Genomic DNA, 576,716 nt, shown 5'->3' on the forward strand with positions numbered 1-576,716 from the left:
TTTTCCTGGACTCCCTCCCGGCCAGCCGTGGCGCACTAACCCCCTGCAGGCTGTGTTCACGCCGCCAACCCCAGTCCTCTCCCGGCGCTCCAACCGAAGCCCAAGCCTCAGCTCCCAGCCCCACCCACCCCGGTGGGTGAGCAGACAAGCCTCTCGGGCTGGTGAGTGCCGGTCGGCCCTGATCCTCTGTGCGGGAACCTCCCCGCTTTGCTCTCCGCACCCCTGTTGCTGTGCTCTCTGCCGCGGCTCCGAAGCTTTCTCCGTCCGCCACCCTCAGTCTCCGCCCGTGAAGGGGCTTCTAGTGTGTGGAAATGTTTCTTCCTTCACAGCTCCCTCCCACAGGTGCAGGTCCCATCCCTATCCATTTGTCTCTGTTTATTCTTTTCTCTTTTGCCCTACCCAGGTACGTGGGGAGTTTCTTGCCTTTTGGGAGGTCTGAGGTCTTCTGCCAGCATTCAGTAGGTGTTCTGTAGGAGTTGTTCCACGTGTAGATGTATTTCTGGTGTATCTGTGGGGAGGAAGGTGATCTCTGCGTCTTACTCTTCCGCCATCTTCCCGGAAGTCCAGGCTAGCCATGTTTAAGGTCAGTTAACAGGCAATTCATGTACATCTGCTTATGTGCCCAGAATTGTGCTACATTGTGGAAGATAGAAAAAAATTAGAAGATACAGACTTGTGCTCTAAGTCTTAGAGGAATTTGACTAGTACAAGTGCACACTCTGGTGTATAGCAGGTCCTTATTAACTATTCATTGAATGAATGAGTGAGTGAGTATGAGTCCATGAGGACTATATGGAGAGAGAGAGAGAGTCTGTGATCAGCTCAGCTGCATCCTCACCCCGTCCACTTAGGGGAAAATCCTGGAACTGCTTTTCCCAGAGTCCCTTTCAGTTCTTGGCTCTGGGTCCGTTCAGCCAAAGAGAGACTATTGAGGGGCTTTGGAAGAGTGAGGACGGGAAGTCATTATGTCCCGGGGGCAGCTGTTTGCAGGCATGTGGGTATTTGGCAGATGTTTGCGGGTATCACCCTGAGAACCACCCTTTTTGGTACAACAAGCTATTGAATCACCAACCACAGCTCCCAGCCCTTCTGGGCAGTGCCCTGGGAATTCCTCCCCTTGGGGTAGCAGCTGCGACCTCTGCACTTCAGGATTTCCTGAAAATGGAAGTCTCCACATTCCAATGGCCGTGGAAATCTCTAATTCCCTGTATTCAACCTCTTCCTACTTGAAATACCTAGAGTGGCTTCTGTTCCGCCCAAACCATGACGAATATGGGCGATGTAATGAAATAGTGCAGGACTGAGTGGGTCCCGGTGTTTTACGAGTTACACGAATGCCAGCACAGCTGAGTCATGGGATCCAGGCTAAGCTAGAAGAAACGACCAGACGTGTGAATTACATGTGTGTGGATGAATGACTCTCCTTCCTTCTTACTTCATTCTGGCATCCCTTCAATCCTTCCCTCACTCATTCAGTTTCTTTCTCTAAAGCTTCTTTTACCATCAGGAGAGATGAGAAAAGCATGTCATCAGCTTTTTGCTAACAGCTGCTAATAAATATTGAGTTTTTTCCCAGGAGGATCTCACTTGGGTAATTAACAGTTTGGTTTCATGGCAGTGGTGGCCAACCCCCACAAATAAGCCAAAGGTAGTCTTCACCAAGTCACTGAGACATCGCAAGCCCAGGCCACTCATTTTCTGGGACTGCTTCTGGGTGAATTCAGCCCCTACATCCTCAGGGGCCATGGAAGAGTGACACAAAGCTCACTCCAGTTTGGCAGATGCACTCAATACCAAGGACAGGTTTGGCCATCTCATTCATGTTCATTATCCATCCACTCAGTACACATGTGCAGACACTGGTGGTGGATGATGGAGACACAATGGCAGCAAGACATGGTCCCCATCCTTGAGGAACTCAGATAATCTAGGACAGCAACCAATGCTAAAATTGCAATCATAGAAGGATGCCTCATTTAGAATCAAATAGTGTTTTCAAACTAAGTGCTGTCACTAAAATAAAAATGAAAACCAAGAGACTAAAGATTGAGCGCTGAGTGGAAGTAATCTTATTCCCAGTCAGGGAACATCCATCCGGCAGACAGTTCAGGTTCTGGAGGATGAGGTTTGGAGAGGAGGAAATAGAGTTTGTCTTTTAAGTCCAAAAAGTGGCAACTCTCTCTTTTCCATTCAGGGAAATAAAGCCTCTGTATGCCAGACTGGCTGGTGACAGCTAGGCTTAGCCTCAGGTGCACATACATGCCACGATGGCTACAGAGGTGTCTGCTGTGGACAGGATGCGCCTGCCCTGGGAGTATGGCTTCCAGTTGCCTCTGCCCCTTACCTTGGATTGTCTAATTTGGGATTTTGGCTCCCAGCTGTCATTTTAGCAGAAGTCAGGTCTGCACCGCCGGCAGCAGATTGGATGGTGTGTCAGGGCTCATTAATAAGATGAGCATATAATTTATCATCTTAACAGGACGCTGTTTGGAGTGAAAGAGTGACTGCTAACAATTACAACAGGACAATACAACAGCCGTAACTGGGATGGCCCCAAGGAGGGTGGTCAGTACCTAAAGCAGAAGTACAGGGGAAAGGCTGTGTATTGAGCCTGTGTAACACTGTACCAGCTGTTCATAAGCGCTTTCTTTCATTCATTTCAATCCTCACAATGACTTATGAAGTAGATGTGACTAATCCTCATTTTATAAATAAAGACCCAAGGCTCGTGGGCTTCCCTGGTGGCGCAGTGGTTGAGAGTCCGCCTGCCAATGCAGGGGACACGGGTTCGTGCCCCGGTCCGGGAAGATCCCACATGCCGCGGAGCGGCTGGGCCCGTGAGCCATGGCCGCTGAGCCTGCGCGTCCGGAGCCTGTGCTCCGCAACGGGAGAGGCCACAACAGTGAGAGGCCCACGTAGCGCAAGGAAAAAAAAAAAAAAAAAAAGACCCAAGGCTCAGATAATTAAGGAACTTGCCTAAGTTGAAGGGTTAGTAAGAGGTGGAGGCATAATCTGAACCCAGGTCTGTCTGACTCTAATATCCATTCTCATCACAGCCATTATACAAGCTTCAAAAATGGTGGCATTTGCCCTAGAAGGGCCCTCAGTCTTTGGGCCAATGATACAGGTTTTCATTAACAATTGTGATGTGGGTCCCTTACTGCTGTGTGCCATTACTTTGTACACAAATTCAACCACTGATTCAATTCAGTTCGGTTGAACACAAATTTGAGCTGGACTTGGCACTGTGGATACACAGCTGAAGAGGTTATCCTGGCCCTGAAGGATCTCACAGAACCTGGGGAAGACAGACAAGAAAACCAATAAGTACTGAACTGTCTAAGTGCCGCCAGGATGGAATATGTATAAGTGCCGGGATAACTGTATGACGGAGTTTCAAGGTCTCATAGAATCACCACAAGCATCTCATCTATCTCATCCAACAGAGACATGCCAGAAGGCTTCCCAAAGGAGGTGTCAACCGAGAGTATAAAGGATGGGTAAGAATTGGCTAGAGAAAGAATCAGGACTAAAGCCTAGGGAATATCACATGCACAGGAACAGGGATGCGAAAGAGCCTTTAAGGACACAGAGAAACAACAAATGATTCTGTTTGGCTGGAGGGAAGAGGGCCTCGTCCTGCCCAGAGCATGCCACCCGGCACTCACCTGTGCCAGCCTTTGTATCCCAACCAAAGGAAATGGTCAGTAGCAGGCACATGACCCAAGGAGGACCAACAATAATCTCCTGGAGACTTTTCTTCCACATCTATTTTTTAATTTATTTTTATGTCATTTATTTATTTATGTTTGGCCCTGCTGCCCAGCTTGCGGGATTTTAGTTGCCAGCCAGGGATTGAACCTGGGCCACAGCAGTGAAAGTGCCGAGTCCTAACCACTGGACTGCAAGGGAATTCCCCCACATCTATTTTTTTTTTTAATCTTCATTCATCTGAGGTTTGTGAGGGTGGAGGCTGCCAGGGCCATCTCGCCACTACGTGGAGAAGACTTTTCCGGGGCGAGAGCCAAGATGCAGCAGAGAGAGACAAAGAGAACCAGAGACAGAGGGGAGCACACAGAGGACCCAGTCTGAAACTGGCTCCAGCCACGCCGGAATTCAGGATTTATATATCTTGTCCTTTTCAGTTATATGAAGCAATAATTTTGTTTTCTTGCTTAGATTCTATGGGTTTTTTTCTTTCTGTTTTTTTGGTTCTAATACGGTAGATCTGAGATACTTCTGGGCCATCCAGGTGGGGATGTCCAAAATGTGTCTACAGCTCAGGAGACAAGTCAGGAAGCATCAGTGAATTTGGAAATATCACCATGGGAGTTGAAACCTCGGGAGGGAACGTCATTGTCGATGGGGGTACACGAGTGAAAAGGCAGCTGACTTATGTCCGAGTCCTGGAGAGAACAGAGAGAGGAACCCAGCCAAGAAGACTGAGAAGGAACCATCGGAGAGGGAGAGGGAAGTTGACACCAGAAGCTGAAGGAGGACAGCATAAAGGAGAGGGACTGCTCATAGGGCCAAATGTCACAGAAAAGCGAGAAGGATACCCCCTCATAGGAAAACTGGAAACACACACCCTGCCCAAGGCTGTGAGGGAGAGGAAGGTAATTGCCATAAGAGGGGTCAAAGTGTAATTGAAGGTCAAAGGGCAGATTCTACAACCATTTCCATTTTCATCTTATCTCACACATTGCCAGTCCCTCCCCTCTTCTCTTGGTTTCCGAGCTGACTTCTCTCCTTCCTCTCCCCTGGCTTCTTGTCCTACCTTCTCCGAGTTCCGTGGTGATTCTTCATTCTCTAGGCAGCCTCTTAAATCTTAGTGTTTCTCAAGGATCTGGCACTCGCTTCTCTTCCTGCTACACTCTCTTCTCAGGCACGCCGTTCATTTGCCAGCCCTGTGACAGCCCGTGACTATTAATCCCCTGGTACAATCCCAGCATCCCCAAACCCACATCTACAGCCCGGGAGCTGCTAAAGCTGTGCTGTCCAGGGGGACTTCGTCCCTGAAGAGACCTCAGATATGTCCATGAAGGATTATGACTAGAGATCTCCCCTGAGAGGGGAGCCAGGCACCACCAGGGCCACCACCTGCAGATAAGCATGTTGAGCAGTGCACAGAGATGCCCAGTTGAAACCCAGCTGGGCTGAAATCCAGCCTGTGCTCCACTCTCCAAGCCACTGTCTGGGGCAGAGCTGTGTCTCCTGGCAGAAGGGCTGTCATTTCCTCATTAGCACAATGGTACTGTCTACTTGCCAAAGCCACACCCCAGCAAAGCTCCTACCGCCCAGACAGGTGCCTTTTCTAGTTAATACAAAGATGGATTTTGGACCAACTGAGGCTCAGGGGACCCAGGAAACAATGAGTAAGGGGAGATCTTTCCAGAGAGCAGAACAGGAGGCTGGCAGACGAGATAACCAAGGAATTTACTCCTTTGAGGTGGTAGGGAGTCTTCAGAAGTCCTGTCCGGAGGACTGGTCATTGTGTCAGGCCAGGGACTGTGCCATTTTTCCATTCTCTCCTTTTCCAACAGTGTGTATAGTGGTTCTCCTGCCCCTACTCTGCCACTGCATACTGAGCATGTCAGGAGGGGCAGAGATGACTTGGCCCTGGAGCGTTTAGACCACTGGACAGTAAGGATATCCAAATGTGAAGGCACGCACTGCCCATCATTTAGAGAGCCCAGCTTTCAAGTTGGTCAAGACTTTGGGGTTGTCTCCCTCGAGAAGGGGGTGTATTCTTTGTAAAAGGGCAAGGGTATTTGTGGTTGTCAAATGGTGTGCTGAGGCCAGGTGCAAGTTGCTAGCTAAAAGGTTACATTTCTCAGCCTCCCGTACTTACATGAGGCCATTTGATTAAATTTTAGCCAATAATGTATAAATAGAAGTTGCTGGGTATGACGAGCTTAAAAAGAAGATAGACAGTTGCTGGTATAGGCACTGTTTTGTTTTGTTTTTTAACCTTCCACTCTTTCTCCTTCTTCCTGCCTGGAATGCAAAGATGATGGCTGGTGCTCTAGCAGCCATATCTGTCTATGAGGCAGTTCCAAGATGGAAACTATACACTAAAATGGTGAAGCAGAAAGACAGAAGGGTTCCTTGGCCCCTAAAAGATACCATGGAACCAACACACCAGTTCTTAATGTTAAGTACAATCAACTATTATCTTGTTTAAGCTGCTGTTTTTTTTCTGGTTTTTGATTCTAGTAACTAAATGTAATTCCTAACAAATACTCTATAAATATGCAGAAATTCCCAAAGTTATTTCTCTGTAGTTGAGATCTCTCCCATTAACTCCAAAGCTGGCCTCTAGCCGGATGTACCAGCTGTCTTGAACTCATCATTTTCAAAATCAGGGACTTCCCTGGTGGTCCAGTGGGTAAGGCTCCGCGTTCCCAATGCAGAGGGCCCGTGTTCAAATTCATTATCACTATGTCTAAGCCCATCCCCTTTGAGTCCATTCTCCAACTTGGGGTGTGTGGGGATGAGTAACTGAAGAGCTGACAAGCAATGAGCACTGGACCTCAGGAAGAGGGCCAGGTGCCAGGACCGCTGCCTGAGAGTTCAGAAAGGATGGCTTGCAGCCACACACCGGGACCCTTCCTGGGCTAAAACCCCACTGGGGAGTCACTGCAGGTCAACTTGCTCCAGACCAAGGATCTAAGGGAAGTAAATACCCGTTGTGGGCAGAGGAGACAGGAACGGCCTCTCAGGAGGCCCCAGGTGATTTTTATGAGAGTGGATAAAGTACAGGCCAGGTATTACTGTTGGAAATGTCTAGCAATATTTTATCAGGAATTGACCCTGGAGGAAACATTGGAAGAACCTCTTAATCATGTCACATAGGTGGCAGGCAGGAAACGGCATGTTCTCAGGTTTGTTGGGCCTGAGTGAGAGTGCGGGCATGTGTGTAGCGTGTGTGTGAATGTATGGTATGCTCTCTGTGCTCTGGATGTGTGAGGTTTGTGTAGTGTGCTCAGTGTAAACGTGTACACGCAGGTACCCGCTATGTGTGAAGGGTTAGGGTTTGGAGGGTGGTGGTGAGCAGAAGAGTGAGGGAGGCTGGTGTGCCTTCCCCTTAAGGGAACATCTAGGACTGTGAGAGTCTACCAGCTATCTCGCACCCTCCTGTCTACACACCCCTGTGGGCCCTACAGAAGCTTATGAGTTAAGGGTTAACATCGCTCCTGTTTTTCAAGTGAGGAGACTTAGGCGCAGAGAGGCAGAATACCCCCAAAAAGAATTTCTTTCTCGAAGCTGTCAATAAACCAGGCTTTCCACGTGAGACCTGTGTGGACGCAGAAGCTCAGAGGGAGAGGAGACGATACCTGTTATTAAAGTGTTAGCGTCCACTTGTCCATCAGAGGCTCTTGCATCCCAGTTACGCACTTCTCCATTCATTTATTCGTTTGTTCTCTGTTTGCTCAGTCTCAAACTCAAATTCAGGCCCTCCTGCACATCAGGCCCACTCACCTGGCCGCGTGTCAGAGAGACAAGGTGAGAGGGCTGGGAGCCCAGAAGTGGCATGAAAAGGACAAAATGGCACTAGTGGGAAGTGAGTGGAGGAAAGGAGATTGAGGAAGAGAGAGTGGGCAGGACTGAATTAAATTCTGAATACCTTTTAAGCTTTCTTTTCTTTACATTCAGACTCTACCTGATTGAATTCCAGGACCGTGGAGTTTACGTTCAAAATGTCTTCTAAAATTAGCACGCACAGCCCTGCACCTATGCAGCATCCTCTGAAGTTACCGAGGGCCCCACCCCTGCCCTTCTCAGCTGCCTGCTTCCTGAGGTTCTCCCAGCCGGGAGGAAGCGGGAGTTACCAAGCCGGGTTCTGACCTCAGCTCTGTTGAGAGAGAGCTGGGTGGCTCTGGACAAGTGACTCGCTCTCTGGGTCTCCATTTATCCCAAGTGAAGCTAGCAGGAAAGTGAAGCTGGGCTTTGGTGGGAAAGCGCAAGTACTCATGTGACACAGTGTCAAGTTCCGTACAGAGGACATTGTTGGTGACAGGGCAGGGCCTGTGAGCTTCTGACCCCATAACCACTGTTCCTTGTCCTTTTGACTTTCCAAGTGCTTTCTCGTCTAGTTTGTTAGATCCTTAGGTCTTCTCTTCAAGACCATCCTGTTCTGAGCAAAGTGAAGTTTTGGAGAGGTTTTTAGGTTTGCCAGAGGCCTCAGAATAAGTCAGTGTAGAAACTAGAAATCAGACCCAGGATCCCCAGCCAGGGATCCAATCATTTCTTCCTTCCTTCTTTTCATACGTATTGTGTACCTTCTGGGTACCAGGTGCACAGCAATAAACTGGAGCCGGTGCCTGCCGGCAGGGAGGTGCAGTGCAGTGGGGAAGAGAGGCAAGTCCACGCAGTGGATGGTGTCAGTGATGGTGATAAGGTGGGCCAACCAGCCAGCTGCAGGAATGCAGAAGTGGGTCCCTCCACCTCGGCCTGCCGGGACGCTGGGAGTCACTCTGTGCTTGCCCGAGTGTGCATCGCAGTGGGAGGAGTGAGGCTTGGCACTCAGCCCGGCCAAGATGCTGGCCCCAGGGGGTCCATCCCAGCCGGCCTCACTCTGGCCTCCCCAGCTCCAGCTTCCGCATCGCCCCCAGACGTCCAGGGAAGCCCCAACCTCCATTCCCTCCAGGAACCTTTGCTTGCAGGCCCAGCGGGCCTCGCCACACCCCTAGGCCCTGCGGGGATCAGGGTCAGGTGTTAGGTTGAGAAGGTGCACACTTGCTTCCCTTTTAGTCTCAGCTACTGGAAAGGGCCACTTGGATTTCTGGGAGAATTTTATCCCCTTCCCTCCATGTCATTCATGAGTTTTCTTTATCATTTCATTTTTAACAAAATTTGTAGGTTACTCAAATCTGCTTCCAAGGTCAAAGCTCTCAAAACATTCTTTGGATTCTGTTGTGGTGAAAACGTCCTCTCGACAGCTGGCCCCAGAGTTCCTCTTTGAGAGGGAACTACTTTTTTTTTTTTTTTAACATCTTTATTGGGGTATAATTGCTTTACAATGGTGTGTTAGTTTCTGCTTTATAACAAAGTGAATCAGTTATACATATACATATGTTCCCATATCTCTTCCCTCTTGCGTCTCCCTCCCTCCCACCCTCCCTATCCCACCCCTCCAGGCTGTCACAAAGCACCGAGCCAATATCCCTGTGCCATGCGGCTGCTTCCCACTAGCTATCTACCTTACTACGTTTGTTAGTGTGTATATGTCCATGACTCTACTTTTGTTTTGAGAAAATACTTTAAGCACCTCGGGGTAGAGGGTGAGACTGAAAGGAACTCAGCCACAAAGCCACTGGGTGAAGTGGCCTCTGAGAAAAAGAGGCCTGCTCTGGAGAGGGAGGGGGATGACACAGAGGGAAAGAGACCGGAAGGAGGGAAGCAGGGGAGAGAATTCAGAGTAAAGCCCAGGGTGGACATGGAAGCAGTCAGCAGAGGTTGATAAAAAAAACTTTCAGTTATAAGATGAATAAGGTGTGAGTATTTAATGTATAACATGGTGACTAAAACTGGTAACACTATTGTATAAGTGAAATTTGCTAGGAAAGTAGAACCTAAAGGAGGTGAATATGTGAGGTGATGTATGTGTTAATTAACTCGACGGGGGAGAAATCCTTTCACAGTGTAGACATGTAGTAGATCATCCTGTTGTACTCTTGAAATATCTTACAATTTTATTTGTCAACGATACCTCAATAAAGCTGAAAAAAATTTTAATTAAAAAACAATTTAAAAAGAGTGAACCCAGGTGTATAGACCATAAAGTTCCCCCAGAACAGGGTGGAGTCCAGACCCTGACCCCAGAGATTGTTTGCTGCCAGGAAATTGTTAAGAACAGGGATGCCCAATGCAGAACTCGAAAGCGTTCATTGCTGTGGTGTAAACCCGCCCGTCTCCTCCCAGAACTTCAGCAAATTCTATCACATTCATGAACACTTTTGTTTTAACATCTTTATTGGGGTATAATTGCTTTACAATGGTGTGTTAGTTTCTGCTTTACAACAAAGTGAATCAGCTATACATATACCTATATCCCCATATCTCTTCCCTCTTGCATCTCCCTCCCTCCCACCCTCCTTATCCCACCCCTCTAGGTGGTCACAAAGCACCGAGCTGATCTCCCTGTACTATGCGGCTGCTTCCCACTAGCTATCTACCTTACGTTTGGTAGCGTATACATGTCCATGCCTCTCTCTCGCTTTGTCACAGCTCACCCTTCCCCCTCCCCATATCCTCAAGTCCGTTCTCTAGTAGGTCTGCGTCTTTATTCCTGTCTTACCCCTAGGGTCTTTATGACATTTTTTTTTCTTAAATTCCATATATATGTGTTAGCATACAGTATTTGTCTCTCTCTTTCTGACTTACTTCACTCTGTATGACAGACTCTAGGTCTATCCACCTCATTACAAATAGCTCAATTTTGTTTCTTTTTATGGCTGAGTAATATTCTATTGTATATATGTGTCACATCTTCTTTATCCATTCATCCGATGATGGGCACTTAGGATGTTTCCATCTCCGGGCTATTGTAAATAGAGCTGCAATGAACATTTTGGTACATGACTCTTTTTGAATTTTGGTTTTCTCAGGGTATATGCCCAGTAGTGGGATTGCTGGGTCATACGGTAGTTCTATTTGTAGTTTTTTAAGGACCCTCCATACTGTTCTTCATAGTGGCTGAACCAATTTACATTCCCACCAGCAGTGCAAGAGTGTTCCCTTTTCTCCACACCCTCTCCAGCATTTATTGTTTCTAGATTTTTTGATGATGGCCATTCTGACTGGTGTGAGGTGATATCTCATTGTAGTTTTGATTTGCATTTCTCTAATGATTAATGATGTTGAGCATTCTTTCATGTGTTTCTTGGCAGTCTGTATATCTTCTTTAGAGAAATGTCTGTTTAGGTCTTCTGCCCACTTTTGGATTGGGTTGTTTGTTTTTTTGTTATTGAGCTGCATGAGCTGCTTGTAAATTTTGGAAATTAATCCTTTGTCTGTTGCTTCATTTGCAAATATTTTCTCCCATTCTGAGGGTTGTCTTTTGGTCTTGTTTATGGTTTCCTTTGCTGTGCAAAAGCTTTGAAGTTTCATTAGGTCCCATTTGTTTATTTTTGTTTTTATTTCCATTTCTCTAGGAGGTGGGTCAAAAAGGATCTTGCTGGGATTTATGTCATAGAGTGTTCTTCCTATGTTTTCCTCTAAGAGTTTGATAGTTTCTGGACTTACATTTAGGTCTTTAATCCATTTTGAGCTTATTTTTGTGTATGGTGTTAGGGGGTGATCTAATCTCATACTTTTACATGTACCTGTCCAGTTTTCCCAGCACCACTTATTGAAGAGGCTATCCTTTCTCCACTGTACATTCCTGCCTCCTTTATCAAAGATAAGGTGACCATATGTGCGTGGGTTTATCTCTGGGCTTTCTATCCTGTTCCATTGATCTAGCTTTCTGTTTTTGTGCCAGTACCATACTGTCTTGATTACTGTAGCTTTGTAGTATAGTCTGAAGTCAGGGAGCCTGATTCCTCCAGCTCCTTTTTTTGTTCTCAAGATTGCTTTGGCTATTCGGGGTCTTTTGTGTTTCCATACAAATTGTATCACATTCATGAACACTTTAAATGAGAGTTTTAAAACTTGAAATATACTGGACATACAATATTATGTTAGTGTCAGGTGTACTACATAGTGATTTGATATTTGCATACATTATGAAATGATCACCATGATAAGTCTGGTAACCATCTGTCTCCATACAGAGTTATTACAATATTATTGACCAAAGTCCTTATGCTGTATTTTACATCCCTGTGAATTATTTTATAACTGGAGGTTTGTACCTCTTAGTCCACTTCTCCTATTTCACCCCCCAAACCTCCTCCCCTCTGGCAACCACTCGTTTGTTCTCTGTATCTGTGAGTCTGTTTTCACTTTGTTTTGTTTTTTAGATTCCACTTATAAGTGGAATCATATGGTATTTGTCTTTCTCTGTCTGACTTATTTCACTTAGCATAATACCCTTCTACCATCCAGGTCCATCCATGTTGTTGCAAATGGCAAGATTTCATTCTTTTTTATGGCTGAGTAATATTCCATTCTGTGTGTGTGTGTGTGTGTGTATGTTCATATCTTTTTTATCCATTCATCTATAGATGGACACTTAGGTTATTTCAATGTCTAGGCTGTTATAAATAATGCTGCTATGAAAATAGGGGTGCATATGTCTTTTTGAATTTGTGGGGTTTTTTCTTAAGGTAAATACCCAGAGGTGGGATTGCTGGATCACATGGTAATTCTAATTTTTTGAGGAACCTCCATACTGTTTTCCATAGTGGCGGCACCAATTTACAATCCTACCAGTGGTGCACAAGTGTTCCCTTTCTCCACATGGATTTTAAGAGCCTGAAGAAGGGGCAGAGTTGCTTTTCCGGATCAGTGTCATGGAGACAGAAGTATTCGTGAGAAGGTGAGCTGCCCTCACGCCCTGGGAACTTGCAACATTCTTCGGGACAACTTTGGACTTCTGCAAAAGAATTGTAGTTTGAAGAGGCCCAAGTTGACGTGTGAATTCAAATAAACACTAAGCAATTAATTCAACAAACGACTGAGGGTGTTGGACCAAGAATCTAACTTGATATAACCACTCATGTGAGAAGCATCAATTCTCTCTGCTTCGCAAGGTGCCTTTTCTCAAGCTTGTCTCACTCCTCTCACACCACCTCGGGAAGGCACTTTAGGCAGAGAGGCTGGTGCTCCTTTTATGGGTGCAGAAGAGATGCCCCCTTGCCAGGCCCTTTCAGGCTGCAACCCTCAGCCTGGCAGGAGACAATGATCCTCCCGCAAGGCTCACTGGGATTAGGAACCAGACAGCTTGCTGGGCTCTGGAACTTAAGAAACCTGGAACATGAGCGTTATGAGAGGGCATGGGGGAGGGACGATTTGTTTGAAGTTCTAAAAACTGCTTTGCTCTGCTTGGAGTTTGGAAAGAAACCACGTGTCTGGCACTTTTGTGGTTTCCCAGCATGCATTTTGGCGGAGAGTTCATGGGCTCAAACATCTCCAATGAACAGTGGGCGCTGATGTCGCCTCCCAGCTCTCCCCTGGGCTGCTGAGAGCCCCCACGCTCCTGGCGCAAGACAAAACTCGGGGGCTCCGCCTCTTCCCACGTCTCAGGAGGCCCCAGGTTCTGCTCCGGCTCTCCTCTCGCCAGGCTTCCCTGCCCGCCTTGTTCAAGGGCCAGAACCTGTGAGCTGACGCGGCTATTTTCATGCTCTAAGCCCTCTCAGGCTTAGAGCCCTTTCATGCTCTAAGCTCTCTCAGATTTTCTCTGACCTGTGAGTTCTCTTTAGTGGGGTAGAAGGTATCTTAAGCTCTTGGGGGAGGAGTAACTTCCTAGCTGTGATCCAGGCACCAAACGGCTCCCTATACCCCACTTCTCTCCAGGGCCTTGCTACCTCCACACCCGAAACCAAGGGCAGGAGCCTTCCTGGCTCGGCTCCCTCTATGAGACACATCCCCCCCAGAGCTGGAGGAGCGGGGAGGGAGGGCTGAAGAGCCTAAGTCCTGTGTCTTACCGGCCACATAAACACCTCAAAAGCATCCTCTCTTCTAGAAACTTGCACGGATGAGGTTGATATAATACGTCTAATAAATACACGGATGTGAGGCTTCTAACCGTCGCCTCTTTGTGCTTCAAGATCAAACAGGCAAACTGAACCCCGCTATCTCCATGAGCTCATGTGCGCTTAGGGTAAGAAATGAGAGCTAATAGCACCCAGCAGCCTCTGACTGGGAGTGCACAGTCCAGACAGTGTGTGCCTGGAGCGTGGTCCCCGCTGACAGTTGAGGGGCAAGACCTGGGTGCCCACAGAGCCCAGGACGGGTGGAGCCCCTGCGGGGAGATGACCCTGAGAGACGCAGCAGAAGCCAGAGGACACACGTGGCCTTGCTGGCCCCAGAGGCGCCCAGGTCACCTGCCTGAGCACATCAGGGAGTCCTCTGTGCAAGGGGCTTCCCCCAACTCTCCCCCCAACGTACTATGACACCCATTTCTTGCAAGTCATCTGTTACTCGGGGGAAAATCCAGTCAGTGGCTGGTCACAGATACCGGAGCCAGGCAGATGTGCGGCGTTTCTGAGGGTGGGGTTGGGGGCAGGGGGGCAGGACAGTGGGAGGCTGCTGGACGACGCATTTTCCCAAGCCTGGGCCTCTCCGTCTTTACCGCCGAAGGGCCGACTCCATGGCAGGGAGCGGACAGTTCATCGTGTCCACCGGGCTGAGACTCGACCTCGCCTAGCGCTTCCTGCCAGCCCTCCTGACAGCCAGACAGGCTGCTGGGAGAGGGACCTCACCCAAAGTAAACACAAAGAAAGGCTTTTGCGGAGAGGAGTGTGGAGCCCAACTCGGTGGAGACTCGCGGAGGCCCCGTGGGAACGGATGTCGACTTGTGGTTCGGAGACCCGGGGTCTGGGTTTGTGCCCCATGGATTCCGCCCGCGGGCTTCCCGAGGCCGGCCGCGGGTCACCGAGGGGAGCCGGAGCCCTTGCTCAGCACTGAGACCATCACTCGTGGAGCGCGGGTGCCACCTGGTGGCCAGATCTGGCGTGACCAGCGACCAGAGAACCCGGGAACCACTCTGAGACAGGAATCACCAAGGTCACCACTACAGTGACTGTAATAATGGCAACACCTTATCCACACCCCACATCTTTTCTGCCATCCTGTACTCCGTCCCCTCTGGGTTTCGGGGAGATCGGTCCTTCCGTCGTCACAACTGTATTAATTACAAAAGGGGTAACCTCTACATCAAAATAACAAGAACCTCCACCATAGGCGCATACTTTCTGCCATGCACTGAGCTAGACACAAGGGGTTAAAAATTACCAAGCTGTGGTCCTTTCCTTCAAGGGACTTAGATGCTCAGATATTTACAATTAACCAAAATACAAGACAGAGGGTGACAAAAATATTCAGCTGTGGGAGCGGAGATGAGGTGACAACTTGCTGAACATCAAAATAGAGCTTAAAATGGAGGCATTATTGAGGCTGTGAAATATGGATAAGAATTCAGCAGGTGACAAAGGGAAGGACATTCCAAGCAGAGGGACTGGCCAGGCAAAGGCAAAGACCAGTGAAAACACACAGTAGGTCCAGGAAACAGCAACTGTAGAATTTTGTGAGAGGGGGCAATGCAGGAAAAGATAAAACTTAAAAGACAACATGGGGATGAGTCAAGGTGTGCCTTGTAAGCTAGGTGCTGGGTTTGAACTTTTCTCCTGGGGGCTAAAACAAACCACTGAAGGGTTTGAAGCAAGGAAATAACTAGGTTGATTTTTTAAAGATCTATTTAAGAGATAAGTATGCAGGGAGGCTGATTAGGGAAAATGGTTGCAGCACCAGTGACAAGACAATTCATTCAACAGCCAATAGACATTGACAGGCCTGGATGTGCCCTTCCATCTTGGAGCTTAGGTTCTGGCGCACAATGAGGGAGGGGTAGGAGGGATGCAGAGAAGGAGACAGACGCAAGGTATTGCAGAATTTGAATCTCCAGGACTTGATGATCATTGGGTTAGGAAGAGGGAGAACTTAGAGATTGAGCCTAGGTGACAGGGGGAAGAGTGAGGCCCCTCAAGGCTGTGACAGAGGAGTCAAGGGCAGGTCTGAGGGGGAAGGAAATTAGTCTGCTTTTGGATGTGATCAGTAAACAGAACAAGTAGCTATGAAGCAAAAACTCCACAGAATCAACATTACTTTACATTACATTACATTACATTGCAATGACCCACCTCCCCAGTCCCATGAAAAGTCAGACTAGGTTTCCTAGGAAATTCTCCTGCCATCAGAGGTTAAAATTGTATTGAATATTGGGACTTCCCTGGCAGTCCAGTGGTTAAAACTCTGTGCTTCCGATGCAGGGGGCACTTGTTCCATCCCTGGTCGGACAGATCCCACATGCCGTGTAGCACGGCCAAAAGAAAAAAAAGAAAAAGAAGTAAAATAAATAAATAAAATAAAATTGTATTCAATATTGATTGTCAAGATACAAATCTCCACAAACAGATTCATTAAATGTTTGCTGAACCAGCCTATGGAAAGTACTTGCTAATGCTTTTTAAGTGTTTCATGTGAAAGAAGCATCATTCCCAGTGCTCTTCCTCCAGTTACCTTCTTTAACCCTCGCAACTCTCTGTGGGCTCTGCACTGGGCTCAGGCCACACAGTTAGCAAGGGCAGGGCCAGCCAGTATCTGCAGGAAGGTCACAAAGCCCTTGAGGGGAGTCTTCTACCTTCTCCCCAGGTGAGGGCTGCACGCAATGGACACAAGTTGGCCTGGAGTCACGTCTGGCCACTTTCCCATGTGGTCCGTCTGTTTGAAGGTTAATTAGAAGAGGCTTCAGGCCCTTCCTGTTTGGTGGCAGTTTAGGGAGGTAAGATATCAAAAAGCTAGGACAAGCAGATGTAGGAGAAATAAAGAGACAGCCCTCCGGTAGCATTCCAGGGAAAAGAGGGGTACTATTGTTCTTCCTCTTTGGGGATGATGAAAAAAATGTGGATTTCAGTGGTGGTGTGAAGGCACGAAGCTCTGACTTCTAGAGGATCAGACTCTCACGTGTGCCCGCCAGCGGCACTGGCAGCACCAGGTCGTGGGGAATTACCTGCACAGTTCTCCGACTGGAAGGCAGCCAGTAGAGTAAAGAAGCCCGTGCATGCAAGGTTCTGGTTCTGGGCTTGTACCATTGTCCAGGATCAATGATTCTGCAATCCTATTTTAGACATGGGGGAATTCAATTTCTTGTTTTTGGCAGTTCTAACTTCCCACTATTCTTATTCCTGCTGTCATGTTGAAAAGATTGTTTAATCACTATAAAAGCATTCAAAACAATACTGAAAAAAAAATCTGAGTGAAACCTTTATGATAATAGTAATACTAATATATCCCTAAAATAGTCCCCAGAAAATTTAAAACCATCTGCAATTGATAGGGATTACTTCACCAGTATGGGGAATAAATATGGTCATATTACCTACGTTTTTTCTTTTTCTTTAATTTTTATTTTATTTTTTGAATGGGTAAAGAAGATGTGGTACATATATACAATGGAATATTATTACTCAGCCATAAAAAAGAATGAAATAATGCCATCTGCAGCAACATGGATGGACCTAGAAATTGTCATACTGAGTGAAGTAAGTCAGAAGGAGAAAGACAAATATCATATGCTATCATTTACATGTGGAATCTAAAAAAATGGTACAAATGAACTTACTTACAAAACAGAAATAGAGTCACAGATGTAGAAAACAATCTTATGGTTATCACAGGGGTAAGGGGAGGAGGAATAAATCGGCAGATTAGGACTGCCTATGTTTTTTCAATTGATTTCTCTCCTGCTATGTTTCAGAAACTCTTATGCACTAGAGATACATCAGTGGATGAAACAAAGATTTCCATCCTGTGGGGCTTACTCTCTGACAGGGGAAGATAGTGAAGCAATAGATTTACTAAATAAGTAAGTAATTTAACATGTTGAATGATGTTAGTGTTAAGGATATTTTTTTTAAAGTAGAGGTGGGTCTTCCCTGGTGGCGCAGTGGTTGAGAGTCCGCCTGCCGATGCAGGGAACACGGGTTCGTGCCCCGGTCCGGGAAGATCCCACATGCCGCCGAGCGGCTGGGCCCTTGAGCCATGGCCGCTGACCCTGCGCGTCTGGAGCCTGTGCTCCGCAACGGGAGAGGCCACAATAGTGAGAGGCCCGCATACCGCAAAAAATAAAAAGTAGAGGTGGTTATATGGGTCTGAGATGCTAAGGTGGGGTAGGCCTCATGGAGAACATGACATTTAAGCAAAGCCTTGAAGAAGGTGACTCTGCCTTCACAAAGCCACAGAAGTCCTAGAACATCTTCCAGGACAACAGGTGTCCAATACCTTACATTTACACCACTTACACGGTCTTCTCCAGTGGTGCTTCTTAGAACAAATTTTTACTCCAAAATGACCTGCTGAGTACTTACACCAAAAAGGAGCAGTATAAATGTTACTATAAATGTTAAATTCAGCTCCCAGAACTTCTACAGCTAGGGTTATAGTCCGAGTAACAGCTTCATAGAATACCAAGGCTGGTGGTACATCTGTGGGTCTCAAATCACTTGGAGACGTGACCTTAGTGTTTATTAGATTTATCTATGTGAAGTTCCCAGGAGGACACATGGCACCCAGAAAAGGCTTAGCAAGTTTTAACGAATGTTACTCCTTATTTTCCTGTATCTTACACAACCACCCCTTTGGGTTCAGGCACGTGGCTTTAGGAAATCTCATATGGCCCCAAGAAAAGCCTACATTTAGGACCACTGAGATGGCCATAGGCCTACAGTCCCCAGTGACTATAAGAATTACTCTTTCAAGATTGAGAAAAATCCCTTAGCACCCAGTATTGTGTATAGACAGTAGGTACACAATAAATGTTTCCATAAATAATACATGTTCTGCTTCCAGTAATGGTGGAATAGATAATTCTTTCTTCCTGTTCTTTGGCTTGCATAATCTCTATTGATCTATCTTGAAGTTCAGTAATTCTTTCTTCTGCCTATTGTTTTCTCCAGTGAATTTTTAATATATAGGTTATTGTTCTTTTCAACTCTACAATTCCCATTTGGTTCTTTGTAAAAAGTCTATCTCTTTATGATATTCTCTATTTGATGCAACATTGTCATCATACCTTCCTTTTTAAAAAATTTTTTTGGCTGCGTTGGGTCTTCGCTGCTGCGCACAGCCTTCTCATTGTGGTGGCTTCTCTTGTTGTGGCTCAAGGGCTCTAGGCACACAGGCTCAGTAGTTGTGGTGTACAGGCTTAGCTGCTCCACGGCATGTGGGATCTTTCCAGACCAGGGATCGAACCCGTGTCCCCTGCATTGGCCAAATAAAACCACTGTGCCACCAGGGACGTCCCCTTTATTTCTTTTAAGCAAGCTTTCCTTTACTGTGAAAATATTTATAATGGCTACTTTGAAGTATTTTCCTCCTAAATCTGACATCTGATCACTATCACAGTTTCTGTTGCCTGTTTTTGCTTTTGTCCTTCCAGTATATGGGTCATACTTAACTGTGGGGTTTTTTTGTTTTTGTTTTTGTTTTCGCCTAATTAATTTTGATTCCAAACTGGACATTTTAGATAATATACCATAGCCATTCTGGGTCACTGACCCCTCCCCTTCTCCAGGGCTTGTTGTTCTTATTTGCTTAGCGACTGGCTGAATTATTTTAGTGAAATCTATTTCTCCCCCACAGTATTAAGCCTCTGATGTCGTTTCTCAGGGAGGTGTAGCTTTGAGTACGCCCCCTGACCCTGGGATGACAGTGGTACTGATAGATCTCCCTTCCATCTTTCCCTGACTCTGGCGCTGGAGTGGGGGCAATGGCAAGCTTCTCTTGGAACAACACTTTCACTCTAGGAGGCAAGTGCTCAGTGGGGGTGGGGAGTAGCAGTAACCTGAGGTCCTCTTGGCTTGCCTTTCATAGCATGGGGAAAAGGCAGTCAGGGCCCCAGTGTTCTCAGCATGCTGTGCCCGAGGTAGACCCTCCTTCCATGAGTGGGGGCTGGATAAAAGGGAACTCCCACCTCTAAATTGCATTTGCCTGGGATTTCGCCTCAGCAACAGGTAGCAGGGGCAGGATGAGAACTGATGAAGTCCTGATACTCCTGGAAGAAAGCCTTCTGGCTGGGAGCTGGGGAGAAAGAGAGCTCTGTGTTCCTGGCTTCAGCAATCCAGAGTGGAGTCTCCAGCCTTGCTGGGCTGGGAGGGGAGAGGGTAGGAGCAGTCTTGGTTCAAATACCCTAGACTTCCTTACTGAAAGATTCACCTTCTTTACTCCAAGTAAAACTCACCTTTTTTGTTGACATTTCATAGCTTTTCTTTAAGAAATATTTCTTAATTTGCTGTTTTTCCTTAGGACGATTTCCAGGGATTTTAAATGCTTGAGCTTTTAAAAATCATTTTCATATTTCATTGGAAAGCAGGTCAGCAAAGGTGCTAATACTCTCATGCCAGAAATCAATCTCCCTAGTTTCAAGAGTTCTTTATATATTGTAGAAAAAGCCCTTTATCGGATATGTATTTTGCAAATATTTTTCTACCAGTATGGGGGTTACCTTTTCATTCTCTTAAACGTGTCTTTTGAAAGGCCAAAGTTTCATATTTTTAAAAATATTTATTTTATTTGGCTGCGTTGGGTCTTAGTTGAGGCACGCACAGGATCTTTCATTGCGGCTTATGGGCTCTTCGTTGCAGTGTGCGGGCTTCAGCGTGCGCAGGCTCTGTTGCCCTGCGGCATGTGGGATGTTAATTCCCCGACCAGGGATCAAACCTGTGTCCCCTGCATTGGAAGGCAGATCCTTAACCACTGGATCACCAGAGGAGTCCCAGTTTCATATTTTGATGAACTCCAATTTATCAAATTTGTTTTTTATGGACTGTACCTTCGGTGTCTTGTCTAAGAAATATTTGCCTAACCTAAGGTCACAAAGATTTTCTACTTTTTCTTCTAGAAGTTTTATAGCTTTAGGTTTCATATTTAGGTCTAGGATACATTTTGACTTAAAATTTTATAGAGTTGACCCTTGAACAACACTGGTTTGAACTGCACGGGTCCACTTATACGTGGACTTTTTTCGGTAAATACATTCGATAGTACTACATGATCGGTGGCTGGTTGACTCTGTAAATGCAGAACCGTGACTGTGGAGGGCTGACTATAAAATTACACACAGATTTTCAACAGCATAGAGGGTCAGCACACCTAACCCCTGCATTGTTCAAGGGTCAACTGTGTATGGTCTGACTTAATTTTTGTAATAAGGGTCAAAGATAGTTTTGGGGTTTTATGGGGTTTTTTGTTTGTTTGTTAAATATGACTACTCAATTGTTCCAGCACATTTGTTGAAAAGATTATCCTTTCTCTACTGAATTCCCATGGCATCTTCACCAAAAATCAGTTAACCAAATATGTCTAGACTGATTTCTGAACTCTGTATTATGTTTGATTGATCTAATGGCCTATCTTCATAACAATACTAGAATATCTTGCTTATGGTAGCTTTATAATGTTTTAAAATTAGATAGTGTAAGCCCCCTAATTTTGTTGATTCAAAATAGTTTTGGCCATTTTGTATCTTTTGCATTTTAATATACATTTTAGAATTGGCTTGCAAAATTCTAATGCTTTATTTTTTTTTTTTTTGAGACTTCATTGGACTTTCTAGGCAGATAAGCATGCTATCTGCCATAAAAGGCAGCATTACTTATTGTTTTCCGATTTAGATGGTTTTCTTTCTTTTTCATGTCTTGTTGCAATGGCTAGAAGCTCCTGTACAATGCTGAATAGAAGTGGTAATAGCAGACATTCATGCCTTGTTAATATTAGAGGGGAAATGTTGAGTCATTCACAATTAAGTATGATGCTAGCTGTGTTATAGATGCTCTTTATTAGAAAAGTCCCTTCTACTCCTAGTTTGGAGAAATTCCCTCCTATTCCCAGTTTGCTGAGAGTAATGAAAAATGGATGGTTAGCTATTGTCAAATGCTTTTCCTGGTTCAATTGAGGTGATCATATCTTTTTTCTTTTTTAGTGAGTTAATATGATGAATTACATTGATTGATTTTCCGTTGTTAAACCAACCTTGAATTCCTGGGATAAACCCCACTTGGTCATGATGTATCATCCTTTTCTATGTATTATGTTCACTTTGCTAATATTTTGTTTAAAATTTTTTGTCTCTATGTTCAGGAAGCATGTTGGACTTTAGTTTTCTTTTCTTGTAATTTCTTTGCCTGATTCTGGTATTAGGAAAATACTGACCTGATACAATTAGATGGGAAGTTTCCCCTCCTCTTTAACTTTCTGAAAGTGTGTACAGAATTGGTGTTATGTCTTCTTTAGATGTTTGGTGGATCTCACCAGTGAACCCAGCTGGTCCTAGAGTTTTGTTTGTGGGAAGGCTTTTAACTAAAAATTCCATTCTTTAATAAATACAGTGCTATTCAGATTATCTAGTCCTTCTTGCACGAGCTTTGCTAATTTGTATCTTTTGAAGAATTTGTCCATTTCATCTAAATTGTCAAAGTTATTGGAATAAAGTTGTTTATAATAGTCAGTGATTACACTTTTCATTTCTGAAGTATCTATGGCGATGATCTCTTATTCCTGACAGTCCTGTGTTGCTTTTTTTTTTTTTCCATTCTGTTTGGCTAGAGGTTTATCAATTTTATTGATTTTTCTCAAAGAACCAGCTTTTGGTTTTATCTTCTCTTGTTTTAAATTTTTATTTCATTGATTTCTGACATTATCCTTATTACTTCCTCTTTTCCTGCTTACTTTGGGTTTAATTTGCTTTTTTCTGCTTTCTTAAGGTGGAAGGTAAAATCATTGATTTGAGAATTTTCTTCTATTTTAATATAGGCAACTGTTGTTATAAATTTTCCTCTAGGATTGATTGTCTAATCTGTATCTAATAAATTTTAATGTATTGTTTTCATTTTCATTCAGGCCAATATATTGCTAATTTATTATCACTTTTTTTAATTAGAAGCATGTTGTTTAGTTTCCAGATATTTGGGGATTTTCCAGATATGTTATTGATTTCTAATTTTCTTCTTCTTTTGCCAGAGAACATACTTTTGTATGGTTTGAACCCTTTATTTATTGTGACTTGCTTTACATCCCAGAATATGGTCTCCATTGGAAATGCTCTGAATGCACATGAAAACAATGTGTGTAGTGCTGTTATTGGGTGGAGTGCTCTATCAAGGTCAATTAAGTCAAGATGGTTGATAGTGTTTTTCAAGTCTTCTAAATACTTACTGATTTTCTGTCTACATGTTTTAACAATTATTGAAGGTGTTGAAAATCCAACTGTATTTGTGAGTTGGTTATTTCCCACTGTAGTTCTATCAGCCTTTTCCTCACATATTTAGAAGTTGTTATGCATATATTTAGGATTGTAATTTCCTCTTGTTGAACTGACCTCTTTATCATTATAGACAACCATCTTAATCCTTAATCTTGGTAATATTCTCAAGCTCTCAAGCAAAATCTACTTTATTTACTACTACTATAGTACACCTGCTTTCTTTAACTTATTGTTATTGTATCTTTCTCTATACTTTAAGCCTAGTGTCTTTATACCTAAAGTGGGTTTTGAGAAAATAGCATACAGTTGGGCCTTGCCTTCTTTTATTCAATGTGACAATCTCTGCCTTTTTATTGGGTGTTTAGACCATTTACAATCAATGTGATTATTGATATGGTTGAGCTTACATCTATTATCTTGCTATTTGTCTTCTTCTTTGTTCCCTTGTCCTTCCTTTTTCTTCCTCCTTTTGGATAAACTGAATACTTACTGATGATTCCACTGTATTTTGTTGTTGCATTATTAGCTAGAACACTTTTGGGGGGTGAGGAGAATTACCTTAGGGCTTATACATCTTTAGCTTATCACAGTTTTCCTTCAAGTAATATTATACCACTTCATGTATAGCATGAAAATATTACCATACTATACTTCCATTTTCCCCTTCCTAAACTTTATGTAATTGTTGTATGTTTTATTTTTAAATGTGTTATAAACTCCACGATAAATGGGTACTATTACTGTCTTCAGCAATTATCTTTTCAATAGATTTAATAACAAAAAAAAGAGAGCTTTAGTATTTAGCCACATATTTACCATATTTTCACACAGTATTATTTTATATGTTTGAAAGACTTTTAAAAACATTTCTTGTAATGCAGGTCTACTGGTGATGTATTTATTCAGCTTTTGGATGTTTGAAAAAGTCTTTATTTTGCCTTTGTTGTTTGAAAAGATATTTTCACTGCATATAGAATTCTAGGTTGACAGGTTTTAGTCTATCTTGTTCCTTTTACTATATTAAAGATGTTGCTCCACTGTCTTCTGGTTCCCATGGTTTTCAATGAGAAGTTTCCTGTCATTTTTATTTGAGCTCCTTTGTATGTGACATGTCCTTTTCCCCTATCTGGATGTGCTAAGATATTTTTTTTAAATCACTGGCTTAAAGCAATTTGATTTAAGATGTGCCTTGGTGTGATCCTTTTCATGTTTCTTGTCCTTGGAGTTCATTGAACTTCTTGGACCTGTGGGTTTGTAATTTTCATCAAATTTGAAGAACTGTTGGCCCCTGTCTCCAAATGACCTGAAGAAATATGAAAATACAAAATATTTTCTTCTTTTCCCCTTCCACCCTCACACCCATCTCTTCTCCCTTGAGGACTCCAACTGTACATACATCAGACTGCTTGAAGCTGATTCATAGCTCACTAAAGCTCTGTCCACTTTTTTTCCAGTCATATTTCACTCTAAATAATTTGAGATAGTTTCTCCTGCTATGTTTTCAAGTTTTAAAATTTTCTTTTGCTGTCTAATCTACTGTTAATCTCACCCAGTGTGGGGTTTTGTTTTTTAAAATCTCAGACATTGCATATTTTCATCTCTTATATTTTCTGGTCCTTTTTATATCTTCTATAGCTCTAATTAACATGCTCAATCTTGCCTCTACTTCCAGACCACTACTTTCTTGATACATGGCATATAGTTACAATGTCCTTTTGTACAAATAATATTTCTATAATTTGTGTCATTTCTGGATCTCTTTTTTCTCCTTCACTTATGGGTTTTGTAAGTTCTGGCTTTTTGCATGCCTGACAATTCTTTTTTATTGGATGCCAAACATTTTGAGTTTTTACCTTGTTGCATATGCAAAATATTCGTATCCCTATATTCTTGTACTTTGTTCTAGGAGACAGTTACACAGAAACTGTTTTAGAAACCAGAAACTTTGGAGCTTTTAGTTCAGGGTTAATGTTGCTCTCCTACTGAAGTAATACTTTTCTGACTTTCCTATCTAGTGCCCTTTGAGAATTACAAAGTTTTCCACTCTGGCAAGCAAGAACACAAACTATTAACCGCTTTGTGTGAACGTCAGTGATTATTCCCTCCGCTCCTTTCAGGTGGTTCTTCCTCCAGCCTCAGTAGCTTCGTCCCACGCAAACAGAAGTACTCAGCTGAAGTCTCAAGGGGACCCTCTCTATATCTTTATGCCTTCTTTCTGTGCAGCTCGCTCCTCTCTCGTACTCTACCCTAGGAGCTTCAACCACTTTGGCCTCTTTGGACTCCCAGGTCTGTTTCCTCAGCTCAGGGAGACCTCTGGGCTCTGCTGTGGTGCTCCCTTCCTGAGCTGCAATCTGGAATCTCTCTCCAAGCATCAGCTAGGGCCATCACAGGACTCAATTCATTTGTTTTCCTTCTCTCGGGGATCACTGCCCTGCACTGCTTGATGGCCAGTGTCTGAAAACTGCTGTTTTATATACATTATCAGGTCTTTTAGTTTTTTTGAGTGAGATATTTCCAGTTTCTGTTCTGAAAGTAAATGTCAAAACCATTTTTGGAGGCAAGATCTTTATTACGATGTTATATGATTACTTTTAACAGAGGGGAGTGAAGATACCACCTCTTGGGAGGTACGGTTATGTTCTGAGAAAAACAAAACAAAACTTAAACTTTCAACTCTGGAAGATCTGAGCTCAAATTCCAGAACTGCCACTTTGGGCAAATTACCAGTTCTTTCACTGGTAAAACAGAACTAATAATATCTATTATTAGGTTGTGAGGTTTGCATGAGATGTAAAGAATCTGCTATATATCAGAGGCACCTCATACACTTTAGTTGCCTTATTTTCCCCCTAAAAACATGAGTATCAGAGAAGCTATCTGTTAGGGCCCTGCTTGTACTGATAAGAGTGATTTCAAGCTTTTCCCTCTCAAATATCCTCTCTGTGATAGGGAAAAAGTAATCGTAATATGCTATTGAAAAGCCAGACGCAAAGTGTAATTCTAGGAAACTGCTTGTGAATTTTTACCCTGTAAAATTAGTGGGAAGGAAGAGCCTCGAGTCCTGCCCTGTCTAACTCTGGTTCGGATTTGGCGTTTTCAAGTGTGGAACAATCCAGAATTCCAGCTCTGTCAGGAAAAAGCAGACAAATGAAACAGATGACAAATCATTTCTCTAAGACCTGAAGCCAAACTGGCTCCAATAGCTGCTGGAATGGTAATAGAAGACAATTTCCTGGAGTATTTACAAAATCATTCGTAAGGGTAATATTTTCCAGATTTTTACAGGAGGACTAAGGGTAGCTTTTTAGTCTGCAGACTCCACAGAGGTAGCATATATTCAACAGGCAGCTGCTGCTCCCACTCTAACTCCTCCCTATAACCCCCATATAGAGGCCTGATTTAGGCACCGAGATGGGGATAAGCCGTGGGTTCTGCCCTTCAAATATACGCCAGCATATAAAGGAGCGACAGGTGAGTACACAGCTAATCGAAAACGGAATGCTCTCTATGTGCAGTGTTAGCAAAGTGCTTCAGAGAGACAGGGATAAAAGATCAGCCCAACTTTCAAAAAGGAGACTGAATATTTCAGAACACATGCAGAAGTGGAGTAGGGGAGGAAAAGGGAACATTCTAAGTCAAGGGAGGGAGGCATACCCTGGGAAATGAATCTGAGGCCTGATCTATATAGGATTGGAATGTGTCAATTAGAAATGTTTTCAACTGCAAAGTAACAGAATCCTTGCCTAGTACAGCCTTAAGAGATGGAGGTCTGTTTGCTCAAAATGCTCAGAGGTATGTGGTTACTGGCATCGATTCGGTGGCTCGACTGGCATCTGGGAGGCAGGTTCTTTCCATTTTTCAGCGGTGACACCTTTAACGTGGTGGGTTTTCATCTTTTTACTTTTTACCTCATGTTTGCAAGACTGCTGCCACAGATCCAGATGCCATTAACTAGTGTTATGAACGAGAAAACAAAAGGAGTTGAAAAGAGCTTTCCTTTAATCAGGCAAGAAAAAAATTTCCTGAGAGTTTCCCAGATTTTCCACTACATCTTATTGGCCCAAACTGGGTCATATGACCATCTTCAGAGGAAAGGTCGGAAAAGTATCTGGATAAGAAGGAGTAACATGAAAGGCCTAGAAAAATCATGATCCATCCTTGGGGGCTGGGCATATTGCCGCCTTAAACAAAGTAAGTGTTCTCGGCAAGGAAGAAGGATCAAACAATCATTAGATGAGCAATTAACAATAACTGCAATCCCATTTTTTAACTTGAATCCAAGTTCTAGTGAAACAAGAGTTCTAATGGAGAAAAAAAAAAAAAAAAAAAAAAAAGCCCAGATGATTCAAGTATACCTCTAGTTTTATAGATTTATTCTGCCCTCTTTGGTCTTAGGAGAACCTTACTGCTTTTCCTGAGAATGACAGCCTTCCCCAAACTGCAGACTCAGATTTAGATGCAACTGAATTCCTTCCTGTGGTTTTGCAGATTCGACTATATTACAAATTAAATTTCAAAAGGAGGAAGTTACAATTTTTATTCATATAAAACCTCCCCTAATACTTTTAACACATTTCCCACTTAACTGCTGCCTTTCTTAAGCATCACAAGGCCATTCGTTCATTCATGCCACAAACACCGAATACTTTGATGAAGCAAAGTACCTCGCTAGTTAACAGCTAGTTGGTCCACTGGCCTCCAGCCAGGTTTATATTCATAATAAGGCTGCAGACCTGGCACCTACTTTAATAATTCTGAGAAAAAAACTCTTTCCTCCCCTTTCACACACTGCCTCTTCACCACGCCAAGTCTTGTAGGGTACAACGGTCACACAGGTCACTGGGACACGACTCTAAACACTCCCACTTTGAATGAATCCCTCTGGCTCCCTTCTGAGGGGAGAGGAGTGGAGAAGCTACCTCGTTTCCTTACAGACTCCACAACATTCCTTTAGATTCTTACCAGTCTCAACTTTCCCTAAAACAAACAGGAAAATAAGGACTTCATTTTTTCCCTGGAGAACTCTAACTGAAGAAATAAATGGCAAAGATGTGGTGGAAAGCCCAGGCTTTCCTGGTGGTAAAGAAACAAATAGGAGGGAAGAGGGAAGACGTGAAATGTGTACTTACACTCTTCTCACGCACCCCTTGTGGCACCCCATCCTATAATGACCAACAACAGGATTACTTCATGCTTTAAACCTTTTTAGACCTTGGGTACCAATCTCTCTCCACAGCCACAGGGTCCTCTTGTGGGACCAAAATCACCCAAAAAGGAAAATTCATTTAAGGAGTTACGTGATAACTAAAATAGTTTAGTAGATACTGAAGAAACAGCCCTCAGAAATTGCCTGGTCCAAATTAAACGACAGAGGAAAGTAACATTCCTGGGGGACTGCAGTCAATATAGGTCCACAGGTCCACCTGTAGAAGCCTGAAGGGATGCTGAGACCGCTATGCCGTGTGCTAGGACCAGGGAACATCCTATTACCTGCAGTCTGGGGTTTTCTGACAGGGTCAGAATGCTTTGGCAGGGGTGGAGGCAGAGGATGGGCGGGGGCGGTGGGAGTACCTCAAACTGAACACAAGACCGAACAGGCAAGCTGCAGTGGCTTGTGAGCTGGAGAAGAAGTACAAATTACGCCTCGCCTGAGACCTCTGCTGTGGACCAGATGGTGCGTGCGTGTGTGCGTGTGCGTGTGTGCGTGTGTGTGTGTGTGATTACTGGGATTTTCAGGCCTGCAGAGGCTAAGGTTAAAGCCCAATGTATTATTTCACTTAGGGCACATTTGGATGAGGTAAAGGTGGAAAGAAAATAGAGAAAGCAACAGGAAATGAGTTCTTCCTCCTGTGTAGCCACAGCAAAAGTCAGGTGATGTTATGCTGTTGTTGAGAAAAGACTGACTGTCCTGGATTTAAAGGTCCCACATTACAGAGGTCCATCTCCTCCCGCATCTCTGCAGTTAACCTTCATTCCTTCCTGCCTAACAAGTGCAGAGCCATATCACAAGTCACCATCCTCAGAAAGTTCTACTCCATTTTCACGATCCTTCTAGGGGCCCCACCTGACCAGCTGTCACCCGAGGGAGCGACGGAGCACCCACGTTCAAGGAGCATAGTTGGAACATAACACCAACCAGCAGAAGAAAGCCAGGAGGCACGGGGATGAGGAGTGCAGAGAGGTAACATGAGGCCAGACATGAAGATTCCAAGGCTGGGAAAGAGGAGAAAGGTGACAGCTGGGACTGAAGCATGAAAAGGGAGGGAGAGGCCACATCAAAGAGCAAGAAATCAGTTACCAGATATTAATTCTTTCCTCCAATTAAAAGTCACTCACTTTTCTCTCAATATAAAACAGCACATATTCTTATTCACCACAGCTGTAAGCTTCAGGCCATGCACAGTCCTGCTGCAGTCCTAGGACACGTGCTATATCACGGTCAAGCTCCTGACCCAGAAATCACACATCAATGTCAGTCTCATTTCTTTGTAGTTACCCTTTCCCTAACTATGGAAGTTTTACAAAGTCACCTGAGGCTACAGCTTGAAACAGAAAACACAGCCTTAATCTTGAAGTTAAGGGAAGAGGGAAGTCCCTGGCTAGAGGGAAGTCCACACAGCCCCCGGGGCACAGCTGACCTCACAGCCACCTCGGTGCCTACACTCGTTTCCTTGCCAACTCCACAGGAAGGAATTGCAGAGCCAGCTAACGCACCAGCAGGAAAGGGCTACAAAGAGGAGGCACAGAGTTACGGCGACTGTAACAGTCTCCTGAGCTAGCCTTAGCCCAGCCCCACAGAAAACAGTTATTTCTGATTGTTTTTCTTAGGTCTTCTTCTTGGTCACTCGTTTTCAGCTACCTAAATCGTCTATCTGAAAATGAATACTGAAGAGATAAGCAGCGACAGGTCAAGGTGTTAGGGGAGATAAAGTGTATCAGGTACGTTAGCAAGATCACAGTTCAGACATGAATACTTTTCTCTTTGTGGAGCCAAAAAGCATCCGTGCAAGAAGATTCTGTCGCTCTGACAAATTACTTTCTACTTATACTAGTAAAAATAAATCACAGGGAGAACTCAAGGGCTCTAAGGGCTTGGTGACTTCTGATTCAAAGGCAGCAAAAACACCAGGCCACTGCTCCCAGTGGGCACGCCCCTCTGGCCCTGCTGAGAGGCCACTTGACCCCCACTGCTAGGAGGATGTGCCAGAGCAAGTGGACGAAGCGCCTTGAAGGTAAAGAAAACTGATTCTCCTTAACTAGACATTATCAGAGGACTTAGAAACTCAGGAATGTGATAACATACAAGCAGAAACAATTTTGTCAGCATTAACAACTAAATCAATTGTTAGCCTAGACAAGATCTACAAGAAGATGAATACGCAAGCTCAACAAGAACACACTGTGTGACAACTGACCGATTTGGGTTTCGTCATGAAAGACGTGTTTGTTTGTTTGAGAAGAAAGTAAATTCTAAAATCTAATAAGAGCAACGAGTAAGAAGATAAAATTCTAAACTAAATAACCACTAAAGAAGAAATGAAAGCAAAAAATATACTAGGCATCAACTGAGAAACTACAATGTTTACAGATCAAGAAAAGTTACAGAAGAAATCATAGAATTTATTAAAAAAAAAAAAGACAACTGAATCAAAAGGTTTTATTTCAGAAACGGGTAATAAAATGGACTAAACTATCTGATGAAAAATGGGTAAGAATCTAACAGAATTGAGACCATTTGTTATCATGCAACTTGTTTCTTCACTTGGTTGGTACTAACTGTAGGATTTTACTAATACAGGAAATAGTTAATCAATACAGGAAACAAACAACCATAATCCTATTAAGCACCTCAATGCACTGTTTTTCAGTCTATATATATAAAGATGTAGGAAATACTAAGAGGGCATAATAAGTGTTTAATATAATCAGGTCTAGTGGAAGGAAACTTAACATAGACAGGATTTCTTCGGAGTATAAATGGACTAAAAAACATGTTTTGGAATGGACACATCTATTTGACTTTATTTATGATGCCAAGTTGCCAATCCATACCTGGTTAGTTAGAGGTAGAAACACATTCATTTTGATTGAATTCAGGAATACAAACACAGTTTCTTTGTGTTTGCTCGATACTTTGCAATCTGTCCCAATGAAATCAAATTGTCCTTTTCTATTCACCACTGCAAACTAGTTAACTGTTCATTCCAGCTATACATTCATTGTATGACTCTGCTTCATGATGGTTATTTCATTTCATACTTTCTATAAAATAAAAGATGGCTATACCTTGTGTTAAAAAAAATAAATCATAGGAATGCACCTTTTGACCAGGAAAATTTCACTAAACAATCTCATCGTACCTCAGTAGAATTTGTCTTTCAATTTCATAGTCTTTTAATCTGAATGAAAACAATAACTTATGGATTAAAAAGTTTTCTGTTTAACTGACAGAAAAATATGATAAACATGATTTCTGAATAGAGAAAATGAGATGCAAGCAGCAGTGCTTTCTTCACTGCTATAATACTTCATTTTTAAAAGTAAACACAGTACTAATCATCATTTTGATTCCAGTGAATAAAAACTTAAAACTGAATTTATTAATCAATTTGGAAGTCTGAAGCCAAAAGGATCCTTTAACAGTATTGCCTAATAGACAAGTCGACCCTGAAAAGCTAATCACACTGCAAAATTTTGGCCTAATTAAACTGGCTCTCGCTGATACTCTTTTTTTGTTTGGTTTCAATCTGCCATAACAACCAAGGTTAGAATTCCATGTAAACAGAAGTATACAAGGCTTGATGAAATTGAATATGGAGGATTAAGCATTTAAAAAGTCTGGGTTATAATTCTTATTGCTACACAGGTTCTACTGCATAATTAATTTACAGCAGCCTAAAACTTTTCAGCAACAAAATTATATTAAAAAAATATACCATTATCCCTATATGTTACATTAATTGTAATGTAACATGTCACAACCACTTAAGCCTTGCATTAACTTAGAAAAGAATAACCTGTCCCTGAAAAACTCTAAAGAGTGATCATATTTCAATCAAAGCTGTCCTGAACTAACTCATAATCAGCAGTGACTACATTTTGTCACTTCTTTGCTCTAACATGAGTAAAAGTGACGATAATGATTTTTTGGAAAGAGGCTAGAGAACCTGCATCCAATTATGAAGTGGACTTTTAAACCTCCACTGGATTTTTAGAATGTTTTTAGTTGTCAAACATCCGTATAGGTGAACCAGCTGAGGGAACAAACTGCCAAACTTGCCCAAACTACTTTTGTTCCATAGAATTTGATCCCTTCTAAATCGACAACAGCGTACAAACTTAGCTATGAAGAATTCAGCCCTTATAAATGAAGACAAACATAATAAACCTACAGGAGGTTGAAAAGTAACTTCATTTGTTTTTGAATATTCAAGTGTAATGCTTCTGTAAAAGATTAAAACATACGTTTCAACTTTATCACATACGTCAATTTCCATTTGCTCCTAACCTGTCACTAATACATAGGTTCACTGGCTGCCGAAGAACCCAACTAATCATGGAGAGAGATGAAGGTATCAGTGGAAAAAGAGCACGGATACCACGGCATTTATCCCAACAGTATGATACCCGTCTTTGCATCCCTGAAGTTAAGAATGGCCACTTTCTCCAATTAATTTGCTCTCTACTAAATAAAGCAGCACTGTCTGTGAAGAGTTACTCCATACCCATAACATTTCACTACTATAGTTACCAATTCAGAAGTTAAAAAAAAAAAAAAAATACAGACCAAATCCATGTACCCGTGATCCTTTGTATCCTAAAATGTAGAAATATTCTTAGTTTTAACCAAGAATTAGATTGGAATGAAGTAAAACATCTTTTAAAGTAATTTTAAGTATACTCTTATTTGTTACTACATTTCTACATAATTATTTAATATTGCTTGTGGATATAATTTAATCGATAATAATATATCATAATGTCAACCATTACAGTGATCCAGAATGAGATTCTGGCTATAGAGGGAGCTTAATTATTAAGCAACACTTTCCTGAAAAGCTTCTGTATTTCTGATTGGTAAGAAAAACAAAAAAAAGAGCGTCTCTCATTGAAATAACACTGACGTTCAAGCTCAGGCCCCCTTCTTTGTGTTCAACATAATTAACTCTCTAGGACAAAATAATGAAACATTAAGTCACATTAATAAGTTACGGTCCTCTTCAAGAAAACTCGACGGGCAACTCTGGTGTTACAACTGTGTATCTTGGATCCAACTTAGGGATGAAATCCTGAAAGTGTTTAGATGCACCAGTACCAAAAACATCAAGGACTTTTCGGTTCATAACGGCAAATCTGTAAAACAGAGGACACAGGGAACAAGTACTTAATGAAGTTTATGAAAGAAGATGATTCACTCCATTTGACTTATCTTTCATGGGATGGGAAGACCGAGAAGGCTGACATGGCAAAAGACTCAATGGCAGATTCAAAAGTCACTTTGATGCTCTTCCTCGAGATTCACTGTCTCGTATTTTCTTTAAAAAGATGATAATCCCCCAAACTGAAACCCCAGAGATTACCATCATTATTTCAAACCCTTCTAGAATCCTTTCCACTAGGTTGTGTCAAATAGAAAAATAGGTTCATTGTGATTTTTCTGATGAATAAAATCACAAGAAGCTAAATGTATAATGAATGTGCTAACATTTACTGACAAGCAAAGGTATTAAACGTAATCCCTCTCATAATTGAAATTTTAACGTCTCACAGTCAAAAGAAAATACATCCAAATGTGACTGAAGGGCCAACAGCATATAGGTTTTCAAATTTCTAACAGACACAACATAGTAAAAACACAGCCCTCATTTTATCCATCACCTAACCTAAGAGATATAAAATTTTTAAAAGACATATATTTTAGCTAATGTGCAGGATGGACCTTCTGTGTCTCTGTGCCTGATCATAAGCCTTTCTTTTCTGGGGAAGATACCCAGGTGAAATTGTTTTGAGTTATTGGCCAGTATCATTATTCCAAGAGCCAATAAATGTGATTTTCAGATCCTTCCCAAAGTATGTTCCCTTCCGAAATAATCAACTGGTTAAACTCATTGATGTGCAAAGAAACCTGAATGACAAAGAAAGAAATGATTAAATACTAATAATATAGAGGATACACAGTGTCATGGCTAAGAGGAAGAACTCTGCAGTCGGACCGCCTGGCTTATATCCTAGCTCCGTCCTTTCCTAGTTCTGTGATTCTGGCAAGCGCTTAACCTCACACCTCAGTTTCCTCACATTGCGAAAGCAAGATATTAATAGTACCTATCTCACAGAGCTACTTTAAGGATTAAACACATATGTACGTATATGTATGCTGTATGTGTGTATGTGTGTATCTTAAAACCAGTTCTCGGACACAGTAAGCACGATACAACTGTTCGCTATTACTAATATTAATGAGAGCTGCTATTTACTGAATGCCTACTAGGTGCCTAAAGGCTGCCACAAACATCTCGATTTTCCCACAATGTATTATTGTTTCATTGAAGAGAGAAAGAAACTTGAGGCTCATGATGGTAAAGAATGTTCCCAACCGGTGACACAGCTAAGGGTATCAGAACTGCAGTCAAACCTAGGTCTGTTCAATTCCCAAGCTCATGGTCTTTCTATCAGGTCAGCCTGCCTCCCAAAGAATTAGATTATAATCAGGAAATGCTAACGACAACAACAACAATAAAGAATACGATCGTAAAGGCAAAGAAAAGTGTGCTTACAAAGTCAGGCAAAAGAATATGATTATTTTTCCAAAGTGGAAATCAGTCAATTGTTCAGGCATGATTTCTAATGAATCTGTGTAATGTTTTTAATCAAAAAGAAGAGATTAAAGATTTTAAAAGTAAGACTTAAGAATGTTATATAGTAACCTATCAGCAGTTTGCAAGTCAACATATTAATCTAGAACACTTAAAATATCTAAAATAATATAGGGGAAAAAATAGTCAAAATAATGTGCACTAAAAGAATGCCCCATGTTATTCTTATTAAATTTTAGGTCATATTTGATTTATAGCTAGATACCTACTTTACCACTGAAAGAATATTCCCTCAAGTAAACGAAAAGATTCAAAATCTTTTTTATGGAAATTGCTTTTTTTCTATGACCAGTTAAAACATCTCAGTCACTTACCTGCCCTTGGTGAGCCTTAAAAGGAACTTCCAGTAAGATGGTCGTAAGGTCTGAACTTCCATGACAGCCTAAGATTAGAATATTCAATTTGAGACTTCTTTTAGTAAACAGCAAATATTATCAGCAGTCTTAGGCAACAGAACATATTTGTCTCTATTTTTATTGCTCACTCTATTTAACGACAGTGATGACAGTAGTAACAAAAACATGTATTAATGTTTAAGTGGATAACTCTCAAGAATCTTTGTAAATATGCCTTCAAATAGGAATATTGCTCATGGAATAATAGAGTTAATAGTTATTATCATTGGGAAGCGTTTACTAGGTGCCCATTAGTAGCTGGCACTTCGCTAGTTATAGTAAGTTTACCAACTTGGCAGCGTTACTGTGAGAAGCTGCAAATAAAAGCTGTCCCCCAAACTTTGCAAAAGCCCTAAGACCATTAACATCAATAACGGTGATGGCAGAATTTAAAGAGATTGAACGATGCTTCTATTAAACTAGATTCTACCCCTATCCTCACTGCCTAAGTAATACTGGGGAAAAGCAATTATTCATATTTATGCCCATGCTATCTTTTTTTTGAAGTAAAATTAAGTTAGGGCATTCTAGCCAAGGTACTAGAGTGATAATTCTCCTACAAAAATTGCACTCTACTTAAACCGAAAAATTGTTGTGTTCATAAAACATGACCTAGCCCACTAAGTTAACATGTTTAATGATTTGAAACTTGCAAGCTATCTTGCTAACAAAACAAAAAAAGCATAGAATGTAAAAACTGGAAATGTTCCCAGGCCTTTATTTTTCCCCCATTGGTTTAATATATACACTAGAAACAGAAATAATTCTACTTCTCATTTGAAAAAGTTATACTTACTGCCTGGAAGCAAATTGCTGTAGAGATGGAATAGATGATAGTGTCTGCATGGGGAAAATAGGGAACCTTTCCTGCTTCAATACCTTTGAAATACATTGTCTGCAAAACAAGCACATAGCGCAAGATTTATAAAGAAAACAACTTTAAATAGCATTACCAATAAGGTGGAGTGATACGTTCCCTATCTACAACTATTTTTTCTACCTTTCAAAATCCTAACAATCCTTTCAGAGCTCAAATCATAGGGACTTCCCTGACATGTTAAGTGTCAGCCCTTCCCTTTCCCTCATTCACTCACCCCAAACCCCAGATGCCAGTAATAATACTTTTCTGTGAAATTCAACAGCACTTTATTTCTACCTCTTTCATGCTATTTATTCTTCACTGCTGTTTGTACAATGCTCAAGTCTTCCCTTCTCTGTTAGATCTATTCATTCATTCATTAAACATGTACTGGTGTAAACCCAATTAGCGCATAAGAAATAACTAACACACTCTAATAAGGTTACAAGATATCTATATTGATTAGATGTGTAGATCATCACATGTGTATGTACGTATATCTATGTTTATCTCATATATATATATATATATATATATATATATATATATATATATATATATATATATATATATATATAGGCTCCCCAGAGGAGGGAGCAACTACTCTGTCTATGACAAAGGACCAAGGAGAATTTCAGAAATGACTACATTGAGTAGTGGGCATCTCAAACCATCTGCAGTGAAGAACCACTTTTTAAAAAACAAAATTTCCAACTATCATGGCCTGATGCTTTTATAATACAATAAAAATGAATTACTAGAATTGAACCAAATTTTCACTATTACATTCAAAAAACAAATTACTCCATCGAGTTGCTATAAGGTTTCCAAATGCTTCCTCTCAGTTTCTATCCTTTCCTTGTAATGAACTGGTATGGTAATGAACAGTTCATAGACCAGCACTAGTCTGCTGACCCCACTTTTAATACTGCTGCTTTCTAAGAGGCCTAACATCAACAACTAGATAAGAGAGGAAAAGCAGGGGTAACAAACAGGGTGAAAATACATGACATGTATGGGGAATTTCCAGCAAATTTATATGGATGGAACAAAGGATAATTCATGGAAATGGGTTTTCTGGAACGTAGGGATGCTAAAGTGAAACAAGTAAGAAAAGTGGAAAGATGACCAAGACAGAATGGTGTTTCAATAGGTTGGAGGGAGCTTTAAGAAGACATGAGTGGACCATGAAATAAAGAACATAAAATAATTTTTTTCCAAGAAAAAAGTTGTTTATACAGCTGATTTTTAATTAATATTATGTATTAATATAGCATTTTAATATAAAATTAACTTCAATCCGTAAGATATGTACAAAGAGATTTATAATCTACTTCAGTAACAAGATAAACGTGGGCCATTATTTTGAAAGTTATATGATAATATATTACAAGGTACAGATATACTGTAGTGTATTCCTGTTAACAAAAACGAAATTCAGATGTGGTAGAATGGCATCATAGAAATGTTATGTGAAACAGGTATCTCTTGATATATGGGATCATTATGTTCCTAATTATTTCCTACAATAAAACTTATCTGTTGACCTAGAGTCTAAGTTAATGAAGAGTTGGGACTGTATCCTATACTTCTATATGCTTACCAGCACCACCGCAGTAATGGGAACATAATCGATACTCAATAAATATGTCTTGGAAATAATTTTTTCCAAGAAAAAAGTTGCCTATACAGGTGATGTTTACTTAAGACGCATTATATAGTAATATATCATTTTAATATAAAATTAACTTCAATCATAGGAAAATGATTGCCTATTATACGATAGTCATTAATTCCACAAAGGACATAGTAAGCTTATACTTCTAATCTCCTGCATTTAAAAAAAAGTTCTCATCAGCACACTTATCAGATACGATTTGTTGATATAAGAAACAGCGATACCACTGCTTGGCTTTAAAACCTCTAGCCATTTAGAGAAACATTTTACAAACTAGATCTCAATGTTGGATGGCCCCTATGTCAAAGAATATATTTTTTGCCAGCTAGGGCAAAAAAATATATTCTCTCACTCCCCTTTTCCTCTCTATTAGCAAGTCCTGCCAACTCCATCTCCTAACCATACACCAAATCTGTGTACTTTTTTCCATCTCTACTGCTACCATCCTGACACAAGCCACCATTTTCTGCCTGAGACTAACGGTTTTCTCCCAGATTCCAGTCTTGCCTCTAATCCATTCTCTATATAATAGCCAGAATATTCTTCTTAAAATGTGAATTAAATCACGTCATTTCCATGCTTAAAGCTCTCCAATGGCTTCCAAAGGCACTGAGAAAAAATAAATGCCTCCTCCCCTGCCTCCTTCTCTCTCTCTCTTTCTGTCTCTCATTTGGATAAAACAAATATGTAATTTTCTTAATGTCATTAGGGACACAGATTTTTAGTGAGATAAAACTTTTTAAAATTCAAACAAGTTAAATAAAATCTATAACCTGAACTTTGATAAATAAATAAATTTGATAAATAAATAAATTTGATGAAAACATCAATGTGCTCCTAATTATTTTCTCTTTCTCTGAAAAGAAAGGGAAAAAAAATAGGATGCTCTAACTCTGTTCACTGGAAAGGCCAAGAAACAATGACTAGCCTAGGAGCAAAAAACCTTTAGCACCCAAACTAAAGTTTTCTAAATACCATTTCTCACCAGAAGAAACTAGGTGCCATTGGAGAAGGCTGATTCTATGTCTGGAGCAGGAAACCACCCAGGTGAGCCTGGAATATCTTGTTTTATCACAAAGCAAGAAAACTATCAAAGATACCGGCATTACGTGAAAAAAGAAACAGGAGTCAACTTGAAGAGGCTCTCATGGCCAAAGATGGGGCAATTTGAGCATAATGACTGCAATAGGTTGAAACAAATCAAATACCTTAAACTCCATAAAGACACCTGACAACAAAGACTTACAGGTCAACTTTGCAGGATGCTAGGGACTAACTCATTCCAAACATCAGCAAGTAAAGGGAAGTAATCAAGCACTTTATTATGACTTTGTGAACAGACGATCTCACAGTAACCAAACAGCTGAAAGGGAAAGTTCTTTATGAAGAATTCCCACTAATAAATGCAGAAGAAACAATAATAGTAGATTATGATGATTTTGCAACCCTCAGTGAAATAATAAACCCTGGTCATTAATGGCTGCTAGAAAAATAGGGTAAAAGATGGGGAACCTTATGTTGGCTCTATCAACACTGAGCCCACTGATCCGTCTTAGCATCCCTGGTGGCGCAGTGGTTGAGAGAGAGACAGGGGCTTTCCTGGTGGCGCAGTGGTTGAGAGTCTGCCTGCCGATGCAGGGGACACGGGTTCTTGCCTCGGTCCGGGAAGATCCCACATGCCGTGGAGTGGCTGGGCCCGTGAGCCATGGCCACTGAGCCTGCGCATCCGGAGCCTGTGCTCCGCAACGGGAGAGGCCACAACAGGGAGAGGCCCGTGTACCACAAAAAAAAAAAAAAAAAAAAAAGAGAGAGACAACCCGACATTTTTGTGTTTCCTAATGTGATGTAATAGGAATTCACACACACAGTAAATGTGAAGTTTTTCTGCCACTACCATCCGCCTAAAAGAAACTGAACCTGAACTTGCTTAAGGCTCTAGATCTAATTTACAGTTTACAGACAATACATGAGTTAAAGGAACATGTTATAACACCACCAGTGAGGATGCAATCAGCAAAATCCAGAATGTGGGAAATTCCAAAGAATTAATAACCTAGATTATCAACAAATAAATGGCAAGGAAAAAAAGAAAGGGGGAAGAAAAGAAGAAAGGGTGAGGGATAACTATTATAAACTAAAAAGAGACTTTGGATCTCAACTAAAACAAAGGGATTGCAAAAGACATTTGTGAGGTAATATTGAAAATGCAAGCTCTAATTGGATAACGATAATAATAAAGAATTACCAGGTTTTTAAAATTAATGACATGTATTTTGATTATACCCTGATGGCATTCATGATTTGTTTGTTTTTAAGGAGTCCTTATTCTTTAGTTTTATTTTTTAAGGACTCTTTCTCCTCAGTTGTTTACGGATGAAGTGATTTGATCTCTGGGATTTGTTTTAAAATAACTTGGTACTTGGGGGTTTGGAGCAGTATAGGTGAAAGGAGATTGGCCAAATGCTGTTAACTGTTGAAGCTGTATGATGGGGTACATGAGGGTTATCACATTATTCCTCCTATGTTTGTGTATATTTGAAAATAACACAAAGAAAAAAGAAGAAATAGGAGAACTGACTTTGTAAGTACTTTTATAGGATTAGAATTTGCTTTTGAAACTTTTACTACTAAAGCAGCTAAAAAGCTCTGTATCCTTTGGTTGTATGTGCTTAAAAATGTTTGCTTACCTCTACCAATTTGGAAGCTAAATACATGGAAATTGTTGTGCTTTTATAAAACATCATTGATATTCCCGCCAAAAATCCTGAAACAACAAATAAGGCAAAACTGATCAGAACTCAAAGTATTTCTTTGTTATTAAGTCACTCAGAAATGTTGATTCACTTAAATAGGAAAGAACTGATTTGTGGCACTGCCTTTTGTCACAACAAAATCAAGGACAGTAATATAAGTGATGACATTAAAATGGGGTGAATTCTTATTTATTATCACATATTTTTAAACTTAAACATTGACCTTTAGAGTTAGGAACCACAGTTCTGATACACATATCACAAGAAACTACATTCTAAATTTAACTTTTAAAAACAGCAGTGGTCTTGCCAAATACAATGATCTTTTAAAATAATTTTTTAAAGGTTACTGGTACCATTTCTGATCTCAAGTGGAAATAGTCATTCATCTATTCTCCTAACAGCTCAAATTATGTTTAGTGCTGTCATCACACTTCCCTCCATTGCTTTCGTTCTATAAATGGAAAACCAAGGTGGTAGGAGGCCTGGAATACTAATAGTAGGGCTATTACTAATACATATCTGAAAAATTGTCTATTTAACTTAAGTAATACATATACTGAACTCACAGAAAATGTTTAGTTTTTATTTTTATAAAATTACTTGAGTTCCTAAAAAAATTATTATTAAAAAATACATCACTTGCCAGTGGTAAAATCAGAATATTTTAAGAAATCTAACTGCACTTCCACTAGTCACTTATATAATATTTTAAGTCTTTATGTTCTTTTGTGACACATTTTCCCTAGAATTTCTGGCCTGTAGCAGGACAGATACCCGAGTCATTATATTGCCAACCCAAAACATCAGATGGCAAGAGAGCCTTGATACGTTAAACTTCACAAATACAAAATGTTTGTACTAGTGCCTTAATGGGGATTCTATTACAGAGAAGGGAAGATACAAAGAAATCAGATGAATCTGAAAACCATGTCTGCTTCATTCCTACTACTGATTGATGCAATAGTAATATATGTATTTTATCATTGCTTTACCAGCTATAATGGCATGCAGTTCATCATCCAGATTTCTGACCCAGCGCAGGAAGCAACTAGTACCCTGTATCAAGAAGAAAATACAATGACTTCAGTTGTTTCAGTTCTAGGAAAAAAATGCATGTAACATCTGTAATGGGTGAGTCATTAGCTGACCTTGGAGGCAAATTGGTGATCTTATTTAAATCAAACTGAATATATGATTGGGAAAATTATGAACAGTAACCTGTTATAACGTTACTGTTTGGATAGACCCTATTAAGAAATTATACATAAAATTTTCATTGTAATGATTTTTCAAAATGAATTCAAAAATTCTACTTTTGCTTAGATGTAGAATGCCGGGAAAAGTATCACTCCCATTCTAACAAGGAGAAAAAGCTGGATAAGCTACAACTCTATCAAGTCAGAATCCTATAGTTAGAGAAAACATTTTTCAATATGAAGGTGAAATAAAGACTCTCTCAGAAATTTCGCACCAAGCTGGCGGGTAATCCCCATATCGGTGTGACGTGCTAGCTCGGAAGTGTTTTCTGCTGCTGTCATGGTTCGTCCGCTAAACTGCATCGTTGCTGGGTCCCAGAACATAGAACATCGGCAAGATCAGGGACGAGCCATCGTCAAGAACGGGGACCTGCCCTGGCCCCTGCTCAGGAATGAATACAGGTATTTCCAAAGAATGACCACAACTTCTTCAGTAGAAGGTAAACAGAATTTGGTGATTATGGGTAGGAAGACCTGGTTCTCCATTCCAGAGACGAATCGACCTTTAAAGGACAGAATTAATATAGTTCTCAGTAGAGAACTCAAGGAACCTCCACAGGGAGCTCATTTTCTTGCCAAAAGTCTGGATGATGCCTTAAAACTTATTGAGCAACCAGAATTAACAAATAAAGTGGACATGGTTTGGATAGTGGGACACAGTTCAGTTTACAAGGAAGCCATGAACAGGCCAGGCCATCTTCGACTATTTGTGACAAGGATCATGCAGGAATTTGAAAGTGACACATTTTTTCCAGAAACTGATTTGGAAAAATGTAAACTTCTCCCAGAATATCCAGGTGTTCCTTCTGATGTCCAGGAGGAGAAAGGCATATTTGAAGAATATGAAAAGAACAGTTAATATGAAAGTGTTTTCTGATCTATTTCTGATCTATTTCAAGACTCCTCCTCCCCGCCCGCCCCCAAAAAATTATGTAGTTTTTGTTGTAAAGACTTTTGTTGACTTTAGATCTATGGAAATTATTTCTAAGCAAAGTACCTTTATTCCCCATTAATCTTAACTAGACTGTATCAGGTACCATTCGTGAAACATTTCTTGCTGAAACTGCCTGAATGACCATCAAGGGTCAAGAATAGGTTACCAGCACCAGCCTAGGGTAGAATATCTACCAAGACAGCCCAAAGTGGGAGAGTCCCCTGGTAGCATAAGTTGAAACCAGAGCCTATAGAGCTAGGAGTTAGGCAGATGGGTCCAAAGGTCAGAAATAGATTATAAATAGAAGAGCTAGCACTCAGTTATTAAAATTAGATCAAAAGAGGGACTGTGAATTACTCTATATCACACTTGTGAAAAATATTCTGTTCACTCAGACCGGGAGTCAATAAGTTGAGAACGCCAGGATATTCCACACGGATAGTAAAGAGGCAGGTATGACACTACCTTTTCGGTGGTTAAAAGAGAAGGTCTGAGACCTTAAAAGACTTTGTTTCTGATCTTCAGTGAGATTCCATGAGATGTTACAATGATAAAACAAGAAGTGGCTGCTCTTTACAAAAAAGAATAATCTAATATCAAGCATAATGGCTAAAATTAAAAATTCAAGGAGGTAATAAATTGAGAATGAATATTGCTAGAAACCAAAATTAGTAAGTTAGAAACTAAACTTCACAGAATTAAAAAATGAAAATTAAAAAATGTTTTACCCATCATGTTAAGCAAAGATTTAGATTAAGTATCCAAAAAAAAAAGAGCATTTTCTGTCTTATAAATTGGGACAAACTTTTTAGAGTGTAAGTTAGCAATATCAATTAATATTCAAAATATTCTGGGTTTGGACCCAGAACTTGCACTTCTAGAAATTAATCCTGAACAAAGAAATGGACCCAAGAATATTTGTTGCAACATTTTTTTTCAAAGTTGGAAAGAGCCCAAATGTTGATAAATAAGAAATAACTAACCAATATGTCTATAAAATGTAACATCTGCAGCAGTTAAAAAGGACGAAGTACTGACAGAAAAACGCCAAAAATTGCTAAGCAAAAGAAGCAAATTGTGTATAATACTCAAAATGTTTAATAAATGTTAATGTGGGGGGGGGGACAAAACAAAAAAAAAGACTCTCTCAGACAGACAGAAGCTGAGAAAATGCACCACCTGCAGACCTGCATTACCAGAAATGTTAAAGGTCGTTCTGCAGGCAGAAGGAACAAGATACCAGATAAGAATTTAGGTATAAAAAAAGAGATGAAGAGCTCTGGAAATGGTAAAATAAAGGTAAATTTAGAAGACATGTTTTTCTTACCTTTAATTGTTATAAAAATGAATCAACTGTCTAAAGCAGTGGTCAGAAAACTATGGCCCACTAGGCAAATCTAGCCTGCCACCTGTTTTTACATGGCTCATAAGCTAGAATATTTTTACACCTCTCAATGGATAAAAATAAAAAACAATAATATTTTGTGACATGTGAAAATTATATGAAATTCTAATACAGTGTGCTAAATTTTTATTGGAATACAGCCATGCTCATTCATTTATATATTGTCTATGGCTGCTTTCACACTATAACATCAGAGCTGAATAGTTGTGAGTGAGACCATATGTTCCACAAAGCTTAAAATACCTACTCTTTGGCCCTTTACAGAAAAAGTTTTCTGACTCCTGGTCCAAAACAAAAATAGCAACGGCATATTGTGGGGTTTATAACATATGAAAAGATAAATGAATTGCACAAAGGATGGGAAGGAGGAATTACAAGTATGATGTGGTAAGATTCTTACACTATACTGAAGTGGTATAATATTATTTGAAAATATTGACCAATAAATTAAAAATGTTTATTATAAATATTAAGACAGTCACTAAATTTTAAAAAGACATATAAATAATAAGTCAATAGTGATGACAGATTATAAAAAATACAAAAAAATTAATATAAATTTAAAATACATAAAAAATACCCCCAAAATCAAGGAGACAAAAAAAAAAAGAGGAGCAAAGAAAACATGGAACAAATATGAAACAACTAATAAGAAAGTAGATACAAACAGATATAAACTCAACCATATCAATAACTATATTAAATGTAAAGAGTCTAAATACACCAATTAAAAGACAGTGATTACCAAACTGGATACAAAAGTAAGAACCAACTATATGTGGTCTAAAAGAAACCAACCTTTAAACTGAGGTCACAGAAAGATTAAAGAAGGAAAATATACCATCAAATATAATCAAAAGTAGCTATATTAATAGTAGACATAGTAGACTTCAGAACAAGGAATATTACCAGGATAAAGAGGAACATTACAAAATGGAAAAAGGGTCAGTTCATCAAGAAGACACAGAAGAAATAAGGTTTGTTTGCCTGACCTTCTCTTAATTACATTCTTAGGAAGATGCAAAAAATTGATAAATTTTTCAGAAATCACATATGGCTTTGGAACATGCTGTATGAATATTTTTTATAATAGATTTTCTGACCCAGTTGCATTTTCCTTAGTTTAATTACCATTAGTTTATATTACCTAAGCAAATAAGTAGCAAAAATGTAAACAAACAAAAAAGCCTAGGCTCGCAGATATGCTGGATGGTGGAGAATAACAAACCTGGGCTAAAAATGTTGGAGATAATCCACATATAAATATTTAAGGGTTTATCTTAAGAGTAAATACAAACTCTATGACACAAGAAATGAAAAAGAATGTGAATATAAACATATTATCACTAATATTCTGCCCTATTAACTCTTGTATATATTCAAAGATATAAGTAATGCTTCCTAGTCAAACCATATTGAAAATGTTTTCAGTGTTAGTAATATTTCATAACAAGTGATTAATTAACTATAGTTTATAGTTTGCCACTCTTTCCTTTCCATTTCAAAATACTTTCTCCACATCTACCTTTTATAGGTAAACTTTATCATAAAATGAAACACAGCCATCTTATCCAAAATAATTCCAGAGTTCAGTTTTTCCCAGCATTTTCTTTTAACAACTGTGTGTGTGCACATGCACACATGCATGCACATGCATACAGGTCAACCTTAGTTAACACATTTTACCTTTAAATTTTGAATATCAATTTTAGATGTTTAATAAAATATGTCAGTAATATGATTTAGATATTAGTGATTCCCATTAAACAAAAGGCCATTACTTCAAATTGCAGAGTGTTATGTCACAGATGATCCCTATATATGTGTTTAGGTAGGTGCTTATTATATATGTGTGGGTACATTTATAGGAACATGCAGAAGGAGGTGGAAGAATGTTAACTTTGTTTATTTGAGAGAGTACAGTAGAAAGAGTGAGTGAGTGGGAGATGGAAAATAAGTCATTGCTTATATCAGTTACAAGAGAAAATCCTTTTTCTATCAAAGGTTGATATCAGCTAGGAGGGTCTGAAAATGTTTAAATTAATAATCAGGTAGTAAAATTATTCAGAAAAAACAAATAGATACATCACTTTTGATGGTAGAAATATCAGGAAGTTCATATTTTCTCAGTGACTACATTGTTGAAGAAAAGAAAATGAGTTTTTGAAAATCTTTAATATTATGTATAAATGCAAATATATCTACACTTTCAAGCTTTAAGAGAAGAAATATCTCCAGCCTCTATTCCCAACATAATGTGCATATTTGGTGATGAGATATTTATGAATACTACAGAAAGAAGTATTAAAAAAAATGACAGGGCTTCCCTGGTGGCGCAGTGGTTGAGAGTCCGCCTGCCGATGCAGGGGACACGGGTTCGTGCCCCGGTCCGGGAAAGATCCCACATGCCGCGGCGCGGCTGGGCCCGTGAGCCATGACCACTGAGCCTGCGCGTCTGAAGCCTGTGCTCCGCAACGGGAGAGGCCGCAACAGTGAGAGGCCCGCGTAGGGAAAAAAAAAACAAAACAGATGAGCTAAGGCCATATCTCATTTTAACAATAGCCATGTTATTTATTTCCCACTTTTCTTTCCTCTTCTGAAAGCCTTACCTTGTATATACTAACAAAAGAGCCCAGAAAAGCTCCGAGCTGGAAGTTTTCTTTATTGTAGAAGAGAGAAAATAGCCGGGATGGCTGTGTAAACAGATGCCTAAATGCAGAGGGAATCCGGAGGCAGCACTGGATCAAGTATCCCACGCTAAACATTCTGATAAAACCCTAGAGAAAATTGGGAGGAAATTCTGATTTACAACCAAATTTTGAAGACAGATAGATGTAAATTTTATTGTTGCAGAATCAAAACGGAACTAAAAATATTAAGACAAGTTTATATCGCAGCCATTTTCAAAATTAAGTCCTAAACCTCAAACAATTTTAAAACAATTGCCTTAAAAATAAGCGTGAAATCTTGCAGCAAACATACTTTCTATGATTTACAAAGTCTTAAAAAGTCTCCCAAGCACTGGCCAAGTCTATCTATGTACCAAACTTCTACTTCTTGGCATTTTGTTGACATAACTGGGATTTATAATCCCTAAACCACAAATAGTTTTAGAAACAAAAGCACTGCAATTCCAAAAAAAATAGTTAACAAAACCAAATGCTTTGGGAAATTTTAACAGAAAATGTCTCTTAATCATTAGTTTGAACAGAGATTCTTTTGACAGAAAATAATTGTATTATCTGTTTAGACCTTTGGTGTCAACTATTTAAACAATCAAGTTTAAAGAATTTTCCAGGAAAAGAAATAATTCTATCTAGGTTTTTACTTCTGTGCTCAATGTGTCAAGCTGAAACATCTCTAGGGAATGGCAGCTTTAAGGTAAACTAAAGAAAACCCGAGAAAGCAAATTTGCCACAAATCCACATTTGCTGTCAACATTTCTCCATATTACCTGCAACTATCTACAGTGTAAAAGGGAGGAAAGGATGACTAATGTTGGTCAATTTCATTTCACTCTTTAGGAAAATGAAGTTTGATGTCACTTAATGGTGAGAGACTGAAAAATTCCAGTCATCTCAAAACAAAATGTTATCAAAAAGAATAGTATTTTATACATGATTCAGCCAATACACTGTAATACTGATCTCCCATCGTCCTCCTCTTTCACCCCCACTGGAATGGAAAAACGTCTACATTCTTAGCAGTGTTTGCTGCTAAGTTTCAAAGGTCAGGTTTGTATCTTCGGTATGGCTGCCTTCTATTTTTAAAAAAAAAAAATTGAGTTACTATGAAGAAACATTCATTAATTTACCTGAAACTACCTAATACCTGGTTAAAACATGAAAATTAAATTGTCCAAACAATTAGCATGAATTATCATGCATTTGCTTAACTGAAACTGCCTAGTGTTTGTTTAATGCATGAGGTGGTCACACCTGTATCTGATAATATCATAATATTAACCTAAGGGTTCAAAGATCACACTCATGTTCAATCATTTCACACTGTTTTCAAGAGATCTATTCATCCTTCCATCAATTCACCCTTTCATGTATTCAGGAAAGATTCAGTGAATGCCTCTCATGTGCTGCTCATCACACTAGATGCTGGGGATAGAGTACTGAGGACACAAAGCTCTTGCCTTCATGGAGCTTCCATGCTCATTAGAGGAAGAGAAAATCAGTAAACAAATAAACATAAAGTAATTACAGATTACAATAAGTGTTGAGAAGAAAGTAATCAGGGCACTGGGAAAGAAATTAACAGGGCATCCTATATTAGACTGAGTGGTAAGGGAAGGCTACTGAGGATGTGACGTTTAAATAGACACAAAAGAGAAGGAGCTGGCATGAGAAAAACATTTTGGGTAGCTTGGACAAAAAGCACAAAGCCAAAAAAGAGATTGGCAGGTATCAACAAAAAGTTCATGTGAATGGAGTATAGTGAGTTGGGGGGAATGTTAATTCATCTGAATATTCACTCAGGGGTATGATTTAACATGAGGTGTAACTGAGTCCATGGAATAATGAGGTGCACTGTCAAAATATTTTGCTATACTTGTGATATAAATTCCTCACCCACAAATCTCCAAATAATTCTACATTCATGGACATAATATAACAATGTATACATAAATTAGCAAGTTTATAGTACTGGTACACGCTTGAAAGAATGACTACATTTTTTCATAGCTCAGTAATTCTCACTAACTTTCTCGTATACTTTTTTTAAAATATCACCTCTCCTCTCCCCAAATTTCTCAAATATCTCTAATTTAGTCAAAATGCTTTTCTTAGTTCCCCTCCTGCAGTTTCCCCCTGAACTAGAATTATGTCCAATTGGAGGGAATAATAACCCTCTCTGGGAGCTTGTAGACTTTGAGGCAGCCAGCAACATTCTTTTTTTTTTTTTTTTTTTTCTTTTTTGCCACTTTAAAAATGGGGCAGGAAATCAGATTTGGAAAGAGTGTGTCAGAAACTACTTCACAACTGAAAAAATACTCTACTGCTTTTACCCCTGGTTCTGTCTTTGAGTACTTTAAAGGTAAGTGTTGGCCTGGGTGCGCCACCAACAACACTCGGCCACAGGCATTCACATTCATAGGCACTAATGTGATACAGTCCCTCCCCTTCTAGAGGGACGGTCAGGAGGCTGTCTTTTGGGGTGCTGTACAACTCTGTTCTTCTCATCATCAGTAAAGTGGGGATCAGATGTTGTAAGAAAGAACATAAATTTCTAAAGCATCAGGATTGTTAGAGCACCATCCAAAACTAAAGAACTTGTAGCAGATGGTGCCACCTGTGACAGACTAACTGCAATGAAAATTAACTTCCTTCTCAGAGTTGGTGGGATGGGGGATGGGGGGCAGTGGCAGGCATGGGATGGGGGATGGGGAGAGAGCACGGCCCTGGTACACTAATATATTAGGGAGTGGGGAATTTATGTCAGTGGGCATAACTAACTTTCTTAATGTAGAACAACTGTGGACATGCTCCAGTTACCGTCATGCCTTAAAAAATGTAACAGCTTTACAAGTCCAAAACCAAATGCCACTGTCCCAGATTGTGCAGTGTATGTGAGTGACTGCTGATCCCCTAGCACACAGCACAGTCCAGGGGCCTTGTTCTAAGATGTATTCTAATGAGGATACATTGCAAAGTACAAATTTTAATTTTAATGTGACTTTTTCTCTTTTTTGTTGTTGTTGCTTCACCTTCTACTTTGCAAGTTTTACATTTATTAAGTAAGCTAATGTAAAAATTATTTAACAAAGGATCTGGTAAGTGAATACTAAAAGCTAAATTGTTATCTACTTCTCACAAGTGTCTTATTCTTCAAGTCAAATGCAAAGAATGATAGCAATGATTGTCAACTTTTCCACTTACTTTGAAATTATGTTTTAATAAATAAGTTTTTTCTATACATATTCCCTGTGGTTATTAAAGTAGATTTTATATACTTACTTTAACGCAATAAGAGATGCAATTATCCTCATAGTGTTTGCAACATCTATGCCTTGGTCCATGCTTACATCTGAAATTAAACCAAAAAAACTAATATAATTAAAATGTGTGTGTATGCGTGCGTGTGCGTGTGTGTGTGTGTTAATCTGCTTAAAACTCTCTAACCAAAAAAGGAGAAAACATTATCAACTCATTTCTAAATGTGTGCGTCTTTTGATTTCTTAGGACATACAGAAGCAAAGCTAACAGATTATTTTCCCTTTGCTGCTCACCATTTGACACACTGTATAAAATACGTGACTGCAGTCAAAATACTTGAATGTGGAACAGAAAAGCCATATTGGTAAATATTTGTGACTAAATATGAAAAATATGTATATGTTATCTCTATACTCTGCCAAATCTTTTGGAAGCTTTAAATTGTTTATTGTAGCGTATAATGGTCATAAATCATCCATGACGTCAGTACTTGAGCAAAAATCATAATGAGAATGTGCTCAGGTTACAGGAATTTATACTTAATTATATTTGAGAGAAAACATCTGGGAAAGAAACATGATATAGTATTAGAATTTAAAATTCAGTTTTTAAAATAAATATAGAAATAGAACATGCAGGAATTCAAAAGTAGGTTGTGATTTAACCGTAAACAACTTAGTCTTCCAGTGTTTAATAAACATTTCTGCTGGGAGGACTACTATTCAAGACACACTTATTTTAGTTATTTGGTATGTCTACTCCAGGACTATTTATTCACTCCAGGCGTAAAAAAGTAAGTAGAATATCTAATATGGGTTTAACTCTCCCCCTTTCTCTTTGAAGAGTTCAGTTCCAAAATAAGCAGTCTTTATAACTCTTTCAGAATACAATTAATTAATTATCTTCATGGTTGGAACACATTAACTCTTTCTTGTTTATGATAATAACTTGCAGAGGGATATCCTAGCTCTCTAACTCCATTTGCAAATTGATTATAAAGACCTCCGAAATTCAATGCTGCACTGCAGCTGGAGTATACAGGCAGCCTTTCCTAGTCAAGGGTGACAGCAATAGTTCATTCCTTATGTCGTTAGAATGATATGACATATCTGGTCATGCGAAGTTGTTGAGTGATTAAAGCTAGGGGCCTGAAAAGGGGTGAATCAGAGAAGGACTGCCTTATGTAAACCATCACTCTTCATACTTCTAAGTGTCCTCTTCAAAGACATCTCTCAGCCATGGCTACCAGAACTAACACAGAAATTATTAAACTCTCTTTGCTAGTGAAGTTAAATTCTGTTATCAACTACACTGTCATTTAATCTTTCCTAGTCTTTCATTAAAATGGCTTCCCAAGTGCTGGACTGCCAGTCTCCTATGTCATCTGCTCTGCTTCTATATTATCCTGCACCTGCTTTCACACCAATGGACCCACTGAGGCTACTCTGACAAGTTCTGCCATGGCCCGATCAGCTCTGATACCCAAGGCTTCATTCACCCCCGTCACACATTCTCTGCATTCCCCTATGATTCTTGTTGACATGATTCCCATTAACGGGATCCCCTACATCACACATTCTCTGCATTCCCCTACGATTCTTGTTGACATGATTCCCATTAACGGGATCCCCTACCACAATTATTACTGCCGTCTACCACCCCTTTCTTTCCTTTTACCTTCTTCTGTGGTGTACAGAAGAAGAGACGAAGTCTTTAAATTCAGTAAAAGTTTTGAGTACCTACTCTGTGCTCGTGTAAGTGAAGCAAACTCCTGTGCTATTTCATTTAATGCATGCAACACTCCTTAATAAAGTTAACTGATGAGGACTTTGGGATGTAGAGTGGTTAAATCACTTGTTCAAAGTCCCAAAGCCAGGAGGGGCAAAATGAGTCAAACACAGGTCTTCAGATTTCTTAAAGGGCGTCACCTTCCTGTAGTTGATCCCCTAACTTTCTATACTGCCTCCTCATTCTACACTCTCTAAAATAGCACAACAAGATTATTTTTATTGGCTGGTATTCTAATTTTAAAACTTTAAATTTATTTTCTTAAATATCTTAAATATTTGAAATGCAAATGAAGACTTATCTGTATGAAATAGACTTCTTTGTATAACATACAAATAAAGATTTCTTATTTTATTTCCAAAGCCCTAAAAATTTCCACTCTTGCAAAATATCCTTCACTTAAACTTTGCTCCTTATTGTATCTATATCTTCTTAAATCTCTCTTGGAATTTTTCTTTCTCCTTTCCACACTTGAAACATTCGATTAGCACATATTAATCTGTTTCCTGAAGTTCCCTATTCTAGCCCCCTGCAACTCTGCTTAGTTTGAAATAGAAAAGTATTTCGATTTCATGTAAAACTATTTTAAAGGCAGATAATGGTCTATAGTCCTGCTAGAAATAATAAACAACATTCACTTGCCATCGTGTGCCTTTTTATAAAACTCTATGCAGTTTCTGGTAAAAAAAAAAAAAAATTATTACCTGAAAAGAAAACAAAAATACCTTGGCATGGTACAAATGTTATATAAAATGGTGACAAAATGTGCTAAAATATCAAGATAAAGAACTCACACTGAATCCACAAGCTTCCTGACTAGAGCAATTATATTCGTTCCTCTTGGTTTTTCCTCATGTTTCTCAGTCTTTTGTTCCACTTTTGCATATGCCGCCTCTGGTGAATAAGAATGTGTGGGAATTTCTTCCTTCCCAACAATGAACCTAAAGAAAAGAGCACAATGAGAGGCATTTTTCCCCTTAAAAAAAGAAAATCAGTGAGAAAATAAACTGATTTTGTTTATATACAAATACACTGTGGACAGTACCTTATCATTTGAAATAATATTTTCCACAATTTATATAAAACTAGTCATCCTTTAAAAAATAGGCTTTTGAAATCTGAATACTCGGAAAATGTTAATAGCTGTTTATTTAACAGTGCAGGCATCTTAAAATCAAATACAGCATAGCTCTTTGATGAAACACCCTTTTAACTTAGGTCACCGCTTTTTTAAGGTATTACACAACTTAAAAGTTTTTTCAAACAAAAAGGCAGATGAACTATTAACTTGGATCTACTAGTTAATGACAAAATTGCTATTATTTTCTCTAAAATGTACTAACAATTACAATTGAATGCATTTCTCATTTTTTTTACTCTAAATTTATACCTAACGTCACTTTGAGTCATAAAACAGCTGCAGTACAGTAGGTGGTCATCTATATGCACATGAGAAATAGAGGGAACTAAAGAATGAGAATCAGAAAGTGGTTAAGAGTCTGTGTGTCTTCCCCACATTATCAGAAAATCTTAAATTTGATGTTATTCTAATCTACTTACTTCTCTTTGGAAAAATCTAATATCCAGGAGAAGACACCATTCCTCTATCGTCAAAACTGGACTATATTTTTCCAAAGACAATACAAAGAAAACATTACCAACCATTAGATATCACTCAATCAGTATCCTTTATCAGAATTTTCATTTTTGCTGTTTTCACCTTCACTATAAGAGTCAGTGCTCTTATAAAGAATAACTAAGCTTTCCTTAGCCAATTCTGCTTGCTGAACCTTCAGAAAATATCACAAAACATAGATAAAACAGGAGACCAATAACACTACACTAAAATTCTAGAACATGGGAACTCTGGCAAATTTAAATACTCGTAAAAGAGAGAAAAATTGTTACTATCAACAATTGCAACCCATCTCATTAGGACAAACTTGATAAAACATCTAGTTTACCAAATTGTAAGGGGCGTGCAATGAGATTGTTTGTCACCAGATGGCAGCTGTGCCTCCTTGGTAACTGCTGGTCCAAAAGAATTTGGTTCCTAATCGTGGGTGTGAATGGTGCTCTTTATAAACAAGGTAAAACTATGCTAGAACAGATACAATATCTCTCATACCTTTCCTAACACTGAAAGGAAAGTGTTGCTATTTTGGCCAGGACCTACCATTCGGATTAGAGCTCACTTCCTTGGAGAAGCTGTCCCTGCCCCAAGCTGGAGTGAGTGAGCCATCCTTCCTTTGTGCTCTCACAGCCCAGTGATCCCCCAGTACTGGAAGCACCTTTTTAGTAGTTTCCCTGCCCCACTAAACTGTGGGATCTGTGAGACTATAGATACCTTCTTTGTTATTATATCCCAGTGCCTGGCACATAATAAATATTTAGTTATTTATTATGCCGGGCACATAATAAATATTTAATTAATACCTAGCAAAGGAAGATCGTAATAGTGAGCATTTTCTGAGCATTTACTACATGACAGGCACAGCACTGAGCCTTGGACAAAGATTAAATCATTTAACCCTCATAGCAAAACACTATGAAGTAGGTACCATACTTTCCATGACAGTTAACATGAAAAGGCATCTTGTCCACAGTCAAAAATATCAGCAATTATTTGAACCCAGAACTGTTTAACTCTAAGGCCTGGGGTCTTAGTCACCAAACTTTGTACATTATTAACTATGTTTTAAACTACGATGAATCAGCCTTAGTCTACCTTCAGATTCCTGCACTGGCTCTTCTCCCGTGGTTCTCTCCTTGACTCTTTCTATTCCCCTAACTTCCACTATTATCTTACAGAACTAGCAAGAGTGAATAACTATTTTTCCAGAATATTTTCCTGTAACACAGAGAAAATGTTAAGTGCAAAGAGTCCAAGTCAGCTCTTCATTATAAGTGGATTTGAAGAAAACATATGCAAATATCTGACACATTCTGAGTTTTGGCAAGGATTCTGGGAGTCTAAGGAAAGATGCAGGAACAATGGCAGAGTTTTTCTCTTTAGGAAAACCAACTTTTGATTTTGTCACCAACTTTCAGTTTAAGTTGAAACTTAATTTCAGTGAAACTTAATTCACTTAATTTAATTAATTAAACTGTAATTAATTTAATTAAGTTTAATTAATTAAACTTGATTTAAGTGAAAATTCACTTAATCTGTGAATGCAACAACAACAAAACGCTATTTTCTAATAAGTTTCATGATCTTTTAATGAAAAATATGACATGAAGAAATTACTGCTGTGTGTTATGATTTAGTTATCATTACCAAAGAATTTCCACAACCGAAAATACTCTATTCAATAATAGAGAAAGTTTAATTTCCTAATGTATGTGAAAATGTTTGGTGAAATATAAAATTCAACACTAATGCTAACCAACATCTCTACAGTATCGACCACGTGCCAATTACTGTGATAAGAGATGGGCTACGAGGTGAAAAGAAGACCCCGGTGACTCTAGTGAAGCCTATAATACAAAATGTGTTTGACAATGCACGAGTCCTGCCCTAACAAAGCCCGTAATCTGGTACCACACAATTAAGGGCTTCATTTTCCAGTAATTGTTCATGTGTAGCTTTGTCTTTCCAAGCTCCATAAACAGAGAGTTCTTGTAATCTTCTTTAATACCCCATACTGTAAGGCACATAACAGGCCCCCCAAATAGTGGCTGACTGACTGATTTTTAGGGGGAAAATTAACAAATTACTCTGTTAATGAAATGTCCACAAAGCCACTTTTGTGACTTTTAAAATTGCTTGCAACTTAAATAGTGGAGTCAATAAATATTTATTACAATTATGTACGATGATATTACTTTTTAAAAAAAACTTGTAAATTCTCTTAACATAAAGATAAATAAAATATGCAACTTACCTAAGTGCAGAGAATGTAAATCCTTTCAAACCATCTTTGCACCTAAAACAATAGAAATTTACAATGATAAAATAACTTGTTTTGAGATATAAAGTAGTAGTATTAAATAGCTATTAAATTTTTTCCTGAAAATGATTTTCTTTTAAAGGTGAAACTCTTTTAGGACGATGATCTGAGCAGTACAAATGGTCAAACAAACAACAAACAATGAACAAGCCATCTTACACAAAATGATTAAAATGATAATGCCTTCCCATGTCGTATTAACATAATTTAAGGCTCAATTCTCAGATTTGCAGGTTGAAGAGAGATTTAAAGTAAATCTTCTAAGGGATCCATGTGGACTTAAAATGAAGGCTGGGAGCGGAGTATTCTTCATTCTAGCCAATCCCTGGGGGAGCAATTTGTCGCGAAGAGAAAGACCACATACACCTGCTGGGTATTATGTACAGGTCAATTCAAGGTCCTGACTTCTCCCTATTTATTAATTCAGTGGATGCAGAGCAATGTAGAGTTGGCAGGCACAAAAAGGCTTCAAGTTTAGTTAACAATTTTAACTTCTGAGTAAACCCAATCAGAACAGATAATGTAGCAAGAGGAATAGGGGGTGGAGGAGGAGAGCACAGAGAGAAGATTCCAAATATTATTGAGTGCTTACTATTGCTGGGCATTGTTTTGGGCCCTTTATATGTGTCGTCTCATTCAATTATACCACAACTCTTATGAATAGGTGTTTCTCTACTCCACAGCTGTGCAGAGGCCCCCCAGATGTGGTAACTTCCCTGAGGTCACAAAATAAATAGTAGTCAGAATTCAGGAAAAACAAAAAAATGACTTCATCTGACTTAAAAGTTATGGTTTTCTCTTATACCTCCTCCTAAAACAGTGTATTCCTTTTAACTGGGGAAGACTCAAACTACATGGCAACTGGGGTAGGGGGGAGGGGGGGATTCTCACATCTGCAAAAAGTATTTAAACAAGATTTTAAAATGGGGGCGTTACTATCCTGGTCTTAATGGTCTGCTCTATAGGTATGATCAAGTTACTAGAGAATCTTTGGGTATCTAGTGTCAAAATTCCTTGGAGAAACTATAAAGACTGGTGATATAATGATGCTCTAACATATGTTAATATTAGACACTGGATATTCTCGGACAAAAAGTATAGCCTTAAATCTAACTGGACAATTCTTTCTGTATGCCTTTTATATGAAAGGTCACAAAGGAAATGAACAAAAATATAAGAAATCTATCTAAAAAATTTTAAATATACATTTTTATTGGAGGACATATAGAATCTCAGGGAAAAACTTAATCCATGTGCACTGAGATGTTTTAAAGCACTTAAGAATTCAATTAAGCAACATAATCTACTTTGTGGTCATGTTAACAGTGAGAATGTAACCAGAGAATTTAGCTAACGTACTATATAATTATCTACTCTGTATAGAATGAGGACAAAGGCAAAATAATTCATATGTTAAACTTAAAGCGTGCATGGGAAAATTATAGCATTAAAATTCTTAAAGTTATCTGTTTCCATCTGAAGAAAGTGTTTCTCAGTAATTTAAAACCCATAACTGAGTAATTTCTAGATAGGTGGGGTGGTGAGGGGTTAGGCTGGGAGTCTATTGACTAGAAAACAGAAAGCAGATTGATTAAAAGATTATGTACAACTGGGAACAAATTTTGGCTCTGGTATGTTATTGTTAAAAGATAGCCATTTGTCTTTGTGCAATGCTGAATAGATAAAGGATTCTGACAACTTGGTCTGGTCATGATTGCATATTTGTGACCTTAAACAATAAATCTAACTGCAGACCAAACATCAAAAAGTAGCTTTCAAATATAAAAGGGCATCTACAAATGAATCTGCAATTTCATTATGATGGAAGTTTGGTTCTTTCAGCAGAACCCTGTGGGAAGCACTTCATATTGATAAAGTCTTAGCATGGATTCAAAAGGGGCTATTGTTCTTTCCATTCATGTGTATAAGGTCTGTTAATGTAATTGAGGGTCAGATGTCTATGTCAAAAGGACAAAAAAGTAATTATTCCCAGAAAAAGAAACTTTAAAATAGTAATACTGCCCTGCATTTTGACACCGAAAGTATTGTCTGAGCCCTAATCTAACTATGAAACACTATTGTAATCTGTGTTAAATGTAAGAAGTATGATATAAACATAAAGATTTATACAAAACAGAGCCCATTAAAAGGTGCCTCACTATTTGATGGATTCCGTTATTATAATGTAAATCAAATCACATTCTCCATTCATGTATTAAGGCTCGCTGATTTATTCAACAAATATTGACAGAGTGCCTACTATGTGCAAGCACTGGTTTAGGTTCTAAGGATGTAACAGTGGACAATATAGAATCTCTGCTTGCATACCACTGACATTCTAGAAGGGGGGGAGATAGGATAAAAAAAAAGTAAGTATGTCATGTGGTGATAACTGCTATGGAAAAAAGCAAAGCAGGACGAGGGGAGAAACAGTGATCAGGTTGGGCCTTTTGTTTGTTTGTTTTTAACATAGTGTAGTCAGGAAGGGCCTCTCTGAGAAGGTGGAATTTGGTAATTTGAACAGAAACCTTACTGAATTGAGGGAAGGGCATTTCAGTCTGAAGGAAGAGCAAGCACAAAGCCCTTGATAAGGAATCTGCATGGCATGTAAGGAGAACAGCAAGTGCATTACTGCAGCTGGAGGGAAGCAGTGGTAGGAAATGAGGTCACAGTAATAGCTGTGGAGGGAGCCAGTGGTCTACAATTCCTGTAGGCCCTGTAGGCATGATAAGGACTTGGGAAGGTTCTCAGCAGAGAAGTGACAAGATCTGTCTTAAATTTTAAGATAATCACTTTGCTGGTTTGAAAACAGACTACAGGAGGGCAAAGTTAGAAGCAAAGAGGCTTATTAGGAGGAGAAATGACTGTGCCTGGACTAGATCACAGTGGCAGAGGTGGAGGGGAGTGGTAAGACTCTGAATGTATTTCAAAAGCAGAACTGGTGGAATTTCTTGATAGTTTGAATGTGGGGTACAAGAGAGAATTTACAAATTATTAAAATATTTTTGGTTTGAGCAAATGGAGGGATACAATATCCATTTATTGAAGTGAGAAAGACTACAAAAGAAACAGGTTTGAGGAGAAAAATCAAAGTTTTGTTTTAGATATGTTAAGCTTGAGATGCATGTGAGCTATAAATGGAAATATTAAGGAAGGAAGCAGCTGGCTATATAGATGTGGGTTCAAGGGAGAGGTCTGATTCGTTTATAAGTAGTACTTAAATCCATGGGACTAGATACAATCATCTAGGAATTAAGTGTTAATAAAGAAAATAGTCAAGGACTGAGTATTTTTTATTCCATCATAACCTGTAATGCAGAAAATCTTTCCTATAAAAGAAAAAAAATAATTTCTCCTAATAAATCCATTCTCTAATATAAAGTCTCATTTTAATTTTTGAGTGTACATAAAAATAATGCATTTAACTCATGTAGACATAAACTTTCCTATTAAAGTCAGTCTATGCAAATGACATAAATAACTAGTATGACTCAATCCACAGTTACTGAATCTCTACATTTGCAATGTTCTGTGCTATGTATGATAGAAAACAAAGCCAGGAGAGACAAAGAGGAAAAAGAATTTGCAGCATTATATCAAACAACTTAGCTGATAAGCAACTAATCATAGAGAGTCAGGTTGGAATTACATATTATATACAAGAAAGTATAAAGAAGTTTAACATTATTATTAGAATAATACTCTTGGTCAATGCCAGTGGGAGAGAACCCAATAAGATAATTTTTTTTCAATTAGAAATATAAATGATAGTAAAATGAACAATTTTGCCCCAAAAGATTCTTTATCTCATTCTTAATTTCCATGAGGTACTTCCACCTTTATCACAACATTGTACCAGCAGATGTCACTAGTAAGCCATTTTTGGAAAAATTTCTGGCTCTTTGATGTGGTTTCTATATCAAACATTTTGTTGCACATTTTCGTTTAAAAACAAATTCATAGGCATTCAAAATATGAATTTTGAATAAATTTTAGTTAAACTGCATTAAATTCCCCGAAGTAAATATCATAAATATGAGACTTTTAACGATAGGTGACATTCCTGTTCCTATTATTGCATATAGTTATAAAATCTCTAAGAACACCCTACCATTTGGCACCAACATAGAATCTCATGATGTAAATGTGCTGCTTTCTAGTAACCTGAAAACTCTGAGAACTATTTTGACTCCTAAAATGTTTTTGTTTAGTCAGTTTTCATTTGTTTGGTAAATATAATAGATATAAAAAATGTACTTTTATAAATCTCCTTTTACCTATTTCTAAGGCAGAGCATGATGCTATGGAAAGACTCTTGATATGAACAATGAAACAGATACTAGTCATAAGTTCCCTATCAACCTAGAGCAAATCACTTAATTTAAGGGCTTAATCTCACAGCCTCCTAAAAAAGAGCCTGGAAGTAAATGACCTCCATAACTGGCTCGTTAAATGATTTCTAATTCTGAAATTTCATCACTTACTATAATTGTATTTAATGATACTATTATTATTTGAAATAATAATGGAAAATAAATGAATTATTCTAAAATCACTCATAGATAATGATCTCACTGATGTCAAGAATTTTTTTAAAAAATAGTAACATACAAACAAAACCCTGAATTTGTTTTGAGATTACTGGCTGCTACTAATATTATTTCATTTGCTTATTGCTTTATAAAACTTAGACATGGAACTTATTCCTGGCAAAGGTTCAAAGACAACCTTTTTCTTTTTTTTTTTTTGAAATTAAAGCCTTTCCACTTTTATTGGCATTGATAAATAATATCAATCAATTCACTGACAATACAAGTCTTTGAAATACCTTTTGCTGGGCAGGGGGATAGGACTTATTCATCTAATTAGGCATGTATCTCCATTTTAGAAATAAAATATTTTGCATATATTTTTCTTTGTAATTAAATCTAAAAAAAATGTAGAATTGGGGAAAATAGCCTTTATAACCCTTTAGAAAAAAATAACCTTTTCTTTTTTAACTTTAAGATTACAAAACAAACTACTGAGATGATATATACACTACAGAAATGCTGTTAAGTATTGATACAACAAGCAATTCTATAGATATAATCTCAATAATGATAAAAGATTACATTATTGCTATATGAAGCATCAATGCTAAAATATTATTATTAATGATAAAATATAAAATGCTGTTTATTATATAGTATAGAAAGATAGAGAAAGTGGTCAAAAGGATATACCCCAAACAGTTTTAGCAGGCTACCTATTGAAGTAGGATGGGTTAAAAGACATGAAGGAAGAATAGAACTTCTTACTCTCTATATTCATATATCATTTAAAATTTTTTAAATTTTAAATATTATTTAAACAAACTACACAAATATTATTTGTGTAGTTTGTTTAATTAAAAACATCAATATCTGAACATTTAGGAACAGATTAAACAGCGTAAAAGTTATTCATCTCTATTTCACCAATACTATGTCAGAGAACATAAGACTCGGTCAACTTTACTAAAAATACTACTGTAAAAGTTTTGCTAGAAGGCATAAAGTTACTAACTGAAACAAATGATATAGATAGAATTTTCTGAAACTATGATCCCAATGAACATGGATAACTATGTGACTACAATGACAAAAAAAGAAACACTCGTTAAGTATCAATGTCAGAGTTCTTTTGTCCTTTTTTTACTCATTGAATTGGTTAGAAGGAAACTCACATATTGGTTAAATATTACAGCATCTATCTTTATTCACTCTACAATCATTTATCAGGCACCTAACATACAGAAGACACTGCTGCAGATCATTTAAGTAATGCAAAGATAAATTATATACCATCTCTGATCATTAAAAAAGATATCTGCATAGTTACATATGTTTGTCAAATAAATGAAAATAATCTTGGCTAAAAGTTCTGGCACACAATTTCCTGTATCAGTAGTGCTTTCTAAGAGCTTAATTACTTTATTTGTACTTTATGGGTTCAGCTTCAAATTTCTTTAGTCCTGCATTTTACATCATCTATCTCCTTAAAGTATTTGATTTGAGAAAAGTAGTATGGATCTTCTTCCACTTATGATGGAGATTATGTCCCAATAAATCCATCCCAAGTTGAAAATATCATTAAGTCGAAAATGCAGGGCTTCCCTGGTGGCTCAGTGGTTAAGAATCCGCCTGCCAATGCAGAGGACACGGGTTCGAGCCCTGGTCCAGGAAGATCCCACATGCCCTGAGCAACTAAGCCCATGCGCCGCAACTAAGCCCATGCGCCATAACTACTGAGCCTGAGCTCTAGAGCCCGCAAGCCACAACGACTAAGCCGCATGCTGCAGCTACTGAAGCCCGTATGCCTAGAGCCCATGCTCCAAAACAAAGAGAATCCACTGCAGTGAGAAGCCCACACACCACAATGAAGAGTAGCCCCCGCTCGCCGCAACTAAAGAAAGCCCGCGTGCAGCAATGAAGACCCAATGCAGCCATAAATAAACAGATAGATAGATTGGTAAATAAATTAAAAAAAAAGAAAATGTACTTAATACACTTAACAAACCAAACATCATAGCTGAGCTTAGCCTAGCCTACCTTAAACGTACTCAGAACACTTATATAGCCTACAGTTGGGGAAAATCATCTAACACAAAGCCCATTTTATAATAAAGTTTTGAATATCTCACATAATTTATTGAATATCATATGGAAAGTGAAATCCAAACGGTTGTATGGGTACAGAATGGTAGTAAGTGTTGGTCATTTACCCTTTTGATTTGTGTGGCTGACTGGGAGCTGCTGTCCAACATCACTAGGGAGAATCATAACGAACACTGCTAGCTTAGGAAAAGATCAAAATTCAAAGTATGGTTTCTACCAAATACGCAATGCTTTGACACCATTGTAAAGTTGAAATATCCTAAGCTGAACTGTTGTAACTCAGTGACCACCTGCATATGCAAAAGCACAACTGAAGATGCTAAAAAAAAATTGGCAAAATCAAAGACAAATTGGATTTAAAACAGTTGTGCACACTGATGATTCTTAAAATATTCTATTCTATTGATTATATCACAATCACCTAAGTCATTCAGTATCAAAAATAAAAGTTACATTATTATAATATGTGAACAAAATTATTTAAAACAGAAAATGCTTAGGGACTTCCCTGGTGGTGCAGTGGTTAAGACTCTGCACTCCCAATGCAGGGGGCCCAGGTTCGATCCCTGGTCAGGAACTAGATCCCACATGCATGCTGCAACTAAGAGTTCACATGTCACAACTAAGGAGGCTGCCTGACGCAACTAAGGAGCCCATGTGCCACAACTAAGGAGCCTGTGAGCCGCATCTAAGGAGCCCACAGGCTGCAACTAAGACCCAGCACAACGAAATAAATAAATTTTTTTAAAAAAGAAAATGCTTAAACTTCAAGCATATTGAAGGTATGAAAAGAATGATATAAGAACTTAATTATAAATAACAGTTACAGACAATAGCTGGATCTTCAATATTTTGATTTGTCTAATTATGTAATTATCATTGGTACTAAAAACAAATACATTTGGAGTGCATACAACTGAAAAGTTTAATTAAAAAAAAAAGAATGCCTATCTAAATGCCTTGAATTTGTGTTTCACAGTTGTCTTCATTATAAAGAAAACACATACCATTTTATATAGTTTTTTTGTTTTTTTGTTTTTTTTGTGGTACGCGGGCCTCTCACTGTTGTGGCCTCTCCCCTTGCGGAGCACAGGCTCCAGACGCACAGGCTCAGCGGCCATGGCTCATGGGCCCAGCCGCTCTGCGGCATGTGGGATCTTCCCGGACCGGGGCATGAACCCATGTCCCCTGCATCAGCAGGCGGACTCTCAACCACTGCGCCACCAGGGAAGACCCTATATAGTTTTTTTAAGTTAAATTTTTCTTATTTTGTTTTTAAAATCCCACATGAAAGAATAAACCACTTTTTCTAATCAATTTACCTAACCTGTTTTCAGGTGTAGAAGCTTACCTTAGTACTCAGCTGTAATTTAGTAACTGAAACTTGATCAACAACTATAGATTTTTTTTGTGTGGAATTTTCTGTTTATTTCTTAGATTATAAACATTGATAGTATGGTGATCTCTCTTTTTTTTTTAACATCTTTTTTGGGGTATAATTGCTTTACAATGGTGTGTTAGTTTCTGCTTTATAACAAAGTGAATCAGTTAACAACTATAGATTTTGATTGACACCTATTTATCATAAGAATATCAGAAAAATTGACATGGAATTAATTTAAAGATTTTATTTTAGCTTTTTTTAATTTAAATCTTCAGTGTCCTAATCACATATGTACACTCCAACAAGTTAAATCAATCATTTCAATTTACTACTCAGAAGCTGTGATGTGCAATTAAAATACACTACATTGCTTACATACACACAACAGGTTTTTCCTCTTAAGTCTACTATTGTTTGAAGAATAAAACAGACTCAGAGAATTCAGTTTCAACCCACATATGGCACTTAATATGAGAAAACAAAATAACTAATATTATGTTCCTACTTTAAGAAAGCTCATCTCATATACAAAAATCTGAAATTGGAACAGCAACAGATGAAGAAATTTGTGGAAGATTATTTTGTTTGCTTCGTGAACACATCATATATCTTCCAAATAATTTTCAATTGGATTCCTTTAAATAGTGAAATTTCCCAGTATGTTAAAAATATTATTTTTGATTCTGGTAAATATTTTACAGTACATTTATTTCATACAGAATGGAACACTGGTGCTTAGCTTTGTTCTCAATAACCTAAGGAAAGCTGCTGAAGCAAGGCAGCAGTTATGGGTAATCAAGTGTGATTGTAAGTCCCCAGATGATTATTGTGTACTTTTTTCCAGTGTGTTCTAAATACAAATTGGAAACATTTGAATTCAAACTTACAGTAACAACTCCAATAGAATCAGATTTCTCCTTAAACTTGGAGAGGCTGGAACTGCTTTTGCTTTAAAATCCAAACTAAGGAAGGTCATGCTCCAAGCTGTCTTCAACTGCTAAGAAACCAAGAATCACCTTCAGACTGTTTCTAAAAGAAATGTTAATTAGGATGAATTTCCCTCTCAAAATGAACTGGTAATAGCAATGCTAGTCGAACTTTAAAATACTTGTAAAAAGAGCAGATTTTATCTCCACTGGATCTAAACTCTTTGTAGTTCCAAAGCAACTGGCACATGTTTACACTTGACAAATTAACAATACGCAAAAACCAAATTTAAGATCAAAATGGTGTTTTATATAAATTCAAGGAAAAACTTAGCAATTTTCTTAAAATCATGGCATTGCTATGGACAAAAATTATTTACATTAAACAAAATTATAACCACAATACTGAACCAATCTATTTTTTAAAGACCTCAAGATTGGCAAGTATTTTCATTTTTTCCCCTCCTATAATGGTTGGGAAAAGGATGAAAACAAATGTTTTCAATTATATAGAATCTTTGAATCAACATTAATTTATTTTCAAATGCACATTGGTATCTGTCATTAAAATAATATGGCAATTGGTTTTCATATTGAACAAAATGAGCAGCTATTTAGGCTATACTTTTTCATAAAGTTATACTTATTTAATATCAAAGTTCAGATCTAAAATAAATAAAACATGCATCTCCGGATAATGGAGCAAAAACAGTATTTTGGATGCTTTTGGAAAGCTATAATTTTTTGATTAACTGAGGACTATAGAGTATCCTAACTTTAAAATAAAAATCTTCGGCCTTCCCTGGTGGCGCAGTGGTTGAGAGTCTGCCTGCTGATGCAGAAGACACGGGTTCGTGCCCTGGTCCGGGAAGATCTCACATGCCACGGAGCAGCTAGGCCCATGAGCCATGGCCGCTGAGCCTGCGCGTCCGGAGCCTGCATGTCCGGAGCCTGTGCTCCGCAACAGGAGAGGCTGCAACATTGAGAGGCCCGCGTACCGCAAAAATAAATAAATAAATAAAAATTTTCATTTAAAAACTACAGTTTACTTCATTCATCTCAAAGATTATGAACTTAATTTGTGTTACATATGACTGAAATTGGGCAACTTAACATATTGGAATCTTCCTGTACTATCAATGGTACTAGAGAAATGAAATATTGGAACTAAAGTAACCTGAGAGAATTATATTTTACAGATTAAGAAACCAAGGCCCAGGGAGATTAAGTGATTTGCCCCCAAACAGAGTTTGGTCCAAGACATTCTCACACAACAATAAAATCATTTTACACCCCAATCAACTAAGTCTCTGTGCCTCCTGGGGTCTCACTGTGGAGAAGAAATACTACAGGGAAGAAGAGGGGTCTTGGGGTGTAGGAGAGAAATCACAAATCACCTGAATGAAGGGAGAAGCAAAATCCTTCCAACTGACATTATGCAAAGACTTTACAAAGGACGGAAGAGCATGGATCGTTTTAAAGGAACCAATTTCCTGTTCCTCTTTTCCGCATGTCCTCCCATCGAAACATGTGGCCTGACTTTGGTCAGGACTCCATGCTGGCTTCTCTCACGCACCTCCCTCTTCACGACAGTTATTTTTTACATCAGTCTTTCCAAAATTTCCTGGACAATCATAAGGCCAACGCTTGGTATTAATGTGCCACTTTTAGCAATTTAAATTCCAAAAGTACCTCAATCCCAGACATGAGTACAAAAAACAGGACTGAAACGAAGCTTTATTGTGTTTTCTATTATACACTACATAAGAAATTGGACTTCTGAAAGAAATTCATGAGGTCACTTCTTCCTTATCTGTCTCTCAGTAGCAAACTGTATTAGTAGTTACTTTCAGACACATTTCACACTTTCTCATCTCCCTCATTTTGGTCACCCTGGTCCTTCCATATGCAATCCCCTCTTTAACCACCCTCTCTTTTCAAGAGAATTCCTACCAAGTCCATCAGGGATGGCAATTTCTCCCACAATTAGAGGGGTCTGTTTCTTTCTCAAACTTCCTTTGCTCTTTGTATATTTTTGGCAGTTTTTAATCGGCTCTGGCTAATGTGATAGTAATATCCATAGTTATCTAATCCACTCTTCCAAATATAGGGTTTCTTATGGCATTTTGTGTGTCCGTGTCCCAGAAATCAAAGGCAGTTTTATAGAGTTTACTTCTTCTAACAATGAGGCTGGGAAATATTCTGCATCTTGTTATCAGAGCATTTACTGTGTAATTAAGGTATCTAGAAATATAAACTAACAGACCGTATTAGTCAGGAAAGGATAGGTCAGTGTTTCTCAAAGTGTGGACCACTTGGAACACCATCAGCATCAGATGATAATAACTTGTTAGAAATAAAAATATTGGTTGCCATCCCAGGTCTACTGAATTCAGAAACTCCAAGAGTGGGGCCCAACCTGTACAATCTGTGTTTTAACAAAATCTCCACGTGATTCCAATAAAATTTCAATGGTTTCAACAATCGAAGTTTATTTCTTGCTCATGCTAACTGTCAAACAAGGGTTGGCTATGGCTCAATTACATGTCTTCTTTATTTCGGACCTTAGCGTGATGGAGAAGTGTCTATTCAGATCTGCTGATTGTCAAAGCAGGGAAAAAAAGAGAATACAGGACACTGTGTCCTGGCTCCAAAGCTTCTGCTCAAAAGTAAGCATAAGCCATTTCCACTCATATTTCATTAGCCAAAGCAAATCGAAGGCCAGGCATGATGTTAATAGGGCAGGGCATATAACGCTTCCCCAGGGAGAGGCAGCAAAGGCTTTTGAACAATAACATAGCCTACTATAACACGCCAAGCATATTTTTGTTGAAGATCAATTGTATGTGTTTATAATATTTAAGGAAATTCAAGGCATAATTCCCCTTTTCCTCCCAAATCCTACAATCATTTAGTCTTTTACACAATAACTTCAATATCTGACTTTAAGTATGATAATTCTTAAAATCTGTTACTGATTTTAGAAATAAGCTTGTCTACAACATATTAATTAGTATTTTATATACATGCATAAACGTGTGTGTGTGTGCGGGCGCGTGTGTGTGTGTACTCCGAGCTCCATTTTTTTTTCTCATTACTAAAGCATTCAGGAATTTCACATTGTTCAGCTATGTATTCCAAGTGCCTATATCAGTGCATAGCATATAGGTCACTCAATAAATATGTTGAAAGAAAGAAATTTTTATCTGTGTAGTAACTGAAAACACTGTATTTTTGAGTAATTATATTTCCAATTGGGTACCATGTTTCTTGGATTCATTTTTTTTAACAGCAATTCTAATAAGCTTTTTAAAAATATTTAGTTTCTAAAAAATGTGTTTATTTTAAACTCAGCTACCCATTACTTATTAACTCCTAGTGTTCATCCTTAATATAGACTTGTATTAGTTTTTTCCCTGATAATTTGGTATGAATTTACACTTAGACATAAATGTGCATAAATAGGAGTCTAAAAAGGAGTCTAATCTTTCTGAATGAGGAGCTATTTTTCAACACCCCAAATGAAATATAACAGTGACTGTAATATAAAACTATCAAGTCCAAAAGGCAGGAATGGGAATGCAGCTATAGGCATGTTTACACTGAACTAGGAGTTGCAACTGAATAAAAGAGGTGAGACCATAAAGTTTGTAGGTTGGGGCATTATTCACATTCATTCACGCAGTTAAGTATTTCACAAATATATACTATGAGTCTACTATGTACCAGACAGTTTGCCAAGGACTGGGGATAGCCAGCGTCCGTGTTCTCCAAGAGTTCACAATCCAGCGGCATATACGTGTAAGTGAAAAGTGCATCTACATTACAGGAAATACCTTAATATAAAGCACACAGTGCTAAAGGAGCACAAAGGAGAGGTGTCTAACCCTGGCTTGGTCATGGAAGGCTACCCAGGAAAATAAAAGAGATATTTAAGGTGGTACATAAAGGAAGAAGTGGAGGAAGAACGCAGAGAAGGACAATATATATAAGACTTAAAAAAGAGAGCACATTGGGTATTCTGGGAACTGAAGAGGTTTAATGTGAGTGGCACATGGAAAGGAGGAAACAGGGTAGAGAAAGACTGGCATAGGCCAAACCATGTCAAAAATGAGTTTGAACTTTAGCTATAAGGCAAAAGGCCCCACGCCCCAGAAGAATGACATGACCAGATCTGTGTTTAACAAAGATATTCCAAGCGTAGCTTTCATGACCTAGTACTGAATTCCACCTCATTGTTTATTTTTAAACTATCATGTCACTTAGCAGTATTTGTTTAAACCTTTTAAACATCAACTTACAAACTGAATTCTGTTGAAAGCAACCAATATTAAAGCCATCTAAAAACTTACATCGCTCTTTATTTTGTTTTAATAGATTAAACTATACATCAACTTTAAGACATTTTAATATATTCTGATAGATCAAAAATTGGTTTAAAAATAATTTTTCAAAACTATGACTAAATGAAGACATAAAGTATTAAACTTTAAGACGCTATAAAATTCAGGTAATTAATACTAGCTGTTGTAATAAAAAAAAGCCCCCAAAAAACCCTCTATTTCTCACTTTGCAATCAGGAATTCATCTAGACTATCTCTGCCACAGAGAATAACCTCATTTTCAGCAACCATAATGTAGTTCTAGATATTGCTCTGTGTGTGTACAACTAATAAAGTCACATAATTTATTTACTGTGGGAACACAGAAGGATGGTAGAAACCAAGACTGGCAACAAGGCACTTTGGATGGAATAGTTATATACCTTTGTGTAATTAACACCATATCCAATTCTCTCGTTATTGTGCTAATTCCTTCCCATCCCATTGCTGACGTTGAACCAATGGAAAGCTGCAGACAGTCTGAGTTTTCCTGCCATCATCTGTAGTCTCTTCAAACTTCTCTCCCAGGTTCCAGGAAAACTGTGTTGTTTTCAAAGTGCTCTCAGTTTTTATGGCGAGGTCCCTTCATAGAGGTCCCTTCTATGAGGATCTCATGGGAAATCTTAAGTTTGATGACCCTTATCAGCCTTGTCACTTCACTTTTGAGGATCTTTTTTTGGAAGAGTTGGGCAGGGGAGGGAAGATTAGGGGACTGGTTACAGGAATAACCTGATATTTTTTGAGAAACTTTAGAAAGGTATTCTACTTTCCCTCAAGCTTTATTAGAAGTGAAATTCTACCAGGGTAGAAAATGAGAATAAAAAGGTTTTAATTCATCAAACTATTTGGAAAAATGAAGTCTTTTGAATATACACATAAAATGTGACAACGGATTTACATGCAAACAGTCATGCTTATCTTAAAGACAAAAACAAAATCCTATCTGACCAGCCTAAATGAGGAATAGGGAGGAATGAAAGGTCATCCAAAACTATAAGGCCCATATTCTTTCAAGGACATCCATTGCAAAATAGAATCAGTAAACAAAAACAAAGCCATCTGGAAGGTATTTCTTCGATATCGATCATGTGGCATTGATAATTTCAAAATGCAAGAGAAAGAAAACACAGCTCCTCCTACTTGAGCAATGTTTCATTTACTGTATCAGAGCCAACAACGTTAATGACTTAGAACAGTCTTAAGGTTATCATCAATTTCAACAGAGATGATCTATCATCCACAAATAGGTCAGTACATATATATGGCCTGATATACTGAGAGGTTAATTCTTTTCCTTCTAGTTAGTGTTCTCCCATTTTAGACTCCACAATTGATCACGGTAAGACAGTCTGAGAATCTAATTTTTAATTCTGGCTCTTTCACTAAATAGTTACAAGACCTTAAAAAGAAACTTACGTTTCTGATCCTTAGTTTCTTCAAATATAAAGTGAAAAGATGGAACTGAATGATCCTTAGGATTCCTCACAACTTAAAAATTCTGATACAAAATAATCTATAAATTTTTATGATTTACTCAAACTTGAGACAGTCACAATTTGCTTCTAGGTGTCAAATTTAAATAAATTGAATCAATACTATTTATATGAGATGGATTGAAACTTTGAGTTCTAGGGATCACTGAAGATATAGCTTTGTATGTTCTGAGTCGAAAAAAAATTATATAATTAACGTTCTACCCAAAGTAAAATAACTTCTAATACAAGTGAACAAACTAAATACTCAAATGTTCAAAATTATATTTTTACCTCCAGGTGGGTTATCTACTTCTAAATTTGCCTGTAACATCTATATGTGAAAATTATCTGAGTTCTGTTGAATTAAGTACAGCAAATAACAGTTTTGTTGAATTAAGAATAGAGTATATTGTTTATATACATCTATATTTGTTACAAGCTGACCTTCTGCAACATGCTCTTGCTTTACTTGTTTTGAAAGGTGGAACATACTCATGTAATACTTCATAGGAAAATATCTTAGAATATTTAATGTATATATGACCTAATATTTAACAAGAAAATATCTTAGAACATTTAATGAGCCTACATTAGAAATGTTTAAAAATATATTAAGGATAGTAGCAAGGGCTTCCCTGGTGGCGCAGTGGTTGAGAGTCCGCCTGCCGATGCAGGGGACGCGGGTTCGTGCCCTGGTCCGGGAAGATCCCACATGCCGCGGAGCGGCTGGGCCCGTGAGCCATGGCCGCTGAGCCTGCACGTCCGGAGCCTGTGCTCCGCAACGGGAGAGGCCACAACAGTGAGAGGCCCACGTACCACAAAAAAAAAAAGAAAAAAAAAGATAGTAGCAAGATCACATACACACCCACATACACACATATTTAGGATTGTATATGTTATTTTTCAAAGATGAGCAAAACTGGTGTACGGTCACATCTAAGTAGTTCTAATTACACATCAATTCTCTCCTTAAATACCAGCCTAGCTAATGTCTATCTCTTGTAATTTTATATTTTCGTTTGCATATGTAAACTGAAATGCTGCTGAGTCAAAAGCAATAATATTATTTAAAAATGAAGAAAATAATCTTCATTTCAGTGCTACATAATTAGGGGCCCTGTGGAGGCTGGCAGTAGAGAAAAGTGGGAGGAAAACTTTAAAATCCAAACTATCTTGGTTTTTCTCACTGAGACTCTAACTTGATGAAAAATGTATTCTGTCTTCCAACAAGTTTGTACGTGTGGGTTATATTTTAGGTTTTCAGTATCCTGCCAGACAAACTCTTAATATACAGAGTGATTGTCCTGGCAGCAATGTATCAAAACTCAACATTCTTAGAGTTAGTCCAGTGCCCTTTCCTAGAACATATGGTCACCTAACAGCCAAGTGGTTGATAGGCACCACTCACTATAAGCATCAGGTTGACAGCCTATAACGGTTGCTAGCACTTAAATACAGGAATTTACTTTTGACTTCAAGCCATGCCTTGTTCTGCATCTCATTTTTTCAGAAAAAAGGAAGGGGATTCAAGCTTCAGAGGCAAAATTCCAAAAGGCTAAAGAGGAGGGAGAGTCAAGTGAAAACACAAAAGACAATCATACAGCAGGACAGAAGAAAATAACAGTCTTGTATTTAGTTTGAAATAAAATTACCCAATGTAATAGTAACACTTCACATACTTTTTTTATAGCAGAAAAATTGTAGGGGCCTGAACATGGAGACAAGGCCTTCTCAAATATCCATTCATTTAAATAAAACAAAAAATGAAGGAGAGGTTAAAGATGATTTTCTCTAGAAATACAACAGATGCTTCTTAGAATTCCTTAAGGGAAAAAAAGATTTCTTTAGAAACCAGTGCACTTACAAATCATATTTTATGGAAGTCTTGTCTAGCCTTCTCTAATATGAGGACATAGAGTTGAAAATATGGTATTTCTTTCTCAAGAGTTCATTCACTCCTGCTACTAATTCTACGCTTGAGTCAGTACAGAATATCTGCCACAAGACAAGATACTTGGGCCTTTCTGAAAAAGTAAGTCAGAAAGTCAGAAGGTAGGAAGGTACTGGTGGAACCTGAGAAAGACATGTACGGGGTAGAGCATTAGGGAGCTAATAAGTGGAGAAGTGTAGACAGGGAGGAAAGCTTTGAGGGAAGTGAGCAGAGATTGTTAAAAGTCACATTTGTGAAGAAATTTCAAATAAGGCTGGATTTAGCCCTGAAGGCTGCAGCATTGACTCACAAATTCACAATTACCATTTTCGCTTTGCCTACCAGGAAAGGGAGTAGCTGGCAGAATAGTGGGAGTTGAGCCCTGAGGGAATGTGGGAAAGAAACAGACATTGAGAAGGGTTTCATTTTTAGTGTTCAGCAGCTTTCAGACTTGAAAGTTCTGTTGACATTTCTAGCTTGGGAGGAGAAGGCTTCCTGAATTACTGCCACACCCATTCCACCCACTCTAAAGACTGGTCTAGAGACCTATATTCCCCCAAACAGTACAAAATACATTTCATAAATCTCATATCTGGTATCCTTGTTTAAAAATACTCAAGTTTCATTTACTTTGGCTAGTACACTTGAGACCAACTCTATCTACATCATTAGCACAGAACTTGAATGCCCAAAGTAAAACAACACTTACCAAACAAAGTCTGGGGGGAAAACACAGATAAATAATAAGGAGGGACCTGAATAAACTAAAAGCAAGTTAGCTAATATGCCTGATCCTCAGTTTCTTCCTCTGTAAGACAGGGGGGAAAATAATTAAAATGAGGTAACATACAATCATCTATCAAGAGCAATGCCTGGAACAAGACAGGTATTCAGTACATGCTAAGTTCCTTTCTCCCCTTCCCTTGGGTCTTGTTTTCTACAATTTATGGTTTTCTCCTTCCTCCCCCCTTGGTGTTGGAACTTTTTTCTGAATCTACAGTCTCAGCCTTTAAAAATCTTTGTGCAGATTCCAAGTGATGATTTCCACTTTGTGAACAATATCATATATTTGTTCTATTTTTCTTTATAACCATAGTCCGTTAGAAGAACTGAAGACTGGTAGAACCACAAATATCAATGGACGAGCAAATGAGAAGATTTAAAATGACAATAAAAATGAACAGCAAGGAATAAAGGGTACTAGGAGAGGATAGTAGCCCTGAAGTCAACTACTGTCAAAAAGATTAAAAAGACCTCTAAGAACGTGGGTAGGTAATAACAACATTTGTATGGTGTTTTATTTGGTCCCCACAACATCCATTTTACAGATAAAAAGACTGAGGTTTAGGAAGAAAAGTGTCTTGTCCAGGATTGTTCAGCTAATAAATTATTAGAGAAGGAACCAGAATTAGAATCTAAGACTTCTGACTCTAAATCCTATATTCTTTCTACTATAGACTTAGTGAAGAAGAACTCAGACTGTAAGAAGCCAAAAGCTTTGGATGGAATAAATGGAATCATGGAGATAAAATTAATAAATTTGAGGTTTTTAATAATAAAAGGATGAAGAAAAGCAGGGTAATAGCCATACCAGCTAGAAAGGTCCAACTTCAGAAATGAGACGATCTAGGGCTAATGAAAAGTTTAAGGGCTTAAATTCTTTGAAAGCAAAGGTAGTTTTTGGTTCATGCCCTGAGAAATAAAAAGGACTTTCCAAGAGTTCTACATTCCAAAATAGCACACTGTAAAATCCTAAAAAGAGACCTCAACATCATAACAATCGGAAGTAAAATGATGGTTCCAGAACCAATCAGATCAGTCAGAATCATCACAGTGCTCGGACCTGATCTATAGAGATCATCTCCAGTCTTGTATCTGGTACAGCAACACTGTCCAACAGAAATATAATCCAAGCTGTGTATATAAAATGTTAAATTTGCTAGTAGCCATATTTTAAAAGGTAAAAACGTGATTAATTTTAATAATGTATTTCACTTAACCCAATATATCCAAGGTATTATCATGTCAACAAATAATCAACATAAAAGAATTATTAATAAGATATTTACATCTTTTCCTATACTAAGTCTTCAAAATCTGGGTGTGCTTTATACTTACAGCACCTTAAATTTGCAGTAGCCACATTTCATGTGCTCAATAGCTGTGTTTGGCTGAGGGCTATTATACTGAACAACGCAGTTCAACATAATCACAAAAGCAACTGCAGCCTGCATATAAGTGACTTTCTAAAGATTAAAATTAATAGGGTGGTAATAGATGTGTGGTACAACTTTCTTCTCTTCATTGATATTAGAACCATGAAAACCTGACAGAAATCCACAGTAAGTTAATGTGACCATACCGGAGCTCTAGGGAGTTGATATTGATTAACTGAACCCAATAAGACTGTGATTACAGACATATTTTTTTTAGTGCTGATGTATAATTTTCAAGGGGGCTTTTCTTCTAAGGATTATAGTCAAGAAGGAAGCAATCATAAATGACCTTTCTAAAAGTAAACTGATAGGTAACCTGATACAAGAAAAGCATTTTATAACTGAGAATTCACATAAGAGAAAGCGTATTGAGATTTTTACAGATGTTCCTTCTGGTACATATGACTTGAATCTGAAAAAAACTTAATTTCTCTTAAAAAACAAAACAAAACAAAACCAGTGAGAACATCTACAGAAATCTGTAGTCTAAGAGTAATGATGGCTGATACTTTCCCAGAAAATGCTATTTCACAGAACATTTTAAATTTGTGGCATTGTGAAGAAGGCTATGAAACTTAATTTTAATAATAAACAGAAGAGTTTGACAAGTCATGTAAGTCAGAACTAGATGTGAAACTGCTTACGTTTTGGTGAATAAAATAAAAATGCAAAAATTAATGGAAAGATTTAGGATATGACAAATCGTATGGTGAGTATGAACAGGAGTCTGTCTCTTCACATTCAGAGGCTGTAACTTCTGAATTAGAAACACTAAAGGGAAAGTTCTTTTGTTATATGCTGTAGGACTTTACTTAGAGACAGCTTACTGAAATCTACTGATTTGGCTAGTCAAAATGAGAAAAGTATGAGTAATTTTTTAAACAATATAATTCTTCCTTAAAACTAGCCATTTTTAAAAGCAAATTATGGAATCTATAATCCTATCAATATAAAAATTTAAGCATAAATAGTGATTTTTAACATAAAAATCTAAGTAAAATTCTTAGAAACTTAGAAAAACAAAGAATTTAAACTGCTTAAGAAAGACTAGGATAGGCATCTTAACCAGAACTGTCTTTTCAATCTAGATGCTATCTGAAATCTAGACATCCAAAAGAAAAACCTCAAGCAGCTGGAATCCAGCTTAGATACACAAAATAAATCACTTCTGACTGCAATCCACTCTGAAAAGCTCTAATCAGGTTTCCACAAGCAACAAATCAAACAAAACAAAAACATTAACACTAGTAAACTGGGTTTACTAATTGTTCAGCAAGAGAAAAAATACAAAAGCAACGATGAGATAGACTAGAACACTGTTAAATCCATGACCATCCATTCAATATCTTTGACCGTTAAGGTCAGAATTTTGTTCCTAATATACTTGTGAAATAAAGATATAGAAGGTTTTCTTGTTCTAGTTCAAATTCTTAAATCATTTATTGGAAACTTAAGTTATTTAAAAAGGTTATAGTTGATAGTGTGTAATGAACATGTAAATATTCATATTCAGACCATCTTTAAAAAAGAGTAGTTACTCTCCCCTGAAAGTAAACAAGACTTTACTTAGCTATCCTGTATTCCAGAGCACACTCACAGGAAAATAAGAGTATTGATCCTGACACTTAGTTTCATGCATTATTCTTTGAAATGTATAACATGCACAAAATTTTCTACTTTCATGAAAAGTTTTTATGTATCACCACCAAAAACAATCATGAAGGGACTTCCCTGGTGGCACAGTGGTTAAGAATCCACCTGCCAGCGCAGAGGACACGGGTTTGAGACCTGGTCCATGAAGATCCCACATGCCACAGAGCAACTAAGCCCGTACGTCATAACTACAGAGCCTGCACTCTAGAGCCTGCGAGCCACAACTACTGAGCCCACGGGCCACAACTACTGTAGTCCGTGCCCCTAGAGCCTGTGCTCCGCAACAAGAGAAGCCACTGCAATGAGAAGCCCCCACTTGCCGCAACTAGAAGAAAGCCCGCGTGCAGCAATGAGGACCCAACACAGCCAAAAAATAAATAAATAGTTTTTTAAAAAAAATCATGAAATCTAAGCTATGAATAAAGTAAGAAATAAGCTTAGGTAACCGTTTGCAGCTTACTATTATCTTCAGTGGGAAGAAAATACATTTCCAATGAAAGATTTTTCCTCTAAAATACTATTTTTTCTTTTCTTTTTCTGTTTTTTTTTTGATATAATAAAACTCCCACAACCATGTGAAATAAAATATAGCATGTCTACCATTCTTTAAAAGAGGATGATGGACAAGAGTACATATCTCCTGTGAGTGAGGGAGAATTAGGAAGGAATTTCTTCCTGATCATTTAGGACTTTCTCAGTTCAATAATCATCTTTTCTCACATACCTAAATAAATGAAACAAACAGGTGAGAATTTTTTCATCCACCCCCTCCCCATAAAGGAACTGGAAATCCAATTTAAAAACGCTGCTTTTCATTAACCTGTTAATAATATAACATATATTTTAGGTGAATGTATAATTAGACTTCACTTATCATTTTATGGAAGAATTTCCCTGTAGTAATTGAAAACTACAGCAATTATGACTTATGCCCTCTCCAATTTGTTTTTTGCACTAACCTCACTATATGCCATGAGTGTCCCCAAATCCCATTCTGCTGCTTCTCAATCCTTGTCTTCACCGGTCTGTGTCAGTTATTTAAACTTCAGTTCAAAATGTACTTATAAAATCAGTATTAAAAAATCAGTCTGGGGCTTCCCTGATGGCGCAGTGGTTGAGAGTCCGCCTGCCGATGCAGGGGACACGGGTTCGTGCCCCGGTCCGGGAAGATACCGCATGCCGCGGAGCGGCTGGGCCCGTGAGCCATGGCCGCTGAGCCTGCACGTCCGGAGCCTGTGCTCCGCAACGGGAGAGGCCACAACAGTGAGAGGCCCGCGTACCGCAGAAAAAAAAAAAAAAAAAAAAAATCAGTCTGAAAAGATGTGGATCCAAGGATGGTGACTGCTAGATACTTACCTAATACCATTCCCCCTTTCTACTTTAGTAACAGAATCCCATTATCTAGTTAGGCATGCTACTCTCCAGAATAAAAGACCACAGTTCCCAGCTTGTATGGCCATGCGACTGAATTCTGAGCAATGAGAGGAGAGCAGAAGTGTTGTGTGGAGCCGGCTTTGCCTAAAGAAAGTTGATTTCAATAGGAGCGTCTCTTTTTCTTTTTTGCCATTCACCTTCCTCCTAGCCTATAAGACAGATACAAAGGCTGGAGTCCTCGCAGCCATCTTAGTACAGGAAGTGACCTTAAGAATGAAGTTTATTCAGAAGCGTGGTGCAACAGTGAGTTAGGACACAATGACTCTGGAGTTACCGTATCAGCTCTGGACCCCCCGCCTGGGGTCCTCTTTTATGTAAGAAGTAAATTTACCTCATGTTTAAGCCACTGTATTTTAGGTTTTTCCATCTTAAGCACTGAACCCAATTCTAAGTAGTCCATACGACTGAGAAAATAAGAAACAGAATGCAGGAAAGAAAAAGTTTTACTTTTTACAGGTCATATTCCTCCTGGCATCACATTAAACCAGTTTAGCATAATGGTTAAAAGCATCTGGGTCCAGATCCTGGCTCTGCCACTTATAATAGCAACTTAATTAACCCTCTCTATAAGTTTGCCCACTTATAAAGATAGGGTGATAATAATGGCACCTACCCTCAGAGGGTTGTTTTGAGAATTAATTAACATTTGTAAAGTACTTAAGCAGTGCCTGGCACAATATAAGTGTTATAGATATGCTAGCTCTCATGATTACTACTGATCTAATAAATAGCCTTCATTATATATTTATATTTCAGTACTAAGTGGACTCGAGGAAATTGCTCAACACAAGATTTTCTCAAACATATACAGGGTCCAACACTGGAATATGGGCACAGCTAAATATATCTGTTTAATAAAGGTAATTTACTGTACTAGGAAATTCTGGAAAAATATTTCCAAGAAAGTATAATGACATCATTCAATAAGAAAACAATTTTTATTTAGTTTTACCACTTAACAGGTTAAATAAATCATTAAAGAGAAAGCAATTTTCATACTATCTTAGTAATTTATTAATGTGATCATATGATCATTAACTCAATATAAAGCTCTGAGACATTTTCTTTAAGCAGCGTCAGACATTTAGGGAAACTTAATTTCAACATGTACATAATCAATCTACCACATTTACAAATAGAATTCTATAGTCCATAGACAGTAAATGTCTCATTTGGCTTACATATTTTGCACTGATTTCACTCATAGTTCTGATTGTTTCTCTTACCCATCCTGGTACTCCTGACCTCATCCCATTGATGCTGAGATTATTAAATTCCATCTGTAATATGTATACTCTGTTCTAAATACCAATACACATACAAACCAAAAGGGATGTGGACATAATATTAATATGTTTCAATCTTAATGTTTCAATCTTAATGCTTCAATCAATTAATGTTTCAATTGTTCAATAAATAAATCACCTTTACTGAGTACTGAGTACACCTTTACCTGTTTTACCTTGTCCTATAATCTTAACCACACCTGGAAAAAAATTTTTTTTTCTCTTTTGCCTCTCTGCCTCCAGTAAAAACAAGGTGTCTTACAGACACATATGCCCTGCAGCCATCTTAAAAGAAGGCTGCTTCTTTACTTACCACTTTCTTCCCTGCTCACTATTTCTAGCTTTTATCCCCAATTTCTAGCATTATCCCCAATTCATTAGCATAGATCTTGATCATTTAAGACTCATTCCTTTCAGTCATACCAGCCCTTGTGCCTCATCACTGTTGTATCTGCCAACCTCTCTGTCATTCTCTCTTATTTATCAAAGGCCTTAGAACTTAACCCGAAGTCTTTCTCTCAACTTCAAATCCTTCCATCATTCTGGGTGACTTCAACAATCACATGTGTGATCCATGCAGTACTCTGGCCTTCTCAATTCCAGTTGAGTAACTCCGCCTCACTTCAGCCATCTACTTCCATAGTTACTACCATCATCTTGTCATCCTAACTGCTCTGGAATCATTTACTCAAGCAGTTCACCTTGTAACCACCTTCTCCTTTACTTCTGGTTCTCTTGAGGAACCACTCCCACCATGACAGGTCTTTGGCCTCCTAAGAGAATTCCAATTCAATAGCTTCATATTTCTTTCCACCTATCAAAACTTTCTTTCTTCACCATCTTCCTTATCCAGCTGAAATTCCATGACATCAGGAAACACTCTACTACCCTAAACTCCTTTGCCATTCAGTCCTTGCATCACCTCCACTGGCAAAACTGCAACCACACATAAAACTACCTACTTTCTCCATAACTATAAAGAAGCAAGTGTGCACTGCTAGAGAAAGCTACACTACAAAATATGATCAGCATGCCCAGATGGATCCTGAACACAGCCCAGCAATCCTACCCTTTTACTCTGATCTACACAAAACAAATATTGCAAAGATTCTGAATTCTATCCAGGCCTTTGGCTCTTTATCCTTAGTTTCACCAAAGATCCTACCTTCTACTTTACTGAGAAACGTAATAGCTAACAGACATGATTTTCCAAGAGGAGATTCATGTCTGACAGCTTCTGCTTTGCACCATTTTCTTCTTCTTCCCTCCTATTACATTAGATGGTAGTTAAAGCTATGAACATGGGGTAAGTTGTTTACAATGAGAATACAGAGACAAGAAGAGAGCTTAAAACCAATCTTTGAAGAATTCTAAAATCTGATGGCTGAGTAGAGGAGAATGAAGCTTCAAATCAAACCACAAATTCTGCACTAAAAACAAGTCAGCTACATTTTGTGTCTGTATATATATATTCACACATTTCACACATTTAAGCTATATTTTGTGTGCATATATACATTCACAAATATACACACACATATATACATATATTTACACAAGAAATTGGTTTTGAGGGCAAATATAACTCTAGGGTTTTCCAACAATATTAAACGTTAGTCCTTTGATAGATGAAGTTCAGCAATGTTATTATTACTGAGGTCCAAAGAAATCCTCTCCCCTGTGGAAATGAAGTAATCTACTTAACGGAATTTAACTATCCAAGAGTGGGGGAGAAACATGAAATTATTACCTTTTGTAGACATAAAACTTTCTACTTGGAACAAAGATAGCTCTTGCTCATCAAGAACATATGTAGATTTAAGATCTTTAACTATAAACAGTAGGCTTCAGGCCTGGGTGGTCTGTGTTATGTCCAATAATATATAAATTGGCCTATCCTCAAAATAAATATTTCCTTTTTCATTACTCTGAGTCATGTAAAAGATTCAATCTTTGTGCAAAAACAGAAAGGTTTTCAATAAAAATTTTTTAGCTTTAAGTCTATATATTCAATAGATAGTTCAGGATACTACTCCTCATTAAATGCATATAAAAAGATCTTAAATGATTTTCTCTGTATCTCAAGGAACACTCTGAGTAAACTGGGAAGATGCTTAATGAGAAATAAATCCTGTTTATGCATACAGTGATTACTGATACTTTTTGTATGGTGTTTCATAAAGAGCTATGACCCAGGGGATGAAATGAACTATGTATTACCCTATGCTCCTGTTTTATCTCAGAGATAATGTATTACTGACTATTTGGCATACTGTACAAGCCACCTAAAAACTGGTTTAAAGCTCAACATGTCTTACATTTTCTTTATATATTATATCAAAATGCTAGCTGATTAGGTGAAATGTGTCTCAAAGAATACATGATTATTTTATAAATGATACATACCAATAATTTTCAAGAAGTCCCCAGATCCTTATCAAAATTTGGTATAAGTATGAGAAAAAGCAGCATTCAAATGAAAGGAAGCATTTTCTTTTTTTGGAAGAAGAGGAGGAGAAGAGAAAATACTGAAGGGTAATATACTCCGTTTATGTATAATATTGCAAAATGGCTCCATGAAACCATCCAAAGAATTGTTTTTCTCTTTTAGGATGAAAAGGGTACAGTATTCTTCATGCATGATAGGAACTTGGTCTGACTCTTGATTTGTTTCCATACCTGCTTAATGAGTTGGTCAGAAAATATTCACAAGTCATAACAAAGACATATCATCCGAGTATCAAGATTCCAATATCACCATGACCAGATGTGTAGAAGTAAAAACCTTGGCTTCTGGCTGGGTTTCTCACTATCGGTCTATAAAATGAGCATTAAATATTATTTGTTCTAGCTCTAAATGTCCTCCTTCTAAAAGAGCTGATCTAAGTGTGAAACACTTGCTCTATGGAAAGTTAATGAACACTATGAAGAAATGTTTTAGCTGCAACTGGCTGTTCTCCAGATAGTACATATGGACTCAGATGTCCAGTCACCTCCCATATAACTGGATTCTCAAGAACTGCAGTTGTTGAATACCAAAATACTTTTTTCCCTATATAATTAATATGCTACTTTTTTATAGTATTATCTAAGTGACAGAAAATTTTACGTTAGTAATACTTAAGTAATACTATAGTTTTTCTAATAACTGAGAATTTGTGACAAACACCATAGCCATCTTGTAACTGCAAAAATCTTTACTGTTTTGGGATAAAATGGAGAAAAGAGCTACACATCATTAATATTAGGGAAGGTAAGATTCAGCTTGAGTTTGAATCCAAACATTATGCTACTATTACTGAATACATTAAATTAAGTTTAAATAAATAGAAATCTAATACGTTAGAGGGAAAAAAATACACATTTAAAAAAAACTATATACTTTAAAAATGAGAGAATAATAGAAAATAAAGAACACATGCTATCTTTAAATTATTCTAGTTAAAAATATAAAAACAGAGCATTTTCTTTTCTCCCCTTATTGTAAGACATTAACAGAAAAGCCATGAGCGTGTGATACAAGAAATCTTTCATGTCCTTGCAGTAAACTTTAAAGTTACTGTTTAAATGTTAGTGACTGCTTCATAAAACAAGTATCTATCTCATCAACCCTTAGATTTGTCCATTTGGGAAGAACATACGTTTTCCATTACAAATGTCTTAAAAAAGGGCACTCTTCAATACTTATGTTACTCATACTCCTTACTCTGCTATTATACAAAATCCTACGTTTATCATGTCATTAAAGCAATGACTTGATAATTAGTATTTGATTATAATGTTATTTCAAATGGATCAAAATTCTGGATAATGTACTCTTATTTTATATGCTAATCAGGATAGCATTAATTACTTAAGAACTCAATGCTCTGATTATGACACAGTCTCACTCATTCACAGTATGAAATCCAATTCTTATATGGTATGCAATTCATGAAAAATATTATAAGGCTATTCCAACATAAAGACTATTTCTAAGACTAAACCAGAGTTTGTTTTTAAAACTTTTTTACATTGATATTTGTCACCAAAGATATTTCAACTATGTATTACTAAATCTATAAATTTTGTCCCTTCTACAAAATCAATAATGTATATACAAAGTCTCCTTACACAGATTAGGATAAATATGCAATTGTGGGATTTTTTCACCTCTGCTCCAATTTCAGCTGAATATTCTCTCACGTGGCAAAAATATTCAGGGAGCCCTAAACAAGGAACCAAGAATTTTTCAAATCTAAGACAATGAACAAAATAGGATTTGATAAATTTGCTTCATCAACAACTTTCTATTATCAGATGAGCATGAGACAAACAGCATTTTTACAATTTAATTTATTAGAAGATTCCTAGTCTAATACCTATTCATACAGGTAAGTCACTATGTGCAAGAAATATAATATTAAAGATGCAGAGTGTATATATAAAATATGAACATGATAATGATACTACTGGATAATTAAAGAAGAAATTCAATCTAATCTAATCTACTATATATTGAGGGCCTACACTATAGAAGGAAATGAGGACCCATTTTGATAGGGTACTTCAGTAGGTCGTTGGAATAAAGAGCTCATGCCGTTCAAGAAACTCATAGTGTAAGTGAGTTTTATGTGATATTAAGGAAAATAAAGGGATTTTATAAAAGGATACTATTCACAAGAAAAGGAATAGTTATTACTTTCTAAAGTTATTTAGAAAAAGGAAGGTCTTGATAATGCATGAGCATCACCTTTCTCAACAAATGCAACATATAGAGCCTACTATATATAAAATAGATAACCAACAAGGACATATTTATTGTATAGCACAGGGAACTCTAGTCAGTATTTTGTAATAACCTATAAGGGAAAAGAATCTGAAAAAAAAAGATATATATGTATGTATAACTGAATCACTTTGCTGTACACCTGAAACTAACACAACATTGTAAGCCAACTATATATCAATTGTTAAAAATGCAGTTAGCAAGACGGGATAGGAAGTCCAATATTTTCTGCACCTTCTAGGTTGTAGTCATCGAGCTAAGCATTTAATATATTATTCTACATACATTATCTCATATCCTTACATCATCAGTAGGTATTATCCTGCCCACTTTATGGGTAAGAAAACAAAACCAAAAGGATTAAAGAACTTGCTCAAGAATAAGCAGCTAGCAGCAAGCAGTGCATACTTTCACAACTGTAGGCAAACTGTGCCCATCAGCTGATCTGCTTTCTCTCCCAACCCCCATGGCATGCAAAGGAAATGCTCAGACAAGCAACCATAAGCCACAGTAGCAACGTAAGTGGCAATAACTAGACACGTATTATGAGATACCATTAATCTACAGTTTCTAACCTTCTTTTACCTTTCTCTCAGGATCTGTGGTGTTCATGGTGTTAAACAGCTTTTATAGCTATTACCAGGCCTGGGGTGCTCTACACTCAATGAAACCCAGAAGCTTTACTGCCTAACAATGCCTCTCCCCCTCCCCAATGTTACTCCATAAGCACACTCATTAAGAATTTAATTACTAGATTCCAACATGCCTTTCTAGTACCATGTTCTTATAAAATATATCCTATTTTCAAAGGCCAAGTGCTAAAGATTAATTTTGAGTTAAAAAAAAACTATTATAAGTAATTTGTGTTTTCTAAAGGTCAAGTCTTCATTTACAATAGGTAAAGATTTGGCTTTATTCACATAAAAATTGCAAACAATTTTTGAGTAGTTCTGTGTCATTCAGAATATGGTTTTGCAACAGTTAAGGAACAGTCCCCAAATCTCAGTGGCACGATGCAATAAAAATTTATTTGTACTCCACACTGCAAGATCAGCAAGAAGACTACGCTCATTCTAGTCACTCAGGAAACCAGGCTGGCAGATGCTCCATCTTGACATATTTCCTCAATCAGTGAGACAGAAATAAGGGCTATGGCAATTGACACACGGCCTCTTAAAGCTTCTGTCTGGAAGTCACATATACCACACTCATTCACATTCCTTTGACCAAAGATAATTAAAGGTAGCTTCAAGGGTCAGTGAAGCATACCCCTAGCGTGTGACCCAAGGTGGGGGGCAGGGGGAGGGTGGGTTTGATAGCAATCTGAAAATATTTGGCAATTAGCACGATGACTACCAAAATCTAACAGACAATTTTTTGCAACTGAGATAAAATATCTTCCTTAACAGAATTGGCACAATCTCCACAATTTACTTCGTATTTACCATGTGTCAGGCCTTACCAGCATTGTCTCCAATCCTCAACGCAATCAGCAGAAGAGAAACTACTGGTATTGAATGAAGTAATGGGCTCCAAGAGATTAAATAAATTGCTCAAGGTTGCACAACTAGTAAGTGGTGAAAGTGTAATGTGAATCCAGATTAATGTAATTCTAAAGTTTGCGCTCATTCCACTACAAAATTGCTAACTTTATGGTGCAATTAAAAAAAAAAAAAAAAAAGAAAAGACTTTAAGGTTACATTTTTCCCCACTTGTAATTCACACTAAAGTGGCAGCATGGATGTTCAGAAATTGCTGATGCAGATATAAATAATGGAAAAGAGACTTCTTCATTTCCAAGCTATTACTGGAGGTAAGGGGGTGGGGTGGGGCACATGGGGAAGCAGTCCCCTGAATACAACTACATTAACTAGTACAAATTAATATTTCCAAGAAAAATCAAAGTAAAAAGCTTCCTTTTATCTGGTATTAGTGAAAAGCAGTGAGTCATATTCCCTTTATAAGAGTTCAGTTAACTTGTGAATTGTATTGTCTACATCTTGACAGTTTCAAACATAGTTTATATCCTCTTTATCAAAGAAATAAGAAGGACAAAAGATTATACATTCCAAAAACTGAAAATTTTTCATAGTTTTGGCCTGCTAGAGCAAGTTATTTTAAAAAAAAAAAGCATCAAGGTTACCTTCTAAAAAATTTTTAAAAGAAAGAACAAAAAGTAAACCGCGCAATAGGTATGCATGATACAAAATTAAATTTGAGATGAATGGCAATTAATTGTTAGATAATCTTTTCCAATGAAATGAAAGAAAAAAGGTCTTATCACATAGGTGGTAAACAAAGCCAATCTGTCCTCACAAGAGAATCTAGCCTGTTTGATGTTCGAAAATATAGTATTTGATGTAACACCATTTCAAGTCTGTCACAAATAAAATAAAAACCCAATATGAACATCCTAAATCCTCAAACAAAAGTTCTATTCCAAATACTCTACTGTCAATGAAATGTACTAAGCCTACAGAGTCAGATTAAATCAAGCCTGAACAGAACTTATAAATTGTCAATAGGATACTAGTTCTTTTACTACATTTGCAATATTACGAAGAGCCAACAAAGAGGTAGATATAATTAACACAAGCTCCTATAAACATAATTCAGAATGTCTCACTTAAAAAGTCTGCGGTAATACAACTGTAAAAATTTTTTTTTGCAATTGAACATTGCCTATTATATATTCCCCAAATCGTTCATGTTACAAAAGGCTGATGCTTGGTATTATTTTTCTTTTTGTACACTGATATTATAATTTACTTGCAGAATACACTTTCTGCATGAGAAAATCTGGATAAATATACCATATTTTATATACGTTTAAAATAACACTAAATTGTTTTTAAATACCATTAGACAGAAAAACAGACTCTGTGTGTGTGTGTGTGTGTGTGTGTGTGTGTGTGTGTGTATTGCCTCAGAAGACTTGTGACAAATACAGAAAAACATTTTAAAGCATGAATAATTGGAGAACTTCTTTGTCATCTATCTGGATTTGAATTTTAGCTCTACATTTGATAGGGCTGTCTAATCTTTTAAGCCTCAGTTTCCTCATCGGTAAGATAGGGCTACAAATAATATCTCTTAAAGCTCTTTTGAGGAAAATAATGCACGTAAAGCGCTTAACACAGTGCTGGGCACATAGTAAGATGTCAATAAATATTAGCTGCTGCAGCTGCTACTACCTTGATTATCCTTTTAAAGGACAGATCAAATTTTCATAAAATATCTTTTTCCTTTTTTGAACTACTATGGTGTTCAATCGTCTACTCTCTCATTTGGTACCAAGCATATATAAACCATTTAGTTTTTGCTAGTATGTGTCTATAAGGAACACTGATTACCACATGCTCCCCACATATGCTGAAGTCACAGAAATTCTTGTGCTCTAACCAGAGAATGATGATAAGTGATGTCATAAGATTGAATTTTAAAAAATAATATATTTGGGTAAGGTAACAATTACAATAATAAGAGTTAACATTTATTCTCTAATTACTATCTACCAAGTTGTTCAAACCTAGCAATAATCCTAGGTCTTATTATCAATCCATTTTAACACAAGCAAAGAACTGAGGCAAAGGGAAGATACTTGTCCAAGATCACACAGTTAGTAAGTGGTATTCAAATCTAAGAAATAGACTCCAATTCCTTCATTCCTAGTCCCCTAAATGGACCTTTATAAAGATCTTATAAATTATCTGAAAGAGTTTAGAACTTTACTCTGAGGGCAAGACATTCATTGAATGGCTTTGAACTGGAAGCATAGGATTGGGTTGCTCTCTGGTTATAGTTGGGGAACAAACTGTACAGGAGAGATAGTAGATGTGTGGAGACCTATGAGAAGGCAGTTGTGGTAACCAGGGCAACAGAGGCCTCGATTATGGAGCACAGCACCAGTAGTGGGCACCGAGAGAGTCTCAGGGATTCAAGATATATTAAGGAGGTAAAACAGATAATTCTCTGTGATTGAATACTCAAGGAGAAGTTTGAAATGCTGGCCAAATTTCCACCTAGAGGCAAATGAGTACGTGGCATTTCCGTTCACACTTGAAGAAAAATAGAGTTCGGTGGAGAAGGGGTTTAGGAAAAGGGTTGAAGCAGAGGCAGTAAGTTCAATTTTGAAAAATTTATTTTGAGGGACAGTGAAACAATTAAGGAAGCAGTTTAATATTTGGACCTGAAGTTCATGAGGAATGTGAGATATAGATCTAGATTGGGGGTCATCCGTATACAAATGCTCATTGAAGCCATACAAATACGTAAGATTACTCACAGAGAATATAAAAAGTAAGAAAAGCTGAAGTCCTAGAGAAGAATATTGAATATATAAATACTTAAGGGAATATACAGTTTTAAAAGAGAAGAGTGAAAAGGAGACGAAGGAGTGACTAGACAGTAGAAAAAGTATCAAGGGAACATGACTTCATGGAAACTAAGGAAAAGAGCGTTTTAAGAGATAAAAAGTGGGCAACAATTTCATAAGTAGGTGAGAGACCTTGTAAGATAAGAATATAAAGTGTCCATTAGGTTTAGTTACAGGGTGTCTTTGATGATCTCAGGGAGATCAATTTCAGAGGAAAATAAGATTACAGTGGCACATAACAAGGCCAAACAGCAAATGTGGATAATTTATTTGAGAAATTTGCCTGGAAAGAGGAACAAAGAAATAAGGTACCAAAGGGAAGGGTTCTTTTTCCCTCTCCTTCCCTTTCTCCCCCTCTCCCTTCCTTTCTTTCTAACATGAGAAACTAGTTATAAGCGTTCCAACTTCTAAGATTTTGCTGATGCTATCAACTATATTTGCATTATTGTCCTCATCACCAACCTCTTGACCTCCTGTGTTTAAATTTTATTAATCTTTCAACGCTTTGATAAGATGTTACTTGTTAGAGAAACATTCGCTACACTTCCTAGTTAAAACTAATCACAGGGGCTTCCCTGGTGGCGCAGTGGTTGAGAGTCCGCCTGCCGATGCAGGGGACACGGGTTCGTGCCCCGGTCCAGGAAGATCCCACATGCCGCGGAGCGGCTGGGCCTGTGAGCCATGGCCGCTGAGCCTGCGCGTCTGGACAGCGGGAGAGGCCACAGCAGTGAGAGGCCCGCGTACCGCAAAAAAAAAACAAAAACTAATCACAGTACCCTTCCTGTTTGTTGCACTTTGTTCATGCCATTATGTTGTGACACTTCACATGCCATATTAAAGTAATTTATATATAATGTCTTAGTCCGTTCAAGGTACTTTAACAAAATGTCATAGATTAGGTAACTTATAAACAACAGAAATTTATTTCTCAAAAGTTCTGAAGACTGAAAAGTCCAAGATCAAGGCGCCAGCAGATTGGGTGTCTGGTGAGGGCTTGCTTCCTGTTCATAGATGGTGCCCTCTTGCTGGGTCTTCACAAGGCAGAAGGAACAAAGGATCGCTCTTGGGCCTCTTTTATAAGGACACTAATCCCATTCATGAGGGCTCTGCCCTTAAAACCTAATCAGTTCCCAAAGCCCCCAGCGCCTAATACCATCACCTAGGAGGTTAGGATTCTAACATATGAATTTGGTTGGCAGGGGGCGGGGGATACAAACGTCCAGACTATAGCAAGAAATATTTCCTCTGGCAGACTGTGAATCTTTTTAATTACCAAAACACACAGCACTGCACACAGTAAATACTCAATAATAAATATTCCCTGAGTGAAAAAAATCCAACCATCAACTATGTTATTACTATAGCAGATAGAAAAATAAAAGAGAAAGAGGAACTTCACAGAACTGTTCAAACACATCACCAATGCAAGCTCCCACTACCGGGCCTGTGATGACAGGGAGCTGGAGGCACTGTGATCTCGGGGAAAAGGTCACTTACCTCTCACCCTCGCTTCCCAGTGAGGCGCCGGAGTGCAGAACAGAGCTTCCCAGGAGGTGTACCTGCAGCAAACGGCTGAACGACACGACTAAGTCCTAATCCCCTCCTTACTTTGACTTTACATCATGGGGGTGCAGGGGAGACCTCTGGGGCGCCCAGGACCTGCGGCTGTAGGCAGCCTCAGCCGTTTTCCCCGTTATGCTGTAAAGACACGCACTAACATTTTCTATGTATGGCATGACGTCAAAAAGATTGGGAACTACTGGTCAAGTCAGGTGGACTGAGAAATGAAGAGAATAGACTCTGAGGTTAGAAAGACCCCAATTCAAATCCAAGCTGTTTACTTCTAGTTATACAATCATTGGCAAGTTACTTAACCTCTCAAAGTCTCAGTTTCCTCACATGTAAAAGGGAGAAAATATCAGTACCTACCCTAGTGGGTAGCGGGTAGTGGTGAGGATTAACCCAAAACTGTTTATAAAGCACTTAGTGAAGCACTCGGTAAATATTAGCTAGCCATAATTATTTAATTTTTCATCAAAGCCCCACTATCCACAGATCTTTTCAACTACAAGATAGGGGCAAACTGGCTCTGAAGCTATGAGAGACACAGACTAGTATGGTGCAATTTTTTTTTGGGGGGGGGCCACGTCATGGGGCTTGCAGGATCTTAGTTCCCCAACCAGGGATGGAACCTGGGTCCCTGACAGTGAGAGTCCTAACCACTGGACTCTCAGCTAATTCCCCAGTGTGGTGGATTTTTTAAGTCATACGAGCTTATGCGACTTACATGTAAAATTCTTAATAAATGACTCCTTCAAAGCTGATAAAATCTAGGTAAATATCTCTTCCTCAGATTCATCATATTCATCTCTCTCACTACTGTGTTGTTAGCTCTTCCCATAAGAATTTTAAACTTTTCCTAATTATGCTACATACCCAGAAATCTGACTTTCTGCACTATATTTCCTACAGAAAAGTATTACAAATATGTGAGAATATAGACAGGTTCAACTTGGGGTACATTAGCATTTTTTTTCATTACTTTATGCTCCAAATAAAATTGGGTGCTGAAAGCAAGTGTGATGTGCCCAAAATGTGGTCTGTCTAATCACTCTCACTTTGTAGCTGACCCCTTACAGAGAAGACATAACTGACAGGTGAATAAAGAGGGAAGAAGATGCTGGAAAGAAGAGATATGCTGAATCTAAACAAAAGGTTCAACAGCCAAGAATAGGGAACACAGCTTTATAGGGTTAGAAATAGGGCAAGGGGTCAAGATCTGGAGCAGATCTGGATATTATTAACCACTAAAAACAGTTAAGTCCAAAGGAATTACGATTTGGAAAGAACACTTTTAGACAAAACAGAACCTATACAAAGTACATATGATCACCCTAATATCTATCTAATTCATGTACGGAACAAGAAGAAATAATATTTGACTGCTGGAATGAGATTAAGCAGAGCAGAATTAGAACTCATATTCAGCAAGCTAAAAAAGGAGACTTGTGGGAAGATAATGTTTTAGACACACAGTAAAATTCTAGTCGATCTCTTTTATGAGAACAGCTGTTCGTAACATTCCAATTTCTGCTTTATGTCACAGTTTCATATTTCAATTGTAGCTTCTTATTACTGTGGCCAATTTGATTTGAAAAATAAGAATGTCAAACCTATATTCTACAACATAGTTTCAGACTCATGAAATTTCAAGTACTTCACAGCTTTAAAAAATAACAACCCCCTTTTATAAATCTCTTTGGAAACCTAGCCTATTTTTTCCAAAAAAATGAACTTCAATACTAGAAATAAAACAACATTCCCAAAGGTAATAAACACAGAATAAAATTTAAGATGTTTCTGATTTCCTACATGAAATTAATATACCTTAAATTTAGAAGATTGAATTTAAATGACAGTTGACTATATCCAGTGAGCCTAAGCCTGGAAATACACTACAGAAATTAAAATAACTGAAATCCTTAAAATGTACAAACAGCTGTTCAAATAAAGCTTTAATACATATCTGTTTACGTTTCATAAAGGAAGCAGTGTTCAATTCACGATAAAAGATCAGAGATGATTATAAATATATGCTAATGTAGAGTTTCTTCCTCTTAAGAAATTATTAATAATGTATTAGGAAGTAGTAACGTAAATTTAATTCTGTTCTAAAATACTAGTCATACACACATTTGTCACACTTAATATGATGAATACTTAACGTTAAGTGCCTTAGTGCAACGCTAGTTATTTCCTTGACATTCTGTATTAAAACAAAAAAAGCAGAAAACAAAACAAAACCAAAAAGATAAGAAAAGAAACAGGGTGGAGAAGAGGGAGGGAGGAGAGGAAGAGAGGGAGAGAGAAAGAGATTGAAACACAGAGACAGAAAGCATAGCCATGTGACTACAAAGTAGCTTTTATCCTCCTTTCTGGTTTAAAATCTAGTCACAAGAAGGGAATTCCAAAGATCCCTAATAACAGCAATCAGAAATATTTATAATTTTAAATAGAAAGATGAATAATCCCATGAGATGGTATTTCTCATATAGTTAAACCTATTTCATACATAAAACCCAAAATATCCATTACCAAAATTTTAAACAAACTTCTATCTTCCTCAGTTTCTAGGTCTTTCTGTTTAGTTTAATTTCTCTCTCAAAAAGGCTTTCCATCACACAGTAGTATTTAAGAGTACAAAGCAAACAAACAAAAGAAAAACCTGAGTCTTTGTATTTCAGAGTACAAAAATAACTGAATCTTTTGCTATGTTCTTCACATAAATTTCAAAATATTCGACTGTTTTGAAATAATTTACGGTATTTAAAGTAAATTATTCAAAATTCTACTTCTACCTCAGTTTCTAACCACTGAATGAGCTAAGACAAATCACAAAAATCCTCAGAGATTTCATTTCTTCACCAGAAAAGTGACAATGTTGTTATACATAATCTCTAATTTGCTCCCCACTCTAAAAATCTATGATCCTCTGAAACATTAAGTCTTGGTATTATTCACTTGAAAGGAAAATACTTTTATGAAACTTTGCAACATATCAAACTCACTGAAAATAACACTGAATCAGCATATATGCCATGAATTCTTGAGCCTCAGTTATTTTTAGGCTAGAATAAATAAGCATCAAGATATATGTAAAATATATAAACTGGTTCCTATCATAAAAGTATGACTCTGAAGTTTGGCTCTACTAGGATAAATAAAATGCAAAAAACCCCAATTTTTTTAAAAGTAGAAACCAAATCTTGAGGACTTTAAGGCATTGAAAAAAAATCCTCAAAGAATGGAAAAGAGGACAGTTGATGATGGTACTGCAGAGACAAAAGATGTTAGTAAATATATACATATATTTTTTTTTGCGGTACGCGGGCCTCTCACTGTTGTGGCCTCTCCCGTTGCGGAGCACAGGCTCTGGACGCGCAGGCTCAGCGGCCACGGCTCACGGGCCCAACCGCTCCGCGGCATGGGGGATCCTCCCAGACCAGGGCACGAACCCGCGTCCCCTGCATCGGCAGACGGACTCTCAACCACTGCGCCACCAGGGAAGCCCAGTAAATATTTTTTAAATGTGCTCTTTACAGTAAAAATTCTCTTATGCAATCTCCATTTAAGAGATTACATTTAATAAGATAAATTATCTTAGATTCTCTATTTTCTCTCTAAAATGTTCTAACATTCACATTGACTGCTGGAAGATAAAACACCACTACTAAATATGACCACATACGTCAGTTCACACTAGTTGAGTTACATGCTTGCCAAGAATCAGCTGTGCTTATCCCCAAATGTGTTTATGTCATTTGTATTTGTTAATGTAATTATGTAAATGACCTACATATTACATAAACCAAAAAGGAAAAAAAGATTTTTTCCATGGAAACTGAGTTTACTGTTTTGGAAAGACAATACCTTATAAGTATGATTTATACAACAAAAACAACTCAGAACCCCAGCTGGGGAACTCCAACTCAAACAAAATGCCTTGGTAAATGAGCAGATATTTGTCTGTGCTAGGGTGAAATGAAGTACTTAAAGTACACATGTATGAGTATCTTGGAGATGCTGTTAGTAAAAAACAAATCTCATGCCATTGCCATGAGGACAGCTTACCCTAAATAGCTTTTGTCTCCTCAGCTTGGACATCAGTATGAATACATGCAAAGCAGAACTGCCCTAACTGACTCACAGACCTGCAATGGGGCACAGAGCTGACCCAGCCAACTTGTTTGTTATATGCCACTACAATTTTACGGTTGTTGCCTACATAACTGCTGACTGATACAACATTAACAGGAAAAAATAAATATTAATAGCATATAAATTTATAGGAGCATATAGCTCCTATAAATCAGTGCAAAAAATTAAAAAATAAATAATGGGTAGAGGGCATGAAATCAAAAAACGACTAATAAACCAATGAAAAGACATTCCACATCACTAGTCATCAGGGAAATACAAAGTAAGGCAAAAATGAGGCATTACCTTCTAGATTATTTGATTGACAAGGTAAAAATCACTGACATGAACTAAGATTGGGAGTCAACAAGCACTCTCGGAAGGAAAGTAGATTGGTAGTGCCTTTTATGGAGGACTATCTGGCAGTATTTATCAAAATTAAATACGTCCAGTATATTTGACCCAGAGACTCCATTTGTAGGTAACTATCCAGCCTACGGAAACAATGGAACATGCACACAAAGATATTTTTAAAAGAATGTTCACAGTTGTACAGTTTGTAATAGTGAAAAACTGCAAACAGTATAAACGTTAATAGGGCTTCAAGTATTACTTATAGATTTATAATTTTTTGCAGCACCTAAAAACAATGAGGTAGATTCATATATAGTGACATATAGACAGAACCCTAAGATACATTATTAAATAGAGAAGTACTGCAGAAAATACATAATATGTGATCCTATTGTAAAAAATAAATATAGACATAGGTACATAGATATGTATAGAAAGAATTCTGGAGGGATATATGCCAAAATGTCAAGATAGTTTTGAATGAAAAAAGAAGCAGGAAGAGGGAGTTGGATAAAGGGGGAAAGAACTTTCACTTTTTACTATATACACTGATGTTATTTGAATTTTTTGAAAGAACTTAGCAGTGTATTACTTGTACAATTAACAAATTATTTAAAAAAAGAGGAGACTTGCTAACTTTTAGATCAGAAAAGTCTCTCATCCATTCACCTATTGAATAACAGACTCATCATTTTTACCCTACATAGATAACGCGCAGTTAAAACTGGGGTAAAAAAAGTAAACTACATCTTAAAATTCTGAAAGAAGTTGATGCTGAGAAGAAAGTTAAGAGGGAGAAAAGGAGACCTAATAATCTTTAAGCATGTAAAGTGATTATATGAATAGCTGTTTTCTATTTCAACTGAGAAAAGGCCCTTAGGGTGAGCCCATTCCCTTTTATTAGAGATTTGGGATATTCGGGAAATATGTCCTGACTCTTCATGCTGTGAACTACTAGAAATGGTTAGCGAGAGAGGCAGAGGGATTAAATTCTCTGGATTTTTTTTTTTTTTTTGGTTGCAGGTTTTAAGGAAAATTTTATCATTTATTTCTTGATGTGACTCACAGCTTTGCTACTCAGAGTGTGACCCCAGGTCCAGCAGCCCTGGCATCACCGGGGAACCAAGAAATGCCCAGACCTACTGAACCATAATCTGCATTTTTAATAAGATTCCCCATATGATCTGCATGCACACTAAAGTTTGAGAACTCCTTTAGAGCCCTTACATCAGACATTTACATTTGTAACAGTCCATATGTCTTGAACATTAACAAGTGCATACTTCGGAATCGGTAAAAAGAAATATTTCATTTGATAACAAAACCTTTCTTTTTCATCCTTATAGATACTGTTTCTGCTTTTCCAAATAACGAAAAAAGTAATACAATTTTTTAAGGCCTATATTCTTTCAAGGTGAAAGCCACATCAGTCCACATCACCTTCATTCACACAGTTCTTCTAATCATTAAAATAGAATAAAAGACTATGAGAGATGTAAGCTAAAATCCAAAAGAAATAGATAATAACTTCAATAAAGTGATCAAAAACTTGAATGATCTTTAAATTCTCAGAACTCAAGTAACTTCAATTCGGTTGGCCTGCTGTAATAAATCTCCCTACATGTTTCCTACCAGTAGAAGTTGCTGCTGATTTTACAAGATGAGGTGAGGAGAGTCTCATCTTTCCTAAGAATCCCTGAAAATATCCTATAATGACACCCTGCGAGGAAGGTTTGTCCAAAATATCAGGATTGGGAATTATCCAATTCCAAAAGCATTTTTTAACACTCAAGCAAGAAAAAGAAGTCAGGATAGCAACTGTGCTAATATTAGAGCTTGATGTTTTGGGGATAGAAGAAATCAACGTGATGAGCTCGACTGCTCTCCATCATCTAATTCTGAATATCATTATTCTTCTGAACATGCCCAACGAGCTCAAAACCGTAAGAATTACATACTCCATTTCAGTGAACAAATCTCTTCAGAAGCATTCCAGGGCAGCTTGGATTCAGAGGTCCTGGGCTGCCGCAAGCAACTTATTCTCTAAGGCCTGAGAACCCAAAGCTATGTTCTTCTTTTATTTTAGGATGACAGGAACATGACAAACAGCCAGCACTCAGTCACCATCAAGGCCCCACCAGTACAAAAAGGCTTTGTGATTGACAAGAGAATATAAAAAAGGGAGGAGACCCACTTTTTCCTTCCTCTAGGGAAGACTCTAGCTGAAATTATAGAACTTAAAAGCGTCTCCCATTTAGACTAGTTCACCTTGCAGGTAAACACTTCCTGGTTCAGTGACTCAGTCACACATGAGAAACAGAATCTGCGCTGAAAATTGATAATGGTGGAAAAATATTGTTTTACTGTGAATTTCAGCTCAGGGCAGCTGTGATATACTTCCTCTTCTAGCAAGCTGTCACTGAACCAGTACAGCATGAAAAGTAGGCTTCATACATGGATATTTTATTTGACGTTTTAAGGATACAGATTGGAATCAATCCAAATATTTCCCATTTTTGCTATCTGTGATTTCTTGAAAAAAAATCTAGATTTGATCATGAAAAAGGAAAAATATGATGTATTAATTGAATATTAATATTTCCTTCTATGTCCTTCGATTCATTTCAATAAATTTCCATGAGAAGGACAGTGATTTTGAAACACCTCCCCCCAAATAAACAGAAAATACAGCAAAATTCTTCTTCAAAATATAATCAATATCACTATATAATCAAATACAATCTACGAAATACGTACTCAAAATATAGTAATCAGGTTGTGAACTGATAATGTATATTTCCAAAGACTGTCAATTTAATTTCCATTCAAACCCAATTGGAATGTATTAGCAGTGGACTTCATAGGTATTTAAAGGGCATTCTGATGATCAGCAGTAATGCATTAGACTGAGACGTGAGAATATATTCACTAAAAGCCTAAACATTTCAGATAAATAAATGTATCTCCATTTTTCAATCTTGTCTTTCTCCACCTAATAAGGACATTTGATATTATACCATGTCTGCAGATATTTCTGAAATTAGTCTTCATTGGCAGTCCTATAAAACTTTTTTTTTTTAACATCTTTATTGGGGTATAATTGCTTTACAATGGTGTGTTAGTTTCTGCTTTATAACAAACTGAATCAGTTATACATATACATACGTTCTCATATCTCTTCCCTCTTGCGTCTCCCTCCCTGCCCACCCCTCCAGGTGGTCACAAAGCACGGAGCTGGTCTCCCTGTGCTATGCGGCTGCTTCCCACTAGCTATCTACCTTACGTTTGGTAGTGTATGTATGTCCATGCCTCTCTCTTGCTTTGTCACAGCTCACCCTTCCCCCTCCCCATATCCTCAAGTCCGTTCTCCAGTAGGTCTGTGTCTTTATTCCTGTTTTACCCCTAGGTTCTTCATGACATTTTTTTTTTCTTAAATTCCATATATATGTGTTAGCGTACGGTATTTGTCTTTCTCTTTCTGACTTACTTCACTCTGTATGACAGACTCTAGGTCTATCCACCTCATTACAAATAGCTCAATTTCGTTTCTTTTTATGGCTGAGTAATATTCCATTGTATATATGTGCCACATCTTCTTTATCCATTCATCCGATGATGGGCACTTAGGTTGTTTCCATCTCCGGGCTATAAACTTTTTTTAAACTGTACTTTTCAAATATTATTACCAAGTAAAAAACACCCTAACTCATACGTATCAAAGACAAATTTCCGTCTTATTAGGACAATGTTGTAATAACAATCTCATATAAACTTGTGGCATCTACTGTAAGCTTCCTCATTACTTCCCTTCTAATTCTAAAGTGTAGTGTCTCAGAACTAAGAGTATGCATATTTTAAACTGCAGTTCTGACAATTCTGGAAAGAAGGCTGGCAAGCTTTGTGGTGCACTTGTCCGTCATTCTCCATGGGAACACTCCTCCTTCAAATACACTTGAGAAGAAGTTAAGTTTCCTGGGGTTCTCTCTCAAGAAATGCCTATGTACCCACAAAAACACAGTAGCATCCCTGAGATGTGACAACCAGAGGAATGTTAAATGGTGATAACACAGAAACACCATGCCGCTGTGCGATAAAGATCTATTTCCAGATCAGAGTTTTATAACAGCTTAATAGATATAATTCACATACAACTCACTATTTAAAGTGTATCAGTCAATGACTTTTTATATATTCACAGGCCTGTGTAGCCATCGTCATAATTACTTTTTGAACATTTTCATCACCGTTTATAAAAAAAATACCAATTAGTAGTCATTCCCCATTCCCCAAAAGTCTCCTAGCCATAGGCAACACAAATCTACTTTCTATCTCTGCGGATTTGCCTATTCTGGACATTTCATATCAATGGAATCAAACAATATGTGACCTTTACAGCTCAGAGTTAAATAATAAAAACAACTAATTTTATTGAGAGTTTACAATGTGGCAGTCATTTAATACTCACAGTAATCCCATGAGGTGAGTACTGTTATTATCCCCACTTTAAGATGAGAAACCTGAGGCACAGAGAGGCTGAGCACCTGACCCAATATCACAAAGAAGTTAGATGGAGAGGGTTTGAACCGACACAGTCTGGCTCAGGAGTGCATGCTTTTAACCAACTCTGCTACCTTAGACTGCCCCTTGATTAGCTCTGGGAAAACTCCAACAGTAGAAAATAATGGAAACAAAGAGTCAGGCGTGAAGAAAACAGTGAATTATAGCATTCCTCATAACTGGTAAAACAAGGAAGTAAACTTAACTGCTTCCAATCTGAGCGTTTTTATTAGCAAAAGTCCAGTCTAAGAGCTTTCTATGATCAGTAATAAATGTCATTGTTATTCATGAAAATAAAACTGCAACAAGTTTTTGAAAGGCAGCTGACCACTTCTGACATGATTGTGTCCCATTAAGTTCTTACTTTAGTAGTTGCTTTTTAAGTGCATACCATTTCTCCATACAATATTTCCCTTTGCCTTCTACTAAAAGCAATAAACATTTATATATGTTAAAAATTTCAGAGCCATTTCTTTATCATAGCCCAAGTACCTCAAAGGCTAGCAGGCAAAAAGTGAAAACAGACTTGCCACAACTTTCATCCATAGATGGAGAACATTCACCCAACGGGCAGAATAATGTTCTCCCCTCAAAAAGAAACTCACATTACAGTCATGTGACCTGGTAATAAGCCTTGCATTCTTGGAGGAAGTGATTCACAACATTTATGAACCTATGTTTTCTCACCTTTTCTATTTGCTTTGAAGAAAGCAACAGTCCTAACATTCTCTTTACTTTCTCTTTTCATAGGACAGATTTTGCATTTTTTAGTAAGCTGACTGGTTTTGGGTGCCAACGACATTAGTACCTTGTTCCACCTGCATATATTTTCTGAGGAATATTGCTTTCACAAGCCCATGTCAACTCATTAAAAACTCACCTTTTAAGAATGACAATGAACTTAGGAAGCCAAAGGCATTAGATTTTTCTACTTCCTACCTTTTCTATATATCAGTCCTCTTTCACTTAAACTGTGTGTCCAAGGCTTTCAAACAAAGCTTCAATTTCCTCTTAATCATTTATCATGATCTCTTCCAGATAAGTAGGTTTAACAATCTAGCCATGCATGTAGACATTTTGGACTGAATCTTAGACCATTTCTCTTTTCTTTCCCATTCCCCAATTTGTCAGTCTCTCTTGCTTGTGCAACCTTCTCTTAACCACTTAGTCTCTCTTGTCTAAATAAGTAAATAGACAAAGAAAAGAAGGAATACAAAAGGAAAACCCTTAATCCTACTACAACTTGCCCTATCTTTCTCCTCTCAAACTTTTTGAGTTTATTATACTCATTCTACTTCCATATCTCACACTTTTTTACATTTTCTTTTATTTATTTAAAAAAATTTTCCCAAGTTTATTAAGAAATAATTGACAAATATAATTGTATTTTAAAGTATACAACATGTCACATTTATTTCTCAATCTACTATCCCAACTCAACTACAGACGTTTCTCTAGCAGGTTACCACTGATCACCAGGTTGCTAGAGCAAAGAAACAGCTCTTAATCCTTACCTTACTGCATATGTCTACATCATTAACACTAAATATAATTTCATTCCTCAAGTTCTCTATTTTAATTAACGTTCTTTCCTAGTTTAAAAACAACAATCACTACTCGCAGCTCTATTTTTTTTGCTAAGATAAGAATCACTGTGCTAGGTGCTCACATGTATTAGTCCAGTAGTTCTTCACATGGCTGGTTGTTACCCATTAGTGGATCGAAACAGCTTTTTAATACAATTTTTTTTTTTTTTTAATTTGGCTGCGGTGGGTCTTCGCTGCTGTGCGCGGGCTTTCTCTAGTTGCGGTGAGCGGGGGCTACTCTTCGTTGCGGTGTGCAGGCTTCTCATTGTGGTGGCTTCTCCTGTTGTGGAGCACGGGCTCTAGGCGGGCGGGCTTCAGTAGCTATGGCACATGGGATCCGTAGTTGTGGCTCGCGGGTTCTAGAGCGCAGGCTCAGCAGTTGTGGCACACAGGCTTAGTTGCTCCGCGGCATGTGGGATCTTCCCGGACCAGGGCTCGAACCCGTGTCCCCTGCACTGGCAGGCGGACTCTTAACCACTGCACCACCAGGGAAGCCCGAAACAGCTTTTTAAATAAATGAAATAAATTAGAATAGAAAATATCCAAATGTATTACACGTAGCAAGGTTACATACTATTCTGGGAAATTTATGGGTCTGCATGAATAGTCACAATATAAAAGGTAGTTCTGGGACTTCCCTGGCGGTCCAGTGGTTAAGACTCCACACTTCCAATGCAGGTGGCGCGGGTTCGATCCCTGGTCAGAGAACTAAGATCCTGCACGCCGCACGGCGTGGTCACAAAAAATAAAGGTAGTTCTTATTTTGGGTGACATCCAAAAAAGTTGGAAAGATGTTGCTTCTTATGTAATTCTCACAATCCTACCTATGAGGTCCATATAGCAATTTACACTTTTTAATAATGAAGAAGCTGAGATATAGAGAAGTTGTATAATTTGTCCAACATCAAACTGCTAGTGTGACAATCAAGAATAGCCTCTATTGGGCTTCCCTGGTGGCGCGGTGGTTGAGAGTCCGCCTGCCGATGCAGGGGACCCGGGTTCGTGCCCCAGTCCGGGACGATCCCTCATGCCACGGAGCGGCTGGGCCCGTGAGCCATGGCCCCTGAGCCTGCGCATCCGGAGCCTGTGCTCCGCAACGTGAGAGGCCACAATAGTGAGAGGCCCGCGTACCGCAAAAAAAAAAAAAAAAAAAAAAAGAATAGCCTCTATTTATCTCCTGAACTCCAAATATACATATGATATCTGTATTTCTCTATGTGAAAGTCCTAAAAGCAACTCAATCTCAGTCTTTGCTAAACCTGTATGTAATTTCCACACATTTTCTAATTTGCTCACCTTCTAGTGTTTTGCTCTTCCTCATCCAAGCAGCAATCCTCCTGTCTTAGATAAATCAACTCTTCATCATGTCATTACCATAACCCTCAGTCATAACCCTCACCATTTCTCTCCTGAACAACTGCAGCAGTGTCCTCCCATTACCTGTTATTATGCCCCCTCCAAACGCCTAATTCATTCTCTGCATTGCTGGAAGTAATCTCTTTGAACTAAAAATCTAATTATTTAGGGCACACTCTCCCAAACCTGAAGAAAACTTTTAAACTCTAAATGCCATATATGATTTTCTAGACTGGATTTTTGTGTAGTTTTAGGCAATACTTTAAAAAATAGAATCTAACTGATATTTATAAAGGATTTTTTTAAATGAGTAAATGGTTGAAAGACCCAGATCAAAAGTTCTTTACTTTTTGTTAGTTCAAAGATACAGTTCATGTAAACAGATTCAAGGACAATCATAAATGTCTTTCACTCAAGAACTACAGGTTGTCCAGCCAATAAATAGTGTCGTTTTCGTAAATTAAAAAACAACAATACTACATCCATATGTTGAGACTAATGAAATAGTTTACTATTTTTGCCTTCACAGAATAGCACAAATTCATGGAATAGCAGTCATCAATACTGTTTCTAAATATGTATTAAAAAAATATATATGTATAAAACACAACTACAATAAACTTTAATTTGCACTGGTTTCTAACTAAAAATCCAATGCTTTCCAATGTTTATGGCAGATTAAGGTAGGTCTATTGTGAATCAGTCATATATAGTCTGTAGATTATCTACTATGACAAGTCTGAGCCTTTCAATCTACATGTTTAAACAAACTGTTTGCTGCCTTTGCACAGGCAGGTGGAAAGAATTTCTAGCTAGGCACTCACTAAGATGGGATCAAAGTTGTCGTAATACACTTTATGATACTATTTTAAATTAAAGAAAAATGAAGCTCAATTATTTCATTTTTCTAAAATATTAGTGTTCTTCATACACAGATCACTAATGCTGAAAACAAAACCAATAAAACAATGTTTAAAAGGATTGCATGTTTCATTGTTTTTTTGTGAGCAGGATTAAGTGTAACAGTTTTGTTGTAGTGTCTGTGTTATTGTTGATTCTCTCCTTTGCTTCTCAATTAAAACAAAAAAGAGCTGGTGGTTCAAAAGAAACTCATTTCTTTTCTCCACATGACTGTTGGGAAGATCCTAAGCAAGCCTGAATCAATAATTATGATGAATCCTTTTACTTAAAAAAAAAAAATTAGGTCGCTTTACTCATAAATACACACTTGGAAATAAAGAAATGTTTTAAAGAGATGCATTAGGCAAACTATTCTATCAACTTTTCAACTATGACTCCTGCTTGGCCTGAACTGATAGTGACAGACATGCCCTGAGGCGAAGCTGTGACAATAACATACAAAATAATAAAATGCTTAAACAAAGGAGGCAGAACTATTATGAAGAGTGCCCCCTGGGGTTGAACGGAGAGCTTTTTCTTTCAAAACACTCTTCAAAATACTGTACCCCAATTTATATCAATAGACAGCTGGATGGCTGGGTGGCCAGATGGCCAGCTGGCTAAGAACTGGAACAAAAAACTGAAAAATACTTTCTCTTCACATATTACCTTTCCTCCACCCAAGCCTCTGAAGTGTTCCCAGGATTCCATTTGAATATAAGTCATATTTTTGGCATACAGATTAAAAATCAAGATCACCATGTATGAGATAATGTATGTGAAAAGAACTATACCTATAAAATAACTATTAAGAGCTATTAAGAGCTATGCAAAAGTAAGACATTTTCATTACACATTTTAATAACCATGGTTTCAATACTCTGAACATTGTGTTGCTTTTTAACTAAATTCATACTATAACCATCACATCCTATGTCACTTTTAGAAAATACTTATGGAACTACTTCCTCAAGTTCTTTCTTTAAAAAAAATAAAATTGGCACATTTTTCTCTCTATTGAAAGGGGGTTCTCATTTCCCTTTTTCCCATTTATGGGTTAGGATAAAAACACAAGCTGGGGTTTCCCTGGTGGCACAGTGGTTGAGAGTCCGCCTGCCGATGCAGGGGACACGGGTTCGTGTCCCGCCCACATGCCGCGGAGTGGCCAGGCCCGTGAGCCATGGCCGCTGAGCCTGCGCGTCCGGAGCCTGTGCTCCGCAACGGGAGAGGCCACAACAGTAAGAGGCCCGCGTACCGCAAAAAAAAAAAACCCAAAAAAACACAAGTTGACATTTCTAACATAAAATGTTTCCCTTATCCTCTTCTTAAAAAAGTTTACTATAAATGGAGTCATAGGGACAATATCATTTGATATTTACTGATCTAACTTCATGCAACTAGAATTAAAATAATTGTTAATAAATGGAATAAATGTGTCCTCAAATATCTACAATATATTTAAAATAAAGTTTGAATTTTAAAAATAAAATATTCTAATGGAATTAGACTTGCTAACTGCTATTGTTCATTCTAAACACTTGCTAGAGTTCAGACAAACATATAACATTGTTTTCTTCGGTTGCAGTACTTTATAAATGGTTTTATTTTACCATTTACCAAACCTCTTTTGTTGAGTTATTCAAACTAACTTCTGCCAAGAACACTAGGAATTTGGTGATAGTGCTTCTTTTTGGAGAAAAACAACCCCTTTCCTCAGAAAATTGAAAATGTTTATCTTGGCACTAAAACCTTGTATTGAGCCTTCTGGAAAGTATTTTAAATTGTTGTTTTTAACCTAGACTCTGTGACTGAAACAGGAAAAGGTTCCGTAGCTCTGCACCAAAATACATATTTATAGGGTTGATTTTCTTTCTACACCAAAAATACTAGTTTGATGGCAGCAGTTTTCAAAGTATAATATCCTAGGACCATGCCTAACATTGGGCATTATCACTATATTCAAGACAATTTGTTTTTTAAACCTCAAAAACTTCTGATGTCTAAGAAATGCTAAATGTTGATCAAATATGCTATAAGTGCTATACTGGGAAGGACTGTTTCACTTAACTACCTGGTCTGTTAGGAATTTTCACACACAAAATAAATTTTATTTGATACTGTAATTTCCTCCTGTGCATGCCAACAAAAGATATGTTTCTAAGTCTTTATCTTTTTTTCTTACATTTCTCCCACTAGGTATGCTTTAGCTTCAGATTAGACAGCATAAAGATAAATCCTTGAACTTTCTGCATTACTGTCCTAATAATGTGTCTGAATACAATTAAGAAATCTCTGGCAATTGATGAAATGAAAGAGTCATTGTTCTTAACTCCCCTACCAAACCCCTAAATTGCTAGAGTATACGAAAGAGACTACAGGAGTTGTAAGGTGTATATGAAAGTATATTAAAAATGGTAGGTCATACAATTTCACAAAGACCCCCAGATAGCTGCAACGATTTTTCAGTCGCTAATAACTGACATAGAATACTATGCACTCCATCATGAATACGTCCTTCCCACCTTAAAAACTTCATCCATTTTTTTCCTTCTAACAGCTTGTCTGTCCTTTACAAGAAAAATTACAGCACCATCATCATTTTATACTTGCATATAACATTTTTTATAGTTAAAGGAAGTTCAAATTATATCATTGTGCTTATCAAGTATTTATTAGAATGTTCTGACAGGAAATTAGTTGTTTAAACATTCTGCTATGGTTGAATTGCCTTATTTAGGTTAAACAAAAAAAGATAAAGATATCTACTAAATATATCTTACTAAAATCCATAACTGTTTTTGTCAATCAAGTGCAATTTTTTTTTTTTTTCTGGTACGCGGGCCTCTCACTGTTGTGGCTTCTCCCGTTGCGGAGGCACAGGCTCCGGACGCGCAGGCTCAGCGGCCATGGCTCATGGGCCCAGCCGCTCCGCGGCATGTGGGATCTTCCCGGACCGGGACACGAACCCACGTCCCCTACATCGGCAGGCGGACTCTCAACCACTGCGCCACCGGGGAAGCCCTCAACTGCAAATTTTAATTTTAAAAGCCTAGAACTTCCTGCTGTGATTGAATTCTGCCTATATCCAGAAAAATCAAGAAAGAGTCTATTCAAATGAGTTTAATAAGAGTGAAACAAATAGGAATTACTGGTATTACAGAAAATGACGATAATGAAGGAGTGGGCTCTTCCTAATCAAAAATCCAACTCCCATACTGTTGTGTTTTTATGACAATGACAGGCACCATTTTTACTGGCATTAAAATTCTGAGCCATCCTAACACTCCCCCACATTCCTCAGAGTCTCAGTATCAATGAAAAATGCAACTCTGACATAATGGACTAACTTGATATTTTACAGACAGTGATTAGTATGCTAGGTTACGTTCGTAAAAGACTTAGATTAAGCCCTACCATCACTTTTTTCTCATTTAAATTTAAAATGTTGATTGTTTTATAAGGTGAGCGAAGAATATCTAAAATGAGGTCCACAATAAACAGAAATTCACCTTTCAAGATCTGAGGACTATTAATTTACATATTCAGTTTTCCAAGATGAACTTATAAGCATAATGTGAAAAATCACATCTTCCTTCCCTCTCTTTTCTCTATTCACTAAGGAGCAGTGACTTATCTCTAACCACTCTAGAAAATAAAACAAAGCAAACAAAAATTCATGTCACTTGTGGGGCATAATAATTTAGAAAACACTTTAGTTACACGGTTGATTTAAAAATTACAAAGGAAGAGTATTTTTTTCTATTAAAATAAATAGGTATAACAGAACATACCTGAAAAAGAACATGTACATGGCAGCTGTGATGCAGAATAAAAGGACCTATAACAAGGAGAAAATACGTTACTTACAAAAGAACACTGACATCATCATTTGTGTGTCTTAGAAAGCAAAATACCCACTATTAAATCTTGTACCTGAAACAATTAAAAGATGTACGAAGCTAGTCATACACATATCACATTCTCTACCTTTCAAATAAGTCATATCAAGGCAATAATAAGTCTGTATATTTACACACACATATAAATAAATAAAATTATAAACATTATACAATATGTATGTGTGTACATATATATATATATAACACTATATATGTGTGTGTGTGTGTGTGTGTGTCTGTGTGTGTGTATATAGGCTGGGTAGAGGGTAACAGGGTTCAAAAAGGAATAGCCTATTTAAAAAATTATATCTAAGAATTCCTCAAGAAGCAAGTAACCTAAGAACAGAGACAATGGCTTTTAAACAGTGAAGTCAGCAGAAAAATCATAAAGCTTATTAACTATTATATCAAGATGACCAGACTTTTAAAATATAAAACACAGTCCAGTTGTCAACCAATTGTAATCAATAAGAAAATCTCCTAAAAATATAATCATCCTGTATGGGATATAGACTCCCTATAAAAAAAAAAATTCCTCTAAAAGCAAGCATCAGAACACACAATAAATCTGGATTAAAGAAGCTTCCCTAGAACACGTCATATGAAACACAAAGTATATTACTAAGATGTATATGGAAAGAATCCAAACCCAAGTCCTTACCAAAAGCTTAGTTATGCCAACAAAGTGGATCTCCATAAAATTGTTTTAAATCAGTAAAATGGAAGTTGTAAACTGTGTTCTTATGTTAACAATAAGAGTGTAAATGAAACACAAGGATTGTCAATGGCCTCACATCATAGACAAATGAACAATCTTCAACTATTAAAAACTGACCACAAGGAACCATGAAAACAAAAATGGTACAAAATAGTGTTTAGCTATTTCCAACACAATTTCTAGTTGACTTAAGGAAAGTATAATAGTTTTGCTATTACAAATTGAGCTTGATAGGTTTGCCACCTTGGCTTAAGATAAGCATTATAAATACAATCTGAATGACTTAGAAATATATAAACCTACCAACCCAAAAGAGGATGGGCATCACACTCCCTGGCTTCAAACTACATTTCAAAGCTGTAGTAATCAAAACAGTATGGTATTGGCATATAAACAGAATAGAGAATGATACAGAATAAAAGAGCCCAGAAATAAACCCATGCATACACGGTCAATTGATTTATGATAAAGGAGCCATGAATATACAATGGGGATAGAACAGTCTCTTCAAAAAATGGTACTGGGAAAATAGGATGGCCACATGCAGAAGAATGAAATTGGACTATCTTACAGCACACACAAAAATTAACTCAAAATGGATTAAAGACTTGAATGTAAGGTCTGAAACCATAAAACTCCTAGAAGAAAACACAGTTGGTAAGCATAGGTCATGGTGATTTTTTAAAATCTTACACCAAAAGCAAAAGGAACAAAAGCAAAAATAAAGTGTGATATCAAATTAAAAAGCTCTACACAGCAAAGGAAACCATCAACAAGATGAAAAGGCAACCTACTGAATGGGAGAAAATAATTACAAATGACATATCGGATAAGGGGCTAATATCCAAAATATATAAAGAACTCATACAACTCAACAGCAAAAGAACAAACATTCTGATTTTAAAATGGGCAGAAGATCTAAATTTTTCCGAAGAAGACATATGATGGCCAACAGGTTCATGAGAAGATGCTCAGAATCAGGGAAATGCAAATTAAAACCGCAATGAAATATCACCTCACACTTGTTAGAATGGCTATTACCAAAGAGACTAGAAATAACAAGTGTTGGTGAGGATATGGAGAAAAGGGAACCCTTGTGCACTGTTGGTGGGAATGTAACTTGGTGCAGCCACTATGGAAAACAGTATGGAGGCTCCTCAAAAAAGTAAAAATAGAACTACCATATGATCCAGCAATTCCACTCCTGGGTATTTATCCAAAGAATTCAATGAAAACACTAACTCAAAAAGATACGTGAAGCATTATTTACAGTAGCCAAGATATGGACACAACCTAAGTGTCCATCAATGGATGAATGAATAAATAAATTGTGTTGCACACACACACACACACACACACACACGGGGGGGGGGTGGGGAATATTATTCAGCCATAAAAAGGAGTGAAATCTTGCCATTTGCAACAACATGGATGAACCTCGAGGGTACTAAACTGACTTATTTTATTCAGTCAGAGAAAGACAAATACCATACAATATCTCTGATATGTGGAAGGTGAAGAAGGAGGAAGAAGAGAGAAGGGATAAGGAAGAAAGAAGGAAGAAGGAGAAAAAGAAACCAAACTCACAGATACAGAGAACAGAGTAGTGGTTGCAGGCAGCAGGGGAGTGATGGATAGGAGAAATGGGAGAGCTGCATGTTTTTTTAGTTTAAATAAACTGAATTTTTTAAAAAAGGATGGGTATCAATTACTATAAAACAAATATTACTTTTATTAATTTCTTATATAAAATCTTTCTTAATATACAAAGTATATAAAATCTAATAGGGACTTCCCTCGTGGAGCAGTGGTTAAGAATCCACCAGCCAATGCAGGGGACATGGGTTCAATCCCTGGTCCAGGAAGACCCCAAGTGCTGAAGAGCAGCTAAGCCCATGAGCCACAACTACTGAGCCTGTGCTCTAGAGCCCGTGAGCCACAACTACGGAAACCCGAGTGCCACAACTATTGAAGCCCACATGCCTAGAGCCCATGCTCCCAACAAGAGAAGCCACCGCAATGAGAAGCCCACGCACTGCAATGAAGAGTAGCCCCTGCTCGCCACAACTAGAGAAAGCCCGCGTGCAGCAACAAAGACCCGACACAACCATAAATAAATAAATAAATTTATTTTTAAAAATCTAATAAACATGCACACACTCTCCTCCTCTCCTCTCTCCTTCTTTTCCTCTCCCATTCTCTCGCGCCTTCAAAAATACCCTATCCATGATGCATAAGGTTCATATCACTATTTTGAAAATGTAACTTAAAGCATGAGGAATAATTTTCATTTATTGACTAATCAATTATAAAGTCCAAGTGAGTTTGTTTACTGGCTATAATTTGCCAGCCAATGCTCCAGATCACAAAACTCAGTTTTTATTTTCCTCTCTTTGTATCCCCTTTGGGCAATGCCAACCTTCCCAATTTTTCAATGTTTCACTCTTTCTCTGCACTAGTCATTATTCCCCTCGCAGACTCCACTCACAAACCTCTCTAGAAGTGTCCCAGAAATCTTTCCCACACTCTCTACTTTCTCCAAAGAAAACTCCAAAGTCCCTTTCCCTCAAAATGTTGCTATGCTCTATCCTCATATGCTAAACCTATCTGTGCTCATATTAAACTAACGATTATCTTTACAAATAATACCTTTGAAACTGGGAAAGAGCATAATGTTTAAAAACTCAAGCTCTAGAATAAGGCAAATACAGGTTTGAATCTAATTTTATGTGACTTCTGATGCTTTATATAATTTCCCTAAGCCTTAGATCCCTTATCACTAAAGTGAGTATATTACCTCACTTTGAATTGTTGGGAAGATTAAATGAGACGATGCTGCAAAGTGTCAGGCATTCGGCAGATTGTTTTTAGTTTGTTTTGTTATTCATGGAAGTGATCTAGATATAAAAACCTCATCCAGAGATAGAAGCTTGGAAAAAAGTTTGTTTTTAAACAGGTAGACCTTTTGAAATCTCTCAAATTACCAATATTTGGAGCTCACCTCTTTCATAGAGCGGAGATTTAAGATATTAAAATCTGTGCAAGCAGGGGGAAACATGTAAGGAATATTAAAAGTACAATTGATCAACTCATTCAAGAAATATTTACTGAACACATACTATGTGCCAGACACTATTCTAAAACTTACAACAGTATACAAAATGGACAAAGTCCTTGCCCTCCTGGAACTTATCTTCTAGTGAGGTAAGAGAAGATATTGAAATAGTATGTCAGACAGTGATGAGTTTTGGAGCAAAACAAAGCAGGATAAGGAAATAAAATGCAGGCGAGTAGGGGTGGTTGTTTTATACAAAGTGATCAAGGAAGCACAGACTTGTTAGTAGAGACACTGAGGAGATAAGGGATAAACGAGAGGACCATATCAACAGAACCAATGGAAAATTTTTGAATTTTATTCAGAAAGATGGTCAGTATTATGTCAAAGATGCTAAAGGATTTCATTTTTAGTAACATACAGTTTTCAAAGTTTTTTAAATTAATTATGCTAATTTCTTAAACATTGTAACTTCAACAGAATGTTTTTCCAAATAAATGTAAATTTGCAATTAAATAATGAAGATTTTCTCTGTGTTTCAAATTATAGAATTTTAGAGCTAAAAGGACCTTCAGGTAATATATTTTTTCATATTAGGAAACTTAGATCCTTAGAAGGTAAGTGATATATCCATGTTCTACCCCGTTAGTTGTATCTTGCATTTCCTCTATTAAACAAATATTGGTCAAATGTTTACTCTGTACCTGCTCCATAAAGAAGATATTTAAATACAATTCTAACCCTTAAGGAACTTACAGAATACTGCTCCACAGTCTAATTCTGTAGCTACTCTTTATATGTGTGGCTACTTAAAATTTTTTATAGCTTTATTGAGGTATAATTAACATATTTAATGTATACAATTTTGTTAGTTTTGACATAGGTATATATCTTTAAAATCATCAACATAATCAAGATAATGAACATATCATTATCAATAACATATAGCATTTCTGTATTATTATTTTAATACTTGTAGAATCTATAGTGATGTTACCTCTCTCATTCCTACTACTGGCCGTTTGTATCCTATTTTCTTGATTAGTCTGAGTATAGACTTATTAACTGTATTGATTTTATCAAAGAATGAGCTTTTGTTTAATTGATTTTCTCTATTTTTCTGTTTTCTACCTGATTGATTTCAATTTAATCTTTACTAATTCCTTTTTTCTGTTTGCTTTGGTTTTTTTTCCCCTAGTTTCTTAAAGGTAGGAATTTAGGCCATTGGTTTAAGATTTTTTTCTTTTTCGATATAGATGTACAATGTTATAAATTTCCCCCTAGATCTGCTGTGTGTCCTAATTTTAATAAGTTGGGAATTCATTTTTGTTCCATTCAAAATACTTTCTAATTTCTGATTTTGCTCCCTTCTATGATCCATGACTTAATTAGAAGTGTGTTATTTGGCTTCCAAATACTTGGGGATTTTCAGCTATCTTTCTGTTGTTACTGACTTATTTATTCTATTATGGTCAGAAAATACTTTATATGTATGACTTGATTATTTCCAGATTTATCAAAACTTACTTTATGTCCCAGAATATGTTCCATATGTTTGGTAAATAGCCCATGTACATTTTTTTTAAATGTGAATTCAACTGTTGCTGGGCAGAGGGTCAAGCTGCTTGACAATGTTGTTCCAATCTTCTAAATCTTTATTGATTTGTCTACTTGTTCAATCAATTATTGAGAGAAGCTATCAAAATATCCTGCTGTATTTATGGAGGTATCTCCACAATCTCTCCTCACAGTTCTATCAGTTTTTCCTTGGCATATTTTGAAGCTCTGCTACTAGGGGCATAAACATTTAGAATTACATCTTCCTTACCATGATGAAATTACCTTCTTTATCTCTGATGATAGTCTTTAATCTGAAATCTATTTCATCTGACAGTAACTTCTGATTACTGTTAGTTTTCCATTCTTTTACTTTTAACTGATTTGGTATTTATATTTGAAGTTCACTGCCTCTAGGCATCATATTGCTGTTTCTTGCTTTTGTATCATATCTGAAAATCTCCACCTCTTCATTTGGCATATTTAGATTGTTTACATTTAATGCGATTATTGGTAAGTTCAGAATTAAATCTATCACCTTGCTATTTATTTTTCTATAGTTTCTTGGTTTTTTTTTTTCTTCCTTTCTGCCTTTTTTGAATCAACTCAGTTTTTTTAATGATTCCATCTTCTCTCCATTGTTGGCTTCTTTGTTTAAAGGGTTTATAGTAAACATCTTTAAATTGATACAGTCTCTACTCAAGTGATATTATACCACTAAACATACAATATGGACTGTTACAATAGTATACTTCCATTTCTCCCCCACCCCTACTTCTGTGCTATTGTTGTCACCTAGTATACTTTTATCTATATTATGAAACCACTATATTTTAAAAATTTTTTCTTAAAAATGTATGTCTAAAATAGTTTTGACCTTTGTTTTGAAAGCTATTTTTGCTGGGTATCAATTTCTAGGTTGATGGATCATTTTATTTCAGTATTTGGCTCAATGAGTACCACTTCAAATGTCTTCTTACAATTTGATTATGAGGTGCCTTGGAGTACTCTTCTTCATGTTTCTTTTAAAAGGGTTTCATTAAGTTTCTTGGATCTGTGGGTTTATAATTTCCATCAAATTTGAAATTTTTTTCAACCATAATTACATCAAATATATTTTCTTCTCTTTCCCCTTCCCCTTTGGGAACTCCAATTAATATATAGTAGGTCACCTGAAGTTGTCCCACAACTCACTAACGCTCTCTTTATTTTGTAAAAAAAAAATATTCTCTTTATTCTGTGCTTCATTTTGGATCATCTCTATTATTAGATCTTCAAGTTCACTAATATTTTCTTCTGTAATATATATGTCATTAATGCCACCCAGTACATTTTCCATCGTACACACTCTAATTATCATCATTAGAAGCTTGATTTGGATTTTTTCCCCGTTTTCCATGTCTCTAACTCTTCTGAAACTATGGAATTCACTTGTAACAACGCTTTTTTAATGTCTTTGCCTGCTAATTCTAACAGCTTTGTCAGTTTTGATTTGGTTTTAACTGACTGATTATCTCCTCATTATGGGTCAAATTTTCTTGTTTCTTATTGCATGCCTGGTAATTTTTATTGGATATCAGACATTCTGAATTTTACCTTGGTGGATGCTGGATATTTTTGTATGCCCATAAATCTTGAGTTTTGTTCTGGGTCACAGTTCTTTAGAAACAGTCTGATCCTTTAAGGACTTGCTTTTAAGATATTTTAGGAGGGAGTGAAGTAGTGCTCAACTTAGGGCTAATTATTCCCCACTGCTGAGATAAGACCCTTATGTGTACTCTCCCCAATGCCACATGAATCTTGAGATTTTCCAGTCTGGCTGATAGGAACAGACACTATTCCTGCTGCTGCTTGAGTGCCAGCACTCAATTAAGCACCTCTAATCCTTTCAGGTCATTCTTTCTTTGACCTGGGGTATCTTCCTCATGTGCATGCCCTAATCAGTAAACAGCTGAATGCTTTCCTCTCTAGTCTTCGGTGGACTCCATCCAGCATGGCTCCCCTCTCACTCTCCACTCTTGTTTCTTCAACTCAGAAAGTCCTCTAGACTTTGCATGAATGTCTCCTCTTTGATCCAAGCCTGGAATTTTCTCAAGGCAGTAAGTTAGCATAATCATAGACTCATTTCATTTGTTTCCCATTCTCAGGGATCTCTGCCCTTCAGTGCCTAATTCCAGGACTGTAAAACCATTGTTTTATAAGTTTTGCCCACATTTTGGCTGTTTCAGTTGGAAAGGTAAGGATTACCTTTATTATGTCATAGCCAGAAGCAGAATGTGATTATTTAAATTTAAATTAATTTTAAAAACTAATATTAAATTCAATTCCTCATCCATACTAGCCATATTTCATGTAATCAACAGCCATATGTGGTAGTGTATACAATAATGGACAAGCAGATATAGAACATCTCCATAATTGCAAAAGGTTCTATTAGACCTGTCTGGCCAGTAAATGACATTTTCACTGTGCATTGTGGTAATGTTATTACACTTATATTCTAACTTTAGCTGTAAATTATACATCTGAACACATCTATTTTTATACTTTACATTTTTGTGTCTAAAGCAACACATAAAATAATCATACCACAGTTTACTCATTTGTGGAAACAATACAATGTTATCTATTACATATATTGAAAGCATTAAATGAGATAACATACATAAAGTCTAATAGAGTGACTAGTACATCACAGATGCTCAAGAAATGGTAACTATTGACAAAAAATAATTTCTCTATAATTCCCTCCCATTTCACAACCATTGCACAATACACTTAAACAGGATAAGTAATTTTGAAATTGCTATTTTCACTTTGATTTTTATTTTTAATTCAAAAAGTAATGAAGGGCATGCTACAACATGAATGAACTTCAGAAGCACTAAGTGAAGGAAGCTAGTTACAAAAGACCAAATGTTGTATGATACCATTTATCTGAAATTCTAGAATAGACAAATCTCCTTACAGAAAGTAGAATGGTGGATGTCTAGAGCTAGAGGAGTGAGGGGTAATAGGGAGTTTGCTCATGGTATAAGGTTTCTTCAGGGGGCAATGAAAATGTTCCAAAATTAGACTGTATGGATATGTGCACAATTCTGTAAATATACTAAAAACCCATGGAACTGACATTTTGACCTGGTAAATTTTAGAGCATGTAAATTACTTCTCAAAAACACTTAAAACTGGCTTTTTACAAATTAATACATGTACATGATAGAAACAAAAATTCAAAGTGAATGATAAAAATACAATGAAAGGAAAGTTCCCTTCTATCCAGATCTCTGGTATTCTGTATAGAATTCTGTACGTGTGTGCGTACATTTGTACAAAGATACATGCCAAATAAAGACATTGTTTTATACTTTTCCTTTAAACTTTACACACACACACACGTTTATTTCAAACAGTCTATGAATAGAGTGGATGCTACATATATTGAATACCAAAGTATACTTTGTAAACTTGCATACCTAAATCTCTGGAGGTAAATTCTTAAAACTGAATTCTCTGTATCAAGGGATAGGTATATTTTTAATTTTGATACACTCCCATCAATAGTATATCAAAGTAGCCATATCCTTACATGAGCTGTTTCCCTATGTCCACAAAAGCTGTGTTTTATCAAACTGTTTTATCCTTGCCAATGTGGTGGATGAAAGAAATGATATATTATAGCTGCATTCTTCTTATGAGTGAAATTGAGCCCCACAGGTTTATAGACCTTTTTGTTTGTTTTTTGGTCAGTTGGTTTAACCACTTTTTCATATCCTTTGTCTATTTTTGGTTTGTGAATCTTTTAGAAACCATTTTTATTTTTTGAAACTGAGTATACTTATGTGAAAACACAGAATTAATTTCATTATTATCTATTTGCACCAAGAATATGGGTGGTTAAATAAAAGTAATCATGTAATGGAAATCTCATAATGTACTAAACCAAAAGAACATTTTAAGCCAAGTGTACAGAAAGTATAACAAATAATGAGAAAGTAAAGTTCATTCAGCTGAAAAATACTGTTTTCTCTGGAATGACTTTTCAGGAAGTGATAGATTTACAATACATGGATTCCTGTTAGAGAGCTTACAAAACTTTCAGGGAAAAACTGTACTATGGTTGTCAGCACTATGTCATGCAGAATTATATGAAAACTATCCCTGTCAACGCTCTAACAAAGAAACAATATCACCATATATGAATACTTTAAAAACCTAAAAATAACCAGAAATATAAAAAATGTGACTACCACCTGGTAAAGAAGGCTGTTTTTACCATCTAAGCCTCAAAATGGTTAAAACACATATCCTGAAGTCATTTTAAAGTCTACTAGAGACCTAAACAGATGGTGCATTTAACTACTTCCTACAACAGAAATCTTCTGCTTTTCTTTAACATACTCAATTAAATGTTCTTTAACCCTGCCCAGTGCCTTTGACCACTCCTGCTTGAATGTGTCCAAAGACAATGATGCTCTTTGCTGCCTGGCCTTCATTCCTCATCAAGTCTGTTTCCTCCCCATATTCACTGAGCCCCCTTCCTTCCATTATGCAAATAAATACTGAAATCTTGTCTCTGTTTTCTGGAAAAGAAGCAATAGATTTCTCCTTGCTCCATGTGTACTTCATTCATATTTTAGCCATCTATCCATCCACCCATTCATAAAAAGTTATCTGGTATCTATGTGTTACTAACACTTTGTGCCTGAGCAAAGTCAAAAGGAAAAAGATACAGAGGTAAATAAGCTCCAGACTATCAAGAGACCACGTGATCTTCAAGCAAAACAGAACAAACAAGGAACCACAAGTTCTTACCTTTGTTTATAAATTTATTTCAGTACTTGTTATATTGCCAGTGTGCTAGGGTAACAAAACTAGATAATATTGATTCTTGTTGCCCTTATGAGGTCTAGCAGAAATGCAGGCATATTAACAAATAATCCCAATACAACATGCTAGAACAGAATATTTACACCTCACCCTACAAGAGGTAGTCACCAAAACATCTAATTATATTATTATTTTAATTACTCAGTATATATTTAGACAAAGCTTTTTTGGTTGTCTGTATACCTTTATTTCTCCACCAGAAGTTACTTAGAACACAAAGTTCCCAAGAGCAATCTCTATTTCATCTAATTCCATATGTGGACAGATTCTTGATATACTATATAAGGTTTTTGATAATAATGTTAATTTCTATTTATAGCAACCATCTTTCAAAAAACTAAATTGTACTCCCATTCGTATACTTTGTAAAGGCTGAACTTTAGACTCTATAAGCATTTTCAACTTTTCTGAAAACACAGACCATTACGTAGCCTCTTGGGGAAGTCATTCTCACTGGACCAATAAGTGTTACACAATTTGCAATGTATATATTTTGCTTTGAACACACAACAGATCATTATCATAATATTAATTTGCTTTTAAGAATGCATCGTTTTTGAGCAGTGGGATTCTTAAGTTAAATAACTATGCATTGTTTTATAATTTTTAAAAATCCTTATATAATTCTAATCTCACATAATATACAGTACATCTTTATAATCTGTCCCTTTGTTTTGGATTAGCAGTTTTGCTTACTGAGTGTTTTTTTTTTTTAAGCTTCCCTTCCTTGACAAAACAAATACGGGAAAAGTACAAAACACCTTATGGGGAATTTAGGGCCACAAACACCAGGCTATTAGTAAGGAAGAAGTCTGAGGTCTCCAGAGTAAGACTATAAACTTGATCAAGTCATTTCCATTCTTTGAGCCTTAAGCTTTTTATCTTTAAGAGAAGTTAGATCAATCTCTAGGATCCTTCAGAACTCTAAAATTCTGCGATTCCATGAGTCAAACTTTTTCAGTGTACAACAAAATTATTTCAAAGCAAACTGTCACTAATATATAATGAGACAAATCTCAAGAGTATATGTATATACTCTCTATAAGCAAATGAGAGCATTTTCTCTGACTGAATTGAATGTGGGGAATTATATTAAATACATCAACAACTTGGTCCTAGTCTCTTCCTTGCACTGCTCATTGTTCTTGATTTATACCTTCAAGGTCAGCAAACAAAGTCTGGCAATATATTAACCTTGAAATTTTCCAGTTGTAGAAACAGCTATGTTAGATAGTGGCTGGGAAGTACAGCTTATATGATGTCCTGTCCTTTTATGGTTAGTAGGTAAGCTGTATTTTGTCTTCCATAAAAGTGAAAGGATTTAAAGTATATAACTATAGAAAATTTCAGTATGTAGTAATATAACCTGTAAATTACATTCCTTATTACAACACAATTCTATTTCCGCTGGCAAATTAAAAAAAAAAATCACAGCTTTAAATTACAACTCACTATTTAAAGGACTATAGATAAGGGTTTACACATGAAAAGAAATCAGTCTTTATTAAAAATTTAAAAGAAAATTTAATGGTCAAGTGAAAATCACCATGTGAATTCATTCATGGAACAAAATACTCACTGAAGTATGTTCTCTGAACTGGAACTATAAAAACCAACTAGACATTATCACCAAACACACACAGCACTTTATTTACATCTCTCTTATTATCATGTAAAGGAAATGCAGTTATTGGAAGTAAAGGTTGTCCAATGACTTATATTTAAAAGTTACCGAGATATTCAGCTGCTTCTTTTCTTTCCCATAGCCATCTCTCTATTTTATGGTCAATTAGTTGGTCATTAAAAGTCATTAAAAATGCAAATCAAAACAAACAAGAAAGGAAATAAATATGTAAAGGAAGAGCAAGGAGCCAAAAAGAAACCATAGGAGAGTTTAAAGTCAAAGGTAAATCAAAAAAATAAAAAGGGCCAGAGAACATAGAGAAAGAGGAAAGTAGAGGATTAAACTAGATAATGAACTACTATTGACTAACACTGCCAGGCACTGTATATTTTTAAAAATATTACCACTAATCGTATAATAGCTCTTCAACGTAGGTTTTTAATCACTTTCACTTTAAAGATGAGGCAATTGGACTCAGAAGGTAAGTTACTCGCTTAAAATCATAAAATATTTAAGTGGCTGAACTAATAAGACTCAGAGCTAGGACTACCTGATTTCAAATTCAAGGCTTTCAATTATATCCCTCTGCCTCTAGAAAATTTTTACTGATGTTGATTTAGTAGCTACTGTGTTTCCAAGGTAGGGGTAATCCCCATAATGGTTCCTATACATATATATGTATATTTTTAGTAAGTGTCATTTTAAAAAAAGAAAGGAGTGAGGCAAAATCTTTCAGAGTTCAGTATAATAATTAAAATAATAGTGTAACAATAATATCAACTGCTGCTGTTACTGAAGGCTCACTATATGTCACATGCTGTGTTCAGTGCTTGACATACATCACTTTACATGATCCTCAAAATAGTCTTGTAATGTGGGGGTTATTATCCCCACTTCAGAGAAGAGGTTTAGAGAGACACAGACAATAATGGGATTGAGCCAGGTTTGGCAACCAGCTGTGATTCCAAAGCCCATGAGCTGTCATGGATTTCTCTCAAAGATTTCTTTAAAAACTCCCATTAAAGAATTACAGCTTTAACAAATTTCATTCAACTTAATCATGATAAAATAGTAGATAAAATAGTGGGTTAAGATACAGTCTCTGAAATGCAAATCAAAACTACAATGAGGTATCACCTCACATTGGTCAGAATGTCCATCATTTAAAAGTCTACAAATAATAAATGCTGGAGAAGGTGTGGAGAAAAAGGAACCCTCCTACACTGTTAGTGGGAATGTAAATTGGTACGGCCACTATGGAAAACAGTATGGGGGTTCCTTAAAGAACTAAAAATAGAGTTGCCATATGATCCAGCAATCCCACTCCTGGGCATATATCCAGAGAACACTATAATTTGAAAAGATACATGCACCCCAATGTTCACTGCAGCACTATTTACAATAGCCAAGACATGGAAGCAACCTAAATGTCCATTGACAGATGAATGGATAAAAAAGATGTGAGATACACACACACACACACACACACACACACACACACAGACACACACACACACACACAAAGGAATACTACTCAGCCATAAAAAAAGAATGAAATAATGCCCCTGCAGCAACATGGATGGACCTAGAGATTACCATACTAAGTGAAGTAAGTCAGAAGGAGAAAGACAAATATCATATGATATCACCTATATGTGGAATCTAAAATATGATACAAATGAACTTATTTACAAAACAAAAAGAGACTCACAAACATAGAAAACAAAACTTACGGTTACCAAAGGGGAAAGGAGGTAGGGGAGGGATAAATTAGAAGTTTGGGATTAGTAGATTAAAACTACTATATATAAAATAGATAAACAACAAAGTCTTACTGTATAGGACAGGGAACTATATTCAATATCCTGTAATAAACCATAATGGAAAAGAATATAATATATATATATAATATATATCTATATAAACATGTATAACTGAATCACTTTGCTGTATGCCAGAAACTAACACAATATTGTAAATCAGCTATACATCAATAAAAAATTAAAAAATAAAAAAAGATACAGTCTCTGTGTTAAACAGCTCACTATGTACATAATGAATCAGATTTAAGAAAAGCAGAGATGAAAAAATTCCATAATCCTCAAAACTTCTATAAAATATTTATTCTAATAAAGAAAAACAGATCTAAGAAACACATTTTTTAAATTTTGAAAATAAGCCACCTAAATATTGCAATCAAAAACTTAAAAAACCTTATATGTTTACATATTAAGTGAGGAGAGAAAAAAGTTACACGAGCCAGTTTTCTAATATGTTTACATTAACTATGTAAGGGACCATTCTTTACCCTAATACTGCCAAACATCTTACTTTCGCAATTCAGAAAACAAAACAAAAATACTTCCCATGTCATTCAGCACACGGAGGACAGAGAAAGGTTTTATATGGACTCAGAGCAAAGTTAAAGCTGAAAAAACATTGTGCTTTCAGCAGGGCAAAGTAGACGGGTCGCCTAAGTGAAACCTCATTATTATAAGTAGACAACTTGTAGTACGTTAGTTATTTTCATACAAAGGGTGGTATTCCCATTAACCTCAAATAAGAACCAGGCTTAGGGTGACATTATGTTTTTCCCTCAGAGACACTACAAAAATAAATAAGAGCTTCCAGATTACTTCAGAGAGGTCACAGCAGGGCCACATACAAACAGCACATGGCAGCGCTGCAATTCAGATTTTTGTCATTTAATGAAGGTAAGAAAGACCGTTAGCGTGAGGGTTATTGTAATTCTAACTAAGGTGGCCAGTAAGACAGCACTCACTGCTTCACCAAACCACACTGTGCCGTAGGCAAAAGGCAAACAGCTGCCCTCCAGCTGAGCTCCACATGTTCGAGGTGTCCACTGAGAACTAACTCAATCCCAATACATAATCCACAACAAAACAGTCATTGACAGTAAGTAGTCAGATATATATATTCTCTTTACGGTTGTTTTAAACACAGCATATGTATCGATATCTATTCACTCATGTACTGTAAAACGGAATGATAGTTTTCCCAAATGGTGTGCCGTGTGCCCACACTCAAGTCATCTGCCGGTTCTTTGGGCACATGCTCATTCTGGAATTCATTTGAGAAAATACCTCCGTGATTAGGCATGGTTTTGCTCATATCTGCCTTGGTTCTCACTATTTCTATCCAGCTGCAGATTCCTCTCTGCATACTCAGTTCCCACTGACTACCATTTCTTCAGGCAGGAAAGGTTCAGAACTAAACTTTTTTTCTAACGAGCATTTTAAAAAGGCTTAAAGCACAATGAAAGTGGGCATTACAAAAAAAAAAAGGAGGGCAGGAGGAGTGCATGAATTCTAAATCAGATGAACTGTGGAAGACTTTTCAATCACCTGCTCCAAACTTATTCCACACAAAAGATTTTTTCCTTTTGCGCTTCCCCAGCTTATTACATCAAAGCAACACAACAGATAAAGGTCTCTCAGCTGTGCTGGGTAACCTTAAGAAATCTTCTGTGCTTTTTTTTCCTCCCCAGTCAGCAAGACAGATTCAGTATCCAGTTTATCACTAACAAACATAATGATATTGAGATACACAGTTTTTCAAAATACCTTCAGAAGTTATTTTAACAGTATATAGATAAGAGAACGATAAAAGAATTAAAAATCACTACTGATTTTTTTAAAATCCAAAGTCATCTTTGTTCAACAGCTAATGGGTCTAGGGCAATGAGAAGAAACTTAAGCGCTTATCAAATCTTGTTCCAACAATAAAAGTGAATTAAAAATAAACACAGATAAAAAAACTAGGGGACTTCCCTGGTGGCACAGTGCTTAAGAATCCACCTGCCAATGCAGGGGACATGGGTTTGATCGCTGGTCCAGGAAGATCCCACATGCTGCGAAACAACTAAGCCCATGCACCACAACTACTGAGCCTGCGCTCTAGAGCCCGTGAGCCACAACTACTAAGCCCGTGTGCCACAACTGCTGAAGCCTGCGTGCCTAGAGCCCATGCTCTGCAACAAGAGAAGCCACCGCAATGAGAAGCCTGTGCACCGCAACGAAGAGTAGCCCCCGTTTGCCGCAACTAGAGAAAGCCCACACGCAGCAACGAAGACCCAACGCAGCCAAAAAAAATTAAAATAAAATAAAAAAATCTACTGCAACTGTAAAATCAAGTTTATATCCAGTATTAGCTATTAGTTACAGATTCCAAAATGATTAAAGAGAAGAGATTTATAGACTGGAGGTTATATCTATCATGGAAAACTCTCTTCTGCTTTGTATTCTAGTTGCATGTGGTCAAGAGCTTGTAGGAAATCTGTGTACAGCCAGTTTTAAGGATGCATCTGGACCATATGACCTAAAATGCAGGCAGGCAGGCAGTCTATCTAAAAGTCAAAACCAGAATTTTAGGCACTGATATCTAGAAATGTTTGTACAAACTCTTCATCCCTTAAAAGCACATTATTCTTACATTGCTAATGTGAAAAGTTTGTTTGGATGGAGGGATGGAGAGAGAGAGAGATTTTGGTTTATACGTACAACTCCTCTTCGGAATCCTCCTACCAAAGGATACTATTCCATGAACCTTCTAAATAAACTCAAAATAATGTACCTGCAAATCTGAGTACAGTTTGTACTTGTAGAAACCTCCACCTTGTTTTTTATTTCTCTCCAACTTATTTACTTTTTCGTAACGCCTGCATCTAAGAGAACTAGGAAGCTTCAGAATGAAGAATGTGATCCTCACATGTACTTTAGTTTCTCAATTATGTTCACAAGCTGATAATCATCTACTCTTATAGAAACTGTCATGAAAGAAAATATAAGTTTTGTTTTTTCTTCTCAATTTTTTTTCTCCAAAAGATGTCATTAAAAGGCATGGGAAGAAATGAACAGACATATGGGACATAGATCTCATGGTTAAGAAAAAAAGAAACATTCATTTTATTCATTCATTTAAATCATAGCCTTAAGTTTTTCTTTCATCTGACTCTCAGGTTTGTCAAGTGGCTTTTTTGTTTTGTTTTGTTTTGTTTTTGCGGTACGTGGGCCTCTCACTGTTGTGGCCTCTCCCGTTGCGGAGCACAGGCTCCGGACGCGCAGGCCCAGCGGCCATGGCTCACGGGCCCAGCCGCTCCGCGGCATGTGGGATCTTCCCGAACCGGGGCACGAACCCGCGTCCCCTGCATCAGCAGGCGGACCCTCAACCACTGCGTCAAGTGGCTATTTTTAAAGGTATCCTACAGTTTAGAAAGTTAGAGACTTCTCTGAACAAAATTCTATCAATCACAGCATATACAAAAATCTCCCTGGCATATTTCTAAAACACCATGTCTAAATAGCATTGTTGTCTCCGCCCACAAAGTTAGAATGAGATGAATAAGCAGTGTATCAGCAGAGTAAAGCAACTCAATATTGTCATGCTGGGAAGATGATTAGGAGGGAAACAGAGTAGTATCCTCAAAACTAAGTCCTCACAACACCCAAAGCACTTTGAAACTGATATGACTTGGCCATCTCAGTCTTCAAAATTTAATTAGTAACAATAAACCGCACCAGTTGGGAGTAGAAGCTGAAAAGCTATGAAGAGCATTTCCAAACGTAATTTTCTTAGTGTATTAAATACAGGGCATGGCAAAAATGAGGCATGTGTGTATGTTAGCCAAATTTCTCACATGGAAATCCTGTCTATAACAACAAACAGTCTGATTAATACTTTAATAGGAAAGCCCCCTAAGGAAAGCAGGTGGCTCCTGGTATACACTGTCTCAGTGTCTGAATTATTCTAAGTACACATTCCTTCATCTTAATCAAGCGAGGAGCCAAAGTACAGACTGGCATTTGTGGAAGTATGATTTCATCTTTGTAAAGGAAAGAGGGTAAAATGACCAGTTTTTAGTGAAAAGTAAATATTAAAATATTGGTAATTACTCTGCTTCAAAAATTTCATTAGAACTAGACTTTTACATACAGTGAGACTCACCTGAACAATAAATTTTGCAATTAAATATACTTTATAGTATATTATACATACTATATTATATAATAGTACTTTATAGTATAGTATGAATGACTAGAAGAAAACTTTTCCCCTTTATCTATAATAATAGGGTGACATGTGAATTTATTTTGGATTGTTATGCCACCAAACTAGAAATCAGAGCAGTTTATTTTTTTCAACTAAATTTAATACAAAACTATTGCCTATTTCATTTCTGCATACATAAGCAAATAAAACGGATGGTTAATCTTCAAAAGTTAAGTGATCTCTACCCAAGTAACTGTAGACCATTCTTAGTTATTAATAATTTCCAGTACTCAAGCTGGTGCCATTGACATTTTAATCTACCTCCAAGTTGTAGCTCTAATGAGACTCGTATCAATGCATTTAATATTTCTAATGTCTTATTTGAACTGTTATTTAAATAATTTTGAATATATATTAGACTAGAATCCCACTGTTTTGCTTTAATAAAGTATTCACACGTAATCTATGTGAATGACAACTTGCAAATTTTATAGCCCTGTGAGTAGACAACAGGTCATCTTGGAAGGCTCCACAGAATCACCATGAGTCACTGGTGGAGGATAAAAGATTCAGGCATTATCACCAATTAAGGAAAGAGTACTAAATCAATATCAATAAGTGTATTCATTTTTCAGATTATCTAGGTAACAGAGAGCAGATGTTGAAGAAATAGGGCCCAAGCGAGCTAAGTCTGATGATATGAAGAATTATTAGAGAGGACAGGTCCAGAAAGGTGGTACTGAAGCAGACCTTACAGAACCTGAGAGCAATGGAATTGACAATGTGATGGGCATGGCAAAAAGTTGCTGAAAATAACCGTATCCTACTTCAACATTTGCCTACAGCTAGTATTAGCTGGCCTAATCACTTCAGGCCCAGATAAGTCTCAAAGATCAAATGGACACCATTTAAGTCACTCACTCAAACCAAATCCCAGAGTTTCTCACCCTTGGCACTAGTAATATTTGAGGATGGATAATTCTTTGTTGTTGGAGGTGGGGAGGTGGGAGACTGTCCTGTGCACTGTGGATATTTAGCAACATCTCTGGCCTTTACTCAATAGATGACATGAGCAACCCCCCATCACCAGGGAGGAAAATCAAAGATGTCTCCAAACATTGCCAAGTATCTCTTGGAGGGTGTATAAAATTGCCCTCAGGTGATACGACTGACCTAGAGGAAACCTAGAGATGCTTTATTTGGACCACTCATTCAATCCTAAGCACTTATAAAACCCTAAGAACTATGTAATCTACCCCTTCTCTGTGACAAGAATTCCTTTCTGTAGTGACCATAATAGATCACTGTACAACTTTTGCTTAAGAATCTCCAAGAATGAGAAACTCGCAACTTTACCAGGCAACCAAATCCATTTTTCGGACAGTTCTACTTGAAAGTTCTTCCTCACTATTGCAATGCAATCTGCCTTTCTCTAAATTATACTTGTAATTCCTAGTTTCATAGAAAATGAATCCTTCTTCTACAAAATCAGTCCTTCAAATATAAGATGATAACCCCTATTCCTTGATCGCTTTGTAGGTCAGAACTAAAAGGGACACACAAATAATCTCAATCAACATTTTAGGTACCCAAAGGTCAAGGAGTCACCCAAGCCATCCCACGGAGGTAGAAACTCCCAGCTCGACAGGTCTAGCCCTGGATCATATAAGCATTTATAGCAACATTTATAAACCCGTTTGTTTTTTCATTTAAACTTTCATATCCTCAAAAATTTCACCTATAACTTATAGAATAACTTTTTATTTTTCTAATTACTTCCTTTTCATTTAAATAGTCAGTTTCTGATAAATATGGTTTTTAATTTAAAAAAAAATCTACTCCCTCACTGGTGTGGAGTAACTGATATGCCTCCTTCAATACACTCAAAGACTTTTCATTTTGCTGTTTTACTATATTCATTGCTTTCTTAAATATGTTAGCCCTTACTTTTATGTAATTTTATTTTTTTGTGTAATTGATGCTCTGAATTTGAGGTTTCTAAGTTCTAGAACATGTTTTTAAAGTATCTGAAAAAATCAAAGCATACAAACTCTCCATTTAGAAAATATATTCTAGAAATGGCTTAAGGCAAAAATATTTTTATAAGACCTTAAGTCATTTGTGTTTTAACTGCATAATTAATTAACCTCACATATCCCATACTCAGCCAGCCAACAAGTCTAATTACCTAAAATGGTGGTTTTGTTTTTTAAGCCAAGAAACTCTTTGTTCAAACAAATTCAAACCTACAAAAACTGTAAGTAAAAAAAATGAACGTCAAAATGCTCTGCCTGAGGTACTGCTTTGTCTTCCATACCACGCTACATAGTAGTTCCTGGGAAGCTCTGCAAAACTCTGGAAATATGTGAAGAATATATTAGAAAACACTATCTTGGCACATAGTAGAGAGGAAAAAAAAAGTTCAGAGACTGGAAAGAGAGATGCCACAACTACCATGCACTCGATTTGAAGAAGAACATCTCAGGTCCTCTCTCAAAGTAAGCGTGTTTCTTAGTTTACATACCATTCTAACAATATAAGTTTAGTGGTTTTCAAAAACATAGTAGCAAATTCAACATAGGAAAGAAAGGGAAGAGAGGGGATACTAGAGGGAGGAATAAAAATAACAATGAAGTAATAACTGAAAGCAAAAGAAAAAAATTGGTGAGAAAGATACAATGTTTACAAAGTTGGCCACAATGATTTCTCCCACCCCCGTATGCATAGCCCCATGCAATCGACTTTGCTGCTCTGCTCATTAGAGTTCGACAGAGATGGAAACTAGTTCCTCCTCCATTCCTGGGTTAGCCCTATGATTTGCTTTGACCAACAGAATGTGGCAAAAGTGACACTGTGTGACTCCACTCTCAACTCTTGGAACCTTGAGACCTTGACATAAAGAAGCCCAAGCTTGTCAACTTGAAGATGAGAGACCAGGAAGAGAGAGACGCAAACGACTAGCTCAACATCATCTAAGACTATCAAGCCCCAATCAAGGCACCAGAAGATGGTAGTTGTGTAAGTGATCCCAAGAGAGACTTGTAGAAGAACTGTCCAGCTAAGCCCAAACTAAACTGCCGCTGCACAGATTCATAAGCAAATGAAGTTGCTGACATTTTAAAGCCACTACGTTTGGGAGTGGCTCATTACACTGCAATAGGTAACAATAGGTAACCAAAATCAAAATTAATAGTCAACTGGAGATCATCTAGTGCAGACTAAGAGCTCTACACTATTTGATAGGTCCTAAATGAATAAATATGATATTATAAAATAGTTCATATTAATAATGAATTACGTTGTTTAATATAGTCTAAGAAAGAGATATAAGGGACACCTTTTAGAAACAATTGAATCTAAAATAATGTAAAATATTTTAATGAATCCAAAACCTGGAGAAAACTTGGGGTTTTGTATGACCAAATAACAATGGATTCTATTGGTCTTAGACATACAATAGAAATTATAATAGGTAATAGAACAAAATGCTTTAGCATCTATATTTCTGTATATATCCCAACAGCATTGAATAGAAAGTCAATTATGGATATATGAAACCTAGAACATACTTCTTAATGACCTTATAAAGATGCATATTTTGGCTGCTAACACCTTTTTATCCAATACTTTATTCAAAACGTTGTCTGAAAAATATCTTATCACTAATCAGTTGTTATAACAGCAGAAATTCTGCATAAGTGAACCATAGCTTCAGTCTTTCCTTCCCACAACATTCCATAGTGATGTAATTTAAGGGGAAATGTTTTAAATACTTAAAATAAGACAACTTAATTAAGCAAACACCATAATTACTAGCATATATATTTTTTGCCTCATAACCTGGCATTGTAGTCAAAAGAAAACACATACAAGTGTTTCAGAGTCTGATCTACATAGTAATGTGTTTTCCTTAAAGAAAACTCCTTCACTTGATAATCTATAGCATAGTCTACAAAGAAATGACTTCCCAATACAGGTCTTCTGAGAATAAGACTTTAGCGTACCTACCACCAATCCTACTATAAGTACACAGAAGTTTGAGAAAAGGTTGGTTTTCACTGGCAAGGTACCTGGAGAAGATCACTCGGTAGCCCCACATGTCCCTAGCAGGACTGCATTACATTGAGGATTCACCACAGTCTAGGACAGAGGGTCTCTACCTTTTAGTGCTCTCAGAGCACTTTGGAAATTAAGACTCAGAACAACACTAAAGTCAGCAAGGGTTACAATTCCTACTACAACAGAGCGACGTCTCACAGGTCCCGTAAAAGGATTCATTCTTAGTCTCATTTTAGGTACTTAAAACTATTTTCCTACATCCCATCACTATGGAATGTTATGGGAAGGAAAGACTGAAGTCATAGTTCACTTACGCAGACTTTCTGCTGCAACTGAACAGCTATAAGATCTTTTTCAGTCATCATTTAGAATAAGACAATAGATGTGTTATCAGCCAAAGTATGTATATTTGTTAGGTCATTGAAGATTGTGTTCTACCAAAAATACAGAGAAAGAAGAGGGTGGGAAAAAACTTTTGGAGGTGATAGGTATGTTTATGGCATCGACTGTAGTGATGGTTTCACAGGTGTATACTTATCTCCAAACTCATCAAACTGTATGCCTTAAATATGCACAGCTAGTTTTATGTCAATCACACCCCAATAAAGTGGTTTTTTTTAAATGAAGTGTGTTTTATGTTTTATATGTCCACAACTGACCTCCTATTCAACACTGATTGCATATTCATCCTCCTCACTCATTCTACGAAAACTTACCGAACATGTCTCATTAACTACCATGCTGGGGTGTAGTACAGAACAACAGATACAGTACGTACAAGTTTGGAAGCTTGAAATTTGCTCTTTTGTAGTCTCTGAGAATAACTGGATACTCGTCTAACTGTGTACTGTCATTTACTCTCAAGGCAAGTTTGTCAAATGGTCCAGAAATCTTTCTTTGGTGCTGGCTTCTCATTACATCCTTAGGTATCCCAGGTTATGTCACTTTGCGTGACTCATTCAGCTCAATGTTCTGCCATCTGCTGCCGTAACAGAATTGTATAGTTGTAGCAACAAAAGTCTGTATTTATTAAAATTTGATAGCAAACCTTCCATGGGAGACTATCAGAGAAGAACCAGTTTGGCCCTTGGCAGGCAAAGAAATCTGACCTCTTAGCATGGAAAGAGACCCATTTTACAAAGAGTTACTGACATCAATAAAGCTATCAGAGACAGCTCTAGCCAAAATGTAATTTACAAAATTTAACTGCCAGAGGGACTATACACTCTGAGACTCTTATCAATGCATACTCTCCCTGAATGTAAGCTCCATAAGAAACCAGATTATAATCAGAAGATTTATTGGTGAACATAGGATCAGAGCAAGATTAGTTAATTAAGGTTTGTATGTATACTGATGTCAAGCTAAAAAACAAAACAAAACAAAACAGAACTCACTATTTCTATTAAATCAGTAGCTATACACCTATTGCAGACAGGACGTTTATATTCTTGGGCCATGGCACTCTCTGGATGTACTGGCCCTGCTAACCTTAAATTTACCACTCCTGGTTCTCCCTTTCTTGAATGACCAACACCCTCTGTAATATACAAAGTTCTCCTTTGGAATTATTGATATATTCAACTGTATTTCAGTCAAATTTTGTTCTTATCTAGGAACAATTCTGAATCTTTAGAGTAATTACATAGCTCTGCTTTAATCCATTCTATGACTCTCACAATTGGGGCAAGAGGTATTCATAGTTACCACCATTTACTGGCAAGAAAAACATGTAGAAGAGTTCATTTGGGTAGTGTTAAAGTATTAAACAAGCAAGCCTATAGACTGAGGTGGCTCTAATGCCTTGGCGGCCTACATAAGCAAACCAAAACCTAAGTCAGGATAAAATTCCTGTAAATGTCTCAAGGTTCACAAATCCAAACCAACCTAAGAACAATCAGTCACAAGTCAAGTAGGCTTTCCCAAATAAGGCAATAACTTAAGCTACAGCCAATCAAATAATTTCTGCAGAGGAAAGTTTGGCACTGCCCAATTAGAATGGATGTCTGCTCATGTGAACCCTTGTAAAATTTAATATGTTTCAGTTTATCTTTTAACAGTTCAAAACCAAAAAAAGTCTACAATTTTATTCAAAACCAATGGTTTTTCTGCAGGTTAATTGAACTAGTGATTAATATTCACCACCACCTATTGGATGTTGGCTCTGTATCAAGCCTATACATGGAGAGACAGATGTACAATATCTGATTTCATCGCCTTAATAATCACATGAGTAGATATCACTATGCCCATTTTACCTTAATAAACATGCCCAAGATCTCACAGCTATGAAGTCAAAGAGCCCTTTCTTTACCACGACTATCCTGCTCTACTATCTCAAGAGAATTTCAATGCTTTATACCTCGCAATATCTACAAACAAGGGTTCAATAGGAAAGAGTGGTTAAAAACCATATCTTTTTAATTGTTCCCTCTCTTCTCAACCTTCATCTCCCAATCAACTAACTGATCTTTAAAAGGAATAGACAAAAAGGAAGGCAAGGCACAGCAACTCAAGAAAGTGAATGGGTCAAAGTTACCAAATTCTATAATGGTTCTTGTGGCCTCCTCAATTCTATAGGATCTCCTTACTTTCTATGTTCTTTTCCTAATTCTCTTCATTATACTTTTCACTCTGTGGATCTCACCAAGTCCATGACAATAGGATGCCTAGAAATATAAGATCAAGGATACAGAACTTAGCAACAGCTGTAACAGCTCTGCTTTGAAAACAGTCAATGAACTATGCACATATGAAAAGTATGTAGTTACATAATGGTAATAAACAATATGTTTATATGAAATACCAAAATTCAACTTCATTAAAAATTTCGTATTCTAAGAGGCAGTGCTTTATTCTGGGAAGTACTAATGCTTTGAAGTCCTTACTGTGTGTGACCTTGGGCAAATGAGAAAGCCTCTCTGAGCCTCAGTTTTATATTTATAAAATGGGGCTAAGAAAGCGTATCTTTAGAGCTGTTTTGAGGACTTAATGAAAGAATAAATACATGTAAAGCATTTAGCACATTCCTTGGCACCATGATGAGGTTCAATAAACGGTGGTGGTTGTTACTACTATATAGCTTGGGAAATTTATGCTCTCAAATACACTAGGTTACCTGATGACAAACCATTAAACCAGAAACATGTGGTCCTTGAATCCCAAAGAGAGATCTAAGGGACACCTGAAAAGTCTACTAAAACTATTTTAGGTACAGCAAAGATCACAGGGATCAGAGAACAAGAGCCATAAGGTAAGAGGATCACAACAGAACTTCTAAGGACAATACAAAAGCAGAATTATTCATTTCACCATCCCTAGGTAAAAGGCTATAAGCAAAGTTTACCCTTGGTGCTGCTTTCAGAGTCCATCCCAAGAACCCAATGTCCCAAAGCAAATAACCCAAGGCTCCAAACTAAAATATATCTGAGCTAGAAGTTCTAAAATGTTTCCTACCTCCCTTCTCTCATCCTTTGTTCCATTACCCTAGCACTCTGTTCCAAACTAATCATCGATAAATTTAATTAGAAAAATCACTGCTAAGTGTGGGAGCTAGCTACTAGTTTGGTAAGTATTCTGTCTCCCCATGCCTTGCCTAGATAAAAGGCATGTCTTCATGATTTTTTCGGCATCACAGCAGGCTAGGGAGAATTTTTATTTACCTTACCTTTGGAGGTGGGCTATTCTGACCAACACAGTTTCTACCATACACACTAAAATAAAAATACATATTAAAAGAAAGAATCCAGGCATGAGATAATTTTAAGTTTAAACAGTAATCTATTGCAATTACAATGTATACCCTAGACTTTTAGTAAAAATGAAAATAAAGTGTCCCAAATAATTGTTCCTGCTATAATAGTTTTTAAACTATTGGTATCCTGCCAAAATACCTTTAAATATTAAATTTGAGTAGACTAAATTTTCTATTCTGGTGAACTATACTAAATGTATCTCAAACATTAAAGGTGAATATTCCTAACAGATGTTTCTGATTAGCTTCTGAGCAACACTACCACAGGTTATATTATGGAAACTTCAGAGAAATTTGCCTTCACTGTGAGATGTGTTTTTACACTGTTTCATTTAATAAATCTTCATCTCTGAATAATTACAGAAGTAATCTGTACCAAGAAATGGGAAGAAAAGAGCATAACATTTAAAAATTCCTGAATGAGTTAAACGTACGATCATTTGCCTTTCTACAATCTTTGAGTAATTTGAAATTAATTATAACACATTTTCACAATTCTCAATTTTTATCCACTATATACAGACATGTATTACTAACATTACGGAACAATAAATCAGAGCGTTTCACAAATTACTACATATTACTCTCAGATGCAATTTCTGAAGTTTTGCCAACAATCTGGAACAGAACATGGTCTTTTCAAACCAGATGCACATTATTTCCTCACTTTATGAAATGTTACTACAAAGTTGTGTTTCAATAAATGTATTACAAAGTGAATCACATTTTCAATGACTAGAACAATAGTTCACAACCACCTGTGCAAACATAAGTGACCAGCTAGACCTAGTGATAGAAAGAAAATGAAGATTTATTACAATCAGTGAGAAAGAGAATCCCATGTCCAACCCACCAAGCCTATCTGCCAAAGAGGTTATCTCTGTGACCTTGGGGAGGACAAAGAATCACGAAAGCACTCAATTTCTCCTAACTGCCCAATTCCCTATCCTTTGACCAGCAGCATGCAGTGTGGGACAGAGAATATGATATGGACTCAGGACAAGGAAAAGGATACAGAGCAAGAACACAATCTAACTGAATTTACTATGTTTAGCCAACTTTTATCTTAGGTTTGAAAAATAGGAGATTGTCTTATTCATCTGTATATCTCTACAGCCTATGATACTAGCATCACAGATGTTAAGTAATTGATATATTTTAAAAATCTGGCTATAACATAGCTTGCTGTATCAAACATTGAAAGAATCTCAAAGTTTTACATAAACTGTGGTGTTTAATTATGTCTCTCTATAGAAACAGCAATGCCCCTCATCCTATTCCAGCCTCAGATCCCTCCCAAATATTAGTTTTGACACTAGAGTATCTATGCTATCCACAATATATCCATCAATAATAACTAATCGTCAACAATAAACATCTCCTAGCTGGTGTCTTAGTATTTAATCCTCCTAATCCATAGTAACGTGACAGACATGACTTCCTAATGCATCACTTTCATCATACCACTCTTACTTAAATATCTACAGTAGGTTCTTATTGCCTATTGAAAATCCACAGCTGCAACTCCATCAAACAATTCTATATTTATTCCATCTCATCCCACATTACTGCTTAAAACAATCCTATGTTTCCACCATGTTCCCCTAGCTTTGCACAACTATCTCCACACCTGTTTTTTTCCATCCATGTAACTTCTCATTTCTTCTTCTGAAGTTCACAGCCACCAGCAGCAGTAGATATTCAAAGATGGCATAGTCTCTGACTTTTGCCAGAGATGAAACTAGCAAAAATGACTTTAATTCAAGAATAATTAGCATTAAACAATAAATACTGATGAAAAACACAGTAAGAGCTCACAGAATGCACATTCAGCATTGTCCGAGAGGGTTTCATGGAAAAAGTATACCAGAAAAGGTAGAATTCAGAAAAGAGCTACAAAGGGCATTTCAGAAAGAAGAAACAATATGAAAAAAGAATAGCTATAGAAACAAGTATTATATTGTATTCTGTACAGAAGCAGTAAGAAGAAAAGTTGAACAGACAAGAAAGGAACAAATTATAGATGGCCTTAAATAGTGGGCCAAAGAACCTGGATTTCATAGATAATTTGTATGAATATTCAATCCATTCGTTCATTGGAGAAAGGTTGGGCAAGTAAACCTATTATAGATTCATAAAGAATTTTCAAAAAGAGGCATTTTAACCAAAAACAAGATGAAAGAGAGAGAGAGAACAAAAAGAGCAAGGGAAAAGACCTCCCAGATTATCTGTAGTAACTGAGTCACAAAAAAACAAGAGTCCAGAAATGGGTAATGGCAGTGAAGCTGCAAAGAAAGGGATAATTCTAAAACTTATCTGAATGACTGAGAAGAATCTAGAGAAGACTACATACAGCGGAAAAGGAAAAGAAAGAAAGAATAAAGGCAAAAATACTTTACTTGGGGAGACAGTATAACAAAGAGTACTTAAGATAGTCACTATGGATTCATTCTACCAACATATGATTAGGGGAAAAATTCTGCAGAGGTCTTTCATATTTCTACATATTTTATAAGAGAAGCACTCACCCTGTGTTCTAGACTATCTTTCAAGTATGTCTGTATACAATGAACAACTTTGGAAGATACAGTTTTTTGCTCGAGCAAAAAGGCATGCTTACTGCCCATTATAAAAGATTTTGGTTCCCCAGGCTCAGAGTTCTTCTCCTATCATGCAATATACTATGTTTGCACGTGTCACCTGGCCCTCTACATTTCACCCTAGGAGAATTGGGGCTCAAGGAACTATCACAAAACAATGATGACATTCTGTCTAGTGCTGTCGCTGTTGAGTAATAGTCTTTTGTCTCTGACCAGAAATCTCATGTCTTCTGCCAGCATCCATGACACCACGGATAGTTTCATAAACAAGTTGGTCTGCAAGTAGACACTCAGTTTATAATTCTTGACAATATTCCATTTATCAGGAGTATGCTCATGTGGCATTTAATTAATTTCAAGCCACAGTTTACTATAAAATGAAAATAACAATAGCATCTACTTCATAGGTTATCATGTTATATACTTCACAGGTTATCATGTTATGTAAGAAAATCCATATAAATAAATTTGCATAATGCTTGACAACAAATATCAATCATTATCATATTCATGCAATATGTTATAAACACACATCTGCATAATATAAAAGTATAGCTTATATACATACACATATGGTTTGCCACTTGCTCAACAGTTATACAGATTAATAAAAAATGCAAACTACTAAAGTGGCAATGGTAGAAATACTTTTACAGAATTTTCTTTAAAATAAAAACTAGAAGTGTGTGTGCATGCATATGTGTAACTGTGTTTTAAAATCTCCTATGTCTAAGAAAATGTAATCATATGACAGATTCCATTACAGTACTATGCACGTGTAATACCTCTTTAATGGTCATTAAAATAAAGTTCCTGGATGGCTTAATATATAAATCTAGTATTAACATATATTATTAAACTAAGTTAAAATTTTCAGTGTACTAATAGTATATGTAATTTTTTCAAGTATTAGTTTTCTGAAAATATGAAAGAAAAAGGGGACATTAAACATGAATCTAAATCACTTCTTACATTTCCCAAAGTAAGAGATTTCGTAAGATACAGCTAACTCATCCAAGTAGCAGACGTCTTAACAATGATATTAATTACCATGTTATATTCATTGACTGCATTAGGAAAGACATAATTCACAAGATTACAGAAGGATAAAGCCAAGGAATACTTTGTGATGCATGAAATCTTAAAGTTGGTGAAATATAAACTGCACCTACTAAGACTAGTTAAAACCTCAGCAAAATGGCAATATACACTATACAGACTCATTACGTTTTCTTTTCAAAAAGCAGTTTATCTTCCATACAAAAAATGTCAATGGAACATGAAAGATGTAAAAAGACAGTATTTTTAACAAAAATTAAGTTGCACTTAAAATGACAACGTGTAAGATTTTACATATATTACATATTCCTTCTCCAAGATAAGAAGTTGTAGCAGGAACAAGGTCTTCCAGGATGCAATTCTCAGATTTGAATTATTCCTTTCAACTAAGGAATTTCTCTGTACTTTAGTTTTCTCATGTGCAAATATGAATAATTGTACTCTACCTAACAAGAATAAAAATGAAAAGGAAAAAAATTTTTAAATAACAGGACAAACATGTAAGTTTCTTTCCCTTCCTAAAAGCTAAAAGAATACAGTGGAATATTATTCAGCACTAAAAAGAAATGAGCTATCAAGCTAGACACAATAAGATAGGGTAGAACCTTAAATGCATATTACTAAGTGAAAGAAACCAATCTGAAAAGGCTACACACTGTATAATTCCAACTATATGACATTCTAGAAATGCAAAGAGACTGTAAAAACATCAGTGGTTGCCAAAGATTTGTGGGGAGGAAGGGACAGACAGGTAGAACACAGGGGATTTTTAGGGCAATGAAACTACTTTGTATGATACTATGATGATGGACACATATCATTATAGATTTGTCAAAAGCCATAGAAAGAACAACACCAACAGTAAACCCTAAGTAAACTATGGACTTTGGCTGACAATGATGTGTGAATGTAGGTTCTTCAATTGTAACAAATTCACCACTCCAGTGGAGGATGTTGGTAATGGGGAAGACTTGGCGGGGCAGTGGGGGGAAGGAGTAGGGAGGGTAATACTGGACCTCTCCACACCTTCTGGTCAACTTTGCTGTGAACCTAAAACTGGTCTAAAAGCCAAAGTCTATTAATGTAAACAACAAACAAACAAAAAACACTAAAATAAATAATAATTTATACACTGTAAAGATACATATTATATAACTTTGGAAATCCTGAATTCCTAAGATTAGCAAAAAAATAACAAGATAATTCAAATGTACAATTAGTTTACTTTCCAAATAATAAGATTTTTGTATATATGTAGACAAAGCCTAAAGCCCTGTAAACATCCATATATATTATAAATGTTTAGGTGGATAAGCTATTTCCTATTGAAAATAAAAACAAACTGTTATCTCATAATTTAAAAACATCATTTCACTCCTGTAAGATAATTATTAAGTCAAGAATTATTACTAATTACATATTTTAATGAGGGATTTTTAACAACTATTAAGAAGACTTGGGGAAGGAAACAAGTTATAGTATGGATTAAAGTGAAATTCCATTATAAATAAACAAACTCAAGAAAAAGATGCAAAGATTAATAATGGCAAGTTTTTTTCATGGCGTCACAAAACCCAGTTCTTTTTCCCCTCTTCTCATTTACTCAGGCCTACTCTAGTTCCTCAAATATCTCAACTAGAAATCTGTAAGGGTCCATCTTGTGCCCTACAAGCTCAGTGATTATTAAATACTACTACTACTGTATGCTCAATTGAGTAAATTATTGTTCATTCAAGTTCATAGTCAGTAGTTCCAAAGTGAATGCTTGTACATAAAACAGAGTCCTGAGTAGAGGTCACAGCTTTCTATGTTTATAGCTTCTCCACACAATTAATCTTGCAGCTGCACTTGATTAGTTTTTGACATGAATGCACTGTCTCAGAAAGGTCAATACAAGGAGGTTTCCATCCTCTTGACATTCCCTCTAAAATCCGCTATTCAGAAACATTAAACCACTTGTAATAGCATTGCCCAAGGAGTTCCCAGTGTCTGGGCTCTAAGAAAGTTCTCTATTGGGAGTGTTGCATGCTTTAGACTGCAAAAGGTATCTGAACGTGTCCCTTTCTTCACGAATAGCTTTTTGAAAAAACAAAAGTTCACTATCAAGCAACAGCCCAAATATCCAATGATGATGTCATACCATTTCAGCAAAAACAGAGTTAAGATTTGAGGTTAAATTCTTCTCCCCAAAATATAAATTAGTAATTTGTCTTCATTAAAACAGAAATCATGATAAAGGATCAAGCATACCAACAATTATGTTAATATACCAAAGACATGGATGAATGTAAGAAATGTGATACATGAATATGAAGTCATTCAAAGTACTGAATTATGATTTAATTTTCCTGAAAGGTGGCTCCTATAGTATTTCATTTTTTGCCAAATATAGGAAAAAATAAACATACAGTTCAAGCAATGTGCATGTATGTGTGTGTATATGTGTGTGTGTGTGTGTGTGCGCGTATATATATATAAAATACACCGTAGCTTGTATAACTTGATGTTCTTATCAAGACAAAAATGGTGGCAGAAAAGTGTCACACTACAGGGTAACAGTTAAAATGGGGGGAAATGTTTTTTTAAATTATATATATATATATATATATGTGTGTGTGTGTGTATATATATATATACACACACACACAGAGGCAATTATAGAGGGAAAACATACATCTTGCACGTACATTCCTCTCAAAAAATTAGCCTGTTTGTAAAGAGGTATAACTGCACCCTGGTATGTAAGATATACCTAAGTGTAGAGAAAAGCTTATTTCTATGATTAAGGATTGATAGCTTGAAAATACTTCTATGGTTAAAACATAAGTTAATAAAAAATTATAACTTCATTTTTACAAAGTAAATAAAAACAATTCATGCCCAAGTCACCATCTTTGTTGTCAAATATGGCATAACTTTATGTGATCCTCATCAATTTATAATGTCCTTGCTTAGTGCCGTTAGTTCAGTATCTATAAAAATTGCCATATGCCTTCCATTTCATTGGTGTTAGCTTTTAGTGGAAACTTAACCAACTAGGAGAGGAACACTACCATAGACTTGACAAATTATAACAACTGATAATTAACACTCTTGGACTAACAAGATGATGTAGTTATAAGGACTTCTAACACTGTTATTAACTTGTAATTGACTTTTGGGACACGGGGCTGTAGGTAAGAATAATTACTCCCATAAAAGAATTTATTCAGAAGATACATATAGGTACTATTCAAAATCCAGCCAATAAAATAAAATGCTTTGAAAATGCCAAAACAATTACTGGGAATCTCAAGAAAAACATTTACTTGAAAACTTCTTGGACAATTTTAGTTTGCAATGAATAAGAAGAATCTAATTTAAGCTCACAAGAGACATACTGATCTAAAGTCATATAGAAAACATCAAGTTTAACTCAGGTTGAATTCTAGTGCCTTTCATGACTATTTTAATTCTATAGTTACTATAGCATCAAGCAAAACATTCATATAAGTTAAAACTAGAAATTATAATTCACTGGGCCATCCTAAGAGTTAATTATTTTTCTTCTATCCTGTATATGAAGCCACTTCTAATTTATTACAAAATGACCAAAAAGCTTAGCTTATCAAAACCTTTCTTCTAACATATTATGTCTCCACTTAAATCTTTTATATTTCCTATCCTCAAGTACTGTAAATTCCATTTATAAAGATGGCTTAAGACAGATTAGATACACTTAATAAAAGATGGAATTTCTGAAAAAGAACACATCTTCACTATCTCCCCCAAAATGGAAGTTAAAGTTCTTCATTTGAATTTTCTTCCCAAATTGTGAATCTTTGATTAAGGAAAATGGGAATAACAGCTAAAGAAAGATAAAAGTTGGGAAAGTAAAATATCTCAAAGATGTCACTCTGTGGTTAAATAATCATCGTGACTTAAATTGAATGCAAATCTTAGTGCTTATCTAGGATTTATTTCTATTTCCCTTCCCAATAATTTATCTTTAGTTGAAGAGCTTCCCTGTTTTCTCAGTATTGGCTATTCATTTGATTCTCTTACAATTGATCCTAGAGGGAACTGTGTTTAAAAATGAGTAGTAGCAAAGATTTTAATGCTGATGTTAACTTCCTTTACATTCAACACCTGTATCTACCCAAGGTCTTTGAAATGACAATGCTTGGACATGGCAATGAAAAGCAGAATCTCCAGATGTGTATTTGTAAATCTACAAGAAATTACTAATAAAGATTTAAGCTTGTATATTCTAGGGCAATTTGAGACCTTTCCAAATTCTAATCTCAACCTTTAAAAGTTTGTTTTTAAGTTGATTTGGGGGGAAATATCAATACCACTATATGTCATAATCAAATATAAACTTTTGAGAACAAGCCTTAGAATCTAAAGACCTTAAAAATATTTTTTATAGGATAAAAGTATTGTGGCAAGAAGATGATGAACTGAGGGCCACACATAAAATAACAAAGGGACCTGGTAAGAAATGAATGTGAGAGCAGCTCCTAGAAAGCTTATGTTCTGAGCACAGCTATAAGCCATCCTTTGATATATACCAAAAATGAACATGCACTTCATTCATTTTCTGAATGAAACACATCTTTCCCTATCCCTAGCCCACAACTGTGGTGACTATTTACTCCCCAGAATATTTGTAGAAGAAAACTCAGTAACAGTAGAGAATGTTTTTCCCACTGCCAACCATCCGTAGCTCTAAAGATTCTGGGATAGCATTAAGGCTGGTTCTGGAAAAATGTAGGCTTGAAATTCATAAATTCTGATTTTAACTAAATAAATGTTAATAACATATGAAGTGTCTGAGCTAGGCTTCTAAATCAGAGCATAAAAAATCTTTTTCGAAGGCTTAGATGCTCCCTTCTCTTTACCCATGGCACTTTCTATGTACCCCCATTATAGTACCAAATTTATTTAAATTATGAACCTCTTGTAAAGAAAGAATATCTCCAGTGCCTAGCAAAGTAAAAAGAAACATTCAAATTTTTTGGAATGAATTTATAAAACATCAGTTAGATGTTCTTAATTTTTAAGCATCTGTTTAAAGTTGTTTCCATTACTTTTACTTGTCCCCATCACGTGGTAAAGTGCCTGAACATGGTAGGTGTTCAATCATCATTTACTCATTCACTGAAGAACAAAAAGAAAGGAAGAGAAAGAGAGGGGGAGGGCAGAAAAACTAGAAAAAAGGAAGAAAGGAAGGAAGGGAGGGAGGGAGGAAGGGAGGGATGGAGCAAAGAAGGAAAAGAAGGAATGAAGGAAGGGACAGAATAAAAGGAAAGAGCAAACTAACCAAACGCAGGCGTTAGCTGTTTTAAACTAGGAAAGTAACTTGCTTTGTTGTTTTTGTTTTGTTCTGTTCTGTTTTTCTCTAGAACACTCTAATGCATTTCAAGGGTTTCCAGGGTTTCTGCTGTAGTATGCCTTCTTCTAAATAAATTTAGATTGAAAAGATGTATCCTAATAAAAATGTATTAGGACAAAATAAAAATGGATTCTGAGATGGAATCAATTTATGCTTTGTCGACTTTCTTCTCTTATAACATACAAATTTTAAGAACCACTTTTTAAAAGAATAACTTTTTCATTCTAATAAGCATTGTATTCATATGACACCCTTGATAAAAGGATTTGCAAGAAATGCTTCAAATAACTAAATATGAAAATAAAATTTAAGCTTAGACTCATGCCAGCCTAAGTGACAGTTTTTTTACTAAGCCACACATAAAACCACACTGGCCACAAATAAACCATGAAAATAATGAAAAACTACTAATTTGAACAGAACTGTTAAGTACCATGATAAAGGAATATTTCTCATCAATAGCAGAAATTTAGCAAATTTCACTTGCTAATTCAGAAAAAGATCTGTATCTAATGTCAAATTACAGGTTACCATCTCCTTTCTTGATTCTGATGTAAGAATAAAGTGTTTATTATTTTATGTGACAACACAAAGGAATTTAGTGTATTTTTCCTTTTATACTACTTAACAACTCTGTATAAGAGTTGGGTATGTTTTATCGTTTATGCTGAATTGGAATTTCTTGCATTAAATTAAAAGAATACATAACCATGCAGCTATTGCACTTTCTTTTTATATCAGGAATTTCTAAAAAGAGGAAAACGATCTAATTTTGCTTGCCTGAAGATAAAAAGAGCCTAAACCTGAAAAATGCTTTATTTCCTTTTTTTTTGCTGCCATATATAAGGCTCATGTTTTTAACTTAGAGAAATATAACCATGCTCTATCAATATCTCCTCAATGCTCCAAATCTTTAATTTATAAACACCAATATTTAATATTAGATAATCTGTGTTCCAAATATATATATCTATTCATAAAGTAGTTTTAATTCCTTTTTGGGAAGCAATTTTTTAAAACTTCTGAGTGTTTTATAAAGCCCACTAAAAGTATATACTATATTATCCCACTTGTGGGATTATGCATTAAAGTCTAAAAGTTCAGGTTTCACTGAAAATTTCACTCAATCTGGGCTTTGTCTTATCAGAAAGTCAGGAAACTGAGTAAGTGGCCAGATTGTGCACAATTATATTTGGAATCTACTTCCTGACAACTCTGAAAAGATCTTCCTGTAAAACTAAGCCTCAATTTCAGGTTCCCCACACCAAACTCCATAAAAATAATGGTCCCAACTATGCACAAAAGAAAAAGAAAACATTCTAATAGCCGGGCATTTAAATCTGATATAGTCAAATTACAACAACTTTTTGGATAGAAAGACTAGCATATCCTAAAATAATCAAACGTATAGTGGATTTTAGTGACTTTATCATTCTTATAAATTTTATTTCCTCAGCATTTGTGCCTAATTAACCAAGTTAACTATAGTGGAAAAAAGTCTATTAAATGACAGCTAATACAACCTTCATTTTTAAGTATACCAAAAGTTAGAATATGAACGTATTTATCTGTAATATTTTATCAAATATTTAACTTAATTTTTTAATATTTCACCATTGCAAAGGTTGATAAAAGTTATACATCATTTTTGAGTGCAAAATCCCAAAATATTTCCCAACAAAACTCACAAATATTATTTTTACATGATTTTTATTTTCCCAACTAAAATTATGAAGGAAGACTTTAAAAACTGGTTTGTTCTCTTTAATATGTTAGCCAACAGAGTGGTATCATTCCATACATTATAACAGCTGTAAAACAGTCTTCCCCGGATACTTAAAATTGTTTTAAAATGCTACCATAATAAAATCAAGCAAATGCATATTTTTTAAATGTCTCAAATTTTACTCATTGTTATTAACATGGAACATCAACAATAGGAGGCAGAGCCCAAAAAGCTGCAGGATGAAAATAACAGCCACACAAAATAATTTTCACGGGTATGCAGTGAGGAAATGACTTTTTCAATCAAACTGATTGAAACTGATTGATATTTACCATTCTTTGCAGCATCATATTCCACAAAACAAGAGAAGGAAGACAGGGGAGAAGGAGAGAAAGAAAGACATTTCACAGTAAATAAATTGCCTAAATGTGGCTAGTGGGATTTGCATTTGATATCTTGCAAAGAAAACTCATGTTTCTGAGGTAAAACATTCTAAGTTAAAAAAAAATACAGACTTTAATACACTGCCTTCAAATAACACACAACTAAGACTTAATTAAAAGGCATACTTTGTTTCTAAAAAATAAAATGTATACTGCTTATATGGTTTTAAAAGGTAGAAAAATAGAATCCAACATTCGTTAAATGGCATATGCATGCACCACTTTAGTAAGATGATGTAATTCATCTATTTATGTTATACAAAAGCTAAAAGTATCACAGAGCATCAGGAAATAAGCAAGATCACGTGTGACTTGTTATATATTGTAGATCCTTCAAGGCTGAAAGAGGGATACATTTGTTCACAGCTAACTGTCATCGACTTCAAGGAGAGCTCTACGTACAGCAGGTTAGGTTTTCCTTTCTTTACTTCCATACTTACAGCAACCAGTGACTTCAAAGAGAATTCTGGAAGATTGACAGAGGATGTGAAGGACAACAGGAACCTTGCTGAATGTAGTAGATTACAAATACAAGGCAATCATTTTCAGTAGAGTTTTATGGTTGCTTTAATTTGTATATTTTATGATAATCAAATTTTCTTTTATATATAAATATACTGATATTGGTATTGGTATTATTATTTATTATTGGTATTGGTATTACTATTCTTTCAGAAAGTAGAACTACGAGATATTGACAATAATAACATAATGGAAAAGAATCTGAAAAAAGAAAAAAAAAAGAATCTGAAAAATAACTGAATCCCTTTGTTGTACACCAGAAACTAACACAAAACGGTAAGCCAACTATACTTCAATTTAAAAAAAAAAAAAAGAACTATAAAATGTAAAGGAAACTAAAGTAGAAAGTAAATAGTTCCAAAGATGACTTGGTATACTGTAATAGGAGAAAAATTTTAAAGTCTTTGTCTACTAAAAGATTTGAGAGATTCTTTTTTTAAATTTGCAGAATGATAGGTAGCTGGACTACAGTATTGCAGACTTCAGCATAGTAGATAGTGCTTTATAAGTCCAACCACAGCTGCTAGTTGTCCTACGGCAGTATTTTGTTGATTTTAAGAATATGTGCAAGAAACAGTAGCTTTCCCAACATGTCACTCAATGAAGAGCTACATGTTTTTTTTTTAACTTGAGCAGAGAAAATGTTGCCTTTTGTGTGAAGCCAAAAAAGCTTCCTTTTTCATTAAATCCAATGGAAGTAAAAATCATTAAAAGGCTTAAAATTCACAATTCTTTTAAATGAGTTTAGATGATTCAAAACAGACATTTTATAAAGATTTTAAAGAATAAGCATGAATATCATAATTTGAACATTACTACATTAACCTTCCCTGCCCATAAGTGAAAAAAGCAAAATTAACAAGACTACGTCTTACCACAAAAATATTTTATTTTCCACAGCAATGCTTCAATACATGTAAACTGAACAGAAATTTATTGGGTATCTACTATACCCTAGCATGATCCTAGGCCCAGGAAAAATTCGAAACACATGTAATATATAATCTCCTCATCAGTGAACACTAAGACATGTATGTGAACCAGCTAAAGAAAAATAAGAGAAAACTAAGTTCTTAATTCTTTTTTTGATTATACATGAAAAGAAAATTCACTCTTAATGTTATAACCACAAAATTAAAAGCTTAACATTTATTCCCTGGGTACTTAGTATGACAATTAACTAACAGTTATTTCCATACCTTCCCCCCAAAAAGGGTTCACTTCCAATTCTTAGTACCAAACTAAAATAATTTTGGTATCTGGAATCTCATTAACATTTAGCTCTATGGAAAAATAAATGGGAAAATAAAATGAAAATAACTTAAAAAAACAGATAAATTACAAGGCAAATGGATAAAAATTAATAGAGTCTAACCTATTGATATTTAATGATACATAGCTTAATCTCAGAAAAACTACAGGCAAAGTGATCTTATAAATTTCTCTTACAATTTTCAGATACCTAAATGCTTCTCAAATCAGATCTCACTACTACTGTCCTGGTTTAGGATCACCTAGACATAAGCTCCTCAGGAGCAGGTACCATGTTATTATCTCCATGGTTATATATCACCCAATCCTAACTTAATAATAGACTATAATATTGGTACCTCTTTCATTCCTTTGTATCAGTAAACAAAGTATGAAAACCTGACAACCAAGATAATTATTAAAAGCAATATCACATGGCTTATTCACACCTATAATTACATTCTTACCAATATGTCAACTGATTTTTATAAAGCAATAAACTGAAACAAGACAGTTTAAATGAGAATAGATCATAAAATAAATTCACATCACTGTATCAAATTACATGGGATAAAACTTATCTCTGTCATTAGTAATATGATGACTAATGCCTTAAAATAGCACACACACTACAAAAAAAAAAAAATACATGGTTTCTTGAAAACTCTTATATTCACTCATATTTACCTAATTAGCAATGCCTTCATCTACAGGTTAAAAAACTAATATGTGTAAGAAAGGTATACTTCTCTTTAAAGAAATGATATATTTCTGATGTTTGCCTATATATAAAATATGTAAGTATATAATTTCAGTTATATTCCCATTGGCTTATAGTACAAAGACAAAAGATATGGTCTTCTGAGTATAAATTTGCTTTCAAAATTTATCTTAAAAAATACTGGAACTGGTACCAGAGATGGCTTTAATAGAGACGGAAAGTATACATAAATCAAATATTATGAAAGGAATAGAAAAAAGTGGTTATGCAGCACCCAAGAAAAAGCTCCAGGCCCAGATGGTTTCTCAGGAGAATTCTAGGGTGCTTTTTTTTTTTAATAGATCTTTATTAGAGTATAATTGTTTCACAATACCGTGTTAGTTTCTGTTGTACAACATAGCGAATCAGCCATATGCATACACATGTCCCCATATCCCCTCCCTCTTGAGCCTCCCTTCCATCCTCCCTTTCCCACCCCTCTAGGTCATCGCAAAGCACCAAGCTGATCTCCCTGTGCTATGCTGCTGCTTTCTACCAGCCAACTATTTTACATTCAGTAGTATATATATGTCGATGCTACTCTCACTTCGCCCCAGTTTCACCCTCCCACCCCATGTCATCAAGTCCATTCTCTACGTCTACCTCTTTATTCCCGCAACTAGGTTCATCAGTACCATCTTTTTTTTTTAGATTCCATATATATGCATTAGCCTACAGTATTTGTTTTCCTCTTTCTGACTAACTTCACTCTGTATGACAGACTCTAGAGTAACAGAAATAAAAACAAAAATAAACAAATGGGACTTAATTAAACTTAAAAGCTTTTGCACAGCAAAGAAAACCATAAACAAGACAAAAAGACAACCCTCAGAATGGGAGAAAGTATTTGCAAATGAAACAACAGACAAAGGATTAATCTAGTGTACTTTAAAAACTGTAAACACCCAATGATACTTGAAACTACTCCAAAAACATACGGAAAATTTCCAAGTTATTTCTGTAAAGTGAGTATAACACTGATTGGAAGACCTATAAACAACTTCAAAAACAAATTACAGAACATCTCATTTATTAACGTTGCTGCAAAAATCACAAATAATAGACTCTCACAGCAATTTTAAAAATCATATATCATGACTGTAGTGGATTTTAAATAGATTACACAAAGTCTGTGCACTCCTCCCTTCCGAAGGTAGAGCCTAATTCCCCTCCTGAGCGTTGGCAGTACCTAGTGACCCACTTCTAACAAGTAGAATATGGCAGCAGTGATGCTATGTGGCTTATAAAATTAGGACATAAAAGACACTGTGGCTTCCTCGTTGCTTTCTCTCAGAACATTCAAGGGTTAAGGTACCCTTTTTTGTAAATCTTTGAAATTCCAAAAGATTTCTAAGTATTGGGATGTGATGGTCTAAGTGTCAGTTTCAAGTTTTCCAATTACTAAAATACCATCAAAAAAGAAAAAAAACTAAGAAAAAGTTTGCTTGATTCTTGTTCAAAATACACATTTCCCCCACCCCACCCCACTCTCTCTCTCACCTAATACCACCACTGCCACTAGTTCTCTTTTAACCAGATGTTTTTCTATTTTCCATGGCATTATCTATAACAATCCTCAAAGACAGCAGTCAAAGATAAACCGGAATTAGGCAGTGACAGTACTTCTCAAAGACGGTGATTATGTTTATCAGAAGTTGGAAGAGCTTTGAAGTTTAGAGAATATCTGTAAACAAACAAGAAAGAATTTGAGGGGTAAATCAATTTGGGCCCTATCTGACAAGTTTACAAAATAAAGTAAATGAGATTTTTGTAACACAGCTCTCTTAGGAATCAGTAGATTCAAAAGTATTAAAATAGCAGTTCCTTGTTCGACATGATTGAATTAAAAAGAAAATCTGGATCTGCTGCTCTGTCTTTGGCCTTTCAAAATGACTTTTTAAATCTTATTTTAATAGCAGTTTCAGAATGCATACTTCCCAGTCCTATAAATATTTTTATCAAACAAACGTTATCAGAGGGATGCTGCCCACTGAGATATTCTATCTACCATCCCCATCACTACCCAAACTCTTAATGTGTTTATAATGATTACTATGTGGCTGGGAATGCTTGGGATTCCTAGAAGGGAAGCATGAGAAAGGTCATGAGTACAGCTGGTATATGATAGGTAATAATCCTGTGCATGGGACTGGTTAAGCCTTAAAAAAGTAGGGCACCATCTAATAAGACTTTTTTAAAAATAACATTTTTCTACTTTATGCAATCATGGAAAGAATATATTGCACTGGAAAAATATACATTTTTATATAATTCAAAGAATGACAAAGATAGTTTGTGACCTCTGAGAACTTAGGAAGCTAATGAGATAATATACAGAAAAAATTTAAAAACAATACCAAATTAAGGAAAAGAGACTAGCATGGAATAGAATACGTAGGGGAAAATGTATACAAAAAAGTTAAACTCAAGCAAGAAGGCATATAAAATACATGTGTGTATAATTTTAACTGTAGAGTTTGCATTTGCATTAGAATTTATTTTAGGTTGTAGTAGCTTCTGCAGCAAATTTATATTCATAATATAGTCTTCATAGGATGTTCATAAGATTAGTTTGAATCCCCTGGGCAAACTACAGGAGCCATCAGAAAACAGTACTGAAGAAAAATATTTTAAAGATGGGGGAATAGCAGAGGGTTGCAGTTAACCGAGACTCAAAACTGGCCATAAAAATATTTTGCAAAATTAATAATTTGCCTTCTCAGGCAGCTGACCATGGTTGGGAAAAAAATACCATTAAGTAAGACTTGACTTCTTTGAATATGAATGTTTGAAACTTTTTCAATAAAGATATTCCCGTCACGAATTTACAGGGTAAATCAGTGTCCGATGTCAAATAATGGATTGTAAGTCAATCTAAAAAACAGTAAATCCTTACTACAGGACATCAAGATTCTGTGGAGGCAAAACACGGAAGTAGAAGATACAATCTTGCCCTGGAGAGTTTACTGTCCCCTAGTTTAAAAAACAAAATAAGACTAGAAATTTTAAAAAGAAAAGATAAAAAGAATCTATTAAGTTTCATTAACTTAGTAGTTTTGGAAGTGTGCTATCATACTATCTCATTTTTCACCATTCATCTTCTAAAGCTTCAAGCTTAGTATAAACTATAGAAATATAAATATTAACAAAAGTGATTTGATCCTCCAGCATGAACATAACAAGCTTGATTCACATTTGAACAGTGAAAATAAATATTAAGGTTACAGAGAGAAGTTTTCTAAGATGCCAAGAAACTACCATTGTTACCATTTCTCATTTCTTCAGTGAAATCTCTGACTATAGCCTGTATTCTTTGTAAACCGTCAATAAAAGTTACAAATCAGAGGAACAATTCAAGAAACCTAACAATCAGTTTAAAGTTAAAGAGAAGGGTGAAAACAGTGACCTTTTTTAAAACTTGTTTAAAAAGGCCAAAGATTAAGTGCCATTGTTGGCAAAGGTGTGAGACAAGGAACATTCCCATAATGTGTGCTGGTATATAGACTAGTCCTAACCCTTGACCCAGCAATTCTTCCTCCAGAAATCTATCCAACATAAGAATAAGCAAAAGTGCCTAAGAGTATGTGCTCAAGGATGCTCATTTTACCATTAAAATATTTTAACAAAAATAAAATATTGAAAACAAACCAAATGTTCAACTATAAGAGAATGAGTAAATAAATGATGGTGAATCTGTACTACACAATAATTATACAACAGTTATCGTGAGTAAGTTGGATTGGCATATGTATCAATTGGAAGGATATTCATGATCTACTTACATGTGAAAAAGGTAATATGCAGAATGTGTATGATCCTATTTTATTGTTCAAACAGATATGTAACGTACAGTCTTTTTCCGTGTTCATATAGATATATGCTTACACATGATGATGAATACAAAACAGTCAAGAAGACTACAACATCAGACAGTTAATAGTGGTTACTCCAGAGGGTGAGAATGAAAAAGAGTGAAAAAAGGGGACATTTTTCCCTTTATACATTTCTACATGCCTTGAAAAGGTCAAATAGCATATATTACTTTCAAAATCCAATGGAAACATTAAAGAGTGATTAAAAAAACACAGAATGCTAGACTATAACTTATTTTTTCAGTTTTGACTTCAAATCAGCTCAATTCAATTAACCTAGAAAAATTCTATGATCTTTTTTTTTTCCTTTTATAAAAGCCCCTGTATGAGATTAGGGGTGGGGATGAACAAAAAGATGACTGTAAACTGCACGGGCTCCCTTTCTACAACACTCTAAAGAAACAGGCATCCCAACACCACTTAGTTATCCGCTAAATTTCATCATCACAACAAAGAGGAGTCTGTGATGATACTCCCCCTCATTGTTTAACTCTGAACTTGTAGCAGGGAATTCTGAATAAACAACCTTATTTAGCAAAATATCCTATAACATAAATACAAAGCATTCTTTCTAAACAAAGTCAGATATAGACATTAACTGAGTCTCAAAGTATAACACAGCCTAAGAAGGTTTAACTTCTAAAGAATGGCAAATAAACAGCCTCTAGCCAGGCATAAGTAATATTTTGTGCTAGATGAATGAATGGTAAAGGGATCTGACTTTGTTTATTTTACCGCAAACAATAAGAAGTTGTTGAAACAGTATGGTGACTAGACATTTCCTTTAGTTTTACAGTTTGGCTGAAAAATGCTCCAATCTTTGAAATCTAACATTGTAAAATACCACCAAAAGATTCTCAATAGTCAAAGTACTATAAGCATAAAGCAAATCAAATGGAATTACATGCACACACGCGTGCACACAGAAACACACATATACACAGCATGTTTCAGGTCATCTTACTGCAGTCATTACAACAGATCACATTCTGATTGGGCTCAAAGAAAGGGTGGTTTGAGGCTCCATGGCAGTTAAGGTCAAGATATGAAAAATCTGCAAAGCCCATGGGAGGGTTACATTGAGTTCAACAGGATCTCTTAGATTTGGCAGTTCCAACCCAACCACAATACTTTATGTCAGACAGTAACTGTTTCCCCATTCCCTGTTTTCATTTCACGTGAACACATCAATCAGAATCTGGCCACAGGTACTCCACTCAGTCAATTTGGTATATACACGCTTTCCCTACCTGGCCCCTCTAATGTAGTGTCTTTACCTCAGAGACTTTCTATGAAGTATTTCTATGTAACCTCTAACATATAAATTCAAGCCAAATCTCTGTGGGAAATAAATTATAAGAGTTTTATTAATGAACTCTTAGTTGGTTTGACATATCTCCCTTTGAGACACAAACCAAGCATTAACATTTCTAAACATTTAAAATCTCAAAGTCCGAAAAAGTTTGAGAACCCAACAGGATAAAATATTCTTAACTAATCGTATAAGCATTTGGTCAAACTATTATTTTGGCTAAGACTCATTTAATTATACACCAGGAAAACAAAGCATCCATAATACTAACCATACGATAATAACCACATTTTCCAGTACATCATCTTTAAACACTGGGTTTTTATCCTTAATTTTTTTCCCTCTCTTGTTTTATAAAATAATTTTCTATTCACTCCTACACCAATTTTAAACCTAAAAGTAACATATCACTGAGTGAAAAATATTGGTCCATAAATTGAGTGACTCAAATTACTGAGTTTCACAATGTTTCACAAAGAAAATCATAATTTTATAAATCTTTGTTTTCCTACTTATAAAGTAGAAATACTTGTTTATAAATATATGTATAAAGTTAAATGAGCATTCTGAGGCTAACCATTCAAATTCTTATCAGAAAAATCCTTTCATAATGTAATAAATGGCACTCTAAACTTTTTATTTAGCAAAGAGGATGTCTGCCTACTGAGTTTTCATAAAGAGTGGTAAACCAATGTGTATTAATACTTTTCTCCTGGGTATTTTAAAATCTTATAAATTAATGTTCCCTCATGAGAGTGTTTAACAACCACCTTTTATTAAAAGCATATACCACATTCCAGCCATTGGGCCAGAAGCAACAGTTATTCAACACAGGAAGCAATACATACAGAATAAAAATAATTTCATTATAGGTAAAGCTCCTGATATAACACAAGAATATTTAAGGGGAAAAAAAAGAGAGAGAGAATTTAATGCTAAAAATATACTTAAACACAATACAATTTATCATGTGTACAGTTTCTGAAACATACTTTTTTTAATTTTAATTTTATTGGAGTATGGTTGATTTATAATGTGTAAGTTTCAGGTATATAGCAAAGTGATTCAGTTATATATACACATATAGTCTTTCTTTTTCAGATTCTTTTCTCATATAGGTTATCACAGAATACTGAGTAGAGTTCCCTGTGCTATACAGTAGGTCCTTGTTGGTTATCTTATATATAGTAGTGAGCGTATGTTTATCCCAAGCTCCTGATTTATCCCTCCCCCCTGCAACCTTTCCCCTTTCCCTTAAGTTTGTTTTTGATGTCTGTAAAGTCTGTTTCTGTTTTGTAAATATGTTCATTTGTATCATTTTTAAATTAGACTCCACATAAGAGTGATTATCATATGATTATTTATCTTTCTGTGACTCGCTTCACTTAGTATGATAATCTCTAGGTCCATCTATGTTACTGCAAATGGCATTATTTCATTTTTTATGGCTGAGTAATATTCCATTGTATATATGTACCACATCTTCTTTATCCATTCCCCCATCGATGGACATTTAGGTGGCTTCCATGACCTGGCGATTGTAAATAGTGCTGCAGTGAACATTGGGGTGCATGTGTCTTTTTGAATTATGGTTTTCTCAGGGTATATGCCCAGTAGTGGGATTGCTGGATCATATGGTACTTCTATTTTTAGTTTTTTAAGGAACCTCCATACTGTTCTCCATAGCGGTTGTACAAATTTACATTCCCACCAACAGTGTGGGAGGGTCCCCTTTTCTCCACACCCTCTCCAGCATTTACTGTTTGTAGACTTTTTGATGATGGCCATTCTGATTGGTGTGAGGTGATACCTCATTGTAGTTTTGATTTGCATTTCTCTGATAATCAGTGATGTTGAACAACTTTTCATGTGTTTTTTTGCCATCTGTATGTTGAAACATACTTTTAGCATTAGAAACTCCTTCATTTACTAAGTGGACTAAACAGTAATTTCCTAAAAATCATTCTGTATCACTGCTGTTTTTACAGACCTAAAGTAATCCGATACTTCTATGAAATTCTTACCTAAAAGCCATCTGTCAGGCAAAACTACAGATTAATTCCTCACTGTGCAGTTTTCAAAAAGCAACCATTAAAGGCATCCTCTACTACTACTGAAGGTTAAAAACTTTGTTGAATTAAAAAATAAATAGTTAACCCAATTATGGAGGTAATACCAAACAAAGTTTATCTGAAATTAAATTGTTTTTATAGAACATATATAATATTCATGTAACTGTTCTTTTTTTCCCAGCTTCACAGTAATGGCTTAAGAAATTGGCATCTTCTGGTGTTCTCAGTACTCCTGGGGTGAAAACATTAATGGCTGTCAGTCATTATCAACCTCAGTGAAGGGCACACGCATTTGAGTTTGTACCGTGTCCTGGTGACTTAGCCTAGTGCTAAGCACACAGTAGGGAGGAAAGTAATAATAAGCACTGACTTTGTATGCCAGGTACCTGGATCTTAATCCCACATCCATATTTTGAGCACGACACTTAACTCGTCAGAACCTCAGTTTCTTCTTCCACCAAATGGGAATATGAATAAAACCTGTTCTGTCCATGCCAAGCGTGCTTGTGATGACCAAAAGAGATAGGAAAGTGCCTCCTATGCTATGTAGAGCTATGTCGATGAAGGTAGTTGATGTTATTATACTTAATAATAAATTGATAGTTACTAATGACTTGTGATTTGAGTGATATAAAGCAACTGGCCTCCCCTCCCAGGCAGGTACGGCTGAGTTGAGCATGGGGCAGGGGGGTCAAAGAGTCCGAGTCTTGGGTGAAAGAAGCCGAGAAGCAAGGGACTGTTTGAAATACCACTGTTCTGGAGTGAAGCGTCTGCAAAGAAAGACAGTCAGAACTCAACAGGGTCTAGGAGACAGAATCCAAGGAGAGTCCAGAGTTCGTAGAGGCATCATGGGGATGGTACCTTTTATAGGTTGCCTGTGACCCTGGCAGGAAGGGAGTTGTTAAGGTTTTCAGATCAACTGGGGCTGAGGGCTTTTATGCAGGAGCAGAGACCTTCCCTCCTGGCATAATCTATAGGCTTCTGGAAGGCTCCTCCCACACTTCCTTCCTCATTCTCTCTTAATGATGCCTAAAAGTGCATGCAAAATGCATTCCTTGAGCTATTTTTTTTTTTTTTTATCTTCATCCCTTTTTTTTTTTTTGCGGTACACGGGCCTCTCACTGTTGTGGCCTCTCCCCTTAGCGGAGCACAGGCTCCGGACGCGCAGGCTCAGCAGCCATGGCTCACGGGCCCAGCCGCTCCGCGGCATGTGGGATCTTCCCGGACCGGGGCACGAACCCGTATCCCCTGCATCAGCAGGCGGACTCTCAGCCACTGCGCCACCAGGGAAGCCCCTATCTTCATCCTTTTTAACAGAACTACTTCCAGTGTATTTTTTCCTTCCAGTTTTATTGAGGTATAGTTGATTGAGATAGAATTCTCTTAAGTAATTTTCCAAAAGAACAGATGAAATAACTGTGACACAAAGTACTTTTTGAGTTTAAAAGATTCTAAAATATTTGAAAGATACATTGTAAATTTTTTTCTATTTAGAGAATGTTCACTAAATTTGCTTTTAGAAAACAGATTAAGATTAATCAAGCTCTTTTGGGATTTTTAAACAATAGTGTTAATACAGAAATAGCATACAGAAAATAATGTGATTTGCAAGTTTCAGTGTCACTGCATACACTTCAGTTATCCTAAGAAATCCTCCTATAGAAAAGTTTACTTTTTATGAGATGATTTAACTATAATGCCCTTTTTTAAAAAAGTACTCTGAAATTAAAAACATTAAGAACTAAATTTTACTTGCCTTTAACTTTACTATGGACTATAGAGGTGACAAATTTTAATGATGACTGAACCATGCCAACTGAAAAGAAACATCAGTCATTTAGACAGCTACAATTCAGACACAATAGAGCTTTTAGCTTCAAGCAATAGCAGTTTTCCCTTGCCCTTCCCTAAAACTCTATACAACTATGTTCTATTAGGATTAGAAGTAATTAAACCTTAGTAGATCCTGTGCATATGATAGAGAAAATTTCCATCAAATACCACAGTAAAACCAAATATTAATTTTACTTACATTCCATATGAAAGTAAACTATTTAACAAAAAAACACATTTATAACATTTAACACTAAGTATTCAAGAGAAAAATTAAAAGAAACCCAAATGAACCTATACTTTAAAAAGTGAGATCCGTGAAAGCATGGGTTATGTCATTTATCATTACATTCCCTGTGTCTAGAACACAGTCTAAAAACATAATTTTCTAAAGAAAAAATATTTCCTAAAGCAAATCTAATTTTCATTAAGTAAAATAATCAATAAGCAGCAAGTGATGCAAAGTACCTTCAGGCACTCCCATCACATTAACATTAAAATCAATTGTTTTAATAATCAAACATAGTAAAAATACAAAAGCAAATAGAAATTATATGTGCCACGGGCCTAGGTGTTGAAGATTTAAGGAGACTCAAACTCCTGCCCACAGACAATATCTCTCATCACCTACAATTCACAGAACCCTGATTATGGTGCTACCATTTTAATCATATCACAACAGGTAGATGTGATTATTAAGACTATATTGAACAGCCTTCCACCTAATATCACAAATCCATGCAGTGAACAAGAAACTGAAACCTAACCAAACGTACCTACAAGAGAGGACTTTCATTTTTAGTTTTCTCCTCTTAATTTATTGTCAATTTGTCTTTATTAACTCATTAAACATAAACTGGAATTATGTACCTAGTGTCATCCAGAATACAAAGGAAAATTAGACACAAAAACCGTCCTTAAGGAACTTAAAATCTAGCCAGAAACATAAGGCAAGTAACTAAACAACAAACGTACATGCAGGAAATACTGAAGGCTTTTAGAGAGTATAAATACTGTGCTGTGATACTGCAGAAAAAGGAAAAATGACTTCCAGCTGGGGAAAGCAAAGCATGCTTCACAGAGGAGGTAGCAATTGAGATAGGTCTCACTTGAGGAATGAGTAGGATCCAAACATGAAAAGTGGAAGAAACGGGAAGGGGCACAGAGTTTGTTTGCAACAAATATTTACTTGCTACTGAATCTTTCATTACCTTTTGGCATGGTACAAATAGCTATTACCATCTGCTTTTTAGCATTCTGTGAGGTAAGCTAACATCTTTTTTTCTTTGGCAATGGTGGTGATAAGAAGGGGTTGTCATATTTTCTGCAAAGTCTGGGTGTTTCCTTTCCCATAGCGTTGCACGCCCCAGGTAGCACCAGAAAAGGAAAACACCTTCATATGCTTTTACCGTAATTCTTTGAGAACAACTGGTCTTACCACGTTTGTTAGTCTGTATTTGTGCCTTAGTAATAAACCACGTTTAAGAAAACTACAGAAAAGACTATACCTAGTATATAACTTGATTTTCTTTTCAAGGGTTTTCTTCTACTTAACATTTAGGTGAAAATATAACGCAATGGTTTTTAAAAAATACTAAATATAACTGCCAAAATAGTCTCGACAAAACCCACGCAAACTAAAGCTAAACACAGCTCTTAAGGCAGCAGAATCAATATTTTTGAAATGCAAGATCAACAATGCTTTAATACAGCTGTCAGAGCTAAAAGATCTGGAGTTAAAAGCTCACTAACTGGGAATTCTTGAGTCTGTAGTCCTCCACATAATCCACCTGGTTTTCAACTTCACATGTACAACCTCTACCCAGTATCACAAATCTGAACAATGAACAAGAAACCGTAACTTAAACACACATACAAGAAAGCACTTTTATTTTCCTCCACCTAGTTTGAATATAGAATTAAAAAAAAATACCTTGTGGGTCACAAAATGCACATTGTATATACCTACTATTAATAGGAAATACAAAACATACACATATATTTCATTTTAACATGTAAATTTGCAAAGTGTGCATCAAAAGAAGACTTTATTTTAATACTATTAAGTATCATTACATATTCAAAATTCTGTTCTGAATTTTTATTTTTGACAAATGCTTTTCAACTTCTTTCTTGGGCTTTACAAAAGATATTAAAGCTTATTACTCCCATTCCAAAGACACTCCATGTTACCAACCTTCTCTTTAAAATAAAAATTGGAAACTTAGTTGAAAAGGAATTGAATACTTCAATATCATGTAGAAATGAATCTGGGGGACTTACAGTTCCACGTGTGAGGAACTTGGAAGTTACCACCCCCAACCTAACAATTAAAAAGCTGAACAAACCAAAAATCCAACAACTCTTCTTGGAGACAGGGCAAACCACTTCCCCCAAGACTGGAGAAACAGACTAACAAATACAAGAGAGTCACAGCTTACCTCAGTAGAGACTCAGAGTAGAAACCATGGCGACCATTGCCAGAGTAGGAAAACCTGAACTGTAACTGACTGAACTGCAGGAGGCTCAGTGTGGACAAATTTGAGTTAAAAACACCGGTCATAAGGGGACCCTCACACTTTTGTGAGTTTTACCTCCAAGAGCTTAAGTAGGTTCTCCAAGTAAATATCAGAGAAAAATCTCCTGTGCTTCCAAGCAGGGAGAAGGGAAAAGGAACCATTTTCAAATAAGCCAGAGCATTCTGTTCTTAATAAGACCTGCCCTCAGGGGAAACTAGTTAACTAGAGCCTAACCTGCTGGGGTATTATGAGAGCCTAATTGGTCTGGAATAACCCAACTCCAGCCTACTTTAGCCATCCTGCCCCACCTACGTGAGTTGAAAACAACTGAGAAACACCTGCAAAGTTCACAGTGCAGAGACATAGGCTCACTAGAAGACTGAGACCAAACCATAGGACTATAAACTGCTTCCCTTCCTGCAATACCTCATCATCACGTCACTGAAGTCCTATTTACAGCAGTTCCCTTTTATCCAGTACACCATGTCCAACTATCAAAAAAAAAATTACAAAACATAACACAACATTGTGAATCAACTATACTCCAATAAAAATTAATTTAAAAAAAATTACAGGGCTTCCCTGGTGGCGCAGTGGTTGAGAGTCCGCCTGCTGATGCAGGGGACACGGGTTCGTGCCCCGGTCCGGGAAGATCCCACATGCCGTGGAGCGGCTAGGCCCGTGAGCCATGGCCGCTGAGCCTGCGCGTCCGGAGCCTGTGCTCCGCAAGGGGAGAGGCCACAACAGTGAGAGGCCCGCGTACCGCAAAAAAAAAAAAAAAAATTACAAAACGTGCTAAAAGGCAAAAAGCACAGTTTGAAGAAACAAAGCAAGCATCAGAACCAAACACATGTTGGAATTATCAAACCAGGAATTCAAAACAACTATGATTAATATGCTAAGGGCTCTAATGGACAAAGTAGACAGCAGGTAAAAACAGATGGGCAATGTAAGCAGAGAGATGGAAATCCTAAGAAAGAACCAACAAGAAATGCTAGAGATTTAAAAAACAAACAAACACACACTGTAACAGAAATGAAGAATGCCTTTCATAGGCTTATTAGTAGATAGGACATGGCTGAGGAAAGAATCTCTGAGCTTGAGGATGTATCAGTAGAAAACGCCAAAAACTGAAAAGCAAAGAGAAGACTGGAAAAAAAAAAAAAACCAGAACAGAATATCCAAGGACTGTGGACAACCACAGAAGGCATAACATACACATAATGGTGATACCAGAAGAAGAAGAAAAAAGGAACAGAGGAAATACCTGCAACAATGACTGAGAACTTCCCCAAATTAATGTCAGACACCAAATAATAAATTCAGCAAGCTCAGAGAAAATTAGGCAGGATAAATGCCAAAAAAACTACACCTAGGCATATCATTTTCAAACTAGAGAAAATCAAAGATAAGGAAAAAATCCTGAAAGAAGCCAAAGGAGAAAAATAATTTGTCGAACTAGCCTCCTTAATTATTTATGCTCCTTAATCTTCAACAGTAATGGTACTGTCTTCCAATACACATTTTTTTGTTGTTTTAAGCATTACTTTTTCAATCTTTTACTTCACATACAGTGAAATTTAGTTTAAAGGGTTCTGAAAACTCACAGAGTCGTGTACTACCACCCAGTATCATGATACAGAATAGTTCCATCACCAAAAATATTCTTTTGTTTTGTCCTTCTGTAATCAACTCTTCCACCTTCAATCTCAGGCAACCAGTGATCTGTTCTCCCATCCCCTACAGTTTGGGCTTTTGCAGAATGTCATATAAATGGAATCATACAATGTTTAGACTCGTACGGGTTCACTAAGCTTTATGAATGTGTAGATGTATGTCCACTAAATTTGGAAGTTGGCAGCCATTATTTCTTCAAATATTTTTTCTTCACCAATCCCTTTGTCTTCTCCTCTAGGACATTTATGACACAAATGTTAGACCTTTGCTATTGTCCTTCAGGTCCTTAAGCTCTGTTCATTTTCTTCAGTTTTTCCTTATTGTTCAGATTGTACCATTACTATCGAGCTTTCTTCAACTTTTCTTTCCTCTATCTTCACTCTGCTATTGAAATCATCTCACGAATATTTAGTTATTTTAACATTTAATATTAATATTTGAGTTATTTTAATTTTCTGTCCCCAAATTTCAATTTGGTTCTTTTTACAGTTTCTTTATCTTGTCTGGGAACTTCAATCTTTCCATTCATTTCAGAAGTGCTTACACACTTTTACACAGGGTTACACAGTGTTTACACAGGGTTATAATAGCTGCTCTGAGAACTTTTTATTGTAATTCCAACATCGAAGTAATTGCAGAATTGGTACCTGTTGATCACTGTTTTCCCGACAATTGGTTATGATCTCCCTAGTTCTTGGTATGTCAAATACTTTTGGAGACTTGAGACTTGTATTTTGATACTCTTAATCATGTTAAAGACTCTTGGTCCTCTGTAGAACTGATTTGTTGTTGTTTTTATTGCTGTTTTGTCATTGTTGTAGGCAATCAACCCTGTTATGTTCCAACCACAAGTCCCAACCCACCGTCTGTGGGCTGTGGTTTCAATACCATTTTCAGTTTCCCAAGTCTTTTCAGTGCTATTCAGTCTCTCCCCATATATGCCACCAAAGGGCAGTGGTCTATGCTATAGTTTAGTTCTCAAAGCTTTAATGCTTCCTCAAATAAGTTCCACACATGCTTACCTCAGGAGTGAATTTCAGACTTCATACACAGATTTAGGTCATCTTTTTCTCTATCTCCTGCCTCTCCATGGTTTTCCCCGCAGTCTGTCTCCCATGTCCCTTTTCTCAATCCTCTGTCTACATTGGGTTTTTTGGTTCCCCATTCCGTCACATGTCTCCTGCAATTACAACTACCTCAGGGGTAAAGTGGCAAGGAAAAAAAGGAAGTGAAAAATAACAAATACTGTCTCCACACTCGTTGGACTACAGGAGTCCCTTTTTCCAGTTTCTCTGGTCAAAGAGGAAGATTACCTTTCAGTTATAAATGGCTGCATAGCGGCACTGCCACTACTGCCACCACCACTGGAGGACAGCCTCATGATTGGGGCCTGCGCTGCTGTCCCACCAGAAAAATAAAACCAAACTATAAAACAGAAAGAAAATGGTGATTTTCTGCACAGTCTCCTTATGCAGGGGTCCTCCTTTCCAGTTCTCTGACCATACACAGAGGAAGAGGGGTTTTCTCTTAGAGCTTTTTCTGCCTGGATCCATTGTGGGGATCAAGAATAGGAAAGTCCCTAGAGTCCAAGCCAGGAGATAAAGGATGGTAGGTGGAAGGGAAAAGGAAACTCACTGCTATCAGTCACATGTCCAGTTTTGACCTCCTTCCCCAAACCTCCTGTGATTATTTACTCTATATAGAGATCTCAGATAGTTGCTTTATGTATTCTTTTCAAAGTTTTTAGTTGTAATCAGTAGGAGAGATAGGCTGTGTTTCCTCCATCTTAGCAGAACCAGAACCACAAAATTTCCAGAAATAAAACCCTAACATTTATAGTCAACTGATTTGTGACAAAGGTGTCAAAGCAATTCAACAGGCAAAAAAGAGTTCTTTCAACAAATACTGCTGGGACAATTGGATATCCATATGCAAAATAAATAGATGAAACTTTGCCTCACACTGTATGCAAAAGCCAACTCAAAACGGATCACAGATCTAAATGTAAAACCAAAGATTATAAAACTTTTAGAAGAAAACACAGGAGAAAATCTTTGTGACCCTGGGTTAGGTTAGGAAAGATTTCTTGGATATGATACAAACAAAAAAAAAAAGAACTGAACTTCATCAAAATTTAGAACTTTTCAAAGAGCACTACTTAGAAAGATGGGCCACAGACTGAGAAAAAGTATTTTCAGATCATATATTTAATGAGAGATTTGTATCCAGATTTTTTTTTTTTTAAATCACCTCCTACAACTCAACAGTGAGAAACAAACAATATAAAACTGGGCAAAAGATTTTAACAGACATTTCATCAACGATATACAAATGACTAATAAGCACATGAAAAGATACCCAACATCATTAGTCAATAGGGAACCACAATGAGATACTGCAACATAATTCTAGAATGGCTATAATCAAAAAGACTGACAATACCAAATGTTGACAAAGATGCTGACAAACTGGCCTCCTGTCCATTGCCACTGGGAATGTAAAATGATACAGCCACTTTTTCTTTAAAAGTTACTCATATGACCTAGCAATTCCACTCTTAGGTATCAACCCAAGAGACATTAAAACATATGTCAACACAAAGACTTCTATGCAAATGCTCACAGAAGTATTATTCATAATAGCCCCAAACTGGAAACTATCCAAATGTTCGTTAACTGGTTAACAGATCAACAAAATATTATCCATACAAGAGAATACTATTCAGTCATGAAAAGGGGAAAAAAACTGATATGGAGGAAACTCAAAAACATGCTAAGTGAAAGAAGTCAGAAATGAAAGAGTATATACTGTATAATTCCATACATATGAAAATTTCAGAAAAAGCAAATCTGTAGATTGTGCTATAATAAAGAGTATATCTGCACTTTGTTCCCAGTTCCTGATACACAGCTTGAAACACCTTTGGAATTTCCTGAGTGACAGGAGTGTCTGTTATGCTAATGAAGTGATTCATAGTGCTAGGATCAGGACTGAGCACCAGAAAGACCAACCACATCATTTAACACAAATCCTCTCTTTTCTGATCTGCCACATCCCTACTGAACCACCACAAACAATACTTGTCTCTACATAGCAAACTCATCTATTGAGAACACAGCCAAGAGTCAACAAAGATAGGAAAAAATGATGTACAAACAAAATGGTAAAAATTATATTTGGACACACGTATGTGTAAAAAATTGAATTTCTTTGGAAATTCAAAATGTTTAAATTACTTGCTGCTGAACTCACCCCAATACTACACACAAAATTCCTGTGGTATGCTTTGTACAAAGAAACATTTTCTGTATGTCTAAAGACTTTATTTTTAAAAGAGGGCCTGCTTTTAATGCTCTCAACCACATTTAGCTATATAACCAAAGTAGGCAAGTTTCAGTTCAGTGGGGAGGTAGTTGGAACTGGCCTTACCCATGTGGAAATAATTGCTTTCCTGGCCTAAAGCTCTTCCTATTAGGATCAAAACAAACTGATGTTATCTTAAGAACCCTTCCAATTTTTGAAAAATAAAACCTAAGTGTTCCATAGTTCCAGATATTATCCAGATATTGTTTGTTTTGTTTAAGGACAAAATTATGGCACATTTATTTTTGTATTTAAATCAAAAGCAGAGTTATTATTATGAAGAAAGTCAGGGCATTTTGAAAGATAATTATCTCAGTATAGAAAGGCACATACAGAATTGGTATAGACAAGGCCACCAAGCTTAAACACTGTGATCTGATGTTTTTAAAACCTTACTTTGGCCCTTGGCCTTCTTTGCACCAGAATTTTCCAAATAAACTGTTCACCAAGAATATGAAATAATGCCACAGCACATAACATGATGAGCCATTTAAAGTAGATTTAGTAACAAAGACAAAATATTCCAGGAAGAATAAAATATAAATTCTGAAGCCCAATGTTTTACAATGCCACTGGCATGGATTCTAAATTTTCTAAGCACCTGCCAAAATATAACATGTTGTTTTGTTTCATGGAATTGGAAAACTGAAAAAAAAAATATGAAGATGTTACTTAGACCAGTCTTCTGCCTCTGGCACTACCTATACCATCCAGATTGATGGCTAATAAGAAATACAACTTTTATAAAATGAGCAAGATGGCAGACCTACAACCTCTTTGAAGTCTCTTAATGTTGCGCCACCTTGAAATCATGACCAGTGGCTCCAGTTATCTCAAACTTTCTGTCCTGCGATCAAAACTCATTTCTTCCCACCTCATCAGAGATAGGTTTGGGATTTCTTTGTATATACCTTGCTTATTATAAATACTCCCTAGGCTTTAACCTTTTTCTAGATCCTTTTCCATAATTATTTCGTTTCTCCTTCTCAGGATGTTATCCATTTTCCCCATATGTGTTTTTTTGGGTTTTTTTTAAAGCTATATTCTACTTGCTTCTTGAAAGGAAAAACATCATAATAACTTTTCTAGGCTAAATTCTAATAGATTACAGTCATCTGTCAATATCCTTGGGGGATTGGTTCCAGAACCACCACGGATACCAAAATCCACAGATGCTCAAGTTCCTTAAATAAAATGGCCCTAGTACAGTCAGCCCTACATATATGCGGATGCAGAAACCATGGATACTGAGGTCCAACTGTATTGGTATGGTTTATCAACATGTTTAGAATGAGGAAATCACTCCCAGAAGAACAAAACAATAAACTCGCAGACATTATTTGTGAACACTCTAAAGTGGTCAGAATTCTTTTTTTTTTTTTCCCTTAGTGATATGGGGATATGAGAGGAAACTAGTCAAGTTAACAAAGAGTATATTTCAATGGCAATAGACATGTGTAAAGTATCTTAATATTTTCTTCCTTATAAAATACAATACATAAATCAGAGGTCTTATCACAGAAGAGATAATCCAATTTTCCTTAACAGGGTCAACTGAGCCTTGGTCTGCATTTCTGGGAGGTCAGTGTCTAGTCATTCTCAATGGGAATTTTGCCCAACTAAGACTTAGAATTATCTTGGAATTATCTAAGTTTTCACTACATAATGACTTTACTCTGTTTTTTTAATAGGATTCTTATGTCTACTTGTATATGTCAGTTTTTCTACCATTGCACTTCCCCTTGCTATATTTATTCTACATATAGAAACAAAATCATGATCAACAGAATTGGATTGAGTAGTGCACTTAAAGTCTGTAACTAAACATATACTGTGTATTACTGAGCTACTGGCACTAGACAGCAGAGGGCACTGGTAATATATGCTGACCCAAATATCTTGAGTCCCATATGACCATTTAAAAGTACCAGTAACATTGCTATTAGCATAGCTATGGACCCAAAATATCTGTCTTTCATTACCAACTGTTAGTTCACACTCTGCTATAAATAACCACAATCCAGAGATGCCCATATACTCACTCCAATATAGAAAATACTTCATCATATTTAATTAAATAACAAATAGCTATCATTTAATACAGGCTAAATCCTAACAGGCTTATTTTGTGTTATTATGCTAGCTGCTTTATAAATTTATTTCTCACAGAGTAATATATGAAGTAGATGCTTTTATTCCTAATTAAAGAAGCCGATGCTGTATGGCAAGGTCCTAAGTGGCAGGTTTATGGACTCAGCCACTGCTGAGAGCTTAAACCATATTAGCCTTATTTATAGTTAAAACCCAGCACTTAGCATAGTCCCTGGCACTCAATTAATATTTAGGGAAGAAAGAGCGGGGAAGGGACTCTAGATCTGATAACAGTGCCACGTGTCACATCTGCCTTTAAGATGCTCTTAATAAGTATTTGCTCATTTGATTAGATTTTACAAGCCACTAGTTACTGGCATAGTACTAGGCACTAGGCCTCAGAGACTTCACTATAAGAAGTACTAATACTTTGCTTATTAAAGACATATATTTCCTCAGGTGGTATTAAAAGATAAATAGTGTAAAAAATTTAATTGAGAAAAAAAAGATACAATTTTAAAAATATAAATAAAAGTTTACTTCTAGGTTTCCTTATATAAAGAGTTTGCATTCAAAAAAAGAAAATACTTGGTTTAAGTATCGTATTAAACTGAATATAATTTTTTTTTTTGCGGTACGCGGGCCTCTCACTGTTGTGGCCTCTCCCATTGCGGAGCACAGGCTCCAGACGCGCAGGCTCAGCGGCCATGGCTCACGGGTCCAGCCGCTCCGCGGCATGTGGGATCTTCCCAGACCGGGCACCCCCCCCCCATATCCCCTGCATCGGCAGGCGGACTCTCAACCACTGCGTCACCAGGGAAGCCCTGAATATAATTTTTAACATAATTTCAACAGTGTTAGAGATATATCTTAATATCTTAATAGTGAATTAACTTTGTGACTAAGGGTAAATATTATATATTTAAATTTCATAGACTCTTCAAGTATTCCTTAATTCATGAAAAAAGTTGTTAAAAATTATATCATTGTATTATGAACTTCATGATTTGGGGATAATATAGCCCTAGTATTTATATATACAAAGATATTTATGATTATACTTATCTTAAACTGAGGGCCTCACTGCAGCAATCACAAAAATGAAATATTCTTTATGACTTATTTAAAAAGCATGCTCCAGAAAGGCAAAAAAAGGTTTCCATTCTAATAAAACATACAGAATACCTAATACCATGCAGTAACATAAAACAAAAATAAATACTGTGTCTAATCCCACATCCGTCTTTCCAAAACATCAACAAACCATGCTACCGTGTTCTACTTTATATATAAAAATCTTTAAATACACCTCAGATTTCTTTGTTATTTCTTTATCTGTTTTGTCTAACTCAAATTGTACATTCCCTGAGTTCACAGAAGACATAAGATTGAAAAATACTTCTCTAAAACAGTAATTTACAATAGTGGGTAAGTATTAAAATCAGTAGATGCTTTAATAAATACAGATACTGGAGCCCTAGGCTAGACCTAATGGACAAAGTCTTTGGGGATGGAGCCCACGCACCTATAGTTTACAGAGCTACATGGGCAATTCTCATGCACAGTCAAGGCTGAGAACCACAAAAAAGAAAGGCTATACAAAGCTGCATAGAAGCAGAAAATGTTAAAGCTGAATAGGGCTTCCCTGGTGGCGCAGTGGTTGAGAATCTGCCTGTCAATGCAGGGGACACGGGTTCGAGCCCTGGTCTGGGAAGATCCCACATGCCACGGAGCAACTAGGCCTGTGAGCCACAACTACTAAGCCTGCGCGTCTGGAGCTTGTGCTCCGCAACAAGAGAGGCCGCGACAGTGAGAGGCCCGCGCACCGCGATGAGGAGTGGCCCCCGCTCTCCGAAACTGGAGAAAGCCCTCGCACAGAAACGAAGACCCAACACAGCCAAAAATAAATAAATAAAATTTTTAAAAAAGAAAAAAAAAGCTGAATAGGACCTTAAAGATCATTTAATCAATTCATTTTCCAAAGTATGAATTTGAAATCGTGAGATGGTAAGTAAATTGTCCAAGATCATATAGCTAGCTTATTAATGCCAGGAAGAGAACCAGGTCTACTGGCAGGCAACCTAGTGCTCTTTACATCACACAAGGCTGCCTTCTCCACTTGCAAAGAAGAAATAGTATTCATTCTTGATTATACGACAAGATTAAACAGCATCATAGCATTCATATAGCAAATTCTCAGGGAAATGTGATTAAAAAAAAAAATACTATCTCCTTTGGAAAAAATGGTGATAAAAGGATCTAAACTGGAAAGCTGTTTTGATGTATAAAAGAGCTGAGTAATTATAAGGTGCCTGGAATAAGGCACTCAACAAATGTTACTCCCTTTCAACACCACAACCTCCTCCCCCTTCCTTTTTGATTCTACATCAAGACATCTCTCCCAGCTCTCAACTATGTCCCTTTTTATATTGTTTCTCCTAATTGGCAATGCCCTTTGACCTCTTCTTCAATGATGCTCATAAATTTCTCCAAGACCCAGTTTAAGATGTACCTTCTAAGAAATCTTCTGAACTAACTTACCCTATTCTAATTATTGTTTGTTCCTTCATTATCTAAATTGCTTATACTTTTAAATCATACACTTGCTTATATCTTCTTTTGAAGCTTTGTAATTGTAATTACTTCCTAGTTGCTTTATACGTTTTTATTTTCTTCCATAATTAGAATATAAGCTATCAGTGGACTAGAATATAAGCTCCCCAAAGACAAGGATATTGGTCTGTTTTGTTTACTGATAGATCGCAGGCACCTAAAACAACATCAGGAACATAGAAGGTGCTCAATAAATACTTGTGGTGACTGAACAAACAGGCAAAGATTATTTTTTCTTCTATTCATGAATCTCTCCAACATAAAGACACAGATATGAAACATTAAACATTCTGAAAAAAATGAAGATAGATATGCTTGTACTTTAGAAAATTCACAGAATTTTTTTAAATTAATAAAGCTATAATAGATGAATCAACTCACTGGCTACAAGAAATCATTTAGCTTCTTCATTACATACTCTCAGTGATTCAATGGATATACAGTGGCAGCTGATACACAGAAGGTAAAGGCTTTAATTAAGACCTAGAGTTTGAAATCCCCTGCCTATGGTAAAGAACTGCTTAACTTTGTTCTCTTTTAAAACTCTGAATTAAGAAGACTCTAACAAAAAAACACTAATTTCTGGATTATTCAGGTTTCAAGTTATATAAAATAACAGTACATAATTTTTCTAATACATAAATTTAAGAGAGCAACTTTATCTTTTTAACAAACAACTTGTTTCACCCTATATATACATAAGTACCTGGAAGGCTGAAAACAGGATTGTACCTTTCTTGAAAATATTTTAAAAGTACAATTTTTGAGCCAAGCACATTCAATAACTATTTTTGATAGTGATAATTTTACAAGTTAGCCTTCCCAAATAAGGAAACACATTAACTCTGCCCAATATTACATTAACAACCTAAATAGGAAAAGAATTTGAAAAAGAACAGATACCTGTATATGTATAACTGAATCACTTTGCTGTACACCTGAAACTAACACATCGTTAATCAACTATACTCCAATGTAAAATAAAAAGTTAAAAAATAAAAAAATTTTAATTTAAATTTTAAAAATTCTGCCACCCCAAAATTACCTGCTTTTTAGCTTATGTAATTTAATCAAAATAAAAAAAATCCAGCTACCCTATATATAGGACTGTACAAAGAATACATCAACATGGTTAGGCATTCAGTGACAAAACAGAATTGTGAAGGGTCAATATTTTTTTCTATTCATTTTAAGCCATATACCTCTACACATATGAAAAGAGAACAGTGATAATCAGAATGCATTAAAAAACATGGCTGATTACATAATCTCAGAGGTCTTAGCTACTATGCTGTTGCTATTTTTCAACTGTCCAACTATAGGACAATTGAATGATTAGGAAACTCTAGTCTAAGTAAGTGAATTACATTGAGGGAGATTATATTGTATAGTGGAATGAATGGGCTTTGGAGTCAGATTGGGGTTCATATCCCAAGTCTTTCACCTCCTACCTCTTTGATCACAGGCAAAATGTTTAACTTCTCTGAGACTCAGTTTATCTACAAAATGGGCATAATAATTTCTCCCTTGCAGAGTTATGATGAAGATTTAAAAAGACAGTGTATCATTCCTTTGCTTAAATCCTCCAATGATTCATTATAACTTATAAAATAAATTTCAAACTCCTTCAAAAACTACGTTCTTCCTTTCAGAGAAAGGAACCATGTTTTCTGATCTCAACATTTCTTAAAATATGCAAGCAGAAGTGTCCAATAGGTAGACAAAATATAGGCTTAAAGCAGGAACACAAAGAAGGGAAGACAACAGACAAGCAAAGTTCAGCATCATCAAGGATCCAGATCACAAATTTACTCAGACTGCTATCTTTGTAATCTGGATATACCAGTCTTTATTCCTCCTACTTAATATCACTGTCATGGGGTTACTTATTAATCCCTGCTTAACGGAGATTTTCGCAGTAATGAGCTAAAATAATTTTTCAAATAACCCTAGGACAAGTAAACTCCTTACCACTTTCCTCCCTTAGCATATCACAAGTTTTCTAACATTACAAATATGGTGATTTCAGCTTCTGTTTTAAGTAGTCCATTAAATTGTTAACCTTTGCGTTTATCTCCTACTTCTAAAGTAATTCTTTATTATTGGCCGGACACTAAAATTTAGGACGTTCCAAGTGTAAGCTGGACTCTAGTTACTTACTTCCAGACTCAACCTTAACTCTCTTTCAGGTTTTTCTCCCACGTATTGATGCCACTGTTTCCTCCACCAGAGAGTAAGCTCCTCTAAAGGTGGAAACCATATTACATCATCTATTCCCATAGCACTTAGCCTACCATCTCCAAAAAATCTATGCCACTTGCATTTACACATATTCAATAATTTCTTTGTTTTGTTTTGTCTTAATTCTCTATTTCCTAAAAGTCAAATAACTAAAACTAATTTGTGGTCGATCCTAGCTACCATTTACTGAATATTTCACTATGTATCCCTCTGTATTTTTTTAATCTACAAAATATCATCATATTTTATCAACTCTAAAATATCATAGACTTAATTTTAGAGGTGTTAAAATGTGAAAAATAGTAAATGGTCACTATGAAGCGCCACTGATTAGAAGACATATTCCATTTTCAGAGATCTTAAAACACAAGGAAAAAGTGTACAAGAGAGTGCTTATAAACTCTGTCCTACATTAATATCTGTTAAACAGGTTAGTTACCTGTTGCAATCCCCAGTAATTGGGGGAGAAATGGATCCAAAGCCAGCTGCTTTAACTACTTCCTCTCCATTAAGTAAAATATGTACATATGCAATATGTGTTGATATGCTCAGAAGATTACCTGCAAAACTGTCTTGCATACATTTACTTCCCCAAACTTTTTATAAAAGAAGATAAAGTTCAAAAGTTCACTGACCACCTCCATGAAAAATTTCATAGTAATAACTAAAATCTAAAATTCATTTAGACACATTTTAGGCAAATAAATATGTCTGACTTTATTAATGGGAATGTTTTCTTCTCTCAAAATGGCACCACATACTGTAGTTTGTTGAGAATACAAAGAGATGAGTTAAGTATTTTTTCATAGACAAAATATATATTACAAATTAATACCAAAGAAATTTGCCAATATATGTACAATTAAACATTTAAAGGCATATAATTTCCAAATGACTGTGCATTTTCACCTAACAAGCAGATATATTGACTGATAAATTTTATAATCACACAATAATACAGTTTCAAGTGTTTAGGGTATTGAATTATATATATATTACATTAAATAACACAAAACTTGATTCCAGAATAAAAAGCACTGTATTTTATCCATAAATATTTGCTAGTAGGATAGAAAAGGGAACATGGCAATGTGACATTATATTCAACCTCAACCTAAGGATATCTTAGTAAGAGAGTGAATAAAGAAAAAGCAGACAGAGTGGTAATTAGGCCAGTAATAATTTGGTAATGAAAATTTATTTCAGGTAGATTTTTTTTTTTAAGAATTGGTAGGAATATTTAGAAAAGTCTAAACTTAGACTCTATCATAATTGAGCCTCAACTATAAGAAAGAACAGATTAAATTCCATTTCTCTCCCTCCCTTCACCCTTCCTTCTGTGATAAATATCAACATTTCAAATTATTTTATGCTAGGAAAGAAGTATCACATCTGTAGAACATAAAATAGGAAGAAAGAAAGAAGTATGGGATTATGTTCAATAAATATATATATATTTGCAGAAGTTATTATTAAATGTCATTTTCTTTTAAGAGTGAAAACAATTGGTAACCAAAGATTAAAAGGCTCAGAAATTTATATTCAACACAAGATCTGATTCTAACATGACTTAACTGAAACAGATTTGTAGATGAGATTTACTCAATACTTTGTATATCAGGTATTCTCAGTTTGTTAAAAAAGTATACTATGAATTAAGAATTAATAATTGTATCAAAATTCTCATCTTACTTCTCCATTTCTTAACGTTGTGATGGTTCCTCTTGCTACACCCATTCTAAATAGTGTTTCTGTGGCCTGTGAATGTAAAAAAAGCAAAAATATATCATCTATAATCTGTATTCAACTGTACATCCCAACCCCAAAATGCAAAACATTCAACACTATTACATTTTTTAGGAACTTCTAGAGAAGCATCAATAAGGCACAATAAGCTCTACATTATACTCCAGAAATATCATTTTCAGAACATTTTAATGCTATAAAGAGCCCAAACTGAAATATTTCAAAAGTTATTTAGATCTGCTATTATCACTCAATGCCTATAGTTTCAAATTAGCACACTTAAATAAGTTTAAAACTTAGTTTGGTTAACAAAGATTAAATAAAACTTTAGTACTGGAATTCAATTCAGAAATTATCACTTATTCTGATTTTTAGTTTCCATCTGATTTCAGTCCAAATCACTTGACTGGTACTGAAATACTGACAGAAGATGAAGTAATTCAGTGATGTCACATATTAAATAACACCTGAAAAGACTTAATGCTTTCTATACACTAACAATGAACAATTCTAAAAGGAACTTAAGAATTTTGTTTATAATAGCACCAAATATATATATATATATATATATATATATATATATATATATATAAAAGACAGGAATAAATTTAACCAAAGAAGCAAAAGGCTTGTTCATTGAAAACTATAAAACACTGCTGAAAGAGATCTAAAAACATATAAATAAATGGAAAGACATCCTGTGTTCATGAAGTGGAAGATGTAATATTGTTAAGGTGTCAATACTATTCAAAATGATCTATAGAGTCAATGCTATTCCTACCAAAATCTCAATGACTTCTTTATAGAAATACAAAAATCCATCCTAAAATTCATATGGAACCCAAAAGACCCCAAATAGCCAAAATAACTTTGAAAAAGAGGAACAAAGTTGGAGGACTCACACCTTCTGATTTCAAAACTTACTTTAAAGCTACAGTAATCATAAAGATAACTCATAAAGACAGACATATAGGCCAATGAAATAGGAGAGAGCCTGAAACAAACCCTTGTATATGGTCTAATGATATTCTATAAAGGTACCGAGACCATTCTGTGGAGAAAGGACAGTCTTCTTAACAAATGATGCTGGGAAAATACCTGCAAAAGTATGAAGCTGAACCCTTACCTTATACCATACACAAAAATTAACTCAAAAGAGACCAAAGACTAAATGTAAGAGTTAAAACTATAAAACTCTTAGAAGAAAACACATTGTTTTCCATTCATGATTCGGTGTCTGATGAGGACCTGCTTCCTGGTTACTATAGATGATTTTACATGACTATCTTGTTTGTATCCTGACATGGCAGAGAACAAAGAGAAGCAAGCTCTCTCTGCACTCTTACAAGGGAACTAATCCCATTCATAAGGGCTCCTCGTCTAATCCTAATTACCTCCCAAAAAGGCCCCACCTCGTATTACCATAACACTGGGGGGAGAGGGTTTTGACATGAATTTTGGGGAACACAAATATTCAGTCCATAACAGGAGTATTCCAGTCAGAATGGGCAGTAAGTACAAAGACCAGTAGGTAGGATCATGTTTGGTATGTTCAAGGACAAGTAAGATGGCACATGAGGCTGAAAGAAAAAGATTACGTGAGAGTCTGATTGAGAAAAGAGAAGATGCAAGTTCCTCTGTTCAATATGTCTTTTATTTTTCAATCTGGTATAAGAGGAATGCATTTCCAACCTTTATTAATCGAAAATATAATTCAAAGCATGCACTACTAAACAAATTTTTAAGAATTAGCATATGAACAACAAAAAAGAGAATTTAAATGTAAAAAGTGAATGCACATCTAAAGAAATGCAGAGTGAAGAAGGGATAAGAAACTAGAGGAAGCTGTAAGGAAACTGATGTATGTGTACAAAATCAGTGTGATCAGTGTAACATAAATAGCAGTGTAAACATATTAATTTAGTTATAAGGAAGCAAATAACAGAAGAAGTAAGGAAAAAGTTACAAGCAGCTGCCTTTGGGTTGTGGGACTCAGGCAGTGGAACAAGTAAATAAGAGTACTACTCTTTTTCTACTAGTTTGCAGCATACTATTTGACGGTTTAAACTACTTGTAAATCCTTGATCAAAACTTTTTTTTTAACTTTTAAAGGAACAAGTAATCCCTAGTATCCAGTTCTGCAAAGAGGTCAAATACTTTACAATTTTAATAGAGTGGTATATGTAAGAACATAGTTGAGGACTGAATAAGAGGATATAAAGTCAGTGTTAAGAGTCAACTCTTTCAAAAAGTTTCACAATAAAAGTGAGGAATGAGACTGAGTTGTTGCCAGGAAGAGCAGAGTTGAGAGAAAATTGACAACAGGATATTTTGAGGATAAAAGACTTAGACAAGTTTTTAATGGCTTAGTAGAAGTAGTCAGTAAGATGGAAGAAGTTACAGACACAGGAAGGATAATGGATCCTGACTGAAGAGCATTCCTGCAGAAGACGGTTAAGAGCACACAGAGCAATCTGTTAGCTATGTTACATGGGAGATGGTCCAGATATAGGCAAATGCTTTCCTTCCCTCTCCCTTTCCCTCTCTGAATTAGGAGACAGGATTAGAAGAAGGAGGGGCGTGGGGTTGGTGTTTGATATCTACATGCTGTTAGAAAATAAAAAAACTTTTAGGACAAACACTGCTAAATTTGTGATTGCAGCGCAACATGAATATGATTCCAATGCATAATTCACAGAGAGCTAAAATAGGCCACCAACGGGGAGGAAGAAAGGTTATTCACATATGCAAACAAAAAACAAGCGATAAATGAATGACTTTGCTATGACAGAATTTTACTAAAGCATATACAGCTAGATGTTGAAACAATTATTTACAGAAATCTTTATTAAAGGAAAAGAACTTCTCACCACTGATACACCGCATTTTTTCTATTCTTAATGATAGGTACATTAAATTACATCTTCCAACTTCCTGTTTCTTTTTAAACCTTATTTAATCTAGTGATGTGATTAAGAGTCCTCAGCTAGGTCAGGTTAGTTACTGTATATATTTGAGGACCAAAAGCGGAAAGGCAGAGGCAACAAGCACTTGGGATGAAATACACAACTTCTCCTCTAAATCACATCAAACTACTTACTCTTTTGTGTCTCAAAAACCTGAGGCGGTTTGAAGATCTAAATCTTCTTCTGCACTTTCTCCAGTAGGAAAAGAATACCAAATTCAATCTTTTGTTTCCAACTAAATTGATTTATTTCATGAGCTCTTCCCAGCAACATGTTTAAGGACTGTCTCATTCTAACAGCACTCTGTCAGTTCAGCTCAGCTTCCTTTGATTCTATAGGAAAGCACTGGAGTGAACAACATTCTTTTGACCTCTACTAAAGAGATTGCTTTTAATTTACTTGTTACCCAAACAACGACTAACAAGTATCCAAAACAATGAGATACAGGGCTAATGCTCAGCATTTGTAAATTTACCACCAGCAAACTCTTCATTGAAATTTGCCTCTCCTTGAGTTTTGATAACAACTAAAATGATTAATGCTAAAAACATTCATTAAACATCTGTCACTGGCAAGGAAAAAACCATATCTAGGTCCTCAGTTAAAAACAGGTTATCAAGAGAGACTGCTTTTAAGTAGAGTGTTAGATAAAAGTGACTTAGGAGACATGAAATCTAGATGTAAGAAATGCAAATGCAAAGTTCTGGACTGGATCCTTGTGTTTGTGTGTGCAAATCAAAAAAGAGCCAGAAGGATATACAATGAATTGACAACAGTACTAATCTCTGAGTGGTTTTATTTATTTTCTAATGTTCCATCATGCATATATACTGTTTGGTAACAATAAAAAGAAAAGTAACAATTTTTGTACACTAGAAGATAAAACAGAATTTTGGAACAACATAAAATGTTATAATACAAGCAATATAACATTGAGTAGCTCCCAAAGTGAAAATAATCAAAAGTCAATAGAGACTCATGTTATTACAGTTTAATGCTTTTTAATGCATTAAATCAACACAAAATAAGTAAAATTAACAAGAAATATATATTTAATAGACTTTACCTTGAAAAGCAGTATGATTATAAAAACTTTAAAGCATCATATTAAAGAAAGACTTCATTGGGTTAATTTAACATGCAGTTTACAGATATAAATACAAAAGTTGTATTTAGCATATGTTTATTTCCTATTAGTCAAGCAACTAGAATTCTACTTATCTTATTTCCACTATTTACTATCTGGGCAACCTTAGGCAGGTCATTTAAACTCTCTAAGCTCTGACCTCCTCTGTAAAAAGGTGAAAGCTAATATCAACCTGTTTTCCTGTGGTGGTCAATGCAGGTGTTAACGTATGTGAAAAGCTCTGTAAAGAGCTAGATAAATGTAAAATACTGAATCCAAGGTCTAGTTTAGGACTTCCTGAGATGAAAAGATGTTTCAGAAATACTAATTTTTATGTATTCCCAGCGCCTTGCAAAAAATATAACAACATAGCGTAAAGATTAAGAATGCAGGTTTTAGAGACAGACTGTTTAGTTCAAATTCTAGCTTTGCCATTTGTAAGATGTGTGATCCAAACAAGCAATTTACTTCTTTGAGCTCATTAACAGAATAAGGATAACAATGGTATGGAACTCAAGGAAAAGTGTAAGTGCTCAATAAATGATAATTTTATTACAATTAATATCTCAAAGGAAATGCAGAATTCCATTTCTACCTTAAAAAGTGGTCATCAGATTGCAATTAAAAATTACATCAGATGGTAATGAAAAAGGTACTATATAAAACAGTCAACCACAATTAGCACATTATGCCATATGGCTATTTATTTATGCTGAAATTCTTGACAAGACAACCAGAGAAGAAGAAAACTTACATTATTTCAAGAAGATTAATTTAGCAAAAGTCTTCAGAAATCATATGCAATAGTCATTCCCCAGCTGTTTATCCTGGCCATAGAAGAAAAGAGATTTAAATACTAAGGCTTTTCAGCACCAGCTGCTTCCCTCTCTATGATGATAAAAATACAAAGTAAAAAATAGAAAAACTGAGCATTAGCTATCTGCTTCTCACTAAAGAAGCACTGCATGTTACAAATCTAGTCATATACTTTCAAAATACACAAACGCATTAGCATAGCAACCAAGACCTTTGTGAGGTCCGCAAACCACTCTCACTCTCTTTCCTCCAGGCAGCTGCCTACAGGCCACCCATTCCAGCTCATTAATTACAATTCATAACTTCAGGGCCCATGCACTGCAGCAGCTACAGCACAGGGAGCAAAACCTGAGAGAAACTCTTTCTAGTCAGAAAACAGGGAAGATGGGTCCAAGTGAACCAGAGAATGTGTAGGGAATTAATCCCTGGTTCAGGGGAGGGGTTCTGTCTTTTTTTTTCTCTTGACTCTGCCCCAAGGACAGGCCCCAATTATAAGATGAAGCAGCACCAGTGCAGGTAGTTAAAACTGGAAAATAAATTCTGTTTTTCTGGGCAAAAGCATATGGAAAAGGGGACCTCTGGAGTCCAAAGAAGAAAGGAAGAATGCCCATTATCTTTTTCACTCTTTTCTCTATTCACTTTGTCCCAACGGCAGACCCTGAAGAGTGTGTGCAGCTGGGATAGCAGAGAAGGCAGCTACAACTCTGAGAGAAATCCTGTCTTTCTGGACAGAGGACCAGAAAGAGGAGACCCAATGAAGCAGAGAATAAAGAGGCAATCCCTGAAAGGAAGAGCTGGAAAAGGAAATCTCTTGACTAAATCTGTGTTTGAACTAGCACAAATACAGAGCTCACCCCTCACCAGCATACGCATGGAACAGACCCAAGGAGCAAAGCGAAGGCTTTCAGGGCAAAACTACAATTAAAACTACCACCCAAGTCCCAGCATGGCCCATGAGTGGCACACAGTCAGGACAGACGCAAAGCAGCATAGGAAAGGCAACTGACATTGGAGCTACTATCCACTGAAGACGAGACAGAACTTGCAGTCTGAATCTAATAGGGGACTGCTTACTACTAAAGAAAAAAAATAATGATAAATAAATAAATAATAATAAATGTTTAAAAGATCAACACTCTCCAGAGGAGTTTAACAGGATCCAGAGTCTCACAATCTGACATTCAAAATGTCAAGGACCGATCCAAAATTACTCAACCTGAAAAGAACAAAAAATCGTTACCACAGCTCAAAGAAAAGACAATCAGATGTTGGAATTACCAGACAGAGCCTGTAAAGGAGCTATTATAATTCCATGAGGTAAGGTTAAACACACTTGCAATGGACGGAAAGAGAAGTTCTCAGCAGAGAAACAGAAACTTTAAGAAGTGGAACTTCTGGAACTGAAAAATACAGTAAGAGAAATAAAATATTCAGTAGACGGGGGCTCAACAGCAGAATGAAGAGAAAAGAAAAGAATCAGTGAACTTGATAAATAAATAAAGATTATCCAGTCTACAGGAGAGGAAAAAAGATTGAAAACAGAAACTGAGCAGAACCCCACAGACTTGAAGGAGAATAGCAAAAGACCTAGCATTTGTATTATCAGAAACCTAGAAAGAGAGGAAAAACAGATTGATACATGTTTCTCTATATATTGATATAGAGAAAATATATGAAGAATAGCTAAAAACTTCTGAAATTTGGTGAGACAAACATTTACAGATTTAAGCTCAGTGAACCTCAAGTAAGATATGCACAAAGAAAACCATACCTAGACATACCATAAACAAAAATGCTGAAATCCAAATATAAAGAAAGGTTTTTGAAAGTAGCCAAAAAATATATATATATATGTATATATTATATAGTGGAACAACTATTAAAATGATTATGGATTTGCCATCAGAAACCATGGAAGCAAGAGGAGAAAATATCTTTTAAGGTTTTGAACTATAAACCCAGAATTCTATATCCAGCAAAAATATCCTTCAGGAATGAAGGCAAAATAAAGACATTCTCATGTAAAAGAGACTAAGAATCTGTCACCAGCAGAAATGCTTTAAGGAAATGCTGAAGAAGTTTCCAGAGGCTGAAGAGAAATAATCCTAGAAACAGATCCACACTGTATGTTCAATTGATTTTCTACAGAAGTATCAAGGTACATGGGAGAAGACTAGTTTTTTCAACCAATGGAGCTTTAACAATTGAATTTCTCCACCGAAATATATGAACTTCGACCTACACCTTACTCCGTACACAAAAACTAACTTAAAATGGAACACAGACTTAAATGCTGGTGCTCAAACCATAAAACTTATGCAAAAAAACACTGGAAAGAAACACTTTATAATTTGATTTAGGCAAATATATGATACACCGGGGGTAAAAAAGAATAAAACATTGAAGAAGAAATTCATTATGACAGTTACTATCCAAAGATGGCCACACTAATTTATATCCTATCCCACATGTACTTCTTAAAATGTGACACTGACTCTCCTCCATATGTCATATATTCCCTGCCCTTGAACCTGGGACCTTTGAAACTACTTTGGTAACTGTAACTTAAACGTAATGAGGCAGAAATGATGCTGATTTTTAAGGCTAAATCATAATGGGCAAAATGCATTCTGCCTGGTGTTCTCACTTTGTCTGAACATGCGCCTTTGGAGCCCTGAGCTACCAAGTAAGAAGTCCAACTACCTTTAAAAGGTAATTTTTACATAGTTTTTCACCATGCTAGAAAAACTATGTAAAAAGAGAGAGAGATGCCCCAGCCATTCCAACACACAGCTATTCAACTACTCCGAGCCAAGGTGCCGTTCATGTGAGTGAGTCTTCAGATGATTCCAGTCTTTAGCTTTCAAGATGTACCAGCCAATGTCAAGCAGAACAGCCATAGGCTATTCCAGGCAAGCCCTTCCCAAACTGCAGATTCATGCAAAGTAAATGCTATTGTTATTTTTAGCCACTAAACTTTGAGTAGTTTGTTACACAGCATCAGATAACTATACAATGATAAAAATGTGTCTTTAATAAAAATTAAAGGCCTTTTGCTCTTGACTCAACTGAGAAAATGAAAAAGCAAACCACAGACTCACAGAAACTATCTGCAAAAACATATCTGACAAAGCACTTGCATCCAGAATATATAAATAATTCTTACAACTCAAAAATAAGACATATAACCAAACAAAGTAAAATGAGCAAAATATGTCAACAGACCCTTCATCCAAAGAAAAAAGATATGTACACACACACATATAGTATATTCATATGTAATATGTATGCATGCACATGTGTGTATATTGTGCATGTACATATACACTCATAAACACACAACATACATATACACGAATGGGCAAAAAGTCAACAAAAAGATGTTCAACATCATTAACTTTTACGGAAATGCAAATTAAAACCACAATTAGATACTACTATACATGCACAAGAATGGCTAAAAATACTAGAAGGAATAACAACAGCAAGCGATAGTGGGAATATGGAGCTACTAGAACTCTCATACGTTGCTGGTGGGAACACAAAATGGTACAGTCGCTTTGGAAAACAGCTGGTCAGTTTTCTAGGAAGTTAAACATAAACTTACCATAAGACCCAGCAATTCTATCCCTAGGTATCTACCAAAGAGAAATGAAAACATATGTCCATTTGTATGAATTGTAGAAAACCCAAAATTACAGTGGCAGAGAGCATATCAGTGACTGCTTGGGACCCGAGAGATATGGGGGGAGGGAACTGACTGCAAAGGAAAAAGTGAGACTTTTTTAGGGAAGAAATTCTGTTTGATTATGGTCGTAGTCACATAACTATAAACATCTGTCAAAACTCGTCAAACTGTACACTTAAAACAGGTGATAATCATTAAATATAAAGCTGTTTAAAAAAAAAAATGCACACCTGTCCCTCTCCCCAGAGCAGTTCCCAACTAACTGGTAACTTAATCATCACCAACCATTAGGAAAAACCTGGGTACTACTCTAATGACAAATTTTATAGGAAGAATACATACATGCTTTAGATACAGATTTCATCTTAAATTCATATAAACTGAGGGCACAGGTAGAGGTTGACCAAAGCAGAAGAAAATTAGCAATAACACTAAAGCCAACAATAAATGCAAGAGATGAATAATTTAGGAAAGATAGTCTGTATGTCACACTCAGAGGAACACCTAGGGATCCAAGAAGAGTAAATTGTTATGAAAACTCCACATTCCATACAAAATTCTACATCATCACCATTTAGGAACCACTGCCTTATTATACACTTAACTTGATAATTACAGAAAATAAGTGCTATATATAAAACTGAGCAACTGACAAACAAAAATCACCAATCTCACCTTCACTTACAGATGAATGTTCTTGTACCTGTGTTTTCCATCCACCATTTGCCCAAGCAGAAACTTGAGTCATCCATGAATCTTTCTTTTCTCTCAACAACCTATAATACTTGTTATAAGTAATATTTATTATAGCATTTTACTTATAATACTTATTAGAGTATAATACTTATTAGAGTAACTACCTATTCATCTAAAATCCTCACTAGACTATAGGCTATATTTCACTCATCATTATACCCCTAGCACCTAATGCCTCAGAAACACTTAACTGTTGAATGAATGCAAGAATTAAGAGCTAATGAATAAGTAGTTATTTGGACTGTGTCAAGTAAGCACTTATTTATTGATAGTTTGGGGGTATGTGCTTTACCAAGGTGTGAACAAATATGTCCCAAACTATATTATAACAATTTCAGATGCTGAATGTATAACTCATTAACCTTTCATGTTAATGAAATCAACTTGATCTTTTTAGACAACACAAATGTCATAGTCTGTTTTCATTCACTACACAGGAAATATGCATTACATATGGAGACAATGGACGTTAGCAATGGTTTTAAGGTTACAAAGAATGTTACTTCTGTTTATAGATGTGGGTTGGTTTAAGTTATCCAGAAATTTAAACAATAAGCAGATGGTTTGTTTCTAAATTGATAGCAGTCATCCGGCTCTAAAGAAGAGTGTACTTTTGTAAATACATGTTCTGTCATGTTCTATCCAATGTGACGTGATGAAATAATGTACTATGTTATGTTCTGCTTTTCCTCTTTGAACATAATAAAACTTAAGAAAAGCATGGATATTTTCCCCCCACAATGTTATCTTCTTAGACTTAGAGTCAAAACAAACTAAGAAAGGATAACAACAAACAAAAATAAACCCACAAATGCTGAGATTTAGAGGTAGATATCAATTCTGTTTCAAAACAAAATAAGAGTTGAGTCACTCAGAGTTTTCTCAATCATTAAATGGTGATAATATTAAATATAATAATTGAGAGTGTTTAACTTAAAATTTGAGAGTGGGGAATAAAGAATTATATCTAAATTTGATTTTTTCATTTCATTAGCATATAAAATATTTTTAAGTAGGCAAGATTAGCATATGTAATAATCATTAGATGATTATACAACATCCCTCCCCCTTCCTTCAATTCCCTCCTCTATTCTAACAAGATGCTGATTTTGTTTAGGTAATCTACCTTCTTTTACAAGGCTATTAACTAAATCAGTAATGTCAATCCCACTCCTCTTGCCAGTGATTTTTTTTAGATACAGGCATATGATATCAGAGATAAAGAAGGCAATTTCATAATAATAAAGAGGTTAATTCACCAAGAGGACATAATAAACTTAAATGTTTACGGATCTAAAAGCAGGTATTCAAAGCATATGAGTCAAAAATTGATACAACCGGGACTTCCCTGGTGGCGTAGTGGTTACGCATCCGCCTGCTAATGCAGGGGACATGGGTTCGACCCCTGGTCCAGGAAGACCCCACATGCCACGGAGCAACTAAGCCCGTGCACCACAACTACTGAACCTGTGCTCTACAGCCCGCGAGCCACAACTACTGAGCCCGCGCACCACAACTACTGAAGCCCACGCACCTAGAGCCCATGCTCCATAACAAGAGAAGCCACCACAATGAGAAGCCTGCACACCACAACGAAGAGTAGGCCCTGCGTGCTGCAATTAGAGAAAGCCTGAGTGCAGCAACGAAGACCCAACGCAGCCAAAAAGTAAGTTAGTTAATTTTTTTTTAAATCAAGCAATGTAATTCACCATACTAAACTAAAAAAGAAAACTACACGATCATCTCTAGAGATATGGAAAAAACATCTGATATAAACATCTATTCCTGATAATAAAAACTAGGAATAGAAAGGGACGAGCTCAAATGAAAAAGGGCATCTACAAAAAATCTATAGCTAACATATTTAAGGGTGAAAAGGTTGAATACATTCCCCCTAAGATCAGGAATAAAGCAAGATGTCAGCTCCATTTCTATTCAATATTATAGTGGAAGTCCTAGCCAGTGCAATAACACAAGGAAAATAAATAAAAGGGATCCAGATTACAAAGGAAGAAGTAAAATTTTCTTTATTTTTCCACATGACATTCTAATTATAGCTAAAAACCCAATAAACAACTTTTCCATTTTAGAAAAGGCAAAACTATAAAGACAGTGAAAAGATCAGTGGTTGCAAGGGACTAATGAATAGGTAATTCACAGGGGATTTTCAGGGCAGTGAAACTATTCTACATGATACTGTAATCATAGATATATGACATTATGCATTTGTCAAAACCCATAGAACTGTACAACAGAAAGAGTGTACCCTAGGGTAAACTATGGGTTCTAGTTAAAAATAATGTATCAATATAGGCTCATCAACTGTAACAAATGTGCCACACTAATGAGATGTTAATAATAGGGGAAAAGGGAAGGGGAGACTGTGGGAACTATCTGTACTCTCTGTTCAATTTTTCTATAAACCTAAAACTGCTCTGAAAATTAAGTCTAGTTTTAAAAAGTATACAGGTACAAACTAAAAAGAAAATGAAAGTTCATATATCAAGGTAAAAAATAAAAGAAAAAACTCTTTAACAAAACTAAATTAGAAATAGCACCTTTTTTACAACCGAATTAATTTAATAAAAAACCAAAATATGGGCTTCCCTGGTGGCGCAGTGGTTGAGAGTCCGCCTGCCGATGCAGGGGACACAGGTTCGTGCCCCGGTCTGGGAAGATCCCACATGCCGCGGAGCGGCTGGGCCCGTAAGCAATGGCCGCTGAGCCTGCGCGTCCGGAGCCTGTGCTCCGCAACGGGAGAGGCCACAGCAGTGAGAGGCCCACGTACCGCAAAAAAAAAAAAAACCAAAATATGAGTGAAGTTAAATGACAATGTGAATTTAAACTCATTTAAAACATCTAACAGTTACTCATTCCATACTAGAGTATTAAGAGTCATTAACAACGACTATAATAGCCACATATGCAGTCCAATCTTTACAGGCCATGAAAAGGACAGTAAGGAAAGAAGGGGCAAAAACAGAAGGAGGAACTGCAAATATGGAAGCCCATTCCCTTTCCATGATGTCAGGATTTCAGTCAGATGATTTCCAAAATATCAGTAGAACATTGAAGAGTTATGTCCTAACATCCAATCTGTTCATCTAAGTCTTCCCAGAAAAAATTAGAAATAGAAACTGTATGTCCTTTACCACTATCACTACCATCATTATCATGAAATTTACTGACAAACATAAAAGCAAAAGGTCAATGAACCAAAAATCGTAGAGTAGTAGGATTTAAATAGCCTGAGTTCTTGATGACATCACTGAATCCTGGAACTGCTACTCTCGAGACTCCACGTAATTTATTTTAAAAATAAATGTACTTATACTTTAAGTCACTTGCAGTTGGGTATCCAGCTAATTGCATCCAAATAAATCTATAAGCCTAGTGAAGAACTTGCCTCAGAATTTGTTAAAATGAAATCTTTATCTCGGAGTGAAACTCTGGATTTATTTATCAATCCTTAAATATTCTGAGTTCTAGATGTCTGGAAAATTATAAAATAAGTTCCTAAATACTTATATTTTATAAATTTGGGGCTTATTTTTATCAAAGAAAAAATGTAAACAGTTTTATATTACTTGTGACAGAAAGAATAAGGAACATGTATAACAAAAAATAAACTGTGCTGATAATACAAACCTTGCTGTTCCTTTCATCTATAGCTATACCACTAATAAGTTTTTTTAAAAGGAAAGTAGAGGTTACAAATCATAAAATCAGAAAGTGAGAAGATACGAAAACCCCAAATACTCAGTGTTAAGCCAGAAGAAGAATAAACCTAAAGCTAAGAAGAATAAACCTAAAGCTACTTAACTTCCAAACAGGAAACTGCATGGGCATTTGGAAGAAATAATTCACTGAAGTTTCTTAGAACCAACCTGAAGCTCCCATGCCACACAGTATTCCAGTATATGAATACTATACAATTTAACTGCCGGTGGATCCTTGAGTTGAACTGAGTTTTTATCATTATGAACATGCTGCTCAAATTACTCTTGTTGGTTTCTCCTGTTCCACATGAGAAAAAAATTTCTCTAGTACATACTTAAAGAATGGATTGACGAGGTGTAGGATGTGTGTATATTCAAATTTATTAAAAAGTACCAAATTGTTTTCTAAACTGACTGTACTAATTCGCACTCCTACCAGCAACATATAACAGTTATTATTTCTAGCAATATTTTTCTCAAGGTTAACAAAAGAAAGTTCATCAAGTATCCTGTAAGAATCTAACGAAACTTTGGAATGAAATTATTCATTTCTTCATGTACTGACTACGTATATAATGGTACCATACATGTCGTAGGAACTCAGTAATCAAAAGCATTTCCTTAGCCTTCTCCTAGTAGCAAAATCATAGACATTTGCTCTGCTAAAGATTCTCTTATTACAAGTAATAGAAACCTACCAAAAAAAAAAGTACGTATTAAGTTGAAACAGCTGGAGCAAAGATCTAGCGTCAGAGGAGTAGAAGGTTTGAAGGAAATATGTGTACACACATATACACACACACACATGCACAAATAAGACTACAGAATAAAAGTGCTGTCAAAGTGTATAGGGGCTATAGTTTTGTTTCCAGCTCTAATGTTCTTAACAGGAAATTATAACAGGTTAGAAGACAGGAATTTTACTATACTCTACAACTGTATCTCCAGCAATTTCTCTCTTAACTATGTAACCGACTCAGAGAATAACTGGGACTAGACACAATAAAGCCAAAGTAAGACTCTAGAACCAGTATGATCAGATAGTCGGAGAACTTACTTATCTGCCTATTTGGATTTAAGAGATGTTTAAAGTCCCTCTCACCCCCAAAACAGATCATTTCCTCTCACAGTGCCTGAAATCACATTTGCATTATTGAATTTTGTTGGATATTCAGGGTTTTTCATTAATTAACAAATATTTGCATTGAGCTGCAAATATCTCTGGACACAGGAAACTTATGAAAAATTAGCTGACAAGGATAGGCACCTGAAGGAAAACAGAAATAGGAACAGAGATGCTGAAAAAGAAGGTGGGAGAGTACCAAACAAAACTTTTGCCTACTTTCGCCGTTTTACTGATATCTGGCCCCCGAATTACAGCTGTCTTTAATTGACTGGAAATTTAATCTACTGAAGACCAATATCCTAAATTGGCATAAACTTTTGTTTGGGTTTATTTACTGTTGTAACTTTCCAGTATGTTCTACCAAATTACACTTATTTCTAACTACATTAAGAGTACAATCAGGGGCTTCCCTGGTGGCGCAGTGGTTAAGAATCCGCCTGACGATGCAGGGGACATGGGTTCGAGCCCTGGTCTGGGAGATCCCACATGCTGCGGAGAAACTAAGCCCATGCACCACAACTACTGAGCCTGTGCTCTAGAGCCCGTGAGCCACAACTACTGAGCCCGCGCACCACAACTACTGAAGCCCACGCACCTAGAGCCCATGCTCCAAACAAGAGAAGCCACCGCAATGAGAAGCCTGCTCACCACAACGAAGAGTAGCCCCTGCTCACTGCAACTAGAGATAGCCCATGAGCAGCAACGAAGACCCAACGAAGCCAAAAATAAATAAAAATAAATAAATAAATAAATAAGCGTCGGTGTTTACATTAAAAAAAAAGAGTACAATCATACAAGCTTGATTCCACACCTAACTTAAAATGAGAGAAAGAATTAGGGATAAAAACGGAGAAGCTCATAAAAAGAAAAAGTGACGTTTCAGATTCTGAAATGCTAGCACTGCAGAACCTGAAGGCCATGAGTCTTGATTAGTCCCCAGAAAAGCCTGCTTATGGAGACTGTGTGGCTGGCACCCATGGAGCAAGTAACTTGCCATGAAAGGAACCCTTAGTATTTTGTATTAATTGAAGTAAGACATTTAAGAATCTGGTACCTCAATTGGTCAGTTCACACCAACTGAACACAATGCTAAACATTATCCTTAGACACCAAATATTTAATGACCTATAAACAGTACCTCAATATTGAACTCTTTGTCTTATTTGAGTCGAAAGGAACCAGATTACATTGTTATGGTTTTAACAAAGTAAACAGGAGTCACACTGTTAAAAAATATATCATAAATAAACTTAGCCCTTTTTATCTACACTTGTATATGTGTTTTTAAAAAGAATGTAATAGATCCCAATTCTTAATCATTCCCCCTAAATCCACAATTTCTCATTATTTCCTGTACTAGTTTGCCTCTGCTGTTGACTTTTATTTCCATCACAGATTACTCTAATAGGAATTCAGATTCCAAACATAAATTTTATAAACACATACAGTATATAAGCCTACTTAATAATCAAAACCAGCCTTCTTTAAATGTAATGTTTCCTTTCTAGTACTTCCAAATATGCATATACTTCATAAGGTCTTTATTTTATTAGCAATTTTTAACACCAAAAATGGAAACCGTGTCTTTTTAAAAACATCAGATTCATAATGGTACAATCAGTAAGTCCCTTTCTCCCACAAGTGTTTATATATACAAATAGCGTGCTATATGAATAAAAAAAATAGTACTTGTAAATCTATATACTGTTAGCAAGGACTAAATTTCCTTCTCAAAAAAATTTTTAAAAAAAAAAGCAGACGAATACAGTATACTAAATTTTTTGCTAGAAAGTTAAACAATGTAATTGCTTTAATTATGGTCATTTAAACTATCATTTTCAATGAAAAGAACCTACTAATAAAGATGTGAATTATAATTATTTTTCAAAATAATTAATAAAGATTTATATTGATCCTGGAAATTAAAATGCTCTATATGTGCATACCACTTTAACAAATCACTTGCATAAATATGTTCCAATCTAAGATAATTTCTAACTCTAATTTAAAAAATGATAAATAAATTAATTAATTAAATGGTTACCTTTCATCCGGACAAGGGATTTTAACCTGTTTTGTATCATGACCCCTAAGATGTTTAACTTAACATTCTCATGGGTGTTCCCAAGATTATGGGTAATTAATGTTATGCTAGCTTAATTCATCCCTTTGTTTCACTCAAAAAACTGTATCAGAACGCAATTCAGGGAAAGTTATGCTACTAAAAAGAGAATTATAATATTTTCACTAGTACAAGTAAAAATTTACTGGAGCATGCCTCATAGCAGATTTTACTACAATATTTTTCTTCATACAATTGCTGAAAGCAACTGATATAAGAGAAGGGGGGGTGGCAATGAGAGAGAAGGTATACTGATTACAAATTCTGCTTTGGTAAAAGAATAAAACAAATTAGTATAAATTTTAGCGGCTAACCAAAATTTGCCTATCTACACGACATTTTAATTTTCTAGAGCTCTTATAATCCTCTACAATAGCCTGAGAACTGGCCCCAAGGCTTCAAATACTGCTGCCCATCTCCCCTACAATTATTTCTTCCCAAATTAGCTAGAGTAACTATTTGAAAAGGGAGATCATATCCTATCACTCTTTTGTTTAAAACTCTCCAATGGTTTTCTTAACATATACACACTATAATATATAAAATAAGAAAACAAGGGCCTACTATATAGCACAGGGAATTATACTCAATACCTTGTAATAACCTATAACGGAAAAGAATCTGAAAAAGAATATACATACATATGTATGTATAACTGAATCACTTTGCTATATACTTGAAACACAACATTGTAAATTAACTACACTTCAATAAAAAATGCATAAAAAAGAATTTTTTAAAAGTCTCCAATGATTTTCTATTAAATGTAAATTAAAACCTAAACTCCTTACTATGGCGACAATGTCCTAAATATGAACTGTCTTCTGCCTATTTTTCCAACCTCATTTTATACCATTCTGTCCACCTATAAACAGTCTTCTTGGCTGTTGCCAAACCAAATGACCAAGCTTGCTCCCAACTAGGGGTCTAATTTACTCACTGTCCACTCTCCCTGAACACTCTTCCCCAAGATCTTCTCAAGCTCTGGCTCATTAGAATACAGCTACGACTAAAATAAAATCTCTGCTCTGAAAGAGCTTATCAGTGTAATGCCAGAAAAATGCAAGAGAAGGGAGAAAGGAGAAAAGAAGCAAGTGGTGGAAGGGAGGGACACCATACTACAGAGTCACAAACTAAGTTCCATGGGACAACAGAGGAGAATATAACCTACTCTGGAGGAAAGATTTCTAAATTCAGATTTGTCACTGTCTTAGGTATATGACCAGGAAATAACAATGACACACACCAAGTATTAAGTGGGGACTATTCCATTTGACCCTCTGCACCACACAGAAGCCCCATGAATGTGTATGATACAACAGATGTCATTGACAAAATTCAGGATGCTACTTAATTCATGAAAAATACTCCAGAGGTTACATTTGGGTTATGGCCCCCTCCTTCACTGTCCCCCAACCCTTCTATGGTTGTTTGATCTGGGATCAGATACACTACACCCGAAATAGGTCAATCAAATTAGGGTAAAGGCAAAGGAGAAGAGAGTGGGGTGGAGATATTAGAGCCGAGTCACTTTAATGATAGCATCATATTTTTAAAAAGGTGCTACTGCTGGGTTCCCCACAGCTGCCCTGGTTCCAGTCTTTCCTGAGACTTGATGGTTTAGTATGTCCTTCAATTCTGTGAGCCATCTCAACGTCCTTCCCTTAATCCCAATTTTTGTCTTAAGCTCACCAAATTGGTTTCTTTTATATAAAACCCAAGCAACTGTGAAACATTTGGAATATGCAATCATCCTAGTGAAAAGCTAAAACAGAGATTAAAGGTTATGGCTCTATTCCAAGTAGTGTGTAGTTACTACATATCTAAAGAACTACAGTGATATAGTAGGAAGAGAAAAACATTAGTGTCACTCACTTTCAGCTGCAGATTCAAGTCTAGATTCACTGATTGCTACCTACAGGATGTGAGCTTGAATGCGTGATTTAATGTTCTCTGTCTCCTAAATTACTGATGGCAACCCTCATAGGGCTGTTTGAAGATTAAGCAAAATAACACACGTCAAGACACTCAGCAAAATGTCTGGAAGACAGTAGGGGCTCAATAAATGTTAATTCTCACCTTGTTTCCCAATAAGGATAAGATGTTTAATCAGAGAGTAAATGAAAAGCCAACTCTGGCTAGGACAGGGGTTAGCAAATACAGCCATGGGTCAAATCCACCCTACCACCTGTTTTGGATGGCCCACAAGCTAAGAATGGATTTTAAATTTTTAAATAGAGTTGTACATTGAACACTGTGTGTGGCCCCAAAGCCCCCACAAAACAATATGTTGAAATCACAACCGCTGGTACCTGTGAATATGACCTTATTTTGAGATAGGGCCTTTGCAGGTGCAATGAAGTTGAAGTCATATCGGATTAGGGTGAGCCCTAAACCCAATGACTGGTATGACTGGCCTAAGAAGGCCATGTGGCGATGGAGGCAGAGATTGGAATAATGCAGCTAAAAGCCAAGGAATGTCAAGGATTACCAGGAGCCACCAGAAACTGGAAGAGGTAAGGAAGGATTCTTCCCTAGAGACTTCAGAGGGAGCATGGCTCTGCCGACACCTTAATTTCAGGTTTCTAGTCTCCAGAACTGTGTGAAAATATATTTCTGTTGTCTTAAGCCACCCAGTTTGTGGTAATTTGTTATGGCAGCCCTAGGAAACTAATACAAATAGGTTTTCTTTTAATGAAAAGAATAGCATTTCCCAACATGTGAAAATTGTATAAAATTTGAATTTCATACACAGCCACACTCATTTACTGTGCACAGCCATGCTCATTTGTTTACATCTTTTCTATGTCTGTCCTACAATGGCAAAGTTGAATAGTTACCACAGAGACCATATCGCCCTCAAAACTGGAAATAGTTACTATCTGGCTCTATATAGAAAAAGTTTGACTATCCCTGGCCTTAAGCATTAGTGCCGAAGACATGAATAGGAGAGTTCTAAAATGGACCTGTGCCAGTAAGAGATGACCAAGTACTAGCTGGAGAGGTTAGAAATCTAAAGGAACAAACAAACACAAGACTTAGGAATTTTTATCATGGGAAAATGGTTTAAAGTTTTAAAATAAATCAGGATTTGGAAAAAAAAAAAAGAACTAGCAAATCAAAAACATGCTAGTCAAGAATAGTCTGACATGTCTTAGTCTGTGAAATAAGTTAGATGACGTTAGTCATTGTTATGGAGAAGCTGGGCACAGTAGAAGGACGTGGAATGACTACTAATTTGCATTACTGTGTATCATTTAAGACAGGCACAAAACATCTAGTAGAGGTCTCCTGAAAAGGGTATCAAATGGAAGTGAACAAATGATTTTAAAAAAATCAGGCAGATGGACACATCCTAGTCTTCTCTTCCCAGTCTAAATGCCAATTCTAAGCAATTAAAACTGTCTATTGACTAAAGATTATAAAAATCTCCCAACTGGCCACATTATAAATCTATCCCTACTATAATCCATCCTTAAGAGTACTTTCATTATCATTGTCCTAAAATGCAAATTTTGATCATGCTATGGAACAACTGTAGTTAATTTTTTAATAAGATATTATTTAAATTCCTACACTCAGTATATAACATCCTTCACAATAAGACCCAAACCCCCATCCAGTCCCATTTCATACCACTCCTCAATATTCCAGAAGCTTCTCCTATATTTAACTTTGTTACATACACCTATAACACCCTAGGTTTCCCTCTTTGTAACACCCATTATGATTTTAATTACTTGCTTATTCTGCCACACTAAACTGAATTTTATGATAGAAGCATGTCTGTCAGGTTCAGTATGATATGATATGATGTGATATGATATGATATACACAGCACTCAACACAAGCACATAGGTGCACAATAAGTATAAGTTGAATAAAGAATGAATAAATCAACAAGGATGACTAACTATGCCAGGACTCAGGACTCCATATTTTTGCACATAATGCTCCCTCTCTGCCTTGTTTACCTATCTGGAGAATTACCTTTGCCTTGTTTACCTATCTGGAAAAGTCTGTACTTATCCTTCACATGCAGCCTCCTCAGTAAAACCTTCCCTTACATTTCCCTGCAAACTGTTCTTTCCTCCACATCGTTAAAATAATATGTACCATATCATATTGTAATATATCTATTTACTGGTACTTAGGCTTCATTAAACCTTGAGTTTCTCAAGGACAAGAACCATGTTTTATTCCGTATTGTTTTCCCCAGCACTTAGCTCAATGTATGGAGCATGTGAAGAAGAAAAATGTATTTGCTGACTACATAAATTAAAATCATTTCATAAATTTAAGACAACAAATAAAGTTCTAAATCATAGAACAGTGTACATTTAAGTATTTTCTTCATTACAAGTTAATTTGTTTTAATAATTTACTGAACAGTGCTTTAAACAATTGTGATTGCATATTTTAGTTTAAATAAAATTTGAAAATTAATGAAATTTCACCTCCTGTTAAAAATTATTATAGCAATAATACAACCCACTATAAGACTCAAAATATTTAGAATAAAACCTAAAATTCTTTTTTCATCAACATTTCCGTTTAGAGATATTAACGATAATTAAGCCATCAAGCATTTTCAAATAATCCTTTCTCTACACATTTATGTATGTACATATGAATATATATGCTATGTTTGAACACATGATATAAATGTTAACAGATACCAATTATACCAATCCTATTGAGATAGTTCAACTTAAACGCATCCAAAATAAATGTCACAACTTAATTGCAATTTTCTACTATCTAGAATCAGTTAAGTTCAGGAAAGTTTGTAGAAGGCCACCCAGTAATAAACACAAAATAAATTGTGTCTGCTGTCCTGTGAGTGATAATTTTTTATTGCTAACTCAGTTTCAGATGTCAGAGTAATGACTTCCATACTCTGATTAAAATGCAAATTGAAGCCATATGTTAGAAAAGCATAGGCTTTCAATGTCACTGTTTTCTGACTTTAAGCACAATAAAAGTATGTTTATAAAGGCTAACAATTACCCAGAAGAATTCTGTTGATTCTAGATGTAGAAAATATGGAATTTTACATTGCAAACTATGTCAATACACGAAGCTGTAGCACACCAATTAACAGCTACAGTCATATATATACACACATATATACGTATATATGTATGTATATGTAATTGGTGGAGGGGTGAAAATTATAAAACAATATGAAACTTGACTAATCTTAAAACAGAATGAATCTTAATTGGTCTGATTTTCTTCAAAAGTGAAAACTGAAAAGTGATTTTATAAACCTGTTTTTAATCTTCAGATTTGCTAAAGTAACTAAAGTTAACCTATATTCTTAGAAAAATGAAAAGTAAACAATAGACTGATATTTTTGTTTTATTTTGCCAATGCATTAAATAAACCAAATTCTACATAAATCAATTTAATGTTTAATGGATTTCTAAGACTATGCTACAAGTTTCCCAAAGATCTTCTTAGACTGAGATTCAAAAATAACTAGCCCAATAATTAATTTAAATATTACAGGCTTTGCTCTTTTTCATTTTCATTTGTGACACTAAACTAAAATTGCTGTGTGCATAAAACTTTCTTTTGTTTTGAAAGGAAAATTTTGAAGTTATAAGAAAACTTCTCTTATAAACAGCACTCCCAAAAAGGCTGCATCATCTATTTAAGAGTGAATATTTCTGGGAGTTTGCTGGCAGTCCAGTGGTTAGAACTCTACTGCTTTCACTGCCGTGGCCCGGTTTCAATCCCTCGTCGGGGAACTAAGATCCTGCAAGCCACGTAGCGTGGCAAAAAGAATGAATATTTCTAAATTTAAAGTATTTCTACCTAATATCAGCTGGATGTAAAAAATTAATAGAAAAGTCAATGCCAGCTAAGCTTACACAATTTACAGACATCAAAGGTAGTAAACTCAATGTAAATATAGTTCCATTGCATAAGGAAAAAAGTGAAGGTGACTATAAAAGTGTTTACCAAAAAAAAGAAAGACTGACAAGAGGTAAGGTAGGGATAAACCATAGCTCTCAAGATGAATAAAATCACTTTATTTTACCTTAAAAAATATTCAACTTGAAATATGGAGACAGAAATCTTTAACGTCATTAAAGACATTTCCAATGTAGAGAAAAACACCTATAAACTAAAATAATCTCGAATATAGGTTAATAAGTAACTTATTAATAAATAAGATGGTACTAAAATGTCACAGACCTTGAGCATCATTAATGATTTTTTTAAACAAAATAATGGGCAGTATAGAAAGATATGGCTTATAAAAATCTCTTTTAAAAAGCAAATAAGTTTCTTTAATACATTTTTAAAGCTACAATACAATTTATATCATTAAGTGCCTAATCAGTCACCATTTTTTATAAATTAATTTCCAGGGTTTCTCTTATCAAGCTCAACCTTCAGTGTTCCTCCAAACTTCTTCTTCTGTTTGAGTTCAAGGATAACGAATAAAAGTGACTATGCATGAATATACTGGACTATGGTCAGTGGTCTATTCTAGACTTCCATTTTTCTAGCTATTTGTATGACTAACTCATCTGCCAAAGCCTCTGTTGTAAAAGTAATGTGCCATTACAAGTACTGCATCCTTGGTTGACTAATCTGCACAATTACTTCCATATACTGTATAGATATGTCCCTCAGTTTGCAATCAGCATCAGTATTGTTTCTTTTGCTCTTCTTATTCACAGTTGTCTGTAACACATTTTAAAACAGCTTAAGTGTTACATTGTAGTCCATGATTCAAACATAAACAGCTCAGTGAATAGCTTAGAGAAAGCCCTACATTCCCACCAATAAAATTTTACCTTGTCGGTACAAACTACAACTCACTGACACTTGGAGGAAACTTTAAAAAGCAATCTCAGCCCTGTGGACTAACATACTGACTGGCAGAAGAATGTTGATTTTATTTTCTATACTTGGGCTTGTAAGCCACATTCTAAGTAGTTTTTTTTCCCTTAATTAAATAAGAATTTTTAAAAGGACTTCAGAAGGTCCACATTATCTAAGAATAATTAAAACCAAAAAAAAAAAAACCCACAAAGAGAATTCTGGTTGACTTAAAACAAGGACTAAACTTTCAGAGTAAATAGTGAGGAAATGTTTTAACTTGAAAATAAAGCTAAATTTCAAAATGTTTCTTCAGCTGTTAACTGCCAGGTCCACACTTCCCAGTGATTAAATTTGTTCATAAATACTAACTTTTAGGGGCTTCATGAAATGCTGTATCTTCTACAAGACCTGCAATTTCATTCCCCAATGATCTGTATTGAACTTGCACTGAATTGTCAAATGTCAACAACAGACTGACAAGGACGATGACAATGCTAACCTAAAAACTGGTTTGAGTAAGGACTAGTGAATATTTTGTGTTATACTAATTCTGGCTATTCTATATATCCCAACAGCAGTGATCTTTTTTTTTTTTTCCTAACATCTTTATTGGAGTATAATTGCTTTACAATGGTGTGTTAGTTTCTGCTTTATAACAAAGTGAATCAGTTATACATATACATATGTGCCCATATCTCTTCCCTCTTGCATCTCCCTCCCTCCCACCCTCCCTATCCCACCCCTCTAGGTGGTCACAAAGCACTGAGCTGATCTCCCTGAACAGCAGTGATCTTGATAATTAGAACTCCAACCCATAATACATCTGGGTAAAATAATAATAATAAATAAAATTAAAAAAAAATAGTAATAGTAGTAAAGAAAAGGAAGAGAAAAACAAAGTCAGACGATATAAAATAAAAGTGAATATTTCAAGTCCAAGTTCAACTGGCCACCCACAACTTTAACTATTTATGATTTTAGTTATTCAGCTGAGTTATCACCAGAAATCTATATAATATGCTTGTATATTTTTTGTCCAGCTTTATTGCTGTCTAATTGAAATATACTTGAAACTTGTGTAAGTTTAAGGCATACAATGTGATGATTTCATATACATATATATAATGCAAAATGATTACCACAATAAGGTTAGTTAACACCTCCATCACCTAACGTAATTACCTTTATTTATCTTTATTTATTTATTTTTTATTTTTTTATATACAATGGAATATTACCTTTATTTTTATGGTGAGAACATTTAATATCTACTATCTTAGCAACTTTAAAGTATATAATACAATATTGTTAACTATAGTCACAATGCTATAAATTAAATCCTCAGAACTTATTCATCTTATATTCAACTTATTCATCTGGAAGTTTGTATCCACTGACCAGCATCTCCCCATTTCCCCCACCCTCCCAGCCCATGGCAACCACCATTCTACTCTGTTTCTATAAATGTTTGCTTTTTCACATATAAGTGAGTTCAAACAGTATTTACCTTTCTCTCACTTATTTCACTTAGCATAATGCCTTCAATATCCAACCTAGTTGTTCCAAATAGCATATTTCCTTCTCTTTTATGGCTGAATCATACATACATACATACATACATACACACATACATACACACACACACACCACATTTTCTTTATCCATTCATTCATCAAGAGACACATAGGTTCTTTAAATATCTTGCTATGCTATTGCCAATAATGCTACAATGAACATGGAAATGCAGGTTATCTCTTTAAGATAGTGATTTCATTTCCTTCAGCTCTATACCCAGAATTACAATTGCTAGATCACATGGCAGTTCTACTTTTAATTTTTGAGGAACATCCATACTGTTTTTCATAGTTGCTACCAATTTTCATTCTCACCAGCAGTGACAAGGGTTCCCTTTTCTCCACATCACTGTCAACATTTGTTATCTCTGGTCTTTTTGATAATGGCAATTCTAAAAGGTGTGAGGTGATATCTAACTGTGGTTTTGACTTGCAGTTCCCTGATGATTAGACAGACTGAGCATCATTTCATGTACCTGTTGGTCATCTGTATATCTTCCTTGGAAAAGCGTCCAAGGTTTGTTTTGTGACCTAACATATGGTCTATCCCAGGGAATGTTCCATGTGCTCTTGAGAAGAATATCTTTTCTGCTGCTGTTGGATGGAATGTTCTGAAAATATCTGTCAAACACATTTTGTCTATAGTGTTGTGTCCATTTCATCTATAGTCCAACGTTTCCTTACTGATTTGCTGCCTGGTCTATCCATTGTTGAAGTGGCATACTTAAGTCCCCTGTCATTGTTGTACTGTTGTCTATTTCTCCCTTCAGTCTGCTGGTTTCTTCTTAACATATTATGTGCTCCAATGATGGGTGCATATGTATTTACTCTCTTGATGAACTGACTCCTTTAACATTACAGAAGAACCTTCTTTGTCTCCTCTTACAGCTTTTGACTAACATCCATTTTGTCTGATTTAAGTATAGCTACTCATACTCTTTTTTGGCTACCATTTGCACAGGACATCTTTTCCATCCCTTCACTTTGAGCCTATATGTGTCCTTAAAGCTAGAGTCTCTTGTAAGCAGCATATAGTTGAGTCTTGATTTTTTACCCATGTCTTTTGATTATTTATTACAGTTACACTTAAACTAATTATTGATAAGTAAGGACTTACTAATGCCATCTTATTATTTTCTGGCTGTTTTATAGTTCCCTGTTCCTCTGTTCTTCTCTTGCTGTATTCCTTTCTGAATTAATGATTTTTTGTACTGTTTTGCCTTGATTCCCTTCTCTTTATCTTCTGTGTGTCAACTGTAGGTTTTTGCTTTATGGTTACCATGAGGCTTACATAAAATATTTTATAGATATAACAGTCTATTGTACACTGTACACTTGTTAACAACTTAACTTCAATCACATACAAAAAAAACTGCCATTTTAGTCCCCACGTATTTTATGGGTTTTGGTAACAAAATTTACATCTTTTTATATTGTGCATACATTAACAAATTTTTGTAGCTATAACTATTTTTAATACTTTTGTCCTTTAACCTTTATAACAAAGTTAGATTGTTAACATAACACCATATTACAGTACTAGTATTTGACTGTATACTTACCTTTACCGTTTGGTTATATATTTTCATATGTTCTCATGTTACTAATTAGTGTCCTTTCTTCTCAGCTTGAAGAAGTCCTGCCCTCAATTCTTGTAAGACAGGTCTAGTGGTGATTAACTCTCAAGTTTTGTATTTTGAGGGGGTTTTTTCGTTTCTTTTTTTTTTTTTTTTTAATTTTATTTTTGGCTGTGTTGGGTCTTAGTTGCGGCATGCAGGATCTTTGTTGCTGCATGCAGGATTTTTCATTGCAGTGTGTGGGCTTCTCTCTAGTTGTGGCGCATGGGCTCTCTAGTTGTGGCACGTGGGCTCCAGAGTGTGTGGGCTCTGTAGTTCTGGCGTGCGGGCTCCAGAGCACGTGGGCTCTGTATTTTGTGGCATGTGGGTTGTCTAGTTGAGGCACACGGGCTCAGTAGTTGTGGCACGCAGGCTTAGTTGTCCTGTGGCACGTGGGATCTTAGTTCCCCGACCAGGGATAGAACCCATGACCCTGGCACTGGAAGGCAGATTCTTAACCACTGGACAACAAGGGAAGTCCCAAGTTTTGTGTGTTTTGGAAATTCTTCATCTCACTTTCATTTCTGAAGGACAAGTGCCAGGGAAAGTATTCTTGGTTGGCAGGGTTTTTTTGTTTTTTTCTTTTTTTCTTTCAGCACTTGGAATATATCATCCCACTCTCTCCTGGCTTGCAAGGTTTTTGCTAAGAAATTTGTTGACAGCCTTATGGGGTTTCCTTTGCACGTAGGAATTTTTTTTTCTCTTGTTGCTTTTAACATTTTCTTTGTATCTTTGATTTTCAACAACTGTATCATAATACGTCTCAGAGAAGATCTCCTTAAGTTAAATTTGTTTGGGGACCTATTAGCTTCATGAAGTTGGATTTCCAAATCTCTCCCCATATTTGGGAAGTTCTCATCCATTATTTCTCCAAATAAGCTTTCTGCTGCTTTCTCTTTCTTTTCTCCTTCTGGCACTCCAATAATGCATAGATTGTCTCTTTTAATGGTATCCCATTTTTCACATAGACTTTCTTTACTCTTTTTCATTTGTTTTTCTTTGTTCTACTCTGACTTGATTTCAAAGGTCCTTTCTTCTTCCATTTCACAGATTCTTCCTTCTGCTTAGTCCAATCCAGTGCTGATGAGCTCTACTGCAATTTTCATTGCATTCCCTGACTCTTCAACTCCAGAATTTCTGTTTGGATCTTTTTTATAATTTCTCTCTCTCTGTTAAGTTTCTCATTTTGGCCATGTATGGTTTTCCTGATTTCACGGAACTGTCTTTCTGTGCTTTCTTATAGCTCACTGAACTTCCTTACAACACTTATTTTGAATTTTTTGTCTGGCAAATTGCAGGTCTTCACTTTGGGGGGTTCGTTAGTGGCAAATGGTTCCTTTGGTGGTGTCACGTTTCCTTGATTTTTCATGTTCCTTGAAGTTTGCTTTACTGTCCTCACATTTGAAAAAGCAGTCACCTCCTCCATTCGTTACTGACTTGCTTCAGGAGAGAAACACCTTCTGTCAGCCCTATTAGGGATTCGGAGGCTTTCACAAACCTCTTCTATGGATATGACTGCTCTACTCTTCTCGTTCCTTCTTATGAAAGAATTCTTAAGCTTGAATGCCTTCTCTCATTCCTGCAGAGCCAACCTCCTTACGTTTTCCCTAAGGTTGTGCTGAATGTTTACGTTTGTGGTTTCTCCCGGACCCACAGAGTCAGGCTGGCCTTCTCTGCACGCTTAGCAGCCATCTGCAAAGGTTCATTCTCACCACCATCAGGAACAGGCATAAGGAGCCAACTACAGTGTGGGGGCATGTGTGGGTGAGGGGCACAGAACGCTAAGGATGCCCATGGGTCAACTGGGAAATCCGCAGGCAAGGCATTCCAGCAGCTTCTAAGCAGGCTTCCTGGTAGAGTCCGACACATGGTCAGTAAGATCTATGTTCCTTTAATGCCCTTAGAGAGACCTACCTGCCACTCTCCCATCTTATTTTCTCTTTCTAGAACAGCCCACCACATCTCTCAATTTATCTTTGAGTGTTTTCCATCTATAGCTTTTGCTCTATTTTCTACACAAGAACCTATTTCATCTTTCAGCCTTTCATTTTTATGAGTTTTTAAATCAATCACATGTTTTACTTCTAAGAATAACTTATTTCTCTAACTGCTTCTTTTACAAAGAAATCTATTCTTATTTTGTGACTACTATATTTTCTCAAAGTTCTCTGAAGACATTTTTTTTTCAGGCTTGCTCCCACTGCTAAATTCTGTTTTCTCCCAAATTGAATGCTTGTTCGGTATGATCTATTTTGTGCTGTTCATTTTCTCGAAATGCCTGGTGAAACTTGTTGTATACTCATGTTTATGAATGAAAAACTAGGAGGATGCACACACACCAGAAATGTCCACTGCAGCAGCAGTTCTGGGGTTGTTTGCCCAACACTGTCCTTCTCTGAATGGGAAGCCAACTGTCACATTATATACATAAACTAGGAATACTGACTGGCATACTTCATTTGAACAGAGTGAATATTGAGCAAATAAACTAGCCAAGAATGAGAGCTTCCCAAATGCTCAAAGTCCTTTAATAAATTTTACTCCTGGATAAAGTTACCGTGAATCAAGCGCTCTATTTTGGGGAAATGACTCCACTGTTCCAGATACACTCCTGCTGATTCCTGCACATTTTCAAGCTCCCAGTTTGCAGTCTCTCCAGACTTCTACAGTGAAGAATGTTTCCAACCTCTCCTGTAGCATTCACCTGTGAGTGCCAGACTGTAGTTTATTCCTCCTTGGACTTTTAGTTGTTAGGATTTTAGTTATTAGGATTAGAATTCCAGTTTCCAGAAATTCATTAAAATCTCTAAGTCTATTGCAACATTTTTTAAGACTTCTTCCTTTTTGCAAATGTTTACTACCATTCATTAAAATTTGAGAGAAAGGAGGGAAGGGCATAAGTAGTAAATGACTGTGCCCAGTCCACCACCTAGGACACAATTGAGTGTTTTCTTTCTCTTTCTAATAGATAACTTGTTATCAGGTGACACTGTCTCTGTATTGCAACCTGTATTTCAGATGCAGACTAACCGAATAATCAATGTCTCTGATCAGTCTATAATCTGACTTCAGTGTCGCACAGTGACATCGAAAACAAATTCAGTGACAAGGCAAACAAGTTCACGTTTTCTTTGTTTTCTTGCACACAAGCAGATAACCTCTATCTTATTTACCTGATAATTTCACGACAAATTAAGATTTTTTTTTTGTAATATCCATAGCATAAAAGAAACATTTCCCCAGGGAGCAGAAATATTTTAGCACTTCCAAATCCCTCAGATAAGACAAATATTCTCAACTCTTATACCTTCCATGTTTCACCTCAGTAAAAGAGAGATAATTAAAAGTGCCTATAAAATGTTTAGTTACATTTCTAAAATGTTTTGAGCAGCCTGAAGGAAAGACAGTAAGTATAATTTATCATACAGTATTATCAATGACTATATTTTCTAATTCAAAACTACTAAAACAACATAAAAACAGAACATCAACTCTTCTTTATCTAATCATTACTTTATAGACCCTGGGGGAAACGAGTTAAATGAATTCTTTTTAGATACCTAAATTTAGTTGAATTCTCTACCAGGATGCTACAAGACCAGATCAAACTATAAATATTTTGTTCTAAACTTAAGGAAACTTGCTGCCTTCATAGTATACAAGTTTTCCAACTTGTATACTTTCAGATATACAAACACAGATAACATTTTTCCATGGAAACACAGATAACATTTTTCCTAGAAACACAGATAACATTTTTCCATACTGTGAAGACTTCACAAACATGATCAAAGTCACAGTCACAACAACAATGACAAAAACAATAATAAAAGCAAACATTATTGAGATCTTCCTACTCACTAGTAAGTCTTTTATACATATTATCTTATTTAATTTTCACATTATTACTCTGTGAGGTAGTAGCTATTATGATCCCAATTTCACAGCTGGGAAAATGGAGGTAGAAGTAAAATGGTTTGACCAAGATCATCATACAACCAGTAAGTAAGGAGCAGTGGCTGGAAAGTCTTTCTTAATGACAAAAGCAAAGTACTGAAGTAATCCTGAAAAGATCTCAGGGTTCCCAGATTAATAATCAGGGGCCACAGATTCAAATGGCATGAACACTAACTGGTGAAACCACTGATCCCAGGGTTTAAGTCTCCAGATTCCATACCAGTTTGCTTTCTACTCTTCCATGTTTTCTGTCTCTTAACCTGTACCAGGTTGCTGCCATAGTTCCAGGGACAGAAAGTCAACTTAACACTAACAGCTACAATAAATCAGATCCTGTCACAAGTGCCGATTTTACAGAATAGAGCTAAATCTTTTAAATATCTTTATTAAACTTCTATTCGTATTAACCACCTAACAACAACAACAAAATAACTGCAGAGGTAAAATAATAAATGCCAGACCTGAAAGATTCAGGTCCGTGTGGTCAAAGTACATTTTAGAATAAATGTCTTTTTCTTTCCTTTACATTTTTTTCCTTTTTCATTTCTATTTTTCCTTAAATAATTCACAAATACAAGATCAAGTTTTAGTAAAAGTAGCCCTTACCTGCCTCCTGTAACTTTTTCAGCAAAATGAAAATAACAAAGTTCACTGTCTTTCACCAAATGGCATCTACAAGTTGGGCCAAGACTTTTCATCCTCTGCTTTGCTAATTGTTATTAGAGGTGTGAAGGGCATGCCTTAGAGACATATTCCAAATGAGGCACTTTTCTCCTACACATTAAACCCATCTATATATCTTAAATTTCTTCATTGTACTGCTCAATTTATTGAACCAATTACAGTGTATCTTAGGCCAGAGTGCAAAAAATACCAGAATACATACATTGTAGGATACATCTAAACGTAATTTCTCAAACAATGTATCATTTCTGACAAGCAATACAATTAACTGTTAGTTTAATAAGCTCATGTTACGTTTACGAAAGTTGCTAAGAAGTACCACTAAATGGTACAAGATTTACTGGTAGAAAAAACAATCATGGACCCCTTTTATCCCATGCCATTCAGTCATATATTTTCACAAATGATGCAAAATCTACATCTTTTCTGCCAAAAAATTTAACATATAATCCATTATTTTAAAATTAAGGTATTTAAACCCTTAATTAGTAAATGCATTTTTACCCCTTACATTTACATTTTCTTTAAGAATGACTTAAGCATTTTAATAATTTTATATAGATGATTAAAAGATGATATTTAGCCTTCTAATTAAATTTGTATCTCACAATAGGTACATGCATGATAAATGCCACACTATAAAAGTCATAGTTCTGGGCTTCCCTGGTGGCACAGTGGTTGAGAGTCCACCTGCCGATGCAGGGGACACGGGTTCGTGCCCCGGTCCGGGAAGATCCCACAGGCCGTGGAGCAGCTGGGCCTGTGAGCCATGGCCGCTGAGCCTGCGAGTCCGGAGCCTGTGCTCCGCAACGGGAGAGGCCACAACAGTGAGAGGCCCGCGTACCGCAAAAAAAAAAAAAAAAAAAGTCATAGTTCTTTGCTTCTGTTTTTAAAAACTACCAAATATTACATTAGATCATACTTTTGGATATGAAAATGCAAAAAACATATGAAAATCATAAAAACCCAGTGGAATACTGTTAGATGACCAAGGAGCTACAAAATTTAGTAAAGCAGTAAAAGAATTTTTTTTCAGGACTTAAATTGTTGGCTAAATGAATATAAACTAAATCAGGGGTCCCCAATCCCCGGGCCACGGACGCAGGATGTGAGCGGTGGGTGAGAGAGCAAAGCTTCATCTACCGCTCCCCATCGCTCCCCATCACTTGCATTACCGCCTGAACCAGCACCCCCTTCTGTGGAAAAACTGTCTTCCATGAAACCAATCCGTGGGGGAAAATGGTTGGAGACCACTGAACTAAGTAATTTATTTTTCCTTTGATTTTAAAATGCAACACACTTGAATAATTTAATTCCTAGAAATACAATTAATGCTCACCTCTTGACAAAGTGACATAAAATGATTTAACACAGAAGTGTATTGAGTTAATGTCCCATGCTACTGTCTAAAGCTGTCACAGCAGTGCTAAATTTTTTTAAATACTGCCATTACACTCCAGACCTCCAGATTTAACCTTAATTAAAAGACCATAAATGAAAACAATCATGCTCTGTACTGCAACTGTTGCCACATTTAAGGATTGTTTTTAATACCCATTTTAAAAGTCTAGGTTCTTAAATGTCACCAACCAACAACATTTAGGTAGGATACAGTAGCCTAGAAAAAGCACTAAACCCAGCTAAAACCTGAGTTTTCAATATTACCTTATCATATATCATCAATATGAGATCAGAAGTCACGTATCCTTCCAAACTCTGTTTTCATAATATATAAATGGTATAATAAAAGCCATCATGCCTATTTAACAGGGTGGTTTCAGTATGTTAAATGCAAAAAGTATGGGAAAAGCATTTATTAAAGCAATAAACATGACACTATGCAGGTATTATTCATTAAATACAAAGCATTCTGGTTATTCCTGCAGGAAATTATAAAGACAGACATAGAAGACAAAATCCCAGACTCTGAAGAGCTTCTTTAAGAAAAAAAAAAAAAATACTGTAAACCCATATATGAAATATCTGAAAGGTTTAAAAAAATTACACTGCATTCATTATTCCCTTTTAAATTCATGACCAAAAAATATATACACCCTCAACAAATATTTCTTGGCTTATCTAAGGAGAACAGAGAGAAGGGAAAAAATTAATTCAGCATTTCTTCTTTCTTCCTTGCTGGGAGTGCCACTTCCCAGCACTGATCTGTATACACTCAATAGCCATGTTAAGGACAGCTATGGTTCCAGACTTCATTAACAATGATTTGCATAGTATAGATTTAGTAAAAGAATACAGAACTAGCAAAGTGAATACCTAGATTCAAGTAAATAAGGCATCTATGGCAGGTCCAGGTCCCAGAACCTATCTTCACATCAGCTTTCAGGCAAGCATTTTGGGAAACTAATCACACATTATGAAAATGACTATGCAGGGAAAATGACTTCCCTGGTGGCGCAATGGTTAAGAATCTGCTGCCAGTGCAGGGCACACGGGTTCGAGCCCTGGTCCAGGAAGATCTCACATGCCGCGGAGCAACTAAGCCCATGTGCCACAACTCCTGAAGCCTGCGCGCCTAGAGCCTGTGCTCCGTAACAAGAGAACCCACCACAATGAGAAGCCCACGCACCCCAATGAAGAGTAGCCCCCACCTGCCACAACTAGAGAAAGCCCGCACACAGCAATGAAAACCCAACACAGCCAAAAATAAAATATAATAAAAAATAAATAAATAAATAAAATAAAAATCAAACAAACAAAAGAAGACTATGCAATGCTAATAACCCAGATATTATTTCCTGTTTGGAACAATGTCTGTAATTTTAAAATGTATCTGTAATTAGTTACCCATTTTATCATAACACACACACACACACACACACATCTTAAAAAGCAGTCAAAAATAGAGCTCTATGTGCAATCAAATATTTCTTTAAGTTACTTATTTATTAGAATGATTATCACAGTAAAGAAATATTAGGTTTAAGGGCTTCTTATTCCTCTTGGACCACATTAATTAATCTTCATAAAAATCACCAAAAAAATAATATACTAATTATTTCATTTGACAGATGAGGAAACTGAGACAGAAGGTAGTAAGTAGTAAACCAGGATTCAAACTGATGAGTGCCATAGTACTCACCCAGTCATGAGAATCAAGAATATCTCCATACATTGCCAATATCAATCACTCCTGGGGTACAAAATCACTCCTCCTGACTGAAAACCACTGATCTAGTTTTACGAGGATTTTAATGAGAAATGAATATTGAATTTTATCAAAAGTTTATTCTGACTCTATTGAGATGGTTTTGTTTTTAATCTGTTAATAAGTCAATTACATTAATTGACTTCTGAATGTTAAGCTAAACTTGAATTCCTCGGCTAAACCTCACTAGGTCATGATATTCTTTTAATATGATATTGGACTGATCTGCTAAAATTTTGTTAAGAATATTATATCTAAATTCATGAAGGATTCTGAGTTTGTAGTTTCCTTTTCTTGTAATGTCTTTGTCTTGTTTTGGTATCAAAATTCTGCTGGCCTCAGAGAATGAATACGGAAGTGATCGCTTCTCTTTAACTTTCTGATACAGTTTGAGTGGAATAAGTAGAACTAGAATTACTTCTTCTTTAAATATTTATTAAAACTCACCAGTGAAGCTACCAAGGCATGGAATTTTCTTTAGGAAAAGGTTTTTAATTATGAATCCAATTTCTTTAGTAAATACAGGGCTGATCAGGTTACATATTTCTTCTTGAGTGAGTTTTGGTGGTTTGTATCTTCTAAAAAATATAACCATTTCACCTAAGTTGGCAAATATATGGACATAAACTTGTTCGAAATACCACATTACCGTACTTTTACTACCTGTATAATCTATAATGATATCACCTCTCTCATTCCTGATATTGGTAATTTGTATCTTTTTTCTTCCTCATCTGTCTGGCTTAGAGGTTTATTAATTTTATTCATTTTCTCAAAGAACTAGCTTAGGGTATGTTGATTTTTTTCTTTGGTTTTAATATTTTTTTCACCTATTTCCACTCCAATATTTATTATTTCTTTACTTCCTCTTACTTTGGGTTTAACTGCTTTTCTTTTTCTAGTTTCTTAATTGGAAGCTGAAGTCATTGACTTAAGACCTTTCTTTATTTTTCTAAACAGGTATTTCATGCTATAAATGTCCTTCTAAGTAGGCAGTAAATATATCTCACAAATTTTGATATGTTATGTTTGCTTTTCATTCAGTTCAAAACACTTTCTAGCTTCACTTTTGATATCTTCTGAAGTACATGAGTTTTCAAATATTGGGGGATTTTCCAGATACCTTTTGGTTCTAATTTAATTCCACTGAAGCCAAACAATAAATTGTATGATATGACCTGAATCCTTTGAGACTTGTTTTGTAGCCCAGAATATGGTAAATTTTGATGACACTTGAAAATAATTTTCACTCCATACTGTTGTGTAGAATACTCTGTAAAGGTCAATGATGTCAAGTTAGTTAATAGTGTTATTCAAGGCTTCTGTATCCTTAATGATCTTCTTTTTACATTCTATATCAAGTATTGAGAGAAGGATGCTGTAATCTCCAAGTGTAATTGTGAATTTGTGTATTTCTCATTGCAGTTCTGTCAGTTTTTGCTTTATTTATTTTGAAGCTCTGTTATTAGATGCATAAACATTTAGAAATATTATGTCCTCTTAATTCATTTACTCCTTTACTGTTATGAAATTACCCTCTTTTTCTCCGGTAATATGCTCTGCTCTGAAATCTACTATGTCCAATGTTAATATAACCACTCCAGCTTACTTCTAATTAGAGTGAGCATAATATACCTTTTGTCAAACCTTTTACTTTTAATCTGTTTTACTTTAAATTTATTTGTCCCTTTACTTTTAAAGGGGTTTCTTGTAGATTACATATAGTTGAGTTGATCTGAGGTTTACAATACACATCTTAAAATTATCAGTCTACCTTCAAGTGATTTACACAATGTCCCATATAGTATAAAAATCTGACATTACACTTCCATTTCTTCCCTCTTGAACTCTGTATTATTGTTGTTAAACACTTTACTTTTACATATGTTATAACCCTCACAAGCTACACTGCTATTATTTTTACAGTCAATTACACTTTTTTCATTTGTTTGCTTTTTGTTTTTGTTTTTGCGGTACGCGGGCCTCTCACTGTTGTGGCCTCTACCATCGCGGAGCACAGGCTCCGGACACGCAGGCCCAGCGGCCATGGCTCATGGGCCCAGCCGCTCCGCGGCATGTGGGATCCTCCCGGACCGGGGCACGAACCCGCGTCCCCTGCATCGGCAGGCGTACTCTCAACCACTGCACCACCAGGGAAGCCCAGTCAATTACACTTTTACAGGGGGATATATAAGAAAAGTATCTTTTATATCTATGCAGATAGTTACCATTTCCAGTGCTCTTCATTTCTTTGCATAGACCTAGATTTCCAACTACTATTATTTCCCTGAAAACTTCTTGACAAACTTTAACATTTCCTCTAGTACAGGTCTGCTGGTGATGAATTCTTTTAGTTTTTGTATATCTGAAAAAGTCTTTACTTTGCTTTTGTTTTCTGAAGATATTTTGCCGGGTATACAATTCTACATTGACAGGTTTTTTTTTTCAGTACTTTAAAGATGCTGCTTAACTGTCTTCTGATATGTATTGTTCCCAATGATAAATTTGCTGTCGTCATTAATCTCTAATCATATGTATGAAATTTTTCTCTCGCTGCTTTTAAGATTTTCTCTTTCTCATTGGTTTAATTGACTATTATATGATTAATTTCCATCATGTTCCTTGTGCTTGAGGTTTGTTTATGTTCTTGGATGACAGTGTTTAGAGCTTTCATCAAGTTTGGGACATTTTGAGTCATTATTTCTCCAGATGCTTTTCCTGACCCTCCCTCTCACTCTCTCTCACTTTTAGACTCCAATTGTATGCATATTGGGCCAATTCAAGTTGTCCTATTAGATCACCAATATTCTCTTCATATTTTTTATTTTCCCTTGATGTTTCATTGATAGTTTCTATTACTATGCCTTTGGGTTCACTAATCTTTTCTTCTGCAAGGCCTGACATGCCATCAATCCTATCCTGTGTATTTTTCACTCATATATTATAGCTTTCATCTCTAAAAGTTAACTTTGGGTGTTTTAAAATATCTTCCATATCTCTATTAAACATGTTCAATATTTCCCCTAGCTTCCTGAATATATGAAATACCATAAATATTATTGTTTTGATGTCTCTGTCTACTAATTCTATCACAGGTATCACTTCTGCGTTGATTTCAAATGATTGGTTTTTCTCATCATTATGGGTCATATTTCCTGACCCTTTTCATGCCTAGTAATATTTTATTGTATGACAGACATTATAAATTTTACCTTGTTGGGTGCTGTATATTTTTGTACTCCCATAAATTTTGTTTAGATTAGGTTTGTTTTGGGACTCAGATCCTTTCAGGCCTTGCTGTTTTTTTTCTTTTTTTTTCTTTTTTTTCCAATTTGGGGCCAGAGCAGTGTTTAGTGTAGGACTAACTCGTGCCCCATATTGAGGTAAAATCCTTCTAAGCAGTCTTCCCAATGCCCTGTGAATTATGAAATTTTCTACTCTAAGTGGTAGGAACAGCAACTATTCCTAGCCCTGCATGAGCTCAGAGGATTTTTCCCTCTAATGGGTTTTTCTGGTTCTTTCCCCAGCCTCAGGTAGCTTCTCATGCATTCACTTATCAAAACTGAGTTGAGTACTCATTGGGACCCTCTGTATCCCTCTGGAGTTCTCTACCTTTCTCCTCCACTACATGCAAACTCTGGTCTCCTTGGACTCCTAGCTATGCCTTGTCAACTCTGGGATATAGCCAGGCTCTGCCTCAGTTCAACAACCCTGCTCCATGGCCCAGAAATGCTCTCCAGGTAGTAAGCCAAGCAAACACAGGGCTCATCTCACTAGCTTCTAATCTTTCATGGATCACAGTCCTTCACTGATTAACGTACAATGTCTTGAAAACTGTTGTTTCATTTATTTTGTCTGGATTTTTGTTGTTTCGGGCAGAAGAGTAAATCTGTTCCCCGTTATTCTAATTTGGCCTGAATCAGAAGTTGTCAATTACATTAAACATTTAAACACACTTGTTTTTACACTTCCAGATAATTCCAACACACGAAGTCTCTGTAGGTCTGCTTCTATTGTTTATTGTTTCTGTCAGATCTTGATCTTGGTGCCTTGTTCCCTTGTGTACTTGATTATTTCTGACTAATATACAAAAATTATATGTGAAGGACTTCCACTTCTGTGAAGATCAGGTATACATATTTTCCCTATTCCTCCCATTAATTACAAAAACCCTGGACACTATATATATAAAACAAATATTTAAAGGCTGAAAGGTAGAAAGAAGGCAGCAGACCATCTAGAGACCTTGTGATCCAAAGAATGACATGGTGGTAAGTACCTAGATTTTCTCTCTGCCTTGAATATCCCAGTCTTAGAGTTAACAAAACCTGCAAGACAGAAATGCTACTAGGCACAAATAAAAACCTTCTCTGTCTTCCTAAAGGACCAGGCAAAGGGCAGCCTATGAAAACAGACAATAATCATTCGACTCCAGCCAAACACCTGAGAAAAAACTGTGGCCCAACCCCTGTCACAATGGCCAAGTGGACAGCCTAGACGTCCACCCTCACAAGGCTGTAACAAGGCACCTGAACACCCCCAATGGGGAGGAGTCAGGGAAGACCAAGGAGAGAGCTGGGACCTTCATCCCAACCAGCTGAAACTAGGCCTGGGCTCCCCTACCCCCCACCAGGGGTGTTAGTACAGACCACGTGCACCCAGCAGTAGAGGAGCCCCATCACCCTTCAGGTGTCAACAAAAGCCAAATGTTTATTATATGATTTGTTTTTTATTTTGCATTCTCTTCTCTTACACACTGCCTTCCTTTGTCTCTTTCATTTATATTCCTTTGTAAAATTCTGCTTCCTCACATCTGCTTTTTTTTTTAATGATTTACATTTGCCTCTTTCAATTTTTTGACATATTTTGATATTATCTTCACAAGGTAAATAGAAAATAAAGCTGTATAAAGAGTAGTTATGATAAAAACTCATGCCTAAAGAAAATTTGCACCCTTTTTTCCTTTGGCCTAATTGACCCTGTAGTGGTCCTTCAAGTCACTTAGTACCTACTAGCTTCAAAGTCAGCCTCCAACCCTAAAATCCTTAGGATGAGTAATCAAATCACTGAAAAAGAAACACAGGACAAAGAAGCACAAGACAAAATTATTTCCTGAAGTACCAGTAAATCTACCTCCAAATAAACTACTAGAATAATGATATTTTCTCAAGTTCTGAGCCATTCTGTCCTTTTGCCAGAAAGTATCGTATCTAAAACTCCATCTTCTTAGCTTTATTCATGCACATCCAGAGAAATTCACAAAATAGTCATGTATAAAGATGACTATCACCATATTGATTGTGATATTGAGGAGCTGGAAGCAATCTGGAAATCCATCACTGGAAGAATGAACAAGTAAAATGTAGTAGATGAACTAGATGGTGGTAATGGTTGCACAACTCTGTGAATGTACTAAAAACCACTGGAATGTAAATTCCAAAGGGGTAAACTTTATTGTATGTGATTTATATCTCAATAAAGCTATTATAAGGTATATATAGGGGACGGATATTCTGGCACACTATGCAGCAGTCAGAGCAATGCAGTGGAAGGATATAAAGCAACACACATAGGTCTCGAAAACATGCTGTCAAGTTCAAAGTAAATACAATATGGACAGATCTTCAAAACGCAGTATTAAATTTTCCAGTAAAAGAAAATAAGAGGGAGTCTCTAATAATTCCCCTTTTCATGCTCTGTGTCTACCTTTGTGATCAAGTGGGCCATGACAACTTTCAAGAATCTATTCACCTTGGATAACAAAGTATCTCAGCTTCTACCAAATGAAGATAAGAGCTCAACATTGCCCAATGTTATATTGGGTACGAGAAGCACATTCCTCAATGTGACACAAAGAAACAGAGTAATAACAGAGAGAGGAATAGCATCCCTAATTCTGGTACTTGTTTTAAAAAAAAAAAGCATCCAGCAAAAGAATCTACTAGCTCAGGAACTCAGCTGAGGAAAGATCCACTTTTGTTTACCTTCCTTTGGGAAAACAAGGTCATTTGGTTGGCTTAAAGAACTTGGGTCTCAAGGCTAATGGAAGGGGGTGGGGAAAGAAGAAGCACAGGTATTATGTTCACCAACTTAGAAGAGAAGGGTCATTCTCTCTCATCTTTCCCATTTTCTAGAGTACTTGCTTTCAATCTCCATTCATTCAAAAATTATTCATTGAGCATATGATTCTAAACACTGTTTGTAGGTACTAGGGATGTCAGTGAATAAGCAAGAATTCTTGCCCTTAAGCAGCTTATATACAGTGAGGGAAGAATGACAACAAATAAGAAAATTTAATTTTAAAATTTAGAATTTAATTTACTTATATGTGCCATGAAAAAGATTACGAGTTAGAGAGGTGAGGTGAAGCTGCTTTAACTACAATAGGAAAGGAAGGCCTCTCTCAGGATGTAACAATGGGTTAAGAACCATATAAGGAGAAGATACTAGCCAAGAAAAACCTAGGGGAAAAGATTTCCAAGCAAAAAAACAAACAAACAAAAAGCAAGTGGTAAGGCTGTAAAGGACTAATAAGCTTCAAGTAGCCTACAGACAAAAAGAAATCCAGTGTAAAGAATGAGAAGAAAGTAGATGAAGTCAGAGAGGTAGCAGCCTTGTGAGGCATTTAATTGTATCCAGGGTGCAGTGAGAAGTGGGACGGGACGGTTTTTCTGAACTTTAAGCAGAAGACCAATAAGCTCTAATTTGTATTCCCAATGACTCTGACCGCTATGTGGAAAACATACTATATAAGACGACAGGAGTGGGAGGATGTAAACCATTCAGGCTATTCAGACAGCTCAGGCAAGAGGTGTTAGGGCTCAGATTCTGGTTATAACTGTGTAGGTAAATGAGTCACTGTAAGATCCAGAGTATATTTTTGAAGTAGAATAACATTTTACAATGGATTGGACCGAGTATAAGGTGAAGAAAAGAGTTAAAACTCCTAAGTTTCTGGCCTGAGCAACTGGATGGATGGTTGATGTCATTTGCTGCAAAAGGAAGGCTTAGGGGAGCAATTTAAGAGACAGTATTTATAATCGTTTTTTGAATTTAATACTTTCAGTTTATTATTTTTCGAGTTCATCTGTCAAGTTTCTCCAACCAGCTTACAATCCGTTTTGTATTTCTTTTGTATCTTCATGTGCCTAGCATAGCTGATGTATAATCAATACCTGCTGGATCTAATTAAATTGAAGTGGTCTTACAAGAAAACTTATGAATCAACATTTTCAAACCTTATGTTTGAAAAATCAAATACAGATGTTTTAATCAAAGACACTGCATGTCCAAAATTAAAAAACAAATGCTAGAGACAAGCCTGTAGGTATATGTTTACAATTTAATAATGCATGCATTGTTGAATGCTTGGTGGCATAAAGCAAACTGCAGAGAGAAGTTTTCAAAGGGAGTTAACATAGAAAGATTTTTTAATGTCATAAGTTATAATTAAATGAAACAGAAATGAACTAGAACTTGACAGCACATCCTAAATAACTATTAGCAGCAAATGATAAATTTTGAAAAACTGGAATCCTCAGTCATTGTTACAACCAACGAAATAAAGGGAAATCATGTAAATGCAAACTTTTATTTATTCTCCTTTAAATCATACTGTGGCAAAGTTGAATGCTAGCAGCTTATGTTCTTGTGGGTAATTGGCTCTGGCATATTAGCCCCAGGAAAACACTTCCATCATCTTCTAGCCATATCTTGGGCAAATGCTAGAGAAAATATTTAATTCTTTATTTCATACCTTTTCTGTGTACCTTTTATACATTTTGCCCTTTAATAACTAATTATCTAACAATGCTAAAAATCTTAAAAAATTATACAATTTTTAAAATTGTACACTTTTCTTTCTAAAATTTGCTAACATAGAACAAGAAATCAATGACATTTTCACATGGGTATTAATTAAATTATATTAAATTGTAAGACTTTGTAGTCTTTAAAACTGCTAGTTTAATTATAATTTATGACATTTATAGCTAAGGCTATAAATTACTTAAGTCTAATAACTGAGACTTACCAGGGCTTCCTGATATATATCATGAGTAATAAGAGTAGCCCAAGGGAAGATCTTATAATAACAAAAGCATTAATAGAGATGTCCCTTATTTAGAGTATGTAGCTCTCTACCTGCCCCCTACAACACTAACATAAACAGAGCATATATTCACAACTACATAGTATAAACACTGTCCTGTTTTCTGTTTTGAGACAACTATCAATGCTAAAAAAACAGAGATAAGGCTTACATCTCTCTCTCCCTCAGTAAAATATAGGGTCCTCAGAAGCAGGGACTATACCTTGTTTATTTTGGTAACCCCAATTTCACCAACAGTGCCTAACAGAGTAGATACTCAGCAAATGTTGCTTATTCTTTTTTTTTGTTCCTAAACCTTGGCCTCAACTTGGCAATCCTTGGAAAGGCAACAATTTTGTCCTGTGATCACCAGTGACACATCTCTAAGATGGAGCTACCTCCAATTCCTCTCCTTTCTTCAAGGTTCAGGTCCCACGTAATTCATAAAATCTTCTCTGATTTCCCCAGCCCAAAGATAACTCCCTTTTCTACAGTTCTAAAGACTGTACTGTCTAATCATATATTTGACATGAATATACTATCTTGGACTATTTATTACCTATTCATTTTAAACCCAAATCTAGATATACCTTATTCCCTCAACTAAATTAATTTCAAGGACAGAATAATGGCTATATTTGTGTCCAAATACATAACAAAGTGCTCTGCACTCAATAAGTGTTCATTGATAAAAATAAAGACAAAGATGATAAAGGTAATACGAAACCAGTTTTGCATATTTTTCTATCAGGTATTCACTCAAAGGCATAGCAGTGCCTTTGAAATTTCCTGACCAAAATAAGGAGTGGGTAACTGTCACAGCCAAAACTAACAAAATGATATTATTACTAACTAAAGAGTATTTTACTGTCACCCAACATTTTGAGTAGGACTGTATATATGTGTATATGTATAAAATCAACCCAATATAATGAAAATATAACCAAGAAGTATGTGAAAAGGTAGGATTACACCCTCAAAAAATGATTATTTAATATCATAAGCAATCAAAACTATATGGCATAGTAACAAAAGTCACAAAACAGTATGCCCCCAATTTTTTTTTAAACAGGTATATAATGTGTAATGTGAATGTGCATCTATGTTTGTGTATTTATATAGGTACACTGGAGGAAAGGGAAGGGAATAAAGAAATAAACACTAAAATGTTAGTAATTACTACACAGTAAAGCTACAGATGATTTTTACTTTCTTCTTCATGTTTTTCTCTACTTTCCAAATCAGAAACACATACCTAAATAAAATGTATAATTTTCTTAAAATAAAACCTCCCAACATTTAGAAATTTTGTCGTTGATGTTAAAATAATCCAACAATCTCAACTTAGTCTAGTGAGCAACATAATAGAGTTACAGAACAAAGTTATTTCTTAAGGTTAAACTCAGTCTCTGAAAGTATTTCTTACCTATTCTGCACTAACCACCCTCTTAGTTAAGTAATAGTTATACAGCAATAGTATAAATAAAAGGCTCTATTCAGAGGCAGGGATGATGAAGATACTAAGTCTATCATTAGTATCCAGAATGTATCATGTACAAATTCATTTCCTTTGGACATAGTCAAAAATCCATGTAAAAAATCCATGTGTAAAAGCCTTTGATCTCACTAAACTTTTAAATTACAGACCCTGGCTGACAAAAGATAAAAGACCAATTCGTATTTTGCACTTTCTGAAAAACTTGCCTAATACTGACATTTATTAATCTGGACATAAAAAATACAAATCTACTTAACAGACAAATGTTAATGTTAAGTTAACACAAAAAGTTTCCCATTTAGAAAGATCGAGAGATTCAAAGGTTTATTCTAAATTGGGAACACTATCAAAACAACATAGTACAGCCACTCTGGAAAACAGTTTATCAGTTTCTTTAAAAACTAAACATTCAACTACCATACAACCTGGCACCTACACTTCTGGGCATTTATCCCAGAGAAATAAAAACTCATGTTCACACAAAAACCTGTACATGAACATCTATGGCGGCTTTATTTGTAACAGCCAAAAACTGGAAACAAGCCAGATGTTCTTCAATGGGTGAATAGTTAAATAAACTAGTACAGCCATACCATGATATACTACTCAGCAATAAAAAGGAATGAACTACTGATATACCGAACAACTTGAATCTCCAGAGAATTACGTTGAGTGAAAACAGCTAATGACAAATAGTATGTACTATATAATTCTATTTATACATCATTCTTGAAATGATTATAGAATTTAAAAAATTACAGAAATAAAGAATAAATTAATGGTTGCCAGAGGTTGAGGAATGGGAGGTAAGGGTCAGAGGGAAGTAAATGTAGTTACAAAAGGGCAGCATGAAGGATCCCTGTGAAGGAAATGTTCTCTATCTTGACTACAGTAAATATCAATGTAAATATCCTAATTTTGATACTACTACAGTTTTGTAAAATAATACTATTAAGGGAAACTGGGTAGAGAGTAACATGAGATCTCTCTATTATTTCTTACAACTGCATATGAACCTATGATTATTTCAAAATAAAAAGTTTAATCTTAAAAAAAATACAGTATTTTTAGGGCATTTTCCAACATTGATTATATTAATCGAAATCAAATATCTTCTCTCCAGGAATTTCCAATCTAAACAAGGCAACACAAAAAAAGTTTGTCGAAATTTACTTAGCATTTAAGATAAATGTGTAAATACATATAGTATTTCAGTATTAAAGTATCACCATGTGGTAGTATAGAAAAGCATGTGTATGACTAAAAGAAAAAAATGCATTAAAACTCAAATCTATTCTAGCATGCAGATGTAATATTTTTAAGTTTTTTACAAAATCAGAAAGGAAAGCAGCACCTAGCATAGTTTGGTGCTACTATTATGGTTTCCACAGCACCCTATAATTCATCTTCCAGTCCTTTTCAAACATTATTTCTATTGTGACTTTCCCACTAGACAGCAAACTCTGTAAGTACAAGAACTGTCTTCATCTTGCCTTCCAGCATATAGCACAGTAACTGACACATGATAAGAACAGAGCAAAAATTAAACATTTTGAAACTGAAATAAGTTGCTGAATACAACCCTGAACTACATTCCCTTGTTACAAAATTCAAAAACCTATCCTTAGGTAAACACATAATTAATTCATCTTTCCATAGTTGAATTTTTCAATGTCGCCTATCAATTCCATTAAACAACTTTAAAAGGTTTTAATACAAATATGTTTTTAAAATATGAACTTGACAATGAATGAAAAGCATATAACCTTGATTATATATTTACAGTAAATATCAGACTAGACAACATTAATTTCAATTCTGAAAACTTAGAAATTTAGAAGCCTAGCTAATTATAGTATTAAATATATTCAGTATTTAGATAGAATGAATGCTATTCTGATTCCAAGAAAACTGTGCATCATAAAAGCTCATCCTTAAATCTTTTTTGCCACAAGAAGTTAGCAATAGAAGCAGAGTATGAAATGAAGTTAAAGATATATAGCGAGACATAAACAGATATAGATATATACCCTATCAAAGATGAAGATCTAATCTTTAAGGAAAAAAGAGTCATGAAGGACACAGGGCCGTGAATCATCTTCCTCCTGAAGTAAGTGCAATTCAGTCATATATGACAGGAATAAACCAGAGAGCATCAAAGCTATTTTAAACATTTAAGTCTATCCTTTAAAACAGAGACAGAAAATATTCTCAAATTTAAGTAGGTTTTCTTTCTTTTTTTTTTTTTAAGGGAACTTGATTCAAAAAAACAAACAAAAAAAGGTTTAAAAGTACATGGAAAAATCTTGAAAGCAAAAAAAAAAAAGAATTACTCACCAAGTTGGCCATATAAATTGTGAGCAGCCCTCTCCTGCAAATAATTTTAAGAAGAGACAGCGTGAGACTAACCATCAATTTGACTTAATAATCACTTTATCATTTTTTTAGAAATCTACCAAAACAATTACCAGAAGTTGTGGAAAAGGGATAGATTATGCTGATCTAAGTTTTCAGTACCCTAATAGTTGGCTGTAAATAGATTCTACAAGTCATTCTAATCTGCAGTCATTAAACATTCTGTTTAATGCTCGTTAATTAAAATTCTTTAAAATTACTATTGCATAGTAATTGTTAACTAGACTTACTGTGATAATCATTTTGCAATATACACCAATATCTAATTATTATATTGTTCACCTGAAACTAATATAATGTTATATGTCAATTACATCTCAATTTTTAAAACTACTAATACCTTATTATTTTTTAATAGGAAGAGAGGTACAATTTGCTATTATTCTATGTTTATGCTAGAGAATTCTAAATTTAAGGAAGAATCCTAACAAATTCATCTTGCCAAAAATGTCAAGGCCATATCAATTTTAACTAAATGCATATTTATTTTTAAAAAACAGATCTTCTATTTGTTTCACACACAATGCAACTGTTCATTAGATGCCATTACAAATCATACAAATCACCTTGTTTTAATTTCATTGTTAAGTGAAAAGTCAGGCAGTAAGTTAATTCTCTAATGCCAAAGGACAAACAAAAGCTCTATAAACACTCACTTTACAGAAAAACTGCATATTTACTAAATACATATTTACTCTTACTTAATGAGAATTCATCTAGAAACTCAAAGATAAGGACAATTTTATGCCCTTAATCACTTTATTTAACTTATCTGCACATGAGACCATAAATGAACCATATCCTATCCTCTAAGAAAGAGGTCTTTAATGTTTTAAGAGTTCAAGGGCAGAGTTCAAATAATAAACTCTGAAAATTATAAAAACTTATTTGAGTTTCAATGATGAACATTTTTTTAGAACTCAAAGAAACTACTACTTTATATATAAAAGAAGCAAAAATATCAAATCACTTTAACTTAAATATCATGCCAGGTCTTGATATTAACATCATCAATCAAATCTTCTTGATGTCAGATCCAGTCATACAAAGTCTTGACTGCTCATCATTTAACTTGGCTTAATAGGCTTTTTAATTTACTAAAGCCACATGGAGGCAGTACGAGGTAAGTGAACAATGCTGAAGTGAAGTTCTGAATTCAGGGTTCCAGTTAACTTTAATTCTCTGGTACCCTGTAATTTTCTCATAAAAATAAGGGAACAAAACTAGTTATCTAACTTACATTTTCAAACATAAAAACTACTTAAAGAAAAAACTTACATTTATCAGCAATATATAACACATATCATTGGGCCACCCTGGTTGAAAGGAGGAGGAGGTCTAGGCATACGCACTGGGCCACACCCCCCCAGCAATGTCCCTCTTCAGCAGGTCCTAATGCACCTCAGCAGAACAAGACAAGTCTACTGACCTTCTAAAAAAGTGTTTCAGAATCAGTGATAAGATGATCTGTAAGGTCCCTTTCAGCTCTTCTTTTCTATGATTGTACATACGAATTGAAATTGTTCTCACTAAACCTTACCAAGCTTATTAGTTCCTACCAAATTCTAAATCAAAGATGTTCTAATAGTACTTATTTTAAATAAATTATATCAAGAAAAGTTAGGGTAACATCATCATCCAAGAGTCACACATACACAGAAAAGTTCAATCCTTCTCAAGTGATACCTATTCTTACCAACAGCTGGTTATGTACGAAGAAAAAAATAATATTCTTCATTACAAAAACCAAAATAAAAATATTTCTGTAATTTCAGTGGTAGTCCCTGAAAATACTTTTCATTATGAAGTGAACTAATAATGTATGATGCTATCTTTAAAAACATTTGTTCCACTAATCTCATTCTGCCTCTAATATTAACAGTAATCCAGCTCCAGAATCATCACTAGCTTCCATCTATAACTGTTTACCTTTACTGAGCAAAGATTATCTTGTTAACCTTTACATTTTCACAGACCTGCAATAATAGTACCTGGCATCTATAGACACTAAGCAAATGGTAGAATTACTAAGCAAGGTGTTTCTAGGAACCCAGTTTTATAAAAAGGAACACATTATAAACATGTATTATAGAAATATAATCACAAAAGATAGCCACCAGACAGAGCGAGGGCCAATTAATGATACTAATTTATTAGCAAGCAAAGACGTGATCTGTTTGTCATACATTTGTATAAAATTTAATAATTTACAAGGTATAATTAATATTTTGAAATCAGATTTTATCCTCTCACTAGTTCTGTGAAGTGTAACACAGATACTACTGCCCTCACTCTATTGAAAACCAAGAATCAAAGAAGTGGTTTCCTTAAAAATACAAAAGCAGCAAAAAGCAAGTTCGTCTGACTCCAGTTTCACGTTCTTTCCAATGCACTGTTTCTACAGCAGAAAATCTTTACATTACTAAGTTACCTTTCTTTTTTTTTTAATTTATTTATTTTTAGCTACACTGGGTCTTTGTTGCTGCACGTGGGCTTTTCTCTAGTTGAGGCGAGCGGGGGCTACTCTTCGTTTTGGTGCACGGGCTTCTCATTGCAGTGGCTTCTCTTGTTGCGAAGCACGGGCTCTAGGCGCGCGGGCTTCTGTAGTTGTGGCACATGGGCTCAGTAGTTGTGGCTTGCGGGCTCTAGAGCACAGGCTCAGTAGTTGTGGTGCACGGGCTTAGTTGCTCCGCGGCATGTGGGATCTTCCCCGACCAGGGCTCGAACCCGTGTGCCCTGCATTGGCAGGCGGATTCTTAACCACTGCGCCACCAGGGAAGTCCTAAGTTACCTTTCAATTCTAAAATTCACTGACTTGTTTAATATGCTGTCCTAGCAGGCTTCTGTGTAATGAGGATGAACAAAGCCTTGACACATTCTTACTACTAGGAAAAACTGAGGATGCATCTTTATTAGATTATGTCCTATTCTGGTCTCAAGTTTCAATTTATCCTTCCCAAACAATGAGGAAGATCACCTCCTTCCCAGCTTTATCTGAATTCCAACCCAAAGCTAATAGCCTCAAGAATGAGAGGGCAATGCCTGTGATGGGCATGATATGTTGGATTACATAGCCAGACTCTTTTTGGTGCCTTTACCTGGTACGTCTTTAACCTCCATTCCAATGTCAACTTGGTAGGTTAGAATATGAGAACAGTGATTTATTTTAACACTTCTCCGGAGATGTTCAGTATCATAGGAAATAGATAAGCTAATTAAATACCAATTTTATTTAACACTTGACTGTATCTAGCCTAGGTCTGAAGACAAACAAGTCACTCCCTTCCTAGTGCATAAATTCTCTCTGGAAACCAAGTTATATGTTATAAAACACTGCTTACAACAGCGATGGGGAAGGGGGAGGTGCCAATTAGAACAAAAGGTGGCCTAGAGGAAGGGCTGGGGCAAGGAGGACAAAAACTTTTTAAACTTCACAGGAGACTCTGATACACAAATACTCCCATTCTGCTGAGAATCACTAGATTAGAAGACTGGTGAAGCTCAGTGAACAAGCAGTCTAAAGTTAGTCGAGTATTTCTTTAAACTACAGATAAGCTTCTTTTTTTTTCTTTTCTTTTTTTTTGATGGGGAAAGGGGGTGAATCTTTTAAACTTGCATGAAAATGTAAGTGGGTGTGCACATCAAAGGGTACTATCTAAAAAAGTATTAAGAACCACTGCTGTAAGAACTAACTCTTTGTAATCAGAGTATCACTACTCCTGCGGGAAAATATTAAAATAATTAAATTTTCTTAACATCTCAGTAGATTAAAAGGTATCCTCACATTCTACTGAAATTCCAAGGATTATCTTCTAATGACATTATTCTGTCTCATCAGATGAACAATAATGCTTTTTTTCTGGAAACTTTAGTGTAAATATTCTTTAGCTAACTTTCTCAAACTTCTGAATGATACTGTTATATAACACATTTCATAACTAAGGTCACTACAGAATACAGAAAGAATGGTGTAACCTCTAAATTCTAAATATTTATATCTTCTATGTATATATATAAAATATGTGTGTTCTGTGTTCTATGGATAAGGAGAAATTAGAGATTAAAGAAAAACAAAGTGATTGTTCTTAAACATTGTAATGGTTACCAAGAGATGCTATTTAATCATTTCAGAAAGTCTTTCAAAATATAATAGATTTCATCTGTCAGAATGTTTTAGAAGAGTATAAAATACTTCTTTAAGGTATAAGAATGGATAAGGTAAACTTGCAGTCTAGAGCAAGAGTCTATAATCACATTCTATTATATATAGTGGATAATACAGAGTAAGCTTTTCAGAAGACTGCAAGGTAATTTAATTTTCTTCCTGTGAACATGACACTGAAACTTGAAGATCCCAAGAATTTATAGGCCAGTTTATAAGTATTCTTTTATTCACATATTATATAGTTGATTCATTTTGGTCATATCTGCTTGGGAGTTTCATAACTACAATAGTGTAATTTAACAACTCAAGCCACGAATATGCTTAGAATAAATATGCAATTTTTGATACTTTAATCCACGTCCATGTTTGAGCACCCTGCAGTTTCAACTTACCTAAACTAATACTAAATATCAAAGCAAATCCATCAGAAACAAAATCCATCAGAACAACTTCTTTCTGAACCACAAACAAAGCACTTCCTAGAAAGAGAAGACTAGTTCTTAACAGCCCACCTAGGGATAAACTAGATGTTACCAATGCTTCCTGCTGAGTTACTACCATCACAGTTCTTTGTGGCACAAATTTTTTAAGCAACCCTGGAAACAACTTCAAAGCTTTCACAGAACCCCACAGTGATGCGATTAAGATTTAAGTAAGCTGCCCTCTTACAAGGTGTTAGGAACTAGCTGGCAAAGCATGCTTAATTCTGTAGAGGGAAGGAGACTGGGAAAGATGGATGGATGGATGGAGGAATGGATGAATAAATGGATGGATGAGTTGGAAAGTTGGGAGGAAATAAGTTTAAACCAATGTAGATGAAGACATGAATATAGATAGATCTTCACTTATACATCTATATATATATCCATCATACATATGTGTGTATATATAACCATGTTGTATGCTTGTACCTCATTAAATGCTTTTTGAAAAACTGATTATACAAAATGTATAACTTCAGTAAAGATTTTATTAAATACAGCTTTAGAGATTTAAAAATTAGGATTACCACTATTTGCTAATTTGGAAAAAACTGCTTCCACATTCTGTTTCTTCTACTCTTTCTAATATATTACTGATATTTATTTTTAAAAGGATGAACTGACAACTGATCAATTGATAAAAGATCAATTGAAATCTGATTCCTTAAATGTTGCTGTTTCCCAGCTTATAACCTCAGACCTCTTCTTATTCTGAGCTTTGAGACTCTGATCTTCTCCCATAGCTTCAATGATAACCTACAAGAAGGAAACTTCCAATTTTAGTTACATAACTACTGTGCTTCTCCTGAATCTAGACTCATATTTCAAGCTGCCTACTGGCTATCTCCATCATTGACTTTCTTTGTGAATTAAAGGCATGATTACAAATTCCTTTTCCTTAAAGTAAAAACTATAATATTAATATGCTTCATTTGGGGCTAGATGTAATAATTTTGAAATACACATAACTTCAACCTTTGTAAATTACTTACAGTCTATTCAGGGATCTTGATGTTTAATGAAATCAATAAAAATTTGTTTTAAGTAAAAAATACTTTTTCAAAGCAAGTAAGACCACTGAGTTAACTTTTGTGCAATTCCAGATAAACATAGACCATACTTTCTTAAAATAAGACACACTATAAAGCAACTTGTAAAGAAAAACAAAAAGATTTGCTTTTCTATCTTTTAAGGTTAAGGCCAAAAAAACCACTTTTAAACCTGCTTTTTAAACAGTAAGTCACCAGCTTCTGAACAATACTATAAAATTAAATTTTAAAGTTTTTAATTAGACCCCCAAACCAGTATTTGTGGCTGATGTACATATACATACACAATTCTAAAAAAAACCCAAGGGCTTCCCTGATGGTGCAGTGGTTGAGGGTCCGCCTGCCGATGCAGGGGACACGGGTTCGTGCCCCGGTCCGGGAGGATCCCACATGCCGCGGAGCGGCTGGTCCCGTGAGCCATGGCCGCTGAGCCTGCGCGTCCGGAGCCTCTGCTCCACAGTGGGAGAGGCCACAATGGTGAGAGGCTCGCGTACCACAAAAATAAATAAATAAATAAAATTAAATTAAATTAAATTTAAAAACACCCAAGAACTCAAAAGCTATTTCCAGGTATTAACTGCATCACCTAATAAACAACAGAATCAATACATATCACCAAAAGTTCGACTACTAAACAATCACATCAAGATAAGGATCAATTTTTCTTCAGCAACCATGGGATAATACTTATAAAGAAGCCAAACTTAAAATTCTGATCAGGTCTTCAAAACAGTAAATCCACTCCAGTTAATATTTAGAACAGGCCATAATCTAGAACCAATTTTCTATGAATACCTACCGTCTATGAATAAAACACCAGTGCAATAGCTCACTTCAAAAAATAAAATCAGAAAACTTAAAAAAAAAAGAGTGTACTACCAAATGTAAACGGAGAATAGGAAATAAACTAGTAACCAAAATCCAAGTTATCACCTCACTTCTAGGAAACCTCTTTATGCCTTAAGAAGTTACAGCTTTTAATATCAATAACACAATTTTATTTTAGAATTATTATGGTATTTAAACAAATGTTGGTCTTCAAAGAAAAATTTGACTTTTTTGAAACTAAAATTGTAAAGATAAGACCTAGACTAATACATCAACAGAAAAAAATTCAGAAATCAACAAAACACACATATATATGAAAAATTGGTATATGACAAGGAGCATTCCAAATCAATGGAGAAAGAATGGACTATTGAACTCCTGGTGCCAGAGTAACTGACTATTGGCTAGCAAAAAAAGAAAGAAAGAAGGGGGGCAGGAGGGTGGGGGGGAGAAGAGAGAAAAAGAAAAAAGAAAGGAAAGGGGAAAAAAAAATCCTATAATAGATAACCTCTAAGATGGACCTAAACATATTTCTACATTTTGGGAGGTGATAATATTAACACTAAGAAGCTATAAAGTTAAAAATATATAATGTAGACTGTAGAGCAAGCACACACACGAAAGAAAAATATTTCATAAACAAATACATAGAAATGTTATTCTAAAATAACAAAATCATTCTTCCAGTTTCCAGTTTCCATGTAGGGAGCTTGGAAGTGATCACTTAGTCCTAACACCAAGGAGAAAGCTCAACAAACTGAAAAGTTAACATCCACAAGAAAAGTAAGGTCACACTGCAAAATGCTGCCCGCAAAACTGGAGAAACTGCAGGCAGATACAGAGAATTACAACTTAAGAGCACAGACTCACAAGCTGAAACCTCGGAGGGAATGAGAGCCAGGAGAGGAAAGCCTGCACTGTAATTGATAAAGAGCAGGAGGCTCAGTGTGGAAGTTAAGAATTACAGAGGTATCAGTCTTAAGGGGGCCCCACACTTTTTTGAGTTTTACCTCCAGGAGCTTGACTAGGTTCTCACAGTAAATAGCAGAGAAAAATCCCCTTGTACTTCCAAGTAGAGGGAGGGGAAAAGGAACCATTTTGAAATAAGCCAGAGCACTGGTTGCCCTCAGGGCAAACTAGTTAAGCAGAGCCTAACCTGCTGGGGTATTATGAGAGCCTTACTCACCTGGGGAAGGAAAACACCCAACTCCACGTGGCTCTAGAATTCCACATGGAGGAAGGGGAAAAACCCAACTCCAGCACACTCTAACCATCCTGCCCCACCAAGGGGGAGGGGGAAAATTGAGAAACACTTGGTAAGTTCACAGTCCACAGGCATAGGCTCATTGGAAGGAAACCGAGTCAAAGGACTATAGAACACTTCCCTTCCCCACACAACTCACCACTACATTACAAAAGGCCTATTTACAGCAATTCCGTTTACCTGGTACATCATGTCCGGCTAACAAGAAAAAATTACAAGACATACCAAGAGGCAAAAGACACAAATTGGGGCTTCCCTGGTGGCGCAGTGGTTGAGAGTCCACCTGCCAATGCAGGGGACACAGGTTCGTGCCCCGGTCCGGGAAGACCCCACATGCCACAGCACAGCTAGGCCCATGAGCCATGGCCACTGAGCCTACATGTCTGGAGCCTGTGCTCCGCAACGGGAGAGGCCACAACAGTGAGAGGCCCGCGTACTGCAAAAAAAAAAAAAAAAAGAATTACATCCGACTTCTCCTCAGAAACCATGCAAACAGGAGAGTGGAGTGAAATACTGAAAGCATTGAGAGAAAAAAAACACCAACCTAGAATTCTGCACCCTGTAAAATTATCCTTCAAAAGTGAAGGACAAATAAAGATTTTACTAGACAAACAAAATTGAATCTGTTGCCAGTAGACCTGCTCTGCAAGAAACGTTAAATGTTCTCTAGAGAGAAGAAAAGTATGAGTCAGAAACTCATGTACATAAAGAAAGGTAGAGCAGCAAATAAGATATGAGTGAAGGTAAATTTTTTAATTTATTTTTCTTATTTTTAATTATTCAAACAGATAACAATTATTCAAAATAATAGCAACAATGTATTTGATTATGTATGTATATATCGAGTGTGTGGTGTGTGTATGTGTGTATGTGGTAATTATGCTTATAAGTGAAGTGAATGACAACAATGATACAAAGGACAGGAGGAAGGAATTTGGGCTATTTTGTTATTATAAGATACTCTCATTACCTATGAAGGGGTACAGTATTATTTGAAAGTGGACTTGGATTAGTTGTAAAGATGCACTGTAAAAACTAAGGCAACCACTAAAAAAAGTAAAAAAAAAAAAGTATAACTGATATGTTAAGAAAGAAGAGAAAATGGAACCACATATAACATTCAGTAAAAACCACAAAAGGCAGAAAAAGAGTGGAAGACAAAAATAAGAACAAAGGCAACAAAGAGAAAACAATAATGAATATGGTAGAAATTAATCCAACTATATCAATAATCACTTTGAATGTCAATGGTCTAAAAACAACAATTAAAAGACTGTCAGAGTTGATCTCAAAACATAACCCAACTATATGTCATCTACAAAAAACCCACTTTAAACATATAGACACATAGAGATTAAAATAAGTAAGCATATGAAAAAATGCTCCACAAAATACATATATCATTGAGGAAATACAAACTAAAACAACAATGAGATACCACCACACATGTATTAAAATGGCCAAAATTCAGAACACTGATAACACTAAATGCTGGTGAAGATGTAGAGCAACAGGAATTCTCATTCATTGCTAGTGGGGTTACAAAATGACCCAGACACTTTGGAAGACAGTTGGCAGTTTCTTACAAAATTAAATATACTCTTACCAGATGATCATACCCAATCATACCCCTTAGTAATTATCTAAAGGAGTTGAAAATTTATGCCTACCCAAAAACCCACAAACGGAGGTTTATAGCAGCTTTATCCATAATTACCAAAACTTGGAAGCAACCAAGATGTCTGTCAGTAGGTCAATGGATACGTAAACTGTGGTACATCTAGACCATGGAATATTATTCAGTTCTAAAAAGAAACAACCTATCAAGCCATGAAAAGACATGGAAGAAGCTTAAATACATATTACTAAGTAAAAGAGGCCATCTGAAAACCAACATACTGTATGACTCCAACTATATGACATTCTAGAAAAGATAAAACTATGGAGGGCTTCCCTGGTGGCGCAGTGGTTGAGAGTCCACCTGCCGATGCAGGGGATGCGGGTTCGTGCCCCGGTCCGGGAAGATCCCACATGCCGCGGAGCAGCTAGGCCCGTGAGCCATGGCCGCTGAGCCTGCGCCTCCGGAGCCTATGCTCCGCAATGGGAGAGGCCACAACAGTGAGAGGCCCGCGTACCGCAAAAAAAAAAAAAAAAAAAAAAAGCATTTTAGGACAATATGGACAAGATGGTAATCAGGAATGACTGCTAATTTTCTTATGTGTGATAATAGTGTTGTAATTATGTAGGAAAGTACCCTTATTTTAGAATATGCATTCTAAAGTATTTAGGAGTAAAATGTCATGACGTCTACAATGTACTTCTATATGGTTCGTACACACATACAATACCACACATACATAGACATATAATCACATACAAATAAAGTAAAAATGGTAAAATGTTAACAACTGTTGACTCTAGGTGATCGTTACACAGGTGTTCATTTCAACATTTTCTGCTGAAAAGTAGGCAAATAACTTCAAAAATGCCACCTTATTAAAGTGCTAAAAAATAAATTGAAGCAAACTTCATTTAAAGCATCTTTAAAGTTTCATATATGAGTACATACTTTGAAATCACATTTCCAAAACCAATATTTAGATTTTTAAATTGATCAGAAAGTTACAATCACCAGAACAAGGCTCTCATTACTTATGGGCAAAAAATCAATAAAAATACTTAACACACTTACCATGTGTCAGGCACTCTTCTAAGCACACTTACATAAGTAACTCACTTAATTCTCTGAATAACCATGTGAGTAGATTATCACTACCTCCATTTTTCAGGTAAGGAATAAGCCATAGACGTCACACAATAAGTGGCGGAGCCAGTCTCCCAAGCCAGATTTTATAGCTCCAGAATCCACACTTTTTAACAACTATTCTGTACTGTCCTCTCAGGTGGGGAACCTATGTTTCTAGCAATACTGACTTGATTTTCCTGGGGTTATAACATCCTTTGATTTTAGTAATTTTAATAATCTAAAAGTATCATCAAACAGAGAATCACAAAAATTTAGATACTATTACATTTACAAAAATGCATTAAAATGGCTTCAGGTGGTTTAAGTAAATATTTAGTCACCTAACAACATCTATCTATAGTCTTACTTGGGGATCGATGATTATAACAAACATCTTCATAAACTGAAAGATGATCCCATCTTGATTAATATACCTGACTGTATCTTTATTCTCCGGGATAAAGATGGAATCAAAGCAGTTCTCAACAATAAAAATAATTATTCCTGAAATGGCAAATATTCTTTTATGCAAAATGTTTAACTTCAACAGTTTACCTGACTGAAAAACTTAAATAACAGTTTGTAGCATTTTGTAGAAATCTTATTATTCCACGTGGAACATTTTCAAGTTGATAAAAATGAAAAATTTTTTAAATGAGAAGATATCCAAAAAAAATAATTGATTTAATAGAGGTTAATGAGCCCGAAGCAAATTACAGATTTAAATGATAAAAGAAAACTGTTTATTTTCTTATGTGTGATAATGGTATTACAGTTATGGAAAAGATCTTTAATTAGAATTTATGCAAGCCATGTTTTAGTTTGACACATCAGAGAACCCTTCAATTTTTTAGTAAACAAAGACTAATGGGCATTTTTACTATATAATGTCAATCTTTATTTTTTATAGGCTTAAAAACCTAAATAATATAAGTATAAAGTTAAATTGTCCATCAAATATTGGGTTGGCCAAAAAGTTCGTTCAGTTTTAAGTTAAAATAAAAGACACAGTTTTCATTTTCACCAAGAACTGTATTGAACAACATATTCCCTAACCAAACAAACTTTTTGGCCAGCCCAATATTTGCAAGACTGAAAAATATGTGTAGAAATATTTCTCCTCCAGTTGTGATGGTGGACAGTAAATCAGTTGTATTAAATATGTAGGTATGTAAAAGTTTACCTGCTTTTTCTCTCAATTAGAATGGCCACGTAAGAAGCTGGCAAAGCGGCACCAAAGCCAGGACTCCATGAGTAGAATTTTCCAAGTATTTTCCTGAAATTGAAATTTGGAATGATTATATGAAATTTCTAGTTGGTCATTTCAGTTATTACACATAGAAGTTCCCCCTCTCAGTTCACCCTCTATCTAAATGTCCCACAGCACCTCAAATTCAGCATGTCCAAAACCAAACTCATTATCTTAGTCCCTTATCTCCATGAACCTGTTCTTTCTCCTCTCTTTTCCTAGGTTAATGATATCAACAACCACTTATCCACCTACGTGTGACACTTTGAGACATCCTTGGCTTCACCTTCTTCCATGTCCCATACATGAAATCATCCCCTTAAATACTTCCATGTACAATTTATCTCTCAAATTCCTCTCCAACCTACTGCCCTTGCCTCATTTATGTCCCTCACCATCTCTTCTTCAGGCTACTACAATAGCAAACTAATAGGTATCTCTCCTTCCAATAATTTAACCTGTTATATTCATTCAGACAGTCCCTGGATCCAACATTGTTCACTCTGCAAACCTTCTATGTTCTCAATTTCCTATCTACCAAACGGGAATAAATGTATTACCTATCTCATAGAGTTGTTATGATGGCTACATGAGATATTTCCCAGCACCATCCATGACACATAGGAAGTACTCAGAAAATGTTAGCTATTATTACTATTGTTATCACTACTACTATTCTTTCATTATGGCTCTTTTTTTATGGAAGTATAGCTGAGTTACAATGTGTTAGTTTCAGGTATATAGCAAAGAGATTCAGTTATATATATATTTTTTTCTTTTCAGATTCTTTTCCCTTATAGGCTATTACAAAATATTGAGTATAGTTCGCTGTGCTGCACAGTAGGTCCTTGTTTGTTATCCATTTTATATATAGTAGTGTGTGTATGTTAATCCAAACTCCTAATTTACCCCCCGCCCTTCCCCTTTGGTAACCATAAATTTGTTTTCTATGTCTGTGGGTCTATTTCTGTTTTGTATATAGGTTCATTTGTATCATTTTTTTTCAACTATTACTATTTTTTAACACATGATAGATATTCAAAAAATGTCTCTCCTTCTTTCCTTCTACAACCCTGGGTAAGTTTTTTCTTACATCGCTTACTAAAGTATTTTACATTTTTTACTTATATGTGTATATAAAATTTTTCATTTACTAGAATATATCCCTTGGGAGAAAGAATCTGCTTAGTATCTCACAAATTATAAACGCCATTGGGTTGGGTTTTTAAAGAGAAAAAAAAAGAAATCTGGAGATATTAGGAAGACTCTTTTTCCTTTCAAAGACAATTTGTTCCTAAGAAAGGGAGAAACAAAAAATTATAAGAAATTATCTGAACAAAGTTGGTCAACTGCTAAATGATGTATTACAGGAAAAAACATATGCTATGTACATACAGATAAGGATAAAATATCAGATGAAATTTTCTTTCTAGCTGAAGCTTAGCTTTAAAAAAATTAGAAAACCTACATATAACATGGGTATTTCTGCAATGGACATCAGAAACTTTCTGCCTAAGAAAACTGGAGGTGATTCTCCCTCCAACATAAAATACACAAAGGACTTAACAAGTTACTGAATATAAACAAAAAAGGAAAATAAATGAGTGAGTCAGTTATAGGAGGAACACAGATGTTACCTTATTATAAGTATTTTATGTCTCCAAAACTTAACCAAAAGCTTCATAGAACATAAATATGCTGCAAGACCAATTTATTATTATTGCAATTTTTAAAACCTAATTATCGTATAACTATTTTTAGAATTTTAACAAGTATTAGAAACTTTCCAGAGACTACGTGGTAAAGAGTTTCTTACACAGATTTTTCAGGTCAATTTAAAGGCATGACTTATTCAAGAGTATAAACTTTATAAATTACTAAAAGTTTATAAATATTAATGTTCTTAAGGCAAAAATCTATAGAAGACATTTGGAAATTATATTTCTTTTTTTTTAAAGGATAAAATTATTATTCAATTTATTATTCCCTATATACAAAAAACTAGTTTGGTAAAACATTAAAAGCTTTCACTTTTAGACTGAGAATGATTCACAGCTCCCCATAATTCCCACTTCTAGTTAACACTGTACTGGAGATCTTAGCAAGTACAATAATGCAAGAAAAATAAATACAAGGTATAAGAACTCAGAAAGGAAGAAATATTGTTCTTATTATGAGCAATTTTTTTTCATTATTAGTAATCAGTTTAATACACATCGGTGAATACATGTCAATCCCAATCTCCCAATTCATCACACCACCACCCCCACTACCCCTGACGCTTTCCCCCTTTGCTGTCCATATGTTTGTTCTCTACATCTGTGTCTCAATTTCTGCCCTGCAAACTGGTTCATCTGTACCATTTTTCTAGGTTCCACACATATGCGTTAATATACGTTATTTGTTTTTCTCTTTCTGACTTACTTCACTCTGTATGACAGTCTCTAGATCCATCCATGTCTCAACAAATGACCCAATTTCATTCCTTTTTATGGCTGAGTAATATTCCATTGTATATATGTACCACATTTCCTTATCCATTCGTCTATCGATGGGCATTTAGGTTGCTTCCATGACCTGGCTATTGTAAATAGTGCTGCAATGAACATTGGTGTGCATGTGTCTTTTGGAATTATGGTTTGCTCTGAGTATATGCCCAGTAGTGGGATTGCTGGGTCATATGGTAATTCTATTTTTAGTTTTTTAAGGAACCTCCATACTGTTCTCCATGGTGGCTGTATCAATTTACATTCCCACCAATAGTGCAAGAGGGCTCCCTTTTCTCCACACCCTCTCCAGCATTGGTTGTTTGTAGATTTTCTGATGATGCCCATTCGAACTGGGGTGAGGTGATACCTCATTGTAGTTTTGATTTGCATTTCTCCAATAATTAGTGATGTTGAGCAGCTTTTCATGTGCTTCTTGGCCATCTGTATGTCTATTTTGGAGAAATGTCTACTTAGATCTTCTGCCTATTTTTGGATTGGGTTGATTTTTTTTAATATTGAGCTGCATGAGCTGTTTATATGTTTTGGAGATTAATCCTTTCTCCGTTGATTCGTTTGCAAGTATTTTCTCCCATTCTGAGGGTTGTCTTTTTGCCTTGTTTATGGTTTCCTTTGCTGGGCAACAGCTTTGAAGTTTCATTAGGTCCCATTTGTTTATTTTTGTTTTTATTTCCATGACTCTAGGAGGCTGATCAAAAAAGATCTTGCTGTGATTTACATCAAAGAGTGTTCTTCCTATGTTTTCCTCTAAGACTTTTACAGTGTCTGGTCTTACATTTAGGTCTCGAATCCATTTTGAGTTTATTTTGGTGTATGGTGTTAGGGAGTGTTCTAATTTCATTCTTTTACATGTAGCTGTCCAGTTTTCCCAACACCACTTTTTGAAGAGACTGTCTTTTCTCCATTGTATATCCTTGCCTCCTTTGTCATAGATTAGTTGACCATAGGTGCATGTGTTTATCTCTGGGCTTTCTATCTTGTACCATTGATCTACATTTCTGTTTTTCTGCCAGTACCATATTGTCTTGATTACTGTAGCTCTGTAGTATAGTCTGAAGTCAGGGAGTCTGATTCCTCCAGCTCCATTTTTGTCCATCAAGACTGCTTTGGCTATTCAGGGTCTTTGGTGTCTCCATACAAAATTTTTTTTTTCCCCATACAAATTTTAAGATTTTTTGTTCTAATTCTGTAAAAAAAAATGCCATTGGTAATTTGATACAGATTGCACTGAATCTGTAGATTGCTTTGGGTAGTATAGTCATTTTCACAATATTGATTCTTAAATCCAAGAACATGGTATATCTCTCCATCTGTTGGTATCATCTTTAATTTCTTTCATCAGTGTCTTATAGTTTTCTGCAAACAAGCCTTTGTCTATTTTGTCTCCCTAGGTAGGTTTCTTCCTAGGTATTTTACTCTTTTTGTTGCAATGGTAAATGGGAGTGTTCCCTTAATTTCTCTTTCAGATTTTTCATCATTAGTGTATAGGATTGCAAGAGATTTCTGTGCATTAATTTTGTATCCTGCAATTTTACCAAATTCATTGATTAGCTCTCGTAGTTTTCTGGTGGCATATTTAGGATTCTCTGTGTATAGTATCATGTCATCTGCAAGCAGTGACAATTTTACTTCTTCTTTTCCAATTTGTATTCCTTGTATTTCTTTTTCTTCTCTGATTGCTGTGGCTAGGACTTCCAAAACTATGTTAAATAATAGTGGTGAGAGTGGACACCCTTGTCTTACTCCTGATCTTAGAGGAAATGCTTTAGTTTTTCACCATTGAGAATGGTGTTTGCCGTGGGTTTGTCATATATGGCCTTTATTATGTTGAGGTACGTTCCCTTTATGCCCACTTTCTGGAGAGTTTTTATCATAAATGGGTACTGAATTTTGTCAAAAGCTATTTCTGCATCTATTGAGATGATCATATGGTTTTTATTCTTCAATTTGTTAATATGGTGTGTCACATTGATTGATTTGCGTATATTGAAGAATCCTTGCATCCCTGGGATAAATCCCACTTGATCATGGTGTATGATCCTTTTAATGTGTTGTTGGATTCTGTTTGCTAGTATTTTGTTGAGGATATTTGCATCTATATTCATCAGTGATATTGGGCTGTAATTTTCATTTTGGTAATATCTTTGCCTGGTTTTGGTATCAGGGTGATGGTGACCTCACAGAATGAGTTTGGGAGTGTTCCTTCCTCTGCAATTTTTTGGAAGAGTTTGAGAAGGATGGGTGTTAGCTCTTCTCTAAATGTTTGATAGAATTCACCTGTGAAGCAATCTGGTCCTGGACTTTTGTTTGTTGTAAGATTTTTAATCACAGTTTCAATTTCATTACTTGTGATTGGTCTGTTCATATTTTCTATTTCTTCCTGGTTCAGTCTTGGAAGGTTACACCTTTCTAAGAATTTGTCCATTTCTTCCAGGTTGTCCATTATATTGACATACAGTTGCTTGTAGTAGTCTCTTAGGATGCTTTGTATTTCTGCAGTGTCTGTTGTAACTTCTCCTTTTCCATTTCCAATTTTATTGATTTGAGTCCTCTCCCTCTTTTTCTTGATGAGTCTGGCTAATGGTTTATTAATTTTGTTTATCTTCTCAAAGAGCCAGCTTTTAGTTTTATTGATCTTTGCTATTGTTTTCTTTGTTTCTATTTCATTTATTTCTGCTCTGATCTTTATGATTTCTTTCCTTCTGCTAACGTTGCGTTTTGTTTGTTCTTCTTTCTCTAGTACCTTTAGGTGTAAGGTTAGATTGTTTGAGATTTTTCTTGTTTCCTGAGGTAGGCTTGTATAGCTATAAACTTCCCTCTTAGAACTGCTTTTGCTGCATCCCATAGGTTTTAGATCGTAGTGTTTTCATTGTCAATTGTCTCTAGGTATTTTTTTATTTCCTCTTTGATTTCTTCAGTGATCTCTTGGTTATTTAGTAATGTATTTTTTAGCCTCCATGTGTTTGTGTTTTTCACATTTTTTCCCCTGTAATTCAATTCTAATCTTATAGAGTTGTGGTCAGAAAAGATGCTTGATATGATTTCAATTTTCTTAAATTTACTGAGGCTTGATTTGTGACCCAAGATGTGATCTATCCTGGAGAATGTTCCGTGCGCACTTGAGAAGAAAGTGTAATGTGCTGTTTTGGGATGGAATGTCTTATAAATATTAATTAAACCTTTCTGGTCTATTGTGTCATTTAAAACTTCTATTTCCTTATTTATTTTCATTTTGGATGATCTGTCCATTGGTGTAAGTGAGGTGTTAAAGTCCCCCACTATTATTGTGTTACTGTCGATTTCCTCTTTTAGAGCTGTTAGTAGTTGCCTTATGTATTGAGGTGCTCTTATGTTGGGTGCATATTTATTTATAATTGTTGTATCTTCTTCTTGGATTGATCCCTTGACCATTATGTAGTGTCCTTCCTTGTCTCTTGTAACATTCTTTATTTTAAAGTCTATTTTATCTGATATGAGTATTGCTATTCTAGCTTTCTTTTGATTTCCATTTGCATGGAATATCCTTTTCCATCCCCTCACTTTCAGTCTGAATGTGTCCCTAGGTCTGAAGTGGGTCTCTTGTAGACAGCATATATATGGGTCTTCTTTTTGTATCTATTCAGTGAGCCTGTGTATTTTGGTTGGAGCATTTAATCCATTCATGTTTAAGGTAATTATCAGTATGTATGTTCCTATTACCATTTTCTTAATTGTTTTGCGTTTGTTTTTGTAGGTCCTTTTCTTCTCTTGTGTTTCCCACTTAGAGAAGTTCCTTTAGCATTTGTTGTAGAGCTGTTTTGGTGGTGCTGAGTTCTCTTAGCTATTGCTTTTCTGTAAAGCTTTTGATTTCTCCATCGAATCTGAATAAGATCCTTGCTGGGTAAAGTAATATTGGTTGTAGCTTCTTCCCTTTCATCACTTAATCATGCCACTCCCTTCTGGCTTGTAGAGTTTCTACTAAGAAAACAGCTGTTAACCTTATGGGAGTTCCCTTGTACGTTATTTGTCGTTTTTCCCTTGCTACTTTCAATAATTTTTCTTTGTCTTTAATTTTTGTCAGTTTGATTACTATGTGTCTCAGCATGTATGGGACTCTCTGCACTTCGTGGACTTGGGTGGCTATTTCCTTCCCATGTTACGGAAGTTTTTGACTATAATCTCTCACATATTTTCTCGGGTCATTTCTCCCTCTCTTCTCCTTCTGGGACCCCTATAATGCGAATGTTGGTGCATTTAATGTTGTCCCAGAGGTCTCTTAGGCTGTCTTCATTTCTTTTCATTCTTTTTTCTTTATTCTGTTCCACAGCAGTGAATTCCACCTTTCTGTCTTCCAGGTCACTTATCCGTTCTTCTGCCTCAGTTATTCTGCTATTGATTCCTTCTAGTGTAGTTTTCATTTCAGTTATTGTATTGTTCATCTCTGTTTATTTGTTCTTTAATTCTTCTAAGTCTTTGTTAAACATTTCTTGCATCTTCTGAATCTTTACCTCCATTCTTTTTCCAAGGTCCTGGATCATCTTCACTATCATTATTCTGAATTCTTTTTCTGGAAGGTTGCCTATCTCTACTCCATTTAGTTGTTTTTCTGGGGTTTTATCTTGTTTCTTCATCTGGTTCATAGTCCTCTGCCTTTTCATTTTGTCTATCTTTCTGTGAATGTGGTTTTTGTTCCACAGGCTGCAGGATTGTAGTTCTTCTTGCTTCTGCTGTCTGCCCTCTGGTGGATGAGGCTATTTAAGAGGCTTGTGCAAGTTTCCTGATGGGAGGGACTGGTGGTGGGTCGAGTTGACTGTTTCTCTGGTGGGCAGAGCTCAGTAAAACTTTAAACCATTTGACTGCTGATGGGTGGGGCTGGGTACCCTCCATGTTGGTTGTTTGGCCTGAGGCAACCGAACACTGGAGCCTACCTGGGCTCTTTGGTGGGGCTAATGGCAGACTCTGGGAGGGCTCACACCAAGGAGTACTTCCCAGAACTTCCGCTGCCAGTGTCCTTGTCCCCACAGTGAGACACAGCCACTGCCTGCCTCTGCCAGAGACCCTCCAACACTAGCAGGTAGGTCTGATTCAGTCTCCTATGGGGTCACTGCTCCTTCCCCTGGGTCCCAATGAGCACACTACTTTGTGTGTGCCCTCCAAGAGTGGAGTCTGTTTCCTCCAGTCCTGTCGAAGTCCTGCAATCAAATCCCACTAGCCTTCAAAGTTTGATTCTCTAGGAATTCCTCCTCCTGTTGCTAGACTCCGAGGTTGGGAAGCCTGACGTGGGGCTCAGAACCTTCATGCCAGTGGGTGGACTTCTGTGGTATAAGTGTTCTCCAGTCTGTGAGTCACCCACCCAGCAGTTATGGGATTTGATTTTACTGTGACTGCGCCCCTCCTACCATCTCATTGTGGCTTCTCCTTTGTCTTTGGATGTGGGGTATCTTTTTTGGTGAGTTCCAGTGTCTTCCTGTCAATGATTGTCCTGCAGCTAGTTGTGATTCTGGTGTTCTCGCAAGCAGAAATTATATTTCTAATTGCAGTTAAAATCTACCTGCAAAATTATTTTGGGTAATACTAACTGGGTAACATTAATAGTAATATAATGTGAAGTTAGTATTTTAACTTGACAAATTAAATAAACTAGTTTGGGTTTCAACAGTGTGTGGGGGAGAAGATAAAAAGTAAATATCTAATAAACAATGCTAAGTATATCATAACACTAAAAACTGAATTCTAACTGCATGTATATTGTATGAAGCATGTGACACAGATAATGCACTGCATCAGGACCAAAAGTTTCATCAGTAGGATATGCCAGAAATTTTACAGATAAACACGAGCATTTTATAGTCCTTTTGAAGTTCATTCACTGCATACAGACCTAAGCAATATCATGGACAGTTGCTTTGAATTCCTAATCTATGAAACTGAAAAGTTAAGAAATTCTCATTAACAAGTCAGTAAATATAGTGGGCCTCAGAAAATGTATGTTACATTAAAGCACTTTTGCTATATAATCACAGCAATAATTTGAAGTTTATATTACATTTTTAGGCCAAGAGGCCCACAACTCCTGGTTTTACAAGCATTCTTTGAGATAAATAAATGTCATTTCACACAGAGAAAAAAATACACAAGCAGTGATCTGCACAACATTTATATAAACATCTGTTTGTTTCAGTTTCAACAAAGGAATTTGTATTAACCACCAGTTCTGATTATGTGTACCAACCTTAAAATGCAAAAGAAAGCCATAAACAAGGCCCCATTAGCAGTCAGAAATGAAGCAGATTGTAGGATCTCAGGGAGCAGTTTGTGTAAATAATAATCTAATTTTCGTTTCCGGAGAATTGCTGCAATCTGGAAAAAAAGAATTAAAAAAGGCTCTTTTGTTTAATATAACCAACTTTTCCCACTTAAGTTAGTTCTTATGTGGAAGATATTGAAATAACAGCATGTATTTAAAAATTAAAGTAAAAACTCTAGTATTTTACTGGCTCCTCTATGAAAATTCAATTTCTGGGACAGAAGACACTTTAATTTATTGAAAGTGTAATGGGTAAAATAAACACCTAGAAATTACAACATGGATCATATGATAAATAACCTCCAAACATTGAGATAAATATTTATAACGCCTTAAAAAGTTTTAAACTGGGGCTTCCCTGGTGGCACAGTGGTTAAGAATCTGCCTGCCAATGCAGGGTACACGGGTTCGAGCCCTGGTCCGGGAAGATTCCACATGCCGCGGAGCAACTAAGCCCATGCACCACAACTACTGAGCCTGCACTCTAGAGCCCGTGAGCCACAACTACTGAGCCCATTTGCCACAACTACTGAAGCCCACGTGCCACAACTACTGAGGCCCACGTGCCTGGAGCCCATGCTCCGCAACAAGAGAAGCCACCACAGTGCGAAGCCCGCACATGGCAAGGAAGAGTAGCCCCCACTCGCAGCAACTAGACAAAGCCCACGCGCAGCAACAAAGATGCAACACAGCCAAAAATAAATAAATAAAATTTTTTAAAAAAGTTTTATACTGATAAATAAAATATATGTTTAAATGGAAAAACTAAAGTCCAATCAAACAGAAATTGAATGCTAAAACAAAACTACATTACAGATACTATCAGCCTGGATATTAGAAAATTTCAATGAGAAAAACCAGAGAAATTCATTCATTCAGTTTCACTGAGAAGGGGATATGAGCTAGATTAGGAAGAACAGTATAATTCTCACAGGTGACCAGGAAGAAATGCTTTTCTATCATGATGAAACAATATATCAAAGGAACAAAAGTTAAGGGGGCAGAATTAGGGAATGTAAGAAATGGCAAGACTGACTTGAGAAAAGGAAGACCAGAGAACTCTGCATTCACTTTTCACCATTCTAGACATAACAGCTTCCTTATGGTCAGGGATCAACAAATCTAATGGCCTCTTCTCAGTTCTTTTCTTACTCTACCACTTAGAAGCCTCTGATAATTTCCTACTTCATTCAATTAAACAAGCTGTTATTAAGAACTATGCCATACACAGGAAAAACAACAATGAATAAGATCTAATCCCTGCCTTCAAGGAACATAAAAACTTGATAGGGAAATAGATATATAAACAATAAACTACAATAAGGCAGTGCGGTAAATGCTATACTAGAAGAAGGAGAAACTGCTACAGAAATACATATTAGGGAATAACCAAAAAGGAGATGGGACTGGACAGGTAATAATGCCCAGAAGATGGATCTCGACAAATAGGTAAAACTTTGACAAAAGAGAAGTTTCTATGGTTTCTGTGACTTCATTGTTTTCATTCTCCCATGATATCTTTAAGTGCTATTCCTTTGTTAGCATTTCTTCCTCAGATCTCTACTCATTCTATATACAACCTCCCCCACAGCATCATCTATCATGTCAAAGTAGGAATTCCAATATAACCCCTTCTATTTTTTTTTTTTTCATATTTGGCTGCATTGGGTCTTCGTTGTTGCACACAGGCTTTCGCTAGTTGCAGCGAGCGGGGGCTACTCTTTGTGTGGTACGCAGGCTTCTCATTGCGGTGACTTCTCGTTGCGGAGCACAGGTTCTACGTGCACAGCCTTCAGTAGTTGCAGCACGTGGGCTCAGCAGTTGCGGCACGTGGGTCCTAGAGTACACAGGCTTCAGTAGTTGTGGGCTCAGTAGTTGTTGCTCATGGGCTCTAGAGCACAGGCTCAGTAGCTGTGGCACACAGGCTTAGCTGCTCCAGGCATGTGGCATCTTCCCAGGCCAGGGATCAAACCCATATCCCCTGGATTGGCAGGCAGATTCTTAACCACTGCACCACCAGGGAAGTCCCTCCCCTAAATTCTTAATGCATACTTCAAATGTCTATTGGACATGTCAATAAAGACATAGCACAGACATCAAAAAAAAAAGAATGTCCAAAGTAGAACTTATTATACTTCCCCAAAATGCTTTTATTTCTGATTTTCTAACCTCAAGTAATAGTACCACATCCACCCTATTACTTAGAAACAAAATGTTGGTGTCATTTTCAATTACTCCCTGGATCCTCAATCATCTCCTCAGTTCTAATGGTCTCCTAGTATCTTCAGGTTTTAGAATGTAATGTCTCTTTCATTTTAGACTCAACAATGGGCAGAATATGGTACTCTGTTATATATTCAAGTAGTTACAGAAAAAAAATCTCCTCTGTTCCTGGAAAGGAAAAAACAAAACTGTCCCTATTTGCAGATAACCTGATTGTCTACACAGAAATTCCCAAGCAAGTTACATACAGACACACACACACCTCCTAAAACTCATAATGCAGTTTAGCAAAGGCAAAGGATATAAGATAAACATACAAAAGTTATTTGTATTTCTATATTAAAAAAATGAATACATGGACACCAAAATTAAAAATACAATAGAATTTATAACTCCTCAAAAAACGAAATATTTAGGGAAAAATCTACAACACTTGTATATGACTTGTATACTGAAAGACACACAATGCTGATGGAAGAAATCAAAGAACAGATTAATAAATGTTCATAGATAGGAAGACTCAATATGGTAAAGATGTCAATTTTCCCCCAAAGCAAAATACAGGTTTAACACAATTTCTATTACGATTCCAGAAAAGGTTTTGTAGATGTAGACAAGATTATACTGAAATTTATATAGAAAAGCAAAGGAACTATAAGAACTAAAACAACTTTGAAAAAGTGAAAAAAATGGGAGGAATGAGTCTACCTAATTTCAAGACTTATTATATAGCTACAGCAATCAGGTTTTGTGATATTGGCAAAAGGATACACAAATAGATTAATGAAATAGAATAGAGAACCTAGATATAGATCCACACAAATATATCCAACTGATTTTTGACAAGGTACAATGGCAATTCCAGAGAGGAAAAATAGCTATTTCAACAAATGGTGCTGGAGCAAATACACATCCACAGGCAAAAAAAAAAAAAAAAAAAAAAAAATTAACCTCAGCCAAAGTCTCACAGTTTATACACACTTTATACAAAAATTAATTCAAAATGTATCAGAGACATAAATCTAAAACATAAAACTACAAAACTTTTAGGGGAAAAAATATCAGGGAAAATCTTAGGGATCTAAGGCTAGGCAAAAGCGCAATTCATAAAAGGAAAAATTATAAATTACACTTCAGAATTAAAACTTTTTCTCTGTGAAAGACCTGTTAGGAATAAAAATCCTAGCTACAGAATGGGAGAAAATACTTGTAAACTACACAGCCAGCAAACGACTAGTATCTAGAATGAAGGAAATCTCAAAACTCAACAGTAAAAAAATGAACAATCCAATTAGAAAATACAAATGATATGAACAGATATTTCACCGAAGAGAATGTGCAAATGGAAGATAAGCATATTAGCCATTAAGGAAAAGCAAATTAAAACCACAATGAGCTATCACCATAGAACTGTCAGAATGATTAAATTTAAAAATACTGGAAACACCAAATGCTGACAAGGATACGGAGAAACTGGATCTCTCATGCATTTGTTGGGGGAAATGTGAAATGGCAAAAGCATTCTGAAAAAGTTTGACAGTTTCTATAAAAACTAAACAAGCAACTATCATATGACCCAGCAACTGCAGTCCCGAATGTTTATCCTAGAAAAATGAAAACGTACGTTCACCCAAAATTTGTGCACAAATGTTTATAGCAGCTTTGTCTGTAATAGTCAATAAATGGAAACAACTCCTATGTCCTTTAAGAGATGAATGGTTTAAAAAACCGAGGTGTATCCATACCGTGGAATACCATTTAGCAATAAACAGGAACAAGCTAGTGATACAGGATACAATACTGATGAATTTCCAGAGAATTATGCTGAATGGAAAAAGCCAATCCCAAAAGACTACATACTATACTATTCCATTTACATAACACATAAAATGACAAATTTATAGAAATAAAGAATAAATTAATGGTGACCAGGGGTTAAGAGGAGGTGGGTAGGTGGGAGGGGTGGTATTGCTATAAAAGGGCACAAGGGATCCTTGTGTTGATGGAAATGTCCTGTATATTGACTATATCAATGGCAATTATTTTGGTTGTGATATTTTACTATCATTTAGCAGGATGATACCACTGGGAGAAACGAGCTAAAGAGCACAGGGAATCTATTATTTCTTACAACTGCATAAGAATCTACAATTATCTCAAAATTAAAAGCTCAATTAAAAAAAAAGCGGTCATCAACATAGCCAATGGGCATATGAAATATGCTTAGCATCACTAGTATTCAGAAAACTGCGCAATAAAATATCACTCACACACACACCAGAATGTCTAAAACAAGGAGAAATGACAATGCAAAGCACTGTCAGGAATGAAGTAACTAGAACTTCACACATTGCTGGTGGGAATGTAAAACTGCATACTTACTTCAGAAAACTGTTATTATCTAATGAAACTAAATGTACACTTATCCTACGATCCAGCAGTTTCACTCCTAGGTATATATCCAAGAGAAATAACTGCTTATTTCCATCAAAAGTCATATTCATAACACTATCTGTAATTACAAATACTGCAAAACACCTAAATGTCCATTAACAGTAAGGTAGATAAATTGTACATATTTGCAATATTGGTAAATCATACTGTACAGTCTACTGTAAGAAACAGGGAAAATCTGACACAACACATGGGAAGTAACCTAAGACCTTATTAACACTGTGCTGTAACCCAGAGCTTCCAACCAGGGTTTACAAGTGGCCAAAAGATTGATCCTCTCCACAGTCTGGGTAGCCAGGCCAGGACTAGGGTAACAGAGCAAGGTGATAATCATCTCTGTTTTCCCTAGAGTGCCACACAATTATTATCATTTTCTATGTACATCACAGCAGGCTATAGTGTGAGAAAAGATTAGAAGCACTGATCTAACCAAATAACATAAAAGTAACTGTACTAGCCATGTAGGAATTGTAAGGGCACATGAACACATGTATAAAATCATTACCAGACATTATCCAACAACTTCACAAACATCATATTGTATAGCAAAAAATGTTGCAGTGTTCATATGCTTTTTCCATGTCAATAAATTCCGTATGAATTTTCCAAATATGCATACATTTAGCTCAACAACAAAGTATATAATAATACTATGATAAAAATATATATTTGTATTTATTTATTTATATTCATATAGCTTTTGAAGACAATATAATGACCAGGAAAAAAATGAATCAAAATACTTAAAGTGATAAGACAGACTACAAAACAATATTTTCTAATGAACATATGGAACAAACATTAGAACATTATGAACTGGTTACCTTGGTAATAGATTATTTTAATCTTCTTTTTGCTTTTGGGTATTTTCTAGACATTCTGCAACAAACATGGTTACATTTATAAAACTGGTAGAAGGGGAATAAGTATGAGAAAGTGTGGATTAATTATTATAGAAAAAGATCTGAATAGAGAATAGAAATAATCAGCATGATAAAGTATAAAATAATCAGGAGATATGATTTTTACTCTTAGTTCTACAACAATTTATATGAATGCTACTTATTTCAATGCTGTTTAGATTTCATCTTCCTCATTTATTAGATAAAGAGGTTGACTTAAATGACACAGGTGACATCAGTAAGATGGCAGAATAGCAGTTTCCAGCACTCATCCCCTTGCAGAAACATCAATTTGAACAAATACTCATGTGCAAAAATACCTTCACAAGAGCTAAGGATTCCAGGTGAGAGATTAAAGCACCCAGGTGGAGTGGAGAAATAAGAAAAGATGCATTGAAGGGGGTATGAAAAATAATCACATATTACCCACATCACCCAACCTCCAACCCCAGGCAACTCAGCATGCAGAGAGACACCAACCCAAAGAAGGAAGAAGAGTGAAGTGAGCGCCCAACTTCACCACAAACCCCAGCTCCAGGCCTGCCAAGTAAAATCAGGCATCAGGCCAGGCCACACAGATCCAGGATTCAGAAGTAGCCCCATGGACTCAGACTCCAGGCCTATCCCAGTGCCATGCCAAACCCCAAGAAACCAGGCTCCAGGCTTACCCCATGGATCTGTTTCAAGCCCCAAACTGAAGCCCCAAACACCAGGCCTGCCCAGGTAGACCCAAGTATAAGGTGCACACCAGTGAACTCAGGCTTCAGGTCCACCCCCAGGGACCAGAGTAGCCCACCTGAAAACTCCAGCAGCAAACCCATCCACAGACTCCACCAAATGGCTTTCATTGGCTTTCACTGCAGAAGCCCAAGTGTAAAGACTGGAAAAGGTGCCTACTTCTTCAAATGAACAAGCACCAAAACAAGGCCACAGAAATACAAATGTTCAGGAAAACATGACACCAACAAAGGAACAAAATAAAACACGAGTAACCAACCCTAAAGAAATGGAGATCAATGAACTGCCAGACAAAGAATTCAAAATAGTTGTCTTCAAGAACTGCAGTGAGCTGTAAGAGAACACAGATAGACAACTAAAACAAAATCAGGAAAACAGGGGCTTCCCTGGTGGTGCAGTGGTTGAGAGTCCGCCTGCCGATGCAGGGGACACGGGTTCGTGCCCCGGTCCGGGAAGATCCCACATGCCGTGGAGTGGCTGGGCCCGTGAGCCATGGCTACTGAGCCTGCGCGTCCAGAGCCTGTGCTCCGCAACGGGAGAGGCCACAACAGTGAGAGGCCCGCGTACCACAAAAAAAAAAAAAAAAAAAAAATCAGGAAAACAATACATGACCAAAATGAGAAGTTAAACAAAGAGATAGAAGGAAGGAAGAAAGGAAGGGAGGAAGGGAGGAAGGAAGGAAGGGAGGGAGGGATGCATGAATTCTGGAGCTAAAGAGCACAATGACTAGACTTGATCAAGCCAAAGAAAAAAAATCAGTGAGCTCAAGACAGGTCATTTGAAATTACCCAGGCAAAAGAACAAAAAGAAAAAATATTGAAAGAAAATGAAGAAAGCCTATGTTGAAATTATGGGATACCATCAAAAGAAATAACATACGCATTGAGGGAGTCCCAGAACAAGTAAAGAAAAAGGAGCAGAAAGATTATTTAAAGAAATAATGACTGAAAACTTCTTGTATCTGGAGAGGAAAATGGACATCCAGATCCATGAAGCCCAAAGAATTCCAAACAAATTAATTACAAAGAGATCTATTTCTTCTTTTTCTATTTCTTCTTTTTCTATTTCATTAATTTTGAGAGGATGAATGTTCACTAATCCCATTGTGATAATCATTTCATGATGTATGTAAGTCAATCCATTATGCTATACATATTAAATTTACACAGTGCTGGATGTCAATTATTATCTCAATAAAACAGAAGGAAAAAAGAGAGATCTTCACCTAGACACATTATAATCAAATTCTCAAAAATCAAAGACAAAAAGAGCATTTTGAAAGCAGTAAGAGGAAAGAAAACTTGTCACATACAAAAGAACCCTCATGGTGGGGGCGATAAATTGGGAGATTGGGACTGACATATATACACTATTGATACTATGTATAAAATATATAACTAATGAGAACCTACTTTATAGCACAGGGAACTCTACTCAGTGCTCTGTAGTGACCTAAATGGGAATGAAATCCAAAAAAGAGGGGATATATGTATACATATAGCTGATTCACTTTGCTGTACAGTAGAAATGAACACAACATTGTAAAGCAACTATACTCCAATAAAAATTTTTTTAAAAAAAGAAAATATTAGTAAATAGAATTTAGCAACACATAAGGAGAATTATATACCATGGCCAAGTGGGCTTTATTCCAGGGATGCAAGGCTGGTTCAATTTATAAAAATCATTTTGTAATTCATCAATCAATATGTAATTCACTATATTAACAGGCTAAAAAGAAAAATCACATGGTTATATAAATCAATATAAAAGCATCTGACCAAATTCAACACCCATTTATGACAAAAACTTTCACAAAAATAGGAACAGAAGGCAAATTCGTCAAGTTGATAACTACAGCTAATTTCTACTTAATGATGAAAAGACTGAATGCTTTCTTCCTAACTCTTATCAAAATATCAGCAAGGTTCTTTGTAGATATAGAGAAGATTATTCTAAAGTTTAAATGAAAAGGCAGAGGAACTAGAAGATCTACAACAATTTACAATAGGAAGAATAACGTAGGCAGAATCAGTCTGCCCAATTTCAAGATTTATTATATAGCTACACTAATCAAGACCCATAATAGGAAAAACTGAAAAATCAGACTTTATCAAAATTTAAAACTTCCTTTACAAAGGAAGAAAAGAAGCAGTATCCATATAAAGAGGATGAAAAGACAAGCTACAGACTGGAGAAAATATTTTCAAACCACATATGCACAAAAGGACTAGGAACTAGAATCTATAAAGAACTCTCAAAATTCAACAGTAAAAAAAAATAATCGGGGCTTCCCAGGTGGCGCAGTGGTTAAGAATCCACCTGCCAATGCAGGGGACACGGGTTCAAGCCCTGGTAGGGGAAGATCCCACATGCCACGGAGCAACTAAGCCCGTGCGCCACAACTACTGAGCCTGCACTCTAGATCCTGCGAGCCACAACTACTGAGCCCACATGCCACAACTACTGAAGCCCGTGTGCCTAGAGCCCATGGTCCACAACAAGAGAAGCCACCACAGTGAGAAGCCTGCACACTGCAACGAAGAATAGCCCCCGCTCACTGCAACTAGAGATAGCCCGTGAGCAGCAACAAAGACCCAACGCAGCCAAAAATAAATATAAATAAGTAAACAAATTTATTTTTAAAATAACAAAGGTGGGCTTCCCTGGTGGTACAGTGGTTGAGAGTCCGCCTGCCGATGCAGGGGACACGGGTTTGTACCCTGGTCCGGGAAGATCCCACATGTCGCGGAGCGGCTGGGCCCGTGAGCCATGACCGCTGAGCCTGCACGTCCGGAGCCTGTGCTCCACAACGGGAGAGGCCACACGGTGAGAGGCCCGCATACCGCAAAAAAAAAACAAAAAAAACGAAGGTGATACAATACATTACCAAGTGAAGGATAAAAATCATGATCATCTGAGCAGATAGAGATAAAGCATTTGACAAAATTCAATACCCTTTCAAGATAAAAAGATCAATAAACCTCATCATAATAAAAGGTCATATATATGAAAAGCCCACAGCTAACATCAAACTCAACAGTAAAAAAATGAAAGCTTTTCCTTTAAGACCAGAAACAAGACAAAGGTGCCCATTCTCACCACTTTTACTGAACTTAGTATAGGAAGTCTTAACCAGAGTAACTAGGGAAGAAAAAGAAATAAAAGGTATCCATATCAGAAAGGCAGAAGTAAAATTGTCTCTGTTTGCAGAATACTCTGAAACCTCTACCAAAAAAAATTAAAACTAATAAATGAATTCAGTAAAGTTGTGAGATACAAAATCAATATACAAAAATCAGTTGCATTTCTACACAGTCACACCAAACAATCTAAAAACGATACTAAGAAAACAATCCTATTTACAATTATATTAGCAATAAAATACTTAGGAATAAATTAAACCAAGGAGGTGAAAGATCTGTACACTGAAAACTTCAAAACATTAATGAAAGAAATTGAATAAGATGTAAATAAGTAGAAAGACAGTCCATGTTCATGGATTGGAAGAATTAATACTGTTAAAATGTCCATACTACTCAATGCCATCTACAGATTCAATGCAATCCCTATCAAAATTCCAAATGCATTTTTCATAGAAATGGAAAAAACAATCCTAAAACTCATATGGAATCACAAAAAAATGTGACTAGCCAAAGCAATCTTGAGAAAGAAGAACAATGCTGGAGGCAACACACTATACCTGACTTCAAAATATACTACAAAGCTATTGTAATAAAAACAGCAGAGTACCAGCATAAAAACAGACATGCAGACCAAAGGAACAGAATAGAGAGCCTAGAAATAAATTCATGCATTTTATGGTCAAAGGATATTCAACAAAGGTGCCAAGAACACACAACAGGGAAAGGACGGTCTCTTCGATAAATGGTGCTGGGAAAATTGGTTATCCACATGCTGAAGAATGAAACTGGACCCTTATCTTACTCCATATACACAGAACAATTCAGAATCATTAAAGACTTCAATGTAAGACCTGAAACTATAAAACTACTAGAAGAAAACATAGAGAAAAGGCTTCTTGACATTGGTTTGAACAATACTTTTTTGGATATAATTCCACAAGCACAGCAACAAATGCAAAAACAGACAGATGAGATTACATCAAACTAAAAAGCTCCTGCACAGCAAAAAAAAAAAAAAAAAAAAAAAAAAAAAAAGCTATCAACAGAGTGAAGAAACAACCTACAAAATGGAAGAAAATATTTGCAAACCACTTGCAAAATTTGATGAGAATAATATCCAAAATACAGAAGAAACTCAAACAACTCAATAACAAAAAACAATAACCATTTAAAAAATGAGTAAAGGACCTGAACACACATTTCTCAAAAGAAGACATACAAATGGCCAACAGGTACACGAAAAGATGTTCAATGTCACTAATCATCAGAGAAATGCAAATCAAAACAACGAGCTATCACCACACACCTGTTATAATGGCTATGATCAAAATACAAAAGGTGGTCAGTGTTGGTGAGGGTATGGAGAAAAGGAAATCCTTATGATACACACACACACACACAATGGATTACTCAGCCTTAAAAAAGAAGGAAATACTGTCATTTGGGACAACTTGGATAAAACTGGAGGAAATAATGCTAAGTAAAATAAACCAGGCACAGAAAGACAAATACTTCATGAACTCACTTATATGTGGAATCTAAAAACCCACAGAAGCAGAGCAGAATGATGGTTGCCAGTGGCTGAGGGGGTGGGGGAAAATAAAGAAATGTTGGTCAAAGGATACAAAGGATACAAAGGTGTAGTTATAGTTATGTAGTTATATAGGATGAATAAATCTAACAGATACTAATATACAGCACAAAGACTATAGTTAGTTAGTAACATTGTACTGAATACTGAAAATACGCTAAGAAGGTAGATTTCAGGTACAACTGAAACATTCACTTTGTTGCCACATTCATTTTATTGTGGCAGTTTTATTGTGTGGCTGTTTTATTGTGAAACTGAACCTGCAGTTATCTCTGAGGTATGCATGTATATCAAATCATCATGTTTAAAAATAAAAGGTCAACACTAAAAATATGACATAGAGTTCTTTTTTCCCTACTTCTAAAATTGTATCCCTTTTTTTTTTTTAATAAATGGTACTAAATGAACTGGATACCTGTGTAGAACAAAAAAATTAACTTTGACCCCCTCCTCACACTATAGACAAAAGTTAATTTGAGGTGGATCACAGACTTAAATTTGCAAAATATAAACAATAAAGTATCTAGAAGAAAACATAGACAAATATCTTTATGAACATTCCAGGCATAAGTCAAAAGTCAGAGACGGCATTAAGCATAGTTCATGAGGGCAAGTATGGAGACTGACCTGACTAATACAAAGGCTACAGACTGAAGACTGATGCAAAATTATAATGACAGGCCCCCAATTTAGGAGTTTCCCTTTACAAAAATATCACTATTAAACATCTATCAGGCCTATGTACATTTCATCTAATTCCTTTATTCTCCCTTATCTCTTTCCCCATGTGATTAATGCTGCACATTTGCCACACAAATGGTTGACTGGTATGAGGATTGCATGGCTGTGGAACAGAACACAGCTAATTGGCCCTCAAAGGGGCTGACCCCATGATCTTAGCCTTAGTACCAAACTTTAATCTAGCAGTCTTTGTTAGCCCCAGAGCTCGATCGTTAACTCTCCTAGAAGACTATTTCTAGAGGGTCTAACAAATCTAGATTTTTGGAAAATAAAAGTTTCCAATAAGAAAGAGTTGATTTTATGTTTTATTTATTTAATCACCAGCAAATAATGATTTCTTTAAAGCAGGTTCTCTCAACCTCGACACTACCTACATTTTGAGCCAGATAATTTGCTGCTGTGGAGGGCTATCCTATGCATTACAGGATGTTTAGCAGCATCCCTGGCTTCTATTCCATAATGCCAGTACCATACCCTGAGCTGTGACAACCAAAAATGTCTCCAGGGAGTACCGAGTGTCTCCTAGAAGGCAAAACTACCTTATTGAGAACAACTGCTTTAAAGAAAACAGCATAATGAATTTACATTTTTAAAATATTAACAGAATATTTATTTAACAAACACTTGTAACACTTACTATGTGCCAGGCACTGTTCTAAACACTATACAAATGTTAACTCAATCCTCATTAACAATCTATGAGATGGACATGATCGATATGCCCACTTGAGAGATTAGAAAACATGGGCACAAAGAGATATGTTGCCCAAAGTCACACAATGAATAAGTAGGAAAGCAGGGACTGAACACAGGTAAGTGGATCCAGAGTCCATGCTCTTAACCATGATACCTGACGCTAAAGTCTGACATTCTAAATGACGGGACATATCATTTATCCATTGTGCATGTTACAGAAAAAAAACTTGTGACTTACTAGCCCCTATAGGAATTCAGGCTGCCCATCCTGAAAGAAAAAATACTAAAATATAGGGAAAACAGAACTGAGATATATATATATTTTAAAACCTAATAAAATATTCATAAATTTGGTATATACATATACCAGTTATGTAGCCTGGGGGAAGACTAATAACTAAGGCACCATGATGACTCCAGGGCTGGAAATTACATTCCCAGTCTACAAAAGCTAAAAATGAAAGAAGACGGAAACACAATGTTCACAACACTAAGTCAGCAAATAAAAAGAACTAATCTCAACAGAAGAAAGTGGAACCAACCAGCTGTGCATCTAACTTTACTCTGATTTCCTTCTCCTTCCAAGATCTCAGTACTTTTTAAATAAATGAGATAAAAGATATAAGTACTCAGCAGAATCAGCACATAGAAGGCCCTTAAAATATATGTTTCCTTCTCTCTGCACAATGGCTCCCTGCTCTAATTCCAGTTCCTTTTTGTGCTGTGCAGGTTTGTTCTATTAGAGTGTTCTGAAGACATTTCTGTCTCTAGTAAATCAAGATGTTCGAAAAAATTAATTGAAATTAAAATAAGTATAGAAGAAGTTAAGTGGTCCTCGTGAGACTCAAAACTAAACCACGTTTTTATAGCACCGACTGATTCAAAATAAAAACAGAACTTCAATAAACAGAACTAAAGTAGAATATTCATCTCTGGTCAGAAGACTTCCTCTATTTTCTCTCTAACAAATTTCAAAACCCTTTTAAAAGAATAAGACCTCATTTTTAAAAAATATTTAGCATAATAAGGGAGGTTGAATTACTTTGTTGTCACATACAAATTTATATTGCATGTGCTGGTTAATTTTGTGTCAACTTGACTGACATTTTGTGTCAACTTGCCAAACATTCTGGGTGTGACTGTGAAGGTACTTCTGGAAGAAATTAACATTTTCAGTATACTGGGTAAAGTAGACTACCCTCCCTAATGTGGGTGGGCTTCATCCAATGAACTGAAGATCTAAACAGAACAAAACAGCTGAGTAAGAGGGAACTCCTCCTGCCTGCATGCCCTCAAGCTGGGACACTGTAGTCTTTTCCCACCTCAGACTCTGAGCAAAACATCCACTAGGCTTGTGTGAAAGCCTACTGGCTTTTGGACTGGAGCTTAGGCTACTGGCTTTCCTTGTTCTCAGGCCTTAGGATATGGACTATGAGGAACTACAGCTTGCCAACTGTAGATCTTGGAATCTCTCAGCCTCTGTAACCGTGTGAGCCAATTCCTTAAAAGAGGTCAGTCTGTCTGTCTGTCTCTCTCTCTCAATATATATTGTATGTGTGTGTGTGACACACACCACACACTCTCTCACATACAACACACACCACACACTCACATACAACACACACACACATTCTCACACACACATACACACACACGCACACACCCTTCAGGTTCTGTGTCTCTGGAGAACCCTAACAAATATACTACATTTAAATTGCTGCCAACACTTTTATTTTTAAGGTTAAAATTATTTTTAAGCTACAAAAGCCAAATTTAAATTCTAAAACAAAAAGACAAGGAACCAAGTATCACAGACCAATATTTACATATCTTTCTGCAGTTTTCAACGCTTTCACGTATGTACTATCTCATATGACTACCACAGCCTATCATGAAGTAGTTAAGACAGGACTATCATCTACTTATACATGAGGAAACTGGGAGTCAAACTATAAGTTGCAGAACAAAACAAAAACTCAGATCCAGTGCTCTACACCATGCTGACTCATCACATACAGACAACAAGCTTACTAAAAACTACAAGTTTTCACTGGAAACAAACAAGACTGGCAGAAACACTCTCCTACAACCAAGGCTATAAAGAGTCACACAGAGTCAGGGAAGAAGAGAGGCAAGGTGACCAGGTCGGTACCCACACACTTAGGATGGGACACAGAAGAGGAGAGAGATATCATGGGCTGGGAGATCCTCCATGAGTCATGAGGGATTCAAACCACATATGTGACACCCTAGCCCTGAGGTCCAACATCAGGAAGACAAGTCCCCTTAGCTGGTTTGAAAACCAGTAATATTTACAAGAGAGCGCTAAGAAATTGAGACTCCGCTCATGAAGAACATGTGCACATACTTACTGACTCCAGGCAACAAGGCGGAGGAAGCAAACTGAGACTGCCTGGAGCTCTGGCCAGTTTCTCACAAGGGCCCCAGCATGCCTGGGGCCACACCTAGTGCCTGTTCCAACCTCTCTTCCTCTAGCACTACTCCCCTCTGGGATGAAGCTGCCTTTGCCAGGAGGGGGAGAATGCACACTTAGAGAGAACAGAACCAGCTCAGACCCAGCCCTTAGGGCTTCTACTCCAGCACCATGGCACCCAACCACATCCCAAAGAGGGCAGTAATGACCACCAGAGAAAAAAATCTGGCTCACACTTGGCCCTGGATCTAGTCCATCAATCTCCAGCCCCACCTCCCACCAAGGTGATAGCTGCCAGCATACCCTGGGTGAAGACAGGACCTCCGCTCACTTCAGATCAACCTCTCCCACCAAAGCCTGGGCACATGCAGGCTGCATACAGATGTTCCCACATAAGGACATGCCTTCAAGATTGGGACAGGTAACTATTCCATCTGATTTCATAGAGACAGAGAAAGTTAAAATGAGCAGAAAGAGGAATTTGTTTCAAATGAAAGAACAAGAAAAAAAACTGAAAAAACTGATGAAACAGAAATAAATAATTTACCAGATAAAGAGTTCAAAGCAATAGTAATAAGAATTTTTACAGAACATGGCAAAAGAATAGATAAACACAGTGAGAATTTTAACAAGGAACTAGAAAACAAGCAAAAGAACAAGTCAGAGCTGAAGAATACAATATGTGAAATGAAAAACACACTGGACAGTATTAACAGCAGACTAAGTGATACAGAAAAACACAAAAGTGATCTGGAAGATAGAATAATGAATACCATCCAATCAGAAGAGCAAAAAGAAAAACAAATGTTAATAAAGGGGACACTGGACTTCCCTGGTGGTCCAGTAGTTAAGAATCCACCTGCCAACGCAGGGGACACAGGTTCAATCCCTGGTCCGGGAAGATCCCACATGCCGCAGGGCAACTAAGCCTGTGCACCACAACTACTGAGCCCGCGAGCTGCAACTACTGAAGCCCACACACTCTGGTGCCCACGTGCTGCAACTACTGAGCCCACATGCTGCAACTACTTAAGCCCGCGTGCCTATAGCCCGTACTCTGAAACAAGAGAAGCCACTGCAATGAGAAGCCCACACACTGCAACAAAGAGTAGCCCCCACTCACCACAATTTGAGAAAGCCCGCACATAGCGACGAAGACTCAGCACAGCCAAAAATAAATAGATTAATTTTTTAAAAAAGAATATGTTTAAACTTAAATGACTATGAAATGGGGCTTCCCTGGTGGCGCAGTGGTTGAGAATCTGCCTGCCAATGCAGGGGACACGGGTTCGAGCCCTGGTCCGGGAAGATCCCACATGCCGCAGAGCAACTAGGCCCATGAGCCACAATTACTGAGCCTGCGCGTCTGGAGCCTGTGCTCTGCAACAAGAGAGGCCACGATAGTGAGAGGCCCATGCACCACAATGAAGAGTGGCCTCCACTTGCCGCAACTAGAGAAAGCCCTCGCACACAAACGAAGACCCAACACAGCCATAAATAAATAAATAAATGAAATTTTTTTTAAAAAAATTTTTTAAAAATGACTATGAAATGGAAAAACACGAACACGTGGAAAATAAACAGGCTATTAAAAATACAAAGGGTCAATGAAGAAATCAAAAAGGAAATCAGAAAATACCTCAAGACAGAACTTTCCAAAATTTATGGGACACAGCAAAAGCAGTTCTAAGTGGGAAATTTATAGCAATACAGGCCAACCTCAAGAAATAAGAAAAATTTCAAATAAACAACCTAATCCACCACCTAAAGGCATTAGAAAAAGAAGAACAAAGCCCGAAGTCAGCAGAAGGAAGGAAATGATAAAAGCTCAGAGAGGAAATAAATAAAGTGGAGAGAAAAAATTTTTTAAACCAATAGAAAGGATCAATGAAACTAAGAACTGCGTTTTTTTTAAAGATAAACAAAATTCAAAAGTTTTTAGCCAGACTCAAAAGAAAAATAGAGAGGATTCAAATAAACAAAATAAGAAGCAAAAGAGGAGAAATAACAACCAATATCACAGAGATACAAAAAACACATGAGAAAATACTACTAACAGTTATATGCCAACAAATTGGACAACCTAGAAGAAATGAATGTATTTCTAGAAACATACAATCTTCCAAGACTGAATCAGGAAGAAATAGACAATCTGAACAGAACGATCACTAGTAATGAAATTGAAATAGTAATAAAAAAACAAAACAAAACAAAAAAACTTCCTAGCAAACAAAAGTCCAGGACCAGATGGCTTCACAGAGGACTCCCACCAAACATATAAAGAGGAGGTAATATCTATCCTTCTCAAACTATTCCAAAAAATTAAAGAAAAGGGAACACTTCCAAAATTTATTCTATGAGGCCACCACTACCCTGATACCAAAACCACTATAAAAAAAAATTACAGGCAAATATCACTGATGAACACAGATGCAAAACTCCTCAACAAAATACGAGCAAACTTAATTCAACAATATATAAAAAGGATCTTACTCCATGATCACTGGGACTTATTCCAGGGATGGGAGGATGGTTCAATATCCCCAAATCATGCCATGTGATACACCACATTAATAAAAGGATAAAAATCGCATGATCATCTCAGTAGATATAGAAAAAGCATCTGGCAAAACTGAACATCCATTCATGATAAAACAACTCTCATCAAAGTTGGTATAGAGGAAATATATCTCAACATAATAAAGGCCATCTATAACAAATGCACAGCTAACATCATACTCAGTGATGAAAAGCTGAAAGCTTTTCCTCTAAAATCAGGGACATTCTATCTAACTCTTACCACTTCTATCTCACACAGTACTGGAAGTTCTAGCCACAGCCATAAGACAAGAAAAAGAAATAAAAGGCATCCAAACTGGAAAGGAAAATGTAAATGGTCACTATTTGCAGATGACATGAGACTGTATATAGAAAACCCTAAAGTCTCCAACAAAAAACTATTAGAACTAATAAATGAGTTCAGTAAACCTGCAGGATAAAAGATTAATATAAAGAAATCTGTTGCTTTCCTATACACTAATAATGAACTATCAGAAAGAGAAATCAAGAAAACAATTCCATTTAAAATGGAAAGATATACCACGTTCTTGGATTAAAAGAATCAGTATTGTCAAAATGACTACACTACCCAAGGCAATCTACAGATTAAGGCAATCCCTATCAAATTACCAATGGCATTTTTCACAGAACTAGAACAAAAAAAAAATTTTTCATTTGTATGGAAACATAAAAGACCCCAAATAGCCAAAGCAATCCTGAGAAAGAAAAAAGGTACTGAAGGAAGTAGTCTCCTTGACTTCAGACTATACTACAAAGCTACAGTCATCAAAACAGTATGGTACTGGCACAAAAACAGAAATATAGATCAATGGAACAGGATAGAAAGTCGAGAAATAAACCCACGTACCTATGGTCAACTGATCTACAACAAAGGAGGCAAGAATATACAATAGAGAAAAGACACTCTTCAATAAGTAGCGCTGGGAAAACTGGACAGCTACATGTAAAAGAATGAAATTAGAACATTCTCTAACACCATGCACAAAAATAAACTCAAAATGGATTAAAGACCTAAATGTAAGACGAGATACTATAAAACTCCTAGAGGAAAACATAGGCAGAACACTTTGACGTAAACTGCAGCAATATTTTTTTGGATCCTTCTCCTAGAGTAATGGAAACAAAAACAAAAATAAACAAATAGGACCTAATTAAATTTAAAAGGAAAGGAAATCATAAACAAAATGAAAAGACAACCTATGAACTGGAAGGAAGTATTTGCAAACAATGCTACCAACAGATTAATTTCCAAAATATATAAACAACTCATACAGTTCAATATCATAAAAACAAACAACCCAGTCAAAAAATGGGTAGAAGATCTAAACAGACATTTCTCCAAAGAAGCATACAGATGGCCAAGAAGTACATAAAAAGCTGCTCAACATTACTAATTATTAGAGAAATGCAAATCAAAACTACAGTGAGGTACCCTCACCCTGGTCAGAATGGCCATCATCAAAAAGTCTACAAACAGTAAATGCTGGAGAGGGTGTGGAGAAAAAGGAATCCTCCTACACTGTTGGTGGGAATGTAAATTGGTACAACCACTATGGAGATCAGTATGGAGGTTCCTTAAAAAACTAAAAATAGAACTACCATATGACTCAGCAATCCCACTACTGGGCATATACCCAGAGAAAACCATAATTCAAAAAGACACATGCACCCCAATGGTCATTGCAGCACAATTTACAATAGCCAGGTCATGGAAGCAACCTAAATGCCCACTGACAGACGAATGGATAAAGAAGATGTGGTACATATATACAATGGAATATTACTCAGCAATAAAAAAGGATGAAATAATGCCATTTGCAGTGACATGGATGGAACCAGAGATTATCATACTAAGTGAAGCAAGTCAGACAAAGACAAATATTATATGATGTCACTTATATGTGGAATCTAAAAAAATGATGCAAATAAACTTATTTACAAAACAGAAATAGATTCACAGACTGCGAAAACAAACTTATGGTTACCAAAGTGAAAGGTTGGCAGAAGGGATAAATTAGGAGTTTTGGATTAATATATACACACTACTATAAATAAAACAGATAATCAACAAGTATCTACTGTATAGCACAGGGAACTCTACTCTATATATACATATGTATCTTTTAAATAAATTTACTTATTTATTTATTTTTATTGGCTGCGTTGGGTATTTGTTGCTGTGCACAGGCTTTCTCTAGTTGTGGCGAGCAGGGGCTATTCTTTGTTGCAGTGCACGGGCTTCTCATTGCAGTGGCTTCTCTTGTTGCAGAGCACAGGCTTTAGGCGCATGGACTTCAGTAGTCGGGGCACGCAGGCTCACTAGTTGTGGCTTGCAGGTTCTAGAACACAGGCTCAGTATTTGTGGCACACAGACTTAGCTGCTCCGCAGCATGTAGGATCTTCCCAGACCAGGGCTCAAACCCGTGTCCCCTGCATTGGCAGGCGGATTCTTAACCACTGTGCCACCAGGGAAGTCCTCTACTCAGTATTATGTAATAACCTATATGGCAAAAGAATCTGAAAAAGAATGAATATATGTATATATATATATAACTGAATCACTTTGCCATATACCTGAAACTAAGACAATATTGTAAATCAACTATACTCCAATATAAAATAAAAATTAAATTTAAAAACTGCATCAAAAAGAACAAAATATCTAGAAATAAACTTAACCATGGAGGTGAAAGACCTATACTCTGAAAACTGTAAAACACTAACAAAGGAAACTGAAGATGACACAGAAATGGAAAGCAATCCCATGTTCAAGGATTGGAAGAATTAATATTATTAAAATGACCATACTACCCAAAGCAATCTACAGATTTATCAAAATATCCATGACATTTTTCACAGAACTAGAATAATCCTAAAATGTATATGCAACCACATAAGACCCTGAATAGCCAAGCAATCTTGAGAAAGAACAAAGCTGAAGGGATCACCTCCCTAACTTCAAACTACAGTACAGAGCTACAGTAATCAAAACAGTATGGTACTGGCAAAAAACAGACAAATATATCAATGGAACAGAATAAATAGCCTGGAAATAAATCCACACATTTATGGTCAATTAATCTATGACAAAGGAGGCAAGATTATACAATGGGGAAATGACAGTCTCTTCAATTAGTGGTTCTGGGAAAACTGGATAGCTGCGTGTAAATGAATGAAATTAAGATGTTTTCTCATACCACATACAAAAATAACCTCAAAGTGGATTAAAGACCTAAATGTAAGACCAGAAACCTTAAAACTCCTAGGAGAAAACACAGGCAGAACACTCTTTGACATAAATCATAGCAATTTTTTTTTGATCTGTCTCCTAAGGCAAAAGAAACAAAGGCAAAAATAAAATAGGACCTAATAAACTTAAAAGTTTTTGCACAGCAAAGGAAACCATTGACAAAACGAAGACAGTCTACTGAATGGGAGAAAATACTTGCAAATAATATGACCACAAAGGGGTTAATATCCAAATACATAAACGGCACATACAACTCAATATCAAAAAACAAACAATTCAATTTAAAAAATGGGCAGAAGGGACTTCCCCAGTGATCCAGTGGTTAAGACTCCGCACTTCCACTGCAGGAGGCACAGGTCTGATCCATGGTCGGGGAACTAAGATCCCAAATGCCACGCAGAGCAACCAAAAAATAAAAATATATTTTTTAATTTTTTAAAAAAATGGGCAGAAGACCTATATATAAATTTTTCCAGAGAAGACATATAGGTGGCCAACAGGCACATAAAAAGATGCTCAACATCGCTAATCCATCAGAGAAATGCAAATCAAAACCACAATGGTATCACCTCACATCTGTCAGAATGGCTATCAACAGAAAGACAAAAATAACAAATGTGGGTGAGGATGTAGAGAAAAGGTAACCCTAGTACGCTGTTGGTGGGTATGTAAACTGGTGCAGCCACTAAGGAAAACAGTATGAAGGTCCCTCAAAAAACTAAAAATAGGGCTTCCCTGGTGGCGCAGTGTTGAGAGTCCGCCTGCCGATGAAGGGGACACGGGTTCGTGCCCCAGTCCGGAAGGATCCCACATGCCGTAGAGCGGCTGGGCCCATGAGCCATGGCTGCTGAGCCTGCGCATCTGGAGCCTGTGTTCCATAACGGGAGAGGCCACAACAGTGACAGGCCCGCATACCTCAAAAAAAAAAAAAAAAAAAAAACCCTAAAAATAGAACTACCATACGACCCAGCAATTCCACTCCTGGGTATACAGCAGAAGAAAAGAAAAACACTAATTCAAAAAGACAAATGCACCCCAATGTTCACTGCAACATTATTTACAATAGCAAAGATATGGAAGCAACCTAAGTGTCCATCAACAGATGAATGAGTAAAGAACTCAGTCATAAAAAAGAATGAAATTATGCCATTTGCAATAACATGGGTGGACCTGGAGGGCATTATGCTTAGTGAAATAAGTCAGACAGAGAAAGACAAATACTGTATGTTATCACTTATATATGGAATCTAAAAAAAACAAAGGAATGAATATAGCAGAAATAAACTCACAGATATAGAGAACAAAATAGTGGTTACCACTGAGAAGAAGGAAAGGGGTAGAGGCAAGACATGAGTAAGGGATTAAGAGGTACAAACTACTACATATAACATAAATAAGCTGGGACTTCCCTGGTGGTCCAGCAGTTAAGACTGCGCGCTCCCAATGCAGGGGGCCCGGGTTCAATCCCTGGTCGGGGAGCTGGATCCCGTATGCCGCAACTAAAGATCCCGCATGCTGCAATGAAGATCCCGCGTGCCACAACTAAGACTCGGCTCAGCCAAATAAATGTTTTTTTAAATAAAATAAAATAAATAAGTTACAGGGATATATTATACATCACAGGGAATATAACCAATATTTTAAAATAACTTTAAATGGAGTATAACCTATAAAAAGTTTGATTCACTGTGTTGTACACCTGAAACTAATGTAAATCAACTATACTTCAAAAAATATTAATTTTTTTAAATAATAATAAAATTTTTTAAAAACTAGGGCAACTTTGTTACTAATATATGCCAGAGAATACAAATCTTCAAAAGTTTCCTTATCTACTTACTCTTAAACCTCCCTGTAATGAAAGTCATACCATCAAGTTTCAGTGATGACCATTAAGTTTATAATCATCTACTCTCAATAAAAGAGCCACTTTCAAATTTATAAGAAAGTTGACATAGGCTCTAAAGATAAACCTGAAAATATACTTTAGATATAATATTGAGACAAAATATGATCAAGAACAAAATTCAGATTGACTCTTGTGTATATTACAGCCATGTTCTAAACTGAGTAATATTAATATTTTGGGTAATGTAGGGGATAGTCTTGAAAACACACACCTGTTACTTCAACTTATTGCTATAACTCCCCATGCAATACTATAATCTTAAACCAAAACATTTTTCATAACCTGCCATCTTCTGCATACTTAAGTACAAATATCCTGGGCTCTAATGTGAAATACCTTAATTAGTGAAGAAAAATTCAAATAATACACTTCCTACTGAAGAACTATATTCAGATGAAAAACAGAAGGTATGTACATACATTCCAGTCTCTCCAATGAGAATATCGTGTGTATTGAATTGAATCCTTAAAATAGAACTCTAGCAAACTAAGAGTTCAAGTCAAAGAAGTAGGGACAATTTGAGCAAGAGAAGAAAGCACAGATATCAGGGGACTATGCTGCTAAAAAAAACCAAAACTGCCTCACCATCTGTTGTTATATGAAATTTTTTTAACAGAAGACAAAGTGATTCTCAAAAGGTTTAAACTGTACTTGTACTCACACATTTGCTAAAACTCACCCACAATGAAGTCTAACAATTAGCCCGTCAACTATTTAACAAATATAAAATCCCTTATTATTTTCTGATGGGGATAACCCTGATCACCTATTTAAACCAGAAAATAAATTTAACCATAAATTTAACCATGTGAAAAAGAGAAAAGAGCACAGAAAAGAAATGCTTTAAAAAGATGCTTAATTTCCCAGACCTTTAGACAATTTTGTCTAAAACAACCTTGATTTACCTTTAAATCAGTAAAGACAAATAGAGATTAAAATAGTTTTTCTAACATTTGTAACTGAAAATTTCTGACTACCTTAACTTAAAATACAGATTTTTATTAGAAGGAGGTTCAATTTCAGAGAATCTGTTAATCAAGGTATTTGTATGATCTAAGCTGTTTCATTACTGCCTTTGGCTTCAAGTTTAAGTAAAGACCAATGTCAAAAGGAAAGAAACCAAATTCTTGCCCAGGATACTGGTTTTAAGAAATCCTTAAATAATCTCTCTGTAAAGTAACTGCTTCTTATTTCTCTGAATTATCTCACACTAAAATTTCGGTTATGTGCCATAAATGTTAAGCCTAATACATATTCACTTAATATATGTATATATTCATATACTCACTAGGTTACTTCGTTGGGAAAGCCTTCCCAAACCCACCTCATGTAACACTCTCTAGCAACGTCCTGTACTTCTTATTAGCACTTACCACAGTTGAAATAATTTTTTGTATATTTCTTTCATCTTCTTATCTTCCCCCTTAACTGTAGTGTCCACATACACCTTGTTCCCCCTACCCCTGTATTTCTGACACATTATAGGCAATCTGTAATATTTGAAGAGTAAAATGAGGACAGGAAAGACAGAGAAAATGAAGATTCATAGTAAATACAGTTACAGTAACACTCCCTGGGCTCCAAATGGAACTATGAGCACACTCTGAAATTCAGTCTTATCCTGATTAATTCAGTGTCTCCTGGGCTTGAGAGTTTCTAAGAAATAGGTCTGAAAAAGATGGCCCCGTGTCTACTTTTTTCAGGGTTTAGAAATCAAAAATGATCAGAATAAGTCTCCTTCCATCATTGCCAGTAGATACTGAATCCTTCAGGACAACTCCCAAACTGGACTAGTGACAATCCAAACTCCAAGGATCTAGTTAGAATCAAGAAATCAAAGCAACCTGACACATGTAATGAGTCAAAAGACTATACAAAGTAAATGTTAATAAGTTGAAAACACTGTAAATTCAGCATTCTTATAAAAGGAACCTGCTCAAACCTGATGATACTTGAGCCAGCATTCGTCCCTCTTTTCATACTCTTTTTTCACACATACATTCATTTCAATTAATATTTTTCAATGCTGCTGAAAGCAAAATTGCTTAAAATCTGCATTCATTCACTTCAGTTGATTCTCCTCAAGCATATCTGAAGAAGGAGAGCGCCTCATATACAATTTGTAACATCAATTTACAGTACCAATTTGATTCACTAATAAATCAGGCTCATTAACAAATACTTATTAACTACACTCCTAGTTTCCTCAGATGAAGCAGATACATCTCACACTAAACATGAAGGAAAAAATACACCCAAAAAATCACCACACTCTTTTAGAGGAGATCAATTAGTAGAAAGAAAGCTAAGATAGTGATAAATCAAAAGACAATTTAAAAGTTTGACCTCAGATCAACAGAGATTAAAATAAATCTTTAATAAAATACCACTGTTATGATAAAATAGTTTAACACCCTTAATCATCAAAGCATCAACTAATATGCGTTACTATGTGCCCAGTATAGTCCTTGGGGATATAAATATATTTCACATTCATTATATTATGTAAGTAATGAAAAACTGTACCAATACATTTTTAATTAAATTTTTTTATTGGAGTATAGTTGATTTACAATGTTGTGTTAGTTTCTGCTGTACAGCAAAGTGAATCAGCCACACATAAACATATATCCACTCCCTTCTAGACTCCACTCCCATAAAGGTCATTACAGAGCAATGAATATAGTTCCCTGTGCTATACAGTATGTTCTTATTAGTTATCTTTTATATACAGTAGTGTGTATATGTCAATCCCAATCTCCCAATTTATCCCCCCCCTTTCCTCTTTGGTAACCATAAGTTTGTTTTCTACATCTGTGACTCAGTTTCTGTTTTGTAAATAGGTTCATTTGTACCATTTATTTTAGATTCTACATACAAGCGATATCATATGATATTTGTCTTTGTCTGACTTACTTCACTCAGTATGATAATCTCTAGGTCCATCCATGATGCTGCAAATGGCATTATTTGTTCTTTTTATGGTTGAGTAATATTCCATGGTATATGTGTATCACATCTTCTTTATCCATTCCTCTGTCAGTGGACATTTAGGTTGCTTCCATGTTCTGGCTATTGTAAATAGTGCTACAGTGAACACTGGGGTGCATGTATCCTTTTGAATTATGGTTTTCTCCAGATATATGCCCAGGAGTGGGATTGCTTATACCAATACATTTTGTATAAATTTATTTATTTTTGGCTGCATTGGGTCGTCATTCCTGTGCGCAGGCTTCTCTAGTTGTGGCAAGCAGGGGCTACTCTTCGTTGCAGTGCGCGGGCTTCTCATTACGGTGGTTTCTCTTGTTGTGGAGCATGGGCTCTGGGCACGTGGGCTTCAGTAGTTGTGACACACAGGCTCAGTAGTTGTGGCTCGTGGGCTCTAGAGCGTAGGCTCAGTACTTGTGGCACACGGGCTTAGTTGCTCCACGGCATGTGGGATCTTCCTGCAGCAGGGCTTGAACCTTTGCCCCCTGCATTGGCAGGTGGATTCTTAACCACTGCGCCACCAGGGAAGTCCCTACCAATACATTTTGAAAAGACTTTCCAGGGGCTTCCCTGGTGGCGCAGTGGTTGAGAGTCCAACTGCCGATGCAGGGGACACGGGTTCGTGCCCGGGAGCGGCTAGGCCCGTGAGCCATGGCTGCTGAGCCTGCGCATCCGTAGCCTGTGCTCCACAACGGGAGAGGCCACAACAGTGAGAGGCCCGCGTACCGCAAAAAAAAAAAAAAAAAAAAGACTTTCCAAAACTTTATTTAGCTCTTTATTAAGCAGTCACTTCAATCAACTCCCCTTCTCAAATTATCACCTAGCACACAGGCCTGGTACATATTCAATAAATACTTAATGAATAAATTATAAATCTATTATTAAAGTCTTATACATTTTTTATCACTATCAAACCTTATACAGGTAGATCTCTGGAACATAAGTTTGTGTTCCAGCCTTTCGATCCAGGTTGTCTTGTCATAATCAATAGAAGTAACTACTTACATGTATATTGCTTACACACAAATTTGAGGCAAGGTTTTTTTTCTCAAGTCATAACTCATGAAAAGAGGAAGCCATACTACATTCATTTACTCCACAGACATGTTCATTTTTTGACAATCTGTTGTCCAATTTATTCCTCAGAAATCAAGAGCTCTCCATCCTAAATAACAAAACTTAGATTCAAAATTATAAAATAAATCATGTAAATTATATCTGGACAGAGGTGAATAAGCAAAGACAAAAATGGTATGAAATGCAATCAAGCAACAGCCACGGCAAAGATTTCACATTTTCTGAGATGGAAAGCCACTGGAGTGTTCTGATTCATATTTTTAAAAGACATGAGATAGGTATTTGACCCCCATTTTACAGATGAGAACACTGTGGTTCACATATGTTAAGAGACTTGCTCAAGGTCACAAAGCTAGTAAGTGGCAGGACTGAGATTCAAGCCCATGCTCTTCCTACCTCTTAATACTTCCCAAAACTCCCTGCTCAACACTTCTCTGCAACACTCTTTCTTCTCCATCTCTTCATACCTCTCTGACTGCTTCTTTTTCTTTTTCCTCCACTCCAAAAATGAGCATTTAAGTTGTCTTCTCTTTCTAAACCCTTGCTGACCTAAAGACCTCTCTTCCTTGTTGACTTACCAGGGCTTCAACTTTCATCTCTATCTTACGACATAAAGAATATGTCATAAGAATAGAGATGAAACCTAAATCTCTAACCCCACCTTTTCTCTAGAACAGCAACTCTCCATTTCTCAATGCCTCTTGGTCATTTTCCACCCAGATATCGTACTAGTAGCTAAAACTCAATATGCCCCAATGCAATCCAGCATATTGCACTGAAGATATTTTTTCCAAAGCACTACCTTGCACATATTCCAATAAACGAGGCTTAAAATCTTACAGCTTCATTGCTTTCCTCCCCCTGCTTTACATCTGAGTCACTGAATCCAAGATTTCTATATACTACTGCCAGATTAAACTTTATGAAATAACTTCAGGCATACTACCCCTGTTGGCCACCTTTAGCGATCGCCTACTACAACAAATAACGTCCAAATTCCACCTGCCATTCCCCAAAGCACACCATATCCTATTCTACCTGAATGTCTTTGTTCAAGCCATTCCTCTCCCTTATCCCCCACCTATTTCTACCTTTCCAAATCCTGTTTTCCCTTCAAGGCCACTAAAATGCCATCTCTCTCATTAAGTTTCCCCTTATCTCCCCAGCCAAATATGACCTTCCACCTCCATCTCTCAAACCACTTTAATATGTACCTTATGGTATTTATCTCAATGAATTTTATTACAGAATAATACATGCCTAGTCTCCCCTCCTTCTTACAATATAAGAAGTATGTCCCATTCATTTTTTTTATTTTCCACCATACCACATAGCACACAGCTGCTATACACAGCAGCCTGCACATAGCAGACTCAATAAATAACTGGTAAATGAATAGGGGACAAATATTCCAATACTAACCATCAAGGTTCAGATATATAATATTACTAAACCTAATCATCAAGTCGTCTCCCCTCAATTTGTGTATATTTTTTCATCAATGTTTATCAGCAAATAATCATAAAAATATTTTAATGAGTCAAAAGTTCATGAAAAATATAATTTTCTAAATAGTAAATAAGAGGTCTGGTTATTCAAAATAATCTGTACCACAGTAAATCAATTAGAGAGTTGGTTATGAAGGCGATCCGATGGAAAAATCTATCACCACGGGGATGACCAGAATGGATTTGGATCCCTAACTTCTCCAGGTGTGCTTCTCTCTCTACCAAAATGAATTGATTCTATTGAAGAGGATAAACTTTCCCAGATAGAGGATCACTCCATTTGATTTGAAAAGAACTTTCTAGTGACGAGGCAAAAGGAACTAATGCCGACATTGAAAAATACCTATTAAGGATTTGTTGAAGGCTTTAAAATTTTTTTAAATCAACCAAATATCCATTTTAATAAGAATCTACTTACTCAGAAACATGAATAGCAATAATTTTTATCCCTGATTTAGGATAACTAAAGGGGCAAACAATAGTAAAGAAGATTTGGCCACAGAAAAGGGTGAGTTATCAAAGTGTTTAGTACAATATGTCTTCAACTTTCAACTAGAAGCAACGTGCTGGAAGTGTGCTTTGTAATCAACAGAGATCAGCCAAAGAATACCAAGAAGTCACATAGAAAAACAAGTTCAACACACTCACAATCTCTTGTTGACGAATAGGAAAACTCATCATTTAATTGCTCAGTTGAAAGACAAAACTTACACGTCCAAAGGGATAATAACAAATCTTGTAAAAGAATCATCATTTACTTATTGACTAGAAAAATAAAATGAGCCCCCTCACCTCCACCCCTAAAGTAGGACTCAGGGAAAAATCAAAGGGGAATTAATCCATCATATTTACAAATTCCATGATCTCCAAATGTCAAACAATTCAAATATTCTCAGCAGTTTGTATTCCTTAATGACTTTGGTCTTTCTTTTTTAAGTAAAAAACAAAAACAAATGGCCTATTACCAAAAATTTCAAAAAGTTTCATTGCTGGACTCATTTTCTCTACCTGCTAAAACACTGCCTTTAAAAACTCAGTGCACACTACATGCCAGAAGCACTTCATATATTATGCCACATTTAATCCTCACCAGGGCCTCCAGAGTTAAAATTTACTGAAACTGAGGCTTAGAGTAGTTAGGTAATTTGTCTGAGGTCACCCAGCTAGTAAGTAGTGAGCTAGAATTCTAACATAGGCAATTTGATCCCAGAATCTAGGATCCTGCCTCCTAAGTCATACTGAAATACAGAAATCTGAACACCATCTTGTAAGTGGAGTTAAGCTTGAGAGGTTTTGTAGAATTACCATTTTTTCCATAAAATAAAACTGTGTGAGAACATTAAAAAAAAAAAACAAAAAACTCCATCACTGAAATTTTAGTCAGTGGTTTTCAAGCCTTTCGCAACTAAAGACTGTCCATAAGTTGTTGTTGGTTTTTTTAATTCCTAAGAAATCCAACTCCTACTTAAGTGTTTATGAACTTACACTCTAACAAGTCTGTTAAGATTATAAAATTCAAGGGGAGTAAATATTAAGTAAACATTTTTATACTCTGAAGAAGGGTGTAAACATCTGAAGGTCGCTGAAGAAGCGGTTTTTAAATCATTCCTTCCCCAAAGTGTGAAAGGCTCTACTCTGAAGTCAGCTAACGATAAATGCCAGTACCCTAATCTGGAGGTCCTGTGGAAAGACACCAGGAAAAACAAGATCTTAGAACCACCTGAGACAACTGAACAAGCTTTCCTTTTAGAAAAGGCACCTAAGAATTTGAACAGCACAGAATCCATCCTCCTAAATGGGCAACTGTGTATTCTAAATTTGCCACAAAGTACCAAGGGCACTATGCTTTCATTAATTTTAGTGGTAGTCAAGGGTTTAAACAGTTTAACAACTGTTTCATGTGAATGTGTATAGTGATGGGTACCACTTATTGTGAATGCGTGGCAATAACTATATTCAAAATATAGCTTCCTCAGCCGCATAGCACAGGGAGATCAGCTCGGGTGCTTTGTGACCGCCTGGAGGGGTGGAATAGGGAGGGTGGGAGGGAGGGAGATGCAAGAGGGAAGAGATATGGGAACATATGTATATGTATAACTGATTCACTTTGTTATAAAGCAGAAACCAACACACCATTGTAAAGCAATTATACTCCAATAAAGATGTAAAAAAAAAAAAAAGACAAAAAAAATATATATATAGCTTCCTGAAATACATTTTTGGTACATACTTAAATTATTAGCATATATTACAACATATGAAGGATTCTTTTTTTAAAAAAAAAACTACATCAAGTAAATTGATGATGATGTTTTTTACAAATCGTGAAAACACAAAGATTCACTGTGAAAAGGAATAGTCCATCTACATTTCAACATGGTTTAAGCATTAGAAGGTGAATACCAAGAATAGCTGTAGATACCAAGATGAGAAAAGCATGAGAGCAGATGTATAGAACAAGAGAGTAAATCTGGGGACTTCCCTGGTGGTCCAGTAGCTAAGACCCCATGCTCCCAATGCAGGGGGCCCCGGTTCAATCCCTGGTCAGGAAACCAGATCCCACGTTCTGCAACTAAGAGTTCGCATGCCGCAACTAAAGATCCCGCATGCCGCAACTAAAAGATCCCGCGTGGGACTTCCCTGGTGGCCCAGTGGTTAAGACTTTGCCTTCCAATGCAGGGGGTGCGGGTTCAATCTCTGGTCAGGGAGCTAAGATCCCAAGTGCCTAGCAGCCAAAACAAAACATTAAAAAAAAAAAGAAGCAATATTGTAACAAATTCAATAAAGACTTTAAAAATGGTCCACATAAAAAAAAAAAAGATCCCACACACCACAATGAAGATCCCACATGCCACAACTAAGACCAGGCGCAGCCAAATAACTAAATAAATAAATTCAAAAAAAAAAAATTTTTTTTTTGAAAAGAGTAAACCTGAAAGGAACAAAACGAATCAGTTTAGTACAACACACATGGTAATATTTCAAATGAAAAGCAGATATACAAGCAGATATATATATAGGCTCCAGAAAACACTCTTGACTAAAATTTTCCCCCAACCCAGCTTCCCTTAAACTTCTCCTTTTCTATCAATGATGGCAACAGCATCAGACTTGAAATCCTGGAAGCATAAACAAGCCCTCACACTGCCCTAATATTCTCAGTCTCTAAGTCTGTTCGTTCTTCCTATGAAATGCCTCTCCTGTGAAATGCCTCTAAAACTGCCCTTCCATTCTCTCTGGCACTACCTTAGACCTGCCAAATACTATCTCCTCACTCCTGAATTATTCATGAATTCATTCATTCATACCTGCACTCATTCAGACACTTCCTGAAGCACCTACTGAAGTACCGTGCTAGTTCTGAATACAAACCACCATTCTAACTAGAGGTGGAGATACAGATCACAACGAATGGACTATTTTAATAACAGCAACGCTTGATTAGGGCCCCACTACATGATAGCTGCTATTCCAACACACTATTATCCATTTAAATCCTCATGACAACCCTAAGAGATGGGTATAGTTATCTTCTGCAAAGCAAGGAGACTAAGGCTCAAAGAAGTGAGATAATTTTCCTAAGATCACACTGCTAATAAGCTGCAAAGTAAGATCCCATGAGAACTGATTCTTTCTACCACTTGAGTGAATCTACTGCATCAACTCCTAAACAGTCTTTCCAATCCCGTCTACCCATTTCGACCAGATTCATCATCTGAAAGCACCATTCTGTACTTGTAACCCCTTTGTTCAAAAAAAAATCTCAATGGCACCTTTAGCCTGGCCTTCAGTCTTTGAGTCAAAAAAAAAAAAAAAAAACACCTTTCCTTTCCCTTACTAGCTCTGAATCTTGGAAACTGCTTAATGTCTCTAATCTTCAGTTTTCCTACCTATGAAATGGAGATAGGACAGAGTTGTGTAAGGATTAAATAAGAGAAAATACGTGAAGGTTTAAGCATATGAATGTTCAATAAATAAGAGTTGTTATTACTCATACAGCTATACACAAAACTTCTGTTTCAGCCAATCAATACATGTACTATTCTTTTACGAAACCACTTAGATTTCTGCCTCAATTCACACTATTCTCCCTCCGCTCCATTAAGAATAGGTATCCTATAAATATCTAATACATGAATCAATACATGAATCAATGTCTGTACCTCCTTATCTTCAAGGCCCAAGTCAAATGCTACTTCTTCCAAGGAGCCCTCCCTAGCCGCCCTCAATGAATTTCACACCTAACTTAAGTGCCACTGAGAGAATGAGGAAGAAAAAAATGCTGAATTATTCAAGACCTATTATGAACTAGGAAACATGATACATCTTCAGTGCATTATTTCACTTAATTCTCACAGAGAAAGACAAAGTAACTTGCACAAAGTCAAAGAGCTAGTAACTGATGAAGCTGAGATTCAAAATCAGAAGTGGCTGATCCCTTTCAAAAGCCCACTTCTTCCCACACCACCTTGTATCTTGGTACCCTGGATTACACATTTAATCAACAACTACCTAACACTGACAATGAGCAAAGTGTTGGTATATGCTCTAAGAGCCCCAGCAACCCATACAAATACAACAAACAAAACTGTCATGAAATAATGCTTATCCATACCACCTGCAGTGGACTCTAATTTTTTTCTATTCTCTTCTATTTCGCTTAAAATAAAATACTGGTCAGTTCCCACTAATTTTACTTCACAACCACTCTTGAATAGCGACCCAGCTATCTTGAATACAGATATTACAAGGCCAAATAAGATCGAGAATCTGTCCTCAAGAAGTATTTAATCTAGCTGGAGACATAATGGTAAAACACAAACTTTTCTTGACCCCCCTTGACCCCAGCCCACCTACTGGAATAGAAGGTGGGCTTCCATTGCTCATGTTCCTGTTGTCCCCCGAAATACCCTATCAGGAAACATAACCAATAAAGTATCTAGGCTGTAAATGTGAAAAACACCAGGCCCTCAACAAACAATTGTTGAATGAATGGATGAATGAATATGTGAGGTACAATAAAAGTGCTATGGATTTTCAGAGGGAGAAATTACACACCATAAACTCTCTCCCCACAAACCTCATAATCCTCTAAGGGAAGGAACAATCTCTGTATTATTGAATACATCAAGAGCGCACTCATGTTTGTAGATATTCTATTTAAAAAAAAAAAATTGAGCTACGGACTGGCCACAATTCATGTGGAAAAGCAGATAAACATGGATCTTGGCCAAAGAAAATCAAGGAAGACATTTACAGCTCCAATGATAAGTTTATTATCAGCCTTTACTCTAGAGCCTAACTATTCAAACTGTGGCTCTTGGTCCAGAAGTATTAATATTACCTGGGAGTTTGTTAGAAATGCAGAATCTCAGGCCCCACCCAGATCGACTGAATCAGAACCCCCATTTTAACATTCTCCCCCAGTGGATTCCTAACACACATTAAAGTTTGAAAAGCGTAAGTATATATGACACAAATGAACTGGCTTCCGCTAGCTCAGAGAAAGTTACCATCTTCTCCTCTGTTATCTCTGTAATAAATAATCAGACTTTTCAAGAAGTACTACAGATATGGTCATGACACACCTTCAGGAATATTAGGGTATAAATCTAAATCATTACTCAATGAGAAGTAAGAATTGACCATCCACTGAACATTGGATGGAACTTTTAGAAAACATACCAAAAATAAATATACCTTTGCCTTCTTAGGACACAGGCTCTATTGGGCAAGAAAATAAGAGAATGAACTTCAATAGCCAAAGCAATAAATCTTTAATACCAAGGATGAGATTATTGAAAAAAAAAGAGATGCTGGAGAGAACATTTAAGAACAAACTTCTTTAACAATTCTCCATGATACAAACACGTATTTCCAAATATTCTCTATTTAAAACTCCAAACTTAGATTGCCCTACAGGTAAAGCTGTGTAATGAAGGACCTACCTGACATTAAGTCAGATCTCCTAAACATTTTTCACTGACTCAAAGACTGGAACCACCCTTTAAAACACCAAGCAGTCTCAACCAGGAGACCACTTTGTGAACTTGCAAAAACACTTGCAAAACCCTCAAGCTACGATCCTCTCATCCCAAACTGAGACAAGATCTGAGGCCACAGGGACTTGATGCCCAATATGCCCTCAAAAAAAAAAAAAAAAAAAAAATTGGGGAGGAGGCCGCCCAAACAGGGGGAATTAGATGCGGAATGATTGCAGGCCATTTCTCATCGCCTCGCTGACCTACAACACCTCTCCACAGGGCAGGAGGGAGGGAAAATAACGCAGGCCTCTGAACTCACAATTTTAAGGGCCCCAAACTTAATCCTGAAGTTGGGAACCCATCTTCTCCCCAACAGGCATTCAGATGACAGCTCAACTTCTAATTCCCCTCCCCCTTCTCCCGCCCCCCGTAGGATCTGGGATATCCGCCCCTCGCGATCTCCCCCCATCCCACCCACCGCCGCCAAAAATACCCTGACCCCTCCCAATGAGAAATCGACACGGGGCGAGTGCCCCGGGCCCCTCCGGAGCACGACTGCACGCCCTGGCCCATTCTCCACACTAAACTCGCCCTGGGGGAGGAGCTGATGGGTCTCACCAAGTACAGGGGAGCATAGATCTTCAGGGACTCCTCCAGGGCGCCCCTGGTGATCTGCACGAAGGAGACCCCGCAGGAAGGGTGCCAAGTGTGGCCGATCTCGTAGCAGTTATGAGGGATGGACTTGCTGAGGGCCGCCATGACGAGGTGCCGCGCGCAGGGGCCGGGAGGGGGTGAGCCGAAGCTCGGCAGGGAGGAAGAGGGGCGGGCAGCGAGCGCCCAACCGCCGCGGGCTCTCAGGGCGTGCCGGGGGTAGGCGCGGAATAGAGGGGAAAGCTCAAGCGAGCGGGGTTACTCTGGGCCAAAGTCCTCCGAGGTTGAGCGCTCAGAGCACGGCAGCTCGAGGGGGCGGGGCGCGCATCAGGGAGGCGGGGAGAGGCGGAGCGTGCGCGCTCCCTCAAGCGGCCTCGGCCCGGGGCGCGCGCCCGCCTCTCGGAGCCTGGCTCGGCGCGGGGGCCAGAAGGTGAGAGAGCGCAGCTCGGGGACGCGCCCGCCACCCCCTCCTTTAGCTCCGCGCCGGCGCGAGCGCGCCGAGAAAGATGTACAAAGATAGGCGACTTGCGTAATATTGGACTCCAGTCTCTGTCCTCTAAAAGCCCAACCAAGTAGAACTGAGAGCAGTGGAAGAAAGGGATTAAATGTTTTTGTTGGGAGCTGGTGGAGGAAGACGATTGCCAGAGGAGAGCCTGGACAACCATCCTCCTCAGAACTGCCAGCTCTGCTACCCTAGAGTGCCAGGTAATAAATAGCTAAGGCTGCCTGCTGGTTGGGACGAAACTGCTCCCAATTACTGGGCTTTCTAAGCTTTGCAGTGCCTGAGAATGCTTGAAAAATCTGTTAGCTGTGTTCTTGCACTTCCTGTATGGGGAAAGGACAGTAGTAGGTCGTCCTCTCCAAACCCTGGGCCACTGAGCAGTCCTGTCTACAGCATACATCACAGGTGCTCGTCAGCCAAATATGTAACCCAGCAAGGACTCACATGCCCCAGGCTCAGAAAGCCAGACTCTGACAGGAGGTGTTTGCAGCAAAGTAAAGGTTTATTGCAGGGCGCCAAGCAAGGGGGTGGGAGACAAGCCTCAGATACACTCCCACTTGGCCTTTGAGTTAGGGGTTTCGTAAAAAGGAAAAACAAAGAGGCTAGGATTAATCAACATCTCGTGACATTTCTTTTTTTCTTTCTTTTTTTTTTTTTTTGCGATACGCGGGCCTCTCACTGTTGTGGCCTCTCCTGTTGCGGAGCACAGGCTCCAGACGCGCAGGCTCAGCGGCCATGGCTCACGGGCGCAGCCGCTCCGCGGCATGTGGGATCTTCCCGGACCGGGGCACAAACCCGCGTCCCCTGCATCTGCAGACGGACTCTCAACCACTGCGCCACCAGGGAAGCCCTCGTGACATTTCTTAATCGTAGTTTCAGGAGTCAGGATGTCTCGAATTCTCAGGCCAGGTGGTCCATGGCTTCGGGGTCTGTAAGCTCATCTTGCCCTGGAGAAACAACCTGAGTTTGTACACTAATAATGATATCTATAATAGCAGTTTTAGAACATTAATGATGTTATCACAACAGCAGTTTTAGTCATCTGACTAGTTGATTAGTGTTCAGTTACCACAGGATTGAGGTCAGGGGGGAAAAGAAAGGAAATTAAATTTTAGATAGAGAGATTAATCATAAACTCAGTGGGGGAACTCAGTTTTAGGGGGACTTGGCTTCAAATAGTACACATAGTAGAGGCAGCAGTGGTCTTAGAACTCATACCTGGCTAGAGATATTGGCCAACAATTGGCATGACAAGGAACCTGTGCGGCCTATGAGTCTTATAACCCCACTAAATATCAGTTTCCTCACCTATAAATATCTTTCTAGTTTCCTTGGAATTACAAATTCTCAAGTTTCTTAAAGCAGGAACTTGCCATTAGACTGTTTAATATTACTTTTATGTACAACCTTTAGAGGAATCCCATTCATTCATTCTACAAATATTTACTGAGCACATACTATTTTCAGGCACTGTTCTAAGCTCTGTAGATTCAGATGTGAACAAGAGAGACAAGGTTTCCACCCACCTCTCCTCTCCTTCTCCTCCTCCTAGTGCCACAGAGCTGGAGCCAGAGCTGCCAATGCAGCCCCAGGCATTATGGCTTCTGGAGTTACAGTGAATGATGATGTCATCAAAGTTTTTAATAATTGGAAAATAAGGAAATCGTCTATACAAAAGAAGATTAAAAGGAAAGAAAGAAAGGAAGGAGGGAAGAAAGAAGGTCTCTTCTGTTTAAATGATGAGAAAGGACAAATAATTGTAGAGAAAGCAAAGCAGATCTTGGCAAATGACACTGGTGATACCACAGAGGATCCCTACACATCTTTTGTGAAGTTGCTACCTCTGAATGATTGCCAGTTTGCTCTGTATGATGCCACATACAAAACAAGAGTCTAAGAAAGAAGACCTAGTATTGATATTTATATTCTGGGCTTCTAAGAGTGCACCTTTAAAAAGCAAGATGATTTATGCTAGCTCCAAAGATGCCGTTAAAAAGAAATTTACATATATTAAACACAAGTGGTGTGTAAATGGCATGGATGAGATTAAGGAGCATTCATCACTTGAAGAGAAATTGGGAGACAATGTAGTAGTCTCACTTGATGGAAAACCCGTGCTTATAAAATGACAGTCAAATGCCATCTGGGTGTTAAGGCGCTTCCACTTCTGCAGCTCAGTCAATTGGAATAGTGTTGGATTTTGTTTTGGTTTTTCCCCTTCCCCAATGGGCCCTTTCTAAACAATGAATGAAGGAAATATCATTCATTTAAGCAGCCTATCAGTGATTGCCATTAGACTGTTTAATACTATTTTATGTACAACACAAGGAATGCTTTCCCATCATATTTTAGACAAAACAACTAGTTATATGAAAACTTAGTTATAAGTTATAAGAAAACTAAACAAGAGAATATGAGATAGGTGTAATAATAATATAACAGGATAAACTAAATAAGATAATAAAAGAGGAGTACTCAGATTGAAAGCCCAGAATAACAGTGGTAAAAAGATAAAAGTTTAACTGTCTGGGGACTTCCCTGGTGGCACAGTGGTTGAGAATCTGCCTGTCAATTCAGGGGACACGGGTTCAACCCCTGGTCTGGGAAGATACCACATGCCGCAGAGCAACTAAGCCTGTGTGCCACAACTACTAAGCCTGAGCTCTAGAGCCCACAAGCCACAACTACTGAGACCACGTGCCACAGCTACTGAAGCCCACGCACCTAGAGCCCGTGCTCTGCAACAAGAGAAGCCACTGCAATGAGAAGCCCGTGCATCGCAATGAAGAGCAGCCCCTGCTTGCCAAAGCTAGGGAAAAGCCCACGCGCAACAACAAAGACCCAACACAGACATAAATAAATAAATAATAAATAAATAAATGTATTAAAAAAAAACAGTTTGTCTCTCTCTCTCTGTCTCTGATAAATATAGACAGTCTTAAGAGGGAAGAGATATGGGAACATATGTATATGTATAACTGATTCACTTTGTTATAAAGCAGAAACTAACACACCATTGTAAAGCAATTATACCCCAATAAAGATGTTAAAAAAATAAATAAAAAATAAAAAATATATAGACAGTCTTAGTCTACGATGGTGGCTTCATACCCATCAAGGGTCCCTGACTTCTGACAGGTTGCTCTGCAGACTATTACCTGTGATTTCCATCCTAACTTATAAGTTGGCTGCTTCACCTTGAACCATGACATCCATGTGCTAGCCAGGAAGACCAGCCAAAGAGGAAGAGAGGACATAACTTCCTCTCTTTAAGAAAACCTCCCAGGAAACCTATGCAAGCCACTTTTCCTTACAACTCACTGCCCAAATCTTAGTCACATGGCCACACTTAGTTGCAAGAGAGGCTGGGAAATGTAATCTTTTTTTATTGGTTGAACAAATGCCCAGATAATATTTCAGGTTTTATTACCAAGCGAAATGAAAAGAACACATACTGGAGGCACCCAGAAGTGTCTGCCGTAGTCCTATGCCTCTGGCTGCCCAAACATCTGGACACATCCTTTTTCCCCAGATAAACATACCCTCTCCTTCTCAAGGGGAAGAACCTAAATTTCCATCCATTTACTCCATCTTGTTCAACATCCAGGATCTTCTGTAGGATCAAATACAGCTCTCATGTTCAAGTTATCTCCCTCTTTAACATACCCAATATACAATGGTAGAATAGGAACAAGATAATCACAATTTAAAAAAAAAATCTCCAATTCAAAATATGAGAGGATCAGAAACACAGCATAAACTTGTCCACAGAAATTACAGGAATAGTAATGTGTGCATAATGATAAGCATAATGTTTACCATGTGGCACAGCAAATACATACCAAGAAATAAAGAAAATTAAAATTAAAAGCATGCAATTTCTTTTAATTAACTGTTAAATGGAGACTTGAAGCTTGAAGATATTTGAGAAGAACAGTTATTGTTGTCACAGGTGCCAAAAATGACAGTGCTAAAGAGTTGGATGGTCAAGGGGCAATTTCAGGCAAACTCTCGGATTCAAACAAATGGAAAGGGTACTCTCTATCTTGACTGGTGCTGCTATAGAGACTCCAGAACAGGGAGGCATTAATAAATTCTCAGGGATGATGATGTGTGCTTTAGGATTAAAACCAAAAAAATGCAAAAGGAACAGTTTGCAATAAATCAGTAGTTTACATTTGTAAATTCCTTTATATGGTATTATAAGATATATAAGGCTGTTATTCAGAAGAAAGTTTTCTCATAATGTTGCCAATAATTTTAAGGGTAAAGTTACACATTGTACCTACATGGGCCATTTATTCCTTTTTTTTTTAAATAAATTTATTTATTTTTATTTTTGTTTATTTTTGGCTGTGTTGGATCTTTGTTGCTGCACGCGTGCTTTCTCTAGTTGCAGCGAGCGGGGGCTACTCTTCGTTGCAGTGCACAGGCTTCTCATTGTGGTGGCTTCTCTTGTTGCAGAGCATGGGCTCTAGGTATGCGGGCTTCAGTAGCTGCGGCACGAGGGCTCAGTAGTTGTGGCTCACGGGCTCTAGAGCACAGGCTTAGTAGTTGTGGCGCACAGACTTATTTGCTCCGTGGCATGTGGGATCTTCCCAGACCAGGGCTCGAACCCATGTTCCCTGCACTGGCAGGCAGATTCCCAACCACTGCGCCACCAGGGAAGCCGTGGGCCATTTATTCTTTTAGGTTGTATATGACCAGTAGCTTGACTGGATACTCTCTTGGGCCTTCATTGTTGCTTCTTTTCCATTAAAAAAAAAAAAAAAAAAAAAAAAGGCTTTAGGCTTGTTCATCAACAAGGTGAACCAGACTTTCTTCAAAGAAGATACACAGTGAATGAAGGAAACTAATATGGCAATCTGTGGCTGAATTCAAGGGCTTTGAATACATGCCAAGCTGAAAATTGTTGCTCTTGCAAGATTCTGGCTTTCAAGATGTCTTTGAAAAAGAATGGAAGAGCTCTTTAGAGCTCATGCAGAGGATTTAACCACACTAAATTGTTCAGCTTTACATGGAGTCATTGTAGAAATGCACATCAAGGATAGTGTAATGACAAAGCATGGCTCAAACTAAGTATGATAACCGTGGTACCTCCTAATTCCAGCAACATTCAGATACACTTTCTCTTTGTTGATACTAGGCCAGCTTTTCAAAATAGCTACATATGATTCTGACTTTCTACCAATTTTGGTTGCAAAACCTCACATTTTTCTTCACATCGTTTTATTTAAAATATTATATTCAGTTTTTAAGATGCAAATATAAATTTTTGCCCATATAAATGTTGAAAGCTGCTATATTGAGAGATACTTAGGCTCTTTCAGTCCAAGCAGGTATTGCTTCTGCCAATACAGTTTTTTTTTAAAAATTTGGGGAATTCTCATATATCAAACTCTAACCACTCCATTTTTTAAAAGCCACGCTCACTTTCTTTGAGAGTGTCAATCTTTTTGAGACAGACACTTTCCATCTTGAGCTGAGAGTCAGGAAGCTATTGGAAAATGCCCTTAAAATATTTAGAAGCCTTCTTATCAAGCTGAGAAGATCTAGAAAGAACATTCTTAAATCTTTCTACAGTCTTAAAAAAAGTCTTACAGCTGCACCCTTGCTTTAACCTTTGCCTTAAAGCAATTCCTAACCTTTTACCATCTGGACAGGCTAGGAATAAACAACAGCTTGATTTTTTAACCGGAAGAGCCTAGGTTCTTTATATTTCCTCTAAATTCTGCCTAAAAAGTGAATAGTTCTTTCATCTGATCTCTGTGTGTGTGTTATCACACCTAGTTTAAAAAAAAAAAAAATTAGTTGGTACTTTCAACATTCTGCCTGGAAATTTCCTTAACCAAATGTATCCATTTGTTGGAGATATGTTCTATATTCCACAGTTCAGCAGGCAACAGTGTTGCCAAACTTTCCTCCACTACATAACAGCTACATAACAGGGATCCCTTTTTCTCTAGGCTCTGATACCTATTTCCTCACTGTCCTTCAGGCCTTAAGGAATTCCACAAAATGGCTCTCAAATCACCTTATGAAATATTCAGATACACTGCATAGAATTCCCAGTGTCTATATCAATTTGATGATGTTATCAGTACTTGGAGACAAGAGTTAGGACACCATTCTCCCCACCTCAAACTTCTACCACTCCCATCCCAGAATTTGAAAGTAAAAGATTTATGATTGTTCTTTGAGAGGAAAAATACATAAACTACATATAATAGATAGGAGTAGATATATAAAAAGGAAGGCTTCAGAGGCCAGACCAATCTATCTAAAAAATTAGAATGCAGTAATATGCCTAAAAAGTAAAGTTAATAGGATTATAAGAAGGAGAAAAAGGAGGGCCACTGAGGCAACTCAGGTATATGCCAAGGGGAGTGGAAACTACAGTCCAGGGACCTCAGGTATTCCCCAGGGACCCACTGACAAAATATCTTTCCTGTGAAATGGATTCACAAGCTCTGTTGGAAGGATAGCATTAAACATTTGATCCATCTAATTAATGCTATTTTTCTGAGAACACGTGCACCAGACAAATTTTTATTATGGTTTGACTTTCCATGCAGGTCTGTCTTGAAAGAATGGGCTTGATCATGGTAACACGGATATCCTAGTTTGAATGAGAGGGCTTTTTCCCCCCTCCCTTTCACTAAATGAATGGGCATTTTAATTTTTATAAGCTTGTTTTGGGTCACTTAGCCTATGAAACACAGAGCCTCCACTGGTGAGCTGACAAAACCAGGTTTCTGACCTTGATAGTTTATGGGTGATGAATACTGTAGTAGTCAAAAAAGGTTAGGCTATGCTGTGATACCAAATACACCCCTAAATCTTAGGGGCTTAGACTAAGAAAGGTTTATTTTATGCTCACACAAAGTCCGAAGCAGGTTGGCCAGCACTTCAGGGCAACTTCCCTCCAAGTAGTGATTCAAGGTTAAAGTTTCCTCTATCTTTAAAAAAAAAAAGTTCCTCTATCTTTACTGGGCTTTCAGTGGTCACTTTTTGTCTGTTTGTTTTTGCTTGTTTGATTTTTTTGTGCATAATTTTTAGTTGTTGTATATAGTAACGTGCAAAAATATTTAAGTGTACAGCTTGATGAATTTTTACATTTGCCTTCACTCCTAAGACAACTATCCTAAAAAAGAGTATTTCCATCATGCCAGAAGCCTCTTTTGTGCCCCTTCGCAGTTAATACACCTGCAAAGAGAGGTAATCACAATTCTGACTTCTATCACCATAGTTTTTTTTCTGCTTTTCCTGAAATTTACATTAATGGAAGCATACATTAATATTTTTTGACATCTGGCTTCTTTCACTCAAGATTTTCTGCATGTTGCTGTGTGTAGCTATATTTCATTATTTTTTTTATCACTGTATAATATTCTATTATATGAACACAGCACAATTATTCCATCCCAGGACATTTGGGTTGTTGTTAAGTCTGGGGCTATTATGACTAAACCTGCTATGAACATTCTTTCACTTGTCTTTCTGTAGCATATGCTTTTGTTTCTCTTGGGACTATACCTAGGTGTGGAATTGCTAGGTCATGGGGAAGTTGTATGTTTAGCTTTAGTAGATACTCGTTTTTATTTTTAAGGGCCAGGGCTCAAAGTGGTTTATGCCGCTTCTGCTTGCATCCCATTTCCAGAACCTAGTTACCTGCCCCCAACCTAACTTCAAGGGAGAATGGGAAATGTAGTCTTCCTGTGGGACCAGAAAAGGAAGATTGAAACAAGATTTGTTAAGTATCTACCCCTGTCTCTGCCAAAACACACAAACACCTGTGAGACAACAGGCTAAACTTCTCAGTTGATTCTCCTTCACCCTTGTAGTCTGCACGACCCTCTTTCTCAAATGAATATGTGTGCAACTCTACAGCTTGTTTTAAATGAACCAAAGCAAGCTGGTCATCCTCACTGACTGCAAGGGACTGAATGTTTGTGTTCCCCCAAACTTATATGTTGAAATCCTAACTCCCAATGTGATGGTATTTGGAGGTGGAGGCCTCTGGAGGTGATTAGACCATGATGTGGAGCCCTCACTATAAGGGATTAGTCCCTTATAAAAGAGCCTCCAGAGAGCTCTCTCTCCTTTGGCCTTGTGAGAACATAGCCGGAAGGTGCCAGCTATGAACCAGGAAGCGGGTCTTCAACAGACACGGAATCACCTGGTGTCCTCATCGCGGACTTCCCAGCCTCCAGAACTGGGAGAAATAAATGTTTGTTATTTAAGCCACCCAATCTATGGTATTTAGTTATAGCAGCCCAAACAGACTAGGACGCTTACATTTAAATTTTTAATAAAACTCCCCCTCATTGTAAACTCCTTGAAGGTAAGATCTTCTGATTCTTCTTTGTTGTTTTCTGTACCATTTAGCACAGTGCCTTGCACATAGAACATATTTAATAAAATATTGAATGAATAAACAAAGATGTGGTGGGAGAGAAATTGTAAAGCACTGTATGTTCTCCTTAAAGAAGAAAGCAAGACAAAAATATTTACAATTTATTTTTTATTAATTTGTTTGTTTGTTTTTGGTTTACCTCCTTAACTCCCTTGTTAAACTCTCCATTCCTTGGAGGCAGAATCTATGCCCTAATTGTCATCTTTATGACACCCTCAGAACCTAGCATACTAGTCTGAAACTGTATATTATGAGGGAACAAGTAACTGATTCCCCTATAGAATTTTTGGTTGGTTTATCACCCCAGTCTGTATAGTTTCTAGAAGGGGCATTTTACACTTATTAAAATATTGGGACAATATTAGCCTGACCTTAAGCTTCTGGTCCTCTCAAACTATCCATAAGCTTCATAATTTTGCAATATTTACAAGTTAATATAGTTCCATGGTATGAAATTTACTTAAGCCTGTACACTTGAATTCATGGAAAATAGCTAAATTCCTATTGTCCTCTCACGCACCTTGGGCTTCAATGATCCTTAATTTTATTCTTTCTAATAAATGATAATTTTTTTTTTTGGCTGCTTTGGGTCTTTGTTGCTGCATGTGGGCTTTCTCTAGTTGTGCCAAGCGGGGGCTACTCATTGCGGTGGCTTCTCTTTGTTGTGGGGCACGGGCTCTAGGCGTGCGGGCTTCAGTAGTTGCAGTGTGCAGCCTCGGTAGTTGTGGCTTGCGGGCTCTAGCGCGCAGGCTCAGTAGTTGTGGCGCACGGGCTTAGTTGCTCCACGGCATGTGGGATCTTCCTGGACCAGGGCTCGAACCCGTGTCTCCTGCATTGGCAGGGGGATTCTTAACCACTGAGCCACCAGGGAAGTCCCCAATGATAATTATTATTGATAGAAAATGTAAAGCAAAAGAGGAGTTAATCACTTTGTATTCTGCTTATCATCCACTTAGATTACAGTATTTGCCCCCAAGCACAGAGCCTACTCTTTCCCCTATGAGGCCAAACAGAGCTACAATGTCCTATTTGTTGACCATAATGAGACTCAAACAATTGTTCATTCTGGGATTTAGCTACATCCTCAGAGTTCTTACTGCTACTTGTGTGTGTTCTTCCTTAATCAAGTGCCTCTTTTTCTAACTTTCCACAAGTTCTTTGAAAATCTATGCATGACACCAGCGTTTTATTTCTCTTTGTGAAGATTCTACTGCTGTTCTTTAAACAATATTTTTTGAATCTCTGGTACTTAAAAACATGCACGTGCTTTGAAGGCAGGAATCATTTCTTGTTATTTCTTTGTGTGTCAGATGTGCTCATAGCAGGTTGTCAGTATAATCTTTGAAAATAAATGCTTACCTCTCTGCAATTGATATTATTGTTTGTCTCGCCACAATTGCTATTACCCATTTACAAAATGGAGCTATGTTTTTGCTTAAAGTAATTTAGAGAATTAATACATATCAAATGCATTAAGTTCTTCAAAACGGCAATATCCTCCAAAACAGATATAGTGTCTTTAGTGTCTAACCCAATATTTAGCACATAGGCACACTCAAGTATTTGCTGTAAAACACAATTTAAAATATACCTTTATAGCTAAACTTCTATAGTTAGCACTCTGTAGTTATACTCTCATTTGATTTCTAAACTTTTCAATGTCTGTTTTACTAAAAGACTTAAGTGCATGTCTAAACCTACCCAATAATTATATTCTTACATATTACAAATATTACAAATTCTAAGATGACCTGCAGATACTTCTTATCAAGGATCTTATCACTGCCACTGCACAAATCAGTGCTCCATGATGGTTAGAATTAAGTCCAAAGGCAGAGGTTTTCCTCATTAAAATTACCTTAAGAAAGATAAAATTTTCTTTCTTAAAGATAAAATAAATTTTCAAGAATTTATTTAATAGTCTGCTCTTGATAGAATAAGACCTAACTGAATAGTTGAGTTCCTTTCTCACTAAATCTCTTTGGATTAGTTTGGATTAGTTTGTGATCAATTTTTTCTTGATTTATTGATTTTTATTTTTTATTAAGATATAACTGACATATGGTATTTTATTAGTTTTAGGTGTACAACAGAATAATTTGATATATGCACATACTGTGAAATGATCACCACAGTAAGTCTAGCTCACATCCGTCACCACATAGAGTTACAAGTTTGTTTTCTTGTGATGAGAACTTACACGATCTACTCTTAGCAACTGTCAAATATACAATACAGCATTGTTAACTATAGTCACCATGCTGTACATTACATCCCAGAACTTATTTGTCTTATAACTGGAAGTCTGTAGTTTTTGACCACCTTCACCCATTTTGCCCTCCTCCCCACCCCACCTCCCACCTCTGACAACGGGACTGATCAATTTTTGAAAAGTATTTTCCAAGTGGTCCGAAGGACAAAGCCATCTGTCACAGGCACTCAAAGTCATCCTTATTTTCTGTCTTTTTGTTTAAAAATTCACAACAAATTCTCTCCATTTGGTGTCTATTCTCATGTTTCAATATTCCCTCCCTTAAAATACTGCATCTCATGTACTTGTAGTCTGACTATAAATTAGCAATATTTTCAGAAGTAATTTCAGCAGGATCTATGAAACATTTTAAATACACATATTCTTTGGCCCAAGATTCTAACTCTAGGGCTCTATTCTATAGAAATACTGACAAAAAATTCTCCAAGCATTATTTATAAGAGCAAAAATCTTAAAACTATCTAAATGTCCATATCCAGGACATGTTAAATGAACATTGATACATCTATACTGTGGAATGTGGATAGTATAATGAGTAAGGTAGATCTGCCTGTACCAATATTCATGGATGTGCATGATATTCCATTGAATGGGGGAAAAAACCCACCAACTTTTTTTTTTTTTTTTTTGCAGTACACGGGCCTCTCACTGCTGTGGCCTCTCCCGTTGCGGGGCACAGGCTCCGGACACACAAGCTCAGCAGCCATGGCTCACGGGCCCAGCCACTCCGCGGCATGTGGGATCTCCCCGGACCGGGGCACGAACCCGTGTCCCCTGCATCAGCAGGCGGACTCTCAACCACTGCGCCACCAGGGAAGCCCCCCACCAACTATTTTATATAGCGTGAGCTCATTGTTTAAAGAATAAAACGTATCTTGTACATTTATATTTGTGTACATGTTTCTATTGGCATTGAAAAAGGTATAGGAGAATACATAACAAATAAAGGGATCAGGACAGAGCTCTTTCACTTTTTATGTTTTATACTACTATATTATTTAATTTCTTCCCACTTAGTGTATATTATACTTGCATTCCAACACTTCCTTCTGGATTATTTTCTTTTCTTGATACAGTTTATTTTAGGTCATGAGTGCTAATTGTTCTAAATCTTTACATGTCCAAACAAGGCTTTATTTTATTTTCACTCTATTCAAACTACTGATAAGCTGGTTCTAAATAAAACTGTAGATTCACAGTATATTTTCCCTCAGTATTTAAAAAATATTTCTCCATTGTTTGCTTGCATAGAATTTTGCTAATCAGATATCCAGGGTTATTTGAATCTTCTTCCTTTGTAGTTCAGCTTTCTACTCTGGTAGTTTATAGGGTTTTCTCCTTATTGCTGACATTTTACCGTACGTTTCAGTCATGTTTATTTCATTTATTGTATTATTCTGCTAGAATTTAGTGAACTCTATTAATCTGAAATATCATGTCTTTCTTTTCCAGGTCTAGAAAACTAAAGAATCACATTTCCTCTCTTCTTGGGAAATCTCCTGGAAATTCTATGAGACCAGAGTTTTTTAACCTGAGGTCTGTGGATAGAATTCAGGGGAGTCCATGAAACTGGATGAAAAAACTATTACATTTTAATTCTCACTAGCCTCTAACTGAAATATATTACTTTCCACAATTGGCATATTGGCAAACACCACAGTAGTATTGGCAGTATCTGTGACATTATCACCAACAGAAATCACAGATATTTTCATGTTATATTACAATTATGGCAGATATGTCAAAAATGATAATAAGCTGGCTGTAACATCTCGTTATTCAATTTGTTAATATGTTAACACATGACAAAATTTTAACATTTTGATAACCGCATTTCAATATAATTGATTTCTTATATAATTTTATATATTTTATTTTATGTATTTGAAGGTTATTAATCTGAGAAGGTACTATGGTCTGAATGTTTGTGTCCCCCCAAAATTCATATGTTGAAATTCTAATGCCCAATATGATGGTATTAGGAGGTGGGGACTTTGAGAGATGCTTAGGTCATGAGGGTGGAGTCTTCATAAATGGAATTAGTGCCCTTATAATAGAGACCCTAGAGAGCTCTCTCAGCCCTTCCACCATGTGAGGGCATAACAAGAATACTGGCTATGGACCAGGAAGATGACCCTCACCAGAACCTGACCATGGCAGCACCTTGATCGTGGACTGCTCAGCCTCCAGAACTGTGAGAAATAAATTTCTGTTGTTATAAGCTACCCAGTCTGTGGTATTTTGCTATAGCAGCCCAATTGGACTTAAGTCAGAAGGGATTCCATAGTCTTCACTAAGCTTGCTGAAGAGAGATCCATGGCACAGAACATTTTAAAAACACCTACATTAGATTGACGATAAAATCTCTGTAACCTCAGTACCTCTTATCTTTCCTCTCAGTTTCAATTTTTTTCTATCTCTTCATCTCTTCGGTTAGATTAGAGAGAACCAGAAGGCCCCCAGTCAGGGCAGTATGTGACAAAGAGTAAGAGCTTTGAGGTGGCAGGAGCCTCAGCTCACCGCTCTGGTTTCCCACGTGATTACGGCTTCTAATCCTAAGAAAGTTCCTTCTTTGTTTTTGAATGTTTATTAACCTATTTTTTATCAGTCCTGCAATTATGGTGATGGAGGGTGAGATGACCAATATGTGCTCCATCTGCATCTTAAAGCTGGGATGCATGTATTAATTTTGCATTTAGAAAGAGAAGGAAAAGAAGTGCTACATTCTTTCCCCTTCTATTAATCGTTTTTGTTTTTTACAATATATAATATTGTAATAATAAACCCTGACAAGGCTATTTTACAAGTGAGAAAACTGAAGCTGATACAGGATAATCATAGATTCAAAGTCAGGTAACTCATTAATAACAGGGCTGAGTCTAAAACTCAGGTTGTGGTTTCCTCTCCAGCGCTTACTCTTTTGAGCTTTCTTGGGAGAGTGCTTCCTTTGCAGGAGCTAATGGTGCTGATGTTATAAACCACAATCTAGAAAAATCACTGTGTTGTTTATTTGTTATTGTACATGTGGTTCTCTCTGCCAAAGATATTTTTAGTCAATCGGGTCAACTAATATTTTAGAACATTTGATGTGTGCCAGGTGCTGAGCTGGGCGCCAGGCATACAATGAACAAGATTAATCCCAACCACACAGAATTTATAGTCAGTGTATTAAGAAGGCTAGACATCAAACAGACATTGAATTCTTCTCCCCTTCTTTGGTGACCTTCTACTCATCTTTCAGGAACAGATTCAAATGCATCTTCTCTGTGAAGCTTTCTGGGCAGTTAGTTGTCATTCTCTGTGCTTCTACAATGCATAATTCACCCCTGTGTTATCAACTGAGAACAGGCTTTTTATTGTAACACTTTAGTTAACAATGTTTCCTGCCACTTCACCCATCTCTATCCCCCAGCTGGGTGGTAAAGAACTCAAGGGCAAGCTTCCTCATTTATCTTGACAGCAACTTCAGGACCTAGCACAGTGCCTGCCACACAGGCGATAAATACTTGAATGAATGGAACTGACACCAAGAGGAAAGAACAGGAAGTTCTGTAATGACTCCTTTCTATATACGGTATGTCCACTTGTGGTTTTGAAATTAAAAATGGCATTCCTATTGATGATTTTTAGCTTTATGATTGGCAAAAATCCATTTTTCTTGTTTGGGCTAGTGGTCAATACAAATGGAAATAGACGTAAGCTCTTGCCAGCTGTTGTTAATTATACTTTAAGCCTATTCAGAAATATTGAGAAAATCCACCTTTTGCTTCAATTTATCTGAGTTGACAATCTCCACAACCTAAATCCACTAAAATCCACACCTCCAAATTCATTTAATTCTGCATGACCTATGACTATAGAAATTGAATCCCTAGAGTCTCAGTTTCACAATTTGGCTAACTCTAATTCTTTAACCTTTATAAAATTCTTTTTGAATGACTGTTGACAAGCCTGGTATCTAAGGTTCAAGAAAAAGAAATCAAAATTAGTTCCATACTCATGTGGCAAGGAAAGGGCTGTGGCCCATGGAAGGAGGAAGCAATTTCACTTCTACCCTTACCTTAGAGATTGACTCTAAGCTTGACTACCTTAGAGTGAGACACTTGGGAAAAGCCACAATCTCTAGGGGTAGACAGGCACATGATGCTTGTAACCAGAGCCCTGTCAAAAATGGCCTGAGAGTTTTGAAGGCTGGGGTGGGGAGAGTGGCTTGAATGTTGTAATTTCAGATCTTCAAGCAGTCTTTTTTTTCTTTTTAAAATTTATTTATTTATATTTATTTATTATTGGCTGTGTTGGGTCTTCATTGCTGCACGCGGGCTCTCTCTAGTTGCGGTGAGCGGGGGCTACTCTTCGTGGCAGTGTGCAGGCTTCTCATTGCGGCGGCTTCTCTTGTTGCAGAGTACAGGCTCTAGGTGCGCAGGCTTCAGTAGTTGTGGCTCGCGGGCTTCTAGAGCGCAGGCTCAGTAGTTGTGGCACACGGGCTTAGTTGCTCTGCGGCATGTGGGATCTTCCTGGACCAGGGCTCGAACCTGTGTCCCCTGCATTGGCAGACAGATTCTTAACCACTGCGCCACCAGGGAAGTCCCGTCTTCAAGCAGTTTTTCAAGGGTAGTTTTGGTTTAGGGGAAATGATCTAACTGGACAAGATTAGATACACTAATACTAAACCAGACCATTTTCTGGAATGGAAGTTTGACAGCTCCAACTCCAGAGACCTAAACTTTTCTGCATCATCATGTCAAAAGTTGCCTTTATTATGGGTGGAGCTACATCTCTGGAGTTTAAGATGCCTTTGGAGAAATATTTCCTTTACGGTGTGGGTATAGACACCCTTAGCCGGTATGGGATTGTTTATTTTCGTAGAGATGCTTTTGCTTCCTGTTTAAACAGCTTCTCACAGGAGATGGGGAGTGAGCACTTTAGGACCACAGGGAAGCTACAGTTCTGGGTTTTTACTTCATGTGGATAAAATGCCACAAAAAGAAACTGGACTGGTCCAGGCTTAGTACAAAAAGACAGGCCTGCGATTACCTCACAGGCGGTAATACTCAAACACAGACGTGGGGAATGTCGTCTATCGGACATTTTGCTTTTATGTGATGATCTCACAGAGGCCATAGGAGCAGACCTGACCCCGTGAGTTGGGGAGGGCTGAAGTTTCCTCAGAGGAAGTGGACAGGAAATGGGGATAGGAGGGGCAAACTTGAGGCTAGAAAGGCTGCAGGGAGAAATGTGGTCTTCTTCTGGGGCCTCTGGAGATTGGGGCCTGAACTTTCAGTAGGGTGAACTCACTTGAGGTCACTCCCAAAGGGAGAAGATAAGCAGCCCCTGCCAGAGAGCCCAAGCCTGGGAACTAGGCAACAGGGCACCTCCACGGCCCTAAGACAGCCTGTGCTTTGCTTGTGGACTCTGAGAGCGTTCAGAACTCACAGCCATTTAACAATTTGTCGGTTTTATCATTCCTTTCTCTTATCCTTAAACGTTTAATCAAATTTTACTAAATGTTGCAGCCTAGTCCTGGTCAGCCTATGGGACATTAAAGGAAGGGTCTATGTCCACCTCTGGGAACATTTAGTAAAGGGAGGAAAAGCCTTCCCTTGAGGCCAGCATGGCTGTGGTGGCTTCAATTGTGGGGTTGCAGGAGGTGAGAGGTGACAGTGGGGGAGCTGGATGAACAATCTGGAGCCACATGGGTGGCCAGGGCAGTATGGATTTGTGGAACACATGAGCCACTGGCAAGTGCAAAGACCTCTGTGTGGAGAGGAGCCGCATAAAAGATGAGACTGCCTGTCATCAGATATGATGAAAGTTTGAGCCACAGTAATTTGGCCATTACAAGGTAAACTTGACCTCATTTTTTTAAACAATTTTTGATTTTATTTAATTTATTTTTGGCTGTGTTGGGTCTTCATTGCTGCTTGTGGGCTTTCTCCAGTTGCGGCAAGCAGGGGCTACTCTTTGTTGCAGGCTTCTCATTGTGGTGGCTTCTCTTGCTGCAGAGCACGGGCTCTAGGCATGCGGGCTTCAGTAGCTGTGGCTCATGGGCTCTAGAGTGCGGGCTCAGTAGTTGTGGCACACAGGCTTAGTTGCTCCATGGCATGTGGGATCTTCCCGGACCAGGGGTCGAACTCGTGTCCCCTGCATTGGCGGGAGGATTCTTAACCACTGCACCACCAGGGAAGTCCCAGAACTAACATTCTTGATCACTGCTCTCTCCTTGAGATTCTTTAATCCATTTCTTCCATTATTTTTCTTTTTATATTGTCTTTCCATCTATATGATTCTTCCTTTCTGTATTCTTCTCTGGATCCTCTTCCTTTGTCCACCCCTTAGATTTGTGGTTTTCTGAGAGTCTTTGTCCTTGTATCTGATTATAATCATGACTGTTCATTATCTTTTTTTGTTTGTTTGGTTTTTGGTTTTTGGTTTTTTGGTTTTTTGGTTTTGCGGTACACGGGCCTCTCACTGTTGTGGCCCCTCCCATTGCGGAGCACAGGCTCCAGATGCTCAGGCTCAGCGGCCATGGCTCACGGGCCCAGCCGCTCTGCGGCATGTGGGATCTTCCTGGACTGGGGCACGAACCCGTGTCCCCTGCATTGGCAGGCGGACTCTCAACCACTGCGCCACCAGGGAAGCCCCCTGTTCGTTATCTTTTGAATAGGCTTTCTATAGTAGGGGAATTCCCATATTTATATAGTAAATTTTACAATGTAATAATCAGTCTCCTTGCAACAAGGATGCAGGCACACAATTTTGGTACCATCAATCAGCTCATACCACATGAGACTTAACTAGAAACCCAGTATCCTTTAGTTATCACCCTCCAGGTTCCCCATCTTCTCAAACTCTAAGCAACAACTAATCTACTTTCTATCTCTATAGATTTACCTATTCTGTACATTTCATATGAATGGAATCATAAAATATGTGATCTTTGGCAACTGGCTTCTTATACTTAGCATGTTTTCAAGGTTCATACATGTTGTAGCATATATCATACTTCATTCCTTTTTATGATCAAATAATATTCCATTGTGTGGATACATCATGTTTTATTTATTCATTCATCAGTTGATGGACATTTGGGTTGTGGCAGCTTCTATTATTACAAATTCTACTTTATTTTAGAGATGAAGAATCTGAATCTCGGGGAAGTAACTTGACCAAGGTGAGACAGCTAGAAAGTGACATAACTGAGATGAACACAAACCCTGGTGTATCTGATGCTTTCATTCTTGTCTTAACCACTACACCATTGTCTCTTACCATGCTATACAGCCTTGTGAGCTTACACAAAAGAGGATGGGACAAGACCAATAAAAATTCCCATTGTAAATCTTTTTCAGAGCATGACTGAAATTTCATCCTGAAAATCAAGTAGGTGAAATTATCCAAGAAATTTTTGAGAAATAAGATTTTTTTTTTTTTTTTTTTTTGCCGTGATGCGTGGCTTGTGGGACCTTAGTTCCCTGACTAGGGATCAAACCCATGCCACCTGCAGTGGAAATGCGGAGTCCTAACTACTGGATCACCAAGGAATTCCCAAGAAATTTTTTAAAATAGCAAAATATAACTTAACTTTATCAGATTTTAAATCAATATAAATCTATGATAATTAAATATTAATAACCAACACATAGCACTTACTGTTAAGTGTCTAAGAACAGTTCTAACTGCTTTACATATGTTAACTGATTTAATCGTCACAGCAACTATTTGTGTGTATTAGTGTCTACACTTTGCAGATGAGAAAATAAATATGCTGGGAATTTAAGTAACTTGCCCCACATTATAGAGCTGGTGGGTGGTAGAGATGGTATTTGAATTCAGGCAGTCTGACTCTGGATTTGTGGTTCTTAATCACTACACTCATAAGCCAGACAAACAAACATAACAAACTAACTAATATAATCAAAGAAAACAAAGAAAAGTGATTATCAAGTATGTATGGGGTAAACTATTTAAGTTTAAAAGTAACAGAAGATAACACAATGTTAAAAAGCAACACATCGAAGTACAAAAAATAATTTCTCTGTACCCCAGACAAACCAAAACCAAATGGAAAACAACGAATAGGAAGAAAGTATTCCCAGTGTATATGGAAAATAAGAATTAATTCACATGAAAATTAACAAGAAAAATAGTACAGAACCAAATAGAGAGGTAGAAAAAGTACATAAATATATTATGTCCAAAAAAAAAAAAAAGAAAAAACTTAAGAAACATGTTTAACCTCATTAAATGAAAGAAATGCAAGTTAAACCCATGTTGATTATTTTTTTCCTATAAAATAAGAAAAATAAACAATATTGAAGGAGAACATTTAGTCTTGGCAATGGTGCAATAAACTGGTGTTCTCATACATTGGTGGTAGAAGTGTATATTAGTAGAACCCTTCTGTCAAATCATCTTGCAAGATAAACCAAGAACCTTAAAAATTCATATTATTTGATTCTTCTCCTGGGAATCCAGGCTAAGGAAGTAAATGTAAATTTAGAAAAGGCTTTATGTTCATTGACAATCATAACAATTCAGATAAAAAATATTGGAAACCATCTAAATACCTAACTATGAGGAAATGAGTTAAATAAATTATTCAATGTATACACGTTAAGTGGCCATTAAAACTTTATTCACCTAATTATGTAAAACGTTGGGGGAATATTCCTGTTATACTTTTACATGTCAAAAAAAAAAGGCAGAATACAAATTTATATTGATTACAAAATGTATATGATGGAAGACGGCAGAGTAGAAGGACATGGGCTCACTTCCTCTTGCGAGAGCACCAGAATCACAACTAACTGCTGAACAATCATTGACAGGAAGACACTGGAACTCACCAAAAAATATACCGCACAACCAAAGACAAAGGAGAAGCTGCAGTGAGATGGTAGGAGGGGTGCAATCACAATACAATCAAATCCCATAATCACCAGATGGGTGACTCACAAACTGGACAACCCTCATACCACAGAAGCCCACTCACTGGAGTGAAGGTTCTGAGCCCCACATCAGGCTTCCAAACCTGGGGGTCCGGCAACAAGAGGAAGAATTCCCAGGGAATCAGACTCTGAAGGCCAGCAGGATTTGATTGCAGGACTTCAACAGGACTGGGGGAAACAGAGACTCTACTCTTGGAGGGACAAAAAGTAGTGTGCGCATTGGGACCCAGGGGGAAGGAGACCGAACCACATCTACTACTAGTGTTGGAGGGTCTCCTGTGGGGGTGGGGGGTGGGGGTGGCTGTGGCTCACCACAGGGACAAGGACACTGGCAGCAGAAGTTCTGGGAAGCACTCCTTGTCATGAGACCTTCCAGAGTCCGACATTAGCCCCACCAAAGAGCCTGTAGCCTCCAGTGCTCGGTTGCCTCAGGCCAAACAACCAACAAGGAAAGAACTCAGCCCCACCCATCAGCAGACAAGCTGATTAAAGTTTTACAGAGCTCTGCCCACCAGAGTAACACCCAGCTCAACCCAACACAAGTCCCTCCCATCAGGAAGCTTGCACAAGCCTCTTAGCCTCATCCACAAGAGGGCAGACAGCAGAAGCAAGAACTACAATCCTGCACCCTGTAGCACAAAAAACACATTCACAGAAAGATAGACAAAATGAAAAGGCAGAGAACTATGTACCAAATGAAGGAACAATATAAAACCAGGGGAAAACAACTAAATGAAGTGGCGATAGGCAACCTTCCAGAAAAAAAATCAGAATAATGATAGTGAAGATAATCCAGAACCTCGGAAAAAGAATGGAGGCAAAGATTGAGAAGATGCAAGAAATGTTTAACAAAGACCTAGAAGAATTAAAGAAAAAACACTTAGGAGAACTAAACAAACAGAGATGAACAATACAATAACTGAAATGAAAAATACACTAGAAGGAATCAGTAGCAGAATAACTGAGTCAGAAGAATGGATAAGTGACCTGGAAGACAGAATGGTGGAATTCACTGCCATGGAACCGAATAAAGAAAAAAGAATGAAAAGAAGTGAAGACAGCCTAAGAGACCTCTGGGACAACATTAAATGCAACAACGTTCCCATTATAGGGGTCCCAGAAGGAGAAAAGAGAGAGAAAGACCCGAGAAAATATTTGAGGAGATTATAGTCAAAAACTTCCCTAACATGGGAAAGAGCCACCCAAGTCCAGGAAGCACAGAGAGTGCCAGGCAGGATAAACCCAAGGAGAAACACACTGAGACACATAGTAATCAAATTGACAAAAACTAAAAACAAAGAAAAATTATTAAAAGCAACAAGAGAAAAACGACAAATAACATATAAGGGAACTCCCATAAGTTTAACAGCTGATTTCTCAGCAGAAACACTAAAGACAGAAGGGAGTGACATGATGTATTTAAAGTGATGAAAGGGAAGAACCTACAACCAAGGTTACCCGGCAAGGATCTCATTCAGATTTGACGGAGAAGTCAAAACTTTACAGACAAGCAAAAGCTAAGAGAATTCAGCACCACCAAACCAGCTGTACAACAAATGCTAAAGGAACTTCTCTAAGTGGGAAACACAAGAGAAGAAAAGGACCTACAAAAACAAACCCAAAACAACTAAGAAAATGGTAATAGGAACATACATATTGATAACTACCTTAAATGTGAATGGATTAAATGCTCCAACCAAAAGGCACAGGCTCGCAGAATGGATACGAAAAGAAGACCCATATATATGCTGTCTACAAGAGACCCACATCAGACCTAGGGACACATACAGACTGAAAGTGAGGGGACGGAAAAAGATATTCCATACAAATGTAAATAAAAAGAAAGCAGGAGTAGCAATACTCATATCAGATAAAATAGACTTTAAAATAAAGAATGTTACAAGAGACAAGGAAGGACACTACTATAACGATCAAGGGATCAATCCAAGAAGAAGACATAACAATTATAAACATATATGCACCCAACATAGGCACACCTCAATACATAAGGCAAATGCTAACAGCTATAAAAGACAAAATAGACAGTAACACAATAATAGTGGGGGACTTTAAACCTCACTTACACCAATGGACAGATCATCCGGACAGAAAATTAATAAGGAAACACAAGCTTTAAATGACACCATAGACCAGATAGATTTAACTGATATTTATAGGACATTCCATCCAAAAACAGCAGATTACACTTTTCTCTCAAGTGCACATGGAACATTCGCCGGGATAGATCACATCTTGGGTCACAAATCAAGTCTCAGTAAATTTAAGAAAATTGAAATCATATGAAGCATCTTTTCCGACCACAATGCTATGATATTAGAAATAACTTACAGGGGAAAAAACTGTAAAAAAAACAAACAGATGGAGGCTACACAATATGTTACTAAATAACCAAGAGATCACTGAAGAAATCAAAGAGGAAATCAAAAAATACCTAGAGACAATGACAATGAAAACATGATGATCCAAAACCTACAGGATGCAACAAAAGCAGTTATAAGAGGGAAGTTTATAGAAATACAATCCTACCTCAAGAAGCAAGAAAAATCTCAAATAAACAATTTAACCTTACATCTAAAGGAACTAGAGAAAGAAGAATAAACAAAACCCAAGGTTAGCAGAAGGAAAGAAATCATAAAGATCAGAGCAGAAATAAATGAAATAGAAACAAAGAAAACAATAGCAAAGATCAATAAAACTGAAAGCTGGTTCTTTGAGAAGATAACCAAAATTGATAAACCTTTAGCCAGACTTATCAAGAAAAAGAGGGAGAGGACTCAAATCAATAAAATTAGAAATGAAAAAGGAGAACTTACAATGGACACCACAGAAATACAAAGCATCCTAAGAGACTACTACAAGTAACTCTATGTCAATAAGATGGACAACCTGGAAGAAATGGACAAATTCTTAGAAAGGTATAACCTTCCAAGACTGAACCAGGAAGAAATAGAAAATATGAACAGACCAGTCACAAGTAATGAAATTGAAACTGTGACTAAAAATTCTTCCAACAAACAAAAGTCCAGGACCAGATGGCTTCACAGGTGAATTCTATCAAACAATTCGATAAGAGCTAACACCCATCCTTCTCAAACTCTTTCAAAAAATTGCAGAAGAAGAAACACTCCCAAACTCATTCTATGAGGCCACCATCACCCTGGTACTAAAAAACCAGACAAAGATACTACAAAAAAAGAAAATTACAGCCCAATATCACTGATGAATATAGATGCAAATATCCTCAACAAAATACTAGCAAACAGAATCCAACAACACATTAAAAGGATCATACACCATGATCAAGAGGGATTTATCCCGGGGATGCAAAGGTTCTTCAATATAGACAAATCAATCAATGTGATACACCATATTAACAAATTGAAGAAGAAAAGCAGTATGATCATCTCAATAGATACAGAAAAAGCTTTTGACAAAATTCAACATCCAATTTTAATAAAAACTCTCCAGAATGTGGGCATAGTGGTAACCTACCTCAATATAATAAAGGCCATATACAACAAACCCATAACAAACATCATTCTCAATGGTGAAAAACTGAAAGCATGTCCTCTAAGACCAGGAACAAGACAAGGATGTCTACTCTCACCACTATTATTCAACATAGTCTTGGAAGTCCTAGCCACAGTAATCAGAGAAGAAAAAGAAATAAAAAGAATACAGATTGGAAAAGAAGAAGTAAAATTGTCACTGTTTGCAGATGACATGATACTATACATGGAGAATCCTAAAGATGCCACCAGAAAATTAGAGCTAATCAATGAATTTGGTAAAGTTACAGGATACAAAATTAATGCACGGAAATCTCTGGCATTCCTATACACTAACAACAAAAGATCAGAAAGAGAAATTAAGGAAACAATCCCATTCACCATTGCCACAAAAAGAGTAAAATACCTAGGAATAAACCTACCTAGGGAGACAAAAGACCTGTAAGCAGAAAACTCTAAGACACTGATGAAAGAAATTAAAGATGATACCAACAGATGGAGAGATATACCATGTTCTTGGATGAGCAGAATCAATATTGTGAAAATGACTATAGTACCCAAAGCAATCTACAGATTCACATGAAATTCCTATCAAATTACCAATGGCATTTTTTATAGAACTAGAACTAAAAATCTTAAAATCTGCAAGGATACAAAAAAGACCCCGAATAGCCAAAGCAATCTTGAAGCAAAAAAACAGAGATGACTTCAGACTATACTACAAAGGTACAGTAATCAAGACAGTATGGTACTGGCACAAAAACAGAAATATAGATCAATGGAACAGGATAGAAAGCCCAGCAATAAACCCACGGGCCTATGGTCAACTAATCTATGACAAAGGAGGCAAGGATATACAATGGAGAAAAGACAGTCTCTTCAATAAATGGTGCTGGGAAAACTGGACAGCTACATGTAAAAGAATGAAATTAGAACACTCCCTAACACCATACACAAAAATAAACTCAAAATTGATTAAAGACCTATGTAAGACCGAACATTATAATACTCTTAGAGGAAAATATAGGAAGAACACTCTTCGACATAAATCACAGCAAGGTCTTTTTGACCCACCTTGTAGAGTAATGGAAATAAAAATAAAAATTAAAAAATGGGACCTAATGAAACTTAAAAGCTTTTGCACAGTAAAGGAAACTATAAATAAGATGAAAAGACAACACTAAGAATGGGAGAAAATATTTGCAAACGAATCAACAAAGGATTAATCTCCAAAATATATAAGCAGCCCATGCAGCTCAATATTAAAAAAACTAACAACCCCATCAAAAAATGGGCAGAAGACCTAAATAGACATTTCTCTAAAGAAGACATACAGATTGCCAAGAGGCACATGAAAAGCTGCCCAACATCACTAATTATTAGAGAAATGCAAATCAAAACTACAATGAGGTATCCTCTCACACCAGTTAGAATGGGCATCATCAGAAAATCTACAAACAACAAATGCTGGAGAGGGTGTGGAGAAAAAGGGACCCTCTTGCACTGTTGGTGGGAATGTAAATTGATGCAGCCACCATGGAGAACAGTATGGAGGTTCCTTAAAAATCTAAAAATAGAATTACCATATGACCCAGCAATCCCACTACTGGGCATATACTCAGAGAAAACCATAATTCAAAAAGACACATGCACCCCAATGTTCATTGCAGCACTATTTACAATAGCCAGGTCGTGGAAGCAACCTAAATGCCCATCGACAGACAAATGAATAAAGAAGATGTGGTACATATATACAATGGAATATTACTCAGCCATAAAAAGCAATGAAATTGGGTCATTTGTAGAGACGTGGATGGACCTAGAGATTGTCATACAGAGTGAGGTAAGTCAGAAAGAAAAACAAACATCGTATATTAACATATATATGCGGAATCTGGAAAAATGGTAAAGATGAACCGGTTTGCAGGGCAGAAATAGAGACACAGATGCAGAGAACAAACGTATGGACACCAAGGGGGGAAAGCGGTGGGGGGGAGGTGGTGGTGGGATGAATTGGGAGATTAGGATTGACAGGTATACACTGATGTGTATAAAATGGATAACTAATAAGAACCTGCTGTATAAAAAATAAATAAATAAATTCAAAAACAAAAAAAATTAAAAATAGAACTGTGAAGTCTTAAAAAAAGTATATGACAACTATTAAAGAAATAACCTACTGAAAGGCTAAAGAGAAACATATCAAATATACTAAACTGTTAAAGAATTTTTTTCTTTGCACATTTTGTTATTTGCCAAATTTTCTTTGAGCACTGATTACTTTTACGATGGTAAAAACAACAACAACAACAACAACAAAAAAAACACCTTTGCTTTTAAAAAACAGTTAATGGCTTGTGTTACATGTGTTAAGTTGACTGATCCCAATTACTCTCGTCTCTCACTGGCACAGCTATCTGACCCAGGGGAATGGTCTCTTTGAAGAGTCAGCTCTGGAGATAAGCCTCCATTGACTTGTGGGCCTGCTGATTTGCTAGCAATGCCAGATAAGGAATTTTAAACACCGAAGGAAACTTCAGAGCCACTGGCTGGTTCTCATCAGGAGAGCCCAATCAGTACAGCTTTTGTTTCCTCTGGTCAGTGGCCCTGAGAGAAAGCGAGATTACACTGTAGCTTTTGCACTCTGTCCAGGGCGCCAGGCTTCGCCACTTACAGAGCTGAGGTGGGCTGCAGAGGAATGCCTGGCTGGAGTGACAGAGGAAAACGACACCCGGTGGTGAAGGACGAAGATAAGATCTCCAAACAAAGAAGCTCGTTCTGGTTAACAGTTTCCAAAGTCTGCGGAACAAACAGAAACCTCTAGGGAAGCGGAAATCAAATGTGGCTAGGAATTCCCTGGCCTGACCCATGAGAAGGGTTAGGGGCCTTTGGAATTCTTACTCCTGTTCTCATTCTTACACTGACCAGTAATTAATTGAGCACATAGGATAAGCTGGATGTGCCTCCTCATAGGTTTTACTTACAGACCCAGACAAGAGATAAACTGGGAGACAGGCAATTAGGCCTGGTGTATAGGATGCTATAGCTGTGATATCAGGGGCATCTTCAAACACTGAGGAAGGCTTTTTGGAGGAAAGTTGACTCTAAAGTAAAATCTTAGGAGTTAGCCTGATGAAGGTGAATGGGGATGAGGAAGAAGGATCTTGCGGGCTAGGGAAATGGCTAAGACTTGCAAGCAAGAGAGATAGAGAGCATTTGAAGAAGCTTAAGACATCTGGAATGGAAGATGGGAAGAGGAGAAGTGGTTTCTTCCTGTTCCCCTTAGACTGAGTTATGGAGAAAGGTGAGAGGAAAAAGAAAAATAGATTTGCGAAAGCCTTCCTCTCAAAACTTTGCCTTTTTTATTAGTCCCAGATTATGCTGCTACTAGGTCTCTTAACCCTTGTGCTGTTGTTTCAAGGTTGCAGAGGAAATGAAGGGATGGAGGCAGCCCAAGGTTGAAGTCTGAGATCCATACAGAAGCTGCTGCCATCACACAGAAATGAGACTGAGCAGCCAGGACAAAGGGCTCCACGTTGCCCTTAAACACGACAACTGCAGTCATTTTCAGTTCCAAGAGGCCAGTGGTGGGGTGGAGATGCCATTCAGTCATTCTGCATATGTTGAGTGCACAGTGGGTATCCACTGATGTAATTCACAGACTCATTGGAGAGGTAATACATGCAAACATGAATGATTTGTATATTTATTTGTATGAGACAGTAGTGGAGTGGGGAGAACAACAAACTTTTATTGAGTCTTTATTATGTGTTAGGCACTATATGAAGTGCTAGGGAGTAAAAATGAAAAAACAAAACAAAAAACCTCTCCTAAAGTAGATCAGGGTCTACTAGCCCATGAATATAGGTAGTGGAAAGAGAACAAGGTGGGAAATGAGCCTTGAAATGCACTTGAAAAGTAAATGTTTCATTACCTTGTGGGCCTGTTGAGATAGATCCACTGGCTCTCTGTCCTTTTGTACAACTCATTTAAGGGCTGAGCTGAATAACAGGTGAATATCTCACAGCTCCTTCACAGATGGGAAAACTCACAAAAATATGATAGGGTCAAAAGGACATGAAGTGGGACTTCCCTGGTAGTCCAGTGGTTACGAATACACATTCCAATGCAGGGGACATGGGTTCGATCCCTGGTCAGGAAACTAAGATCCCACATGCCGTGGAGCAACTAAGCCCATGCACCGCAACTAGTGAACCTGCGAGCTCTGGAGCCTGTGCGCCACAACTAGAGAGACTGTATGCTGCAACAAAGGCTCCCACATGTCACAACTAAGACCCAATGCAGCCAAATAGATAAATAAATATTTTTTTAAAAAAGGACTTGAAGGCAGAGAGCCCTGAGCTTGACCTTGAGGCAGCACTCATTCAACCTATGTCCTTGCCAGGTTACTTAAACTTTCGGAGACTCAGTCTCATCATCAAAAACAGGTAGTGAGTGATAGATAATGCTGGTAGTCTACCCAGTGACAGTGTCCCTTCATTTTGCTATCAGAAGCTCTCACAGTTTTGTTTGGGGGAGGAAAGTAGCTAAACTAGTTGATGGCTCGTGCGTGGTCTAAGGCAAAGGATGGCAAACTTTTCTGTAAACGTGAGATAGCAAAATTTTAGACTTTGCAGACCTTTGAGTCTTTGTCACAACTCTGCCATGGTAGCATGAAAACAACCATAGACAATACATAAATGAACGAATGTGGATATGTTGCAAAAAAACTATTTACAAAAACATTTGCAAAATTTATTTACAAATTCCCTGGTGGTCCAGTGGTTAGGACTCAGTGCTTTCATTGCGGGGACCCTGGTCAAGGAACTAAGATCCTGCAAGCCATGCGGTGTGGCCAAAAAAACCCCAAAAAACCAAAAAACTAAAGAAAAACCAAAAGCGGACAGTGGCCCAGATTTGGTTGTTGTTTGCCTATCCCTAGTCTAAGACCACCCTGAAAATCCTATTTCCCACTTTGTCCACTCCTTTTGAAACTAAAGGTATCCATCTGGTCTAGTTCTGGCCAATGATATCTAACTAGAAGTCTTATGAAGGGGGTTTGGGAAAAGTTTTTGCGTTCCTGATAAAATGGGGACTAATATGGCAGGCCCTACATTTCCCTCTGAGTTCTACCTGGAATGTGGATATGATATCTGGAGTTGATGCAGCCATCTTGCAATCATGAGATGATAAGCATAAGGCTAACGGCCAACTTCCTAAGGAGAGTGATGCAGAAAAAGAGACTATTCCTTGATGTCAATCACTTAGATGCTGAATCGATGCCAGCACCAGCTACTGGACTACTAAACCCCTAATTTTTTAAACCACTCAGGTTAGATTTTCTGTGTTTTGCAGCTAAATCTATCCTTAAGTAATTTCACAGGCTTATTGTGAATATGAGATTAATATGCAAATCATTTAATAGATGCTCAATAAATGATGCTTCTCTTCACATTTCATTTCACAGAAAATTGATACCATTCCTTTTGTGATCAGCAAACATTTGCAAACAAAATGCTAACATTTTGCACAAGCTCCTTTCAAGAATATGTCATCTAGAATGGAATATTTTTCAGCACCATCTTTAGTTTCACTCTAATGTTAAGTTTCTAAGGCCTCAGAAAGAGTAGGAAAGGGAAGGACTGAAAAGAATATCTAGTTTAGCAGGAGCCTGAGTATGAAAATATCCCAGGGAATTGTCAAAGAAACTGGAGCGACAAACTCTCGCTGGTAACAATTAATGAAAGTATCCTTTTTCATTCCCTTCCTCTGCTGCTTGCCAAGGTTCCTCATACATGCCTGCCTCTGACTTCAGATGTGAAGATAAGACGCACGTAGGGTGCTCTGCACAATGAGACCCTCAGTAGATGCTATTCTATTTTCCCTTCCTCTCTTTTCCCTGCCTTGCACTCTCACGGTCTGGGCTTATTAAAGAATCGGATCCCTTGGGGCAAGGGAGCCCCAAGAAGAAGGCATTCTAAGCCTGAGGGAGGAGAAGACAGAGAATGATTAGTCCAGGGATTGGGAGCAACAAGGAACAAAGGTTTAGAAATGTTAAGAGTCAGGCAGTTCAGAAGCAAATTTCTGAGAAGCAGGTTTCTGGGAATCTCTCTCTCTCTCTCTTAAAATAGTGCCGTGTGTGTGTGTGTGTGTGTGTGTGTGTGTGTGTGTGTGTGTGTGTGAGCTTAAGGTACCCATGCAGAGACAGACAGTATCCAATAAATGTTTTTGAAAGTAGGGTGGATGGATAGATAGATGAATCATTAGAGAAAGGAACGGATATTGTGAACATTGAGCTGCAGTGGTCTGGATGTCTCTTGGTTTGGCAAGCTCTGTGAGAACTTTTCAAATTCCCTGTTGCAACTAAATTCCATTATAAGGTGAAAGCAGCCACAGAAAATATGTAAAGGACCTCAGAAGGATGTTTCCCAGTAAAACCTTACTTATAGAATCAGGTGGTGATTCAGATTTGACCCACAGATCATAGTTTGCCCATCCTTGCTCTGGACTATGTCCACATCTGGGAATGCCTCCTAGACCTGCAGCAGCCATTCTGCTACCTGCCTGAGGGTGGAGATGGACAAGTACAGATAAAGAACCTTGGTTATTTGGCAAAGCCTCTATCCTGATGCACCTGAAACCCATTCTCACTCTGTGCTTCTTATCTTGTGAGGCAGGTGGTTTTTGTTTTTATTATGTTCATTTGAGTGGACTTTTCTCTTACTTGTAGCCAAGAGCATCCTAACTGCCCTATTTCCCTAAGAGGAAAACTACCCTTTGTCTATTTCCCTCACTAGGTTGTAGTGAAATAGTAAATGTACTCAAGGCTGGTAGTGGTAGGAGAAAGAAGGGAAAAAGGAAGAAGAAGGAGGAGGAGGAGGAGGAGGAGGGGGAGGGGGAGGAGGAGGAGGAGGGGGAGGAGGAGGAGGAGGGGGAAGAGGAGGAGGAGGAGGAGAAGAAGGAGGAGGAGGAGAAGAAATGTCTCCTTACTGAAGACTTCCCAGAGCAAGAATTCACTTCAATTTAGTCGATTTTATAATCCCTTAGGAATTACTATACTGCTAAATACCCTGAACTGTCACTGATCTGTTAGACCCTTGTTTAGAGAGATGTAAAGTTGATTGGAATATAGCTCCTGCTCTTGTTTAGTGGACTGACTTCACTGAACCACTCATTTTTACTGTCCTTCATTTGTCTCTTATTGTTTCATATGTGTAAATTTTATTTCTATCAATTTATAGAGAATTTCTTTTATGGCAGGAAACGTTTTATAAACCTCACAGATTTGGGCACTTAACAGGTATACAGTATATGCATTATTAACTCAATTTTTAAAGGGTATTTTCATGAACATATTACAGAGTAAGAACAATTTGGGGTTATTTTAAATGGCTCTAGTCTGATTTAAACTACCTATTGCAAAAACCGAAAATTGTAATGAGTCTATCTGGGAAATTTTTTTTTAATTGAAGTATAGTTGATTTACAATGTTGTGTTAGTTTCTGGTATACAGCAAAGTGATTCAGTTACACATATATACATATATATTCTTTATCAGGTTCTTTTCCATTATAGTTTGTTACAAGATATTTAATATAGTTCCCTGTGCTATCCAGTAGGACCTTATTGTTTATCTATTTTATATATAGTAGTTTGTATCTGCTAATCCCAAACTAGTTTATCCCTCCTCCCCTTTCTCCTTCAGTAACCCTAAGTTTGTTTTCTATGTCTGTGAGTCTGTTTCTGTTTTGTAAATAAGTCCCTTTGTATCATTTTTTAGATTCCAAATAAAAGTGATAGCATATGATATTTGTCTTTGTCTGACTTACTTTACTAAGTATGATAATGTCTAGGTCCAACCATGTTGCTGCAAATGGCATTATTTTATATTCTTACAGCTGAGTGATGGAAATGTTTTTTAAAGTCAGTTAATTTTGAACTATTTATTCATTCTTTCTCGAAGGGGAATATTTCCCCTACAGTGAAACTTGTATGGTATGAACTTGTACCACGGGAGCCCACTTGTCCAGCATGTGGTTGTTACAATTAACATATCCCATTATGCATAGGTTTACCATTCTTTTTCTGAAATTCACAAGACATTTATTGTTATGTACAAATATCGGAGGTTGGCCTGTAACTTTGGGGCAGTTTTCAAATTCAGTTGGGTAAAATACATAAGAATAGTAAGGAGTTGAAACTAGGTTATTATGGGAAGCAAAGAAAAAAGAGAAAAGATCAGTCTAGTTTAGACTTGCCTTAATTACAGCCTATATGCACTGAAATGTGGTAATTTGATCCTAGTTGATTAATGGGATAATCCCTTTTTTGTACTAGTAAATAGCCCCAAATTGCCTTTTGTATGAATTATGTTACAAGAAATGTGTAATTCTATAAGAGAAATTGGTTAAACAAAAGAGGTAGAATTTTAAAGGTGGTGTTAACAAAACACCATGGGTTTTTTGTTTTGTTTTTTTTCTGAGATTCCTACAAACTCTAAGCACCTTTTACAAAATTACAGATTTATTTTCTTGGCTGTGCAAATAATATGTGCACACTGTAGAAAGTACAAAGAAGGAAAGAAAAATTATGCATAAGCAAAGATAACCAGTTCTTGCTCTCTCTCTCTAGATATGTATTGTTTAAAAGCCATCCAGGCAATTCTGATGCTCACTAAAGGTTGAGAACCACTGTCCTATGGGATCAACAATCTGCAGAACATCCTTTGGGAAACAATTTGCAAAATTGCCTTTCTGATGAGTTTCTATATTTCCTGAAAGGAAGACGCAAATTGCTGGCTGCCTCTGTTCCCTCAAGGGCAAAACAGGGATATTAGCTGCCTCCCAGGTTAAGATTAAATATAATAATTAGTAAAAGTGTTTTGTAAACTATTAAGTGGTAAAGTGATACATAGATATTATTCTTATGGTGACCTTGAGTTTAAGCTGAAAGATTTATATTACTTAGCTCTGGGGAAACCCAAATGGAATGTGGACACAGATGGTTCTTAACTTTCACATATTCAACTTTTCTTTTTAGTAAAGTTATTTATTTTATTTATTTATTTTTGGCTGCGTTGGGTCTTTGTTGCTGCGTTTGGGCTTTCTCTAGTTGCAGCGAGCGGGGGCTACTCTTTGTTGTGGTGCCTGGGCTTCTCATTATGGTGGCTTCTCTTATTGCAGAGCACGGGCTCTAGGCGTGTGGGCTTCAGTAGTTGTGGCACACAGGCTCAGTAGTTGTGGCTCGCGGCCTCTAGAGCACAGGCTCAGTAGTTGTGGTGCACGGGCTTAGTTGCTCCGCGGCATGTGGGATCTTCCTGGACCAGGGATCGAACCCGTGTCCCCTGCATTGGCAGGCAGATTCTTAACCACCATGCCACAAGGAAAGTCCCACATATTCAACTTTTATACAACCCAATTTTCACACATGACACATGCCACCCTTAAAATGCCTTTCCCACACCAAATCTGGAATTTCCTACACTTGCAGTTTAATGAGCAATTTGACGTATCCCACGGCTGCACCACCTGCCAACCCAAAGCTCTGTTTTGGCAAGCTCACATCTTTTTATATTTTGCAGTTTTTGTGCCTATTTTATTGCATCTAGCCATTATCATTTACAAAGAAAACAAGGGAGAAACAGTAAGAGACACAGTTCTCAGCCATGTTTAGTTTCTATTACATTTCTTTGGCAGTCTTAGGCTGTGATTGTACGTATTTTTGTTTTATGCATGTGATAGCCTCTCAAATGTTCCTAGCTTCCCAAGTTCATATTTTTTCAAGTCCTCCTCTGCTCACTGAATTAGCTTTGCTTCCTCTGGTCAGTTTGTTCTCTTTGCTCCTTCTTTGTCTTGATGCTGGTGATCCCCAGATACCTGGTCATTCCTAGTTGTCTGTTCATATTTATATGACTTTTAGGTGCCTGGTATGGGCTGCCTCTGCAGCTACTCATGTTCATTTGCCCCAACAGACTTCTCCCCTAAGAGGGAGAGTGGCTGTGATCCTCGTATAAGTGGGCAGGGCTTTGACCAAGAGATTCCGCTTTACGGACTTAGCTGTCAGGCAGACAGACAGGCTAAAACCCCTTGCCCTCCCCACTCCCACCTCCCCCCTCATTGCCAGACGAGAAGGGCTTTACTTTGGCATTGGAGGATGTCAATGAATTTTTCTCCTAAGCAAAGATGACTTAAGCTTTTTAATTCCTTCTGAGTCCATTTTGGAATTTTCAATTTACCGCTCTCAGCCCTCTCCCCCGACACATCCTATCCCTCCCCAGATAGGAAGTTAACATTATTTGCAGGAATATTCTACTGGGACTTTAACTCAGGGTCTAAGGCTGCTGCTGTTGCTGGCTACTCAGTGGTGGTGGCGGGGATGGGTGGTGGAGGGGTCAGGGACATGACCTTGCTGCTTTGGATGCAGGTCTGTAATTAGTTATCTGGATAATTAATTATGCAAATTATCTTGTAATTAATTATTCAGATAATTATCACAGAGCCCCCTACTGCTCTTGACTTATAGTCACCCTTACACTGAGCTGGGAGTTTCTTTCAATCTTATCTTTCTTTCTGAGCCAATCTATTTTTTACAGATTTCTCTACAATAGTAGTTCTCCGAGTATAGTACCTGAACCTGAGAACTTGTCAGAAAGGCGAATTGTTTATCTATAATACTGCTGATGAGAATTTGGTTGTTTCTAGATTTTTGATTATTATAAATAAAGCTGCTGTGAAATTCTTGTACAGGTGTTTCTGTGGACATATCTTTTCATTTCTATTGGGCAAACACCTAGAAGTAGAATTGTAAGACAAATCCAGTCTGATGTAATCCCAAAATTCTTCCTAACTATGATCTACTAACAGTACAGTGTTATGGATTTATTCTTTTTATGGTTGCCAGATAAAATACAGTAAGTCCAAAATATTACATTTGGGACATATTTATACTAAAAAATTATTCACTGTTTATCTGAAATATAAATTTAACTGGATGTTCTGTGTTTTTGCTAAATGTGCCAACCCTAATTCCTTTTTATTATCATTTATGTTATTTTAAGGGCTTCCGAGGGTGGGAGAAACAAGATTAACTTGTACAATTATTCCACCATCTTAATCCAAGACAAAAATTCGGCGGAAACTAAATAGCCTCCTAATCCACTTGCCAGTTGCCTCATTCCTTTGCAAAATAAAGTTCCCAAAAGCCAGTGAAAAATTACCATCAGACAGTCTTCCTTCCTAACCCTAAACCAATATCTTATGTCTACAAAATATCATTTCAAATAGGCTCAGAGCAGAATTTGAGATAAGCAATTACTTTAAATAAGAAATTTTATTTTCTGTATTTAATGTTTAATTTGTGTTTTGACCATTTTAAATAATCTTACATATATATACATATATATGTTTATATATATATTTATAGTCTAACACTCAGATTTCTATTTTTAAACCAAGATTAAAACACCTATAGGGCTTCCCTGGTAGCGCAGTGGTTGAGAGTCCGCCTGGCGATGCAGGGGACACGGGTTCGCGCCCCAGTCTGGGAAGGTCCCACATGCTGCGGAGTGGCTGGGCCCGTGAGCCGTGGCCGCTGAGCCTGCGCGTCCGGAGCAACGGGAGAGGCCACAACAGTGAGAGGCCCGCATACTGAAAAAACAAAACAAAACAAAAAAACACTTATAATATATACTAGGAACTCTATAATTTTTTTTTTTTTTTTTGCGGTACGCGGGCCTCTCGCTGTTGTGGCCTCTCCCGTTGCAGAGCACAGGCTCGGACGCGCAGGCTCAGCGGCCATGGCTCACGGGCCCAGCCGCTTCGCGGCATGTGGGATCTTCGCGGACCGGGGCACAAACCCGCATCCCCTGCATCGGCAGGCGGACTCTCAACCACTGCGCCACCAGGGAAGCCCGGAACTCTATCACTTTTTTCGTTCTTAGGGATAAAATTCCTCACATAGCATGTAAGTCTATTGCTTGATTTTTATATATTAAACTTTTCATATAAGTTTTCAGAAACTCGTTAAACACAAAAATGGAACTGACTCCAAAAACACGTAATGGGCAGAAAAAAGTTTTAGGTGTAACCATGAGACCCTTCGGCTAGAAAAATAAATATCTAGGTGTCCTATTAGCTTTCGGGCAAGCTTAACCAATTTTGTTACCCAACGGTAAGTTTTTACTAAAGAGTCCTAGCGTAGTTAGTTCTCTCTTAGCAGTTGTGGATGTCATGAGATTATTATACATTCTGCATATGAATATTTTGGACTTGCATTTCTTTGTCCTATAATTTTTTAAATGTGGCTCCTTTTACCCCACTGTTTTGGTACAATCTCTTGTGGTGAGTTGGTGGCAGGACACCACCCTGGCTTGAGGCTTCTGGCAGAACATCATTCTTGTAGGGCTGTGGTTGCTACTAAGTTATTGCTGAGGAATCCTGTCCGAGGCCTGTCCCCAGTTTCGGTTTTGCCTATGCATTGAACACTGTTAGTGGTTTCAGTCCCTCCATTGTTCCTATTTGAATCAAATGAAAACTCCTGTGAAACAGGATTTCTGGTGGTAGGAAAAGACCCAGGTCCAATAATGCCCAGGTTGCTCTGCACAGATTGGATTTACTTCTGTTTAATTCAGCCATTCTCTAGAGAGGCAAGAAAAATTCTACTTCTGAATTTTTTTTTCATATCTGTAGAAACATTAATGATAATAATAATAATAATCAACATTTACCATATATCAGCTTAAGTACTAGTCTACGAACTTAATATGTGTTTCTTGATTGATGAGTCATAATCATAAACAGTATAATTCAGCAAACCTTGTCTATAAGGTGGGTGATTTACCTACATTATTCAATCTTCACAACTTTTTGAGAGAGGTATTCAGAAACAAGGAAGTTGAGGCACTAACAAATTAAGAAGCACGTCCAAGATTAGACAGGTGGTAAATCATAGAATTGGGATTTAAACCCAGACCTTCAAGCCTTCTTCATGTAATGCAGTTGAATCAATTTTTATTCTTTTTTAAAAAATATTTATTTATTTATTTTTGCCTGCGTTGGGTCTTTGTCGCTGCACACAGGCTTTCTCTAGTTGCAGTGAGCGGGGGCTACTCTTCGTTGCAGTGTGCAGACTTCTCATTGCGGTGGCTTTTCTTGTTGTGGAGCACAGGCTCTAGGTGTGTGGGCTTCAGTAGTTGTGGCTCACGGGCTCTGGAGCACAGGCTCAGTAGTTGTGGCGCGTGGGCTTAGTTGCTCTGCGGCATGTGGGATCTTCACGGACCAGGGCTCGAACCCATGTCCCCTGCATTGGCAGGCGGATTCTTAACCACTGTGCCACCAGGCAAGTCCCTACTTTTTATTCTTAAGAGTATGGTCACTTATCTTATTTAACTTTGACCAGAACTCCTGTGGAAAGAAAAGAAAATACTATTATCTCCATGATGTTAAAGGAAAATGAGATATAAGAAGTTAAATAGCTTGCCCCACTTCCCATATTAATGGTAGAGTTAGCCTAGAGTGCCCACTTTCTGGCCATTTAAGGCAATGCCTTTTCTACTATCCACCTACCCTATGACTGGGTGAGGTTACGTTAAGAAAATATATGTTGAAGTCCTTCCACTCAAAGCAAACCTTAGAGGGTCATCATCCTTGAATTCTTAGTTCCCACCTAGTCATTGTTTATACCTAGCCTAAACCTGTTAAATATCTAAGAATCCAGAGAGCCTTAGTTTGTGCCAACAAACATTGATTTTTCAAAGGTAGAGTCCTCTACAGTTTTACTCTCCAAACCACACTTCCCAATAAAAATGATCTTCCACAAGTTCCAAAGTAAGCGGCAGCCCTGAATCCCAGGCCATGAGTTCTGTGGGAGGGCGTCATCTAAAACCCACCGGAAATTTGGCAGGTTGTTTAGACAACCCGTCTCCATCAAGCTGCCTTCGATGGCAAAGCGAGATGAGCTTCTTTGCACCAGCTGACCTTCTCTACTCATCTCTGCAGGGCTCTCCTCTTCTTTAACCTTAACCCTCCAGGTCAGATCTCCCTGCACAAACGCTCCTCCTTACCAAGAAGATACGTTGGCTCAAATGATCCGATAAATATGCTGGTCATTTTTCCGGGCAAATCAATGCTGTGTCACTTCAGGTCTCTACAAAATGCCCTCCAACTGCTTGACAGCCCTATCCACTTACAATCAGAGTTCTTAAAACCTAGATGCAGGTTGAGCCCAGATTCTAATTTCAAATCTCCGTTGGCTCTCACTTGGGGTATGTCCTGTCTTCCATCTCCAGCTGGCCCACTATCATGCCCTTTCCTCTGGAACGGAGACTTCCCCACATTCATCTCCACATTCCTCATACTTAGAAGAGTGGAATTTATAGCTTGCTAACTCAGCCTTGTCTCAAAGAGCAAGCAAAAGGGGACTGGGTTCAGGGTTTGCCTGCTAGGCAGGAAGTAGTCAAAGCTCCAGTTTTTGAACTTTTTGCCCATTTTTTCCTCCTTTCCCTTTTGAAAGACTTGCCTTCTAGAGGTCTCTGCTTAACTTTTTAAGCACCCAGCACTTGATCACTGCCTGGTTAAGGTTCAGCAAAAAAAAAAAAAAAAAAAAAAGCCTAATGAAAGTTTTTCAATCAGATTCTTTCCCTGCTTCAAGCTACTCCCCAGCAGTCCAGTGGGAAGTCTTTTTTTTTTAATTTAATTTAATTTATTTTTTTATACAGCAGGTTCTTATTAGTCATCAATTTTATACACACCAGTGTATACATGTCTATCCCAATCTCTCAATTCATCCCGCCACTGCCCCTCCCCCCCACACCACTTTCCCCCCTTGGTGTCCATACCTTTGTTATACTGGAGTACAGTTGATTAACAGTGTGTTAGTTTCAGGTGTACAGCAAAGTAATTCAGTTATCCATACACATGTATCTATTCTTTTTCAAATTCTTTTCCCAGTGGAAAGTATTTTTGAAAGATGCATTAACTCTTTTAGGCCACTAGGGTGTCATTAGGTAAATCACTGCCTATAAAATGACCTGCGAAATTATGTAAACTTCCAGTCCATTGCATTAAATTGTAGTGTGGATGCCCCTGAGTGTTCTCATAATTTTTAAGAGTTCCTGAAAGTGACATATACAAAGAGAGGACCTCATCAAGTCAGTGTCCCCTCAGCCATTTCTTGTTTTACAGAAAGCAGACACCTGGACTCATTTTCTCATTCATTCAACAGATATTCTTTGTGTCCCTGCTCAGAGTCAAGTATGAGTTAGGTGTGGAGGGTACACCAGGTAAACACAAAATAACAAAAATCCCTGCCTTCGAAGAGTCCCAGAGCCTGAGGAGGGACTCAAGCCTCAAGTTGCATTTCTATTTCTGGTGGCTTGACCCACCCTGAGAACTCCTGGAGGCTGTGAAAGTATTGCCCCTCTCTTCTCATTTAATCTCTCACCCCTACCACAGTGAGGTGGAAATAGAGACAGATCAGGTGCAAATTCCCCTTCCCTCCTAGAGTTCGTCATATCTTAACCTCTGGTCATCTCAGCTACCTTGTTCATAAAATAGTCGGTAATATTTAATGTCTCCTTTGCAGGGTTGTTGAAATTATTAAGAATAATATAAGTAAAGTACCTGGCAGACAGCGATTGTTTGATAAACAATGGTAGCTATTTTAATAAGAAATGGAAGGTGATACAGTAGTTGCCCAATAAGTAACTGTAGCTATCACTATGGTAGTTCTTTGTCTTTAAGCCAAAACTCAAAGAGCTGATATATCAAGGTGAGGGTTAATGGATGTGAAGGATTATTTTCCCTGGCACCTGTCTCATCCTGTATCATGCAAACCTTGTTTGTGGAAACCTTTCTGTTCTGTCCTAAGGAGCTCAGGGTGTGTCTATGCCTCACGCTGGCCAAGTTCTACCTGCTGAAGCTTCCTGTGCAGCCAGGGGTCAAGCAGTTGGCAAAGGCAGGCCAGCCAGCTGCTGTGAAGTGATACTTCTGAAGGAAATCCTGGATCGGTCCTGCAAGGGAGTTGCAAACTGCCCGGGTTAATCCAGGCTGTTCACCAGTGCCTCAGCTGCTCGTCCACTCTCTGCCGGGCAGCTGGGCAAGAACTCCAGAATGGCCACTCCCCACCGCCCAGGATGGCCAGAGAGAACAGTGGGGATTCCTGATCAGTACATGCTCTCTTTCCCAGAAAAGGGATTAAGCGTGCCCTGACAAAGTTTACTCTTCCATTAGTCTTTCTTGGGGAGTGAAGTGGGAGAGAAAAGGGACCTGAGAAGTCCATTCCCCCAATCCCCTAAAGATCCCTGCAAGGTGCTCCATTCTGCCATCAAACACGATCTGAGCAAGCAATCTACTGGCATCAAATGTGTCTGTGTTCTTGATAAAAATGAGGAAAATAATGCCAACCTTAGCGGGTTGGTATAAGTACTAAATGAGAGATCACACGTGAAAGCAATTTACCCAACTACCTGGCACATGGTAAGTACATAATCCATGCTAGTTTTCCCTTTTCTTAATAATTTCGTAAGGAGGTATTGCATAGTGTGAGGAAAAAAACCCCATAAGTCTCTATCAGAACCCTCTCATTGTAGGTGATCAAAACCTGACGCAAACGAGATTAGGAAAAAAAAAAAAAGGAATCCATTGGCTCATGGAACTAATAGGCATGGCTAAGTTAGAGGCTCAAATGAAGTTTTCAGGGCTCTGTTTGTCTTTCTCCATACTTAGCTGGCTCTGCTTGGCCTGCTTCTTTGCGCTGTTGGTCTCATACTCTCACAGGATCTCTCCGTGTGGAAAGCAAGACAGCCATGGGAATCAGGATACAAAAGGACAAGGCACACACTCTCTCCCGGTGTCCACATATTAAATCTCATGACAGGACTTTGGCCGTTTGTGGGTCACATGCCCATGTCTTAGACCAGGAGTCAACAAACTATGGGCCATGAGCCAAATCCAGGCTGTCTCCTGCTTTTGGACAGTAGGCAAGCTAAGAATAGTTTTGTCATTTAAAAGAAATATTTATTTAATTAATTAATTTATTTTTATTTTTGGCTGCTTTGGGTTTTCATTGCGGCATGCAAGATCGTCGTTGGGGCACGCGGGCTTCTCTCTAGTTGTGGCCTGCGGGTTTTCTCTCTCTAGTTGAGACGCATGGGCTCCAGAGTGTGTGGGCTCTGTAGCTGTGGTGTGGTGCATGGGCTTAGTTGCCCCGTGGCATGTGGGATCTTATTTCCCCGACCAGGGATCGAACCCACACCTCCTGCATTGGAAGGTGGATTCTTTACCACTGGACCACCAGGGAAGTCCCAGTTTTGTCATTTTTAAATGGTTGGGAAAAAAAGAGGATAGTATTTTTACACCTGAAAATTATATGAAATTCAAATTTCAGTCTCCATAAATTTCAGTTTTATTGGACACACCACATCCATTCATTTATGAATTGTGTTTTCTGCTATCACAGTAGAATTGAGTAGTGGTGACAGAGACCTTATATCTCACAAAGCCTAAAATATTTCTATCTGTTCTTTATAGAAAAATTTTGCTGACCCTGCCCTAGACCAATCATGGTAAACACGAACATAAGACACTCTGATTGACCAGACCTGAGTCATGTGTCCACCCCAGTAGCTTGGAGACAGGTAGGGTATGGGTCTGCTCTAGCAAAACAATGGTGGGTAGGATGGTTTGCCCGGGAAGGAAGGGTACTCGGGAAAAGAAACAACAGGTATCCATAAAAGTGTCAGATTAATATAAGTTTGGAAATCTTTTACTTAACTTCTTAGGACTTTAGTTTTTTTAATCTAGAGTGAAGTAGATAAGCTTTGCCCTTTGGGAGTGTAATAATGATGTTGACTAATATTCATTGAGCATTTACTCTGGGCTAATACTAAGTACTTTATGTATGTTGTCTCATGGAGGAAACCAAAGCTTAGAGAGGTTACATAGATTGCCCAGAGTTACGTGGTGAAGCAGGGCCAGGGCTTTGATGAGAAGCCATGTCTGTCCACCTAGAGGGCCCAGGCACATAACCACTATACCGCACTGCCTCCTATTCAAGAGGATGAAGGGAGATGAGATATCATATAGGCTGAGCAGAGAGCCTGATATACTGTGGACACTCAGTTGAGATTAATTTCTTTTCTCCCTCTTCCCTGACTTTTCCCATTCACATTACGGAGATATAAATGAGCAAGGAATCCTTATGTACCATTCAAGCGTCCTGTTGCCTCTATCTTTTAAGTTAAAAAAAAAAAAAAAAAACCAAACTCCTCCCCCACAAAAAAAACCCCTTTAATCAGTCTTACTGTCAAAAAGGCAGAGTAAAAATAGTAAAAGTTCAGAGAAGGGCAGTGAAAATCATTTGCGGCATGCATGGCAGAAGAGCATGGCATAAGAAGAGGAATTCCAAACCCTGGGATCATTTCATTTGAAAAGGAAAGCTCCCAGAGGCACAATGTTTACAGTATAATAAGCTGACGACAGGTATAGGAAAGACTAATCAGGACCTGTTATTTACTTTTCCCCCCAAATACAAGAACCAGACTGTTTCACGCATTGTATAATAGCCGTGTCACCTTCCACTTTGGAACACTATCAAAGCGAGCTTTACCCTCCCTTCCTACGGACTGTGGAGCCAAACCACACCTCCAGTCCCAATCAGTACACAAGACACTGCACTCTACACGTACTATTCAGAATCTGGAGCTTTCTAGCTGGAAGGTGTGTTGGGGCCATGTTATAGAGAAAGCTGAAGCCCAGTTAGGTGAAATAGTTTGTCCAAACTTGCACGGTGAGCTCATGGCACATCTAGATTTAACTTGGCCTTGAGGTCAGAGGAACTGGATTGAGATCCTGGCTAGACCTAAATGACCTTTCTGAGACTCAGTATCCCCATTTTTAACCATTTTTCACATAGTTGAAGAATCAAATAATACAAGTGGCCTAATTCTCGGTTCAGTGTATTAGGTATTGTGGTTTAATTCTCAGTTTAGTGCTTTTTCCCTAAGTCATTCTGCTCCTTGGATCGCCCAACATAGGAAAAAAGTGCAATGCTGGATTGTTGGAAAAAAAAAATTGGAAGATGCCGCACCACCCCCTCTTTACTTCCCCTTACCAACAATAAAGTACAAACTTCAAAAGAAACAAACTTGAAAATGGTGAATGCTGGACTCAGAGACCTTTCCTGGAGTGGAACCCTGTGGTCAGATATTGGCCAGGGCAATCCTTGAGCAACTTGGTTGCCATCCAAATCTGTTTTCAGTGGGGAATAAAGTTCATGTTTTGGAGGCAGTATCCTTGACTTTTTTATCCTGTTATTCAAATATTTCCTAATAATCTTCAGCATTTACACACTCAAGAGACCTTGAAGGAAAAGGATGCAGGACTCCAATCTTTTTTCCTTCCTTTTGCTAATGAATAGCTGTTTTCTTTCTGAATTCACTTGCCCTATCACCCCTTTTTTTTTTTTTATTCATTTAAGTAACCTTACAAGACAGAGGTCAAATAGCAAATGGAAAACTGTAAGTTACGAATTTCTGGTTTGGGCTTAATGCTATGCGTGCCTTTTCAACGTGAAAAATCGAAGTAGAGAGGAATTGACGTTTTAGCAAATATATACATAATGCATAAATTAGTTGGAACAAGTGTGGGTGTTTCTGGTGCCACCTGTTGGTCACACTGTGAGATTGAACGATACACAGTATTGTTGGTCATGAAAATGAATAGAAAATGGAATTCATGCTGTAGCTGTCACAGTTATGTATTTCAGCAGGCTGGCTGAATGTTGAAATAGGGTGACTGTTGCTTGAACATTATCTTTACTCACAGCTACTTGGAAGTACAGGACTGTTTTGCTGTTGGTTTATTCACCAATTAAATGTGTAGAGAGGAATATATAATGAAGCATAATCTCTGGGAACTCTGAGATTAATAAACCAATACTCAGATTCAAGTGATTTTTGTGTCTTGTGGTTCAAAACTGGTGTTGGTGCCTTGCCCAGATCCCTTTTACCAGCCAGCGCACCCAGGCAGTTTCCCTGAGCTACTGGGAGACTTGGCTAATACAATTCACAGCTACTCCCTTCTCTGGAGAAGTGCCCTTGGCTAAGAGTGAGCCACCTTGACCAGGAAGCTACGTACACAGGCACACAGACATGTGGCCTCCACGGCCAGTGGCCAAAAAATGACTGTCATGGAGGTGCAAAGGGCCAGCCCTCCTAACTTTAAGGCGAGATGAACCCTCGGGTGCAACTTGTGTTCCAGAGCTCCCCATGGGATCAAGCCAAAGCTAGACTCCAGCTGAAGCCAAATTCTTGTTTAGCCCTTTTCCCCTGTCATAACTGTTTCTCTCCTTCTCCTTGAAAACATGCAATAAATCACTTGAAACCAACACATCTCAGGCTCTGCTTCTAAGGAACCTGACCTAAAGCAAGAACTATCCCATGGAAAAATGGATGTGTGTAATGATAAAATTCATGAGAGCAAAATAGGCCTTTGGGTCTGTGAGTGTGGTTTTCCCAACATGTTTGGGAAGAAACACCGAACAAAACAGCCCTTCTCCATAGGCAGCAAAGCCCAGATGGAAGGACAGCAGCAGTGATACTGCACTATGGGACAAAAGACCTGGGTGATGATATAAAATACATCCTTGCAATGGCACTATGCCTGAGTTTTCTCAGAAATGCGTTTAGTTTCAAAATAGTACGTCCATGCTGGCATTAGACCTAGTGCTCCCAGGGGCAATGAAAAATAACCTGGAATTGGAGGACTTGAGGCTTTACACATTTCTATATCTGCTGGAGGAACCAGGCCTTTTTGGCTTATGCCAAAGGAGGACTTTGGGGAAAGGAAAAAACTCTGCCAGAGGACAATTTTGGAAATCTCAGAAGAATTGTTGGCTGATTTAATTGGGTTTTAGTTGTAGAAGTTCCAGCTGGTTCTCCAGAAGTGGCAATGCCAAGTAAGAAGTGGGGAGCTTTGGGGCTAGTCAGGCCTGGGTTTGAATTCTCCTCAACTTATTAACTCAGTTTCCTCATCTACAAAATGGGGATCATAATATTTATCTCCCCAAATTGTGGAGAGGTTAGATATAGTGTGAATTCAGCACCTGGTATATAATGGTCAGTGAATAAAGGGTAAGTATTTTCTTGTACTCAAGCTGTACCACCTACTGAGCAGTGCAACCTCTGTCACTAATAAACGTAATATTTTTAGTTTATTTATTCAACGTGTTTCCAACGCAGTGGGAAAAAAGATGTTGTTTATTTAGGGCCTTATTAGGGATCCCCTAAAAAGCTATTTTAATTTTTAAAAATTAACCCTCAGGTGACTGAGATCATCACTTGGAGAAAGCCAAGGGAAGGGTCTCATATAACGAAAGGCCATCCTGTATGGTTGAGAAGACTGTATACAGTGGACAAAGGCACCCCACTGTGGGCGAGCGGGGCTACAATCTAGCTGTCCTTCTCTCACCAAGCCATGAACCCCTTGGGCAGTGTCCACCTAGAGGGGACAATTTACTAATTCTCACAGAAAACGGGCTGGAAGCAGCCCTGACGTTGTTCATGCCCTTTGTCAGGGTTAAGGTCCCTCTTGTGAGTGGAAGGGACCATGAGAACTTCCTGAAGACAGTACCGAAGCATCATACTCTCTAGACTCAATCTCTTCCCACCTACATGCCCTGCGCTCAAAGATAAAGACTAACAGTGCCATCTGGGCCACAGTGATTAGCTGGCAGGGGTTACCTCAAAATAGGGTGCCTAGTTCAGACGTTTCTCTATCAGTAATCCTCAAGGTAAGGTCTGAAAAATTACTGAAACCATCACTTGGGGTTCTTGACAGAAGATATTATTTCCTGAGCCATACACCTGATCTTCTAGATTCTAGACTCGCTACAGGTTAAATTAGGGAACAGCTGTTGAAATAATATTAATAATTTCTTCACAGGCTAACTGACCATAAAGAAGGCTTTCTTGGTCAAGTATTCCCTTCATTCACAAAGTCTACATAGGAGTCATGGTAAAGAGTTGAACGTTCCTTGGAGAGGCTCTTCCTCTTGGAAGAAGCCCAGAGATACTGACAGCCATAGACTTCCTTTCCCTTGATAACCCTCTTCCACTCCACATTCCATTCCCCCAGCATGTACACAAAATTATCTCTCGTGAGAATCCTCTTTCTCTCTCCCTTTCTCATTTATGGTCTATGATGTGTAGAAAAACACATCTTCCAGCAGGCAGAAGCAGCCAGGTGATGGTTATCTGTCCTTAAAATTCTTATTTTTCCTTTAGAATCGCATTTATCATTTTATAATGCTCTTCCTAGAGCCCTGGGTTACCCAAGTCCTTCCAAGCAACTTAAGTCTGCCCTTGGTGGAAATCCTGACAGTCAGGGAATGTTCACATGATGGGTTATAAAGTTAATGATGTCTTCAATATAAGGCCTTAGATAATAGCAGTTAATACTTAAACACCTTAACATAAGGTTTGCCAATCAAAGAACCAAGTGTGTCCTATAACCAACAATTATACCATGGGGTATACATCTAGAGTTGTGTCAATTCACTTTACCCAGTTCCTAGGTAATTACTTCCAAGTGGGCATCAATGTCACTGAAGAACAAATCCATGAAAAGATATGATCTAAGAAAGATTCAACACCTGTGCTAGGAGCTAGGGATAAAGATAAACATGGTCTCAATATTCAAGAAATTCACAATCTAGGGAGTTCCCTGGCGGTCCAGTGGTTACGACTTGGCGCTTTCACTGCTGTGGCCCTGGGTTCAATCCCCGTTCAGGGAACTAAGATCCCACAAGCCACATGGTGCAACCAAAAATAATTAATAATGATAATTATAATAATAATAGAAATTCACAATCTAGTAGAATAATGACTATAGAAGCACACTGTGACAAAAAGACTATACCAATTAAGGGATTATCATTATTAAGAAGAGAGTCTTGCACTATAATTTAGATGCTGAGAGGAAAATTAATATTTACTAACCACCATTTAACTTTCACAACAATCCTACTGGTTTGATTGCTGGATCAGTTATAGTGCCTTCATGTACAAGAAATAAGAAAGAAACCCAACTAAAAGTGGCTTCCACAAGAAGAAAAATGTATTATCTCACTTAACTATAAGTTCAGCCATAAGGACTACTGGGGTTGATTAATTCAGTAGCTCAATCATATCTGTAAGAACCCAGGTTCTTTTCATCTTTCTGCACTGTCACTGTATTAGGGCTATTCAGAAAAATAGAACCAACAGAATATATATACATATATCAAATTGGGTATGGAACCTGACTAGTCCCAAGATCTGCAGGGTGAGTTGGCAAGCTAGAGACCCTGGAGAGCTGTTGGTGTAATTACAATCTGAAGTCTAGCAGGCTCAAGACCCAGGAAGAGCCAATAGTTCAGTTCTAGTCTGAAAGGAGGAAGAAAACTGATCTCCCAGATCAAAGGCAGTAAGGCAGGAGGAATTTTCTCATTTCAGGGGAGGGTCAGCCTTCTTATTCTATTTAGACCTACAACTGATTGGATGAGGTCCACCCACATTAGGGAGGGCAATCTGCTTTATTCAGTCTATTGATTTAAAAGTTAAACTCATTCAAAAATATCCTCACAGAAACACCCAGAATAATGTTTAACCAAATATCTGGGCACCCTGTGGTCCAGTCAAGTTGACACATAAAATTAACCACATATTCATCATCAGCATTTGGTCTGCACTCTTTTGGGTAGCAAAATGGCAGCAACAGTTCCAGCCATCACATCCTCACTCAACATCCAAAAGCTGGAGTAAGAAGAGGCAGATGTTTTTGCTATACCCTTTCTAAAAGTTAGGAAAAACATCCCCAAAGATGAGCCCTCCGTACCTACCCCTCATTTGTACTTCCATCTCATTGGCTAGAATTATGTCATATGCCCATTCCTAAGCCAATCACTTGCAAGGGGAGAGATTTACCCCCATGCCCTAGGACCAGGAAAGAGCTCATCTTCCTCTGAAGCACTTGACAGTCTAATACACTGTTGTTAGAAAGGAAAAAAAGGTTTGGATGGGGCAAGTAGGGGTTGGGGGAAGCTACTGGCTAAACAACTAACAGTGTCTGCCATAATTTCTATTATGCCTTTTTAAAGATATGAACACTGAGGCTCAGAAAGGTTGACTTGATCAGCACCACCCAGCTAGAACTATCAAGTTAAAATTTCCAATCAGATTTCTCTGGCTCTAATTTGCTTGCTCTATTTATAGGTCTATCTGTAGAGAGACCTAACACTGCCCCATACTGTAAACTTGAGCGAGTGCCTTAATCCCTCCAAATCTTCTGTCACTGATAGACACAACAGTAGTCCTGACCTTTTAGAGTATCCTATTAACTTAGATCATGTATGTAAAGCACTTTAGGTATCATCTATTGCCACTGCATCGTAAAAAGAACACACACTGTACAACTCCAGGAGGCACTATTCACCTAGAATATAAGACAAATTATGCCCCTGGAATTTCACCATAGCATCACCCTTACTAAAAAGCGTAGAAAACTTACCTCTAGAATGAGGAGTGGAGAATTCTTGGATTTAAGTACGACAACACAGGCAAGTTTTAACTCAGTGCCACAACAAACAGGTGAAGGAAAGCCAACAGAATTTTCCGAGCCTAATGGTAAGAACCTTTATATATGTATGCCTTATATTCTCACAAAAGCCCTAGGATGATAAAGAAATTTTGTTATTGCTTTTGTTTTTCCTGTAGAGAGTTACTATGGTAGGGCTTAATTCTAAAAAGGAAACAGAATTTCCTGATTTCCTTGCTGGAAGATATCGTCAGTCAGTCAACACCATTTCCAGGGGGCTCATTGTGTCCCTCGTATTCTAAGTGCCAGGGCTTCAGCATGATGTAGGAGGTACTGAGCTGCAAAGTCAGAAGGTCTGGGTTCTAACTTTGCTCTATGTCCAGCTAGCAATATCAAAGTGAACAGTCAATGATCATGTACTTTTCTCTCTGTATCCACATTTACCCGTAAATAGGGTGACAAGGTAGACTCATTGGTCTCTAAGGTATCTTCCAGTTCTGATATTCTCTGAGCCACTCCCACCGCTCTGGCCTCATGGGGATGCTGCAATTCAGACTTCATTAGCAGGGATATCTCAGCTAGCCCCTCAAGAGAGACTTAAACAGTCACAGAAGCAGAAATGAGGAAGCCATTCAACACAGCTCTTCTGAAACACAATGTATGGACAAGGAGGAAGGAGAGATGGGTTGGCTGAGGTAGAGGAGTGATTGGCTGCTCTGAAGGGCAGGCAGGTGAGGCAAGTCTAGTCATCCTTAGTGCATGAGTGGTCACGTGTGGCAGTGCTACTGAGAACGAGAAAGGGCCTGGTTAACAGAACAATCTATGACATAGCTCCCTGTATATGCAGTCTGAAGCCTTGGGTCTGAGTAATGGGTCTGCTGCTGTTTACCCATAACCTGGTTTCCACAGCGATCCTGGTTTCTCCAGTAAGGAGGTGGAAGGAAGACGGTGCGATGTGATGGGAGGAGTCCTGGAAGCAGGGTAAAGGATATCTACTTTTAGCCCCATCTTGGATAAGCCATCTGCACCCATTGGGTCTCAGATGCTTTATCTGTTGAGTCCTGCAGCAGATGATCTGGAAAGTTCCTTCCAGGTCTCTGGCGATCTAACAGATGTTATCAACTGCTACTGTTTCTTTGCACATATCTGAAAATTGTTTTCTTAAAATGTGTCTCTTCTTATTTTATCTTTATTTTTATTATTTATTATTATTATTTTTGGCTGCACCCTGTGGCATGCGGGATCTTAGTTCACTGACTAGGGATCGAACCAGTGCCTGCTGCAGTGGAAGTGCAGAGTCTGAACCACTGAACCACCAGGGAAATCCCCTGTCTCTTCTTGTTTTAAAACATAAATGGTATAGTTTCTTGAAGGCAAAAGAGACAAAACTGGGGCAGGGAGGTCGAAAATTCAGTCACATTCTTGAAACTGAAAAAGTGAGGGCTACTGAAGGAAAATCAGATAAAAATGTAGGCATCTGTAAATTCCCAGGATGTGATAAATGAGGGATCCTTAATGTCTGTCCAATTTGGGGGAGCAATTCCAATTACCTTATCAGTGCCCACAGGAAGGACTCATAAATGGTTAACTGATTAACTTTAGGATCAATATAATGACTAGGCAAGGAGGTAGGTGATTATAAACGTTTCCTTGCAGTTCTAATATCTGGATATATTTTGCACCCAGAGGACACTTGTGGAGGCAACAAAGCCTCGAAAGTAGGATGCATAATGGTCAGGTAAACCTGTGTTGGAATAATATCAACTAAGCTATTTACTGCGGAACCCCAGGCAAGTTTTTAATCTCGCAGGCACTGTGTTTCCTCATCTGTAAAATGGAGAGAATAACAGTAGGTACCATACAGGTTTGTTCACTTAACAAATATTTACTGAGCACCTACTAGGCACCAGGGATATATTAGTGAATAACACTGTCCTCAGGGAGATTCTTTCTAGTTAGCAGAGAGACAAAGTTGATAAATAAGCAAGTAAATAACCAAGACAGTGATAGGCATCAATAAGTGCTGTGAAGGAAATAAAACAGAGGAAGGAGTGAGTGACTGAAGGGAAGGGTGAGACATGAGTGTTCAGGGCAGACCTTGCAGAGGAAATGACATTTTTCAGGAAGCAGCAGCCATGGGAAGCTGGGGGAGAGTGGCCTTATAGGCTGAGGAGACAGCAAAGCCTCTATGGCAGGAACTAGCCGGGTATGTTTTAGGAATAGAAGGAAGGTCACTGTAGCTGGAGTGTGGTGAGCAAGGCAGAGGGTGTGACCGAAGCGGAGGGGAGATGGGGCCAGATCTTACCGGACTTTGTAGGCCTGATACATTTTAACCCAACAGCAATGGGAAACCACGGACAGGCTTTCAGCAGGAGAGGAAGCTGATGGTGGAAGCTGATGTGTAAAGATGGCCCTGTTTGCTGTAGAGAGAAGAGACTGCCGATGAGCAGGCCTGTTAGGACTCAGCTGTGAATGATAAGGGCTGGGCAGTTGGTGGTGGTGGAGATGGAGAGAAGCATTGATAATTCAATACTTTAGGATATACGCTGGAGGGCAAGTGGATTAAATGGGGTCATCTATGTAGAACACCAAGCACAGTGCCTGATATGAAGGGGCTCAATCAAGTGCTTGGATGGATAATAGGATCTGGTGTAGCAGGCCTGTTGCAATTCCGTAAGTCAAACAGGAATTTGGCAAATACTTAGGTCACAGAGCAGGTTAGCAAGCTGTTTCAACCACTCATTTATTATGTGCCACTTGGGCAAGTCACATTTGGGACCTCAGTTTCCCCATTCAGAAATGAGGAGTGACCAGGTGAACTCTAAGGCAGCTGCCAGCGCTTGCATCCTGTGAGTCTTTTTTTACAGGATGTATCAGTCAGGGTTTGATCGAAGAAGCGGAGTCACTCTGAGTAAGGTAGAATCAAGAGTTTATAAAAAGCATCAGACCTGACAAAACTGTGGGAGCCAGTGCAGTACTCTGCAAGGGTACTGGGCCTGAGGTCAGTACAGATCAACCAGGCCTGCAGTCAAGAAGGAAAGCTGGGCAAAAAGTTTGGGAAGTTGAGGGCACGCTGGAACCACAGGGACAAACTGGATCCTGTGTCTGTCTCTAACCACCTCTAATCTTGAGGATGCAGGTGACCTGCAAAAGCTCGAGCCCTTGGCCACAGAATTACTCAGGCACCTGGCCCAGGACTCAGAGAAGCTGAAGGACATAGTGCAGGTCCAGATCCTGCCAGCAAGTGAGCCAGCAGTTAGGGACAACATCCGTGAACCGCCACCGTGCCTGGCACCCAACACTGACTTTCAGAGCATAAAGTGCTGCTTCACTTCCACCTCCCCAGTCTCGGGCTAATTTCTCTTGTGGCCAATCCCAATCTAGAATCATGCAAGAAAGGGAATTCTGGAAAATGTAGTTCTACTGTAGCTAAATGGACACAGTACAAAGCTACCAGAGTCACTCTCTGTCAACTTGGCAGTCACACACCCTTCTTTTAAGATGATTTTTTTTTTCTGGCGGGCCTCTCACTGTTGCAGCCTCTCCCGTTGCAGAGCACAGGCTCCGGACGCGCAGGCTCAGCAGCCATGGCCCACGGGCCCAGCCGTTCTGCGGCATGTGGGATCCTCTCGGACCGGGGCACGAGCCCACGTCCCCTGCATCGGCAGGAGGACCCTCAACCACTGCGCCACCAGGGAAGCCCACACACCCTTCTTTTAACCATGCTTAACTTCTTATTTATTTATTTATTTGGTTGCACCGGGTCTTAGTTGCCACACGTGGGCTCCTTAGTTGCAGCATGTGAACTCTTAGTTGCGGCATGCATGCGGGATCTAGTTCCCTGACCAGGGATTGAACCTGGGGCCCCTGCATTGGGAGCACAGAGTCTTATCCACAGCGCCCCCAGGGAAGGCCCCATAGTTAACTTCTTCTTTTTAAAAATATTTATTTATTTTTGGTTGTGTTGGGTCTTTGTTGCTGCGTGCAGGCTTTCTCTAGTTGCGGCAAGCGGGGGCTACTCTTCGTTGCGATGTGCGGGCTTCTCGTTGCAGTGGCTTCTCTTGTTGCAGAGCATGGGCTCTAGGTGCACCGGCTTCAGTAGTTGTGGCTTGTGGGCTCTAGAGCACAGGCTCAGTAGCTGTGGTGCACAGGCTTAGTTGCTCCAAGGCACGTGGGATCTAGTTCCCTGACCAGGGCTCAAACCCGTGTCCCCTGCATTGGTGGGTGGATTCTTAACCACTGCTCCACCAGGGAAGCCCTTTAACTTCTAAATAAAAACAGCAAAATCATGCTTCCACTTAACATGACCCAACTGTCCCCCAAGCAACTGAAAACATAACCCCATCTAAAGTCCCTTTATTCATCTTTGGGTAGTCATTCTTTCTCTAGCAGAGTCACACTCTCTTTTGATTATTTTCTTACTTACTTCTGTTGTGGTTATATGTTGCTGAATAACAAACCAACCTAAACCTATAGGCATTGCAACAGACTGAATGTTTGTGTCCCCCCAAAATTCATATGTTGAAATCCCAATCCCCAATGTGTTCGTATTGGAAATGGGGATTTGGGGAGGTGATTAGGTCATGAGGACAGGCACGAATGGGATTAATGCCCTTATAAAAGAGACCCCAGAGAGCTCCCTTGTCCCTTTTGCTATGTGAGGACACAGCGAAAAGGCATCCATCTATGAACCAGGAGGTGAACCCTTACCACTGAATCTACTGGCGCATTGATCTTAGACTCAGTATCCAGAGCTGGGAGAAATAAATATCTGTTTATAAGACACCCAGTCTGTGGTATTTTGTTACAGCGGCTCAAATGAACTAAGATAGGCATAAAACAACAACCTTGGATTTAGTGTGTCAGGAATTTGGAAAGGCACAGCAAGGATGGTTCTTCTATGCCCCACAATGTCTGGGCCGGGATGACTCAAACAGCTGAGGACCAGAGAATCCACTTCCAAAATGGTTTCTTCATTCACATTTCTGGCACTTGGCCTGGGACGGCTGAATGAGAGGCTTATCTGGGACTATCAACTGGAAAGCCTATATGTGGCCTCTCCTGCATGGTGGTATCAAGGTAGTTGGACATTACAAGGCTGCTCAGAGCTCTAAAATGAATTTCCCAGTAAATAAGGTAGAAACGGCAAGGCCTTTTATGACGTAGCTTTGGAAGTCACCTAGTGTCACTTACTCTGTACTCTGTTGGTTGAAGGAATCACAGCCCCTTCCAGATTCAAGGAAAGGGGACGTATACTTTGCCCTTTAATGGGAAGAACGTCGAAGAAATTGAGGCTGTTTTAAAACCACCACCTGCAACGCTGTCTAGTCTAGTTCTTGCTTATCCATAGCAGGTGGCTGGTTCACCCTTTGGTAATTATTTAACACCATTTTTATTCCTGTTGATATCTCACCTGTATCAAATGATGAGAGTGACGTCTGTGAGAATATCATTACAGGTGCCTTCTTTTCTATGCTTCCCAAGGTCTCTTGGAAATTTACACATGCCTCATAGCTAAGCTCACATTCTAATTTTTCTACAAATGTATCATTTACAGGAGATCCCGTGACTTATAATTCCTTGGCTTGAGATCCCTGCTTACAGCCTGTGTTGTAGCATGTATGATTCCTAATGGCTTTAGCTGACAATGATGAAATGAGTGGTCAACTAGCCAATGAACAATGATAAGAAAATGTCTTGAGCTGATTTATGAAGTAGAGAAACAGGCTTCTGAATCAAATAACAATTTGGTCAAGACACTTTTCTACCTTAAAAGACTTAGGAATTGGCACAATAAAATAAAAAATGAAGATAAATGATTGGCAAAACAACCAAGTTCAGAAGAAAGCTGAAAGCTGTTTTGCAGGACCAGCTTATAGAATAGACTTGACCATCATTCTGGGACCAGTTAGGTTGTATTTTGGTTGTCACCTATACCCAGCACATAAAAAGGCTCTCTTTTTTCTGAAGAACTAGAGCACTTAGAACCTGAACCATTCATTTATTTTATTTTTTTAAATAAATTTATTTAGTTAGTTAGTTTTGGCTGCATCGGGTCTTTGTTGCTGCGCGTGGGCCTTCTCTAGTTACGGCGAGCGGGGAATACTCTTCCTTGCAGTGCACGGGCTTCTCACTGCGGTGGCTTCTCCTGTTGCAGAGCATAGGCTCTAGCTGTGTGGGCTTCAAGAGTTGCGGCACGCAGGCTCAGTAGTTGTGGCTCACGGGGCTCTAGAGCGCCGGCTCCGTAGTTGTCATGCATGGGCTTAGGTGCTCTGCAGCATGTGGGATCTTCATGGACCAGGGCTTGAACCTGTGTCCCCTGCACTGGCAGGCGGATTCTTAACCACTGTGCCACCAGGGAAGTCCCCCATTCATTTATTTATTCAACAAATATCTATTGAGAGCCTTCATTGGGTCAGGTAGTGTTTTTCTTTGCTGTTCAGCACAGCCTGTAACCTCAGAGGATTGTGAAGGAGACTGAAAGAAACAAAACAAAAAAACAGAAACAAAGAAACCAAACGTATAATACAGTAAGAGAGCTCAAGAAAAAGCTCTTAACTATAAACAAGCTTGTTTCACTCTTGGTCTCATGTCTTAATCTCCTCCAATGTGACTATAAGCTCCTTGAAGGCAGGGACGTCCTTTTATATCTGCATACCACTCAGTACTCAGCTCAGTGACATGTCCACAATGGTTATTTGGACTAAACATCATTGAACATTTGCTAATGGCTTGACTGATAAATACTGAAATGAAGCGAGGTTGCAGAGGTATAAAATGTTTGCATTACTTTTTGTCTCCTGCAAAGGTTATTGGTTGACCATCTGTGCATTAAACCATCACCACCAACAAATAAGACTGTCCTCTGTACCATTTTACGCTTGGAAAGAGGAACAACAGGGCTTTGATTCCTTGATACCCAAGAGTTCTACGGTGACTTGATTCTTCTCTGCTAGCTAATGGTGCAACCATTATAAGAAGGGGATTTGCCTCTGCCATTACTTAACCACTTGGGGCCTCTGATTCCTCAACTTTGAGCAAGATTAGTGTTCCCTTCTGCTTTATTCAGTACACATGTTCTTGTTTTATAACTAGTTCGCGTGCAGGGTAAGATGCAGCACCTAGACTGTCCATAAACCCATGGGATGGGGCATGGCTTCTCCCTATGCTTCTGTTGTCCCACAGTAAATTCCCAATCCCTATGAGGTTTTAGTCGCAGTGAATTTTCCCCTCAAAAACCAAACAGGATAATAATGAACCACTTTCTTGCATTTTCTATCAAGACAGCTCTTTGTGAGTTTTAAATGTTCTGTTCAGATTCAAAGAAGCTGGTTTCTTCATGAGTGGCTGGAATAAGACTTTTCTTGGAAGCTACTGAATATGGATTAGTTGGGTTGTTTCGCAGGAAATAAAAAGCAGGCTCTAGGGTGACTACTTCAGCACTTAATTGGGTTAGCAAAGAACTGCAAATGAGAGGTTTCCCTTAGGAGGGAAAGGATGTTTATAGGCCCCCCCACCCCCCTAGGTGGTGGATTTTAACCTAAACGTTAGTCTTCAAATGCAGCCTTTAATTTAGGAACCATTACAAGAATCTATGAGAGCAGAAAATGTCAGGTTGAAAAATTAACACATCACAGGAGTTAATTAGAACCCAGCCTCTCATTAGATGCAAATGGAGAGCCCTCCAACTGCCCAACAGCCCGCTGAAGTCATGTTTGTTGCCTCTCCAAAGTGGTTGCATCCTTATTACTCAGGGAGTGGACTAAGAAGCTGCCTAGGCACTCAGGCCAGAGCCACTAGGGATCCACGGCCTGTCCTTTAGGTTAACAGAAGGTCTATTCCCAAGTCCATACCTTCTACTCCTCTCCTAAACGCTCTGCGTGTCACAGGGTGGATAGCCTTCTGCCTGGAACTCCCTTGGGGAAGTGTTTTCTGCAACAAAGACAAACATGCCATGCCTGTCACCAGGCGCAGATTGTCGACTGTGTAAACCACTCTGTGAGAGGGAGGCTGAGGCGCTCCAGGCCATTCAGACTTAGTTCTAAGTCGTGGTCTTTGTTTTCTTCCCACATTCAGACTGAAATGTGATTCCCCTGGCTTTCTTTTTTGGAAAATACCTGCGATGAGTTCCATGCCGGGAAAGAAAAGCTGTTGACAGGAAAAGCTTCTGACGGGCAAGGGGCTTTCTCAAGTGTTCTCAAAGGAGACAGTCGCTTCAAGCAGGCTGAGGCAGGGATGCCCGGGCTCTAGGAATGAGAGGTCCAGATCACAAAAGTATCATCTTTAACTACGGATTAGGCCAAGTGTCAAGCAGCTTCCTCTGTAAGAGCAGTGCCATGCACACAGACCTCTGGGCCAGGCAGATATGCATCTGAGTCCTTCTCTGTCACTTACTCTGTGTTCTTAGGCAAAGTGCTTAACCTCTCGGAACATCAGTCTTCTCAGGCTGTTGTGTGAAATAAATGACATAATGCACGTACAGTGTTTAAAACAGTATCTGGCACAAAGTAAATGTTCTATATGAGTTATTTGCTATTGACTTAATAGTATTCCTTCACCTAACACCAGTGGGTTCCCTCTGTGTGCCAGGCCCTGTGCGAGGGACAACTCCTGCTTCTTTACCTCATGGACTCCATTGTTTAATAAACCATGTACACATATCTTTAGCACAAAGCAAGCTCCCCTCCCCTCCCCGCAAGTGCCGTAGGAGAAGTGCCAATCGCACATAGCTCTGCTTTGTCCAGTAGCTCAGAATTGTGCTGACCATCCCCCTTTGGGCAGCCCTCCAAACTCAGCTACCTCTACCTTCAATTTACCCACAACTCTCTCTGTGTGCACTTACACATCGAGTTACAGTTGTCTTTTTATTCTTTGTCTCCTCCTGTGAGTTCCTACAGGGTGAGAATCATCTATTCATTTGATTCATTCATCTAATCATTTATTCATCTCTGTAGGCCAATGGTCTCATGCATTACTCTGCAAAGATGAATGAGCACCACATGAGTGGTACAGAGGCCCTTCCAACTTGCGTCCAGCCTCTGCCATATGCCAGACTTAGCTGAAATGTGAGGTTATAAACACACATTCAAACTTGGTCTCTGCCATCAAGTCCCTGGAAAACAGTGGTGTAAGTGTTGGGCCAAAATACCTCAGGAAGAGGGTAGAAAGCTCTTAACCCAGATCCTCAGACCTGGGCTGCAGAAGATGTCCCACAACAAGAACAATAACCAAGTTATTCGGCGCTTAGGATGTGTCAGTGCGCTCAACGATTTACACGCATTATCTCATTTAACTCAGAACAACCGTGTGGGGGGAGATACGAACTTCCTTATTTTACAGATGGCCAGTCTGAGGCTCCGAGAGGCACACTGGCTTGACCACAGTCCTGCAACGAGTAAATGGCTTAGGAATCCACCTGCTGAGGGTTTCCCTGGCCCGACTGGAAAGTGGAGAGTGTGGGCTAGCACAAAGCTCCGTCCAAGGAGGGGCGGGTGGGGAGAAGGGCTGGTAGCGAGAGGGAAAAGTTGGATCGAAACACGGCTGGCATGAGCCCCAGGACTCCCGCAGAAGCAGAATAAGTCAGAAAGAGATGCAGGCTGCAGGGGAGGGATGCCCGGGAGGCTGGGGAAGGGGAGCCCCGGCGGTTGTGCGCCTTCTCAGCCCCCCATGCACAGGTCAAGCTTCTCCCCTCCTGCCCTCTCACCCTCCCAACCTTATTTAGAAACCGTGTCCCCGAGACAGGAAGGGCGGCGGGCCGAGAAGCACGGAGCGTCCCGGTCTCATTTCCTTTCGAATCCCCCTGTGGAATTTCATTTCATACGGTGAGGAAATCGGAGCGCGAGACCGTTGGCTGGTCTGCTGCTCCGGGGCGCCTCCCCCATTCGCGGCTGGAGACAGACAGCTGCCGGGTGCAGGTCAGGCCGAGGCTGGGGGCGGGGAGAGGGGGGGCGGGCTCCAACCCAAGCAAGCTCGGAGTGAAAATAGCTGCGAGCTCACGCTGTACCAGGCACGGTGCTAAGCATTTTACGCGTTATCTCTAATCCTCCCAAGTCTCTTTACGGATGAGGAAACTGACGCCTAGAGGCTGAGCAATTTGCTCAAGGTCACACAGCCGGATTTAAAGGCACAATCTTTGTAAAGCCAAATCCCATGTTCTTTGTATACGTTTCTCTGCTTGATGGGGAAGTGGCCACGGGCTGAGGTGACAGCTGGAAGTAAAAAAGGAAAAGGGAGCCGACTCCTCTGGGAGCGCTTCTCACCTGGGAGAGAAGGGGGAGGCTGGCCCGGCTGGAGCGTCTCGGCTCCATCCCCACCTGGCCCCCGAGCGCTGCGAACCGGGTGGGAGTAAAGTGAGAGCCGGGAAGCGGGGCGGAGCGCTACGGGACGGGAGGGAGGGGCGGAGGAGGGGGGCGGGCGGGCGGGAGCCTTACCCTGCCCAGGGCAGAGCGGCCCCGCCCCTCGCTGGCCACGGCGCCCGGCCATTGGAGAGGCGCGCTGTCCGTCCCGTCCCGCCACCGCCCAGCAAAACTCCAGCGCCTCGGAGGGTTCGGGTGGTGAGAGCGGTGCGGCGCTGCGTGCTGGCGGGCTTCGCGGAGACGCTGAGCGGCTGCGGCCGGCGCCGGGTTGGAGGCTCGCCGCCTGTAGCCATGACCCTCGCAGTCTGTCCTTCGGCCCCGGCCGGGGGCGTCTAATACCCCACACAGTCGCGCGCAGCTGCGGGAGAGCCCGGCCGCTGCCCCCTCGTCGCCCTTGGCGCCTTATCACACTTCCTTTCCCGGAGCTGGGAGCAGCGCGGGCAGCCGGCTCCCCCGTGCAAACTGGGGGTGTCTGCTGGAGCAGCCCTCGCCACCGCCGCCTCTGCCCCCCGGCTCTGGCCATGGCCTGGCGGGGCGCAGGGCCGCGCGTCCTGGGGGCCCCCGGGGGCGTCGGTCTCAGCCTGCGGCTGCTGCTGCTCTTGGGGCTGCTCCTGAGGCAGGCGCGGGGCTTCGGGGACGAGGAGGAGCGGCGCTGCGACCCCATCCGCATCTCTATGTGCCAGAACCTGGGCTACAACGTGACCAAGATGCCCAACCTGGTGGGGCACGAGCTGCAGACGGACGCCGAGCTGCAGCTGACAACTTTCACGCCGCTCATCCAGTACGGCTGCTCCAGCCAGCTGCAGGTGGGCGCACCTACCCCGGGCGGGACCCCTTGGGCAGGGACGCCCCAAACTAACTCCGTGGAGCCCTTGCCAAGTCGAGCCCCCTGCCCCCTTCCTAAGTCTGAAGGGTATTAACTATCCTGGAGAAGTGATTTCCATTCCCACCCCCACTTTTCTGTCCCTTCTCAGGGACTGGAAGCCAAAACATTGTGTAAGTCATCTGGCCTGCGAAAGGACCCACTCTTACACCCCGCCCTTCCGTTTTTCTCCCCTGCCCACCCGTGTCTGGCCAAGCCCCTAACCCCAGTGGAGCTGAGAGTTATCTTTGCCAAGGATTCTGGCCGCCGCTGCTCGGTGGGCGAGTCCCAGGCAGGGCAGCCAGCTGCAGCTAAGACTTGGAAGGAGAGATAAGGAGACGGGAACTTCTCCTCCCTCACCGACCTCCTTCCTCCCCCCGTATTTTTTGGGTGTGTTATTAAATGAAACACCCCTGCCCCGTTTCTGCAGAATGGCCCCTCGCGTCGTCCTGCATGATTTTAGAGGTCACGAAGTAAGGAATGGCTGCGATGGCTTGAGTTCCTTCTTAGCCTCAGGGTTAAGGGCAGGTTTAGTACTTGGCGGGGGAGAAGATATCACTTGGGAAAAAGGCGTTAGTATGGTCAAGCTCCAGAAGGTAGTTTGTGTATTGGAAGTTTTGTGGGGTTTTTTTGTTTGTTTTTGCAGTCATTAAAAATATTAAAGCTTATGTAATAATATAGAAAATGTTCATCCTACCATAAAAAGTGAAGAATTTGCATATACAGGGTGATTATAATCTTATAACAACAACCAGTTCATTTATTTATTTTTTATTTTTTTTTTGCGGTAGGCGGGCCTCTCACTGTTGTGGCCTCTCCCGTTGCGGAGCACAGGCTCCGGAGGCGCAGGCTCAGCGGCCATGGCTCACAGGCCCAGCCGCACCGCGGCATGTGGGATCCTCCCGGACCAGGGCACGAACCTGCGTCCCCTGCATTGGCAGGCGGACTCTCAACCACTGCGCCACCAGGGAAGCCCCAACCAGTTCATTATAAAAAAAAAAAAAAAAAAAAAAAAGAACCTAAAGGAAATTTTTAAAAATGTTAACAGTGGTTGTGTTTTGACTGGTGAGGCTACGAGTGATTTTTAGAAATTTAGAAAAGAGAGAAGTTGGGGGAAATAGAGGATAGTTATCCAGGCTAAAAGCTTTAGAAATCTGTGGTTCTGGTTGTAACTTTTGAGAGATAAGAAACAGGCAGGTAGCTGACTTACTAGGTGCATGTTTTTACATAGGTCATTTGAAAAGTTGGATTGTGGTTTCAGAAAGATGGTTGGGATTAGACCTGTTGCTGGTAAAATGTCTCTTTGGAAGTTTCAGGACTTTAGAACTAGGTTATAAAAACTTAAGAAAATGATTCTCTAGCTCTCAGTTTGGAAACAGCACATATCCTGACATCAGTGACAATTTTGCTGGCGAAACAGCTTTTGCAGGGATATATATTTTTAATTACATGTATCCTGGGGAGGCAGCCAAGCTGTTTTGAAGGACAGGACTGGATCCCTTTACATGCTGGAAAATAGTTACTTGTAACTCTAGACTTCATAGACAACATCTGTAAGGAGCCAAGCAGACTGTTTATCAATGCTGGAGGAATTGAGGACAGCAACTGGACTCTCCCCTGCTGGTGTTGCAGTTTCAGGGACTGAACATTTATATTTTCCTATTGTGCTTCATTATTATTCTTTGAGGAAACCTGGCCAAACAAACCCCTGGTATCCAGAGGCTTCAACCTGCATCCCATCCTTGGATTTAACAGTATCTCAGTGAGGACATTTTCTCTTTTAATATGAGACTGGTTAAAAAATAATTTTAGGGGATAAAAGAGAGAAAGGAGAGAATATTAACGTGAGAAAAGCCGTATCTACTTTTTTTTTTTACATTTATTTGTACGGTGATAAAGAAATGGGGGTAAAAATAAATCACCCCATCACCCAAAGGACTGAGTCATTTGGTTAGTCTGTCCAGCTCTTTCAAATAGTAGCTGAAAGGGGAGGGAGACTCAAAGTCAGCTTTTTAAGGTTTATTTCCCCAAGTGTTGTGCAAAAAGGGATTATGTAATTCTTCGTGTCCCTTTTATATATTTATTTATCTGTGTTCTCCTGGAAAGGATTGCTAGACCCAAAAGAAAAAAAGTGTGCAAGTGATGGATTATTAGGTACATTTGTTTGAGGTCAGAGTCAACAGACACCCTGTAGACTGATTTAAAAGTAGATGCGTACTTTGCCCAGAAGCATTCAAGTCAGTTTTGTGCAAGCCTTTGGTCAAACTTCCAAGTCATTGTTTTCTTTGCTCATTTCATGACTTTTCCAGTTCTTCCTTTGTTCCGTGTATGTGCCCATGTGCACGGAGAAGGTCAATATCCCCATCGGCCCCTGCGGCGGGATGTGTCTTTCGGTCAAGAGACGTTGCGAGCCTGTCCTGAAGGAATTTGGATTTGCCTGGCCAGATAGCCTGAACTGCAGCAAATTCCCACCACAGAATGACCACAACCACATGTGCATGGAAGGGCCAGGTGATGAGGAGGTGCCCTTACCTCACAAAACCCCCATCCAGCCTGGGGAAGAGTGCCATTCCGTGGGAACCAACTCTGATCAGTACATCTGGGTGAAGAGGAGCCTGAACTGCGTTCTCAAGTGTGGCTATGATGCTGGCTTATACAGCCGCTCGGCCAAGGAGTTCACCGATATCTGGATGGCCGTGTGGGCCAGCCTGTGCTTCATCTCTACCGCCTTCACTGTGCTGACCTTCCTGATCGATTCTGCCAGGTTTTCCTACCCGGAGCGCCCCATCATATTTCTCAGTATGTGCTATAATATTTATAGCATTGCTTATATTGTCAGGCTGACTGTAGGCCGGGAAAGGATATCCTGCGATTTTGAAGAGGCAGCAGAACCTGTTCTCATCCAAGAAGGACTTAAGAACACAGGATGTGCAATCATTTTCTTGCTGATGTACTTTTTTGGAATGGCCAGTTCCATCTGGTGGGTTATTCTGACACTCACTTGGTTTTTGGCAGCGGGACTCAAATGGGGTCATGAAGCCATTGAAATGCACAGCTCTTATTTCCACATTGCAGCCTGGGCTATCCCTGCAGTGAAAACCATTGTCATCTTGATTATGAGACTGGTGGATGCAGATGAACTGACTGGCCTGTGCTACGTGGGGAACCAAAACCTTGATGCCCTCACGGGCTTTGTGGTGGCTCCTCTCTTCACTTACTTGGTGATTGGAACTTTGTTCATTGCTGCAGGCTTGGTGGCCTTGTTCAAAATTCGGTCGAATCTTCAAAAGGATGGGACAAAGACAGACAAGTTGGAGAGGCTGATGGTCAAGATTGGGGTCTTCTCAGTCCTGTACACGGTGCCTGCAACCTGTGTGATTGCCTGTTATTTCTATGAAATCTCCAACTGGGCGCTGTTCCGGTATTCCGCAGATGACTCCAATATGGCGGTTGAGATGTTGAAAATTTTTATGTCTTTGTTGGTAGGCATCACTTCAGGCATGTGGATTTGGTCTGCCAAAACTCTTCACACGTGGCAGAAGTGTTCCAACAGATTGGTGAATTCTGGGAAGGTAAAGAGAGAAAAAAGAGGGAATGGTTGGGTGAAGCCTGGGAGAGGCAATGAAACTGTGGTATAAGGCTAGCCAGCCTCCATGCTTTCCAGATTTTGAAGGGGGCATGCCAGCATTGCGGTGCAAATGCTACTAAAAGCTTCATGCAGTGAATCTCAGTTTGAACAAGCTAGCAACACTTAAGTGACCCCCATAACCCTCCACCACTCTCCCCCGTCTCCCCCCAGCATCATAAAACTAATGATTTTTGCTGCGGACTTTGGAATGATCCAAAATGGAAAAGCCAGTTAGAGGCTTTCAAAGCTGTGAAAAATCAAAACATTGATCACTTTAGCAGGTCGCAGCTTGGAGCGTGGAGGTCCTGCCTAGATTCCAGGAGGTCCAGGGCGATGCTGCTTTTCCCTGCAGGGTGGGATTTGAGCTGTGAGTAGGCAACTTGCAGGGAGAAAGATTAACTTTTTTAACCCTTTAAAAATTTTAAATACTAACTGGGTCTTTCAGATAGCAAAGCAATCTATAAACACTGGAAACGCCGGGTTCAGAGAAGTGTTACAAGAGTTTTAGAGTTTGGCTGGTCTAACATAAACATTTTCTGTGGTGTACTGTCTGCTGTTTAGAACTTTGTGGACTGCTCTCCCAAGAGGTGGTGTCAGAATCTTTCAGTGCCTTTGTCATAAAACAGAATTGTTTGAACAAACAAAAGTACTGTACAAACACACATGAGGTATCCAGTGGGTTTTTCTTCTCTCTCTTCCTCTTAAATTTCAACAGCTCTGTCCCAGACTGCTGCTGTTTTCTCCATTTTACGTTAATGACTCAAAAACAGGTATTTTTTATAGGAATGTTTGCACTGCAGCATGCCTAATGAGGGGGAAAGGAAGGGTGATTCACTTTCTCCACAATCACTTAATTCAGAGGAAAATGATATTTACCAAGTCGACTTACCTTACCCACCCCAGAGACCGACTGCATTGAGCAATGGGGACTTAATATATTTTACTTGTGTGATTGCATCTATGCAGACGCCAGTCTGGAAGAGCTAAAATGTTACGTTTCTTGGCAACTTTGCATTCACACAGATTAGCTATGTAACTTGTGTGTGTCAATTACAATTAAAAGCACATTCTTGGACCATGACATAACAGTTACTCAGCTGACTTTAAAGCTATGGTCAGCTTGCATTCTCAGAATGATAGTGCCTTTTTTTTTTTTTTTCCTTTAGCATAAGAATGTTATCAGAGTCTGGTCTGCTTACCACAATGGAGACTTTTTCAATTTTGTAAAGGGAGCTAAGGACAGCTAATCCAACTACTTGGTGCATAATTATTTCCTAGTAATTGGCAAGGGCTCCGGGTAAGATTTCCTTGGAGGCAGTGTGGCCTGGAGTATTTATATGGTGCTTAATGAATCTCCAGAATGCCAGGAGCTTGATTGGTTCGTGGGGAATAAAGTGTAGACCGTATGAAGTGAACTGCAAACTCTAACGGCACAGGTCTTAATTGCCTTTTGCAGAGGTATCCAGAGCTTTTAAAATTTATGCTTTATGTTCCTTGCAAGGGGGTACCCCCTAGCAGACTCTCAAAAGCTGCGATTCTTTTACAATTGTAACTGGCCTTTCCCCTGACCCGCCTCAGGCCTTCTAGTCACCAGATCTCTGGGACAAATTATTGATGATGTCACAGGTTGCTGTCCTTGAAGTTCATACCTGTCTTTGCTTCAGCAACTACCTTGCGATGACTCATTTATTTATTTATTCATGCTCCTCCCCCCCTTTAAAACAGGTAGGAAAGCTCTTCTATCACATTTCTTTGTGGAAAAATATTTCCAGGGACTCAGATTTCCAAAGAGGAGTTCAAATTCTGGAAATAAGCATGTCTTTTTTGGTTTGAGCTTTATGCCCCCTGGTTTGACATTTTCCTTTCTTCTTTCTGTGTTGTGGTGTGGTTCTTGACCTGTCTGAGATGAAGATACACGTAAGGTCTGTTGCATGTTTTGGAAGGCAGAGGCTTGGGGCTTTGGACACAGATGCTGAGTGGGCACCGGTGTCCCCTGCTGTGTGTGCTGAGCGTGAGTACCTTGGCTGGACTCTGGGTCAGGGCTCCAGGAGCATGAGAAATGATCCCCAGAAGGACCAGTTGAACTCCATCTGAGACTGCATCGCCTATGACATGTAAAATGTGAACGCCCTGTGCTGCTTGCAGATGGTTCCCATAGCTGGCCGGGGCCCTGGAGCATGCACCCAGGGGCAGAGCCTGCCCTTACTCACGCTCCGCTCCAGTGTCTTGGGAGTTGTGCGGAGACTCTGGCCCAGGAAAGGAAAGAAGGACCAGGCAGGGGATTGGAATGCAGTTCTCTTTGTAATGTTTCAGGGATCGTGTGACCGACGCAGCACCTAGCAGAGGGCCCGGCATGGAAAGGGTGCTCAATATTTACGAATAGTAACAAATAAGGAACAATAAGAGTACTTGGGTGAACCTGGACCCCCAAGTTTTGGAGCTTTCTGGGTTGTAACGTGTCTCTTCCATAAATCTCTTGCCTTCACAGGAGAAATATATATTTGATCAGAAGTCGTCATCGGTGCAGAATAGATGAGTAGCCTTGGCAGTGTCACAGGCTTATAGGCCGTTCCTTTCACATTCCAGACCACCGAGAGTGTTTACGGTTTTAAGAAAGGAGCTTTGTGGCCAAGAGTTAGATATCAGTTACCTTGAAACGAATCCATCACCTGTTAAGTTGGTATTGGTTTTAAAAAAGGTTAATTATCAGCACATTTACTGAGTGCTAACTGTGCGTAAAGCCCTGTGTTAGGCACCTTAGGGGATGTCAGGGAGGATCAGCTCTGTTCTTCTAACCGACCTGGACTGGGATGCCCCTGGGTCTGCTGAACTTGGCCATTGGTTTCAGGAAGTCGCAGGGGCTACTGAATTGCCATCTGTTCCACGGTCACCATCCCATAAACCTCCTCCTGGGTCTTTCTCCCTTTAACCCATCACTTATCCCTTCCCAGGATTCCTTGCAAATCGATTCACAGGGGTTTTGCCAGAAAGCATCAGCTCTGTTTCATGACAGTCTCCGTGGAAATCTCCTAGGAAGATCACAAACATTGGCTACAAGGACATGAACTCCCACATCTAATATGGCTTCGGGAGCAGGCAGTTTAGGGCTTGGGGTGTTCTGGTGACTCGTACAGGTGAATTTGAGGACAGCATCTTGCTAGGGAAAAGGTTAGGGTTCTTTTTCTTTCTCGGAAATCTAGAATAAGTAGGTATAATTATAGCTTCCTACAAAATCCCTTGGCCTCAACAGGGACCAAGGGCACCTCTGTCCAGCCTCCTCTCTGGCAAACTCCTTTCTCCTCCTTCATAAAGGCCACACCTCAGGGCAGAGGAACATGGGAAGAGTGGAACTGGCCGGGACCGCCTGATGGAGCTGCTTGGTTGATTCATATCCTTTTTCCTCTATGGAGACCTGTCTCCTGATCTCTGAGACTGCTTCTGATTTGGCAGCTCACCCAGGGACCTGCAACAGGAGAAGCGGTGACACTTTTTATTTCCCTGAGATGCTCTCTGACTTTGCTTTCCCCTGGCCCTCCCTCCCCTGCATCCTCCAAACCTGGAGCCTGGGAAACTTCTGTATCTAGGTTCTGAATTGTGATGTTACCGGCACCCCCAGCCCTGTCCTCTCTGGCCCCCCTCAGCCCCCTGGTCACGGAATTCGGTGTTGGGAACCAAGCCGAGGCCCGAGGGTGTAAAGAGAAACTCGACAGCCTCAGCCCTGGAAGGCAGACTCAACTTAAGATTTCACCAGGATGGTGCAAGCCTCGGCTTCTGGCGAGGTGGCAGTTAGGGGAGAGGGCTGTGGAGCCCAGACTCTGGAAGGAGCCCCCGGAATCGATCTGTTATACATCCTGCATTTCATTCTATGATGGAGGAGATTGGAGAGAGTTGCTATTCCAGCCAGAGATGTCGAGTCATTGGACTCTGATGGTTCTTTTTGTTCCTTTATTATACTTGGGTTCAGAGTCCCCGTCTGGGTTTGTATTATGTCTGGCAAAGGACCCGGGTTCTCATTTTTCTTCTGGGCCTAGGCTGTAGATCTTGGAAACTCCTAGGAGAGCATTTTGCTCCTACCAAGGATCAGATACCAGAGCCTTAAATAATGGATTTTGTTTCACTGCGGCCTGGTTTGAGCTGTCTGCCACTGCCTCTTGCCACGCACATGTGCAGTGATGGCCCACTGGGTGTTACCTGGAGGGAAGTGAACGCCGGATCTCCCCAATAGGCCTCTTCTCCTTGGTACACCCAGTTGCCTGTTCCTGGTTTGCCTTATTTCCCTTCTTCTTTGCATCAGCAAATTTCCAGTATTCACCCAGGCAACTTGTAGAGGGCCTGCTTGGGGTCCTATGAGCCATGTCCTCCAAGCTTTTGTAGCTCCCTGATCGCCTACAATATTCAGTACATGACCACTGTCATCCCAGAAGGCTTCCGGGGAGGGGGCGAGAGCCTCTGCCCCCTGGAGGCTGGGTCCATCTGCTCTCCCAGGTGTGCACCTTCCCCCATCCTGCTGAGGGCTCGGGCTGGTATGGCTGAGGGTTTGGGGAGGGGAGGCTGCTTTCCAGGTGTCTCCCCGTGGGGCATCTAGGTGGTCCTGAATTTTTTCCTACCTCACAGGGATGTTGTGAGACTTTAGAAGGAAGGAGGACAAAGGCCCCTCGAGCTCTTTGTAGGAAAGGCAGAATAAATATCAGGTGTGATCTACGCAGAGATGAATTTCGGCCTGCTGGTGAGGCAGACACGCTCGTGCTCTGTGGCTGTTCTCGGGCCCCCGTGCCACCCGAGCGCCGACCACCTCGAGGCCTACCTGAGGGACTTTTAGATGTTCGACACAGAGGTACCAGGCAAACCCTTCTACATGCCCTGAACGAGTTGCTGAACGTCAGAGGAAATGGACCCTGCTTTTGAGGATGTACAAACGTATGTCTGCATTGATGTCTGTACTGTAAATTTCTAATTTATCACTGTACAAAAATAAATAAATAAATAAACTTTGCTATTTAATTTTTGTATCAAAGGAAAATAAAGTTTTGTTTAGTAGCTGGTGTGTGATTTGGCCTATTCCTGCAGGTGTCTGAAAGCCCCTGGGAAGCATGCTTACCCAGCAGTGAGAAATAGAGAATTGGGTTTGCAGGGCAGAGGGGGAGCCTCGTCTTTTTTTTTTTTTTTTGCTGGTGCTATTTCCTCCCCCTGGGATTTCTCTTGGGTCAGCAAACCCCTGAGATGCAAAGTCAACAGACTTTATCACTACTGTGGTCATCGGTAACACTCAAGTGGTCACTTGATACTTCGGATGTGACTATAGTTCTCAAGCTGTCACCCCATGACGCCCCTTTTTGGCATTCCCAATACATGTAACCATTTTTACACACCTTCCCAGTCCCTTTGACTTAATCTGGCAGCCTGAAACATGTTTCCCTGTCGCTGCTAGAGCTTCAGGCCTCTTGAAAAGGGGAAAGAGAGCCTTTTTTTTAACTTCAGATTTTCATTAAAAGTTTTTTTATTTTTCTGGTTACAAAATGGTTCTGTTTCGTGTAATAGACATGGGAGTATGTTGTATCAATCAGCCAGGAAAATGACTTTAGTTAAATTTATAAGTATCCAGAAAAGTCATCAGACAAAGCAAATTCAAGGCCATTAGCAGGACACTGTCATGGGAGCAAGTAGTATGGACCACACAGACAGAGGGTAGGGAAGTCACTGCCATTGGAGACGGCTGCTGGTGTCCCAGAGGAGAACATCAGCCCTCTTGGTTTGCCTTTCAGTTGCTTTCCACCCCTTGGTCTCACCTGAATACCACCCTGTTTTAGTGTGAGTGAAAAGCCCAGGGAGCAAGAATCTGCAATGCTCTTCTCCTTCGCTGCAGATCACTATTGTATTTTATCTCAAACCATACCTGAAAGGAGGCATGTAATTTAAATTCTCTTCCCTGTAAGACCGGCTGTGTTTCTCATTTCATTACCTACTCATTATGTAGTTATGACGTTAAGGAAAATTCAACACGAGCTGGAATGAATTCATAATCCATTGCACTTGTAGAAACACTTTCCATATAGAAAATATTTTTATTTACACGATTTCATTTTTTTGCTCATAGCACCTCTCAGGTAAGCAGCGCAGGCACTACTTTTCTTTCGAGACGAGAACTGGAACTTTTGCCAGGAGTACCTCCGTGGGTGAGTAGCCTGTGGGCTAGCCTTGTTCTCTCATGCCTAGCCCAGGGTTTTGTTTTCGTTCTACACTCAGTTGTGGGTTGAATCATGTCTGCCCCAAAGACACGCTGAAGTCCTAACCCCCTTTACCTGTGAATGTGAATTTATTTGGAAGTAGGGTCTTTGCGGACATAATCAAGATGAGCTCCTACTAGACGAGTGTAGGGCTAATCCAATAACTGGTGTCCTTATAACAAGAGGGGAATTTGAACACAGACACAGGAGAACGCCATGGGAAGGCAGAGACGGAGATTAGAGTGATAGAGCTACAGGGCAAGAAATACCAAGGATTGCCAACCAGCACCTGAAGCCAGGAGAGGCATGGAAGATTCTTCCTCAGAGCCTCCGTAGGAGCCAACCTTGCCAAAACCTGGGTTTGGACTTCTATCCTCCAGAACTGTGTGAGAATAAATTCCTGTGCCTTAAGCCACCCAGTTTGTTTCAGTAGCCCTAGGAAACTAACACGCTCTATCCCTGTGATTTTTTTTTTTACTGCAAATAGTTCACTGAGAGTGGGTAAATGTTTTGGCAGGCGACTCAATAACGAGACCTGGCCATGAGCTTCTGTTGTTTAAGGATTATGTAGCATAATCACTCTTGTAAGTTTCTTTATCTGTAAGCTGGACACCTCTAGAATAAACCCCAGGACCCTGGACACTCAGCTGATCTGCAATGGTCTTAGCTGCTCTCCCATCCAGGAGCTCCATACACAGGGCTGGGACCTTGACTGGAATGTGGCCTAAGGGTTTTTTAGCATTTCTGTCCTGAGAACTGATTTTTTCTCTTTCCCATTTTAGCTTTCACATGCAATCATAATTTTAAAGTTGAGCAGACTCTTGACTAAAGAGGTCAGCCTTGGCCTCCTGTCTTCAGAGTTTCTGTGAACAGAAATAAACCACACTCGGAGAAGGGCGTTGTCCTCTGCTCAGTTTTCCTTCACCATGCAGCTGGGGTGTAGGACTGGGAACATCTCGCTAAATGTTTTGAAAATGTTGGACCTGCAAAAGTTTAGTCCAGAAAGTTTTCAGAATGGACCTTGGTCCCACCTGAAATTCCCAGAATCACCCTGTCCTTTTCCTTAGGCAGAGAAACCACGGATTCATCTGTTCTCACAGCAAAGGATTCCAACTTCTCAAACCCCCAGGGAGAGAGAATAAAAAGTAAGATTTATTACATTTCACATCAACCGCCTGATTTTCATCAGCCTCCCACATGATTTCCTATAAGTACCTGATCCGGTGTTCACCCAAGAACGTGCTTAATCTCATAGATAGCCCACATTATCAATGCCTTTCTCTTTAAGAGATTGAATGATTGGCTGTCTAAATTTTCCAAGATGCTGAAGGATTGCATCATTTCACTTGATATGAGGTGAATGTAGAGTATAAAGCACTAAGATGGGATTGATAAGTCACAGAAATCTGTCCTAGTTCCATCATTTTCCTTACTCTCCCTTGCCTTTCCGCGTGTGTTTCCCTTTGCCTGCAATGCTCCTTCCGTCTTTCTTCAACTAGGCTGTTTCTGTTCTTTAATGTTGAAATCTTAGGTCATGTCTCCTGGGAAGATGCCCCTGACCCTCCTACTTGCCACTTCCTGCCTCTCTTTTCTTCTTACCATAGGTAAACTTTAGCCTCTGTGCTATCAATTCTGGGAGCCTTCATTGAGCTGTTGGTAATAGACTATTCACGTGTCTGTATCCCTACTAGACCGAGCACCCTGACAATGACTCTGAGCACCCAAAGGTGCCCATCTGTGGGTCCTCAAGGCCTGGCATGAGTTTCTGAAATATCTATGGAGAGAATAAGTAAGGGAGGTTAGAAGGACAGGAGGGTTTTAGCTTGTTAGGCGGGGAAACTGTGGAGCTTTGGTGACAAATGTGGCCAGCATAGGAAAGAAACCAAAGGTCCAACAAGAGGCCTCGCCTGGGCAGGACTTTCTGGAAAGATGCTTGGGCAGTAGCCGCAGAAAATACTGTAGTCTCAAGATGGTTTTGAGACTGCTCACCTACCTACCCACCGTGTTGCTTATTGTTAAGCTGTCTCTCTTCCCCCTTTTTTCTCCTCTCTCCCCAACAAATATTTGCTGACCACCTACTATATGTAGAATACTGGAGTGGGCTGTGGAAGGGAGAGAGGGAGTGATTGTAGAAAAGCACAAAGACAAGGTCCAACTCAGAGTCCGAAAGTGCAGATGATGAAACAGAAAGAATTCATCTGTTATTAACAAGCTTAAATCTCCAAACCTGGAAAAACAAATCCTCTATTGCTTAGTAAATATTTGTGGAATAGCTGAATGAGGGTCCAGCATGTGTCAGCCTGGGAGGGTACACCAAGATAAATAAGGCACAACCTTTTCCCTCCAGAAGTTCATGGCAACAAACTACATGCCTCAGTACCTGGTAAAGGATCTGTACCTACTAAGAGATCAGTGCTACTATTCCTATCACACTTATTAGGTAATTTCTTCCTAGTCTGAGTCCCAGGGCCTTGTTGGTTTAATTTGGGTAGAACAGCTTCTGAGTACTGAGTGCAATGGGAAAACGTTTTCTAAACCATTCTCATCCCATTTGATCCCCGGAAGGACACGTCTGCCTCAACAAGTAAATGTGTAGGGAGGGCGCAGGAATAGGAAAAAGGAAGGGGCAGATCCCAGCAAGCATGACTTTTCTAAAACTTTGTCTGCTACTCAAAACCACCCTCTGTTCAAAATGTCAAAAATAAAAATTAGGGACCCTGGCGGTCCAGTGGTTAAGACTCTGTGCTTCCACTGCAGGGGGTGCTGGTTCGATCCCTGGTGGGGGAGCTAAGATCATGCATGCCGTGCCCCATGGCCAAAATAAAATAATAAAAATTACAACTTACTCGTGGGGAGCCATTGGAGGCATTTAGTCATGAGATCGGCTGCCTCCATCTGACTACCTTTGCTGGCGCACGTGGTTTATGATACTTGCATCCAGTAGGTGGTGTGTGTAGGCGTGTCTGCCCTGTGTCCTCTGAGACCTGCTCTCTTGCTCCTCTCATGTCATAATTCTATAAATCCAAAGAGACTACTCTATAGAAATCAAGAGAAGTGCACAGTCCACCGTCATCTCCTCATTTGCCCAGAGTGGAAGGAAGAAATGTGTGAATAAACTTGGCTGAGAGGGACTTCCCTGGTGGCGCAGTGGTTAAGAATCCGTCTGCCAATGCAGGGGACACGGGTTCGAGCCCTGGTCCGGGAAGATCCCACATGCCGCAGAGCAACTGAGCCCGTGCGCCACAACTACTGAGCCTGTGCTCTAGAGCCCGCGAGCCACAACTACTGAGCCTGTGTGCCACAACTGCTGGAGCCCACGCGCCTAGAGCCCGCACACCGCAACAAAGAGTAGCCCCTGCTCGCCGCAACTAGAGAAAGCCCCATGCGCAGCAACGAAGACCGAACACAGCCAAAAAAAAAAAAAAAAAAAACCTGGCTGAGAGATCCCTGTGGGGCAGTGCAGGGGGTGAGTTGTTCAGTGTAACTGGAGCCTGAGATTCTCGGAGTGGGAGTGTGGGTGGGCTGAGGCCGAGTTACGAAAGGCCTTGGAGCTTGTCCTGTCTCCTGCGCTGGGCACAGGGGAGGTGGCAAAAGTTTGAGGGCAAGGGGGGCTCACATGCACTTTGGTGTTTTACAAAGCTCGCCCTGGCTGCCGCAGGGGCCTGGGCTGGAGACAAGGCGTGGCTGGGGAGGGCAGGCAGACCAGTTTCAGAGACCATGAAGGCCTGAATGAAGGGGGTAGCAGAGAGCTGCTGGAAAGGAGGGGGCGATTTTCAGAGAAACCACAACAAGCTGCGTCCTCCTTCGCACAGTTCAATGAGCCGAATCTGTGCTTTCTAAACGGTCTGTGTTTCAGAGGCCTGGAGCTTTCTGTTTGCTCTGCACACCTGCTATAGCACACTCCCTGCATTGCAAGTTCCAGATAAATAACGACCTCCTCACTGAAGGGCTGTGGCAGATTGCACCCCGGGGAGCTGGGTTTCCCGGATGAGACTGTCTCCCTCGAAGTCTGCATGTCAGCATGACACCATTTGTTGGTGGCTGGAAGGGACAGGGTCCTGGGGAGGAGAGCATAGTGCTTAGTTGTTTGTGTAGTGCTAAGGGGTCCCACCACCTCTTTTGGACCAGAGTTTCCTATCAAGACATACCTCCTAGAATAGCTGATACAAATTCCATAGTAAGCGCTTCATTTCGTACAAACTTAATCCCACTCACGTCTCCCATCTACTAGATTTTATTTCTTTTTTTTTTTTTCTTTTTTTTTTTTGTGGTACACGGGCCTCTCACTGTTGTGGCCTCTCCCGTTGCGGAGCACAGGCTCCGGACGCGCAGGCTCAGCGGCCATGGTTCATAGGCCTAGCCGCTCCGCGGCATGTGGGATCTTCCCGGACCGGGGCACGAACCCGTGTCCCCTGCATCGGCAGGCGGACTCTCAACCACTGCGCCACCAGGGAAGCCCCTAGATTTTATTTCTTGACACAGTTTTCTCTGTGGGTGACTGTGATCAGTAAAAGTCTGGACTGCCCAACCAGACTCACGGCAAAAGATACCACGAGCACACACATTTTCCCTAGTCCTCTTCCTTTTAAATCAGAAATTCTGTATAACATTTTCCATAAGTGAAAGAGAGAACCACTTCCTAGCTTTTTTGTTCCTTTTTTTTTTTTAAACAACAGACCTTCCTTTTGGATTTACATCAGCATTTAGCTAACTTCCTGAACACTTCACCCATTTCCTGAACTTATTCTGAGGAAGGAAAAACATCCTCCTTCAGAAATAAATGCAAATAATCGCAGAGATTATTTTTATTAAATAAATAGTGTAAATGCAATGGAATTTCCTGTACGATGAACGTTTACTGTGGATATTTCAACAAAAATCTATTTGTTGTGATCCTGTAGGGACTATCTTATTTGCAGGTAGCCTGAGGAATTACAACCATTATGTAGCTACTCAAGAGATAAATTCTGAACATTTGCAATTTTTGCTGTTGTTAAGAATATTTTTTTCTTTTTTACTCAAATATCTGAACACTAGGGGGAATGGTTTTCTTTAGGTCAGCAATTTTGAAGATTTGTCTTTTCAAAAACAGAGTTCTCGTGACATCTAGTGGTAAATAAGGGAAGGACAGCTTCAGAGCAGAGATTAACTTCATAGAGTGTCTCAGTGATCAGGATTTTTTGTCTATGCATTAGTTTGGGAGAAAACACACCTGTTCCAAGGACTTCTTTTTTTTTTAAATATTTATTTATTTGGCTGTGCCGGGTCTTAGTTGCAGCATGCGGGATCTAATTCCCCCACCAGGGATCGAACCCGTGCCCCCTGCTGTGGAAGCTCGGAGTCTTAACCACTGGACCGCCAGGACCCTCTTCTCTTGATTAATATTTCTTCAGAGCCAGCCCACCACCTAGGACTAAACTGGTTTAATTTACAAATAAATGAAAAATGTGAGACTTTGCAGAGAGAAACACATCAATATATCAAGCTGGAGTCAGGTTCCCTTTAATTTTTTTTTTTTTTTTTAATGAGAGCAATTTCTCTGCATTTGTAAGAAGGCCGATTTGGTCATCTTTTTGTGGAGAAGAATGGTACTTTTCTGGTGAGTGAATCTCACTGACACCTTAGAGATGTGTTTTAAGCTAACTGTCCCCGTCTTTTATGAAGGCTGTATAGGGCCATTCCTTTGTTCTCCAGTGTTGGGCAGCGGCTGATTTTTAGAGACAGAGGTGACTGGGATCTGAGAAAAGCTTTTCACCCCACATCTTGACCTCCACCCCATCCGGCAGAAGGCCGTCCGGGACAGATGGATATCTGGCTTCTTGCACCATCCCCAGGAAGAGACTCCTTCATCCATCACCCAGGCTGACATTCTTCCGTAGGTCCAACCCCTTAGTGTGATATCCAAGGCCTCCAGAATTGGACCCCTTCCCCTCTCCTCCAGTCTCACTTCCTGCCTCTTCTTCAGACACAACAACGTATGTTCTAGCCAATTCCAACCCCCCTGTGTATCTCACGCTGTCTGAGTCTTTTCTGCCTTTGCATATGTGGGTCCCCTCAGCCAGGAGATTCTGTCCCTCCATGGCTCTGGGCTCACTCCTCAAGACCCTGTGTAAGTGTTTTCTCTCCTGGGAGCCTCGAATGATCCAACCTGGCAGACACAGTGCACCCGGTATGTCACCTCTCAAACACCTATAGTTGCCTGTGTTATCTTACATTTTTTGTCTGTATGTGTCTCTCCCCTAGACGTCTGTGATCTTCTCAAGGACAAGAGCTGTCCTGGTGCCCACGTCCCTGGCTTGTCCAGGCACTCTGCAAACATTCACTGATGTCCTCACATCAGCTGTCTGTGGGGTTAGACTGTCCCACTGGGCTGCAGTGTTTTGATAGTAGCAAATTGGGGGGCTGGGGCGTGCAGCTAGTTCAAGGGTAGAGTTGGCAATCAGCGGAGTAGGTCTTTGAAAATGTACAGAATCATTTATTATCCCAAATGACCTCAACCTTCACCCCCTGAGAAATATGATGGTTTCACAAAAATGATCTCTAAGTTTCTGTCTGGGCCCAACATTGCAGGTTTCTATAACTGAGGGATCTGTGATCTAAAATGCCTGGGTTTTTAAAAAATCTGGGGTCAATGAAGGAAGTCTATAATTGCATGCAAACTGTTTTGTGTACACATGTGTCTTTTGGGAGGGAAATGGTCCAAACTTTCATAGATGGGTCTATGATCACAAAAGATTAAATGTCACTGATTAAGAATTGTTCACCAAAAGGATGTTCATAATCTCTGTTGGCTCAGTAGGAGTTGATACCTCCTTGCGTGCTTCAGGAGAAAGGCTTATAAACCAGCAGTCCTGTTGCTTTTTGTCCACTGACCTTCATTAGGGCACCTACAGGTCTGGTCTGCAATTTAAAAAGAGAGGCTAAGGGGCTTTTGGCCGTGTTTCATTTTGTGTTGTATTAATGTCCCCCCTCCTTAGGTTCTAAAGGTAGGTGAGGGTGTAGTCAGAACCCTTGTCAGCCCAAGATTATGTACCTTTCCCCACATAAAAAATTCTTCCTGCTCTGGGAAAGCTATCACACAGCGCCCACAAATTCTGCCCACATGGTCCACGCTGAATCCTCTGGGTAACGTCAGGTAACCTGCACGTGACGCATGATTATAAAACATTCTGCCACTGTGGTCTGGGCCTGCAAATTGCTATGATGCTTTTGCTCCTGGATGGGAGATGCCATCTGTAAAGTGAATTGTGGCTGGCGGGGCAGGCTTCGTGGGTGTGTGACCTGGGCAGTCTTTCAGGGCCCCATGCTTTGTTGAATGCTCTACTGTTGCTGTCTTGAAGTTCTTAATAATTTTTGAACAAAAACCTCTGTACTTTTACTTTTCACTTGGTCCTGCAAATTATGTTGCTGGTCCTGAATGGCTGTACCTACTTGAAGGAGCAGCGTGCAGTGGAAAGGGCATGAGCTTTGGAATTGGCAGTTGGGGTTCAAATCCCAGTTCTGTAATTTCCCAGCTGTGTGAGTATGAGTAGGTCACTTAACCTCTCTGAGCTTCAGTGTTCTTATATCTAAAATGGTGACCATAATATCTGACTTTTATAATTGTTGAGGCCATTAAACAGTATGTGTGATATAGTGATTGGCAATGGTTGATAATGATGACAATGATTTGGAGTTAACTAGTTAAGGAAGAATAAAATACATTAATGTGAAAAGGAGATCAAAACAAATCAAACAAATAAAGCCACACACACAGACTCTTAGAGGTGGGAAGAATCCTGAAGATGAGCTCCTAGGTTGAGTTGTTTTGACCTTTGTCCCTCCATAGCACTTTGTACATAATGTCATTAGAGCACTTAAAAATATTATGTTATTATTATTTTCCTTTATTATACATATTTTCCCCATTAAACTTTGAGACCCCCCCCACCCCGAGACCAGGGACTGTGTCTACCCTTTAAAAAAAACTTTTCACTAGGCCTGTCACAAAGTAGATGTTTAATAAATATTTGTCAAAAGAATAAACTAGTTCGTTATTTTATTTTATGGTTGAGAAGCTGAGGCCCAGAGAAGTTAAGTGAGCTACTCAGGCTCACAAAGCTTGTCCTTGGCAAAGCCAGAACTGGAATCCCTTCTGTTTGTTTTGAAAGGATTGTCCGGGGGCCCCATGTGGACCCAGGCTTCTGAGATACTAGACGCTGTCTTTATTGCTTGCTGAGTTGCAATGATCGGATTACCTGGGAAATGTTTGAGCCTTTTGTGTAAGTGTACATTTATTTATTTGGAGTCAAAAATCAGAGGGGAAGACCAACCACTGGAGCTGGAATATCCTTGTGTCTATCCCAGAGAACTTCTGGAGAAAGCAATCCATCAGATCACCTTTACTGTGCTCACAATCCCGGGACAGCTCAGGTTCCCCTCTCTCCTTCCCCAGATCCTCCCATTCACGAGATTATCTTCTGTGATGCGATGTCCTGGATGTGATTGATTACCCACCACTATCTTGGGGACCTTAGAGTGACCTTCTGGGTGCATTTGTAAGGAACCAGCTTGGAAAAAACAAAAACAAAAACTTGAAGGCATCCTCCGGTTGGCCTGAGATAAGGGGACCTCAGAGTCATCTTTCATTAGCCTGGCAAAACAATCTAAACAATAAAAAAATCCATAAGAAAATATTCTCCTTCCAGGGACTTGAAGGATACTCCTCATTTCACCCACCCTGTCAACATGATACCACCCCTATGTAAGAAAAACAAATGTGTGTGTGACAGGAGGAGAGGAAGGGAGGAAAGAAGAGAAGGAAAGGTTAAAAGAGAAAAGGAGGAGGTGGGAGGGGGAGGGTGGAGACGAGGGATGCCAGGAAAAAGATGAAGAAATAAAGACAGAGGGAGAGACTGAACATATTTGGAAAGAGATGTGGGACTAATATTTACCAGAATAATCCCAGGAGGTTAAGTCAAGCCATCAGGATGAATCAATCCAAGTCACCCTGTTAAGCTCACTTGGTGTAATGATAGTTCTTGGGCTGGGGAGGAAGCAGTGGGATACTGCGGAAAGATCTGGGTTTGAGTTTTGGCTCGGATGATAATTTGTTGTGTGAACAGGGACACGTCATTTCAAGTCCTGGACCTCAGTTTTCTCATCCAGAAGTGGGGGAAACAGATGAAGTGAGACATACGAAAGTAATTTGAAAAAATAGAGTGTGACACAAGCAAACACGGTCCTGAATTTACACTCAAGCTGGATCCATTCCACGTAAATCAAAACAGGCTTGGACGCGCCCCCAGCTCTGCTCTTCATGGGCTTGAGAAAGCTTTCTACCCCGTGCTTCTTAAAAAATAAATACATGATCCAATGAGCTCGTTACATCATTATGCTCAGGTGAACTCATTCCAAATCATGGGTACAATTCTGAAATCGTAATAAAAAGAGAAAAAAGACACATGGCTTACCCATCAGCTTTCAACACAGTTATTACAGTGGAATGGGCACATCTTGTGAGGAATGAGATCTGATGCAAGTTCTGCCACTCAAGCGCTGTGTGGCCACCCACAAATTTCTCAGTCTCATCCAACTTCACTCTTTCCACTTCTGATGCGGAAACACCTCCCTCCCAGTGTTGTCAGCACAAGGACAACTCTTAGCACAGCTCCTGGCATCTGTCAGCGCCTCTGCCTGTATTGACCATCACTGTACCGTCAGTTCTAGCACAGACTAGATGGGAAATACGTGGTACTTTTCCTTCTCACTTTCTCTTTTTCAGTCCTCTTACTTCATCCCCACTCCCACTTACTCAGGTGTATTTCCATGGCCCCCAAAGTAAAGTCTTGGATCTGAGTATCTGAGATACTGCTAGACAGCATCTCTGCGAAGGCTTCAGGCAGGAAATGAAACCACTATTTTATGATTGTGTATCTGTCTTCGGTGTCAGCAATGAAAACAGATTCTAGATAACTTATTTGGAAGGGAATTTATTGGGGGGTTATTGGAGGATGGAGAGAATTAGGCTTAGAAACTGGTGGAAATTAGGGGAGATTCTTGTGCTGTGAAGAAAGTAGTTGGGGAGAGTGAAAAGGTCTAAATATGAGTTTTGGCTTGGTGGATAATTTGTTGTGTGAACATGGACACGTCATTTCACATCCTAGGCCTCAGTTTTCCCATCCAGAAGTGGAGAGTCAGAGGGTGAGGCCAAAGGTATCACAGCAGTGGTGCCCTGGCAGGAGTGGTTTGGTCAGCATGACGGTTCTGCTACTTCCCGAACAATGACTTCCAGCTGTCTCCACGGACAGCAACCAACCACATCCATGTTCTTGTATTGCTTCCCTGAGACTCCCAGTTCAAGGGAAGACCACCAGTGGGGCTGAGCCCAAGTCAGTTGCCCATCCTCAGATTTTGCCAGGGCCAGTGCGTGTGTGTGTGTGTGTGTGTGTGTGTGTGTGTGTGTGTGTGTGTGTGTGTGTGTGTGTGTGTGTGTGTGAGAGATCCTGCCTACTTTTTTTTTTTTTTGCGGTACGCGGGCTTCTCACTGTTGTGGCCTCTCCCATTGCGGAGCACAGGCTCCGGACGCGCAGGTTCAGCAGCCATGGCTCACGGGCCCAGCCGCTCCGCGGCATGTGGGACCTTCCTGGACCGGGGCACGAACCCGTGTCTCCTGCATCAGCAGACGGACTCCCAACCACTGCGCCACCAGGGAAGCCCCCCTGCCTACTTTTGATGTGGGAGATGGGTCCTATCTCCCACCAAGAGAAACCACAACAAAGATTAATCCTTAGAAAGAGAGAGGGACTGGCTGACAGATACTAGATAATAAAAATACGACACATGTCCACTGCAGCTCGGAAGAGGATCTTCAGTCATCTTCCAGAGGTCATGGAATCTAAGGCCCCGCCTCGTGCAGGGACAAAGGGCCCAAGTAGAGCACTGGGGTGTTTAGCATCCATTGGTGTGAATAGGGAGGGCCCAGCTGTGTCTGGTCATTCAAAGTGGTTTTGAAAAAAAAAAAAAAATTAGATGACAATGAATAATTAGGGATTTATTAACATTGAATAAAAAGCACATATAAAAAAGTTGAATTCAGTTACATGGTGAGAGACCAGCTATTCAGATGGCTTTTGACTGATTTCTGCACAGCTGTTTCTCCAAACCTGTCTACATGCAGAGGCAGATGCTTCAAGCAGGCACGTGTGTTTCCCACACACTCTCAGCTTTCAACAAGCTCTCCGGAGTGCTGGGTGGCCGTGTCACTGATTGTTATGGTCCCTGCCTCAGGAACTGACTGCTTCCTTCTTTCTGTATCGTTCAAACCCTAATTATTCAAAAAAATAAAGACTCAAGCCCAGCAGCGGAATGTATTTTTTATTTGGGAAAGCCCAGTTTTCAGTAGAAAACTATCCCCAGCAAAAGCAGTTCCTCCCCCCACCTTTTTTTTTTTTTGCCCCAAGAACAAGTATTCTGATGAATCTCGGTAGCCATTGGATCCATCTCCTACCAAAAGGTGACAGACCCACAAGAAAATAATGATGAATCTCTCCCCCAGCCCTTCATTGCAAATAAACAGGACTACCTCGGGCAATTCAGATGGTCAACAATCACCTCCGAAATTTGGTGTGTATTTAGACTGAATCCTTACTTTTGAACAGGGCTTCACAGTTTATATAGAGTTTTATGGCCTGCCTGGAGCTTGGTAGTTTGCCCTCTTAAACACATTATTTTATTTGATCCCTATGCTAGGCCACTGGGCAAGCATCACCTTTCTCCTTGATTATTGTAAACACCTCTTCACTTTCTCAATGTCCACGCTTCCCTTTTACTTTTAAATTGAGGTATACTTAACGTATTATAAAAAGCACAAGTCTCAGTTGTTCACTTTGACAAGTTTTGACAGTTTTACACTGTGTAACTGCCAAGTACTAAAAGATATAAAACATTTCCAGCGCCCCAGAACATTTCCTCATTTTTCTTTCCAGTCAATTTCCCTCTCCCCGCAGCAACTACTTTCTGATTTCTATCACTATACTTTTTTTGTACATGGATTTCATTTCATGTCGATGGAATCATACAGTATATGCATTTCTGTGTCTGCTTTTTTTCATGGATTTAAAAATGATCCATGTAGTGTGTATCAGGAGTTCTTTTCTTTGTATTGCCGAGTAGTATTCCATTGTATAAATGTATCACACTTTGCTTATGAAACCATCTTTTGACAGAAATTTGTGGAGTTTGAGGGGCACAATTTTTGCTTTTATAAATAACGGCTGCTATAAAAATTCTTGTACAGATACTTTTGCGAACATATGTTTTCATTTAACTTGGATAAATACCTAAGAATGAAATTGCCAGGTCATAGGGTAGATGTATGTTTAACTTTATAAAAAAAGCACCAAATAGTTCTCCAGAGCGGTTTGTCAGATATATGAGTTGTCAACATCCACTCGGCTTCCTCTGGTCATTTGTCCTCATAGACTCCAGAGCAATCTATTCAAAACATAACCTTGATCCCAGCACTTTCCTGCTGAAACCGTTTCAATGGCTTTCCACTGCCCTTCGGATAGAGTCCAAATTTTTAAACAGAGCCTGCATAACTTGGCCCCTAACTTTGCATCAGCTACTGCTTCCCCAGTATCCCTGCCCTGTTGTATCTGCATTCCAGTCTGCTGAATATGTTTCCACTCCTTGCCTGTGAAGCTCTTGCTGTCCCCAGGGGTTTGTACGTGGGGTCCCTTTTCCTGGATGGCCCTTGTTCATCCATGGGCCCCTCTGCCTATTTATCCTTCAAGTTTCAACTTACGACTTACTTCCTCAGGGACTTCCTCAGCAGGCTAGGTCAGGTCACACGTTACCTGCTTCTGTAACACCCTGGCCTTCACCTTCTTAACGTTCATTGTAGTGTTGTTATTTTTAAATTATACGTATTTATTTCAATTTCTGAATAGGTGATACATTCATGTGGCTCAAAAATTCTCAAAAGATATTAGGTGAAAGGTTTTATTCCTACCCGTGTTCCCTTTTGCCTGATTTCCCACCTACCTTAAAAAAATAATAATAATAACCCCTTACATTGGTTTTAAAATCCTTTCCAGAAATTAAAAAAAATGTCACTACAAAATTTTACATACATATACACTATACTAATTATTAGTATTACTCTTACTAATATTATTATATAATTTTATTATATTAGTTTGTAACTAACACTATTTGTACAACTATACTATCATTAGTATTCCATTAATACACTCTATGTACCATCCTGCACTTTGCTTTTTCCACTTAGCAATATGTCTTGGCACTTTTCCTTGTCAGAACTTAGAAAGCTTCCTCAGTCTTTGTCACTTATGCCCAGTGTTTCCCTCTATGGCTGATCTAGGCCTATACTGGTGGCCATTTCAGTTATTTTTAATCTTTTGCTATTACCAACAATGCTGCAGTGATAACAATCATATACATATGTTACTTTTTGTGAAAGTGAGAATATCCAAAGGATAATTTCTTAGGAACAGATTGCCGGTACAAAGGGCATACGAGTTTGTATTTGAACAAATTTTGGCAAATTACCTTCCATGAGGTTGTACCACTTTATACTCCCACCCACAGTGTATCAGAAAACTTGTTTCCCCTTGACCTCATATGTGTTGCAGAACATTTGGAGATTTGGCAATCTGAGAATAGAAAAATATGATCTTGGCATAGTTCCTTTTAGTTTGCATTTCTTCCTTGAAAAACTAAGCATCTGGTAGGATTTGTTGTGCTTTTAATGACATAGCACAGTGACGGGCATGTGGTAGATATCCAATAAGGCTATTGATACAATAAAAAACATATGTATTATATATTAATACATATACGATGTATTGTATGCCAACTCTACATGCCTTATTTATTAATATATATTTAGCATGTGTATTATACACAGATATATATAATGCTTAAATGGATGAAAAACGGAGTGATAATCAAAGAGCTTAAGATAAAGTGATTTAGGACACACAGCTCATAAGTGGAGATTTTCTGGCATCAAGTACACTATGATTTCTATCAGCCTGTGCAGCCCCACATTTCTAGGGTGGTCCAGAAGGAGAAAGGAAAAGGAGAGGACACTACAGGGCAGAAGGTAAAATCTTAGTTCTGCCTTACTCTCAGTATTACCGTTGAAATCATTTACATGATGCCAAGTGTACCACTTAATGCCAACTGGAGAACACCCAGCTCAGGGCCAGCTTCCGGGCTCTCATCACTCTGTGTTTGGGTAAGAGCATGGTGGTGAGGGTCTATCAGACCTGGGCATGAATCTCAGCTCTGAGAGCAGCTTCTCCTAAGGTGCAACTTTCTGCTGGTGAAGAGCCGATGACAACAGAAACCTTGAGGCTTCTGCTCGTCCCCAGTCCTCTTCCTCCAACTTTCCTACCTGTTGGTACCCTGTGACTCCTCCAGGGCCCTGGCAGAGCTGATTGGACCCAGGGTGGACTGGCCCAAGTTAGGTCCTTCAGAATCTCAAGAGAATTTGGGCATAGAGGCCAGAGGCTCTGTTAATTCTTGCTCTGGGAAGGGGAGTGAGGCCATGACGGGGCGGCCCTCTTTTTTTTTTTTTTTTTTTTTTTGTGGTATGCGGGCCTTTCACTGTTGTGGCCTCTCCCGCTGCGGAGCACAGGCTCCGGACGCGCAGGCTCAGCGGCCATGGTTCACGGGCCCAGCCGCTCCACGGCATGTGGGATCTTCCCGGACCGGGGCACGAACCCGTGTACCCTGCATCGGCAGGCAGACTCTCAACCACTGCGCCGCCAGCGAAGCCCCTTTTTTTTTTTTAATATAAATTAATTTATTTATTTTTGGCCTGTGTTGGGTTTTCGTTGCTGCCCGCAGGCTTTCTCTAGTTGCGGAGAGCAGGGGCTACTCTTCGTTGCGGTGCGCAGGCTTCTCATTGCAGTGGCTTCTCTTGTGGCAGAGCATGGACTTCAGTAGATGCGGCATGAGGGCTCAGCAGTTGTGGCACACGGGCTTAGTTGCTCTGCGGCATGTGGGATCTTCCCAGACCAGGGCTCGAACCCATGTCGCCTGCACTGGCAGGTGAATTCTTAACCACTGCGCCACCAGGGAAGTCCAAAGGGTGGCCCTCTTTGACTGTATGTAGGAATTTGAGGGGGCCCAGGCAGTGGCCTCCCCTTCCTTTGCCCCACTTCAGAGCCAGGTAAGGGATGGGCCAGGTTATGGCAGAGGAAGTGTTACACATCTGCCTTTTGCAGATGAACTTGGCTCAGTGTGGCAGTGCGGAACCCCATAGTGAGATAGACCTTGTAGGCAGCCCTGAGCGGTCGGAGACCACCCCATGTAGATGCAGGAAGGGAGGTTGGGAGCTTTCTGAGGGCATCCAAAGAAAAAAATGGGAGGGGAAAGGGCTGATCGATGAATTCCTAGTCCTTTCCCCAAATTCATCAATCAAAGCCTGGAGTCTAACCCTAATGGGGGCCCTTGTGCTTAGGCACTCGGTGGGTCACCCTAACATGGAGGTGCAGGGCTGAGAGAAGTTGCTCATTGGAGAGGCAGCCTCGACTGTCTGGGCTCTGACTGCCCAGCTTCTGCTTCTCATCTCTTCTGAAGCCCAGTCACACTTCTTGGTCTTAAGTTCTCTCAGACGCATGATGTTCTTTATAATGATGTGTCCTCCTTTATTCAAATTCTTTCATGTGGGTCCTGTTACTGGTGCCCAACACCCTTTAATAAGGCTCTAAGTTACACAATTGTTGTGAGGTTTAAATAGAGAAATGACTATAGGGCATCTAACATGGTGGACTCAATATATATATATTTTTTGATGGGGGAGGGGATGGGGCAAAGCTCTGAGCCTGTCAGTCAACTTGTTTCCAGTTTGAACATGACACCAAATGAACCCCAAAGTCTTCAAATTTCTCCTTGAAGGTCAAAGAGCCCCCCAAATTTGTATATTTGCTGTGAAACATTGTTGAAGTCATGTCTGTCACAGGCTGGGGAGACAGTGTAGGGTAGTAGCTGGAGCCAGACATACTTGGGTAGCAATTCAAGCTCCAACACCTATTATCTGGGAGGCTTACAAAAGTCATCACCTCTCTGAGTCTGAATTTTCTCAACCCTAGAAGACAAACCTAATTTGCGCGGTTGCTATAAGCACTCAATGTGCCCCTGCACACAATGAGTGCTCAGTGAATGGTAGATATGTATTATTGCAATATTCTCAGTACTCCCAAGAAGAGTCAGGAGGACCCTTCTTTCTGATAAGAGCTACCTGCCTGATTATGCTTCCCTTTTAACCTAGAGTCCAGAAACAAATTTACAACTTAGTTATGGCAGCCCTGTTACCATTAAGGTTGTGATATGATAACCTTTTCCCTAGCTCTTGATTTTCTACTTCTGAAGTTTATCAACCAATGAGAAGAACTTATCAACCTGACCAGACCAGGGCATGTGTATATATGTGTGTACACACACATGCACAAGCTTCGAACAGCTATTTTTCAAGGCAATTCCCACTTGGGTAGTCCCCTGCCAAGAGAAAATGTAAATCACTTTTCAGTCCAGCATCCAGGGGCTCTGCAAATCAGTCCAAGATAAATTTAATCTGGGTCTACATAACAGAAACCGGGCAGCCAGCCAGCTAACTTTTGTTTTGTGTTTTAAGACGTATTAAGAGAAATGCAACGTGCTCTTTGTCAAATGATGTCTATGGTGATCAAGCACGGTCCCACTGGGCTAAGGTGTAGCCCTGGCGAAGGAGCGGGGTAGCTTGGTGGGTTGGGCTAAGGGAGGACCTTTGAGGGGTCAACACCCCTGGGTAACTTAAAGGCTGCAGAAACCTCTAAGGAGAGAAAAAGCAAGAACCTCAACCTTCAGGATGTTGCTTCTAAAAGTGTTGCAGATCAGAAACTCCTAAGGGTGGAGTGAGGAGGTGAGGGTGAGAGGGAAGCAGGGAGATGAGGTGCGACCAGTTCACAAAAGGGAGTTTGAACCTTCCCCTGGCGGCTGTGGGAGCCCTTGGACCAATTTAAACAGTGATACTGTCTTGCCCACTCTTCAACTCGGCACTATTGAACTGGGAGTCAGGAGATTTCTCATTATCATGTAATTACTGTAACAATACTTGGAGGTAGACTTTATTACTTTTCTTTTCCAGTTGAGTAAACTGAGACTCTGAAAGTAACTAAATTGCCTAGGATCCCAGGCTACGTGGAGCCAACACTTGAAGTCCAAGAGCCTTCAGCACCGCGCGTTGGATTTTCCAGTTTGGCTCCAAGGCAAGGACAATATCTTAATTATGCATCTTTGTTTTCCCTACCCCTCCCCGCTTGGTCGCAGCTCTCCAAAATTTAGTCGACTTTGGGAGGTTGAAAAGTCAAACAGGACCTCGCCTTTTTTTTTTTTTCCCCCTCCAGCAGGCCCTGGGAATGGCTGTAGGAGCTGGCAAAATAAGTGCACTTTGAGGCCAAAGACCCTCTTCTCCCCTTCGGAGCACATTCCCTTTTCCTGTTCCGTCTCTGAGAGAGGAATTTTGCCCGTGGGAGCTGTCTCAGGTGCCAAATGCTCCCCCTGACCTTTCCGTGCCTCCCTAACACATTCCTGCATTTAAATCAGAGCTGGTCAATGTTTCATTCCCTGCTACACCCCCCCCAGCCGTGTCTTCTGAAGCTGGTGAACGATTAACCTCCAACAGCCCTTGATCTTCCTCCTGAGAAGGCTCCGAACACTTTACTACTCGGTGTCAATGATCTACCCAAAATCTCCAGTCTCCGAGGAACCCCTTGCATACATGTTTATAATGATTCTGATGATATACGATTCTTCCAAACAAGTAAACACAAAGCACACACATCAAATCTTTTTTTTTTTTTTTTTGCGGTGTGTGGGCCTCTCACTGTTGTGGCCTCTCCCGTTGCGGAGCACAGGCTCCGGACGCACAGGCTCAGCGGCCATGGCTCACGGGCCCAGCCGCTCCGCGGCATGTGGAATCTTCCCGGACCGGGGCATGAACCCGTGTCCCCTGCACCGGCAGGCGGACTCTCAACCACTGTGCCACCAGGGAAGCCCCACATCAACTCTTGAATCACATTTTCTTGAAATTTCTTGAAAATTATTACAAAGAACCAGAGAAGACGGGTGAAGATTCTAGCTTAGCTCCGCCACTTATGTCCTTAGCCAGATCTCTTTACTTATGCAGGTTTTCTCTTCTTCACTTATCAAATGAGGAGAACCATTCTTTTCTCTTACATTTAGTATACAGATTAAACATCAATGTAAAACGGTTTGGCTCCTAGTGGAAATATAATAAGTATTCTTACTTAAGAAGAAACTGTAGCCTAAAGTTTGTAAAGGCATAGACTTCTGGAGCTGGAAAGCACCTGATAGAGCTTGTGTATCTTTTACACGTGAGGGAGCTGGAAGGGAGAAGTCAGAACTGTATTCATCAATCCCTCAGTCAGTCAGTGGTCTATAGTCTAGTTCAGCGCTGTCTAGTAGGAATACAATATATAAGCCATACATGTAATCTTAGAAGTTTTAGTAATCACATTTAAAAAGTAGAAGGAATTGAGACTTCCCTGGTGGTCCAGTGGTTAAGACTCTGCGCTTCCACTGCATGGGGAACGGGTTCATTCCCTGGTCAGGGAACTAAGATCCTGCATGCCGTGAGGCGTGGCCAAAAAAAAGTTGAAGGAATTGACACAACATTGTAAATCAACTATAGTTCAATTTAAAAAAATTTTTTTAAAGTAGAAGGAAACAGGTGAAATTAATAACGTATTTTATTTATCCCAATATATTTTTCATGTAGTCAACGTAAACGTTATAAACAAATGATTTCATATTTGTTGTACGAAATCTTCACAATCTGGTGTCTGTTTTACACTTAGAGCACTGTGAAACGGACTAGCCACACTTCAAGTGCTCAAGTGGTTACTGGCTACCATATTGGACAGCACAGCACATATCTAGTCCAATATGTCAGCAAACATTTCACACGCCTGTTATGTTCCAGGCAGTCTACTGATGCAGGGATATGAGGGTAAACAAACGCAGGAGAGGACCAGGTGGACAGCCTTGGAAACCACAAACCATAACCCAAGGCTGGGAGCCCTTCCCCAACTAGGCTGCTGGATTATGCATGTGTATGTTTGGTTGAACAGGTCGAGAAGAAAATTCTCCAGGGACCATATCTGTATCTCGAGGGCAATTTCCTCTACTTGGGTATCAGGGATAGCAACGTTTTTGTACCGAGTTGCTATTATGTCCTAGGCATTGTGCTCTGTACTCAACAGGTATTGTCTGATTTACTCCTCTGAGTGACTGTGTGGGGATATTATTTTGCCCATTTTAAAGAAGAGGAAGTAAAGGCTCAGAGAAGCTGAGTAATTTGTCCAAGGGTCACACAGCATATCAGAGGCAGAGCTGTGACTCATTCTCAGAAAGGAGGCGTGTTTAACTTGGTCAGTGTCACCCACGGAGAAGAGAGCAAGATGAGTGTTCCTTGGCCATTACTATTTTGGACTATTTAGAAACGTTCCTAAAGTTTCCTGAATAAAGTGACTGGAGGTTTATTTTAATAACAACTTTCCATCCCTGGTGACCAAAGTTCCCGCTGTGTGAAGGCTGTTTTCAACTCCTGCTCACACAGGAATTGTATGAGCTAGTAAAAAGTACCCAGAATGTGAATACCCACCAAGCTGGAACATGGGCTGCTGCAGCTCCAGTATTTCCTGAAGGAGTATCCACTGCCATAAGGGCCACAGATGAATAAGTTTATGAACCTGGAATAATCAAGGAGAATGAAATGTTCTGCTCAAGATCATCAGTGTGATTTCATGGGGACATCTCCCCCTAGAGGAGAATAGACAGTGTGTATGTGTTGGCGGGAAATTAGTTCCTAGAAAAAGGTGATACTTTGCATTAAGAAACAATTCAAAATTAGATCACATCCTGAAACACAGAACATATGACACCCTGTGAGACTCACCTGGCTGAACTTGAACTGGATTGACTACAGGATTAGGAAGAAAAAAAATCAAAACCACAAGTTTATTCTGTTATTTGAAACGATTTTGTTTACTTATATTTTATTCACTTAGCAAATACTTTCTGAGTACCCACTAGGTGCTGGATCTGCATATATGGCAGGGAGGGTGGGAGGCAGACATAAGAAAAATGCCAAGGGAGGCCACTTGACCCTCAGGTAGCCTTTAAGCTGAGCTGAGAAGTCTAGATTTCAGAGCTCAGGTTTGGGTTTACAAATCTAAGAGCTGATACATGATGCTTAAAACCATGGGAATAGGGCTTCCCTGGAGGCGCAGCTGAGAATCTGCCTGCCAATGCAAGGGACACGGGTTCGAGCCCTGGTCTGGGAAGATCCCACATGCCGCGGAGCAACTAGACCCGTGAGCCACAACTACTGAGCCTGCGCGTCTGGAGCCTGTGCCCCGCAACAAGAGAGGCCGCGACAGTGAGAGGCCCGTGCACTGTGCTGAAGAGTGGCCCCTGTTCGCCACAACTAGAGAAAGCCCACACACTGAAACGAAGACCCAACACAGCCAAAAATAAATAAATAAATAAATAAATAAAACCCATGGGCATAAATGAGATCCCCTAGATAGAAAAAAGAATAGAAGGTCCAGGACTGAGCACAAAGAAATAGTGACATTTCACGTTGGATGGAATAGGAGCTGAGAAGGGAGGCTGGGAAAGGAGCAGACTGTGAACTTGGAGCATAACTAGGAGTGTGAGTCTCACAGAAGCCAAGAGAGTGCTTCAGGAAGGAGAGGGTGCACTACTGTGCCACGTGCAGCTCGGAGGGAAATAAGATGACCACAACAGCAGCAGTAAAAAGGGTCATTTGGTTGAGGTGTCATGGCGACATTGGTTAGTCGCTGAGACCGGGTGGGGTGAAGGGTGACTAGGAAATGCAGATGCGAGGACAGAGCATGAAATTTGCTCTTTTGGAACATTGAAAATATGAAGCTGAGAAATTGAGTGATATGTGGAAGGGGAAGTGGTTGGATCAAGAAGGTACTGGTTTTGATTTGCAGATAGAGCCTGCCCATAGTCACCCTGTTCTTTCTTCTGGAGTTCCTCTGCAGGCAGAACTCTACTCATTCTGTAAGATGCAGATTTAAGTTTCCCGTCCTCTGTCACACATTCATTCCGGGGCCAGTTAGATGTCTGTCGTAGGTCCCTAGGCCACGCTGTGTATACTCTGTCTGCCTTAAGGCTTATTTGAGAAATTAGGAGGAGCCCTGGAAAACCATTGAATCTCAGCTCCTGCCCTGTTAGATGTTCCCAGGTCCCCCTCTAGAGCTGCACTGCCAGCCCCACAAGACACCTGGGGGTGAAACCCTCACATTCACATCGAGTTTCACACTTCACCACAGAAGCACAGGTCTTCACCCGTGGGTGGGTGGACCAGGGAGGGGGTTCTTGGCTCTCTGTGGATGAAACGCCCTAGGCTGTAGGCTAGAAAACTGAACCGAAACCAGGGGGTACCACAAGGTGTCACTGTTGATCCTCAGTTAAACAAAAACTGATTAGGGCAGGGACTTGGAAAAACACTTCAAAAACACTTATTCTGCAGATGAAGAAACTGAGGCACGGAGAGGTGACATGACTTAACAAAGATCATGTAGCCAGTTAGTGGCAGAGCAATTATGAGAATCCAAGTCCCTTACCTTTTGGACCATCTTGACCACCTTCTCCCGCTGCTCTTCGGCAGCACCTAGAGAGGAGGACCAAGCTGTTTCTACAATCATTCACTCAAGACCATAGCTCTAGATTGGAAATAGAATAGAGAAAAATGGAAGGGGAAAAAAAGAACGGAAAAAACAAACCTTTAGCATTCACTTTCCCCATGTGCCTTATGCAAAGTGTTCAGCTTAGATGCCGCGGCCCACAATGAGAGTGTGGCACGCAGGGCCCCCATCTGTGACATGGTTTGAATAGCTGAATAGAAAAGTATCAGGTAATGGGTTTCATCCTTTTTATGGCTTCGACTTAAAAAGAGTCTGGTTCCCAAGGAAAACAAGAAGCCAAGTTGCTTCAGCAAAGAATTGGCTGAAACCTAAGTAGGAACCAGATAAAAACATTTGGCGGATAGAAGAATGAGGATAAATTTCTGGGCCCTTTGTTCGGGGAACGGGGCGCTATGGGGCAGGAGATCCTTTGTGAGCCAGTGACCTATAGACCAGGTATTTATCCTGGTGTCTGAAAAGAACAAGGTAGCAGAGGAGTCTTGGGAGAGGGACTTTATCCTCACCCACCAGGTGTCTCATGAGGTCTCCCCTGCTCCTTGGCCTGACTTCCATCAGCCCTTTCTTCTCCCCTTGTGGTTTCTACTGGAGTCTCCTTTTATTGCCTCCCAGTCAACTTTTTTAAAAAGTTAAGGTAATAAAATTAACATGAGCTCATTTCAAAAATTCAGATACCAAGTAGCAGAAAGAAGGAAATAAAAAGATTTGTAATCACTCCATTCAGAAATTATTGCTCTTAACCTATTGTCTGTAAGTCAGGCAGTTGGCTTGTGGAGCACCTGCCGTGTGTCCAAGGCGCTGGGTTTAGAGCCGGGAAACAACACACACCAATCCCGGCTCCGCCAGAGTCTCCATTATAGTTCGGAAGGCAGACAATCAACTTTTAAAAGAAGTAAAATACTTAGTGTCAGAGTCTGGTAAGTGCTATGGGGACGGAGAAACGAGAGAAGGGGATGGGGATTTTACTGGTGGTGAGGTGGCGACTTAAAATGGGATATTCCGGGGCTTCCCTGGTGACGCAGTGGTTGAGAGTCCGCCTGCCTATGCAGGGGACACGGGTTCGTGCCCCGGTCCGGGAAGATCCCACATGCCGCGGAGCGGCTGGGCCCGTGAGCCATGGCCGCTGAGCCTGCATGTCTGGAGCCTGTGCTCCGCAACGGGAAAGGCCACAGCAGTGAGAGGCCCGCGTACTGCAAAAAAAAAAGGATATTCTGAAAGTGCCATCTGAACAAGGCCCTGAAGCAGATGAGGGAGCAAACCATGTGGACACCTGGGGAAAGGCTCCTTCCTTCCCATCCATTTCCTATGCATATGTAATAATGCAATTATAGCATAAGTAATATCTGACTACCACCTTGATGCTAAAAACATAAACACTATGGAAACATATAGATGACGAGAGAACCACTTTCTCACCACCCATCACCTCCTCCTCCCTCCAATAAACACATTGCCCATGGTGTGATCCCTACTGAACTTGGTCTCTGCATTTGTATTCATTTCTGTGTATCCCACCCATGCACTTAGCTTCATTTTATTTACTCCGTAAGTGAGATTATCCTTTGCGAAGGTGATGCCTTTTTATTTTCCACAGACAGTCTCTTCTAAATGTTTTCTATACTTCAGAAATATAGGAGAGCTCTGGGCTTCATATAAAAATGAAAGAGGTACATTTCATTGCTAAGTGTGGTTGGATGTTTCTCTTCCTCCCATGGGCTATTAATCTAGGATTCATTGCATTATATTATAATAATTTGTTTCTGCCTCTGTCTCTTCTATTGGACAGTGAGTTATTTGTGGTCAGGGATTGGGTCTTCTCCCTGACCTTCCAGTGCCTGGTACAATGCCCAGCACATGGTGGGCATTCTGTAAATGAATGGGCAGTTAATTACACTTTCCTACGTGACCATATAAGGCTTCCAATATTGGATGGGATATGCGCTGAGATCAATGTTATGGTCTTTCCTATTGGGAATTATTTATTCTCCATTGAAAAATCTGTGTCACTATTGGATATAGCCATTATTGGATGGCAGCCAGGATGCCTGGGGTCAAGTCCTTCAAATCAAATAGTCCAGCGTTAGCTATGAGAGCTACCTTTCACTACCCTTGCTGAAAGGAAATGAACATTTAATGGGTGCACAAATGTGCTAAGCACTTGACAAAACACTGCTCATTCAAGGCACAAAAGAACTCAATAAAGTAGATACTATTTTGGAGATGTGAGGAAAGCAAGAATCAAAGAGATTAATATGGATATTACGTGGGTCCCTTCATGTACCACTGTGCAGATTTATCTTACCATTTCCCGACATTTATTTTAGGTTTTTTTCCCCGAAATAAGCCATTATGTATAAATATACCCTGGAGGACCATGTTCACAAATTTAATTGCCAAGCCTGGATGGAACATTTTAAAAGCCACTTATGCAACTTTGTCACTTAGCAGACTTTAATTGACCTTAGGCACTCGGCTAGGCCCTATGGATACAGAAAGGAATGAAGCATGGTCCCAGCCCTGAAAGAAACTCCCTTTCCAGAGGGAGTGGCATGGCAGATACAAAAGCTTTTACAGTTGAGAAACTGAGGCTTAGGGAGGGCTGGTGAATCTACCGAGGGGCAAAGCCAGGTTTAGAGCCCAGGGGTCAAATGAAACTGACCTCTTAGAGCCCTGGGAGACCCCTACAGCACATCCCACTTGCAGCAGGGCGGCCCCTGAGTGGAGGGTTCTCCTCTCGGAGGGATGCCAGCCACACAAGAGAACTGGTCTGACACAACCAAGCAGGATCCATGAGAAACACTCATGGCTGTTTTTTTCTGTCTCCACTAACCAACTTTTTGCTGCAAAGAATAAAATTCTTGTCTGGTGACACACACTTCCTGTCAGGATGAGGCACACCCAGCCAGTGGAAACCACCCAAATCAAACGAAGAAAAATCCTTTTAATTCCTCTAGGTGCACATTTTTGGGTTCCACTGGATTGTTGCCATTTTCCCAGGGGCTATGCCAGTGGTGGGTTTGAGGAACAGCAAATTAGAACAATACACTAATAAGGGTAACAACCACAGTGACATTAAATCATCCACCATTTAATATCTCCAATTAAATTCCCATGTTCTATAAAAGCAATTCATTCTCATAGGAAACTCAGAAACTGACAAAAATCTGTGTGCTTTTTTGATAAAAAGAAACCCAAATCTATATTTTTTCAGTTCAAACAACCACTGTTAACATTTTGATGTGTATAGTTCCTTTTCAAAAATAATATTTATATACATTTTACATCCTGCTCTGTTCACATAACTTTAGATGGTAAATATGTCCCCATTAATTATGTTCTTTAACACGTACTTATAAATGATACGTAACATTCTGCTATGCAGTTGCCATGTGATTTAGGTGGTTAATCTATTTTTGGACATTCACATCCCCACGTAATTTTTGGTTATTATATTATTACAACTCTAAGCAGATTCTTGCCTCATTAAGAGGCACCACTGGACTTCCCTGGTGGCGCAGTGGTTAAGAATCCCCCTGCCAATGCAGGCGACGAGGGTTCGAGCCCTGGTCCGGGAAGATCCCACATGCCGTGCGTGGAGCAACTAAGCCCGTGCACCACAACTACTGAGCCCACACACCTAGAGCCCATGCTCTGCAACATGAGAAGCCATCGCAACAAAGAGTAGCCCCCATTTCCACTAAGATCAGGAACAAGACAAGGTTGCACACTCTCACCACTATTATTCAACATAGTTTTGGAAGTTTTAGCCACAGCAATCAGAGAAGAAAAAGAAAAAAAAGGAATCCAAATTGGAAAAGAAGAAGTAAAGCTGTCACTGTTTGCAGATGACATGATACTATACATAGAGAATCCTAAAGATGCTATCAGAAAACTACTAGAGCTAATCAATGAATTTGGTAAAGTAGCAGGATACAAAATTAATGCACAGAAATCTCTGGCATTCCTATACACTAATGATGAAAAATCTGAAAGTGAAATTAAGGAAACACTCCCATTTACCATTGCAACAAAAAGAATAAAATATCTAGGAATAAACCTACCTAAGGAGAAAAAAGACCTGTATGCAGAAAATTATAAGACACTGATGAAAGAAATTAAAGATGTTACAAACAGATGGAGAGATATACCATGTTCTTGGACTGGAAGAATAACATTGTGAAAATGACTCTACTACCCAAAGCAATGTACAGATTCAGTGCAATCCCTATCAAACTACCACTGGCATTTTTCACAGAACTAGAACAAAAAAATTTCACCATTTGTATAGAAACACAAAAGACCCCAAATAGCCAAAGCAATCTTGAGAAAGTAAAACGGAACTGGAGGAATCAGGCTCCCTGACTTCAGACTATACTACAAAGCAAAGCTACAGTAATCAAGACAGTACGGTACTGGCACAAAAACAGAAATATAGATCAATGGAACAGGATAGAAAGCCCAGAGATAAACCCACGCACATATGATCACCTTATCTTTGATAAAAGAGGCACGAATATACAGTGGAGAAAAGACAGACTCTTCAGGAAGTGGTGCTGGGAAAACTGGACAGCTACGTGTAAAAGAATTAAATTAGAACACTCCCTAACGCCATACACAAAAATAAACTCAAAATAGATTAAAGACCTAAATGTAAGGCCAGACACTATCAAACTCTTAGAGGAAAACATAGGCGGAACACTCTGACATAAATCACAGCAAGATCTTTTTTGACCCACCTCCTAGAGAAATGGAAATAAAAACAAAAATAAACAAATGGGACCTAATGAAACTTAAAAGCTTTTGCACTGCAAAGGAAACCATAAGCAAGACGAAAAGACAACCCTCAGAATGGGGGAAAATATTTGCAAATGAAGCAACTGACAAAGGATTAATCTCCAACATTTACAAGCAGCTCATGCCGCTTAATATCAAAAAAACAAACAACCCAATCCAAAAATGGGCAGAAGACCTAAATAGACATTTCTCCAAAGAAGATATACAGATTGCCAGCAAACACATGAAAGAATGCTCAACATCATTAATCATTAGAGAAATACAAATCAAAACTACATTGAGATGTCGTCTCACACCGGTCAGAATGGCCATCATCAAAAAATCTGCAAACAATAATTGCTGGAGAGGGTGTGGAGAAAAGGGAACCCTCTTGCATTGTTGGTGGGAATGTAAATTGATACAGTCACTATGGAGAACAGTATGGAGGTTCCTTAAAAAACTAAAAGTAGAGCTACCATACAACCCAGCAATCACACTACTGGCATATACCCTGAGAAAACCAAAATTCAAAAAGAGTCATGTACCGCACTGTTCATTGCAGCTCTATCTGCAATAGCCAGGACATGGAAGTAACCTAAGTATCCATTGACAGATGAATGGATAAAGAAGATGTGGCACATATATACAATGGAATATTACCCAGCCATAAAAAACCAAAATTGAGTTATTTGTAGTGAGGTGGATGGACCTAGAGTCTGTCATACAGAGCGAAGTAAGCCAGAAAGAGAAAAACAAATACCGTATGCTAACACATATATATGGAATCTAAGAAAAAAAAATGGTCATGAAGAACCTAGGGGCAGGACGGGAATAAAGACGCAGACCTACTAGAGAATGGACTTGAGGACATGGGGATGGGGAAGGGTAAGCTGGGACAAAGTGAGAGAGTTGCACGGACATATATACACTACCAAATGTAAAATTGATAGCTAGTGGGAGGCAGCCGCATAGCACAGGGAAATCAGCTCGGTGCTTTGTGACCACCTAGAGGGGTGGGATAAGGAGGGTGGGACAGAGGGAGACGCAAGAGGGATGAGATATGGGGATATATGTATATGTATAACTGATTCACTTTGTTATAAAGCAGAAACTAACACACTATTGTAAAGCAATTATACTCCAATAAAGATGTTAAAAAAAAAAGTAGCCCCTGCTCGCTGCAACTAGAGAAAGCCCATGCGCAGCAATGAAGACCCAATGCAGCCAAAAACAAACAAATAAATTTATTTTTTTTAAAAAAAGAGGCACCACTGGTCTCTTTTCTTACATTATCTCATTTCCTCATCTTAGGCCTCCAGGGTAGGCATCACATTGTTTTAGAAATGAAGGGACTGGGATTCAAAGAGGGTAAAGAACTGTCCTGAGGTCAGAGCCAGGTTTGGAACCGAGGTCCCTCTAACTCCTGAGCCAGCCTACCCATTATCACACCTTGGGTGTGCTGGGATCTGTCTTTGCCATATTGTTTTCTGTCTTCACAGAGCATCAATGCCTGGGATGGGAGAGTGTTCTTGGACTCTCCTCTGCCCAAATTCTTAATCCTGGTCTCCTTTCATGTTCCCGTGGATACCCTGGTCCTTTAGTATGACTGAAGCCTTTCCAATGAAACACTCTCCATTCGAAAGTTCCCAGGCAGCTGCGCTGCTGCCACTGATGGTTCCCAACTGCTGCGCCATATGTTCTTGCCCTCCTCGCTCTCAGCTGTTCTCAGATAGGCCGGCTGCGAGGTTAATCACATCTCACATTGTAAAACTGAATCCTGATACACTCAAGAAAGCCCTCATGGTTATTTGTGCCGCATTCCCATTCCCATTTATATTCGCAACGATTTCCAAGATCTGAGGTGACCTCAACAACTCAGCACATTTTAAACAGAACACTAAACTTAAAAGAAGATACGTGGAGCTCAAACCTCTCTTTTCATTCCAGACTTGTATATCCAACAGTCTAATCAACACCATTTCTCAGGTGTTTTGAAACTTACTCTATTCAAATCAGAATTCTTGATGTTTTCCTCTCAGACCTGTCTCTGGTAGGCGTGTGGGCTGTCTGGCCAGTAACCATTCGCTGCCTCCTTCTACTTCACAGAACCTTGATTTTGTTCAGGGACAATGTGCCCAGACCAAGGGTTGAACCTACATGGCTCTAAGCCCATCATAGCAATCTCAGCCCTATCGCTGGGTATTCCTGCTCTTGGCCTCCAGCAAGGGTGAGCAGTGGGATCGAAAGGAAGTCTAGAGAATTTCTAGGTGCACATTTTCACTGAGATAAAAGAGAGGTTACATTAGACATGTCTCATGTAGCACTTCAAGTCATCTTGGATCACTGCTTACTTACTCTAGCCATCTCTGTGGAGATCAATTACTTGCAAAATTCTACCAGCTTCCCACTGGTGCAACTTGGGCCTACAGCTGAGTGTCTCTTGCTTTCTTCCCTGGGGCTCCCCATCTGTGCAACCACCACCCCAATCGAAGATACCAATCAACTCTCACTTGAACTACCTCAACAGCTTCCTAATTGATCTCCCCTCTCCAGCTCCTGCCCCCTCCCCAATATAATTCTCCACATCACAGCCAGAGTGAGCTTTTAAAAATACAATCGGAATCATGCTAGTTCCCTGCTTCAAAACTTTCAAGGAATCTGCATTATATTCTGAGTAAAATCCAAACTCCTTACCACGGCCTTCAAGACTTTGCATGATCTGGCCATCTTTCCATGTTGCCAGACTTTGCTTATCTCAATTTGCCCTTGTCCAAATTGTCCCCTAGGTCTTACATGTTTGGAGTCTTCACAATGCAGATCCTTCTGCCTGGTATACTCTTCCCCTATTGCTCCTCATGGCTGGATCCTTTCTGTCAGCCAGATGTCAGTTTTAATGTCTACCTTCTTACAGAGGACTTCCTTACCACCCAGGGTTAAGAAATTCCCCATCATTCTTTTTTTAAAATTAATTAATTATTTGGCTGCGTTGGGCTCACACAACATCTTAGTTGCGGCACGCGGGCTCTTCGATGCAGCGCGAGGGCTTCTCTCTAGTTGTGACGTGGGCTCCAGAGCGCTAGGACTCAGTAGTTGCGACATGTGGGCTTAGTTGCCCTGCAGCATGTGGGATCTTAGTTCTCTGACCAGGGATTGAACCCGCGTCCCCTGCATTGCAAGGCGGATTCTTAACCACTGGAAAACCAGGGAAGTCCCTCCCCATTATTCTTTGTACCACATCTTGTTTGTTTTCTCCATAGCAAGGCACAAAAGCTAATGCCTTATGCATTAAGCTTATAGTTAAGTTGTTATTACATATTTATTTATTTATTTTCACCCTTCAATTGCTTATCTCGCTGATCAGATTAGAATCTTTTCTAGCAAAGGCCAAGATTTTACTCTCCACTATATACTCAGGTCCTTGTACATTGCCTGCCTTAGAATATGTGCTCAGTAAATATATATTGAGTAAATGAATAAACTGTAATAACAACAGTATCAGTTGCCATTGAATGAGGTCCTTGCTTGCGTGTTCAAATCTTGGTTCTGTCACTTATTAGCTCTGTGAGCTTAGGCAAGTGTTTTAACCTCTCTGTACCACAGCTTTCTCATCTTAAGTGGGGATAATAATAGTACCTAGTTGAGTTGTCAAAATAATTAAATTATTTGTTATTGTTATACATGTGAAAATTAGAATAGTGCCTGGCAAGTAGTTAGCATTATGTAAATGCTTAGCTGGTCTTGTTGTTGTTATTATTATTATCTCTGCCAAGAAATCGAGGCTCAGGAAGATGAGCGTCATATAGCTAGTAATTGTCAGCCTGCGATCCCAACCAACTAGAGGTGCGAATTAACAAAGACACCTCCACATAGTGCAGCATTGGTTGTACAGTGGTGAGCATAGCTGCCTTCCAAAGATACCTCCACTTTAGTAGGTGAAATTATGAAATCTTTTGAGGGGAAAGTTATTGATGGACATTACTGGAAGTGTCTGCCACTATTGCAATCTCTTTGCCAATTGTTTGCTTCTAAATGCTTTTTTTTTTTTTGGCGGTACGCAGGCCTCTCACTGTTGTGGACTCTCCCATTGCGGAGAACAGGCTCCGGACGCGCAGGCCCAGTGGCCATGGCTCACGGGCCCAGCCGCTCCGCGGCATGTGGGATCTTCCCAGACCGGGGCACGAACACATGTCCCCTGCATCGGCAGGCGGACTCTCAACCACTGCGCCACCAGGGAAGCCCCCTAAATGCTTTTGAAAGCATAACCAGATGGCAATTTTTTCAAGGATATTCACATAAAAAAGGAACCAAAAATGGCTTAATATAATTACACTTCAAAAAAAATTAGGTGGTGCATGATTGTAAAATTTGTGTGTAGACAAAGATCACAGGAGAACAAGTGGAATTGCTTCAAAGGCATCTATAGATGCAGAACAATCTGCGCTTCTTCACTTCCGGTTCACTTTTTAACTCTCTCCAATCTGGCTTCTCCAACCTCCACTGAAACTGCCCCACAAAGGTCACTGGTGACTTTCCAACTACCAAGTCCAATGGGAGCTTTCTGGACCTCAGCTTACTGGATTAATTTGAGTTAATCGATGTTATTAACCAACAACAACTCTCAGCTCTCAGTATCACCACTACCACTTTCCTGATTCTCCAACATCTCCTACTCTTCTTAGCCACTTTGCTGCCCATCACTCTCTGCATCTTCCCCAGGGTTCAACTTCTGGTCCCTTTCCCTTCTCGAACTTCCCACTCTCTCCTGAGAAAATACCACCCAAGATCATCACATCAACTCTCACCACAAACTGCATTCCCTAACCAGAAACTCTTGACATTTTAGTTCAGACTCCAAAGCTGGCCATTTTCCTGAAGAGTTGGGATTTTAGAGTCTGGAACTCTCAAATACAAACTTTCCTTTTCACCTAAATGCTGCTGCTATGAACTCTCATCCCCTTTCCCTGGGCATCTTACCACAGCATCCTGACTTATCTCCCTATCCCTAGTCTCACCTCCAATCCATTCCCAACACTCCTGTAGAGTGCTTTCTAAAACGTGGAAATCTGAGGTTACACTTCTGATAATGGCAGAGTTGCTCCTGTAAATACTTCCCATAAGTAACAAGTATAAGCTATAGAAAAAAATATAAAAACCAGTCACGGGGAGGCAATTAAAGAGGAACCAAAGCTGACATGGTGGACAAGAGTCACGCTTGGAAGAAAGAAATGTCATGTGTGAGTTTTGCATTTTTGATGGATTTTTACCTGAGGGAAAACTCCAGTCAGTACTCAGCAGGACAGCTAAAACTCAGATAGAAGCATGCAGTCTTACTAGTTAGAAGAACCAGAGGAAAGCATTCAGTAACCCTAGCCGCTGTAAATTGGCGGGTGTGGAGGTAGGGTGGGAGGGGTGGGGAGATGAGTGGAGATCTAAGAAAGGAGAAAGCAACTTCAGAACTCACCATATAGTGATCCATATTGGTCACTCTTGGATCCTGTTACTTCTAAAACAACATTATTTTTATTTCTTATTACAAAATAATGCATAGGACATTTAGAAGATATAGGAGAGCAAAGGTAAAAATAATTCATTATTCAGTAATTACTCACTGAGCACCAATTATGTGCCAAGGATCATCCTTCGTACTGGGAACACAGCCTTAAAAAAAAAAATCTTTGCACTCACTCTAGTAGGTGAGACACACAAGATGAAAATGAACAAATAGATGTGTAATCTAATACCCAAGGTGGGAATTAAAAAAAAAGTCAGTGTTTCTGGACAAAACAGAACAAGAGAGAGAATATTTAGAATGTTAAAAGTGGGTACTTACAGGAAATCTTTTTTTTTAATTGAAAAAATTTTAGCTTATTCTAGATACTTTAGAAATGACCTTCAAGTAGCAAAGTTTAAATATATAAATATTTTTCTGGGCTTCCCTGGTGGCGCAGTGGTTAAGAATCCTCCTGCCAATGCAGGGGACACAGGTTCGAGCCCTGGCCCGGGAAGATTCCACATGCCGCAGAGCAACTAAGCCCGCGAGCCACAACTACTGAGCCCATGTGCCACAACTACTGAAGCCCGCACACCTAGAGCCCATGCTCCGCAACAAGAGAAGACACCGCAATGAGAAGCCCACACACTGCAACGAAGGGTAGCCCCCGCTCGTCACAACTAGAGAAAGCCCATGCACAGCAACAAAGACCCAACCCAGCCAAAAATAAATAAATTAAATAAATAAATAAAAATATATAAATATCTTTCATTTAGGCACTTTATTTATAGTTAAATATGTCTTATTTTTTACCAGTAAAATGCTAAAATATATCCTATGTAGGTTCAATCTATGGCTGGATCTCTCTATGGAGCGAAACAATTTTTGATTAATTTTTTAAAACCCTGAATTGACTCACTGTTTTGGTGTTATTTAGATACAGTATGAATTTACGTCTCTGTCATGTGGAGACGGCATAAGGTATTATTACAATCAGAGAAGAGCTGTCATGAAAAGTGGTCTTCCATCATCTGTCATCTCCCTTTAGCCTAATGAGATACTGCCATTATCTCCTGATGAAATATTGTTCTGCAAAACCTTGTCCTGTCATGCAATTCCTGCAGATCTTACAGGGGCAGTCTGAGCTCAAGTGATATTAACTCCTATTCCATCACTCCATTTATCTCTCAGTAATCATGTATTTTAATGATCTTCTCTATTTCCTGTGGGTTGTATAGAAGTTATCTTGGAGACTAATACAAAACAGTCAAATTTGTTTACCCAAATTTGTTTACCCATTTACCCAGGGGTCTGGAAATAAGTTTTGTTTGTTTGTTTTTTTGTTTTTTTTGCAGTACGCGGGCCTCTCACTGTTGTGGCCTCTCCCGTTGCGGAGCACAGGCTCCGGACGCGCAGGCTCAGCGGCCATGGCTCACGGGCCCAGCCGCTCCGCGGCATGTGGGATCTTCCCGGACCGGGGCACGAACCCGTGTCCTCTGCATCGGCAGGTGGACTCTCAACCACTGTGCCACCAGGGAAGCCCTGGAAATAAGTACTTTAATTGTTCTAAAAATATTTTTAAAAATTATGCATGAAAAATTACAGTAATTGAGTAACCACTTGGTACGGTAGTGGTGCATGTGGCTGACATGTAAATGACTGATAGGCATGTCTGAGGAGCTCAGTCCACACAACATAGATGGCATGAATCAGGACAGATGATGGCAGTTACCTTGTAAGACAAGAAGCTGGGATTCTTGTTTGCTTATATTTTGGTGGATAGCACATCTTTTACATTTTTTAACTGTAATTGGGCAAATTGACATTAGACATTCATCCCTTAATCCATATAATAGATAAGAACAGAGAAAGAGTGAGAGAGAGAGAACAGGAGGAGGAGGGGGAGGCAGAGGAGGAAATATATCTAAAAGATTCTGGAGCTGGATCAAACGGTAGCGAGAAAAGCTTTTTTTTTTTTTTTTTTTTTTTGCGGTACGCGGGCCTCTAACAGCTGCGGCCTCTCCCGTTGCGGAGCACAGGCTCCGGACGCGCAGGCTCAGCGGCCATAGCTCACGGGCGCAGCCGCTCCGCGGCATGTGGGATCTTCCCGGACCGGGGCATGAACCTGTGTCCCCTGCATCGGCAGGGGGACTCTCAACGACTGCGTCACCAGGGAAGCCCAAGAAAAGCTATTTTGAAGATGAGGTATCTATACTTTGGAAATATTATTCATTCATCGAGGCAGGTGAGTCTCAGACAGCTCAGTGAGTAATCTTCCTCTGTGCTGTTGTTCTCCGTATCTTGGCAATAAGGAGACCGAGGCTTGAAACGGTTACATAGCTTGCTCACTCTACTCAGAGGTAGAACCAGAATTTCCATACTGCTTTCCCAGAATCCACAGTCCAAGCTCTTAACAACTATTATATACATCTTTTATCCTTGGAGTAAAGGGAAGAAATTTCCAACTCAAGCCTGAAAGCATAAGGGGGTTGAGAGAAACAGTTTGGAATTAGTTAAGATCAGAAAAAATAAGCGCCAATCTGTGCTTTGATGTTATTCTGTTTTGGGTAGTTTTCTTTACTGTCTTTGTAGAAAAAACATAGGTAGTGGCATCATGTGCCCAATCTTTTTCTCCTTAGTCATTCATATCTGGAGGTAGTTTAATAGCTGGGCCTATGACACCAGGCCTGTTACCTGCCATCTGGTGGCAGCTAGGCAATTTATCCAATTTCTTTAAAATTTCACAGAGGGAGTAGGCTGAGGGGAGGTAAGTGAACCTGAACTGGCTGAAGATTGGATGAAGACTCTTATCCAAGTAGCCAAAGATGGAAATGAGATAGCCTGAGTTACAGTAGTTAGGGAGTGGAAAATTGAGTACAAATGCCTTGTGTTAAGGGAGAGAAGACTCCAGCTGGGAGATATTGTCAAAGGTCAGGACACAGACTGAGCGTAAACAGAGCAGGAGAAGCTGGGAGTAAAGAAGGGGATTTGGGGATTGTAGAGTATGTCTCCACAAGGTCTGAGCACAGGTGGGTCAGGTTAAAGGTACAGCATCTTCTTAAATGGCTACCGGGAGGGGCAGCTTCATCTCAGTGAAAGAAAACTCCACAAACCGCATAGACACACTCTCATCCATCTGTTATTCAAGTAGACATGAACCGATGATCTGCTCTGTGCTCAGCACTGTTCTGGGCTCCAGGTAAACAAAGACCAGGAGCATCCAGTTTCTGGCCTGGAAGGAGCCCCCAGTCCTGGCTCAGTAGAGGGAGACAGACATGCGTCGTGAGTTTCTCTCTTTATCTGCTTTTCCCAGGAAGTGTCCTGGTTTTCATAAATGACCATGGCTTGACAGGCTATGCCTTTATAATAATATTTTACAATTAGTGGAAAACCAGAGGAATGCCTGGAAATTGCCTTTAGTTATGGGAACAGCTGGGCTTCTCGGGATAACACGGGCAAACACTGCACCACGTGGGCAAGGATCTGCGGGACCCAGTTTTCTCTGGAGGTGCAGCTGCTTCTCTTTCAAATATCAGCTTCACATTCTGACATTTTGGCTTTTACGTGAGTGACTGTGTGACCTGAGTGACCAGTTCTCCAGGAGACTTTTGATTAGGGGCTTCCTGGTTTTAGAAAATGGCCCTTATTTTTCTCAAAGTTCTTTATACGTTTTCAGACCAGTAACCTCCCTTGACCACAGTGCCTTGGCTGGAAGGAGAAGACAGTCTGCCAACCTACCATTTTGCCTTCAATTCAATTGGGTGACAAGCACTTTTAATAATTGGATATTATGTTGTGAGCTGATTTTGGTCAGAAGCCACATGTACCCTTTCTGCGCCAGCTGCAGGAGCAGATAACCTGGTAGTTCTCACCAAGGCAGCCATTCACTGATTCTCCAAATGTTTGTCACACAGCACTCTGAGCCAGGAGCTGTCCTATATTCATGGCATACAATACCCATAAAATAGTTGTGGACAATACCCCCATCTATGAGGGGTGCGGTGACAGACATTAAACAAATAACTCCACAAATTTTAATAAGCGCCAATAAGGAAGAGACTGGGCTACTGTGAGTGTAAAAAGGGGCTGAACTAAATGGATTAAGAGACAGGGAAGGCCTCTTTAAGAAATAGACAATAATGCTGAGATTTGAAGGAGTGGGCACTAGTCAGCCAAAGGGGCCGGGGAAGAGATTCCAGGCAGAGGGAACAGCACGTGCGCAGACTATAAGCTGGAAAGAAGAGGGTGTCACTTACAAACGGGTCAGCTGGAAAATGCAGCTGTGGCATAGTCGTGGTGGGAAAGAGAGACACAAAACGAGCACGTCCAGGTGGCTCAGAACCAGACCCTGCAGGGCCTCGTAGCCTCTGGTGAAGAGCGTGAATTTCATTCTGGTGACCTGGGAAGTTACAGAAGGGTCGTAAGCAGGGAAGGAGGGTGATCTGTTTACATTAAAAAATACCTGTGAATTCTGTGTGTAGAATGGATCAGATATACATTTAAGAAAAACACATGACGCAGCCTGAGTCATCGTGTGCCTGGTTTACCTGCATGGTGTCCTGGGCCAGTTGCTTTTCCAAGCTCTATGGCCAGGTGGGCACGGGAAGCTGGGCATCACCTGGACACATACAGATCACCTTCTCCACCTGCCTGCCCTACCAAGGGTCCTGCCTGGGAGGCAGAATGTGGCTTCCAGACCCTGAGACAAAGTACAAAGTGTCTGTGTAGCAGTAGAGGAAGGCTTTGAGGGGGAAACAATAAATCAAGTTTTAAAGCTCTCACCAACTTAAGATCAAGATTCCAGTCTTAGGTTGATTTTCAGTGAAACGAATACATTTGGCTATAAGTGTCTCAGGAAACATGTCCTTAGGGCCCACTGATTTAGAAACATCTCTATTTTCAAAGTGGTGTTTAGTCAGTCCCTTCCCTTTTCTAGCTCAATTTCCTTGTTTTCTCCCTCACAGACCATGCATTCTTTGGCTATCTGATTTTCCTTTGTAATTTTTGTTTAAAGACAAGTAAAAACATCTTGATAAATCGGGTCTTTTTAGTGTTACTTGTCATTAGTTTCCCCTCCCAATTTACTTCATGGCTGATGCCTCCCTTGGGGTAATATTTTTTCTTGACTTGCTTGTTCTCCCTCAACTCCCCATCAGTGGGGACTGCGGTTGGGGTGGGAGTCAGCAGGGCCAGGGTTTGTTGAAGTAGGTGGGAGTTGAAGGGTGAGAGGCAAATGCCTCCCAACTTCACACGGAAACCTGGTGACTGCTCAGCTGGGACTTAGGTGTGTACTTTGTCTACCAGGTGTGCCTGGAAGTGGAGTGATGCCCCGGAATATGTGTGATGTAGTGGTCAGGATACCTGGGTTTGATTTCTTATCACTTCCTAGTTAATAACTCTGGGCCACAAAGAAGTTAATGGATGCATGCCTGTTACCACCAGACAATGTCCATAAATGTTCCCAGACACTCAGAGAGGTGGGCACTGTTTTCTCCATTCAGAGGTAAGGAGATGAGGGTTCAGAGAAGTTAAGTAAAACACCCAAAGACACACAGCTGGTAAGCTTCAATTTTTCAATCTGTTAAAGGAGGATAACATTGGATGATAAAGCCTAGGGGAGCAATTTACACACTGTGAAACTTCCATGAAGACATGAGGCCTTACGTGGCCGATGAAAGCCTCCATGAATACATTTGAGGGGTCTCTAGAATGGGCCTTGGATCTCACCCGTTTCTAGGAAGTTGTCTTGTTAAACACGAAATTGTGCTCTCCTTTGAGACAGCTGCCTCTGGCCCATTCCTCCCAGTCTCAGTCACCCCACTCCCCACCCAAATTCTGCATTCCCCTCCAGACCTACTCTTAGGAGCCCCAATCCCTCCCCACAAGCAGGTCTCTCTGCCTGGTAAGTCTCTGCCTGCCCCATCTCCCTCTGCTGAGGAGCTCAGATTCTTTCTGCTGATGTCAGCATATAATGTCACGTCCTCAGTATGACATATCTATCTCCCACACAAGACTTAGGCCCCTAGGACAGGGACCCATGAGGGAACGACAGCAGAGGGATGTAGGTCTGAAAGGTGCTCAGCTCCATTTGCCTTTTCTCTAGATAACATGGAAAAGGGGCCCATAGCTACCGTCAGGATGGAATTCCCAAAGGGACTCTTTCCTCATGATTACATTCAATGGAAAACGGAGTCTGTGGGACTCTGATCTCCAATAAAATCTCTCTATATATACCTCTCTCTATATCTTTACATATAGATATCTATGTACATACATAGATATTAATATTTGGTACACTTACCATATCAGATTGGTCTTAATGAGTCATGGCCGCTTCCTCAATTTTTTTTATGTTATACTTCATGAAGGAAATTAAAAAGAATGTCAGTTGCTCCATCTGGTTCTAGGGGACTTCTTCATTATTATCTTTTTTAACATCCATGGAAACAGAGGTGAAAACCCTTCTCCTCCTCCCCATTGAACTATTGACATTATAAACATTGACCTAAATTATAACCATTAGGTTCCCATTGAAATGAAAATTCTGCCCTGCGGTTTAAATTCCTAAGTTACTTTGTAAGATGAGCCCCCATTCAAGTCTTCTAATAAGAAAAACAGAGATTTGGTGTTAAAACATCTTCAAATAAACTATGGGGAGCTTTACTTATAATTTTATAGCACTTATCACAGTCTGATCTGAGCAGAGTGGAGGTCTATCTGTCTCCCTCTACTAAGGAGAGAGCTCCTTGAGAACAAGGAATTTACCTGATTCGTGTTGACATTTGACACGTAATTGAGAGCCCATAAGAGGCACTCAATAAATGCTGGTTGAACAGAAAGGAAAAAGACGTGCTGAGAGCAAAAGAGTAAGGTAAAGCCGTTCTGGTCTTTCTCTACTTTGATGATGATGATGATGGTGGTGATGACTATGGTGATGGTGATGATAGCAAGAGTTATCTTTGACTGAGTTGTTTCCTATGTGCCAGTGACAGTGTCAGGCATCTTACACGCAATGTACACGTACAATTTAAACTCTATAATCCTATGAGGTACCCATTTTTCCCACTAAGGAGTTGAGGGCCCAGGGTCATTAACTAAAGCAACCAAGGTTACCTGCCTTAGAGGTGACATTTCCTAGATCTCACTTCAAGTCTTTCTTCATGCTTTTAACCACTGTGCTGTCTTTCCAAACGAGCCAACGTTTCTTGTCTTTTCATGCAAACAGTTGGGTCAAGTATTAGAAAACATTTCATACGTTCTTATTTCAGTTAGTTTGCAAAGCAACACCACTGGGGCTTGAATAGGGTAAATGATGGGCTGAAGTTAAAGATACACACATGTATAGGATGTATAGGATAATGTTTGCTAACCCCGAAGGGTTGAAGGGAATTAAAAGTTTTCAGCGTACCAATTTGAGGCAGAAACGGGTTAGCATGTTATGAGGAATTTCCCTTCCTCTGAGCCATTGGGTTTATGCCAAGGCTGTAGGGTAGATGCTTCATTAGTAGAAGATGAATTTGATCTAGTAAGACATCTTCTCAATCCCTGTGTAAGATTAGTCTGAGTAGGAATCACTTGGTAACAATTTGGAATGGAGTGTTAGAAGAACATAGCTTTGTCTGGGTTGAGCCTAGAAATGGGTGACAGATGTTGATGAGCGACTGAACAGATGTTTGGGGGAGAATTACAAAAAGCGTTTCTATCACACAGGATCTAAACCTTAACCTTCCTGGCTGATGCTGAAAGGAGAGCTTGTTTATGAAACATGCTCTTGCAAAACTGTTTGGCAGATTGTGACAAAGATGAATGACCGGATCCTGTAATTTAAATTTGAAAATAAGGTAAATGGGGGTCCTTGTTTGTGTGCGTGTGTATATGTGTTTTCTTTGACAAGGGTCAATGCCTTATTAAAGAATAGGAGGGCCAAGTAAGTAATTTCCTTCTGCCTTCTCCATTTTTCTACCCCCACTGGAAGGAATGAGCAGAACTTGATACTATACCTTAAGGCGCAACAAAATTTTTAAAATACCATCACTTATATCCATTCTGAAATATTTGCCATATAACTACATTTGGAAAAAATATTTTCTGTACAAACTTAATTGATAGTTTTAACTGGGGTCTCTGAGACTTACTAGAAGTTGTTTTTTTTCTTTTTTAAACAAGGACAGCTGTTTTTATTTTATTTTACTTTTTAAATTTTTGGCTGTGTTGGGTCTTCGTTGCTGCTGTCTCTAGTTGTTTCGAGCAGGAGCTACTCTTCGTTCAGTGCGCGGGCTTCTCACTGCGGTGGCTTCTCTTGTTGCAGAGCACAGGCTCTAGGCGCAGGGGCTTCAGTAGTTGCAGCACACGGGCTCAATAGTTGTGGCTCGCGGGCTCTAGAGCGCAGGCTCAGTAGTTGTGGCACACTGGCTTAGTTGCTCTGCAGCATGTGGGATCTTCCCGGACCAGGGATCGATCCTGTGTCCCCTGCATTGACAGGCGGATTCCTTTTTCTTTTTTTTTTTTTTTTGTGGTACGCGGGCCTCTCACTGTCGTGGCCTCTCCCGTTGCGGAGCACAGTCTTGGGACATGCAGGCCCAGCGGCCATGGCTCACGGGCCTAGCCGCTCCGCGGCATGTGGGATCTTCCCGGACCGGGTCACGAACCTGTGTCCCCTGCATCGACAGGCGGACTCTCAACCACTGCGCCACCAGGGAAACCCCAGGAGGATTCTTAACCACTGCGCCACCAGGGAAGTCCTTGACGTTTTAAAGAGTCTAAAAAGATCCTTCACCCAAAGTAAATAAGAAACAAAGGTAGAGTTTAAAAGCTATAGAGCTATTACCATAAACCATTCCCCACCTCCCCACCTTACCCACTTCACAGAAAGATAAACTGTTAGTTGTGTTATACAAATTATTGTGATACTTCCTGATAATTTGCCTGAAATGATTGATGGACGAAACAGAGGCATTTATTAATTCATCTTTGTATATAGCCTATTACTGACATAAATATGACTTTTCTTCTGCTAACTGTAGCTATGTCTATATAATAATATAAATTTGGTTGAAAAAGATGAATGCAGTCAAAAATCCAAATACTCTCAGTTTAGTGTTAAAAAATAATAAATGCATCGAATTTATGATAGACACTGGACATACAATAGCCTTATATGTCACAATAACCATGCAAGGTAAATTTATTATCCCCATTTAATGGATAAGAAAGTAGACGCCCAGATAAGTTAACTGACTTGCCCAAGGTCATATATGCTAGGAAGTAGCAGGACCAGGATTTGTACTTTTGTCTGTGGTATTCAAAATACTTTCCAATATGCTAGACTCTCCTGGGTAGAACAGACACTTAACTCTTTAATGGAATCTTGCGTGTTACTGTATATCAAAACAGAATCTGATTTAAAGCCATGATTTTCAAACTCAGGATCTGAAGTCTCACTTTTTTAAAAGTCATAACCAGTTTTATGAATTTGGACACATTTATCAATTCTAGTACCTACCCAACAAATTATTAACACACAGAAACATGCAACATGAGAAGCAAGAAATATCACCCATGCTTTCTGTATATTAGCAACTTGTCACTTCTGAGCAGTGGTGCTCCCATCCCTGAGGTCTGTAACCAGTCATTTTCTGCATTCATCCTGAGTGCAAGATGGAAAGAGTACTGTTCAAAGGGCACTGTTAACTCTCTGCCCTGTTGAGAGAGGAAGGGAAACACTAGACTCTTGCTCATGCTAAAGAGAGAACAATAGGGAGGAAGTTGATAAATGAGAAGCATGTCAGCTTTGGGCAAGGCAGTATACTAGAAGTGCTGAGAGTTAGAAAGATAAATGAGATGCTTAGAGCCTGTTGGAGAGATGAGACACATGCACAAATAGTCGGTGATGAGGAAAACGAGCATACGTCAAGGGTTATGGGAGTTAAGGGGAGAGTGAGATTTTTATTTTTTTCTTTTTGCGGTATGCGGGCCTCTCACTGTTGTGGCCTCTCCCGTTGTGGAGCACAGGCTCCGGAAGCGCAGGCTCAGCAGCCATGGCCCACGGGCACAGCCGCTCCGCGGCATGTGGGATCTTCCCAGACCGGGGCACGAACCCGCGTCCCTGGCATCGGCAGGCGGACTCTCAACCACTGCGCCACCAGGGAAGCCCAGAGAATGAGATTTTTAACCCTGAGGATTAGGCAAGGCTGCATGGAGGGATTTGCTGCATTGTGAGCTTTCTGGTTCAGAAAGATCAGTGAAGGTTAGTCCTTCCTTCCTTCCTTCCTTCAGCCTGACTTTCCCTTCCTGTTCCTAGTCTACTTCTTCCTTTCATTGCCAAAGTTCTCAAAAGAGTAATCAAGATGTTCTGTCTTCATTTCATTATTAATTACTAGTCCTTAAACCCATGATCCAGGCCACGTGGAATAAAGCCTACTTTGGCCAGCCTCCCTTGCAGCAAGGAATGGGCATATGAGTAAGATCTGGCCAACAGAATATGATTGGAAGTGATGGGTGCAACTTCTAGGTTATACCCTTAAAGGAAAGGGGTATAATTTTCCCCTTCCCCCCTTCCTGTTGATGGGAGTGTGGTTGTGACCTTGGTGAGCTGTCTTGGTCCATGCAGATGAAAGTGTCACCCTAGGGATGGAGGAAAAATAAGCCAGATAGAAGGAGCAGGTCCCCTGGCACTAGGAACTGCCACAGTAGTTCTAGAATACTTATTCTCGCGTTATTATGTAAGAGAGTATTAGGAAAACTGTGAAAGGTTTTGAAGTGAGCAATGAAAAGATTCGTGGGTGTCCTGAGGAGCTTACCCAGCCAGGTTATCTCTACCATTCATTGTCTTTGAACTGTTTTATAACTTTGTAACTTGTGCATAACTGACAGCAATGCAAATGATTATTTCTGTTCCATAGGCAAACAATTTCTGTCTAGTGGAGGTACAATGGGTTCCCCTCTTTCTTGCTCCCCCTCTCCTGCCCCATGGAAAAAGCCAGTTTTACATCTATTTGTAAATTCATTCCAGCATTCGCGGTTGACCTACATAAGTGTGATACTTTGAATTCTCTTTTGAACTGGTAGTAACGTCTTCCTGTTTCCTTCCTTACTTAATGAGTTAAAATCTTTGACATGTATTCATTTTATATTGGCATGAGAGTTGAAATTTTGTCTTTTATTTTAAGAAATTATTCTTTAACAAGAGGAATAAACCTCTATTTTGTTTAAGCCACTGCTACATTGGGTCTTTGTTATAATGATCAAACCTCTATCCCAACTAACAGCTCCCACAATCTTATTTATTTCCTTGCAAGTTAGCATTGATGTTTTTCCCTCTTTTCATTTGTATTTATTTAATGAGGATCCAGCATTGACTCTTAATCGCTAAATCAAATATCTTTTCTCAGTCAACATTCATCCTCAATAAGAGAAAAAGTAGAACAGTGTTTTTTTCCAGCTGTAGGTGACAACCCATCAATGGGTCAGAGAAGCAATTTAGTGGGTCACAATCAGCATTAACAGAAAATAATCTATTATTATTTTACATCTGTAAAATATTATCTGCACATCACACATGGTACAGATACTTTGTGAAGCTCTGGATTCAGATACATATAAGTACGTGTATGATGTTCCTGCTGCTATAACAAAGGACCACAAACCAGGTGGCTTAAAACAGAAATGTATTCTCTCACAGTTCTGGAGGCTAGAAGTCTGAAATCAAGGTGTCCAGGGCCATGCTCTCTCAGAAAGCTCTAAGCGAGAATCCTTTCTAGACTCTTCAGCTTCTGGAGACTCTTGATGTCCTTAGTTTGTAGTAGCATCACTTCAATCTCTGGGTCCATCTTCACATCGCCTCCTCTGTGTGTCCTTTTCTATCTCTTATAAGGACACATTCATTGGATTTAGGGTCCATTGTAATCCAGGATGATCTCATCTTGATGCTTACCTACATTACATCTGCAAAGACCCTATCTCCAAATAAATGGGAGACACTATTCAACCCACTATATATATATATAATAATATATATATAATATTGAATGAATATTCTTGATCACTTTATAAAATGTTTTTCTTATCATGGGAAGGGGTTTAAAAAGTTTAAAGGATAGGACTAGAAGACCCCCACTACCTCTTCCACTCTGACTCCAGAGAAGCATTTATCATTGTTAGCCAGCCCTTCCCATGTGCAGTAATAATAGTAATAATTAATTAGCATAAAATTTATCTAGGTAGTTTTATATGCAACAAATCATTTCAATCTCATAACACCCTAGGAAGTGAATTTTAATAACATCACTGTTTTAAATATTAACATGTAGCCAGAAAGTGAAGGAGCCAGGATTCAATTCCAAACCCATGCTTTTCCACCACTTATTTCTTTGGAAACTCACTTCTCCCTTGGCTTCCACATTGGCATCGATGGCTTCCAGAGGCATCAATCTGTCTCTGACCTGACTCCATTTTTCTGGCTTCTATTTTCTTTTTCCCATCTCCTAATATTGTCACTCTATCAACTTCTGGCTGTCGCCTGCTTCCTCCCAATCTCCCTGGCTTCCTTGCTTTCTGCTTACAGGGATGGAGAGGGTTAATGCTATCTGTAGGCAGAATGGAAGGAGCCAGTAGAGAGCAAAGCTTGAAGAGAGATGAAGGAGAGAGAATGACTGATGAAACGAGGCTCCAGAAAGATGACCAAGTGCCAGGAGGAGGAATTCTTTGTTGGAAATAGAATGGACACCTCTTCCTCTGAGACATTTGGTCATCGTAACAGGGTAGTGACAGCAGCAGAAGCAGGGGGTCCCTGTCCCTTTAATTGGAATAAGTTCTCCAGTTTCTGGCCATGAGCCTTGATGTGAAAGGTGAGGCCTTGCCACGTGGATGAGGTGCTCCATTTTACAGATCAGGCCAAACCCCACCTGGGAAAATAAGGAAGTAGTGCAGACTGTTTGGTGACATTGTTTAAGAAAGAAATGTGGGAAAGCAGAAACACCCGATGCCCAGAAGCCTTCCTCTTTGTCACCTCGCTAGCTGAGGTGACTCCCAGAGACTTGGAGAACAGGTCGGGAATCCAGGTTGGCTGTGTTCCTTGACTAGGAGGAGCAGTCAACGGCCACGGGAGCCTGAACCAGCTGCCATCTTCCGCAGATGATTAATGAGGAATCCTGTGGCAAATGAGGGCGCTGCAAGCTTCCACCGCTTATTTCTTCAAATCAGGACCTTTTCAATAAGAATGCATTGTTGCTGGAGCAATAAAACCATCAGAATGCGGCTCTGGCTTCTTTCCATCTTATTAGGCTTGAGGTAATGATCCAGGTAATTCAGGAAAAGTAAATGTCGTTGCCTGAATTACTCAGATAATTACCTCAATGTTCCAATTCAGTCCAGCGGTGTAAATGTCTCATGGGCCTCAAATAGTCCGATAACTGAAAACAGACTTGGTAATTTCGGAGCCAGGGTGAAACAGTGAAAGGGGTTGAGCTCGGATAATTAGAAACGCTGGGTGTTTTCGACCAAGCTCTGCAGCAATGACCTGCTTATTCCCGGCTAATTTACCTCACTGAGCCTAAGGCCATTTTAAGGATGGTAAACTAGAAATTGCTAGCCGGTATACTTTAAGCAATTATTATTAATCATATTTTTTGTTGCTGGTGTTATCAACTGACGTAAACTTTTTTTCTGGCATAAAACTGGATAAAAAAACTTATGCTTTATGCAGAAGTCTGAGATTCCAGGGCAATGCTTTTCAACATTAGCTGCCCGTGGGATTCATCCGAGGAGCTTTTAAAAAACAGAGAACAATTAATCTGAATCTCTGGAGTGGGGGACCTTGACACTGGTTAGTTTTTAAAAGCTCTCCAGATGATTCTAAGGGGCAGAACCACTGCGTGCCAGAGAAAGATTCAAAGAGGGGAGGCAGATTTCTGTTACTGGAGGGTCGCATCCGGGGTTTAAGGTGTCTGACGAATAAGCCTCAGAGTAACAGGTGAAGCTGTCTGGCTGTTCAGCCAGTTCCCCAGAGTTCCAGGTGGAAAGGGCCCCAAATGCCCTCATCCCTGGGTGTCCAAGTGTCCTGGTCTGAACAGCAAGGGAGGAGCTCACTGCACCTGCGAGCTGTCATCCGCCGCTCCTGAACAAAAGCAGGAGGGGCCAGCGGTGTCCACTCTCCACACCAGAGCTTGTTTGAGTAACTGAAGGACTTGTCAAAGCCACGAAAGCACAGCTAGTTATTAATGGAGTTGGACAGAAAGCATCATTTCCACCTCTTTTGAATTCTTTAAAACTTTGCTTCCCAAGGATTAGGACCAGACACAGTCCCCTCCATGAGTTACCAGGTCTTTCTAAGGTACAACAGTGCATCACACCAATGGTCATTAAAAACAACGAGACCGTGGGCTTCCCTGGTGGCACAGTGGTTGAGAGTCCGCCTGCCGATGCAGGGGACACGGGTTCGTGCCCTGGTCCGGGAAGATCCCACATGCCGCAGAGCGGCTGGGCCCGTGAGCCATGGCCACTGAGCCTGCGCGTCCGGAGCCTGTGCTCCGCAACGGGAGAGGCCACAGCAGTGAGAGGGCTGCATACCGCAAAAAAAAAAAATAATAATAATAAAAAATAACGAGACCGTAACTGCTAAAAGACGTTACTTCATCCTGGTGGCAAATGTTTCCCAAGTGCAAGCCTGCCATCTGTTAGGCAGTACTGGGAACTAGAAAACTCTTCCTTCTGAAGCAATGCAGTTGGATCTTCTGGCTAAAAGCATCTGTTTGGTAACTCTGCTGTCAGCATGAAGCCACCTTCTCGGTTTGGTTTCAAATGGCAAGGTGTCAGAGCCTGAGGAGAGAATTCCTGTGGTCTAGACACAAATGCTACCAGGGCTTACAGATGGGGCTCTCCTTTACATCTTAGGGGGAACACAGCTCAGAAGTGACAGCGCCATCTCTCAGCAATCTCTCAGGAATGGTCAACAATCTCTCTGAACACAGCAAAACATCTTTTTCCTCCACGTAGCTCCACTGAACCTAAGCTGCCTTCCCCACACACATGCTGCTCCTGCAGGATTTTATGACATGTGAATTCAAAAGACCATTGCTTTTGCACCATGACAAGCTTTTCAAAGGGTGAAGTGCTTGGGTTTACAGTAATTCCCCCAGTTGTTGAAATATGGAAAACAACAAGTGCCCCTGATTTATTACAGGACAACGCAGTGATTATTCCTCAAGGAGTGCTCTCCACACCTTGGAGGAAAGCAAGTAAAAGCATGTGTCTTTTCTTCCCCTTAGAAAATAGTCTAGTCTCTCAAAATTCTCCGTGACTACAGAGAGCTCCGTTACCCTTCAAGGCCCTGTTCAAATGTCACCTCCTCTGTGAAGCCTTCCAGGTTATTCCCGGGCAGAATTAACCACACCTTATGTGGCAGCTCAGTTTTTCTAGTAACCGGACACTCAGCTGCTTTTTATAACAGTTAGTTGTTTAGTATGTGTGCTGCGTCCTTTCCACTCCCACCTCCATTCCCAGTAGGACAGATTGTGAGCTCCTCGAAGATACGGATCATGTAGGGAGGTGCCCAGTAAATACTATGACGGGAATTCAATTTGATTCCTGATTCAGGATCTTCTGTTGTTATTGTTTATTTGTTTTGTTTTTACAGTGGGTGTCAGGGCTATTTGACTTTTTCAGGCACCTCCGTAAAGTTGTGTTCCAAGTCCTCTGCAGGGAGTATTTCTTGAATATTTTTATCTGCTCCCTCATATTTGCCTCTGGTGCTATGAAATCTTCCTTCTAGAACAGCCCTGGGTTTTCTCGCAGAACTTTCCTGTTTCTGGTTTTTTTTCCTGATTGTTTTTTGTCCCCTTCTGGTTGTTTCCCATTGGCTGTTTCCCATCTTGGACAGAGCTGCCACTTACTTGTAGTTCACTACCAATCCAGCCTGGTCTTGCACTTTGCTTGAACAAACCCAATCTCCATCTGCCATGTGCCTTCCTCCAGATAATTGCATTTGGATAAAATCTCTAGAAAGATTACTTAAAAGAAAATAGGATAGCCTAATAAGGATGAGCAGAGGTTTCTTTTTTTTTTTAGGAAAAATAATAATGTTTTATTTATCTTTGCTAGATTCCATAAATTATCCCCAACTTCACACCACAAAATTAATTTCTGTCCTTGGATTAGAACTTGGAAATTTTAAACGAGGAGATTTTTTTCATGAAAAATAAAAAGGACAACTGTTTTTATGTCATCTAGCATTTTTAATAACTGACTTAAAAAATTATTTTAGAACAGCACCCATAAGAACATAAACACGGGCATTATAACTAATCTACAGCTGGGCCAAGAAATAAACAATCATACAGGGAACTGATTGTGCAAATAAGTACATTCTATTAAGAGGCCAGACAGATAGTAACATGTGGGTTTAACTACCAAGGCACCGTAGGAAAAGCACATTGTCCGTAATAACCAGAAAAAAAGTCGTAAAAATTTGTAACTACTGAAAACAACTCAGTTTGATGAACATAAATTAGAATGAAGGACCAAGCATCCTAAAAGGACACTATGTAAGGATTTGTTAAGAGAAATGGGACTTAGTTGCTCACGGGCCAGACTTATCTCCAAGGCAGGCAGAGCTGCGCTCTACCCTCTACCAGCTGTGTGACTGACCTCTCACTGGATTAATCACTCTGAGACTCTATTTTTTCAAAAATATTTATTTATTTATTTATTTAGCTGCATCAGGTCTTAGTTGGGGCATGTGGGATCTTCGTTGGGGCATGCGAGATCTTTCACTGCGGCATGTGGGCTTCTCTCTACTTGTGGTGCATGGGCTCTAGAGCGCACAGGCTCAGTAGTTGTGGCACACGGGCTCTAGGGCACGCAGGCTTAGTTGCCCTGCGGCATGTGGGATCTTAGTTCCCCGACCAGGGGTCGAACCTGCGTCCCTGCATTGGAAGGTGGCTTCTTAACCACTGGACCACCAGGGAAGTCCCTCTGAGACTCTATTGACTTGTGTGGAAAACGGGAAAAATAATAAAGCTTGGATGAGCACAGTTTTGTAGTCAGTCATACCTGGATTTGAATCCATCTTTAATTTTTCTTTTTTTTTTTTTTTTTTTTGCAGTACGCGGGCCTCTCACTGTTGTGGCCTCTCCCGTTGCAGAGCACAGGCTCCGGACGCGCAGGCTCAGCGGCCATGGCTCACGGGCCCAGCTGCTCCGCGGAATGTGGGATCCTCCCGGACCGGGGCACAAACTCGTGTCCCCTGCATCGGTAGGCGGACTCTCAACCACTGCGCCACCAGGGAAGCCCCATCTTTAATTTTAATATGGAGTAATCTTGGGTGAGTTATTTAACCTCTCTGAAGTTTGATGTCTTCATCTGTAAAGTGGGGGTAACAATAGTACCTATTTTTTTTGGTGGTTAATAATAATCTCATTGTTTGACTACTTGTTCTCTGTCAGGCCTCCGGCAAAGCACTTTATATGGACTCTTTCATTTAATCCCCACAGCAGAATTGTTGCAGGTTAGGTTCTTTGAGAAGGAGATTCTGAGATGGAGATTAGCTGCAGGAAGTTTATTAGGGAATAATTTAGGGATTAACACCTGTGGAGAGGAGGGACACGTGCAGGATTGGGAAAAGGGAAAAGCTGAGCTGCAATATAGTCTTTTTTAAAAAGTTTATTTTTTTAATTTATTTTTGGCCACGTTGGGTCTTCGTTGCTGCGCGCGGGCTTTCTCTAGTTGCGGCGAGCGGGGGCTACTCTTTGATGCGGTGTGCGGGCTTCTCATTGTGGTGGCTTCTCTTGTTCCAGAGCACAGGCTCTAGGTACGCAGACTTCAGTAGTTGTGGCATGTGGGCTCAGTAGTTGTGGCAGACAAGCTTAGTTGCTCCGCGGCATGTGGGATCTTCCCCGACCAGGGCTTGAACCCGTGTCCCCTGCATTGGCAGGTGGATTCTTAACCACTGCACCAGCAGAGAAGCCCTGCAATATAGTCTTAAAGGCTTCAGCCAGTCTTATAGGACAGCTTGAAGCTGGGTTGGCCCTTCAGAATTGTCTTGAAATATAGGAAGGGAGCTGGGGTTTCCTGAATTGACCTGTTATTGGAAGAAGGTTATCCCCCTCTCCCAAGGGAATGTGACCTGGGATGACCCAGCTCTTTCCAGCTGAGGGTAATTTTTGGAAAATTGTCACTGTGAAGTGACACTGTCAAAAATATCTATTACACAGATTGATAATACTTAGCACAATGCCTGTCAAAGAGTGAGCACTCAATAAATTTGAGCTGCTATCATCATCATCATCATTCACCACCAGATATCCCATAACCACCATCCTGCCAGGAAAAATATAATAAATTGCTCTGCTTACAGAGAGGAACCAATGGGCCCATTTTCTGAATTCTTCCCTTAAAATAACCTATGACCTCTCAGAAGCATGATAGAGCTAATGCATATGTCAATGGAAAAGATTCTTTTTTTTAATTGAAATATAGTTCATTTACAATATTGTGTTAGTTTCAGGTGTATAACAAAGTGATTCAGTTACATATACATGTATTTTTTTCAGATTCTTTCCCATTATAGGTTATTACAAGATATTGAATATAGTTCCCTGTTCTATAGAGTAGATCCTTGTTGCTTATCTATTTTATATATAGTAGCGTGTATCTGTTAATCCCATACTCCTAATTTATCCCTCTCCCCCTTCCCTTTCCCCTTTGGTAACCATAAGTTTGTTTTCTATGTCTGTGAGTCTTTCTGTTTTGTAAATAAGTTCATTTGTATTATTTTTTAGATTCCACATATAAATGATTTGTCTTTCTCTGACTTATTTCACTTAGTATGATATTCTCTAGGTCCACCCATGTTGCTGAAAATGGCAATATTTTATTTTTTATGGTTGAGTAATATTCCATTGTATATATATATCACATCTTCTTTATCCATTCATCTGTTGATGGACACTTATGTTACTTCCATGTCTTGGCTGTTGTAAATAGTGCTGCTGTGAATATTGGGATGCATGTATCTTTTCAAATTAGAGTTTTTGTCTTTTCCAGATATACGCTCAGGAGTGGGATTGCTGGATCATATGGTAGCTCCATTTTAGTTTTTTAAAGGAAACTCCGTACTGTATTCCATATTGGTAGAAAAGATTCTTTTGTATTAGTCAGGGTTCTCCAGATAAACAGACATCTGTTTATACATATATAACAGATATATAAACATATAACATATGTTATATATAACATATATAAACATAAAACATATAATATGTTATATATAACACATGTATCTGTTTATACATATATCTCCAGATAAACAGACATCTGTTTATACATATATCCACATATATCTGTTTATATATATATATGTATGTATACAGAGAGAAATTTATTTTAAGGAATTATGGAGACTGACAAGTCCAAAATCTGCATGGTAGGCCAGCAGATTGAAGACCCAGGGAAGAGTCACTGTCATAGTTCAAGTCCAAATGCTGTCTGCTGGCAACATTCCTCGCTCAGGAGAGGTCAGTGTTGTTCTATTAAGGCCTTCAACTGATTGGACTAGGCCCATCCACACTATGGAGGGCAATCTACTTTACTCAAAGCCCACTGATTTAAATATCAATCACATCCAAGAAACACTCACACAGAAACATCCAAAAGATGTTGACCAAATATCTTGGCACCATGGCCCAGCCAAACTGACACATAAAGTTAACCTCACAGGAAGTGGGTAGCAGATTTCACCCCTAATTTATAGAATCAAAATTAGACAAAGAGGGTTTTATGGTGTGTATAACATTGTTCAGTGACAGTGCCAGAATAGGTTTCAGGTCTCTGTGCTTTGCTTTTGTTAATTTTGCCTGTAAAGTACTTGGGATGTAGTAGTTAAGTAAGTAACATTCTTGAGTCACTGGTGGTGAAAGAAATTTATTGCTGTTATATAGTATGTGGCAGTGTACTGAATAATGGGAGATTCAATCACTGAACACCTGGTTTGGGCCAAGATGTACCCTAGCACTGGAAATACAGAGCTAAATTAAATACGTGCTCTGCCTTCAAGAAACTGTTTTCTAATTGGAACACAAACATCGCAATGAGCACAATACTATAAAATAATTATTTTACTGGAGATGTAGATACAGTATATTTTGAGCATAGGAGAAGCACCTAAGTTGTTCTAGGGGAACAGGGAATGCTCTCCAGAAGAGGCAGATTTGAGCTGAGACTTGAAAGATGCCAGTTGGTAGAATGCCAAGTAGGGAGGAGATCTCTGGGGAAGAAGGTAACAGTATTCACGGTCATGGAAGCGTGACAGATACAACACATGTTCAATAATTTATACCTGTTCTGGATGGATAGAGGAAGATGTGATGGTTTAGTGGGAGATGAAGCTGGTTAGGGAGGCAGGGGCCATATCTTGAAGCCTGTGTGTCATACAAAATAATGTAGAGATTATTCTACTGGTAATGAGGTTTTGAGCAGGGAACTGATATGATTAAATTTGAGTGTAAGGATATTTTGTTGGCAATGTGGAGGGTGAGTGAAAAGTGTTGAAGACTAGAGGTTAAGAGACGATAGTTAAATAGTCAAGGAGAGAGAAGATGAAAGAACCTAGTCTAGAATAACATTGGTGTAGATGAAAACAGAGAACATGATATATGCCAAAATTTGGTGGTGGGGGGGATTGAGAAGCAATAAGAGTAGATGATTTATTTATTGGCTATAGTCATAAGAGAGAGGTGAATGACTCCAGGGTTTGTCTCATCTGCAACAAGAAAATTAAGGAATGTAGGATGAGGAGGAAGGTGAGGTAGAAAAGGAAAACAAAAAAGAAGTTAGTTTAATTTTGATTGCTAAATTTGAGGTACTTGGGGAGCATCTAGATGTTTAAAATTCATAAATATGTGGAAAGTAAACAACACACTTCTAAATAACCAATAGATAGAAGAAGAAACTCACACTCAAACTGACATTTGTGTCCGTTTTTTTTTAAACTGACACAAATGTTTGTAACAGGTTTATTTCCAATAGTCACAACCCAGAAATAACCTAAAGACCCATAAAGAGACGGATAAGTAAATCAACAGTGGCATATCCAAAGATAAGAATATTACTCAGAAAAAAAAAGAGATGAGCTGCCCATATCACAGTCATAACAGAACATGAAGGAAATCAGAAAAAAATAAACAGTTTATTATTCCAATCATATAAATACAAAAAGAGGCAAAGGTTATCTATTGTAAGGGAAAGTAAACCAATGGTTACCTGGAGAAGTGGGAAAGGTAAGAAGAGACATGAAGTAAATGACAGATGTGGTCATTATCAGGACTAGGGTGATGTTTTCAGAGGTTCATACCTATGTCAAAACTTATCAAACTGTACACTTTGAGGGAGTCTACCCTCCCTCTACTCAAACTGTACGCTCTAAGGGAAATTAGAAAACACTCTGAGATAAATGAAAATGAAAACACAACATACCAAAACTTATGGAACGCACTAAAGCAATGCTCAGAAGGAAATTTATAGCTGTAAACACCTATATTAAAAAAAGGAAAATCTCAAATCAATAATGGAAACCTCCATTTTAAGAATAAATTTAACAAAATGTGCAAACTTGCACAAAGTTGCAAATCATGGTTGAAAGAAATTTTTAAAGTCCTAAATAAATGGAAAGACATTTTTTGTTCATAAATTGGAAATTTTAATATTGACAATACTCCACAAAATGATCTACAGATTCAATGCAATAACTATCAAAATCCCAATGTCTTTTTTTTTTTTGTAGAAATGGACAAGGTGATCCAAAATTTCACATAGAATTGCAAGGAATCTCACCTAGCCAATATAATTTTTTTCTTTTCTTGAAAAAATAAAATTGGAGAAAGCACACTTCCCAGTTTTAAAATAGTACAAGGCTACAGTAATCAAGACAGTAAGGTATTGGCACAGGGTTAGACATATAGATCAATGGAATAGAATTGAGAGTCCAGAGATAAACCTTTACTTTTATGGTAAATTGATTTTTGACAATGATGCCAAGGTAATTCAACAGGAGAAAAATTAGTCTTTCCAACAAATGGTGCTGGGACAACTAGATATTCACATGAAAATAATGAAGTTGAACACTTCCCCTGCCTCACGCTATGTACAGAAATTAATTCAGGGCTTACCTGGTGGCGCAGTGGTTAAGAATCCGCCTGCCGACGCAGGGAACGAGGGTTCGAGTCCTGGTCTGGGAAGATCCCACATGCTGCGGAGCAACTAAACCCGCATGCCACAACTACTGAAGCCCGTGCACCTAGAGCCTGTGCTCTGCAACAAGAAAAGCCACTGCAATGAAGAGTAGCCCCACTCGCCGCAACTAGAGAAAGCCTGTGCACAGCAATGAAGACCCAGTGCAGCCAAAAATAAATGAATACATTTATTTAAAAAATTAATTCAAAAGGGATCATAGATCTAAATGTAAGAATTGTATGCTATAAAAATCTTAGAAAAAAGCATAGGCTTAAGTCTTCATGTTCTTGGATTAGGCAATGGATTTTTAAGTATGACACCAAAACAAAAGCAAAAAAGAAAAAGAAGAAAAGTAAAGTGGACTTCATTCATACTAAAAAACTTTTGTGCTTCAAAGGATAGTATCAAGAAAGTGAGAAGGCAACCAATAGAATGGAAGAAAAGATTTGTAAATCATATATAATATATAAATCCATACCCCAAATCCAGAATATATGAAGAGCTCTTACAACTCAACACTATAAAGGCAAATAACCTACCTTAAAAATGGCCGAAGGATTCGAGTAGACGTTTGTCCAAAGATATACATATGACAAGCACATGAAGCGATGCTCAGTATCATGAATCATTAGCGGTGTTAGCAGGTCTTTTGTAGCGCCTCGTCCAAGAAACATCACCTTTCCCTTTACCCTCCTCCAATTTTCCAGCAATCTTGTAATCTCAAACTGTATATTTAGACTCTTGTGGAAATAGAGTGTATTTTTTCTTAACTGAACACTGAAAAAACATATGATTAAGGATAGAGAAGCCTCAGTAGTCATATGTTCATAAAATATTTGAGTTTAAAATGAATCCAAAGCCTTTGCACAGGTAAAGAATTAGAACTTTTTGAGATGAAGGGGATCGGAAGAACTGGAACTGTGTAAGGAGAAGGGAAGGGTGCGCACACTGGGTCCCACCAGAATGGGGACCTTTCCTTTCATTTAGCCTCCCGCTAAGGCTTCCTCTGGCACTGTGAGGAGAGCTGGGGATTAGAGAATAGACAGATGTTGTCCTTGACCTCAAGGAGCTTACAGTGCTGTGGAGGAGACAAACTTGAAGACAGATAGTAGAGTAAAATGGATAAGGTTGTGACTGGGGAGTAAAGGAAGTACTGGGAAAGCTAGACAACCGTACTGCACACTGTCCTGAACCAACACATGGGCTGCGATTGGTTGATTGCCATCGGCATGGGTGAGCCCAGTGCACTGAGGTGTCCTGATCACTGACGTGGCAAAAATGATTGTTTGGCCAAGGCTCAGATATGCAGGCATGGAAGAGAGGTTATACAATTCCTTTTTTCAGATGGAGCCTGTTCAGTTTAGACTTTGGGTGATAAGACAAGCATGTGTTCAATATCCCATGCCCCTGGGAATTCTTCCATATCTAACCCTGTTTGTTTTCTTCTTTTAACTGATAGCCTTAGAAATTAGGCTTTTAGTTTTTACTAGATCCTTTTGCACGTTGCCCATAGGTTGCTTTGCAATGGATCTTAAACTGCCTTGTTTTTATTTCATCAAAATGTATACTCTGGGCTTCCCTGGTGGCGCAGTGTTGAGAGTCTGCCAGCCGATGCAGGGGACACGGGTTCGTGCCGCGGTCCGGGAGGATCCCACATGCCACGGAGCGGCTGGGCCCGTGAGCCATGGCTGCTGAGCCTGCGCGTCCGGAGCCTGTGCTCCGCAACGAGAGAGGCCACAACAGTGAGAGACCCGCGTACCGCAGAAAAAAAACCCCAAAAAACCCCAAACAAATGTATACCCTTACAGACCACTGCCTTTCAATCACTAACATGCATAGGAGTCACCTGGGGGTCTTGTTAACTGTAAATTCTAATTAAGTAGGTCTGGGATGAGGCCTGAGTGTCTGCCCTTCTAACAAGCTCCCAGGTGATGCTGGTTCCTACTGTCCGTGGGCCACACATTGCTTGTGAGCCAAGACCAATCTTTACTATTTTAACATTTACAAAGCACTTTAATACCTACCATCTTAAGCAATATTTAAAATAACCCTGTGAGGTAGGGAGGGGATGGTTATTATTATTCCCATTGTATCGATAACAGATGTAAACTGAGCACATGCTGGCTAGCCAGAGGAATCTAGAAAGCACCCTACCTGGAACTCAGCCTCGGACTGTCTGATTCCTTCATAGCAGACACGGTACCCCCTTAATCAGCTATGATCGCTGGTGACAAGAACCGTGCCTTGATCATCACCGTGTCCTCTGAAGTTTCTAATGGGATGTTTGGTAGATGGCGAGCATTCGATGCTGGTTTATTCCACAGTTCATTTTAATCTCCCAGTAGCAACTATGCAACGTTCTGGCTGCTTTGTTTCATATGTATTGTCATAATCCTCACACTAACTCTCTCAGGGTTATGATCTGCACTGTACAGTGGAGAAACTGAGGCTCAGAAGCAGAGTGACTTGCCCAAGACAGAAGTGGGGAAAAAAAGGAGTTTAAATCCATGTGTGCCTTCTAAAGGGGCCCATGGTGTTTCATTTTCTTTTTAGTTATGAAGTTGTGCATGTATCATACAGTGAAGAAATGCTTCTCCATCAACTCTTTATTACTGATATCCAGGTTGTCAAAAATCTTTAGAAACTTGATCATGAGAATGAGAGTTGATCTGCCCAAGACCTTTGAAGATGAGAAGACCTGTTCTCATTTTCCTGCGGCATATCCTCACAGCTGTTGCAACCTCTATCCACAGCTTTACACCAAATGACGGAGAATAATTGATGGAGTGGGAGGTCTCTGTCTATAAAGGAAATACGCTTGTTCTGATGTCCTTGCTATGTTATGCATTTGCTTACATTTTTAACCAAAGATTTAGTCAAGAAATAGTGCAGAGTCCTGTTAGTGCTTCTGAAGAAAGTCTGAATAGATATCTGGAAAAGAATTTTATGCCATGGACTCAGTAAGTACTTGACTTTTTTTACTTTGTGAATGAGCCAAAGTTCCTTACAGAGGAGGGTCTGAAGATGAGGTTTTTTTAAAAATTTTAATTTAATTAATTAATTTAGCTGCATTGGATCTTCATTGCTGTGCACGGGCTTTCTCTAGTTGTGGCGAGCGGGGTCTACGCTTCGTTGCAGTGCGTGGGCTTCTCATTGCGGTGGCTTCTCTTGTTGCAGAGCATGAGATCCAGGCATGCAGGCTTCAGTAGTTGTGGCACGTGGGCTCTGTAGTTGTGGCTAATGGGCCCTAGAGCGCTGGCTCTGTAGTTGTGGTGCATGGGCTTTGTTGCTCCGTGGCATGTGGGATCTTTCTGGAGCAGGGCTCGAACCCATGTCCCCTGCATTGGCAGGCGGATTCTTAACCACTGTGCCACCAGGGAAGTCCCTGAAGATGAGTTTTTAAAAATGACATTCTCATCCTGGTTGACTCATTAGTGTGGCCTGTTGAAAACATGACTGTAAATTCTTTCACATCAAAAGGTGAGGTCTAGGTCCCCTGTCCTTGAATCTGGGTGACTTGTGACTGCTTTAACCAGTAGAAAACAGCAGAAGTGAGGCTGTATGACTTCTGAGGCTAAGTCATAAAAGGCCATGCAGTTTCTGCCTTATTTACCTGATCAGTCCTGCTTGGAGCCCAAGTCACCAGGTACAAAGTCCAACTAACCTGAGGCACCATGTTGTGAGGAACTCAAGCCATGTAAAGACGTGTATAGGCATTCTGGTTGACAGTCCCAGCTGGGTCCAGCCGTCAAGTCATCCCAGCCTGGGTACCAGACACATGAGTGAAGCAGCCTCCGGATGACTCAGTTCTCCAGCCACATGTGCATCCTTTGCTATTCGTATCGCAGATGAGGCCTCAGGCATTGTGGAGCAGAGATAAGCTATCCTCCCTATACTATGTCCTAAATCCTGACCCATGGAACCCACAAGCATAATAAAATGGTTTTTGTATTATACCCCAGAGCTGGGGGTGGTTTGTTATACATCAGAAGATAACTACAGCAATCCGTCGGAACTCTTCGGGTTGCAAGTGATAAAAGCACAACTCAAATTAGCTTAGGAAAAAGAGAATCTGCTGGAAGGGTACTAGAGTATAGTGGTAGCCATGAGCCTGTGCCTTGCAGATCTCCTGTGGGAGGAGCGTGATTGACCCATGGTCCCAGCGGCTGCATGCTGAGATCCATCACTGTGTTCTCACTGAGTCCAAGCTCCGCACAAGCTTAGGGGTGCCAGATTTAGCAGATAAAAATATGGGAGGCCCATTCAAGATTTGGACATATGTATACTAAAAATAACTCTTTGTATCTGAAATTCCAGTTTAACTGGGTGTCCCATATGAACTGGGCAACCCTACACAAGCTGTGTAGTGACTGGATGTGGTGGGATTCTGTGGTGGGCTGTTCTTGGGAGACACAGGAACCCTCTGATTGGTGACTTTGGCTCAAGGATTCTCCATCAGACTTGCTGAACTTCTTAGAGCTATACTGCAGTCCAAGACTATCCCCGTGTTTTTAGACTTGCATCTTGGTCTGATGAGGAGGCCTCCCAGTATCCTCTGTCTCCCTCCACGTTCTCCCTCACAGGCATCTTCCCTAATCAATGCCTTGCACTTCTAATCTCATTTCAGAATTTACTTCTCATAGGACCCGAAATAACACAGGAAACTTGCATGAATGAAAGAAGTTTGAGTAACCAAATCACAGGCAGAGCCGTGAAGCAGCTGAGCGCCAGGAACCTGAAAGCCTCCATTTCCCCTTCTAGTGCTTTCTTCTGCTTCTCTCTGTCCATCCATTCATTCTTTCATTTCACAGACTGGCTTCCTTCATGGAAACTCCCAAGTTCCACATCCTATAACTTTCACCGTCAGAGGGATGTTTACTCTCTTCCTTGCTTTTAGTTCGAAAAACTGAGGGAAGGGCTCTGATTGGCCTGGCTTGGGTTAGGTGCCCACCTCTGGATCTATCAACGATGGCCAGGGGTGGGGTCTGTAAGAACAGAGATTCCTGTGCAAATCACATGGTTGTAATTGGGGGAAGAACTATTCCCCCAAAGAGAGGATTGGATAGACAATATCATAGGTGAGTGTCCACTTTACCCGCGATCTACTGCGTAATGTCAGCCAAACTTACTGGGATACATAAAACTCCAGAGTTAAACTAATGGTTGATTGAATCGATTAAATGTTGGGAACTGAATTTCCACAATGTACCATGGAGAATGTGTGGTAGAGGTTTTAGGTATATTATTTCTTTATAATCTTTGTAACAGACTCAGGAGGTAGAGTTATTATTTCTTTCTTACAGATAATATTCTGAAGCTCAGAATATTAAGTAACTTACTCAAGGTCATTCACTTAGTAAACAGCCAGGAGCTAGGATTTAAAACCAGATCTTGATCTCCCCAGGTCTTTCCACTACTCTTAGCTGGTTGTTCAGTATTAATTGGAGCCAGTAAAGGGGTAATTGTATTTTCACCTTTACAAAACATTGCTTTGGTGTGGTATGAGCATAACTTCAATTTTTATTTTCTTGTGTGAAAAATTACCTTTTTTATTCCATTTTAAAAATTTAAGAATATTTGAATGAACTTACTATGTGCTCTGCCACTGTCTGTAAGAAAGACAAATAGGAATAAAACTGGTCTCTGGGCTCAAAGGCGCTTAACAGTCTAAGATGAGGGTAGACAGTGGGCATGGTGTATAGACATGTTTATAAATGAAACAATGAGAGGGACTTCATTGGTGGCATGGTGGTTGGGAATCCGCCTGCCAACGCAGGGGACACAGGTTTGAGCCCTGGTCCGGGAAGATCCCACATGCCGTGGAGCAACTAAGCCCGTGCACCACTACTGAGCCCACGAGCCACAACTACTGAAGCCTGTGCACCTAGAGCCCGTGCTCCGCAACAAGAGAAGCCACCGCAATGAGAAGCCTGTGCACCACAATGAAGAGTAGTCCCCGCTCGTGCCTCAACTAGAGGAAGCCCACACACAGCAATGAAGACCCAATGCAGCCAAAAATAAATAAATTTCTTTTTTTAAAAAAGAGAGGATGTTAGGGTCAGGAGCATGCTAAGTGTGGATGGACATCAAACTCTCCATTGTTCCTGTTGAACCACTTGGCTTTCCAGAACTTTATACAACTCAGAAAAATGATATTTATATTTGGAAAATATTTTCTGGTTTTTACACATGGCCCAGGATACTATCCATTATGTTCCATTCTCTGCACACTACTTAAACATTTGCAAAAGAATGGATAATAATAACATACCATATAGGATTTACTCTATTACTTTGCTTGATGCTTCACATATTTATCACATTATCGCATTTAATCCCTATAGGGGTCCGGCTGGGTAGAGGAAGCCCAAACAGGAAACAGAAGTCTTGCCAAGTAGAGGAAACAGATATTGGTGTTTGGGCTTCTGAGGTGGCTGGAATATATGGGGCAGGGTCCTGGAGAGGAGGACACTGCAGAAAAGGAGCTTTAGAAATATGCATAGAGAATCTCTTGGGTCTTTGCCTGAATACCAGTTTGCTTTTGTGCAGGATAAGACCCCAGAAGGCCTGGCAGAGAAAAATACCTGAGGGGCAGAGAGCTGAACAGAGACTCCAGAGGTCACACAGTGCTTGTGTGACTGCTGGACATGTTGGGCTTTCAACCATTCTGAGAGAAGTGATGTCATGAAAACTCAGGGAATTTAGTTGAGACATCAAGAGGCCATGTTTTAGGAATAAGGATTGCGTCCTGTACTTAGGGCAACTCCAGACGGATTCTAACAACATGCAAAACCAAGTCTCAGCAGGATCAAGACGATCTGCTAGTAACTTAACCACCTGCTGACACAAAACTCCACACTCTTCAAAGGAAAATACAGTAAGTCCCTTACATATGAATGAGTTCCGAGAGTGCGTTTGTAAGTCCAATTTGTCCATAAGTTCAACAAAGTTAGCCTAGGTACCCAACTAACACAGTCGGCTATATAGTACTGTACTGTAATACGTTTATAATACTTTTCACACATATAATACATGACAAACAAACAAACAAAAAATAAAGAAAACATTTTTAATCTTACAGTACATGGGGATATAAATTGATACAGCCACTATGGAAAACAATATGGAGTTTCCTTAAAAAACTAAAAATAGAATTACCATATGACCCAGCAATCACACTACTAGGCATGTACCCAGAGAAAACCATAATTCAAAAAAACACGTGCACCCCAATGTTCATAGCAGCACTGTTTACGATAGCCAGGACATGGAAGCAAACGAAATGCCCATCGACAGAGGAATGGTTAAAGAAGATGTGGTACATATATACAATGGAATATTACTCAGCCATAAAAAGGAATGAAACTGGGTCATTTGTAGAGATGTGGATGGACCTAGGGAGTGTCATACAGAGTGAAGTAAGTCAGAAAGAGAAAAGCAAATACCCTATAAAAACACATACATATGTAATCTAGAAAAATGGTATAGATGAACTTATTTGCAAAGCAGAAATAGAGACACAGACTTAGAGAACAAATGTATGGATACCATGGGGGAAAGGGGTGGGGAGGGAGGAATTGGGAGACTGGGATTGACACATATACATTATTGATACTATGTACTAAAATAGATAACTGATGGGAACACACTGTATAGCACAGGGAACTCTACCTAATGCACTGTGGTAACCTAAATGGGAGGGGAGTCCAAAAGGGAGGGGATATCTGTATGTGTATGGCTGGTTCATTTTGTTGTGCAGTGGAGGCTAACACAACATTGTAAAGCAACCATACTCCAGTACTAATTAATAAAAAAATCTCACAGTACAGTACCTTGAAAAGTACAGTAGTGCAGTACAACAGCTGGCCTACAGGGGCTGGCATCGAGTGAACAGGCAAGAAGAGTTACTGACTGGAGGATGGAGAGGAGGTGGGAGATGGTAGAGCTGAAGGACCGTCAGCAATTGGAGACAGAGGCCAGGCTGCAATTTCACTCACACCTGACACTGATGGCACAGGTTCTGGTTCCTTGCTGGATTCAACTCTATCTGCTCCCCTGGAAAAACGATCCAGTGATGTCTGGGTAGTAGCTCTTTTTTTCTCTTTATAGATGACACGGTAGCACTGGATTGCATTCTGAACAGCTGCTGCAACCTTCGTGTACCGTCCTACACTTGAGACCTGTGCTTCAAAAACTAACAGTGCCTCCTCAAATAAAGCAAATCCCTTTGCCATTTCCTGCATTGTGATGCTCTTTGGTTCTTCAGTTACTTCTTCTTCCTCTTGTCTCTCTTTGTCCTTTCTCTGGGCTTCCAATTCCATCAGGTCTTCATTAGTAAGCTCCATGTTCACATCTTTGAAAGTTTGCAACCTGAAGGTTCATATGTAGGGGCTTACTGTAATATAATCTGGACTGTGTACAATTTAGCAGCTAGGTGAATGTCCACCGTAGCCCCTGATCTACTGTGCAATGTCAGCCGAACTTTTCTAGTCCTCAGTCAAATGACAATTTTTAAGGTCCCTCCAGTTCCAATTTCTAAAATTAAAAATATAGTCACAGCTTTCTTTCCTTACGACCAGCTAGTTAACCATGCCACTGCTTAGGCTTCAGGCTTCAGAATCTGTACACAGAAAAAGGAACTTGATTCCTGTAAACACTTCCTTCCGTTATTCCCCTATTAAAGAGCAACTTTATTATTGACGACTGTCCAAGAAACGGGACAGGTGAAATTGACACAGGTGGGATAATTTGGGAAAGACGTTTAGCTCTGGTGTTTTTTAACCCTTCTTTGTAAAAAATCCATCATCTCTGCAGAGCCAAGGCACGGGTGAAGACTTGTCAGCAGGACTTGGATGCTCTGGCCATCCGAGCCCGCCCTCTGCTGGTTAGATGAAGCCATATCATGCTGGGTGGAAACAACTAGGGTGGGGAGCAGGGAATCATTTGAATTTTGCCCTTTTCATATTTTTTAAATCCCTTGATACTCCTCCCCTGGGGCTCCTATAGTCTTTCTTAGGACCTCACCATATGTATATGTATATATGTATATGTATATGCATATGCATACATATGTATATATAGAGAGAAATGGGGGAGGGAGGGGAAAGGAGGGAGAGGATGGGAGAGATAGGAAGAGAGGGGGAAATAGAGAGAGAGGGAGAAAATAAGGAGGGAGGGAAGGAAAAAATAAGGGGAGGCAGAGAGGTGGAGGAGAGGGAGAGAGAGAAGGAGGGGGAAGAGAGTAAGAGGAAGAGAATTAAAGAGAAAGCAAAGGAAGTGAGTTTTATAGAGAATGGGTATATGCTTCTCTTTTTTGATTAGCTCTAGTGGATGGAAACGAGGGACTCCAGGGCTAGGCAGGTCATTCACCTTTTGGTGGCCGAGTTTTTTCCTTCAGTGTTGGAGGCGAAAGCCCAGGGCCAGAGTCAGAGAGCTTGGATTCTGTCCCTGCCCTGCTGCTTACTGGCCAAGTGACCTTAAACAAGTCAATTGACCTCTCTGAGCACCGTTCACTCATTAATTCAGCATTCAATATTGAAGACTTACTATGTTCCAAACCCTGAGTTAGGCTCTGGGGGAATATAAAGATGAAAGAGATGTGGCCCTTGTCTTCAAAGGGCCCACAGTCCGGTGGGGGAACCAGGGCTTATTTCACAGTGGCCAGTCAGGCAGGTGCTGAGCAAACATCCAGGAGACTCTTGGGCCCCAGTCCTGGAGACAAAAGCAGTTCATGGTAGTGAGCACTGTGATAGTATGAGCCTGTTGAGGCAGCTAAACCTCCACTTCCCAGAGGGGTTGCAGAAATTAGTCCAGTTGTGTGACCTTGGGCAAGTCATTTAACTTCTCTGAGCCTCTCTCTTTCTCCCACTTCACAGAATAGTCAAGCCCTGTCTTTTGATGCCCTCAGGGACAATGCCGGCTCTTCCATTAGCACTCACCATGGTAGATTTCAGTGCCTGTCTGCCTCTCGCACTGGGCTCTGAGCAACGTGAAGGCAGGGCCGTGTCGGTCCTATTCGTAGCTGTATCCCCTGCTGCTAATGCAGTGTGTAGCACTTAGTAGGTGCTCAGTTAATGTCTGATGAAGGATTGAATATATGGCTGAGATGGGAAGTCGGAAATGGCTTCACTGGATGCCATCATGTGTTACGTCTGCTGCTCTCAGATCAGCAGGAGTCTAAGGTCCCATCACGGCTCTCGAATTTCCTTCACGGTAATACCTGCCATTTATTGAATGTCTCTCACGTTCCAGGCAATGTTCTGTCAAATCTGATACATTTGTTCATCTACTTTTCTCCTCATAATAATCATCTGCAGCAGCTGACATTATGGCTGTTTTACATTCCAGATGAATTTCAGAGCAATTTAAAAAACTTGTCCAAAGTCATACAGTTGAGAAATGACAGCATGATTCCAACCCAGGTGTCCTGACTCCAAAGCGTTTTGCTTCCCTCTGTACAAGCTGTGTCCAGGGCTCTCAGAGCTAGCTGGATCCAGGGAGTACAGATGTGGCAGCTGCAAGGAACTCCAGGGCATGGCACACAAGGACCTGTAGCCAGAGGGCGCTCAAGGGCGCTCGCTTGGCTGCCCTGGAGTCAGTGGGGACTGAGAAGCAGTCTTGGCAGTGTCTGGGCCCATGATGATACTAATGAGCTGGTGGGTGCCAGCGCCTGGTGTGGCTGGATGCTCACTTTTCCTGTTGGCATCAGTCAAGCCTCCTTATGTGGATGACACTGCTGTGGCCTCTCCCGTTGCAGAGCACAGGCTCCGGACGCGCAGGCTCAGCGGCCATGGCTCACGGGCCAGCTGCTCCGCGGCATGTGGGATCTTCCCGGATCGCGGCACGAACCCGTGTCCCCTGCATCGGCAGGCGGACTCTCAACCACTGCGCCACCAGGGAAGCCCCCATCCCTCACTTTTTCAACCACATCTACAACCCCCGCTCTACGTCCTTAACCACTGAGGGCTGATCAGTGCACTGCACCATCTAGATGCTATCAGTGCATCCCATGTGGAATGGAAGCCAGAAGGATGAGAAGCACAGTTTTCTTTCTTCCCATTCAAGGAACCCACCCAGATCCCACGCCAGCTAGGGAATCGGCAGGGCCTCTTCTACTCTGCTCAGCACGCAGGGTGGCCGAGATTTGTGCCCCCCATTCACGATTTCATGAGAGTCTCTGGGGCTCCTCTTTTTTCACATCCCCTCCCACAGCCTCCTGTGATCTCAGACTTCTCTGCTCAGCCTCCCACTCTCCTCTCCTCACCCTCCCACTCTCCTCTCCTCACCCCACCAGGCCTCACTTCTTTTCCTCTTTGCTCTTTAGCTCAAGTTGTCATTCATTCCATTCTGTGGAGCTGTAGGAGGGTCCCTAGGGTCAAGGAGGTGCTGAGACGAATAGTTTCTTAGCATAACTCCTCAGAGCTGTGCTGAACCGGCCTCTGCTTTTCCGTACCTCACACTGCATTGTAACAACCTCCCTGTGTTTCCATAGCTGGGTGTGAAGGGCCTCAGAAGGAAGATGGTTATGTTCTATGACCCCAGGAGAGAGCTGGGGGAAAAATAAACATCCTGCCATCCATTTATCAACCCCCTCCTCTGTATATACACTCTAGAAAGACGATAAAGGCAAGGCCCTCTCCTTATGGTACTCTCTGCACCTAAGACACTGGGGACCTGATCTAGGAGACAGTTGTAAACCCCAGTTCCCATGGAAGTCAACCTTGATAGAGCCTAAACGTCAGGTGCAAGGTATTGTGAGAGCACAAAGGAAGAGAGAATAGTTCTGAGGGCAGCTTGGGGAGGCTTTAAGGAGAGGCTTTGTGCCAGGCCTTCAAGGATGAAGGTGATTTTATCACAGAGACGTTGTGGGGAAGGGGGTGTGAATGAAGTAAACAGAGGCGTAGAAACTTGCAAGTGCATGTGGAAACATTTCTGCTCTGGCAACAAGGGCAAATTAGATACCCTGGCTCTGCATCTGCCACACTATTGATGTACTGGCTCTCCTTCTCTAGGGCACCAATGACCATGAGTGTCTTGCTCATTCCTAAAAGACCAGAACTCAATTTTAGTTTGTGGTAGCAGTAGTTCTAAAAATAGAACTACCACATGACTCAGCAATTCCACTCCTGGGTATATATCTGAAAAAAAAAAACCAACAACAGCACTTATTTGAAAAGATATATGCACCCCAATGTTCGTAGCAGCATTATTTACAATTGCCAAGATATGGAAGTAATCTAAGCATTCATCAACAGATGAATGGATAAAGAAGACGTGGTAAATATATACAGTGGAATATTACTCAGCCATAGAAAAGAATGAAATTTGCAGCAACGTGGATGGACTTGGAGGGCATTATGCTCAGTGAAATAAGTCAGACAGAGAACGAAAAATACTATGTGGTATCACTTATATGTGGAATCTAAAAAATACAACAAACTAGTGAATATAACAAAAGAGAAACAGACACAGATATAGAGAACAAATCAGTGGTTACCAGTGGGGAGAGGGGAGGAGGGAGGGGCAACATAGGGGTAGGGGATTAAGAGGTATAAACTATTAGGTATAAAATAAGCTGCACGGATATATTGTACAACATGGGGAATATAGCCACTATTTTATAATAACTATAAATGGAGGATAACTTTAAAAATTGTGAATCACTGTATTATACACCTGTAACTTACATAATATTGTACAGCAACTATACTGCAATTAAAAACAAAAAGACCAAAACTCAATGCAGTGTCTGCCATATAGAAGGTACTTAATAAATATGAGTTGAAGGGCTTATTAATGAATGGATGGATGGATTTTAAACAAATGAATTTAGTTGTAGGGCAATATTGCTTAAATGTGCAGGGAATTCATTATGCAATTGTAACAGCCCAGTCTCTCCTAATCTCATCCCATATCTGCATGCACTAACCCTGACTCCGTTCTTCCCAGTGACCACAGCTCCCATTCCTGTACTGAGAGCACTGTGACCACTTTGTTCACATTTCCTTGGTCATATGCTTCTCTGGACAATTTGCTACTTTGAGAGGCTGGATCCCACCCCTCTGGGGCTCTGTTTTTAAATGCAAGAGAAAGGCATAGAAAAACATCAGACTGGTCCTCAACCTTTGGAATATTCCTGCTCAGTTTAGATCTAGGAAGCCATGCAAGAGGTGAGGAGAAAAGGCTTCTCTTCTCTTCCAACAGCGTGGAACATGACTCCCAGACATCCTCGTCTGTAAAACGGAAGAAGTGATGCTTGTTGACCAAGTTCCCAGCCATGACTATGGTTATTCAACACCATGTGGATTTCTGTAGGAAGCATTTGTGACTTTAATTCAAAGGACTGTTGTAATCCATTGACTTTTTCCATTTGTCCCATGCACGGAAAATGAATTTGCAATGAGCAGTCTTCTCAGCCTGACACTGCTTTTTTCACTGAACGTGAGACCACCTTGGCATCATTTGGTGGGTGGGAGGAGGTACCTGAGCTGCCAGCACTATTCATGGAGTCCTTCTGAGGCAGGAGATAGATGGGGCCCAGGCTGAACAGTTTCTCACCTGTGGACAGAAACTCCGTAATAGTAGAAACTCCATAATAGTAGAAACTCCATAAAAGCAGGATGATGGAGGAGGCTGGGCCCTGCCCAGATAAGAGATAAAAGACCACATGTTCCTCATTCTCGAAATCAAGGAGACCTCCCCTACTACATATGTGCAGAAAGCCTCCTTGGAGGTCAAAAACAGAGGGGACGCCACCCCATAGTAAGTGATGTCAACTCCCCATAGGCCTTTTCGCTAGAATCCATCTTGGCTAAGAGATGCACACACACACAAATATACCAAATACGGACTCAGAACTAGGCAAAGCAAGATGATTGGTCAAAGGAAACCGGGAAGAAATGCCCCATAACAGTGATTCAAACTACCATGAGGGCGCGACTCTCTCTCTGAGACCGCGCATGTTATCTATTGACACATACCGTACTCTTTTCTTCCTAATAAACACATTATGTGATTCACTACTTTCTGTCTCTATGTGGAAATTCATTTCTACACAACTAATGGACCAGGGCCTTGTCACTGTGACCCCACCTCAATCTCTGGCTGGGAACCAAAACCAGCCTTCAAGCCGCTGCAGGCCAAGGCCACCTGAGATCACTTCGTGGGACCCAAACCAGGGTCCCTAGTCCATTACCTAAGTAGAAACTGCCAACAAGTGGATGAGTGGAGACTTGCTAATTGATGGCCAGAGGGAGTCTGACTATACCCTGAGCTTTGTAAAACAGCCCACCGCCTCCCTCCTGCTGCTCTGTCTGCCTGTCTTCTGGTAAAGAAAGGCTATAATGGCATATGGATGGAGGTCCAGGCAGGGAGACATCCTGCCTCAAAGCATTTGGAGTTAGCATTTCCATCACTACACTCACAGAACTTGCTTAAACATCAGAATGACAATGATGAGGGCCCCTTATTTATTAAGTTATGCACTTTGCATGCATTATCTGCAAGCCACACCATAACTCTAGGAGGTAAGCGATGTAGTCATTCCTGCAAGAGGACACTGACACTCAGAGAAGATAAGTAACTTGCCCAAGACCACAATAAAGAGTGAAGCTGGAAATCGAATCTCACATCTGTCTGGCTTCAAAGCCTCTGGCCTCCTCACTGCACCATGATGCCTCCTTAGAGCAGGAGGGTCAGGTCCAAGATAAAAAGTCTCCACTGAGCCCCTGCTACTTCCCTTGTGTGGGAGACAGACTAAACGCTCTGTCCGCTTCCACCACCACTAAAGATGGTCACGTCCTGATCCCTGGAACCCATGGATATCCTACCTTACATGGAAAAAGGGAATTTACAAATGTGATTATGTTAAGGACCTTGAGATGGGAAGATTATCCTGGCTTATCTGGGTGAGCCCAATGTAATCACAAGAGTTCTTATAAGAGGGAGGCAGGAGGGTCCGTGTGAAAGAAGGCAATGTGATAACGGAAGCAGATCAGAGAGACTGGAAGATGCTAGGCTGCTGGCTTTGAAGATGAAAAGCAGGGCCATTAGCCAAAGAATGAGGCCAGACTCTAGAAGCTGGAAAAGGTAAGGGAATGGATTCTCCCCTAGAGCCTCTAGAAATAACACAGCATTACTGACATCTGGATTTAGTCTATAATACCCATTTTTGGACTTCTGATCTCCAGAACTGTAAGAAGAGAAATTTGTGTTGTATAAGTCACTAAGTTTGTGATAATTTGTTATAGCAGCAATACGAAACTAATACACCCTGGGAGATGTTACAAATTGTCAGATGACCCCTTTAGGGTCACTGCTGGGCAGGAGCCACCATGAGAGCTGGTGATTATGAAAGGCAGCCCTGGACACAACGATGACATTGACCAGCATTTGTGGCGCCACCTGCCATGCTTCTCAGGCATAGCTGCATGACACTTCCTCTGGGTTATGGCTTCAGCCCCTCCGCTGCTCAGCTTTCAGGAACGCCCAGTGTTAGGCTTGGCTCCCTCCGGTGACCTTGCTGCTCCATCAGGGAGTGAGCCTGTTGCAGCTGCCTGATTTCCAGCCTTAGCTCTGCCACTCACTCTGTTTCCACCTTCGCCAGGCCCCGTGTCAGAACAGCCACACCAGGCATTGGAGAAAAAAAAATCTAGCTAACATAGTTACCGTTACAGGCTGTGTAGTATGTGTAATGGCTACAGTCACAGACTCAAGGCCAGACTCTTAATGTCTTAACCTTGGTGATCTCATCTGTAAAATGAGGATAGGAACACATACCTCATGGAGCTGTTGTGGGGGAAATTCAGGTGACTTATGCAAAATACACAGCACAGTGTGAGGCACTGAGTCAATTCCCCCTCAGTGACAGCTGTATTGTTATGATTATACATTTAAACATGAGTCATGGACATGAGCTCCAAAGAGACCTTGGGTTTAACGTCCAGGCAGGTATTTGGAAAGCACGTGATCCCTTGGTGTCAGGCACTGCAATATGAATTACAATGAAAGCTTTATTCCATAATTCAGAACTGAACTTGGCTTTTAATCCTTCTGCCCACAGCTGGTGGCTTTATCTTTCTTCCTTTTGTGTTAATCATTAGGAAGTCAAAATTTTAAAAATATTTGGGAGGGATTGCTGAAGTATTTGAAGTCTATGAGGGGATTTTGTAGAAGAGAAAACAGGTGTAGGAAAATCTGGTAAGTGGAAAATCAAGAGAGAAAGGACTCAGTGTTGTAGGCATTTGAGCTGCTCTGGGAGACTCTAAATTCCGAAAGTTAGGATTCTGCCATATGAGAAATGTTCCTGTGACCTTCAATATTCAAAGCTCCCCAGGTGTCCCCTTTGTGAGGCAGCGTGCATGGTGGGCTGAGTTACCCCAATCTTTTCTACTTCCTGGCTTCCCATCCTGACTCCAGGTTAACGTATCAGGAAGCCTCCCATTGGGTTCTATGAGCACCTGGTGCATTTCCTGTATCCTGCTGGGTACTATGAGAGTACCAGGATGTTTGAAGCCAAAATTCTCTCCTCTAGAAGCTCCTGATCTAGGGAAGAAAAGATTATAGGAAGGGAGGAGGGTTTAAAAGCATCAAAAGAGACATCACAAGGCATGCTCTTAACAACATTTGTTGGGCGCTTACTATAGGGACTAGCATTTATTGAACATCCACTATGGCCCAGGCATGTTACCCCCATGACCTATGTTTTTAACTTATTACTTTTTAAATTGAAGTATAGTTGATTTACAATGTTGTGTTAGTTTCTGCTGTACAGCAAAGTGATTCAATTATACATATATATAAATATTCTTTTTCATATTCTTTTCCATTACGGTTTATTATAGCATATTGAATATAAGTCCCTCTGCTATACAGTAGGACCTTGTTGTTTATCTATTTTATTTATAATAGTGTGTATCTGCTAATCCCAAACTCCTAATTTATCCCTCCCCCACTCCCTTTCCCCTTTGGTAACCATAAGTTTGTTTTCTATGTCTGTGAATCTGTTTCTGTTTCATAAATAAGTTCACTTGTGCCATAATTTAGATTCCAAATATAAGTCATATCGTATGGTATTTGTCTTTCTCTGACTTCACTTAGTATGATAATCTCTAAGTCCATCCTTGTTGCTTTATCTATTTTTTTAAAATGGTATTTGTGTAGTTTTTGTTTTTATTTATTCATTTATTTTATTTTTTGACTGAGTTGGGTCTGTTGCTGTGCGCGGGCTTTCTCTAGTTGTGGTGAGCGGGGGTTCTCTTCATTGTGGTGCGTGGGCTTCTCACTGCAGTGGCTTCTCTTATTGCGGAGCACAGGCTCTAGGGGTGCGGACCTCAGTAATTATGGCACGCAGGCTCAGTAGTTGTGGCTCGCGGGCACTAGAGTGCAGGCTCAGTAGTTGTGGTGCACGGGCTTAGCTGCTCTGTGGCATGTGGGATCTTCCCGGACCAGGGATGGAACCCGTGTCCCCTGCATTGGCAGGTGGATTCTTAACCACTGCACCACCAGGAAAGTCCCCTTGTTGCTTTAAATGGCATTATTTCATTCTTTTTTATAACTAATATTCCATCATGTACATATACCACATCTTCTATATCCGTTCATCTGTCAATGGACACTTTGGTTGCTTCCATGTCTTGGCTATTGAAAAGAGTGCTGCTATGAACATTCCCCCATGACCTATTTATCTCACATATTTGCTCTCTGCCCATGTCCCATAACGAGTACGTGATGGAACCAGAATCTGGAACCTGGTTGTCTGATTTCAGATTCTGTGCTAACACCACATGCCAGCCACTAGGATTAAGTATGAATACATGGAACAGAGAGTGTACGCTCTTGGAATTCAGAGGGAGAGACAGACAGTTGTGATCTGAAGAGGTCAGTGAAGACTTCATGGAGCCCATGGTTTTAGTTGAGCCTGGAAGGATGGCTAGAATTTAGATAGATGGAGAGGAGGGCGATGAGGAAAGGCATGAATAACAGATATTCAGCAGATTTAACAGAGTACCTGCTATATTCTAGGTGCTGGTCTAGGTGCTTGAATAGAGCCATGAGCAAAACAGACCCATATCTTTGCCATTGTGGGGTTTATATCCCAGTGGGAGGAGAAAGGTAAGAAAGTAAAAGCATAACAAGTAAATGTTATAGCATAATATATGGTGATAAGTGCAATAGAAAAAGGAAGAGGGAGGGAAGTGTGTGTTTCCTATGGTTGCTGTAACAAAGTATCATAAAACTGGTCTCTTAAAATAACATACATGTGATCTCCTGTAGTTTTAGAGGTCAGAAGTCAGATATCAATCAAATTTCACTGGGCTATAAAGTCAAGGTGTTAGGAAATCTGGTTCCCTTTGGAGGCTCTGAGAGGAGAATCTGTTTCCTTGCTTTTTACAGCTTCTAATGGCTGCCTGTATTCCTTGGCTTGTGGCCCCTTCCTCCATCTTCAAAGTGCGTGACTCCCATCTCTGCTTCTATCATCACATTGCCTTCTTCTGCCTCCCTGCCTCTCTTTTTATACGGACTCTTTATAAGGACTCCTGTCATTACATCAGGCCCACAGAGATAGTCCAGGATAATATCCCCACCTAGAAACCCTTAACTTAATCACATTTGCAAAGCCCCTTTTGCCATATGAGCTAACATTTACAGCTTTCAGGAATTAAGATGTGGACATATTGGGGGGTCATTATTCAGCACAGGAGTAAGGGGAATTAAGCATGAAGAAGTCGGATGGTCGGAATAGGTTTTTAGGATAGAATCCTTGGAAACAGAGTCTGAGACAGGAATTTAGGGGCACATGATGTATTTCAGGAGAATCCTATAAAGTGGGGAGTGAAGCGGGACAGGAAGAAGACAGCCAAGCAAGGATGGGGTCACATGATCTCGTCTTGGCTTGACCCACAGGGAGTGGCCTCTGGAGCATACACTGCCCTGTAGACCACAGATCTGTCCTCTCTTGAGGCAAGAGACCTGCCCCTATTATTTTTAACTTTTTATTTTGTGATTATTTCAAATTTGCAGAAAACTTGCAAGAATAGTACAGAGAGCTCCCACATATCCTTTCATCAGATTCATCAATTTAATTTTTTTTCTATATTTTAATATTTTCTTTCTTTCTCTGTCTCTAAACACACACACACACACATGCACACACTTAATTTTTTCCAAACCATTTGAAAGCAGTTGCTGCATATGCTGCCCTCAACATTGTTCCTAAGAACAATGATATTCTCTTACATAACCTCAGTGCAATTATCAGATTCAGGAAACAACATTTATACAACACTCTCTACAGTTTAAATTCCATTTATGTAAGCGAATCTATAGTTCATACTCCAACAGTGTCAATTGTCCCAATAGTATCATTTATAGCATTTTTTCCCTCCAGTCCAGGATCTAGTATTGCATTTACTTGTCTCTTTAGTGTCTTTTAATATAAGAAAATTCTTCAGGGACTTCCCTGGTGGCACAGTGGTTAAGACTCTGTGCTCCCAATGCAGGGGTTCCAGGTTTGATCCCTGGTCAGGGAACTATATCCCACATGCACGCCGCAACTAAGGAGCCCACGAGCCACAACTAAGACCCGGTGCAACCAAATAAATAAATAAAATAAATATTTTTTAAAAAATTCCTCAGCCTCTCTTTGTCTGTCTTGATATTGACTTTTTTTTTTTTTTTTTTTTTGCGGTACACGGGCCTCTCACTGCTGTGGCCTCTCCCGTTGCAGAGCACAGGCTCCAGATGTGCAGGCTCAGCAGCCATGGCTCATGGGCCTAGCCACTCCGCGGCATGTGGGATCCTCCCGGACCGGGGCACGAACCCACGTCTCCTGCATTGGCAGGCGGACTCTCAACCACTGTGCCACCAGGGAAACCCTTGATATTGACATTTTTAAAGAATACAGTCCAGTTATTTTACAGAAGTGTTTTCAGTTAGAGTTTGTCTAGTGATTTCTTAGGCTTAGGTTCAGATTATGAATCCCCTGCTGGCTTTCCTAGGTCATGTGCTCCTCCTGGGTGTCCCACCTGGAGGCACACACTCCCTGGCTGTCCCACACTGTGAGGTTCATGTTGGGGGCCTGGTCACAACGTTGTGCAGCGTCTCCACTGTATGATTACTATTTTTTTTCTCTTGCAACTAATAAGCAATCTGTGGGGAGCCATTTTGTAACCAGACAAATATTTTGTGTGTCATGAAACTTTTACTTATAGACTTAGAATCTATTGATGATCTTCCTTGAAATATACTATGATGTTGTAAAATGGTGATTTATTTTTCCTACTTCACCCCGCCTTCTGCGTTTAACAATTGGCTTATGCTACAAGAAAGCACTCTTTTCTCCCATGTTTACTAATTAATTTGTTCGCTTATTATCTATTTATTATCAGCATGAGCTCATAGATTCCCGTTTTTAGTCAATGAATTATAATAAGCCTTTACTGTCTTTAGTTCTTATGCTACTCAAAGTGTCCCAGATTCGGTAGTTTGAGCATCATAATAAATGAGTAAAGGCTATGATTCCTGTGCCTTTTTGGTCTGCTTCTATTACTATTTTGAACACATCCTTACTTTCTGGCCTCACAAGATATTCCAGGCTATCTTGTACTTTCCCTACCTTTGGAGTTTCTCCTTACACATGCATGGCTTAGAGTTCAGTAACAGATTCAATGCAGTCTTGTACAGATTTGTGGTGCCTTTTTCCTGAGATCTTTGTTTTTTTTTTGAAAAAAACCCCAAACAAACCCAGATACACATATGCTTTATTTTCCCTTATTACTTACACCAAAAGTAGTATATTACATATACTCATGTGCCTTTTGCTCTTTTCACTTTAAAATATATCATGGAAATGATGCCGCATCAGCTTATAGAAAACTTCAGTGGGTCTTCTTCTACACTTCATCCAATGTTCTGGTACTTTGTCCCGTAATTCCAGCCACTTCAGCTTCCATGATCTCTGTCTCTTCAATTCAGCATGACGGCCCTGCTTTGCTTAGGCTTCCCATCAGCACGATGGTCTGAAAGAGGCATGATAGCAGGACTCATCTCATCTGTTTCCCTTTTTTAGGGGTCACATGCCTTGTACCTATTACCCAATGTCCTAAAACAGTTGATTCATACACTGTGTTCAGGTTTCTGGTTGTTTATGGTGGGAGTTCAAGTCCATCCCCAGGTAACTCAGCACGGGGAATGTGCCCAGGAAGAAATTTTGCACATACAACAGATTTTGCTCAACCGAATGAGGGTTCCTTCTTCCAAACGAGCGCTTTTTTGGACATATCCAGAATGCTGGGGAAAATATTTCTAAAAACTTTCACATATTCTCTAACAACTTTAATATTATGCATTGCGTTAAGACCAGTCTTAGCTCAGATTCCTAACCTCTACTTGCCTTGTCCTTCCCGATCTGAATTTAACTGCCTAGCGTTTGTGGCCCTTATCCCCATTTCCTGATGCCTGTCCTATTTCACCGGTCCTGATTTCTCTTTTAGCTCTGGTCTCTGCCCTGCTTAGCTTTTGAGGTTTCCTGTTCAGATCAGGGTTTCTCTATACTGTAGCACTTTTAGACTATCTTGCACTTATTAACTCATTTCAACCTTCTAATAAGCTCATGGGGCAGACATTGCTGTCTCCCTCGCTTTACAGATGAGGGGGCCGAGGTACAGGGAGGTTGGTAAGTTGCCTATGATCACACAACCTGAAAGTGGCAGAGCTGGCCTCCAAACCCAGGTAGTTCTCCTCCAGAATTCATGCTATCGACCGTGAATTACATGGTTGAGAGCATGAATTCTTTACATCATCTCTCAGGCCCATAGGCATAGTGCTAGGCCCTGGGCTTTGGAGTGAAATGGACCTGCTTTAAATTTTAGTTTTGTTATTTAGCAGTTATGTAACTTTGGACACATATCTTAGGCTCACTCAGCAAGCTTTAAGTTCCACATTCATAAATCAGAGAAGATAACAGCTTCTAACATAGAGTATTGTAGACAGGTTGAAATTATATATTTTATAATGATATATAATGATGTATATATATGTAATTATACCATTATACAGTGATCTATAACTATCATTAGTAAAATGCTTGGCAACAGTGTGCTCTTAATAAGATGCAGCTCTCATTACCTCAGAGTCACAGATTAAATCTGATTCTTAACTTCGTGGTTCTGTAATTACTACCCTCCACCCCTAAACATACACAAAGGCCCCAGTTTAGGTATTGCTACGCTTCATGCCAACACCTATCTCATTGTCTGGCACCAGCTGGGCACCCCGTAAACACTTGGTGAACGTATTAATGAAGAGACAGATGAGTGAGTTAGTGCTGGCCATGCAGTCAGATGACGAGAGCTTTCTCATGGTTGACATCCGTGGCCATCCGGCTGGGTGTCAGCAGATGGGTGAACCTGGTCCTCTCAGAGGACGAGCAGGCAGGAGAGTGAGACCTCGTGCTATTGACAATGCACTCACTGTCTTTCACGGTGAAAGGACTTACCCAAGCTCTTGTTTACTCTGTTGGGTTGGATGTCCTCCAAGCAGTGATCACACAGGCATCTCAGCCAGTGTTTGGGGTTTGTTTTCTCCCCATGAGACACAATCGCTGTGGACTCAGTTTGCTAGCTTCGGTGTTAGACAGTCTTCAAAGTCGCAAGGGAAATCCCAGCTCCATTTTTCTTCCAAGGACTTTCTGGGCCCCTGCCATGGTCCTTGAAGGCCGTTTCTCAAATATTCATTTGGCCGCTTCTTGCTTTTCACCGCACATAAAATCACTAGAAGTAGGAGTTCACATAGCTGGGTTAGAACACTATTCTGCTACCCACTGGCTGTGTGAACTTGGGTGAGTTCCTGAAGTGCTCTGCGCCTCTGTTCCCTCATCTGTGAGATAGAGGTTGTAAAGATCAAGCAATTTACACGTGCAGTGTTTAGCACAATACCTGGCTGTATTAGTCAGGGTTCTCCAGAGAAGTAAAGCCAATAGGATATGTACATTATATAGAAAGAGACTTGTTATGAGGGACTGGCTCATGTGATATGAAGGCTGAGAAGTCCCTCGGTCTGCTATCTGCAAGCTGGAGGTCCAGGGAAGCTGCTGGTGTCATTCCAGTCCTAACCCAAGTCCTAAAAATGGATGTCCAGCTCAAGCAGAGATCACATTCATCCTTCCTCTGACTGATTGGTCTATTGGGTTGGGTTGGTAACATCTTATGGAAAAACCCAAATGCACTTTTTGGCCAACCCAATATTTAGGATTTGATTTAGGATCAAAGGATTAGATGACGCCCACCTGCACTGGTGAGGGAGATCTTCTTTACTCAGTCTACCCATTCAAATGCTAATCTCTTCTAGAAATAGACACATCTAGAAATAATGTTATACCAGCTATCTGGGCATCCCTTAGCCCAATCAAGTTGGCATATAAAATTAACCATCACATTGGCCATAAGTGATATTGAAGGTTAGAGTCCTTATGTCCCACTTTTTTAAGTGGGATGAGTTAGCAAGGATTTTTCCATTTAAATACTGAGGGCTCTGAGATTTTTATCTCCTTACAGGGGGTGCTGCTTAAGATGGCCTGTCCTGCCCTCCACTCCCAGAAAAGTCCCTGGCATTGACAGTCCTGCCTTGTTAGGGCCAAATGACCTACTCTTACTGTCCTGAATGTCTGAATTTTTAGCGACAACTCCTCAAATTCTGAAACATCCCCACTCACTCTCATCATCAAGTTATATCATGAGAAGCATTAGGACTTGCTGAGTCTTTGCTCTCTTGCAATTGTGGATATGGAAGCCTCTGGGGGAGAATTCTTGGACACAAAGAGAAGTATTCACCATGTCCCCAGCCTCCAACAAGAGGGTGTCCACTTTCTTACAAGAACCATTATTATCGTTATTATTGTTATTATCACTTATAGTAACAAACAGGTCCAATTCCCCCCTAAATACTTCAGAGCACTTTTTATAGGAACAAGGATATTCTCTATCAACACAAGTAAACTAACTTTGCTACAATGCTATAAATTATAGTCATTCAAATTTCGTCAATTGCCCTGATAATGTCCATCATGACTATCCTCCTCCCCCTACCATTGTGAGACCCCCATCCAAGGTTATGCATGGCCTTTAGCTGTCACTTCTTTAGCCTCCTTTAATCTGGAGGTTACACAGAGCCGATGATCAATCCCTTTGCTCTTTCCACTACAGCCCTCCTTCCTTGCTCTCAGTCATGGAGAAAAAACTCAAAGAAATAAATCCTCCTGTGCAGCACCCTTTTGGGTATTGCAGTGGGGCTGCTACTTAGGTGCTGGGTTAATGCCAGTGCCTATGAGGTGTGTGAATGACCAGGGCACTGGGTGCTAGAGCTAAGAAAAGTAAGTTATGGATTTGCCATACCTATTTGGGAACAAAGCCATATCTTAGCAGCTCATTTCTTTTGACTTGGCAGAAGGTATAGACTGCCACCGCCAGCGGCAGCCATGCCAAAGCCAGGTTTTAAAAATCTCTCTCTCTCTCTCAACTTCTTCCCCTCCCTCGTCCCTCCCTTCCTTTTTAAAAAAGTGATCTGAGCTCAAAAATCATCTTATAAATATTTTAACTGAATAACAAAACCAAGTGATTCTCTGAAATGAGCTCATAGTTGGGCTGGTTCCACCAGTCAGGGCCTGTTTTCAATAACTGCCGAACCCAGGCTTCCTCATTTTTGGTAGCTGGTATCAAGCATATTAAAATGCACATACAAACATGTAGGTTTTAAAAACTTTATTTGATTATTTACTTCCATCCTCCAGTTCCTCTCCTTGTTTAAAGAATTGAGGTAACATTAGTTTATAACATTATATAAGTTTCATATTTTAACTTCTGTATACACTACAGCATGTTCACCACCAAAAGTTTATTTTCCATCTGTCACCATAGAGTTGACCCAGTTGACCCCCTTTAACCATTTCTCTATCCCCCCACCTCTCATCCTTTCTGATAATCACTATCCTGTTCTCTGTATCTTTGTGTTTGTTTTGTTTGGTTATTTATTTATTTATTGCACATATGAATGAAAGCATTCAATGTTTTTCTTCTCCGTCCAACTTATTTCACTTAGCACAACACCCTCAAGGTCCATGTTGTTATAAAAGGCAAGATTTCATGTGTTTTATGGCTGAGTAGTATTCCATCATATATATATTCCACATCATCTTTATCCACTCGTCTGTCGATAGGCACTAAGATTGTTTCCATATCTTGGCTGTTGTAAATGATGTAGTGATGAAAGTAGGGGTGCATATATCTGTGTTAATTAGTGTTTTTGTATTCTTCAGATAAATACCCAGAAGTGGAGTAGCTGGATCATATGGTACTTCTACTTAATTTTTTGAGGATCTCCATACTGTTTTCCATAGTAGCTGTACCAATTTACAATCTCACTAACAATGCACAAGGATTCTCTTTTCTCCACATCCTCTCCAACATTTGTTATCTCTTGCTTTTTTGTTACTAGCTATTTTAGTGGGGATGAAGTGATAGCTCACTGTGGTTTTCACTTTCATTTCCTTAATAATTAGTGCTATTGAACAACTTTTCATGTGCTTGTTGGTCATCTACATGTCTTCTTTGGAAAAATGTCTATCCAGATCCTCTGCCCATTTTTAAATCATGTTGTTCATTTTTTGCTGTTGTTTAGTTGTATGAGTTCTTTATATATTTTAGATATTAACCTTTCATTGAATATATGATTTGCAAATATCTTCTCTCATTCAGTAGGTTGTCTTTCCATTTTGTTGATGTTTTCCTTTGCTGTGCAGAGGCTTTTCAGCTTGATGTAGTCCCACTTGTTTATTTTTGCTTTTGTTTCTCTTGCCGGAGGACACATATCCAGAAAGATATTGTTAAGATCAATACCAAAGAGCATACCACATATGTTTTCTTCTAGTAGTTTATGGTTTCAGGTCATACATTCAAGCCTTTAATCCATTTTGAGTTGATTTTGGTGTATGGTGTAAGAGAGTGGGCTAGTTTCATTCTTTTGCATGTAGCAGTCCAGTTTTCCCAACACCATTTATTGAAGAGACTATCCTTGTACATTCTTTATTCCTTTGTGGTAAATTAGTTGTCCATATATGTGTGGGTTTATTTCTGGGCTCTTTGATTATGTTCTATTGATCTATGTGTCTGTTTTCCTGCCAATACCATGCTGTTTTGATTACTATAGCTGTGTAGTATAATTTGAAATCAGGGAGTGTGATACCTCCAGCTTTGTCCTTTTTCTCAGGATTGCTTTGGGCTATTCGAGGTCTTTTCTGGTTTCATATAAATTTAGGATTTTTGGTTCTATTTCTGTGGAAATTGTCATTGGGGTTTTGATAGGGATTGTGTTGAATCTGTATATTGCTTTAAATAATATGGACATTTTTACAATGTTAAGTCTTCCAATCCATGAGCACAGAATATCTTTCCATTCCTCTGTGTCTTCTTCAATTTCTTTAAACAGTGTTTCATAGTTTTTAGCATATAGGTCTTTTGCCTCCTTGGTTAAATTTATGCCTAGACATTTTATTCTTTGTTGCAATTGTAAATGGGATTGCTTTCTTAATTTCTCTTGCCATTAGTGCATTGTTAGTGTACAGAAATGCAATAGATTTTTGCATATTGATTTTGTATTTTGACAATTTACTGTATTTATTATTTCTAACAGTTTTTTTTGTGGAGTCTTTAGGGTTTTCTGTATATAAAATCATGTCATCTACAAATAGTGACAGTTTTACTTCTTTCTTTCCAGTTTCGATGCCTTTTATTTCTATTTCTTGCCTAATTGCTCTGACTAGAACTTCCAATACTATGTTGAATAAGCGTGGCAAGAGTGGGCATCCTTGTCTTGTTCCTCATCTTATAGGAAAACCTTGCAGTTTTTCACCATTGAGCATGATGTTATCTGTGGGTTTGTCATATATGACCTTCATTATTTTGAGGTATGTTCCGTCTTTACTGATTTGATTGAGCATTTTTATCAAAAATGGGTATTGAATCTTGTCAAATTCTTCTTCTGAATCTATTGAGATGATCATATGGTTTTGCCTTTCATTTTATTAATGTAATGTATTATGTTGATTGATTTGTGGATGTTGAACCATCCTTACATCCCTGGAATAAATCCCACTTGATTCTGTATGATTCTTTTAATGTGTTGCTGTATTCAGTTTGCTAATATTCTGTTGAGGATTTTTGCATCTATGTTCATGAGAGATATTGGCCTGTAATTTTTTTGTGCATGTTGTACTTAAGTCCATCTGGTTTAATGTTTCATTTAAGGCTGCTGTTTTCTTGTTGACTTTCTTTCTGGATGATCTGTCCATTGATGTAAGTTGGGTGTTAAAGTCCCCTACTATTATTGTGTTGCTGTCAATTTCTCCCTTTAAGTCTGTTAATAATTGCTTTATATATTTTGGTGCTCCTATGTTGGTGCATATATATTAATAACTATATTAATAACTGATATCTTCTTATGAATTGTCCCCTTTATCATTATATAATGTCCATCTCGTCTCTTGTCACCTTTTTTAGCTTGAAGTCTGTTTGTCTGATATGAGTATGGCTACACCTACTTTCTTTTGGCTGCCATTTGCTTGGAGTATCATCTTCTATCCCTTCACTTTGAGTGTGTGTTTATCTTTAGAGCTGAGGTGAATCTCCTGGAGGTTGCATACAGTTGGCTCTTGTTTCATTAATCCATTCAGCCACTCTGTCTTTTGATTGGTGAATTCAAAGCATTTATATTTAGGGTGATTATTGCTAAATGAGAGCTTAGTATGGCCATTTTATCTTTTGTTTTCTGGTTGCTCTATATCTCCATTGTTTCTTTTTTTTTTAATAAATAAATAAAATTATTTATTTATGGCTGTGTTGTGTCTTTGTTGTTGCGCACAGGCTTTCTCTAGTTGTGGTGAGCAGGGGCTACTCTTCATTGCAGTGTGTGGGTTTCTCATTGCAGTGGCTTCTCTTGTTGGGGAGCACAGGCTCTAGGTGCATAGGCTTCACTGGTTGTGGCACACAGACTCAGTAGTTATGGCTCGCAGGCTTTAGAGCGCAGGCTCAGTAGTTGTGGTGCACGGGCTTAGTTGCTCTGCGGCACATGGGATCTTCCTGGACCAGGGCTCGAACCCGTGTCCCCTGCATTGGCAGGAAGATTCTTAACCACTGCGCCACCAGGGAAGTCCCCTCCATTGTTTCTTTTTCCTGTGTTTCTGTTTGCCATTTTTCTTTGGTATTTTTCTATGATGTTTTTCTCAGTTTCCCCTTTTTTATGTTTCATGTCTGTGCCCTAGTTTTATGTTTTGTGGTTACCATGAGGTTTGTATAAAATGCCTCATAGATAAATAGTCCTTTTTCTGCTGATAACATCTTATCTTCATTTGCCTATATGGGTTCCATCCTTTTCCTCTTCTTTTTTTATGTTTTCATTGTCTCAAATTATCCCTTTTTATGTTGTGAGTTTGTTAGCAAATTGAAGTAGCTATAGCTATTTTTACTGCTTTTCCGCTTTTAACCTTTATGCTATAATTTAGTGCTTAATAACTATTCTTACATGGAGTTGCAATTTTCTGATTCTATGTATCACATTACTCAAAGTTTTGTGTACCTTTGCCTTTTTGTTTCAAGTAGAAGAGCTCCTTTCAACATTTCTTATAAGGCAGGTCTAGTGGTGAACTCTCTCAACTTTCACTTGTTAGGGAGATCTCTTATTTCTCCTTCATATGTGAAGGATAACTTTGCTGGATAGAGTATTCTTGGCTGGCACTGTTTATCTTTCAATATTCTGAGCATGTCATTCCACTCCTTCCTGGCCTGTAGAGTTTCTACTGAGAAATCTGCTGATAGCCTAATGGGGGTTCCTGGGTTACCATGTTTATTTTTTCCCCCCTGGTTACCTTTAAAATTCTTTCTTTGTCATTGACTTTTGACAGTTTTAATATAATGTGTCTTACATTGAGGTAATTAGGTGTTCTCTTAACTTCATGGGCTTGTATATCCAGTTCCTACCTTGAGTTTGGGAAATTCTCAGCTATTATTCCTTTCTTTCTTGGCCAAGCCACGCAGCTTGCATGATCTCAGTTCCCCGACCAGGGATTGAACCTGGGTCACGGTAGTGAAAGTGCTGAATCCTAACCACTATTACTTCTTTAAATAAACTTTCTGCTCCCTTCTCCCTCTCTTCTTCTGCTGGGATACCCATTTTCCTTATCTTGCCCTCCCTAATGGAGTCAGATACTTCTCTTAGAATTTCTTCTTCTTCTTCTTCTTCTTTTAGATCTTAGTTCTTTCTTCTCTTCTACCTGTATCATATCTTTGAGCTTGCTAATTCTTTCTTCCATACTGTCTGCTCTATTTGCAATGCTTTCTAATGCATTCTTCATCTAATTTATTGAATTCTTCCGCTGCAGAATTTCTGTTTGATTCTTTTTTAGAATTTCAGTCTCTTTGGTAAACTATTCCTTCTGTAAACTATTCCTTCTGTTCCTTAATTTTATTCCTGAGTTCATTGAACTGCCTTTCTGAGTTTTCTTGTAGCTTGCTGAGTTTCTTCATGACAGCTCTTTTGAATTCTTTATCAGTTAAATCAAAACATTCCACGACTTTAAATTTGGTTTCTAGAGAACTGTCATTTTCTTTTTGTGACATCACATCACTGTTGATTTTCATGGTGCTTGAGGAGTTGCTGCGGTTGCTGCCATCCCAGTCTGGGTACCTCCATCATGTCCAGGGTTGCCTGGTTCCTGCCCTCCACCGCCGTTGGGGGCGCGGTGGAGAGCAGCAGGGGTTGCAGGTTGCTGCGTTCACCAGCACCACTGCTGTGGGTGATGGCGGCTGGAGTTGTGTGTGCCACCTCCCCTGGTACTGCATGTAAGTTTTTTGAAAGTCTTTTTATAATTATGCTTTTGAAATTCCTTATTTACTTTAGGATTGCTTGTAATATCTTGGAAATCTTTGTGCCGTCTCTGGAAGTCTTGTGATGTGAGAAATTCTAACCTTAAATTGTTTTCAAACTGTAATGAAAATTTCCACAAATAATAAAAACAAAAATGAATCAAGTTGGTTTCAAGTTGGTTTAACAAAGTCAATACATTGCATCTTACAGATATTTAAAATTTTTTTCTTTTTGGTTTTGCATACTCCCTGCAGTATTTTAGAATCACTGCATTCTTCTTGTTTCACAGGATTCAAATGTCTTTATAGTTTCCTAAAAGGCTTGGGGGCCTCAGGCACTGTACCTATGGGCCTAAGGGTTCAACCTGAACCCTGGCCTAGAATAAAGTTAACATTTAACATTCTAACACTCATCAGACATAACTAAAACTGCGTGTGGGAAGTCTGTCTCTCCACTTGCCTGTGAACGATGTGCAGCAGGGCACCTGCCTGTTTTGCTCAGTGTTGACCTAGAACGGGGCCAGCACCACATCCATCCATCCATCCATCCATCCACCCACCAATTCATCCATCCATCCATCCATCCATCCACCCACCAATTCATCCATCCATCCATCCAACAAAATGTTTATTGGGTACCTACTGCTGAATAATGACTAATGATGCTAATCTCTTTTGGAAATCTGGCGGGCGTAGTGGTAATTTGCACCATAAAATGTTTATTTAGCATCCAAATATGTGACTGTCTTTTAATATACACATTTTGCCTTATAAATCACACAATTCACTTGTTTACATTTTTAAGGGATTGACATATACACACTACTATGTATAAAATAGATAACTAATAAGAACCTACTGTATAGCACAGGGAACTGTGCTCAATACTCTGTAATAACCTATATGGGAAAGGAATCTAAAAAAAGAGTGGAGAAATGTATAACTGCTTCACTTTGCTGTACAGCAGAAACTAACACAACATCGTAAATCAACTGTACTCCAATAAAAATTAATTTAAAAAAAAGTTTTATGAAGGAAAAATCTAAGTCTTGAATAAAGTCCGTCACAGCCCAAGTGTGGGACCTTGTTGATGTGGGTGGAGTCTAAATTAAGTTAAGCAGTGAGACGGTTGGGCTCCATTCCTAACTCAACCATTGAGCTTAGCAGCCTGGAGCAAATGATTTAACTTCTTCAGCTGGTAGTTTTTTCACCTGTAAAATGTGTATAATAGCAACTGCTTTACCGGCCTCCTGGGGCTTCTGGAGGAGGGGGGGGTCCATGAGATCATGAATATGTGTTTTATGAACCGTGAAGAGCAATATATAGTTGTAAGAAAATATAATTATGAAAGTGATGACCAGGGCTGTTATGAGAAGGGAGCAAAAGAGGTGTTAAATTGTAAAGGATTCTATAAAATCCAGATATTAAATTATGAAAATTAATGAATAGACTCAAAGAAAGGGAAGGCTTTATTTTAAGGAATAAAGAGTGATAGAGACATAACCCTTTCCCCCATTTCAATAAATGTGCAGAATGACCTGTATGTGGGAGTACAAAATCAGGACAGCGTTTATGACTTAACAGCCTTCCTATGATCTCCTAAAGCAAATATTTAGATTCCAGATTCGATGATGCCGTGGAGCTGTTACTCCTAGAAGAATTTGCACCACAATTCACAGAGACTGGAGATGCTCGCACTTTCTCCTGTTTTGGAAACTCAGTGATGCCGATCTGTTTGCAGAGTTGTTCTGTTCATGTAGACATTTAGGTGGAATCTCAGCCCCATTTGCTCATGCCCTCAGAGGGAAGTGATGGTTTCCCGCTACCTTGCTCGGCAGAGAGGCTCCTTTCTGGGTTTACTGGCTGAGTGGTACTTTGATCACAAACAGGGTCGAGGAACCACATATAGTCAGATCAGCATCCTGACAGGACTGGCACCCAAGTCTCTGCCTCAGTTCATTGCTCATACTGAGCACCCACTAGTTCAATGTAGGAGTTGGGAGGGGAGATGCGGTAGAAGAAGGTGAGATTAAATCAATGAAGTAAATAATCCAAGCACCTCTAAAATAGGGTCAGATGGCCACACATGGTCCTTTGCCATTGCTCAGGGCGTCTTGTGCGCTCAAGCACTCCAGAGAAGAGAGTGGGTTCCTTCATAGTTTCAGAGCTAATATTTCCCCCACCCCGGCCCACTGTTCTCAATTTCCCCTCTTTTCTCTTGGACAAGGGTCCTCTTTAGCTTCACCCTCCCTTCCCCAAAGCCCCCTGCTCTGAATTCTCAGTGTAGCTTTGTGAGTGAGCTTTGCTCCATTAAAATGAATCGGAGTGTGGTTTTTTCTTCAAAATCTTTAAAAACCATTTTACTTTAAAACATTCATTGGTACTCTGACTTATTGAATCCAACCAATTATTGGCTTTTTGCTTATTCACGAAGGTTGTTTGAAGTAATGATGTGTGTGCACTGAGTTTCCTGGTTCTGGACTAATTGGCCAGGACCCAGCGTTCTGCAGAGGGTCAGGTCCATGACACGGGCCGGGCCTCACCCTTCTCATGCTATTTGGATGGTGGTCAAGTGGCTAAGCCAGCGAGTCACAGCCCCGGTTGCCCAGCAGGAGTCAAGAAGTCTGGGACTGACTGAGGCCCCTAGGGCCGGCTTGTTTATGTGGGTGAGAGGAGGGGCCTCCCACCCAGCAGCATTCAGCGGGCTTCATTGGCATTTTCAAGGCACAGCATTGCCTGTAAGTCATTGTCATATCCTTAGGCTACCTGGCACCACTCCACTGGGATGTTGGCAAAGGGAAGAGAGTGAGGGGTGGACAAGTAAAAACATGGTACCATGGTACAAAGAGGAAAAGCAAGAGTACAAACTTGAAGGCAGGATTTCACCACCATCAGCGTCAGTAGTGTCTTGATCACCACTGAGTGCTTGGGACACTTTGCACATTGTACATTTTTCATTTCAAGATTCTGTCTTTGGAGGTTTCTCTGGGCAAAAGCAAAAAATGTGGAAGGGACAAAATGAAAAACAAATACACAAAGCGGCCTATTAGTATGTGAGAAATAGTCGTAAGTTGAATACACCACTAGGGGGCGACCCAAGAATGAGCAAACAGCCCAGTTGGCCAGGGAAAGTTCACTTGGGGAGAGAGGATTTTTTTTAGTATGTTTTTCAAAGCTTGAAGAAATCTGAGATCGTTTAGTATGAATCTGCAGACCAAGGTTGTATTTCAAACTGTCATTTATTTTGGGAGGTTCTTTTTTGAGCTAGAGAGAAAGGTCTTCCTAAATGGTCAGAAACATTTATTAAATAAGAGTGGTTCAGAATCATGTTATCGGGGATATATGTATATGTATAGCTGATTTACTTTGTTATACAGCAGAAACTAACACACCATTGTAAAGCAATTATACTCCAATAAAGATGCTAAAAAAAAAAAAGGAAAGAATCACGTTATCATCACAAACAACAGAATTAGAATCACAGTGTATCTTAAAAATTTGAATCTCTTCTCTGAGGCATTTCAGAAACTTCTGAATGTTGGACATTTTAAATAGATTTTAATGAAAGCTATACATATAATTTGACAAGCATGTAAAAATAACTTAGAATACTTCATTCGCATATAAAATGAATGGAATCATGCATGATTTGTATTACACTTTTACTGTTGTTACACGTTCTTAGGTATGTAATGCAGCTTTGCAGATACATGCATTTATCCTTTTTCTAGTGCATCTTCTTTCCAGATAACTCAGTATATGCTAACCAGTTGCTCATGGGGACTAAATTGATGCTTCATCAAAGATCAAACATCTTTTGCTCTGTGCTGCATTCCCTGAAGCCTCCTCCCCCAACCAGGGAGGTATGCTAAGTTGATACATTCCCAGTAGTTCCATGACACCTTGCTATAAGTAGAACAAGAGCGTGAGCTCTGGAGGCAGACTGCTAGGATATGAATCCCAATTTTAAATGTTTTTTTTGTCAAGTTAACTTCTCTGTGCCTGGATTTTCCCATCTCTGAAATGGAGATAAAATCAATGGCTCTTTCATAGGTTTGTAGTGGAAAGTAAATGAATTAATCTATGTGAAACACTTAGAAAAGTGTGTACACATAGGAGGTATTCAATAAATGCTTGTTGATTTCATGAATGAATGGCCTGATACTTGCCTCAATCCAATATAAATTCTTTATAAGAGCAAATTCATGGGGAAATTGTAAGATCCTTGGATGGGTTTTCACTGGCTATAAAAAGTCAACAAGCCGATGGCAAACAGGAGAGTTGAACGGTGAATACCCTCTACAAAAGAAACTCTAATTGATGTTCAGGTCTACCACAGAAGCCTCTTTGTCTCACCTCTACAACATGGTGACAATCAGTGAGCCAGAAATATAGGGCACTTTAATAAAAGTATAGAGTTTGTTTTAAAAATGCTGGCCAGCCACTTAGAAAAGTTTGATCTGCAATCACAGGATTTCTTACTTTGTTTTTTATCTTTTCAATTGTAACCATCTAAAGAGCTTAAAATTTGCCAAAGCACCAGCTTGACTCTCTAGGCAGATTGATAACATTTCAAAAGATAAGGTTTTTAAAATGGCATCTAAAACAAACACTATGTAAAAGGGTTATGGAGCTCCAGAGTCAAGAAAAACATAATTCAATACACTATAAATTAAAAAGAAAATGTCTAGGGAAACAGAGCTCACAGTAAGAAAGTCATAAAAAAAAAATCAAATCAAAGGCTCTTTCTTACTCCGAAGAGCTATATTTTCAACAAAAATGAGCCATTTGAAAAAATATGGACTGAAAAGAAATCTGATTACAATGTTCATGTCTGGATGTATAGACTCAAGTGTAATCATAATTATGTTTTATCCTTTCACACAGTGAGTATTACAAATAACTGGATTTCAAGTCAAATTATTTTTTATGAGTGATTCTCCATAACATTTTACCATTTTAAGTCCTCAGATGAATGCAAATGAAGAGAATGTGGGACATTAAACAACTTGAAGAACTTAATGAGGCATAAAGAAGCTGATCAAAAAAAGGGGGGGAACTGAATGAATTCTTCCTGATATTATGTTAGAGTCAATCAACAAACACATTTTCCCCATGAGGATAGAAAAAAAAATGGTGATCCTCTAAATCTGGTCTAGCAAACATCCTGGAGTGATTAAATGTGTCAATGCTAAAGGACAATGTCCTTATGTCCATATATAAGCTGAGCTCTGGAGCTCAGCTTAAAATTGGGATTCATATCCTAGCAGTCTGCCTCCAGAGCTCACTTATAAAGCTCACTTATAAGCGAGGCTTATCCATGGAAGATATTAGTCATGCCTGAGTTATACTGGTTTACCAAACATGGCATTTTCCATCAGGAAACTGGATGCAGAGCAGTATTAAAAAATCCCAGAAAAGAAAGGCACTAACCAGGCAGGACGATCTAACTAAAAGATTTATTAAAATGTGAGAGGAACATTCAATTCGTTCAATTTACAAAGTGGCAATTCCATTTCTCTGACACCAAGATATTCTTGTAGACAGGGTAGTGACTGAGCCTTACCTCTCTGGGGAGTAGAGCAAGAGTCAGGACTACAGTGACCTCAAAAGGAGAGGACACAGGAACACCTTGAGCACAGGGATGTGTCTCATCTGTCTCTGCAACTCCAGTGTCAGCACAGTGAATGGCACCAAGAAGGGCTTCTTGCTGAATGAATAATTGAATGGCTGAATAATTGAAGAGATGGGGGAAGGGCCAGCCACTGGTCTAAGTGTGGGATACAACAGACAAAAATCCCTGTCTTCACAAAATTATATTCTAGTAGTGGGGGACAAACAAGAGAAATTAATATAGAGTATGTGAGATATTGATTAGTGCTAAGCAGAGACGTTAAAGCAGGGAAGGGAAGTCAGACCTGTCTGAGGCGGGGGCTGCGGAGAGTTGACCTTTCAGAGAAGACGGTCAGGGGAGGCCTTCCTGAGAAGACAGCTCAGTTGATGGCAAGGCTGAGCTGCGGTTCCCAAGGCTGCTACTCCGGTTCCACTCGCGCGCTCTGTTTATTTCATTTTCCGAGATTCTCCTCATTCTCTCCAATGCAAACACCTCAGTCTTGCTTCACTGGATTGGAACTCGACCTTCTCAGACCTGTCCTCACCCTTTATGAAAGAGCGTGTCTTAGTCCTTTTAAAGTCTGAAGATGAGAGACAGTGATAAATCAAGACTAAGAGAGCACTTGGTATTTTTACACACTTGATACACACACACACACACCCCCCACACCGAAGAGTCACGCTGCGCTTTCTATCCTCAGAGAACATCAGGCTGGGCAGAAGGGGATGGCCGTGGGCCTCCCTGAGCCCCTGTTTTTGTTGCCCTTGGACTCCCCCAGGGAGCGCGTGGCCCTGGATCCTTGCACTTCCTGAGGGCTCCACTGAGGATTCGGTTAGTCAGTCATCACAGGCAACGAGGAAGCAGAGCCTGTGCTCACGCAGTGGGGAGCACAGAACTGCACGAGGCGAGTTTCTGCTTGGAGGACCAGGTGGCTCCTTACTGGGCCCCTGCCTACCACCTCTTGCCTTGCCCACCAGCCAGAAGGACATTTCTGGTTACAACCTCTTCTTGTCCTGCCCCTTTGCCCTCCTCCCTCCCCCACTTGGCTTTGAACTTTTTTTCTCTTGGCTTCTGGGAGGCCACACTTTCCTGGTTTTCCTCTGCCCTCATTGGCGGCCTCTTCTCAGCCTCTTGGCTGCCTCTTCCTCCTCCTTTTCCTCTATGAGCCCCATCTCTAAATGATGGTGGACCAGGATCCCATCCTCGGCCCTCTCCTCAAGCCTCATTCCGCTCCTTCTCTCCCCAGGTGATACTCTCTCACTCTGTGGCTTTACGTGCCATCTACATGCCAATTCAAGATCTTTCTACTAGCTTCACTGTCAGAGATCCTTACTTAACAATTCAAGCGCTCACTTGACATCACCACTTGGGTGTCCATTAGATATTTCAAACACAACATGACCAACACAAAATTCTTTTTTTTCTTTTTTTTTTTTTACATTTTTATTGGAGGATAATTGCTTTACAATTCTGTGTGTTAGTTTCTTTTTTTTAACATCTTTATTGGGGTATAATTGCTTTACAATGGTGTGTTAGTTTCTGCTTTATAACAAAGTGAATTAGTTATACATATACATATGTTCCCATATCTCCTCCCTCTTGCGTCTCCCTCCCTCCCACCCTCCCTATCCCACCCCTCCAGGCGGTCACAAAGCACCGAGCTGATCTCCCTGTGCTATGTGGCTGCTTCCCACTAGCTATCTACCTTACGTTTGTTAGTGTGTATATGTCCATTCCTCTCTCTCGCTTTGTCACAGCTTACCCTTCCCCCTCCCCATATCCTCAAGTCCATTCTCTAGTAGGTCTGTGTCTTTATTCCTGTCTTACCCCTAGGTTCTTCATGACATTGTCTTTTTCTTAAATTCCATATATATGTGTTAGCGTACGGTATTTGTCTCTCTCTTTCTGACTTACTTCACTCTGTATGACAGACTCTAGGTCTATCCACCTCATTACAAATAGCTCAATGTCGTTTCTTTTTATGGCTGAGTAATATTCCATTGTATATATGTGCCACATCTTCTTTATCCATTCATCCGATGATGGACACTTAGGTTGCTTCCATGTCCTGGCTATTGTAAATAGAGCTGCAATGAACATTTTGGTACATGACTCTTTTTGAATTATGGTTTTCTCAGGGTATGTGCCCAGCAGTGGGATTGCTGGGTCGTATGGTAGTTCTATTTGTAGTTCTTTAAGGAACCACCATACTTTTCTCCATGGTGGCTGTACCAATTCACATTCCCACCAGCAGAACACAAAATTCTTGATCCCAAACCTGATCCTCTTTCCCATCTCAGCAAATGGCACCTGGAATCTACCTGGATGCTCAGCCCCCAAACCTAAGTGTCATTCTTTTTCTTAAAAAAATTCACATATAATTGACATATAACATTATATTAGTTTCAGATGTAAAATATAATGATTGACTATTTCTATATATTGTGAAACGATCATCACAATAAGTCTAGTTAATATCCGTCACATACATAGTTACAAAAATTTCTTCCTGTGATAAAAATTTTTAAGATCTACTCTTGGAAACTTTCAAATATATAATATAGTATTATTAACTATAGTCACCATATTCCTCATAACATCCCTATGACTTATTTATTTTAGAGTGAAAGTTTATACTTTTTAACCCTTTCACCCATTTCACCTCCTGAACAGACCAAATTTGATCCTGCCAGGGGCCCTTGCACTCCAGCTCCCTCAGCCTAGAATATTTTCTCCCCAGATCTTCAATGGGCAGCTAGCTCACAGTTGGGTATAGCAAGCCTGTGAGTTTCTCATGGGTAATGCCAGCCTGGAAGACTATGGCTGGACTTGGGATATTTGGCTGGTTAACCACTTGAGAGGCCTGTCTTCCAGGTAAGAGTGTGCCGGCAGCAGGAGGCAGAGGGTTACATCACCAGAGGGAAGAGCTAAGGAGGATGAAAGAGCTGGTATTATCTAAGAAGCAGCAACCACTGAGGAGCGGACCCAGATGTTTGCCCTTTTCCTCTTCTTCTGTTCTACCCCAGCCCCCTGGAGGAGTAGGAGCCCAGAGAGAGAGGATATTTAAATCAGAGAGGAGGGTTTTAAGTTTTAAATTGAGGGCTTCCCTGGTGGCGCAGTGGTTGGGAGTCCGCCTGCCGATGCAGGGGACACGGGTTCATGCCCCGGTCCGGCAAGATCCCACGTGCCGCGGAGCGGCTGGGCCCGTGAGCCATGGCCGCTGAGCCTGCACGTCTGGAGCCTGTGCTCCACAACGGGAGAGGCCGCAACAGTGAGAGGCCCGCGTACCGCAAAAAAAACACAATAAATTGAAGTGCATTGAGATTTATTCACCAAAAGGAAGCAGGCAACTATGGAATCAGTCGGCCCAACTCCAAGGCCGTCGTCCCCCTCAACACCAGTCTGTTGCCCTAGCTCTCAGTCTTATTTACTCTTGTTCTGGAAGCTGGTTTATTCCCTTCTCTGGGGAAACAGAAGACTATAAACAGATGGGTTGTTCATCTGCTAGAAATGGTTTGTGTTTACCACCTAGGGACTCTAGACCCCATCCCACTGGAAGGATTTTTAAATGCCCTTCCCCTATCAGAGGCCCTCAGAATGCTGATCTAGGCAAAGAAGGCGTGCAGCCCCACTGTGTTCCTAGGTTCATGAAGATGCTGTCGGTCCGCATTCCATACAGTGCTTTGCAGGGCTTACCAGTTTAAGTGACCAGACATGCTGGATTTCCCAGTACCTACCGGTGGTGTGCCTGCTGCCCTTGCCTCATTATTAATAGAATTCCCTTTCAGTCAGTCTCAAAAAAGTATGATAAATTGAATGGCCACTCTACCAAATATTCATAAAAATCAGTTGAGGGAGGCAATTTCAAGGCACCCTTGAGCTGATTCAAAGAAAAAGGACAGACATGAGCAGTAAATCTCAGAGAAAGCAGGAGGGAAAGCCAGGCTAGTGCAGGCACGGTCCACTAGCCTCCTTGGCCGCGAGCTCTGACCAGCCGTGAGAGAGGAAATGCTCAGGACTGCTGTCCAAATTGTTTCGGACACTGGATGACTGCCACTTACCCTTCAGCTAGCACAGGGCGGAAAGACCGGAGTCTTTATCCCAGTGTAGGCTTGTCATCCTTCACTAGTTCGAAACTAAAGACCCCCGGAGGTGTTAGAGAGACATCATTAAACATTGACCCAGGTGTCATCGCGGGCTTGCCCTCCCACTGAGCAGGTAGAATGAGTGAAGAGCATGATCTTGGGGTTCCGCTTTACTTAACAGGTTTTTTAACAAATCCATTTTCTGGTCCAAAAAGGGTAAAGAGAGAACACAGGTACAACTCTGCCACTGGCCAGTTCATATTTCTGTATCTCTTTTAGCCCTATTTCCCTTCCCCCCGCTTTTTTGGGACTGGCTCCTTTCTGAAATTCAAAACTTTGTAGTCTATGGAAAATATGTGTCCCCAGTTCTGCCACAACCTTCTGATTCTCAACAACAAATGATGTTTCAAGTTTACTGTCTCCTGTTTCACCTTCTGAACATTTCCAAATCTGGATGCGGGGTTCCGGTGAACCCAAAAGGCACCGGTACCTGACACCACTCGGGACTCATACTTTCTGCAGCGCCACCTAGACCAGAAGGCTGTTACAGCAATCCCCAAAATGTGTTCATTAGAACACTAAATCACTCGTAGGTATGATATGAGAAAACAAGGTTTCCGTGATCAAAGGTGCTTATTGAAATGCAGATTTTAAAACATGTCTCTTTATTACAGGACTTCTTAGAGCTTTTAATGTGCAAACATGCAAGTGAATCCCCAATAAAGAGAGGGAATATTGTGAGGCAACCCCCTCCGCCTTGATGAAGGTGCCATTTTTATTTTTGGTAGAAAATCTGGAAGGATAAGCGTTGAAGGCACACACTTCAGGAAACGTTGTTCTACTAGCCTTACTAGGAGTATGTCCTTACAATGTACAACTAATATATGTAAAGCACTAATTATATTAATAATATTGCAAGAGGCTTTTCTTTATTTCAACTTCCATGATATTTCAATACGATGCTTCTGTCTATTACCACTGAAAAGGTGGACACGTTGAAGTATTATATAGTCTTCTTTTACAATTCTATGAATTATGCTGTATATAGACTGTGGGTAATATTCTTAGTAAATTACATCTACTTGTGAACTAAATATTGTACTATTTTGACTTTGTGCCATTGCCCACCCTTGTTGAGTTTCAGCATTGCAAAAAATCAAAATCAAGAAATCAATGTGCTTCATAGAAGGAGCATCTATCTATCTATCTATATATTTTTTTGCAGTACGCGGGCCTCTCACTGTTGTGGCCTCTCTCGTTGCGGAGCACAGGATCCGGACGCGCAGGCTCAGCGGCCATGGCTCACGGGCCCACCCGCTCCGCGGCATGTAGGATCCTCCCGGACCGGGGCACGAACCCATGTCCCCTGCATCGGCAGGCGGACTCTCAACCACTGTGCCACCAGGGAAGCCCTATCTATATTTTTTTAAAAAATCAGTTCTGGTCTAGGTGTCCAGCAAACTTCCTTTAGCACCAAGCAAGAGCAAAAACAAACAAAACCCCCAAATACCAGACATAGAGATGGAGACCTCTCTTCTTCCTCAGGCTAGATTCCTGTTAGATTCCAAAGCATATCGTAGTGTAAATCCAAAGATTCCTGGTGGCCTTGCATCTCTGCTATGCACAGTATTTCTTACGTGATTTGAGGAACGCACTATGGTTGTAGTTTCTTGAGTGCTTTATCAGGATTATTCTTCTGAAAAGCGCGAGGAACATAAGCCAAAAGTCACCCGGAGAAGGTTTAAGCATCATTGCTGTAGTTCAATGTCCTCACAAATAAATAGTCACAGTGCAGGCTGCAAATGTCAGGGGTGCACGCACACCACATATCTGCCTTGTAATTCATTTGCTTTTTTGTCTCTACTGATACATTTAGAAAGAAGTGCTCGGGCTGAGAGGCATAGAATGAAAACATAAAACGAGTCTAAATCTTTTCCTTATATACTGTGATGATCATATTGATAAAACATTCATAAAGACATTTATTGAAGTGGTGATTCTGATCCATTCTGCATTCCCAATTTTCATTTTTTACTCTTGTACTTGATTATGGGTGTCTGTAGCCTGGAGAATTCTAGTAAAAGAGGCCCTTTTAACTAGTAAAAAAAAAAAAAAAAGCCATATTGGTTTTTCTTAAAGCATTTTCCAAATATTTTTACTATAAAATAAGTAAGAGAGAAAAGTTTCCAAATTGCACAAGTCCACAGCTCCCTGAAAGCGCACTGAAAACTATGCAGAATAATTTTGATTAGGCTGGATGACTGTGCCAGGCTCCAAACAAGTGGTTATTCTGTTGTGACATCTGCCAAGCAATGTGTCCATTGTGCTCTGGAATTTAATTCATTTTAAATGACTCCATCCAAATGATAAAACATGAGATGTGCTACACTCCAGGGGTAAAATACAATGATTGTTTTTAGTGTGACCACAACTGTTAGCTGGGAAGCAATACAGCCTGTTCTAATTAGGCCCTGATTATTGTCTCCTGGAAAACAGCTAGTTCAAGAAATGTGAGTGAAATCCTGTTAAGTGGAAGGATTGGCATAAACAATCTTGCTTACTCTGGTGTGACTACAAACGCTGGCAGAGCCACATGCCAAGGCTTCCCAGAAAGTACAGCAAGAGTCTTCAGAAGAGAAACTATTTCAAAACTGAAAGATGCTTGGGATACTTACTGTAGGATACAGTTTAATACGTGTACCAGTGTAATCAATAAATTATCTTACTGATCTAGGACTTCTGTGCAAATACCCCCAAATCCAAAATATTATAACTGCCTGTCTAAAAAGTACTGTGAAAGTTCCTAAGAGTTGTATGTGGTGGGGAACACTGCCTGGAAGCATGAATGATTAGGCACTAAAAGAAACAAAACAAAGCAAGTTGAACCTCAGGAGAAAATACACACACGTAAGAATTTATGTCTCCCATATGCCACGTATTTAATATAAGCTTTGGAAACAAGTTCAGATGAAATAAAAATCAAAGTTCTCAAAAGGTGAAAGATTAACTTAATCACTAAATCTTCCCTATTGACCCAAACATCAGTATGTTGTTTATTTCTATGCAAAAGTAGGCCTTCAAACTGCTTAAATGATATATGATACACAAACCAGTTTTCAAATAATACAGCCAGTCATCTTGCAATTTAAAAAAATTAGGTAAAAGATATTATAACACATTTCACACACACACACACACACACACACACACACACACACACACATACACACACACCAATGACAAAATTTGGCCTCTCCTAAAATAGAAGACCATTAAGAACGGCCAGAAAGAAACACCGTGTCACCCCTCCCTACAATCCAGGTAGTTTCCTTTAATCCAATAGCAAATCTGGGCATATTTGAGAGGGGTGATTCTAACAGCCACGTTGAAATCCTGTGGAGAACCGTTCATGTCTACCCACTGGTGCCCGGAAAAGATGCCAATAATTTTTCGCTCCCACTTCTGCTGCTGTCTCTTCCACATCCTCACGTAGACCCCGGACCCGCTGGCCCCGGGCTGGGCGTCACACTGCTGGTACAGCAGGTCATAGGTCTCATCTTTGACATCACAGAAGCGGTATACCAAGTTGCCCGGTCGGTCATTGTCATAACCAGAGAAGTGGATTCTGCCCCCTGGCAGTTGCTTGGCGGGAGGGCTTACCCCGATCTTCATGAACTTTCTTTTGTGGGGTTTTTTGAGTTCCAGGAGGGCATAGTCATAATCCATGCCAATGTCATTGGCATTGCCCTTGATCCAACCCTTGGGCACATGGGTGCGCTTCACCCGGATCCACTGAAATTTCATCTTCTCGGGCACGGCTGAGCTCGAGTTGTTGGCCCTTCGACCACCATCTTTAAACTTGGGCTTCAGGAAGCCCACTCGCAGTTTCTGGGTTCCTTTCACGTAGGTTTTCCCATCGTGTATGCAGTGGGCAGCCGTGAGGACGTGCTTCTCCGCCACCAGGGTGCCGGTACAGCCTGTTGATAACTTCACCGATGTTGAGAACGGGTAGTTGAGCAGGAAGTCCTTCCCAAAAATGCTGAATCTGCTGTCGTAGCCATAAATCTGCCGCTTCCTTCGAGACTTTCCCGAAGACTCACCCTCACCACTTCTGAGGACATAGATGCCCACCTGTGTCTCGGTGCGGCTGCCGTTGGCATAGAGGGTTTCATAGGACAGGTACTGCTTGGCCTCTTCATAAGTGGGCAGTGGACTTCCCTTATGACACTGGGGGCCACACGAGGAGGACACTTCCAATTTGGCTTCGGCCCCAAAGTGTGGCTTGGCCAAGTTTAAGGTGGACTGGGGTAAGACCACGGGGAGGCGGTAGGCAGGCCAGGTGGGTTTCCAGTGGGCGCTGTAGGGGCTCACCTGCCCAACAGCACAGAGGAGGACGGAGAGGAGGAGAAGCCCTGGGGTCCCCGCCATGCTGAGCACCACCCTGCAGGAACAAAGACAAGCAGGTCAGGAGGGCAAGAGGCTGAGCTCTCCTTTGCTGGGGAGGCAGCCTGGGGGCATGCCTGTCATTGTTTTAACACTGTGAACCCTGCTCATTAATCGGGGGTGTGGAGAGGAATCCCTAGGTAATGGTCTCACTCACAACGCAAGGGCTTGACCTTGTTTGTTCCTGTGGCTGGGTGCCCAAAATGAAATTGGGTATTCATTCCCCTTGATGTTTAAGGTGTCCCTAAGGGCAGCCTGCTGCAGGGCAGGTGCATGGAGTCATTAATTCACAGATGAATTGCTTGACCAGCCCTGACATCCATACAATTTTGAGCCTTCTTTGTGCTTGATTCTATACTTTCATCCTCTCCTACCTTCCTGGTCCCCCTGCCTTTCTTTCCTTCCTTCCTCTCAATCTCATTATAGGATGTACTTCGAAAATGTTCAGAGTAACTTGCTCATCTCGAGGGTAAATTTAAATCACACAGTTTATTGAATGACTAAGGCATCAGGGAGGGATGGGTCCACAGCGTCACACTTACTGGGACTCTGATTGCTTTTAAATGGTGAGTGATTGAGAAGAGGGAATGAGACTTTTTTTGTTTTATTTGTTTTGCTTTGCTTTGAATTTAGAACAACTTTAACTATTATAAGTTTAGTTTCAGAGTAACCAGGTCTCTGACAAACCCAATATTCCTTCATCCTTTGGATTTTGTTGTACACTACCAGGGTCTTGTCAAAGATCTAAAGCTCTAATATTGCATCAAGTATCACACTGTGACTATTTCTATTCCTATTTCAAGTAACTATTGGTTACTTTTTCAGGTCTGTGCATCTGTGTTCCCAGCTAGTCTAAATGCCTTGAACTTGGGCCTATGCTAGCAACTCAACAAAGATTTATTGAATGGATAGTTTGTATTTATGAAGAGTGAATGAAGGAATGATTAGTGTGGCTCAAAAATATATATATATTTTAAATTGGGGTATAGTTGCTTTACAATGTGGTGTTAGTTTCTACCGTACAGCAAAGTGAATCAGTTATACATATACATATATCCCCTCTTTTTTGGATTTCTTTCCCATTTAGGTCACCACAGAGCATTGAGTAGAGTTCCCTGTGCTATACAGTAGGCTCTCATTAGTTATCTATTTTATACATAGTATCAATAGTGTATATATGTCAATCCCAATCTCCCAATTCATCCCACCCCCCCTCCCCCTTGGTATCCATACGTTTGTTCTCTACGTCTGTGAAAAAGTATTTTGAATGATGCACGCTGAGTGCTAATGACATAGATGCGCATGGATGACGTGGTAGCTCAGAGAAAGGGTGTGGAATCCAGTGGTGGGGAGAAGAACACGGGAGGCATCCTGGGGGAGGTGATGCTTGAGATGGGTGTTAAAGCTGAACAGAAATTAGCTAAGAGAGTGAAGGGGACACTTAGAGGGAAAAACCGTCTATGCAAGGGCAAGGAGACAGGCAACAGTACAAGTCACTTCAGTAACACATTAAGCTCAGCAAGGGTGGAACAGAGGACATGGTGGAAGCAGCAGGCGAGAGCCACGTTATGCAGGGCTGTGTATACTAGATGAAGGAGTTTGGATTTTATCCTGAAAGGTATGTTTAAAGACCCAGAACAATCATCCCACTAGAGGAACAACAACAAAGATGATTGGAAGTACTCTTATAAATATTGAAGCATCAGTTGGCTCAGACTGGCTCCGAACCTTCTGTTCAAGAGAAGCTGAATAGCAGGTAGGTTAATTCATTCACAGTCAAGGACCCCAAAACAAGGACAAGGAGGGGTTAGGTCTTAAGAAGCTAGTGGGACATAGTGGGAGTGGGAGTCAGGAAGAAACTGTTTCACTCTTCTCACGCTTCCTCTTTGAGAATACAGAGCTGCTAGCAACTTCTGGGTGCCTTTTGCTTTCTTTTACATAAAACTGGAAAATCCCATTGATCTGATCTCGTCCAGCTGAGCACGCCAAGCCCCACTCCCAATATGCACACATCATGTTTTCCAGTATGTGCTTGCCCCACCTGCCTCTGGGGTCTGTTTGGCTTGACTCTTTCTGATTCCACTTCTGTCAAGTGCGTGGCTAGAAAAGAAAGAAATGAAGTCCTGGAAAAGCCAATTCCTTGGGACTTCCTGATTCCTTGAAACTGTTTCTCTCCATTTTTCCAAATAGGAAGGGTCCCTGGGCCCTTTGGCATGGAGGAAATATATCTAATTATTTCTCTAAATCCTTGAAATCATGGGGAGCATGTGTATGTGCACACAAGTGTTTGTGCTGATTGAGGGTACTGCCAGGACTAAAGGTTCTAAATGGATGATGGAGGGGATGCTAATGCAGGTAGAGCCCTCTTCCCTAAGGGGGACTTTGGGGGTGGGTTAGGTGTGCTGAGGACAACACTTCAGGAGACTTCAGGGGATGGTTCTCTCTGATTATTCCCATCTCCTAGCCGAGGACCCAGACCTTGGACATACCTAGGGCTTGGACAGCCTTTTCTCTGTATAAGTTGCTGTGTAGGTGACGAAATGCCCCCCCCCACCAGAATCCCTGCCAAGTGTGATATGTACTAGGAGGAATCATGTATTTCCCACAGGGCTTCATCTTGGACCCCTACCTACCACCCCCTCCTCACTTTGACTATAACATGGAGAACATTAATGCCTGTTAACACTGAGCAACAGATGTGTTAAGTAAGCCAAGTTTACTTCAGCTTATCTTTTTTTTCCTTATAAATTTATTTATTTATTTCTGGCTGCGTTGGGTCTTCGTTGCTGCCCGCGGGCTTTCTCTAGTCGCGGCGATCGGGGGGCTACTCTTTGTTATGGTGCACGGGCTTCTCATTGCGGTGGCTTCTCTTGCTGCAGAGCACGGGCTCTAGAACGTAGGCTCAGTAGTTGTGGTGCACGGGCTTAGTTGCTCCGCAGCACGTGGGATCTTCCCAGACCAGGGCTCGAACCCATGTCCCCTGCATTGGCAGGCAGATTCTTAACCACTGCGCCACCAGGGAAGCCCCCTAGATGGATTTTTAAAAGTGTATTTGAACTAGTTTCAGGCTCGTTCCTACCATTCTCTTCCCTGACACCCCAGCCAATAGACAATGTCAACGGTTGGACGAATGGATAAAGCTAAAGACACGTGCCATTGGCACAGTCCTACAGAGTGTGAATTCTTTACTGCCGTAAGTAATTTGCACTCTGTACTCCTAGGATCCAATTAACATACAAATTTCAGATTTAGGATTTCAAAAGGCATGTTCTAGTTGATAATATGAGCATATTTTACTGTCATGTTCTTCCTGCCCCTTGAAAATATCTACAACTTATGATAATATATAAGATCATACTATCTCATCTCCTCCTCTCTCTCTCCCAAGAATATTTTGAAAACAGGAATACTTGGGAGCTTGGACCTCTGGATTCTGTGTGTTCTTTCTTAAGATAAGCTGAAGTAGGGACTTCCCTGGTGGTGCAGTGGTTAAGAATCTGCCTGCCAATGCAGGGGATGCGGGTTCGAGCCCTGGTCTGGGAAGATCCAACATGCCGCAGAGCAGCTAAGCCCGTGCGCCACAAGTACTGAGCCTGCGTCTAGAGCCCGTGTGCCACAAGTACTGAGCCCGCGCGCCTAGAGCCTGTGCCCCGCAACAAGAGAAGCCACTGCAGTGAGAAGCCTGCGCACTGTAACGAAGGGTAGCCCCCGCTCCCTGCAACTAGAGAGAGCCCGTGTGCAGCAACGGAGACCCAACGCAACCAAAAATAAATAAATAAATAAATAAATAACATTGTTAATGTACTAAAATTGCCAAAAAACCCCACATCCATCTAGGAACCTTGTCTTAATGAATTAACCCCCTCTCAGGCAAAATTGATTCTAATTTCACCTTTCCCAGTGCTTGCCCTGTATAGTAAAGCCCTGTTTAAAAAATGCTTTCCAAGGCCTTGAAGCATGCCTCATTTCACATGTGTCACCAGGGCATACCTTTTTGAAAAATGTCTGCCTTTCAAAAAGTAAACACTGTTTTTAGAAACCACTTAGTGGGTGTGGAGACACAGGAACAAGTCTTTTTCTGGGGTATGCGTGTTGGCTCTCACTGGCCACAGCTTCACTCCAGCCTCTCAACACACAGAATCGAATTTGTTCTTCAGCAAAATGAGGGCTGACTCTGCCAAGGGCCTCCCGGACCACTTACAGATCACAGGATGCTGTTAGAGGGCACTAAAGAGCCTACTGCAGACTATGGCTAGAATATTAAGACTCTAGACGAATACCATCTAATCTAATCCAGAGCCTTCACAACAGAAATTCTGGGCAGTCAACCAGTTTAGGAGAAGCCAGCCATCTATAAGTAAAACTGCTAAACCAACAGGGCAGGGTAAAGCTCTAATCCCTTAAAAATAAACTTTTCAGATACGTCAAAAACACTAATTCTCTTAGTTTGAAGCATCGCTTACAAGTTCCCTATATTATTATTTCAACTCTATTCATTATTTTGTGTGGTAAGACCTTATTCTGAGAACATTTTATATCTTCATTAAAGTTTCTAGGGTTTCCCTGGTGGTGCTGTAGTTAAGAATTTGCCTGTCAATGCAGGGGGCACGGGTTCGAGCTGTGGTCCGGGAAGATTCCACATGCCGTGGAGTAGCTAAGCCCGTGCACCACAACTACTGAAGTCCGCACGCCTGCAGTCCATGATCCACAACAAGAGAAGCCACCACAATGAGAAGCCCGCACACCTCAAAGAAGAGTAGCCCCCACTCGCTGCAACTAGAGAAAGCCCACGCGTAGCAGCAAAGACCTAACACCGCCAAAAAGAAATAAATAAGTTAAATAAATTTAAAATCAATAAAGTTTCTATCTAACTCTGAAAGCTACAAAACTGTATTTAAAAAAAAACTTTAATTCAGATTTAGAAATTAATGCAGGTCAAATTATTCCAAATTGATTTGGTTTTTAAATACCTGATCAGAAATTGGAAGAGAAAGTTGTATGTTCTCAGGTCCCCACCTGGGTTTAAACTGACAACTGTATTAAAGTTACAAGCTTCATCAGTTACTCACTCCTTTACCGATTGTGTGTTTAGGGTGATTTAGAAATTGTTATGAACAATGATCTCTTAGTCTTCTAGCTCTGGTCTTTCCAGGTCCAAGATTCTCTCATTTTATAATTTTCCAGGGACACAAAAGGCCAGGTCAGGCATTATGTTGTTTATAGACAGCGTCTGCACTGTCATTTACTGCTCAGTAGCTTTTACTCAAAGAATTGTGGAAGGCGGAGGCACAAGGGGAAAGGAAAAGGAAAATTTATCATGCTCATCTCTTGCCTGTCTGGACGGCAAGGTTTCCCTTATCTGTTTGCAAAGGAAACAAAGGCCTCCAGCAGAGGGCAGCTTTCAAGAATGGAGTGGAGGATGGCTAGGTGAGAAAGCTCTTAGCAAAGTCTTGGGGTAGAGGTGGGGGGGGGACACACCCTACTTCAACTCAGGGCCTTTCCTAAGGCATTCACACCTTGCCCTGACCCCTTCCCCATTAATAAAACACCTTAAAATTAGGTTGGTGGCTTTGCATTAATTTCCCAATTCACCTGATACTAGGATAATTCCCCAGGAGACAATTATTGTTTCCATTTTTATACTCTTGGTAAGCCTTAGCTATGCCCATATAAGTTTATTTAAACATAAACACTCTAGGATGAAAACAGTCATAATCTCACTACTGGAAAAGTAACTAATGGGTCACATAATTTTTAATTCTCTCCTGCCTTTAAATGAATCATTTTATCCTTTTAGAACTGTCTGGAAAACTCACACCTTAAAAAAGGAATGAACATTTCCGAATCTTATCCTTATTATTAACCAACAAGGACCTACTGTATAGCACAGGGAACTCTGCTCAATATTATGTAACAACCTAAATGGGAAAAGAATTTGAAAAAGAATGGATACATGCATATGTATAACTGAATCACTTTGCTGTACACTTGAAACTATCACAACATTGTTAATCGACTATACTCCAATATCAAATAAAAAGTTAAAAAATAAATGAATTAATTTAAAAAAATCTGGACAAAATAATTCAGGTCTACAACATTTCATTTCTAGGAATAAGCCTTTACTGGATAAGGAGTCCTTAGATACATAATTATCTTCTAAAGTTCCCAACTAAGTATTTTCATAAATCACTTCACCTAAATGACAAAGAATGGAAAATGAAGGTAAGCAAATATTTTCTCGCCATGCTTAGTAATATGGAAACAGTATTCCTTTTCCAGCTCTGTATATCTGACTCACAAGAGGGTTACACTTTCCATGTCCCAACACTCAACGTGAGCCGCTGTCCCTCTGTCCACTGTCTGAAAATATTTATACCTTATGAAGATGCTGCCACTTCATAAGCCCACTAATAACCTGACAGTGAAGGGACATTGCACATTAGCAGATGTGCAGACAACAATCACCGCTTGGAGACCGTGGCACTGAGATGGCTCTCTGCCAGTTCTACACCTTGAAAACTGCAACAACACAGGTCTCCTCAAGAGGGCAAGTGTTTGGGATAATGGTTTAACTCCTATAGCAAAGAAGTGCTGGCAGGGAAAATCTAATCCTCAGGATATAAGTTCTCTGTTGTCCAACATCTGAATTCCTGTGACCACTATAAATGGTAATGACAGGAAGAAACAGCAGGGAAGTTTGTGAGGATAAAAGTTTTGGACACCATCTGGAAGGATGGCCAAGGGTTTTTCCATGGACTCTCTGCCCAGAGATACTGAACAGTGAAACCATGCTAATTCCTAAAGCAAATAGCTAAAAATGAACAAAGCTCTGGGAATACTCTGCAGCCAGGCATGCTCTCATTTTCCTGAGGCACAGAACCTGTTAAAGGGAAACAAACCTAATCACATAATGGTTTAAGAATTACAGTCTTGTACAGGAAAGAAATGCAGGGTATTTACAAGCCCAGCTACCCTAAACATAATCTTGTGGTCAAACGAAGTTTAACTTCTTCTCTATCAGATTTTAGGCAAAATGAACTACCCTAGTGAGCCTGGGACAAACCTGGCAGCAGAACAAGAGCAGAGTATAAAACTGTCAATGGTGAGACCATGAGAAACGAATTCCCTGGAGTTGGGGGCGGGGGAGGGGAGTTAGGCATGAATAATGGCTGGTGGATTAAATCCTAAGGGATCTATGAGAAAAGATGTGCAGGAGAACCTGAGACTCTTAAACACTGCAGACAGGGGCCAGAAGTGTTCTCAGACCCACTAATGGGCACTTTGGCACTTATACTACAGACAGAAAAATGCACCCACATTCACCATCTACCTGAATAAATTGTCAGTGTTACAAAAATGAGATCCATATTAGTTACCTTGGAAAAATGCTTCCTTTCCAGTTCAGGCAATGGAAAGGATGACGAGTTATCTCTTGACTTTAAGTGGCAAAAATACAAGTGAAACAATCTATTCAAATGCAGACGGTGTACATATGATCACAAACACTTTCACAAGTACAGATAGTGGCTTTCGTGGCAGTTCCTAAGTTCCTTTTGCCCACTCCACCTCCAATCCACTCCTGTCTGACAGACTTCTTAAGAGATGCAGTTATAAGGTCTATTTTAAATGCCTCTTATGCACAGGTATGATTCTGAAACAAGTGCAATAAATAGCCTGATATTAATTTGGAATTCAGCTTTTGGCCACAGCTGACTTCAAACCATAAATTCAACTCCTTACCACAGGGCCTCGTCAAAACGATTCTGGCATTGGCCTACCTGCTCCTAAGGATGGCAGAGGGACCCCTCAAGTTCAGTTTCAGAAGCTAAGAGAAGGCAACCCTGAGCCAACACTGATCCTGAACAACCAGGAGCTTTCCATCAGCCAGGGGCTGTTTCTGAAGTCTCATGGATGTCACCCAAAAGGGAATTAAACAAACAGGCTTTTTATCAGCCGCTTTCTCATGAGATGTTCGAAAGCAAACCTAATTTGTATTCCGGAGGGGAGTGGTAGTTTTCCTTCATCTAAATAATTTTTCTCCCTCCTCTTTTAAAACATTTTTGAAACTTTTTTCAAACTGTTTTTTTAAACGTTAACTAGTGATGAATGTCCACAGGCTCAGGAAGAAATATTTGCTTCCAGCAACTGTTGATAGTTCACGGACAGTAGTTTCTAGGGATGCGCAGGGTTATCAATCAAGGCACCAGAGAAAAGAGCCTCTTTGCTGCAGTCTCCTTGCTTGCTAAGGTTTGTTCACAATCACATGCCCAGGATTTAAAAATTAATGTTCAGATCTTGTTGGAATACGTATGTGCAAAACTCAAGGGAAAAAGTGAGGGTATGCGTGTGTGTGTGTCTGTGTGTGCACGTAAGAGGCGCCGGTGTTGTCATCTTCCAGCCGGAGGACAGCGTGCCCAGAGCGGGCTCTTTCTTTACTCCCACCCAGCATCCGAGATGGTAGTTGCAAAACTTTCCTTCCCTACCCGATCCACGGGTGACACTGCGTGATCCAAATGCCCTGCAGCTCCTGAGTCTCCGCGGAGCTCCCCCAGGCCGCCGGTCGCACCCCTCGAGCCCCGAGGGTAGCCGAGGCGAGGTCTCCGGTGCCGTCCCCCCAGCCACGCAGCCCGCGGTCCCCCCGCCTCGCGCCCACCGGCCCTTTGTTCCACGGCCCCCGCCGGGCCGGCGCCCTCACTCACCCGCGCCGGGTCGCCCGCCCGGACCCCGGCTCGCCGCGCCGCTCAGACAGGTGTGGGGGCCGGGAGGGCGCGCGCAGCTCCCATGCCGGCTTGGCGGCGCGACTGAGTGCTAGCGGGCGGGCGGGCAAGCAGTGCCGGCGGCTGCCGGGTCCGCCCCCCGCGCCTCCGGAGCCCGCCCGCCCCGCCTCCGCTCTCGGGGAAGCCGCTCGGCCGCCACCCGCCCGCCCCCCCCCCGCCCCCCGCCCGCGGCCCGCGGCCCGCGCCCCCGCCCCTCGCCGCCGGCAACCGGTCCGAGCCGGGCGCGCAGCCGGGAGGACGCGCGGCCTTGCGGCCCCGCGCAGGTGGCCTGGCGCAGCTCGCCTGTCCCGGCCTCTCCGTGCCAGCCCGCGCCGGCTCTCGGGGAAGGGCCCGCCCTGGTCGGGGACCCGCGCAACCCTTCCTGAGTGAGCCTGGGGCCTTCGCTGCCTGCAGTCCGCCGCCTGCTTGCAAAGACCAGGGGCCCCTAAAGTCGACAGCCGAGATCTGGGGCCGCGGGCCACACCTGGTGCGCGAAGAGCCCCTCCGCAAGTTTGAAGAGTTGGAGAGAAACCTGTGCGCTTCCCACCCCACATGCGCTTTGAGAGTTTTCAAAGTTTTGAGGTGATGCCCGAGTTCCTTCCCCTTTCACCCAGTCTCTCGGAGGCCTCAAAGGGGCGGAAACCCGCGATCCGGTGGCAGGACCGCCAATGCTTTGCATCCCCTGCAGTAGCGCCCAGTGCGGTGCTTGGGGCCCGGAGCAGGGCAGGGGCTTGGCAGCTTCCAGTAACCGGCTGGGTAGGGAGCCCACAGGCCTCAGCTCTCTCTATCCGGGCACCAGCGGGTGGAGCCACCTCCTCACCCAGTGGGCAAGCGGCCCACAGAACGGGCAAAGAACGTACAGATTACCCCTCTTTGACAGGTAAGGCAGGGGAGGAGGTTTTTCAGGGCTTAATGACTTGCCCCAATGCACTGAGGCCGCATTTTTTTTCTGTGAAGCCCTTTAGCCTGCCCGTCTCCCACCAAAGTCTGCTCTCAAAAAGAGAGGACTTAACAGGCTGTTTCACACCAACGTGTTAATGACAGACCAAGGTGCTTGTGTTTGCCACCGATTTTAAATAGGAAAGCCCCAACACGTGTCACTCTGTGGTGATTCTCAAATACGAGGGCACTATTTTAAGGGCAAAATTTTCTTAAACCAACCCACTCCTGGCGTAAATTATTTTCTTTTAAAACGTTGCATTACTATAAACATAAAATGAGATATAAACTTGTGTCATAGCTTTTGAACAACTCTGGAATAAAACCAAAACAAATTTATAAGTTAAATATAAAATTCTCCTCCCAGAGCTGTAAAATTTAAATTACTAATGTTTACTCAACTACTACTAGCAACTTGTGGTACTGACTGCCCAGGTGTGAGTACATTTGAGCTCTGCGTGGCTCTGCAACTCTTATGGTGTGGGAAGGGCCCTGTATTGACTCGATTTTCTCATCTCTTTCCTCCCTTCCAGGTACCACACCTCCTCTGCTCACACTCTATATTATTGTAATAGTTGGCTTTCATTTGACTCTGATACATAATTAGAGATTAAATTTGTGCTGTTCCTTTCTTATTAGCATAACGAGTAAAGTGGTAAGTGTTGGTGGCAAGGCATAGCTCACACAGGCACTGAGACCACAAGGCAGTACTTGGTATCAGATGGTTATCCCAATGATCCAGAATGTGTTCATATTCATTTTTTTAATCATAACTATGAAAAAAATAAATTTTGGCTCTCCAGCTTCCATTTGGAGAAACACCATTGAAAGTCAAATACCTAACTTAATAGAGAAGGCGGGGTTGGAATTAGAAGGAGGGGAAGAAGGGAGAGACTTCCCAAAGCACCTATTACATGCAAAGCATTGTGTTAGGCACCAAAATAAAGAGATGGCCACAGGAAGACAGTCCAGCAACATAATTAAGAGTATGCCAGTGGCATTCAACTATGTGAGTACTCTGTGAGTACTCCAGGCTCTGCCTCTTATTAGTTGTGTAGCCTTTGGCTTGACCTTTCTGTGCCTCAGTTTTCTCCTCAGTAAAATGACGACTACTTCATAGCAATGTTTGAAGAATTGAATGAATTAATACACATAAAACGCTTAGCACATGGCCCGACACACAGTAGGCCCTTAATAAATATTAGCTGTTGTTACATCTGTTATGTAAAAAGAACGTGCCTTCTCTCTGCTTTGGAGCACCATCCTTCAGGAGCACCTCAACCTACTTTGACATTCATTGCTCATTTGTCCTGGTGGTTTCTGAAATTAGTGTCACCAATTTAGGGAAGTAGAATCTTGGAGAACAAGATGATTTTATTCCCATCATTCGGAGAGAGCAACTGAAGCACAGAAGGACCCCCTGTGCCCTCTCCTAGCTCCACTCGCAGAGCCAGCCTCAGGCCTATTGCCCCCTACCCAGACAGGAGCTCCAACTACAGATGACCTGTGGAACGGTGGGTTTGAACAAGCTCCACCCACTCCTCTTGTTTCCTGGAGCTGTCAGTAGTAAAACGAGAGGATGCTACCTGGCTCAAAGGTTGTCACTGCGATGGCCATAAGGACAGCAACAACAACGGATCTGTAGAGAACTTTGACGCCAAAGAGAAATGCCCTGTGTAGCAGGAGTCCTCATGCTGAGCCTAGATATTTGCTATTTTTTTTGTATTTGCCCCACTCCGCTACCTGAAAAAAAAACAAAACAACCACCTGATAAACCAGAACCCTCACTGCTTAAGAACTCAATTCAACTCTATAATCGTAATTCTCAAACACTTTTCATGAGGATGGCACCTGAGTTCTTAAAAACGCATTCAGGGCAAGGCCCACGCATTTAGCGAGTGCTCACTCTGTATAAGGTACAGGGGCTGTGAGAAAGAAAGCAGATATCCCTCATCTCAAGGAATTTATGCTTTGGATAGAAACGAAACAAAAGCAAATACAGGAGAAACTGAGGTGTAGGCTGGATCAGGCTACAGCTAGAGAGCACGGAAGGGGGAATTATTAATTCCCACTCCGGCAGGTGCTAAAGTCTCCCATGAGGTGGTAGAATTTGAGCTGCAACTCAGAGGATGAAGACTTGAGCAAAGCTTCAACAAACATCTCATTGGGTTCCTCCACTGTGTAAATGAGGGCAATCTGGGGGTGAATGAAGAGGGCAGAACTAGGATGGGATTGTAATAATTATAGCTATGTTTGTTGAATGCATATTATGTGCCAGGTAGTGTGGAATATACTTTATTACATGTGAGACTGAGGTTCAAAGTGGTTAAATGGGTTACCCAGTGCTGTACCACTAAGGAACGTGGCTGTGAGTTCTGCCCAGTCTGTCCTACTCTTTCAGCAGGCTCCGCTGTGTTATATTGCTTCCCAGACCTGCCTTTTCTTGTGCTAACGATCAGGAGGTTGAATCAGTGGCTGCTGTTGCTTGAGCTCCAAATATCCTTTTGATTCTATCTTGCTTTTGTTCCAGTTATGCAATCACTTAGTAATGACCTGTTACATGGCCTCAGTGCAGGAGACAAGATGGGACTGAAAGATAATTAGAAACCTAGGGTGTGGCAGGGAGGGGGAAGACCCAACGCCAACTCTATAAACTGCTAAACTCAATGTTAGTGCTGATTTTCTTTTAATTGAAGTATAGTTGATTTACAACGTTGTGTTAGTTTCAGGTGTTCAGCACAGTGTTCAGTAATACATACATATCTATACTTTTTCAGATTCTTTTCCATTATAGGTTATTACAGGATACTGAGTATAGTTTCCTGTGCTACACAGTAGGACCTTGTTGTTTATCTATTTTATATATTAAATATAGTAGCGTGTATATGTTAATCCCAAACTCCTAATTTATCCCTCCCCTTAGTGCTTATGTTTCACGAGGCTGAGATCCGCGTGCAGCTTCAACAATTTGCCAGTTTGAAAGGTATCAATGAGGATTATTTCTAAGGAGATAAATTTACATATTTAAAAATCCTTTCCATCTGGTTTCTTATTTCTGTGGTGATAATATGGCTCTAGGAGTTCACTCAGTAAGTGGAGGTTTCTAGCTCCGTGTAGTGAGTGAAAAGAGAAATGGAGTGAGAGACAACACAGGGTTGGGAGTGAGGCATTCTCAACCTGTCCGGGTGACTTTGGATAAATCACCTCACTTAACCTGGATTTCTCATCTGTAAAAAGAGAGCCTAGATGACCTGCTCTTACAGTCTTTGAGTCTACAACATTGTAATTCTTACGGAAGGATGATCCACATATATTTTGATCTTTGGGCACCCAGCATGTGGTCCTAGGGTAGCAAAGCATGTGGAACTCTGGAGTCTGACTGGCTTGGACTCAATTTAGAATTCATTTAGTTGCTGGGTGATCCTGGGCAAGTTATGTGACTTTCTGCGCCTCACTTTTCTCTTCTGTACAATGGAGCTTATTTCAGGCTGTTGTAAGGACTCAGTGAGATAATCAGTACAAAACACATAGTACAGGGCCAGCACAAAATAAATTCTGAATTGGTATTACCTATTGTTATTATTATTATTACTACTGTTTCTCTAAGTGCTTAATAAATGTTTTTAAATTTGTTGAATGAGTGAATGAATCAAATTGTTATAGTATCAATGCTAAAAAGTTTAATCCAGGCTTTCCAAGAAAAAAACTATCTTGAGACTTTTGTTTAACCCCAAGTCTTTTGTCATAGGTTTGGTTTGTAGGCAACAAAGAGTTTTCTAGTCTAGTCATCCCTTGGTATCCATGGAGGATTGGTTCCAGGACCGATGCCAGATACCAAAGTCCAAGGATGCTCAGTTTCCTTATGGCATAGTATTTGCATATAACCTACAAACATCCTCCATATACTTTAAATCACCTCTAGGTTACTTATAATACCTAGTATAGTATAAATGCTATGTAAATAGTTGCTGGTGTGGCAAATTCAAGTTTTGCTTTTTGGAACTTTATGGATTTTTTTTTCCAAATAGTTTTTGATCCATGGTTAGGTGAATCTTTGGAGCACATGGATACAGAGGGCTGCCTGTACTGAATTTAGGAAGAGTTACAGATTCAAATGGGAGCCAGGGTTAGATTTTTGTCTCCTCTTCCAATCTCCCTATGGCATCATCAGTTCATTTATTCAACAAACGTCTACTGAACGCTAACAATGTCCGGTCTATATATTTGTCAGTGTTTTAAGGGCAAAACCAGATTTTTGTCTCATGATGGTGGGATTTAAAACCTTGCATGGTGAAAAAATAAAACCACAACAAACTCCTATAATTTAAAAAAAAAAGAAAAAGCTAACAAAAAGAGCCACTAAAAATCATCTTTAGAGCACTTAATAAAACAAAATAAATGTATTTGTATTGCACTTAAAACTTTAAAAAAAATTCCTGTTTTTGTTACGTATAGATTACGCATTTTTAAGTATTTGGAAATATAAGTAATCAGTACACTATGAATATAAATATGTTAAGTTATATAAAACCTTAAAATATAAAGTAGTTGTAGAGTTAAATTGTCACATTGGTACATATGGTAACCTAAAAAGAAAAAAAACAAAAAAAAAGCTGTTCAAAAAAACAAAAACAAAAAACAGGCAAAGGAAAGCTTTACTCTAATCCTACATATAGCAATCTAAAATTATTAGGAAGAAAAACAGGCTTTGGCAATTTCCTGTATACCGTGGGCAGTGTTCTAGACTGAAAAATTAGAAACATTTTGAAATAACTGTGTGTTTCTCATTTTCTCTGTTCAAATTCAGAAAGTCTCCGGAGGCCAGTGCTGGACTTCTCTGATATACTGTAACTTGCATACTGGATCTCATGATCAAGAACGAAAGAGAAAAAAGATTTTTTTTTCTTCCTTTAAGTCAAGGAGAAGCAGCAGAGCTGCTGGCCTTGAAATAGACTTTAAAAACCTTTTGATATTCTCTTTACATTTACGTTATTAAAATTTCTTCCAAATCTCTATAACTTTAAAAGGCATTTTTGGAAAATCCTTTCGTTTTTAATTTATGTTCATATTTATCCATATATATTGGATTCTTTCTTTTCTGTCTTATAAGGAGTAATCTTTTATGCAGTTAAGTATGGGGTCTGGATATTCAAATTCAGTGTCTTTTCGTGAGGTTTCTCCTTTTTCCTGGCAAATTCTACTCATCCTTTAAGCTTAAACATCAGCTCTTTTCTGAAGGCTTCCAAACCCTTCATTGCTAGATAAGGAGTTCATTCTCTGTTTTCAGAGAATTGTATTGAAATTATAGCTTACATTGTAACTATATATTTTCATTTCATGTTCAACCTCAAGCAGTCCAGAGCTTTTTTTTTTCTTAAAAATCATTATACAGTCTTTCTTTCCTCCCTTTCTCCCTCCTTCCCCCCTCCCTCCCTCCCTTTCTCCTTCCCCCCTCCTTCCCTCCGTCTCTCCCTCCCTTCCTTCCTTCCTTCCTTCCGGCTCTGTGGGCTCTTCATTGCTGTGCGCAGGCTTCTCTACTTGTGGCCTGCGCGCTTAGTTGCGGTATCTGGGAACTTAGTTCCCCGACCAGGGATTGAACCTGGGCCCCCTGCATTGGGAGCATGGAGTCTTAACCATTGGACCACCAGGGAAGTCCCGGTCCAGATTTTCTGATGAGTGGGAACTCTGTCTTGTTCTTCTAGTCCCTATGGTTTCCCTCTGTAGTCTAACAGAGCCTGGCTCAGGATAAAGGCTCCATTAATTTTTACTTAATAAACGATTGAATGATGAATGAGTAAAAGTCTTTTGCTTTTTTAATTTATTTAATTAATTTATTTTTGGCTGTGTTGGGTCTTCGTTGCTGCACACGGGCTTTCTCTACTTTTGTTGAGCGGGGGCTACTCTTCGTTGCAGTGTGTGGGCTTCTCATTGCGGTGGCTTCTCTTGTTGCGGAGCATGGGCTCTAGAGCGCAGGCTTCAGTAGTTGTGGCTCGCGGGCTCAGTAGTTGTGGCTTGAGGGCTCTAGAGCGCACGCTCAGTAGCTGTGGTGAACGGGCTTAGTTGCTCCATGGCATGTGGGATCTTCCCGGACCAGGGCTTGAACCCATGTCCCCTGCATTGGCGGGTGGCTTCTTAACCACTGCACCACCAGGGAAGCCCCTTTTTTTCAATATGGTAGTAACATGTCATAGAACAGTGGAGTTCTGTAGGATACAGTTTGTGAAAAACCATCCATAAGCTTAGCCCCACTTCCAGGAGTAAACCACCTCTGTTCCCAACACGTGGTTTGTGCTTTTTTGCCTCATTGCCTTTGCTTGTATTTGAAACTGTTTCCTTCATATCCACTTGTCTCAATTCTACTTTTTAAAAAAATTGAAGTATAGTCGATTTACAATATTGTGTTAGTTTTAGGTGTACAGCACAGTGATTTGGTATTTTTACAGATTATACTCCATTATAGGTTATACAAGATAATGGGTGTAATTCCATGTGCTATGTAGTAAATCCTCGTTGCTTATCTATTTTATGTATAATAGATTGTACCTGTTAATCCCATACCCCTAATTTGTCCCTCCTCCCTTCCCCCTCCCCTTTGGTAACCACTAGTTTGTTTTCTAAATCTACTTCTATACATTTTTAAAAGACCTAGCACTGTGTCACATCGTCTACAAAGTTTTTTTTTTTTTTTTTTTTGCGGTACGCGGGCCTCTCACTGTTGTGGCCTCTCCCGTTGCGGAGCACAGGCTCCAGATGCGCAGGCTCCAGACGTGCAGGCTCAGCGGCCATGGCTCACGGGCCCAGCCGCTCCGCGGCATGTGGGATCTTCCCGGACCGGGGCACGAACCCGCGTCCCCTGCATCGGCAGGCGGACTCTCAACCACTGCGCCACCAGGGAAGCCCTACAAAGTATTTTTTTAATTGGCCTTTGATTTCCCATAGCACTTTCTACAACGTTCTCATGGCTCTAATAATTTTCTTTCTTTTATTATCAGTTTACCTCTCTTCTCCCTTACCACTGAATACTATGAGTTTGAATCTCTGGTCTGCATCTCTTTTGCTGGATGTATCAGTCGGGATCTTGACAGAAACCCAATTTGCCTTTGATTGGTTCAGATGAGGAGATTTTATTGAAGTGGCTACTTGTGGAGGTGAGGACAGGGTGGAGGGAACAAGCAAGGACAGAGCACCCAGTGTCTAGCAACAGGCGGAAGCCATCACTACTCTTGGGATGGGAAGTAGAGGGAGGGAAGGCTGTAGCCTCACTGGGGGAGTGAGCGCCCAGGTCCAGGGCCTGCTGCCAGGAGCCGTGTGTCTATGGAGCAATGCAGCCGCTGCAGGAAAAAGGGGATGAGTGGGAAAGAAACACCCTGACCTCTTCTCCCACCCTCTGATCTCTGGAGGCTGCCAAAGTCAGCTCACAAGGGAGCTGGGCTGTGCAGTCTGTAAGGCTCAGCCTCCTGGGCACAGGGCAGGGCAGTGAAGGGTGGAGAATTGCTGGGAGGCAGACAGAGAATAACTGGCACACTGGGAGAGGCTCCGTTTTCCTCATCTGCAAGATAGGGTAGTGACAGTACCCTTCTCCCAGGGTTATAGTGAGGATTAAATTAGGAAATGCATCAAAATACTTCTCAACGTATGTGGTGCCTGATTCTACTCATTAGCTACTTATTATTTACAAAAACAACTCTTTGGATACTCCTAGTGTAAAAGCTAATTGGGGAAGGTATCATGCGTTGGTTATTTTGTAGCCCTTACACATCCAGCCCAAAACACTGCTGTAGCATGGCCCAAAATAGATGGCATTTTGTAGGTGATGGGGGAGGCCTTTTTCTTTTTTAATTTTTAAATTTTATTTTATTTATTTTTTTATACAGCACGTTCTTATTAGTTATCCATCTTATACGTATTAGTGTATATATGTCAATCCCAGTCTCCCAGTTGGGGAGGCCTTTTGGACGGGGTAACAGGGAAGATTGTTTGGCTGTTCGGACTGACATCATCAGCCAATCTGACCTTGAAAACAGACAACAGTGAGAGAAATTTGAGACTTATTTTTAGTTTTCAGCAGACTTTTTGGGCACTTCGTAGACCTAGTCCGAGGCCTCTAGTCTTTCTTTACCTCAGCAGAGGGGAGAGTTACTGAAAAACAAGCCTGCTCACCAGGACTGGCATTCCATAGCCATCCCTGGGAATGGTAGTGACTCCTCATACTTTGAAAGCAAAGTAAGGATGGCCAGCCCAGGGTTTAATGCAGGCAGGTTTGTGTCTATGGAAGCCATTTGCTTCCTGCTCTTTCAGACCAGTAACCTGGTTTATTTCAAACACAGGATCAACTGGCTTCTGCTCCCCTTGGTACACAGATTAGGGAAACCACAGAATAGTCATCCGTGTTCTTTTCACTTCAGAGCCTGCAGAACGCCTTGGAAAGCCAACTGACTCCACCTGAGACCAGAAAGGCCGATTCAAGAGAAAGTCCTTTCACAGGAGCTGGGGGTGGGGTGAGGTGTGAGGTGGGGACTCACCCACATGGAGGCAAGTGGGTGTCGGAGCTGGTGACTGCAGCTTGTGCTCTTGGGGGAAGGGCGAGTTCGCAGGGTGACAGAGCAATGAAGGTCACGCTGGGAGGAGATTCCCGTACTGACACCAGCAGCTGCAGGTGGGGACTCCCTTCAAGGAGGAGTGACTTTATCCGGGTTTCCAGCAGACTAAAATTAGTGAGGACACTTAGCTCCCAGATCTTGTGGGATCTGTAAGTAGTTGCTCACATTATTGTCCCTGTCCCTGAAAAATCAAGACCCAAGCCAGAACTGTTAAGAAATGGCTCTGAAGCTTCTCCACCCGCCAGCCTCACGCTGCCCTCGTGGCCCAAGCGTGGGTCCTCTGGCTTTTCCTAGAGCACACGAGCGTTTCATCTCTTTACTCAAGGCTGGCCGAGGGCCTGTTTGGACAACTGTGTGCAGCCAGAGCGAGGCCTTACTTGCCACATAAGCAGTAGGTTCACTCCATTAAACAGAGGAGTAATAGGTAACAGAGTAGTTTGGGGATTATGCCGTCAATAAAAATTAGCCCCTCCTTTAAAACTCTGACACCCTCCAATCTGCTTCTGACCCTCATCTTTAGGTGATTATTATTATTATTATTATTTTTTTTATGGTATGCGGGCCTCTTACTGTTGTGGCCTCTCCCGTTGCAGAGCACAGGCTCCGGACGCGCAGACTCAGCGGCCATGGCTCACGGGCCCAGCCGCTCCGTGGCATGTGGGATCTTCCCGGACCGGGGCACGAACCTGTGTCGCCTGCATCGGAAGACGGACTCTCAACCACTGCGCCACCAGGTAAGCCCTTTTGGGTGATTATTGTCTTCTATAAAAATTTGAAGAGAGACTTCCCTTGCAGTCCAGTGGTTAAGACTTTGCCTTCCAATGTAGGGGGTGCAGGTTCGATCCCTGGTCAGGGAGTTAAGATCCCACAGGCCTTGTGGCCAAAAAAGCCAAAACATAAAACAGAAGCAATATTGTAACAAATTCAATAAAGACTTTAAAAATTTTTTTTAAAATAGACATTTTAAGAAAGGTACAGTGTTTCCAAATTGCTACAATTAACAGTACAGTTTCCATTAAGAAGATCTTAGAAATAAAATAGTCATATAATAAATGTCAAGAAACAGATTTGAAAGTTGACCTGTATAATATATTCTTTGTAATTGTGGGCAAAACAAAATAAAGCAAAATAAAAACAAGCAAAAAATTAGCTCTTCTTAGCCATGTGACACCATACCAAGATGATATTTTTTGTTTTAACGTTGAAATGAAAAAGGCACTTGGCTTCAATCCAGGAAGACCCAGAAGGCCCAGCCCTGTGCTAAACCATTATGACCTCATGGTTGTGTAAATTGCATATTGGTAAAGTGAGGTTATCCAAACTATCTTCTCTTTCAGAACAAGAGATGGCAATGTCTCTCTTTTTTTTTTTTAAACAATGCAATAAAATCAAACTATTTAATGCTTAAAACCCTTTCTGCAGGAAAATTAAGAACAAATAAGTGACAAGTCTTTGATTTGTTAGGCTACTCTGAAAAGTTGATTGCTGACTTCAAGGCAAATTCCAGTCCTGGTGGCAGCCCTCCAATCTCAGCTCCAATCATAATTTTATTATCAACACTTTCATCCCTGCCCCATGATCCCAAATCTTCAGGGAATTGAAGTTCACTCAGAGTTTGAGTATTCTTGATCTGAGCTTGTTAGGAATCAACCTTTGTATTTACTCTAAGACCTGCCTGACTAGAGTAGAAAGCATGAGTGAACCAATAAAATTGTTTTGTGTAAATTTAGAGTTTAAAAAGTTTTTTTGGTAAAAGTATTTATAGCATTAGTATAAAGTTCATTTTCACAATAATGGCTATTTATTATCTACCAGGTACCAGACACTTCCCACTGCTTATTGTATTGGACCAAATAGCTCTGAGCAGTAGGAACACATATCCTTCCTTTTGCTGATAAGAACGCAAGGCTCTAAATAGTTAAGTAAAATTCCCAGTTTGAAATGTTGGAGAGGGGATTCAAACCCAGGACTCTCTACCCCAAATCCATGTATCATAAAGTTTCCCATATTGTTCCTGTTAGAATGGTTTCAGATACAAGTAATGGAAACCCCTGACTTACGCTGGTTTAAATGACAATAAGGAAGTTGATTATCACACATGTCAAGAAGTTCAAGGGTAGGGTGATTTCAGGTAAGGGGAACTCAGGGCTCCAGCTCTGCTTCTCTTGGCTCTGCAATTACCATATCCAATTACATCCAGAGGAAAAAAAAGAGGAGCTTCTCTTCCTATGTCTCTCAGGAGCAAGACAGTAATACCACTTCCCAGACCTCTCTTCATATCACTGAGGTGGGGATTCAATGGTCATTAAGTCCTTTGCTAAATCAGTCACAGGCAAGGGAAGAAGTTATCTGTTAGCCTATGGTAAGTAGCACAGAATAATTGGAAGAGCTCTGGACTAGGGCTCAGAAACCTTGGGTTTTAGTCCTAATTCTGTCATCTACTTGGTTGTGGAAACTTGCTAGTTGCTTAGCCTCTCTTAGGCCTTACCTTTTCCTTATTGGTAGAACAGGGCTGATAATTCCTGTCCTACTGACCTCACAGGGTTGTAAAACAGGAATGAAGTAATATCTGTAGAAGTATTTTGTAAACTGTGCCACATGATATAAAACCATGTTATGGCTTCTGTTAATATGGTTCAGAGAGAACTTCTGGTCGTGAGATACTTTTTCAATTACACTCGTGGTTCTTGATCATCATCAAGATGATAATTTAGAATTTTTAAAGTTTTGCCAAAGATTATCTGAATTTTACTTTTGTGTTAGAAAATTAACAGTGCAAAAATAGGGGGAAAGTGTGAAATTTAGTACTTAAGAGAGCCAATTCCAAGCATCCTCGTAACTCCAATAGTATCTGTTTATATATGGATAGGTTGTTTATAAGTTATGTTTTATACTCATAAAAAGCAAGTTTCGTAAGAATCTATTAAACAACCTTTCTCATTCCTTCCTTTATATCAATTCAGTAAACATATATGGGGGGAGGGGGTGGGATGCACACATAAGAGAATCCGAAACAGACTCTGTCTGAAGGAGAGTAACTACCTACAAGGGAAGAAGTCTAGAGAGCAGACTAGAGAGAACATATCCACAAGTAGCTATAACAAAATATAGAAGGATAAGAGGAAGTGATAGGTGAAGTCCCAAGGTGTGAAGAGATAAAGGGCTGTAAGAATTCAGAAGGTTCCCAGCTGTGGGGGTAGGGAAGGCATTAGGACAAGGCTTCATTTGACCTGGGAGTTGGAAGATTTGGACATGGGAAGAGCTAGTTCACCTTGGCTCTACATCAAACTCGCTCTGAACTTGAATACTCAACCAGAATGCAATAATCCTCAAGTATAAATTATATGAGAGATATAGCAGAAAATAGTAGTTGGAAAGGTAGAGATTGCAGCTAGATTATAGAGGGGTTGGAATACCAGTGTAAGGAATTTGAACTTTATTCAGTAGGTGTGAGATAATAGAAAAGATGTATATGTTGGTCTCTGCCCCTGGTTCCTGGCACTGAGCTTCTAAAACCCGTGTAATTTCCTAAGTGATAAGAGCGCTAGGAGCATCTAGTTCTAATATTTGGTCTTTGATCCCGGTTCCTGACACAGGGCTTCTGAACTCTTATAATTTCCTGAGTGTTAGGAGTGTCTTCTGTTCTAATGAGGTGGCTTTGGTTGGGGTCCTGGATGACTTGTGGATGGGGGCTGGTCACCAGAGAGAACAAGCCAGGACTAGAAGCTTGGAGTTTTCAGCCCTGCCCCCATTCTCTGAAGGGAGAAAGGCTGGAAATGGAGTTAATAATTGTTCATTGTCTACATGAGGAAGCCTCCATAAAATTGCAAAAGTGTGGGGCTCATAAAGCTTCCAGATTGGTGAACACATCCATGTACTGGGAGGTTGACACACCTCACCTCCAGGAGAACAGACGCTCCTGTGCTCAGGACGCTCCCAGGCCTCACCCTATGTATCTCTTCATCTGGCTGTTCATGTGTGTCCTTTACCGTATCCGTTAATAAACTGGTAAACATAAGTAAGTGCTCCCCTGAGTTCTGTGAGCCACTCTAGCAAATTAATTGAACCCAAGGAGAGGGTCATGGGACCCTCCAATTTGTAGCTAAATTGGACAGAAGTTGTGGGTAACCTGAAGAACTACTGCTTGCAATTGGCATCTGAAGTGGGAGGGGGGCAGTCTTGTGGGACTGACACGTGTGGGATCTGACACTATTTCCAGGTAGATAGTGTCAGAACTGAATTAAACTGTAGGACACCCAGCTGGTATTATGGAAAATTCCTTGGTGTGGGGAAAACCCCTCCACATATTTGGTGACCAGAAGTGAGGTATTCTTTGTGAGTAGTAAAGGAGACACACAAGAGGGAAAGACTGTAGGTTTTTTAATTCAGGGGGCAATGGGGGTCAGTGAAAGTTTTGGAGCAGTAGAGTGAGTGCCTTCATGATATCTGTGCTTTATGAGGATTAAGTGGGCAGCTTCTGGGAAGCTAGACAGGAGGGGAGAAAGTGGAGGCTGAGGGACAAAACTCAGAGTTTGCATGTTCAAGGTAGAGGTCATGAGAATTTGAAATAGATTATGGGCATTGGCCTGGAGATAAGCCAACAGATATGAAATACTTTGGATGGAGAAACCATAGGTCTTGGTAATTGATATAAAGACCAGTTGGGAAAGAGGGAGTCAGGAGTCTTTTATTTGAAGATGACAAAATGTCAGTGCAAACTTGTCTAAATAAAGAAGTGAATTTGGGATTGACATGTACACACTGTTATATTTTAAAGAGATAACCAACAAGGACCTACTGTATAGCACAAGGAACTCTGCTCAATATTATGTCAAATTTTTATGGAAAAGAATTTGGAAAAGATTAGATACATGTATATGTATAACTGGATCACTTTGCTGTACACCGGAAACTAACACAACATTGTTAATCAACTATACTCCAATATAAAATAAAAAGTTTAAAAAAAAAGTAAATTTACCTGTTCACTTAACTGAAAAGTCCTGAAAACAGGTGTAGCCTCAGGAGCTGTTGGATCCCAGGTCTCAAATGATATCATCAAGACTTGGGCTTCTCTACCACTTAGTTTTTCTTCTGTGCTGGTTGATAAGGCAACCCCCAGAAGCTACTAATTTATATTTTTTGGAGGATTAAATCCAGTAGAAGAGAGAGCTTGTCTTCCCATCCGTTCCAACAAACATCCCAGATCTGGTTTCCATTGCACATTTCTGAAGCAGTCCCTCTGGCTGCAAGAGATGATTGCTGACCGGCTTAGACCTATATGTGGTCTTTTATTTTCTATTGTAATTTTGATAATTTGTCCACGAAGACAGCCTAACTCTAAGCCACTATGAGACATTTCCCTGTGACCAAATGAGATCTCACTCTGAGGAATTCTTGCTAACTGAAAGACACTGCTTCAGAAGAGTGATGGCTGCTTCTCATTCAGTTACATCAACTGCAATAATTTTTTGAGGCAAGTTTCTTGAGGACCTGGCACGTATCTGAACTCATAAAATGAATAAAACCTAGACCATTTCTAGGGCAGTCTGCAAATTGGGCAGTGCAAATGCTACATAGGTGCCAGAAAGATTTCACCTCTGGGGAAAAGGTGAGCGTTGTCTGAGAGGGCTCGACAAAGGAGTAACTATTGATCTAAGTCTTGTAGCAAGTATAAGCTTTGCTTCAGTGCCATCTAGGCAGGGCACTGAATGCCAAGGAGATGTTGACAAGTCCTTTGGATTCCATTTGAAATGGGGTAATGGCTCTAGAAATAGCATGAGGCCATCTGCCTGATCTGAGCAGTCTTCTCTTTACACAGCATGTGTGATGTCTAAACCGTGTTTTTAAATTAGAATTTTACAAAGTGTTTAAGTACCCTAGGAAAGCTAACTCCTTTCAGAGAACCGTATGGAGATTCCTTTGGTGAAGAAAAGAATCATTCTGTGAAGTGAATCCCTCAATCTGAAAGTGCCTCTCTTTCCCCTTGATTTGATGGGTATACATCCATTTTCACGTACTGGATTTGCTTTAAAACCAGGTACATGCACGTCAACTGCATTAAGGAAAACTCTTAAATTCCATTAGAAGACTTTTAAATTGGGGGTCTGTTTTTATGAAGGAGAAAGCATCAATTTGAAAAGTGTCAAAGGCTCAGATGCAGCCTGAATCAAGTCGTTACTGACAATCACACTGCTGGTGACACATTTTCAGACATATGGCTGAGCTGCTCTTTCAGCTTTCCAGAATGATCGTCGTCCCACGGATGCAGATTGCCGTAACATGTAGTTTGGAATGAGATCAAAAGTTTGAAAATTAGGAAAGACAATGTGGGTGGAACACTTGATTTCTGATTTCACAAAGCAGACCAGAGCACTGGTCTAGCCTGAGCTGGTTGTCTGGCAGGAGATCAACAGATCCTGCCATCAGCAGGCCCTCCGAGGCTGAGGGCTTGCTGCAATATGGCAGCTGGACTTGCAAAGCCCAGGGATCCTCTTGGCCCTTATTAGGCTCTCAAGAGCCATCCTGAAACAAGCATAGGTGTTAACGACAACACTGAGAGGAGACCCAGGTGGGGAGAGAATCACTTTTACCTAAATTATGCAGCTTTCTAACTGGGGATTGGGAAGCCTGGAGGCAGCTAGAGGAAAAAGAAGATGATTTAGGAGACCTGTATTCCCCGCTTTTATTTGAGTGCTTCCCCACCGTCCCCCCAACCAAGGAATAAAAGGAGGGGCCAGAGAAGGGAGCTTGCATTTGGTGATCTGTACTTCGCAAATTCCTGGCATATAGTATACACTCAATAATGACAATCTGTTGAAAAAATTAGTGGATGAATGAGTGATTGGATGAATTAATAGTAGACTATGAAAAGTTCCCTCTTTGTGACTTTTCTGGGAATGGGCTACACTTGAGCTTTCCTTAGGACCAGGATGGAGACTGTCCTTTTGGTTATTGATTGGCTGGGAGACAAGGAGTTATGCAGAAAACGAACTCATCTTAAATCTTTACAGGATCCGGGCAACTCCTTTCCAAACTTATTTGGAAATGTTTCAAACTCTATTTCCCACAGAAAATAAATTCTGGGAAAAGAATTCAGAAACCAAATACAGTAAACAAACAAACAAAAAAAGCCCAACCCTCTGTTGAACGTACAACACTCGAAAAACATTTAAAGTTAGGGAAATTGTTAGTGACTTAACAATGGAAAACTAGAGAAACTGTCTGCTGCCAAAATGACTTCCCTTCTCTGCACAAGACGGCCCCCCCCCCCAACCGCCCCCATCTATGTCTATACCTATTAAAAGGCGAGGCTTTGGAGGATGTTAAATGCTGGAGGAAAACTCGAGATACAGCTTGGAATACTCAGGCTGATTTCAGACCTCCCGAATCTGCTGGTGGGTAATCAAGAGGTAACCAGGATAATGCCTTCTCTTCTTTTCCCATCGCCAAATGTCTTTATTGTTATGGAGTTTCAGGTTCATAACTTCTAGTCCGAACATCAGGAATCAAAAAATGTTGAAGAAAGGAAAAATAGGGGGAAAAAGACAGAGAATGAGCCTGACCCATAGTGAAAGACCTTAATTGGAAGCATGGGGGAGAACATTACAAAGCAAGCCTTGGTTGGGAGTGTGTGTGTGTGTAAAAGAGATCGAAGTTGAAATTGAATTTCTGAAGGCCTCATCCATTCTGGTTCAGATAGAACTTGTAGGAGGGACTCTCATCCTTTTGGAAATGGGTGACTCAATGATTACTGTCCATGAGGCCCCTCTGTCTTTGCTCTGAAAGCTTGTTTGCTTTAGTGGCTTAATAACCTGAAGGCCTGAACCTGGCATCCATGGACTTCTCTCCCGTTGAGTCATCAGGGCTTCTCACCAGGTGCTGGGAGTTTATGAGCTGTGCTTCTCTTATATCCAGAAAGCCAGTTGGTGACTCAGTGGGCCTTCTCCACTTCCCAACTCCAGGAGCAGTGCCACCCGCTGTGTCCCTAGGGGTTCTGGTGACCAACGAACAACGCTTCCCAGTTCTCTTGTCCTTATTATCCTCAAAGATGCACACATGGGCTGTTTCCATTTTAAGAGTTTTAGCGCTAATCACTCCTACAGTGTTTCTTGCTGTTCAGGGGAACTGCATGAGAATTATCAGGATTATATGTTTAAAGCTCCCCAAACTGTTCTAATAATATTCTTTTTCTTGACCTCGGTGCAGGGTGCATAGATACATTCAGTTTGTGAAAATTCAGCAAGCTGTACACTCATGTACACTTTCCTGGTTGTACATTACATTCCGGTAGAAATGTTTTTAAAAACCACCTGAACCAAATGAATCAGAATCTCAGGTTCGAGGCCTGAGAATATGCATTCTTACCAAACTCCTCAGGTGACTCAAGTTTCAGGGCCTTTGCACTAAGCAGAAATAAACAAAAGATTCCAAATATTGAAAACCATTGTACCAGTGCTCGTTGTGGTGTTTGCGGGCCTACTTCGTTACTCATTCATGAGTATCTATTCCATAACGCATTGTGTCAGGCCCAGGATCACAACAGTTCAGTGATGGACAATGTTCCTGCCCTCATGCTGCTGAGGAACTGCTGAGCTCACCTAGACATCATCCCTGGCGGAACTCCCAGCCTCCTAGAGGAGATAATGGGCCAATAGTTAGGATGCAGGCTGGTTAGTGCTAGAGAGAGGGAAAGCACAGGGTGATCTGGGAGCCCTCAGAGCCATCAACCATATCCCACTAGTTGGCAACTGTACCCAGACAGTCCTAGAAGGATGCTCCCTGATATCCTCCCCTCCCATAGGGGAGGCTTACTTTCCCTGTCCTGGGGAATGGATCCACCTCCCAGCACTTGGGACTACAGGCCAGGCAGGGAGAAATAATAGGTGCCAGGAGAGGCCTTATAGAGTATTAGTATGGTTTAGAGCATGGGGTGTAGAGCCAGAGTCCCTTGGTTCAGATCCCAGCCCAGGTGTTTACTAGTTGTGGGAGTGATTACTATAGTATCTAACTAGTTCTATCATCTACTTCTAGGTGTGGTTATTGTGGAGAGTAAATAAATTCATATCTGTGTAGTTCTCAGATCAGTGCCTGGTATACAGTTAGTGCCGTATAAATGTTGTTCTATGATCCTTGTTATTATTTCATCTACCATCAAATCTCAAGTAGATAAATTACATTCCTGAGAACCTGCAGACAGGGTGACACCCATCTCAGTGAGATCAGGCTGCCTTCTGGCATGATCCCCTTGAGGCAGTCCCTCCCAGCCTGGAGAGCAAATAAGCAAAATAGAAAAATACTCAATTCAAACAAAACAAAAGCACAATGATGACTGAACATGAGGAGGAAAGGAAAAATACTGGTCACAGCCATGTAAGGGCCCTTCCCACAGGCTGCATCACCACGCCGGAGTGGAGGCCGCTTTCTTGCACCCCTGTCTATGCACCTGTTAACGTTACTCAGGGAAATATTTACAACAACAAGATCATGCAGTGTATTTGCTCCAAGACCTTCACTGGACTCCCATAAGTACTGTTTCCTTCTCTCCCTCACCACCTGAAGGAAGTTCCTAGAAGTACTTTCTGTTACTGTCTATATTTCATTGATGGGAAAACTGAGGCACATCCAGAGTCATTAAGCTATTGGCTGCAGATCACAAAGGTAGTGAAGAGTAAAGCCAGGCTTTGCATCTTGGCTCTCAACTCCAAGTCAGGTGTGTACCACAAGAGAACCAGACAAGCAATCCCTGGCCATGTATGAAGCCAGGCATGAAGAGGTTCAGGAAAAGGACAGAGCTAAGGACCTGGAAGCAACATGGCAATATAATTCAGCAATTAAGAGTATGAGCTTTGGAATTGGACAAGTCTGAGTTTGAATCCTGGCTTTGTCAGTTTTATGGACTGAACGTTTGTATCCCTCCCCCCTCCAAGTTCATATGTGGATGTCCCAACCTCCAGTATGGTTTTATTTGGAGATGGGGCCTCTAAGGAAGTAATTAAGATTAAACGAAGTCATAAAGATGGGGCCCTGATCTAATAGGATTAGTGTCTTTAGAATAGACACCAAAGAGCTCATTCCCTCTCTCCATGCACATATAGGAGAAGGGCCATGCGAGGACATAATAAGAAGGCAGCTGTCTGCAAGCCAGGAAGAGATGCCTCACTAGAAACTGAATCAGCTGGAATAAATTTCCGTTGAGTGTTCAGCCACCCAGTCTATGATATTTTGTTATGGCAGCCCAAGCTGACTCATACAGCTGCTACTAGCTATGTGACTGAGCACATAACTCTCCTGAACCTCCTTTTCCTCATCTGTCAAATGAAAATAATAGTAATCCTACCTCATAAGATTGTTTTGGTGATTAAATGAGATAATGCATTCGAAGAACATAGCCAAAGGACCAGCACATGAATGTTAAAAACTCATTCATTCACCCTGTTTATTTGACAGATGTTGATTGAGTGCATGCTTTCTGCCAAGCATTGTCCTAGGTGCTGGAAGTCCAGGAATGACCCAGAGAAATAAGGTCCCTGCACTCATGAAGCTCACACTCTAGTTGGGGAGACAGATGATAAATGAGGAAACAATTAAGATAATTGTGGGTTGTAATAAATGTCATGAAGGAAATAATCAGGGAATAAGATAGAAAGCAATCTGAGGAGACCACCTAAGATATGGATGTCAGGGAAGTTCTCTCTGAATAAGATGTTTGAGTTGAGACCAAAAGAATGAGAATGTGCCAATCATCTGAGGAGCTGGTGGACAAGCATTCCAGGCAAAGAAAACAAGTGCAAAAGCCAGGAGGAGGAAAGGGCAGAATGCTGCAAAGAAAGGAAGGCAAAGTGGCTGTGCTCTGTGAATAAAATGCCCTGGGATTGTGGAGACAGGCAGGGGCCAGAGTTTGCAACACCTCGTGTTTTTTTCTATGAGTAATGAGTTGCTATGAACTGATTCATTTGGGGGAATGACATGTTCTGATACGGGTTTTTTTGAGACATAACTCTGGCTGGTGTGTAGAGAATGGATTACAAGGGTTATGAGCAGAAACAGTGAAGCTTGTTGGGTGACTGTTAAACCAGTTCAGGGTAGAGATGATAGTGACTTAGATTAGAGATGGAGAGGAGAGTTCAGATGCCAGATTACGATGGTAGAATTGGCAAGTATTCATGATAGGCTTGAAGCAGGGTGGGGAAAAGGGAGGCACAAAGGATTACTAGTAGGTTTTTGCTTGGTGCTGTTAGCTGATGGGTGGGTGGGAGGAAGACTGGGGAAAGACCAGGTTTGGAGTCTCAGCGATTCGCCAGAGGTTGGCAGATTACACTTTGAGAACTGCTGATGTAGGGGACAACAGGAGTGCAGTCCTTCAGAGGACCAGAGGGAATGCGGGGGAGTGCACAGGTAAAGGGGTTGAACATTGACAGGAAAATGACAGTTCTTCCATTTTCATAAGTGAGGAGGCAAGAAGACTGGTATACATTTTTTTTTAATTTTTTAAATTGAGGTATAGTTGATTTATAGTGCTGTGCCTATTTCTGCTATGCAGCAGAGGGACTTAGTTATATGCGTATATATATTCTTTTTTATATTCTTTTCCATTATGCTTTATCCCAGGATATTGAATATAGTTCCCTGTGCTATACAGTAGGACCTTGTTGTTTATCCATTCTGTATATAACAGTTTGCATCTACTAACCCCACGCTCTGTGGTTACCAAGGTTCTCGCTTGGTAACCACAAGTCTGTTCTCTATGTCTGCGAGTCTGTTTCTGTTTTGTAGATAGGTTCATTTGTGTCATATTTTAGATTCCACATATAAGTGATATCATATGGTATTTGTCTTTCTCTTTCTGACTTACTTAGTATGATAATCTCTAGTTGCATCCATATTGCTGCAAATGGCATTATTTCGTTCTTTTTTATTGTATATCCATAAATGTACATTATGAATATAATGTATATATCTATTCATCTCTTTATCCATTCTTTATCCATTCATCTCTCAATGGACGTTTAAGTTGCTTCCCTGTCTTAGCAATTGTGAATAGTGCTGCTATGAACATAGGGGTGCATGTATCTTTTAAAATTATAGTTTTGTCCAGATATATGCCCAGGAGTGGGATTGCTGGATCATATGGTAATTCTATTTTTAGTTTTCTAAGGAACCTCCATACTGTTTTCCATAGTGGCTGCACCAACTTACATTCCCATCAACAGTGCAGGAGGGTTCCCTTTTCTCCATACTTTCTCCAGCATTTGTTATTTGTAGACTTTTTAGTGATGGCCATTCTGACCAGTGTGAGGTGGTACCTCATTGTTGTTTTTCTTTTTTTAAAAAAATTTACTTATTTTTGGCTGCATTGGGTCTTCGTTGTGGTGCGCGGGCTTCTCATCGCCGTGGCTTCTCTTTGTTGTGGAGCCTGGGCCCTAGGGCGCGCAGGCTTCAGTAGTTGTGGCTCACAGGCTTAGTTGCTTTGCGGCATGTGGAATCTTCCTGGACCAGGGCTCGAACCCATGTCCCCTGCATTGGCAGGCGGATTCTTAACCCCTGCGCCACCAGGGAAGTCCCCTCATTGTAGTTTTGATTTGCATTTCTCTAATAATTTGCCATGTTGAGCATCTTTTCATGTGCCTGTTGGCCATCTGTATGTCTTCTTTGGAGAAACATCTATTTAGGCCTTCTGCTGTTTTTCGATTGGGTTGTTTGTTTTTTTGTTGTTGAGTTGTATGAGCTGTTTGTATATTTTGGAAATTAAGCCCTTCTCAGTCGCATCATTTGCAAACATTTTCTCCCATTGTGTAGGTTGTCTTTTCTTTCTTTCTTTTTTTTTTTTTAATGGTTTTGGTATGCATTTTATTAGAAGTGATTTGAGGCAGTTCCTCTCTGATAACATGTATTTTCTCAGTGAAGTATAAATCAAGGTCTTCAGCTGAGAGGGAAAAGTGGTAAGAATGGATATGGGAAGTTTAAGGAGAATGAAAAAGGCGTGAGCTAGTTGACTTGGAGAGTGGGAAGTGGATTTGCTGGAGAAGCACAGTAAGTTTTCCAGACAGTGCTCATTTGAGGTTTGTGAGCATGAATTTAAAAAGAAACAGATTGGGGTTTCCCTGGTGGCGCAGTGGTTGAGAGTTCGCCTGCCGATGCAGGGGACGCGGGTTCGTGCCCCGGTCCGGGAGGATCCCACGTGCCGCGGAGTGGCTGGGCCCATGAACCATGGCTGCTGAGCCTGCGCGTCCGGAGCCTGTGCTCCACAACGGGAGAGGCCACAGCAGTGAGAGGCCCACGTACCGCAAAAAAAAAAAAAAAAAAAAAAAGAGATTGGCTTTGTTTTGTGCTTTTTTCTCCGGGAATATTCACCTGTTTGGGTGCAGGCACAGAATAGCTGAGAACTTGGTTCACTGACTGCTGAGGTTTATAGGTGAGTATGATGGAGAGAGAGAGAGGCGGAGAGAGAAGGAGTAGACTTGAGCAAAGGAGTTGAGGGTGACTGTTGCCAGGGAGTGGCTGTTTAAACTGGGTAAGAAGAATGTGATGGAGAGAAGGATAGAAAGAAAGTGATGGGGTCAGTAGACTGCAAGTTTTGATAAAGTGTTGTCAGGGAGTGGGCTATTTGAAATCAGGGTGGAGCTACCACCGATGGCAAGGTCTAGGGTGTGACCGTGGGAGTGGATGTTTGTGGTTGAGAAGGTGAGAAAAGCAAGGAACAGAGAGGCCAGGGATTTGGCCAGTCCATTTATAGGCATGTTGAGAGCATCCAGAAGATGACAGAGGTAGAATAAGACCTAGAACCCATAACCAAAGCCTTCAGTTAAAGAAGGGGGGTGAGTGACTGGTGACTGCAGGGGCAGACAGCTGACAGCTACAAGGCATTTGTTTGACCTGAAGGCAGGAACTTTAAAGGAGCTGCAGTTTCTGAGAGGAAGCGGAAGAAATGGTCCAAACTGGAGCATGTGCAAAGAGGATGCTCACCCCACCGCCGAGCACTGAGATGCAGTTGGTGAGGGAGAACAGGGCCTTGAGAGGCTGTAGGGGAAGCAGTGTCTGGGGGAAAAGCCAGGTTTCAAGGCCAGGAGATGAGAGAGTGGTCAGAGTGAAACCGTGCAACCCAGATGGGGACTTTTAATTGAGATCACACACTTGGTCTCAGGACTTACTGAAGCTCAGGTTCTTGATGTCTCCTCACAGAATGAATTCAGTGAGAGACAAAGTGATAGGTAAGAAGTGGATTTATTTAGAGAGAAACACACTCTACAGTCAGAGTGTGGGCCATCTCAGAAGGCGAGAGGCCCTGAAATATGGGGTGGTTAGTTTTTATGGACTGGGTAATTTTATAGGCTAATGAGTGGGAAAATCATTCCAACTATTTGGGGAAAGGGGCGGAGATTTCCAGGAATTGGGCCACCGCCTACTTTTTGATCTTTGATGGTCGGCCTTGGAACTGTCATGGTGCTGGTGGGTGTGTCACTTAGCATGCTAATGTATTACAATGAGCATATAATGAGGCTCAAGGTCCACTGGAAGTCACATTTTCTGTCATCTTGGACCTAGTTGATTCTAACCAGTTTTTATCATGTCCTATGGCTATGTCATTCCTGTAAAGGTTGTGTCCTACCCCCTTTCCTTCTGTTCCAAGAGCAATGAGGACACAAGGAAGTTTGTTGATCACAGGTGTCTTTCCAGAGGGCTCTAGAAAAGGGTTTGGGAGGAAACTGAGGGGTGAAGGATTGGATTGGATGATGAAAAATATGCAGCAGGAGTCTTGAACGTCTGTGAGCTCCTGAGATGACCTGAAGACACTTCTCCCGGTCTACCGCAGTGGGGCAGCAAGAGAGAGACATGAAGGCGACCCTGTTTTAGGTCAACCTGGTATTATTAGGTACAGTTATCATCACCCAGTTCATCTCCCTGCCTCTGGGCATAGCTAAATATAGACTGTCCTACTTTTTAAAGTGCCCCAGGAGAAAGTAATTTTATAATTTCTCTCAGTAATTCATGCCTTGGTTTAATGCTCAATAGCTATATACTACCTGACACATAGTAGGTTCCCAATAAATATTGTTTGAATTAATTGACTGAATTCACAGCATCAAGATTTTCCTTTTACGCCTTTTAATTTACTCACACTGTAGTGCTAGCCCATTGCACTACTTTGACACAATGGATCCACAATTAATGTCCCCATTTTATAATTTCCATTGTCACAGATAAACTGTTCTATATCATCTGTTACTCAGATGTTGATTCTATTCAATACTATTTAGTTGTGTCGTATCTGTATCCCGGATCTCCTCAGCTAGGTTTAAATTCCCTCAGTATATGTGGACCAGTTTGCTAATTCTCTTCTCCATAGTATCTACTCTAGTGGAGGCAGAGAGTCAATATTTAGTAGGTGCTTTTTGAAAAAATGAATACATTCTCTAATTAATTCTTGAAATAATAAATACTTATTTGAAAATTCGTGCATCTTCCTAGACAGCCACTGACATGTCTTGTGAACTAACACCTAACATAACATCCAGATTGCCTGGGTACCAATTGTAGCTGGGTCCCTTACTAGCTGTGTAACCCTGGACAAAATACTTAATATTTCTGTACTTTAGTGTCCTTGTCTGTAAAATGAAGACTGTTAACTTATCACATATTTGTTTTGATGAGTAAGTTAATATGTGTAAAATGCTTAGAGTAATGCCTGGTACGTAGTAAGCACTCAGAAAATGTTGTTGTTGGGCTTCCCTGATGGCACAGAGGTTAAGAATCCACCTGCCAATGCAGGGGACATGGGTTCAAGCCCTGGTCCAGGAAGATCACACATGCCACGGAGCAACTAAGCCCGTGTGCCACAGCTACTGAGCCTGCACTCTGGAGCCCACGAGCCACAACTACTGAGCTGCGTGCCTAGAGCCCATGCTCCGCAACAAGAGAAGACACCGCAGTGAGAGGCCTGCGCACTGCTACGAAGAGTAGCCCCCGCTCGCCGCAACCAGAGAAAGCCCGTGAGCAGCAACGAAGACCCAATGCAGCCAATAATTAATTAATTAATTAATTTTAAAAAAGAAAATGTTGTTATTATTACTAGGCATGTAGTTCATATACATGGAATACTTTAATAAATGATAAATAACTCAGGCTGGATCACCAATAAATATCAAATGGTCTATTTAATAAACTCCATTGTGGCTAAACACATAGGCATACCCTCTACAAATAAAATCTGATTAAATGCTTCACTTTTCAGGTAATTAAAACAGGACCATATGAGTGAAATTAGCATAAAAAACAATGCTGTCTCTTTATGAAAAGGAGAAATGTGAAAAAAACCTAGTAACCTAAGTTGAAGCATCCTGAAATAAGGTCAGGGATTACTGAAAACTGAGGGAGTCCGTAGCATGAGGCTGAGGGCTTTGAGAAAATGTTTATTATATAGAATTATGGAAACAGAAAATGCTGCATTAAGTCAAATTCTATAGATGAAGAAATAGCCAAAATAATGGAAAGCACCATTACACAGATTATTATTTGCTTCCGTTCACAAGGAGCCCAGAGCCAAGGAGAATTAGGAGGTAATAAAAACACTGTTATAACTTTTGATGGAAAGCAGGCTGGGAGCCCTTAGCAAACAAGAACTCCGCAGAATCTGCAGAGCTAGATGCATGTTCCCAGGGGTATTAGAAGTGGGTATTTGCATTAATGTGTGTAAAGAAAAACTAAGATAGTTCTAGAGGTCAGAATCAGAAAGATGATTTATATTCAAGGTGGAATGTAGCTCCTCTTTCATCAAGTAGTAAAAATTAATGAAACAACTATGAAATTTAGAAGGTAAACCCAGAGACCTTAAGGAAAAAACATAATAATCAACAAAATTCAATAAAGTTTCTTTTGCTTTTTTGAAAGAAAGTGTATCACACCAAAGAACTTGCTTTTAAAATACTACGTTCCTAAATAAGCAAAGGAAGACATTATTTCATGTATCTGTTGTTACAGTATTAGGTATAGAATCCATAAGCTACCTTTAGGAGCATTTCAATATAAAAGTCCTTTGGTTTTCTGGGTGATGGGATTAAATGTGATGTTCAATTTCTTTTTTAACAGTTGTTGTGTTATTTTTGAGACAAAAAAGTAAATAAAAATTCACTTATAAAAAGTCATGCTTGGACTTCCCTGGTTGCGCAGTGGTTAAGAATCTGCCAGCCAATGCAGGGGACACGGGTTTGAGCCCTGGTCCAGGAAGATGCCACAGAGCAACTAAGCCCGTGTGCCACACAACTACTGAGCCTGCGCTCTAGAGCCCGCAAGCCACAACTAATGAGCCCACGTGCCACAACTACTGAAGCCTGTGTGCCTAGAGCCCATGTTCTGCAACAAGAGAAACCACCGCAATGAGAAGCCCGCACACCACAATGAAGAGTAGCCCCTGCTTGCCGCAACTAGAGAAAGCCTGCGTGCAGCAGTGAAGGCCCAACGCAGCCAAAAATAAATAAATAAAAAAATAAAAAAGTCATGCTGATTAAAAATTGACCAAAAGACCTTAAACAAAAGGGAGCGTGAGCCAGTTTGCCTGTGTTGGGAGAGAAGGTGGCTCCCAGAGACTTCAGGAGCTGGCGTCAGAATCTGTTTCACTCCTCATCTGTGTGTGTGTTCTGGAGAAGTCAGAGTGACACAGATGTAATTTGCAGCTGACTCAGCACTGGGAGGTGTGGCACGTATAATCAAGACAGAGAAGCAACCGAAATCTGACTCAGAGGTGCTAGAAATACTGCCTTGCAGTAATTTTAGAAAAGAGAGAGCAAGCCTGAGACTACACAGCATTGAATTCGTCAGCACTGACTGGAACTAGCTGTGGTGTGGTGGAAAGAACACTTGAAGTGTTTCTGCAGTCAGGGATCCTGAGCTCAAATCTAACTGTGTCTCTCAGGGACTGTGTGCACTCAAGCATTTCAGCTCCCTGGGCTTTAATTTTCTCATCTTTACAATGAGGATAATAAAACCTGCCTCAAAGCGTGGCTGTGAGCATTAACTGCTTTTACAGGGCTGTAGGGATATCCGCTGTGATGATGCAAAAGTGGTATTTATGCAAAACATCATAAGACAGTGGAAAGCGACATAAATTTAAAATCAGGCAGACCTGAATTCACCGAAAGTCAAATCATAGCTTTCCTTCTTTGCAGCTGTTGGACTTTGGGCAAGTTTGTTTCACTGAGACACCTATAAAAAGGTATACATCTATCTACCCCATCGTGTTCTTAGAAGAATTAAATTCAATAATTAATGTGCATAGGGCCTGACACAAAAAAGCTCCAATCCAATCTCCGATTTCTCCTTCTGCTGCCTCTCTTCTGCCTCTAGCCAGAGAAAGTCCTCTGCTTTTGAAGCCTCATGAAATTAAATTTGGTCCACCCCGATAATTCAGGATAATCTCCCCATTTCCTTCTCAGGTTCCAGGCATTAGGATGTGGACAGTTTTGGTGTGGGTACTCTCCCTAAAGCTATACTTTCATGGGCCAGGTACTTTGCTAAATGCTTTCCATGTATTATCTCATTGAATTACCTCAATAACTCTATGCAGTTTATTTCTGTCAGTCAATCTATAAGGAAACTGAGACTCACAGATGCTAATCAGCTTGCCCAAAGTCACACAGTTAGGAAATATAAGAGGCGGAATTTGAATGTAGGTCCTCTGAGTTCAGAGCTTACTCCTGTAGAGGACAAATGCCTTGAGATGCATGGGCCTTTTTTGTGTGCAGCAATGCTCCACGTAATCATGTGAGGAGAAAATATGTAAAATATAAATTCTCTGTGGAAGATCAAGTGGTATTTGGAAAGCCTGGCTTACGAATACTTATGAGTAACAGGAGGCAGATTAAAATTTTAATGGGACATTGTCTTGGTCTCAAGAAATTGTGTTCTTGGAAGGAATCCAATGTGTTCTGTCAAGGCACAGTATGGAACTATGACCATGGACTACATAAAAACACAGACAGTTATTAGGCTGGATTCTGGGAGGTCTCCAAAGGATGCGATGAAGCCTGAGGGTCAATCTTAGTTCACTTAATATCTACACTAGTGATCCTGGAACATGGGCTCTTCATCCTTTTTTAATGAAATTCACCGAAGATAACAAAATGGCTGGAGTTACAGTCACCAGAAAGGACAGAAGAAAAGTTGACAGGAAACATTTCCCATTAAACGTGGATAGGGGGCGTGGGCAGAGGAAGAAAGGAATGCAAAACATAGATAGTCACTAAGATAAGGAGGTCTGGATGGAGCCCCCATGATTTAAGAGGTCTACAATAGACAGAAAGGGGAGACAGGAAATTATATTGAAAGTGAAATATGGTAGCCGTCTTGAAAACTGTTTCCCAAACGTGCAAAATTCCAAATGTCACAAACTTCTGTGCTTTGGGGGCACAGCTGGAGGGAGGCCCCTGGTCATGCACTGAGCTGGCTTCCTGGGTACCAGAGAGCTAGGAGTAGTTTGGGAGAAGCAGAGGCAGAGCAGGCTGGGAGAGGGTTGGGAGAACAGGTTAGAAAAGGGATGAATATGTGTCACAAAGAGCAGCTGCACTTCCTCTTAACTTGCCTGCCCACCCTCCCCTTCAGTTAAGTTATTCTGGGCTGGCCCAAAGGGCAGTGTTAAGTGGCCTCTGTGTTTCTCCCTGAAGAATCTCTCAGGGCCTCCCATAACTTCATGAAGTCATTGCATGTGTTAGGTTGGACGGTAATTACTGGGTTACTTGTTTCTCCTTCTCCAAACCTTGAGCGCCATAAGGTCACTTGAGGAAAACACAGGATAGGAAACCATCCCAGAGATGGCTGTTAATCTCTTTTGGGAGTCTTAAAATTTGATAAAAGCTATGGTTTTTTATTCCTAGAAAAATGCACAATCAGACAAACATTTGCATACAACTCCAGGGGCTTTATGAAGCCCCTGGGTCACTTTGGAACCCCCAGGGAATCTCCTGATCTGTATCCTCCAGGTTAAGAACCTCTGGTTATAGCAATGGTAAATGCTTGCCGCCTGCTACAGTCTTCACCACCTCCCACTTCAGCCCCCGGCCCTCCCCCCCAGTGCCTTAGTGAATTGGTAAACATCGCTACTTGATCACACATTCTCCTGCAGATCCTGGCTGTGGTTAGCTAAACATATTGTGGTAGTCATTTCATGTGGTAATAAATGTGAATTAAACCATCATGCTGTATGCCTTAATCTCATACAGTGATGTATGTCAATTATTTCTCAATAAAACGGGAAAAAAGAAAGCACTCTCTTAGAAATAAATGTATATTTATTCAATAGTCACAAGAAGTCAAGTGATTTTCCTAAAAGACGCTTCCACTCATTTTTATATTATTTTCCATTATATGTGAAATACATCACCTCTTCCTGACCAAAACAAACAAACTAACAAACCCCACCTCAACCTAGTTCTCCCAATTTTTCTGAATTGGCATCTGAGTTCAATCCTGGAAATGAGAAAAGAAGCTAAGGAGAAAGGCTCATTGAAGTCTAAGAGGATTTTCCAGGTGGAAGGAGTGAGTAAAGGCTGAATAGGGTGAGGATGGAGAAAAGGATTATTGGAATAGGCAATTAAATGTTTGGTGACCTAGGAGAGGGCAGTTTAAGGAGAGCTGTGGGGTTGTAGCCAGATCACAGCGGGTTAAGTTGATGGGTTTCTTTGACGGTATTCTAAAGAATACATTCAAATGTATTCTAACTGTATTTCCTTGAAAGTTTTCTAAATAATCAGTCATATGCATAGGGATAGATGTACAAGGATGTTAACTATGGTCTTATTAAAATAGTACTAGTACAAATTGGAAACTATCTAAAGGCCAAATGTTAATGAATTTGGTTAATTTGATTTTAATGCATCTATATGGTGGAATAATATTATATTAGTAAGGATTCTTTATTTTAAGTAACAGAAACCTGAATCAGACTAGTTCAAAGTTCATGCAAAGAAAGGTAAGAGGAATTTATTGGCTCATGCAATTGAAGAGTCCAGAAATTGCCTGGCCCTAGGCAGGTCTGGAACGAAATGCTCAGATGATGTCCTCTGATTTTAAGATCTCTCTCTCTCTCTCTCCACTCCATGCCCCCACCACCATGTTTCTCTCCCTTCCTCTGGAATGGCTTCATTTTTACACAGGATCTCCATGATGAGAAGGATGGCCTCCTGCGGTTCCAGCATTTCTAGAGCTCACCGTCTCCACAAGAGAGAAAATTTCCTGGTCTCCGCATCCAGGCCAGGCCCCTCCCCCAAGAATCTTACCAACGCCATTTGCATCGCTTGCCCATCCTTCAGCTGCTGTGCGCAGAGGCGTGGAGTACTGTGATTGGTCAGCCCGGAGCACATGTACCTTCCTTGACAAACCCACCAGAATCACTTGCTGTGGGGGAAAGGTGTCTTCCAAAAGGAAGGAAGACGGAATTGACCAGAAAAGAGGTACCATTATAATTGTGAACTTGTTTTTTTAAAAAAGACTGTGTAGATCTACCTTTATGGGCATGGAGGCTTCGGGTGATGGGGAAAGACTGAGGTTTCATCAGAGCTCTGCAGTTCCCTGTGCCGGGAATCCCCCCACCTATCACTCCAACCCTTCCCATGTCTCTGGGCTACTGACTACTTGGGGTGGGTAGAATAATGCCTCCCTCCCCCAAAGAAGTCCAAGCACTAATCCCTGGAGCCTGCGAATATGTTACCTTATATGGCAAAAAGGATTTAGCAGGTGTAATTAAGTTAAGAATCTTGAGATGGGAGATGATCCTGGATTATCTGGGCGAGCTCAGTGAAAAGACGCTCCAAGTACACTGTGAAATAAGAGAAGCAAGTTACAGAGCACAACATAGAATATGATTTTATCTTTAAAATCTGTTTAACTTTACTTACGTAGGTGCAGAGAAAAAAGTTTGGAAGATGTACTCCAGATAATAATAGAGTTATTTCCGAGGTATTGTGATAGTAGATTTTTTTTTTTTCCTTTTTGCTTACATACAGTTTCTAACTATTCTGCCATGAACATGGATTACTTTTGTAATTCAAAGCCATGAGAGGTGAAGGAGAGGAAGCAGCCATTAAAGAGAAAGGTGGGAAGGTGTTTTGAATGAAGCACATAGAAAAAAAAAAAGTTGCTCGTTTATCCATTTATGTATGCATTTGTGTGGGGAGCACTGGAGCCTCTTTTTAAGCTGAGGTGATGGGCCTGGGGGAGCTGAAGAAGAAGATGCGGGAACCAGGAGAAGATCTTGGGGAGTCGGATCTCTAGGACTGGTAGGGGGAGGAGTACCTCCTCAAGCCCAGGGCGCGGGTGTCCCTGAGAGGCCGGGAGGAGGGAGGAGAGGCCGGGAAGAAACATGGAGGTTTTTAATGGGAGAAGAAGGAAGTCAAGGACCTCAGTCTTCCAAGCAAAGAAGGAGCCGTGGGCAAGGGGGCTGGAGTGGGGTGCGGGGGCTTAAGAAAAATGGAAGCAGTTGGAAGAAAATGTGGTCTGAGGAATGTGATGGGAGTCAGCCAGCATCCGTGAGGCTTTCTGAGTGGCCTCAGTGCCACAGAGTTTAGATAATGGGGCTTGTAGTCATGCTAATCATGGCAGTGGCCTGACTTTTTCCTGTGACATGAAGCAACCTGGAAACAGAGAGCAAAGCCAGCAGAGAGAAAAGAGAGGGCTTGGCTGCATGGGTGGCTTCAGATTATGGGGTCCAGGGATCCCCATCGGACCTCAGGGACTCCAACTGAGCTTCCTAATTCAGTTAATTGATTAGGAATCCACTGCACTGCTCTGCCCTGTGCCCCTTGTGCCACCATGCGGTTGTCATGGATCTCTCAGGCCTCATAGAGATGAATCCAGGAGCTCCACTGAGAGTATCTGAGGCCAAAACAAAAACAAAAACCATAAGAGTGTGACAAAGGACGTAGACATATGGTGCCATTGAGCTGTTGGGAGCAAAGGAGGGGGTGAGCTGAGGAGAGAAAGCCAGAGGGGACAGGCTAGTTTCCAAACCAGAGGTACAGTCCAGGTCACCTTTACAGGATGAGTAAGAGTGAGCCAGGCAAAGTACGGGGGAAGGGCGTCCCAGAAAGGGGGAACTGCAGGAGCAAAGGCATGGAGGCCTGAGGCTATGTGGTATGTATAGACAGACACAGGCGAGTGAGTGTCTTTACAGGGTCAAGTAGAACAGAGGGCCTGGTGGGAGATGGGGCTGGAGGGGTGGGCCAGGACCTCACCTAGAGGCAAACAGGCCTCTGAAGGAGCTTGAGAGAACAGGATCAGAGAAATAAAGAGCAAAAGGAGAGAGTACAGTCTCCTAAGTCAGGTTAGCCAGGAGGTTATTAGAAAAAAGAATGGTTGACAGTGTTGGGTATCCTAAAGATGCCCAATGAGACAATTTCAAAAATCTCACCAACAGACTTGGCAATTAGGAGGTCCCATGTGACTTTTGCCAAATAAGTTTTTTTTTTTTTTTAATGAATTTCTTTTTATTCAACAGGCTTTATCACAACTTTACGCGGGCCTCTCACTGTTGTGGCCTCTCCCGTTGCGGAGCACAGGCTCAGCGGCCATGGCTCACGGACCCAGCTGCTCCGCGGCATGTGGGATCTTCCCGGACCGGGGCACGAACCCACGTCCCCTGCATCGGCAGGCGGACTCTCAACCACTGCGCCACCAGGGAAGCCCGCCAAATAAGTTTTGATGGGGCAGTGAGAACTGAAGACAGACCACAGAGGGCTGGAAGGTAAGGTAGAAAGTAAAAAGAGAATCTGAAAACTTTGGCTCACTAGAAAAGAAAAAAAGATAAAAGCAAGAATGGATCAGAATTTCAAGAGAGAGTGTGTGTGTTTAAGGAAGGGAAAGATTCTAACATAGAGGCTGTCAGGCGAGGGACAGGTTTACATTTTAAGAAAGAAAAGATAAATTGCATAGAGCCCTCGAGATGGGAGGGGGTGGGTTTGGGTAGGAGGGGCAAGGAGAGCTGATCTTGTCTAATCGCCTCTATCGTCTTTATGAAGTATGCAGCATGGCGATCTGCTGAAAATGGGGAGTGAGGAAAATGGTGGAGATAGAAAAAGGAGGTCACATGGAAGGGGCGTTGGAGAGGAGCTCAGGACTTGTGTGGGCTGCAGAAAGTGCATGAGGTCATGCATGGACGATACACTGCTCAGGGCCTGGCTAGTAAAGGCCCTAAACAAATGGTGAAAATTATCCATGTTCGAGGTGAATCTTGAGGAACATATTCAGGGCCTAACTGATGTCAAAGGGACAAAATCCTGGGTCGGGGCAGCAATGGGTCTCAAGGCCAAATACCTACAGTGCGGGGAGTGGGGGAAGGGGGGACTGGAAGGCAGATGTCTAAAGCAAAGAGTTTCTTAGTAGTTTGTATATTGCTCTCCAGCATGGGTGTTGAGATTTGGAAAGAAGATCTAGTTCTACAAAGAAAGGAAAAATCGAGAATTCGGAGGCCATGTTATAATTCCAGAGGCAGAACTAACTCTGCTATCAGAGTCTGAGCCTTTTGCTGCAGTGACTGCAAGTTAAGAAATATTAAACTGATCAAGTGCAATCTGAGGTGATGTGGTTCAAAATAGAAAAAATGATTGCATGACTGGGATTGGTTGGTTCAATCTGTTTGTTATCGTTTCCCCATTTCCCTAAATAAATGTGTACTCAGTGTCCTAGTACGTTCTCAAAGTCAACAAAAACAAAGTTTGGCATAGATTTTATTGGCATGTCCCTGATTTTGTTGGTGTTGACAGGTGTGGGCAGCGTGTGCAAGTATTGTTTTGCTTTGTTTGCTTGTGTTAACATGGTTGAGGTTAAGAGTACCTGCTCTTCTGTTGCACTAATGGGGTTTGATCCCAGCTACCTCTGACTAAACACCATCACATCACTCTCCAAGCCTCAGTCTTCTCATCTGTAAAATGTGGATAATATCAGTATCCATTTCCAAGGGTGATCAATAAATGTTTCTCCTTACTATTATTGTTAGCTTGACCTGCCTTAACTCCTTTTCAATGCCCTCTCACCTGCTAAGCTGCTCCATTGGCCCATGAGCCACAATCAGGTGTGGTCCCAGAAGATAAGGCAGCCATGTTGTTTTTACAATATGACAAGTTGCCTAGTTCTGTGGGATGACAAATAGAACTGTTCAGACACAATGCCTTTCGAAGGAAAGCAGCTATGTGGGTCTCAGTTAGTAGCATCAGTGTCATAGGAGGAAAAAGCACAGCCCCTCCTGGGTTAGAGGTAAGGGAGGCCATGTGAAGCCAGATGAATCCAGCAAAAATCTCCCAAGTCCCAAGTCCAAACCAGGCTGCGGGATTACTGTCTCTACAGTGCTGGGAATCGGACTATTCTAGGCAAGGGCTGAGTAAGAATATGCCTCGTGATATGGACTGGTCTCTAGGAGCAGATAGAAATAACTAACGATTATTTATTCATTCATTTATTTACTCATTTATTTGTTTATTCAATCATTCACTTTTCAGCACTTACTGGGCATCCACTGTGTGGCAGAAACCGCCTTCATGCTGAGGTACAGAGATAAATCTAATATTCTTGAGGCCAAGCACATAACAGTTCTAAAGGCTGCTGGCCATTTTGAAAAATGTCTGTGTTCGAGACATTATACTAAGGACTCAGCATATTTTATTTCAGTGCCCCTTGCCTCTTAGATCTTTACACATGCTGTTCCCTCCTCTCTTTCTGGACTAAATAGGTCTTCAGAACTCAGTTGAGCTGCCATTTTTTTCCCAAGAAATCTTCTTTGACTACCCCTACCCCCAAGTCAAGTTAGGTGTCCTTCTTAAGTGTTTCCCAAGCATCCTGGATGCCTCCAGTGGGCTTACCGTGCTATATAAATGAATCCTCTCTTTGTTGATCTATATCTACCTCTAGATTGGAAGAGCCATGAGGGCAAAGGTCTCATTTGTCTGGTCTACCACTGTATTCCACCAGGCCACCCAGCACACAGAAATCTCTCATTAAATGTATTTAGAGTAAATACATGCTGATACTCACAAATGAAGTAAGCGTTATTACCTTTGCTTTACAAATAAAGAAAGTGAAGTTTGTTGTCAAATAATTTCCCCAAACTTAAAGAGCACTATATAGGTAGAGATTGGAACTGAACAAATCCATAGTGTTAAATTCCAGCTAGGTACCGCTAGAAGGTTCTGAGGCTGCAGTCTGCCCTCTTTGAATATTGGAGTCTTAGGAAAAGTAAGAGAAAAGTTAAAAACATATTATCCCCAAACTCAGACTTTTCCCCTAAAGAATCAGAAAATTTGTTTTAATTGAATGGGGACTAACTTTTTAAAAAGTATCAGTGTTATTTAATGCTATATCTTTAAGCCACTTAAAAATCATCTCACATACTACCCGTTGTGTATCTCGCATGCTGGTCTAAGGCAGTAGATTTTACTCCCTACTCAGGGAGCCCTGGGCTCTTCTGGGGTGGAGAGTGACTGTGTCAATATGGGGAAGTAGCTAAGCAGGTAGAGCTCTGAGGCTGCACACGTAAGTTAGAGCAGCTCTGCTCTTATTCAGGGCTGTGAACCATTTCATTTTTTAAAGGGTTACGCTGCTAGGGAAGAAATATCTTGAAAACCACCAGCCTACTCACTAATAGTGTCCACTTACTTACTAGACACCTACTATGGGCCAGTCCTTTACATACTTTAAACCAGCGGTCCCCAACCTTTTTGGCACCAGGGACCGGTTTCGTGGAAGACAATTTTTCCATGGATGGGGGGTCTGGTTCAGGCGGTAATGCCAGCGATGGGGAGCCATGGGGAGCAATGGGGAGCGGCAGATGAAGCTTCACTTGCTCACCCGCCACTCACCTCCTGCTGTGCGGCCCCGTTCCTAACAGGGGGTTGGGGACCCCTGCTTTCAACTTCTCTCTACAAAGTAGCTGTTGTTAATGGATGAGGCAGTTGACACTCTGAGAGATTCAGGAACCTGTCCAAAGTCTTCTGGCTGATAAGTGGCAGAACTGTCATTTCAACCTAGTCTATCTGCTCTTTTTCTGTTTTTGTATCCTGCTTTGGAATCCTTTCCATTCAACACATTATTTATTGAGATTCTACTACTTTTTAAGCACTTGTTAGGTTCTGGGGTTAGAAGCTCACAGTCTATTGGAAGTGAAAATCATGTGAATAAATATCTACACAAAGCGTTTTGGACACTATTCTCCAATGAGACATGGAGTGAAGAGCGGTCAGTTTTACCTGGTGGAGTGAGAGAGTGGTCATTTAGGTTTCTTAAAGGTGGTAATGCTGCAGGGTCAGTGACAAGTAGGAGTGCTGGAGAGATGACATTGGAGAGTTGGGGAGGCCAGATTTTTTTGGTTTTTTTTTTGCGGTACGTGGGCCTCTCACTGTTGTGACCTCTACCATTGCGAAGCGCAGGCTCCAGACGCGCAGGCTCAGCGGCCTTACGGGCCCAGCCGCTCCGCGGCACGTGGGATCTTCCCGGACCGGGGCACGATCCCATGTCCCCTGCATCGGCAGGCGGACTTCTCAACCACTGCGCCACCAGGGAAGCCTCCGGGGGAGGCCAGATTTTAATGGGCTTTGTGTGTCATCCATACAAAGACTTAGAGCCCTGTGGTCTGGGACTTGCGTCATTTAATTGATTTATAGTCCTCTAATACTTAGTTGTTTTGAAAATTCCAGTCTTAGCTAAAAAAATCTCTGTGGGAGAGATTTGTTGCCATTTTAGAAGGAAAATGGAAAGATAGCTGAAGAAAGAGACGTATTTGGAGGAGTAGCCCCTCTCCCACCAAGGAGTATGGACTTTAGATATTGGGGATCAGTGAAGGATTACAAGGCTCATTTATCACACTGTGGCTCTGAAGTCACCCAGGGCCTCCTTGACCTACAAGATCCAGCTAAACTCGCCTCACAACTCCAATTTCACAGCCTGTCTCTCCCAGCACGTGTTCCCTGAGAACTTATTCTCTCATGGCCCATTTGTCTCTAGATTTTGTCTTCCTCCAACCCTGTGTTGCACCAAGGATGACCCCAACCAGACACGCAAGTCAATACCCAAAAGAATTCACTCACACCAAAGCACAAATGAGCATTGTAGATTTTACTAGAGATTTCTAAGAGGAGTTAGAGGAAGAATTTACAGCAGTCACACCAAAGTCCACTTTTAGACATTCTTGTTCTCTCCAAATTCCTCCTTCATGCAGTCACCAGCCCAAGGCACCTTTCCTCATTTCCTGGATTACCTGTTGAAACTTCAAATTCTTCTATTACTGAAAAGTGCATCTGTTACCCCAGTCCAGGAACAGACCTGGACTCAGATCCAGGGATTAAGATAAATTTCAAGCCCCAAGTATTTATAAAAGCTTTTCCACCCCATATCCCACAACCTTCAGGCCAAAATACAATGTTCTTCATAAGAGAAATCCTGGTGCATAATTTTTCCTATCTGGTTATAAAAGGATTAAGATAACAGTAGACTCTTTGATCCAAAAGTGTAAAGCTATACCATTGTTTGTACTGGGCAATCTCCCTTGAAGAATGAATCATCCCGTCAATCCTGGGGGGGAAAAATATGTGTCAGAACCAAGCTTAGATAGGTAGGGGGAGAGAATCTCTTTTGATCTTGTCAACGGAAAGAGTCAAGATGTTTAAGAGAAGATCCTAGGTGGTGGCCATCAATACGGCATCACCCATGGGCAACAGGTGGGAGCTTTGAAGTGAGGACTTAGGCAAAGGCTCTGGGAAGTGATGTCAGCCCTTTGGATAACTAGCTCATTGCCATTCATGGAACCTGTGTGAAATGGGAAGAGGTAAAATCCCTGAGACCTATCCAGTTCAAGTGGAATCAGAGCCTGTGCTTTGGAAGTTGCATCATTTAAATGATTTATACTCTCTGTTCACCCCTTTTACTCTTCCGTAACATTCAGTTTTTTTTTGAAAGTTCCAGTCTTAGCTGAAGAATCTGTGAAAGTGACTCATTGCCATTTTAAGGGGAAAATAGAAAGATGTTTGAAGAAAGATAGAAAGATGTTGGGAGAGCAGCACCTTTCCTGCCCAGGAAGGTGGGGAGCCATTGAAGAATGGAGGCAGTGGGCTTCCCTGGTGGTGCAGTGGTTAAGAATCCGCCTGCCAATGCAGGGGACACGGGTTCGAGCCCTGGTCCGGGAAGATCCCACGTGCCACAGAGCAACAAAGCCTGTGTGCCACAGCTACTGAGCCTGTGCTCTAGAGCCCGTGAGCCACATCTACTGAGCCCGCGTGCTACAACTACTGAAGCCCCCGCGCCTAGAGCCCGTGCTCCGCAACAAGAGAAGCCATGACAATAAGCCGTGCACCGCAACGAAGAGTAGCCCTCGCTCGCCGCAACTAGAGAAAGCCCGCGCACAGCAATGAAGACCCAACACAGCCAAAAATAAAAACAAATAATTAAAAAAAAAAAAAAGAATGGCGGCAGCAAGCAAACTGAGAAAATCCAAAGAGGAAGAGAATGCTTGGAACCCAGAGGGACAGAAGAAGAGTTTCTAGGTCCAACTCCCATCCTCCACCTGGAGATTCTCTTTCCAGGCTAAATTTTGGAGGATTTGAGTTTTATTTTATTGGGAGAACATAACAGTAAACTTCTTTATCAAAATATGGTTGCTACAGCTGGGCCAGGCTCCCTCCTATTTCTGACCCATAGTAAAGATAGGCCTTCATGTCAGTGAAGTTCTGGAAACTTGTGTGCCCAACACCCACCTTCAACCCCAGCCATATACCTGCTGCCTCAAGATCTGCCTGAGGATGGGGATGGGAGAAGGATGTTGAGATGCATCCTCTAGCTCAGAGGTTTCAAAATAATTTTTTCTAGCATTGGAATTCTGTCCTGAGTAAAATTTTACTTTCAACTCCAAAATAGAAAACATAAAATTAGATTGCTCTGGTTGAATTGCAACAGGGGGTCGGGATGCCATCCCTTATGTTGCTGCCCCTTTCCCCAACTCATGCCAATACTCCAAGTTTCCTCCTGGGAACTCTAGAGATTGAAGGGGTTCAGTATGAAGGCCACCCTTCTAGATAGTCATCTTCAGAGCCCTTGCCTCATGAGTCTGGCAATTGCATGTGGATAAAAGTTCATCTCAGTCCATTTGAACATTCCCACTTTCCCCTGGAAACACTTGTATGTGCTATAGGGGAAGTACAGGGTGCATTTGATCCGTGAGGTTATGTACCTGTGCTGGCATCTGCTGAGGTGTCCAACAGCTCTTTGGGTTCTCAATCATCTATCCATACAGGTTGCCTTTGAATCATTCTTCATTCACACCTGAAAGCTTCTTTTGGGTCTGTGGCAGTCTTGGCCTCTCAGGAATGATTCTACAACTCCAGTGCCACAGAAGGACACAGGAAACTGAGTCTTTCTACAGGCTACACATAACAAGCAATCATTTCTTCTCAAACAAACACCTTTCAAGATTTCTGGGCACAAGTTTTCTTTATTCCTGAAGCCAACAAGCATCCTATTGGGGTATTTGGGGCTTCAGAACAGAACACCCAACAGAGAATAACTTAAAACATAAGACTGTATGTTACTTACCATAACAAGAAGTCCGGAAGTGACAGGGAGTAAAAGGATTGACTATTTCAGCAACGTAACGAAATAATCAAGGACCCAGGTACTTTCCACTTCTCCCTCTGTCATCCTCAGCATGTGGACGGCCATCCTCAGGCTTGTTCCATGGTTGGAGGTGGCTGTCACTGTCTCAGACATCACCTTCTCACACAACTGTTCCAAAGGCAGGAAAAAAGCCTCCTATATCTTTATTTATTTTTTAAATTGGAAAGCATAACAGACAAAACAGTTTGTCAAATAAGGAGATGATTCTATTCAAGCTATTGCAATAGGGAGAATGTTCATGAATGAGAAAGTTCTCTAAGAAAGGGAAGGGGGTCTGGGATTTTAATAAAGGCAGGTCAACAAGGGGGTCATCCACAGTCTTACAAGAGTCACGAAGAAGGATAGAGATGGGTCTTCTTTTAGTACATGGGAGAGCATTGCTGGTAGCTGTTTCTTGGAACACAAAAGAGAGGAGGGATTTCAGAGAACAAAGGTGTAGGGGAATTTCTTAGCCAGCTCTGCTTTCTGAGAGCACAGGGCTCAGGTAAAGTTCAACATTTGTCAGTCTGCCCTTTTGTTCAAAATGAATGAATATCACTTGTCACTGAACAACTCAGAGGTAATTTATAAACCCCTGAATGGAGTGAAGCAGGGTCTGAGAAATAGTCTCTCGAGGACGTTTTTTTGCCTCTAGTCCTGCAAAACCAGTTCAACCATCTGCAGAGAAGTGGTGGCAAAAGTTGGTTATTTTAGAGTCCTGGAGATCAGGCATCTTAAGAGAAGTATGCTTAAAATGAAAAAAGGGAAACAGTAACATAAAAGGTTGTATTAAAGTAAAGAACCAGGAGTTGAACTCTAAGGGTAACCAGTCCAGTGGATTCCAACAGGCCAGTGGAGGAAAACATCCAGTTATGCAGCACAGCTCCTTGAGTTTCTTGAAGCTCTTGAGCTAGGATGTCAATGCTCTTGGTGGTGGTATTTTCCACAGTCAAGGTTACCCCTCATATAAGGGCATGCGTGACCCAAGTATTTCATCGGCCTTACTTAGTAATCCAGACAGTGGCTTGTCCAGAGAGAATTCGGGCTCATGCATGGTCTACTGCAATGGTGAGTCCTTCGAGCTTTATATCAAGCCATAGAGCTTCAGCTTCCAGGCCTTCTTCAGGTCCTGGGGAAAATGGCCAGCTGCAAGGCAACAGAGTCCCAGGAAGGATATGGACAGTCAGGCTATAGTTCTCAGTAATGCCACCAGGCAGAAGCCAGATAAATTGGAAAAGTTAGTTTGGAAGGTTGTAGCCAGATATTGAAGGAATCTGGAAGACTGAGAAATTGGGGAAAATTGACAGTTTGGGCAAGGAAACAGGATCTGGTTCAGTTTGCAGGTAAGGTACCAAAACTGGTTTCTCTAAGCAGAAGAAGGAAGTCAATTAATCTCTACCTGACAAGACAGAGTTTGCATATTCATCATCTACAATTTATAGAGAGGTGTAAAATAGCTCAAAGACAATGAAAATCTCATAAATAAACCCAACAAATGTAGCCAGCTCTGACCGCAATTAAATCCCCTTTCAGGAACCTTCTACGATTTTCTATATCTGTTGCACCCCCTTTATCACAACTTCTCAAAGTGATAAAAACAGAAACACATTCATTAACAGACCCAAATATGTACATATACCCTCTCCATAGCATATAAAAATAGGAAGCAAAAGTATACAATCTTAAATTATACTTAGTGACACTTTTTCAGTATTGTATCTTCTTAGAAATGATCTTAGTATCTAATGAATATCTATTAATTAACTCAGTTTAGTATCAGTCCAAGGTTTTAAGTTACCTAAAGATCTTGGAAATTATCTTCAAGCTGATGTAATTTCAATTACTGTTGAAATAAAGTTTGTCAGAATAATGATCCGATATGGTTAAACAAAATTTTAAATTTAGAAAAATTCTATATATTTAGTAGAAGTAATGCTAACCTGCTCTATCAGTAACTCTGGATAAGCTTAGGAAGAAGATATTTATGTAAAGTAAAGAACGTATGTTTGTATCATGCTTAACTTTAACTCAGAGAAAACAGAGCTATTTTATTAAACTGAAATTACTGACCTAGTCTTGTTTGCCAAAGATTCACCTACATCTTGAGAACTTGAATTTTTAAAAAAATTCTGAGTTTTTTTCTATAAGAATACCTTTTCTTTTCCACATTGAAAGTATTTCAGGCTCACTTTCCTTTATTCCTGAGAATTTTAGGAATATTCAATTTATGTAATGAGCTTTTTTGTCTCTAAGCCAGTCAGAATACAGTGAACTCCTTTAAGATATTTTATAATATAGTTTGGGAATACCACCCAGAGATGGGAAAGTACAACACAATCAGATAATGAGAGGTTTTCTGAGGCCTTTCTGAATTACAGACATATAAACATACAGAGAGAGAGAGAGCCACTTACAACTTCAATTCTAAATTTCAGCCATAGGTTAAACGTGGTCCTCCTTTTTATTCTCAGTCTTCTTTCCCATATTGCACTTTGAAATCCTCCCATTCTTCAAAGCTCATTCTAAATGCACCTCTCCCTTGAAACCTTACCTTAACCCTCAGGAAGGTGGAATTTCTTCCACAACCATTGCTCCTCTCTGATCACTTGAATCAATCAACCTGAAAATGCAGTTATTTATGTATATTCCTCATCTTCTCTTTAAATCCAAACTCAGGGATGGCAGAGACTAGATTATCTTTCTTTCAACAAGCATTTATTTTATACCTACTGTGTTTCAGGCACTGTCCTAGATACCTTTTAGACAACGAGTGACAAAAAGTTGGGATCCCTGCTTTCATGGGGCTTCCAGTTTGGAATTTGATATACTTTTATATTCTCTTTTTGTATTCTTCACAGCATTTGCAGTGGTTTGTTGAATAAATTAATAAATGAATATCTTCAGGCTTAGATTCACCCTGATACTGAAAGGGAAGAAAAAAGAATTTTTTTCTGAGGACCTATTGTGTACCCTGAGCTCTTAGGCACTTTGAACAAATTATCTACTTTAATCCTACTAATATCCAGAGTCTGAGCTGAGTGCTTTATATACCTATTTCTAATCTTTACAGCAACCTTGTAAGGTAGATGATTTTACAAAGGAAAAAACTGAGCCTGAGTGAGGTTATCCCACTTGTCCTGAGTCATGATGCTAGTAGGTATCAGTATAGGGATTCGAACCCAGGTCTGTCTGACTCCAAAGCCCCGAGTCAGACTGCTTAGTATAGTTAAACTGCCTTGGAGAAAACTTAGGTCATATATCCCAGAGAACAAGTCACAGGTAAGTCTTGACTTAGGGAGCCTGTGCACCTCGGGCACTAAACGGCAGGCTGGCCCACACCAGTGGCTTGAAGACCCTTTCAGCCCTCCAAGTGAGAGCCAAGGTCAGCAAGTGGTGGCCTGCTTTGTGCAGGTGGGGCTGAGGTTCCCAGGGGCAGAGGGCTCTCTCACCTGGAATTGCACTCAGCCAGGTAGTCAGGAGTCAGGGGCTACCGGGGAACAAGAGCTGTTCATGCCAGAAACACACGCCTCCCGCTGAGGCCAAAAGTCACATTCCTTGTTTTAAGATCAGTACTCGGAGCTGGACCTTTCACAGAAGAGATGCTGTATGTGAATGAGCTCAGTGATAACCAGTACCAAACGCATTTTAACCCCTCAGGTTTGCAACAAGTGACTACAGTCAGTCTAACCCATGTAATGTTGGGAAAGAGGGGAATAAGGGTTGCTGCCTTAACCTGAGGGATGCAGCAGCTCCCTCACCTCCTGTAGAAAACCAGGAGCAGTAGCAAGAACAGAGAGCTTTTAGGACACATTTTAGGCTTTACAGACATAATCACATTTATTTACCACAGTTGCCTCACGAGGTGGGCATGGTTATTATCCTTGTCAAGTTACCAGCGAGGAAACAGGCACAGAGAGATTTAAGTCTCTTGACCTATATCACAAGTCAGTGGAAGCAGCAGGATATGAAACCATATTGTTTGAGTCCAAAGACGGTGCCTTTAACCACTACATGATATGGCACCTCCAGGCAAAAATACCACAGAGGGTTATTATGGTAACGGCCACCCATGAATCATACTTCATGTGTCCACACCACTTTGCAACTTCATTGTTGCCTCTCATCAAGAGGTGGAATCTAGTGCTCCACCTTTTTTTTAATTTTTCTTTTAAAATCTGGGCTAATCCTGTGACTTGCTTTGACCAATAATTATGGCTGAAGTGACACTGTGGGAGTTCCCGAGCCTAGACCTCGGGAGGCTTTGCAGCTTACACTCGTATCACTTACCCTCTTGGAATTTTGAGACCGCCATGTTAGGAGAAAGTGCAGGCTATCTTCCTGGAGCATGAGAGGTCATGTGGAGCAGAACGAAGGCTCTCCAGCCCACAGCCAGCCCAGTTGGCAGTTGAGTAAACCCTTTTGGATGTTCCAGCTTCAGCTGGCTCCCCCTGCCTGCAGCTGCACCTGTGAGCCCAGGTGAAACCAGTAGGACCTCCCAGTCAATCCACCGAATCAGAAATAAGAAACCATTGTTGTAAGCCACTAGATTTTGAGGTGATTTATAATGTAGCAATATGTAACTGAAGTAGGTAGGTTTTAAATTCATTGTCTATCTTGGACTCCCTGCTTTTTGGCAATCTAGGGTTACATGATAGGGAATGATGGGAAATTTGAGCTAGAGGAATGGCAGACAGCATCTAATTAAACCCTTTTATTTATTTATTTTTTTATGTTATTATTTATAAATTACAAACAAGGCATATTGATCATCACTTGAATATGTTGTTTTTTGACATTTTATGTAATCTGTGAATGATATAGTCAGGCTTTGATAATGTCTGAAAAAACAATGTTTCTTTAATTAAGGTTTTCAGACGAATTTTCTTGCATTTTGCTATGGCCTTGCTGCTTTTGTCCTGTGTCTTTTTGAAAAATTAATTAATTAAAGAGCTTTGTTGGAGTATAATTGCTTTACAGTGGTGGGCAAGTTTCTGCTCTATAACAAAGTGAATCAGCTGTACATATATATATATATATATATCCCTATATCCCCTCCCTCTTGCGTCTCCCTCCCACCCTCCCTATCCCACCCCTCTAGGTGGTCACAAAGCACTGAGCTGATCTCCCTGTGCTATGCAGCTGCTTCCCACTAGCTATCTGTTTTACATTTGGTAGTATATATAAGTCCATGCCACTCTCTCACTTCGTCCCAGCTTACCCTTGCCCCTCCCCGTGTCCTCAAGTCCAGTCTCTACTTCTGCATCTTTATTCCTGTCCTGCCCCTAGGTTCAACCCTTTTATTTTATAGAGGAAGACACTTGTCCCATAGAGGAGAAGTGACTTGTCCCAAATGACAGTTTTTACAGCCTGAGACAAGACTAAACCTGTCTTCAGAGCCCCACATCTAGAATTCTCTTTGCTACGCGACATTGCCCAACTACACTGCAGTAAGAGAGTGTAAAAGCTATTTCTGACTAATTTCAAGGATAAACACTAAAACCTGTTTATAGTACGTAGCCTTAAATCTATAGTCTTCAATTGTTGTGACATCCATGCAAGGAGATCCATGTGCCAAGTACCCATAAAATGCCAGGAAGGAAGCAATTACTGGAAACAAGACAGTGAATTATCATAATTGAGTATATATATTGTCTCTGGTGGATCTGTGCACTTACGGATGTGCCAGCTCCCTGGTAGACCAGTTGGTCTCACCTTGGCTGCACCTTGGAATCTTCTGAGGAGTTTTAAAGACCATCTGAGGTTGGCCCAGGCATCAAGAGTTTTAAAATTGGCCCAGGGTGAATCTAGTGAGCAACTGGGGCTGAGAACCCCTGCTCTGGACCGTGAATTCCTGGAGGGGCAGAATTTTTATCTTTGCACCCCTCCAGAGTGCCATTCCAGAGAACAATTGTTGATTGAAACTGGGGACACATGGCTGAAAGTACTTACAGAGAGCGGCTATGGCAGAGTGGAAATTACATGGGCTTTGACGTCAAAAATATGTCTTTGCCTCTCAAGTTTGCTATTTAGTAGCTGTGTAACCTTGGATACAACAGGGTGTCTGAGCCATCTATAAAATGGATATAAAGATGATACTGACTTCCCAGGGATGTTATGAAATTCAGCTGAGATTGTTTAGCTTTAAAAAACTCCTTGATAACAATAAAGACCTTGTTAAGTATTGTTATTTCTATTCAGAAAGGAAATAGACAAGCTTTTTTTTAAATGGTAAAAGCAATGAAAGATGATTATAAGAATTTAAGCAATATGGAGAGTTATTTTAAAAAATCAAGTACAAATTACCTATAATTCCTCTGTAAGTACACTTAAGCATTTTGTTATTTCTCCTTCCACATGTTTTTCTTGCTGTCTCTATGTGTGCCTGCACACATTCAAACACATGCACAAAAACATGGTTGAAAAAATACAGGACTGTATTGTGTCCATTTTCCTTGTTAGTACCTTGAGTTCTTCATATCCATGAATAGCAGTTGTGATGTTTTTCTAACCTAGGGATTTGAAAGCAATTGAAGGAGGTAATATGGTTATGATGAAATGGAAACAAGAGCAAAGCCAGCGCAGATTTGCAGAAAAAATTACACATTTGGGGTGCCTAATGACTGCTGAAAATTATTTGCAAGGTTTCACTGTGGCTTACCCATTTTCTCCCCTGAGAAGACTGATGTCTCCCACAAAAGCTTGGGAATTGACATAGATGGTCCTTACCCAAGAGCCTTAGTCACAGCCCCCAAATCCTTTTGGCCAGCAACCTTTATTTACACATGGCTTCAAAGGTAGTGAGGAAGGGAATGGAAGGAAGAACAAAAGTGCTTATTCAAGTAACTATTAATTTGAGGAAAGCAAGTTTCATACCCGAGCCAACCTAGAGTTGATTCAAAAGTCAACAGTTAAAAGAGCCAGAGCAAACAGGTCAAATCTCTGAGGGTGATACTGTCTGGCAAGGGATCCAGCTTTGGGAAGGACCTGAAGACGACTGAACTCTTTCTAGCTCAAGCCTCCTTTCTTTCTGGACATAATTCCTCATAGCATCAGAGCCTCCATGCGCCTGTTGACTGGGGGTCTTGCACATAAGGAGGCTGTGTTTACAGAATCAATGAGGAACAGAGGAAGGGTGGCTGTAAATCTAAACAACAGGCCCCTTTTAAGGTTGCTCCCAGTACAAGCATGAGTGTGAGTGTGGCGTCATCAAAATAAGGGCTTTGCCAGAGCGATGTCTTGTTCTGCCCAGGAACCACTGCTCAGAACAGCCTTGGAATTTTTCTTTGCAAACTTTCTTTAGAGGCCCACAAGGAAAATCTATTTCATTTTTTATAGTACCTTCTGATTTTTTTTTTTTTGGCATGTGGACTTGTTTAGAATAAAAAGAACTAGATTTGGAGTTGGAGAAACCTGTGTTATTAATTCCAGTTAATCTACTTATTAGCTGTGTGTCCTTGGATAAGTCACACATCCTCTATATTTCTTGATTTCCTTATCCATAAGGTGGGAAGCATGATCCTTACCTATCTCCCATCATTCATCACATGGGAAATTACCATGATGCAGTGGTAGCCTCTAAGGTCACTACCAGGCAAACTGGTACACCCTACCAGAGGTCATGGAACAGAAAGGCTCACTAAGCGAATTAGGATGTCGAATCACGTGGACTATAAAATCAATGTAAAACACATAGTGGAGGCAAGAGGAAAGAGATGAGCACTCTGAGGTAGGGTGTGATCAGGGTGGAAGGACACACCGAATCCTGGGGTGGGCAGTGTTCATTTGCCCTGTCTCTTTCTCTGCCACATCAGCCTTCCCCGCTGGTGGTTTGGTTACAGGACCAGAGTTGAGATTTGAGCTAAGGGGCTCGCAAACGGAAACTGCCCTGGCCAAGAAGACACACTTAAACTATTGGAGAGACAGGACAAGTACACCAGGCTAATAGCTGTAGCTTGCAGCTCACCTGCTAAGCAGCCATGAGTTTCAGCCATGAGCTTGCAGAGGACGCATGAGCCAGAATGGGTGTCAATCAGTGTGTGGCTGAATTATGGCCTCATGAATATTGATTGCTCATGTATATGTAGTACACCCAGAATATTAGCTCCTCATAGGACTCATGCATATTTATATATCACTTCTATGTAATATATAAGTGCCTCATGAATATTTAGTGCCTTATAAATATTAGGTATCTCTTGATCCTTCCATCCCTTTCTATGTTAAATACACACATGCCATATTTTCTAACATATTTTATGAATTTCATTTATCTAATTTTTTTCTTTTTGTCTGTTGCAGAATTGAGTATTTTCAAACCAAACAACAAATACACATTACAACATTCTGTCAAAAGGCTCAAGTGAGAAAACACCTTGTAAGATGTAAAGTCCTACATAATTTTAAGGGATTATTATTATTCCTGTTATTTTGATTATGGCCATTTATAAAAATCAAATCTATCTTGAAATTGTAAAGAGGAAGCAGTTTAACCCAATGACTAGGAGCTGTGAACTCTGCTAATAACTGTCTTTGCTCGTCTTTGGGAAATTGTACAACCTCCCTGAGACTGTTTTCTCATCTGTAAAATGGGAATAACAATAGCAACTTCATAAGGCTTTTGTGAAAATCAAATGAGATAATGTGTGGAAAACACTTAGGAAATTGCTTGACCCACAAGAATGATGATATCTAACTTTGATTGAATGCTGACTCTATGCCAAGCACTCACGGACTGTATGATTATATAAGTATGATTATCATGCCCATTTTACAGATGAGGATTTTTTAAAATAAATTTATTTATTATTTATTTATTTATTATTGTCTGTGTTGGGTCTTCGTTGCTGCACACGGGCTTTTGCTAGTTGTGGGGAGCGGGGCCTACTCTTCGTTGCGGCACGCGGGCTTCTCATTGTGGTGGCTTTTCTTGTTGCGGAGCACGGGCTCTAGGCAGACGGGCTTCAGTAGTTGTGGCATGCGGGCTCAGGACACGTGGCTCGTGGCTTTAGTTGCTCCACAGCATGTGGGATCTTCCCAGACCAGGGATTGAACCCGTGTCCCCTGCATTGGCAGGCAGATTCTTTTTTTTTTCCATCAGAATTTTAAAGTATTGTGGGTTTTTTTGTCTTTTTTTTTAACATCTTTATTGGAGTATAATTGCTTTACAATGGTATGTTAGTTTCTGCTTTATAACAAAGCGAATCAGTTATACATATACATATGTTCCCATATCTCTTCCCTCTTGCGTCTCCCTCCCTCCCTATCCCACCCCTCCAGGCGGTCACAAAGCACCGAGCTGATCTCCCTGTGCTATGCGGCTGCTTCCCACTAGCTATCTATTTTACGTTTGGTAGTGTATATAAGTCCATGCCTCTCTCTCGCTTTGTCACAGCTTACCCTTCCCCCTCCCCATATCCTCAAGTCCATTCTCTAGTAGGTCTGTGTCTTTATTCCTGTCTTACCCCTAGGTTCTTCATGACATTTTCTTTTTCTTAAATTCCATATATATGTGTTAGTATACGGTATTTGTCTTTCTCTTTCTGACTTACTTCACTCTGTATGACAGACTCTAGGTCTATCCACCTCATTACAAATAGCTCAATTTCGTTTCTTTTTATGGCTGAGTAATATTCCATTGTATATATGTGCCACATCTTCTTTATCCATTCATCCGATGATGGACACTTAGGTTGTTTCATTCTCCGGGCTATTGTAAATAGAGCTGCAATGAACATTTTGATACATGACTCTTTTTGAATTATGGTTTTCTCAGGGTATATGCCCAGTACTGGGATTGCTGGGTCATATGATAGTTCTATTTGTAGTTTTTTAAGGAACCTCCATACTGTTCTCCACAGTGGCTGTATCAATTTACATTCCCACCAACAGTGCAAGAGTGTTCCCTTTTCTCCACACCCTCTCCAGCATTTATTGTTTCTAGGTTTCTTGATGATGGCCATTGTGACTGGTGTGAGATTATATCTCATTGTAGTTTTGATTTGCATTTCTCTAATGATTAATGATGTTGAGCATTCTTTCATGTGTTTGTTGGCAGTCTGTATATCTTCTTTGGAGAAATGTCTAGTTAGGTCTTCTGCCCATTTTTGGATTGGGTTGTTTGTTTTTCTGTTATTGAGCTTCATGTGCTCCTTATAAATTTTGGAGATTAATCCTTTGTCAGTTGCTTCATTTGCAAATATTTTCTCCCATTCTGAGGGTTGTCTTTTGGTCTTGTTTATGGTTTCCATTGCTGTGCAAAAGCTTTGAAGTTTCATTAGGTCCCATTTTGTTTATTTTTGTTTTTATTTCCATTTCTCTAGGAGGTGGGTCAAAAAGGATCTTGCTGTGATTTATGTCATAGAGTGTTCTGCCTGTGTTTTCCTCTAAGAGTTTGATAGTTTCTGGCCTTGCATTTAGATCTTTAATCCATTTTGAGCTTATTTTTGTGTACTGTGTTAGGGAGTGATCTAATCTCATACTTTTACAGGTACCTGTCCAGTTTTCCCAGCACCACTTATTGAAGAGGCTGTCCTTTCTCCACTGTACATTCCTGCCTCCTTTATCAAAGATAAGGTGACCATATGTGCGTGGGTTTATCTCTGGGCTTTCTAACCTGTTCCATTGATCTATCTTTCTGTTTTTGTGCCAGTACCGTACTGTCTTGATTACTGTTGCTTTGTATTATAGTCTGAAGTCAGGGAGCCTGATTCCTCCAGCTCCATTTTTCGTTCTCAAGATTGCTTTGGCTCTTTGGGGTCTCTTGTGTTTCCGCAAATTGTGAAATTTTTTGTTCTAGTTCTGTGAAAAATGCCAGTGGTAGTTTGATAGGGATTGCACTGACTCTGTAGATTGCTTTGGGTAGTAGAGTCATTTTCACAATGTTGATTCTTCCAATCCAAGAACATGGTATATCTCTCCATCTATTTGTATCATCTTTAATTTCTTTCATCAGTGTCTTATAATTTTCTGCATACAGGTCTTTTGTCTCCTTAGGTAGGTTTATTCCTAGATATTTTATTCTTTTTGTTGCAGTGGTAAATGAGAGTGTTTTCTTGATTTCAGTTTCAGATTTTTCATCATTAGTGTATAGGAATGCCAGAGATTTCTGTGCATTAACTTTGTATCCTGCTACTTTACCAAATTCATTGATTAGCTCTACTAGTTTTCTGGTAGCATCTTTAGGATTCTCTATAGATAGTATCATGTCATCTGCAAACAGTGACAGCTTTACTTCTTCTTTTCCGTTTTGGATTCCTTTTATTTCCTTTTCTTCTCTGATTGCTGTGGCTAAAACTTCCAAAACTATGTTGAATAAGAGTGGTGAGAGTGGGCAACCTTGTCTTGTTCCTGATCTTAGTGGAAATGCTTTCAGCTTTTCACCATTGAGGATGATGTTGGCTGTGGGTTTGTCATATATGGCCTTTATTATGTTGAGGAAAGTTCCCTCTATGCCTACTTTCTGCAGGGTTTTTATCATAAATGGATGTTGAATTTTGTCGAAAGCTTTCTCTGTATCTATTGAGATGATCATATGGTTTTTCTCCTTCAATTTGTTAATATGGTGTATCATGTTGACTGATTTGCATATATTGAAGAATCCTTGCATTCCTGGAATAAACCCCACTTGATCATGGTGTATGATCCTTTTAATGTGCTGTTGGATTCTGTTTGCTAGTATTTTGTTGAGGGTTTTTGCATCTATGTTCATCAGTGATATTGGCCTGTAGTTTTCTTTCTTTGTGATATCCTTGTCTGGTTTTGGTGTCAGGGTGATGGTGGCCTTGTAGAATGCGTTTGGGAGTGTTCTTCCCTCTGCTATATTTTGGAAGAGTTTGAGAAGGATAGGTGTTAGCTCTTCTCTAAATGTTTGATAGAATTCGCCTGTGAAGCCATCTGGTCCTGGGCTTTTGTTTGTTGGAAGATTTTTAATCACAGTTTCAATTTCAGTGCTTGTGAGTGGTCTGTTCATATTTTCTATTTCTTCCTGATTCAGTTTTGGCAGGTTGTGCATTTCTAAGAATTTGTCCATTTTTTCCAGGTTTTCCATTTTATTGGCATAGAGTTGCTTGTAGTAATCTCATGATCTTTTGTATTTCTGCAGTGTCAGTTGTTACTTCTCCTTTTTCATTGCTAATTCTATTGATTTGAGTCTTCTCCCTTTTTTTCTTGATGAGTCTGGCTAATGGTTTATCAATTTCGTTTATCTTCTCAAAGAACCAGCTTTTAGTTTTATTGATCTTTGCTATCGTTTCCTTCATTTCTTTTTCATTTATTTCTGCTCTGATCTTTATGATTTCTTTCCTTCTGCTAACTTTGGGGGTTTTTTGTTCTTCTTTCTCTAATTGCTTTAGGTGCAAGGTTAGGTTGTTTATTTGAGATGATTCCTATTTCTTAAGGTAGGCTTGTATTGCTATAAACTTCCCTCTTAGAACTGCTTTTGCTGCATCCCATAGATTTTGGGTCGTAATGTCTCCATTGTCATTTGTTTCTAGATATTTTTTGATTTCCTCTTTGATTTCTTCAGTGATCACTTCGTTATTAAGTAGTGTATTGTTTAGCCTCCATGTGTTTGTATTTTTTACAGATCTTTTCGTGTAATTGATATCTAGTCTCATAGCGTTGTGGTCAGAAAAGATACTTGATACAATTTCAATTTTCTTAAATTTACCAAGGCTTAATTTGTGACTGAAGATATGATCTATCCTGGAGAATGTTCCATGAGCACTTGAGAAAAATGTGTATTCTGTTGTTTTTGGATGGAATGTCCTTTAAATATCAATTAAGTCCATCTTGTTTAATGTGTCATTTAAAGCTTGTGTTTCCTTATTTATTTTCATTTTGGATGATCTGTCCATTGGTGAAAGTGGGGTGTTAAAGTCCCCTACTATGAATGTGTTCCTGTCAATTTCCCGTTTTATGGCTGTTAGCATTTGCCTTATGTATTGAAGTGCTCCTATGTTGGGTGCATAAATATTTACAATTGTTATATCTTCTTCTTCGATTGATCCCTTGATCACTATGTAGTGTCCTTCTTTGTCTCTTCTAATAGTCTTTCTTTTAAAGTCTATTTTGTCTGATATGAGAATTGCTACTCCAGCTTTCTTTTGTTTTCCATTTGCATGAAATATCTTTTTCCATCCCCTTACTTTCAGTCTGTATGTGTCTCTAGGTCTGAAGTGGGTCTCTTGTAGACAGCAAATATATGGGTCTTGCTTTTGTACCCATTCAGCCAATCTGTGTCTTTTGGTGGGAGCATTTAGTCCATTTACATTTAAGGTAATTATCGATATGTATGTTCCTATTCCAATTTTCTTAATTGTTTTGGGTTCGTTATTGTAGGTCTTTTCCTTCTCTTGTGTTTCTTGCCTAGAGAAGTTCCTTTAGCAGTTGTTGTAGAGCTGGTTTGGTGGTGCTGAACTCTCTCAGCTTTTGCTTGTCTGTAAAGCTTTTAATTTCTCCATCAAATCTGAATGAGATCCTTGCTGGGTAGAGTAATCTTGGTTGCAGGTTTTTCTCCTTCATCACGTTAAATATGTCCTGCCAGTTCCTTCTGGCTTGCAGAGTTTCTGCTGAACGATCAGCTTTTAACGTTATGGGGATTCCCTTGTGTGTTATTTGTTGTTTTTCCCTTGCTGCTTTTAATATGTTTTCTTTGTATTTAATTTTTGACAGCTTGATTAATATGTGTCTTGGTGTATTTCTCCTTGGATTTATCTTGTATGGGACTCTCTGTGCTTCCTGGACTTGATTAACTATTTCCTTTCCCATATTAGGGAAGTTTTCAACTATAATCTCTTCAAATATGTTCTCAGTCCCTTTCTTTTTCTCTTCTTCTTCTGAAACCCCTATAATTCGAATGTTGGTGCATTTAATGTTGTCCCAGAGGTCTCTGAGACTGTCCTCAGTTCTTTTCATTCTTTTTTCTTTATCCTGCTCTGCAGTAGTTATTTCCACTATTTTATCTTCCAGGTCACTTATCCGTTCTTCTGCCTCAGTTATTGTGCTATTGATCCCATCTAGAGTATTTTTAATTTCATTTATTGTGTTGTTCATCATTGTTTGTTTCATCTTTAGTTCTTCTAGGTCCTTGTTAAATCTTTCTTGCATTTTGTCTATTCTATTTCCAAGATTTTGGATCATCTTTACTATCATTATTCTGAATTCTTTTTCAGGTAGACTGCCTATTTCCTCTTCATTTGTTAGGTCTGGTGGGTTTTTATCTTGCTCCTTCATCTGCTGTGTGTTTTTCTGTCTTCTCAGTTTGCTTATCTTACTGTGTTTGGGTCTCCTTTTTGCAGGCTGCAGGTTTTTAGTTCCCGTTGTTTTTGGTGTCTGCCCCCAGTGGCTAAGGTTGGTTCAGTGGGTTGTGTAGGTTTCCTGGTGGAGGGGGCTAGTGCCTGTGTTCTGGTGGATGAGGCTGGATCTTGTCTTTCTGGTGGGAAGGTCTGCGTCTGGTGGTGTGTTTTAGGGTGTCTGTGGACTTATTATGATTTTAGGCAGCCTCTCTGCTAATGAGTGGGGTTGTGTTCCTGTCTTGCTAGTTGTTTGGCATAGGATGCCCAGCACTGTAGCTTGCTGGTCATTGAGTGAAGCTGGGTGCTGGTGTTGAGATGAAGATCTCTGGGAGATTTTCGCCGTTTGATATTATGTGGAGCTGGGAGGTCTCTTGTGGACCAGTGTCCTGACGTTGGCTCTCCCACCTCAGAGGCACAGCACTGACTTCTGGCTGCAGCACCAAGAGCCTTTCATCCACACGGCTCAGAATAAAAGGGAGAAAAAGTAGAAAGAAAGAATTAGTAGGTAAAGAAAGAAAGAAAGGAGGGAGGGAGGAAGGAAGGAAGGAGGGAAGGAAGGAAAAAAGAAAGAAATAAGATAAAGTAAAATAAAATAAAGTAAGATAAAATATAATAAAGTTATTATAATAAAAATAATTATTAAGGGAGAAAAAAAGAAAAAAAAAACCTGACGGATAGAACCCTAGGACAAATGGTGGAAGCAAAGCTATACAGACAAAATCTCGCACAGAAGCATACACATACACACTCACAAAAAGAGGAAAAGGGGAAAAAATCATAAATCTTGCTCTCAAAGTCCACCTCCTCAATTTGGGATGACTCGTTGTCTATTCATGTATTCCACAGATGCAGGGCACATCAAGTTGATTGTGGAGCTTTAATCCGCTGCTTCTGAGGCTCCTGGGAGGGATTTCCCTTTCTCTTCTTTGTTCTCACAGCTCCCAGGGGCTCAGCTTTGGATTTGGCCCCGCCTCTGCGTGTAGGGTGCCGGAGGGCGTCCGTTCTTCGCTCAGACAGGACGGGGTTAAAGGAGCCGCTCATTGGGGGCTCTGGCTCACTCAGGCCGGGGGGGAGGGAGGGGCACTGCGTGCGGGGCGGGCCTGCGGCGGCAGAGGCCGGCGTGACGTTGCCCCAGCCTGAGGCGCCCCGTGCGTTCTCCCGGGGGAGTTGTCTCTGGATCTCGGGACCCTGGCAGTGGCGGGCTGCACAGGCTCTCTGGAAGAGGGTGTGGATAGTGACCTGTGCTCGCACACAGGCTTCTTGGTGGCGGCAGCATCTACCTTAGCGTCTCATGCCCGTCTCTGGGGTCCGCACTGATAGCCGCGGCTCGCGCCCGTCTCTGGAGCTCCTTTAAGCAGCGCACTTAATCCCGTCTCCTCGCGCACCAGAAAACAAAGAGGGAAGACAAAGTCTCTTGCCTTTTCGGCAGCTCCAGACTTTTCCCCGGAACCCCCCCTGGCCGGTGCTCCGACTGAAGCCCGAGCCTCAACTCCCAGCCCCGCCTGCCCCGGCGGGTGAGCCGACAAACCTCTCGGTCTGGTGAGTGTCGGTCAGCCCTGATGCTCTGTGCGGGCATCTCTCCGCTTTGCCCTCCGCACCCCTGTTGCTGTGCTCTCCTCGGCGGCTCCGAAGCTTTCCCCCTCCACCACCCGCAATCTCTGCCCGCGAAGGGGCTTCCTAGTGTGTGGAAATCTTTCCTCCTTCACAGCTCCCTCCCACTGGTGCAGGTCCCATCCCTATTCTTTTGTCTCTGTTTTTTCTTTTGCCCTACCCAGGTATGTGGGGGGGTTTCTTGCCTTTTGGGAGGTCTGAGGTCTTCTGCCAGCGTTCAGTAGGTGTTCTGTAGGAGTTGTTCCACGTGTAGATGTATTTCTGGTGTATCTGTGGGGAGGAAGGTGATGTCCGCGTCTTACTCTTCCACAATCTTCCCCCAGGCAGATTCTTAAGCACTGTGCCACCAGGGAAGTCCCACAGATGAGGATTTTTAAGGCAAAATGAGAATTCAAATCCAGGCAACCTGACTACAAGCCCACACTCTTTACCATTTTGCAACACTAACTCTTAACACAGCAAGTATTCAATACATGTCTTGTCAACATATTAGTAAGATTGTCCACTAGAGCAGATACTCAGTATCACATGCCACTGGTGATGATATTTTGAATTGACTCTCTCAATGGCAATTCTATCTTCCATCTAGTTAGAGAAGTTGAAAAACTATACATGACATTTTCTAGAATACTTTGCAGCTAGGGTTATAAATGTAAACTGTGCTTTGCGATCAGATGCACTTGTGAATAACATGGAAGGCAGAAAGAAGTGAGGGGAAGCCACCCTCCTGCTGCTAAGGCTGCTGGCAAACAAGGTGTGGTGGACAGACTCTCAGGTGGCCCCGTGATCTCTCCTCCTGGCATTCACACCCTTGTGTAATCCTCTCCCCTGAAGTGTGGGTGGTGGGACCTGTAACTTGCTTCCAACCAATAGGATGTGGCAAGGTGATGGGATTACATGTACATGATTATGTTGTATGAGATTGTAGCATCCATCTTGCTAGGAGATGCTCTCTCTCTTACTAGCTTTGAAGAAGCTAGTGGCCATGTGGTAAGGGGTTGAGGATGCCCTCTGCCTAATACTAATTTGTAAGAAACTGAGGCCCTGCAAAAAAATGAATGCCGTCAACAATCATGTGAGCTTGGAAGCAGTTTCTTCCCCAGGCAGGACTCAGATGAGGCTGCAGCCCCAGTTGATATCATGACGGCAGCTTCATGAGACACTGAGTCAGAGGATCCATGTAAGCTACGCCTGGGTTCCTGACCTACAGTAACTATGATATAATAAATATGTTTTGTTTTCAGCCCCTAGGTTTGTGGTAAAATTATCATGCAGCAGTAGAAAGCTAACACATGAGGTTACAAATCCTGGAGATGATTTGGCCATTGTGGCAGCACATGTGATGGCAGCAGCCTCCCGACGTAAGCATGGCAGCTATGGTGGATGGATGCCCTTGAACTCAGTAGTCCAGTGCTGGGTTCTTGACATCCACTCTTCCAGCCTTTTTGGCAATTTAATTTCCCTAGTTCCTTGCATTAAATCACGTTCTTTTTGAATTAGTCAAAATGATTTCTATTTTCTGTACAGAATCTCAGTTCATATTATTACCCCACTTCAAAATCATGGCCTAACTATCCCAATATTTAATTCTTTCATCACCCAGAAAACATTTTAGGGGAGAACAGAATAGTTTCCTTTCAAAACGTCCAGGGAGAAAGGAAGTGATAATCATTGAGCAAGTGTAAGCTTTGAATAGCCACAACAACCCTTAAAGGAAGATTATGTTAATCTCATTTTATGGAGGAGAAAACTGAAGTTCAGACCCTACATGCCTACCTATTGTGGATAGCACACCTGGGATGTAATTCTTGGTCGAATGGACACGAGACTGCACATTCTTTCTGCTGAATCATGTTGTTAAGAATATCCTGGGTTCTTGTATGTCCTTTCACTCATTCATTCCTCAAATTTATATTGCATATCTGTTGTGTATTGAGTGCTGTGATAAGCCTGAGGTGCATACAGGGCCTTACCTGGTGGAGCTCACAGTCCACTGGGGCAGATCAGTGAGAAAATAGAGCATTACAAAGCAGTGCATCAAGTCCCATGAGGGAGGCCAGCTCAGAATGCTGAGGGGACAGTGAGGACGGCCATCAAATGACCTGACCTGGGTCAGAGCCCCAGGAGGAAGGGACAGTGGCCTGGAATAACCTTCCTTGCAGGCTTTTCATGGGTCACCGACACAGCTGTGGGAACCCCACAGCAATGGTGCCAGGCAGGGACACTAGCAGAAGGGTTCATATGACTTGGTGAGACCTCAGGCAGCCTTGACCGGGCACAGAGCTGACCCTGGCGGTGCTCTGTGCACGTGACTGAGCCAATTGCGGTCCCTGGAGACCCCATCCTTGTTCTCCAAGACTGACTGGCTCTCAAGCTCCAGCCAGCCACAGGCTTGTTTCATTTCGTTGTTTGCGTTTTGGAACAAATGTACGTCCCATTAATCGTGGTTTTCAAAAATTAAATTAAAAGCCTTTGATTGAGTCTAAAGATAGATCTGGCTCACTTTCATCAAAGCTTACCCAGCTCTCCTGTCAGGAGAGAGAACAAGGTTTGCGAGTTTAAATCTCAGACAGACCTTAGATTAGTTCGGATGCCCAAATATCTCAGCTGTAACAGCCCGTGGGCAATTTTGTTGAACCCTTATGTGGCTCAATTTCCCCATCAGAAAAATAGGTTAACAGTGGTCTACCTGAGAGTGCGACTGTTTATGTGGCGACTAAATAAACGAATGCGAATGTTCCTGTCCCTGGTGTGCTGGTCCTTGACAATGCTCCTTCCATGTCCTTCCCCTGCTTGGCTCTGCGTGGTGTGGGCTGCGCCTGCATTTCCCAGCTCCCGTACCAGCTGGCACCTCTCTGGGTGTAGTCAATGGGAGGTGCTGGTGGGAGGAAGAGAGAAGAGGGGTATTTCTCCTCCCTCCCTCTTGGGGTAGAACCTCCAGAGCAGTTGTTTCGCCTTTGCAGCAGCTTCCGGCTGAGGTTAACCCCTGGACCGCCGCATCACCCCTATGGTTTCTCCCATCTTCTGTCTTCTCCATAGCCATTTCCTGGTGTTAGATTCTCTCTGTTTTAAATACTTAGGGAGGTTCTGTTTTCTGGTTGGACACTTGACTGCTGCCATGAGTGACATGCATTTGCCCCACGGGGTCTGTTTTCTCAATGAATGATTAGGCAAGATACGAGGTGAAAGGGGCGGGGAGCAAAGCTTAAAACACAGAAAATGTTGGTTATAGATGATGGGGTGTCTTTACCTCAATGTCTGGTGAATAGGTGTTCAATAAACGTGGCAGTGATAGGAGGATCGTTCCCATTCTGCTTACGGAGAGTATAGTGAGAAACACGCCTTTGACTGGAAGAGAAGGGCAGAAAGATCTGCCACTTCTGTTGGCACCTGGAGGCCCCCCCAGTGCCCTGGAGCCTGGTTCTCAGTGCTGGGAAGAGCTGGCCTGGCTTCTCAGCACCCAGGCTGTCACCACGGGGTTGCTTGGAAGAACTGATGCCCCTAATGAGGAACGGATTTTTCCGGCCCCACAGTCAGGGGTGAGAGTGCCTCTCACCCTAAGAACAGAGGGAGAATGTTTCAAGAGTATTTGCCACAGCTATTCAACTAAGATATTTTCACATGCCTGCTGCTGGCTTCCCGGCCCCGCACCAATCTGTTGTTTACGTTCCAGGGCCACTTTACTTTCATTCCCAACACAACACGAGTCAGAGGTATCCGGAATGGGCCCCACGCAGAGGCAGAAAGAGTTTGACACAGTCTGTGCCACCGGGAAGGAGACCAGACGGTCACTGGACTGAGCGCACCGGAGGGAGGACAGGAGGTGAGTTTCATGCCAGGACGATGCCTGGTACACTGGGAATGAGGGGATACAAACACGGTCCTGTGATGCAGGCTGTGAAATTAGCCTCCTTCTCTGGTACCCTAACACCACTGATCGCCTGAGCCATGACTGTGCCAGGCACCTCGCATACACTATTGCTAATCCTCACAACCACCCTGTGAGGCAGAGTTATGAAGTCCCGTTGACAGATGGGGACACTGAGGCTCAGAGAGGTTAAGTGATTTGTGCAAAGCTGCACAGCTGGTCAGTGTCAGAATTGGGATTCAGAGCCACATCTTTCAGGTTCCAAACTCTGCATTATTTCAGCAATTCTGTGCTGCCTCCCTGACACCTTTGTGGCAGAAGTTTAAGAATACTGTGGGCTGCCACACCACATATTCCGCAGCTGCCTTCACCAAATGCCTGCGTGGATCCCAGTTGGCAAAACAAGAGGGGGAATGCCTCTGAGCCCAGTGGAATCCACTGCAATCGATCCCCAGGGTCTCTCCTGCAACTCCAAAGCTAAACAGCAGCCGTTACCTGGGAAACCAGAAGCCATCTGAGAGGGCAGGGGCCGCTAGAGAGAGAAGGTTCACTTGGTTACACCTCCCATCACCCTGAGATTAGGGGACATAAAAAGAGATGGCGCCTGTGAGTTCCTCAGTGGCTGGCACGAGAACCAGGCTTTTGTTTTGCAGACCAGTTACCGCTTGCAGGGAGTAACCACTAAACCAAGAGAAGCCTAAATAACAAAGCAGCAGCCAGAGATTACCTATTAAATGAACCTTGTTCCCAATCTTATGTCTATGATCTGACCCTCCCAGGCGTTACCAAGGCAATCACGTTTACGTGTAATACCCAAGTCTCTAGGGCACTGAGCCTCAACCTGTTTGAAGGTAGGAAGAACAGTCTTTGACAGAAACCCTCAGAAACATCTCTGAGAAGCCCCAGGGTTGCTGCTGTATCCAAGAATCAGCGCTGATGGTTGTTTGCCAAACATTGCAGCTGCTACCCAAGGCGGGATGCTGCCACGCCCCTTGTGAGTTAGTACTTCTCCCCTTCACGGTGCCCCTCCTGACCCCGCTTTTTGGAGGATTCCACCCATTCTTTCAAGTCCGAGCTCCCAATTCTGCCTCAGGAATGTTTTTCAGGACCGCCCTCACCCTACTAGTCACTCCACGGCCTTGAATTCCCCACACCTGGGCACGTGCTTGTTTTGTTATTCTGTGCATGGATGACCAAGTTGTGTCTCACATAATGTGGAATGCAGAGCTGTGCACATAGGTTCCTGATGAATGAATGTGTCCAGATACCCATGACGTAAACTCCAAAAACGTTCAGTGTGGACATACACACCATTCAGTCTTGTATTTATTTAGGGCCACTGCCCAAGCACCTTTAGCCAGGCCCTGCAGGTACAAAATGGACCGAATGCGGCCCTTGTCTCAAGGGTTTGTGTGTTCCAACTTGTTTAGATCCCTCCTGCTGTTTGATTTTTTTGCGGGGGAAGGGAGTACATTGGCACATTTTTTCTTTTTTTCTGCCCCCAAATAAATGATAAATAATTATCTAACTCTGCAAGCAAATAGCAAATTTCTGAGGAAGAGAAATCATCAATGAAAACACAAATCCTTAGTGAATAACATAATATTTATCCAATTATAGCACACTTACTACATTCTGAGCCATTTAGAAACAGCGTCGCACTCATTCCTCCATGCAGCTCTTCAAGTGCACTACTATTTCTGCTTTAATGATGGAAAAAAAGGAAGCAAGTGGCTTGCTCGAGATCCCTTTAAATGTGATGCCAGGTTTCAAACCCAGGTTTGTGTAGTAAGCAAGGCTGTGTCCTCAGCTGCTGTTCTATGTCACTGCCCCATCCCTGACAGTCCTTCTGTGTCCAGGGTCATAGATAATGAAATGAACAGTGATGAGTCACTGAGAGCAGGCAGCAGACCTGAGGTGATTGATAAATTTGATATCAGTAAGTGGGGTCGGAGCTTACAGAACAGTGTTAGAATCTTATTGCACAAAACCCCGAGCTCTCAGGGAGCCATGCAAAAAGCCAGGGCGCTTCATTGTTCTCAGAGCAGAGTTTGGTGTCTTGACCTGCCTTCCCACCTGTTTACTGTGGGGCCTTCTCTCCTTCAAGGGTGTTTCTCTAGAGGCAGTCCAGAGAATTCAGATTTAAAAAGACTGTCCCCAGGGCTTGTCTGCCTGACTCATTGTGTTCTTTCTCACTGGTGAGTCACCAGCCTGTGACTCAGTTTTCACATCTTACTCAGGGCTCAGAGTTTGGCTGTTGGGATCCTGGGGATGGACTTACATGGAGGTGACGTAAGGTTAGTGATGTGCTGGTGAGCCAGGGATCCTGGGCTCTGCTTCTTTCCTTTTGCTCATAGGAGCACCTTTTAACCTGTCAGAGGTGCTCATGGATTGGCCAAGACCAAGGTCACTGCAGTGGCCTCACCAGTGAGGTCAGCTTCCAGTTCTGATGCTGCTGTGTGGACTCCTAGTGTGGATCCTCCACTCGGTGGGTGGAGGTCAGCGTGACAGTGGTCTGTCAGCGTGAGACAACACCCCGTAGAGGAAGAAACCCTCCGTGTGAAGAAACATGGATTCACTTCATACCTGTTCTTTCTTAACTACGCTGTTCAAAACACTTCAGTTTTTAATCCGGGCTACAACCCGACCCCATAGTTCCTCCAGGTAAACTCTAGGATAGAAAGAATTCACCTGGGTTGTGTGCAAGGAGCTCAGAAAGTTAGGTGATGGAAATGACTGGGTCTTCAAGAGGTCCCTGCCTCTGCATCCAAGCAGGCCATTGCTTGGTTGAGCATTCTTGGAGATGCCATACCCAGAACAGGCTGCTACAGTGATGGGACGTTAACAAGGTGTTGGAAGGGGATTCTTGCCACTGGTTCACCTGAGATCCCCCTATGATGAACATGAAGACTCCAAAATGAGTATGATAACACACCACAGGATGCAGATTTCCCAGGGGGAAGGGATCAGGTATCTTCACTCTTCATCCAGCTCAAGGATAGGAAAAAGGGTCAGAGAGAGTGGAACAGGAAGACGATTAGAGAAGACATTCCTTTGGGGGGCAGCTGTTCCTGTTCTCTCCCTTCAGGGGAGGGGTGCACGTGCTGCAGGAGAACACCAAAAACTATTCCTTACAGAAGGGAGACACAGAGAACCAGTGCCATAGTCATGCCCAAGAAAGCCAACCGTGACTGGCCCCTGGCTCCTTCCCCCAAGAGGCAGAGGATGAGAGAGGGGTGACTTGCTATGTAGGTTCAAGAGCCAGAAGAGAGTGCCGCAGGGCTTTGGACTGAACCCCCAGAGTTTTTCAGGGTAAGAGATGCCATTGTTTCCTGTGCACAAGATGTGGGCCATACCAAACAGACAACAATTGTGTGGTTGGGTCATTTAGATCTTGTCTGAAAGTGCCTTCGGGAGGAGTGAAGGGATTTGGGCAGGAAGACAAGACATGCTACTCCCCATTGCCTCAAGTGCCTTCAGGAACGGAATCGCATCTGTCAGGGTCAAGGGAACTATAGGACAGAGGTCTCAGAAGGGATCTTGGAAGAACTCACGGCATGACCCCAGGAGAAGAGTCTTGCTGTGGTCCAACCAGAGATGCTTTCTTTGGCCAAAGGCCAGGCTCAAATCAAAGCTGTCCTATCTCTTTACCTTTCCTCTTGCTCATGGCTTTGACCTGAAATAGCAGAGAGGGAGAGTGGGGTGGGGAAGAACCAGGACAGGGGGAGTCAGTGATAAAGCTTCATTTTCTAATGTGCCATGAGTCATGCTTGTTCAACATACTAGTTACACAAACCAGAAAAGGTGTTACCTGTTTTTTGTTTATTTTTTTAATTAATAATAAACATCTTCACCTTTCTCTTGGAGTCTGCCCACATCCCTACCTTCCATCCCTTCTCTCTGTATCTCATAATATTTTGTATAAGCCTCTGTGATAGTATACCACCTTGTACTATAACTGATTATTTACCAGTATCCATCATATAAAAGGTGCATTCTTTGTGGGCAGCAACTGTATCTTATTCATAGCAATAGTCCCTGTAAAGCAGCATCATGATGTGCTATGGTTGGTTTGCAGTCAATTCTTATTACGTGAATGATTAAATGAACGTAAGCATGTTGATAGAAAGAACTTGGCAAAAGGGAGGTATACTTATTTAGATCTTTTGGACCTCCTCAAGTCTCACCAGCTGCGCTGTGCCCATTGTTTCTACTTGTAGCTCCAATCATGTTCCCTGAAGACCCGGGTAGCTCTGTGCCCATTTGGATTTTTGAGGGAAATCCCAATTATCCCCATAAGACAGAATGTCCCTAAGGAGGGATGGAGACATTGAAGAGAGCAAGATCTCCATCAGGGAAAATAAAGAATGGGAGTTGAGCCACGCCTGCCTGATTTCAACAGAACCCTCTGTTGTACAGGGAACAGAGGAGAAATTGTTCGTCCACATCTCATTGCTCATGGAAATATTCTGACTGCAAAGTCAGTGTCAGCTTTGATTTCCTGCTCTGGGAGGAGGCTTGGTCAAAAGGCACAAAGTTGGCCTGTGAAGTGTCAGAGGAATTGTGAGTTTGGGTGAGAGGAGACCCTCACACTCCATCTTTGTTTGGTGGTGGAAGTTCTAGCACTGGGGTGGTCAAGCCAGCACAGCCCAGCCCTCGCCTGAGGCTCTTCTGAGAACTCCAGCCCAGCTTGGAAGCACCACAAGATCACAGGCGGAAGTGTGAAGGTCAGACCAGGCCTGAGGGTCAGTGTCCCGGTCCTGCGCTTGCTTCCTTGGAGGGAAGGAGCACAGAGAGGGTCTGGAGTGATGGGAATCTGAGGAACCGAGGGCTGGAGAACCAGAGGCAGACTTCACCCAACCATTCCGGGTCCCCTTAAAGAGGACACCAACTAAAATAACCTGGGAAAGGCACTTACAGAGCAAAAGCACAGCCAGTTGCTGTCTCAAGGCTAATTTTAAGAATGTCCTTTTCTGTTGAAATTTCATCACCATGACTCATTGCACCACAGGCCAAGATTCTGAAGCTCTGAGTCAGACTGGGCCCTGAGAGCCAAAGCTCAATGGGAGTTTTACCTAAATAAAGCCTGCAAGTGGGCCTGCTGTGATAGATGTCTTAGAAATTTGCTAATTCAGCAGTGCACACACCCTTGCACCTCTGCCGTTCACACAGTTGCCCAAAAGTTCCTGGGGCTGTTGGTGTGACAAGGTGTCTCTTAGGTGTGAGATCTTTCTTTAGCTTGAATCTTCAGTTAGTTTGTTACCATATCTTCTCTGCCAGTGTGGTTCCTTTTCTGTAATCTGGTCAGTGCTACTATTGGTGCTTTTTTGATACTTGTAGCCAGAACAGGTGTGATGATTAAGCACAAATTCCAGAAAGGATCCAGGGTCCCCTTCTCTAAATGCCAATCAAAGGGAATGGCATTTAAATTGGGATTTTTGAAAGTCAGAGCTGGAAGGGGCCTCAGCTCGTGTCATCCACCCTCCGTGTCATTATATAGACACCCAAGTAATGCAAGACTCAGAGGTGCCAACAACTTGCCCAAGGTGACACAGCCAGTTAGGAAGAGAATCCAGACAAGAGGCCAGGGTCTGCTCACATCTTAATCTCTAGACTAAACTATCTCTGCTTTTATTTACTCTGTATCCAGATAAAGTCCTAGACTCTACAAAGCCCACATCTGGGCTCTGGGGGAGGAGAGGACGTATAGGAAAGCGGAGGCAATGCTCAGGGCTGACCACCTGCCTTGGTGTCCCTCGAGCTCCAGGCCAGTGACCTGAGAAGATGCTGCCTGTAACCATGGTGGCAGGAGGCCTGGAGAGCAGCCCTGGAGGGGAAGCTGGGACTGGTCGGGAGTGGGCCGGAGGCAGAGACCCAGTCTTTACTCAGGGATGGTGGCAGCGGAAGGTTAACCAAAGCCACATGAGACATGAAACTCGGCCTCGGGAATCTTTGGCTTCTCGGCTGTCCTTGGGACACACGGCGGGTGTCGCCCTTATTGGGAATGAGGGGGTGGGGGGCGTGTAGTCAGGGCCTAAAGTCAGGGCTCTGTCAGGAACCCCGCCTCCATCCCTCTGGCTCTGTGCCCCTGCCCTGATCTCTTCCTCTTTCTGTCTCTCCATGTCTCTTTCTGTATCTCTCTCCTTTTACACTCACTTTCTCTTGACATCTCTGCTCTTTCTGCGTGTCTGTTCTGTCTTCCCCTCTCTCTGTTCTACTCGCTATAGTTCGCATGTGACCCAGAATTGTCGCCCCCGTATTAAGTGCATCTCACCAATCTTCAGCTCAGCTTCCGTAGCTCAGTGGCTGTGATATTTCTAGATTCTAAAATCATAAGAAAGGAGCCAGATTGGCCCAGATCACACTTTAAAGCCTGACGGCACAAGCCGTAGGCTGCTGGCCACCCCCTGAATTAGCTGCCCTTGTGTCAGATGTCCAAGCCTTGTGTGATCAGCTGTGGCCACAACTGCGGGGTCTCTAGGCTGCAGTCAGTTAGCAGGGAGTGAGAGAGAATAGACTATGGAAGGTTCTTGACCTGAAGAGTATCTGTCTATACATTCCAGCTGTGTCATTTCCAGGACATGTGACTTTGAGCAAGGCTTCATACTTCTCTGAACCTTAGTTTCCCTATCCATAAAATGAGGGAAATAATACCTACTTCCCAAGGTTGTTAGGAAGACCAGATAAATATGATACAAGCCACGCCAGGCACATGGCAAATGCCCAATAAATTGTTGCTATTGTCAGCTAGTATTGATTTAAGAGAGCCAGAGTCTTGGGTATGCACAGGACATTCTGTCCTGTGGCCTTTTGAACTTCTCCCTCTTTTGTCTTTCTCCATTTGGAATTTTTTTCCTTTCCCCTCTTGATGTTTGTTAATTTCTCCCTTACTGTCAGTGCTGTAACCCAATGCTTGAGGATTTCACAACAGGATGCACTGGAGCCAATGTTTTGCATTTGGATATGACTTACATGCTCTGCCTTGCTGTTGTCAATAACATTAAAGGGGTGGAAGGTGTGGTTTACTGTACCGAATAACGCTGTGATCTGGTTTTTCGAAAATTGCTCCAACAAAGGAATGAAGTTGTCTATGACGACACTGCTGGCTTTTACAACATAAACATGAAGCTCTGTGTTGTCGTTTGGCACACTCCCAAAATTTCCCTCAAGAAGCTCAGGCCAAGTGGAGAGTCAACTCCAGAATGCAGAGGTATATTTTAATAAAAAGCAAAAATTACTCCGGATGCCAGAAATTGTTATAAACAAATACTTTGCCAAACATACACAGCCTTCTCTCTCTCCCCATCAGTCCCCTGTCTGTACACACTGCAGAGTCATTACCTGGAAAGCTGAATGCGTGAGCTGTGTTCTGGAGAATATCAGTGTAAATGCTGGTCTGGCGGGGGAGGTAGGTTACTGGAATCTTGGGAAGTTAGAGACAAATGGGGGAAGGGGCCAACAGATGGATACCAAGTCCTAACAGCCATGGTGAAGGCAGGCCTGTTCTAGGTTAGAGCAGTGAGATGCGTTGCAAAAACAGAGGGAGAGGGACTTCCCTGGTGGCGCAGTGGTTAAGAATCCGCCTTCCAATGCAGGGGATGTGGGTTCAATCCGTGGTCAGGGAAGTAGAGCCCATGCGCATGCCGCAACTAAGAGTTCGCATGCCACAACTAAGGAGCCCGCGAGCCGTAACTAAGGAGCACATGTGCCACAACTGAAGGAGCCTGAGAGCCGCAATTAAGGAGCTCCCATGCCGCAACTAAGACCCGGCGCAACCAAAATAAATAAATAAAATTAAAAAAAAAACCCAAAACAAAGGGAGAATCTGTGGTGAAAACTAGGTCATTCCAAAAATTTCAGTAAAACCTGCAGGACCTGGGCTGACTTCATGAGCATGTGAGCTGTGAGGTTGCACAGGGTCCCACACTCAACAGGGTCCCGTGCTTGCCTCAGTGCTCTGCTGTTGATATATTGAAATTCTTAAGATTTTTTTTTTCTTGGCTGCACAGCATGGCACGCAGGATCTTAATTCCCCAACTAGGGATTGAACCCGTGCCCCCTGCAGTGGAAGTATGGAGTCTTAACCACTGGACAGCCAGGGAAGTCCCTGAAATTCTTAAGAATTTTTGAACACGAGACCCTATATTTCAACTTTGCACTGGGCCTTGAAATTTATACTGCTGGTCCTGGCCAGGGAGAATTGAACCAAAGACTCATTTCCAGAAATACAAGCTGGCAAGAAGAACAAGGGAAGGATGAAGTAGTGATGCCCCCTGGTTATCAGGGCAGGGAGCAGGGACAGTCATCAAGTGATTTTAGAACTAATAGAACCAGGCAGAGGTCAGTGACCCAGCTTGAGTAGGCAAGGACCGTGGCAGCAACTGATACCCCAGTAGGGCTATGTCTTGAAGTGTGCTGCGGGTGACAAGGCACACAAAGCCCTGGGCTGAGTCAGGAGAGGTGCCTGCGTATCAGGTGTCAATCCTTATCCAATCAAGTGTGGCCACAGCAGGGTCTCCTGGCCACAGCCAATCAACAGAGAGGAAGAGTAGTACAGGCAAAGGAGAGCTGTCCATAGACAGACCTACATGTAGATGCCAGCTTTGCCACCTACAGGTGTTGTGACTTCGGGCAAGGCTCCTTACTTCTCTGAGCCTTAGTTTCTTCATCTGTAAAACGAGGGAAACAATACCTATTCACAGCTGATGAGAAGATTAGATGAGATACAGTATGTAAAGTTTCTACCACTTTGCCTGCGCATGTAAATAATCAACAGTTGCTATTATAGCCTACTGTTAATTTAGGAGAACCAGAGTTAAGAAAAGTAGGTTCTAATCCCACTGGCTGTGACCTTGGGCCAACCACTTTACATGTCTGAATCTCAGTTTCCTCATAAGTAACAGGGAAATAAAAAACCCAACACCTGAGGCAGTGCCTTGCACATAGTAGGCACTCACTAAATACATATTAAGTGTCCCGCCACACTGCAATAAAAGATAAGAGCTAATTGCAAAGCTGCAAAGGGCTTTGCAACTGTATTATCTTTTTGTTGACTTTAGAAAATCGGATTTATTACTTTGGGGGGTTGGGATCAAATAAGGTTGAGATCACCTCACTCTCAAAATAAAATAACTTTGTGAGTGCTTGCCTGCTTTGGGATTTGGGTCAATCTTTTGTTACTGGCATCAGCACATAGCTAACTAATCCAAATGTAACCGAACTGAGCTGGGAGTCTTTGCATTGCTTTTCCCCCCCAAGTTTTTCTTTCTACAATAACAAGGAAATGCTATTATCACATGGGTTACCACAAAGCAAAAAGTATAATCAATGACAAGACATTCAATCTGCATGCACCTACATCAAATGGATTCAGAGAATGTCATTCCTATTCATTACAGCTCATGAAGCATGAAGAGTATTTATAGAGGATGAAAAGTCTCATTCATTAGCCTCAGAGATGCCAAGAGGGGAAATGACTTATGTACAAATGACACAAAGCACATATTTTTCTTGTTCTGAGTTTACATATCCCATATGGGATCAAAGGAAACCCAATGTCACCATACTAAGCGCCTTGGATGAGAAGAGTTTCGGGCTTCAAGGATAGAATAACAACCTGAGCACTGAGAGGCCAAAGGTCAGCTTCACCAAACTGTAGTGACCTTGAGATTGAAAGGATTCTTAAGGCATTACATACTTTCTGCCTCCAGTGATGGAATAATATGATTAAAAATTGCTACTGAGGCCTGTCTGGCTAAGTCTCCACCAAAAATCTGTGTTCTTCCTTTCACTGTATAGAGTTGTAGCTTTGCAATCAGGGGCTAAGTTTCCCTGGCCTCTAGCATTAAGTGTGACTGTGTCGATAAGTTCTGAACGATGGAATGTATTGGAAGTGTGTATATATCTTCTTTGGAGAACTATGCATATAAATCCTTGGCTCATTACTATTTGGATTATTTGTCATTTTCTTGTTGAGTATAATAGTTCTTTATATATTCTGGTAATAGTTCTCTATATATATTACTCTTCCCTTATCAGATATATGATATATGATATATATATGATCAGATATATGATTTGCAAATATTTTCTCCCATTCTGTGGGATACTTTCTTGATAGTATCCTGTGAAGCACAAAGTTTTTAATTGATAAAGTCCATTTTTTCTATTTTTTTCTTTGTTGTTTGTGCTTTTGGTGCCATAGGTAAGAAACAATTGCCTAATTCAAGGCTACAAAGATGTACACCTATGTTTTCTTCTAAGACTTTCATAATTTGGACTCTTACATTTTCAACTTTGAGCCATTTGAGTTTATTTTTGTATATGGTGTGAGGTAGGAGCCCAAGTTTATTTTGCATGTGGATACCCGGTTGTTCCAGCACCATTTGTTGAAAAAACTGTTCTTTCCTTATTGAGTATTTTGGCACCTTTGTCAAAATCAATTAATCAGGTTTATTTCTGGACTCTCAATTCTATTTAATTGATCTATATATCTACCTTATGACAGTCCATGCCATCTTGATGGCTATAGCTTTGCAGTAAGTTCTGAAATCAGGAGTGTGAGTCCTTCAACTTTATTCTTCAAGATTGCTTTGCCTTTTCTGGATCCTGGCATTTCCATTTGACTATTAGGATTAGTTTGTCAATTTCTGTAAAAAAGACAGCTAGAATTTTTTTTTTTTAGGATTGTGTTGACTCTGTAAATCAGTTTGGAGAGTACTGACATTTTAACAATATAAAGTCTTCCAATACATGAACATGGGATGTCTTTACATTTATTTACACCTTTTTAAAATTCTTTCAACAGTTTGGTAGTTTTTAGTGCATATTCTTCCACTTTTAAAATCAAATTTATTCTTAAGTATCAATATTTTATTCTTTTTGATGCTATTATAAATGGAATTGTTCTCTTAATTTAATTTTCAGATCATTCATTGCTGGTATTTAGAAATACAATAGATTTTTGTATGTTGATCTTGTAACCTGCAACCTTGCTGTACTTGTTTATTGTCTCTAATAGGGTGTTTTTTTTTTTTTGTAGTTTCCTCAGGATTTTCTATAACCAAGTTCATTTTATTATGAATGAAGATAGTTTTACTTCTTCCTTTCTAATCTGGATGCACTTTATTTGTTTTCCTTGCTTAATTATCATGGCTAGAACTTCCAGTGCAACATTGAATGAAAGTGGCAAGATAGGACATCCTTGTCTTGTTCTTGTTCTTAGAGAGAAAGATTTCAGTCTTTCATTATTAAGTCTGATGGTAGCTGTAGGATTTTCATAAGATGTCCATCATCAGGCTGAGGAAGTTCCCTTCTATTTTCAGTTTGTTGAATATTTTTTCATGAAAGGATGTTGGGTTTTCACAAGTGCTCTTTCTGCATCAATGAAATGCACACGTGGTTTTTGGTCTTTATTCTATTAATATGATGCATGACATTGTTCAATTTTTGTATGTTGAACCAAACTTGGATTTTTGGGATAAATACCAGTTGGTCATGGTGTATGATGTCCTTTATATATCTCTGGATTCAGTTTGCTAATATTTTGTTAAGGATTCTTGCATCTATATTCATAAGGGATATTGGTTGGTAATTTTCTTTTCTTGTGATACCTTTGGTTTTGATATCATAGAATAAGTCAAGTGTCTCCTATTTTTTGGTAAGAGTTTGTGAAGAATTTGTGTTAATTCTTCTTTAAAGAAGTTTTGGCACCAATGAATCTATTCTGTTTGGACTTTTCTTTGATTACTATATCAACCTCTTTATTTGATATAGGTCTATTAAGATTTTTTTGGTTTTTGAGTCAGTAGTTTGTGGCTTTCTGGGAGTTTGTTCATTTTATCAAAGGTTATCTAACTTGTTGGCATACAGAATGTGTTGCTCATAATATTGCCTTCCAATCCTTTCTCTTTCTGTAAGGTTGGTAGTGATAGGCCCTCTTTCATTCCTACTTTATTAATTTGGATTCTCTCTCTCTCTCTGTCTCTCTCCTTCTCTCCCTCCTTGGTCAATCTAGCGAAAGCCTTACCAATTTTATTAATCATTCCAAACAAACAGTTTTTGGTTTTGTTGATTTTCTATTAGTTTTCTACTCTCTATTTAATTTGTTTCCACTCTGATATTTATTATTCCCTTGTTTTAGGTATAATTTGTTCTTTTTCTCTAGTTTCTTAAGGTAGAGTTTAGGCTATTGACTTGAGGTCTTTCTTCTTTTCTTAATATAGGAATTTACAGCCTTCACAAATTCTTGCAGCAGCCTTATAGAGGCGTTAAGATTACCCCCCATTTTCAATGTAGAAGCTGAAAGTTAAAGGGGTTAAATAACTTATGTAAGGCGATACAGCTGGTCAGTAGCAGAGTTGGAATTATAATGTCAGTCCTCTAAATGGGAAATGAGGATTAGAATTCAAACTCACCGTACTTACCTCTCTGCCACATTGCTTCTAGAAGCATTCAAATGTTCCCAGAGAACTGGAGCACTCACATTTATGCCAGACTGTCTTATACTATTCTGTAATCATTGTAACCATTGTATGTGTATGTGTGTGTTTGACAGTCTCTGTAATCAGTGTGTGTGTGTGTGTGTGTGTGTGTGTGTGTTTGACAGTCTCTGTAATCAGTGTATGTGTGTGTGTGTTTGTATGCGTGTGTTTTGAAAGCTCAAGGAAAACACATCTTCCTTGAGGGCAGCGAGTATTCTGTGAACTTCTGTATCTGTAGCATTCAGAACAGTAGTTTAACATTTGTACACAGTACTAGAGTCTACCCAGTACCTTTTCTCATCTATTGTGCTATTTTACATTCACCAAAATCCTATAGGTAGGTGATACTCCGGGACCCAGAAAGTCAGAATTGTTAGTATGGCCCAGGTCACAGTATTACTAATAAGTGTATTACAGACATAAAATGGCATGCCTGATTCTAGATTTTGTGCTCTTTCTGTTTTACATATTTATTGCTATGGTGAAATGCAGTAGGTGAAATGGAGTGCTTTAAAAATAGAGTTTCATTCATTTATTCATATATTCCAAAAATATTTGTTGAGCCTCTGTTCTGTGTCAGGCATTGTGCAAAACACTGATGAGAAGTGGTGAGCAAAATTAGATGTAGTCCCGGGCTTCCCTGGTGGCGCAGTTGTTGGGAGTCTGCCTGCCGATGCAGGGGACACTGGTTCGTGCCCCGGTCCGGGAAGATCCCACATGCCGCGGAGCGGCTGGGCCCATGAGCCATGGCCGCTGGGCCTGCGCGTCCGGAGCCTGTGCTCCGCAACGGTAGAGTCCACAACAGTGAGAGGCCCGCGTACCGCAAAAAAAAAATTAGATGTAGTCCCTTTACTTGTGGGAGGGACAGATGTTAATCAAGTGGTTACACAAATACACGTAAAATTAGAATTGTGATAAATGGTAGAAGGTGGACTTGCCTCATTATGAGTAAATAATGAGGTGATCTGACTGGTAAGATAGGCCAGGCGAGGCTTCTCTGGGAAGTACTACTTCACTGAGATCTGAAGTTAATAGGAGCTAAATGAAGAACAAGTAAAGAGCATTCCACACAGAAATAATAGTCTGTGCAAATGTCCTGTGGCAGCCTCAGCTCTCTGAGAAGTCTAAGGATTTTGTTTACTCCATTTAAAACGTATTAGTCAAAACAATATGATACCCATAGAGGAATTTTAACAAACTTTGCTCTATGGGTATTGTATTGATTTGCAAGACCCAGAAAACATTTGTTTACCAAACATTTACTTTTCCATTTCCATGTAAATTGCCTTCCTCCCTAACATCCTCTTTTGTCTTTAGCTGAAGATGATATTTCAGGTGAGGGTTTCAGCCATTAGGGTGGGTTACTCAGTTTTCCTGGGTTTCTCCCATGTATACATGTTATTAAACTTCTGTTTGATTTTTCCCCTTTAAAAAAAAAAGATATCTCACAACTGAACAGGAAAATGATGCAGTGTAAAAAAAAGACAAGTTAACCCTAGCTTCTTCAAGCCCTAATTTATCTATCTCTTTGCTTATAAGCATCCGCATCAGAAGATAAAGAAGAGAACAAAAAAGGAAGTGATATTACTGTATATACGTAAACCCATGCAGTTGATCAAGAAGAGTGTTTGTTGAGTATTTCAGGGAACTGAGAATGCTAGTCTCTTCTTTGGGATGGTTGTTAGTCCTTAGAAGAATAAGCATCATCATTCCTTTGGGGGCCTGTAAGGTCTATGAACCTGTAGGAGCCTTTAGAGCCACGAGGGCAGTCTGCAAGGTCTTCTTTCCCGGCAGAGTAAGCTGCTTTGCTCTAGAGTGTCAGGCACGTTCCCACACGTATTCATGCATTAATCAATTCAAGTTCTGGATTAAAGGCAGTGAATCACCTTGAGGATTGACTGTGGTGTTGGTGCTTGCAGGAGTTTAAACGGCCAATTTGGAATCCAACACCGTGTTGAATTTAGAGGGAAAAATATTCACATCTAAGAATCATGTTTCTCCCTCCCACCGAAGCAGGATTAATCATTATTAACAAGGAGGAGACCTATGGTGACTGGGAGGGAAGGGATGTCTGGGAGAAATTGTGATTTGCTAATTTATTTATTACCTGCACTTCTCTCTGATTTCCTTCTTTGTCTAGGGATTTTGTTTGGCATTGTGTGTGCTTAGTCATTTTGTCATGCGTCAGTCAAAGACACTACAGATCCAAGCACTGATGGGAACTGGGGCTACACAGAAGCCTAGGAAACAGGTCCTTCCTTGTAAGGAGTGGCCAGCAGAGAATCTGATCCCAAGAAGTGCTTAATAAATATCTATTGAAATGAATAGGACTGGATAAAATTAAATGTGCTCATTGTTTGGGGGAGAGTAAAGAGTAAAAAAAAAGAAAGTAGTTATCCTATAATAGAGCAGCTTTTTTTCCCTTAGAGATGCAGGGTTATATAGAGATTAAGCGTTCTAGATTTAGAGAGATTGACATGAAATCCAGGCTCAAATCCTAGCTCTGTCACTAATTACCAGTGTGACTTTGAGCAAACTGCTTAATAGCTATGTGTCAGTTTCCTCATCTGTCCAATGAGGTTAAGGCTAGTGCTTACCTCAAAGTGTTAAAAAATTACAAGAGATAATATATGTAAAGCATTTAGTAAGATGCCTGATACTTATATTCAATATTAAGGACATTTTGAGTTGCAAAGGATTCACAAGGGCTCAAGGAACACAGAAAAGTGGAAGAGTAGGAAGTTCTCCATTTGAGTGGCTGAATATCAGGATGTGATTTGGAGTGGACATGAGGACGGATGGATGGATTGGTGGCAGGATAATGGCAGCACAGGAGAGGGGTTAGCCCAGGGTCTGTTGTTCCATCTGGCCTCAGCAGAAGCTGCTTGCATGTCCTACTGGCTTTCGTGTCGTCCATAGGATGGGCAGGATGTGGCAAGGCACTGATGTGAGGACCTATCTTTCTTTACATTTCTGCACAACCCAACGTGCATGATTCTGGCACAGTAAAGCCTCAGCATGCCAGGGTTTGGGGATTTGAGGAGGGAAGCAGGATAGTCAGGGAAGGCATTGGCAGTGGTGGAGACATTCAGGTGTCTTGGAGCAATGGACATCAGCAAGGAGGTTAACGCAGTAGGACAGTTTTGGACTTGTTCTTAAGTTCTGGTGAGATCTAGGGACTCCACCAAAATAAGAGGGATCTTTGAGAAAGAATTGAGATCCTGCAGGTGGGGCTGTGAGCTTGCAAAACTTGGGTACTAGTGAGAATTTATTCCTTCTCTCAGTTTGGTGGGACTTGAAGACATTTGGGTTATACTAAGTTTTAAGTATTCACAATTATTTCTTCCCTTTAAAGCTTTTGCTGTGAATTTTCATCATCTTATTCACCACTTTCAGTGATCATTCCGGAAGGAAGAAAACTAAGTGTCTGTCGGGGTGGACAAACTTTTCCTCTTCCAACTTGGGTCCAGTGATTGGGGCCTGCAAATTAACTGACCATAGGCAAATTAACAGGAGAAAAGACAAGGTTTATTTACAGGGGGTTAATTGCAGCTGTATTTTTGGGAGGCTCTGCTTTAGTTAGATATGAGGCATTCAGGTAAGATTTCTTTCTACGTCTTTTTAGCTCAAATGTTTTCACTTTAAAATAATCTTTATACTAACGCTGGGGTCTGAGCAGTTCCCTACTTGGCTTACCAGACGTTGTGCTAAATTTAGTCACATACTGTTAGTTTTCAGGTTATTCTATGAGATGTCTCTTTTTTTCAAACAAACGAAAAATTGGAAGATCACACAGGTCAAATGACTTACCCACTATTTATTCAAATGATGACGAATGATGTTCAGTGTGTGACACGCTCCCATGAGCTACACACTTCTTGCCTACTGTCTATGACACGACCCCCTCTTTTTCTTTTTTTTCTTTCTGGCCACGCCTCGCAGCATGCGGGGTCTTATTTCCCCAACCAAGGATGGAACCCAAGCTCCCTGCGTTGGAAGCACAGAGTCTTAACCACTGGACTGTCAGGGAAGTCCTGACAACCCGTCTCTTTTGACTGAAGAAAGCATATTAGTAAACAATGTGTGACAGTGATGTTATTATAAGGAGACACTTTTATCCACTGTAATGTATTTTTAAAGAAAATAACTAGCGGGCTTCCCTGGTGGCGCAGTGGTTGAGAGTCCGCCTGCCGATGCAGGGGACGCGGGTTCGTGCCCCGGTCCGGGAAGATCCCACATGCCGCGGAGCGGCTGGGCCCGTGAGCCATGGCCGCTGAGCCTGCGCGTCCGGAGCCTGTGCTCCGCGACGGGAGAGGCCACAACAGTGAGAGGCCCGCGTACCGCAAAAAAAAAAAAAAAGAAAGAAAATAACTAGCAAACATTATTTACCTATTTATTATTTCTAATAGATTACTTGTGATGATTTCCACAGACTATAATCCACTTCTACATCATAATACCTCAACTGAGAATGCTGCCCTGCCCTGTGCCATTTCCCAAGGTGTGTAGTAAAATGCTGAGACCCACTAAGTTATCCACCCCATGATCTTGACCAAACTCCCAGGTATTGTTTAGAAAATATCCTCCACAGCCAGTGGACTGGCAGGCATCCTTTGTCAACTGATACCATATTCACGTTTCAGGCCCAAGGGTGGGTGGCCTCCCACAGTGGATGGCACACGGCTACCTCGATTGATGAATCCTCTCTGAGCAAAGGTCCTTAAAGTCCGTTAAGTTGAAAAAACCCAACTCTCCGTACATTACTGCCCAGAGTACAAGAGAAATAGATTTAATGCGCACATCCAATTTATTTCTGCCCTAGAGCTATCCCAAGGAAAAGAACGCACTGCCTGAAAATGTGTGTTCTCAACCCTGGGATTTCCCTTTCTGGGTTCCTTTATCCTCACAGTGAGTGAGGAGCAGTGTAGAGTCTTCCTCCAATTTTCTCTTCGATTTCCCACCCTTGGCTCTCTTGGTCTCTTTCTCCCTCCCATCTTTTCTGAAAACATGGAAGAAGTGTATCCATCGTTGCATGTAATACACGAATCTATTCTTGCCGCCTTATGTGTCTGTTGCCCAACTAAAGGAAAACACCTTGAAGGCAAACACTGTAATTTTCATCTCTACCTTCAGTATGCAATAGTATTCAAGAATAAATTATGCTGAATAAATAACCAAAATAGCTTTCTTTCCTCGTTGTATGAACAATCTCTCATTGCAGGCAAGGGCTTATTTATAAATAAGTCATATAGTAATAATAGCAGACGTATATTAAGAACTAACCATTTACCGAGCACTGATCTAAGAGTTTTTTATACATTGAGGAATCCTGGATTCCCAAGCCTCATACATGTCAGCCAAATTCTAGTTAATTTTGTCTATGAGAAAAGATGTGGAGGTTACGGGAAACACAGGGAGTTAACCACAACATCTGTTATCAAGCAACTTCAACCTTGACATGGAAGTCGGAAGGAAAAAAATGTCCAAGGATTTTATTTAAAATAAAAATTATATATATTTAAGATAGATATACAACATGATGACATGATATACATATATACAGTGAGGTAATTACTACAGTCAAGCTAATTAACATATGTATATATGTGTGTGTGTATGTATATATACTTATATACATACACATACACTCCTCACATAGTTACTGTTTTTCTGTGTGTGATGAAAGCACCTAATATCTACTCTAAGCATATTTCCAGTATCCAACACAATGTTATTAACTATAGTTATCATGCTGTACCTTAGATTTCTAGATTTATTCATCCCACATAGCTGTAACTTTGTACTCTTTGACCAACATCTCCCCATTTTCCCCTACCCCCTTACCCCACCCCTGGCAGCAATGATTCTATACTCTGTTTCTCTATTTGATCTTTTTTTTTTAAAGATTCCATGTATAAGTGAGATCACACAATATTTGTCTTTCTCTGTCTGCTTATTTCACTTAGTATGATGTCCTCCAGTTTCACCCATGTTGTTGTAAATGACGGGATTTCCTTCTTTCTCATGGCTGAATAATATCCCCTGTGGTATATATAGACCACATCTTTATTCACTCATCCATCGATGCCCAAGCATGTTTTTTTGTTTGTTTGTTTTGTTTTTTGTAGTACGTGGGCCTCTCACTGCTGCGGCCTCTCCTGCTGCGGAGCACAGGCTCCGGACGTGCAGACTCAGTGGCCATGGCCCACGGGCCCAGCCGCTCTGCGGCATGTGGGATCCTCCTGGACCGGGGCACGAACCCGTGTCCCCTGCATCGGCAGGCAGACCCCCAACCACTAAGCCACCAGGGAAGCCCCCAAGCATGTTTTTAAGAGTCTGGCTTCACTACTGAGATCTGATTGCCTTGTTCTAGGAAGACATTTCAACTCTACAGATTCTGTGATCTCCCTCACTGTCTCCCCCATGAATTGTTGAAATATTGAACCAATAAAGAGGCTTTAGTATCTAAATCAAACACATGGCAAAGCATGTCTTATGAATGGTTTTAACTCATCAACGTCACAACGCCCTCATGAGGCAAGTACTATCATTATCCCCATTTTACAAGTAAGAGAACTAAGAAGCAAGGAGGTGTTATTACTTGCTCAAGGATACAAATCCGTAATTTCAGACGCTGTGCTTTCAACCACATTACACTTTTTAACCTATTACACTTCCAAGTTGGTTCCACTTACATACGTTGCAAAAATAACTGCTAACTAGATTGATTAAGCAAAGGATTGTTCTTATTATGTTTCTCAGGCAGATAGGGTTATGCCCAAAATCCTTAAAAATTTTAACTCTCATCAAAAATCTTGCTTTCGAAAGTACAGTGGGTATCATAAAATGTGCAACATTTAGAGTGAACCCTAATGTCAACTATGGACCTGGGTGATAATCATGTGTCAGTGTAGGTTCATTGATTGTAACGAATGCACCCCTCTGGTGGGAGATGTTGATAGTGAGAGTGGCTGGAGGTATGGGGGAGGGGATGTATAGGCAATATCTGCATCTTCCCCTCAGTTTTGCTATTAATTTAAAACTGCTCTAAAAAATAAAGTATTTTTTAAAGTGAAAAAAAAAAAAAAAACGTACAGTGGGTATAATAATGGATTCTCCAAAGAGAGACCAAGCTCTGACCACAACAGTTGATCCCTTTAGTTCTCCCATCCTTTTCCTTTCCCACAGTTTCTCTTCAGCCCCATCAGGAGCTCAAGTCCTGTGACGGCTCCTCAAGGCTTCACTCTTGTTTAGATCAGACCTGAACCCCCAGAGCGAATCACTAGCAGCGCTCTTGCTGTCCCCTCCACATCCCAAAAGGCTTATCATTTTGCTGTCCACATCTTCATAAACCCCAGGCTTCAGCTTGCTCCTATGTTTCACCTTCTCGGCTCTCCACCTAGCTCTCGAAGTGCTACTGGAGAGAAGCCCTTGACCACGCCGGTTGGTGCTATGACAGATCCACAGCCTCTGAAGCTAGCTGGGCCTCAGTAACACTCTGCAATGCTTTCCTGTGTTCCTGCTTTCTCACAAGAAATATCCAAACTCCACTCTGAAGTTTCTAGTTCTGTTCTTACTTAGTTGGGTGACTTGGACAAATCATTTAAAAGCTTTATATTTTACTGTCTTCATCTGTAAGAAGATTGATTTCGATCAGTATTTTTCAAACTTCATTCAAATGCATGAACATGGTATGTCCTTTCTATTATTTGGGTTTTCTTTGGATTACCATCTTACATTGTGTATTTAAAGATTTCTAAGTGAGCAGTTCAATAAAATGCAGATTTTCTGCAATATTTTGTGTTTTCAGTGTATCACTATTGCACAGTTTCCATTAAATTCCCATAAATTTCCATTTGTTTCAAAGTATTTTGTATTTTTTGATACTATTGTAAATGTACATTGCAAAACATATGTTTGAATTTTATCTTTCAACTGTTTGTTGCTGATATATAGAAATACAATTAATTTTTGTATATTGACTCTGTGGCCTTTTGCTAAATTTACTTATTAGTTCTAGTAGGTTTTTGCAGTTTCCTTAGTCTTTTGTGTTTTCTTGTCTTTCTTTTTTTTAGAACTAGATGCATTTTACTAAACAGCTCACTTAGAAATCCTTAAATATACAACTTAAGATGGTGTACGTTGGGTTTTAAAAGACACTTCCACCACTTCATCACTCAGGAACTAATGAAACCCAGTACAATACCAGTTAGTCTGAGTTTTTTTGTTGTTTTCTGAGAGTTATGTTTTATTCAGCAGGGAACTTTTAAGACTTCAAGCCTGGGAAGCAGCATCTCCAGTAACCCTGAGAGAACTGCTCCGAGGAGGTGAGGTGGAGTGATAGGATATATGGGAGTTTTGTAACAAAGGGCAGGTAGTCGGGAACATCAAAAGATTACTGTTAATTAAAGAAAACCAGATATGTCAAGCTAAAGAATTTAGTGCTTTTCTATGCATGGGAAAGATGCAAGAGTTTGCGCTCACTGAAATCATTCCTTTGATGTGCATCTCAGCTCTCTGGGGCCAGTATCTTGTGTTTTCCCATGCTGAGTTTCCTCAAGGCTCACCTTAGGGAGAGGCTGCAGTCTGATGGCTGCTAGATGGCAGGTATTCTTTCCCTTCTGAGTTTCCTCAGGGCTCACCAGCTCATTAGTCTGAGTTCTGATGTGTGCAGCTTTCTCTTCTAGAATTGTCCAAGTTAGCTTGCCTGCTCCTCTGTTGGTGGAGTACCCGTCCTTGCCACTTGCCAGTCTGAGATGCTGTGTCTTGCCTTCAGTACTCTGCACTGTGATGGTGGCCAGCTGGATCTTCACCTTTCATTCGGGGATTGGCCTCTCTCACACCCACTCTCAGCCTCGAGAGCTGGTTGGGGTGTGTCCTCTGGCCCAGCCAGTGCTCTGCACCATGCATCACCCTCTGGTAGTCATGGAAAAGAAGAGTGTGATGGAAAGAGCAATTTTGGTGGCTGGGAGTGGAGATGAAAGAAGGATCCGGCCTTGGGCAGAAATAAGTTCCTAAAACTTACTGTGCAAACTATTAACCTCTAGGATGCAGAGTCCAGTGGCTTGTTTTCATCAGTTTTGACATCACTTATCATGGAGGTGGGGTAGGGGTGGAGGTGAGAATTGTGTTACATGGAAAATCACAGTAGAAGGGGTCACAGTAGTAAAGCAGCCATTTTTATTTGACCCCACATCTTTGCAGTTCTCTTCATTGCTCAGTAATAGGAAAGTAAAGTAACCTAAACGCTATACACATGCATTCACAGCATTGTTTCTTTTAAGATATGAAAGTATATTCAGGACTTTCATGCATCTTAATTGTTGTTCACCTGTATTAAAAGCTGGTACTTCTTCATGCCTCTGCATGGTTTTTGACCTTTCACTGTTCTATTTCCTCTTCCGCAGAATCTACCATACTCTATCATAATTCTCCATCTACTACAAGACTGTGAGTTCTGAGAGCACGTTATGCCTGACGTGGTCACAGGTTATCCCTGTATCCAGCATTGCCAGGCACAATAGGAGGGGATGATTCCTTAGGACTTTCTAGGTAAACATGTTGTCAATGAATAAAGACAGTTTTTTGGGTGTTTTTTTTGTTTGCTTCTTAACATCTTTATTGGAGTATAATTGTTTTACAATGGTATGTTAGTTTCTGTTGTATAACAAAGTGAATCAGCTATACATATACGTATATCCCTATATCCCCTCTCTTGTGTGTCTCCCTCCCACCCTCCCTATCCCACCCCTCTAGGTGGTAACAAAGCACCGAGTTGATCTCCCTGTGCTATGTGGCTGCTTCCCACTAGCTATCTATTTTACAGTTGGTAGTGTATATATGTCAGTGCCACTTTCTCACTTCATCCCAGCTTACCTTTTCCCCTCCCCGTGTCCTCAAGTCCATTCTCTACGTCTGCATCTTTATTCCTGTCCTGCCCCTAGGTTCTTCAGAACCACTTTTTTTTTTTTTTTTTTTTTAGATTCCATATATATGTGTTAGCATACAGTATTTGTTTTTCTCTTTCTGACTTACTTCACTCTGTATGACAGACTCAAGGTCCATCCACATCACTAAAAATAGCTCAATTTCGTTTCCTTTTATGGCTGAGTAATATTCCATTGTATATACGTGCCACATCTTCTTTATCCATTCATCTGTTGACGGACACTTAGGTTCCTTCCATGTCCTGGCTATTGTAAATAGTGCTGCAATGAACATTGTGGTACATGACTCTTTTTGAATTATGGTTTTCTCAGTGTATATGCCCAGTATGGAATTGCTGGGTCATATGGTAGTTCTATTTTTAATTTTTTCAGGAACCTCTATACTGTTCTCCATAGTGGCTGTATCAAATTACATCCCCACCAACAGTGCAAGAGGGTTCCCTTTTCTCCACACCCTCTCCAGCATTTATTGTTTGTAGACTTTTTGATGATGGCCATTTTGACTGGTGTGAGGTGATCCCTCATTGTAATTTTGATTTGCATTTCCCTAATGATGAGTGATGTTGAGCATCCTTTCATATGTTTGTTGGCAGTCTGTATCTCTTCTTTGGAGAAATGTCTATTTAGGTCTTCTGCCCATTTTTGGATTGGGTTGTTTGTTTATTTTTGATATTGAGCTGCATGAGCTCCTTATAAATTTTGGAGATTAATCTTTTGTCAGTTACTTCGTTTGCAAATATTTTCTCCCATTCTGAGGGTTTTCATCTTGTTTATGGTTTCCTTTGCTGTGCAAAAGCTTTTAAGTTTCATTAGGTCTCATTTGTTGATTTTTGTTTTGATTTCCATTTCTCTAGGAAGTGGGTCAAAAAGGATCTTGCTGTGATTTATGTCATAGAGTGTTCTGCCTATGTTTTCCTTCAAGAGTTTTATAGTGTCTGGCCTTATATTTAGGTCTTTAATCCATTTTGAGTTTATCTTTGTGTATGGTGTTAGAGAGTGTTCTAATTTCATTCTTTTACATGTAGCTGTCCAGTTTTCCCAGCACCACTTCCTGAAGAGGCTGTCTTTTCTCCATTGTATATTCTGGCCTCCTTTATCAAAGATAAGGTGACCATATATGCATGGGTTTATCTCTGGGCTTTCTATCCTGTTCCATTGATCAATATTTCTGTTTTTGTGCCAGTACCATACTGTCTTGATTCCTATAGCTTTGTAGTATAGTCTGAAGTCAGGGAGCCTGATTCCTCCAGCTCCGTTTTTCTTTCTCAAGATTGCTTTGGCTCTTCGGGGTCTTTTGTGTTTCCATACAAATTGTGAAATTTTTTGTTCTAGTTCTGTGGAAAATGCCAGTGGTAGTTTGATAGGGATTGCATTGACTGTGTAGATTGCTTTGGGTAGTAGAGTCATTTTCACAATGTTGATTCTTGCAATCCAAGAATATGGTATATCTCTCCATCTGTTTGTATCACCTTTAATTTCTTTCATCAGTGTCTTATAGTTTTCTGCATACAGGTCTTTTGTCTCCTTAGGTAGGTTTATTCCTAGGTGTTTTATTCTTTTTGTTGCAATGGTAAATGGGAGTGTTTCCTTAATTTCTCTTTCAGATTTTTCATCATTAGTATATAGGAATGTAAGAGATTTCTGTACATTAATTTTGTATCCTGCAACTCTACCAAATTCATTGATTAGCTCTAGTAGTTTAGGATTATCTATGTATAGTATCATTTCATCTGCAAACAGTGACAATTTTACGTCTTCTTTTCCAGTTTGGATTCCTTTTATTTCTTTTGTTTCTTTGGTTGCTGTGGCTAAAACTTCCAAAACTATGTTGAATAATAGCGGTGAGAGTGGGCAACCTTGTATTGACAGTTTTTTTACAACTATTTTTTAATTGAAGTATAGTTAATTTACAATGTTGTATTAGTTTCAGACGTACAGCAAAGTGAGTCAGTTATACATATATATATCTATTCTTTTTCATATTCTTTTCTATTATAAGTTATTACAAGATGTTGAATATACTTCCCTGTGCTATACATTAGGTCCTTGTTGTTTATCTATTTTATATATAGTAGTGTGTAATATTAATCCCAAACTCCTAATTTATCTTCTCCCCCCACTGCCCCCAGTCATTATCCCCTTGGTAACCATAAGTTTGTTCCCTATGTCTGTGACTCTATTTTGAATAAAGATAGTTTTACTTTGTTCTTTCCAATCTTTATGACTTTTATTTTTTCCTTGCCTTATGACACTGGCTAGTACCTTCTGAACAATGCTGAATAGAGGTGATAAGAGCAGACAGCTTTACTTTGCTTTCATTGCAGGGAGAGAGCACTCAGCATTTTATCATTAATAATTACGTTAAATGTAGGTTTTCTCATAGATGCCTTTTATTATATTCAGGTAGTTCCTCTTTCTGTTTTGCTAAGTATTTTAAAAATAAATGGGTGCTGAATTTTGTCAGCTGTCTTTTGGCATTCATTTCCTTGGCCACATAGTTTTTCTCCTTTATTTTTTTAAAAAAATAAATTTATTTATTTATTTTTGGCTACATTGGGTCTTCTTTGCTGTGCATGGGCTTTCTATATTTGCGGCGAGCGGGGGCTACTCTTTGTTGTGGTGCACGTGCTCTCATTGCAGTGGCTTCTCTTATTGTGGAGCATGGGCTCTAGGGGCGTGAGCTTCAGTAGCTGTGGCACATGGGCTCAGTAGTTGTGGCTTGCGGCTCTAGAGCACAGCCTCAGTAGTTGTGGCACACGGGCTTAGTTGTTCCGTGGCATGTGGGATCTTCCCAGACCAGGGCTCGAACCCATGTCCCCTGCACTGGCAGGCAGATTATTAATCACTGCTCCACCAGGGAAGTCCCTCCTTTATTTTCTTAATACATTAATTATATTGATTGATTGTTGAATGTTGAACTATCCTTGCACTTCTGAGATAAACCCCATTTGGTCACAATGTATTACCATTTTTATACATTGCTGTGTCTTATTTGGGAGTATTTTGTTAGAAATGTTTTCACCTATGTTCATGAGCGATATTGATTTTCTGATTTTTTTAATGTAAGATCTTTTTGATATCAAGGCTGCCATGAATGGTTAGTTACTAACCATTTAATGATGCTTAACTATATTAGGTCTGTCTAGTTGCAAGTAACAAAAAGTAACTTGAGCTAGCTTACGCAGCTAGCTCAGATTCCAAGGTCATACATGAGACACGTAACCTAGCCTCTGGAAGGAACTGGAATCACAAGGCACTGAGCCTTCTACCTCCCTGTTACTCTCCCTATTCCTCAGCTTCATTCCTCCCACTTTGCAGACTTTCTCCCTCTGCTTCTCTGATTCATATGGCACTTCCTAAGCTTATTAATAATAAATAAATAAACAAATAACGTACATAAGGCCTAGAAAGGTTCAGGAACTTCTTTCATGCATCACTAGTCAAATGCATGCACAGTTATAAGGTAATAAACTAGTCTTAGTCTGAGAAAAAGGAAAAATGATTGAATCAATGGATCAAAGCAAAAATTTCATTAGTATAGCTACACTCACTAAGTACATACTATATGTTAGACCTTAGGTAAGCTTCATCTTATAAGATCTTCACCACACCCTTATGGATAGAAAGTTGTATTATCTCCACAGATGAAGAAAGTGAGGCTTAGGTGAAATAAGTTTACATAGTCGTCTCTGAATGATAAATTTCAGAGTCAATATTGCTGCATCTAAAATGCATTGCAGACCTCTGGGTAGGACACAAATCCTTTGAAACAAAAAAGAAGAAAGCAGAATGTAAAAACTATTAACCTTCATATTGTGTATGAGTTTGTATTTATTGCATTCATGGCAATATAAAGATGATTGCCAGCAATATGCTACAGGAAGATTTGTATCTAATAGTGCTCCTGCATAGTCAAAAGGAGAAGATCAGTATATATTACAGTAAAGAAGCTTTTGTATTCTCAATAGCAAACTGAGCACTGCTCTAGCAGAAGAATATAAGAAAGAAAAAGGAAAATAACTTTGGTGCTAAAGAGGAATTTTAAATTAGAAAAAGAACCCAGCCAATAACAATAATTACTCCTTTATCAAGAATTTACCAAGTGCTAGGGGCTCTGCTACATGCTTTACTTTTATTGGTTTATTTGCTAGTCACAACAACCCCCAAAGTAGGTATTATTAGCCCCACTTAGAGATTGAAAATCTGAGTTTCAGGAACTTTCCCAGGAATCACAGCAAGAAAGCAACCGATCCAAGGTTCTAGCTTGTGTGGTGGCAGAAGTTACCAGAACACTGATGGGCTCTTTGCTTTTGGATTGCTTATGGCCCGTTCATTATGGTTATTTTGAAAAAACAAAACAGAACACTGGCAACTTCTCAGAATTCTTTGCTGTCTTCCAGAATACGACAACATCGTGATTCCAGAAGCTCTGAGATGCTCTCATTAGCTCTCAACCCTAGAAATTGCTGCATTTCCTTGACCACAGAAAAAAACAGCTTCTCTAGCCTAGAGGCCCAGAACTCATAACCTTCTCCAGTTTTCTAGAAGCGCTGAAGACTAGAATGTAAATAGTCCTTCAGTGTGAAACAGAGCAGGGCAAATAGAAGCGTCCCCAGGCTGGAATGTTGGCTCAACACACGGATCTCTAACAGCAAACACAGCAAAGCAAACATGGTGTTGAGACGAGGAAAAGGGGATGAGTCTGAGGAAAGTCTGCCAGTCACACCCAGGTATTCATCTGCCTGAACCTCTGGTTCCCTGGAGAGGGGCAGCTTGGAACCCCGGAAGCCCAGCTTTGCCTCCTTCAAGCACTTGCTGCACTGATTTTGGCCTAGCCTACAATTTGAGCAGCGAAAGCCGCTTGGAGAGGCCTTTGTTTGGTCATATTACAATTTGGCATCCAAGATGAAAACATCTAAAATGTTGACATTGATCCTGGGTGGGTTAAAAAAATAAAGACGAATATCAAATCAAAGCGCTCCTAACTGCTGTGGTCCACAGGCAACGCTCAGAGTAACTTGCTCTAGACTAGTGAAAACCCAGACTACTGAAACCTGGACAAATGGAAACCTGGGGACTCTTTGCTCAGGGGACTTTCTTGGGTAAAGTCTGCCTCCAATAAAGGCTCTGAGATGGGGGGAGGAAATCCTCTCCCCTCATTCACCAATACACATTACCTCCGTGACCTTCACACCCACCTAAGCTAATAAATGTGTTCATGCACAGATAGCTTCTTCAATGATTGTTAATTAATTGCACTAAAATTTTGAGGGTAGCCAGTTGATCATTGAGTTAGAACCCTCAATCCTCATGGTTTTCTGTCTGCTAAAATAGGAAAACACATCACCCATGAACAGGTCAAATGCATTGGTAGGCAAGTCTGGAAAAAAGCCTTTCAGGTGAATGGCCAATATTACAAAAAGGCAAATTCTGTAGGATACAACGAGACAAGGTGAAGATTAATATACAGAGCACTTTCCCACAGTTCTACCTGTCTGTCTGTCTGTCTGTCTGTCTGTCTTGAGAAGTAATGAGTCTCCAGGAAAGGGGTAGCAACGTATTTTAGAGGGAGCCAAGCCGATGATGAGGTTCCTTGTATCCTGCCAGGTCAGGAAAACTGAGATCCAGTGTTTCTAAATCATTCCGAAATCTTTCTTGAGCTTCCTCTATATTCCAGGCACAGTGCTGGGTGCTGGTGGCATAAAAATGAAGACAAAGTCCCTTCAGAAGCATAGGGATGGCTGGGGAGACCAACGCACAAATAGACTATTTAGATCGGGAGAGGAGGTGCTGCCTCAGAGTTTATGTGCAGGGCACTATGGGAGCCCAGTGCAGGGGGTTGCTTGGGTGCAGGCAAGGGAAGGAGTCAAGAAATGCTTCCTGGGGTTGATGTCTGAGCTGAATCTTAAAGAGTGCATAGGAGAGGGCCGAGTGGAGATGTGAGGTTGAGGGCACGATACATAGTGTGGTCTTGCCAGATCCCACAGTGGGAGCTGGGGAGGATCTGGAAATGAAGCCAGAGAGAGAAAGGCAGGGGCCTGGTAACAGAGTAATGTGAGTATCCCCATCCGCAGATGAGGGAAGTGATGCTTAGAGAGGGAAGATCCAATGCCCACGATTTAAAGTCACACAGTCCTAAATTCAAGTCTCAAGTTTGCAACTTACTCATCGAGTGAACATCTAAGTTGTTTATCTTCTGAGTCCCGGTTTCCTGATCTGCAAACTAGAAATAATGACAGTACGCAGCCAGTGGGGAGCTGTGAGGATTAAATGAGGCATGCGAAGCCCGTAACATGGTGTCAGCGCATTGTAAGCACTCGATAGTGATAGATAATGATAGAAATTAACTTTTAGAAAATGTATAAATTTGCTCAAGATTGTACAGTAAAGGGCAAAATGTGGATCTGAACCCACTGGTAGTGAACACCCAGGGTGACAGTGGGAATGACCTGCCCTGGATGCCAGCAAGGGGTGTGTGCAAGCTCCACAGAGAATTTTAAAACTATCCTAAAACTGAATAAGCCATTGGTCTGCTTTCCATTATTGTCAAGTGTAGAGAATTCCAAACATTGTCAGTGATAAAATACTCCTCCCTCCAATATTTTTTGTTGCTCTAAGAATTTCTAAACAATTGCTGCTTGGTTACCGTTGAGTTTTAATAATACCTATGAAAGCCACATGGTCCTCCGGCACACACTGTAAACTAGAAACCGATCCTCTCCTGGATCCCATTCATCAGAACATAGTTTTCAAATGATCACTCTGGCCACTTTGTTTCCCTGTTTTAAATGTTAGACAGATAAACGTTCCAAATGATTACACAGGGTGACAGAATTGAAGCGACTCAAGTTCCATGTCTTTGCCTTTCGGTCACTGTACTAACATTGTTTATTCTGAATCTAATGTTTCATCGAGGGAATATGTGCTCTCACAGGGATGGGAAAGATCAACCATACCCAAAGTGTGCTTGAATGATTGTCAACTGTTAGGAAACTATGTAGACAAAATGTTTATTAAAGAATAAGGAATAAAAATGGGCTACTCTAAAGCTATTTACTGCAAATAATTTTTTCATACAGAGGAGAGTGTTAAAAAGTTATCTGCTCCGGATTTCATACATGAGGGTACCAGCTCTGCAAGTCTGTCAGGCTCTAACACTTCTGCCAATGTTTCTCCTCTTCTATCCTGACTGCTCTAGGGCTCTGACCGTCCCCGTATCTCTCCTTCTTCGTTCTGGAACCCAGGCACTCCTATCAGTGGAGTTAGTTACTCAGGTTCAGTTGTGTCCCTCTGAGGCTTCACTGAAATGCAAACTCATCATTTGAGATGGGCAACACCTTAGTGCTGAGTGGCCAGGACAGCGCAGTGGGGTGGGTGCCCTCTGGGATAGAGAGCTCTAGATGAGGCATTAAACTAGGGGATGCTGAGGGGGGAGAGAGCTGGGGTTCAGAATGAGGGAGCTGATCACCTGAGGGTGACATGGAGAAGATGGATGACCCAAGTGGGGAGACACCCCAGATGAGTGAGATGGCTCACAGGAAGGCAGCATCAACAATGAAGTTTTTCTACTTTACAGTTTTGACCAAAGCAGAGGAGTATAAATTTGCTCTTTGTTTTCTGCCGGGTTGGAGGAATTCCAAAAAAATCCCCAAAGCCTTGGAACTAATTACAGCAGATGATGGGTACTCTTGTAAACACACGAGGAGAAGATAAGGACAGCATGCTTCTGAAAAGAGAATTTGAGTCAAGTAGCCAAAAACCTGAGAGTGACAAGATTGCAGTAGGTAGGCATGTAAACCATCCTTGTTGAAAGCCTGTGTGTGCCTGTTCCTCCAAGTCATTGGATTTTAGCAAGTTTCATTGATGAAAGATCACTGCAGAGTTTACAGACATGATCTACAGAATGACACTGTGCTCTTGAGATGGCCAAAGCCACCAGCTCTTTTCACTATCTCGTGACGTGAAAGTTAAGTCGATCAGTTACCTTGTATTTGTTGGGCATTTACTTTGCCTCGGGCCATTTGTTTGACTCTCTGGGGATATAGTTATGAATGAGAAGAACGTAGTCCCTATCCTCACTGGAATTAGAGTCTAGCAGTGGTGACACCTTAACTTATCATACATACAATAACAAATAATTTCAAGCAAGTGAAGTGCTGTGAAGGAGAAATACAGGATGCCATGGGAGTGTATGGTGTGGTGAGGGTCGGAGAAGCCTTATCTGACCACCCCATGATTAGAAAGGACAAAAGCAGAATGGGTTGGAAGAATTCAGCCATGGCAAACCTTAGTGGGAAATCAAGAGTAATGCTAATGCTAGGAGTAACGTGGGATTTCATTGAAATCCCTGACTTTTGCCAAGGGTAGCTACGGGAAGCTTTCTGGCACACTCAGAATAAGATATATTTAAGAGTGACTTACACTCACATGACTTTATTTTGGGGAAATCAACATTTCTGGATAGAAAATACATTTCCAAATTGCACACAGGCAACTAATACACTTATAGCAGCATATGTGGTAGAAAACCCAACACAGGCCAAAATACCCTCAGTAAGGACTAGATAAAATTGGTGCTAGTTTAGGAGCACCGGGACAAGCCAAAAGCACCTGTAGTGAAAAAAGACACAGTGAAGAAAAACACTTAGCAAAAGGGAAGTTTTTCAAGGAGGAAGGGAAAGGATGCAGCCTGGGTCAACAATTTATCATTTGAAAAATGGATACAACAAACTCAACAAATAATTAGACAATGTGTTAGAGACAAAATGGGCAAGAGTTTGCACCAGAATTCAAGAACTGTTAAATAGATTCATTCAAATGGAAACAGAGTTTCCATTTGAACTTCTACATGAAGTTAGCAGGGATTTTAGCAGCAAAAGCACAGGGAGTAAATCTATGAGAAGCCTCTGGTTTCCCTAATCTGTGGCAAATTACAAATGGTGAATGCCCTTTACATAGGTCCTCTTTCACTGCCAAGACTCCTCATCTAAATAAAAATAAGAGATATTCAGTGGTACAGTTGGAGTGGGATATAGAAAGTTTATTTTTGGCTGGGTTGGGTCTTCGTTGCTACGCGTGGGCTGCCTCTCGTTGCGGGGAGCGGGGGCTACTCTTCGTTGCGGTGCGCGGGCTTCTCATTGCAGTGGCTTCTCGTTGCAGAGCACAGGCTCTAGGCTCGTGGGCTCCAGTAGTTGTGACACGCGGGCTCAGTAGCTGTGGTGCGCAGGCTCTAGAGCGCAGGCTCAGTAGTTGTGGTGCACGGGCTTAGTTGCTCTGCAGCATGTGGGATCTTCCCGGACCAGGGCTCGAACCTGTGTCCCCTGAACCGGCAGGCGGATTCTTAACCACTGCACCGGCAGGCTGATTCTTAACCACTGCACCACCAGGGAAGTCCCTAGAAAGTTTATTAAATTTGGTTGAGTGTTCCACCTAAATTGAAGATGGACCTTAGAGGAGAGAGTGGTAGCTCTATCTCCAGAAACACTCATATCCATTGTGCTGATCCTTCTTATTGCTTTTCATGGTCTGGAATGATTTTATTTATTATTTTACTTTTATTGTAAAAGTCTCCCCACTCTAGTGTATATAGTTTATGAGGTCCAAGACCATGCTTGTCTAGGTCACAGATACAGTTCCAGCTCTCACAGTCCTTGGAGAGAGGAGGCAGTGACATAAACATCTAAGGAATGAATGGATGGTGTGACATCAAGATTGGGACATAATGAACAGGCAGATTTGGCCAGCCAGTGAAGGAAGCACATTCCAGGTCAGTGACCAGAGTGGACACCAGTCCACATTGCTTCAACTGGAGAAACCTCTTATACTGAACAAGACTCACACTGCAATTCTGAGACTGAACAAGAGATGAATAAAACATGCCGGATGCTTCACTCTCCCAGAATACAGGCTGAACCTTATAGAAAACTAAAAAAAAATCAGGAGTTTAATTTTCAACATGATGAGTTTGGGATTATCTATTTTCCATCCAGGTGGCATTATTAAAGTAGGCAGTTGGAGATATAAGGGTGGAGTTCTGGAGAGAAATTGAGGCTGGGACTAAAATTTGAGAAGATAGATATTCATTTACCTGAACTGTAAAGTGTGGGAAAGTAGGAGTGGAATTTAGGGCTGGAAAGGTAGGTTGGGGAGAGCATGTTAAAAGATTTAAAAGAGAAAGATACATTCTAAGCCTGGAGGAAGATGATGATAATGATGATGACTTATGTACCTGCTAGACCAGAGTAGATATGAGGGTTAGCACTTAGGGTTGGGAACAAGTGCCTAAGTCATGTGCCTTCAGAGTTGGTATGTCCAAGCATAAGGGCTCCCAGATGCCTACTTGCATCCCAGCTCTCTTCCGCTGAGCCCCTCCCTCCAAAGGAAAACAGAAGGGAGCATCAACAGGTGAAGATGATGACATAGTGACCAAACAGACTCCCTGCAGGGTCTGTCTCCTGCTTTGAAGGAATTGAATGTGAAATTAATCATGTAAAGACACAGCAGGTGATCTTAAGAGGAGTATTTTGATATTGTGTTGTAATAAGAATGATATATTTGATCTTCTTCCCTGGTTCCTGGCATAAAGCTCCTAAAACCCTTGGAATTTTCTGAGTGACAGGGGTGAGAAGAGCATATTTTGTTATTTACTGTAAGCCTGGCTCAAGCCTACCTGACTTTATGCTAAGGAGGTGACTCTGGAGAGTGGGAGCTGATTGCCAGGGAAACCAAGCATGTGATTGGAGGGTTAGAACTTTGAGCCCTAAGCCTCATTACCCCCACCTCTGGGGATAAGAGAGACGCTGGGGATTTATTTAATCACCAAGGGCCAGTGATTTAATCCATCGTGCCTGTGTAATGGAACCTCCATAAAAACCCTAAATGAAGAGGTTTGGAGAGTTTCTGGGTTAGTGAACACATAGGGGTGCTGGGAGGGTGGTATGCCCAGAGAGGGTATGAAGGCTCTGCACTTCTTTCCACATACCTTGCCCTGTGCACCTCTTAGATTTGGCTGTGTCTAAGTTGTATCCTTTATCATAAACTGGTAACAAGAACTAAACTGTTGCCGCAAGTTGGCTTCTATGAGGTCGTTCTAGCAAATAATCAAACCTGAGGAGAGGGCTGTGGATACTCCCAACGTACAGCCAGTTGGTCAGCAGTGCCAGCAGTCCAGACTTGCGATGAGCATCTGAAGTGTGGGCAGTCCTGTGAGACTCAGCCCTTAACCTGTGGAGTCTGCATTAAGTCCTGGTAGTTAGGGTCTGAATTAAATCAAATCATTGGGCACCCAGCTGATGTCCCGAGAGTTGAAGGGCTAGTTGCTGCATGGCAAAAAGCCCACACCTTTGGTGTCAGAAGTGTGTTGTGAGTAGAGAAACAGTTTTGCTCCTAGGTATATAAACTTGTTCTCTCAACTAGTGGCAAGGAGGTATAAGGCCCTGCCACCATTCTGTATGCTTCCTGCTATGACCAGATACCAAGGGGTATGAATAAATCAAGCATTAGAGTTTAGGGATTTCTTTGCTTCAGCCATGGGTCAGAAGCTGAATTGGGGCAGCCAAGCCACCCAAAATCCTCTGCAGTGGTAGTAGCATCTGTAGAGCAGCAGCAATAAAGGGCCCTGCTGCCTTAGGAGAGCCTGCTAACATGACTCTTTATTAAGCCCTTGCTGAATGCCAAATCCTTGCTAAAAGCTTTACATACAGTATCCCATTTAAATCCTATAACAAACGTTTTCTGGTGGCAGAGCCAGTAGATACACATCCAGTTACACTTACGACTCCATGATTCTAAATGGAGAGCTATAAATTTCAACTTTATGAAGACAAAATTTTTTCATTAAAAAAACTTCTGTGCTTAAGTTCAGTTGGCAAAATCTCACCCTGCTGCTGATTTGTAGTTTGATCCATAACCCTAGAATTTGCTGAAGTGCTCCCTAAGGCTATGGAACAAAGAAATAGGCATTTGAAAGCTTCAGTGAAATAATTAATTGTAACTTTAAAGATGCACAAATGTTATTTCATGATTTTTGGCCTGCTTCCTCTTTATGTGTGGGGTAGGGAAGGGTGGCATGTTTTTCTTTTTCCATTATTTAGGAGCGTTAATGAGTCTCTCTCTGACTCCATATGTTACGCCACCGAAAAACTGATCCTTAGTTTAGTAACATTTGGAACCGGGTGAGCAGCATTTCTGCTCAAGAACTCTCTCCTCTCTCGTGTGTGACAGAAGAGTTAGGAGAGAAGAATCCCGTTGCTTTGCCAGCTTGTCTCGTTATAGGACAAAGGCATCTCTGTTGCAGGCTTTTGACGTTTTAGAAAGATCTAGAAGTTTTTAAGCCAGTCTCCGGGAGAACCCATAAGGTTGCAAGTAGTATGTGTTTGTTATGTGTGTGCATTTTTCTAGGATGGGCCCATAGTTTTCAACTGAGTCTCAAAGATGTTCTTGACCTTACCAAAATTAAGATCACAGCTATGCTACAGAAATTTCTAGAGACATAACTAACTAAATACGTGGAACAATAGAGAGACTCTTTATAGCTGGATGTATTATAGTACAGTTGTCCTCGGTATCCACAGATGATTGGTTCCAGGACCCCACAGATACCAAAATCTGTGGATGCTCAAGTCCCTTATATAAAATGATGTCATACAGTCAGCCCTTCACATCCACGGGCCCACGCATACACGGTTCATCCTACTGTGGATAATTCGATTCAAGGACGGTTGTATCTGATGCAGAACCCGGGATATGGAGGGCTGACGATAATTCTATGTAAATTAGTGTTATAAAAGAGGCTTCCCTGGTGGCACAGTGGTTGAGAGTCAGCCTGTCGATGCAGGGGACACGGGTTCGTGCCCTGGTCCGGGAAGATCCCACAAGCCGCGGAGTGGCTGGGCCCGTGAGCCATGGCTGCTGAGCCTGCGCGTCCGGAGCCTGTGCTCCTCAACGGGAGAGGCCACAACAGTGAGAGGCCCACGTACCACAAAAAAAAAAAAAAAAGAGTATGAAAAAAATTATATGGTCCATGTTTGTGAGTCACATGTTTTTTTCTCTCTGAGATTCTCCAAGTTCAGCCGTTTGTCATTGATATTCTATCTATGCCTTTAATATTATATGATAATTCTGCCTTTTATTGCTGAGATATAGTGTAGAGGTGGTATTTTGATTTTTTTCCCCCAATAGAGAAAATGGTCTTGCTCTAACAGGATCACTCTCACCTGGCAGTTCCCCTGGAATATCAGAAAGCAGTTATTAGATAGTTGATGATGTTAAATGATGCGTGTGTGCATGAAAGCTTATGGGTGTATACGCAATAGCTAATGTTGAAAAAAAATGCCTCTAATTTAACATTCAGTATGTAACCCATATAAGTTTCAACAGCCTAGTGACTCTTTCCATGGTTTCACATTGAAAGAAATTTGGTCTTCCATCCATAATAATCGAAGAGAAACATAAATTTGTATTGAAGTCTCTCAGCACCGAATCGAAAATAATCAAAAGCAAAGATTATTTGATATTGTTTCCTATCTCATGTCATTTTATCATCTCTCATGCGTGGAACCTGCTCCAAAGTATTTCTCCTCCCCTACTCCAAGCTCTAAAATTTCCCCCAATTCAGTACATTTAAGCTCTGATAGATCCATTCCTCTCTCTATCTTAATTCTATGTTATGGAGGTCAATTTAACCTCTCTGGTTTCTTTCTTTTGCCTGTTTTGTCATAACTCCAACTGTTCTCCCTTCCCCCTCCCCCCAAAAAGCTGATCCAGCAAGCAAGAGCCCTTTCTGGGGAGGTGAGGAATAAAGGAAGGAAAAAAATTTATATTTGCAACTTAAATCATTTCTTTTGTCTCTGATACCAGTATAAAGAAAAACACCACACTCATTTGAGATCTAAACATAACTTCAGTTTGGGATTGTAGCCTTCTTGATTAACATGTCCAATTAAACCGTTCACACCGGATTAATTTGATAAACAGAACTGTTCATACATATTAGTTAATACATAGTTGCTTTTTAGCCTCAGCAGGTTCATTCACTGTATGTAACACACACACACACACACACCCCTTCACCCATTTAATATTTAGCTTTCGTTTTGTTTTTTTTCTTTTAAAGAAGCTTCATATTTATTTCTGAAAGATATTTTCATATGAATTTTGGCCCGTGAAGTGGTAATCAGACCTAAAAGCAGAGGGATGTGTGCATTTGCCAATCAGCTGCTCCTAAAAGAAGACTGATGTATCACTAAGTCAGTGAGTGATGTGGGCCCTGTGGCCTCTTCATCTTGGGAACCTTCTCTCCTTTATCTCTATCTCCTGCTTGTAGCTCTGTCTGAGGGAGAAGGCTAAGGCCACAGCAAAACTTTCAGTGCTGAGGCTCTTTTTTTTTTTTTTTTTAACATCTTTATTGGGATATAATTGCTTTACAATGGTGTGTTAGTTTCTGCTTTATAACAAAGTGAATCAGTTATACATATACATATGTTCCCATATGTCTTCCCTCTTGCGTCTCTCTCCCTCCCACCCTCCCTATCCCACCCCTCCAGGCGGTCACAATAGCTTTTCGTTTTAATTGAACCAGTCTTTCACTCTAAGGGCCCTGGTTGAGAGCTCTGTCCAGGAAGGAAAAGCTTTAAACCCAGGCAAATGGAAAATTGATTTGCATAAAAGCATCTCTTCACGAGTGAAAGTCTGGCTTATTCTAAATCCTGTAAGTACGTAGCCTCTCTTTCACCATTAAAACCTAGAAAACAAATCTTCAGGGGAAACATCCTGACGAGACACGTGGAGTGAGGCACATTGGTAATTGTAAGTGTAAGCCTTTCTTTGTTGTTCCCACAGCAAGGGAACCCTATAGGCACCTGACATGAGGCTGTGGTTGTGCACACATGGATTTCACATGTGGCAGACCAGAGTCCCGGAAGCCAGAAATCCCAGGAATGATCGCTGCTGAAACCTGCCTTGGGTTTCAAAAGCACAGGTCCGTCAAACCTGCACATATCTCTCTGAAAATGTCCATCAGTAGTAAAAACAACTTGAACTTGAGAACTCAACAAGTGGCTTTGGGTGCCTGCATTACGAGTTTCCCATTTGGGACAGGAAGTTTATCTTGCTGGAAAGAATTGTCCCCCATTTCAAGGAAATCTACAGTTAGTCAACCGTGATAGAGATCGCCCAGAGAGAGAAGCTGGGACCACGGAAGAAGCACCAGACTGGGAGTTGGGAGAGTTGGGAGACTCTGTCATCAATGACTTGTGTGACTTTGGCTTTGAGGATGCCTTCCAGGTCTAATATTCTCTGATATGAGCACCTTCATAATCCATGATTCGGAAACAATATGCACATGCAGCTGTGTAAGAGGCTGAGCAATAAAGACAGTTCTGGCTCTGGGCCTTGGGCTCGTTATTTGTAAAATGAGTAGGGAGCAGAGCAGGGAGCAAAACTGTCTCCCAAGTCCAGCTTAAATGTGTGACTGTTTCCACAAAGAAAACACCGTGATAAAGGCCCTGTATAAAGGAACATTTTTTTTTAAAAAACCCTGCCCACAAGAGGGTTCCCATCTACCTAATGAGAGAAAATATATCTTCTCTTGTTAACTAGAATGGAACACTCCATATATATGTGTGTGTGTATTGGTAAATGTATATATAACAATCAAACCACTTATGAACAAGAATTTGACAATATGTTGAATTCTAATATATGTCGTTATTAACAACTATTTGATTGTTTGAAACAGGCTTTTAGAAATAATAGCAGTGTATTAAAAAGTGCTAAATGGGGCTTCCCTGGTGGCGCAGTGGTTGAGAGTCCGCCTGCCGATGCAGGGGCCGTGGGTTCGTGCCCAGGTCCGGGAAGATCCCACATGCCGCGGAGCAGCTGGGCCCGTGAGCCATGGCCGCTGAGCCTGCGCGTCCGGAGCCTGTGCTCCGCAAGGGGAGAGGCCACAGCAGTGAGAGGCCCGCGTACCGCAAAAAAAAAAAAAAAAAAAAAGTGCTAAATGTGTAACATGGAAAACAGTGTGAAAGATGGTAATCCTGCATTCTTTGCCTGGCTCCCAGCCCTACTGTGCATTCGGGCCTCCCTATCTTTTACAGGTGTGAATCCCAGTTCTCTTGTTTTCAACAGCTCCCAGCACTGTGATCAATCTCCCTGGTTTAGGGAAATGTAAAATGCCGCTGCAGTGGTTCTCTGTCTTCGTAACGTGCACTCCTGTTGTTTGTCTTGAAGTCACCTTGGTCCCTTTGCCTTGTACGTCATTCATTCATTCCTCAGAGAAGCTAAGCACCTTGTTAGGCGCTGGGGTGCAAAGGAAAGTACATCTCATCTTAAGCATCACTTCCTCAGGGAGGCCAAATTACCTGATCGCTCCGTGTAGGGTCCCACAGCTCCTGTATCTCTCTTGAAGCCCGTCAAAGTTGTTGCGCGTATCAAGAGTGTGTTCTTTTTTATTGCTGAGCAGTGTTGCGTGGTACGGATGCCCCAGAATGTGTTCAGCCATTCACTCCTTGAAAGATGTTTAGCTTGTTTTTAGTTTGTTTTGCTATTATGAATAAAGCTGCTATGAACATGTGTGTACAGGTTTTTGTGTGAACATGAGTTTTCACTTCTCTGGGGTAAAATGGCCAAGAGCACAATGACTAGGTTGTATGGCAAGTGCATGTTTAGTTTTGTAAGCAACTGCCAGACTGCTTACAAGAGTAGATGTACCTTTGTACGTTCCCACCATCAGTGTATGAAATCCAAGCTCTCTGCATCCTTGCTGGCCTTTGGTATATTCATGCTTTTTGTTTTAGCTGTTTTCATAGGTTTGTAGTGATATCTTATTGTAGTTTAACTGACATTTCTCGAAGGGCTAATAATGTTGAAAATCTTTTCATGTGCTTTTTTTTTTGCCATCTGTATTCCTCTGTAGTGAAATACTGTTTATGTCTTTTTCCGCTGTATAACTGGATTGTTTGAGTCATTTTACGGTTGAGTTTTAAAAGGTTTTTTTTTATATATTGTAAATATAAGATCTCTGTAGGAGAGACATTTTGCAAATATTTTCTTCCGGTCTCTACCTGTCTTATCACCCTCTATTAAGAAGGTCTTCCACAGAATGAGGTTTTTAATTTTGATGAAGTCCAACTTAGTATTTTCTTCCATGGATTATGCTTTTGAGGACATGTCTAATAACTCCTCGCCTAGCCCTAGGTCCTGAAGATGTTTTCCTAAAAATTTTGTAGGTTGAGTTTGTAGGTTGTATTTTACATTTAAATCTATGATCCATTTTTGAATTAATGGTTATATATAATGTAAAGTTTAGGTCAAGTTTCTTTTTTTTTTTTTCTTTTTGCCTAGGGATGTCCAGTTACCAAACAATTTGTTGAACATACTATCATATTTCCTGAAGAGTTGTTTTGCACTAGCAATTAACATTTTTTTTTAAAAAATTGAAGTATATTTGATTTATAATGTTGTGTTAGTTTCAGGTGTATAGCAAAGTGATTCAGCTATCTATCTAGGTATGATAATCTTTTTCAGATTCATTGCAATTATAGGTTATTACAAGATATTGAATATTGTTCCCTGTGCTACACAGTAGGTCCTTTTTGTTTATTTTATTTTTTAAAATAAACTTTTTATTTATTTATTTTTGGCTGCAATGGGTCTTCGTTGCTGCGCATGGGCTTTCTCTAGTTGTGGCAAGCGGGGGCTACTCTTCGTTGCGGTGCGTGGGCTTCTCATTGCGGTGGCTTCTCTTGTTGCAGAGCATGGGCTCTAGGTGCTCCGGCTTCAGTAGTTGTGGGTTGCGGGCTCAGTAGTTGTGGCGCACGGGCTTAGTTGCTCCGCGGCATGTGGGACCTTCCCGGACCAGGGATCGAACCGCGTTCCCTGCATTGGCAGGCGGATTCTTAACCACTGCACCACCAGGGAAGTCCTATCTGTTTTATATATTATTAGTGTGTATCTGTTAATCCCAGACTCCTAATTTATCCCTCCCCCTTTCCACATATTTAAAAATTGACTTTCATGAAAGCTGTGGTTCATGGCCTTATGGAGCTGAAAATCTCCAGAGGGAAACAGTAATAATAACAGCACCTTAAAAGCTAGAACAGGGTGTGCACAGGGTGCTGGGGAAGCAAGAAGGCTGTGCTCCAGTGACTGACAACCACACCTCCCTGTGACTGAGCCCCTGGGGCTGCTTACAGACCTTCCTGGACTAGAATAGTCAGGTCTAACCCACTGCATTGGAACAATGGCCCCTGAACTTTGCTCCCAGTTTTTCACCCCAGATCTCTGCTCCCTCCCTTAGCCGCTTGACTCAACTCTTATTCTAGGTCTACTTCAGTCTTGGCCATCCAGTGTTGCCTGAGATGCTGTATTCCAATGTATGAAACCCATTGTCTCTCCCCAGTTTTGTTTGGGGTTGCCTACCCAGACCAAAGATATCAGGGTAGATAGAAAGGATATCAGGGAAGCAGAGAACTGTATATTCTCCAGTGAACTGGCGCTGTGCAGGTAACCAGTCAGGTATACGTACTCTGACTCCAGATTAAAGAGATGGTGGACAGAGAGAGGAAAGGGGTGTTTCTTGCTAGACTGACAGCCTATTCCGTTTGAGCTCATTGGCCCTCAGTGTGTAAAAAATAAATTAATAACAACAATAATAGCAACAAAAGTAATCCATTGTGTGTGGCCTAAACTATCTGGAGTGTTGGCCCCTTAGTTAATTACATTAGCCGCAGAATTGCTCCACTCTCCCCATCAGACAGTTTGTTAGGAACTGATCACATTGAGCTATCTCTGCTTAACTGTTTAGGGCTTGATCTGTGAATCAAGGTCTTTGAAGAAAGCTCATGCTTGCAAAAACAACTAATAGGGGTCTTGGCCTGGGGGTGCTTTTCTTCTGTGGCCATAGTGACTGCTAAAAGCCAAGGGATAATTTTTTCTCGCTGGAAATGTGATTAATCAATTAAGGGCTAGAACACTGGCCTCTTTCATCACTCAGATGCCCAGGATGCTAGTCAACCAGAGTCATCCTATTTCCATGGCCAACCTGGCATGTAGTCAGGACTTAAAAGGAAACATTCTAAACAGAGCCTGTTAGTACTAGAGAAGTTTTCCTTTTTACGAGATCTATTAGTGAAGTTCTCCTGCCTTGGGATATGTGCTAATTAGTCATAAGAGATAATCCCTGTTAAGCTAGTACTAGCCGCCATAACACATAAACTCCAAAATATTAGTAGCTTAGCAAAATATAAAAGTTCAAAGGGGTTTTCCATCTTACTGGTTGGTTCTGTTCCAAGTAATAATTAAAGATCCCAAGATTCCTCTAGCTTGGAGCTCCTCCATCTTCAAAACATGGGCTCCAAGATCATTGACTTGGGAGAGAGAGCATAGAGGATGGCAGTTAGGTATTTTTATGGGCCAGGCCTCAAGTAGTTCAGATTATTTCTGTTCACATTCCATTGCCTAGAGCTTGATCTTATGGCCACACTAACTTCGGTGCCTGGGAAATGTGGTAAAACCCTGTGCCCAGGAAGAAGAGGAAACAGGTTTGCCATACTCCCTGAAGCCACTGCATGTCAGTGATCTAAAACCAGTGATTTGCAGAATATTTGGAGACCTTCCAAGGTATATAGTCCTATCTAGGGTAGCTTGCTGAATATAATGATAATGATGATGATGAGAGGAAGGTTGTTGATGCCTCAAAGAGGTCCTGATCAGCCAATGAACTCACCACCAAAACTTGGTCTGTTGTCTTGCTTCTTTAAATCTGTATATGAGTGGGTGTATAAATTGGCAAAATCCTTCCTTTACCATTGAAATAAATTAATGGTAAACAGTCATCAGCATAACCCTCATATCCTCGCCCAGAATTAATACACTGTCCATGAGTTAAACAATTCTTTGCCTAGAGAGAAAATATAATGTAGTGGCTATAAACATGGCCTGGAATTATACCTGGGTTCAAATTTTGTCATATGTTAGCTGTATTAATTAAGACTCTAATTGAAAGTAACAAATATAAACTTGAGCTAGTTTATGCTAAAGGGGGAATTTATTATAAAGGTATAAGGGTATCTTATGGAAATCATGGGTAGAAATACAGCTAGAGCTCAAGAAGAGATGTAAATTAGGAACTGGAAGGCTACCATGACTCTGTTTCTTATCTCTGCTTCTCTCTTTGTAGTAGCTTCATCCTAATTTTCTCTGCTTCCTATGCTTCTCTAAACATATTATTGGAATCTGCCTCCCCAAGGCTGTCAAGTCTATGTGTTCCAGGCACAAGCAGGGACTTGCGGTCTCTGAATTGCAATCTCAGATTTCTAGGAGAAAGAATCTGATTAGCTAAACTTTGTGTCATATGTTCATTGCTGGTCCCAATCAAAAATGACAAAGTAGGCAAGATTCTGTCCAAAAAAAGCTTCCAGAGGCCAGCTCCTGTAGATGTGGGCTCAGTTCCACAGGGAGTTAGAGAGAGAGAGAGATTGTGAGAGAGAGAGAGAGAGATTGTGAGAGAGAGAGAACTCTGCTAACAAATGTCTCACCTCTCAGCCTGATTCCTCATCCGTAAGACGGAGATAACACCACCTAACCCAAAGGGTTAGTCTGAGGATTGAGGACTGTATTCTGAGGTCTGTATATAAATTCTAGCACAGTACCTTTCACAAAGAAACTGTTCAATAAATAATGAATGGATGGATGTATATAAAGTAACAATACATCACTCCATTTATCAGAGGCTACAAGCATCAAGGCATACATCTGGATAAATAGATAGAAGTTCTGATATGAAGGTTATTGAGTTTCAATTTTATGGGACTACATTTTTTATTCTGCAATCCTGAAAACCAAAGATCGTTATGCATAAACAATGAAAATATTAGGATCTTGAACCCTAATATAGATCTGTGGACTTGCCAGATTCCACATCTAAGCTTTATTTTTTTTTTCTTAACGCCTTTATTAGAGTATAATTGTTTTACAATGGTGTGTTAGTTTCTGCTTTATAACAAAGTGAGTCAGCTATACATATACATATATCCCCATATCTCCTCCCTCTTGCGTCTCCCTCCCACCCTCCCTATTCCACCCTCTAGGTGGTCACAAAGCACCGAGCTGATCTCCCTGTGCTATGTGGCTGCTTCCCACTAGCTATCTATTTTACATCTGGTAGTGTATGTAAGTCCATGCCACTCTCTCACTTCGTCCCAGCTTATCCTTCCCCATTGCCGTGTCCTCAAGTCAATTCTCTACGTCTGCATCTTTATTCCTGTCCTGCCCCTACGTTCTTCAGAACCATCTTTGTTTTTTTTTAGATTCCATTATATATGTGTTAGCATACAGTTTTTCTCTTTCTGACTTACTTCACTCTGTATGACAGACTCTAGGTCCATCCACCTCACTACAAATAACTCAATTTCATTTCTTTTTATGGCTGAGTAACATTCCATTGTACATATGTGCCACATCTTCTTTATCTGTTCATCTGTCGATGGACACATAGATTGCTTCCATGTCCTAGCTATTGTAAACAGAGCTGCAATGAACATTGTGGTACCTGACTCTTTTTGAATTATGGTTTCCCAGGGTAAATGCCCAGTAGTGGGATTGCTAGGTTGTATGGTAGTTCTATTTTTAGTTTTTTAAGGAACCGCCGTACTGTTCTCCACAGTGGCTGTATCAATTTACATTCCCACCAACAGTGCAAGAGAGTTCCCTTTTCTCCACACCCTCTCCAGCATTTATTGTTTGTAGATTTTTTTTTAAAAGAATCATCTTTTTTTAAAAAAAATTTATTTATTTTTGGCTGCGTTGGGTCTTTGTTGCTACACGCAGACTTTCTCTAGTTGCAGGGAGCGGGGGCTACTCTTCGTTGCGGTGCACGGGCTTCTCATTGCGGTGGCTTCTCTTGTTGTGGAGCGTGGGTTCTAGGGCATGCAGACTTCAGTAGTTGTGGCACACAGGCTCAGTAGTTGTGGCGCACAAGCTTAGTTGCTCCACAGCATGTGGGATCCTCCTGGACCAGGGCTTGAACCCATGTCCCCCACATTGGCAGGTGAATTCTTAACCACTGCGCCACCAGGGAAGCCCCTGTAGATTTTTTGATGATGGCCATTCTGACTGGTGTGAGATGATATCTCAATGTAGTTTTGATTTGCATTTCTCTACTGATTAGTGATGCTGAGCATTCTTTCATGTGTTTGTTGGCAATCTGTATATCTTCTTTGGAGAAATGTCTATTTAGGTCTTCTGCCCATTTTTGGATTGGGTTGTTTGTTTTTTTGATATTGAGCTGCATGGGCTGCTTGTAAATTTTGGAGATTAATCCTTTGTCAGTTGCTTTCTTTGCAAATATTTTCTCCCATTAAGAGGGTTGTCTTTTCATCTTGTTTATGGTTTCCTTTGCTGTGCAAAAGCTTTGAAGTTTCATTAGGTCTCATTTGTTGATTTTTGTTTTGATTTCCATTTCTCTAGGAAGTGGGTCAAAAAGGATCTTGCTGTGACTTATGTCATAGAGTGTTCTGCCTATGTTTTCCTTCAAGAGTTTTATAGTGTCTGGCCTTATATTTAGGTCTATAATCCATTTTGAGTTTACTTTGTGTATGGTGTTAGGGAGTGTTCTAATTTCTTTCTTTTACATGTAGCTGTCCAGTTTTCCTAGCACCACTTCCTGAAGAGGCTGTCTTTTCTCCATTGTGTATTCTGGCCTCCTTTATCAAAGATAAGGTGACCATATGTGTGTGGGTTTATCTCTGGGCTTTCTACCCTGTTCCATTGATCTATATTTCTATTTTTGTGCCAGTACCATACTGTCTTGATTCCTGTAGCTTTGTAGTATAGTCTGAAGTCAGGGAACCTGACGCCAGCTCCATTTTTCTTTCTCAAGATTGCTTTGGCTCTTCGGGGTCTTTTGTGTTTCCATACAAATTGTGAAATTTTTTGTTCTAGTTCTGTGAAAAATGCCAGTGGTAGTTTGATAGGGATTGCATTGACTGTGTAGATTGCTTTGGGTAGTAGAGTCATTTTCACAATGTTGATTCTTCCAATCCAAGAACATGGTATATCTCTCCATCTGTTTGTATCACCTTTAATTTCTTTCATCAGTGTCTTATAGTTTTCTGCATACATGTCTTTTGTCTCCTTAGGTAGGTTTATTCCTAGGTATTTTATTCTTTTTGTTGCAATGGTAAATGGGAGTGTTTCCTTAATTTCTCTTTCAGATTTTTCATCATTAGTGTATAGGAATGCAAGAGAATTCTGTGCATTAATTTTGTATCCTGCAACTTTACCAAATTCATTGATTAGCTCTAGTAGTTTTCTGATAGAGTCTTTAGGATTCTCTCTGTGTAGTATCATGTCATCTGCAAACAGTGACCACTTTACTTCTTCTTTTCCTTTTTGGATTCCTTTTATTTCTTTTTCCTCTCTGATTGCTGTGGCTAAAACTTCCAAAACTATGTTGAATAGTAGCGTGAGAGTGGGCGACCTTGTCTTTTTCCTGAAGTTAGTGGAAATGGTTTCAGTTTTTCACCATTGAGAACTGTGTTGGCTGTGGGTTTGTCATATATGGCCTTTATTATGTTGAGGTAAGTTCCCTCTATGCCTACTTTCTGGAGGGTTTTTCATAAATGGGTGTTGAATTTTGTCGAAAGCTTTTACTGCATCTATTCAGATGATCATGGTTTTTATCCTTCAATTTGTTAATATGGTGTATCACACTGAGTGATTTACGTATACTGAAGAATCCTTGCATTCCTGGGATAACCTCCACTTGATCATGGTTTATGATCCTTTTAAGGTACTGTTGGATTCTGGTTGCTAGCATTTTGTTGAGGATTTTTGCATCTATGTTCATCAGTGATATTGACTTGTAGTTTTCATTCTTTGTGACATCTTTGTCTGGTTTTGGTATCAGGGTGATGGTGGCCTCATAGAATGAGTTTGGGAGTGTTCCTCCCTCTGCTATATTTTGGAAGAGCTTGAGAAGGATAGGTGTTAGCTCTTCTCTAAATGTTTGATAGAGTTTGCCTGTGAAGCTGTCTGGCCCTAGGGTTTTGTTTGTTGGAAGATTTTTAATCATAGTCTCAATTTCAGTGCTTGTGATTGGTCTGTTTATATTTTCTATTTCTTCCCGGTTCAGTCTCGGAAGGTGTGCTTTTAATTTGTCCATTTCTTCCAGGTTGTCCATTTTATTGGCATATAGTTGCTTGTAGTAATCTCTCATGATCCTTTGTATTTCTTCAGTGTCAGTTGTTACTTCTCCTTTTTCATTTCTAATTCTATTGATTTGAGTCTTCTCCCTTTCTTTCTTGATGAATCTGGCTAATGGTTTATCAATTTTGTTTATCTTCTCAAAGAACCAGCTTTTAATTTTATTGATCTTTGCTATTGTGTCCTTCATTTCTTTTTCATTTATTTCTGCTCTGATCTTTATGATTTCTTTCCTTCTGCTAACTTTGGGGTTTTTTTGTTCTTCTTTCTCTAATTGCTTTAGGTGTAAGGTTAGGTTGTTTATTTGAGATGTTTCCTGTTTCTTAAGGTAGGATTGTATTGCTATAAACTTCCCTCTTAGAACTGCTTTTGCTGCATCCCATAGGTTTGGGGTCATTGTCATTTGTTTATAGGTATTTTTTGATTTCCTCTCTGTTTTCTTCAGTGATCTCTGGGTTATTAAGTAGTGTATTGTTTAGCCTCCATGTGTTTCTATTTTTTACAGATTTTTTCCTGTAATTGATCTAGTCTCATAGCATTGTGGTCAGAAAAGATACTTGAAATGATTTCAATATTCTTAAATTTACCAAGGCTTGATTTGTGACCCAGGATATGACCTATCCTGGAGAATGTTCCATGAGCACTTCAGAAGAAAGTGTATTCTGTTGTTTTTGGATGGAATGTCTTTTAAATATCAATTAAGTCCATCTTGTTTAATGTATCATTTAAAGCTTGTGTTTCCTTATTTATTTTCATTTTGGATGATCTGTCCAGTGGTGAAAGTGGGGTGTTAAAGTCCCCTACTATGATTGTGTTACTGTCGATTTCCCCTTTTATGGCTGTTAGCATTTGCCTTATGTACTGAGGTGCTCCTATGTTGGGTGCATAAATATTTATAATTGTTATATCTTCTTCTTGGATTGATCCCTTGATCATTATGTAGTGTCCTTCTTTGTCTCTTGTAATAGTCTTTCTTTTAAAGTCCATATTTTCTGATATGAGAATTGCTACTCCAGCTTTCTTTTGATTTCCATTTGCATGGAATATCTTTTTCCATCCCCTCACTTTCAGTCTGTATGTGTCCCTAGGTCTGCAGTGGGTCTCTTGTAGACAGCATATATATGGGTCTTGTTTTTGTGTCCATTCAGCTAGTCTGTGTCTTTTGGTTGGGGCATTTAATCCATTTACATTTAAGGTAATTATTGATATGTATGTTCCTATTACCATTTTCTTAATTGTTTTGGGTTTGTTATTGTAGGTCTTTTCCTTCTCTTTTGTTTCCTGCCTAGAGAAGTTCCTTTAGCATTTGTTGTAAAGCTGGTTTGGTGGTTCTGAATTCTCTTAGGTTTTGCTTGTCTGTAAAGGTTTTAACTTCTCAAATATGAATGAGATCCTTGCTGGGTAGAGTAATCTTGGTTGTAGGTTTTTCCCTTTCATTACTTTAAATGTGTCCTGCCACTCCCTTCTGGCTTGCAGAGTTTCTGCTGAAAGATCAGCTGTTAACCTTATGGGGATTCCCTTGTGTGTTATTTGTTGTTTTTCCCTTGCTGCTTTTAACATTTTTTCATTGTATTTAATTTTTGATAGTTTGATTAATATGTGTCTTGGTGTGTTTTTCCTTGGATTTATACTCTATGGGACTCTCTGCGCTTCCTGGACTTGATTAACTATTTCCTTTCCCATATTAGGGAAGTTTTCAACTCTAATCTCTTCAAATATTTTCTCAGTCCCTTTCATTTTTTTCTTCTTCTGGGACCCCTATAATTTGAACATTGGTGCATTTAATGTTGTCCCAGAGGTCTCTGAGACTGTCCTCAATTCTTTTCATTCTTTTTTCTTTACTCTGCTCTGTGGTAGTTATTTCCACTAATTTATCTTCCAGGTCACTTATCCATTTTTCTACGTCAGTTATTCTCCTATTGATTCCTTTTAGAGAATTTTTAATTTCATTTATGGTGTTGTTCATCATTGTTTGTTTGCTCTTTAGTTCTTCTAGGTCCTTGTTAAATGTTTCTTTTATTTTCTCCATTGTATTTCCAAGATTTTGAATCATCTTTACTATCATTTCTCTGAATTCTTTTTCATATAGACTGCCTACTTCCTCTTCCTTTGTTTGGTCTGGTAGGTTTTTACCTTGCTCCTTCACGTGCTGTGTGTTTCTCCATCTTCTCTTTTGCTTAACTTACTGTGTTTGGTGTCTCCTTTTCACAGGCTGCAGGTTTGTAGTTCCCATTGTTTTTGGTGTCTACCCCCAGTGGCTAAGGTTGTGTAGGCTTCCTGGTGGAGGGGACTACTCCTCCCTCAGTGTGCTGAGGGATGAGGTTGGATCTTGTCTTTCTGGTGGGCAGTTCTGCATTTGGTGGTGTGTTTTGGGGTGTCTGTGACCTTATTATGATTTTAGGCAGCCTCTCTGCTAATGGGTGGGGTTGTGTTCCTGTCTTGCTAGTTGTTTGGCATAGGGTGTCCAGCACTGTAGCTTGCTGGTCATTGAGTGGAGCTGGGTCTTAGCGTTGAGGTGGAGATTTCTGGGAGAACTTTTTCCATTTGATTATTACGTGGAGCTGGGAGGTCTCTGGTGTACCAATGTCCTGAACTCAGCTCTCCCACCTCAGAGGCACAGGCCTGACACCCGGCCGGAGCACCAAGACCCTGTCAGCCACACAGCTCAGAAGAAACGGGAGAAAAAAAGAAAAAAGAAAGAAAGAAAGAAAACAGAATAGAATAAAGTTATTAAAATAGAGAATAATTATTAAGATTAAAAAATTAAAAAGTAATAAAAAAGAAAAAAAAAGAAAGAAAGAATACAGCAACCAAACCAAAAAACTAATCCACCAATGATAACAAGCACTAAAAACTATACTAAAAAAAAAACAACGGACAGACAGAACCCTAGGACAAATGGTAAAAGCAAAGCTATACAGATAAAATCACACACAGAAGCATACACATACACACTCACAAAAAGAGGAAAAGGGGAAAAAATCATAAATCTTGCTCTCGAAGTCCACCTCCTCAATTTGGGATGATTCGTTGTCTATTCAGGTATTCCACAGATGCAGGTACATGAAGTTGATTGTGGAGCTTTAATCCGCTGCTCCTGAGGCTGCTGGGAGAGATTTCCCTTTCTCTTCTTTGTTCTCACAGCTCCCGGGGTTCAGCTTTGGATTTGGCCCCGCCCCTGCGTGTAGGTCACCTGAGGGTGTCTGTTCTTCGCTCAGACAGGACGGGGTTAAAGGATCAGCTGATTTGGCAGCTCTGGCTCACTCAGGCCGGGGGGAGGGATGGGTACCGATGCCGGGCGAGCCTGCGGCGGCAGAGGCCGGCATGACATTGCACCAGCCTGAGGCGCGCCGTACGTTCTCCCGGACGTTGTCCGTGGATCTCAGCACCCTGGCAGTGCCGGGCTGCACAGGCTCCCTGGAGGGGAGGTGTGAAGAGTGACCTGTGCTCGCACACAGGCTTCTTGGTGGCGGCAGCATCAACCTTAGCGTCTCATGCCCGTCTCTGGGGTCCGCACTGATAGCCGCGGCTAGCGCCCCTCTCTGGAGCTCGTTTCGGCGGTGCTCTGAATCCCCTCTCCTCGCGCACCTGAAACGATGGTCTCTTGCCTCTTAAGCGGTCCAGACTTTTTCTCGGACTCCCTCCCGGCTAGCTGTGGCACATTAGCCCCCTTCAGGCTGTGTTCATGCAGCCATCCCCAGTCCTCTCCCTGCGCTCCGACCGAAGCACAGGCCTCAGCTCCCAGCCCCTGCCCGCCCCGGCGGGTGAGCAGAGAAGCCTCTCGGGCTGGTGAGTGCCGGTCGGCACCGATGCTCTGTGCGGCAATCTCTCCGCTTTGCCCTCCGCACCCTTGTTGCTGTGCTCTCCTCCGTGGCTCCAAAGCTTCCCCCATCCGCCCCCCACAGTCTCCGCCCGTGAAGGGGCTTCCTAGTGTGTGGAAACCTTTCCTCCTTCACAGCTCCCTGCCACTGGCGCAGGTCCCATCCCTCTTCTTTTGTCTCTGTTTTTTCTTGTTTCTTTTGCCCTACCCAGGTACTTGGGGAGTTTCTTGCCTTTGGGGAGGTCTGAGGTCTTCTGCCAGCGTTCAGAAGGTGTTCTGTAGGAGTTGTTCCACATGTAGGTGTATTTCTGATGTGTTTGTGGGGAGGAAGGTGATCTCCACGTCTTACTCTTCCACCATATTGAAGGTCTCCCCATATCTAAGCTTTTAAACAAGAATTTATGGAAGTGCAAATAGGCCTGTTACAATAGGAAACTATTATTGCTAACCTACATGATTTACTGTGCAATGATCAAGCAGATGGAAGTTTTATAAAAACAATTCATTCCCATGCTTCCAACCTCTCACTTAGTTGCAAGTTCATGCCCAGGGGCTGTCTTTACCACGAACTTTATTACTCTGATCTTCCATGAAATCAAAACAGAGTTAGCAGGGAAACTCTTCCAAATCCTATGCTGAACCTAATTTGGCTAACACTGTGGAGGGCCTAGGTTTCGATCTCACTGCCACTGTCACACACAGGCTTCACTGTATTTCTCCAGGGTCAAAGAAATGGCTCCCATCTCTTATCCTCTTTCCATTCCACTGCCACAAACCTTCCCAGGCTGCCCTCTACAGAAAGAATAACCTTGAAACTCCTCAGCTGGTCATTCCTGGACCTGTACAATCTGATCCCAGAATATTTTCTTATAAAATTTCTCATCACTTTTCACTCAATTCCAATAGCCTCCTTTCCATTTTCTAAACACTCTTCAATGTTCGGACCTGATTGTTCTATTCATGCCTAACTTCTCACTGGAATATCCTACCTACAAATTCTCTGTTTATTGAAGTTTCATCCATCTCAACTCAAGCCTCAACCTCTCCACAAGACTTTCCATAATCTCTTCAGGTAGTAATTCCTCTCCTCACCTGTCCAGACACTCAGTGCACACTGTGGCAAATCAGTTATTTGTATCAGTTCTTAAACTATTAAAATATTGAAACTAAAAACTTATCGTAAAAATTTAAATTTCACTCTACATTCATTGGCAGGTTGGTATTTCAGTAAAATTCTTCATGCCAATAACAAAATCTTGGTATATTTTGTTGGGGGGTACAAGTCAATAAGACTTTGGACTACAACTTCTAAAGGTGAATTGCAAACGAACGTTAGATTGGTGTTGGATTTCTCATTTGCAACATCTAGTAGCTAGTAGAACAAAGTTCACAGACAATTTAGGCAAAATGATTATAACCTAGGAATCCTACAGATGTGATTGTTTAGTACAAGAGTACAAAATTTCTTAGCCATGCAGTGATTAAAAAGGTATATCACCTGTATTAATCTAACTCTTGGTTGGAACTAACAGAAGCTCAACTAAACTATTTCCATGTCTATTGGCAGACTTCAGTCATGGATCAGTGATGTCATCTGGGCTCTGTTTCACCACCTCTTGGTTTTACCATCTCTCTAGACATAGCAGCAGGAGGCCACCAACACCTTGACTCCCATTCTATAAGTTTAGAAATCCTCAAAGAGAAAGTGATGCTCTCTGATGCATCTTGAGGAAAGAGCCCAGGATTTGGGTCATATGCCGTCTCCTGGGAAGTTGAAGAGTTAGGTAGAGTTGGGTAAGGCCTTACTCAAATAAATGAAATGGATTTGTCACAGGGAAGCAGGGCTCTGAAACTATAAGAAGGGAAAAGGGATGCTGGGTAAACAAAAACCACAGTGGTCCACCGTGTACAATTATGTACAACTCACGTACAATTACTGAGGAAATTACTCTAGAAATATTCAAGGCAGCGGAATATCAAATAACACCAAAAATGAGGAAAGAATAAGCAAAAAGAAATAATTCATCTATTAAAACTTTATAGCAGTTAATTCTAAGTAGTTTTTGGTAAAATATAATTGGGAGCTGATCCTTGATACAGAGAGACATCCATAAGGAAAAAGTTATTTGTAGCCTTGAAATAAATTGTAATTTATTTCAAGAAATTTTAAGCTATTTTTGGATGGAGAGCTAATGAAATGGGGAAATAAAAAGCATATTCCAGGTTCCATTTTAGTTAGAGTAGGGGGAATAAGAGTAGGGAAGCTAAAGCATATAAACACTCTACTTTTGGTTGGGACAATAGTATATATTTTTATCAATAAAGTAATATAGGTTTAATATGACTAAAAATAGAAAGGTAGCCATTATCAGAAAAAAACATAGTGAAGCTCCCATATTAAATAACAGAGAAAAGAGGAAAGTTTTAAAACTTAAACTAGCAGAAAGAAGAAAATAAAGAAGTGGCAGCAAAATGTAGTAAATAGCATGTGTAAAATATAATGGAAAAAATAAAACTAAACATATAAATTATAATAATAAATTTAATAAATGAAATTATCCCATCAAATGACAAAGGGTCACAAATGGGGAGAAAAGTTAAAATCTGTCCATCCAGCTGTTTATAAGAAACCAAAGAAAACAAAAATGCCCTCAAAGTGATTTTTAAAATAGTTAGCTAATATGGCATGGGAACTAACCAATCAGAACAGATATTTGTTATAAGCAATTGATAATTGAGCATCTGTGAATACCAACTTCCTATTAGCCCTGTCAGAGAAACACTGAAAAATGTACAAGACATAAAAAACTAAACAACAACAAGGAGACAAAATTAATACTAAATAAAGTGGAATTCAGAGTAAAATATTCAATAAGACAGAAAAGGATGTTTTGAATGGTAAAAGGAATACATCTCTGCTACAAATTCTTATGTGCCAAACAAAATAAGAGTGAACTGCATAAGATAAAAACTTTCATAATTGGAAGAATTTGATAAAACCACAATTAAAACCATGTTTGGGTTCTTTTCAATATGGAACTATTTGATTACTATGAATAGTCTATGAACATGCAAGTAAATATATTTGTGGACATATGTTTTTATTTATCATGGATAAATACAGAGTGGGATCGCTTGGTCATATAGTAAGCATATGTTTAACTTTATAAGAAACTGTCCAACTGTTTCCCACAGTGGTTGTACATTTTGTATTTCCACCAGCAATGTATGAACTCCTTTGTTCCTCTTCTTCACCAACACTTTGTATTGTCAGTGGTTTTTATTTTAGCCATTCTAGTGAGTGTAGTAATAACATGAGGTTTTTATAAAGATTAAGATAATATCCTAAAGCATTTAATCCTGTATCTGGCAAAATAAGCACTCAATAAATATTAACTATTAAAAGTATCATGTAGGGGACTTCCCTGGTGGCACAGTGGTTAAGAATCCGCCTGCCAATGCAGGGGACATGGGTTCGAGCCCTGGTCTGGGAAGATCCCACATGCCACAGAGCAACTAAGCCCGTGAGCCACGACTACTGAGCCTGTATGCCACAACTACTGAAGCCCGCACACCTAGAGCCTGTGCTCCACAACAAGAGAAGCCACCACAATGAGAAGCCGGCACACTGCAATAAAGAGTAGCCCCCGCTCACTGCAACTAGAGAAAGCCCACGTGCAGCAACGAAGACCCAATGCAGCCAAAAATAAATAAATACATTAATTAATTAATTAATTTTTAAAAAGTATCATGTAGCAGAAAAGGGATTAATAGGCATACAATAAAAAGAACTATAAATTATTAAGAAAAGGATCAGAAAACTATGAATCAATGAAACAAATAGTTTACAGAAAAGGAATTATAACTAGACAATAGAAATATAAAAGATTCTCACCCTCACTGTTGGTCAGGAAAGTAAAAATTAACACAATAATGAAGTATTATTGTTTCCCATTTGATTAACAAAAATAGTGAAACTGATAGCATCAGTGTTTTGTGAGTGTGCAAAAAAGGACATATTTGTATACCAGTGATGAGAATATAAATTGCTATAACTGAGGAGATTAATTGGGCAGCATCTATTAAAATTTTTAATGTAGATATATTTTAGACTGGCATTTCCACTTCTAGAGTTTTTGTCATTCAATGATAAAAGCATGAGAATATGATAATGCAGTTTATAATATAAATAATGAAAAATCTCCTAGTCACTCATTAATGGTATAGAATGGAGTAATAAATTATATCCAACCTTACTAGGGACTACTATGCAACTATGAAAGGAAAAATATAGGTCTATATATGTTGTCTGGGGAATTTTATATGATATATAGTTAAGCAAGTCACAGAGCAATATTTACGGTGTGATCCCATTAACAGGAATGACCTGCATGGACTACAAACTCAGATATGCAAAAAATATATAATTGTCTTTATTTTTCTGTGACTGAGCTTTAGTTCTATCTTAAGTCTCTATTCTACCTGATGAGACGATGAAAACTGAATTACACTGAATGTAGGGTTTCTACCCCTCTCCTCTTCTTTTTTTTTCCCTGTGGGTTTAAGGAGATCCATGCCTTAAAGTATGTGATTGGGGCAGGCACAGGACAATGGTCCTTGGTCATTATCTGCTACTGTGTCCTTCCCTCTAGACTACCAGGTCCCTTGGGTCTGCCAGCAACTAGTGCCACCTCCACACTGATTGCAGCACAAGGGAAAACATTCTGCTGCTCTCAGAGGAACATGGAGGGGCATACAGACTCTGTGCATGTGCCACAGTCCTGTGCTACATTGTTTTCCCTTTGAGGCATTTACTCATTCCAAAGCAGTGAGATGTGAAAAGATATGAGCAGAAAACAAGCAGAAAGCAGCAGCTGAGCAGAGCCTTTACAGTCTTAGGGAGACAGCATTCAAAAATTAACGTTTAAGTTTATCATGTGTTATAGACTGAATGTTTGTATCCCCCCCAAATTCGTATGTTGATACCCTAATCCCCTATGTGATGGTGTTTGGAGCTGGTGCTTTGGGGCAGTAATTAGGACATGAAGGTGGAGGTTTCGTGATGGGATCAGTGCCCTTATAAGAAGAGACATGAGAGAGTTTGCTCTCTCTCTCTGCCATGAGAGGTTTCAATGAGAAGATGGCCATCTGTAAACCAGGAAGAGGGCCTTCACCCTTCTGGCACCCTGACCTTGGACTTCCAGCCTCCAGAACTGTGAGAAACAAATGTTTGTTGTTTAAGCCACCCAGTCTATGGTATATTTGTTATAGCAGCCCGAACTGACCAAGACACCAAAGCATGCAGCATTTGAGAGGCCAAGAACCTCTCAGGAAGGAAAGTGCAGAGAAGTGAGTCCTTGAGGCATTTGCCAAGTCCTGAGTGGTCCCAAGCAGAAAGCGGTTGATAGGAGGCTGAGAAGCCTAGATGAGCTTGCCCTAGTGGCTGACTACTTGAAAGACAAAAATTAAAGTCAAGGCCCTCTAAGGAAGAGGGACACAAACAGATACTCCAGATCTTCAGTTGGGGCTCCAAAGGGCTATACTCTAGACACAGGGGTGAACTAGAAACAGCACAGCTCTTTATAAAAGATGAAATTAGGAATTTGTTGTTTTTCTTTCTTTTAGACCCTTAGCCCAAGAATTTGTATGTTTTCTGTTGTGGTCAAAATTCACCTTGAAAGCGTTTTTCTAAGTCTGTTATTTAGACTGTATAGACAAGAACCATATTCGTTTGATTCTCTTTTCATTTCTGTTGTAATGACTTTACCCTGTGGATAACCAGTGTCAAAGGCGAGTTTGAACAGAAGAGGGGCACCGGGTTTAAAGAAGAAAAATTGATTGCACAAAAATATAAATTTTTATATAAAAATATATAAATTTATAAAAATATAAATCTCAACATAAATTATATTGAGACAATAAAACCTACTATGCAAAGCTGTTGGTAGACTAGAGATAATGAATATGACTTGCCTAGCACACAGTAGGGCTGCAATACGTTAGACCCTTATAATTTCTTCTTCAAAGGTTATTTCTATGAGACTAAAGTTAAGAAGTGTTCCTTCCAAGCTCAGCCGAGTGTGTGTTTGGATACACAGGACACTATAATTGACTCTAAGCTTTTCCCTTTAACAGTTCCTATTTGACATTTTGGCTAGTCAGCTATGATCAATGTTTTTCTGGAACCAGAACCTTTGAAGTTACAGCAATGTTGAATACAACTGAAATTTGGTAAAAGAATCAGAGAGGCTTAGAATAAGAGTTCCTCATTCTCACTTTAGCCTCCCTGGAACCTTAGGGCTTTTAGACAGTAAGCTGAAGTTTTAAGAGCTATTTTCAGAATTAAATAAAGCTTTGCAGAAAGAGCAAGCTTGCCACACCTGTTAAAATAAAAGGTCAAGTTTCTTCAGGCTGCAATATTACCACCCCTGCATTAATGCTGCTTAGCTCATGCTCACCAGTAGCTTTGATCGCTTGTTGATGACATCATTGGAATTTCTAGCATGCAATCAATCGGTGGGTGACATGTCTTTACAGCCACATATTTGGTGATTTCGGTAGTCCAACGGAACACATCCAGTACAGGCTTGACCTTGGACACAAGTATAGTGCAACAGCTGGAGTTAGGCCACTAACTGCTGAGTTAACTTTTCCCTCATTATTATAATTAGTGCCACAACCATGACAGTGACTCATGTGATTATGCAATTCGTAATACTAAATTGAAATGACACTATTGACAGTTACACAATAACTGCCGAAGCAAAAAGCACTGATTGAATAGATGGATTTTTTCTTAATAAATATTGTTTACTTGGGAGATGCACCTTTTCAAAAGGTGGCATTCATAGAAGGGAGAAGGGAGGTCTTTGGGGATCAAGATTTGGGAAATCACTCGCTTAAAGTGCAGACTGTGACCTTGAGTGGTGGGAGTTCAGAGAGGAAAGATGTACTAAGCAAGGCTTGGAGACTTATGGACCAGGCCTTTCAAAATATCTGTGATTTAGACATTGATGAGTAAAAAGTGTTCCAGGAGGAGGGAACTGCTTGAATAAAAGCAAGAAGGCCCTTCAAAGTGCAAGGTGAGAGAGAGAGCGCTTCTAGAGCAATCCAGAGCCGTAATCTCAGTCAGCCAGTAAGAGAGGCCAGCATCAATGCATCCCTGATATTCCTGCCTCAGAGGAGGAACTCCACAACATTTTCCAGTATACACTGTTCTGACGAATCTAAACTGCTAATTATGAATGCCAAAGCAAGTAAAAGAGTATATCTGTTTCCTATTCTGCATCTTATGCCTATGTGTATGACAGCTACTATCAATACTTTGGGCTGTTAATAATGTAAGCTATACCTACAACAAAACCAATGAAAAGAAACAAAAATAATAGACAGCTTGTTTATATATCATTTCTTTTTCTACATCACACACATTTGTTAGCTTTTAAACACTCTGTCACCAAAGCACTGATGTGTATATTTGCTCCAAGAAATAAAACAAGCTGTACTCCCACTGTGATTGATAAACTGGGGTTAAATATATCCAGTGTTAAGATTTGGTTTTAGTCCTAAGCTTTAGTTTCTTCCTAAGCTTTTATAATATTCTAAAAGCCAAGTAACTGTTTTAATCTTGTAAAGAGGACACCGTTTCCTATGATTTTTAAGCACAGAAAACACGCACTGCATTGCATTGTGGCAACCAAGGAAGTTGAGTCACTTTATGCTCATCTTTCCTGTTTTACTGATTTGGGCATTTGGGTGGTTTTGGCTTGTTGGGACTCGCCACATACTGGCCCTAAGAGTCAGACAGGATCATGAGCAAATCTGCTTCAGGCTCCCCAAGGAACCGAGACTGTCTGGAAAAGGCTCTGCGGGACAGGATCCCAGGCACTGTCAGGACGTCCAGGGCAGAGGCAACCGGGAATTTTCATATGTCTGTGTGATGTTTCACTACTGACAAAAATGAGTCAAGATGATCCACGCTTGGCACGGGTTATTGCATGAAATCGCAGTGAGTCATATGCCTAGGAAAGCTTATTCCAAGTCATTATTTCCTATACTGAATAATCCATTTTATTGCCCTGGTATCATGATCTAGTATTAATTAATGAAACCCAAGTTAGGTAATAGCATCCACTTTCTTCCTAATTATTAATAAATTAAAACCCGCTAGGGTGACATCTCTATACAATAGAGACCCAGACAGGGTAGTTACAGAACTCCGGCTTTCTAGTTCAGGTGTGTCATCTAATTAGGGAGCATTCTTTGTTTTGGCTAAAATTCTCTATCAGAGTGATGGTATTTGGTCCATGAGCTACATGCTAGATGCCTGTGCTCCAGAGTTGCTTCATCTCTGAACTCTGTCTTACCCTCTTCTCTTGTCAGCTCTTTCTCTTACTAAATTCTGTCTGCCCTCCAACCGCTTTCCCATCCTCAACTTCAACTATCACTTAAGGTAGAGACAAGGAGACTAGGTTGATTATACCAAAACTCAGACAATAGTGGTAACTGGACAACTGATATTTCCAGTTAACTCAGGATTAAATGGATCCTTGTGGGTTTTCACATTTTATTGAAATGAATTCTACCACCTTTTTTGTTTTTGCCTTAACATTTTTGAAAGTCATTAAACTGAACATGAATTCTAACTTTGCAGACCAGTAACTATTGAGGTAGAAGTAGGAGGATATTGGGCAGAATGTGATTGAGTCCAGGCTTACCATGTAATTTTTTCCTTACTGCCCTTGATATTTTCTTATTTTGTTGGTGTTTCTCTTTCTCTAAGAAGTCCAGGACTGCAAAAATAACTAAATGAAAGCTTCTGAGTGTTGACCTTATAGCTGACTGAATACTAGAACAGTGGTCTCCACTGGCTTACCACAGAGCTCTACCCTGTCCCAAAGTTCCTGTTAATGCAATCCCAGAACGCCAGTTTGCCAATGTGTGCACGATGCAAAACGATGAGTGAAACCTAACACATGAGTAACAAAGTCAACATCACAAAGATTGCAACGAGCTGAAAACAGCTGAACTAAATAAAATTACAGTTAAAAGCCATGAAAGGACAGAGAGGTATTTAGGTTAGAAATTTTCTGTAATCTCAAAAAAACCAATTGTTCGAATAGACAATTGCCTTTTTAGCTGTTCATTTGACCTTGAGGTTTCCATTAATAACAACTCAGTCTAGCCAGCATTGTGGCAGAGCTCTTACAAATTTCAAGTGATATGAGGCTACATTATTAGAATTTTGATGGATGGGGTAGGTACTTTCCTGATCAGTCCGTATCTGGAGTTGGTGGTCAGGTAGGTGGGTAAGAAATCTGCTAATAAGAGAACCGCTTGTTCTCATTCTTCCTGTTTCAGTGATTGATGTTTAGTACAATGTTATAGTTTGGGTTTCCATGGGTATTTGTCCCAAACAAATAGTCTCTTCTTAATATGATGGTTACTGAGAACATATATTAGCACACTCCACCTCTAAATTTTACTTTTCTTATTTAAAAAAAAACTCAGAGACCTTATAGTAGAAAAGCATAAACTATTTTTAATTAATTTTTATTGGAGTATAGTTGCTTAACAGTGCTGTGCTAGCCCCTGTCGTGCAGCAAAGTGAACCAGCCACATGTATATATCCACTCCCTTCCAGATTTCCCTCCCATCTAGGTCACCACAGAGCACTGAGTAGAGTTCCCTGTGCTATACAGTAGGTTCTCATTAGTCATCTATTTTATACATAGTAGTGTATATATTGTCAATCCCAATCTCCCAATTCATCCCACCTCCCCTTCCCCCCTTCGTAACCATAAATTTGTTCTCTACATCTGTGACTCTATTTTTCCTTTGCTAAAAAGTTCATCTTTACCATTTTTCTAGATTCCACATATAAGTGATATTTTATGATATTTGTTTTTCTGACTTAACTTCACTCTGTATGACAATCTTTAGGTCCATCCATGCCTCTGCAAATGGCACTGTTTTGTTCCTTTGTATAGATGAGTAATATTCCATTGCATATATGTACCACATCTTTTTTATCCATTCCTCTGTCAATGGACATTTGAGTTAGAAAAGCATAAACTATTAACTAATATTAGTGTAACCACTTTATTGAATATGCTGACTTCAATGAAGTACAACAGGAAACGCCCATTTTATCCCTTCCCATCAGGGCCTTTGGTTCTATTTGGTCAGGTCTCCTTTTCATGACCCTTGAGAAAGTCTCAAACAGATGTCAAAACTTCAAAGTTACCTTGAAGTAATGAAAGTTTAGTAAGGTACAATTTAAAATTTCAACCTCATGTTCACTTCAGAGATTCTTCTCCCAGCTTGGGCCTGTTTCACATGCAGTGGGAAATCTCTGGAGAAGAAAAAGGCATGTCTAGTCTATTCTTCCCTCCTCTTCCCCCTCCCCTTGAAATTTCTGGTCTCTACCTGGTTGGAGGAGGAAAGGGGGACAAGGAATGTAGTGAGTTGAATTGTTACCTCAAAGATGACATGTCCATGTCCTGATCCCCAGATCCTGTGATTATGAACTTATTTGGAAAAGGGATCTTTGCAGATATAATTAAGTTAAGGATCTTAAGATGAGATTATCCTGGGTTATCCAAGTGGGTTCTAAATCCAATGACATGTCCTTAACAGAAACACAGAGAGAGAAGAGGAAGAGGCAGTGTGACCTTAAAGTCAGATAAGAGTGATGTAGCCACAAGCCAAGGAACACCTGGGGCCATCTGAAGCTGGCAGGGTCAAGGAATGGATTGTCCCCTTAGAACCTTTGGAGGGACCCCAGCCCTGCTGACACCTTGATTTCAGACTTCTGGCCTCCGGAATTGTGAGAGAACACACTTCTATTGTTTTAAGCCGCCAAGTTTATAGTAATGTATTATGGCAGCCCTATGAAACTAATACAAGGAGCGAAAGCCTTTATATTGAGTGTATTCTCTGTAGTTCTCTCATGGTTGCTGAAGCCCTCTGTGTGGCAAGTGTCCCAAAGCTGGCTGTGTCATTAGACACAAGAGCAAGTTTTCTTGGATGCCCTTATGGGAACCTGACTTAGGTGATGAGCTCCCTGGCTGACCTCCCACGACTTTCTGCCCAGTTCCTGACCAGGGTGGTAGACCTTACAGCCTCTTACAGCTACAGTCCCCTCCCTTGAACAGGTCACCCTCAGGGGTGTTATACCCTCAAATGACTCAGGCCCAGCTACTTTTTGTTGTATCTCTTTGGCCTTCAAGAATCTCCACTCATCCTGGTCAGTGTGAAGAGTGGAGATCACCGCACCATGCAACTGGTCTCTCTCCTGTCCCACCATCACTGACTGCTTTGGTCAGCCTCTGGCTACAGAATTTCCCACCTCCCGGGGCCACAGCTCAGGCTCTCTCATGAGCCACCAAGAAGGGCTGCTCAGTAAGCCTCTAGCCAGAGACTGAGGTGTTAGCCCGCCCTCTTAGAGCAGCACTCATCTCCAGGTGTGGTCCCCTGGGAGGCTTCTTTCTTTGTCTACCAACAACAAGAAAGGAGCCCTGGGCTCTCATCTTCTGCCAACGGGGGTGATGGCTGGAGGATCCTTCTGGGTCCTCAGAGCACTCCTGCAGGCCATGTCTAATGGTTCCTTGGTTTCTTTACAGAATGAGGGGTACCACCTATTGCCCTTAGGTTGGGGCTTTAGCTGAAATCCTGACATAATAAGAAAAATCCCATTCAATATCCTGTTGTACAATGTATAGGACAGTAAGCAAGATTTAAGAAATGTAAACATATTGTTCCAATTTGATATCTTCTCTACTAATTCTCATCTATTATCAATCAATTATTATTCTATCCAGGATTTTCATTTTTTTGGCTTGGTTAGAGCTAGTTGGAACTTGTGATTAGATCAAACATCCCTGACTTAGCGTCTGTTAATTGCCATGAATTTTCTCTGTGATAGCGCCAGTGCTCAGCGTGTGGAGTATGTATCAATCCAGTCTCTCACTTTCTTCTTATAAAGGAGAAATTTTCTTTCTGAAACATGAGGCTTTGATAAAAGCTGAAAAATAAGGCTGCTGAATGTGATCATTGTTTTTCATCATAAGGAATGGTCTTCTTCCTCAAAGGAGAGGGTTTTCTCCGTTTCATTAGAAATCCCTCTGCATGGATGCTAAGTGTCTTCTCACATCCAGAAAGCTCTTCGCAGAGAGCAAAGTTTCTATTCGTGGCACCATCACTGATTTATTATAAAACCTAGATGATCTCTAAGGTCCCTTCCAATGTGAGAATTATATAATTTCATGTACTCTGTAATTACCAGGAGTTTTAGAAAGCTCGCAGCTCCACTTGATAATTCTCCTGACTTGTAAAGAAATTCCAATTCCTCCCTTCATTTCTGTCACACATCTTGTTAAAGCAAATATTTTTAAGGACGTGTGGCAGGGCATCTCGACTGGATGAGAGCTTGGATTTGGAGGCAGTTCTGTTGAATTTACACAGCTCCTATTGGAGGCCAGTCCTTTGTATGCTCCAGGCAGACAAATGTCTTAAATGTGACAGGATGCTCGGGACAGTTAAATCACTGTCTGGGCACATTGCTGATTTGCATGTGGCCTTGGAGTCTCATGAAGAAAAACTTGAGCCTGATTACAACTGATTGATATACGTGTGTATTAAACCAGGTGGACCCACCAAAGCTTGAATATAGATAGGGAAAATGCCTTTCCTCCAGAAAAACTTGAACAGTTTCCAGGATAGGCTGGCCAGGAGGAAGCAGAGGTTCAGAGTACATATGAGGTCGTCCTGGAATCCACTTTGTCCCATCCCCCGCCCCCCCAGGACCATCTGTGCGCTCTGAGAAGGGGAGAGACGTAATGACCAAATCTGTTGAGGTCCAGGGATCTGCACTCTTCCAAGGGAGTGGTAAATCTGAAAGGATCATGTTGAGAGGTGTCCTAGACCTTCATCTCAACCTTCCCCTGCCACCACCAAGAGAGCTAAACTCTAGAAGACTCTCCAGCAGAAGAGAAAAAGTGGGGAACCACAGAAATGCAGAGACAGGTAGAAATAGCAGTTTCAAGCAGTACCAGCCAAGAAAGCAGCTTCAGAAGTTACAGTGGTCAGAGTCACTCGCCAGGGATCTGAGCAGAGTTGCAGCAGCGCTGGGGACTGGAACAGATGGCCACAGCCCAGTGAGCAGAAGGGAAGCAGCAGAGCCACGGGTGTAATTCAGATTATAAAACCTGCCTCTCTGCTGGGCAGAATCCTAGATATGCACAAAGTTGGAGTGAGCTGAGGCCTTGGCATTTGATACGTGGAGGGACATAGATCTAGCAAACTAAAGGCTAGTGGTGCAAGTGACCTTACCTGCACCGTGAGATGGGGGAGCCCAGGGGACATTCAACATCTATTTAAATGGTATCTGAAAAGTTTATACTGTGTGTGTGTGTGTGTGTGTGCGCGCGCGCGCACGCGCGTGCACGTTTGTGTGTATTTTCTATGATAATTAAAATACAGCTAAAACTCACTGAACATTCAGCCTCTACTCTGGGTATTACCCACCTTGGAGATATACCAATATTTCACACTGATTCTTTGAAAGCTGGATCTTTGAAAATTTAGTCAAGTGCAATTTAACCAATGTTTAGTTAGCAATTATGATATACCCAGAACTGTTCTGTGGGAATACAGAGGAAGCGTTGAAATAGCAATAATTACTATTTATTGCAGATTTACCGTGTACCAGGTATTTAATGCTCACAACCATTTTATGAGTTAAATACTGTTACTATCATCCTTGTTTTATAGATAAGAAAATTGAGGTTCAGAAAGATCTAGTAAATCTCCCAAGATCACACAGCTAGCGAGTATCCAAACGCAGACATATCTGCCTCCAAAGAGAAAGCTCTCAGCTACTATACAAAGAAGTTGAAATTTATATTGGCAAAAATCTGAGACAACAGCCTGAAATGGTGACCATGGTTTCTATCCCTTATTTTACTGTGCAAATTAAAGTGTTAAATAACATGTTGATGGAGCTCAAATCTCAAAACCTGCTTTGAAACAGCAGGGTCAAGCCTGCAAAAACATAAAACGAAGTGGAGCTAATTCTGGTGCCTGAAAAGCAAAAAGGTGTCTCTCCCGTCCATATCACCTGGATGCTGCTGGATCAGTCTCCACTTGTACCCTTTGTAAACCAGTCTTTTAGATTTGAAACCAAGCCCCAAATTCAAGCTGAGGAGAACTGAATCCGCCTGTTCTGAGAAGCGCATTTTCCTGATAATGAGTGGCCTGCAGGGAATAATTGGTATGACCTGGAGGGAGAAACACTGACCTTTTGGTCAGAATCCACATTTGGTTTCACAGCCCAGTGAATGCTTGCTCTGTGGGCTGCCTGATGACACAGATAACATCCAGAGCAATAATAAACCATACAAGTTGAAGCTCTAACCTGTGAATCCACAAAGGAAACAAAGTACATCTCTTCGGGGAAAGGCTCAGTGAATTGGGCAGGGGGATTTAAGGCTGAATAAGAGGTGAGGGGAGGGGTCGAGTGGCTACAACTTGTGAGAAGGGAAAACAAAAGCCAACTGAAGCGATAAGGAGCTGAAGAGAACCTTATCACTGTTCACTAGGAATTGACTAGGCTTGTCAATCTCACTAATTATATACATAAAGAAAATCTACTTGAAAAACACTGAAAGCAAAAATAACCCAGACTCTAGTGAGATCCTTGATTCCTCCAGAAAGCTGACGATTTTTGTCCCACTGAGAAATAAGACTGTCAACAGGGAAAACCATCCCCCCCCCCCCCCGCCATTATGGAAGTATGTCCGGACTGTTGCAAAGTCAACGAGGAAGCAGGAGGCTATGCTCATTACAGTTTAACAAGCTCAGAGCCGAAGATGGGAAGGAGCTGAGCTGGTGAATCAGGGGTCAGCGGGTGCAGGGGATGCTGAATGGGCCAGATGGGCGAATCACACCGTGGACAAAGAGCCCGCCCCTCACCCCGCTGAGCCACCGCCCTGACCTCCGAACAAACACCCAGGGCACAAATTTGTTCCCCTTTATCATCTGCTTAGCCTAGCAGCTGCTGCCATGAATTTCTGTTTCCGTATCTTGCCTTTTTCAAGCAGTTGCCTTTTTGTCTAACTTTTTTTTTAACATCTTTATTGGAGTATAATTGCTTTACAATGGTGTGTTAGTGTCTGCTTTATAACAAAGTGAATCAGCTATACATATACATATATTCCCATATCTCCTCCCTCTTGCATCTTTGTCTAACTTTTGTGTGAGGTCAAGGGACTGGGAGCAGAAGGGAAGGATGGCCTGGTGGCTGTCAGAGGACTGAGTGATTGAATAGAGTGTTTCAAGAGGGGCAGAAAATAGATTTTTAAAAACAACCTCTGGGAAACCCAGAGGCCTAGAGAATACACAAGAAGTGCTGGTTATTCGTTCTCTCCCTGGTCACCCTGATCAAGAACATTTTCCTTTTGGCATTCTTGCGGCGGGACGGAAGCGGGGGCATGTATGAAATGGATTATAAATTGTTTGTGCCTAAACCAGCCATGAAAATAAAGACTGGCCTGTAGGTCAGGCCAGGAAGGGAAGCGAGCCTGTTCAGGATTAGTGCAAAACTAGATGAGAATCAGGCAATGCAAAACTAAATGAGAAAAAAACTGCAGTATGTTATATCCTTCTATCTGGAAGCAATTATGTTTGGTACAACAATTGCTTGAACAGAAGGCTGAATGAGTTTATAAATAATGATTTCAAAGTGTTTTGTGATAACAGTATGCAGCTGTGACTGGATCTGACAGCCACCTCTATTAGAAATGTGGTTAGTTCAAAGATACTCTTCTCTTGTTAAAATTAGCTATCACAAAATTATGGCACTGCAACAGAGGACTAGAGAAGTAGAATGCAATGCAATAGAAAAATAAGAAACATCTTTTCTTCTGCTACCCAACAAAATTACTCTTTCATTTCTCCTTGTGACTTTTTCAGAATGTCAGAGGACTGTTTATTCCCACTTAAGGGACAGGGAGAGGGTGGCAGGGAGGTGGAGAGAGGGATCAGAAGAGAAGGAGAATCAGTTACCCTGGAAACAGCTCCGAAGGAGGGAGTCAGAGGGATCAGATGCAGAGGCTCTGTGGTCCCTCTATGCCACGTTGTCCTTCCCTATTCAGGTGTATCAAATTCAGTTCCATGGGCATTTATTGTACCCACCCTTGTGCTAGTTGTCATGTAGGATGCAACGGTGAGAGTAACGATGAGGATGATGATTGGAGGTCAGATTATCACTGTCCCTTTAGTGTTTGCCCACACCAGGCCAGGCTAAGCATTTCCCAAATGTAAGCCCTTCGTGTCCCGGTCACCACCATGGCCTCTGGAATATGGGTTTAAATCCTGGCCCACTTCAGTGAGTTATTTGACCTCTCCAGTTCTTATGTCCTTATCTGTAAAATGGAGCTAATAATTGTACCAGTCAAGAAAACTGTAGTAGGTGTAGCTCAACAGAAAGAATTTAATAGAAAGCACTGGTTTCACAGGTGTTAGAGGGCTGAATGAGAGGGAAGGGCAACCACAGAGAGTAACTGTAGGAAGCAGCTCCCATTTCTAAGGCTGGAGAAAAGGGAAGAGGCTGGGACCATCAGAAGCTGGACACATGGAGAAAGTGACCTACTGCTGAGTTTTCAGCAGCCTCGTGAGGCTGGTTCTAGAGCGTGGAAGAGGCTGGGACCAATGGCTGATGGTGGGTGAAAGGCTGTGGCTGGAGCGGATACTGAAAGGAAATAATGGCAAGCAAACAGAAAGGAGGACATCTCCCCTCTCCAGCCTCAGTCTCCCCCTACTGCCCTCTATTGACAGGAATTAATAGAAAACCCGCTGCTCCCAAAGAACTGGTTTGCAGAGTACCAACTCCAGCCATAAGCCAGCGTGTAGAAAGGCAGATCCGGAGCCGAGGTAGATAGCTTACAACCAGCTCAGTATTTCATAGACACACAAAAAGAGTCTTACTCATATTATTAACCATTAACTATTAAGTGAGTTAATGTTTATAAACTCCTAGAACCGCGCCTGGCATGT

General features: G+C 39.7%; 6 protein-coding genes and 2 pseudogenes across 11 annotated transcripts in view; 4 read left to right on the forward strand and 4 right to left on the reverse strand.

The window, feature by feature from the left end:
* LOC309826087 (tyrosine-protein phosphatase non-receptor type 2-like) overlaps positions 1–3,768 on the reverse strand; it is a 25,352-nt pseudogene extending 21,584 nt beyond the window's left edge. Inside the window, exons 1-2 of the transcript in view lie at positions 3,669–3,768; positions 3,178–3,298 (exon numbers count right to left, since the gene is read on the reverse strand). The product of the transcript in view is annotated as a tyrosine-protein phosphatase non-receptor type 2-like (transcript). The remainder of the gene's footprint in view (positions 1–3,177; positions 3,299–3,668) is intronic.
* A 29,203-nt stretch (positions 3,769–32,971) lies between these two features.
* Positions 32,972–273,178, reverse strand: TMEM135 (transmembrane protein 135). 2 transcript variants are annotated; one of them, XM_082661045.1, is made up of 15 exons: positions 272,899–273,178; positions 237,985–238,112; positions 229,201–229,293; positions 217,406–217,439; positions 171,269–171,334; positions 106,475–106,521; positions 55,701–55,742; positions 52,608–52,754; positions 50,047–50,116; positions 46,690–46,857; positions 41,478–41,541; positions 40,417–40,493; positions 35,989–36,087; positions 35,112–35,179; positions 32,972–33,277 (listed from the first exon to the last, which is right to left on the reverse strand). In XM_082661045.1, exons 1-15 carry the CDS (start codon positions 273,037–273,039, stop codon positions 33,145–33,147), a joined length of 1,377 nt encoding a protein of 458 aa, XP_082517171.1. In that variant the 5' UTR covers positions 273,040–273,178; the 3' UTR covers positions 32,972–33,144. The 2 variants fall into 2 exon arrangements, with proteins under 2 accessions (XP_082517171.1, XP_082517172.1); XM_082661046.1 differs by lacking the exons at positions 217,406–217,439; positions 229,201–229,293; positions 237,985–238,112; positions 272,899–273,178 and adding an exon at positions 176,169–176,242.
* Positions 41,998–42,600, forward strand: LOC309825950 (dihydrofolate reductase-like; the record flags this gene model as incomplete). The annotated part of the gene is made up of 1 exon (XM_082659838.1): positions 41,998–42,600. The coding sequence occupies exon 1, from the start codon at positions 42,022–42,024 to the stop codon at positions 42,598–42,600; it is 579 nt and encodes a 192-aa protein (XP_082515964.1). The 5' UTR covers positions 41,998–42,021.
* A 325-nt stretch (positions 273,179–273,503) lies between the features above and the next one.
* LOC309826230 (cofilin-2-like) lies at positions 273,504–276,279 on the forward strand (annotated as a pseudogene). Its single transcript, XR_014298542.1, has 2 exons — positions 273,504–273,636; positions 274,986–276,279. The product of XR_014298542.1 is annotated as a cofilin-2-like (transcript).
* Positions 276,280–327,218: 50,939 nt separating this feature from the next.
* LOC309826807 (uncharacterized protein) lies at positions 327,219–331,536 on the reverse strand. 2 transcript variants are annotated; one of them, XM_082661183.1, is made up of 5 exons: positions 331,428–331,536; positions 330,881–330,967; positions 329,286–329,414; positions 329,022–329,100; positions 327,219–327,645 (listed from the first exon to the last, which is right to left on the reverse strand). In XM_082661183.1, the coding sequence occupies exons 1-5, from the start codon at positions 331,473–331,475 to the stop codon at positions 327,626–327,628; spliced, it is 363 nt and encodes a 120-aa protein (XP_082517309.1). In that variant the 5' UTR covers positions 331,476–331,536; the 3' UTR covers positions 327,219–327,625. The 2 variants fall into 2 exon arrangements, 1 of the variants encoding a protein (XP_082517309.1); XR_014297144.1 differs by lacking the exon at positions 330,881–330,967.
* Positions 331,537–331,712: 176 nt separating this feature from the next.
* FZD4 (frizzled class receptor 4) lies at positions 331,713–341,050 on the forward strand. Its single transcript, XM_082660751.1, has 2 exons — positions 331,713–332,329; positions 334,695–341,050. The coding sequence occupies exons 1-2, from the start codon at positions 332,045–332,047 to the stop codon at positions 336,021–336,023; spliced, it is 1,614 nt and encodes a 537-aa protein (XP_082516877.1). The 5' UTR covers positions 331,713–332,044; the 3' UTR covers positions 336,024–341,050.
* Positions 341,051–438,567: 97,517 nt separating this feature from the next.
* On the reverse strand, positions 438,568–449,828 carry PRSS23 (serine protease 23). Of its 2 annotated transcripts, none has more exons than XM_082660652.1 (2): positions 449,769–449,828; positions 438,568–440,523 (listed from the first exon to the last, which is right to left on the reverse strand). In XM_082660652.1, the coding sequence occupies exon 2, from the start codon at positions 440,508–440,510 to the stop codon at positions 439,383–439,385; it is 1,128 nt and encodes a 375-aa protein (XP_082516778.1). In that variant the 5' UTR covers positions 440,511–440,523; positions 449,769–449,828; the 3' UTR covers positions 438,568–439,382. The 2 variants fall into 2 exon arrangements, with proteins under 2 accessions (XP_082516778.1, XP_082516777.1); XM_082660651.1 differs by lacking the exon at positions 449,769–449,828 and adding an exon at positions 449,228–449,346 and having other exon boundaries at positions 438,570–440,523.
* A 32,590-nt stretch (positions 449,829–482,418) lies between these two features.
* Positions 482,419–576,716, forward strand: part of ME3 (malic enzyme 3) — a 308,269-nt gene continuing 213,971 nt past the window's right edge. The window contains exons 1-2 of the mRNA XM_082660565.1: positions 482,419–482,551; positions 509,017–509,166. The gene's annotated coding sequence lies outside the window, so the exon portion shown is untranslated. The remainder of the gene's footprint in view (positions 482,552–509,016; positions 509,167–576,716) is intronic.

The sequence above is a fragment of the Grampus griseus genome (assembly GCF_964374135.1).
Source record: "Grampus griseus genome assembly, chromosome: 8".
NCBI classification, from domain to species: Eukaryota; Metazoa; Chordata; class Mammalia; order Artiodactyla; family Delphinidae; genus Grampus; species Grampus griseus.

What these genes read in the sequence shown, in the direction of transcription:
- PRSS23 (XM_082660652.1), bottom strand. Translation starts at nt 440,510, where the DNA reads ATGGCGGGGACCCCAGGGCTTCTCCTCCTCTCCGTCCTCCTCTGTGCT.
- FZD4 (XM_082660751.1), top strand. Translation starts at nt 332,045, where the DNA reads ATGGCCTGGCGGGGCGCAGGGCCGCGCGTCCTGGGGGCCCCCGGGGGC. An exon ending in GCTGCTCCAGCCAGCTGCAG is followed by an intron (nt 332,330 to 334,694) that starts GTGGGCGCACCT and finishes TGACTTTTCCAG; the next exon opens with TTCTTCCTTTGTTCCGTGTA.
- LOC309826807 (XM_082661183.1), bottom strand. Translation starts at nt 331,475, where the DNA reads ATGGAGCCGAGACGCTCCAGCCGGGCCAGCCTCCCCCTTCTCTCCCAG. An exon ending in CGGCATGGAACTCATCGCAG is followed by an intron (nt 329,101 to 329,285) that starts GTATTTTCCAAA and finishes TCTTTGTTGCAG; the next exon opens with AAAACACTTCCCCAAGGGAG. An exon ending in GTTTAGGAGAGGAGTAGAAG is followed by an intron (nt 327,646 to 329,021) that starts GTATGGACTTGG and finishes TGTTTCTTTCAG; the next exon opens with TCTCCTTCACAATCCTCTGA.
- TMEM135 (XM_082661045.1), bottom strand. Translation starts at nt 273,039, where the DNA reads ATGGCGGCCCTCAGCAAGTCCATCCCTCATAACTGCTACGAGATCGGC. An exon ending in GCTTTCTTTTGCATTTTAAG is followed by an intron (nt 229,294 to 237,984) that starts GTTGGTACACAT and finishes TTTCAATTTCAG; the next exon opens with GAAAATACTTGGAAAATTCT. An exon ending in ATGTACATGTTCTTTTTCAG is followed by an intron (nt 55,743 to 106,474) that starts GTATGTTCTGTT and finishes CTATTGTTTTAG; the next exon opens with GTGCAAAGATGGTTTGAAAG.